General features: G+C 46.1%; 1 protein-coding gene across 16 annotated transcripts; it reads right to left on the bottom strand.

The window, feature by feature from the left end:
• Nucleotides 1-116,981: 116,981 nt before the first annotated feature.
• Nucleotides 116,982-412,134, bottom strand: MYC (MYC proto-oncogene, bHLH transcription factor). Of its 16 annotated transcripts, XM_064268071.1 has the most exons (20): nucleotides 411,682-412,134; nucleotides 410,720-411,482; nucleotides 397,751-409,620; nucleotides 355,422-355,482; nucleotides 354,811-355,112; nucleotides 273,461-273,808; nucleotides 248,783-248,853; nucleotides 246,013-246,114; nucleotides 245,244-245,337; nucleotides 234,276-234,454; nucleotides 232,715-232,806; nucleotides 202,783-202,900; nucleotides 199,084-200,852; nucleotides 182,950-183,079; nucleotides 172,688-177,443; nucleotides 171,449-171,809; nucleotides 162,609-165,659; nucleotides 160,523-160,750; nucleotides 140,813-141,061; nucleotides 116,982-119,413 (listed from the first exon to the last, which is right to left on the bottom strand). In XM_064268071.1, exons 1-3 carry the CDS (start codon nucleotides 411,697-411,699, stop codon nucleotides 409,061-409,063), a joined length of 1,341 nt encoding a protein of 446 aa, XP_064124141.1. In that variant the 5' UTR covers nucleotides 411,700-412,134; the 3' UTR covers nucleotides 116,982-119,413; nucleotides 140,813-141,061; nucleotides 160,523-160,750; nucleotides 162,609-165,659; nucleotides 171,449-171,809; nucleotides 172,688-177,443; nucleotides 182,950-183,079; nucleotides 199,084-200,852; nucleotides 202,783-202,900; nucleotides 232,715-232,806; nucleotides 234,276-234,454; nucleotides 245,244-245,337; nucleotides 246,013-246,114; nucleotides 248,783-248,853; nucleotides 273,461-273,808; nucleotides 354,811-355,112; nucleotides 355,422-355,482; nucleotides 397,751-409,060. The 16 variants fall into 16 exon arrangements, with proteins under 16 accessions (XP_064124141.1, XP_064124140.1, XP_064124144.1 ...); XM_064268070.1 differs by lacking the exons at nucleotides 116,982-119,413; nucleotides 140,813-141,061; nucleotides 160,523-160,750; nucleotides 162,609-165,659 and having other exon boundaries at nucleotides 171,730-171,809; nucleotides 202,783-202,897; XM_064268074.1 differs by lacking the exons at nucleotides 116,982-119,413; nucleotides 140,813-141,061; nucleotides 160,523-160,750; ... (1 more) ...; nucleotides 199,084-200,852; nucleotides 202,783-202,900 and having other exon boundaries at nucleotides 171,730-171,809.
• Between the last annotated feature and the right edge of the window lie 164,582 nt (nucleotides 412,135-576,716).

Here is a 576,716-nt window from a genome sequence, read left to right as displayed (position 1 = left end):
ATCCCTGTGGAGCAGTCCTACTCTGTCACTTGGGGTTGCTATGAGTCAGAATCAACTTGACTGCACCTAACAACATCAGCAGAACACTGGAGCTTGCTCTAGACTAATTATTGGGAGGATGATGGGACTTGAAGCCTTTTTTCATGAGAAATGGAACCAGGGTCATCCTGTCTACAGACATGAGACTTCAGAGGCAGGAGCTGGGACATGACAGCTGCCATCACCAACATCATAATTCAAATGCATCAATTCTGCTTTGGTCTTTGTCTTAGTCATACAGTGCTGCTATAACAGAAATACCACAAGTGGATGACTTTAACAAAGAGAAATTTATTCTCTTACAGTCTAGTAGGTTACAAGTCCAAATTCAGGGTATCAGCTGCAGGGGACAGCTTTCTCTCTCTGTCAGCTCTGGAAGAAGATTCCTCTCCCCCAGTCCAGGAGCTTCTCAGGCCCCAGGTTCAAAGGATACACTCTGCTCCCAGTGCTGCTTTCTTGGCGGTATGAGGTCCCCAATCTCTGCTAGCTTCCCTTTCTATCTGTTGAGAGATAAAAGGTGGTGCAGGCCATACCCCAGGGAAATTCCCTTTATATTGGATCAGGGATGTAAGACTGTTACAATCCCACCATAACCCTCTTTAACATAAAATTACAATTGCAAAATGGAGGACAACCACACAATACTGGGAATCATAACCTAACCAAGTTAATAGGCATATTTTGCGGAGGACATAATTCAATCCATGACAGCCTTCCTTATTCTTGTCCAGCTTTCTCATGCATATGAGGTAATTGAAAATATCATGGCTTGAGTCAGGAACGCCTTAGTCCTCAAAGTGACATCTTTGCTTTTTAACACTTTAAGGAAGTCTTCTCCAGCAGATTTGCCCAGTGCAATACGTCATTTGATTTCTTGACTGCTCCTTCAATGGAGTAGTTACATGTGATTAAATCAGTTGGTGTCACGGATTGAATTGTGTCCCCCAAAAATATGTGTAACAATTTAGCTATGCCATGATTCCCAGTGTTGTGTGATTATCCACCATTTTGTCATCTGATGTGATTTTCCTATGTATTGTAAATCCTATCACTATGATGTTAATGAGATGGGTTAGCAACAGTTATGTTGATGAGATCTACAAGATTAGATTGTGTCTTAAGCCAACTTCTTTTGAGATATAAAAGAGAGAAGCGAGCAAAGAGACATGGGGAACTTCATACCACCAAGAAAGCAGTGTCAGGAGCAGATCACATCCTTTGGACCTGAAGTTCCTACATGGAGAAGCTCCTAGGCCAAGGGGAGATTGACAACAAGGACCTTCCTCCAGAGTCAACAGAGAGAGAAAGCCTTCCCCTGAAGCTGGCACCCTGAATTTGGACCTGTAGCCTACGAGACTGTGAGAGAATAATTTTCTCTTTGTGAAAGCCATTCACTTGTGGTATTTCTGGTACAGCAGCAGCACTAGATGACTAAGACAGTTGGCCTTGGGTAGGATAGATTAGGTTCCATAATGTAATCTAATGTAATATAATTACCTTGCATCCAATGTAATGCAATGTAATGTAATCACCTTCCATAATATAATTTAATGTAATCAATTAACCACTTGAGATCATACCCATGTAGGATGGATCCTAAACTTAATCACTTCTGAGTTATAAAAAGACCAGAGTAGGCATAGAGACACACTCATGGGGGAAGACGAAAGCGAAGGAACCACGGAATGGTAGGGGCTACCAACAAGGAAAAAATCAATATGCCCAAGACTTTGATTTGGATTTTTAACCTCCAAAGCTGTGAGAAAATAAATATCTGTGCTTTAAAGCTACCGCTTGTGGTGGTAACTAGTGCTGCTATAACAAGGTGCTAGAAGGTAGACTAACTTTACCTTGATTAACAACAACTACTAAGTCAATTCTAGTGAATTCAAACCTAGATCTTTCTGGTACCAAAGCCTATGCAGTCTGGCACAGGGATTAAAAACAGATTTTAGAGGAAAACAGGCTGGGCCTCAAGAATGAAACTTCACTTGCTAGCTGGGTGACCTTGGACCGGTTAGCCACTCTGAACTGCAGTTTCTCCTCTGTTGCACTCTGAGTGTGGTTGTGAGAATTTAAGGAGTTGATTGATGTAAAGTGCTCAGTCTAATGTCCAGCACAGATTCAGCAGTCGATAAATGTTAGGCAGCATTAGCTAGTTGCCATGTGCTAAAAGAAAGGGCTGGGAGAGAAAAAAGAAGGTTTGCACAATTTGTTCAATAATATATTAATTCTCCTCTAAATGAGCCCCTCTGTCTTTATCTATGAAGATACGTGAGTGCCTGGCATCCAGAGATATGACCTTGGACGTTTACTCACTTGCTCCTTTGATTTGTTTATTACTGGACACTGGGCTAGGGTGCTGTGAATACAATGATGAGCGTCACAGTGGTGGTGCCTGCCCTAATGGAGCTTCCACTTTTCTGGAGATGACAGACCCTAATATATGATGACAATCAAGGGGAGAAGGAGGGTGTGGTGAGAGCATCTTGTAGGGCAAGTCGCCTTGTGAAGAAGAGTCTGGGTCAGCTTTGTACGTCAGTGATAACCTAAGCTGAGCCCTACAGGAGAGGTGCAGGTCACTGAGAGAGCAGGATTACATAAGGGTTAAGCATGGGTTAAGGCTTCAGTATGGATTACACCTTAACATAAAGAAAACAAAAATCCTCACAACTGGACCAATAAGTAACATCATGATAAACAGAAAAGATTGAAGTTGTCAAGGATTTCATTATACTTGGATTCACAATTAATACCCATGGAAGCAGCAGTCAAGAAATCAAAAGGTGCATTGCACTGGGAAAATCTGCTGCAAAAGACCTCTTTCAAGTGTTCAAAAGCAAAGGTATCACTTCGAGGACGAAGGTTCGCCTGACCCAAGCTATGGTATTTTCAAGTGCTTCATATGCATACAAAAGCTGGACAAAGAATAAGGAAGGCCGAAAAAGAATTGATGTATCTGAATCATGGTGTTGGTGAAGAATGTTGAATATACCATGGATTGCCAGAAGAACTAACAAATTTGTCTTAGAAGAAGTACAGCCAGAATGCTTCTCAGAAGCAAGGATGGCAAGACTTTGTCTAACATACTGCGGACATGTTATCAGGAGGGACCAGTCCCTGGAGAAGAACATCATGCTTGGTAAAGTAGAGGGTCAGCAGAAGAGAGGAAGACCCTCAATAAAGTAGATTGACACAGAGGCTATAATGATGGGCTCAAGTATAACAACAATTGTGAGGGTAGTGCAGGACCGGGCAGTGTTTCATTCTGTAGTACATAGGGTTGCTATGAGTCAGAACTTATTTGATGACACCTAACAACAACAAGCATGGGGGTGAGAGGCTGGGGTGAGAGGTCGAGGTAACACTGGAGAGCTGAGCAGGAGCCCCTGTTACTACAATTAGACTTTTCTTGAGGGCAATGTGGACCCATGGTATGGTGTTTAAGCAAAGAAGTAACATGAACAGACTGACCTTCAGAGAGCTCCTTCTGGTAGAAGAATGGAGTAAAAGGGGTCAGATTTGAGAAACAAACTTCTGGGGACAGTAGGACAAGAGAGATGCAGTGGGACACAGATGAGGACTGGACTGGGAAAACCACTCCAAGCTATGTCTGCCAAGTGTATCCATACTGAAAGCCACCCTGGAGCCCCGGGGTGGGCAGAATTTTCCTTCTGAGTTCTGTGTGGGGCTTAACATGGTGGGTGAAAGGTATTAAAGAGCCAAATCAGCAAAGATTTTGGTGTCGGATTCTCTTACCCTTCTTCTTTTTTGTTGTTGTTTTTAGGTGCCGTCAAGTCGGTTCCGACTCATAGTGACCCTATGCACAACAGAATGAAACACTTCTTTGATTCGACGTATTTAAATCGTAACAATCAAGGACATTTCCTTTGTATGCAAAGCAGAATTTTCTAATTTCTAACCCCAAAGGTCCACCTCCACAGAGCCCCAGTCTTAAGTCAGCTCAGCGGGTAGAGAGGAAGGGAGAGCTGGAAGAATCAGGAAAACCAGTTCTTAATAATAATAATAGGCCTCGCTGGCATAATAACAGCTTCTGGTTTACAGCACGCTTTCACAGACATTATCTCACTTGGTTCTCACAGTCCTGGGGAACGGAGGGCAAACAAGGCAATTAGCATTCACTCCACCCTTTCAAATATGAAAACTTATGGCTCAGAGAGGTTAAGTGATTTGCTCAAGATTACAAAACTGGTGAGTAGTGGTACCGGGAATCCAAGTTTTATGACTCTCACTTCAGGGCCTCGGTTCTCTCCATTAAAAAAACCAGTTAGTTGTCGAGTCAACTCCGACTCATGGTGACCTCATGTTTGTCAGAGTTGAACTGTGCTCTGCAGGGTTTTCAATGGCTGATTTTTTTTTTTTTTTTTGGAAGTACATCACCAGGCCTTTCTTCCAAAGCACCTCTTGGTAGATTCAAACCTCCAACCTTTTGGTCAGCAGCCAAACGGCTTAAACATTTACACCACCCAGGAGCTCCATCAGAACTACTTTTTTGAGGGAGAAAGGATGGTTCTTGACGCTTACTGAGAAGGATAGCATACGTGTACCCATTAACCCATTAACAGCTAAGTACAGGAAAATGAAGCCCCAAAGAGGATCCCCGAGGCATTGGGCATAAAAGTGGACAGTTTTGAGTGGCACAAGCAGAGGAGGCTGGTAGAAAGAGCACACATTTAGCAGGTGCCCAGTCTGGATGTCCAAGAGGCAGGAAAATGCTAATGTTTGCCCCATGCAGATCATGTCAGGGTAAGGAATGGAGTGGAGAGGAAGAGTAGGGACACTGAGTGGATAAGTCCTTCTGCAGAATCTGTAAGCCCATCCCCATCTAGGAGCCACGAAGCAAAAGCAAACTCCACCAACAATCCCACCCACTCTGAGTAGAAGCATCCAAGTCCATGACTACCTGATGGAACCTTTTAAAGCTGTCATATCCCCAAAACGTGGTTCTTGCTCTGGTGCCTGTTCATGTCACTGAAGAGTTGATAAGAAAAAAGACCCGAGACTCTACGCCCTGGCGACACCATGAAATTCACAGCGCAAAGCCCAGCTCAGGTGGCCCTGCCTGCCCCAGGAGCTGGCAGCTCACCAGGAGGCTGTGGAAGGTTCCTGTTTCAGGAGCAGATGAGCCACGTTCCTCCCTTGCCTGAGAACCACAGAAAAGAGTGTCGCAGGGGTGACCCTCAACAGCCACCCAGGAAGGAAAAAGGGCACAGTTTCCCTGGATCCTGCCTGAGACCCACATCCAAACAGCCCTGAGTCTACATCCTGAAGAAGGGAAACCAAGTGCACGTGACTTCAAACCAAAGTTGCCCTTGGCACTTGCTGACACCACTGTGCCCCAAACCTAATGCAAAGTCCTTGTGCAGAACCCCATTTAATCCTCACAATAACTCCACATTCTGTTGAAGACGCTGAGATCCAGGGAGGTTAATAGTTCAGCTCAAGGTCACATAGCAATCAAACTGCAGAACTGAGATGTGGCCAGAAGTTTGGTGGCTCAGAACCCATGTTCTTTCCATTCCCCTGACTATCCTGTGAGTTTGTGTGCCTGAAATAGAACAGCAGGGAGAGGAAGGGAAGGGGGATGGAGCAGGATGGAAACTGTGCCTTAAGCCACCATCCTGACTCACTCCCCTTAATAAGCTTCCAATGGCACCTGAAGTGGGGCTTCTAGAATAGTCCTTGCAAGGGGAATCCAGGCTGGCAGTGACTGGGGCATGAATCAGCATAGTGACTTCCATGTCAATGAGGAAGCCTTAACCAACAGCAGCTTGGATGCAGGAGGAACAGTGCTGATGCCCTGTGCTAACACTGAGATGCTGGGGGCCTACATCTCAACTCCCTGCTTCCATCTCCACCCTAAGACACAAACTACTGGGCAAGGATATAGAAGAACTGGAGCATTCAGGCACTGCTGATGAGCCTTAAAACAGTACAGTCACTTTGGAAACAGTTTGGCAGTTTCCTAAGAAGTAAAACATACATTTACCATATAACCCAGGCATCCCACCCCGAACCCAAGAGACATGAAAGCTTATGTTCTTACAAGACTTATACGCAAATGTTCCTAGCAGCTTTATTTGTGATAACCCAAAACTGGAAACAACCCATATTTCTATCAACAGGTAAACGGATAAACTGTGGCATAACCATACACTGGAATAGCACTCAGCAGTAAAAAGGAACCAACTATTGATAGATGCTACAACATGGCTGAATCTCAAAAAATTATGCTGCGTAAAAGAAGCCACACAAAAAAGAGAGTATATAAGGATGGATTCCATTTATATAAAATTCTAGGAAGTGAAAATGAATGTATAGTGACAGAAAGCAGATCACTGGTTGCCTTGGAGACAGGCGGTAGGGGGGACACAAAGAGTGACTGGAGGAAGGGATTTTAAAGGGCACAAGGAATCTTTGGGACGTGACTGATGTGTTCATTATTGTGATTGTGGAGATGGTTTCTCAGATGCATACACGTGTCAAAACTTATCCAACTGTACACTTTAAATATGTACAGTTTATTGTATGTCAATTATACCTCAATAAAGCTGTTAAATAAAGAAAACTCTGGAACTGGAGGGATAGTGGTGTAGTTGTCAACAATAAGGAAAGTGTCTCCATCTTGCATAAAAGGGGCTTTTAGAGGACACGTGTGCCCTGTGACTCACTATTCCAGGAAGACGCAAGCTCAGGCATCGGCTGGGGCTGTCCCAGACGTGGCTGGTGTGAAAGGAAAAAGTATTGGCCAAAGAGGCAAAAGACCTGGGTTCTAGCTCAGAATTTTCGTTTAAATACTGTTCAACTTCACATGGAAATGTCCTGAATGTTGGTTGGAAGGGAGCCACACTCTCATTTTGGGAGGCAGACACACCTGGATTTCCTGTTCTACCTGTTAGTGAGGAGTGACATATGTGGAAGGGTGCACGGATGCTAATAATGCTAATTGAACAGGTTTTATTTTTTTTAAGATTAAAATGAAACAGCATGTTTAAATCACCTAGCACAAGCTCTGACACATAGAGATGCTTAATAAATGGGAGTTCCTTTCCCAAGAAGCTTGAAAGGACAAGATCCCAAGAGGCGGGCAGAGTGGGACTCAGACGGCTGCCTGCATCAGTAGCACATCTGTGAGTGAGTCACTTAGCCTTTGTCATGGAATGAATTGTGTCCCCCAAAAACATCTGTCAACTCAGCTGGGCCATGATTTCCAGTATTGTGTGATTGTCCAACATTTTGTCATCTGATGTGATTTTCCTATTTGTTGTAAATCCTATCTCTATGATGTTGATGAGATGGGATTAGCAGCAGTTATATTAATGAGGCAATCTGCAAGATTGGATTTTGTCTTGAGATATAAAAGAGGGACATAGGGAGACATGAGGACCTCATACCACCAAGAAAGTAGTGCCAGGAGCAGAGCACTTCCTTTGGACCTAGGGTTCCTAGGTGGAGAAGATCCTAGACCAGGGAAAGATTGATCACAAGGACCTTCCTCCAGAGCTGACAGAGAAGAGAAAGCCTTTCCCTGGAGCTGACACCCCAAATTTGGACTTCTAGCCTCCTATGCTGTGAGAGAATAAATTTCTCTTTGTTAAAGCCATCCACTTGTATTTCTGTTATAGCAGCACTAGATGACTAAGACAGCATTCCTGGGTCTCAGTCTCTTGTTTTGTAAATGGTGAACTCAACATTATGCTCCTCCAGGGCACCTTGCCAGGGACTGTTCTTGTTGTTAGTTGACATCTAGTGGGCCCTGGCCCATGACAACCCCATGGACCCCAGTCATAGCTGTGCCATGTTCAGGGCCATTGGTCTGCTGGGGTCCATTGTCGCAAACACTGTGTGTTTTGAGTACCTTCCAACCTCGGGGGCTATCTTCCAGCACTATATCACACAATATCCTGTTGTAAACCATAGGGCTTTCATTGGCTAATTTTCAGAAGTAGATTGCCGGGCATTTCTTCCTAGTTGGTCTTAGTCTAAAGTTCCATTGAAACCTGTCCACCATGGTGACTCTGCTGGTATTTGAAATACCAGTGGCATAGCTTCCAGCATCATAGCAACATGCAAGCCACCACAATATGACAAACTGACAGACAGTTGGTGGTTGTCAAGGATACAAGGATGAAGAAGACACGTCCCTTGCCTTTTAAGAGCTTCAAATCCAGAGAATCCAGTTCTGAAAATCTATGTGAACCCCAGGCTCTGTATGATAGTGTAAAGGCATGTGGATGTACAAACAGGGACACCAGGGCCACCTTCATCAACTGCTCATCACAAACACCAGGGAAGCTTTTAATACCAGTGTCCCACCTCACCCTCTCAAACTGGAATTTCTGCAGGTTAAGGTCCAGAAACACGTATTGTTGTTAATTCTCCAGGTATTTCAAAGCAAATGGACCACAGAGAGTATTTTAAATCTCTAGTGAAGGAGTTTGAGTGAAAGTTGAACTGTCAAGTTAAAGTAAAACCTGCAAGAGCTGGAACCTGTGTAAGGCGGAAACCAGTCAGAGATGGAAAACTCAATGGGCGTTTAGGAGGTAGGATGCTTAAAAAGTAGAAAGACTGCACCCTGTCAAAGGCAGAAAACTTCAAGACCTGGAAAAACGAGCCAGCCCCATTCAGTTCTGAATCTCACAGGTGTCACTCTATTACTTTTAAAATAAGTCTCTAAAACCAATTCGTTTCCTCTTCATTTGCCTCTTCCTCCTAAGGTGTGTCAAAAACATATGCTCGTTAAGAACGTTCACTTATCTGAGATTCAACTAAACGAGTCGTTGCTTCTTTCAAACCAGGACCTGGGTCCTCCAATCTGGTGAAGGTGGGCTTTCAGGGAAGAGTTGCCTGTTTTGGAACAACGACTGATCATGATGTGACAAGGCAGTCCCGGGACCTCCTGGGAACAAACAGCCCCGCAGCAGAGAGAACAAACTATTCTGTCAACCCCGGGCTGCTAACACTGCTGCCTCCCTACACCTGTTGTCCAAAGTGCTGATGAGAAGTGACTCTCGTCACTGAGGATGTCTGTAACAGCCTGCCCAGAGGAATGGGTCTTTGCATACAATTTCCAGTCCTGATCTGTACAGCATACAAAATAACGACTAATAATAAAAATTTAAAAATAATAGCCAGCATTTTCAAAGCATCCTTCACATGCCCAGATATTCTTGGCACTTTGCATATGTTATTTCATTTAATCCCTTTGTAGATTAAGTTAAGAGTCGCTGGGTGGCGCACATAGTTAGGTGCCCAGCTACTAACCAAAGGTTGGCAGTTCAAACCCACCCAGATGCACCTCAGAAGAAACGCCTGACAATCTGCTTCCAAAAGGTCACAACCATGAAAACGCTGATGAGCACAGTTCTACTCTGCAACATATGGGGTCGCCATGAGTCAGAACTGACTTTACAGCAACTGATTTGTTTTATGTTTGTTTTTGGTTTGATAGATTGAATTACTGGTCCTAGCTCTTCCCCTCTCTTTTTGCACTTACCCGTAACACTTGTTTTTATAGCTCTCCTCTCTAGAGGTAGAGTGTATTCCTAACCCCTTTCTGGCTTAGAAAAGCCTAGGCTACATGATCTAACTCACAAATGTATGAGTAAGAATAAGGGGTTGTGATTTGACGCTACTAGGTTTTGGGGTGATTTGTTGTGATACGAATGGTTAATGTGCTCTGTGGCTCATTGATGGTTCGAGTCCATCCAGAGCACCTCAGAAGAAAGGCCTGGTGATCAGCCATTGAAAACCCTATGGAATACAGTTCTACCCTGACACACATGCAGTGGCCATGAGTCCGGGTCACCATGAGTTGGAGTTGACCTGACCGCAACTGTTTTTTTCTTTCTTTCTTTTTTTTTTTTTTTTAATAACTAACTGATTCAATTCCCTAGACCAGAGATTGGCAAACTAAGACCCAGGCCTGGTGCCTGTTATTGTCAACAAAGTTGTATTGGAACACACTCGCACATTTTTGAGTTGTCTGAGATTGCCCTTTGTAGCAGTAGAGTTGAATAGTTGCAACAAGGACCATATGACCCAGCCTGCCGTCCCATCTCAGACACAAATTTAATGGTATCTGCAAAATGAGGACCCCAGAAGATACTCTCTGATAAAATCATGTTGGATATAATTGAATCTTGTGTGATCCAAGAGGCACATCAGAATATTCTAGGTAGGCCATAGTTCCTGCTTTTCTAAATTCCCTGTTGAGAATTGTTCTGCACATCACAAAAAAAGAGAAAGCCAGACCTCAGTTGCCTCCAGTTGGAAGTACACACGCCACCCCCTAATGTGGTATTTTTGCCTGAAAAATCCAACCTGAATCTGATCGAATATGTAAATACCGTTTACAAGAAATACAGTGAATCACAGGGATACAACCTGCAGAATTCTGACAGTGGATTTTGGGTAGAACAAATGACTCAGTTTCTTCAACAGTTAAATTGTGAGAAAATGGGGTGAAGGGGCGCTTATGGTGCAAAGAAACTTAGGAGATGTATCAGCCAATTGCAATGCATGGAGGATATTGAAATAATAATTTCATAATGATTTAGGTGACAAATAACTTCTTAAATGAATGAATTAATATTTATGTCCCTCTATTTTCAGAGCCCATCCTTTGGGCATGGCTCCCACTCCCAGCATCCATTGCCATCAAGTTGATTCTGACTCATAGAGACCCTATAGGACAGAGAATAACTGCCCCGAAGAGTTTCCAAGGCTGTAATCTTTATGGGCGCAGACTGCCACGTGTTTCTCCTGAGGAGCTGCTGACAGGTTCAGACCACTGACCTTTCGGTTAGCAGCCCAGTGCTTAATTATTGCGCCTCCAGGGCTCTTTTTGGGCATGACTAGATATAGCTTTTAGACCAATCACTAGAAAAGGACATCATGGTTGGTAAAGTAGAGCGTCAACGAAAAGGAAAGAAGCCCTCAATGAGATGGATTGACAGAACAGCCACAACAATGGACTCAAATATACCAACGATCAGGTGATGACGCAGGACCAGGCAACGTTTCATTCTGTCAGACGTGGAGTTGCCATGAGCTGGTGCCAACGCAACAGCAACCAACAAGGACAAACTGAAATCAGCCTCCAACAACTTCCACCTTGGTCCAGCTTCTGCCATCACCCAGGATACATCTTATCCTTCTTCCATACTGGAGCCCTTTCTGTGAGGGAAGCTGCTCTGCTGTTCACAAGTCTTGTCTTTTCTGTCCTAAACATCTCAGCTCCATCTCCTGTTCCTACGCTGTGGCTTTCAGAGCCTCCCCAGGCATTGCGTTCTCCACACACCCATTGGCCCATCCACTTTGTTTCTTCCTCATGGCTTTGCTGTGGACTCTTCTGACCCCAGATATCTGAGTGGTCTGCTCCTTTCCTTCATATGGGTCTCTGCTCCAATGTCACTTGGGCAGAGACATCAGCCCTGACCACCCTAGCTAAAAATAGCACTCCCAGTTTTTTTTATTCATTTCCCGCTTACCCTGCTTCATTTCTTTTTTAGAGCACTTATGACTACCTTACATAGTACATGCATCTTCACAAATTGTCTACCCTCAATAAACTGTAAGCTCCCTGAGGGCAAGGACTTTGTTTTAACCCCTGCGATGTCCCCAGCGCTAAGGACAGAGCGTGGCATGTAGCAGGAGCTCATCAATATTTCTTTCTTTTTTTAATTGTACTTTAGATGAATTTTTACAGAGCAAATTAGTTTCTTATTAAACAATTAATACACAGATTGTTTTGTGACATTGGTTGCCAACCCCACGACATGTCAACGCTCTCTGCTTCTCGGCCTTGAGTTCCCCATTACCAGTTTTCCTGTCCCCTCTTGCCTTCTTGTCCCTGCCCCTAAGCTGGTGTGCCCATTTAGTCACATCAATATTTCTTGAGTGGTTGTTTTGGTTTGCAGCCAAATGCTTGACCACTGCGCCACTAAGTCCCGAGTAAAGGATAGCTATTATTACAGTGGAGCCCTGGTGGCACAGAGGTTAAGAGCTCAGCTGCTAACCAAAGGTCAGCAGTTCGAATTCACCAGCCATTCTTTGGAAACCCTACAGGGCATTTCTACTCTGTCCTATAAGGTCACTATGAATCAGAATCCACTCAATGGCAGCAGTTCAGGTTTTTTATAATAGTGGGAAGTTCTAGTTCGAAGTGATGATAACTACCTTTCCTTCCTCCACCTCTCCCCTGGCCTGACCCTTTAAAAGGTGTCCCTGGGTAGAGGAAACAGCTAAGTGCTCATCTACTAACCGAAGGGTTGGAGGCTCGAATCTGCTCAGAGGTGCTTTGAAAAAAAGGAATGAGGATCCACTTCCAAAAAAAATCAGCTATGGAAACTATTTACATGATCTCGAATTGACAACAGCAATTCAAAAGATTAGGTAGGAGCCTCAGGGGGCAGTGAGTTTATGTTAATGGGGGAGGAGCCACTCACAAAAGAAGGGTGAGGATGGTTGCACAAAGCAAAGAGTGCAATCCATATCACTGAACCGTACACACAGAAACGTGAATTGGTGTATATTTGCTGTGTGTACTCTCAACAACAAAATAAATGAAATTAAAAAAAAAAACAGGAAAGAAAGAAAACTGTACAGAGCACAATTCGACTCTGACACACTTGGGGTCACCAGGAGTTGGAATCAACTTCATGCCAACTGGTTTGAGTCTGGGTTTGGTTCCCTTTAAAAGAACCTGGCAACAAGCCCGCTTGAAGCCAAAGTAAGCTCTCTCCACTGGCCCTCAACCCGTCCACCCCTCCCGCAGAGACCGCCCAGGCTGCTGCTGGGCAGCCAGAGAGGCCTCACGGCTGTCTGCAGACCACCAGGCCCAGGGCAGCTGGAGACAGCAGGAGTCCTTAGGGGCACAAGCCGCGGGAGTGCTCGCACCCCCAGGAACATACGGCACTTTCTCCTCGGCTGCGGCGGGGGCTTGTCTGCATCTGCCCTTGTGTACTTTGGCTTGCAGAGCCTCTGTTTACAAGTGTGGGTCGAGGGAGGACAGAATCCCAACAACACACGATTCACGGAAGCTCTCGGTGGCCTCCGTTCTCGTGTTTCCCTGTAAGAAGCAGCTGAGAGAAGTGCCCATTCATTCTTTTGACTTTGAAGCCACGTGCACCCGGTTTAGGGAGCTGTCACCTGCGTTGGCTATCACTGGGACTTGGGGCAAATCACACAGCCTCTGTGAGCTGCAGTTTTCTCCTTTTTAAAGAATAATGGTATATAAAAAACTAGATGCCATCCAGTTGATTCCAACTCATGGCGGACCCATGTGTGACAGAATAGAGCTGTACTCCCTGGGGTTTTCAATGGCTGATTTTTCAGAAATAGATCGCCAGGCCTTTCTTCTGGGGTGCCTCTGGGTGGACTCGAAACTTCAACCTTTCAGTTAGCAGCCAAGTGTGTTTACTGTTTGTACCACCCAGGGACTCCAATGATACATACTTATCAGAATTAGAACCAATGTATACAAAGAGAGTAGTCCATGGAAAACATCTGAAATCTGATGTTATTACTTACATTTCCAAGTTATGCTCCAGTATGTCCCATCTTAAAACCAAAAGCCAAACCCATTGCTGTGGAGTTGATTCCGACTCATAGTGACCCTATAGGACAGAGTAGAACTGCCCCATAGGGTTTCCAAGGAGCACCTGGTGGATTCGAACTGCTGACCCTTTGGTGAGCAGCCGTAACACTTAACCACTATGCCACCAGGGTTTCCATGTTCCATCTTAGGCAAAACCAAAACTAAAAAACCAAACCCCTTGCCGTGGAGTTGATTCCGACTCATAGTGACCCTATAGGACAGAGTAGAACTGTCTTATAGGGTTTTTAAGCAGCGGCTAGTGGATTCAAAATGCCAACCTTTTGGTTAGCAGCCAAGCTCTTAACCACTGTGCCACCAGGGCTCCATCTTCAGCAAAGGCCTAGAAATATTCTCAACTCTGTTTCTCCCCAAGTCGATTTTCTACCATTCTACCTTTAAATATATCACAACTCCGTCTACTTCTCCCTTTCCCTGTGTAAGTCTGGTGGTAACAAGCCCAGATTCAGGATTTGTCAGCCTGGGATTTTAGCCATGGTGCCATCACTTCTAGCTGGGTGATCCTCGGCAAGTTACTTATCTTCCATGTGACTTGGTTTTCTCATCTGCAAAATGGGGATGCTAATGGCATAAACACTGTTGATTGACTACTGAAAAGCCTCTCCCAACTCTCTTCTCCACTGCCAGCTTTCAAATGGAGGCTGGGAAGCCCAATATCAGAGTTACCAGTCCCCCTTGCAGCTGGAGGCATGCTGCGACTCATTCTATGCCAAGAGATTCAAGCAGAAGTTTTCTGGGAGTGCCAACAAAGCTCAAGGATTAGATTATACCAACCACGTGAAATGCTTAGAGAAAGGCCTGGCAAGCAGCGGGGCCAGATAAATGCTTCTGGAATGAATGTAGAAAGCAGAGACTGGAGAAGTAGGAATTCAGGAAGAGAGAGGAGGTAAGGAGGGAGAAGGTGAGGAGGGAGAAGGTGAGGACTGGGATGGTATGAGAAGATTTCAGGGAGGAAAGTGGCACTAGAAGGAAGGATAGGATTGGGGTGCATGGAGGGATGGGGGTGGAGACAGGACATGGGCCTTGGCCAGAGAGGGGGAGGATGCATTCCAGCCCCTCTAGGCAGCTGGGCCTGGACACCCCATCTCATGCTCTTTAAGACCATCTCAGAAGAAGGATGTCCCTTGAGGGAAGCTGATTAAAGTGTCGATACAAGGGGCCCACCCATAATTCACCATCTGACCATGAAGAGCTTATGAACTGATCCCCACATCGCCCAGTGTGCACCGCAAGCATTCCAGTTGTCTCCAGGGTAAACAGTGTCTTTCATCTCACACTGCCTGTGGCCTCCTGGCCAGACAGGGGGAAGCTTTGAAGGGAGGCCCAGGACAAAGGGTTGTAAACAGTGAGGTCCCCTGGGCTGCCCTGGGCAGGGGGCAATAGTAGCTATAACTCCCCTTGGGGAAGAAGGGAATACCATGTCTAAAACCCCGTCCTGTATCATGTCTCCAGTAGACCCTTGGATGGTATGGGACCATGGAAAGCAATGGTGTGAGGAAAAGTCCAGGGAGTGGATCTGCTATGGCCCAAGGAACTGCTGCCCACCTTCCCAAACGAGGGTGCATCCCTCCCACTCACCCACACGGTACAGCTACTGAAATTGGGGAAGAAGGCGGTAAATGAATACTCCCTGACAGAGTGGCTCTTAGGTGGCCCACGAGGCCACCGGTGACTGTGCAGAGGGTGCATGCCGAGGCTGACGCTGGGGAGGGTAGAGCTAGCCTGGCTCAGAGATTTCTCAAGTATGTAAAAGGTTATATGATGCTGGGCACTCAGTAGCTCTTTTGAAAATATGTTTTAAATCTCTTCAGTGTCCAGTTTCTTGCAGACTAAACCTGGAACACAACCATGGGAGTGTTCTTTCCAAAATGCAAATCAGGCCATGTCACTTTCCTGCTCAGAGACTTTGGTGGCTCTGCCTTAATGATGCCAGCTAAGCTTATCACGGCAGACACGCTTAGTGCTCACTTCTGTCTTCTTTCTCTTTACAGACTGTGCATCCCAAACTCATTCACACTCCCCAACACACAGCACCACTTCAACCCAGCTTGCCTTTGCACATAATTTCATTCATTTAATCATTCATTCATTCACTGAGCAAACACTATTAAGCGCCAACTGCATGCCCCTTTGTCAGACGCTAAGATATAATGGTGAACAACAGCAACAATCTATGCTCGAAGATTATACCCTCAAATGTGAAGTTCCCACACCTGACAACACACCAGAACCACCCATTTACCTCCAGTTATCAGATGCCATCAAGTTGATTCCAACTCATTGTGACCCCATATGTGTCAGAGTAGAACTGTGCTCCATAGGATTTTCAATGGCTGGTTTTTCAGAAGTAGATCACCAGGCCTTTCTTCCGAGGTGCCCCTGGATGTGTTCAAACCACCAACCTTTAGGTTAGTTGTTGAGTGCTTAACTGTTTGTGCCACCTGGGGACTCCTAGAATCACCCACGGGGCCTCTTGAAAACACAGATGTTTGGGCTTTCCCCATATCTCTGGATAGGATGAGAAGGAAAGGAGGAGACAAGCAAAGACAGCAAGAATCACCGGAGAAGGGAGGAGCTGAATTCAAATTTCCGTTAGTATCCTGAGAGATAGTGGGGTGACTGGGAAAGGCTGGACTTTGAAGCCAAAAAGACTGTGGTCCAAACTCAAGCATGTCTGCATTCTGCCTTGCTGGGACACTCCACATTTACACTTGTTGCCTGGCAAGGTTATTAACGGTCCCGCACTGTATTCTCAAAAGTGCCCTGGTTGGGATGGTGAATTACATGGTCACCTTATTCTGAACTCAGTTTCACCCTTTCCTACTTGTGAGTACCTGGGGACATTGCTGAGACTTCCTGAGCCTCCATTTCATAGTCTATATTACAGAGGGAGCAATATCCACAGTACAAGGTGGCATGTGAATTAAATGAGATCATGCCTGCCAAGTGGCTAGCCCATAAAAAAACAAAACAAAAAAACTCGTTGCTGTCAAGTCGATTCTACCTCATAGCAACCCTATAAGACAATAAAACTGCCCCACAGGGTTTCCAAGGAGTGGCTGGTGGATTCGAACTGCTGACCTTTTGGTTAGTATTCTGAGATCTTAACCACCACACCACCAGGGCTCCAGCTAGCACTTACCAAAAAAACCCACTGCTGTCGATTCAATTCCAATCCATAGCAACCCTAGAGGACAGAGTAGAATTGCCCCATAGGGTTTCCAAGGAGAGGCTGGTGGATTTGAACTGCCGCCCTTTTGGTTAGCAGCTGTATTGCTTAACCACTGCACCACCAGGGCTCCATATAGTGGGTGTTTAATTCACAAGAGCTGCTGTTATGCTTTGTCTTTTAGGGAGACGTCTTCATTTGTTCTGCAAGTTCAGCTGGCAAATGAGATGAGACCTTAATGACTAGAACATTCAGATGAAAAATACAGTATTGATGTTTGTGGAGCAGATGGACCTAAGTTAGCAAGAAATGCCTTAGGGTGTTGCTGGCCAAGAGGACCAGCCTTTTTTGAGAATCTCTGTGATAATATTGAAACTTCAGCTCAACATCTTTTAAAACAAGGCTTTTGCTACCCTCCTTGTTGATTTAAATTTCTCATAGAGTTGGGTTAGAAGCCTCCCAGGGGGCCCAGCTGGAGGAAACTGCAGCCTATTTTGATGGCCAGAGCCAGACAGTGGAGAGAGACTGAGACATTACCATCCAGCTAACTATCCATTTACCCCATTGTAGTGACTCATCAGATGACCAGAAGGACATGTCCCATCGGGTCTGAACAAGCTGCCTGTGACTCACAGATGCCCACCAGAAAGTCCCCACTTAGGTCCTCTTTCTGAGCTCTCCAATTAGCATCTGAGATGAGAGGGTGCCTGGAATTGGGGAAGGGGAGGGAGCCAGACCTGCCAGCTGGACTGAGTATGGCCCGAATAAGAGGCAGGAAGAGAAAGGAGGAAGGGCTGGGCACAGCTGGCTTCCTGGTGGCAGTCCCAGCTGGAGATAATTCACGGAGCAAACAAGAGCAAGCTGGGGGAGGCAGAAAAGCTGCTGGAAGGAAAGGAGCCCAATGCTCTGTAGCCTGCAGGGCACTTTCAGATCCATCTTTCCTGCACTGGTCCAACCATCTAGCTGGGTGTCTCTCTGTGTGTCATCCTCTCCTGACCTCAGTTCCAATTTCAGTCAAATGAAAAGGTTAGACTTTAAGACTAGATCTTTAAAGTCCCTTTGGGGAGGGTTGACATTCAAAATATTTACATCAGTTCAGGCACCAACTAATCAGAACAAACCCTGACTGCAAACAACAGGTTAAGGGCATGCCAGAACATCCCATGAATAGGTAAATTCTATGGAAAACCACCTGTAGCCAAGATACACAGTGAAACATATTCAGGCTTACAGGGCAGTGAGTTCCTGTTAATGTTGTTATTGCTGTTAGGTGCCGTCAAGTCAGTTCCAACTCATAGGGACCCTATGTACTACAGAACCAAGCACTGCCCCGTCCTTCGCTGTACTCAGGATCATTGTTAGCTTAAGCCCATTGTTAAAGCCACTGTGTCAATCCATCTCATTGAGGGTCTTCTCTTTTTTGCTGTACCAAGCATGCTCTACCAAGCATGACGTCCTTCTCCAGGGACTGATCCCTCCTAATAACGTGTCCAAAGTATATAAGATGCAGTCTCACCATCCTTGCTTCTAAGGAACATGCTGGTTGTACTTCTTCCAAGACAGATTTGTTTGTTCTTTTGGCAGTCCATGGTATATTCAATATTCTTTGCCAACACCACAATTCAACGGCCTTAATTCTTCTTCTGTCTTCCTTATTTATTGTCCAGCTTTTGCATGCATAAGATGTGATTAAAAAAAAATACCACGGCTTGGGTCAGCTGCACCTTAGTCTACAAGGTGACTTCTTTGCTTTTTCAACCCTTCAAACAGGTCTTTCACAGCAGATTTGCCCAATGCAATGTGTGTCTTGATTTCTCGACTGCTGTTTTCATGGGTGTCGATTGTGGATCCAAGTAAAATGAAATCCTTGACAACTTCAATCTTTTTTCCGTTTATCATTATGTTACTTATTGGTCCAGTTGTGAGAATTTTTGTTTTCTTTATGTTGAGGCATAATCCATACTGAAGCCTGTGGTCTTTGATCTTCATCAGTAAGGGCTTCAAGTCCTCTTCAGCAAGCAAGGTTGCGTCATCTGCATAGTGCAGGTTGTTAATGAGTCTTCCTCCTGCTAATGGTGGAGGAATAACTCAGAAAAGGAAAGTGAGGATGGTTGCCACAACTTGAAGAATGTAATCAATGTCACTGAACCATACATGTAGAAACTGTTGAATTGGTGTGTTTTGCTGTGTACATTTTCAACAGCAACAAAATAACATAAATTGTTTTTTTCTTAATGCTACTGTTCATCAGGCATAGAAGAAATGGAAATGAATACAATGAGATATCAATTTTTGCCTAACATATTGACAATTTTTTTCATTTATTCTATTTATTTATACTAATCTTTTTGTTGTTGTGCTTTAGGTGAAAGTTTACAGCTCCAGTTAGTCTCTTGTACAAATATTTATACACACATGTGATCCTAGGTGTTCTCCCTATGATGTGTCAGCACGCTCCTTTCCACCCCAGGTTTCCTGTGTCCATTCAACCAGCTCCTGGCCCTTTCTGCCTTCTCATCTCTCCTCCAGACAGGAGCTGCCCGTTTAGTCTCATGTATCTACTTGAACTAAAAAGCACACTCTTCACATGCATCATTTTATTCACAAATGTTTTTAAGTGGTAATCATCAGTGTTTGCAAGGGTTGGAGGAAATTAAAACTTTAATACTCCTGGTAGGAGGGTTAGTTGCTATTACCTTCCTAGGTGGCAAAATTGTTAAAAATGTGGAAACCTTTCAACTGGCAATTTCACATCTAAACTAAGGAATTACGTGAGGATAGGCAAAAATTCAGTTGTGAGGATGTTCATCACAGTGTTGTTTATAATAGCAAAACATTAAAACAACCTATATATGCTACTTGTAGGGAAATAGTTAAAGAAGATGCAAGGGATCCATTAATAAAGGTGTGATAATTACATATTCCAATAAAAAGCATTCTTTTTTTTAATTGTTTTTATTGTGGTAAATATACATGTAATAAAACATTTGACATTTCAACAATTTTTACATGTACAGTTAAGTGGCATTCATTACACTCATCATGTTATGTAAACATCACCATCATCTATTTCCAAATTCTTGCATCACCCTTAACAGAAATTCCCACCCACTACCGTCGAGTTGATTCCTACTCACAGCCACCCTATAGGACGGAGTAGAACTGCCCCATCGGGTTTCCAAGCCTGTAAACATTTATGGAAGCAGACTGCCACATCTTTCTCCTGCAGTGGAAATTCAGTGCTCCTGAACTAAGCAATAATTCTTCTTTCACTCCTTCTCCACCCCGGTAACCACTATTAAACTCTATATGTTTGCTTACTCTCGATAGGTGATATAAGTGGGATCATACAATATTTGTTTCTTTTATGACTGATGTATTTCACTCAGCATAATGTTTTCAAGGTTCATCCCCATCGTGGCATGCATTAGGACTTCATCTCCCTTTATGGCTGAGTAATATTCCATTGTGTGTATACACCACATTTTGTTTATCCATTCATCTGTTGATGGACATTTAGGTTGTTTCCACCTTTTGCTACTGTGGACAGTGCTGCAATGAACATTGGTGTCCATGTATCTGTTTGTGTACCTACTTTAGTTTCTTTTGGGTATACTGCCAAACTGTTTGCCGTAACAGCTGTACCGTTTTGCAGTCTTCCAGTAATGGGCGAGGGTTCCTGTTTCTCCACCTTTGCCAACACCTGTTTTCTTGTCTTTTTTTTTTTTAAATCATAGCCGTATTAGAGAGGCGAAAATGATATCTCATTGTGGTTTTGATTTGTATATCCCTGGTGAGTAATGATGTTGAGCATCTTTTCATGTGTCTATTGGCAAAAGACAATCTTAATATTTGATATGAAAAATGGGTGGTAATTTACTATATATATATATATATATATAAAAAAACATGATCCAATATTAGCATAAACAAGTGTGAATTGTGGTTACTCCTGGATGTCCTTGTTGTGAATGTTTTGTGGTCTCTTTTTGCTTCTCAATATTTCTAATTTTTCTACACTGAAAACACATTCCACTTCTTACAGTGAGTAAGTAATGAAAGTCATTTAATATTAAAGCTTTCTATAAATGTATTTGTTTCAACCCCTGCTTAAGGTTTCATGTGTGCTCTGTTTTGGGAGACATAAGAGAAGAATCAGACAGTCACCGTCTTCAAGAGGTTTTCATTAATGTACAAGCCAGGAAACAAAGCAAACTAATTTGTGACAAAATTTCAAACAGTTTGTTGTTGTCAGCTGCCATCGAGTTGGCCCCCAACTCATGGTGACCCCACGCACAACAGTATCAGACCATTGTGATCCATAGGGCTTTCAGTGACCAATTTTTGGACGTAGATCACCAGGCCTTTCTTCCTAGTCCATCTTAGTCTGAAAGCTCTGCTGAAACCTGTTCAGCATCATAGCAACACACAAGCCTCCACTAACAGACACGTGGTAGCTGCAACTGAGGTGCATTGCCCAGGAATCAAACCTTGGTCTCGCTCATGCAAAGTGAGAATTCTGCCACTGAACCATCACTGCCTCCTCCAAGTGATTTACAAGTCCCTGAATGGTATAGGATTTGCAAGGACAGAGAAATCTCCTTAGAAGATGGAGCATATGAGTCTTTAAGGAGGATGGGTGTTTTCTAAATGACTCCTATTCTGGCTTCCTGTTAGATAAACTTGAAAATAGAACTATGCCTGTGTGTTCCTGAAAAATAATTAACGTACTAATACTTCTTACTTTTCATTGTTAACAAAAACCTGTACACACATTATCTTCTTTAATCATAGCAAAAACCATGTGCTTTGGGGGCCATTAACCCCATGTCAAAGATGGGAAAATTGAGGCCCAGAAAAGTCAGTCCCGACTGACCAGGTTGGTAAATGGTAAAGCTAGGACATGAATAAAACATCTCCCAATGCGATCCCTTTGGTGTCTAATCCTAAACAGTTATATCTGATGGTTGGAGTCTGTTCACATGAGGTAGTGCCAGCTGTTCTAAAACTTGTGAACACTCAGAGGAAAGAAGTTTAATAAAATCCCTACATCCTGGAGGATATTCATAATACTGCAAAGGTCCTCAAGAGAAGAAAGTTCACCAAGGACAGAAAGAAAGGCCAGGGCTTTGCAGACATCTCTTTGGATGAGGTCGCATGAAGGAATAGCCACTCGAACAGATTGTTTAAAAGGTACAGCAATCTGAGGATAGAGTGAGTCAACATCAGGAAGGTATCTGCAGAGTTAGGATAAGAGGAAGACCAAGACAGGAGTTATCTAGCCCTGGTCTTGAAAAACAGATGCTCGAGTGGCGGGCATTCCAGTTTCTAGAATTATTCCTGAGTTCTCTGGTATGGATCTAGAAGAGGTCATTAGGTTTGTCAAAGGGTGGTGGGTTAGATGATTAAGGTGTATACCAAACCAAAAACCAAACCCATTGCTGTAGAATCAGTTCTGACTCATAGCAATGCTATAGGACAGAGTAAAACTACCCCATAGGGTTTCCAAGGAATGGCTGGTAGATTCTACATTTTGGTTAGCAACCATAGCTCTTAACCACTGAGCCACCAGGGCTCCAAGGTATACACACACAAATACATACACAAAAAGTTATTTTAGTAGCCATATATTCATTCATACCACTTGTAAATTAAGCCTGCAATGTCACATGTACTTTTTACTTTGAATGGGAGAAAAAGTGAGGAGTTGTGGCTTGGGCCAGTGAAGCGTGCATCACCCTGGATATGGCCAAGGGAAGATGCACGATTTAAGATGTCTGGTGATGATCATACCCTCTTTTCTCCAGCTGAGTCATAGACCCAGGGGTCAGGTGGGGATAAACTATCTGCCTTATATTGGTGTCTTAGTCTGGAGGAGCAAAATCAGTGAGATGCACATATAAGCATATGGAGAGAGATTTACTTCAAAGAAATAGCTTGTAATTGTAGGGGCTAATAAGTCCCCAATCCATGGGTCCAGTGGTAGGCTGGAGGCCTCTGTCGGCTCATAGGCTTGAGGGCGCTGGCAAATCCAAAAAACAGGGACCAGACTAGAGACTTCTGTAGGCTTACAACCTAAGAACCAGAGGCCAGGCTACAAGGAGATTGCAGGGTGGAGAGGAAAGTGAGTTTTGCCAGAATATCAATTGATGCTGGAGGCAGGCCACACCCCCCAGCAAACTCCCTTTTCAGTTGACTGGCTGTTCACATCAGATCACAAAATGAAAGATTATTACATTATGGAAAAGCACCTGGTCCAGTACCTGCCAAGCCACCGAAAATCACAGCCTAGCCAAGTTCACACATTACAATAATCATCATAGTTGGTAAATATGGATTGGAGAACATGGCTTAGAAATGAGTCCAAAATAGGCTTCCTGCTCCTTCCTCTTCTGATGGAGAATACTCACTTGGCTGCAGCTGGCAAACTGCTGGCCTCTCCTCTTTCCATGCCTCCTTGTCTCCCTCCCTCCTTCTGTCCCTCTCCCCTCCTATCCCTCCATCACGTTAACTCAGGACAAGGCCTGCTCTGGTGGGGTGACCTATGGCAAAGATAGGAACTGAGGACTAGAGTAAACATCATGGTCATGCAAGTGTTGTGGGTGAAAAGGGAAATCAAGGGACACTGTGAACCATCATGAGCTCCTGGATATCAGGGATTCTGTCTTCAATCACTACTTGGATACCATCAGTTCCAGCATATCTCACTGTGCCTGGCACACAGCAAGGTCCCTGAGTGGTGCAAATAGTTTGTGATCTACTAACCAAAAGGTCGGCAGTTCAAACCCAACCAGCAGGACCATAGAAGAAAGGCCTGGCAATTTACTTCCATAAGGATTACAGCCAAGAAAACCCTATGGAGTTCTATTCTGTAACACATAGGGTTGCCATGAGTTAAAATCAGCTTGACAGCAACAAGTTCGGTTTTGGTTTGGCACACGGCAGTGGTTGGTAAGTGTGTGTCTAACAATGCATGTTGAAAGAATGGAAAACCATGTGGATGATTGAATAGATCCGTGACTTAGTGAGTAAAATATGCATTATACATCTGCCTCTTACGAATCTGGTTAATATGAGCCTAATCTTAAATTCTGATCACCATAGGATGTATAGAAGAAAGTTGATTTTGCAGACATGCAAAGCTGAGAACCAGAACCTAGACAATGGTGGCCCACTAACTTCTGGCCACCTTGTGAACCCTCCTAGGAAACCTTGTATCTCCCAGCAGGCTGGATTACTTAGAATGGGTGATCCGCATCATCAGTGATCCATAGTTATGCCATCTCTGCCTGCCTTCCAGCCACTGAGCAGTTCTTAACTTGGGGTCCATGGACTCAGCAAGGACAAAGGACAGACTTCTGAGTGTATGTGAATTTAGATGAGGAAAAAATATAGTTTTATTTTCTCTCACCTCTAACTGAAATTTAGCATTCCTGTCATTTATGAATGTAGGCAACAAACCACATTTTATTAGCAGTATCTGTGATTTTATCACCCACAGAAATCACAAATAATTTCACATCACATGTCAGCTGTTGCAGAGGCTGCAAAATATTGCTTCTACTCATCTGTACTTCAAAGGTGCATTAGTTATTGGTCCTCAGTAGATCTTATTTAATGCATTCATAAATAAGTATGTATAGTACTGAAGTTCCTGGCTGGTGTAAACAGTTAACATACTCAGCTGCTAACTGAAAGGCTGGCTGTTCCAGTCCACCCAGAGGCACCTTGGAAGAAAGGCCTGCTGATCTACTTCTGAAAAACCGGCCACTGAAACCCCTATGGAGCCCAGTTCTGCTCAGACACACATGGGGTCACCATGAGTCGGAGTTGACTCCATAGCAGCTGGTTTTTCTGGTTTAGTACGTGTAGTAGTCAGGCTTGTAACATGGCTTGGGATGATCCCCACCTCCTGCTATTCGTGCCCTGTGTAGTCCCCTGCTCTTGAGTGTGGGCTGGACCTAGTGACTTGCTTCTAATGAAGAGACTATAACAAAATTGATGGAATGTCCCTTCCAAGATTTGGTTATAAAATACGGTGATGTCCATCTTGTTCACACTCCCCCCCTCCCTTAGTCATTCTGATAAACCAAGCTGCCATGTTGGGAGCTGCCCTATGGAGAAGTCCACTGGACACAGAACCAAGGAAGGCCTCCAGCCAACAGTCACTGAGAAACTAAGCCCCTCAGTCCAACAACCCCTGAGAAACCAAATCCTGCCAACAACCACATGAGTGAGCTTGGCAGCAAATCCACCCCCAGTTGAGTCTTCAGATGATTACAGCTCTGGTCAGCATCTGGATCGCAGCCTCATGGGAGACCTGAGCCAGAGGACCCAGCTAAGCTACATCCACAAAAACACGAGCTATAAGTGCTTGATGTCTTCAATATGCTAAGATTTTTGACCCATAGAAATGTGAGATAATAAATGTTTGTTGCTTTAATATGCTGTTCGTTGCTCAGGCAGTAGATAGCTCATACGATATTAAAATATGAATTATATATCAGCAAATCACTAAATATAACCAGTTCCTGGACTTATGGCCAACATGCCGTCATAGACAAAAGCATAACGCCATCCATCCACAGCAAAGACCCAAAACACTAAGTAAAACAAAAACAAACATCATTCTTGGAACCCGAATGTCAAATGAAGAGATAAAGAATTCAGCCAAGCACCAAATGGAATAAGAAACTGACAGAGGACAGTGAGCAGGGAGAGAGAGTGCTGAACGCCCCTCAGCTAACGCAGCAGAGATCTGCCATTTTGGACCCCTGTTGGGTATCTGCAGACAGGCAGCACAGGAAAGCAGACTCACAGAGCTCCCAGCAGGACACAGAGCACCCGGTAAGCCGTGATACATGCTTTCCCACCCCCATCCTCTCCTCGCTACTCTACCTCCAGCTTCCTGGCTGGCTGCGGTGGCTAGGCCAGCTGGGAAGTGCAGTGTCTACGCCACTTGGATTTGCCCCACCCACGTCAGAGATTGGAGGACAGGGAGTATGGAAAAGCAGCTTCATGAAGTTCCCAGCAGGAGACAGAGCACCCTGTAACTAGCGATATTAGCTTTCCTAACCCCTCCATTTCTCTCCCTGCCCCCACCTCTCAGCCTCCTCTGCTTCCCGCCAGCTGCAGTCTTTTGGCTGGGAAGCAACTGATTTGGCCTCAGGCTGCTTGGATTCACCCTGCCCACACAGGGCCAGGCCCTGAGCTGGTGTTGGCTCTTTCTATCTGTTTTGGTTCCTTCTGTGCCTCCTACCACCTCCCCCTCCTTTCTCTGGAGCACCTGACTCCATGTTCCACCTTTGGTTCTTCTTGAAAGGCTGTGAAGCCACGCTAAACCACTCTGCTGGCCCGCAACACTACACTGATGGGATCCCTGGGCCTTTTTTTCCTTATTTTGCTTTGTTTTTTTTTTTTTCTTTGTATGTTTGTTTTCTTTTTCTTTTTGCAGCTTGGGAGCCCCTTCTAGCCAGGCTGCACTGCATGGCTTAGGAGCCACTCCCCCAATCTACGCAGCCAGGTAGGTGGGATCCCTGGGGCCATTTCTTTTTCTCCCCACTCTTTTTTTTTTTTTTCTGTTTTTCTCCATTTCTCAGTTCTCTTCTCTCTATGCTTATCTTCTTTTCTTGTCTCCTGAATACCTGGTGCTGTGTGACATCTATACCCCACCTAGCTAGGCTATATTGCACAGCCTGGGAGCCACTTCCCCAGTCTTAGCGCCCCACCGGTGGGACTCTGGGACTCCTGGGGGATTTTCTTTCCCAGATTTTTATCTAGTTTTTTTTTCTTTCTTTTTCCCTTTTTCTTTCTTTTTTTTCTTTCTGCTTTTCTCCATTTCTTGGTTTCTCATCTATCCATTCCAATGGCAAGTTCCCTTACCACTCTTCTTTTTTTTTCCTTATTAGTTTGCTTGTTTGTTTTTTACTCCTGTTTCTCTCTCCTTTCTCTCCTCTTTCTTGTACCCTGTTAGCTCCACACATTGCAGCCCTCCCCCCTTTCCTGCCTACCTGCTCCATGCACTGAGCATCATACCCCTGAGCAGCAGAGGCACAGCCCACTGAAACTTGCCCAGCACTGATTTTGGCCTGCCCTGTTGGCCCTAGTATGTGCCACAAACTCATCCCAGGCCCTCAGCTGGATCTGCCCTTCTGCACCATAGCTGAATGACTGGCCCTGCCCATTGGACAAGGAGGTGAAAACTACCATGACTACAGATGAGCAAACAACAAAGAACACACACCCTGCCTGCTCTGACATAACCAAATAAAACAAAAAAGCAGGAGGAAACAAACAAATCTACAATCAAGAAACAAAGAAAATAACTACTGAATGTCCGAAGACAGCAGACAATATCAAAACATACAAAAAAAGGACAGGATGGTTTCAGTGGGATTCCAAATAAAACAGCAAATGACTTTCCAGTAGAAGGCACTAGAACTACCTGATAGGGAATTCAAATGTCTAATATTCAGAGCAATCCAAGAGTTGAAACAAAAAGCAGACAAAAATGAGGAAAAAATAGAAAGCTTTATGGAAAAGCAGGCAAATTCATGGAAAATACAGACAAAAAAGGAACATAATACAGGAACAAAATTAATTCACTACTAGAAATAATTAAAAAAAAAAAACAATTAGAAATCCAAAAGATAAACAACAAGATTTCAGAAATGGGCAGTGCCATAGAAGGTCTGAGGAGCAGATTTGAAACAATGGAAGATGGAATCAGCAAAATTGAAGACAAACACTTGACTACAACTCTGTTTGAGGAAAAATCAGAAAAAAGAACAAAGAAAAATGAAGAAACCCTCAGAATTATGTGGAATACAATCAAAAGCAAAAATCTATGAGTGACTGGATTTCCAGAATAGGGAGAGAAAACAGAAAACACAGAGAGGATCATTGAAGAATTGCTGACAGAAAACTTCCCTAATGTCATGAATGATGAAAAGCTGACCATCCAAGAAGCTCAACGAACTCCATATAGGATAGACCCCAAAAGAAAAACACCAAGGCATATCATAAGCACACTTGCTAAAACCAAAGACAAAGAAAAAACCCTGTAAGTCACATACGAGGAGAAACAATAAGACTAAGCTCTGATTATTCGGCAGGACCCATGCATGCATGAAGGCAATGGGATGACATATATAAAACTTTGAAAGAAAAAAATTGCCAACCAAGAATAATATATCCTGCAAAACTTTCATTCAAATAAGATGGTGAAATTAAGACATTTCCAGATAAACAGAAATTAAGGGAATATATAAAAAAACAAACCAAACTTAAAAGAATTATTAAAGGGACTCCTGTCTGAGAAGAAACAACATCAGACCACAGCCTGAATCTAGGATGTAAGATTGTACCAGCCAGATACTAACCTAGGATATGAACTCTTAAGGACTATCCAAAACCAAAACAATTGCAACAGGAAACCAGAGAAGTTAATCTGTAAATGACAACAGCGTCAGAACAATAAAAGAGGGAGTAAACAGTAAAGATACAGAACTTTTTAATGGAGAAGAAGGCAAGGCGATACCAAGTAGTAGTAGACTGGTTCAAACCAAGAAGATAAGGGTAAATTTCAAGGTAACCACAAAGAAAGTTAACAAGCCTACTCATCAAAATAAAGAAGAAAAACATAAAGTCTCAATACAACCAGTTTCTTTTGAAACCTCATGTATTTTTATTTTCTTCATTTAGAAATCTTACTGTTGCAGGGGGGTTGTTGGCTTCACCAGGCTGCCAAAGTGGTCCATGACACCAAGAAGGTAAGAGGTCCTGTCCCAGGCTCTGTTTTGGAGAAGACTTATGTTTCTGGAAGGGGCATTAGGGAATAGCATACATCTGAAGTCACATCCTCCTAACCCTGGAAGTAGTGAAGGAAAGGAATAAGAATAACCAAGGAGTGGAACTTGGTTCAGCTGAGGTTCCCTTGTCCCTCAGGCTAGAGCAGTCAATTCTCATCAAGACAGCAAAAGACGCCAAGGGAGGAGGAGAGAGCAGAGACCTGTGCAGCAAGTTGGAGCCCAAAGCCTCCAGGTGTGACAGAGCAGTGGGGCAGGTAGAGAAGCCAGGAATGGAACCAGAAGTGTCAGACCTTAGGAGAAGAGAGCCACCCAGGGCTGTAGCAATCCAGGGGCCCTGGAGAAATGTTGTGTCCCCCAGGATGTTTGGCCTGATGCATTAGAAGAGCAAGACCAAAAAAAAAAAAAAAAAAAGAGTGTAAAATTATCTTCCATTCGGAGGAGGAATCCCACGCTCTGTGATAGCCATTTATATGCTACTTTCTTTTTTTTTTCTTTTATCCCAGGTGCCTATGTGGTACAATTGGTTAATACATTCAGCTACGAACTGAAACACTGGAGGCTCAAATATACTCAGAGGTTCCTTGGAACAAAAGCCTGGTGGTTTACTTCCAGAAAATAAGCTATTGAAAACTGTACAGGGCACTGTTTTACTCTGACACATGGGTTCATCATAAATCAGAATCAACTCAATGGCACCTGGTTTTCCATCATCCATTATCAAAGTCTTCCTTCCCACCTAGATTGTAGATGCCTTAGTCATCTAGTGCCGCTATAACAGAAATACCACAAGTGGATGGCTTTAACAAAGAGAAATTTATTTTCTCACAGTCTAGCAGGCTAGAAGTCCAAATTCAGGGTGTCTACTCCAGGGGAAGGCTTTCTATCTCTGTCAGCTCTGGAGGAATGCCCTTCTCATCAGTCTTCCCCTAGACTAGGAGCTTCTCAGTGAAGGAACTCTGGGTCCAAAGGACAGGCTCTGCTCCCAGTGCTACTTTCTTGGTGGTACGAGCTCCCCTACACTCTGCTGGCTTCCCTTTCCTTTTATCTCTTGTAAGATAAAAGGTGGTACAGGCCACACCCCAAGGAAACTCCCTTCATGTTGGATCAGGGATGTGGCTTTAGTAAGGGTGTTACATTCCCACCCTGATCCTCTTTAACATACAACCGTGGGAATCATGGCCTAACCAAGTTGACACATATTTTGGGGGAACACAATTCAATTCATGACAGTAGGCTCCTGGAGAGCAGGGCCCATGTGTCCTGTTTGCTTTGAACCCTAGAAATCCATCATAGCCTAAATTTTTATAACTCAAATATCTGCTAAGGGATGGTGCTGAGCCTGGGAAACATGCAACAGGCTCAGTCTCTTTCTCGAATTTCTCATTGTCTAAAGAGGAAGCCATGTAAGTATAGATATCGGCGTTAGAAAGCCCTAGATTCAAATATGAACTGCATTTCTAATAAGTTTCATGGCTCTCCAAACCTTGATTTTACAATAATTAAAGAAAGGTAACAACACACATCTCGCTGGTTTGCGGAACATTAAATGAGATGATGCATTCAAAGGTTCCAGCACAAAGCCTAACATGTTGCAGGCATGCCTCTCTTGCTTCCCACTCTCTTACTGCTTCCAGTCTACTGGTCTCAAAGCTCCAAGGATTTATGTGTGATCTAATTCCCATGCAAAAGCTGTGGCAGACTTCTGAAAATGGATCCCCCTCCCAAAAAGCTTCCCTTCTCTCTACAAGATAATATGAACTCACATGCCATGTTCTGTGAGATCTTCAAGGGAGCGACCATATGGAACTCATTTCTACAACTCCAGCAAGGAGAAGAATACTGCCTCAAAGTAGGGGCTGTTCAGCACATGTTTGATAAATGATGAAGATGAGAAATTACAGAAAATCTTTCAAAATGGAGTTCGACAGTAGTCTACAAGGAAGGTCATCATGAGCTGGAGGAATCAAGACTTGACCTGGCTCTTAAAACACGTGCAGGATTTAAATGAGTAGAAGGGAGCTGGAAGTGGTAAAAAAAAAAAAAAAGTGTTATGGATTGAATTGTGTCCCCAAAAATGTGTTGTAAATCCTAACCTCTGTGCCTGTGGTTATAATTCCATTTGAGAATGGGTTGTCTTTGTCATGTTAATGAGACAGGATTAGTGCAGGATACACCTTAAGTCAATCTCTTACAAGATGCAAAAAGCAGATAAAGACAAGCAAGCAAGCAGACATGGGGAAAGATTGATGCCAAACCACATGGAGATCTTCGAGGAACCAAGAAACAGAAGCTGAAGAGACCAGGACCTTCTGCCAGAGCCAGCACCCTGAATTTGGAATTTAGTTTTTTTTTATCCTCCTAAACTATGAGAAAATAGATTTCTGTTTGTTAAAGCCAGCCACTTGTGATAGTTCTGTTATAGCAGCACCAGAAAACTAAGCCAAAAAGAAAGGCATGAAAGAAAAAGGCTGCACAGCAGCTTTAGAACAGTGGTCACCTCTGGGGAGGAAGAAGGGGTGTGTGATGGGGAGGGGAGCCGGGGAGCTTCGACTGTCTCTGCCAAGTTTCATCTGAAAAACAAAAGGTGAGAAGTAATTATGGAAAAATGCCCACATCTGTTAACTCCGGGTGTAAGGTGCAAAGGAGATTGTTATATTTCCCATGGTCCTTACTATGTTAGAGATATTTCCTGATGAGAGAGGAAGGGGACGCATTTCAGGTGGGAGGAATGGCAGGTGCAGACAGGTCAAAAGACTTTTGCAAGTACAATTATAGAGAAGCCCTGAGGGAGAGGAAAGGAGCCCTGGTGGCACAGTGGTTAAGCACTCAGCAACTAAAAGAAAGGTCAGCAGTTCGAACCCACTAGCCTCTCCACAGAAGAAAAGACCTGGTGATCTGCTTCTGTAAAGATTTCAGCCTAAGAAATCCTGTGGGGCAGTTCTGGTCTGTCACTTGGGGTTGCTACGAGTCAGAATCCATTCGATGGCACCCAGCAAAAACAAGGAAGAGGACTTCTTACTCAGACCCTACAGGCATCCGAACCAAAAATAAATAAATAAACCAGTTGCCATTGAGCCGATTCTAATTGCCATCTTTCAGTTAGCAGCTGAGCACTTAACTACTGCACCACCAGGGCTCCTCTCTACAGGCATAGAGGCCCCAACTGAGGGGACCAGGGGCAGGTTGGAAACACTGGTGGTGTAGTGGTTAAGAGCTGTGGCTGCTAACCAAAAGGTTGGCAGTTCGAATCTACCAGGCATTCTTTGGAAACCTTATGGGGCAGTTTTACTTTTTAGAGGGTTGCTATGAGTCAGAAAATGGACTCAAGGACAATGGGCAATGGGTTAGGAGCAAGTTGGGTACTGTCCTTGGTCCTGAACCCAAAACCACACCCTCAGGCACTGCTATTTCTGATTGTCCTGAAACACTGGGGATTCCTGCTAGATTCCCTCAGTTTTCATAGGTTTCCTTGGCATTCTCTAAGTTCAATTTTACCCAGATACTTCAGACAAAAAAAAAAAGAATACTAACAATTGAACATGAGTGTTTCTCAGTCTAGTAACAGTATCTACTATTTATCAAGCTCTTATGTGTGCCAGGTATTGCAATAAACAATTGTTATGTATTGCTGCATGTCATTATAATTACCCCATTTTATACATGAAGAAACAGATGCAAGATTATCAGAGTCACAGAACCCATAAATGGTTGAGTGGCGATTAAAGCAGGTCGAATAAGTACATTGCCCAGGAATTAGTTAATCACTCCCTGGCATATGCAAATAAGGCCTTGAACCAGAAAGAAGTATCCCAATGAAGTCATTGTCTCAATGTTTTCTAGATTTTTTTCATCTACAAAAGAAGAATTGTGAATTCCAAAAAAGACAAGGTAGGTGAAAAGATCTTGTAAACCATAAAGTTTTCTATGAATGTTGGAAGCTCTTTATTTTTGTTAGATAGTAATGGTGAAAGTGAGAATACTAGGCCTTCTGCAGATGTCGAGATTATAAACCACAGTCTACTTCCATTGCTCAGGGAGTTAGGCCAAGACCAAAAAATTAAAAAGTAGAAAAATTCCAAGAAGGAGTGGGATAGACCTGGGTTTGTACCCAACATTTTAACACATATCAGCCTTGTGACTGTGAATGATCACTGGATATCCTTCCAGCCTCAGTTTCCCCAGCTAAGAAGTGGTTATGTCAATATGATTACCCATTTCGTAGGGTAATCAGTAATAAGGGCAAAAGAGATGATGCATGATAAGGCAACCTCATAAAAATATGATAACTATGATAATGGTGATGCCAGCTATTCTGTATTGTCTGATGTCTCATGCCAGGCACTGGGTTAGGCACATTACATGCATTAGCTCCAGTGTTCATAATGGCCCTAAGAAATCTGTATTATTATCTCCATTTTAAAGATGATACAACTGAGGCCCAGGGAGCCTTTCATATCTGTTGGCTAAATCAGAATCTGATTTGGCTCATCCATAATCAGAAGGTACTGAGAGGCTGGATGGCAGGGCTTCTAGGTAAGGGGTGACCCCACCCTTTACGTTTTCCAAACTTCAGGAAGTTACTCCTGACAGCAGGTCCTACTCAGAGCTGGGGGCTAGGGAAAGAAAACCTCATAGGCTGCTACACTTTCTTCTAAAATGCCAAATTCCAAGTATGGTGGAATTCAACCCAGCTCCCCCGTGCTTAAAGGGCCACTCCCTGGTTTCTTCTTTCCTCCATCTCTGAATCTAAGGAAAATCTGCCTCTGGGCAGGCGAGAGACTGTGCAAGGAGCTGGGCAGCCTCCTCCTGCTAAGGAACAGGGGAGGGGATGGGGAAGAAACTGTGCCAGAGGTTGCAGTGTTCCCGGTCAGCGTGTTCCAGCTTTGAAGTCAGAAAGCTGCTGGTGTCCAGGCTAGGAAAATGCTGCAGGCTGCTCCACCCACCAGCCTCCGACAAGCTCCAGCTGGGCTGGGCCTCCACAGCAGCTGCACACTGGGCCCCCATCACCTGAGACCCCTTTCCCAGCCCCAGCAGCTCCTCTAGGAACCTGCGAGTGCAGAGATGGCCAAGCCATGGAGCCCACAACAGCCAACAGCCTCAAGATGTGTCCAGGTACCTTGCTCCCGTAACTTCCAAAAGCTGGCCATACATGCCTCCATCACTGATTTGCCACAGGAGAAATGAGCATTCCTGCATTCCCCACTGCCCCTCCTTCCTCTTCCTGCACTTCAACTGCTTTTAATTTGTTCAGTCCTGCACCCCCAAACATGTTTATTCTGCACCTGACACGGGCCAGATAATGGAGGGCTAATGAAGACATCAGCATCCCTGTCCTAGTAAAGTTTATAGAGAGAGAGAGGCACCGAAGGATTGGCAGGAGCCAGCAGAATGAGGCCAGCTTGGGGGTGGGGTGAGAAGTTCTTACAGAGAGTGACATGTGCAAAGGTCTTGAGGCAAGATAGACAATGACGTGTTTGAGCACCTGAAGGAATATGACAGAAAGTATAGATGTGAATCCCTTATTTGGCTGTGGGACTTGGGAATTTACCTGAATTCTCTAGACTTCAGTTTTCTCAGGTAAGAGCTTCAGGGAAGAGGTTGCATTTGAACTGAGTCTGAGCAGATTAGAAGATGAAGAACCAGATAAAATATTCCAGCTGAGAGATATTTTAGCAGATGCCTGCCCAAAGTCCCACAGCTAGAAGACACAGAGCTGCAACTCTTTGAGGGGTTGCTAGAATTTGATATAATCGAAGCAAGATTTTGAACTGGTTCAAACTGATTCTGTCATGGCTAATGAGGTGAAACCAGAAAAGATCTAAATTTTTACAATTAGGGCGATCTGGAATTATAACTGGAACAAGAAAAATACAGGTAAAAGCCCTGAAATGGGAGCCTCAGAAGAGGCATAGCAAGCCCTTCTAGGAGCCTGAAGCTTGAGATTGAATTATCAGCAGTACTGCAGAGAGGTACACACATTCAAAGCATGGTCAGCCTCCATCTTTGAGTGGGGCGTCGCTGTTTCTGACTGTACTCAAAATTCGAGGGGCAAGAGATTTGGTTGCTAGGCAACATGTATGCTGCCCTTGTTTTCTAAGAGTGAGATTGTTGCTTCCTGGGCCGTGAATGAACATGGCAGAACCAGTTCAAAGCCCTGAATCAAAGTAAAGCCCTGGCACATAAGAGGCAACAACAGTGATGATCATTGTAGTTTTTAATAATAAAGTTCAGGTCTCTGAGCTTCAGAATTCTGGTCACTCTTAGTTCCCCAAACCCTCCCCCTTGTTGTCTGTAGACAAATATCTGGTAGAGAAGGGAGATCTGTGCTGTGAGGTAGTAAGTAGCGGCCTTCCAAGTCAAGCAGACGCAGGTTCCAATTCCAACTATATTCACCGTATGACCCTGGGTGAGCAGTTTTACCTCTTAAGGTCCCAATTATCTCATGGGCCCAACAGGAACAATGCCAATATCTATTCTATAGGGCTGCTGGGAGGATTACATGGGATCTATGTGCTGCTTAGCATACTGCTTCACACAGAAATGTTGTTGTAAGGCTCCACCAAGTTGGCTCCAAATCGTAGTGACCCTATGTATAACAGAAGAAAATGTTACTGCACCGTCACAATAGTAAGCATATTTGAGCCCATCGTTGCAGCCACTGTGTCAATCCATCTCATTGGGGATCTTCCACTTAAATAATGCTCAGTAAGTTAGTCCATGCCTCATGTAAACCAGTTGCCTTGAGTTGATTCTGACTCATAGTGGCCCCATGTGTGTCAGAGTAGAACTGTGTTCCATAGGGTTTCCAATAGCTGGTTTTTCAGAAGCAGATTGCCAGGCTTTTCCTCTGAGATGCCTCTGGACGGACTCAAATCTCCAGCCTTTTGGTTAGCAGTCAAGTGAATTCTTCAAAATGGGGATACAGGTAGTCATTGCTTCACGAGCCCTAGCGATGTACTGGATAAGAGCTTGGCTGCTAACCAAAAGGTTGGCAGTTCAAATCCATCAGCCGCTCCTTGGAAATCCCATGGGGCAGTTTTACCCTGTCCTATAGTGTCACTATAGTCGAAATCGACTGGACAGCAACGGGTTTTTTTACTGCATGACGTCGTTTTGTGGAATAAATGAGAATATCCATGGAACGTGCTCAGGTTGGTGCCAGGCATAACTAATATAAAATGTTAACAATAATAATTAGTAGTAGTAGTAGCCATTAAGGAGTCCTGGTGGTGCAGTGGTTAAGCACTCAGCTGCTAACCAAAAGTTTGGTGGTTTGAACCCACCAGTGGATCCACAGAAGACCTAGTGATCTGCTTCCATAAAGATTATAGCCAAGAAGACCCTATGGAGCAGTTCTACTCTGTAACACACGGGGTCGCTACGAGTCAAACATTGATTTGACAGCACACAACAGCAGTAGTAGACGTCACATTACTGACAACCACCATAACTCTCTCCCCGCCCCCCACATAGGGCCTCAGGATGGTGCCCAAGGGCATCTACTAGTCCAGCGTTCATTTTCAACTTTTGCTGATGGCATTCAGCCCCCAGAAAATACAGTTTACTCAAGGTCTGAGGCTATTTTTGTTTTTGATGGAAAACAAGCCCAAGTGCCAAAGAGCAGACTTCTTCAAAACAAGACATGGCCCTGACAAGGCCCTGGCCCGGGCTTTTAGGGATTGAGAGGGAGGTGCCATTGCCAGTGGCCTTTTGGCGGTAGATAATAACCACGACTCTCACCCCTCAGTTGCTAGTCAAGGTCTGCCATCCTCTGGTCTAACACAGCGGGTCATGTGCTTCCCTTGTTTCAAGCTGGGAGGAGATTATCTTGTTTCAAACAGCATCAGACATGAGCCTTTGTCACTGTCTCCATGGCTCCTTCACCCCTCCTTCTGTAACAAAGAGCCATTCACTGTTAACTACTTATGGACATCTTGGCTGCAAGGCAGCCACCACCTGTGCACCTCTCAGGTAAACCTCTTGTTCCCCCAGCCCAATCCAGACCCCACTTATTTAGCTCCTTTTTCATTCAAAAGACTTTTCCTGAGCACTCACTATACACCAGGCATAGTGCTAGACTCGGGGAGGCAGGTCTGTTGAATGAGATATACTATAATCTTTTGCTGGGTGTAACATAAAAAAAAAAAAGACTACATAAATAGAGCATTTCAATATAATGTGTTAAATGCAGTGAGAAAGGATGAAAAAGAGAGTGCCATGGTAACCCAGAAGAATAGAAGAAGGGGCTTAGCACAATGTGGGGGTGCAGCAAGAATGGAAGAGGTGGCACTTGACCTAATCAAGAGAAGAAATGGCTATTTCCCACCATCACTTCCCTAAGTCATTCATCTCACACATATGGATTAGCCAACCCCTTCATCAGTTCACACACAGTACCCCTACCCATCTGCCATCTTAGCCCTCAGCACACAGTTTTGTAAGAGTATAATTCATTATCTGACTCCCAGACCAGAATATGCAGACAGTAACCATGCCTGCTGTTTTGGATTGAATTGTGTCTCCCAAAAAGAAATGTGGAAGTCCTAAGCCCTATACTTGTGAATGTGACCCTGTATGGAAAGAAGACTTCTCTTTTGTTATGTTAATGGATCATGGCAAAGTAGGGTGGGCTCTAACCTAATTCTTTCTGTGTGGTGTCTTATAAAGAGAGGTATAGACATGGAAAATGCCATTTGAGGACCTGTCTACAGCCAAGGAACACCAAGGATTGCTGGCAGACACCAGAAAACAGGAGAGAGGCCCACAGAAGGAATCCACAAAGCCGAGACCTTGATTTGGATTTTTAGCCTCCAGAACTATGACACAATAAATTCCTATTCTATCAAGCCACCCACTTGTAATGTTTCCATTATGGCAAACTGAAAAAAACCAACCCCATTGCTGTCAAGTCAATTCCAACTCATAGCGACCCTATAAGACAGAGTAGAACTGCCCCATTGGGTTTCCAAGGAGTGGCTGGTGGATTCAAACCGCCAACCTTTTGGTTAGCAGATGAGCTCTTAACCACTGTGCCACCAGAGCTCCCTAACAAGTTAAGACACCTGCCATGTTCTCTGTTGTGGCCTTAGGACCTAACACAGTGCCTGGCACATCACAGGCACATGATCAACATTTATCACGTTGAATAAAGCATCTTTGGAGGACCTAATATTGTGAGGGCCCCGTGCTAGATAATGGGGGTATTTAGACAAACATGCGTATAGAAATAATTAACAATAGAAGTTTATAAATGTGAATACTAAGTGGATGTTACTGATTGTAGTCATTAGGTAGAGTGGCTGGTCCAATTCAGTTAAATTTAAATTCAATACAACAAATACTGAAGGTGGCTTCTATGTGAAAGGAATATTCTAGAACAAGAGAAGGTACAAAAATAAATCAGAAAAAGGAAGTCATATGCTTAACAGTGTTTGGAATGTGTTTTGATCTATGTAATTTAGAGGCTATGAAGATTCAGGGGGAGGTGAACCAAGAAAGATTTGAAGAAAGATATTTACAATGTGTCTTGAACAAAGCACATCTTTCACGTGGGTTGAGATGGAATAGGGGAGGTGAGCCTTCCAAGAATAGAAAACAGCAGAAACACAAAGGAAGGAAGATGAAAGTTGGGCGGTGCTTTTTGGAAAATTCAAGTTTTACAGTGTCATGGAATGCTGTCCCCCAAAAATGTGTGTCGTCTTGGCTAGGCCATGATTCCCAGTACTGTGTGGTTGCCCACTATTTTGTGATCTGATGTGATTGCCTACGTGTTTTGAATTCTAACTTCTATGATGTTAATAAGGCAGGACTCAGTCTACAGAATTAGGTTTTTTCTTGAGTCGAACTCTTTTGAATATAAAAGAGAGAAGTGAGCAGCAAGGAATGGAACCTCAGTACCACCAAGCAAGAGGAGCCAGGGGCAGAGCTTGTTATTTGGACCTGGGGTCCCTGTACTGAGAAGCTTCTAGACCATGGGAAGATTGATGACAAGAACCTTCCCCCAGAACCAGCAGAGACAGAAAGCCTTCCCCTGGAGCTCGTGCCCTGAATTCAGACTTCTAGCTTCCTAGACTGTTAGAGAATACATTTGTTTGTTAACACCATCCACTTGTGGTATTTCTGTTATGGCAGCACTAGGTAACTAAGACACTTACCTAGATGCAGTGCACAGGAGGAGAAAGAGATTTGAGTATTCCGTGAGCCAACAAGCTCTTCTGGAAACCCTCTCCATCCATGGGGTTGAAGCATTATGGGGCCTGGGCCTGGACCTCCATACTGAAGCATTGACCCCTTTTGTTTCTTTCAACAGGTAGGGGGGCATGATCAAAACCATGCCTTAAGAAAATTCACCAGGCATCTGGGCAGTGAACACAGGCTGCTGTTGTCTGTCCAATACCTCTATTTCCTTCAAGGAACTTCCCCCTTTTCTGTTCCAAACAGTCCTAATAAGACTGCAGTCAGGGCAAACCAGTTGCTGTACTTTTGGCAACTCCACATGTGTCAGAGTAGAACTGTGCTCCATAGGGTTTTCAGTGGCTGATTTTTCGGAAGCAGATCACCAGGCCTTTCTTCCAAGATGCCTCTGGGTGGACTTGAACCTCCAGCCTTTTGGTTAGCACCCAAGTGTGTTAACCATTTGCACCACCCAGGGACTTATCCCAACCCCTAATCTCATGGGTGGATGTAAGAAGGCCCATCATAAAACCCAATCCCCTGCAATAATAACTGGCCCAATGGTGGGCATGTGGTTGAAAGAGGGCCAATCAGAATCTTTTCCCAGATTCAAACACAGACCTTGGGAAAGAGAGATCCCTTTTCAGCTGAAGTTGCTAGACCAGGAGGAAGAGAGTTCAAAATGTATGTGGGTATCTTCTTTGCCCCCAAAAGAGCAAAGGAAGGGGAAGCCAAGCCAAAGGATGGAGAGAGGCCTGGCAGCGTGCTTTCACAGATGGCTGAGTTTGCCATCCTGGATGATGGAAAGAACAGTGGGCCCATCACCTGAAAAGGAAATGTTAGGAGGATGGGCTGATTTTCAGAGAGAAATATGGCATTGCTCCAAATCACCAAATCTTAGCGTTAGAAGGGTTTGGAAAGGGATTAGGTCTAACCACTCCTCTGAGCCTTGACTTGTTCTATCTGTTTTTGTTTACCCATAATGAGTTTCATTCTGCTGGCGGCTTCATTCTGTCAACAAGCATTTATTAAGCATTTGACGAATTTGGTGAATAAGGCAGTAAGGTCCTTCTTTTGGAGGCGATTTCAATTTAGTTGGGAGAGAGTCAATTAGCAAGTGAAAACATAAGGTCAAGTTTTGAATACCTGCTCTTGTGAAAAAATGAAATACAGTCATATGATAGCATCGGGGTGTGCCGTGTTAGATCAGGTGTCAGAGAAGAGCTCTGGCAGAGATAATATTTAAGTAAAGAACTGAACGATAGGAAGAAGTGAGTTACACAACCATCTGGAGAAAAAGAGGAAGGATGTTCCAAGCAGAAGATGTTAAAGTGGGAGAATGCTTGACAGGTTCATAGGATGGCCCAGAAGCCAGGTATATCTAGAACTGGGTGACTGCGAGGAAGACTAGCAGGAGAGAAGGTCATGCTCATGGCCCACTGACTAGAGGACATAGCACGTAGGGCTTTGCAGCCAATGGTGAGTGCAATGGAAGGCATTAGAGAGGTTTAAGTAGGGTGTGCCATACAAAGAATACCTAGGCGGGCACCTGGTTTCAGATTCTATAACTGGAATTTGACTTCACACTTGAAGGTAGAGAAAAACAGATAAGAAAGTAGGAAAATAGAAGGTAGAAGAACCCAACAGACCTTGAAGCAGCAGTGACAATGCCCTCTGAGTTGTTTGCAGGAGAAATAAGTAGGCAAATATGGCTGCAGTGGAAGTTTTAGGCAAAGCAATCCCCAGTAGAGCAGAAACCTGATAAAGGAACTTGGAACCCTACATTGGAGGGACTTGAATGCCTTGCCTAGGAAATGAGTCTTTATTTGGTGGGCAATGGGGACGCATTAAAGGTTTTTGGAAAGGAAGGGTGACTTCACTTTCTGTCTCAGCAGATTATTGCTGTATCTTTGGAGAGGAAGTGTGATGGGGTGGGAATAAGCGTGGGTTTGGGATTCAGGCAGACCTGGTTCCAACCCAGGCTCCACTCTTACTGTGCCATCTTGGGCAGCCACCCCAAAAGGAGTAAGACCAAGAAAGAAAATCAGAAATACATCAAGAGGCTCCTCATTTCCTACAAGGGGTTTTCTAGAGCAGGGGTTGGCAAATTACTTTATATTTGTAAGTAAAGTTTTATTGAGACACAGACACACCCATTTGTTTACACATTATATCTACAGTTTGCATTACAACGGCAGAGGTGAGTCATTGCAACAGAGATTGTATGGCCAGCAAAGTCTAAAGTATGTACTGTTTGTCTTTTACAGAAAAAGTTTTCTGACATGGAATAAGACTTTATGTAACAGAAGACCCCTTCTGCAGAAGGACAGAAAATACAAAATAAGAACAATTCTTGATGCACACATCACAGCTTAGGAGAGAGGGCAAGTAATGGGATTGGCTATTTTCCCTAGACTTGGGGAAAGAAAAATTATTTTCTCCTGATGAAGAGTCAGTGGCAGTTTATTGTAACATAAAGGGAGCTGAGATAGAAATGGAAAAATGCAGAAGAAAGAAATGCATAAAATGAGGAGATACACAGCCGTGGGAGACAGGTAAAGAGAAAGATGGAAAGAAATAGGGAGGAGAGAGACAGGCACAAGGCGGGAACTGGGAAACACGATCTCATGAGACGGATGAAAGCTTTTTTAATATTATATATGTATATAATATGTAAGGAGCCCTGGTAGCCCAAGGAAAAAAAAAAGCTTAAGCGCTGGACTGCTAACCAAAATGTTGGTATTCAAACTTACCCAGGGGGTCTGCGAGAGAAAGACCTGGCAATCTGCTTCCACAAAGATTACAATCAAGAAAACCCTATGGGGCAGTTCTGCTCCATAACACACGGGGTCACTATGAGTCGGATTGACTCAACGGCACCCAACAACAACAACGTATAATACGTATTATATACATGATACATAATACATGTATTATATACATTATATATACATATGATACACTGGAAACCCTGGTGGCATAGTGGTTAAGTGTTATGGCTGCTAACCAAAGGGTCGGCAGTTCGAATCCACCAGGTGCCCCTTGGAAACTCTATGGGGCAGTTCTACTCTGTCCTATAGGGTCGCTGTGAGTCGGAATCGACTCGACGGGACTGGGTTTTTTTTTTTTTTGGTTATATAATACGCACACATTTGTAGCTCCTCTCTGAGATTTTGATAGAACCTTGAAGAAACATCCTTAACACAAAGAAAACTTCCTGGGTAGAAATGTCAGAAAGTCATTTCTTCATTCCACCCCATCCTGAGATGGGTAATCAGGGCGTATTGACCTGAGGGGTAACTGTGTTGACAGAGAGCAAGACAAGATCAATACAAGGTTTCGATGGCAAAGTTTGTAGAACATTGAGGTAAATAAAAACATGTTTCCCACAAGCCTTTATCAGAAATATCTGCTCTGGGTTTATGAGGTCTCCTTCCCAGCCTGTCTCTTTCTGAACTTATAAAAGTGCTTTTAGGGGATGTCTTACGGATTGCAAATATCACAAATGGAAGTAATGAGTTTTTAAGTTCACCCCCAAAAAACAAAGCTTGTTCGGTGACTTTAGAGACAGGAAGAGGGGATTATTATCCTAAGAAGGAGCTCAGGAGGCCCTTAGGAAAGTCACAGTTCCATTTCAGAGTACGCACTACCTATCAAGACCACTGTCCGATGACTGAGCAGTATCGAAAGCTTTGACAGAACTAGAAGAGAAGGCTCGGGATAAAGAAGAGAGAGGGAGATGGGAGAGGGTCCTTCCGTGCCCTTCGCCCACTTATGCTCTGGGGTAGTTGACAGTGCTTTGGATACAGATAAGCCAGGATTCAAAGGCTAACACCATCACATGGGCAGTGGCTGATCAGGAGCAAGAAGTTCTGCAAGCTCCCTCTGCCTACATTTCCTTGGTGGAGCTATCAGTAATTTACTATGGCTGGAGTAGGTAGCATTTGCAGGAACATGGAAGGAGACAATGATGATGATAATAAAATAATTGTTGTGTGCTGTTGAGTCAATTCCTATATGATACATGTTGAGTCAACCCTATATGACAGAGAATTGCCCTATAGGGTTACCTAGGCTGTAATTTTTATGGGAGCTGTTCCCCAGGTCTTTTTTCCCATGGAGCAGCTGGTGGGTTTGAATGGCCAGCCTTTCTGTTAGCAGCCAAGCACTTAACCATTGAGCCACCAGGGCTCAATAATAATAATAACAGCTAACATTTATTGACTGGCTCATATGTGCCAACATACATGTTGTTTCCTCTGGGTACTTCCAAGATTTTACCTTTATCTTTGACTTTACTATGATGTATCTAGAGGTCTTTGAGAGAAGAACTTGTCTGTGTCTCTTTCCTAGTTTCTAGTGGCTGCCAGCAAATCTTGGCATTCCTTTGCTTGCTCATGGACCCTCTACGTGGTGTCTTCCCCCTGTGTGTGACTCTGTCTCCATGTCTGTCCTCCACCTTTATAAGAAACTAGTCATACAGGATTAGGAGCCACCTTACTCTGGTATGGCCTCATTAACCTAACTGATAATATCTGCAAAGAAAAATTCTACTTCCTGAAAACAAGGTCACATTCATAAATACAAGGGTTAGGATCCAAAGTATCTTTTTGTGAGACACAATTCTATCCATAACATGGGAAGAAAAAAAAAACTTCAAACAAAAGGGGAAAGGGAGTCAACCTGGTTAAAAATTCAAGTAGCAACTATATGCTGCCTACATTAAAAATAGAACTCAAACCAAGGGAAGGTAAAAGAACGAAAGACATGCCATGCAAACATTAAACACAAGAACACTAAATTGTATTAATATCAGACAAAATAGACTTCATCTTAAGAAGTATTACTAGAGGCATCGAGGGACACTTCATAATGACAGAGGTCAACAGTCAGATAATAATTATAAATGTATATAGCCCCTAATATGAGAGCTTCAAAGTCTATGAAGCAAAAAATGACACAACTAAAAAGAAAAATAAGCAAATCCACATTTAGAGTCAGAGACATTAACACACCTCTCTCGGTAACTGACAGATACAAAAGACCAGAGCAACACTACCAACCTCCTTAACATAATTGTCATTTATGGAACTCTATACCCAACAACTTCAGAAGCCACATTCTTTTCATGTGTTGGAACATAAACCAAATTAGACCAGGAGCTCACCCATAAAACAAATATACATCAAATTCAAAAGAGTTGAAAATTATATGAAAACACAAACTACCAAGAACAGCCAAAGAAATTTTTCAAAAGAAGAATAAACTTGGAGAATTTACATTGCCCGGTTTCAAGATTTACTATACAGCTACAATAACCAGGACACTGTGCTATTGGCATTAGTTACACAAAGAAGTAGATCAATGGAATAGAACTGAGAGTCTAGAAATAGACCTGCATATATATATAATCACCTGATTTTTGACAAAGGTGCTAAGGCAATTCAATGGGAAAAGGAAAGTCATTTCAACCAACAAATGGTGCTGGAACAATTGGATATCATTATGAAAAAGAACATCAACCTTTAGCTCATAGCATATACAAAAATTAAGTCAAAATGAATCATATCGCTGTTTTTGTCAGGTGCCGTCGAGCCGGTTCCGACTCATAGCAGCCCTGTGTACAACAGAACAAAACAATGCCTGGTCCTGCTCCATGCCCACAATCCTTGTTATGCCTAAGCCCATTGTTGCAGCCACTGTGTTAACCCATCTCATGGAGGGTCTTCCTCTTTTTTGCTGACCCTCTACTTTACCAAGTGTGATGTCCTTCTCCAGGGACTGATCCCGCCTGATAACATGTCCAAAGTATGTGAGACGTACTCTCGACATCCTCGCTTCTAAGGAGCGTTCTGGTTGTACTTCTTCTAAGGCAGATTTGTTCATTTTTTTGGCAGTCTGTGGATCAAAGGCCTAAATATAAATATAAACATAAATATAAATAAAACCTAAGCCATAACTTTTCTAGACAAAAAGAAGAAAATCTTTGTGATGGAGTAGAAAAGGATTTTTTAGTAGTCAAAAAAATTTTATGAAAAAAATTGGTAAATTGAACTCTATCAGAATTCAAAACTCTTGCTCTTCAAAAAGCATTTTAAGAAAATGAAAACCAAGCCACAAAATGGGAGAAAATATTCACAATACATACATTTTTCAAAGGAATTATATACAGAACATACAAAGAACTCCTGCAATTCAATATTAAGACAATCAACCCAATACAAAAAAAGACAAAAAATTTGAACAGACACTTCACATAAGACAGTATATGAATGGCAATAAATACAGAAGGCAAAAATGTTCAACATAATTAGAGAAATGCAAATTAAAACCACAACGAGATATCTTTACACACTCGTTAGAATGTCTAATATTAAAAAAAACTGACCATATCAATGATGTGGAAGAACTGAGACTTTCATAAACTGCTGATGAGGATATGAAAAGGTTTATGTCCTTTGGAAAACTATTTGGCAGTTTAAGTTAAACATACATCTCCCATATGATCCAGCCATCCCCAGCCATTCCTTTACTCAAAGGAAACAGAAACAAAAGCCCACAAAAAACTTGTCTACAAATGTTCTTAACAGCTTGGTTTTTAATACCTCCAAACTGGAAACAATCCAGACTTCTATCAACAGGTGAGTGGATAAACGAGATAGGTATATTCACAACAACGTAGATAAATCTCAAAAGCGTTATGCCAAATGAAAGAAGAGAGCTGAGACGGAATTTATGTTCTCATTTATAGAAAATTCTAGAAAATGCAAAGTCATCTATAGAGACAGAAAACAGCAAGTCAGCGGTTGTCTGGGGCCAGGGAAGACAGAGAGATGGCTGCAAAGGGCCCAAGGACATTTCCAGGTGTGACGGAAATGTTCTTTATATCTGGGTAGTAGTGGCCTGGGAAGGAGCTCTGGTGGCACCGTGGTTAAGCACCTTGGTTGCTAACCAAAAGATTGGCAGTTCAAACCCACCAGTTGCTCTTGGGGTGAAAGAGGGAGCAGTCTGCTTCTGGAAAGATTACAACCTTGGAAACTTTGTGGGACGGTTCTACTCTACCCTATAGTGTTGCTTTGAGTCGGAATTGACTTGATGGCAATGGGTTTTTTGTTTGTTTGTTTTTAATCATAAGAAGTCTTGATCAAAAAAAAAAAAAAAGCCACTGCCATCAAGTCGATTCCAACTCATAGCAACCCTATAGGACAGAGTAGAACTGCCCCATAGGGTTTTCGAGGAAATGCTGGTGGATTTGAACTGCCGATTTTTTGGTTAGCAGCCAAGCTCTTAACCGCTTCACCTCCAGGGCTCCAGAAGTCCTGATGGCTGCTGGTTAAGTGCTTGACAGGTATCTGAGAGGTCGGTGGTTCAAACCCACCCAGCAGCTCTGCAGGACAAAGATCTGGCAACCTGCTCCAGGGAAGATTACAGCCTAGGAAACGCTATGGGGTAGCTCTACTCTGTCGCATGGGCTCACTATGAGTTTGAACCAACTCGACAGCGCCAAACAAGAGAAGTCTCTCAGGCGTACATGCCCGTTATAGTCATTGATTTGTACATACTGAATGGACGCAGTTTATTGTTCATAAATAACACATGGAGAAAGTTGATTTTTAAAAAGGCCTTATTCGAAGAGGGTTCTTGGGTCACATGTGCTTCTTGGTGTCCACTTCATGCCACAGATTTTCTCCGTTACCAGATATCACTTGTTTTATGTGTTGGGGGCCCAGGACCTGCCACTGAGCCTGGTTTTCCTTTTACAGTGACTTGGCACGTTGAGTGGAATTAGTGGATTCACGGGTTTGGACTGATCTAAAACTTTTTTCTTATCCTTATTTTCTTTTCACCTTTCCGACCCCTTGTTACGGAATCTCTGAAACACCCCTGATGCGGTGACGGAAAACTACTTCTATCTAGTTTTGAGTGACAGTTGCAGATCGGGAACTATGATATGTAGATGGCCAATGCTGGGGGCCTCGGAGGGTGAGGGGATTGGCCTTCTCCACAGGAAACGCAGATCTCTGTCGGGGTGCACTTCACCACAGGAATGTTTGCCCCGACGGCTCACATCTAAAGGACAGGGACTTAAGTAGTAGCCACTGCTTTATGTAGCGGAAGCAATATGGATTTGGGACTCAAAGCGAAGTGAAAGCTTAGTTCGGCCTTTTACCTGCTCTGTGATACTGGTTGAATTATTTCATGTCTCTAAACCTCAGTTTCCTCACCTGTGATGTGGGAGTCACAATATGCTGGATACCTTGTCACCCTGTCCTGTATATGAAGCACAGGTATTTTACTAATATACATTTTACTAATATGTATTCTCTCCTCCACCAGAACATAAACTCCAAGGATGGAGGGACTTGTTTTTGTCTGATTTGTTCACTTCTATTTTTTTCTTTTATATCCTCAGCACCTAGAATGGTGGCCAATGCATGGTTGATGCTGTTGTTGCTGTTTGTTGCTGTTGAGTAGACTCTGACTCAAGGCGACCCCATGTACGACAGAACAAAACGTAGCCTGGTCCTGTACCATCTTCACTATCGCTGATATGCTCAAGCCTATCGTTGTGGCCACTGTGTATTTTGAGTGTCTTCCAAGCTAGAAGGCTCGTCTTCCAGCACTATTATCAGTCAATATTTCATTGTGATCCATAAGGTTTTCATTGGCTAATTTTCAGAAGTAGATCATCAGGCCTTTCTCCTTGATCGTCTTTGTCGAGAAGCTCCGCTGAAATCTGTCCACCATGTGTTAACTTACTGGTATTGAAAATAATGGTGGCACAGATTCCAGCATTATCTCGAACACACAAGCCACCACAGCATGGCCAACTGACAGATGGGTGATGGCGATGCATAGTTGTAGGTACCTAACAAATATTGGCTGGAAAAAGACCTGCATGACTAAATAAATGAATGAACTGTCAGCAGGGAGCCTGGGAGACTAGAGCAATGGATGTCATTTTCCTGCCCTGCCTTCCTTTCCCCCCACTTTCAAGGAGATATGCCAGCCAGTCACTCGAGACTAAGGACACTGCTCTGGACCCATTCTCATCCCAGTCAAAGTAGCATGATTGTTCAGCTGAGTGGAACAGGAAATGACCAATAACCACAACTATGACACAGTCCCCTACCGGGGAGAACAAAGGCCAGCTTCTGTGCAGAGTAAGCAAAAGGAGCCACAGGAATGTGAGGCAGGAATATTTTTTTAGTAATGGTTTTTTTAATGAAATGATACAGCTCGTCTTTCAGTTAAAACTTCGATAAGTGTGACACACTCACCATACAAAACTCAACTCCCATTTAATCAGACTGAATTCTTGCCTCCACACCCACTTATTCTGGGGAAAGCAGAATAAGGAATCAGAGAACTGTAGTTCCTCATATTTGGCCCACACACAGGCCCCTTCTAGAACATGATGAATATTACGAATTCTTTGTCCAGAAAAACACACCTACACACATTTTGCATACATGTTCAAGGGGTGAAGGACACTCTTTCCCAGATTCATGAACCATGTGGTTTGGAGCAAAGTGCTCCATTCTACAGGTAAAAATACCAGGGTCCAGAGAGGAAAACACATCTAGTCCAAGGTCACATGGCTTATAAGAAACAGTTGGGAACTGTCCCCACCTTTTCTGACACTGTTGCTTTCACTACTTCATAATTATTTTGATCTTTAGAAGCAATCAAAATATTTCCATATGTATGTATACTATATACATAAAAAAACGTATTTTCTAGATTTGGGGGGATATTAACTACAATAGGAGCCCTGGTGACGCAGTGGTTAAAGCACTGGATTGCTAACTGAAGGGCTGATGGTTTGAACCCACCGGCAGCTCCACAGGAGAAAAGACCTGGCGATCTGTTCCTATAAAGGCTGCATGTTATTCCTGTGTATGGATGCACTATCAATATATTTATCTAGTTCCCTAATGATAGGTTAGCCCTAATTTAGAGTATCTGAGTTTTGCTATTACGGTCATTTTGGAGATGAACTAGGGACTCGGGAGATAACTGTGCCCACAGCCACTCATCTACCAAGGGCTATAACAGTGACTGTTACCGAAGTTGCCCGGCTCAAACCCCAGTGCTCAAACCTGTGTTCTGACCACTGGTTTGGAAAATGTGGGCCTTTAGGCTCATCTCGGGGGAGGGGGCAGGGGAACAGCCACAGCTGGAACCACTCTGGGCTCACAGATCACACGCAGGGTCTGGGCTTCCGAGGCTGAGAGCTCTGACCTGCTGGACCTGGTGGGCCCTCCTTGGGAATGGCCTAGAGCCCTCGTGTCTGTATTGTGCCTTAATACTTGCAAGGTACAGGCCTTCCACTTTCCCCATTTAATCCTTACAAGCCTCAAGGAACCCTGGTGGCACAATGGTTAAGCACTCAGCTGCTAACTGAAAGGTTGGTGATTCAAACTCACCCAGCAGCTCCGCAGGGAAAAAGAACTGGCAATATGCTCTGTTAAGATTAAAAAGCAAAAAACCAAACCTGTTGCCATTGAGTCAAGTCAATTCCGACTCACAGTGACCCTATAGGACAGAGTAGAACTGTACCATAGAGTTTCCAAGGTGCGCCTGGTGGATATGAACTGCCAATTTTTGGTTAGCAGCCGTACGTAGCCCTTGACCACTACATCACCAGGGTTTCCCCCATTACAGCCTAGGAAACCCTGCGGGGCAGTTCTTCTCAGTCACATGGGGTCACTATGAGTGGGAATCAACTCGAAGGCACCCAACATCAACAACATATTTCCATAAATGTAATTCAACCCCTATAAGTCCCTAAAATGAAAGGTCACGTAACTTATAAGCACCAAAGCCAACCAGCCATCCAGACTCCAACCAAGGCCTTTGGACTTCAAATCCTGTGCTTTTTCCGCAATGAAACCCTGTGTAAAGCAGAGTTTGGACCACCTTCTTTGATCTTCTTTTGATCTTTCTCTCTGCAATAGCTACTTCAAAGGGACAATATTTGAAAAATAATGATACTCAGTTCCCCTGCTTTTCATTCAGGGTGTGTGCCTCCTTCTCGAGTCTCCTGGAGGGTCTGAACCAGAACGTGACCAGCTTTGGTTTGTTTCAGTCCCTGTTCTGGGCTCCACATGCCCCGGTGCAGAATGCTGGGCCTGCATCTCATTGTTACAAGGTTGCGCTAATTAGCTGCGTTTGATTTTGCATATGGAGAGAGAATGCAAATGAATGCAAAACAGTATGCAAATCAGCAACATCCTGGCTCTCCAAAAGAAGAGCTTTCCATACTGATGCCAATGACAATATATATTAATAGCCCGTCTCACTAAGGCTCTTTTTTTTTTTTTTTCAAAAGGGGCAAGCATATGGGTTTTTCTTTTCTTTTTCTGGAATTACAGTGAATTTATATTTAATTCCAAGTTTATGAACCTTAACAAGAAGGCTATTGGCCATAATGCCATGTTCTTTTTTGAAGATTCTTGCAAGCAGTGGGGTTTGTTGGGAAGAGAGCACAGGCTTGGGAGTTGAACCCTATGGATTGTGGTTCCAAGCCCTGCTGTTTGACTGGGTAAAGCTCCTTAACCTGAGACTCAAATCTCAGCTGTAAAATGGGGTCAGCCAACCTGCTGTGGGGCTGTGAATGACAAGTAAAGGAGATAACATTTAAAGACACCTGATATTAGAGTGCTCAGTAGTGTTCACACTTTCTCCTTCCTCACTCCTTCCTCTTTGGAGGACTAAATTGGAAAATAATGGCAAAGGGGGGTGCAGTGAAAGGGGCTCCTCTCCTAATTTTGCTTGCCCCTCTTTGCTTGTTGCCCCATTATATGTGAAAGCAGCACACAGTGCAGGCATTTTTAACAAGGAACTATAAACCCACTACCACTGAGTCGATTTCAACTTATAGCAACCCTATAGGACAGAGTAGAACTGCCCCATAGAGTTTCCAAGGAGCACCTGGTGAATTTGAACTGCTGACCTTTTGGTTAGCAGCCGTAGCTCCTAACCACTACGCCACCAGGGTTTCCCACAAGGAACTATAGGGCCAATTAAATGCTCTGGGTGGCATGAATGGTTAAACACTGGACTACTAGCCGAAAGACTGGAGGGTCAAACCCACCCAGAGGTGCCTCGGAAAACAGGCCTGGCAATGTGTTTCCGAAAGGTCAGAGCCTTGAAAACCCCATGGAGCACAATTCTACTTTGCACACCTGGGGTTGCTATGAGTCAGAATTGGCTCACTGCAGCTAACAGCGGTAACATCAGGCCCCTTCGCTGTCCTCCAAAAATCAGAGATGATTCTGTCCTGCTCCCAAAGCACTGCCCCAAGAAAACAATTAAAAAAAAAAAACAAACCCAGTGCCGTGGAGTCGATTCTGACTCATAGCGACCCTATAGGACAGAGTAGAACTGCCCCCATAGAGTTTCCAAGGAGCGCCTGGTGGGTTTGAACTTCCGACCCCTTTGTTAGCAGCTGTAGCACTTAACCACTACGCCACCCGGAAAACAATAGCTCTTACAAAACCTCTTCTACCATCCACGCTTTCCCAACCTGGGGAGCGCCTCAACTTCAACGATTTAGTTCAAGCATCCCCTTAGCCTGGAAGCCTTTCAGGAGTCCCTGAGAGGTTGGGAGTTCCCCCTTTGTGCTCCCAGAATGACCTGTGCCCCCTCCATCGCAGGCTCTGTCACTGCCCGTTGGCTAACTTACTCCCAAAACAGAACTTAAGTTTCTCAGGGGAAGGGACTGTTTCTGAGCCACCTTAGCACAAGGAATAGGGGCTGAAGCAGAAAAGGTGCTCAGTATCTGTGAAAGGCAGGAGGGAGGGAGGGAGGTAGGAAGGAGGGAAGGAAGGCAAGGTCACCACGTATTCCCACCACCACCACGGTTGCTGTATAGCCGACTCCGACTCATGGCAATTCCGTAAGCGTCAGAGAAGAAATGTGCTCCATAGCGTTTTCAATCTCTGATTTTTTTGGAAGTCGGTCACCAGACCTTTCTTCTGAGGTGACTCTAGGTAGACTTGAACCTCCAAACTTTCAGTTAGCAGCCAAGCACTTAACCGTTTGTACCACCCGGGGATTCTCACCGCATATTTAACGGGGACCAAGTAAACACCTACATACAGTTACCCACAACAAAATGCTGACTAAAATCATACTTCGATGCCGGAAATACATGACATCGTGAGCCCTAAATGCTTCATTGTCTGAAACCAAGTCCCACTTCAGAGCAGGATGAGGCCACAAGGACACAAATCTGCTGGCAGTATGGGGACCGAGGGGCTTGGGTTTAGGGCACCGACTTTCCTGGACCAGCCTTATCCACTCAGTCTTGAACGTCTGAACATTCTGACCACATGCTGAGGCTTCACATTCTGTAACTGGAATGTCACACTTGATGCAAAATAAATGAGTGGCTGTTGCTACTTACCCATGCAGAAGGACGCACACATTCATACCACCACATGCACACACAGACATGTTCACATGTGTATGCAGGCGTACCTCCATAGTATACATGTATGTACACACACACGTTTAGAGCTACTCACAGGCAGCAGACACACACTCTGACACTCCGAGATTAGCTTTATCTTCCAGGTTCGTTCAAATCCTAAGACACGCTCATGGGAGTTATTGGCATTTCTGAAACTCCACAGATGCAAAGCATAAAGGTAGCCCTAGCATGCCCTCACTGCTCCCCCTGGCCACAGTGAATCCTGAATCCTGAAGGGGTTAATAAATAAACTTGGGGCCAAAAGGCAGAGGTGTCAGCCCAGTGACCCCCCAGGCCCACAGGAAGGAATCTGTTTACCACAGTCCTCAGCATTTCTGTGGTAGCTCCAGGGAAAGCCATTCTCACTTTGCAAGTGAAGAAACTGAGAGGCAAGTGAGCCTCCCTGATGCCACAGAGATCCATGGCCACAGATCAGGAACCGAGACCCAGAACTGAGTCCACGCTGCGGCCTACAGTGTCCCAGCCCAGGCATGCTCCACTGCTCCGAGGGCTTTGAAAAACAAGCTCTTAGGAAGAAAACAGTCCAAAGATCTAGGGTGAAATTTCTCAGCCCCCAGGATTCTGAGCACCTCTCCACAGGGCCTGAGGGGGGAACAAGCATTGCCTTCCCTGGGTGAGGATGAGGATGAGGGTATCACCATGTCCTGCTGCAGGCAGAAAGCCAGTGGAGAGAGAAGGGGAAGGGCAGAAGACAATGAGGAATAAAGGAAGGAGAAAGAAGAGGCAGCAGTTGAAAGGAAGTAAGAAAGGAAGGAGGAGAGAGAAAGAAGGAAGGAAGGAAGAGAGATAAAAGTAAAAAGAAGAAAACAAACAAACAAAAAAACCCAAACCTATTGCCATCAAGGCAATTCCCACTCGTAGCGACCCTACAGGATGGAGTAGACCTGCCTCACAGGGTTTCCAAGAAGCAACTGGTGGATTTGAACCACCAACCTTTTGGTAAAAGAAGAAACACATGAAAGAGGGATGGCAAGAAGAAAGAGAGCATGGGAGGGAGGGAGGAAGAAAGGAGGAGAGAAAGTGAGGAAGGAAAAACAGCAATCTACCTCGGAGGGAAGAGCTGGCTCTTCATGGAAACAAAAGGAAGTGCCTGTTTGCCTTAGGATGACACTAAAGAGGAAAACTGTAAATCACTTTCCAGCCCAAAGGGAGGGTGATTTCCCTGGCTTCGACAGCTGAATTCCAAAACACTTCTTTTGATCATCATAGAGCCTGTGGCACCCACCTATGCTGGGTGCTGAGGAGATTATTTAAAAAAAAAAAAAAAGGTAGGTATCGCATTTCACTAAAGACCCCTTCTAGACAAATAATGTGGAGGGATCCTTTTGTCTCCAACTCCATCCTCAACTGTGAGGGAAGAACAAAGGAAGGAAGGAAGAAAGGAAGGAAGGAGGGAGGGAGGGAGGGAGGGAGGAAGGAAGGAAGGAAGGAAGGAAGGAAGGAAGGAAGGAAGGAAGGAAGGAAGGAAGGAAGGAAGGATCTTTCATGCCCCCTTGCAGGCCAGGCAAAGGTGGGGAAGATAAACTTGACTTTGAAATTCAGCAGCCCTGGTGACAGTGGGGCCTGGGAAAGTTACTCAGCCTCTGACTGTCTCAGCTGGGAATTAGAGGTAATTACCTGCGCTCGTGGTGTGGTTGTAAGGGTTTCAACTTCGTAAGCCTTCTGCAAAAGAACTTAGCATAGGGCCAGGTGCCTAGTAAATTTGGAATAAAACTCTTCTCCCTCCCTCCCTACTACCGGGGCTGTATTATTTCTCTATTGATGCGTAACAGAGTATCCCAAAACTTAGCCACTTAAATAACAAGCATTTATCATCTCACAGCTTCTGTGGGTCAGGAATTTAGGAGCAGCTTCTCTGGGTTGTCCTGACTAAGGTCTTTCAAGAGGTTGCAGGCAAGATGGTGGCCAGGGCTGCAGGATCACTTCCAAGATGGCTCCCTCGCACAGCTGTTGGCAGAAAGCCTCATCTTCTTCCTGGCTGTAGGCAGGAGGCCTCAGTTCCTCCCCACATGAGCCTCTCCCACAATCACTTTATTCTGAACATCAGCCTCCTGGGTTGTTCCTGCGTCTATTAGGTTGTCCAAGTCACAGCACTAGCAGGGAACAGGGGCAGGGGCAGGACTCCAACCCAGCAGACTGAGAAAAAGATGCTTGCACTCAACTCCTATAAAACACCACCTGACTATTTCTACATCCTGGTTCCATGTAGGCAAACACCGCGAGGCTGGACTAGGAGAGCCAGGGTAGCAGAAAAATGGCAAACAGCAGTAAGTAGGCTGACACCATCCTGGATAACAGACACTTGATGACCCTCATGAGAAAGCCATCTGCATATGTGTTTGTGTGTGTGTGTGTATGAATGCATATATGTGTCTCTGTGTGCATGCATGCATGCATATGTATGTGTATGCATGCATATATGTGTGTTTACGTGTTTACATGCATATATATGTGCATACGCCTGCGTGTACATATATGTGTATAAATGTGTCTATGTGTATGCATGCATATGTATGTGAGTGTATCTGTATGCCTGCATGTGTATATACATGTATTTCTGTGTGTGCATGCATATATATGTGTACGTGTGTGTGTGCATGCACACAGAATATGTGTGCACGCATCCCACTCATTTCCGTCTGCTGAGTGCAAGTCTTTTCTCGCAATAGAAAGAGTGGAGGGGTACAGGGAAACAGATATGCAAACCTGAATTCCAGTATGGGCCCAAGGAAAGGGGGTTCCCCCAGTTCCTGAGAGCATCTTTCAAACCCAACCCTTCAATCTGACACACCCAGGTCACCCTCACAGGTATTGTGGAGTCTCCTGGCAAGGACCTCCTAGTCACAGTTACCATGTGGTTCTCAGCAATCACTGGGTCCGGGGGTTGATGAATCCGCTGTTGTCATTGTTAGGTACCATCGAGTCAGTTCTGACCCAGGAAAACCCTAAGTACACCAGAATGAAATGCCGTCCAGTCCTGTACCATCCTCACAATTGTTGCCATTCTCATAATCGTTGCTGTGCTTGAGCCCATTGTTGCAGCCACTGTGGCAATCCATCTCGTTGAAGGCCTTCCTCTTTTTTGCTGACCCTCTACCAAGCATGGTGGCCCTCTCCAAGGACTGGTCCTTCCTGATAACATGTCCAAAGTACATAAGATGAAGTCTCATTATCCTTACTTCTAAGGAGTATTCTGGCTGCAATACATCTCATTAAACTAGGCTTGGCACCGATCCAGGGGTTTTTTTGTTTTGTTTTTTTCTTTCTCTTAGCGATGGTGCACTTGGCCTGAGCTCATGTTTGTGTGTGTGGACAGAGAGCGAGCAGCTGGCGAGGCATTAAGGTTTCCCTTGCTCCACATGGAGATGATGGTTTTCCACCCAACAGAGAAGCTCTCTCTCACCTTTTATGTGGTTTTTCCCTCAAAGGTGACAGAGCCATCTGGTTAAAAATTACCTGCTAGGTGTCAGCCACCTAGTTCACACCTTTACAAGCCTTTCTACATTGGGTCCCCATGCCAGCCCCGTGAAGGGAGTGCCATCATCTTCTTTTTACAGAGACACCGAGGCCTACAGAGGTGAAGTGCTATTTCCCAGGCCACCCATTTATGACTCAAAGGTGTCTTAATTTTTCCTTAAATGTGACTTATTTCAAACATATGAAAATATGTATGTGAACATAATGAATACTCCTGTACCTGCTACCCTATTTAAAGTATGAATCCCGCCTTCCTCGAAAGTAGCTTCCATCCTGATTTGAGGTCCCCCACTCCCCTAAATGCTGCATCTGTGTGTGCCCAGGAACAACACACGCTCTGTCTGCCCCACCCTCGCCCTATCCAGATTCATTGTCCGCATTTTCTCTGTCCTGCTCTCTGTCCAGGAAGAAGGCTGATTCAAATAGAAGGCATCACCCAGAGTCCCTTGCTTTCTGGTTTCTGGGTGGGCTGAGCCAATAGGATGGCAGGAGGAGAGAGTGATTGGGGTATTTCTTCCTCTTCCCCTCCCCGCTGCAGTGCTGTGGTGGTGTCTTTCTGGCAACTCCCTGGCTCAGCTCCTGACTGACATCCTTCCCCTTTTTCCCCTGGCTCCTTCAGGTAACTCTTGCCATGAATCCCTGGAGTTCTTGGCACTTCTTGTTGGTTGATTATCTTCACATAACAAACTACCTCAGAACTTAGTGGCTTAAAATAATACTTGCAATTCTATGGGTTGGTAGGTTAGACTGGGCTCAGCTAGGCAGTTCTTCTGCTCAAAGTAGTGTTTGTTGGACTCACTTTTACATCTGTTGTCAGTCAGTGGTTGGCTGGGGACTGGTTCATCTGGATGGCCTCACTCACATATCTGGCAGTTGATGCAGGCTGTTGGTTGAGTCTCCCTCTCCATGAGGCTTCCCGCAGGCTAGTGCAGGCTTCTTTTCATGATGTCAGAAGCATTCCAAAAGGTGGGAGGCAGAAATTGCAAAGGCCTGTAGAGCTCACACCAAGTCACTTTTGCCACAATCTATTTGTCAAAATGGAAACCCTGGCGGCATAGCGGTTAAGAGCTATGGCTGCTAACTAAAAGGTCAGCAGTTCAAATCTACCAGATGCTCCTTTGAAACGCTATGGGGCAATTCTACTCTGTCCTATAGGGTCACTATGAGTCAGAATCGACTCGGCAGCAACTGGGTTACTGGTATTTGTCAAAACAAGCCCCAGATTTAAAGAGACAGAAAGGGGCATGGGAGAGGGGTTTTGTTTAAGGGAAACAGAGTTTTTGTTAAGGGCGATAAAAAATTTGGAAATGGATAGTGGTGATTGTTACACAGCATGGTGAATGTCATTCATGTCACTGAATTGTACACGAAAAAATGGCTGTAATGGCAAATGGTTTGGTATATATATTTTACCACAATAAAAAAAGTTTTTTTTAAGGGGGTGGTGGAAAAATAGGTTTTACCTATGGATGGGAGAAACAGCAAAAGGGACACACATAATGGGATGGGAGGAATTTGTGGTCACTAAACCATCTACCTTTCTGTAAAATGGCCATGTCTTTACGTTCTCATCAGAATTCGGATTGTACTTCCTGTTCCCTGCTGGGCCCTGATACAACATATAACATTATTTATGATATCCTCCTATACCCATCCTGTTTCAAATGCCTTTTATTCACAACATTGTTTTTGAGACTTATCTGTGTTCTCTACATGCAGCCCTAGTTCCGTTAAGCTCACTCCTTTACAATATTCTTCATATGAATTTGTCTGTTCTCCTATAGACGGACGTTTCGTTTTGCAGTTTGTTACTACAAATACAGCATTTCTCCTTGTGCACTTAAGAGTTCTCTAGGGAATATAATTAGGAGTAAAGTTGCTATAGTGTAGGGTGTGTTAAATACTGCCAAATGACACTCCAAAGTCAATATAATCTTTAATAGAACAAACAGAATTTGAGAACTGGATGGAGTTGAAAACCTAGGTTCACCTTACATTATGCAATTAGCTGTGTTCTGAAGAGCTGTAGGAATATTTGGTTGGAATGAAGCTCCCACCCCATGTAAGAATCCTTTCAACTGTGTCCCAAGAAGATGGTGGAATGCCCATTTCTGAAATTCATAAAACTACACTGTGAACGCTTGTTACTTTAATTGTGATTCTCTCTGTGGAGCAATAATGATCTTGGAAAAAGAAAAATCTTCTCCTTTTGCAGTGTGGCTGAAGCCTGGGGTGTGTGGTGAATGAAAGAAGGAGCAAGAGATGAAGGTAGCAGGGTAGGCCAGGGGAGATCTAGGAAGAGCCATGAGATCTGTGGAGAAGCGTGTACTTCATCCTGAGGGCAATGGGGGAGCCACTGAGGGAAGTAGAGCAGGAGAAAAACAGGCAGATTTGGTTCTTAAAAAATCACTCCATCTACAGTTTCCAAAATGAAAACAAGGGGACAGAGAAGGCGCAGCTACAGTGACCCCAAAGGGAGGTGATGATGCCTAAATGAAGAGCTAATGGGGATGGAATCTGGCACAAAACTGAAGGTTTGAATCCTGGCATATGGCAGTAACTTGCCCTGTGAAGCTCCTTGAGCATTTGCTTCTTCATCTGTAAAACAAGGATAACAATGTCATAGAGTTGGTAGGAGAAGAAAACGAGAGCTTATATTTTAAGAGCTTAGACAGTATCTGGCTCATAGTGAGTGCTCAAGAAATGTGGTCCAAACGGTTAATGTGTTCCGCAGCTAGCCAAAAGTTGGAAGTTGAGTCCACCCAGAGACAGCTCAGAAGAAAGGCCTGGCAATCTACTTCTGAAAAATCAGCCATTGAAACCCAATGGAGCGCAGTTCTACTCTGACACACTTGGGGTCACTATGAGTCAGGGTTGACTCAACAGCAACTGGAAAAAAAAATCTTATCGATAACGAACAATTGACAGGACTCAGTCACTGTAATAGGTGGGTAGATGAAATTGCTACAGCTGGGAGCTCCAGCCATGCCCAGTGGTCAAAGCACAACAGAATTCTATTTCTTATTCACACCATAGTCCAAGGTGAGTGTTTCTGATCAGCAGACAGCTCTCCTCCACATGGTGATTCAGGGCCCCAGCGACTTACAAGTGGCTGCATTGCCACCTGGGACCTTCTTGCTTTTTTCATCCATTCTGAGGAAGGGAAAAGGGGAAGAAGGAGGCACATCCGCTTCTTAAAAGCCCTGCCCCAGGATGTGAGCATAACACTCCCCTTCACATTCCATTGGTGAGAACTAGTCACATGGCCACACCTAGAGGCAAAGGAAGCTGGGAAATGCAGTCACTGGCTAAGTACAGCTTCTCTCCACACCGGGGTGTCCCAGCCTTAGCACTATTGATATCTAGGCTAGATCTTTCTTTGTTGTTGGGGGCTGTGCTGTTTATGTTTAGCAGCATCCCTGGCCTCAACCTACTGGGTGCTAGTATCACCCCCCTCAGTTGTGACAAGAAATGTCTCCAGACATTTGGAAATGCCCCTTTGGATGTGAAACTGCCCCTGGTTGAGAACCACTGATCTACACAAAAGAAAGGGACTAAGAGATTCTGAAGTACAGCTGGCCACCTCTCCCTGAGAGGGAAAATTCAAGGATGGTAATAAAAAATAAATTTAAAAAGTTGCCATTGAGTCGATTCTGACTTGTGGCAATTCCACGGGTGTCAGAACAGAACTGTGTGCATAGGATTTTCAATGACTGCCTTTGCAGAAGCAGATTGCCAGGAAGATGAGCCCTTCAGGTTGGCAAGCACTCAAAATACAACTGGGGAAGAGCTGCCTCCTCAAAGTAGAGTCAACCTTATGACGTGGATGGAGTCAAGCTTTCGGGACCTTCATTTGCTGATGTGGCACGACTCAAAATGAGAAGAAACAGCTGCAAACATCCATTAATAATTGGAACCTGGAACATAATGAAGTATAGAGAAAAGATTGAGGTTGTGAAGGATTTCATTTTGCTTGGATTCACAATCAACACCCATGGAAGCAGCAGTCAAGAAGTCAAAAGACATATTGCCTTGGGCAAATGGGCTGCAAAAGACCTCTTTAAAACGTTAAAAAGCAAAGACGTCACCTTGAGGACTAAGGTGCACCTCACCCAAGCCATGATGCTTTCAAGCACCTCGTATGCGTGTGAAAGCTGGACAATGAATAAGGAAGACTGAAGAAGAATTGAAGCCTTTGAATTGTGGCTTTGGCGAAGAATATTGAATATATCATGGACTGCCAAAAGAACGAACAAATCTGTTTTGGAAGAAATACAACCACAATGCCCATTAGAAGCAAGGGGGCAAGACTATGTCTTGCACACTTTGGACAAGTTATCAGGAGGGCTCAGTCCCTGGAGAACGACATCATGCTTTGTAAAGTAGAGGGTTAGAGAAAAAGAGGAAGACCTTCAATAAGATGGATTGGCACAGTGGCTGCAAAAATGGGCTCAAGCATAGCAACAATTGTGAGGATGGCGCAGCCGGGCAGTGTCTCATCTGCTATGAGTTGGAAATGGCTTGATGGCACCCAACAACAATAAGATTGCCAAGCCTTTCTTTTGAGGCAACTGAGGGTGGACTCGAACCTCCAACATTTCTTTTAGTAGCCAAGTGTACTAACCATTTGCACCACCCAGGAACTCCTAAGGATGACAGTAGCTTAGTCCCTGCTAGAATGAGGGGTCCCTGAAGGCAGGGGTTTTGTCCATTTTGTTTACCACAGAAACACCTCCTTCCCCTCTCCCTGCACCTACAGCAGTACCTGACACAGCTAACTGAATGTGCTATGCAGTAGATTGAACTAACATTCTCTGTTCAAATATTCCTTGAGTGCTTTCCATGAACCAAGCACTGTGCTTATAAAGAATTGCATCTCTGCTTGTGGCAGGAAATGAGAATAGTAATAACAATAATAGCAGCAGCCTAGAATCCCCTGGAAGAAGGAAATCACATGGACCTGCCCAACCCCCTCTCCATCTCTGGAGGTCTGAGCACCTGGTACCAAAAGGCGAGGGCTTCCAGCACAGCCTGCGGCTCTCCACAGCTGCTGATTTTCTTTTTCTGAGGATCTCAGATGCCCAAGCACTGCAGACTCCCTGCCACGCCTGACACCAAGCCGTTGCATTCTCTGAAGGAAGACCTGATTATGCTGTAGGCAACAACCTACAATTTCTCATCGGCTAAGTGAGGCTCGTGGGGTTTTAATTCTCTACTTCACTTTAGGGGCTCCTGTCCCTTCTTTTAAGTATCTCCCCTCCTCCTGGCTCTGACATTTCTGTCAATGTGACGTGGCAGAAGAGGCAATGACATTATGGTTGCCATGGATTAATCTAAGGGCTATATTGATTTCTCTGTTATATCTGCTCCGAAATAGTCACAGAGAATTGGCCCCTAAGGGTCTGGAAAGATAAAAAAAGATAAAAGCAGAGAAACGTAAATGGAATTTTTTTTTTCCTTTAGGGCAATAACATCTTTTTTTTCCTTTAGGGCAATCTTCTTTTTTTTCCTTTAGGGTAATTTTTTTTTTTCCCTTTAGGGCAATAATAAGTAACTGCACTCAAATTAGCGTTCAAGCCCACGTTCAGAGCATTTATTTCAGAAAACCATGAAATACAAGCACAGCAATAGCAGGCATGTTATGAGAAAGCAGAAGACACCAAATGCCAAAATAGCAGGAAAAAGAACCTAGAAGTTAGAGGCAAGGCAGGACCATTAAGGGGGCAGGCAGATTAAAGATGTAGTGAAAAGACCCTTACCAGCTATGTGAAATGAAAACCTCTGAGCCACAATTTCCTCACCTGTTACACGGAGTTAGTAATAACCTAACTTGCAGTATTATTGTGAAGAATAAACAACCCAACAGGTGTGAAAACACCTAGCAAAGTCTCTGCCACATATTAAAGTTTCAATTAATATTATTTTTGCTTCCAAGGGGGAAGTAGCATGGATACCCAGAAAATATACAAAGCCTTAGGTACGACACATGATAAGAAGTACGAACTGGAACATCTTAACAACTTTCTGTGAATAGTATTAGAAACAAAAGAAAGATGTCCATAAAAAAGGTTCAGTTCATCCAGCTCCTGCATGAGCCTCACAGGTAACAGCCCCGAGGGTGCCTCTGAGGAGGTCACACAGGACGACACCCAGACTTGGCCCTTCCGATCCCCAAGAACTGCCCTTCTGCAGTAAGGCCAGAACCAGCACACAAGGTTCTGTTCTGGATGGCTCTGGGAGGGCCAACTTCCCACCCAGCCATCCCCAAGGGACAAAGAAACCAAGCAATTAAAGAGGGCAAGATAAAAAGAGGTCAGACTAATTTCTAGAGTCACCTGCCAAATGAAGACCAAACCTCAGCTGCCAAAGAAACCAGATGAGTTTATGGAAGTGCCTGGGGGACCTTTTTGGCCAAGTGTCACCAACCACAGCACTAGGCTCATGGGGCAAAGATTTTGACTCCAAATTCTCATCTCCAAGACGCTGGCCTGCCTGCTGGCCTTCTTTCTTTCCTCCCTCCCTTTCTTCCTCCCTCCCCCAACTCCTTCCTTCCTCCATTCATCCTTTTCTCCTTCTCTCCCTCCCTTCCTCCTTCCTTCCCTCTCTCCCTCCTGTCTCTTTCTTTCATCCATCCAACAATCATTGATTACCAGGCATTGCTCTAGGGGTTCCAGGGGAGGATGAGAGACACACTGTGATGTGAGTCAGCTGTTGAGAAGTCTTGGATGATCCTAGGCATGGCCCAAGGAACACAAGCGCAAATGGCACCCTCTTGTACCTTTCAGAGGAGAGCCCCTCCGGTCATTTTAAACTTGGTCAAGCTGGACCAGGGAAAGGCTTCTGGTTCCAGAAGTGGCAAAATCTAGATATTTGCACGAGATGTCTCTCTCCCACAACCAGGACCTTTAGGTGACATGAATCCAGAGAGACTTGGTTCCATCCAACAGATGCAGAGTCCTGGAGGAGCACTTACGATGCACTAGGCACTGGGGCAGATTCAGAGACAGGCAGCATTCACTTATTCATTCAACATGTGGCAGCCATGATATTAGGAATTGGGTTCAGAGCAGTAAACCCAGTGGGCAAAAGGGCCTTTTTTTTTTCTGTTCTCAAGTTATTCACAGAGATACAGAAAAATAAATAGGCCTTCAAAACAAGGGTGGTAAATCCAATGGGAATGAACAGAAAGGAATGACTGAGCTGAGTCTACAGGATGAGTAGAAAGAAGCTCAACAAAAACTCTGTTAAAGGAATGAATGAATAGGCGAGAGACAGGACACCCCAGCAGGAAGAACATTGGAGGCAAAAGCCAGCAGGCAAGGAAAGGAAGGAAGAGCATCAAAATTGTTAGCAAGGAAGTGATGGGTACGGCTGGTGCGTGCTGATGTCATGAGTTAATAACAAGAATAATGACAATAACAGAATGATGACTGGCACTTTTGAGTGCTTACCATGTACTTGGCATTTTTCAAAGGGCCATAGGTGCATCATTTCATTTAATAGGCACAACACTGTTAGCCCCACTTTACAGGCGAGAAAACTGAGGCATTGTGTGGCTAAGAATTCGCCCAAAGTCACTGCAGCTCACAAGTGTGACCCAAACCAATGCTAAAGTCTAGGCTTATCACCAGTGGACGTTGGGGTAGGCTTTGCATGTCATAGGAAGCCTTCTGGTCTCAATCATTCAGGTAATAAAGAAGCCAGGAAAGGATACCGCATAATTGTTGCTCTTGAGAATCTCATATTCTATAAGGAAATACAAGCATGAGGAGAGGACTTAGTGTCTACACACTCAGTGACAAGTGCTGGCCCAGAGGTATAGACAATGGGTTGGGTTTATGCCTCTCATTCACAGTGACAGAGAGTTGGATATTAATTTGATGGACTGATGAAGGGTCCATGGAGCTGGTGTCTTTTGAATTGAGTCTAGAGGTGAGAGCAGGAATTCAGGCAGATGACATAGCAGATGGAAGATGTGGAGGCCGGGGACTGCAGATGGCTAAAGCACCTGGAGTTGACTAGGTCTGTACTGTAGGGACGAAGAGGAAAAGGGTGTTGCTTCCCACTCACAGCCAGCTTGTAGCCCTGAGTCCAGGGTGCAGACAGTGGAGAGCCAGCAGTCCAAGGGCCCCCCAAATGCTGGAGGGGGCTGCCCTGCACTGCTTAAGATAGTGAGAGAGAAACTAGTGCACGCACCTTGGGAGCGTTCAAAAAGCTTAACAGCTGTTGAGCTAAGCACCTGTGCCTCTGAGGACTGAAGCCTGCAGGCAAGAGAACGGCTGAAGGACCCAAGAAACATCTTTCCTCTTCTCTTTTTTCAGTTTTCACAGAAAAAAAAGAAGTCCCTAGACACTGGCTAATATGAGAGAGCTTACCCAAAACACTTGGACCAGGAAAAAGGTAGGAAATGAAGGGGGGAAAGCACTTGAGCTCAAATCCTACCCAGCCCTGGCCAGCTGTGACAAGGGGTCACTAGGCTGAGGACACCATTTCCTCCTCCTGTGGAGACTATATTTCCCAGCCTCCTTTGCAGTTAGTTTGGGCCCAGGTGACTGAGTTTGACCAATGGAGTATAGGCAAAAGGCCAGAAAGCCACTTCCAGATCTGGCTTTTTTAAACATCCCACAAGACCCTCTGCCCTCTTTTTCCAAGTAAGGTCACATTTACAGGCTCCAGGACTATTTTGGTGGGGGTGGGGGGGGGTGGGAGGAGTGCCGGGGACCATTCAATCCATCACAGGGACGGGTCTTATTCAGCATTATATCCACCCAACCAAGGCGCCTAAATACAGTGCTTGATAAAGTAAGAATCCAGCACACGTTTGTTGAGCAGAGAGGCAGGGGTGCTAAACAGTTAAGAGACTGGGCTTTGGAACTATCCAAGCCCCTATTCAAACCTCAACCACCTGTAAGCAATATGACATCAGGCAAATGACTTAACCTCGCTGAAGCACCGTTTCCTCACAAACACATTTCAATAATACTCATCTCATGGAGCTGTTATGAGGCTCTGACCAGTAAGTAAGGAGCACTCAGTGTCTGGTACACAATAAAGATGCAAAGTGCTGACACTGTGCTTGGCCCGTAGGGAACACTCAATACAGGCTATTCAATGAGCCAGGATGTCAGTTGTTCTGTGGTAGAATTCTCCCTTTCCATGAAGGAGACCAAATTCAATTCCTGGTCGATACACCTCACGTACAGCTACTACGTGTTTGTCAGTGAATAAAGAGACTAGGAGGAAAGACCTGGTGGCCTATTTCCAAAGTTCAGTCAGTGAAAACCCTATGGATCACAAAGGTCCAATCCACAACCACAGAACCAGGTAGTGTCTTGTTCCCTTGTGCATGGGGTCTCCATGAGTCAGGGGCTGAGTCAATGGCGGCTACCAACAGCAGCATTCAGATTGGTGATTGGAGTTGCTGATTTTCTCGCTTTCGCAAAACCTCCCAGCCCTCTGCTCTGACTGCCATGGGGCCACTTCCACCACCCAGAGAAGAGAAAAGGGCACCCAGCAGCCCTTCTTTGAGACAGCTGTGGTAAAAGTTTCCCAGTCCCACCTCCCTGCTCACCAGCCCTCTTCCATTCCCACTGCCTGGCTTCCTCCCCCAGCAGTGCCTCCCAAGCAGGGCTGGCATGAGCTGGCCTGGGCCCCTCATTGTTATTCCTAGCACGAGGCAATGCTGCCAGCATCCTCAGAGGCCTGTAAAAATAGCGGCAGTTTGTCTTTCATCGGAGCAGCTCAGAGCCCCGTGGCATCTTCCTGAGAAGATGGGGCTCCCAACAGAGCTCTGGGACCCGGCTGCTTCCCAGGATGGGCTGGTATGCGCAAGGCAGGGTCCAAAATAACCCTGCCCAGCACTGGCGCAAGGGCAGTGAGCTTCCAGGCTGCGAGGGAGATGCAGCGCTTGGTGTGTGGAGAGCCGCCCTCTGGGATGTCCTCGGTGTTAAAGAGCGCCCTCAGTCAGACACAAGTGGACCGGCATCCTGGCTCTGCTTTTGAGCAGCTGTGTGACTTTGAACAATTCACTTAACCTCTCTGTGCTTCAATGTCTACTTCGTAGAGTTACTGGGAGTATGAAAAGGGATGATACAGGCAAAGATGAATGAGGCATTGGTGGTTCAATGGTAGAATTCTCACCTTTCATGCAGGAGATCCAAGTTCAATTCCTAGCCAATGTCTCATACGCAGCCATCACCCTTCAGTGGTGGCTTACGTGTTGTTATGATGCTGAACAGGTTTCAATGGAGCATCCAGACTAAGATGGCTAGGAAGAAAGGCCTGGCAATCTACTTCCAAAAATCAGCCAAAGAAAATGCTATGAATCACAACAACCCAATATGCAACCAATCAAGGGGACAGTGCAGGACCAGGCAGCGTTTTGTTCTGTTGTGCCTGGGGTCACCGTGAGTTGGGAGCCGACTCAATAGCAGCTAACAACAGGCACAGACGAAGAGAAAATACCTGCAGCACATATATTTAAAAGGTTCTTGTATCTAGAATGTATGAAGAACCTTGCAACTCAATAATAAGAAGACAAACAAGCCTCAGAAAGGTGCGTAAGACTTACATTTAATAAAAGAAGATACGAAAGCACAGGAAAAGGTGCTCAACATCATTAGTCATCACAGAGGTAAATTACAAGCATGATGAGATACCATTTCCCAATACTCGAATGGCCAAAATCAGAAAGACTGTCAGTATCAAGCGTTGGTGAGGATGGAGCAATTGGTCCCCTCGCACACTGTGGGGAGGAGTAAAAAATGATATAACCACTTCGAAAAATAGTTTCGAAGTTCAAAACACACTTAACGTGTGACCCAACAATTCCACTCCTAGGTATTTTCCCAAGACATATGTTCATAAAGAGGCTTGTACGTGAAAGCTTATAGCAGCTTTATTCGTCATAATCTCCCAAAATTGGAAATAATGCAAATGCCTGTACTTAGGTGAAAGGACATACAGACTGTGGCGTATCCATACCACGGAGTACTAAACCACTTGACGTGGAGTCGGCTCCAACTCACGGCGACCCCTGTGTGTCAGAGCAGAACTGTGCTCCACAGGGTTTTCAGTGGCTGATTTTTCAGAAGTAGATCGCCAGGCCTTTCTTCCGAGGGGCTTCTGGGTGGGTTTAAACCGCCATCCTTTGTTAGCAGCCAAGCTCGTTAACTTTTTGTACCACCCAGCGACTCCTGTGGAACACTAGTCAGCACAAATAAAGAACAGCTGCTGATATATATATACATATATACAAGAACCTGGATGAATCTCATAGCGTTATACTGAGTAAAAGCCAGAGAAAAGTAAACTTGGTTCCATTTATAATAAGTTCTAGCAGAGGGAAAATGAGTAAGAATAATGGTCGCCTTTGTAGGAGGCTGTGGTGGGGAAGGTGACTGGAAAAGGGCACACACAAGAAAACATTCCGGGTTGATGGAAATGTCCAATATTCTTGTTTTGGGGTGATGGCTACATGGCTGTATGCATTTGTCAAGACTCAGCAAACACTACGCTTCGATCTATGGATTGTATTGCATGTAAATTGTACGTCAATCAAACAGATTAAAAAAGGATATGCATGTAGAGTGTCCAGCATGGGGACCCAGCTCACAGGCAGAGTGAAGTAAATGGCAACTACTATAAGAAAAAAGGTAAAAAGAGTAAAACCACATAAAATTATTCAGCTGTACACCGGCAGTTCTGAGTGACAATCTGGACACTGGCCCTGACTATGTGATTTCGAACAAGTCATGTCCCCCTCTGAGAAGTGGCGAAACTCACCAAAAGGAGGCCTAGGCAACTCCTGCTGTGCCCTGCCCTCTACCCCTCCTGGTCTTTCTCCTGTAAACAGTTGTTTTTGTTAGGTGCAGTCGAGTCAATTTTTGACTCATAGCAACCCCACAGGACAGTAACCCCATGTGTCAGAGTAGAACTGCCCCATAGGGTTTTCTAGGCCGTAATCTTTACAGGAGCAGACCACCAGGTCTTTCTCCCTTGGAGCTCCTGGGTGGGTTCGAACCGCCCACCTTTTGGTTATCAGCTATGTGCTTAACCATTACACTACCACGGCTTCTCCCCTGTAAACAGAGAAAAAGTGTTCAATTACGAGAGGAGGAGGGGCAGGATGGAGAGGATAACTTGGGGGGAGTGGGTGAGCAGTGAGCCTACAGTCTAACTTCTATGTGGGAGGGTTTCAGAGATGCCCACGGCAGCTGCGGAAATGAGACTGGGCCTTGCCTCTAGCAGGTGCTAGAAAACAGGACAGCTTCCAAGGGTAAGGAAAGATGCTGAGGCCCACTGGCCCCCCACTTCCCACCCAGCACCAGACCACCTTTCCTCTACAGGCCTCCTCTGATCAACTCCTCCTACACCCCTCACTCTTTCTGCAATATTCCATCTTCCTGGTGAGCTGTGGCCTGCACTGAAGTGGGGAGACATCGCTGCCGTACAATGCACTGGCTGTCCTGCTCTGGCCTGAGCTGGACACAGAGCTGCAGGAGCCTGGGGTCGGCCTCCGGAGGCTGCTGCTTTGCCTCAAGGAGCCTCATCTAGTACACGTGAGCCGGACCAGACAAGGGGCTCCCCCATCCCATCACTCTGAGCTCTGCCCTGTGAGCCTGATGGTCCCAGTCCTCGCTCATGACCCGAGTCTTCTCCCAGGAAAGCTGAGGGCAGCTGAGGCTGACGGTAGGACCTCCCCCTGCACCCTGTGCCGGTCTGTGCAGTCACCTTCCCGAGCCCCATGGACTGAGCCCAGCCTGGCCGGCCGCAGATGCCAGCGTTACTAAAAGTAATTGGCACGGCATCTTTTAAAGAGAAAGCTCTGCGCCTGAGGATTATAGCAACAGAAGAAGGGAAACAAGATTTCCCTATCTACTCCCAAACAGCCTGCCTTTGGAAAACAACGCACAGTGTGCACGCAGATCTTACAAAGGCCTTAGGAGGAGGGATGACCTCTTTGTAGGAGATGACAGAAATGCCACCTTCGGGGTCTTTCTCAGAAGACTGTCTCTCTCCCTGTGTGTCAAAGGTTGGGGCATATCGCTTTGAATTACTGAGACTGAAATAAGTATGTTTGATTTTTGAAGTGAAAGAGAACTATCATTTCATTCCCACCCATGACAGGCTACATAATTAGCAGGGCCTTGTGCAAAATGGTGGCTCCACTGCTGAACAAAAGGTCAGCAGTTCAAATGTATGAGTCAGAATCAACTCGATGGCAACGGGTTTGGTTTGGTTTATTTCGTACAAAATGAAAGGTTCCTGGGTGATGAAAATGGTTTGCACTTAACTACTAACCTGAATGTTGGTGATTCAAACTCACCCAATGGTGCCACAGAAGAAAGGCCTGGTGACCTGCTTCCGTAGAGATTAAAAACCAAAATCAAATCTGTTGCCGTCGAGTTGATTCTGACTCACAGCCACCCTACGGGACAGAGCAGAACTGCCCCACAGGGTTTCTGAGAAGCAGCTGGTGGATTCCAACTGCTGACCTTTTGGTTAGCAGCCAAGCTCTTAACCACTGTGCCAGCAGAACGAGGCACCTGGGAAATGAGCAATGGCTATTGTTACCGTTTCGTCTAATCCTCACAATAAGCCTGGGAGGTAAGGTTTTCACCCTCATTTTAGATTGTTTTAGAGAGGAAATGGGAGCTCAGAGAGGTTAAGGAACTTGCTCAAGGTCACCCAGCAAGACAGGCTCCAGGAGAGGAAAGAATGTGGGCTGAGGAGATAAAGAGGGATGGAGAAGGTGGGCCGTCTACAGAAGGGTCCTCCAAGATAGGCGATGGCTCTAGACATAGTTGGGAGGCTTAAGTTGGAGGGATACAGAAGAATTTGTAATTGTAGCCCAAGGAGCTAGAATCCAAGGTTGTCGGGGCAAGACAGTAACTGGAGGTCAAGCGTGAGCCCTAATTTTGTGGCTGGGGAAGGAAAGTGGTTACCCTAAATGTTCCGCAGCCAGGAAATACAGCCCCAGAAGTGGATGAAAAGGGTCCTGGGTCCATAAATCCATCAGCTAACACCTCTCCCAACAGGCTGCAGGATAACCACAGACAAGGCCATCCCAGGCATAGCCCGAATCCCTACAACAAGGCAATTTCTAATTAGAGGGGCTTTTTGTTGTTGTTGTTGTTGCAAAATTTAGAGAAAAGGGCATTGGCTTTGGAGTCAAAAAACGCAGATTTGAAAATGGCTTTATCCTTTAGTGGCTGTGTGACCTTAGGCAAATTACTTAACCTCTCTGAGCTTCCATTTCATCATCAGTCAGTAGCTCTGAAGTAATCAGTAGGTCATAGTGATCATAGATTTGTACAACAGATTAGATGAAAATTAGGCTGCAGAGTATAAAACCGCCTAGCAGAAAAGCCGACACGTAATAGGCACTCGATAAAGGCTCTCTGATTGCTTAATTCTTAATCCCTAGTAAAGAAACTAAAGAACAAGGCCATTCTGAATTCACCAGAGGCCAAACCTACATATCACGTGACAGATGAGTCTGAGGCAAGATGTCAATTCTAGAAGCACTTAAAAGCGCCTACTGGATATTTCTGCCTAAAATCAAAGAGGGGAAAATAGCAGATTTTGGAAAGGTCTGAAATTGAACCCCCACTCATGAAGACCCAGGAAACACGAAGGGGAGGTCCTGCCAGTAGTGGGAGGAAGGGGAAGTTGAGGAGGAAGGGATGTGTGAGAGAATGTATATTTTTGGAGTTTCTCGTCTATTCTAAAGTTCTTGTTGACCACTTGATAAAACTCATTTCTGGTTCATGGTCTTAGCAGGAAAACACATTCAGGCTCGACTTACTAAGAATGGACCTCAGTTTGGAAAGTCCTCAAAGGTTCTCACGTCTGTCTTGTGTCAACTGCAACTGAGGGTTGACTTGGGTTGAGCAGCTTGATTTGAATAACTGTACCTTGAAGGATTTCCAGGGGAAACACCCAGGCCGCCTTCTGACTGGGGAACTTATGACACGGAGAGGTTCAAATAAAGAAAGATGAATCCCCTGGACAGCATTGCATTCATTCAACTGCATTTATTTCTCACCTAGCCTGTGCCAGGTACTATGCCAGAGACTGAAGACAGAGGGTGAGCAACATGGCCACCACAGGGGGCTGACACTCTGTCAGGGACACTGTGAAATGAGAATCTCACTCAGTAATAAGCATGTGTAGAGAAACAGTGAAAGGTGCTAGAAGTCTATAACTAGGAGCCTTATATGGATTGAGATTGTCATGCATTGAATTGTATCCCCCCAAAATATGTGTCAGCTTGGCTAGGCTATGATTCCCAGTGTTGTGTGATTGTCCGCCATTTTGTCATCTGATGTGATTATCCTCTGTGTTGTAAATCCTACCTCTATGATGTTAATGAGGCAGTTTGTTAAGGAGGCAGGACTCAATCTACAGGATTAGGTTGTGTCTTAAGCCACTTTTGAGATATAAAAGAGAGAAATGAGCAGAGACACATGGGGACCTCATACCATCAAGAAAGTAGTACCAGGAGTATAGCCCGTCCTTTGGACTTTGGGTCCCTGTGCCGAGAAACTCTGAGACCAGGGGAAGATTGATGACAAGGACCTTCCCCAAAGCCGACAGAGAGAAAGCCGTCCCCTGGAGCTGGCACCCTGAATTTGGACTTCCAGCCTCCTAGACTGTGAGAAAATAAATTTCTCTCTGTTAAAACCATTCACTTGTGGTATTTCTGTTATAGCAGCACTAGATAACCAAGACAGGGATCAAGGAAAGACTCTACAAGGAGGTGACGTTAAAGGTGAGAACCGTTAAGATGAAGGGGCTTGTACGAGTTTCCTAGGGCTGCCGAAACAAATTACCACAGACTAAGTGGCTTAAAACAGAAATTTATTCTCTAACAGTTCTGGAGGCTGGAAGTCCAAAATCAAGGGATTGGCAGGAACGTGCTCCCTTGGGAGGTGCTAGGAGAAGATCCTTCCTTGCCTCTTCCTAGGTTCTGGTGGTTGCCTGCAACCCTTGGCATTCCTTGGCTTGTAGCTGCACCTCTCCGAGTCCTGCCTCCTCACCTGGACTGCTTGCCTGTGTATGTTCTCTGTGTCTTTACATGGTCTTCTCCTCTGTGTGGGTGTCCAAATTCCCTCTTCTCTTCTTATAGAGACACAAGTCATTGCATTAAAACAAAAGCAAAAACCAAACTCATCGTCAAGTCGATTCCTGCTCCTAGTGACCCTATAGAACAGAGTAGAACTGCTCCATAGGTTTCAAAGGATCGGCTGGTGGATTCAAACTGCTGACCTTTTGGTTAGTAGCTGAGCTCTTAACCACTGGGCCACCAGGGTTAGGAACCATTTTAATCCAGTATGACCTCATCTTAACTTGATTACATCTGCAAAGACCCTATTTCCATACAAGGTCACATTCACAGGTTCCAGGACTTAAACATGTCTTCTGAGGCAGCACGATTCTACCCACCACAGGAAGTAACAAAGGCAGAGGGAAGAGCCAGCGCAACCCTGAGCTGGGCAGGAGCTGGGGCCTCCAGGGGCATGAAGGAGCCCTCAAGTCTGTAGCATCGAGAGGGAAGGGGAAAGAGGCTGAGGCGAGGGGAAAGTGGCCAGGAGCCAGATCACACTTGGCCCAAGAGGCAGGGGTTGCTGCTGGGGAATTCACTAGGGCTTAACTCTCTGAGAAAGACATGCCTTTTCCAGCTTGGGATGCAGCGGGCCTCAGAGAGGCTGACCTATTGGCAGGGAGTCGAGCCCACCTGGCTCGTTCGTCTCAGGCCCCACATCTGTGGCCGGCCTGCTGCCACAGAGAACCAGAGGTGAGGAAGAAACTGTGTCTGGCAATGACTGCTCTCTGCTCTGGAAAACCTGAGGCTAAAAGTGCCCCACTGACCACACGGTCGCTGCCGAGTGCATCCTGATGGGCAGCCAGGGAAGTCAGAAGTTTCCTTCTCTGCAGCAAATACATGTGGCACCTTGGAGGTAGACACACACACACACACACATTATATATACTAATGTATATATACACTAATATACATACATACAAACACACATACATATATATGTTGTTGTTGTTGTTAGCTGCCATCAAGTCGGCCCCCAACTCATGGCGTCCCCATGCACCATGGAATGAAACCTTGCCCGGTCCTGCACCATCCCCATGATCATTGTGGATTGGACCATTGTGATCCACATGGTTTTCATTGGCTAATTTTTGGAAATCGATCGCAAGGTCTGGTTTGTCATAGTCTAGAAGCTCTGCTGAAAGCGTTCAGCATCATAGCAACACCCAAACCTTCACAGACAGGAGGGCGGTAGCTACGCGTGAGGTGCATTGGTTGAGAATCAAACCTGGGCCTCCACATGGAAGGCTAGGGTTCTACCGTAGACATAGATACATGGAGCTCAGCTGCTAACCAAAAGGTCGGCAGTTCGAATCAACCAGCTTCTCCTTGGAAACCCTACGGGGCACTTCCACTCCATCCTATAGTGTTGCTATGGGTTAGAGTTGACTAGAGAGCAACAGGCTTGATTTTTGTTTGTGTATGTGCACACACACACTAAGATCTGTATCTATATACACTCGAAAAACAAAATGTTTATGCTTGAAATAAAGGTTTATTTGCCATGCAGGCAGTCTTTGGCAGGAAGTGATCTGTTTATTTCACAGGTATTTATGAAGAGCCTACCTTGTCACAGGCACTTTTCTGAGCAGGGCTTCAGACAAAACCCCTTGCCTTTGTGGAGTTAACATTCTAATGGGGCAGGGGAAGATCAGCAGACCAATTCAAACAGCTGTAGGGCTTATTAGAAGGTGTGACGAGTAGTGGAGTAAATAAAGCTGGGAAGGGGAACAGGGTGCCATGAGATGCAGGGGAGCTTGAATGTCATCAAGGGAGGCCTCACTGACAGGTTAACACACTAAGACATGGGCACAGACTAGAAGAGGCCAGGGAGGGAGCCACGAGGATAGAGAGGGAACAATAGGCATGGAAACCTACATCCGTTTCCCCAGGCTGCTGTAACAAAATACCACAAACCAGGTGACTTAAAACAACAGAAACTTAACCATCTCACCGTTCTGGATGCCAGAAGTCTAACATCAAATGTCGGCAAGGCCATGCTCCCTCTGAAGAAAGGGAGAATCCTTCCTTGGCTCTTCCGGATTCCGGTGGTTGCCGGCATCCCTTGGCATTCCTTGACCTGGAGCTGCATCACTCCCCCTGCCTCCATCATCACATGGCCTTCTACCCTCTGTGTGTGTTTCTGTTTTCGTGTGAACTTCTTAGGATACCAGCCATTGGATTTAGGGCCCACCTCAATCCACAATTACCTCATCTTAAATAATTACGGAAACCTTGGTGGCATAGTGGTTAAGTGCTACGGCTGCTAACCAAAAAAGGTCGGCAGTTCGAATCCACCAGGCATTCCTTGGAAACTCTACAGGGCAGCTCTACTCTGTCCTATAGGGTCGCTATGGGTCGGAATCGACTCGACGGCAGTGGGTTTGGTTTTGGTTTTAAATAATTACATCTGCAAAGGTGCAAATAAGGTCATATTCTGAAGTTTCAGGTAGACATGAATTTTGGGGGACATGATTCAACCCAGTACAGAACCCAAGGCGGACGTGTGCTGAGAGTGTTTGGGAAACAACAAAAGAAGGTCAGAATAGCTGTGGTGGAATGAGTGAGATGGAAGGACTAGGCTGTGAATCAGAGAGGTAGCAGGGCCAGATCACATGGGCTTCATTGACCATTGCAAGGTTCGTGGGTTTTATTCTGAATAGGATGGTATCTTAGTCTCCCAAAACAAAACACCATGAAGTGGGTGGCTTTAAAGAACAGAAATTTATTGTCTCATACTTCTGGAAGAGATAGATCCAAATTCAGGGCACTGGCAGGGCTATGCTTTCTCTCTGTCAATTCTTCCTCATAGCCCTGGGTATTTTTTTGGCATTCCTTGATTTGGAGATGGATCTTCACATGTAATGTCTCCTCCTTGTCTGTGACTATGTTTCCATGTCTGCCCTCCCCTTTTATAAGACACCACTCAAAGGGGATTAGGATTAGGATCCACCCTACTCTGATATAACCTTACTTAACTTAACTGATAACAAAAGAAAAGCCCTATTTCCAAACAAGGTCATATTCAATGGTACAGGAGTTAGGACTTCAACCTATCTTCTTGGGAAACTCAGTTCAATCCATAAGAGATGGGAAGCCTTTGGTGGGTTTGAAGCAGAAGAATTATGCAATCTGTCTTCCCTTTCAAAAGACCACCCTGGCTGATGTTTTGAGAATAGGTTGTAGAGTTGCCAGGGCAGAAGCTAGGAGATCAGTCAAGAGGCTGATGCAATAATCCAGGCAAGAAATGACGGTGGTTTGGACCAAGGTCATAGCAGTGGAGTCGGGAGAAGAGATCATATTCTGGATACATTTTAATGATGGATTGGATATGAAGGATGAGAGAGAGGCGTCAGGGTGAACTCCAAGGTTGTATCCTGAGCAACTGGAGTCACCATTAAGAAAACAGAGAAGACCACAGGTGGAGAGGTTTGGGGCAAGGGTCAGAAGTTTATGATGACGGTCAGACATCCAAGCAAAGATGTGACAGAGGCAGCTGGACATACCATTCCTGGAGCCCTGGGGAGAAGAAACATTTGGGAGATGTCAGCATAAAGTGATATTTACATCCATACAACCCAAGGAGCTGGAGGTAGAAAGAAAAGAGATCTAAGGATCAAGGCCTCAAGGCAAATTTTGTGGCTCTCTAAGATGTAAGGGAAGGGAGAGGAGGAGAAAAAAAAGGATCCCGAGAAGAAAGGCCAATGAGAGAGGAGGGAATCCAGGAGAGGGGCCCTCAAAGCCAAATGAAGAACCTGTCCAAGAAGGAGAAATAATGAACTTCATCAAAGGTTGCTACTAGGTCAAGTTGAGAAAGGACTGGGAAGAACCACTGGAAAAAGCAACTACATTTTAGAAACAAGGACAGAGTCTCCTGACACATATGAATTTTTTGTATCTACCTATTGCAATAAAAAAATAGACACAGTAATTACTTGGCGGCTGATGATCTCAAGTATGAATCTAATCTTCAGTCATGTTTGTCCTTCTCAGTAGAAGCCCATTCACCAGGAAATTAGAAACATTTGTCCCTTTGCAACTCTGGCACCTAGCACAAATCACAGCCTTAAAAGGCAAATTATCGTTCAGTAAACGAACAACAGGGCTTTTGGCTTCAGATGTACAGTGAAGTCCATAGTTACATTCATTAAAATTAAGTTTGGCTGCCAAACAAGATAGCATGTATTTTGCTCTCAAATGCCTGAAGTCTTGAGGAAGTTCAGGACTGGTAGGGAACACCATCGTTTCAGTGGTCCTTCAGTCTTGTTCCCCTACGTTCTAAGAATGTGGATTCACCTCATGGTTCAAGATGACTGCTTAAGCGCCAGCCATCACTTCTACATTCTAGCCAGCAGGAACAAGGAAAGGGTATTCCCTTCCTCTTGTTCCTTAAGGATTCTTCAAAGAAGTCCCTCAGTACACATGTGCTTATATTCCACTGATGAGAAACTAGTCACAAGGGCACATATAGCTTCAAGGGATGCTGGGAAATTTAATCTTTATTCTTAGCAGCCACGTGCCCAGCTAAAAAGGAAAGGAAAAATGTCCACAGCATGGTTAGCAGTCTCTGGCACAGCAGCCCAACCAACCGACCCCAGGAATCACTTGGCAGAGTGTCCAGAGAGCTGGCTAGAAACCCCAGGTTTAGACAAGCAAAGTGATATTTTGGTCTGCAAATGGCAAGTGCCACCCCCAGAGGCACTCCACAGGAGCACAAGGGAGGAAGGAGGGAATGGTGGATAAACAGTGAGTTTCTTTCCGTGTACTTTGATCAGGCAGCAAGTTGAAAACTCTCTTTACAGTCTTCCCAAGGGGATACTGGGCTGCAAAAAAAAAAAAAGCAGTATGAAGGACAGAGGACACTGAGAATAAGCCTCTCTTGGACCAGAGATCAGGTGTGTTGGGACTGCTCCTGGGATCAGTGGACTACTTCAGCAGCCTGGATGTAGAAGGGTAGGAGAGATGATAGGCGAGGCATGAGAGAAAACCACTCTGCAGCTCCAAAACCTTTTGTGAGAGACTTGCCTGCCTCCTTACACAAGTCTGGAGCTGACTGGGGTGGAAGGGTTTGGGGCAGTGACTCCTGTATGTGTCCCAGCCCAACAGTGGAGACATAGCTGACAGCTCCAGGTGGCAGAAGCTGTGGACAGTCTGGAAGACACACATAGTCCTTCCAAAGCTGCACATGAAGTTGTCAATGCTACCTAGGAAACACAATGAAGACCCTCCTGCGGCAAGGGACAATGGCACTTCACAGACTATGGAGCAAATGTCAAGAACCAGCTACTGTGGATTTGACTCCAACTTCTGGCAACTCCATGTGCATCAGAGTAGAACTGTGCTCCACAGGGTTTTCAGTGGCTGACTTTTTTGCCAGGACTTCTTTCTTCTCGGATGCCTCTGGGTGGAGTTTAACCTCCAACCTTTTGGTTAGCAACAAGCACGTGAACCGTTTGCACCACCCAGGAACTCCAAACATCTAGAAGGTAAGATTCAATACAACACTCTGGTAGGAGGACCCATGGAGGGAACAGGTGAAGAAGGTGTGGGCTGTTGGTGGGGCTCCATAGCTCTGTCCTTGGGAAGCAGACTTGTTCTGAGTTCTTATCCCACCATTTTCGAGAGGAGTGACCTTAGGGCAGCCACCTCCCCTTGCCAAGTCTCAATCTCCTCTAAGATTACAAATGCCCAGACTGAATCTAACCGGAAGCTCCCAGCCAGCTCTGGAATTCTGACTTTGGTTCTATGTGATTGTGAGGTATAACCATTTCAGCCTGGGAAAGGCATTTTTTGGGGAAGGGATGCTCCTGTGAGCTCTGCCTTGATTCCCTGGCCCTCCACGTTATTTTCTTTTTTCTCTGCCACATTTTGCCAGCCCCTTGGTCTTACAGTTCCTTCATACCTCCAAAATGAATCTTTTCCTAGAGCCCAGTGCATAACTCAGAAATTCCCACTGTTCCCCATACAGAGCAACCTCCACACAGCAGTCAGAGAGAGATCTTCAAATGCAAGTCATCCACGCAAAGTCCCTCAGGGGCTGTGTCCTGCTTTTGAAGTCAATGCCCTCTCTCGTGGGAGCCTACAAGTACAGCATCGACCTCCATCAAGGCCTCATTCTCCCTCCTCATGACCTGCAGCCAATGGCCTTTTAAAATTTTTTTTTAATATTTTATTTTTTGTAGTGGTTGAAAATACACACAGCAGAACATAATATACCAATTCAATAGTTTCTACATGTGTAATTCAGCGACATTGATTACATTCTTCAAGTTGTGCAACCATCCTCACCCTCCTTTTCCAAGTTGTTCCTCCCACATTAACAAAAATTCACCCCCCCCAGCTTCCCATCGAAACTTTCGAGTTGCCGTTGTCAATTTCATCCCATATAGCTAGTTCTCTAAAGGAGCACAATGCTCAAGGCAGACATTCTTTACCGATTAAGTTAAACTATGTTGTTGTTGTTGTTAGGTGCCATCGAGTCGGTTCTGACTCACAGCGACCCTATGCACAACAGAACGAAACACTGCCCGGTCCTGAGCCATCCTTACAATTGTTGTTATGCTTGACCCCACTGTTGCAGCCACAGTGTCAAACCACTTCATTGAGCGTCTTCCTCTTTTCCGCTGACCCCGTACTTTGCAAGCATGATGTCCTTCTCCAGAGACTGATCCCTCCTGACAACATGTCCAAAGTGTGTAAGACACAGTCTTGGCATCCTTGCTTCTAAGGAGCATTCTGGTTGTACTTCTTCCAAGACAGATTTGTTCGTTCTTCTGGCAGTCTGTGGTATATTCAACATTTTTCACCAACATCACAATTCAAAGGCATCAATTCTTCTTCGGTCTTCCTTATTCATTGTCTAGCTTTCACATGCGTATGATGCGATTGAGAATACCATGGCTTGGGTCAGGAGCACCTTAGTCTTCAAGGTGACATCTTTGCTCTTTAACACTTTAAAGAGGTCCTTTGCAGCAGATTTACCCAACGCAATGCATCTTTTGATTTCTTGACTGCTGCTTCCACGGGTGTTCATTGTGGATCCAAGTAAAATTAACTATTGTTCAGTTTAAAGAACACTTAAGGGGATATTTTTGGTTTAAGGCTTAAAGATTATTTCAGAGCAATGGTTTCAGGGATTCATCCAGCCTCAATGGCCCCAGAACCACTGGCCTTTTAAGTTTCTCTAAAATGTCCCTGTCTCTCTCCTCTCAGGGCCTTCATCTGACCATCTTCCTCCTCCTTCCTGAAACTCCATCAGCTCATGGCTTGACAGTCATCTATTCAAAGGGGGCTTCCCTGGACCCACACCTCAAGGGTGTCCCTGTAGTTCTCTCTCTCAGCCCTACACTTACTTTCATTGTACTTAAACCCAATATGGATGCTTAAGGAGCTTACAGTATGACCGAGGAAGCAAAACGAACACACCCATAAAACAGTAAACGCGATAAAACAAAGAGAAGCCATTACCTAAATTTGTGGTAGAAAAACATTTAATTATAAAGAAGGATGCTCATGACATAGTTTCAAGTTAGAAAACAGCATGTAAAATATAATCCCCTTCATCAAGTATATACATATATATATATACATACATATGTATGTATAGAAAACACACTAGAAGATTATACATCAAAACAGGATGATGACTGGCATGAATTTTGTTATTTTTATTTAAATTTTAAATTTTCTGTAGCAATTATAAAACTTCTGGAACAAGAAAAAAATAGTTGAAGTTATACCCAAGCACACGTAGAAATTCATCATGAGCTCTGAGGTAAGCTGTGATACCCACGTAACGGATGGGCCAATCATCAGGGAAGCTTCCAGGAGGGTAAGCACAACCTGAGGTGGTGCAGGAAGAGCGAGAGGCTGTCTGCTGTTTCAATTTGCCCACAGTGAGGCTGGGTGGTAGCCTCTGGGCCCTTACAGGTGTTCTGCGTCTTCAGGCTTCAGAGAAAGACCACATGTGGAAAAGCCCCTGAGAGGTTCCTCTCTGTCTTGCCTTCACTTCTGGGCCTACACGCCCTTCATTACAAACCAGTGGCTGTCTTACTGCCCCTGAGTCACGGCAATCCCATGTGTGCTCCACAGGGTTTTCAATAGCTCACTTTTCGGAAGCAGATCACCAGGCCTTTCTCCCGAGGTGCCTCTGGGTGGAACGCGAATCTTCAACCTTTCAGTTAGCATTCCAGAGCTTTAACTGTTTGCAACAGCCAGGGACTCCTTTCATTCCAAAGTGCCCTGAAGACATCCTTCCCCAAAAGATCCAGAAGGAGCTCACAGTTCTACATCCCCAGATGTGTGACGGGGAACCGACAGTCACCACATGCAATAGAACGGGGTCAGAAGGAGAGCACTGGAAGGGCCTGGGGGGCGTCCAGCCCCTCACTGACTAGCTGGTAACCCCGGGCTAGTTGTGATGTCTCAGAGCTTTCTTTAAGCTGTCTGCAAAATGGGCAATGGCTCTCTCCCAGGGCTGGTGGAGGGACAAAGTGGAGTAATTTCTGTGAGATTAACAGGGAAAAGCTACTTTCTAGACTCACAAAGGTCAGCAAGTAATTAACCCATTCCAGGGGATGGCAGAGAAGGAAGCTACAACCCAGCCCCTGCCTGCAGGGGCCACATCTCCGGAGGGGGAGGCCTGGGCAGAGGCCACGAGAGCCCACACTCATAAGGTATGCTGAGTGGGCAATTCAGTCCTGCCAGCTTGCCCTTCACAAAGGAAACCTCTCCAGAGAAGGTGGAAGGGGTAGACTGGGGGCGGGGAACAGGACAGAAGAGATTCTAATACTGATCCTCTACTGTGTACCAGAAACTGTATCACCCCTAATATAAGATCCGAGATCCTTCTAGGGGTGGTCATTGGCGCCATTTAAAAAAACGAGGAAAATGAGGCACAGAGCTGTTAGGCAACTTGCCCAAGGTCACACAGATACAAAATGTCTGCTGTAGCTTCATTCCACACACACAGTGACTTGCAGCCCAAGCAGAAGGGTGAGTTTGATTGCGGCTCTGCCGGGAGGCGGGGCAAGGATGAGGGTGATTTGAAAAGCTCTCTGTTCCCCTGGCAGCTGTCTTTCCATTCTCAACCCCCTCCCGTGCCCCTGTGCCCAGCCAGTTGGTCACAGAGGCACTGCCCCACCTGCTCAGCCCTTTAAAAATGCAAAAGCTATTCTTAGCTCAGGGTCCTCACAAAATAGGCTGCTGGCTAGATTTGGCCCGCGAGCCCTAGTTTGCCGACCACGATCTAGATTAAGGTTATAGATCTAGGTGTGGTCGGGAGCGAAGCATGTTGGCAGACTTTCTGCACCACACTGGGGGTGTAGGAACTACAGGGGCAAGAGCCCTGGGCACAGAGGGTGCATGGGCTCAGTGACGAGGGGCCAGGAAAGGCAACAGAAGAGGAGGTGTGGCAAGTCTCGGAGAGCCAGGGAGGACCTGTCTGAGCTCTGGCTCTGAGTTGACCCTAGCATCACAGTTTAATAGGCACACGGCGGTCAGTCTGACCTTCACAAGGGTGGCCCATTCATTCTCCCAGCAACCAGTCATGCACTGTTACTATGTCCCAGGTACTGATCTGAACCCAGAGCAAGGCAGGCGGGACCAGCTCAACGCCTGGGAATCCCCCGGCCAGTAGCGTGCACCTGTGCCAGACCCCAGGTGGGCTCCTGTCCAGGAGGTGCTGGGATGCCTTGCCATGGGGACTTCCTCCGTTTTCCATGTTGCCTGGGGGCACCGCTCTCAGAGGGGTGCAGAATCTGGAAGCCTGTTGTTCTGTTTCGGTGGAGGGAAAGGAAGAAAGAGATGGGCTACGGTGATATGGAAGCAGGGCAGGGGCCCACCCAGCACTGCACACTGGACCACAGGCTCAGAGTCCTTCAAAGAAGACCTCAGAGTACTTACTAAACGCTGCTAATTCCAGGAAGATCTCCTTCACCACCCCAGAAAACCCAGGTCCTGAGTGGCTCCCAGGTTTGGTTCCTGACTATCCAAATGAGTGACCACATGGTCTCCCTCCTGCTCCCTGTCCACACCCTACCCTTGCTACAGAAACATACTATAAAGTAAGTCAGATGGGGAGGGCAGCCAGGTGGGTTGAGTTTCTTTTTACAAAGAAATGAAAGTAACACCACCCTACACTGAGAGCAGAAGGACCCCTAGAAGTCAGCTCTGACCAGGCCGGAATAGTGGGGCAGAATTAGAGCATCAAAGGAAAAACCAACTAGCACAGAAGGGCATTGAGAATATGTACCTCAAGACGGCTGCTTGCTTTTGGCTTGTAACTGCCCACACCACCTGCAAATGGGGAAAAAACGATTCGTGATCACTTACCAACTGGGTCACGCTGCCAGAACAGATTCACGAAGTTCTACTGTAAAGCACTAGATAGTATATACTTTAGGTTTTGCGGGCCATATGTCTCTCTCACAACTACTCAACTTCACAACTGTAGCGGCAAAGCAGCCATAAACCCACTGCCATGGAGCCGATTCCCACTCATAGCCACGCTGTAGGGTTTCCAAGGAGCAGCTGGTAGATTCAAACTGCCACCTTTCAGTTAGCAGTCAAGCCCTTAGCCACTGCACCACCAGGGCTCCGTAGACAACACATAAATAAATGGGCAGAGTTATTTCCAATAAAACTTTGTTTACAAAAATAAGCAGTGGGCCAGACTAGGCCCATAGGCCATAGTTGCTGACTCCTAGTTTAGAACAGTCACAGCAACAGTGACGATTTAATGAAAGTCTGTCGTGTGCCAGGCACTCTACACACTTTGTCTCCTTTCAGGAGCTGAGTGCTTATCACGGGCCAGGCACTGCTCTAGGCGTGGAGCTTCAGTGCAGAACAAGACAAGACCCTGCTCTCCGCATGCTTACATGACTGGGGACCCTGTCTAGGCCCCTCCCCAGGAAAAAGCATCACGCCATTTTTCAGATGAAGAGGCCCAAGGAGGGAACATTCCAGAGCTTGGGAGGGTCAGAGCTAAGATTTCAGGCCAGATCCCAAATCTCGGTTCTTTCCAGGACTCCACACCATCCGTCAAACCAGATCTAAGACCCTTGATTCCAGCCCAGAGGTTGCGTCATGCCAAACGGCTGTCTTGAGCCAAGCCAAACTGCTCTGCAGGCATCTCTTGTGCAGCAATGGCCCGAATTCAAATTCGACCACCCTCTGTGAGGTCCAAGAGAACCTGCTCTCCAGGCTGTTCCTAACTATGTCTGGGATCAGACATCCCAGCCAGCCAGCAGCCCCACACACCGTGAGGCCTGAGGGATGCCCAGGAAGGAGAGATGGAGCTGACCACACAGCCCTGGCTTTTGGAGGCCAGTTTTTGCAGGGCACTGTGCTGGAGTCTGCTGGCCACTCTTTTTTTATGGTTGTATGTGGCTTGGGCCCTGAAATTAAAGAGCCCTATGTGGACAGTTAAAAAACAGGGAAACCCTGGTGGCATAGTGGTTAAGTACTATGGCTGCTAACCAAAAGATCAGCAGTTCAAATCCACCAGGCTCTCCTTGGAAACCCTATGGGGCAGTTCTACCCTGTCCTACAGGGTTGCTAGGAGTCAGAATCGACTTGATGGCAACAGGTTTGGCTTTATGTGGACCGAAGTCAGGAGCCCTGGTGGCACCATGGTTAAGTGTTTGGCTGTTAAGCAAAAGGGCTATAATCTTTATGGAATCAGATCACTAGGTCTTTCTCCCATGGAGCCACTGGATGGGTTCAAACTGCCAACTTTTCAATTAGCAGCCAAGCGCTTAACACTTGCACCACCAGGGCTCCTCGGATAGTAGCAAAAGCCTATGCGTTCTTAAGCAGGGCCTCAGAGACTTGTACACCAATGTGCACTGCGGCACCATTCACAACAGCCCAAAGGTGGAAATGACCCAAGTGTCTGTGAACAGGTGAACGGATTAAACAAAATGTGATGTATACATACGGTGGAACATAACTCCGCCCAGAAGAGAAATGAAGTCCTGACACGTGCTATGGCATGCCTGAGCCTTGAAAACATTCTGCTGAGGGAAATCCTCAGACATCAAGGACCAATGCCGTCTGATCCCACTGATACAAAATACCCAGCAGAGGCAAATGCATAGAGATCAAAGTTGATTAGTGGCAACCAGGGGCAGGTGGGAGAAGAGGGAGAGAAAAATATGAAAATCTTGTCCATTCTTGACAACTTCAAGTAGAACAGAAAAGGCCTTCATTCATTCATTCATGTACTCAATCACTCATTCATGGAGCCTTCTAAATGTGCAGGGCCCTGAGATGGGAAGTACTCATGCCCAGCATCCTTTTGAAGTCTTACGACGACTCTTAAGAGGGTGGGTTCTTTAAAACGAGTATCCCCATTTGACAGATGGGAGAATGGAGATTCAGAGATACGCCCACGCTCTTTCTTTCCATTTTCCAAGCTGCTGAGACATTGTAGCTGAGTGAGAGCTTTTCCTTAAGGAACACGGCAGCAGCTAACTAAAAAAAAAAAAAATTTAAGAAAAAAGAGAGAGAGAAGTTTTAGAGTTGAAAAAATAGAGTATTATTCCAGATGAGGCCAATGGGCAAAGCTCGGTGAAGGGCGCGTTTGGGATGAACGGGGAGGGAGAGCAGCACTTTAGCCAGGACAGCTGGGGTACCCTGGGCAGCGAGACACAGCAAGAACAAGGTCCCAGGGAGGGCTGGAGGGCTGTGTAGGAGGCAAGAGATTCACTGGCAGTGCAAATGTGACTCTAGACGTCCGGGTTGGCTGGGCCGAGCAGAGGAAGGCCTCGGACCCCTGCCTAGGGTAGGGGATGAGGCCCAGAGAACCGCAGGCTCCTGGGGACCTGGTGCTCTGGTGTGACAATTAGGAAGAGGCAGGTGCAGCACACTGGTAGCTCAAGACCGGGGAGTTTCGGAAGGTGCTAGAAAGCAATACGGAAAAAGGGGGAGAGGAAGAAAATCAGACACAGCCGCTGGGACTCAACTACGCCAAGTGGCAGCTGGAAATTCTTGTCCTGAGAGTTCACAGCCTCCCTGGTGCCATGGGGGTTAGCAGGTCCCTGCTCCCAACCCAGCGAGCGAGATGGAGGGCTGGGTGGCGCAGCCCAGGCTGAGCGGAGGACAGAAAAGCTCAGGCCAGTTCTTTTTTAACAACGACAAGAAAATTTTGTGGTAAATATATATGTGACAGAACATTTGCCATTTCAATAGTCTTCTCGCGCGCAACTCCTTGACATTAATTGCATTCATCACGTTGTTCAACCATTACCCCTTTCCAAATTTTTCCATCACCCTTAATGGAAGTTTAGTGTCTCCTAAGCAAGGAGTCCCCTTTCCCCTCCACCTCTGCTAACCACTAATAAACTTTGGTCTCTGTACACTAGCCTATTCTAGAGATTTTATGTAAGTAGGATCATACAATTTTGTCTTTTTGTGACAGTCTAATTTCCTCGTGGGTCGCAACCTATTCAAACTCCTGTTATATCTGGATCCTCACAAGCTCACAAGGGCAGCTATCAGCAATACCACTTGACAATGGGGAAACTGAGACCCAGAGACAACAAGACCTCTGTTGAGGCCACACAGGAGTCCTACAATGACTACTAGTCATCATAGGTAGCAAGCGTTGGGTGCTTACGATGTGCCAAGCTCTTTCTGTGGGCTAGCCCATTAATCCTCACAGCTTTATGAAACCAAAAAACCAAACCCATTGTCGTTGAGTCAATTCCGACTCACAGTGACCATATAGGACAGAGGAGAGCTGCCCCATGTGGTTTTCAAGGCTGTAAATCTTTACGGAAGCAGACTGCCACATCTTTCTCCCGAGGAGCAGCTTTTGGGTTCAAACCACCCACCTTCTGGTTAGCAGCTTTAACCTCTACACCACCAGAGATCCCTCTTTATGAAACAGAAGGGCTTATTTTCTCAGTTTATAATCAAGGACCCTTAAGCTCTGAGTAGTTTCTCCCGACCACCCTGAGATACGTGAGCCAGGATCCAAACCCAGGCCGTTTCATGCTACAGCCCTTGTCTTTACCGGTGTCGTTAGCTGCCATCAAGTCTGCTCTGACTCATGGCAACCCCGTGTACAACAGAACAAAACACTGCCTGGTCCTGAGCCATCTTCACAGTTGTTGGTACGCTCGAGTCCACTGTTGTGGCTGCTGTATATTTTGAGTGCCTCCCAACCTAGTAGGCTCATCTTCCAGCACTATATTGGATAGTGTTCTGTTGTAATCCATAAAGTTTTCATTGGCTAATTTTCAGACATAGATCACCAGGCCTTTCTTCCTAGTTTGTCTTAGTCTGGAAGCTCCGCTGAAACCTGTCCCCCATGGCTGACCCTGCTGGTATTTGAAATACCAATGCAATAGCTTCCATCACACCAAAGTGCAAACAACCACAGTACAACAAACTGAGAGATCGGAGGTGGTTCTTATGAAGCACCTTCGTATACTTAATATACCCACCTATTGCCCAAGAAGCCTCACCAGGCAAGAGAAAGAGAACAAGTAGGAAAGAGAATGATAGGAAGGAAAAACAACTGTCTTAGGGGTGAGTCAGGTGTGGGGTGGCTGAATGAGCCTGCTGGGTGGTATGGGGACCAGAGGACGGTTCTGAATAAAGGTCAGTCTTTTCCAGAGTGAGAAAGCAGGCTAAAGGGTAGGAGGAGGGGTCCCTGGACACCAGCAGCACAGCTTAGCAGCCAGCTGAGGCGAGTGCTGGCCTGGGCCCAGTGGGCAGGGTTGTATAATCATTGCAGCCCTGCGGGTCACTCCAGAACACCAGGGCAACTTCCCTCCAGAAAAACAAGCTCACAAGCATGTGTCACCCACGGGTAGTCGGAAGGAGTAAACAGAGCAGGGATCGCACCCCAGGGACCCCCTCCTTGTCCTGCCAGGCTAATAATCCCAGGAGGTAATGTTTACGGGGCTTGCATGCCAGGCAGGCTCGCTTGGAGCTTTCTACACATTCACTCTCTCTGTAATCATCCAGACGAGTTCATGGGGAAGGTGATAAGTTGTGCCCATTTTACAGATGAGAAGCCTGAGGATCAGGAACCGACCTCAGGTCATCTTGCTATTTAGTAGTGGAGCTAGAATTTGAACCCAGGCAACTTGATTCCACAAGCCGCACCTGTTATCTCCCTGCTGGGGCAGTAGCTGGGCACTTGGCGATGGAAAAACAAAGATCCTGGAGTCTGGGAGTATGTGGAGTCAGACCTCAGCTCCACCACTTGTGCTGTGTGACCTTGGATAAAGTGTGCTAAGTGTCTGTAGTGTCATTGGTAAAATGGAGAACCCTGGGTCCTGGGGTGGTGATGGGGATGGTGCTTGCCCGTAGTTCCTCCAAAACTGGTGTCTGATCCCATGGCACCCACAGCCTCTGCAACTCCCAGAGCGGGACAGGATGGTGAGGCACTGGTGGTCAGTGGTAGAACCGAATTGGAAGGAAATCCTCGCCTTCCGTGCAGAAGCCCGGGTTTGATTCCCAGCCAATTCACCCCATGTGCAGCCACCACCCGTCTGTCATTGGAGGCTTGCGTGTTGCTATGACGCTGACCAGGTTTCAGCAGAGCTTCCAGACTAAGACAGGCTAGTCAGAAAGGCCTAGTGATCTACCTCTGAAAATCAGCCAACCAAAACCCTGTGGATCACAACAGTTTGCTCTGTTGCATGTGGGCCTCCATGAGTCAGGAGCTGACTCACAGGCAGCTAACGACAACAGCAGGGCCTCCCTGAACCTCGGGTTTCTCTTCAACTCCCAGAGAGCCAGCCTACCTTCAAGGCCTATACCACTTGTTTGTAAACTCCAACCAGGTTTCCAAAGCCCAACTCGTGTCCCCAAAATCTTCCAAAGAAACACCTTCTCTGACCATCCTACCTCAGGCTTCCTTCTACCTTCCTCATCAAAGTCAGGCTTTAACTTTTGTGTTTTCGCCCAATTGCCAATTCATTATACTCCACCCAAGGAACTACAAGGGAAATTTTTAAAAAGGGGGAAAATTAAACAGAGTCAATTTGGCTCTTTCCTGGAAATTTTGGGCACAGGATCTGGTGAGAAGGGAAGCAGAAACCATGAGCTCGCTCAAGGGAAAACACTGTCTTCTATGAAGTTACCTAAATCTATTTGAAAGTAAAACCTCTAACAGGGCCCTCTTTGGAAGTAACCAATTCCGTAAATGTAGAATCACCAGCCGCAGGAAAGACTTCATCTTCAAAATATCTCATCACCAGAGGGGTCCATGCATGCAATGGTGTTTCGTCATTACTGGTTTGCCTTGCAATCCTGAGTACTTTATTATTATGCTTTTTAAAGGTGTTATACTGAAAAGGCGACGAGGGCTTCACCAGTTCCCCCAAAAGGGTCCAAACAAACCAAACCCATTGCCGTGGAGTCAATTCCAACACATAGCAACCCTGTAGGACAGAGTAGAACTGCCCCATAGGGTTTCTAAGGAGTGCCTGGTGGATTCGAACTGCCGACCTTTTGGTTAGCAGTTGTAGCACTTAACCACTACACCACCAGGGTTTCCCAAAAAGGTCCATGGTACACAAAAAAGGTTATGAAGCTCCCACCAGTCCCAGTGTGCCACCTGAGGACACTCACACATTCCTTGGCCTTCGTGAATCTGCTTTCTAAAGGTTCCCAATGGGCTTACAGATAGGACTTCTTGTTGACCCTCTTTGAGCTTCCTTGTGGAAATCCTCGTGACCTGTCTGCAGACGTGTGAAACAGAGAAAGACAGAGAGGGAGAAACAAGGCAGAATGACTCTGTTCTAACGTACACAGTCTCACCTGCTCTGTGCAATTGTGGGCTTAATCATTCACATTCCCTGGTGGCCTACAAATTCTGGGAGGGCAGCGACAACTTTGAGCAGTTCATCTTGGCATCCTCAGTACCTAGAACTAAACCAAAAAAACCAAACCCACTGCCTAGAACTAGGGATGGTAAAACCCTAAAAAAAAACCCATTGCCGTTGAGTTGATTCTGACTCATAGCGACCCTATAGGACAGAGTAGAACTGCCCTATAGGGTTTCCAAGGAGCACTTGGTGGATTTAAACTGCCAACCTTTTGGTTAGCAGCCATGGCTCTTAACCACTAGGCCACCAGGGTTTCCCTAGGGACAGTAGGTCTCTGATCTGTGTCTGCTGAATGCAAGGAGAGGACAAGAGAAGGCAGCTGGGGAGAGAGTTTTACTCCACGTAGCTTCGCTCCTCATTTGCTTGGGTAAATCTCCCTCCCTTGAGCAAATCCTTAGACATTTTCTCTTGGCCTCATTTGTCTGTTGAGAGTTCTTGGCCTTTTCTTATTTGGGCTGCATGGAGGACAAGCTGGCATGGGGTCTGCCTCCAGGTCGGAGCCTGGCTGTGCCTTCTCACCCACCTGGACGTTTTCATTTTCCCCTCCTTCTTCACATGCTATAGAGCCAGGGCTATGTTCTCTTCAGCTGGTTGCTACAACCAGCAAGATTGCCCTGCGCTTGTGGACTGATTGGGTATCACCGCAAAGAATGAAAGAACAAACTTCTCCTGAACAGCTACTCTGTACCAGGCAGAGTGCTGGCCTTTCACAAGCTCGAATTCACTAGAGAAGATTATCATCCCATTTTACAGATGCAGAGACTAAGTTTGTTGGTGAGCCCAAAGTCACATGAAAAAATTTACCCAATGTCTTGGACTCCTAGATAACAGAGCCATGTTATCTACAAAAGAGCCATCAACAAGACCGATGTCCCAAGGCTCCAACCTGACCCTACACTATTTCTTTGCTTCTCTTTCCTTTTGGAATTCCCTGTCTCTCCATTCACCTACACCTGCTGTCTTCCCTTCTCTCCTCAGTTGTCCTCCTTGCCTGCTGGGTACCCAGCTTGGTTCCTTTGCCGGATTTCAAGGTTCAAAACTTTGCTGAAAAGACGAGTCCTGGAGAGTAGATATACCAATTGTTGTGCATGGATTCATAATAAAGTTTACTGAAGACCTGATACTGTTCTAGGCACTGGGAATACAACACTGAACAAGTGCAACAAAATAAACACGAAAAAAAGTCTTATATTCCTAATTTACTTCATTTTTAAAGTTTTGATTTCAATTTTTCTCCACAGTTGGAGTAGCCTGTCTACCAAAGTCATGTTGGCTAATCCTTTCCCAGGAGTCTATATTAGAGGTCAGTCTCTGGGTGGCACAAACAATTAAGCACTCGACTACTAACTGAAAGGTTGGTGGTTCGAACCCACTCAGAAGCACCTCAGAAGAAAAGCCAGGTGATCTGCTTCCAAAAGGTCACAAGCACTAAAACCCCAGTTTTACTCTGCAACTCATGGGGTCACCGTGAGTCCGAATCGACTTGATGGCAACTGGTTTTGGATATTAGGGGTCAGCAAACTTTTTGTAAAGGTCCCAATCGTAAATTGCAACTATTCAACTCTACCACTGTCCTGTGGAAGTGGACATGGAAATATGTTACTAATGGGCGTGGCTGTGCACCGATCAAATTTTATTTACTTAAACAGACAGCAGGAAGAATTTGGCCTGGGGCTACAGTTTGCCAACTCCCAATCTATATCTCTCCTTGGGAAGAAAGGTGTGTATGTACACACATATCTCACAAAATGAACCCACCAGCAACTTGGGCACTGTGATGTAATAAAAAATGCTTGGGTTGTGGGGTCCCACACTCCTGGGTTACAAAGGTTGGTGGTTTGAACCCACCAGCAGCTCCACAGGAGAACTATGCGGCAGTTTGCTTCCGTAAAGACTACAGTCTTGGAAACCCTAGGGGGCGGTTCTACTCTATCCTACGGAGTAGCTATGAGCTGGAATTGACTCCATGGCAACGAGTTTAGTTTTGAGCCTGTTTCTTCATCTATAAAACGGTGATCTTGATAGCTCCACCATGGGAGACCTGTAAGGAGTGAAAGAGATAAAACAAAACAAAACAAAACCTACCTACCCTGTCTTAGAAAATGACAAAACAAGGACAATCAGTAAGGATACAGAAAATTCGCATAATGCTACCCACTAACTAAAGGAGCTCTAGTGGCACAGTGGGTAAGCACTCAGATGCTAACTGAAAGGTTGGCAGTTCAAACCCACCAGCAGTTCCATGGGAGAAAGATGTGGCAGTCTGCTTCCATAAAGATTATAGCCTTGGAAACCCTATGGTTTCTTACTCTGTTCTATAGGGTCGCTAGGAGTTGGAATCACTGGATGGCAATGGATTCAGTTTTTTATCCACCAAAATGACCTAATTGATAATTATAGAACATTCCACCCTGAAACTGCAGAGTACACATTCTTTTCAAGAGCACATGCAGCATTCACCACGAGAAAGCATATGCTGGGCCACAAAACAAGGCTCAATGGATTTCTGAGGATTGATATCATACAAGGACGTTGTCTGACCACACAGAATTAAATTAGAAGTTAACGATAGTAAGATACCAAGATAAATCCCTAAATATTTGGAAATGTAGACCCTAGCGTAGTGTCTGGCACATAGTAGAGCTTCAGTAAATGGTAGTTCCCACATTCAGCCCTTGCCCGCCATATTGCTCCATCACAGTTATGACCCCTCTGCTGCAGATAAAGAGAAGGCCAGCTGTCTTACAAGCTCAAGGAGGCAATTGTGATGTTACCGATCTGGCACCCCTAAAAGCCAGAGGTGAAAGAACACATGACCAGTGAACATGTGCACCATGTAAACAACAGCCCCACTTTGCTGAGACAAAGCCTGTTGCAGCATCACTCTGCTACAACGCAGGATAAAGATCACTCAAACAAGAATAAGTGGAAAATTAAAGGCCTTGACAAGGGCTACACCGGACAAAACATCCTTAGAACGTGGCATCATGCAAAGTTTGCACTGGGATTCCATCAAGAGAAGGGAGTTTAAAATGATAAGTGTGGGCCTCAGCTTTACCACATTAGCTGTGGGACGATAGGCAAGCAGCTTCACCTCAGTTTCCTCATCTGTAAAATGGCAGCAGTAGAACAACCTTCCCCAGAGGGCCTTTGTGAAGGCCAAATGAGATGATGCAGGAAGATACTGAGCAAAGTGCCTGCCACATAGCAATAAACACAACATTTTGTGAGCACCAAGCATATGATCGAAGCAAACACTTAGTTTTCGTGATAGTCCTGGGAGGGTGATACTAAGGTCATCCCCATTTTGTAGATAAGAAAATTAAAGTCCAGAAAGGTTAAGAAACTTGCCCAAGGACTCAAGCTGTAAGTCACAGAGGTGGGATTCAATTTCACTCTAACTTCAGAGCCTCAAGGACCTTCCTGCCTAATAGGAGTGACCCACAGAAACCTCCAGTGACAAGATCAGCCGGTGAGGGCCAGTCATGCTGCCCAAGGGACACTGGAATCATCCTGCAGGAACAAGGGGTTCAGGTGTCATATTTGAGCTGGGCCTTGAAGGATGTTTTGGTTTTCACCAGGAGGAAGAAGAGGTGAGAAGGGCTTTATTGGTGGAAAAACCCACGTTGGCAAAGGCAAGGAGGTTACTGAAAGGAATTTCACGATCGAATTGACAACAAGCAACACAGAAGGTTAGAAAAGTCCCTTAGGGGGCAATGAGTTCATATTAACGGTGGAGGAATAACTCCGAAATGGAGGGTGGTTGCACAACTTGAAGAAAGTAACCAAAGTTACTCAGTCGTACATGTCGGAACTTACGGATTGGTTTTGCGTGTACACTTTCAAGAACAACAAAACAAAAATCATTTTTTTTAAAAGGAGATTCCATGCATAGGTTAGGGTGACAAGGCAGCTGTGGTGAGAGCCCTGGGCTTGCCAAGGACTGGAGAAATAATTTTATGTCTTTGTAAACATTCTGGGGAATACAGTGCTGTGGCTAAGAGCACACACTGGCGATTGGTGGACTAAGGTGACATAAAAAAACTGTGACTTTGAGACACAGCTAAACCTTCCTGGTCCTGAAGAACCAAAATAAATAAATAAATAAACAAACCCATTCCCATCGAGTTGATTCCAACTCATAGTGACCCTACAGGACAGAGAAGAACTGCCCCATAGAGTTTCCAAGGAGCACCTGGTGGATTCGAACTGCCAGCCTTTTTGGTTAGCAGCTCTAGCTCTTGACCACTACACCACCAGGGGCCTTAAGTGGCCAGATAAATATACTAACACTCGGGGAGTCTGCGCGGACCGCAGAGGGTCCCTCATGTACATATAGGCTTAGCGTCAAGCCTGCTACGACTCAAACGACTCTTAGTTTCTGCTCCTCTAGATGTGGCCTCCACAACCTGTTAGTTTGTCTTCCTGTGGTGGCTTGTGTGGTGCTGTGATACTGGAAACGAGGCCATCATACTTCAAATACCAGCAGGGTCACCCAAAATGGACAGGTTTCAGGGGAGCCTCCAGACTAAGATGGACTAGGAAGAAAGGCCTGTTGGTATACTTCAGAAGATAGGCCAATGGAAACCCTACGGATCACAACAGAATATTGTCCCATATAGTGCTAGAAGATGAGCCTCCTAGGTTAGAAGGCCTTCAAAACACAGAATGGCTGCAACAATGAACTTGAGCACACCAACAACTGCGAAAATGACTTGGGAGCAGGAAGTGTTTTTATTCTGTTGCACATGTGGTCGCCATGAATTGGAACAACTAATAACAACAACAAAGATATGGCCTGGGTTCCCTCTGTCTTCCTGCCACGCCCGTACTTCTGCCCACTGGCTGACATACCATAAGGAAATAGTAGCTAATGTCCTAAAAAAGAAAAGGCTCCACAACCAAACAGAAAGGAGGCTTGGTCCTATTACTACTACTAGAGATGAGTTCACATTAAAAACAACTTGTCAACTCACAGCTAGATTTAGGGATCTGACTTCATTCCTCTTGCAAAGCACACATCTGCCAAATAACTGTGACAGGATGTCATATGAATTCCAACCATGCGACAGTTGCCTGAGGAAGGTGCTCTGCCTGGAACACAGCGGAGTCTCTGCTACTCTTGGTGTTTCATCGTGTGAAATGAGATGACAGATTAGAGGCTTCAACGTTGACCACATTTGCTGTAAACTCCTCTCTCTTTCCTCGAAAACTCAGATTTCGAGGGTCTTGTTCTGTGCCTGGGCTTAGCCGGGTGTTTTTGTTAATGACTTTTCAACACAAAGATCCTAAGATATAGGATCTTTCCCAATTTTAGCATGGGCATGTCACCTGTGGAAACCCTTGTAGCATAGTGGTTAAGTGCTACCGCTGCTAACCAAAAGGTCAGCAGTTCGAATCCACCAGGTGCTCCTTAGAAACCCTATGGGGCAGTTCCACTCTGCCCTATAGGGTTGCTATGAGTCCGAATTGACTTGATGGCAATGGGTTTGGGTTTGCTTTATGTACCCCATAACCAGTGTCAAGCAATAGTTTAATCGAAGGCAGTTGTTTCTCTCACACACAAAAGACACCAAACCAGTTGTGGCTGAACCAGTTCTGACTCATGGCAGCCCCATGGGTTGCAGAGTAGAACTGCTCCATAGGGTTTTCTAGGGCTGTGACTTTTCAGAAGAAGATCACTGGGACTTTCTTCCGAGGCATCACTGGGTAAGTTCAAACTGCCAACTTTTCGGTTAGTAGCCCAGTGCTTAACCATTTGCACCAAGGTCAAACCCACCAGCCAAGGATCTGGCAACTCGCTGCACAAAAAGAGCTTGGAATGCAGACATTAAACCATCTCCAACCCCCAGGAAAGATTCTTATTCATAAAAATAAGCCCACTGGCTGGAAATACCCTTTTCAAAATGGAGTTCAGGGAAGTCTAGAGCCTTCTAAAGGGGCTGCCAGGAGAGACCCAAACCCATTTGCATGGGCAAGTTGGGGTATTTTGGTCATTCACTCTGTGACACGACTTGATAGTCACACTCCTACTTCTTTGTAAATCAATATCCTCTAAGGAGTCTTTTCTGTCAAAAGGAAACCACCACTGTGACTGCCTTGAGACAGATTTAGGGGGAATTTCATGCTCCATGAATCTCAGTATTGAAAGGGTTAAGGTTTTGCTTAAATAACACAATGGCCCAATGATGGAATCAAGGTGCAAACCCAAGCCTCTCTTTCAATACTCGCTACTTCCTCTCCTCATTTTATTTTGAAAAACTCTTACCTAGCCACTTACTCTGTGTCCCTCAATAACGTGCTTTTGAAAATCAGCCAATGAAAACCCTAAGGATAAAAAAAAAAAAAATCCTATAGATTACGATAGTAATGGGGCTGGCACAAAACCGGGCAAGTAATCATAATACCTCCCAAGGGAGTGGCTATAAGGATGAAATAAAATAATCTAAGAGCGCAACATTTACTAAGCAACCAATACTTCTGGGCTATTAGTATTATCGTCATCACTATTATTCTCATTGCTTTTATTATGACTTTGTAGCCACAACAGATTTGTACTCAGACAAGAACACTACTTGGGCAGCTTTGGGCTACCTGACAGTGTTACTGACTGGTGCCTGGGCTTGCAATTGAGAGGAAGGCATTCATTATAATGCCAACTATGGCTATGTGAGAGTACTAGAGATCCAGAGACTGAGCACTCAAAATACAGGTCCACCAACCTACAAGGCACGGTAGCCTTGGTTCTGCCATGTTTGCTATTTGACCTGAAACAACCCACTTCTCCTGTTTGGGCCTCAGTTTTCTCATCTATACAATGAGGTGGTTTTTCCTTCATCCAGTACTCCATGAGTAATGGAAATTAATTAAACATGTGCTATGCGTACCAGGGAAAGAAACCCTGGTGGCGTAGTGATTAAGTGCTATGGCTGCTAACGAAAGGGTCAGCAGTTCGAATCTGCCAGGCACTCCTTGGAACCTCTATGGGGCAGTTCCACTCTGTCCTATAGGGTTGCTATGAGTTGGAATCGACTCGATGGCACTGGGTTTTTGAATGTGCACCAGGAGCTTTGGTGGCAAAGTGGTTAATCGTTTGGCTGCTAACCAAAAGGTTAGCAGTTTGAATCCATCAGCCACTCCTTGGAAATCCTGTGGGGCAGTTCTACTCTGTCCCTTAGGGTCACTATGAGTCAGAACCAACTTGACGACAACGAGTTTTTTGGTAGTTTTTTGAATGCACACCATGTTGGATACTGAAAAAGGAAACAGAAAAAGAATTGATGCATTAGGATTTTGGTGTTGCCACAGAATATTGAATATACTGTGGACTGCCAAAAAAACGAACGACTAAGTCTTCGAAGAAATACAACCAGAACACTCCTTAGAAGCAAGGATGGTGAGACTTCAGCTCACTTATTTTGGACATCTCAGCAGGAAAGACCAACTGTTACAAATGGGTATCATGTTTGCTAAAGTAAAGGGCACACGAAAATGAGGGAAACCCTCAAATGAGATGGATGACACAATAACCGCAACTCAAAACTGCCAGTGGCCATGAAGAGGCACAGAAGTGGGCAACATTTTGTTCCGTTAAAAAGAAGTGTTTCACCAGTCGAAGACAATTTAAGGGCAACTGACAACAACAACTTGTGCACTGAGCCACGGGAGCCAGGGAGGTACAGCCATCGGGGAGACAGATCTTGCTTCCAGAAAGCTCAGTGGCTTAGGGACCTATAATCTTCCTTTTCCAATAACATTTGATGACATTAACCAGAAGATGTGGTTAATAACTCCCAACCCAGCAGTTTATTTTGAGGATTAACTGTGACAGAGGTATTATAACTAAAATCTACAAATAAATGTAAAAAACACAAAACTTAATGTTCATATCCCTTGATTCAATGATTCCACTTCTGAGATGCTCTTGGGATACAGGAAATACTGGAAGGAAAACTTTATTTACAAAAAGTTAAAAAACTAGGAAACCTAAAGTCCGTCAACAACGGCCACATGGATAAAAGCAAATAAAAAATGGTAGTTGAAATGATTATGGAATAATACAGACAATGCTTGTGGAAAAATGCGAATAGAAAAAAAAATTGGGAAGAACCTGAAGATAACATATATTTTAAAAACTTTGGGCGAAACAACACAAACGGGTTATAGCACATTGAAATGATAATTGCAATTATGTCACCAAGGCTCATGAGACGATGGATAACTTTTTCCTCTGTGTTTCCAATTTCTTATAAAATTTTTTATACTTCTGAAACTTGTTTAAACAGTCCATGAATCCTATAGGTAGGGAAGAAAAGACAAGGACAGACAGAAAAACCAGAGAGCTCACAGCAATAGCACTACGACCAACCACCTCCATCACGTCTTAGGTGTTTACTCCATGCAAGCTGCTGCTCGTAGTCCTTGATAGGTTCTAACTTATGTGTAACTCACCAAGGTCACAAAGCTAAATGGCATAGGGCTGCTTGTATATAACCAAAGCGATTGCCCTCTCATTCTCAGAAAATGTTCTGAGAATAGATAGCAGTGATAGTTACATATCACGAATGGTGCTTAATGCCATTGAATTGTAGACTTAAAAATGGTTAAAACAGTAACTTAACAGACTCAGAAAGATATTTGTAGGCCACTGTTCATAGTGGCATTATTCACAACAGCCAAAAGGTGAAAACGACCCAGGTACCCATCAACAGAAGATGAATAAACAAAATGTGGTATATACATACAATGAAATATTCTTCAGCCATAGAAAGAATAAAAGCCCTGATGTTGCAATGGTTAAGCTGCCAACCAAAAGTTTGGTGGTTCAAACCCACCTGGCCACTCCCTGGAAGAAAGACCTGGCAATCTGCTCTCATAAAGATTACAACCTAGGAAATCCTGTGGGGCACTTCTACTCTGTCACATGGGGTTGCCATAAGTCGAAAATCAACTCAGTGGCACCCAACAATAGACAACAAGGAATAAAATTCTGATACATGTTACAACTTGGATGAACCTCAAAAAAAAACATGATACTGTGTGAAATAAGCCAGTTGCAAAGGAAAAAATATTGTATGATTCCCCTTATATGAGGTATCTAGAATAGGCAAATTCATAGAGACAGACGGTAGACTACTGAAACCCGGCGGGGGGCAGGGGAAGGGGGTGTTTTTACTTAATAGGTACAGAGTTCCTGTTTGGAGTGAAGAGAATGTTCTGAGAACAGATAGCCACCATAGTTACACAGCATCATGAATGGCACTTAATGCCATTGAATTGTACACTTAAAAATGGTTAAAACGGGAAATTTTATGTTACGTATAATTTACCTCAAAAAAATTGAATTAAAAAAAAAAAGATACTTATCGAGAACACTTTGGAGTCACCTGAGGTGTTTCAAAGATGTAGAGATGAACAGGAAATAAAAATTCAGAGACCAGGAGAGGAGGTTAAGAATCCATCCACCCAGCAAGCAGTTATTTCCTGTCTACTGGAGCCAGGAAATGGGGAAGCAGATATGAATAAAATGAAATCTCTGGCTTTTAAGGACTCTCAGTCTTGTCTCACCAAATCAAACCATTGCCGTCGAGTCCGTTCTGATCCATGGTGACCCCATGTGTACAGAGCCAAGAGGTGCTCCATAGGGTTTTCGTGGCTGTAATCTTGACAGAGGCAAACCACTAGGCCTTTCTTCCATGGTGGCACTGGATGGGTTCGAAACAATAACTTTAGATCAGTAGTCGAGCACAGACCATTTACGCCACCCAAGCACCTCTAGTCTCTCCAGGACCCTATGTTGTCCAAACCGTGACATTTTTGAGTGTGAAAAGGCGCGATAATCAGATAAGAGGCCGGGACAACCGGTGTGAAATGGAACTTTCCAGTTTCACCCTAAATCCCCTACCAGTTCTGCTCCCTGATAGAGGCACTGTCCACACAACCCCTGGGATGGCACTGCCCACGCTAGTCCACAAAACTTGGGTTTTAGGGTCAGGGATTGGTTTCTGACTCTACCCTGTACCCCACAATCTCTCAAGCATTTCTGATCAAGTCTGTGAATCACAGGACAGGGTGACTCATTTCTTAAAGTTTCCAGGATGTAAATTCAAACAGTATTGATCACTTGGAAGCGGACCAAATATAGGCAGAGACAACGCAACTTGCTCTGCATTTATGTGCAACAATGCAATGTAAACCAGATCTGCAGTGAGCAAAAGCCGGCAAAAGGAAAAAACACACCTCGCCTTTTTTTTTTTTAATACTAATTTAAGATATATACCATGCTAATGATGGTCTCGTCATTTATTGTGCTGTCTTTTCATTTTTATTTTAGTTAATGTGAAAAATGTGGGGGAGAAGGGGGGGAATGGTGGTTCAGTGGTAGGATTCTCGCCTTCCATGTGGGAGACCCAGGTTCCATTCCTGGTCAGTGTACCTCCTGCACAACCACCATCCGTCATTGGAGGCCCGAGTGTTGCTACAATGCTGAACAGGTTTCAGTGGAGCTTCCAGGTTAAGACAGACCAGGAAAAAAGGCCTGGTAATCTACTTCTGAAAATCAGTCAATGAAAGTTCTATGGATAACACTGCTCTAGGGTCGCCATGAGTTGTGGCCAACTCATGGCAGCTAACAACAACAAAAATGTGAAAAATCCTCCTGGTGAGCTTTCAGAAGCTTGGTATAGGTTCAGAGCCTATAAAATTAGGTTTTCCCATATGAGAAAGGAAAGTGGAAGGAGGGTGACAGTTGAGCACCTTCTGTGGAGTCTCAATTCATCTCATATAGACCCAGCAGGGCAGGAAGCGAGGCCAGGAGAGGTTAAGTCACCAGTCAGCAGTGGAGGAACCCACAGACTCAGGGCTCATTCCTGTGCAAACTTGCTCGACCAGGGAACCTATAACCAAAGAGATGTCCGGGAACAGAAGCTCACAGCAGAGGCACAAATCCAAGGCTTGGAACCAGGAACGCCAAGCCCCCAGGACCTTGCCAGCCTGCACCTTCCGGATGCCTTTCACACCCCTTCACCCTGACCTTTCACGTGAGGAAAGGCGTGGTGACCTCAGAGCCAGGTGTAATGCCTAGACAAGGGGCCAGAACTCTCAGTCTGCATGGGAAAGCCTGACTGGGTCCCAGGGACACCCACCAGAGAGTGAATCAGAGCTGTGATCCTTGCAGCCCTGGGCCTCAAAGTGGGGAAATACCCTTTTCCCTCAACTCCCCTGCACGGCTGGCCCCAGAGCTGAGGAGAGAAAACTCTCGCAATGAATCATGGCAGCTGAGAACCGCTTTCAGGGCCTGAGAACCCACTGAAGGATGGGATGTGTCATCAGGCTAGGGTGGCTGCATGTTTCTCATGTGAAATGAGAGGATTTCTTGGGTTTTGGTGGTCTTATCAATTCGTGATATGATCTATCTGCAGGTGACAATGCTCAGAAATGCCACATGAAACACCCACAAGTGAGTGCGGTTTTGAACTTTTTTTTAGTGGATATCTGGCCAATTTGGGGTCATGATGTTCATAGATGGAAGTCCAGAGACGGTAAATGACTTATCTAAGAACACACAGCTGAAACTGGAACTCAGGAGTCCACAATCTGTTTCCTCAACACCATACTGCCTTGCTTAAAACAAAAAGACCAAACAAAGCAAAAGAAAAAAATTATTCATCTTGATTGGATGATAAAGTAATAGGAAAAAAAGGAGTAAGATCCAAAGGCAGTATTTTCCTGGCCAATCCTGGGCTCCTTGTGCCATCGCCTCAGCTAAGAGCTCTGGGCCAGGATCTATCAGGAATTGCTCCTTTCCTACCCTAATACATGCAGGGAAGTGGGCTGAGAGTACATTCTTTATATCAAACCCAGGGGCACTGTGTAAACCCTATTATTCAGAGGTCAAGAGCTTGAAGGGGTCCACTGAGCTCATTGTGCAGATGAGAAAAATAAAGTCCAGAGAGTGGAAATGACCTGTTCGAGGAAACTCATCTGGTTACTGGCATAGCCAACACCAGGTCCAAGGCCACTCACTATCCTGTCCCCTGGAGTGCATGCACCATGCCCTTCCCTAGATCCTGTGGACAAGGGAATTTCTGTCTCTCTGTCAACCCTTAGCATCACACACAATTGTGTACACTGGTTCCACATATCTCCAAGGCAATTGCCTGATTTTGATACAATGTGTTGTAGCTACCAAAAGACAGCAATGGAGAGAAATCCTGAGGGTATGGCCCACGGATACCCTTTTAACTCAGCACTGAAGTCACTCCTAAAGTTCGCCCTTCACCAAAGATTACACGGGCCTATAAAACCAACAATAGCATGCGTAGCTCAACCGTGTGTAGAAGACTAAATGGGCACACCAGCCCAAAGGCAAAGACAAGATGCCAGGAAGGGACAGGAAAGCTGGACTAATGGAAACGGGGAATCCAAGGTCGAGAAGGGGAAAGAGTTGACACATCGAGGGGTTGGCAACCAATGTCACAAAACAATATGTGTATTATTTGTTTAATGAGAAACAAATTTGCTCTGTAAACTTTCATCTAAAGCACCAAAAAAGACAGCAAGTAGACGTGGTCAGTTTGTCAACACCCACATGAGGAGGGATCTTAAACTATAATGAATGTGAAAGCAGATAAAGAATTTATTAACTAGGCCTAAATAAAAGGTAGTATGTCCTCGAAGTGTAAGAAAACTCTGTTAATAGCTAAAAAGAACAAGGCAACGAATGTGAATAGGACTTGTTGGTATATTGATGAATGAATAAGGCAAGCTGTAGAATAATCTGTTTGTCACAGGTCTACTAAACACTAATATCTTCATTATTCATGGATTCTGTATTTGCAAATTTGCATACTCACTAAAATTTATTTTTAACCTCCAAATCAATACCTGTGGCACTTTTGCAGCCATCTCTGGATATGCACTCAGTGACAAAAAATTCGAGTTGCCTGACACACAAGGTTGATTCCGCATTATCTAAGTTAGTGTTGGCAGGAGTTGTATAAAATATAACAAATGCAAATAATGAAAATTAACTATACATACACACACTATATATGTATATATATGTATGTATGTACACAAATGCATTAGAAAGTTCTACAAGGATATGTACCAAAAAAAGTGATAACTAACGTTGCCAAACAGAGACAGTAAGGTAACAAGGGCTAGGGTTGGTGATCAAAAGAGACTTTAGTCTATTAGCAATATTTTTAAGGAGAATCAATTCATTTAATATTTATGTAATACATGATTGATTTTTTTAAAAAAGAGATAAAATGGAAAGAAATAAGATTTTATTCATTTTATTTGTTCAATTGTTTGAGTACCTACTATGTGCCAGGCAAAAAACAAGGTGAAAAATACGGCCCCTGCTCACAAGGAACTTACATTTTAATGGTGGGTGGGTTACCCACTTGATAAGGATAATGAGGTATGTTACAAGTTCTCTGTTAAAAGAAAGAGACAGAAGTGGGAAAATAAAAACAGTGATCTTCATGTTTCACAGGAGATTCAGAGGCCAAAACAGGGTCCCCAGTAAACTCCGCCAAGGTCTGCCATCTTGAAAAAATTGGCTGCAACAACAGTTTACAAATCTTTTGTAAGTTGAAAGGAATTTCAATTGTCTTTGACTTCAGATAGGGTTCTCAAAGGCATATAACAGTACAAAGAATAGTTTTAAGTTCACAAAAACAGAATCTCTTCAGACAGAGAGAGACGGTTTTGTTGCTTTTTAAAGGCACTGACTCTTTGCCTGTTCTCATCAGTACATATGGTTTACTCTGCTAGACTAGAAACGGTCTCAGCCAAAATTGCTGTTTTGATTTGGATTTCTAAAAATAACTCATGAGAAGCCTGCAGTGTTAAAGGGAGATGGTTGCACACAGCTTCAGGGAGGAAAATATAGAGCATTTTATTTGAATTACCGAAGAGCTGAAATTGAGTGCAAATATCTCCTTGTAGCAACTACTACATAATTAGCTATCCTAATGAAATCCTTTCAAAACCAAGACAGTTCAACGTGTAAGTTTAATTGAAAATAAAATTTCCAGACCAAATATTCCATCAAAACCACATTAAATGAAGACAGCTCAGCAGTGACCAACTCAGAGGTAAAGTATATGATGTGTTCTGGGAGAAGGAAGCGGGGAGGGGAATGTATACGCTTACGTGGGGAAATTTTCTCAGCTACTTTTTTCTGATATCATGTGTCTTCTAGTTCTCCAGTGAAAAGAATTAAACTCTTTCTGGGTCGGTGTTGTTGCTGAGCCTAGTGCCTGTGTCAAGTACATCACAGCCTCCTGAAAAGGAGAAGCCAGGGTTAAAATCTTGGGGATGTCAAGGTTGGGGGGTGTTGGGGATAAAATGACACTTGCCACTGAACGCATTCACTATCAGCACAAAGACATGCTCCATTTGAGGGGGACTGCAGACATCTGCTCCTGTAGGGGTGACCGGAAAAACCAGTTGCTGTGGCATTGACTCCAACTCATGGTGACCCCTTGTGTGGAAGAGTAGAACTGTGCTTCATAGGGTTTTCAATGGCTAGTCTTTTGGAAGTAGATGGCCAGGCATTTCTTCTGAGGTGCCTCTGGGTGGGCTCAAACCACCAACCTTTTGATCAGCAGCTGAGAGCTTAACTGGTTTACAGTGAAATGGAATAGCCTTCAGTGCTCAGACTCCCATCTTTGCCACTTAATTAGCTGTGTGACTTCTGACAAGTTATTTGAGAGATATCTCCAAGTAGTAGTTTCTCCATCTTAAAATATATATATATATATATATATATATGTATGTATGTATATACACATATATAGATATATGACTATTATGCCCACACCTCACAGGATTGTCAGGAAGATTAAATGGGACTATGTTTGTTGAACTTCTAACCAATGACTGAGCTGGCATAGGAACACAATAATCAAGCATTCCACAGTGTCTAGGTACTGTACCCAGCATGAGAAGGGGAGGGAAGGTGGACGAGGCCCTTACTACTCAAAGTGTGGACCCTGAACCAGCAGCACCAGCATCACCTGGGAGGTCATCAGAAATGCAGAATCTCAACCCCACGCAGACTTAATGAACCAGTATCTGCATTTAACAAGCATACTCAGAGATCCCTGTGCCACTCAAATTTGAGAAACACTGGCCTTGGCCATCCCTCAGGTGTGTGATTCTGCATCAGGTGACCCGTCCTAGGAGAAAGCGATCTTGAAGCTCCCTTGGGTGAGAAGTAGGTTCCCCAGAGGGTACTTTGTGTCATCCTTGGAACAGTTTCTGGAGCTTTGCCCTGGTCTGGCATCCAGCCCTCCAGCTTCAGAGACAGTAAAGTAACAAGGGCTAGGGTTGGTGATCAAAAGAGACTTTAGTCTATTAGCAATTTTTTTTAAGGAGAATCAATTCATTTAATATGTAATACATGATTGATTTTTTTAAAAGATAAAATGGAAAGAAATAAGATTTTATTCATTGTGTTTGTTCAATTATTTGAGTACCTACTATGTGCCAGGCAAAAAACAAGGCGAAAAATACAGCCCCTGCTCACAAGGAACTTACATTTTAGTGGTGGGTGGGTTACCCACTTGATAAGGATAATGAGGTATGTTACAAGTTCTCTGATAAGAGAAAGAGACAGAAGTGTCTCCACAGAGATGGAGGTGCAGGCACAGCCCAGCAACCTCCTGAAGCCAAGGGTTTGAAGTGAAATTCCCCTTCCACTGGGCTGGACCACCCTGGAGTCCACCGCCATGTCATAAAAGATGCTCCTGGTTCTCAGGAACAGGCCTGTATGCAGAGAGGGTGATGGCAGCAGCTAGTAATGCCAGAGGGAAAGGAGGCCTAGTAACCCAGAAGAAAGAAAACAAGTATACCGGAGTGGTTCTTCTTCCCTAATTTTGGCTTAAATCATGAAGCTGGAGACATTGCAGACTATAAAACAAAAGAGCCTCATACAATGAAAGAAGAAAACATACACAGGCATGTCGTTGTATGTGCATAGGCGGTCCCTGGACAGGATGCAGCTAACACTGCCTCCAGGAAGGGGAAGCTGCTGGCTGAGGAACAGGAAGTGGGGGCAGACATTTCACTGCACACCTTTCTGTATCTTTTGAATGTTCACCGGATGAATGTATTCCCTACACAGAAAGGAAGGAAGCAAGGAAGGAAGGCAGCTTTCTTTCTTTAAAGGAAGAAGAGAGGGGGAGAAAAGAAAAGGAGGGAAGGAAGGAGGGAGAAGGAAGGAAGGGAAGAAAGAAGGTGGGAAGAGGAGGAAAAAAGAGAGGGAGGAAGAAAGGAAGGGAGGGAAGGAAGGATGGAGGTAGGGAAGAAGGAAGGACAAAAGGAAGAAGAGAAGGGGAGAGAGAAAGAATTTAAATTTTTTAAAAAAAAATGAAAAGAAAGTTGAGCCATACCTTAGGCACAGTTAGCTTCCAAGGTCCTCCCAGGAGACCCAGGCCATGAAGTCCTGGAAAGACCATTTGCTTAAATTCACATCTCTTAGCCCAGGATCCTTCATGCAGGTTGACCACTTGGCCCCTTGCAGACACGCCCTTCTTGTGTCTGAGAACGCCCAGGTGGAGAAATGGCAGTGTGGGAACACCGTATGTGGCTGAGAGTGACCTTGTTCATTTTCCCCCAAACCCATAGACGCTACAGCTAACTGCCCTCTAAAAACCCCAGTGGCACCTGACTCCAGTCCCTTTAGTATAACTAGAAAGGGAAAAGTCTTCCAGAAGATTCTGAACCCTGGTTTCCAGAGCAGTCCGGTGATTTGTTGCTGTTGTTGTCAGTCGGCTGTGACTCATAGTAACCCCACGTGTAACAGAATAAAACATTGCCTGGTTTTGTCCCATCCTTACAATAGTAGGTATGTTTGAGCCCAATGCTGCAGCCACTGTGTAATTCAATCATTGGGGGTCTTCCCCTTTTTTTGCTGACACTCTACTAAGTATGATGTCATTCTCCAGGAATTAGTCCCTCCTGGTAACATCATACTTTGAGGAGGCAGCTCTTTTCCAGCCGTACTTTGAGTGCCTACCAACCTGAGGGGCTCCTCCATCTCACTATATTGGACAAAGTTCTGTTGAGATCCATAAGATTTTCATTGGTTGATTTTTTCAGAAGTAGATCATCAGGTCCTTGTTCCTAGTGTGTCTTAGTCTGGAAGCTCCATTGAAACTTGTCTACCAGGGTAACCCTGCTGGCACAGGAAATACTGGTGGCATAGCTTCCAGCATCACAGCAACACAAAAGCCACCATGACAAACTGATAGATAGGTAGTGGTAAGTAGGAGGTATCATTTAAAAAATTAATTTCTTTTATGAGCCCAAAACACAAGGGCTACTACAGTCTTCTCGCAAGCTGGTGGGCAGGCGAAGCTGTTGCCTGGAGCAGCACCTTCCCTGGCAGGTGTTCATCCCCACCTGTCCTCAGCTGGCATCCTGCCTTGGAACCATGGCTCAGGGTGGAGCTTTGGCGCTCTGCCTTTTGAATCTTTGTATTGACCTCTCTCATGGGGGGCCCACAAAGAAACATAAGCTAGGCAGATGGGCAGGCACTGGTCTGACGGCTGCCTAGCAAGAAAGATGGTCATTTCCAAAATGTGATGGACAGATCTAATCCCCAAGGCAATGGGCATGAACTGGTTGACTCATGCTTCTGAAATTCTCTGAAAATTGTTTATCTAACAGATTTGGGGAAGACCCCTTATGCACAAAAGGCAGCATCCTGTGCTCAAAAACACTGGCACAATTAGAATCTGGTGTGGAAGTCTCAATGGAGCCCTTAACTGGTTGCTAATCAAAAGGATGCCAGTTTGAAGCTACCAGCCAAATCTTCAGGAGAAAGATGTGGCAGCGTGTCTGCCTCTGTAAAGATTACAGCCTTGGAAACCCTGTTGGGGGCAGCTCTACTCTGTTCTATAGGGTAGCTATGAGTTGGAATTGACTGGATGGCAATGCTTTTATGTGTGTGTGTGCAGAAGTCTCTGTTGGTTAACAGATAGCCAATCAGCCATTGTCCTCTTCTTCCATATGAAGATATCCCAGTCCTGTTAAGGTACTGGGCAGATAGCAATGTGCTTGGAAGAGGCATGTCCCCTGCCAGGGCCAGGAGAAGAATCGGAAGTGGCCTAGCACAGTCAGGTAATCCATGGTCTCAGTTAGGGATTGGTCAAAGGGAGGACACCTGGCCTAGCTCTGGCCAAAGAGACACAGGAAAGTCTACTGGGACTTCAGGGGGAAATCTCCTTTCCTAATAGAAAAAAGAGAGTTGCAGTGTGGAGACTCCCTTCCCACTTGGGATGTTGTGGTTAGTGCAGGAATGAGAATCGCAGAGACAGTTGAGCTGCCCGGTGCATCCTTCCTGATAGAGCTGATAATGCTAGGTGTCCAAAAGGATGTGGGGAAACAGAAATCCCTATGTGAACTGGCACAGTCACTCTAGAGGACAATCTGGCAGGACTTGTGAAGCATGGGTGTGATCAATAACTCAGCCACCCCAGGCCTGCGTCCATACCAGAGAAGCTCAAGCACCTATTATTTATCACGCATACGCTGTGAATGGACAAAACAGGGCCCATTCCTTGAGTGTATAACCTAGTTAGGGAGTCGATACTTAAACACGAGGAATGTTAGATAACCACAGAGGAATGAAGTGTAAAATAACACAACAAGACAGTAAAAGATTAATCGGGCGTGGGCACTGCATGGCTGGGGTTCAGGAGAATGGGGTCACTGTGGGCTCAAAGGGAAGTCATCTGAGAGCTGGATTTGAAGGATGGCCATAGGTCTACGGGGGCAGGGGGGAGGGTTACGCAGGAGGGGCGAGGGTTATGCAGGAGGGGGCAGTTGAGATCAAAGCCTGCAGGTGGGAAGGGGTACTGTATGCTCCGTGGCCAGCAAGGAGGCCCATGTGGCCAGCACAGAAAGTATCTGGGAGGTCCTGGGAGGGTGTGTTGGGGCCAGAACTTTGGGGAGCTTGAAAGCCAGGCAGAGGAATCTGTGTTGGAAAAGAGTGGGGAGGACAGCACCCAGCAGTGGAGACATGAAAGCAGTGTGGGTGGACTGGAGAAAGAACCCAGTTAGGAAAGGCGTCCAAAAGTTAGAGTAGGGAGGGGGGCATGTGTTACCACAGCTGCCCTGTTTAGACATCACCAATCCATTGGAGCACACTTTCATGTCGAACCCCGATGGACCCTCAGCATTCTTTCTCATTCAGGGCTCTAGGCAGCCCCCATCAATCGATCCAGAGCAACAGAACTATTTGCCTTCTGGTGTATCAGTCAGGAGCAGCGATGCTGTGCTGCAGTAACACATATGCCCAAATTTCAGTGGCTTAAAATAGCAAAGATGAATGGCTTCATCAGGCTGCACGTCCATCGTGGGTGACTGGAGAGCCTGCGCAGCGTTAGCAGCGTCCTCCTCTGAGACCAGCTGAGGGACAGGCTCTATGTGGCGCAGAGCTCACCCCATGGCAGAAGAGAGAGAACTCTGAGTGGTCTCTCACTTAGAAGTGAAGGTGGAAATGACAGGCCACCTCACTACTTGGCCTGAACTGGTCACAGGGGATGAGGAAGAGCAATCCTACTCTCTGGAAGGCAGAGAGTCAAATCAAATGAACAGCCTAAGAAAACCACTTTTCAGGGCATGTAGATTTGCTATTCATTGATCCAACAAGTAAGAATTTATTTTAAAATGTTTAAAACATTTACTGAGTGCCAAGCACCTTGAAATATCACCATTTCCTTTGACTCTTTTAACAGTCCTGTGAGTTAGGTATCCTTATTCCCATTTCACAAGTGAGGAATTTAGGGCTCAAGAAAGTCGAGATGCCCAGAGAGTAAGGGAAGAACCTGACTCCAAAGTCCACGCTCCTCCTGACACCATGATGGCTTCCTGCCGGTACACAGGAGAGGCAGGTAGCGATTTCAGAGGTTTGAGGGCACAGTGGCTATTTCAGAGGTTTGAGGGCACAGTGGCTAAGTGCAGGGTTCTAGAGGCAAACTGCCTGGGTGTGAGTCCCTGCTCCATACTCCCTAGCCATGCGACCTTGAGTGAGTTATTCACCTCCCTGTGCCTTGGTTTCCTCATCTGTAAAATGGCATGATACGAAAAGTACCAACCTAATAGCAATGCTATGACAACTGAAGGAGATAATGAGTGTAAAGTACTAAAAAAGTGGGAGGCTCTACTAGGGAATCTGTTTCCTTGTATTTTCCGACTGCTTAGTTTGAAGACTAAGGTGTGCCTGACCCAAGCCATGGTGTTTTCAATCACCTCATACGCATGTGAAAGCTGGATGATGAATGAGGAAGATGGAAGAATTGATGCCTTTGAATTGTGGTGCTGGCAAAGAATGTTGAATATATCATGGACTACCAAAAGAACAAACGAACAAATCTGTCTTGGAAGAAGTACAACCAGAATGCTCTTTAGAATCAAGGATGGCAAGACATCATCTCAAATACTTTGGACATGTTATCAGGAGGGATCAGTCCCTGGAGAAGGACTTCATGCTTGGTAAAGTGAACGGTCAGTGAAAAAAGAGGAAGACTCTCAATGAGGTGGATTGACACAGTGGCTGCAGCAATGGGCTCAAGCATAACAACTATTGTGAGGATGGTGCAGGTCTGGGCAGTGTTTCATTCCATTGTGCATAGGGTCACTGTGAGTCGGAACTGACTCGATGCCATCTAACAACAGCAACAACAGGTAACTGCATAAGTTGAGCTGCACTTGATAAGTTGACATCCCCCACTCCCCATTGCCATTGAGTGGATTCCTACTCATAGTGACTGTATAGGACAGAGTAGAACTGCCCCATAGGGTTTCCAAGGTTAAAATTCTTAAGAAGCAGGATACCACATCTTTCTCCCATGGAGCGGCCGGTGGGTTCAAACCACTGACCTTTTAGTTCACAGCTAAGTGCTTAACCACTGTGCTACCAGGGCTCCTGACACAAAGTTACATGAATATGGAGTACAGTTTCAATTTTGTAGTTTTACGTCACTATGTTTAAACTAATGGTTTTATACGTGAGTTCTCAGACTTGTTTGTGGGCCCTTGAAATGCCGATAGGTCCCAGGCACTCTGGTATAGTGCCGAATTGATCAAAACGATCTACCAAAGATGTTTGGTAGAAAGGCAGTTTTTCAGGCTCCACTCCAAACCCAACCCAAAAACCAAACCCATTGCCGGCGAGTCAATTCCGACTCACAGAGACCCTGTACAATGCCCCATAGGGTTTCTGAGGATCGGCTGGTGGATTCAAACTGCCAACCTTCTGCTTAGCAGTCATAGCCTCTGAGCACTTCGCCACCAGGGCTCCAGACCCCATAATCACCTGGGAAACTTGTGAAAAATGCAGTTCTTGGGCTCCCCACCAGAATTTTAATTCAGTGGCCCCACCCCAGACCCACTGAATTAAAATTCTGGTGGAGAACCCAAGAATCTGCATTTTAACGAGTTTCCCGGGTGATCATTTGCAAACTCATGTTTGAAAACCACTGCCATATAAAGGAACAGTGGAAAGGGGCAGGGGAAGGCGATTTAAGAGAAGGAAGGAGGGAAACAAAGGAGACAAGAGAAGGGAGGGGGAACAGAGATGACAGTGCATGGCTCATACTTTGCATGTGTGCAAATCTGCTTCTGCCCATGTGTTCCCTGCGTGTTCCACCAGAGTAAACACTTTGGAAAACCATGATTCACTCTCTACCGAGTCCCTCCCCTACCCGGGGAAAACTACACTCATGCTCGCCTTGGACTTCATTCACTACTGTCATTTGCAGAGTTGGCAGTCCCAAGGTAGCAGGCACACTGCTTGAAGATCGAAGCCATCACAGCCAGGGACGGGGACTGCCGACAGAAATATAAATAGCGCCGTCACCCACATGCATGCTGCAATTAGTTGCAACTTCAGTTAATGACAGATGCTGGCCCCATCAGTGTGAGCAGTCTTAACTCATCTGAGGGAGGGAGGTTCCGGTTAATCTGTAGCCACACAAACAAAAGTGTGCAAGTGTGTGTATGCCTATGTCCGCACATACACACACACCCCCAACATTATGTACACGTGTATTTCAGCTTCAACCATTACAAATGCAGCCCGATAATCAGGAGTAGGAACAGTGGTGAAGAGCTATGGCTGCTAACCAAAAGGTCAGCAGTTCAAATCCACCAGCTGCTCCTTGGAAACCCTGTGGGGTGGTTCTACTCTGTCCTATAGGGTTGCAATGAGTCACAATCAAGTCAATGGCAATGGGTTTAAGTTTTTGTTTGCTCGTTTTTTAATCACAAGTCATTTAGGCTGTAATGCTGGGTACTGGCTTCTAAGAGACCAGGAAGATAGCAGAAAATGGTTTGGATAAGAAGAAATGAACTGACAGGAAAGGACAAGTACTGTGCTAGGAGTTTCTCACTTACAACACACATTGATCCATTGGGGAAAGTTGTTATCAGTCCTGTTCTACTGGCAAGCAACCAAGACGCAGAGAAGATCTGTCACTTAAGATGTGGCAAAGTCAGTTACTGGACTCAGAGCTGGCTAACCCCAAAGTTCAGGTTCAATACCTGTTGTGCGCTGCCTCCAAGTTCCTAAACGCTAAATATGTGTGTGTATAGGGGGGTGGGGGTGGAGGAGTCTGTTCTAGAGAGAGGGGAGCCTAGGAAATGGATTTCACCAATCAGTGAGAGAACAAACAAAGTAACTCCTTTCTAATTTAATTTACAAACAATAAGTGGTCATTGCAAAAAGTAAATCACGGATAAGCAATAAAGGGAAAAAAAAAATTTGCACACGATCGCATCCTCCCACAAATAATTGTGTTGTTTATACTTCTAGGCTTTCTTCTAGTTACAAATAAAATGATGCAATGTTAGCCAAAATTTTATAATATTGATTTTTCTTAATTCACATGGATAATTAGTGATGTTTGTCCTATCCTAATCTTCGGTAAATTTATGTCAATCTGTAAATTTCTTTGCATGAGCTGTTTGTGTCTGTCCATTTGTCCATCTGCCACTAATGAATTTAGAAAGGACTGAAGAGTGTTCTCCCTAAATGCTGTGTTTTGGTGGATGATGCAGCCTTAAAAAATGTACTAAATAAATCAAGTTGGTTTCCTCCTTCCCATAGATAAAATGAAGAGTAGGCTTTGCAGCAACTGAGAAGAGAAATTGACCCCCAAAAAGGTTATCTTAACGTCAAAGGGAAAGGCAGCTGTGTACCATAGGAAGGTCTTCGACTGATGTTCCCCAGCCCACCCCCACCTCAGGGAGAAGATGCCCTCATGATCCCCCTCCAGGCGTCCACTATTTGAGAGAGTGAAAAATAGCCTCCTTCACCCCTCACCCCGCCAGCGTTAACGAGGCTCCCTGTTGAGCAGTAGTTAATCACAGCAATTAAAAGCCTTTGTACAGTGGTCTTGCCAGACAGGCACAGGCCCTGGTCCACAGAAAGGTGGCTAAAAGCAGTCAGTCATGTCAGAAGATATTTTAAATTTTTACGATTTGCCCCTTCTACTGGTATTTTTTCATTTGTATGTCTATTTATTTAGGCATAATTTTAAAACCGATTGCTGTCCAGTTAGCTCCGGTTTATGGCAATACCATGTATGTCAGATTAGAACTGTGATCCAAAGGGTTTTCAGTCGCTGATTTTTTAGAAGTAGATCTCCAGGCTTTTCTTCCAAGGCTCCTCTGGTTGGACTCGAACCTCCAGCCTTTCAGTTAGCAGCTGAGCATGTTAATTATTTGCACTACCCAGGGACTCCAGGCATAATTTACACACAGTGAAATGTCCAGGTCTTAAAGAACAGTTTGATGAGTTTTGAAAAATTCATACACCCAAGTAAACCAGATGACCACAAGACAGAGAACCCCCGTGCCCCTTCCCAGCCCTCCTCCCAGAAGCAACCACTGCACTGATTTTTATCATCACCTATTAGTTTTGCCTGTTGTAAAAATTTGTGTAAATGGAATCATGACATAGGTTGAAAGAGCCGTGTAAACTATGAGCAAGAACAAGCGGCCTCTAACGGGTACGTACAACAGTGCAGGCACTTTGGAAAACAGTCTGACAGTTCCTTAAAACATTAAACATAGAGTTGCCATGTGACCCAGTAACCCTACTCCTAAGTATATACTCAAGAGAAATGAAAACACACGTCCACACAAAAACATGTACACATTCTTCATAGCAGCGTTATTTACAATGCCTCAAATGTGAAAATGAAACACCAACATCCACCAACCAGCGAACGGATAACTTGTGGTATATCCATACATACCAGCTGTTGCTGAGTCAACTCAGACCTGTGGCGTCCCCATGGGTGTCAGAGTAGAACTGTGCTCCTTAGGGTTTTCCATGGGTGATTTTTCAGAAGTGTTTCACCATACCATTCTTCCGAAGCACCCCTGGATGGACTTGAACCACCAACCTTTTAGTTAGCAGCCGAGCAACTTATCCGTTTGGGCCACCCAGGGACTCTAAGGCTTAGGAAAGTGCTTTGCAGATGGCAAAGCCCTGCTCACATGACAGGGGTGATTTAATGACTAGATCTGAGCTCCTTTGTATAAAAGTTGACAACCTGGAATTTAAATCATGACGAATGCCAAAATGTGGGGAAGAAAACATGTTTACAAACTGAAAGACAGAGAAAGGTGGCAAGCAGCAGGGCTCCAGGTCACTGCGCCTCAGGGCGTGGAGCTCATTACTTGTGTGACCTTCCCACTAGGCCGGTGGCCAGCGCCAAGGCAGCTACTGACCTTCTGGGACTTGTTTGTAACCCCCAAGGGCAATGTGTACATTTTAAATCGAATGCAACTTCTTGGCAAGATTTTATTCACATACATTAAAGGAAAGTGTTTAGGGCCTACAGACTGAAAACTAAACTTCCATATCCTGCCTCTGGTGTAATAGAAAAGGACAAGGCTTTCCAGTCAGGAGGTCCTGGGTGGTACAAACAGTTAATGTGCTCAGCTGCTAAGGAAAGGTCGAAGGTTTGAGCATTCCCAGAGGCACCTCAGAAGAAAGGCCTGGTGATATACTTCAGAAAAATTAGCCATTGAAAACCTCATGTGCTGTGTATGTGCAATACCAAAAAAATAAATATAAAAAAGGAAACCCTATGGAGCACAGTTCTACTCTGACATGAATGGAGTCGCCATAGTCAGAGCTGACTCGACAGTAACTGGTCGGTTCCAGTTAGGCAGAGGAAGCTTTGAATTCTGGCTCTGGGACCTTTTGTAAAGTATTTATTATCTGTTAGATTCAGGATAGCATTACCTTCCTGGCCATGTAATAACTAGAGCAATACAGGTCCAGAGTATAGATGCTCAGTAAAAGGCACTTGGTTCTTTTCTCAGTGGGAAGGTCTCAGGGCTCTAGCAATGCAATGGAGCCACATCACCCAGAAGCCATACCTTGGGGGGAAATCAGCTCATTGTGAACTGACAGAGGCCCCAGGTGGTCTGGCCACACCAGAGCTAAACTTGACCTCAGCTCAACCTAGAGAGGTGAGGCGAGGATACCATGTCTTGCTCAATGATGTGGGAAAGTAAAATTCAACTGAAAATCCAAGTATAAAACCAGCCCTGTGCTTTGTGCTCCTCTGAGGCCATGGCTATGCATGGGCAGAACGTGTTAGATTTTTCTGGGAAGGGGAAAGGAAACCAAATTAACCAGAGAAGGAAGAAGGCACCCCATGGTGTGGCTCGCCATCAAAATCACCTCAAGGGCCCTTGTGACATAGTCAGATTCTAGGTCAGCCTCTCCCACCCAGCAAGTCTGGGGTGGGGCCAAGGGATAATCCATTCGACCAAGATTTTACTTCTGATACTTCCCAAGGGCAGGCTGGGGAACCCATCACGGGGTGGAGAAAGCACAAGACGTTGCCCTCAGAGGCCTTGGTTCAAGGTTCTGCTCAGCGCCAGCTCTCAGCCCAACGTTAAAATTCTCTGAAACAAAACTAGGGCTGGGCCCAGAGTAAAGCAGGCCAGGGCTTCTCTGCAAGCTGCAAACCTATATGTGAACAGGCTAACTTGTATGAGTCTTTGTAAGCTAGACACTGAATGTTATGTATAAACATGGACACATACATATACGTATATTCATATATATACACCAATGTATACATATATACACTAACGTGTACATACACATATACATATACACATGTATACTCGTATATACACAAGGCACATATGTTTGCATACACACACATGAATATACATACAGACATGCTGATACATACACATACATATACTCAGTGAAGCCCAACACTGAAATATATACTGAAATTCTAGTACTAATGTTGTTGTTAGGGTGCCATGGCATTGATTCCAACTCATAGTGATCCTATATGACAGAGTAGAACGGCCCCATGGGGTCTTTGAGGCTGTAATCTTTACAGGAGCAGATCATCAGGTCTTTTTCCCTCAGAGCCACTGGTGGGTTTCAACTGCCAAGCTTTTGGTTAACAGCTGCATGCTTAACTGTTGCAACACCAGGGCTTCTTCTAGTGCTAATATTATCCCTCTTTTCCTGATGAGGAGCCCTGGTGTTGCACTGGTTAAGAGCTCAGGCTGCCAACCAAAAGGTCAGCAGTTTGAATCCACCAGTCACTCCTTGGAAACCCTATGGGGCAGTTCTACTCTGTCCTATAAAGTCACTAAGAGCTGGAATCCACTGGATGGCAATGGGTTTCCTGATGAGGAAACTGAGGCACTGAGAGATTAAGAACCTTGCCTAAGGTCACGCAGCTAGTCAATGGCAGAGGCAGGATCTGGAACAAGACAGGCCAGCTCCAGACTTAGAGTTGCAAGTCACTGCGTGACAAACTGATGCAGGAAAGTCAACAGAGTTGATGCTGAGAGTCACAGACCCGAAAAGTGCATCATTCACTTGCCTGGGCAACACAGTAAGTCTCTGATTGGAACCCAGAGCCCAGGCTCTCCTCCTTCTACTGCCCAACACCACTGGTCCTTTCTCTTCTCTCACACAATGAGTTCTAACTTAATGTTTAGAGGAACTGACATGCTCCCACCACCTCTGAACATATCCTACAACCCTGAAGCTCCTCAGCTAATGCAGAACTCAAGCTGGCCAGAGGTTATCATGCTCATGGATTTTGTTTTCTTGCCCTCGCCAAAGCCAGCTGTTTCCTTCCAACTAGTATCAATGAGACCAGGAAGTTTCTTTTTTCCTGCAATCCACCGTCCATGGGAAGATCAGAGGGGCTTGGCAAAGGCAAGTGCGGAACCAGCTGGCCACGTGGAGATACATTCTCACTGTCCGGGCCGGCTCAGCCCAGCCCTGCTGGTCGCTCGGCCCGTCCCCTGTGCTACACAGCTACACAGACTGACAGCAAGAACAATGGCTAGGCTCATTATGGTCATCAATCAGGAGCACTATCATCATCCTCAAGAACCCCTGATCTGCTCCAGGCGGCTAGGCAACTTACATCACTCCCTTCCTGTCTCATAAATCCACTGCCTCCCGTCCATCTAGGGACAAAGGGTGGGATATATCACCCAGGGACAACCTCTCCAGTAAAACAAAGCCCTTCTCAGGAGTCAGGATGGACCTCAGCCTGGACTGCATCTCATTCTCACCTCACAGATGGACTACCAAGGCTGATAATAATATACCTTGTCCTCACCTACCAACTATCTTGTTACCCAACATTTCAAATTTACTAATTGAGAAATCCACTATCTAACCATTTTGCTCATAGACAATTATGGCTGGCAGTAATGAATGCCAAAATGCAAGGCAAGAGTACTGCCGGCTTTCATGGTTAAGGTTATGTGTTAACTTGACTGGGCCATGATTTTCAGTGGTTTGGCAATTATCTAATGATATAATTTGGCAGTTTTGTAATGATGTGGTCATCCTCCATTTTGTGATCTGATTTGGTCATCCTCCATCTTTAACTAACACTGACCTTGCATAACAACTTGGTCTTTGGAGCTCAACCATGTTGATAAGTAAGGAGAGGGTGTACCAATATGTATGTAGTATACGGAGTCTCTGGGTGGTGCAAATGGTTAACGCTCTTGGTTGCCAACAAAAAGCCTGGAGGTTTGAGCCCACCCAGAGGCACCTCAGAAGAAAGGCAGGGCAATCTACTTTGGAAAAACCAGCCATTGAAAACCCTATGGAGCACAATTCTACTTGGACATACATGGGGTTGCCATGACTTGGAATCAACTCATGACAACGGTTTTTTTTTTTTTTTTTTATGTAGTATGTGACAGTGCCTGTTCTGGATGTCTGACGCGTACTTTGGGAGGCAGAATAATGGCCCCCAAAGATGTGCACATCTTAATCCGAAGGACATGTGGATGAATATAGGTTACATGGCAAAGGAGAATTAAGGTTGCAGATGGAACTGAGGTTACTAATCAGCTGACTTTAAGACAGGGAGATTATTCTGGGTTATTTGGGTGGTCTCAATATAATGAGTAGGGCACTTAAAAACAGAAGAGAGAGGCAAAAGACAGAGTCAGTCAGAGGAATATGTGACTACAGAAGAAAGACATAAAGAGATGTTATGCCGCTGGCTTTGAAAGTAGAGGAAGGAGGCCATGCACCAAGGAATGTTGTTAGATACTGTCGAGTCGATTCTAATTCATAGTGACCCTATGTACAACAGAACGACACACTGCCCAGTCCTGCACCAACCTCACAATCCTTGTTATGTTTGAGCTCATTGTTGCAGCCACTGTGTCACTCCATCTCATTGAGGGTCTTCGTCTTTTTCACTGACCTTCTGCTTTACCAAGCATGATGTCCTTCTCCAGAGACTGATCCCTCCTGACAACATGTCCAAAGTATGTGAGACAAAGTCTTGCCACTCTTGCTTCTAAGGAGCATTCATTCTGGTTGTACTTCTTCCAAGACAGATTTGTTCATCCTTTTGGTAGTCCATGGTATATTCAATATTCTTCACCAACACCACAATTCAAAGACATCGATTCTTCTTCAGTCTTCCTTATTCATTGTCTAGCTTTCACATGCATATGAGGTGATAGAAAACACCATGGCTTGAGGTGGGCGCACCTTAGTCTTTTAGAAGTTGGAAAAAGCAAGGAAACAGATTTTCTTCTAGAGCTTCCAGAAAGTAATGAGGTCCTGGCTGAGACCCTCTTCAGCCATCTAACCTATACAACTGTAAGATAATATTGGTGGTGTTTAACGTCCCTGAGTTTGTGATCGTTTGTTACAAAAATACAAAACTAATACATGTACCAAACTCACTGCCATCGAGTCAATTACAACTCATAGAGATCCTCTAGGATGGACTAGAACTGCCCCAAAGTGTTTCCAAGGCTTTAAATCTTTATGGAAGCAGGCTGCTGCATCTTTCACCCTTGGAGTGAGTGGTAGATTCAAACCACCAACCTTTCAGTGAGCAGTGGAGCACTTAGCCACTGCACCACCAGGGCTCCTTTACACATGTACCAGCTCACTTAATTCTTATAATAACCCCTATGAAGTGATGACTTAGTCCACTATGGTTACAAAAATGCTTCATAACAACGTGTGATCACACAATGATACCCATTTATTTCTCACTCATGAGCAGGAATTAGATGGTCTAGGCAGAGCTCATTTAAGCTTGGCTCTAAGGTAGGTGCTGGCTTTAGCTCTGTTCCCTGTCTCTCATCCTCTGTGGATCAGAAGCTACCACAGGCATGTTGCCCTGACGACAGGTACGCAGGTAGTGAAGCCCAACTGTGTTCACACTTTTCCATCCTTTGCTTGGGTTATGTTGCTTACTAACATTCCATTGGCCAAAGCAAGTCACATAGCCAAGATCAAAGTCAAGGGTTGAGGTGAACTTCATCCACCTTGAGGCCATGGCAAAGGTATGGATGTATAGTTTTATTACAGAGGAGTGAAGAATTGGGATGAATAGCCCAATCTACCACCAAAAACCAAAACCAAACCCAGTGCCATTGAGTTGATTCTGACTCATAGCGACCCTATAGGACAGAGTAGAACTGCCCCATAGGGTTTCCAAGGAGTGCCTGGCGGATTCAAACTGCTGACCCTTTGGTTAGCAGCCGTAGCACTTAGCCACTATGCCACCGGGGTTTCCAATCTACCACAGACAGGTACAATTGTCAGCATTCTATTTTACAGATGAGGAAACAAAGGCGCAGAGTCATTAAGTAACCACCCATGGTCATACTGCTAGTGAAGAGTGGAGTCAGCATCTGAACCCAGTCTGCCTTCAGAATATTGGTCAAGGGACTCACACCTACCAAGTGGTGGAGCTAGGTCCCAATGACTCTAACCTCTACACTCCCTAGAAAGAATGGAGGCCCCAACCAAGGGCTGCAGTGATTCTCAGAAGTAAGAGAAAGACACATGGAGAAGGAGGTCGCCAATCAAAAATGCAGCCAAATTGGGCTGTTCCTCTCATTACTGAGGCCTGCACTCCGGTTCAGGCCTGGGGCCAGAGAAGGCTCCATGGCCATCCAGGGATGATGTGGACGGCAAGTACAGCATCCAGGATGAGTCAGTGGCCGGGGTTGATGCAAAGCTAAATGTCCTTCCCTGTCTTCAGGGGCTGGGTCTGCTGCTGGAGGGGTCAGTTTACGTGGAGCCATCACTTCTGTCCCTCTGGCAGCTGGAGGCTGTTTATCTGGAGGCCAGAAAGGGGTAAAGAGATGATGAAAAGTCCAGAGAGAAAACGGCACACTCTTAACTTGGCTGCATTAACAGAAAGGAAACAAAGAATGTAGTGAAGCAGGATTATTCTTAAGCACTGGGAAAAGGAGGCCAGGAGGAAGGAGGATTAGGAGAGAAGAAGAAGAGTGAAGCTGCTGACAACTAAACATTACAGAGAAATTTTATTTGAGGGCATAGAGCAGGGATTTCCTGGGAAGAGTCAGAAAGCCAAACCAATGCTTTCCGGACCTGCTTAGGCCTCCCTAGAAGGTCACAGGGCTAGGACATTAAGGGCAGGAGAGGGCAGCACTTGGGGGCCCAGCATGCCCCTTCCACCAGTGTCTCAAGGAAAATGAGGGGCAAGACGTCACTGAGCCCTGAGAGAAGGGGTGAGATTTTAAGGAAAGTGGTGTCACCCCCATATCACAGATGAAGAGACAAAGGTGCAGAGAGGTGAAACAACTTGCCTAACATCGCATAGATCCCCAGGCGGGCTGAACAGTTTGTATTTGGCTGATAACCAAAAGGCTGGGAGTTCAAACCCACCCAGAGAAGTTGCAGAAGAAAGGCCTGGTGATTTGCTTCTGAAAAGATTAAAGCCAAGAAAACCTTATGCAGCTCAGTTCTACTCTGTAACACATGCGGTTGCCAGGAGTTAGAATTGACTCAACCATAACGGGTTTGGTTGTTTTTGGTTTTTAAGATCACACAGCCAGTGTGTGCCTGATTTAGGATTCAAACCCAGGGCTCTCTTCACAAACCTTACCTGTATCAATCAGCGACCCAACAGGGAGGAAGCAGAAGAATAAGTACCATGACCTCACTCTCTTCCTGCCCTATCACTTAGCCGATACCTCCCATTGGCCAGATCCAGGTAGAAGCCAGAGGGCTAGCAGCCTTGGGTTGACCCACTCTGTTGATGAGTCCATACAGGTAAGTCAGCTCCTGGCAAGCAGTGGGTGGACAAGGACTGGGAGTCGGTCTGGAAGGGCACGGGGAAGCTCCCCAGTGCCCCACCACTCTGACAGCCCAGACTGTAGAGAAGACCAGTGTCTCACCTGCCTTTGCCTCCACAGCACAGGACAGGCCACCCAGGTCTCAGCTCTGCAGCAGGAGGCTGCTTGCCTCTCTGTAGGAGGCGGGACCCCACCCAAGAATACAAGCACTCCTGCCTTCTCCGAAGCTGGCCCAGCATCACCACGCTGCTTCCTTCCTTCCTCATTCACACTTCCTCACCCTGCTTCTATCAGCCATTCCCTAGTGTGCATATCTCAAAATGGCCCACTTCCGACAGGCAGGCTCCGGGAGGGGCTGTTTTAGGAGGCGAGGCAGGCTGATGGCCGCCCCTGCAGCCCACTCGGCCTGGCCGGCCCTCCCACCCTCCCTGCCAGGCCCTGCACAATGAGCCTGGCGGCCAGTGAAAAGACAAGGCTCCTATCTCCGATTCCTCAGGGCCTCCGATAAGAAATGTCATCCCTTGCTGGGTAATACTATCCGGCCCGATAAGGATCTCTATCAAGCTCAAACATATGGCTGGCTACAGAACACAGAGCCCGAGAAGCAGGCTAATTTATTTGCTTAAGCTGAAAGCCCTGGGCGGCCGAGAGAAGTGCAGGGAATAAAAGAGTAAGAGCCAAATTATAGCCCATTCTGACTTGGAGTTGGGATTTTTCCCTGGAAAGACAAGGTGCTGAGAACAACAGGGGGCCCTCCTCACTTCTCTTCTCTAGCAATAAACACATTCACCTTCTTCTTTCTTCAAAGGCCACTTTCACTGACATTATCACATTTAATCTTCGCTGTAACCTGAAGAGAAGCCCTTTCAGCTTCCTTTTACAGGTCAGGAAATGAGGCTCAGCAAGGTGAAGTGACATGGCCAAGGTCACAGAGCCAGGCCTGCCAGAGTGCGGACTCCAGTCCCCACAAGGCTGACTCACCACCATGCTGCCCCACTGCGAGGCTGATCCTAGCTTTCGGATCTGCCTGGCTCCTGCCAACTAAATTAATCAATTAAATCAGATCTGCCTGACTTATCTGACGATGTCAGCTACATGTAATCCCAAAGGTCCTCTTCAAGCCTCTCCTCTCTTCTTTCTCTGTAATCTGGGGACTAACGAGGAAGCTGTGCAGTGCACAGAACTCAAGCCATTGGAGGGAGGCCTGGGTGCCAGGAACAGTGCCCGAGGGAGAGAGAAGGACCTCCAAGCCTTCTACTCCAGCCTCCTCTCTTCCAGAAGTAGAAATTGTAGAGAGAAAACTATTACTGTCTATGTGTTTGTTCATTCATTCATTCACACACAAATATTGATGGAAAGCCTGTGCATGCCTGGCCCTGGGCTTGGCTCTGGTGATACCACTACAAATGGGTGGACTAGGTCCTGCCCTCATGAAGTGGTCTGTGTAGCTGTTAGCAAACACACTGTTCTAACACTTTTCCTTTATTTTTTAACATCGACTTTGTTAAGGTTGATGTTGCTTTTTGAGAGTCAATATAGCTTCAAGACCGTTCCAGACCAGTCCATAAGGCCACCAGTTCTTTTACGCGGCTATATGCGATTCCACTTCATGGTTGCATCACAATTGAATTAAACAACCGCCAACTGTGGAACACTTAAACTGTGTCTCATCTTTTGCTGTTTCAAACAATGTTGAGATGAAGGTCCTATTCCCCACGTTTTGTACCTGCGCATGTTCTTCTGTAGGATCAACTCCTAGAATTCACCAGGCATTTTTTACACTAAACTTTTCCTTTCTTCTTCACTGTAGCAGTAGCAAAGCCTCAGCACTAGCTATGGAGTGAGCCAGGTATTAAAGGATGAATAGGAGTTCACCAGGCAGAGAAAGGGGAGGCACCTTTCAGACAGTATCAAGAACATGTGTAAAACACGAAGAGTGAAAAAACGGTCTGCAAATGGTCAGACCGTGAAGGGCATCCCATGTGCTACACTTGAAGGAGCTTGGTATTCCCTACAGATGCAATGGGGAGTCATGGAGCCTCGCGGGCAGCAGAGCGGCAAATGAGAGCTACGCTTCGGCATCACCATGAGGGATAAATTCTCAGCCATGTGGGAGCCAGTATACCAAGTTACCAGATTATCCTGTAAGGCCACAGACTTCATGGTTAAAATGGTAGCTTTGAGAGCCAGGCCCCCTGGTTCAAATCCCAGCTCTGCCACTTCCCAGCAGTGTAATCTTGGGCAAGTAACACGTACAGTTTTCTCATCTGTGAGATGGGGACAGTATCAGCAGAGGCTTCCCGGGGCTGTTGTGTGGCCTGCAGATTAGACAAGCTAATGCATGTTACGGGCTTGGAACAGTGCCTGGATCACGGTAGGGGCACGAAACTCAATAGCTACTGTTGTTGTCCCCACTTCCTTCTTCCCTTGGAACCCTCTTTCAGCACTGTTACTTCTAAAACATGAGTTCCCATGAATCCGGGCAGAGGTGAGTAGGCTTAAGCCTTGTTATGGTTGTTGCTGGGCACTGTCGAGTTGTTTCCGACTCACGGCGACCCCGTGTGACAGAGTTGAACTGCCCCATCGGGCTTTCTCGGCTGTGAGATTTGCTTTAGGAGGGCTGAAGCTCCTGCCTGAAAGAGAACTTTGGGAGTGCTAGCGGATTTCTCATTAATTTCCCAACATCCCTGTAACTGGGATGATCCAAGAAAGTGGTTGTCAAATTTTGCTGCACTGCAGAATCACCTGGGGAGATAAGAGAAATCCCAGTGCCCCACTCCAGACAAATTAAATCAGCATTTGGCGGGGTGGGATTCAGGTATCAGGACATCGGAATTTTTAAAAAATCCACAGGTGATTCCAACATTCAACCAAGTTTGAGAACAACTGATGGAAGAGTCAAGTCCAACAGGAAAGGAAACCACGGCCCGGGGAGGCTGCAGTAACGTCCTCTCCCATAAACCAAACCCAAACCATTGCCATCCAGTTGATTCTTACTCATGGTGACCTTATAGGACAACTTATAGGACCTTATAAGACAACTGCTTATAAGGGTTTCCAAGGCTATCCTTTACCAAAGCAGACTGCCACATCTGACGCCTGTGGAGTGGCTGGTAGGTCTGAACCACTGACCTTTTGGTTAGCAGCCGAGCGCTTCATTTCAGTGCCACCAGGCAAAACAAAACCTGTTGCTGTTGAGACGATTCCAACTCGTAGCAACCCTATAGGACAGAGTAGAACTGCACCATAGGGTTTCCAAGACCATAATCTTTACAGCAGCAGACTGCCACATCCTTCTCCCTTAAGTCGGGTAGGTTCAACCACTGACTCCTCGGTTAGGAACCTAGTGCTTTAAACACTGCACCACACTGGAGGTTATTATGTTTGTACACATTCCACCTTACAGGGCAGCTTAGAAGTCACTCTGAGCCACCAGACTGGAAAGGGCCCTGGACCCCAAAACTTTAACACACCTCTCAAATCTTTGCTGCAAACCAAAGGCTTAGAGTAGCACCAAGAACAGCTATGCGGGTACCTGCTGTGGGGAACATGCTGGGTTAGGCACAGGTAGTTGGTCTGCTCCTAGGCCCTCTCATCAACCAGCTACGTGACCTGCAGGTCACATACTTTTTAAGCTTTTGTGTTTTCAATTGTAAAATCGGAGTAAAGGCTGGCTCACCAACCTGACAAGGTGTTTGTAGGGTGCAGTAAGAAATGCACGCCACGGCATGCAGGGTCAGGCAAATGTAAAGCATTTTTATTTAATACGATTTCTACGTCCTCACTGAAACATGGAAAGTTCAAAAGAGGGAAACGAGTAACCAAACACGGGTCGCCATGCCATGAGTTGGAATCGACTTAATAGCTACTGGTTTTCAAGAGAGAAATACTCCCTTAAACATTTTCTTTTTAATTGAGGGAAGGGAGAACTCAAGAAGCAGTGGCTGCCACTGTAACGAAGGCTGTTCAAGGCCTGAGTGGGGGTCAGTGATAGGGCAGGATGAAGGAGGGCAGGGTGTGAGTGAGAGCTGCTAAGATAAGAAATGTTATCTGGGCACCATGGCACCACCGTACCATTGTCCTAGCCCTGAATCTGACAAGAGGGATAAGACTCCAGGAACCACATTCCCAAACAACTGGACCACAGTGGCCCCGCAAAAAACACTGGACCACGCATTCCTTCATCCATTCGTTCATTTCCCATGCAATGGGTACATGTCAACCATGAAGCAAGGTTTGTTGGAGAAAACGGGATGCTGAGATGAACAAGGCTTCATTCGCACCCTCAGGAGGGACAGACTAGGGGGGCAAACAAAGAAGTAACATTAAGCACAACACTACTGCGACACTGTTGTGGTGGTGGTGGCGACACCATGCACAAGGGAACAAAATGTTGTCCAGTCCTGCACCATCCTCACGACTGGCTGTGAATAGAACTGTTGTGATCCGTAGGGTTTTCATTGGCTGGTTTTTCCAAATAGGCCACCAGGCCTTTCTTCCTAGTCTGTCTTATTCTGGAAGCTGCACTGAAACCTGTTCAGCATCAGAGCAACACGCAGGCCTCCACTGACAGGACGGTGGTGGCTGAGCTTAAGGTGCATTGTCCAGGAATTGAACCCGGGTCTCCCACATGTAAAGGGAGAATTCTACCACTGAACTACCACACAAAAGCCAAAACCAGTTGCTGTCAAGTTGATTCTGCCTCATGGCGACTCCTCGTGTGTCAGAGTAGAACTGTGCTCCACAGGGTTTTCAGTGGCTGAGTTTTCAGAAGTAGATCTCCAGGCCTTTCTTCCAAGGCACCTCTGGGTGGACTTGAGCCTCCTACTTATGGTTAGCAGCTGAGTGTGTTAACTGCTTACACCACTCAGGGACCCTGAACTACCACATATAACAACAATAATAATAGTAATAAAAATATTGATAATAAATAGCCTTCGACATTGATAGCTGACTATGCACCAGACTCCATGCTTGATATTTTGTTTTTACTGTCTCAGATCCTCACAGTGTTCCCTCAAGGTAAGGGTACCCACTCAATTTTACACATATGGAAACCGAGGCTCAGAGAGACTGGACACAGACTGACCACACAGCAACTAAGAGGCCAGGTGTGGATTTGAATCCAGAGCCAAGTGGCTCCTATGCCTGGACCCTTTCCCCACAGTTGGCTGGTGTAACAGGTAACCACAAGGGCAACAGACAAAGAATCTTCTCCCCACATAGCTCCTCTATGGGCATGCCTCCCCCCAGCCCCTGTTTGGAGAAGATAGTTTAAAATCCATAATAAGCAAACAAGAAACACAAAATTAGGCATGGCACCCTGTTTATAATTATTGCTCAATAAATGCTTGCAAATCAGAATGAGGATATAACCGCCTCCATAGAGCAGAACAGGGGTATGAGGCGTGTAGAATTCAACAGACTGGGTTGGACTTTTTGCTGCAGAAGTTACTAACCTCTCTGAACTTCTGTTTCTTCATCTAAAAAATGGAAACAATAAAACCTACCAGAGGATAATAGGAGGGGCATGCTGGGGAAGAGCCAGGTCCCCTCAGCTCCCCTTAGGCTTAAAAAAAAAGCAAAACTGCAAGTGAAAGGACAACCACAAAACAAATGGGAGTGTTCTAGAAGCTTCCTGCTGACTCTGGAAATGGGACATTGCACAAAGCTGGGATGTCTTCTAAAGAATGCCGGTAATTCTGGTTTGGTTCCCTCGACCCCGATTGTGCAACCTGTGGGAAGGGGCATACTCTTGTTTTAATCTGGGCTGCAACTGCCCACAGGCCTGGGCAATGCCTGGTTAACCCTCTCAGAGTAGCAGCTTCTCATTGCGAATACTAAACGAGCCTACAAACGGAAACCCTAGTGCGGTAGTGGTTAAGTATTACAACTGCTAACCAAAAGGTCTGCAGTTGGAGTCCACCAGGCACGCTTTGGAAACTCTATGGGGCAGTTCTACTCTGTCCTGTAGGGTCGCTATGAGTTGGAATCCACTCAACGGCAATGGGTTGGATATTAAAAGCAGAGATATAATCAAACCAGGGTGTCTGGGGGCAGGGGTCATTGTCGCAGGCACTGTGCTGAGGGGTTTTTGTTTTCAGCTTTGATTTTATACCAGCAGGGAGACAGTGATGGTTTGTATCAGAACATGGGCTCTGGGACTAGATTTGCAACCTGCTAGTTGGGAAATCTTGAACATATTACGTTACCTCTCCAAGTGTGAGTCTGGGCCTCAAGGGCATCTCAAAATTAGAGACTTACACATTCAACAAATGTTTACTAGACACTCAAATATTCCAGACACTGGGAATAAAGCATTGAATAAAATGAATAAAAATCCCTCCACTCACAGGCTTAGTGAGGGGTGAGGTGGCAGAGAGTCAACAAACAAATAAATTCATAGTGGGTCAGATGGCGACATGTGCTATGGCGATTAATAAAGAAAGGAAAACTAAAGGAAGATGGAGGGCATGAGGTGTGTATTGCTCTACATAGAATGGCCAGGGAAGGCCTCTCCAATAAGAAGAAGGTGGAGCCTTGTGTATGTGTGTGTGTGGTTGTGTCTGTGGTTGTAATGTGTTTGTGATGGCTAAATGTGTACATGTATATGTGCGTGGGAGGTATCTGTATGGGTGAGTATGGATGTGTGTAGTATTTATTGAGCACTTAGTGTATGCCAGCCATTGTTCCAGGGTTAGATTAGGTGTCTCTTGTGGAATAACTAATTTTACCCTTCCGACATCTCTACCAAGACAACAACACTATTCCCATTTTACCAGTACAAAGCTGAGGCACACAGAATTTAAATCACTTGCTTATAGTTACTGAGTTTGTTAAGCATGTGGCCAGCTGCCAGACTCTGAAGCAGAGCTCTGCAGTGCTTCCCGAGGGTGCTTCCATTCCAAGAGCTCCAATTGCTAGCAAGCGATGCTCTGCAGATCTTGAGTTTGATCATTAAAAATGCCTACCATTTGATAAAGTCCAACACCCATTCCTGTGAAAAACTCTCAGCAAAACAGCAACAGAAGGGAAATTCCTCAACAAAATAAAGGGCATTTATACAAAACCAACAGCCAACGTTATTTTCAATGGAGACAGACTGAAAGCATTCCCCTTGACAGCAGGGACCAGACAAGGATGCCCTTTATCACCATTCTTATTCAACATTGTACTGGAAGTCCTAGCTAGAGCAATAAGGCAAGAAGAGGAAATAAAGGGCTTTCGGATTGGTAAGGAAGAAGTGAAACTATCCCTGTTTGAAGAGCATATGATCCTATACATACAAAATCTCAAAGATTCCACAAGAAAGCTACTGGAAATGATAGAAGAATTCAGCAAAGGAGCAGGATACAAGAACAACATAGAAAAATCACCTGGATTCCTCTACGCTATCAAAGAGAATTTCGAAAAGGAAATCAGAAAAACATTAACAATAGCCGCGCACCTCCCCCCACCCTGCCCAAAAGATAAAATACTTAGGAATAAATCTAACTGGGGACATAAAAGACCTATATAAAGAAAACTAAAAACACCACTGCAAGAAACTAAAAGACTCCTACATAAATGGGAAAACCATGCTTATGGATAGAAGACTTAACGTTGTGAAAATATCAATACTACACAAAGTGATCTATAGATATAAGGCAACCCCGATCCAAATCCCAACAGAATTCTTTAAGACGATGGAAAAATGAATCACCAACTTTACATGGAAGGGAAAGAGGCCCTGAATAAGTAAAGCATTATTGAAGAAAAAGAACGAAGTGGGAGGGCACATACTACCTGATTCCAGAACCTACTATAGAGCCATCATAGTCGAAACACCCTGATACTGGTACAACAGACACATAGACCAATGGTACAGAACTGAGAATCCCAATGTTAACCTATCCACCTACAGAGAGCTGATCTTCGACAAACGGCCAAAGTCCATTAAATGGGGAAGTGACAGTCTCTTTAATAAACGGTGCTGGCAAAACTGGATGTCCATCTGTAAAAAAATGGAAAAGGACCCATACCTCACGTCATACACAAAAAAATAATTCAAAATGGATCAAAGACCTAAATATAAAATCTAAAACAATAAAGATCATGGAAGAAAAAATGAGGACAACACTAAGGGTCCTACTATATGGTAAAAGTAGAATAGGAAACATAACTAAAAATGCACAAACAGTGAAGATGAACTAGACAAATGGGACCTCCTAAGAATTAAATACTTATGCTCATTAAAAAAACTTCTCCAAAGAAGTAAAAGGAGAACCTACAAACTGGGAAAATCTTTTTAGCTACGACATATCTGACAAGTGTCTAATCTTTAAAATTTATGGAAAACTTCAACACTTCAACAACAAAACTACAAATAATTCAATTTGAAAATGGTCCAAGGATATAAACAGACACTTCACCAAAGAAGACATTCAGGCGGCTAACAAACACATGAAGAAATGCTCACAATCATTAGTCATTAGACAGATGCAAATCAAAACTATAAGACACCACCTTACCCCGAAAATAATGGCACTAATTAAAAAAAAGAAAACAACAAATGTTGGCGAGGTTGTGGGAAAATTGGAACTCTTACACACTCCTGGTGGGAATGTAAGATGCTACAACCTCTATAGAATACGGAGTGGAGCTTCCTTAAAAGCTAGAAATAGAAATAACATATGATCAAGCAATCTCACTCCTAGATATACACCCTAAAGATATAAAAGCCGTGACAGGAATAGACATATGACACCCATGTTAACTGCAGCATTATTCACAGTAGCAAAAAGATGGAACCAATGTAACAGCCCATCAACAGATGAATGGATGAACAAACTGTGGTGCACACACACAATGGAATACTATGCAACAATAAAGAGTAACAATGAACCCCCAAAATATCTCACAACATGGATGAATTTGGAGGACATTATGCTGGGTGAAATAAGTCAATCACAAAAGGACAAATATTGTATGAGACCACTATTATAAAAAAAAACAAGAAAAGGTTTACACACAGAAAAAAAAAATCTTCGATGGTTACCAGGGATGGGAGGTGGACGGAGGGAAAATTACTAACTACATAGAAAACATGTGCTAATATTCGTGAAGGGAAAGGCACTACACAATATGGGGGAAGTTAGCACGACACGACCAAGGCAAAGGAAGACACTGAGAGGGACACAAGAATAAAGGGCAACTACAGTAATCCGTCGGTGGTTCAAACCCACCAGCCACTACATGGGAGCAAGATGTGACAGTCTGCTTCCATAAAGATTTACTTATTTGGAAACTCTCTCGGGAAGTTGTACTCTGTCCTGTAGGGTCACTATGAGTTGGAATCGACTCAATGGCAGTGGGTTTGGTTTTTTGTTTTTGGATGGTAATTACTATAACATAGACAGCCCCCCATGTGTCTGTCAGTTTGTTGTAATGTGGGGGCTTGTGTGTTGCTGATTCTGGAAGCTATGCCACTGGTATAGTCAAGAAATCAAAAGACACATTGCATTGGGCAAATTGGCTATAAGAGACGTCTTTAAAGTATTAAAAAGCAAAGATGTCACCTTGAGGACTAAGGCACACCTGACCCAAGCCATGGTGTTTTCAGTCACCTCATATGCATGTGAAAGCTGGACAATGAATAAGGAAGACTGAAGAAGAATTGATGCCTTTGAATTGTGGTGTTAGTAAGGAATATTGAATATAACATGGACTGCCAAAAGAACAAACAAATCTGTCTTAGAAGAGGTATAACCAGAATGTTCCTTGGAAGCAAGGATGGCGACAAGGCTGCATCTCACATACTTTGGACATGTTGTCAGGAGGAATCCATCCCTAGAGTAGGACATTATGCTTGGTAAAATACAGGGTCAGTGAAAAAGAGGAAAGGCCTCAATGAGATGCATTAACACAGTGGCTGCAACAATGGGGTCAAGCATAGCAACAATTGTGAGAATGGCGCAGGACCAGGCAGTGTTTCATTCTGTTGTGCATAGGATTGCTGTGAGTTGGAACTGACTTGACGGCATCTAACAACAAGAGACAATCCTGCAACAATGTTATTAACAAACAAAAATTTATGAATGGATACAGAGGTAGATAGGTATGAGAAAGAGGTGTGGGAGGGTATAAGGGAGCGCACTCACCTACAGATATAGGTTTGGTTATGGATATTTCTATATTCGTAATTGTAGGTGCTGTATGTATATATTAGGAAACCCTGGTGGCATAGTGGTTAAGTGCTATGGCTGCTAACCAAAAGGTCGGCAGTTTGAATCCACCAGCTGTTCCTCTGAAACCCTATGGGGCAGTTCTACTCTGCCCTATAGGGTCGCTATGAGTCGGAATCGACTCAACTGCAATGGGTTTGATCTTGGTTTGGTATGTATATTGGAGCCCTGGTGGTGGAGTAGTTAAGAGCCTGGCTACTAACCAAAAGGTTGGCAGTTCGATTCCACCAGCCACTCCTTGGAAACCCTATGGGTCGGTGCTACTCTGTCCTTTATGGTTGCTATGAGTCGGAATTGACTGGATGGCAATGGGTTTGATTTTTGATTTGGGGGAATGTATATTAATAGAGAGAATAGAGCACACAAGGGGCCCAGTCATGGAAACTTCTTAGACATGACCAAACACCTCACAGGACAAAGTTCCTAGGCTCAAAGGTGAAGGACCATAGACTCGGGGGACATCTACATCAATGGGCACAACATAGTTCATAAGGAAAACTTCTGCTTCCTACTTTGGTCAGTAGCATCTGGGGTCTTAAAAGTTTGCAAGCTGCCTTCTGAGATACAACTATTAGTCTCTTCCAGTCCAGAGGAGAAGAGAGTGAAGAAACCCAAAGACTCAAGGGAGCAATTAGTCCAAAGGACTAATGGACTGCATGAACCACACCCTGCATGACCCTGAGACCAGAAGAACTAGATGGCGCCTGGCTACCGCTACCTACTGCTCAGACTGGGATCACAACAGAGGATCCTGGACAGAGTGGAAGAAAAAGGTAGAACAAAAAAACAAAATGCACAAAAAAGACCAGATTTACTGGTCTGACATAGACTGGTAGAACCCCTGAGACCATGGAACAACCCTTCTGACCTGGAACTGAAGTCATTACCGGAGACCACCTCTCAGCCAAACAATACACAGACCCATAAAATAAACAGTAACACCCGAGATGAATGTATTCCTTAGAACAATCAATTAGATGAGTTCAAAAGGAAACATTTGCCCAAAAGCAAAGATGAGAAGGCAGGAAGGGGTAGAATATTCAGACGAAAAGAAATGGGGAACCCAGGGCGGAAATGGGGAGAGTGCTGACACATTAGGGGAATATAAACAATGTTGTGGAACACTTTATGTACAAACTATCTAATGAGAAACTAATTTGCTCTGTAAACTTTCACTTAAAGCACAATTTAAAAAAAAAAAAAAACAAAACACCTACAACTGTTTCTGTGAATGATGATGGAAAAATTTGGAAACTGGATAGTGGTCATGGTTGCATAACACAGTGAATGTAATTAATGTCACAGAATTGTACATGCAAGAAAAATGTTGGAATGGCAAACGTTTTATTATATAAATGTATTCTTAAAACACACATACACACGCAACGGACAATACGTTTAAAAAAAAAATGAATGAATAAAAAGGAAATTCCTACAAGAAAAGAAGCAAAAAGTGCAGAGGATGAAAAGAGATGGAAGCACAGCCCTGGCTCCAGGCATCAAAGTCATGGCTTAAGTCAATCTGGAGAAAAAAGGCCTGTCTACTGGAGGCGCTTCTCCCTCTCTCTTTATCCATCTCTGATACAGACACCATCTTCACTCCCTTTTATTCTTTAATTTCCTCAAAGGGAAAAGACCTGAGGCTCTGTATCTATTTTAAAGCTGGCTTCCGATTTGCTCATTTGTTGAGGCTCTGCTCTCCCCTAGCCCCCAAGAGAAAAGCCACCCCATCCAGATCCATGACGGTACCTGGTCCTTCCTATGGTCATCATGCTGGAGCCCATCCGGATGTCGTCCTGCTCAAGCTAGAGCTTCTGGCCATGGGAGAAAGAGAGGGGGCAGGGGTGACTGCCAATGAAGTCGTTCCGCTCAAGCTATAGCTTCTGGCCATGAGAGAAAGAGAGGGGCAGGGGTGACGGCCAATGAAGGCCCTAGAAGGTCCCAGGAAGGCAGATGTGGTAATGCTGGCCCAAAGGCTGGCTCCTCCTTTGAAATATGCCTCAGATATTCCCACATGCTCTGAAAGGCCAGAAAGAGCTCCGCAAAGACTAACAAAAAACCTGCTTCCAAGAATCACCATCATCTGCTTCCTCTCTGGCTCCCCATTGGACCGGAGCTCCTGAGGCAGGGTCTCTGTGTTGGGCCACATGTACCCAGTGTCTGGAGACATGGTGTATTTGGTGAATGAGTGGATGGATAGGCTGATGGATGGCTGGATGGGTGGGTGGAAGAGACATAGGAAAGGATGAAGGGAGAGAAGATAAAGGGAGTAAAAAAATATTCTATGCCTTATGACATAACATTAGAGGAAGAAGGGAATTAAAAGCAAAAAATGGATAAAAGCAAAACATACCTTGATAGGGAATAGTTGGGGAAGGGGAGCTACAGAATACTACACAGCAGTTAAAGAGAATGAGGTGTGTCTTCTCACAGAGAAAGAGAGAAAAAACATTTCCAAGATACATTGTTGTTATTGTTAGGTGCCGTGGAGTTGGTTTTGACTCATAGCAACACTATGTACAACAGAATGAAATGCTGCCCAGTCCTATACTACCCTCACAATTGTTGCTATATTTGAGCTTATTGTTGCAGCCACCACGTCAATCCATCTCATTGAGGGTCTTCCTCTTTTTCGCAGACCTTCTACTTTACCAAGCATTACGTCCTTCTCCAGGGAATGATCCCTCCAATAATATATCTAAAAAGATATATTATTGAGTGAAAAAGCACAGATTTTGAAAAACTGGACCCCTCCATCTCTGAATCCAATGCAGTCCACAGAGCTAGAGACAGGGCAGGTGGCTGGACCTGGGGATCAATGCTGAGGTGACTGGCTGACTGGTCCGCTGTCTCAGGTGAACACTTCCACCTGTGATGAAAGGTGGGCCGGGCCCTCCCTTTGGGCCTCTGAGCAACAGCAATCTTGTGACCCAGCTTCCAGTCTGGCTTTGCTCCTCAATTTCTTGAAAACACTTATACTGATTTCAGTGTGCCTTACTATATAATGGCCCAAGTACATTGCAAAACAGTCACTATAATTATCCAGGCCTGGTCATCAGGACAACTCTTACTCAATATTTTTCTTGATTTCATAGTTTCAACATCCAGAGGAATAATACCAAAAATCCCATTGCCATCAAGTCGAATTCTGACTCATATCAACCCACAGGACAGAGTAGAGCAGCCTTATAGGGTTTCCAAGGCTGTAAATCTTTTTGGAAGCAGACTACCACATCTTTCTCCCAGCAGGGCAGCTGGCAGATTCGAACCATCTACCTTTCAGTTAGTAGCCAAGTGCTAAACAACTGTGCCATCATGGCTCCTTCAAGGAATAATCCAAAAACCAAGCCCATTGCCGTCAAGTCGATTCCAACTCATAGTGACCCATGGATGAGAGTAGAACTGCCCCCAATAGAATTCCCAAGGCTGTAATCTTTATGGAAGCACACTGCCACATCTTCCTCCCAAGGAGCAGCTGGTGGGTTCGAACTGCTGCCTCTTGGTTAGAAGTTGTGCACTTAACCACTGAACCACCAGGATTCCTAGAAGAATAATTGTTGTTGTTAGGTGCCATCAAGTCTGTTCCAACTCATAGTGACCCTATGTGCAACAGAACAAAACACTGCCTGGTCCTGGGCCATCCTCACAATCATTGCTATGCTTAAGCCCATTATTATAGCCACTGTGTCAATGATAAAAAAAAAAAAATTTTTTTTGTGATACTTCCCTAAAAACCAATTGTTCCCAGTAACCCACCTACACAGTTCTTGGAAAATATGGGGTAAACATTCTGCCTCACAAAGACAACAAGGAAGGAAGAGGGTGAGGAACATGCATCACCATGCCCCTGCACCTCTCATCATTCACACCGAGGGCTTTCTAAGTCACTAAGTTCAAGCGACCCTGTCCCTTGGAGCTACACAGCTCTTTTCAGCAATGCTGGCCAGTAAGGAGGCCCCACATGTCTCAATAAATGGGCTTACTCAGTATCAAGAGACACTAAGTGGCTTCAAGAGGCTGGAGGTTAGGGGAACTGAAAATGGCCTGGAAGGAGGATGCCAGAACAATCAATTTCTAACATAGGAGAAGGAACGGCTGGGTACCATGCTGCTGCCCAGAACGCTGAAGGGGCTGAGATATGGGAACTGCAAGGCCTTCAGGATCACTCTTCCCAAACGTCCAGAAAAAAAATTGAGACAGATGGCCGTGCTGTTGAGAACAGGCTGCGTCCAGTCATGGGGGTCATGTATACACGGGTGTGTATACACATGTGTATGCACACACACACGCACACGCTGCATACCATACCACACACCACACACATACCATCCACACATCACACACATACACCACACACCATGCACACACTACATCACACACATACCACAGAGAACACAAACACACACACACAGAAGCCTTTCGGGACTCCCAACCAACGGTGGACGCCCCGGTGGATCTCTTCTCCTTTCTTTCCACACTCGCTTTTTTCAGGATCACACCCAATCTCAAGGCTTGAATAACATGGCTCCCAAATATGTATCCCATCCCTTTACTTCCAACTCATATGCCAGCTACTTCCTCAACATCTTCACATGGATGACTGACAAACATCTCAAACCCAACCATTCCAGCCTGACCACCCCCACCCGCAACACAAACAACAACAATGAGCATACCCACTCCTCTCGCTGATTCCTCCACAGCAATAAATGGAAACTTCTTTCTCAACTTGTTCAAGATCAAAACCTTGGGATGAGCCTTTTTCTGACACCTTATATCCCGTCCACCCGCAAATCCTGCCTTCGAGATACATTCAGAGTTTGACCACTTCTAACAATCCCCTCTGCCACCAGTGGGCCAGGCCACTGTCATTTCTCCCCTGGATTATTGCAGTGGCCTACTTGGTCTATCTGCTTCCACTGTTGTCACTTTCAGTCTATTTTCAACACAGCAGCCAGAATGATCTGGTTACAAAGCAAGCCAGATCTGTTTAAAAGCCTCCATTGGCCCCATCTCAGCAGAGTCAAAGCCTAAGCCCTCCCTATGGCCCTGCCGTCATCTCACACCTGGTCTTTGCTGCCCTTTGTGTCTACAGCACCTCTCCCCCAGGGCCACCGCTCATCTCTCAGGGCCCAGAAGAAGCATTTCCTGAAGCCCAGCCACCACAGGGCCTTATAGCCAAAGTAAAGACCACTGGGCTTTAAAAGGAGGACGCTTGAGAGAATGGACTAAAGTGTTTAAATGGGGGAGAGGAAGAAAGGAGAACCGGGCAATGGAGTGAATTCTCTAAGGCAGCTGGGATGGATCGTTCTCGGGATTCTGTGTACAAAGCGGAAGGATGAGGTGGCTGGCCAGGCAGGGAAGGCGGGCCAAGAGGGGGAAGTGTGCAGGAGGCCAGGCCTGCACCTGTGCAGGTGCGCAGCCACCTGGATGAACATACTGCTAAGCAGCTCAGTTTCACACACCAGTGACCAGAGGAATCGCCAGGAACAAAGGCAGAAAGGAGAAGTGGCATTTGATTGTGGCCAGAGGGAAGAAAGAATTCCCAGCGGCTAGCGAGTAAGGAGGGGAAATGGCGCTGAGCCAAGCAGCCTGGCAAGGGGGCTGCTCTCTCCCCGTCCCACCTGCCTGTCCCCGTTCCCCTCCCTCGGACAGGGCCTGAGCTCAAAAAGGCACAACAGCTAGGAGGTCCTTTCTCCGCTCTGAGGATTTGGCAGAAGACATCAGAGGGGAGAGAGGGGACCTGCCCCTGATCCTTACTACAGACCAGCAAGTCTCCTGCCGAAGATCCGCCCAGCCCTCACAGGGGCCCTCTGTCGCCTGGCCCAGCTCCTGTGGTCAAGATCCTCACCAGGCCTCCTTCTACTTGAGCTAGCAGCTTACCTTCTACTTAGGGTGGCTCTTCCCACTGGGGATTGGGTGAAGCCTCACACACTTCTCAGAAACGCCCCTCATTTAGCTTTTCAGGGCATCCCTGGGTGGGGCATACAGTCAACATGCTCGGCTGCTAACCGAAAGGTTGGAGGTTCACGTTCACCCAGAAGACAGGCTTGGCAATCTACTTCCGAAAACTCAGCCTTGAAAATCCTATGGAGCACACACAGTTCTACCTGACACACACAGGGTTGCCAGGAGTCAGAGCAACTTGATGACTTTTTTTTTTTTTTTTTTAAGCTTTTCAGAGGGACACAGCCTGCCACGAAGGATGTTTTTCCAAGCAAGAAAAGATTTTATCCCTGCAAACCAAAAACTGGTTGCCGTCCAGTCAATTCCGATTCATGGTGGCCCCAAGTGCGTCAGAGTAGAACTGCATTCCACGGGCTTTTCAATGACTGTAATCTTACAGAAGTAGGTCACCAGGCCTTTCTTCCATAGTGCCACTGGGTGACTAGAACTAACAACCTTTCAATAGTACTAGTTGAGTACAAACCATTTATGCCACCAGGGACCAAAACAGTTGCCATCAAGTCGACTCTGACTCATGGTGAACCCATGTGTTTCAGAGTAGAACTGTGCTCCACAGGATTTTCAATGGCCAGTGTTTCAGAGGTAGATTACGAGGGCTTTCTTTCAAGGACCCTCTGGGTGGGCCCAAACCTCCAACCTTTTGGTTAGCAACCAGCACGTTAGCCATGTGCACCACTAACGGAAGCTGAGCCCTGCCAATGAATACTGTGAATGACCCCAATGGGGGCCGATCGAGAGATGGCCAGGAGGTCAGGGCCAGAGAAAGGGTGACCTGATTACTTAGAGGGCCCTGTCGCTCCAGAGACCACCCCCCTGGAGCCCATTAACAGGCTGTACCTCCCTCTCAGCACTGAGCACCTCCAGAAATTAGATTATTTATTTCTGTGCCTCCTGTTGTCATCTGAGCCCCGCCCTGGACTGCAGGCCCTGTTAGAGGAGTGACCACATCTGCTGTTCACCTCAGTGTCCTCACACCCAGGAAAGTGCTAGGCACACAGCAAGTGCTGAATAAACAAATACACCTTGAGTAAATACCGTTACTCGTGGCCGAATGGACAGGAGAGGAGACGGAAGATCCAGGAGAAATCTGGAGCCACAGAGGGCCCTTGAATGCACACTTAATCCAAACCCTTGATTTCAAACAATAAAATGGATGATAATGCCAGTGCCCCCAACCTGGGTCTCAGGACTCCGAAGTGGGAGTCTTCAGGCTCTTTTTTTAATTGGTCCAAAAGTCTATCATAAATGGCACATTTCTTTTCAATAAGGCCACAAATGCCAGCAAGCGTTTTTGCTGCTGGCCAGAATCTGATCAGTTGAGTAACACAGATCAGAAACCCTAACTGGCAGGTGGATGCATTTTTAGATAAGGAAATAAATACTCAGCAAATGAAGTTTGTTTGTTTGAAAAACTTACTCCTGGGAAAGAGTAGAGAGAACCAACAAAATTCAGTTTCTGGTGTTGCAAATGTTGCGAACCTCTAGTTTAAACTAGTGGGTCATCAATTCAGGGCGATTTTGGTCTCCCCTGCCTTGTAGGGGACATTGGGCCATGTCTGGTGGAATTTTTGATTGTCATAACTGGGAAGGGGTGCTAATGGCGTCTGAAGGGAAGAGGCCATGGATGCTAAGCATAGGACAGCCCCTACCACAGGGTTATCCAGCCAATAGGCACAATGCTGTGAAACTCTGGACTCTAAAACAATTCAAGGAAGAAGCCTCAATTCTGGATTTAGCTTTAATGTCTCACATGAATACCTACCAGTGCACTACCATAAAACGGGAACTCCTTCTCCTGAACTGGCCCTGCCTTCCTCTGACCCTGTCCCCTTTTCTCCCTGCCTTCCAACTGCCCTGGCCCTCGTTCCTTGCTCTCACAGTGCTAAGCTCCTTCCCTCCACAAGGCCCCTGAAACACTACCCTGCTCCCTGGGGGACCTGTGCATCCTTCCTCGGACGGCTGGCTCCTTCCTGTTCTGGAGGTTCTGGGAAACAGACATCTCTCAGAGAAAAGATGAGCATAGTGTCCTCTTCCCCGGCAGCCTGATTGGTTCCTTATCAGAAGTTGTAATTATTTGAACTGTTTATTCCTTGTGTCTGCCCTCACCCCCAGCCCGCCCCCCCTCCACACACCAGACTGCAAGCTCCCTCAAGGCAAGGGTGATGCTGGCCCTTTACACCACTGTGTTCCAGAGTGGGGCACAGGCCTGGGCTCAGAGTAGGTACCCAGTGAGTATCTTTTGAATGCATGAATGGGTGAGCAGCGCAACAGGGCTGCTGTAGAATCTACTGCTGTGGAATCTAAAGGAACAATGGATGAGAAGGGCCCTGGTCCAGGTCCCAGGTGAAAAATGATCCTTCTATCAGCACATGCCAAGTAGCGGCCCCGAGTGAATCCTGCTGAGGGGAAGGAATTATTTTGCCCTGGGCTCTGTGGGTTGAGCTGCGCCCCCTCAAAAGATATGTTGAAGTTCTAACTGCCGGTACCTATGAATGTGACCTTATTTGGAAATAGGGTCTTTGCAGATGTAATCAAGTTAAGATGAGGTCACATGAGTTAAGATGGACCCTAATCCAAGGACTGATATCTTTATAAAGAGAGGGAGACACACAGAGAATTCCATGTGATGATGGGAACACAGATTGGAGTGATACAGCCACAAGCCAAGGAATGTTAAGGATTTTCAGCAGCCACCAGAAGCTGGGAAGAGGCAAGGAAAGATACTTCCCCAGAGGCTTCAGAGGGAGTGTGACCCTGCTGACACCTTGATTTCAGATGTCTGACCTGCAGAACTGTGAGAGAATAAATTTCTGTTGTTTTAAACCACCTCATTTGTAGTAATTTCTTAACAGCAGTCACAGGAAACTAATACAGGCTCTAACACGCTTTGACAATCAAAGGCATCTGACCGTGTGGATCAAAATGAATTATCGATAACATTGGGAAGAATGGGAATTTCAGAACACTTTATTGTGCTTATGTGGAACCTGTACATAGACCAAGAGGTAGTCATTAGAACAGAACAAAGAGACACTGCACGATTTAAAATCATGTGTGTGTCAGGGTTTTCCTTCAGAGTTTACACTTAGTTGGCCTTGGTCATCTCTAGATCATTTGGTTCTCCTTTTTTCTAATAACTTTAGATTATCAGTCCAGTACAGGCTTTCATTATAAAAGTGAATATTTAGGGGAACTCCTAAATAACCTATGTACATTGGCCATCTATGCTTCACCCATCTAAACAAGGTAAAGCTTAAGTAAAGAGTTTACTACTGGTGTTTTCCCCTAAATATTCTGATCCTTTACATAAAAATATATATCCAGGTGGTACACAAAGCATTTCTGATCCAGTCTGATTATTAGGAAGAGGGATAGTTTGATTTGCTTTCTCAAGCCAATTTTCAGTAAGGAAATTATTGTAAATAGATAATCTCCCTAATTCTGATTGTCTCTGAAGATGGAAACAAAATCAAACAAAATTACCTTATTTGCACTGCAGACGGTTGCTAATACTGTATAATTTCGATTGTTCTTCTCAAAAGAAATAGGGCATCCATCAGCTTAAGTAATCTTAGGACATGTCCAAGTATGAGATAAAAGCAAGGTACTAAAGCATGAGTATGAGAACCAGGTGGATGCTATATAGTTTAACACAATTGGCTCTTTTTCCAATAGCACTAGTATTCACTGTGGCTTTGGTTACAAAATTATAATTAAAGACTGGCAAGGCCAGTGGGTCAGAATGGTCATGTCTAATTTTGGGGATTTGATGACAAATCTAGAAATTAGTCATATCACCTGCACTAGCTACTGACTGGGCTACTCTAATAAATGGATTTTCATACCAAGCATTAATGGGGATTACGAGTATGAAAAGGAGTATCTTTAAGGAAAGTTTTCTAATGAGGGAAGCTTGTCTAAAAATAGTGTATACGGGCAAAAAAAGCATACAGATAATACGAATAAGGAAGTGGTTTCCTTTGGTTATTGGCATAAAAGACAATGTAACAGTGGACAGAAGGAAGAGCAGAAAAAATGGTCACAATACCAAAGGCAAAATGTATATAGAACCTTCTATGTTTACATTAAAGGTGAGAAACTGGACAATAATAAGCATCATACCAGTCGATAAAATTTAATTTGTATACTAAAGCTACTTCAAGGGCTGCAAATATCAAGCAAAGAGCAACTGTCTCGACAGTTGCATTACCATGTGATAATACCTACTTTATGTAGTAAGGCAGTTACCACGAAGATACCCCAGAGTAAGAAGCGAAGTCCAAAAATGTCCTCAATTTCGATTTTCATGATGTTTTGTTAGATGGACTTGGGAAAAACTGCCTTCCTTTGTCGTAGTCATCTGCTTCTGACTACCCAGGTGGCTGAACTTTAGTTTGAGTCCCTCAGTGGAACAGACTATCCAGGTGGCAGCCATGGCCTTCTTTAATTGGGAGAGATGAATCCAGTCTTAATTCCCTGTAATTTAGCAGAACAAGGATTAGTAAGAAGGACCAAAAAAATGTCCCTTCTGTTGAGGTTCTAAAGAATCTTTTCCTTGGTGTCTTTTCCAATAAACATAATCTCCAAGTTGAACAACATGTAATTGAGGTATTTCTTGCTTTTGATTATCAAGATGCCTCCCATTGCTTTAGTTTTATTCATAAGCCCTTAACCTCTAATTCACTGCCTAGAAAGCTTAATTATTTAAATCAAATGACTCCCACAATAGTCACTGGTCTTTTAAATTTCCCTCCATAAATGCATGGCTTCAGACTCCTGCCAACTATGCCAAGGAACATCTAAGAGTAACCACACATACTCTGATTAATGTTGAGAGATTTACTAAAAATATAGAAACAGCTCAAGCTGGGGATAGACTGAATTCCATGTGGTGAAATCCAGTAATCCAAAATGGCACTGCTGCAGTGATATTTTATAAGGGGGGGGGGAGGGACAAAGAACATGAATTAAAGTACTTGATTAGTATTTACAAACTTACACCATTGAAAGACATTACTTGATTGGTGGCAGATCTTTATAAGATGGGACTTCCTGTGGTGAGAACTGGTAAGGCAGGGCTTCCTGTAACGGGAACTCATAAGGCAATTGGCTTAAAAGGACATACATGTCTTCCTTAGATTGGTTATAGTGTAGTAATCATAAGGGTATTTGACGAGAGGGGGTAGTCTCAGGGTATTTATGTCATCATTACAGGACAGTCCTCCCTTAGGGAGTTCAGTGTAGTTATGTCATCATTATTGGACATTCCTCTCTTAGAAATAACCTGCATGATTAAGTCAAAACAGAAGATGGCTGTTGCTAGGGTGAAAATGAAACTAGCAACAAAGGAATCATACCGAACCTCAAGCCAGCCACTTCAAATTTTGTCAGGTACCTCAATTTTTTAAATTCCCTTACACAATTAACAACCTGCGATATGCAGATGGTACAATCTTGCTTGTTGAAAGTGAAGAGGACTTGAAGCACTTACTGATGAAGACCAAGACTATAGCCTTCAGTATGGATTGCAACTTAACATAAAGAAAACAAAAATCTTCACAACTGGACCAATAAGCAACATCATGATAAACAGAGAAAAGACTAAAAATGAAACAGAGATTTCATTTTACTTGGATCCGCAATCAATGCCCATGGAAGCAGCAGTCAAAAATCAAACGGCTATATTGTGTTGGGCAAATCTGCTGCAAAAGACCTCTTTAAAGTATTCAAAAGCAAAGATGTCACTTTGAGGAATGAGGTGTACCTGACCCAAACCATGATATTTTCAATCACTTCATATTTTCATATGCATGTGAAAGCTGGACAATGACTAAGGAAGACTGAAAAATTGATGCATTTGAATTATGATGTTGGCAAAGATGGAAGATACTATGGACTGCCAGAAGAATGAACAAATCTGACTTGTAAGAAGTACAGCCAGAATGCTCTTAGAAGCGAGGATGACGAGACTTTGTCTCATGTGCTTTGGATATGTTATTTATTAGGAAGCACAAATCTCTGGAGAAGGACATCATGCTTGGTAAAGTGAAGGTCAGTGAAAAAAGAGGAAGACCCTCAAGGAGATGGATTGATACAGTGGCTCCGACAATGGGCTTAAACATAGCAACAATTGTGAGTATGGCTCAGAATGAGGCCATGTTCTGTTTTGTTGTACGCAGGATCACTGAGTCAGAACCAACTCGACAGCACCTAACGCCACCACCACCGCCTTAAACAGGATTCTCTAGGATAAAGGTGAGGGGAAGAGCCAGCCAGGATCCCTCTACTAAAACCTCTTCTTGTAGAAGAATGAGGCTGCCCCTCATCCTCTGGCTAAACCACCTTGACCTTCACAGGACCCTCAGGACCACTGGTCAGATGAACACAGACTCTGGTGCCACTTAAAAATCCAAAGGATCTGGGTGGCGTTGGCAGCCCCCAAGGGCTAATGAATACACAGCCTGCATATGGGGTCGCCATGAGTCGGAATCAACCCCAAGGCAACTAATGACAACAACAAATGAGGTGAGTGCTCCGTAAGTGCCCATCGGATGACTGATCAATCAATTATTAAGACCGATGAGCAGAATAGAAGCACTCAGATTTAATTAGCCATCACCACCTCGGTTTATCATCAGCTGGGATTTTCTGATGGGCCATCTAAGAATATCTTGCTGCTCTGTGCACCTCCACGGAATCGCTGGTTCTGTTTCCAGCCCAGCTGGAATCATAGAACGTGGGTGGTTCTTGTGGTACAAGGGGGTTTAGGTGCATCATGGTGGAGAAGTGCAGTGGAGCAGCTAGCTCTGAAACACTTTACAAAGTCCTTTCACATCCATTAATTCGCTCATTATTTTATTTAATTATGGAAATTCGGAGGGGCAGAGGCCAAGGTCACATTCTGCAGTTGAAGAAATTAAGTGGGGAGGGATTCAGTGACAGCTAAAACGCCCATGGCTAGTAAACGGGGTGGTAGTTTCCAAATCAGGTCTTCACACTCCAAGTCCAGTGCTCCTGTCTACTGAACTAGATAAAACCAGCAAGAAGCCTGGTGGCAGCTGCCTGGCTATGGCAGTGATAGACTCGCTCACTGTTACAATTGCCTAGCCACAATGTCGAAGAAATCAAGTGTGAAAACAAACCTCACCTGTATTGCCCACCACCCTAACTCAACAACTTGAAATTCTCACTGCTGCCTTCTAGAAGTCCCCTACATGCACAGGTATTTCCATACCGTACTCACGTGAGATCATGAGCTTTGCTGTGCCACCCAACATGTTATTTCAAGGATTTAAAAATGCTCACTCGGCATTCATTCAATAAACTTTTTTGTGTACCTGCACAGGCCAGGCACGATGCTGGGCAGTAGAGAGACAATGGTGAACAAAACAGACACTGTCCTATCAGGTGAATAGGGAAAACAGACATTTATTCAATAATCAAGCAATTAAATTATTAGAAACTAAGGTAAATTGGGAGTCTCTGGCAGGTACAAATGGTTAACATGCTCAGCTGATAAACAAAAGGCTGAAGGTTCAATTAACCAGGGGTGCCTTGGAAGAAAGGTCTGGTAATCCTTCAAAAAAAATCAGCTATTGAAAACTTTACAGAGCACAGTTCTACTCTGACGCACATGGAGTTCCCATGAGTTGGAATTAGCTCAATGGCAACTGTTTCCCCCGCCCCCCACCCTGCCAATGGTAAGTTGTATAAAGGAAAAGTACAGCATTCTCACACAGCTTGTGACAGGACATTCAAAATGATAGTTTCAAGTCTTTCACAATATTGTACCAGGTGAATATAGCACAGTTTACATAACTATTCTCCATTTAGGGTTGGGTTTCACTTTTTATTATCATAAATAAAGCTACCCTGAAACATTTGAAAGTGAAATATCATGATGTCTATAATTAAAAACATTTTAGAAAAAAAAAGATGAAGTAAATTAGCAAACGTTTATAATTGTCTAAACCAGGCAATGGGGATATGGGTGTTCATCATAGTATTCGCTCTACTTTCCTATAGATTTGACATTTTCCTTGATCCAAAGATTAAAAAAAAAAAGGACAACTCAAAAGACATTTTCACGAAAATATTTTTCTCCTTTGAATTAGTCCCTGAGGATAAAACCCAGAAAGGAGATCACGAAGCCCAAATATGCAGCCATTACTAAGGCCCTTTTGCTTACCATGCTGACACTGTTGTTAAGAAATAAAAAAAAAACACCAAGCCCACTGCCGTGGAGTCGATTCCGACTCACAGCTACCCCACAGGGATTCCAAGGCTGTAAATCTCTATGGAAGCAGACTGCCACATCTTTCTCCCTCGGAACACTGGTGGTTTCAAACCGACAACCTTTCGGTTAGCAGTTGATCGCCTTAATCACTGCGCCACCAGGGCTGTTGTTGTTAGGTGTCGTCAATTTGATTCTGACTCATAGTGACCCCATGTGACAGAGTAGAACTGTCCCATAGGGTTTTCTTGGCCATTTTTTTTTTTTTTTTGGAATCTTTATGGGAGCAGACTGCCAGGTCTTTCTCCTGAGAAGCCACTGGGAAGATTCGAACTGCCAACTTTTCGGTTAACAGCTGAGCACTCAACGGTTGTACCACCAGAGTTCCTTGCATACCATGCTAGCAAAACCCATCTGAAGGCATCATACGATGGCTGAGAGCAGCATGTCGGCGCACCTCTGCCCTCCAGCCTCATTACGGCGATGGAGTGGGAGAGTTCATTTTTTTTCTCATTTACTTAGTGTAAATAGGTAATGGCTATTTTACTTTACCATTCCTCCTGTAGGCATCTGAACTGCTTCTTATAAAATCATAAAGCCACTTACAGAAGGTGGTTTGGGGTCCAAAGGACCTTTAGTTCACTGGGAAAAAAAAAATACCTGGGCCGATGTTTGGTCCCGAGTAAGTATAGGAGAGGGAAGAGAAGAAAGAAGAGGATCTCTTGTTTCTATCTCCCCTGTTCAAAACTCTGCACCTTGCTTTTATCAGGCCAAAGGATGAGGCCAAAAGAGGTGCAGACGCCACCAGCTTTAGGCTCACAGCTCTGCAGGCTTGGGAAGGTGGCCCGCTAAGCAGATGGCTGCCCAGCTTTCTGAATCTGGCCACCCAGAAGCACCCTCAGACGTGTCTCCTTGGCATGGGAAAGCAAGCCGAGGGTGGAGGGGGCCCACGGCAAGACAGAGGAGGACAGTTTTGCTACAGAAACAGCCTCCAAGATACAGGTCAAAGACTTCATCTGGCATTTTTATTCCGGGAGGACCTGCCACGGGTGGAGGCAAAGGCGGAGCACAGTTTGAACCCATGCAATGAGGAATTACTGACTTTGAGGCCACTTTATAAATCAGAGCTCTGATTTAGTTTCAATTCTCAGAGTTGGACATTTACTCTTAACTGGCGAAGCCCCAGCCTGAGCACTAATTTATGGCTAAAGGGTCTCATTTCTCTGTGATACTGACATTGCTGGAGACTCTCAGGATTTCAAGAAAAATTCTCGGCTACTGTCCAGCCTCTGTGATGAGTACATGGAGGGAGGCTGATGGGAAACCAAGGACTCTACCATCCTGTGTTAGAAGAGGTCACAGCTTTTTCTGTCCTGGAGTCACTTCCTCCCAGCCTCCTGGCCCAGGGAACAATGTGTGTGAGTCTTGGCTGTGAGTTTCCCACGCATCTAACCTGGGCACAGGTCTGGACACACATGCACACACATGTGCACACACACACAGCTGTCTGAGCTCCTTCTTGGCTGGACAAGCCTGGCAGAGTCCCTCGGCCCCACAGAGACATGGAGAACCATAGCACCACCCTCCTCAAGAGGAGAGCCTGGCAGAGTCCCTCGGCCCCACAGAGACATGGAGAACCATAGCGCCACCCTCCTCAAGAGGAGAGCCTGGCAGAGTCCCTCGGCCCCACAGAGACATGGAGAACCATAGTGCCAACCTCCTCAAGAGGAGAGCCTGGCAGAGTCCCTCGGCCCCACAGAGACATGGAGAACCATAGCGCCACCCTCCTCAAGAGGAGAGCCTGACAGAGTCCCTCGGCCCCACAGAGACATGGAGAACCATAGCGCCACCCTCCTCAAGAGGAGAGCCTGGCGTTCAGTCGGTGCTCGGTGCCTGCTGGTCTCCTTTCTCCTCCTAGTCGTCCTGTTGCTGTTAGCTGCTGTCGAGTCAGCTCTGGCCCCTGGCGACCCCGTGCACAACAGAACAAAATGTTGCCCGCTCCTATATCGGGCAATACCATGTTGTGATCCTTCTAATGGTGCAATTATCATTAAATAAGGACAACATAGCAAACCTCAGAAAAGTCTCAGGGACACCTGAGATGACATAACCTGTGATCGGTTGCAAAAAGTATCCCAAGCCTTCGCCCCTCCCTGTGCCCTTGCCTTCTGCCACAGACACTTGCAGGGCCCTCCCACTCCGACTCTGGGCTTGGTGGGTGATTTGCTTCGGCCAACAGAATATTAGCAAAAGAAAGACAAGCAGAAGCTGGGAAACCCATAGCTCAATTAGGCAGGGTCTGGCTCTTGCCCTCTGCTCTCTCCATGGGACACCCCCTAGCTAGTCTGCTGGTCCCAGGGGAGGATGGACGACACCCCAGACACCCCAGCCAAATGAGATTAGCTGACAGCCAGCCAAGCCCCAGACCTGGAGGGAGTCCATCCAAGATCTGCAGAGCCGCTCGGTCAACTGCCCTGGATGCACAAACAATACATGCTGTTCTTGAAAGCCACTGGGGTTTTGTGTTGTTTGCTACTCAGCACTAAGGGGCAATAAAGAACTGATATAGTCTATATAATGGCAGTAATACTAATGTGGCCCTGGGAAGCCACTGCGGAGATGAGAGGAGACAGAGAGTGTGGCAGGCACCCAGTGTGCAGGAGCCGTGGCCCCCGCATCTTCAATAGAGGGGCTGAGGTTGCCTCTGGATGGTCTGGGGAGGTGGAGGGAACAGCCTCGGTCCACTGACAGCCAGGAAGGCAGCAGTGGGGCGACCTGCCCCCACCCCAGCTGTAGCCCCAGACCTCCCTCCCTGCAGGCCCCCACGGTGAAGCAGAGGTGCCAGCAGCCTGATGCCCACCCACTGGGCAGGACACAGAGCCAGGACATCTGCTTCTGCCAGCCTCAGGCCTTCCAGGCTGACAGCATGGCTGCAGGTGTCTGGGCCACCACTTAAGGTTTCCTCTGATGGAAAAATAAGCTGAAAATGACTCCCCCTCCCAGCTTGCTCTGAGCACCAAACATGAAAATGAATTTGAAATCCTAACAAGGAGCGGACTGCATCATCATCGTCCCCATCATCATTGTCATCATCATCATGAAGAAGAAAACATAACACACTCAAAAGAGCACGGGGGAAGAAACGCGTAGCAAGGTGGTTATGAACTTGTGCTCCAGAACCTGAGTGCCGGGTTTAATTTCTGGACTGGCTTCTTAGGAGCTGTGTAACCTTCAAAAAATGACTTAACATCTCTGAGCTTCAGTTTTCTCATCTATAAAATGGAGATAATAGTGTTACCTACCTTGCAGAGTCATCTTTAAATGGGGATTAAATAAGTGATACATATAAAGCAATTAGAACAGTGTTGGCACATTCTTGTTGCTGTGTGCCATCGAGGCGATTCTGACTCATAGTGACCCTGTAGGACAAAGCAGAACTGCCCCATAGGTTTTCCAAGGAGCAGCTGGTGGATCCGAACTCCTGACCTTTTGGTTAGCAGCTGAGTTCTTAACCACTGCTAAGCGTTAGCTGCCATTGTCGTTATGACAGTTACTGTTACTATTGAATATCCACAGAGCAGGTGCTTTAGGTATCAATTTCTCTAATTCTCACAAGAACTCTAAGTTTGGTCTCATTAAACCCATTTTGTGTATGAGAAAGCTGATGTTCGAGGTGAGGCAGCTTGCCTAGCTGATGCTGTCCACTACACCAGGGCACCCCTGCAACGTGCAGGCTACCCCAAGGCCCAGAAATGCTCCCCTGCACACCGTACCTGCAACCAGGACACAGGGTGGCAAGCTCCCTGGCAGTTGCTGGGTCATTTTCATTTTATTTGTGCTGCTTTCTGCAGCTTTTGTCTTCTACAGTGAATTCAGCTGGGCGGGCACCCCCTGTGGGCATCAAAGGCCCCGCTGGCAGCAGATTCAAAGCCATAGTAGTGCCAAGGGTCCCTCCACTGCCAGCCACCCGCCACCCGCCAAGCAGCCCGGGAACTTTATAAGAAGGAGGTGCCCTGCCTCATAACCGCTCCAGGTGTTGCTTAACCCTCAGCCATAAGATCCGTTCCAGAACAGCCCAGGTGTGCCAACCCCAGGTGTGCCAACCTCAGGTGTGACAGGCAGGGGCTGATGTCCAAGGTGCCCCTGGACCAGTGATGGCAGGTGGATTGCTGGCAACTCAATGGGGTCTGGGAAACCTAACTCCTGTGTGTGATGAAAGAGAGTTGAGAGCAGCTTTGTGAGGAGGGTGATGACTCGAATCCAGAAGGCAGAGCCTCTACTTCCACAATTCGATATTCATTGACCAAGCATCTGCTCTAGGCCAGGCCTTGGACTTGGGCCACCGGCTTCAGATAATCTGACATGGTCCTGGCCTTGAGGGACACCCAGGCCAGAAATAGGCCTGCAGGGAAAGACACACTGAAGGCCATAATGAGGGCTCAGTAAGATGAAATTGGATCAGAAGTGAAGTGGGCTTGACATATATGGAATATCTAGAATACGCAGATGCACAGAGAACCAAGCTTATTAGCAGTGACCAAGGGCTGGGGGCCGGGCAGTGGGAGTTACCACTGAAGGCGTGCTGACTTTCTGTTGGGGAGATGAAAACCTTGTGGAAATGGATAGTGCTGATGGCTGTACAATACCATGAAGGTGATTAATATCACTGAATTGTACACATAAAACATGGTTACAATGGCAAACTTATTGTTCTATATATTTTACCACAATAAATTTTTTTTGTAGTAATTAAACATTTTAAAAAGGAAAAGGACTTAATTTTCTTTACTTATTCAATAACTATTGGGAGAGTACCACCACGTGGGAGATGTTGGGAAGATGTCCCAACTCTCATGGAACTTAGAGTCTTGTTAAATCTCCCTTGGGGAGCCACAAAGACCTTCACAGGGAAGTCTCGGGGTCTCAGCTGTGCCCTAAGCAGCCGGGGTAACCTTGGGGAACTTACATTGCCTCTCAGTGGGTCAACATCCTCATCTGTAACATGCGTATGGCAAACCCATATTACGACATCCCACAGGGCCTTTAAATATTACCCTGTAGAACAATGCCTTAACAGGAAAAAAAAGTCCACTTTATGCTAAACAGCAAAAAAAAAAAAAAAAAAAAAACTTGTTGCTGTCAAGTTGATTCGGCCTTACAGCAGCCCTACAGGACAGACTAGAACTGCTCCGTTTCCAGAGCAGTGCAGTGGCTAAAATGGAGTCAGGGGACACAGCTCTGAAACTTTGCCTGAGTGTGTGTGTAAGCAGGAATTTAGGTAAGAAACATATGCTATGTATGAGGTAAAATGTAAAACTTTAACCCTGTGATAAGCAGCATGGACTACACTCAGTGTATAACCAGAAACCCAAACCCGTTGTTTCTGAGTCGATTGTGACTCATAGTGACCCTATACGACAGAGCAGAACTGCCCAACAGGGTTTCCAAGGGGCAGCTGGTGGATTCGAACTGCTGACCTTTTGATTTGCAGCCATAAAACACCATATGCACCCGTTCTTTATTTCTTCAAACCTATGTGTATCTAAGAATATACATATGTATATATACGCCCAGTGTAACAAAACGCTGCTGGGCCCTGCACGGTCCCCATGGTCGGCTGTGGGTCAGGACGTTGTGATCCACTGTGCTTTCACTGGCTGATTTTCAGAAGTAGATGGCCAGGCCCTTCTTCCTAGTCCAGCTTAGTCTAGAAGCTCTGCTGAAGCCTGTTCGGCATCACAGCAACCTGCAGCCTTCACTGACAGACGGGCGGCGGCTGTGGGTGAGGTGCATGGGCTGGGAATCGAACCCAGGTCTCCCGTGTGGAAGGCGAGAATTCTGCCACTGAACCACCACGGCTTCGTTTACTGGGCTTCCGTGAACTAGGCGTTTTAGTCCCCCATTTACAGAAGAGAAAACTGAGGCCTGAGGCATGAAGAAGGTAAGTCCCACAGCTAGCAATGGCAGGGCGAGGACCTCAATATATGTCTGAAGCTAAGGCCTAAGCACTCTGACCACTACCCTGCACTGCATCTCCTTGGAGAGCTCAGAGTGCAGCCAGGCCTTCCCCTGCTGCCGGTTGTCCTCTGCTCCAAACAGAGGCTTGGGCTACATGGCCTTGAAGAAACCAGAGGGCTTCCCTATGCGGAGGCCTGAGAAAAAACTCTGGGTGGTGGGCACGGACCCACCCAGCAGCCCCAGATGGTGCCCACGCCAGCCGAGCTGCACATCCGGGCATTTCTGTACCCGCGTGAATGGGCTCAGAGCAGCCAGGTCCCCACGCCAGCAGACAGACATTCTGCCAGGGCTCTGGCTCCAGACCCCTGCCTCGAGTGCTCGGGCCAGTTCTGCTGGCTGCCCGTCAAGGCTTCAAAGGGGCATGCAAAGCAAGCCAGGGGACCAGGCTGGACTGGTCTGCCTGAAAGTGAGACAGCAGAACAAAAGACGGCCGTGTGGGCTGGGCTGGCGGGCGCAGCGGCAAGAAGCGGGAGGCTGTGAGGGGAGGGCCGGGGGAGAAATACAAGGTACAGTCAGCTCTGGGCAGCCTGGGCCCACGTGAGGGAGACAGAAGACCAGCAGGGGGTCACAGGATGACCCCTGTACAATGGGGAAACTGAAGCCCAGAAGACTGTCCATGCCTTGGCAGGTGGTGGCCAGCATGGAGTAACCCCTTGTGCCTGTTAGGAATCTAAATGCCTCAGTTAAGTGTCTATTTGTCTTACAGAATCCACTCACTTGGTTCTCCGTTCATCCAGTGTTGACAGAGCTCTCAGCGTGAGCCAGACACTCGGGGGGGCACTGAGGACAGAGGCATGATCTAGGACACCAGGGCATTGCTGCCAGGCCTGGGTGGGTGGGATTCCAGGGTCTCTCAGCAGGGAAGAGGCCTCCAGGATGGAGAGGAGGGCAGAGTCCTCTCATACAGCAGAGTAGTTAGGTGCAGGGCCTACACACAGACTGCCCAGCTCCTGTCCTGATTCTATCACTGGCTATGTGGCTTGGGCGTGTTACTTAACCTCCTCGGCCTCCGTCCCTGGCCTTAGGTATGTGTTCAACAAATGCCAGCTGGTATCACTGCAGCGAAATCCATCCAGACTATTGGAAGGCAAGGTTAAGCCTGCAACTCAGTACACCTGTCCCCAGCAAAGTGTGTTTTTAACTGCATCTTGCCAGCTCCCAAGGGAATCACCACCATGTGGAATGAGAGGCCTGTACTTTACAGAGAATAGAATGTTTAGTACTTAGGAACTTGGCACAGGGCCTGGCACATTGTAAGCACTCAAACAAGGTGCGCCAGTGTGATCGTTACAGGAAAGTACAACAGGGAAGGGAAGTCATTTAATTTCAGAGATGACAAGCAACATGCCCTCTGGTGCACAGCCAGGATCTCATCCCAGATCCAGGCAACTCACAGCCAGCTCTTTCCCAAACTCCAAAGACAAAGTTGCAACCTAGCCTCTGACTCTGAGCTCCTTGTGTTCTTCCTGGAAATGAGAGCCACACATAATGGAATCTGGGGACCGCGAACAGAAGCTAGTGATAGGGGTCACAATAGGTGACCCACAGGCGAGCCCGAGGTGACCAGAGAATGCAGGGTTGGGAGGGACCAGGAGGCTGAGGGACAACAGCCAGACCTCAGAGTCAGGGTTTTGGGTTCTCCTCCAAACTCTGCCAGCTCTTCTGTGGGACGTGGCCAGTCACATTGCCCATGAAGTGTCTTTTCACTGGTTAAGGAGGGCACTGGAGCACATGAATCTACAGGCAGAGGCGGAACTAAGGTATAGCAGGTAGGCTGAGTGCCCTTGGGGCTGCTTTAGGCAGGGCACCAATGAGAAGTTTCTATTGGCCATCAGGGGTTCCCTCGCCAGCTGTGAGAGATCATTCAGCAATTTAACACTCATTGCCATAGGTGCCATTTTCCGTAGATAGGTCCCTACCTACAGGGTCTCCTGCACCCCAGTCCCTCCACCATTCCAGACTGGAGGGCAGGTGGGAGGCTGTAAGGTGAAGGCTAATGTCTGACAATTTCCAGCACCTTGAATAGGACCAGCAAAGCTTTGGGAGCTCTGGGTGCCGCACCAGCCATCCCAGGAGATCCGGCCGCTTTTGCACAGCTCCAGCATGCCAGGCCCAGCTGCTCTCGGCAGGAGACACTGTGGCATGTGGGGAGCATGAGCCAAGGAGTTGGAGGATGAGAGACCTGGGCCCACCTTCCACCCCCTTCTTGACACACAGGACTTGGGGAAAAGCATTTCACCTCTCTGAGCCAAAGTGTCCTCAGGTGCAAATAACACCTGCCTCAAAGGTTGCTTGAGAGATTAAATGAGGTACTACGCCAGGTAGCATCTACACAGAAAACAGCAGCTCCGTGAAAGGTTAAATCCTTTCTCCCTATCTGATCTATTTAACCTCATGCCCCCCAAGAAGGAAAAGCCACAGGTTCTTTAATGTCTGCTACCAAACCAAAGGGTGCGTTAGAAAGAAGGTTGGGGTTTATTCTACCTGAAGGCACTGGGCATTGTTGCTCAAGGTCGCCTGGCCTCAGTTATCTCTCCTGTGAAGTGGGGCTATCAACAATGCTTCCCTCACAGGATCTTGGAGACTCTAAGTGAGCTCATGGCTAGAAAAGGGCTTCGCGTTTGGTACAGAGTCAGGGAAAAGGAGGGAAATCCTCAATGAGATGGGTTGACACAAAAGCCACAACAATGGACTCACACATACCAATGACCGTGAAGATGGCGCAGGACCAGGCAAGGTTTCATTCTGTTATACGTAAGGTCGCTGGGAGCCGGAGCGACTCAAGGGCAACTAACAACAGCGGCAACAAGTGAGTTAATGCACGCAGAAGCGCTCTGCTAACCGTAAACCTCCCCATGGGCTGGTCACCGCAAAGTTTTTATTCCAGAAAGGATTCAAGGCAGAACCACTCTTGCTGCAAGAAATGGCCTCAGAATCAGTCTCTCGCCTGGTTCTAACAGGGAGGTGGCTGTACTTTGACTCTAGATGAACTGAAACTGTTCCTAACACTTAATCAGAGACAGGCAGGGTGTCCCTGAAGGCTCCAGCAGCACGGGGATCTAGCCAGAACTCCAGCAAACTCTTTCTGACGTGGCAAAGGGGCTGGGAATGGGCCTGCGAAGAGGCAGGCATTTGGAGGAGGGCGCCTGGGGTGTAAGTATGGGGGGCTTTCTTCGGGGACCAGGGTGCCTGCTCTGAGTTGCCAGGCCTGCTGCCAGTGTTTGTTCCACACACGCTAGCTGGGCCTCCTGCCTCCTCCCCCTGGGATAGTTAGGTGGTAGGGCATTAATACCTTACCTTCCCAGGGGGTGGCTGAGAGAGGGAGGTTTAGAAAGGGCCAGGAGACAGCTCCTCAGAGAAGCTGCCAGCCCCAACAGCTGGCCCCCGAGGCCTGGAACACCCAGGGCCCAACAGCAAGCATCCTGCTTCCTCGCCCCGACCCGCTGAGCAAACACATGAGGGTGGCAGGTGCCCAGGGCTGCTGCCCAGGCAGGGCTTTCTGCCCGCTACCCCCTCCTGCCTTCTGCCCAGCCGGTGCCAGACCCGGGGAGGCACAGGAACCTCCCTGGCACAGCCTTGGTGCTCACTCTTGGAGACGGCAGGCACAGGGAGGGGCAGGTCAGGGCTGGGGCAGCAGGGAGCCGGGGTCCTCCCTCCTCAGCTCCTGAGTGGGGATGTCCAGAGGCTGCTCACCCACAGGCGGACAGTGCCAGGGATTCTTCTAACCCCCACGACCCCTCATTATGCTAACTGTGACAAGAGGGTACCATATGGGGGTACAAGAACCCTCACGTGTCCCAGGTGTCCTATTGCTTACATTCAGGAGCTCAGGTGGAGACCAGGAAACTAACGAACGCCTGCATGGGAAACTGTAACCAAGGTGTTATCTCCTTTCCGCTTACTCCCTGCTTTAGCAAACATGAAGTCCTTTCCTAGCCATGAGCTCACTCAGTCTCCAAACCTTGTGAGAGAAGCATTGTCGATAGCCCCATTTCACAGGTGACATAACTAAGGCCTTGGTTACAGTTCCTACTGGCTATGAGATCTCCACAGTCCACACCAAGGACCTGCGAAGGAGTGACAGGTGACATGGTCGTCCTGGCTGCTGTGAAGCCTTGGGAAGCTGCTTCCCTTCTCTGGGGGAATGTCCTCATGGATAAAATGAAGGGTTTGGCATAGAGCTACCATAAAAAAACAAAAACATGAAACCATTGCCATCAAGTTGATTCCGACTCATAGTGACCCTATACAACAGGGTAGAGCTGCCCCATAGGTTTCTGAGGAACAGCTGGTGAATTCAAACTGCTGACCTTTTGGTTAGCAGCCAAGCTCTTAACCACTGGACCACCAGGGCTCCAGAGCTACCCAGCGACCCAGCAATTCCACTCTTAGGTACAGCAAAAGACTTGAAAGTACGTACACCAAAGTTCACTGCATCACTGCTCCCAATAGCCAAAAAGCAGAAACAACTTAAACGTCCATCAGCAGATGAATGAATAAACAAAATGTGGTACATACATACCATGAATTATTACTCAGCCATAAAGACAAATGAAGTCCTGATAAATGCCATGACATGGATGAACTTTGAAAACGCTATGCTGAGTGAAATAATTACAGAAGGACAGCTGTGGCACAATTCCGCTTTCGTGAAATATCTAGAATAGACAAATGTATAGAGATCCAAGTTTATGAGTGGTTACCAGGGGCCGGAGGGAGGGAGAGTGGGGGAATCCTCATTTAGGGAGCACTGGGTTTCTGTTTATGGTGACAGAGAGTTTGGCAACGGGCACTGGAGCTGGTTGCACAACACGATGGACCTAACTGTTGTCACTGAATTGTTCACGTGAAAAAGGTTGAATTGGCAAATGCGTGATATATATTTTACAGCAATAAAAATAGATAAACAAATAATGGAGGGTTTGGCCTGGCCACCTGCTGAGGGTGCTGCAGAGGTGATAGGGTTCAAGAGACCGCCCTTTGCCCTCAAGGAGCCCTGAGTATAAAAGCTCCTGCGGCAACCTTCTTGGAGGTGTGTCCTGGATAAGTCACTGGGAGTCTCTGAGCTGAGTTTCTTTGTCTTTAAAATCAGGATACCAATTCCTCCCTGCAAAGTCTTGCAGTGAGAATCCAGCCTGATGTAGAACAAGGGCCCAAAACAGGGAGACTGCTCTTTATTTAAGGAGCCCTGGTGCACAATGGTTAAATACTCAGCGGTTTGAACCCACCAGCTATTCCATGGAAGAAAAGTCTTGGTGATCTGCTCCTATAAAAATTACAGCCTAGGAAGCCCTATGGGGGCAGTTCTACTCTGTCCTATAGGGCCGCAATGAGTTGGAATCGACTGACGCCACACAACACCACCAACAGCCGGCTCTTTAGCTCATCCATGCTACGGTCCCAAACTGATGACCGCAGCAAGTTGTCTTCCTCTTGATGAACATAACAGACTCGCCATGGGGCTTGGGGACCCAAAGTACTCGGTGGATCAATAGAGACGTACAAAAAGCTAGGAAACCAGCGACTCCACTCCCCAACACACACACACACACACACACACACACTCTCATGCAGAAAGACACATCTTCTTTTCCTCTCATTCATTCACTCCCTCACTCAATGCATGTCCAAAAAACAGCACCTCTGCCTCATCGAGGTCCCTGGATGGCACAAACAGTTAATGAGCTCAGCTGGTAACTGAAAGGTTAGAGATTCGAATCCACCCAGAGATGACTCAGAAAAAAGGGCTATGGAATCACCTTGAGCCAGGATCAACTCAATGCCCATTGGTTTGGTTTCTGGCTTCTTGGTCCTACAGAAAACTGGCTGAACGGAGGAATGGCACAGATCCCAGTTGATTGGAGATGTTCTGAGTGAACAGGACAGGCGTTATGCTAGATGCTTTCATAGACGGGCTACCTAATCTGTCCTTACAAGATCATCCAACCACTCAACAAGGATCTGATGTGCCAGGCAATGCACGCACTACTAGACAGCCCTGCCCTCGCCGAATTCAAGTCATCCCATAGTTAGTATTAATATTCCCATTCCGTCTACTGTCAAAACAGTGCTGCATGACAACAAAGCCTCAGAGCCACGAGGATTTAGGGCCCATGCATTTGGGGCAGGTGGGCGGCTCTGGTGATCTTGGCTGGCTCACTACAGCTCTGGGAGTTCACTGGGTGTCAGCTGGTCTAGGCTGGTGTCATTCTGGACAATTGCAGCAGCCTGGTTCTGCCCTACCAATCTCTCATCCTTCTCCTGGAAACAGAGGACCAGCCTGGCCATCTCCTTCTCATGGAGATGGCAGAGGTGAAATGGTGCCAATGAGAACACTTTTTCAAATCTCTGCTTACAACTGTTTGTCAATGTCCCATCGGACAAAGCGAGTCAAAGGGTCCAGTCCAGCACCAAAGGGACAGGGAATGGGGTAAGAATTAGGGTATTAATGCAATCAGTTGATTACACCCATTTTATAGAAGGTAAAAGGGAGGGCCTGTATAGTTGTGTTACTTACATGAAGTTACGGAGCTAAGTATCTCAGTCAGAATTTGAACACAGGTTATTTGGACTGTGCTAAGCCTCTGCCGTTGCTGATATAGCATGGGCCCGGAGAAGAGGTAACAAGCCAAAAATTCAGAACACTTACAAAGTGCACCTGATACCAGATTTGAGCCTTACCAGGGAATTCTTCAGGGCATCTTAGGTGTGGATGGCCCTGGTGAGTGTAGACAAATACTTACCTGGCCCGAGCATGGACTTGCAGATTGAGAACTAACACAGGTGTGGCTATTGACTGAGTTTTTTACCCAACACAGAATTGGAACACATAGCTACACCTCAAACAGCTAGACTCAACCAGCAGCCTGACTGGGGAGAGTGAGTATGAATTAAGCGGTTTCACAGGCAGGAATGCAACCTGCCTTGAATTTCCAAGCTCCATAAACCTGAGGCAAAGTGTGCGCAAAGGCTTCTTGTTAGCTGAGGAAAGGCTCCATTCCCACCCACACCCTCCGCATGCAAAAACATCCTCATTTACACTGGGATAAGGACAACAAGCAGCAAACCCCCTCCACACAGGCTTCTGCAGGACTGCTGTCTTTGCTAGGTTGAGAGTGGAAAGAAAAGGCCAAACAGTGACCTGAACCGATACCCGGCATCTGATTCAGTGGTTCTGGGCTGGGGCCCCGGGGCCAGTATCTTTAATAAACTCTGATACAGGTCATTCCTCTGATCACATTTCGGGTCCCCTCTACCTAAGATAGAGGAAACAATCCAGCTGTCAAATCACCACACGCCCTACGGAGACCATGCTCAAAGCTGTGAGTTCCTCACATTCTAGTGGAGAAACAGACATCAATGCACACACACATGCACACACGTGTGCAGAAAGACAGAAGGATCCGTGGTAATAGTATAACTAACAAGTACCTTGCATTACTACACGCCAAGCACTTTTTTAATTTCTGCGCAAGCATTATCTCATCAATCCTCAGGATCATTTGGTGAGCTAAGGGGTACTTTTATATCCATTTTTCAGGCAAGAAAAACGAGGCACAGATGTTAAACCAAACACCCAGTGTCTGGGAGCCAGTGAGCTGTGGAGTTCAGACCACTGACCCCAGAGCCCCGGTTCTTCCTCACTGTCTGCAGAGAAGCTGGGCAGGGGCATTGATTCTATCTGGGTGCTGCCTGACGCTAGACACTCAAGCCTGCCAGCCTGGGTCCTTTAGAAAATGAGAGTAAAGGCAAGTTTTTGAACTTGCCCTGTGGACCCAGTACCTCAGAGCGAAACTGCCGAGATCATACACTTTTCAATGGAAAGTGGCTTAGTCACGTTATCTTTCATTTTCTTCGCCCACTTGGTCATGCCGGCTTCCACCACCCTTTCGGTCAAGCCACCACCCAAGGGCAGTGTCCTGTAGCTAGGCACTGGGCCTGCTGTATACACCCTGGGAGTAGTGTGCCTTTTTCATCCCCCACTGACTTTGCTGGGGCTACTCTAGTTCCCTTTTGCAGGCAAGGATCTGGAAGGAGCCTCAGAGAGGCTGAGGAACTTGTCCAGGGCCACACAGCCAGTCCCAGGCCCGGCCTGCCTGTGAACATCAGCCTTGTCTAATCTAGAGCCAGGCGCTCGCCTCCTACAATGTGATTCATACGCTGTGTCAAGGCTCTAGGGGATTCGAAGAAAAAGTTGACACCCAGGCTGAAAAATGAGATGACCATCTTCACGGCAGGGAAAGGAACTTCCTGTGTAGTTATTAAAAGTAATGAAGCTGTGGGGGAGCAAAGAGGGGGATGGACTGGGAACAGGATATAGGCTGCTTCCCAGCAGAGTGGGCCTTTCTGAGCCAAGAGAAAGTGTGTAATCTAAGACACAGTGGGTCCGGGGCAGGGTGGGCTGCCTGGGGCCTTCATTGCCTGGTTCGCGGCCACGGGGGCCACCAGGCTTGGGCACTGGCTCTTCCTCGGTGCTTGCTCGCTGCGGACGTGGCCTTGGAGGATGGGGACGGGCCTCCAGCCAGCAGCCATCAGGACAGACTCATTGGCAAGCTTCCCTAAGATGTCATAGGAAAAGATTTTCTTCCCTCCCTACCCCATGTTTCCCCAGCCGGGGAAAAAAGAAGGCAGGCCACCCTATTCTAACCAAGGATGAGAACTCACAAATGGAAAACCCACAAACCAAAAATGAAATTCCAAAGAAAATATCATTTCCAACTCAGGTTGGTGGGAAAGTGACATGGGGCGGGGGGGGGGGGGGGGCAGTGAGTCCTGCAGCCCTCTGAGCCCGGTGGGATTGTGACTCTGGACTTGGTCATTTCATCGGGGACATATCTATGAAGTGGGGATAATCCTTTGCCCCATCCAGTGTGAGGAGAAAAAAATACAGGGGGAAAGCCCTGTGCACATGTGATGTGTTAAGCACAGGAACAAGCAAGGAACTGCAGCAATGCTGCCACTGGTGATGACATCTGCACCCGGGGATGGCGGGTTCCCTCCCAGACAAGCAGACCAAAAGCCACAAAAGGACGTGGTACAGCTTGGAGGTGTGATGCCATAGGCGCTAAAGCCAACCTGCCTGGCTTTGAAATTGGGCTCTACTACCACGCTGTGTGGCCTTGGGTAAACCACTTACCTCTCTGTGCCCGTGTCCTCATGCATAAAATGAGGATAACAGTCATCCCCACCTCTTAGCATTATTGTAAGGCTCAAATGTGCTAATCCTCAGTGATCGATACATAATATGTGCTCAATAGTGTTCGATATCAGTATACAGTTGGGGACAGGAATACTATGCCACAAATAGGAGCCCTGGTGGCGCCGTGGTTAGGTGTTCAGCTGCTAACCAAAAGGTTAGCAGTTCAAATCCACTAGCCCCTCCTTGGAAACCCTATACGGCAGTTCTACTCTGTCCTATAGGATTGCTATGAGTTGGAATTGACTCAACTGCAGGTTTTTTTTTTTTTTTTTTTAAATAGAGTAAAACACTACTTGTCAATGTTGGAACCACCTTCAGACTGTCTAAGCTACCCCTGCAAACAGAAATGCTGTTGTGGGGAGACTGTGCTAAAAATACTTTTGGGATTTTTCAAGTTCTTAGAGGTATCCATTTTAAAATAGCACAAAATGAATCCACTGTCTACTCACTTAAGAGGTATTTTAATGAGCAACTGTCAGCAACATACCTAATATGGTGTGCAGGCCCTCAATGTTCAGGGGCCTTTCTCCTTCATTCGGATGTCCCCTGACCAGTGTGTGAGTGCTGGGGATCTTCGCAGCGTCAAATGGCCGAGGCCCTGCAGGGTGCAGGGGAACAAAGGCCCTGCTTAGGGGCAGTTCCATCTAAAGGGAAGAAGAGCCAAGCGCATCACCACTGGCCTTCATCGCAGTGCCTCTGGCGGGTCCCACGAAGGCTGCAGAGACGAGAAGGCACACAGGAGAGCTGATATCAGTGGGCTGTGGATGCTTGGGGACGCATGGACAGCAAGAGAATGCAAACACACAAAAGAAAGTCCTGGGAAGTCAGGCTGGAGAGGGTGCTCCTGTCCCGACTTTCTAATTTCAGTTCCAGTTGGCATCGAGTCGAATCCGACTCACGGTGACACCATGTATTATAGCGCAGAACTGCTCCTTAAGAGTTTTCATGGTTGTGACCTTTGGGAAGCAGATTGCCAGGCCTTTCTTCCAAAGTACCTCTAGATGGGTTTAAACCATCAACCTTTTGGTTAGTAGCCAAGTGCTTAGCCGTTTGCACCATTCAGGAAGCTGACCTTGTCCCGAGTAGGGGCTGTGAATTCTAGGCTGAGGGATTTGCACTTGGCCCAGTGGACACAGGGAAACTGCGGGGTGCTGTAACCAGGAGGGGGAGATTCAGCAAAGCTGCATGGAAACTCACTTGCAGCAGTGTGGAGGAGGACTGGGAAGAGGGAGAACCCAGAACCGGCAGGCTCCTTTGGAAGCTACTGCAACATCCCACAGACACACCCCCACCTGATGCCGTCAAGTCAATTCCTACGCAGAGTGACCCTGGAAGACAGAGTAGAACTGCCCCATAGGGTGTCCAAGGGTGTAAATCTCTGCGGAAGCAGACTGCCCAATCTTTGTTCTTTGGAGCCGCTGGGGGTTCAAACTGGCAACCTTTCAGTTAGCGGCCAGGTGCTTAACCACCGCGCCACCAGGGCTCCTTGTAACATACCAGGGGGTCTGAAATCGGGAGCAAAATCCACTGAGGGGCAGTGCTGGCGTGTGGGGAGAGGAGGGGCTGGGAAGATGGGAAGCCAAGAGGAGGGGGCTGGGACAGACTGTACGTGAGCCAATGGGGGCCCCTGGGGCCCCCAGGAAGGAAGAAACATGGTCTGGAAATGAGAAGAGGGCCCAGCTCCTCCTAATGCCTCTCCTGTATTAGTTCCCTACTGCTGCCAATCACGAATGAGCACAAACTTGGCGATTTAAAACACCACACGCATTTATTATCTCAGAGTTCTGGAGCTCAGAAGTCTGAGTTGGCTCCATTGGTCTCACTGCTCCAGGTCTCATAATGCTGAAATCAAGGTGTCGGCTGCTGGGCTCTTACGGGGAGGCTTGGGAAGAATCAGCTTGCAAACTCATACAGCTTGTTGGCCAAACTCAGTTCCTTGAGGTTGGAGGATTGAGGTCTCTGTTTCTTTGCTGTCAGCTGGGGGTCACCCTTAGCAACTAGGGGCCTCTCTTTGGTTCTTGCTTGTGGGCCTCTACATCTCAGAGCCATCAACGGCACACCAAACCCTTCTCACGAAATCTGCCTGTTCTTCCACCTCCTGATCCCAGTCAGAAAGCTCCCTGCTTTTAGGGGTCACGTGATTAGACTGGGCCCACCTGGATAATACAGGATACTCTACTTCAAGGTCAACTGATTAGTAACCTTAATTTTGCTGTGGAACGTAACATACCCACAGGCCTAATAACATTAGGGATTAGGGCTGGACGTCTCTGAGAAGCCATTCTGCTTATCCATGGCTTCTGTGCTTCTCAACAAGCAACAGGCAGACATCACACAATAAATAACAGGGTGAGGTGAGCACCACCACAGGAGCGGGCCGTGAGCTTAAGGCATCATGGAGAAGGGGCACTTTGCCCAGCCTGCAGTGGAAGCAGGGTTGAGGGGTGGTGAAGAGGAAGTACCATCAAGAAACGTTCCCAGAGGAAAAATGAGATTATCTAATGGGATCTGATAAAGAGCAAGAATGGAGGGAAGTATAACCAGCAGAGTTAACTGTGCTCTAGGTTACTTACACAGCATGTTTCGTAAAGGCCAGAAGCTAGAGTAAACACCAAGTAAAAGCCCCAGGTCTGAGATGTGGACAGGTGTTGCTGGAGCCAGCCCAGCCCCATGCACACCAAAAGCCGCTGTCATGCCCTCTCTCCCAGGGGCCGACTCTGCCCTTCCAAGAAACTTCCAGAGGCAACATGGTGCACCTTCACGAAAACCCCAGCACACGAGGGAGGAGGGCGAAGTGGATCTGCTGTGCTGACCTGGAAGCGGTCTGTGACACAGGAAACAGAAATGACACATGCACACCAAAATGCAAGTTTCAACTTCCCAAGAGAAAAAAAAAAAAAGTGTGCGCCGGTGATCATGTACCAGCTTACAAAAGCCAATTAGCTGTTAGATATTCAGGAATTGTGCCACCTGGCTTTTCAATTTTTGGTGGCCTGAAATCGGCCATGGTGGGACCTCACCACAGAAATTGACAAACCTACAATTCAGGGCTTTGTTTCTCCTCCTGCGAGGTTTACGAGTACACACACTGCGTTTGCATAAATTTCCAAACTGATAACAGTGATTATTTCAGGAAGGAGTGGATTGGGTTTCAGGGTGGTGTTGGTTACCCTCACTCTTTATATTATCAATTTTTAAAATGAGTGTGATTATAGCAAATTATAACTTTTTTCTTTACTTTTTTTTTCAGATATAAAAAAACAATTTCCATAAAACAAGTCCCACATTGCAGCAATCAGACTTTTCCACAGCCTCCACCGGAAAGAGGCCACAGCATCCAGAGCCCCGAGCCCTGCCTCCAGCTGGTCCAGACGCAGCAGCTCTGACGTCCACATACAGACCGGAACCACTGCCCGCCGATAAAGACCGCTCCTTGCTGACCGCACTGCTGGGAACTGGGCAGGCGGGGCCAGCTAGTCCTCCCGGGACTAGGCTTGCCTCCTGGGGGAAAGGCCACCATCAGCTGCACGCTGAGCCCCGGACTTCTTGCCTCATCTGCTACGATCATTATGAATCATCCTCAGATAGTCAAGGAACAATCAGAGCTTCGCCAGGGCCCGCCAGCTCTGCTCCCCAGCCAGCCCAGCCCCTGGTACTGTGAGAGCCAGGGAATTTTAAGTGGGGATGAAAAGGCCGTGGATTCCAGACATCAACACTGATCGCCAGTCCCGGTGACGTGAGGCTTTCTCATGTGTAATACTCATCGCAGCCCCCAGAGCTCAGAGGTGAGAACAGGGTTCCCCCCAGGAGGCTGGCTGGAGATCGAGTTGTACCTTATCTGTGAGGCGCCCCACAAACAGACACTCCCTCTTTCACCCATTCACTGCTGTCACCACCTGGAGCAGAGCTTTTTCCACCTGAAACATTCCGGTACCTTCCCTCTGGCATCTCTCAAAACCTTCCTCTGGACTGCTCAGGACGATAAATACTCAGAATGCCATTGAAGGGTCGGTGCACAAGCCTGCTTGTGTGTCGTGGTGGTAAGGGCCGGCCCGGGAGCCAGGCTGTCAGGGCTTCCAGGAGCCTGCTAGTGGAGTCAGGGACACAGATGGACGTTTCCTCGCGAGAGCCTCCACTGCCTCCCAGCCTGGCACGGTCAGCTGATCAGGACATGACTACTGATCCATGGGTGTCTCATCTGACCTTTCATGGCACCCTTCTGTGTTCTTACTGCATCACGCCATTTGAACAGTTTGCATCCTGCCCTTCTTTCCCGTGATGGGGCAATCTTTAACCATGCTTTTCATGGTCAGAAGACTATCGTGAATTCTGTTTCTGTGCTCAGCTCCTCTGCCCTTCCCCTGTGACAGGACACTGAACTGATTTCTGGTTTTCCACTGTTATACATAACACTAGCAGTCCCTGGGTGGTGCAACTTACGCGCTTGACTACGAGCAGAAAGGTTAGTGGCTTGACTACGAGCAGAAAGGTTAGTGGTTTGACCCCACCTAGGGAGACAGGCCTGGTGATCTCCTTCCAAAAGGTCACGGCCTTGAAAACTCTATCAAACAGTTCTGCTTGGTACACATGGGGTCGTCAGGAGTTGGAATTGACTCAATGGCAACTAACAACACCACAGATAACATGGCGGCCAACATCTTCTCACAGGAGCACAAGGGATGCTAAGAAGCAGCCCTGAAACAAACCTGCCCACGTGCAGACTGTTCCAGACCCCCAGGGTGCATATGTGGGGGAAGGGCAGTGAGATGTGCTGCTATTCCATCTGATCCTGGAGAACCTGGGTGGAACATGACCTGCAGCTCCGGCCACATTTGGTGTCATCCCTGACACAGAAGGCCAGAGAGCCAGAGGCAGTAAAAACCTGGCTCCCAACATCTGGCATGGGACCGGCTGAGGCTCTTTCATATTAACCATGCTCACCCATCACCACTGGGCAGGCAGGCCACCACCATAAATAAGGCAGCTGGCATCCAAATCAACCAACAGTTGTCATCAAGTTGACTCTGACTCATGGTGACCCCATGCGTGTCCAAGTAGAACTATGCTCTGTAGGGTTTTTAATGGTGAATTTTGCAGAAGGAGATTGCCAGGACTTTCTTCCTAGACTGTCTTAAAACCTGTTCAGCATCATAGCTACATGGAAGCCTCCACTGACAGGTGGTGGCTATGCATGAGGGCCACTGGCCCGGAATAGAACCCAGGTCTCGTGTATGGAAGGTGAGAATTCTACCACTGAACCACCACTGCTCCTCTTTATCTGACCCTAATCCCACCCCAAAATGTAAAATATGGTACCAGTTCAGGAGTTTACATATTAGCTTGTAAAGAAAAATACACATACGCAAAAAATTAATAACCCAATGAGATGAAGTTCAATTATAAAAGAGAATACCAAAAAAAAAAAACAAAACCCGTTGCCATCGAGTAGATTCTGACTCATAGAGACTCCATAGGACAGAGCAGAGCTGCCACACAGGATTTCCAAAGCTGTAGTCTTTCCAGGAGCAGAGTGTCACATCTTTCTCCCATGGAGCAGCTGGGGGGTTCGAACTGCCGGTCTTTTGATTAGCAGCGAGTGCTTAACCACTGCACCACCAGGGCTCCTACAAAAGAGACCAAGAGAGAAAAATCCACACATAATGCAGGGTACAGTTTGTGGCACACACCATAACAAGATTATTTTCCTAAACTTACTCTCATTTATCCTAATACAATGTTAAAGGGAGGTATTTACGGCAGAAAGTGTCTAGCAAAAATTCCTGGTCCCCATCGTATAGCTCAGCGTTATCTCTGGGAAGTGGCCACCTAATTGGGGGTTAAATCTCATAGCCCCCTTGCTTCTAAGACAGGGGCATGTGACCACTTCTCCCTAACAGAATGTGAGTGACGGGATCACATGGCACTTGCAGGGCAAGGTGTATAAGAGGAGGATGTGCCTTCTCTACCATCCCTTCCATCACCTGCCACCTGGATGGACTTCAAGTCCTCGGGATGTCAGAAGAACAAGCTGGGAGATACCTGGGGAAAAGCCACCTGCTGGCCAGAGCACCCCCCTGGACATGCATCTTTTATGCCGAGCTACTAAAACGGTTAGTTTACTTGTTTTAGCACCTGGAGTCACTCTAATTAAACAGCCTCACTTTTGTCTTTTTTTTTTTTTTTTTTTGCTTCAACCGTAAATATTTTAACTACCTCTAAAAGGCAAACCAAATTCATTGCCATCCAGTTGATTCTAACTCATGGCAACCCCAGGTGTTACAGAGTAGAACTGCTCCACAGGGTTTTCTTGGCTGTAATCTTCACAGAAGCAGATTGCCAGACCTGCCTTCTGAGGCGCTGTTGGGTGGATTTAAACTGCCAACCTTTTTTAGGTTAGTAACACATTGCCATCGAGTCAATTCTGACACAGACACCCTAAAGGACAGAGGAGAACTTCCCCACGGGGTTTTTAAGGGTGTAATCTTTATGGAAATGGACTGCTACATCTTTCTTTCACAGAGCGGCTGGTGGGTTCAAACCACTGACCTTTTGGTAAGCTGGCAAGCGCTTAACCACTGCACCACCAGGGCTCCCTTATAGGCTTGAAGTCCAGGGCAAACCCCTTGTGCCACCCAGGTACCTTTCTAAAAGACTAGGGCTGCCTTTATAAACACAACCACTACACCACCACCACATACCCAAAACTCCAGAGTAAACCCTCACTAGCATCAGACATGCGATTAGGGTTCACATGTCCGCAATGGTGTATGTTATTTAATTTGTAGTTTGTTTGTTTGTTTGAATGAGTATCCAAACAAGGCCCATATATTCTAATTGGTTAAAACGTCTCTTAAAGTCTTTTGTGATCTATAGATTCTGTTATGGATTGAATTCTGTCCTCCAAAAATGTGTGTTGTAAATCCTATACACCTCTACCTGTAGATGTAATCCTATTTCGGAACAGGACTTTCTCATTAATAGGTTAACGAGACCATATTAGCCTACAGTGTGTCTTATGCCAGTCACTTTTGAGATAAAAAAGAGCACTTTTGAGATAAAAAAGACACAGAGAAGCAAGCACAACAGGAGGGAAGATACCTACCACCTGAAGATCGCTAAGGAACCAAGAGACGAAAAGTGAAAAGATACAAGGACCTTTCCCTAGAGCCAACAGAGAGAGAAAGCCTTCCCCTAGAGCCAGCATTCTGAATTCAGACTTGTAGCCCCCTGAACTCTGAGAAAATTAATTTATTAGTTAAAGCTACCCATGTGTGCTATTTCTCTTACAGCAGCATTAAGATACTCAGATTCCTTCTCCATCACTTCTCTTTTTCCTGAAATTTTGTGTTGAAGAAACAAGGTCACCTGTCCTCTGGGTTTTCCCAAAGTCTAGACTTTGCTGATTGCTTACACCGAACTTGCCCTTTGTATTTTCCCACAATCTACTTCTGAAAAAAAAAAAAAAAAAAATCAGCCATTGAAAACCCTATGGAGCACAGTTCTACTGTGACACACCTGGGGTCGCCATGAGTCAGAGTCGACATGACAGTAACTGGTTTCAACTGGTTTTGTATTTTCCATAAACTAGTAATTAGATCAAAAGGGAGTTGCTTTTAAAAAAATTTGTAGTGAAATATATCCTACATAAAGCATATGCAAAATATATACGTACAGCCTGAAGTATGAACTATCCTTGTAACAGCCACCAGGTACCTTAGAGACCCTCCAGAGCACCACCCCTTCATCTTCCCTACAGGTAGCCTCTAGCTTGACTTTCGTACTTATCGTTTTTTTTTTTTTTTTTTTCTTTTCTGGCCCACTTTTTTTTTTCTTTGTTGTATGAGGAAACTGAGGCTCAGTGTGGTAGATTTACTTGAAAGGTCACGCTACTAGTAAGATGCTGCTTCCCACTATTCTCTTTGGAAACATTCTGAAGTCTATGATCTTTCCATAATACCCAGGAAAAAGACAAAGATGTTACTTTGAGGACTAAGGTGTGCCTGATGCAAGCCATGGTGTTTTCAATCACCTCATATGCATGGGAAAGCTGGGTAATGAATTAGGAAGACCAAAGAACTGATGCCTTTGAATATTGGTGCTCGTGAAGAATATTGAATATACCATAGACTGCCAGAAGAATGAACAAACCTGTCTTGGAAAAAGTACAGCCAGAATGCTCCTTAGAGGCGAGGATGGCGAGACTTAGCCTCATGTACTTTGGACTTGTTATCCGGAGTGACCAGTCCCTGGAGAAGGATATCATGCTTGGTAAAGTAGAGGATCAGTGAAAAGGAGAAAGACACTCAACGAGACGAACTGACACAGTGGCTGCAACAATGGGCTCAAATATAGCAACTATTGTGAGGATGGCGCAGGACCAGGCAGTGCCTTGTTCTGTCGTACACAGGGTCACTATGAGTCAGGACTGGCTCGATGGCACCTAACAACAGGAGTTGTCATGCTGAGAGCTCAAAGGGCTCTTAAAAGCGTTCTGGGGAAAATACTCTGTAAAGTACAAAGTACTTTAGAAATAACATGAGTTGCATTTGTCATCAGGCTTCCTGTCCGTGTTTCCTTTTCTTGGTTGGGTTCTGTCCATCCAGAATTTTATCTTCGATGGAAACTGAGAAAGCAAATGTGGTAGCAAACCTCACGAACCATTCTCAAAGCCTTCTCGTCACACCAAATGGGGCTAAAAAGCCCATCCTTTCCACCCACTGGGTCCGCGCCTCACCCCCGGTCCGTGCTCTCCGCTTGGTTCGTTATTAGCACCGCCCACGGCAGGCTGGCCAGGCTGCTTCACAGAAGCAAAGAACTTACAGAAATGAGTACTTGGTTTGACAGTGAGGCCAGATGTACAGACAGGGGCATTTCTAGTCCAGTACTTCTCTGCTCACAATTAGTCAGCTTCTAGCCATGAGGGACGTCGGAGGGTATCCCAAAATAATGACTTTCCAGGCAGCTCTGGTAAGGGAATTACGTTAGCACCCCTCACAGGACGTATGGCCTACCATGACGGTAGACTCTGGGCGGCAGGACATGCGTGAAGGTGTAGTTTCTCACCTTGAGCTTAATGAGAGTTACTGACATTTATTTCAGGCTCATACACTTTCAAGGGCCCACTGCCCCTCAGCCCCCACTGTCACTGGACCAACAGCCATTGTAGCAGCCATGGTGGCCTGAACCAATGTGCATTTATGTGTCTGTCTTTTCTGGAAGGCTGTGACCACCTCTGTGTAAGTCTTTTTATCTGTGTGACACCAGAACTCAGCAGGGATTTTCAGAACTGAATTGAGAGGAATGAATGAATGAATGAATGAAGCACAACTTGGCAAGTTTCTATGCATAGACAAATATGTACATGTGCCATATCATTTTGTCTTTTTTTTAAAACAAAAATAGGCTAATTCTCTAAAACAGTTTTACAACTTTTTTTTCAATTGATTATACACAGCTTTCCATGTTAGTACAAACAAATCTGATTGTTTTATTTTGTTTTGTTTTTTAATTAGCTTTAGTTTTTCATTCTGAAGTCATTTCAGACTCAGAGGAAAAAAAGTTGAAAAAAAATACACAGAGTTTCCATATGGTTTTGCAATTTCTCAAAAACTAGCATCTCATATAAGCACAGTACAATTACCAAAATCAGGAAATTCACATGGCGCCAACGGTTAAGCACTTGACTACCAAAGCGCTGGACTACTAGTCGAAAGGCTGGTAGTTTGAACCGATGCACAGGCACCTTGGAAGCAGGCCTGGCGATCTGCTTCGGAGAGGTCACAACCTTGAAAACCCTACGGGACACAGTCCTGCTCTGCAACACATGTGGTCGTCACCGACTCCAGGGCAACTCCCAACAATTGTTCCATCTACAGGTATTCCAATTTCACCACTAATGACCTTTGCTAACCTGGAATCCAATCCAGATCCCAGGTTGTATTTAGCTGCCATGTCCCTTAGTCTCCTGTCACTAGTCTTTCCTTGTCTTACATAAGCTTGCCATGTTGCAAGAGTATTGACCGGTTATTTTGTGGAGCATTCTTCCATTTGGGTTTGTCTGATGTTTCCTCATTATTATATTCAGGTTATGCACTTCTGGCTAGAATGCCACGGAAGTGAGAGCTGACTTCAGGGCTGGAGGAGGAAAAGGACAGGATGAGTCCAGGACATCTTGTGGTGCCAGAAAGTCAGGTAGTGCTCAAAAAAATGACGGGAAATATCAAAAGGACATAGGGCACTGGTCAAAGTGGGTCTCAATGGCCAACTCTTGAAAATTTGGGGCAAATAATAATAATAATTACAGTCATGATTTACAATCAAGATAATAAAATAAAAATCCACAAGTCCATATTGATAAATTGAATACTAAAAAAAAAGGTAAATCTCTTCCTTACAGTAGAATTCCAACTGAAAAATGCAGAAGTGATGATAGAAATAGAAAACCACTGTTTGGCAAACACCACAATAACTTTCAGGCAAGAATTATACATGAATGCTGAAATTACTGACAGTGTAAAGAGAAACAAGATATTTACTGAGTTCCAAAGTATCTACCCACAAGGTACTTATTAATTGCAAAGGGAAAAACAGTAACTTCCCAGTGGGGAAACCTGGCAGACATCTTAATCAAATGATTGAAGTAATGGGGCAAACCAACGTCAAGTGCCTCCTGAGATTCTGCATTGAAGAGGACACACCGCCTCATTCTTCTCAGTGACTGCTGAGCGTCAGACTGCTGACCAATGTTATGAGTTGAATTGTGTCCCCCTAAAAGTTATTGGCTGGACTCCCAATCCTTATATCTGTGCAAAGGAGCCCTAGCTGGACAATGTTTAAGTGCTCAGCTGCTAACTCAAAGGTTGCTGGTTCAAACCCACCAGTAGCTCCACAGGAAAAAGAGAGCTGGCGATCTGTTCCCATAAAGATGCTGGCCTAGGAAACCCTACGGGGCAGTTCTACTCTGTCATACAGGGTCACTGTGAGTCAGAACAGACTTGACAGCAACAGGTTATGTGTGTTGGAATGGACTCAACACACACTGTAACAACGTATCTGTGGATGTGATCCAATCTGTTAATGACACCATCTCAGTGTAGGGCGCATGCTAAGCCTAAACACTTCTAAGCGATATAAAGGGCAGCCTAGACAGGGCCAAGGAAGCACAATGAGGAAGACAGATGCCACCTGAGGATTGCCAAGCAAATGAGTAATTTCTTTTGTAAGGATCAGCAAGCACAAAGCTGGTTCCTATGAGGCAGAGGTTACAGACGTTCCAATGTAGAACTTTTCCAAACCGCTGCACCATTCCGTCATCTCTAACATCAACCAGTTCCCCTCCCCTCAGTACTCTCTCTCCCGTTTTGGATTCAGTAACTCGCTGCGAAGTCTCACAGTACTCACGAAAGGCACTTACAGTTAAGTGATTTATTAGGGAAGTAACAGGGCACAACTCAGAATTGGGATCAACTTGGAAGTAACCGGAACAACTCAGGACACAGTTCTTGATCAGGACAGCTGCTTCTTGCCCTCTGCTTGCTGGCTGAGCCCTGCTGGGGGCCTTCTGTCACCGGGCTCTGCTAGGGGCCTTCTCCATCAAGTGTTACAGTTCTTAGCTCCGTGGGTCAGCAAGCCCCAGTGCAGCTGCCACACACCGGTCTCCTGGTCCCTGTCGCCTCAAGCCACTGTAGCTCTTGCTGCTGCCGCTGTAGCGCCATCTCTCACTGTCTTCAGTGTTACAGATCCTTCCTCTCTCCTTCCATGTCTTCCTCTAAAACCTGTCAGGGAAGCTGGTTATATAGCAAGCTCCTTATCAATTTCAAGGTTAGCCTCCCTCCTCCCAGCAAGACCACAAGCCAACCAATCCCATACAAGGGTTCCTTGTACCTTATTTGCATTAGCAGACTATCTGATCCCCACACACACCTTACTTGCATAGTCCCACCCAATCATACAAGACCATGCATGGCTAGAAGGGCCATATTAAGTAATTCACCGCACCGCACCAAGGAACCGAAGAACGTTGGGGTTATAGAAGCTGAAAGAGACAAGAATCTTCCCCCAGAGCCCGCAGAAAAAACTTCTCCTAGAGTTGGTACCCTAAATTTGGACTTGTAGCCTCCTAAACTCTAATATCATAGATTTCTGCTCTTTAAATCACTTTCTGCTATAGCAGCTCTAGGTGATGAAGACAACCAATTAGGCTGTCCTCAAGTGTCTGCTAATCTCTCAAGGCTGTAAAATGAGAATCTTTTAGCACCTGCCTTACTATTTCTAGAAGTGGGGGTGTTGGGGGAACGGTGCACACACCGTAAACTATGAGAGTGTCCTGCCAAGCCGTTCTCCAAAGAGGCTGGTCCAACTTACCCCCGACACCCCCGACCAGCAGTGTATGACATCACCCACTTTCCCTTGCCAACACTCATCTGCACAGCCTACCAGAAGTTCTAAAGCCGGGACAAAGGAAGCAAGGTGTGGCTGTGCCAGCACCTGGGCCAGTGCAGGGAGTTAAGCGGGAGTCAGCAGAACTGGCAGTACTGGGTGCATTTGGACACCAAGGTCAAAGCTCCAGGACAAGCCAGAGTAAACAGCGGACAAGTTGACAAAAGATGCCAGGAGAAAAGGTAAGACTCCAACTGATCCGATGAGAACAAACCTGAAACAGCATATCTGCAGGACACCATATAATTTTGCTACTTGGGAATGAATCGGGACCTTGAACTTGAAATAAACAGAAATAGAAGTTGTAACATTTTCTTACTCCCCAACAAAATGCACACCCCACTTTGAAGAGCACTGAATTAGAACAAGGAGAGGACCGTGAGGAAAGCGGAAAGCACACCCACAGGTCAGGTTTTGATACAGGTGGTCGTAATAATGATCCGACCAATACGAGTTCCCGATGTCATTATAATGTATCAAACTGCGCCCTGAGAAACACAAAGTTTTGGATTACAGTGACCAGAGAGGGTTGTCGCCGTGCCTGGCCAGAAAGGTAAGTTTAGAGGAGGAATATTTGGGGGAGGTAGTACTGGTGGGGGGTGAAGCGGACATCGTAGGAGAATTGTGTCTGCTCAGTAGACGAACCCTCCATGGTCTGTGAGCTGCTCAGATGAGCCAGTAGCCGGCGATTCCGGGTCCGGCAGGGGCCAGGTGGGAGGCCTCGAGCAGCCAGCTCTGAGGCAGAGGAAACCCCCCGAGAAGCACCCAGCCCACGTTTTCTCCCCGGACAGCCTCACTTCCCCTTGTCAGCCCGGCCCGGGTTTATTTTGACAAAGCTGTTTCCACTGCGCACGAGTGCACGCCCCTGCAGACACTGCCCACCTGGGACAGTTGTTCACCATGGAAAGCCCGCAGCCTCACCTCCCGGCAGGGTGCCATGGTTGTGGGCTAGCAGCACTAGGGCTGGTGACAGTAAACCCTGAGCAGAAGACGCAGGGCTGCCTTCCAGGCAGGAGGCAGCAGGTGGGAGGTGGGGCCATGATATGGAGGCAACAAGCTAGAAACTGGCCTGGAGCTCAGTTCAGTGAAAGAAAACCCACCCGTTGCTGTTGAGTCAATTCCGACTCATAGTGACCCTATAAGACAGAGTAGAACTGCCCCATAGAGTTTCCAATAAGCGCCTGGTGGATTTGAGCTGCCAACCTTTTGGTTCAGTGAAACAGACAGAAGGAAATAAACCTAACCCCGCCTGACACTCAGGGCCCAGCAAGGGGAAGAGGTAACAGAGGGAGTCTCGTGTGAGGAACTCTTAGCCAGGAACTAGGAACTAAAAAGGCAAAGGGGGGACACTTAGGAATCAGGGGAGTGGTTGTTCGCTGCCATTGAGTCCGCCTGACCCATGGCAGCCCCATGCACAAGGGGATGAAATGCCGTCCAGTTCTGTATCATCCCCATAACTGGTTGCAGATCAGATGGTTGGGTTTTCTTTGGCCAGTTTTCAGAAGTAAATAGCTAGGTCTTTCTTCCTAGTCCATCTTAGTCCGGAAGCTCAGCTGAAATCAGTTCAGCATCATAGCAACACGGCAAGCCTCCACCAACAGATGGGTGATGGCTGCGCATGAGGTGCACCGTCTGGGAATCGAACCTTAATTTCCTGCATAGAATTCCAGTGAAAAGTCTACCACTGAACCACCACCTCATCAAAGAAGTAGCTGCATAAAGCAACTAGGCCCCTTAGGGCTGGGGGTGGGTTATCAAAATTTAGAGAGCGGGTGGTGCAGTGGTTAAGAGCTCAACTGCTAACTAAAAGGTCAGCAGTTGGAATCTACCAGCCTCTCCCTGGAAGCCCTGTGGGGCAGTTATACTCTGTCCTATAGGGTCGCTATGAGTCAGAATCAACTCGATGGCAACGGGTTTGGTTTTTGGCAGGCCCTGCAAAGCCCTGGCTGGGACTGTATGTATCTCTGAGGGAGGCACAGTAAAAGGGGTATGCGGAACCTAGAAACTGGACTAACTGTTGCTATTTGAACCAAGTGTCCAGATGAGGACTGTCGCTAAGGTGACCCTGTTAGGAAACCAAAACCCATTGCTGTCAAGTTCATTCTGACTCATAGCGACCCTACAGGATAGAGGAGAACTGCCCCACAAGATTTCCAAGGCTGTAATCTTTATGGAAGCTCACTGCCATGTCTTTCTCCCATGGAGCGGCTGGTGGGTTCAAACCACTGATCTTTCAGTTAGCAGCCGAGCGCTTAACCACTTCGCTCCTAGGGGTCCTTCCCTGTTAGGAACAGCAAGCAACTAGGAAGGAGCAGGACCCTCCTCCTCCTCTTCCACTTCTGGTATCCCTTAGAACAATCAAATGTGGTCACCCTGGGCCTGCGGACTGGCCACTGCCCACTTCATCCTAGGCGTGCACAGAAGCAATGGTCAAAGCATTTACAAACGACTGTCCGGCATAGACCCTGGACAACAAGGACAGGTGCCTGACCAGTGAACCGCTGGCCTGAGCTGGAGCCAGGGCATCTCATCCAGGGGCCTGCTTATCATCGGGCTCCCGGGCACCCCTCCTGCCTGCCCATCCGGCCCACGAAAACCAGAAAGCCTGAGACACTGTCATGGCCACAAGGAGCCCAAGGAGACATGACAATCAAATGTGATGTGGTGTCCTGGATGGGATCCTAAAACAGAAAAAAGGCACTGGGTAAAAACTAAGTCAACCTAAAAGAAGTATGAGCCTTAATCAAAAACAATGTATCGATAGTGGCTAATGAATTATAACTGTAGAGGCAGGGTCCACGATGGCCAGCGAAGTCCACACACACTTCATCGGTGCATGGTAAATGCTTTACTCACACAGAGACAGCGAGATCAGCTTCACTAGTGGCCATCGCTCTCCCGTGGCCAGCAGGCTCATCCCGCATATGGCCACTGCAGGCAGATATTCACCATTCACCCCTCTCATGTCGTAGCAGGAGAGACTCCCACTAGCTCCCCACCAGGAACAGATCTAGAGGTCGGGTTGGCCTGGTACCGTGTAGTGCCCGCCCACATGCAAGAGACAGAGAACTTTACTATGTGCCCAGAACAGCGGGAAGGTCTCCCTGATGAGGAGAAGGAACCGGGACAGAGAAGACAACCCAATTCCCAGCCTCCTTATCAGAGAATGCTCTGGGCCCCAGGCCTGTACTTGGGCAGCCGGGAAAGGTGGCACCGAGGCAGACTACTCCTCCAACAGTAACAAAAATACCCCACTAATGGAACACATTAATAACAGGGGAGGCTGGGTATGGAGTATATGGGAACACTCTGTTCTAGCTTCATAATTTTTCTATAAATTTAAAACAGTTCCAAAAAGTAAAATGTATTTTTTTTAAAAGTAGGTGAAAGCCTTAAACCAAAAATATCCCTTGAAATCTTCTGAAAACCAAACAATAGTTTAGCTTAACTAGTAAAGAAAGTCTGTCTTGAGCATTACACCCTTTGAAGATCTATGTATTTGTGAACAAACCGACAACAGCAACTTGAAAGGTTAGACAGAAACCTTAGGGGGGAGCGAGTTTACGTTAATGGGGGAGGAACAACCTGGAAAAGGAGGCTGAGAACGGTTGCGCTACTCAATGTAATGAAGGCCACTGAACTGTACATGCAGAAACTCGACTTGGTGTATGTTTTTGCAGATTCTCAACAACAACACTTAATAAATTATTTTTTTTTTTTAAAGTATGTGTGCATGGCGGAGTATAAAAGGTGGTACAGCGGAGCAAGGGCGGGGGTTTGGGGACCATGGTTTAAGGGGACTTCTAAGTCAATTGGCAAAATAATTCTATTATGAAATCATTCTGCATCCCACTTTGAAATGTGGCGTCTGGGGTCTTAAATGCTAACAAGCGGTCATCTAAGATGCATCAATTGGTCTCAACCCACCTGAAGCAAAGGAGAATAAAGAACACCAAGGTCACACGACAACTAAGAGCCCAAGAGACAGAAAGGGCCACATGAACCGGAGACCTACATCATCCTGAGACCAGAAGAACTAGTTGGTGCCCGGCCACAATCGATGACTGCCCTGACAGGGAGCACAGCAGAGGACCCCTGAGGGAGCAGGAGATCAGTGGGATGCAGACCCCAAATTCGCATAAAAAGACCATACTTAATGGTCTGACTGAGACTAGAGGAATCCCGGCGGTAATGGTCCCCAAACCTTCTGTTGGCCCAGGAGAGGAACCATCCCCGAAGACAACTCATCAGACATGAAAGGGACTGGACAGTGGGTAGGTGAGAGATGCTGATGAAGAGTGAGCTAATTATATCAAGTGGTCACTTGAGACTGTGTTGGCATCTCCTGTTTGGAGCGGGGATGGGAGGATGGAGAGAGTTGGAAGCTGGCAAAATTGTCACTAAAGGAGAGACTGGAAGGGCTGACTCATTAGGAGGAGAGCAAGTAAGAGCACGGAGTAAGGTGTATATAAACTTATATGTGACAGTCTGACTTGATTTGTAAATGTTCACTTGAAGCTCAATAAAAGTTAATATAAATAAATAAATAAATAAAGGTGGTACAGGTAAAAATTATGGTACCGACAAAAGGTCCTTCAATCTCCGCTTTCCATGACAACTATCTTAATACCGCTCCCATGAAACTAAAAACTTTCATCTGCCTGAAAAATAAACTGGCGTGAATGTGCAATTTTTCGGCTGGGAGGGACTGTGGCAACCATCCAGTCCTCTGCTTTCAATTACAGCTGAGGGAAACCAGGTCCAAAGAACAGAAGCAAATGGCCAGTGGATGATTCAGCGCTGTGTCTATTGGCCAAGCGTCTCTGAGGTCTTCGAAGCATCACAGACAGTAATCTCCATCTAGTCCTCAGTCATGGAGAAAGTACAGCCAGGATGCTCCTTAGAAACAAGGATGGTGAGACTTCATCTGGCTTACTCTGGACACGTACGTCATCAGGAAAGATCAATTCCTAGAAAAGAACATCATGCTTGGTAAAGCAGAGGGTCAGTGACAACGGGAGACCCTCCATGAGATGGACTGACCTGGTGGCTGTAACAATGGGCTTGAACATACCAACAATCATGAAGATGGTGCAGAAACAGGCGATGATTCATTGTGCTGTACATAAGGTCACCGTGAGTCAGAGCTGACTTGACAACAACAACAACAACAATAACAGTCCTCAGAACAACCCACTCCACAGAGGTGGCCTAAAAACCTTCTTCCAAGTCACAGACTTGGCAGGAAGCCAAGCCGAGGCCTGGGCTCAGGTGCCCTGCTCCACCTGCAGCACCCCTGTCACTTCCCTCCCACTCCAGCAGGGGCAGGACTAAGCCTCTGTCTTCAATACTCCAGAAAGAAGAAAGCTCGGGGAGGTGGCACTTCGACTGGTTTTCCATTTTTTTCTTACTTCTATTTTTATGGAACTTTCCTTAACACACATGCGTCCACTTGTCTGATTTCCCACGGACTTGATGCTGGGGCTCTTCTGCTCTGCAGCAGCAGAAAATTGTCCAAGTGAGTCCTGCAGGCCAAACGTCATATGATGGGGGCACAGGCCGGTTCCCTGCTTTATGTTTTCCTCTCTGGAGGAAAAGAAACTAATCCTCAGGATGCCCCTCATCTCGCAACAGGTGTGTTCTTCATAAAGGTACCCATGGCAGCAGAAAAACGTGACTCCCCAGCAGTTGTCACTCCCCGCACTAACAACATGGACCCAGGCCTCAGAGGTGAAGGGTTTCTGGACATCTCTAGACGATCACCCTGAAGACAGTGGGGGATGAGAAGGCTGTGTGCCACATGCGGCTTGCTCATTTGCTTCATCCCAAACCAAGGAAAGCCCTGCTGGATCTCAACGTTTTTCCAGTTCCTTGGGCAAATCTGGACCTCAAGAGGGGCAGGAAAGGAAGGGGGAGCGCTGGAGAGAAACTGGAGCCCAGCTCGCAGCACATCTGGAGGGGGAAGGAAGGGAGAGGAGGCAGGCTCTGCCCTCCAGGAAGACAAGACACACAACAGGGGGGAAGCACCCAGGAGGTTTGGCACTTACACCAAATTAGCCAGGGGACCTCTCGCCAATAAAAGCTAAAAAACACAACTTCAATTAAAAAAAAAAAAATCCTTGAAATTATGCAAGAGCACATAGCACCAGTGTGTGCCTCTCATGCGATCGGCAGGAAGATTCCTGCATTTGTCATTTTGGCAAAGTCACTTAACAGCCTCCATTTCCTCCTGGGACTGCTGTGAAGAGTAAATCACAACATGTGCGAAGCGTGTGTGGTTCACAAAGTGAACAATATGTTATTGTTACTACTATTATTTACTCATTGCCATTGAGTCGATTCCAACTCATAGTGACCTTATAGGACAGCACAGAACTGCCTCCACAGGGTTTCCAAGGAGTGCCTGATGGATTTGAACTGCCGACCTTTTGCTTAGCAGCCGTAGCTCTTAACCACTATGCCACCAGGGTTGCCATTACTACTATTACTACCATTATTATTGGTAGTGGTAGTAATACCTTAGCATTGTTGCGATTATTACCATTACTATCTCGAGGAGAGTATCCCATTCATATTAGAATTCTTAATGCTTAGCATAACTCAGGAGGTGACTGACTGATCAGCTGATTGATGGACAAAATAAACAACTGAAGAAATGAACAAAGGAAGGACCACATTCCTGTAACATGAGCAGTGCATCTTAAAGGAGAGGCAGGCCGATGGATCCCAAACAGCAACGGACCAGGAGCCGGGGCCATTTCTAATTCCAGGTGCCTGGTACTATGAGCACAGGGATGTTCCATAAATACCTAAATGATGGAGGAGCAAGAGGTGATGACAACCAACTGGGTAAGCTGAGCTAACCCCTGTACCTCGGAATGCAGACAGACAGGACATGGGTAGTTCTGTGGGTACTGGATCCAAGCTCCTTGCTTTGAAGAAGGCTCAGAGGGCTCAGGAGGGTGCCCCACTCACAGGGTGGCTTTGGTGTCCATGTCATCACACTGCCCTGCAGGTCTGGGGCCTGAGATGTATGTTCACCATGCAAATACAGGTGTTTGAATGCACTGTGTATCTCCCCCAGGACATTTAAACACAGACTATCTACTCTGTTGTCTCCTTGGCACATCACCTGGCTCAGGTAGGAAAGTAAAATAAGGCAGGGAGGCAGGGGATTGGGACAGTGCGCCAGGCACTGCATGGGGTGCCGGGGAGGTGGACTTCTGGGAGATCAAGGGCTCTGCTCCCAGGGAAAGGCAGGGAGACCAGCAAGCCTGGCAGAATCCTAGCCCAGCACAGGCTCACAGCTGTTACCAGACAGAAAGAGGCTCACCAGAAGGAGAAACAGCTAGGAGAGGCGGAAAGGGAGACAGCAGGGAGAAAGAAGGGGAAAAGGGAAGAGAGAGAGTGACAGGCACTGAGCAGCACAGACTGCATGCACAGAGGTATGTCTGTACCTCAAAAAGCAGAAGGCAGGCTAGAGGCCTGGATTCAGAAGACACATGTTGTAACCTGAGACCCACCAGCAGCTAGGAGGAGTTTGGGCAAGGAGGCTAAACCCAGTGTTCGGTTCCTTCCTCTGTGAAACGGGGAAACAAGGAGCTGGCCACATGCTCAGGGGCGTCCTTCAGAGCAAGAATGGTGGCTTTCCTGCCTCGTTCCAGGAGCCCTGCGCAGAGGCACACTGCGGGTTCTCAGTAAACATTTGTGGAATAAAGGAAAGGAGAAAGGAAGAGAAAGCAGTGTACAGGCTATAAAGGCCCACGCAGCTGGCAGTGCTTGCTCTGTTTACCAAAGCAGAACGCGGAGCCCCTGGAGGAGGGGCACTTTCTGCCCCGTTGCCGACTCTCCAGCTTAAATATGCAGTGTCCTGAAACTAAGTCAACCCAAGAAAACATTCCCCGAGCGTGTCCTATGTTCCTGTCTGAGGGCCAAAAGCTGAGGCAAGAGAGAGAACACAGCCCAGACCCCGTTCTCAAAACATTTACAATCCAGGGGGAAGAGCGGACATTCAAGGAAGCCGGATGCTGCTTCTGGAGACAGGGAGAATACCGAGATAAGTAGAACCGAAGACTCAAAACCAAACCAGTTACCCTCGAGTCAACTGATAACTCTATGTGTGCTCCAAGGAACTGTGCTTCACAGGGTTTCCGGTGGCTGATTTTTCAGAAGTAGGCTGCCAGGCCTTTCTTCTGAGGCACCTCTGGGTGCACTCGAACCTCCAACCTTTCAGTTAGCAGCCGAGCATGTTAACCATTTCCACCACCGAGGAATTCTGAACATTCCAAGCCTGGCCTTTAGTCTAACAATAACTACAATCATCACCCACAGCGAACACTGTGGCTGCTGCTCCTCTGTGTGAAGCTGAGCTGGAAGTGACTCAGAAGGCTTTTGTTTCCAGGGGCTGGCCAAGCCCTGCTTCCTGCTCCTGCATAAGCCCGTTGCCAACGAGGTGGCTCCCAACTCTTGGTGACCCCATGGCACAAAAGAACAAAACACTACCAGGTCCCGTGCCACCCCCATGATGGGGCACATATCAGATCGCTGTGATCTGTAGGGTCTTCTCTGGCTGATTTTCGGAAGTACATCTCCAGGCCTTTCTCCCTAGTTCATCTCAGGCTGGAAGCTCCACTGAAACCTGTTCAGCATCACCAGAACAGACCAGCCTCCAGTAACAGATGGGTGGTAGCCATGCATGAGGTGCACTGGCCGAGAATCGAGCCTCGGTCTCTCACTTGGAAGGTGAGAACGCTACCACTGCACCACCATAAAACCTGTTGCCGTCCAGTTGATTCCAACTCAGTGACCCTACAGGACAGCACAGAACTGCCTCACAGGGTTTCCAAGGAGCAGCTGGTAGATTTGGACTGCAGACCTTTTGGTTAGCAGCCTGAGCTCTTAACCACTGCGCCACCAGGGCACATCATAGGGGATTAAAAACACAAGTGCACTTTGGAAAAGTGAAAGCACAACAGAAAAGATGGCTTAAGAGGCATCAAGTACAGCACAATTCTTGATCAGCCCCTCAGTTTTACCCCTTAACACTGTCATCCCCATCAGGTCCCACCTGCCCATCCTTGCAGTGGGGTTCAAATTCCTGGTAGGCATCACATTCGTGTCCTTTCTAGCATGTCATCCAGTCTTTTCAGAGGTAGTTGAAATATACTGAGGTTGCTCTAAACCACAATATATTCCAGCTTTGTTGGTGGAGGGACAGTTCTCAAGTCCCTCTGGAGTGCTGAATTGCCACTCACCTCTTTCCTATGGACCCTTTAATATCTTTCTGCTTCTAGTTCTCTCTCTCTCCTTACTCCCGTCCCTTCCAATCACTCATTCGTTCATTCTTTCAACATTTACAATGAAAGGCCCAACCCTGGGACAGTCCCTGTGCTGGGTGCCAGGACTTGTAGGGCAGTCTTTGTTCTAAATACCCTCACCAGCAATGGGGTGGGACTGGGAGGGGCTGCAGGACTCACTGACCCATGCAATGGCTGTGGCGTAGTGGAGCCATGTCTTAAGTTGCCCCTGCAGTCCAGTGAAGGAGATTATCACCTCTGCTTGGGGTGAGGGGCTGTGCACACCTAGTAAGGTAATTCACCAGCAGAAGGTGCTGGGTCTCATGAATTAGCTGTTCCCCAGGCTGACCTGGTGGTAGGTGAAGGGCAGAGAGAGGAGCAGACCAAAGGCTTTGGAAGAGCCTGCTGCACAAAAGAACTCTAAATGATGTCACTGATGAATTAAAAAAAAAAAAAAAAGCCTCTTCCGTTTTGGAACCTCCCTCCACGCCAGGCAGCATGCTAAGCTCTTTATCTGCACTATCTCAACTACCTCACTCAATACTCACATCAACCAGGAGGCAGGCACTCATAAGACCCCTACTTTACATAAGAGGAAATTGAGGCTGAGTGATTTCTCCAAGGAGGCTAGGGGTAAGACCTGAAAAACCAAGGTCAGCCTGAAGCCCTTGGTCTTAACCTCCGATGCCTTCCCCCAGGCAGCGTCAGACTTAGTGTGGCTGGAGCAGGCAATTCAAGGAGGCAAGAGAGGAGGAAGCAGGGGGGCCTGGGGACAGAGGAAGATCATATTCTGATGCCCCAAAGGGAGCTCTGGCCTGATGATGTAACCCCCATTAGTTTTCTTCTCTCTTCAGCGGTCTCCACAAGTCTAAGCCACGGACCTGGAGGTGTACTACCACCCACCAGGTGGAAAGGCGCGGGGCGTCATCTAAGAGACGGGGAGCTCCTTCTTCGCCTAGGAATGGGGGAGAGGTTTCTGGGCACAGCATCCAGGTGGACCAAACCCTAATAACCAGGGCCTGTGTGAAGTTACAGGATGCTGGCTTCCCAAGCATTTCAGAGCAGCTCGGAAAGGCATACAGAGAATTCAGGAACCACAACCCGGGTTGTGTTGTAAGAGACCACTCATTCCAGAAGCTATTTTTGGTCCTGTAAGACTCAGGAGGAGAAAAGCCCTTACCTTAGTTCTCCGAACCCCAAGAAATTCCAGCTTTGTTGAGGGAAGGACAGCTCTCAAGTCCCTCTGGAGTGCTGAATGGATACGTATCTTTTCTGAGTTATAGCACCTAAATCCCAGGCATAACAGGATTCTAGAACATACAAGAAAAGGATGCAGAATTATCAGTATCCATGCTTACACTGAATGGATCTGGTAATGAGGTGTTTCATTCACTTACAAAATAGGTACTGCATAGCCACGCCATGTTAGAGGCATCAGAAGAGACACTGAGCAACTGTTGCAGGCCAAGCACTCTGCTAGGTGTTTTCTGTACATTACGCCATGGGATCCCGTGAGATAGGAACTGACAGCCCCACATTTCAGAAGCCGCACAAGCACTAGGCCAGAACGAACGGTCAGGTCTTCCTGACTCCCCAGCCCCCACCCATCGATGGCAGTGCCCTTCCCCGTGGAGCTTTTCCATTCATCCGACTCCAGGAATTCTGGGTAGAGGGAATAAGGGCATAGCCAGCACCATCACTCTGAGCATGGTCTGTCCCTGGATGCCCGTTCTGTGGATGGCCAGGGTTATGTGCACCATGGAAGCTGCAGCAGATTAGCTTTGTTGCAAGTTTTATCTGATTTCAACACTGTCATCTAGTCACATGTGATCACTGGACATCACACGTTACTCAGGGAACAGGAGAAGTCAGCATCACCAGAGATTCTTATCGTAACTGATGATGGAGATGACTACATGGGATGGCCAAGGGGGTAGGACGGGGTGGGGGATGAGGCAGAATCTTAGAAGCTGGGTAGAAGCAAGTGCTTGGGAGAACCTCCTAAGCTGCCCCAACACTGGACCTAATGTTTATCGTGGTGGGCCCAGACCCTGACCTTCCATCCCCCAGGGCATGGGGACACTCTGGTGTGGCACCCACAGCTCCGTTCACCCATCAGAAAGACACATTATTACATTTATAATGGCGTTCTCCTATCTCTCCACAGGCCTCCCTTTACCGTTCTCCCCTCCCCCCTAAAAAAAAAAAAATAGGATCTTGGCAGCCACATCATCACTGAGATGGGGCTCAGTGAGCACAGATTCAAAAGAAAGGACACTGGGAAGCTCTGAAGGGGAGTTTGCCCTCAACTTTGGGAACAGCTGGTGAAATATCCTTGAGCCACAGCCAAGAGCAGAGGCCAGGTGGCTTGTATTCCCCAAGATCAAGTCCCTCTTTCTCCTCCAGAAAAACTTGGCCAGAATTTGCTTCTCAGAAGCCCTCTGGTTGTCATATTCTTCCCTTGGATGTGTTAGTGTCACGGACAGACCTACAGCACTTCTCCAAGCCTGAGAGGGTTCCTGTCTTCTCCCGTTAAGCACTGGTCTAATGAATTCAATGGCCAGAGTCCCAGATCCCAGCAATACAGGTGAATCTACCCTCACCCAGAGAAGCACCTTGACCAGCAGGGCACTCAGAAAGGTGCCCGACGCAACAGAACTGCACTCCCCTGCTGAGCAGGCTCCAGACACTTCTCAGGTGTGTGAGCTGGCAAAGGATCTGCTGTCTAAGTGTCAATATACATTTGCTTGGTCATCCAAAAAGGGGGCAACATGGCATCCTGGTTAGCAGTGACCTCAGGTCAGACCGCCTGGGCTGGCACCCCACTTCTACATTTAGGAGCCTGAACAAGTTACTTCATCTCTCTGAGCTCAGTTTTTCATCTTTTAAGATGAAAAACAAACTTTTAAGTTTGTTCTGAGGGTTAAGTGAGAATCTTTGCAGGGTTCAGCATTGACCTGGTACATTATATTGTTGTTAGTTGCCATCAAGTTGACTCCAACTCCCAGCGACCTTGCGTATGACAGAACAAAATGTTAACCAGTCCTGCATCATCCTCGCAATTACCACCATATTCAAGCCTGTCATTGTGGCTACTGTGTCAATCCATCTCACCAAGGGTCTCCCTCACCCTTGTTGGCCCTCTGTTTCACCAAACATGATCTCCTCTGCCAGCGACTGATCCCTCCTGACGACATGGCCAAAGCAAGTGAGTTGGACAGTGTTCTGTTATGCTCCATAAGGTTTTCATTGGCTAATCCAGGCCTCTCCTCCTAGTCTGTCTTAGTATGGAAGCACTGTTGAAACCTGTCCATCATGGGTGACTCTGCTTCTAGCATCTCAGCAACACGCAAGCCACCACAATAAAACCCACCGACGGTGGTGGTACACAATCAGCCCTTAGAAACATCAGCTATTAATACCACTTAAGCATATATTTGGCCTTAACTTCTTAGTCTCCTTCCAGTAAGGGGTGAAAAATCTTCCCTCTTCCTAAAGCGAGTTACTCAATTAACGTAGGTGCTCCCTACACAGGGCTAAGCAAAGAAATGAAGCCAGTGAGATCTGAGCTAGAAACTGGGTTTTGAGTTGAAAGCCCTCAGCCCCAGTCCTGGCTGGGACCCTTACTTCTCAGTTTACTCTTCTGTGAATTGGACTGATAATACGCCTAACCTCCCAGGTGTGCGTGAGGAGTAAATCAGTTACTGTATGCAACTGGTGCTCTATACATGATTCCAGCTCACAGGGATTGTTATGGACTGAATTGTGTCCCTCCCCAAAATGTGTGTCAACTCAGCTAGTTCATGAGCCCCAGTATTCTGTGACTGTCTACCATTTTGTCATCTGATATGATTTTCCTAAGTGTTGTAAATCCTACCTCTATGATGTTAATGAAGTGGGATTAGTGGAAGTTACGTTAATGAGGCAGGACTCAATCTACAAGATTAGGTTGCATCTTAAATCAATCTCTTTTGAGATATAAAAGACAGAAGTGAGCAGAGAGACATGGGGACCTCATACCACCAAGAAGCAAGAGCCAGGAGAATAGCACGTCCTTTGGACCCAGGGTTTCTGCACTGAGAAGCTTCTCAATCAGGGAAGATTGATGACGAGGACCTTCCCCCAGAGCAGACTGAGAGAGAAAGCGTTCCCCTGGAGCTGGCCCTGAATTCGGACTTCTAGCCTCCTAGACTGTGAGAAAATAAATTTCTCTTTGTTAAAGTCATCCACTTGTGGTATTTCTGTTGTAGCGGCATTAGATAACTAAGACACCAAGCTTGATAGCCAAGATAGTGACTCTACAGAACAGAGTAGAACCAGCCCATAGGATTTCCTAGGCTGTGACCTTTATGGGAGCAGACTATCAGGTCTTCCTCCCTTGGAGCTGCTGGGTGGGTTCGAACCACCAACCCTTTAAGTCAGCAGGCAAGAGTTTAACCTCTGCACTAGCAGGGCTTCTTCTATACGTTATAAGGTACTAGAAAAACATGAGTAATGAATCATCAGAGCTGCCATTTGTGTGTGTACTCTGTGTAAGACTCTGTGCTAAGGATGAGACTCTGGAACCTCCCTGGACACCCAGAGATCAGGAGATAAGTACGACTGCCATCCCCATTTTACAGAAATGGAAACTAAGTTCAGGCTGAGGAGGTGGCCTGCGAGCAAACAACACTCATGTGAGTGTGCTGCTGGCCAGCGAAGCCCTCCTCCTGGTAACAGGGGCAGTGCTAACACAGACAGTTGGCTCCTGCACAACGCAAGTCCCTCTCCAAGGCAGCCAAGCTGATTAATGTTTTTAATTAATGTTGTTAAGCACACACACACAGCAGTGTTCCATGGAAATGAAGGAACTAAAATTTCTTAGTTTCTCCCGGGAGTTGGCTCAGCCGGTGGCTTGCTGCCAACGCAATGGAAGTGAGGGGCCCAGGGTAGCTGAGGTGGGTCAGAGGGCCAGCCTGCTGCCAAGTGGGAGGGTCACAGCCCTGATACACCCACACCCAACCAGTAGGATGGTCACTCCCCACCCACAGAGACGAGCTGGAGTAAGAGGAGATGACCACCAGCACAGGCAGACAGGACTCGCCCAGCCATGCTGCTGGGACACTGCAGGAGCCCCCAGAGCGGGGTGCAGAGGGAGGCCTGGGGCCCAGATCTGAATGCAGAGGGGGCTGCCGCTTCCAGACTCTCCTGCATTCCAAGGGTGGGACATGCTGGTGCTCTCTGGATAAAGGAGACAGCTGCCACTGAAGGGGCTGAGCAAGCCACGGGTGCCAGGATGCCCATGAGACTTCCCTGGTCACTGTGGGGCCCAGCACTCGGCTCAGAGGACACCGAGTATCATGATGAGCTGACCCATGCCCTCCAAGACCCCAGGAAGTAAGAGGCAGAGGAGGGGCCCAGCCCCCGGCCATTTTGCTCTAGTCTTTCTCATTCTGCTATTTGTTGCTGTCCGTTACCGTTCACTCGGTTCCAACTCATGGTGACCTTAGGTGTAACAGAAGGAAATGGTGCCCAGTCCTACACTATCTTCATGATTGCTGCTATATATGAGTCCATGGTCAATTGTGTCAATCCATCTCACAGGAAGAGAGTTTCTCATTTTCACTAACCATCTACTTGACCAAACATGATGGCATCCATACAGGTGACAATAGAGCATTCTCTCCCCAGGCCACAAGATTGCAGGTGTGCTCCACAACCAAAGAGCTCCCCTACACTCCTGATTCAGGCCAAGCGAGCAGAGGCTGGGTAACCTGGACGAGGACAAGACTGAGTGGGGAGCAAGGTCTGGGTTAGAAGCCTCAGAGGCACTGTGCGCAGCACCCAGCATGGAATAATCACAAGCTCCTTGCCAGGAAGGCCATCTCACCACCCATGTGAGGCGGTTGGCCTTGGATGCCACCTGGCCACTGGCCAGCCAGTGGGGCTGATCACGTGTACAGACGGCAGCCAGGACCAGCCACCCTGTAAGCAAAGACCCTTGACACTTGGCAGGAGAAAGTGAGCCTGCCATGAGCTGGGCAACCACGTGGGGGTTTTGACTTGGAAATCATCAGAACCCTATCCATTAGGCACGCAGACCATGCAGGAGGGGCCAGGGCTGTGATGATTAACGTTATGTGTCAACTTGGCTAGGCTGATTCTCAGTGGTCTGGTAGATGCTATGTCATCATCCTTCATTTTGTGATCTGATGTGAGCAGCCAATCAGTTGGAGGGGGAAGTTTCCTTGGGGTGTGTTCTGCATCTAATATATAAATGGATGTTTTAGCAAAGCCTGCTCCTTCTCCAGATCATGCCTTCGTCTTGTGGTCTGACCTTCAGTTCTTGAGATGTGAGAAGCTTTCAGTCTGCTGCCTGACCTACAGATTTTGGATTTGCCAGCTTCCACAACCCCATGAGCCAGTACCCTGCCATCTGACCTGCAGATTTTGGTTCATCAGCCCCTGCAACCACGTGAATCAGGAGAAATATTCCACCTGCCACCAGACCCACTGATTCAGGACTTGCCTGCCCCCACAATTATGTAAGCCATTTCCCTGAAATAAACCTCTCTCTATATATTTATATATAGGTTTCACTGGTTTTGCTCCTCTAGAGAACTCTGCCTAAAATGCGGGTGTCTATAAGGGCTGGGATGGCAGGTGACGCAGCCATGTCCCCAGAAAGCCCCTGAGAGGAGGCCCTGGCCTTGGGGCATGTTTGCTCCTCCTGGAAAGAAGGTTCCCCCAAAAAGAACACAAGAACACAGAAGGTCACAGGAGCAGGAGAAAGCCCAAAGCCCAACTCCCATGCTTGCCCCGATTCTCTGAACTCCACCAGGCCAGAACAGGGAGGTCCTGTGTACAGGCCCAGAGCTAGTGTCCACCAGAGAGCAGCTGTGTTACCTGGCACTGTCTCCTTCACCTCTCTGATCCTCGTCCTGTATATCAGGGAATAGTAATAGCAGCTGCCTCCCCAGATCATGGTAGGCATTACCACTGCACTGGATGTAGAACACTGAGCACAGACTGAGTGCCTAAGAAACACTCTCTTATTCTCAGTGTCTAGTTGATGTTACTATGACTAGTGCCTTGTTTGAGGCCAGTGGTCCCAGACTTGAATCCCAGCTCTGCCGCTTCCTGGAAGTGTGACTAAGAACAAGCCGCGTGACCTCTCTGTGTCTCTGTTTTCCCATCCACAAAATGTGGACGTGGCCACAAACTGCACAGGACCACTGAGGATTACAGGGGACGTTCGAAAGCAAGTGGTTCAGAGCAAGCTTTCATGAAGGCTCCCACCCAAACTGAGGACACTCAACAAAACAATCAGCCTGTACTCTCCAAAAATGTCAGGGTCAAGAAAGACTGAGGCACTGTTCCAAGCTAAAAGAGGCCAAGGAGACATGACCACAAAATTCAATGGTGATGAGAAATCTGGGAAAACAGTCATAAAGGACATGACTGGGGCAACTGATGAGACTGTGTAGGGCCTGTGAATTCAGTAATAGAATTGTAGCAATGCTAAATTTCCTAAGTTTGATAATTACGCAGTGGTTACGTAAGAATGGCTTTGTTCTTAGGACACACTGAATATTTATGGAGAAAGGGGCATGATGTCTACAACTTATTCCCAAATGGTTCAGGAAAAAAATGGTGTGTGTGTGTGCGTGTGCGCATGCAGAGAGAGTTAACAATTGGTGAATCGGCATACGCAGGAGATACATCCTTCCTTGCTATATTTTCTGCCAGTTTGAAATCATATCAAAAGCAAAAGATAACCAAGAGCTGAGGAGCAGGAATGGGTCTAAAGAGCTGCTATCAAGCATCCATGAGGGCTAGAAAGAAAAATCTTGCTCACAAGTCAACGTCACCTTACTGAAAAATATTATCATTTGTTATGTGTTGTTGTTGTGTGCCATGGAGTCAATTCCAACTCATAGTGACCACATGTAACAGAGCAGAACTGCCCCAGAGAGTTTTCTAGGCTGTAATCTTTATGGGACCAGATCGCCAGGTCTTTTCTCCCACGAAGCCACTGGTGGGTTCGAACCTCTGACCTTACGGGTTAGCAGCCAAATGTTTAGCCATTATGCCCACCAGGGCTCCTTCACATACAGTTATCGAACTGCCATCTCTGTGTAAGTTCTTCCATCCCCATAACAGCCCCAGGAGGCAGGCAGGGACTCTCATTATCCTTGTTTTACAGCTCAGAGAGCAAGGTACAGAAAGGTTGGGAGACAAGCAAGGTCAATACACAGGAGAGAGGCTCACTGGGGAGCAGAGAAAATCTGGTTCCAGAAACTGTGCTGCTAAATGTGATACTTCCCCCAGAAGGGCGAGTTAGGACCCACCGTTGCCATGTGGCCACCACCTGTCTATCAGTTTGTTGTACTCCAGTGGCTTGCAGGTGGCTATGATGCTGAAAGCTAAGCCGCCAGTATTTCAAATACTAGCAGCGTCACCCATGGTGGACAGGTTTGAAAGGAGAATCCAGACTAAGACTAGGAAAAAAAGCCTGGTGATCTATCTTCAAAAATTAGCCAATGAAAACCCTACGGAGCACAACAGAACTCTATCTGATATAGCGCTGAAAGATGAGTCCACCAGGTTGGAAGGCACTCAAAATACACAGTGGCCACAAAAATGGACTTGAGCATATCAACAACCGTGAAGACGGCTCAGGACCAAGCAGTGTTTTGTTCTGTTGTACATGGGGTAACAGAAGTCTGAGCCAAGTCGATGGCAACTAACTACAACAGTCACACGCAGAAAAGATTCCAAGTCGGAGGCACCTGGGTTCTAAGCCAAGCTCCCCTAAAAGCTGTGTGTGGACCAGAGAGCCTCCTCATCTCGCGGGAGGACTGACAGAGATAACACATGAGCAAATGCCTTACAAACTGTGAAGTGCTGCCAATTTCCGCATTGAAGCTGAGGCAGTGCGGGGTGGGGGGGGAGTCAACCACACCCAGCGTTTTTCCCTGAGGCGCGGAAGCACATCACTTCTACATCTCCTACCTCAAACTTTCCTTTTTGTACCTACACTGGCATTCAACTTTCCTTTACAAACATCCTCCCACAGCTCCGCCCACCGCAGGGGTGTCAAACTATTAAACCAACCCCCAAAGGCAAATAGTCTCTTTTCTCCCATCCCACAAGGCTCCCTTCCTCCCAGTACACTCTGGTCTTGTCATCCAGAACATCAAAGGCAGGGCTTTCCGTAAAAGCCTCCACGGTCATCTGGGTGACACGTGCAGATAAAAACAACCCCGCTGCAAGCCAGGGCTGGGCAGCACCTTCTGGTGCACCAGACAGGGAGGCGGTGGACAGGCACAAATGGTGAACTGTAAGGACAAACGCTTTGCACAGAGTGTCCCAGCCCTACTCTCTTCTCTCAAGTCCACTGGTGACTGTGGCCAGGCCGTTCCCCAGTCTGGGCCTCTTGCAAAGGAAGGGGGTTGGAGCTGGCCATCTCCGGGCCTCTTCCAGATTTATAACTCACTGATTCCATTTCTCCCTCGCCGCTCAGTCTCCACTTCCTGAACTATAATGACAGTTCAGTTACATAAAGAAAAAAGAGAGAGAGAGAGAGAGAGACTGAGTAGTTACATGCTGGGCTGTGTTTTTTGGTGACTCATGGAGGAGAAAAAGCGTATCTGCACTTAGCTCAGAAGAGTGGTCCCTCTAGTCCCCAATTACTTAAATGATGTAAAGTCACTAGGTCAACGCGACCCCTGGGAAAGTTCTAGGTACTAGGAGTTCAAATGTCAGTGAAGGTAGGTTAAGCAGGGAATTTCCCAGAGTGGACAGGTGTGCCTGCAGGTGGGCAGTGATGGAGACTCCCCTGCCTGAGAAAACGTCCTTTACCTATTCACACTCCATCTCAGTAAGTCATACTCTAGGGAGCCTGGGAAACACGGGGCCCAGCACTGGCTGAGGGCCTGTCATCCAGGAAGCGACACCCCACAGTGAAAATCACCTCTTCCAGGAGGTCACTCTTGAACCATTTGCTACTGAGAAGCCCTTAGATTATAAACTCCTTAAGAGCATGAATGGTTCCTGGTATGAAATAAAAAAAACAACTGCCAATGAGTAGACTCTGACTGACTCACGGCGACCTTATGTGTGTCAGAGGAGAGCTGTGCTCCCCAGGGCTCCACCCCCACCCCCAGGTTTTCAATAGCTGATTTTTTGGAAGCAGATCACCAAATCTTTCTGTGGGTGAACTTGAATCTCCAACCCTGAGGTTAGCAGCCAAATACGTTAACTGTTTGTACCACCCAGGGACTTGTATGAAATAGAAGCTCAATAAATCACTGCCAAAATTGTAAATTCTTACTGAATAAATTGCTCACGCTGCTTCCGTAAAGCTTAAGCAATTCCCTTTCCCACAATAAACTCAAATCCCTTGCGGTCGAGTCGATTCCAACTCATAGAGACCCTGTAGAACAGAAAAAGGTGGGCAGTTGGAACCCACCAGCTGCTCCTTGGGGGAAAGATGTGGCAGTCCACTTCCCTAAAGATTATAGCCTTGGAAACCCTCTGGGGCAGTTCTACTCTGTCCTACAGGGTTGCTATGAGTCGGAATCGACTCGATGGCAATGGATATTTTTTTGGCAGCGGGGGAGGGGGGTGGGGTGGGGTACTGGGATACAGTGGTGAACGAAGTAGACACTTATCCATCCAGCCATCACCCAAAGTAGCTGCTGAAAGTGTTGCTAGACAGTGGTCCTCAGCTGTCAGCCCTCTTCAGGGACCATCTCAGTTGAGTACAAGGTCATGAATCCTTCAAGAGTCACCCAAACGCAATGCCTGATCAACCCTTGTCCCAGTTCAGGACAATTCTGAAGGGTCATTCTAGCCCCAGGGCTCCCGTGGGCTTGGCTGGGGCCTTTGCTGGGAAATCAGCACTGCTTCCTTCTCCCTCTTTTCACAGGCGTTGACCCCAAAAGCATGCTCCACTGAACGTTCTGCTCACAATCTACATTTCAGCTTCTCCTAGGGAGCCCAACTTGCATCATGGGGTTCTGATGGCTGATGGTCAAGCCCTGTGCCACCAGGATTAAGAATCTAGGATCAGGACAAAAATAAATCATTCCTAGGTGCGAACGATTCCCCGGAGCACTCTTTGACAAGAATGCTAAAGCCTGGGTTCAAGGTCAATGAAGAACTGTGAAGGACCATGTAAACACTCATAGTTGTTTGAGTGGGATCATGAGTCCCAGATCCTTCAGACAGTGGTCCATTTTCTTCATTTTTCTTCTTCAGCACCTGGCACGGGAAGCAAGTTTAGTAGAACTTCTCTGGACGACTGGATGATAGCTGGATGGATAAATGAACGAAGGGGCTAACGTTTAGCTGAACAAGGGAAGTCACACCTAAAGCAGCTGGACAATAAGTAAAAGACAATGATGGTTTGGTACAGGTTAAATTATGTGCCATGTAAAGTGTTTATCACTTTACTCAAGAAATATTAACGGCTAAGTAAGCCACTCATGGAGAGCTTCCTATAGGAGGAGACTGGTGATCAACAGCTTGACAGAAGCGTGAGAAGGCAGAAAGGCACACCAGGCAAGAGGAAAAGTGAGTCCTGACCCACTCACCAGATAAATAAAAAATACTGGGTAATAAATACACTCATCACAGGGCTGCTGTGATGGCCCAATGGTGTAATGCAGGGAAGCATTCTGCAACCATAGCACCCATCACTATGAATGCTGGCTATGATGTTCCTGTTGCCAGCAGAGGCGAATGGCGAGCAGAAGGCCTTGAACATTCTGTTGCTGTTTAGAGACTTCATTCTACTATGACAAGCCATCGAGGTTGTGGGACAGAGGTGCTAGGTGACAGCTGGTAACCTAAGCTTCAGAACAGATATAAGATTTCTCAAATAATACACATACCCCTTAGGTTGTCAGTATGAGCTCCTGGGTGGTACAAAGAGATAACATGCTTGAACGCTAACCGAAAGGGCAGAGATTCAAGTCCACCCAGAGGTATCTCAGAAGAAGGGCCTAGCGATCTACTTCCAAAAAATCAGCCACTTAAAACCCTATGGAGCACATTTCTACTCTGACACACACGGAGTCACCATGAATCAGAGCCAACACAACAGCAACTGTCTGGTTTAGGTTGTCGGTACTTGCTTCAAAAGCCCCTTCTTGCTCTGAAGCAGATGGGGGCTCGGGAGGGGTCTGCAGTTGCCATTCTGAGAAGACAGCCTGAGGGGCAGACCCAACGCTGGAGAAAGCAAGACCGAGCCTCAGTCCTTCCAAGAAATAGAGAGAGGCTGGGGGTCATGCCCATTCAGACACCCACACCTCCCACCGAGCCTCCTTATTTCTGAAGGTGACGCCCCGAGAAACAATGGGAGTATTAAGGGAAAGGGGCATAAATAGAAGCCTGGCATTGGTGCAAACAAGAGTAAGTGATGAGGACACCAAGGAAGGATAAAGTTTACATGGGAAGATTATGAAATAAGTTACAACCTACAGAAGGCTATTTGTTAGGTAGTGAAAACACAGATGCCTTTGGCCTATGACTACCCATCCCTGAGCTGGGAACACCTACAAGGTTAACTGCTGGGGCCATCAGAGGGGGCAGACATGAGCGACAGCAGACTGAACTCCAGGGCACGCCAGGAAGCAGGAAGGTAAGGCTGAAGGTCATGTGTCACAGGGAGGCAGTAAAGCTCAGAGTTTAAGCAGGCAGGCTTGGAGCTGAGCTGACCTGGGTTAGAACAAGACGAAGGCTCCACCACTTCCTTCCTGCACCACCTGAGGTAGGCAGGGCTCACTTGAGCCTCAGCTGCATCTGTGATATAAGGACAAAGATACAGACTACCAGGCTGCCCATGGGAGCTGAACGTAATGGATGTAAAGTGGCTGGTGTGTGGTTAGTGCACAGTAAGTGGGTGCTGGCATTATTATAATCATAGGTCAAAAACAAAACAAAACCGGTTGCCACTAAGTCGATTCCAACTCCTAGCAACCCTATAGGATAGAGTAGAACTATCCCATAGGGTTTCCAAGAAGTAGCTGGATTTGAACTGCCGACCTTTTGGTTAGCAGCTGAGCTCTTAACCACTATGCCACCTGGGCTCCACATAGGTCACAGGCCTATATAATAAGAACTATCTACTGTCTTGGAAGAAGTACAACCAGAGTGCTCCTTAGAACCAAGGATGGCGAGACTGTGTCTTACATACTTTGGACATGTTGTCAGGAGAGATCAGTCCCTGGAGAAGGACATCATGCTCAGTAAACTATAGGGTCAGTGGAAAAGAAGAAGACCCTCAATGAGATGGACTGACACAGTGGCTGCAACAATGGGCTCAAGTGTAATGTTTGTAAGGATGACACAGGACCGGGCAATATTTTGTTCTGTTGTGCGTAGGGCCACTACGAGTCAGAACAGACTTGATGGCACCTAACAACGACGACAACAACATCTAGCGCTAGCTACTCTTTCCAATTGTGCTCCACAAATTCCTAAGGGCTCAAGAGTTCTCCTCTGAGGCAACTCCTGGGGGCTTGAAGGAGTCAGGGTAGGGGCAATGGGGAGAACTATAACTCTGTTTTAACCAAAGCAGCTTGACTTTAATCAGTTATATGTGTAAGGCCTTCACATAAGATTTCAGTTGAAAAAAGGACAAATATTGTATAAGACCACTATTATAAGAACTCGAAGAAATAGTTTAATCAGAGAAGAAAATATTCTCTGATGGTTATGAGGGGGGGAGGGAGGGAGGGTGGGAGTGGGGTATTCACTAATTAGACAGTAGATAAGAACTACTTTGGGTGATGGGAAAGACAACACACAACACAGGTGAGGTCAGCACAACTGGACTAAACCAAAAGCAAAGTTTCCTGAATAAACTGAATGCTTCGAAGGCCAGCGTAGCAGGGGCAGGGGTTTGGGGACCATGGTTTCAGGGGACATCTAAGTCAACTGGCATAATAAAATCTATTAAGAAAACATTCTGCATCCCACTTTGGAGAGTGGTGTCTGGGGTATTCAACGCGAGCAAGCGGCCATCTAAGATGCACCAGTTGGTCTCAACCCACCTGGATCAAAGGAAAATGAAGAACACCAAGGACACAAGGTAATTACAAGCCCAAGAGACAGAAAGGGCCACATGAACCAGAGACTATATCAGCCTGAGACCAGAAGAGCTAGATGGTGCCCGGCTACAACTGATGACTGCCCTGACAGGGAACACAACAGAGAACACCTGATGTAGCAGGAGAACAGTGGGATGCAAACCCCAAATTCTTGTAAAAAGACCAGACTTAATGGTCTGACTGAGACTAGAAGGATCCCGGTGGTCATGGCCCCCAGACCTTCTGTTGGCCCAGGACGGGAACCATTCCCAAAGCCAACTCTTCAGACAGGGATTGGACTGGACAATGGGATGGGGAGGGATGCTGGTGAGGAGTGAGCTTCTTGGATCAGGTGGACACTTGAGACTATGTTGGCATCTCCTGCCTGGAAGGGAGCTGAGAAGGGTAGAGGGAGTTAGAAGCTGGTGAAATGAATATGAAAAGAGAGTGGAGGGAGGGAGCAGACTGTCTCATTAGGGGGAGAGCAATTGGGAGTATGTAGCAAGGTGCATGTAAGTTTTTGTGTAAGAGACTGACTTGTAAACTGTCACTTAAAGCACAAAATTTTTTTTTTAAATATATACTCAGGAAAAAAAAAAAGATTTCAGTTGCTAAAAGGGTCTGAAGGCTTTAAAAAAGCATGAAAGTTTCAAAAAAGTCTATCCTCTTGTTTCACTCATAAAGAAAATGAAGCCTCAAGAAACCCAGGGACTCATCTATACTCAACACGGCAGGCCAGAGGCTGGGGGCTGGGCGGCAGACGGGAAATCTCACACAGGCAGCGAAGGGACACTGGACATACTCCAAGGTCTAACGCTCTAGAGTTTGAGACTCCCACATGTAAGTAGACAAGCCCTCGTCCGCCAAGTTTGGTTAAAAAAGTAAAAAAAAAAAAAAAGTAAAGGCCTAGGCAAAGTCAAGTGGAGAGTCCAATCCAGAAAGAGGGGATATCTTCCCTTGGATTTATGTCCCAGTGCTGGCTGGGGCTGGGCGAGGGGCCTGGACCAGGAGCTCTACCAAGGAAGCAGAAACAGAGTCCATGCAATATTGCCACTCCAGGGCCATGGGGGCAAAATGAAAGGGAACTTCAGGTCAACAAGCATCAGGAACAAAAGAAAAACAGAAATCACAGCTTCTAGAAGATTCTGGCAGCTCTTGTCTGAAGTGATGCGTAAGTCTCAATTTGCCCCAAAATTTAGGCTCATGCAAGCAATTATGTAAATTCTCCCGGGTAGGGTAGAAAGAACAGAAAGACTTCTCTCAAGTATAAATGCTCACACGTGACAACAGGTCAACTATCAACTGAGGAATCGGTACAGGCCAAGGAAGGAAACCCCAGCATAGAAGAAAAGATCAATCCTAGAGAAGTCAGAACAGCCACTGATCTACAGCCAGGCACTGGGAGGCTCTTCATGTAATAACTGATACAAAAAGGTTGGTGTATCGTCCTCAGGTCAACTGAGGTTTGGAAAGCTACAGTGACTAGCCCAAGACTGAGCCCAGATTTGAATCCATGCTGTGTGGAGTACCATGTGTTAACAGCAAAACATATGGGGGATAAAAAAGACCTTTCCCAAGTCCCTCTTGTTTTCCCCATGCCCTTTCCATTAGAAATTTTAAAAAAGGAAAAAAAGAGCACTAAATCTATATGAGGAAAGTTTCATTCAACAAGGGCCACGTCCGTTCCCCAGGAGAGGAGTGCAAGCAACAGCAATACCACCATCAGAAATGCTATAGAGGGAAATCCTGCTCTAGATAAGGACTGGAAGAGATGTTTTCTGAGTTTTTTTTTAACCCTAAGATTCTGCAACTCTAAATGGAAATTCCAATTCTTAGCCAATTATTTCCCTTGTTGAATGGAGGCATGTCTACGAATCCAAGCATGTAAGCGCCTTTCTTCCTTAGAAACAACAAGGCTCTTTAAAGCCCATCCTGGCTTCTCCCCCACTAGCCTTGTGCTTCCTGGGAAGAAAGTTCCAGCTAGGGAGCCAGCTCTTGAGGACAGACAGCAGAGACAAACAGGTTAGACAAGCCCTACTGGGGGCCCCACAGGATGTGGTAAGTAGAAATCAGAGAAAGCTATCTAGAAGCCAAAGCACTGAAGACACTTAACAAGAACACCCAGGGACTTTTCTCAAGCTCCAAAATAGTTGAAAGAGTTGTATCTCAAAGTTTTCTGAAGAAAAAATCCTACCTTGCTCATAAGACAACTCTGGAGGGACAATGTCAAGTTTTAAGCAAGAAAGGTGAAAAGGACAAGTTCAGTGATTTTACGGAGAGCTCCACGATATGAGAAGCTGGGTGTTTCAATCACAGCCTTCAACCCGAGGACCCAGTGTGCTCATCAGCACTTCACACAGAGGCTCGATGCTGAAGCCAGTTTATTTCCAGTAAAGGTGGCATTGCAACTGGCGCAACCTGAAGGTGACCACGTGGAAAGTAATTAATTGGGCTGGAGGGACAGCCAGAAACAGCACTCCCCAAAGAGAGTTGGTAAACAAGCAAATGCAAAAAAGATCTGGCCTCACTAGGGATCAAAACATACAGTTAACAAGAGACCATTTTGCACCTATTGAATTATAATTTTTGTAAGTTACTAACACCCAGTGTGTGATGAGTTCGTGGTGAAGCTGGCAGAGTCACATGTTGATGGCGGCAGTGTGAACTGGGACAACCCTATTTGAAAGTCACTTGCCCTTTGACTCAATAAGCCTCCTGCCTGAGAATTTACCCAAAGGATTTTTCCAAAAAGAGAAGTTACATGCACAAAGATGGTCACAGCACCCGTTACAACAGCAAACGACTAGAAATCTTCATTTCCCACAGAGAACTGCTTTAGAACGGGATTTATCGGCTTGATGAATCATTATTAACTGTTAACCTGGTGCCGTGGAGTCGATTCCAACTCATAGCGACTCTATAGGACAGGACAGAACCGCCCCATAGGATTTCCAAGACTGTAATCTTTACGGAAGTAGGCTGCCACATCTTTCTCCCATGGAGCAGCTGGTGGGTTCGAACCACCAACCTTTCAATTAGCTGGCTAGCGCTTAACCACTGTACCACCAACGGACCTCATGACGAACCATTACACGTTCTTTAAAATGATAATTAGCAAGTACTTTAACAAAACAGAAAGAGTTAAAGATACAATGTCAGATAAGAAACAGATTACAAAATATTCCCTTGACCGCATTGATACCTATATAAAACCTTAGGTCAATGAGTAGACGAACCGTTTATCGATTTGGTTTTCTCATCAGTTTCCATTCTTCGATGTTACAGTGCTGTTGGTGCATCCATCCACAATGACGACGCTGATGATTTGTTACAGGTTAAACTTCAATTATGCGTAAAAGAAAAATGGAACGGAACCCTGGAGAAATAGAAACCGGACCTGGGACACGAGAAATGATGAAACGGTGGTGGCATTTGAGGATAAAGTCAACGAAACGCAATGTTTAATTGGCGAATGGAAGACGTGGGCACCAGTGGGGTCCTGTGTTAGCGACCCGGCCTTCCAGGCCCGCAGCACATCCGGCAGTAGCTGGCCATCTCAGCTTTGTGAGATCAGACCTCTTCTTCCTCCCCACCACGCCTGCAGTGTTCAAACAGGAATAGAAAAACCCAGATCATATGTGTCTTTAAAAGTCCACCCTCCTAACACCTAAAACCCTGCTGAGTGGCCTAGAATAATTTACTGAATGTCCTAAACTCTTTCGAAAAACAACTTGGACCAGCTTGTAGACATAGCAATGTTTTCTCTGCTCAACGTAATGATGTAACACGGAACTTCAGTTTTCTAGGCAGGGCCCAGGTGGGATTTCCAATGTGGGTCGCAGGCCCAAAGAGCAGGTAACCCCACTGATGGTCCAGGCAGAGGCAGTCAAGTTGGGAGTCAGAACTTTGGAGTCACAACTGACCTGAGTTCAAGTCCCGACTCCAACCCTACCAGCCATGTGCCTTTGGGCATGGTATTTCACCCCTGTGGGCTCAGTTTCCGCGTACGTAAAATGGGGGTATTACAGAACCTTCCTCACAGGGGCGTGGTGAGGACAGAGAGAGGCAGCATTATCAGCACAGCACTGGCAGCAGTGGGCCCGCACTAGCTGGGGGCTCCCTCCTACTTTCATTTCCTGGTGTCTCCTTGTCTGACTGATTTGTCTCCAGGTCTTCACGTGCTACGTGTGCATGTATGTCTATATGCATGTATGTATGGGCGTGGGGGGTCGAAGGCTGATGACCAAATGTATCGCAACTCTAACTGCATGTTGGAATCACCTGGTTGCTTCCAAAGGCACAGCTGCCCAGCCTCTCAGGGCAATTAAGTCAGATTCTTTGGGGGTGGGCTTGGCACGAGTATTTTGAAAGCTGACTCCATCGCGTCCCTGGGCTGGGGCACATCTAACTCAAACAAGAGCAACCTGTCATTTCTCCTCCAAATCGCCAAGCCCAAGAGAGCGTGAGGCTGGAGTCTTCCTTCACTTCTCCAGGCCACGGTTCAGCAGCTCCTCTGGAACAATCGGGCGCTCTGTGAGTGACAGGCACATGGAAGGGGTTCCCCTCCTGCTCAGCCCAGTGGTATTGTGCAAAGCAGTAGGGCTGGCCAGCTGGAGCGGCTGTCCGCAGAGGCCGCTGGGAAGCCCCTGGCCAATGGGCAGAGGCACTAATGGGCTAGGGGACAATGCCGCTGCCCAGCCCCGTCCTCCTTCCATCCTATAGAGACCCCCTGTGCGTTCCAGGCTCAATAACAGCAGATGGGCCCTGGGGACCTCCCAGGGCTTGCTTCATTCAGGGGAGCAAAGCCCAGCCCCTCTGCAGAGGTGACACGTAACGTGCAGGAGGATCAGCCTTTGCAGTCATACTTGTGAAACTCAGAAGTACGACACTTGCCTCAGGTCACTCCATTTCAAGCCGCAGAGCTGTAATCTCACCCAGGTCTGTCTCAAGGTTCGCTGTCTCCCCAGGATGAGTAAGATGCGGCAGCTGCCTTCCGATAGCCTGTCTGCAGAAGAGCAAGCAGGAGGTGCACTTGTGTGTCCCATGGGGGGAGGGTCTTTTTTGCAGGGGTTCCTTGGGGTGACGGGCACCTGTTGCATAGATGGATTGCAAGCGGCTTCCCAGGGAAGGAGACAGGAGGGCGGCAAGGCTGTGAGCATAGAGGGTCTCTCATAGCTCTTTCTGCCAGGAGCCAGCTTGCTAAACCACCCTGTGGCCCTCTGAACCACAAGGGCGAGAGCCTATCTTTATCCTGGGGGTGACAATAACAGCACTGACCTGTTCAGCAAATACCCTCTGGGAACTGGGACAGCTCTTTACTTCTAGAGTGCTCTCCAGGAATGGATGGGACAAGCTGAGAAGCCTTGAGCATGGGGCCAGTGCCATAGCTAGTGCTTGGGAAACGGTAGCTCCTGGATGCTGTGAAACCTTGGTGGCATGTAGCAAGTGATTAGGAGTATCTGAATGACCCCAATAAAATCTAAGGACAGCAGGTGCCATTAGGCGGTCCGTGTCCGGTAGGAGTTAAGACCTGGGCTGGTGAGGCCAAGTGAGATCAGGCAAGGTTACCTGGAAGAGGCAGGGTCTGCAATGGATGAGCAGACTTCAGATAAGTCAGGCAAACCCCCAGGCCGGGGAGAAAGGCACAAATTAAAATAAGGAGTAGGGAACAGCCAGAGGGCTGGGGTACTTCCTGGTTGAGGCAAACTATCCCTTGGAGACCTGGATGACTAGGACTAGGAAGAAGAGACCTCAGTAGATTTAATGACAAAGACCGTGACACCATAAATGTCCAATAATAACGAGTGAGTGAAGGAGAAACTGTCACATATCAGCAGAGACCAACACTAAGGTTCATTCCGACAGCTGTGCCCTCCCTGTGTGTTCAGTTAACAGGGACACCACAAAGCCCTGACACCGAGTCCCTGGCAGAGAAACCGCAGTGCCCACCCAGCCCCACTATCAAGAACGCTGAATGCTGCAGTCTCTCAAGTGTCCCGCTGTCGGCTTCTCCTAACGCTCAGGAGCCCTGGGGACGAAGTGGCTAAAAGCCTGGCTGCTAACCAAAAGATAGGCTTTTCAAATCCACCAGCTGCTCCTTGGAAATCCTGTGAGGCAGTTCGACTCTGCACTATAAGGTCACTATGAGTTGGAATCGACTCGAGGGTAATGGCTGATGGTAGTGCTAGCCCTGAATGGGACCTAGAAACATCTTACACCAAGACTTCTTATCATGGCTTGAAGTATGTGTCAACTTGGCTAGGCCATGATTCCTAGTATTGTGTGATTGCCCCCGTTTTGTTATCTGATGTTATCTGATGTGATTTTCCAACGTGTTGCAAATCTTATCTCTGTGATGTTAAAGAGGTGGGATTATCGACAATTATGTTAAAAGGCAGGACTCAATCTACAAGATAAGGTTGTGTTTTACGTCAATCGTCAATCTCTTGAGATATAAGAGAGAGAAGCAAGCAGAGAACCATGGGGACCTCATACCACCAAGAAAGTCGTGCCAGGAGCAGAGCACATCCTTTGGACCCAGGGTTCCTGTGAGAAGAAGCTCCTAGGCCAGGCAAAGAGTGATGACAAGGACCTTCCTCCAGAGCCAACAAAGAAGAGAAGAACTTCCCCTGGAGGTGACGCCCTGAATTTGGACTTCTAACCTGCTAGACTGTGAGAGGATAAATTTCTCTTTATTAAAGCCACCCACTTGTGGTATTTCTGTTACAGCAGCACTAGATAAGTAAGACACTTCTCCAATATGCCCACCTGACCCGGAGTGCTACATGTAAGAGGGACCCAGGCGTAGGCTATCTTGACAACAGGGCTCCCCAGACCCCTATCTCTTAGTTAGCTGCGCTAAGAGGACAGGCAAGGACATATCCATTCCCTAAAGGGCTAGTAGGCAGATGTCTCGGAAAAGGGGGCACACATACCCTGGTGCGGAGCGGGATCTTCCACACAGTTGAGACAGTCCCAGAACTTCTCCCAGCTGCCAAATGAGAAGACATCCCGTCTGCCAAGCAGTGGGCTCCACTCTCCTGCATGTGTCTGCTGGTGAGGCACAGACTTAAGACAAACAGTAGCACAAAGAAGACCAGGTGCTCAAGGTCATGGGCTTCCAGGGCCTTAACACCCCTGGGTTCCCTCTGAGGGCAGCGCCCACATGTACTGCAGGCACTCAGTAACTGTTCATTGAATAAACTGTCGAGACAGACTTTTCCAGTCTATCCACGTGGCCTGTGTGTGCTCAAATACTTATCAATCAACCTGCTGTGTGACTTTGGGCAAGCTATGAGGTCTATCTCCTCATCTGAATCTAGAAGCCTGGGATGAAAAGGTATCCTAAAGTACTGGGCATACTTTTCCTGTGCATCCTCATGGCAGGATAAATGCTGACCAGGAGTTAGAGAAAAGGCGAGGCTAAGGTGGCCCTTACCTAGGAGGCGTCTCAAAGCAGCTGTGAAAATGTGGTGTGGGCTCTCCCTGTGACAGCCTGGCCCACGGTGGAGCCCCAGGGCACTACAGCAGCTGGACCAATGGACTGAGCCTCGTGTTAAGTGCCAGGCCAGGGCATTTACAGACCTCGTGGTTCTGTCCACAACACATGTCCAGTGAAGAACACTCCTCCCAACGCTAGCCTCTGCCGTTTTTCTTTCTATCCACCGATACTGTATTGCCAATCTATTTCATGCTAGATACTGAGGGTGGGGTTCCAGGGTGGAAAGGCACACAGGTAGCAACCTCGCCCTCATGGGACAAATCCCAGGTCCCCTCTCCTCCCTGTTTCCCCTTCTCCAGCCCTCTAGGAGTTGAACCCCCTTCTTCTGCATTCATTGTCAAGTTCCCTCCTGATCTTCCACAAGAGGCCCCAGGTCTGGCTTTCCATTTGAAGAATGGCCCTGCCCTCCTTCTGACCTCTCCCTTGCCATCAGTGGGTAGACACCCATTCCTGTAAAAAGCACCCAACCTACAATCAGCCTGAGCTGGATGTCCCAGGATCCTCCAGAAACAAACACTCATTACCCAAAGAGTTGTCAGGTGTCCCACCCTCCAATTAAAGTCCCAGCGCTAGCATCAGCAGCCTTGAAGGGGGTTTTGTCTTCTAGGGGTCTGGGCCTGGGATCCCATGGCTCAGCGTGGCAGAGACCATGGAGTGTGAACTGAGGAGGGAATGAGGGACAGTGGGAGTACTTACCACCAGTGTCCCTACTGTATACCTAAAAGACACCGGGCAAACCAAACAGATAAGGCGGTTTCCATAGGCTCCTTCCTATGCAGCACCATGGCCTCAACTTGGCTCTCACCATGACATCTGCAAGCTGGAGCCCAGAGCCCCACAGAGGCGATGAGCAGGCACTGCCCCAGGCTCCACCTGGAGGCATCCAGCATCCCCAGCCAGCCCTTTACTGGGAGCTGTCTGGGTGATACCCAAGCTCAGAGCCAGAAAACCCTGTAGAGAAAGGGAAATCGGGTGCCCCTGGGGCACCAGACCTGCACTGTCTGATGAGGTATCTAATAGCCAAAGGGAGCTATTTACACTTAAATAGGTTAAAATTAAGTAAAATTAAAATTCCAGTTCTGAAGTCACAAGGGCACCGTTTCAAGTGTTCAGTAGCCATATGTAGCTTTTTTTTTTTCCGGCTGCCATCGAGTCAACCCTGACTTGTGTGTCAAAGTAGAATTATGTTTCATAGGGTTTTCAGTGGCTGATTTTTTTGAGAAGTAGATTGCCAGACCTTTCTTCCAAGGCACATCTGGGTGAACTTGCACCTCCAACTTTTCAGGAAGCAGCTGAGCACACTAATCATTCGCACCACTAGTTGTTATTGTTGTTGACAAGTAGTTTCAAGTTGGTCCCAACTGACAGCGACCCCATGTACAACACAACAGAAAAAAACATTACTGAGTGTTGTAGGGTCCTCACATCGTTGCTATGCTTGAGCCCACTGTTGCAGCCACTGTGTCAATCCCTCTCGTTGAGGGTCTTCCTCTTTTTCGCTGACCCTCTACCTTACCAAGCATGATGTCCTCCTCCAGGGACTGATCCCTCCTGATAACATGTCCAAAGTATGTGAGACGAAGTCTCGCCATCCTCACTTCTAAGGCGCACTCGGACTCTACTTCTTCCAGGACTACCCAGGGACTCCCACATGTAGCTAAGTGACCACGGTGCTGGTGTAGATTCCAAACCTGTCCATCACCCAGAAAGCTCGACACACTCCAGAGGCTTTCTCTGGCTGCCCAGAAGTGGGGCAAGTCCCGCCCCCCGCCTCTACCCCTGTTTATGCCCAGCTTCCCAGAGGTGGAGGGGAAAATGCCTCCACAAGGAGAGTCGTGGCCCTTGCTCCCATACTGGAAAACAATGCCGGATCAGATCGCAGCAGGCCCGAGGCCTGAGGCCAGAATGCAGCTCTATCACTCGTGTGGTTTGTGGCCCGAGGCAACTCACACCACCTCACCTCCGAATGCCTTGCTTCCTCATCCAAGCAACGGAGGTGAAAATACTTTTTTTTTTTTTTCTTCCCGAAGTGAGGAAAACTGTGACGGGATTATGTAACCAAGTAAACCCAACATGGTAAAGTAAGGGGTGTAGAAACAGCACGGTGCCCCTCAGGGCTGCACTCCGCTAGATGCTTTTACTATCCTCCCTTTTCCATCTGAACACACCAGCCGTACTGACTCCCCAGAATTTAATGGGACTCAGTAATGAAACAATACAGACCAAGCAGGCTACCTTCTCTGCACGCCGCTGCAAAATGCCTAAAGCGGAAATTGCAATGAGTCTGTTTATTGTGCACTGATTCCTGGAGTCACTGGCTGCCCTGAGAGTTTGCACACAACGGCACAGCACAGGATACATCCTCCTTCGGACTTGCAGACTGGGTGGTGAGCAGGGGAGAATCCACCCAGAGGCACTTCGGAAGAAAGGCCTGGTGATCTACTTCTAACCAGTTAACGGGTCTGAAAATGTCTGTTAAAATTACGCCTACTTAAGGGGCAAAAAAGGAGCCCTGGTGGTGCAATGGTTAAGCGATTGGCTGCTAACTGAAAGGCTGGCGGTTAGAACCCACCAGCAGCTCCACGGGAGAAGAGACCTGGCGATCTGCTCCCACAAAGACTGCGGCCCAGGAAACCCTACGGGGCGGTTCTACTCTGTCACATGGGGTAGCTGTCAGTCACAACTGACTCGATGTCTCAACAAAAACAAGGGGCGAAATGTTAAAATTGATGAATCTGGATAAAGTGCACATTGCATTTCTTTGTACTATTCTTGTAACTTTGACTCAGTGTGAAAGTGAAATTACACCACATTTTTTAAATTTTTGTTTAAATTGTAAAAATTTATACTCATTTAAGACAAGAAAAATGGGGTGAAACCACAGACGAGAAGAGCGTTAGGATGCAAAGTCTGAGACCCACCTCTCCCCAGCTGTGCTGGGGCTTGAAATGGGTTCAAAAGTGGTTGCCCAAAATGGTATGTCCCCTAGAACCTGTGAATGTGACCTTATTTAGAAAAAGGGATCTTTGCAGATGTAATCAGGAGCCCCTAGGTGGTACAAATGGTTAAGGTGCTCGGTTGCTAACCAAGTTTGGAGGTTCTTTCCACCCAGAGGTGCCTTGGAAGAAAGGCCTGGTGATCTACTTCCAATAAATCAGCCACTGAAACCCCTATGAGGCACAGTTCTCTGACCCACATGGCGTCACCATGAGTCAGAGTCAACTCAACAGCAACTGGTTAACTGGCCGCAGATGTAATCAGGAATCCCGAGATGAGATCATCTTAGAGTATGGCGGCCTCAATCCAACGACAAGTGTCCTTGTGAGAGGAGAGAAGGAGCAACGTAGACAGTAACACCATGTGAGACCAAGCGTAGGCTGCAGTGACATAGCTACCAGCCAAGGAATGCCTGGAGCCACCGGAGGCTGGAAGAGGCCAGGAACGATCCTCCCCTAGGGCCTTCGGAGGGAATGTGGCCCTGCCCACACCTTGATTTCAGACTTCTGCCCCCCAAACTTCGAGGGAATAAATGTCTGTTGTTTTTCAGTCACCAGTTTGTGGTCAGTGGCTATGGCAGCTCTAGGAGGCTCCTACAGGGCCCTGGCCCCCCTTGTGGGAGGGAAGCCGGATGTCGACTCAAGATGGGGATCTGACACCCAGTGAGGCCTGAGCAGCAGAACTTGAAATGGGCTCCAAATGTGTTTTTCATTCAATTGCTCACATGACAGGGGTAAACTGAGTCCAGGTAGGTGCTAGGCCTGGGCCCGAGGCTCTCAAACCAAAGGCCTGGCTAGGTTTAGGGAATGGGTCCCTTCCTCTACTTCCAGCCCAAATTGGGCTTCTCAGAAGATCAGCCTTCTCCCCAAACAGGTCATTCACTGATGTGTCCCAATGGGCTTACGATAGTGTCTGGTGTGTAGGAGGGACTCGGTATATATTTGGTGAATGAATATCTGTTAAAGGAGCCCAGGCGAGGTCTCAGAGGTGGAGTATGGACAGTTCGCTTTAATGTTAATGCTGTCCAACAAAACGGGCTACCTTCTGAGTTGAAAAAAAACATTATCTAACTCAGACTTGTGGAATAAAAGGAACAGGAATTGAGTGCCTTCTGATAACAATCCTAATACAAAGTACAGCATTCATTCATTCACCAAACATTTAGCAAGTCCTCATTAGAAGCTAGGAGACCTGGATGGTGCACACACTCAACTGCTAACCAAAAGATGGGAGGTTTGAGTCTACCCAGTGGCACCTTGGAAGAAAGGCCTGGTGATCTACTTCCAGAAAATCAAAAAAAAAAAAAAAAAATCCCGTTGCCGTCAATTCCAACTCATGGTGTTCCTATAGGACGGAGTTGAACTGCTCTACAGGGTTTCTAAGGAGTGGCTGGTGGATCTGAACTGCCGACCTTTTGGATAGCAGCCTGAGCTCTTAACCACTGTACCACCAGGGCTCCTCCAGAAAACCAGTCACTGAAAATCCTACGGAGCACAGTTCTACCCTGACACATGTGGCGTCACCTTGAGTCGGGACTGACTTGATGACAACTGGTTTTTTAGTTTTAACTCAAGACACTGAGGAGCAGGTTTAATTCCTTCCTTCTTTTCATCCCAAGCTCATCACACACACGTTCACAGGGTGGTCTCTCTGTAGGGTTTCTCCAACCCATCCCTCTCTTCCAGGTCAGGCCCAAGTCACCCCTTGCCACTGGTTTTGGTCCCCTGCCCTTTTCCAGAATGCAGCAAGGGCAAGCTCTCTAAATGCCAACCCCACTACTCCGGCCTCTGCTGAAACCCCCTGGAGCTCTCCACACCCCCAGCATGGTATCCTAGTGGTCTTCCAGGATCTGGGCTCTGCTTCCCTGTCCTGGCTCCCCTTCTGCCTCCAGCCTAGAGCACTCCTGCCTCCTCTTCCCAGGGCTACCTTCCTTCCCTGACCCCCAAGTCCAGAACTCCACCCCACCCCCAGGTAGCACTTGGACCTTGTTCAGTCATTACCTGATTTCTTATCTAACCATCCCCCCAATCCCACCAGGAGACCAAAAGCTCCCTAAGGGAAAAGGCAGCATCCCACTCATCCCTACCCCAGACAGCACAGCACAGGGCATGTAGCATGTTGAATACGTTCAATCAAGCTACTGCATAATATCATCTCATGAAGTGTCCCACAAGCTGAAATAATGCTACCACATCCCAATTGTTTAAAAACAGAAAGTGATTATCTATGCCTCAGTTTTTTCATCTGCAAAGTGGAGGCAGACTCTAGAACAGGGCTGGCAGGAAGGAAGTACCTTAAAGCCAGCCCCTGGAGGCCCTCAACGATAAGCCTTCTCCCTCCCTATCTTCAGCTTGCTGATTTCCCTATCAGGGTGCATCCACCCAGGAGGACTCCTGGGTGACAGGCTCCAGCACCAAGATCCTATCTCCCCCCAACTGAACTTCAAAGCAGCTTTATCTGCAGGGCCCACCTCAAGGAAGGTTGATTCCCAACTTCTCTGGGTAATTCTTTTATTCTGAGCCCGTGGGCACACCCAGCCTTATCTGGAATGTCCCCAAGCTGTTGTCTTTCCAGGAAGGGTGTCTCCTATCAGCAGATGGCCAGGAGGCCAGAGACCAGGGAGGCAAAATGGAAGAGAGGGACTCTGAAGCCAGAGACCTGGTCCCTCCAGCTGGGTAACCAGGGACAAACCAGCCCATCTTTGAGGGACTCTGCTTCTCCGTCTCCTCCTCTGTACAGGAAGGAGATTGGCTCAAGGTCCCCCGAGCTGAGAAACTACACTAATGAGCTAGGCTGGACAGGCAGAAATGACATGAACCCTTTCTATATCAAAGGAGGGGAAGTAATCAGGGATACTTCCAGGAATTGCTTTACCCTGGACAAAGGACAGGAGACAAAATGTCCATGTGCAGGTGATCCCTTGAAGAATCACTTACTGTATCCTGGGAAGACCAGAGCAGGTATAGACATACCTGGGAAAGCAAGCCCGGGGCCACCAAGTGAACACCAAGTTCCTGCTCGTGGTCAGCCTGACGAGAATTCTGTAGGAGCCTCTGTGTGTTCCTGTGGAGGCTACAGAGGGAGGGCTGGGGAGGCAGGGAAGGTGGTGAGCCTGCAGGGAGCTGCCAGCCCAAGCTCCAGGCCAATCTTGGTCCTAGCCCCCTTCAGCCACTTCCTAACTAGCTTGTTCCTAACTAGCTTGTCCTTGAGCCTTGACCTAAGCAGCTTAACAGACCATGTCTGTAACAGCCTATAGCAGTGCCTAGCACAGATGTGATGCCCTCCTGCCTTCTTTCCTTCAGGGGCTGACAACAAGAACACCTTTGAGGGCAGGCACTGGCTCTGTTCATCTTCCCAGAATGTCCTCAGAAGCAAGGATGGCGAGACTTCGGCTTGTGTACTTTGGACACGTCATCAGGACAGACTGATCGCTAGAAAAGGATACTATGATTGGTAGAGGACCAATAAAAACGAAGAAAACCCTCAATGAGATGGATTGCAACAATGGACTCAGACATAACAGGAATCATGAGATGGCGCAGGACCGGGCAACGTTTCATCCTATTATACATGAGGCCACCATGAGTCACAACCACTCAAAGGCTACTAACAACAATCCAGACTCTAGCAATACTTGGAATATTAAAAAAAAAAAAAACAACCTTGTTGCTGTTGAGTTGATTCTGACTCATAGCAACCCTACAGGATAGAGTAGAACTGCCCCACAGGGTTTCACGAAACCAGACTACCACATCTTTCTCCAGCGGAGCAGCTGGTGCGTTCGAACCACCAACCTTTTGGTTAGGAGCCAAGTGCTTAACCACTGCACCACCAGGGCTCCTACTTGGAATACAGTAGTTGCTTAATTAAATGCATGAACCCCCCCACGTGTCTCTCAGTTTGTTGTACTGTGGGGGCTTGCGTGTTGCTGAGATGCTGGAAGCTATGCCACCAGTATTGAGATACCAGCAGGGTCATCCATGCAGGACAGGTTTCAGCTGAGCTTCCAGACTAAGACAGGCTAGGAACAAGCACCTGGCGGTCTACTTCTGCAAAGTATTAGCCAGTGAAAACCTTATGAACAGCAGCAGAACACTGTGTGATACATAGTGCTGGAAGATGAACCCCCCAGGCTGGAAGGCACTCCAAAGACGACTGGAGAAGAGCTGCCTCCTCAAAGTACGGTCAACCTTAATGACATAGATAGAGTCAAGTTTTCAGGACCTTCATTTGTTGATGTGGCACGACTCAAAATGGGATCGTGAGGATGGCACAGGACCAGGGTCGCTATGAGTCAGAACCAATTCGATGGCACCTAATAACAACAACAACAAATACATAGTTAACGTCCTCAGCTGCTAATCGAAAGGTCAGGGGTTCTGGTCCACCCAGAGGCACCTCGTAAGAAAGACCTGGTGATCTACTTCCAAAAAATCAACCACTGAAAACCCTAAGAAGCGCAGCTCTACTCTGACACATGTGGGGTTGCCATGTTGGCAACTGGTTTTGGTTTAAATGCATAAATAAAATGAAAACAAAACAGGAAGCATGGGGGGGGGGCGGAGGCTGGTAAGCCATGTTGTCAATTAAGTTGGTAAAATGCACTCAACTGGCTGAGCCCCCTATGCCCCTCCAGCTTCCTCCCGCCCTTCCTCCTTGGAGCCTCAGAGTGCTCCCCAGGTCTGAACCCTAAGCTTCAAAAGACAGGAAACAGCAGCAGCAAAGCATAAGGGCCCAGGCCAACTGTGGAGTTCCAGGGGTAGAGCTGTACTGACAAGCTGTGCAACCTGACAGGGACACCTTACTCAAGCCCTCCAGCCCTCCTCACTATAAAATGGAGGTAATAATGGTACCTGGGAAACCCTGGTGGTGTAGTAGTTAAGTGATACAGCTGCTAACCAAAAGGTTGGCAGTTCAAGTCCACCAGGTGCTCCTTGGAAACTCTATGGGGCAGTTTTACTCTGACTTACAGGGTTGCTATGAGTCAGAATTGGCTCGATGACAAGGGGTTTCAACAGGTTTAATGGTAGCTGCCTCACAGGCATCATGAGGACACTGTGAGTTACAATACACATGATGTCCTCAGACCTGTACCCGGGACATAAGTACCCCACAGCAGCCAGCCAGGTATGATTGTTCCTAGAACTCTCGCCTTCCATGCAAGCGGCTCAGGTTCAGTTCCCAGCCAGTACACCTCGAGTGCAGCCAGCATTCGTCTGTCAGCGGAAGCTCGCACGTTGCTATGAGGCTGAACAGGTTTCAGCAGAGCTTCCAGGCTAAGATGAACCAGAAGAAAGACCTGGTGATCTACTTCTGAAAACCAGCCAGTGAAAACCCCGTGGATCACGTGGACGTCAACAGCCTCATCAATCCCCTTAAGCACGGGGCTGCCATGAGTTGGGGCAACTCAGTGGTAGCTCACAATTGTTACTCGACGCAGGGGGTGCAGTAATAATTCTAGAGCCACTGAGGGATGGAAGGCACACACCCCTGACCTTGCATTGCATAGTCAACACAAACCTTGAACTTTGGGCTTGGAATCCTAAATCTTTGGTCAAACCCTGGTTCTCCCCGGGGTGGCCTTCTGCAAGTCACTCTCCCTCCCTGGGCCTCAGGCTCCTCACCTGGAAAGCAGATCTATAAATGTGCTCTGACTTCCCCAGCGAAAAAAAAAAACAAACCCTTTGCTGTCGAGTTGATTCCGACTCATATCAGAAAGTTGATTAAACAAGACAGAAAGCATAAAGCTTTCTAAGATCGGTACTGCAGGTGCTGAATAATTACATTTATTTAAATGAGTGAATTACACCCTCCTCCACCCTGGGATCGATCAGCCAACCAATTACTCTGTCCCTTCTTGTTTAATACCTCACCCCACTCTCCGACCCCACTTCACCCCCAGTAGTTCCCTTTTACCTCCCTCCTCCCTGTTCAGGGCACTCTGCTTTGATCACTCAGCTGGGCTTTTGGTGCCAGGGAATAGGAAACCGTGGCCAAGGTTTGAGGCCACGTTCAGCCATGGCTCACAAAGGCTGCCCCCGCGCCGGGCCTTGCCCTGCAGAACCAGGAGCTGCAGGGAACCTGGGAACAGCCCCCTACACCCCGCCTCCTCTCCCTGCCCACGACACTGCCTCCTGGGTGCATCTTTGTGTGACCACAGTGGCATCAGCTGCACAAAGCAAGCTGCTACCCTCGGAACAAAGACAACCTGGGCTCGGAGTGTGGGCTTGGAAGCCAGGCTGCCTAGGATTGAATCCTGGTGCTGCCACTCAGGGAAGTCCCTGGGTGGCGCAACCAGCTAAGCGCTCGGCTACTAGCCAAAAAGTTGGTGGCTCAAACTTACCCAGAGGTACCCTGGGAGACAGACCTGGCGACCTGCTTCCAAAAGGTCATGTCCTTGAAAGCCCTATAGAACAGTTCTACTTTGCACACATGGACTTGCCATGAGTCTGAATCGATTCGGCAGCAACTAACAACAAGTTGCCACTTAAACACTGTGTCACCTTGGACAAATGCGTCAACCTCTCTGTGCCTTCATTTCCTTAGCTATAAAAGAAAACAAAAAAAACCCATTGCTGTCAGTGGATTCTGACTCATAGCAACTCTACAGGACAGAGTAGAACTGCCCTATAGTGTTTCCAGGCAGCAGCTGGTGGATCCGAACTGCCGACGCTTTGGTTAACAGCCAAACAGTTAACCACTGTGCCACCAGGGGTGCTAAATAGTACCTCTCTCTGAGGGCTGTTGTAAAAATTAGTTTATGGACCGTGCCTACATGGGAAGGTGGCAGGTGCTGCTGTTACTGGTCAGCTGTGTGAAGACAGGGCGCTGAGAGCCCAGGCTTGGCATTCCGAGTGCTCTCATTCCCCAGACATCAGACTCTGGAAAGGGAGCTGTGGTGCAGCTCTGAAGAGAAGCAGACAAGGCGCCAGGCAGAGCCAACGGGAAGAGAAGCAGCCAGGGATTTACAAGGCATCTGTATGTGGGCTGAGCTTCTCGCCCAGTACAACTCCACTGTAAAATTATGATGGCACATTCTTATCCCTGCTGTATGACGAGGCTCAGAGAGGCTGGAAAACTTGCTTGAAGCTCACAGAGTATCAGGGTTTTTGAGCCTGGTCAGGCAGAACCCCCCACCAGGCAAGGGAAAGCTCTCTCTCCCCAGACAGGGAGGTCCGGGCAAGGAATGAGCTGTGTTACCCTGGACAATCACTTCCCCTAAGCCCCAGTCCCTTCACCTGTAAATGGAGACCGTGTCCCCGTGGCCTGCAGCAGACATGTCTAAACCCACCCCAGAGACCCTGATTCTGAGGAGGAGTCCACATCACAGATGCCTCTTTTTGATATTCCCAGGACCAGGGAGAAAGTGGGGATTCTGCCACCCTACAAGCCGTGTAACCTTGGGCAAGTTACTCGGTATCTCTGAACCGGAGCTTCTACTTCTGCAAACTAGGGATGATAATAATAGCTAAGACAGAAGGTAAAAAACAGCTGAAAAAAAATTAAAAAGCATTAAAACAGTATGCAAGTTGCGCCAGTAGTGGTTAATTTCTATCGAGAGGAATAAAAATAATATCCACAGTGATGACACTTCTACAAACAGGCAGGTTCTAGTGCAGGTTCAAAGCAGACTCTGTTTTCATCTTTTGCAGAGAAACATGGGACCATGGAAGGGAGACACAGTCCTTCCCTGCCACCGGCTCTGCCTGCCCCTCCACAGCCTAGAAACAGACTGCTCTGTCAGGAGCAGACCTTCTGGCCTGCGCTCCCTCCCTGATGGCCAAGGGCGGCCTTTGATGGTGCCGGACAGAGGAGGGGCGGCCCCCTCTCCACCACAGCCACTGCCCAACCCCACCAGCCTCACTCGCTCGACACCATCCCTCCTGGGAGAAGCACCTGGGATCACCTGAAAGAGATAGGTGCTGGGCTGAAGATGGGATCTTCCCTACTCAAGCCCGGGGTCCCAGACACCCTTCAGATGCTCCATTTGAACAGACTGTAACTGGTGGCTTGCTTGTGCATGTCCCGAGTTCCATGAGGATACTGTCGTTGTTGTTAGGTGCCAAAGAGTTGACTCTGACTCAAAGTGACCACAGGCGACACGGCAGAACGGCACCGTAGTGTTTTCTAGGCTATGATCTTTACCGGAGCAGATAGCTAGGTCTTTCTCCCACTGTGCCGATGGGTGGGTTCGAACCGCCAACCTTTGGGTTGACAGCCAAGCGCTTCACCACTTATTGGGCCACCAGCGCTCCTTCTTAAGTTACATCTGTCAAGAGGTAGTTAAATGCACAGCTTTGGGGCCCCACTACTGGGTTCATATTCAGCCCTCGCACAAACTGAGTACCTTGGGGAAGTTGCTGTTATTGGGTACCATCAAGTCAGTTCCCGACTCGTGGCGAACGCACGCACAATGGAATAAAATGCTGCCCAGTCCTGCACCACCCCTATGATCGGCTGCAGATCAGAAGTAGATTGTCAGGCCTTTCTTCCTAGTCTGAGTCTGGAAGCTCCACTGAAACCTATTCAGCATTATTTAACAACATGCAAGTCATCGAACCCAGGTCTTCCGTGTGGAAGGCAAGAATCCTACCACCTCACCACCACTGCCCCCACTTTGAGTAAGTTACTAAGCCTCTTTGAGCCTTGGCTTGTCACCTGCAAAATACAAAAGATGACAACACAGACTCTGGTACACAATTCCAAAACCCAAGAAGATCTCAAGACCTGAGTTTTCGGCAATTTTGCCACCTGACCTGAACTAGCAGGAGGCTGTTTATAGATTTTATTTATCCCGCCTTGAGTGAAAATTAGTATCTTCCTCTATGGAAATCTTAGGACTTGGTTAAGTGGTGCTGTCCCAAACACATGGTCTGCAACACATGATATGTGTACTGGGTTGCTTTTCTAAGATCTCAAAACAGTGTAGAATTCAAAGCTCAGCTCAACACAAAGGTTTTGGATGAAGGTTGGCAGACCTGAAGAACTGGCTACACAGGGCTGGGCTGAGGACTGGATGAGCTAACACACTTAAAGAGCATGCCCAGGTCATGCACGTGACCCTGGGCATCCCAGCACTGCCCTCAGGGACAGACACAGGGCAGCAGCTGGGGGACTGTTTGTTGAATGCGCAAATCGGTAGAACCAGACAGAGGCTCTAATCCTTGCTCTGCCACTGTATCACCTTGGGGGTGTAACTTCAACTACCTGGGCCTCAGTCTACTCACCTGTACAGGACAGGTCATTTCCACCTATCAGGGTCGCTGTGAAACTCAATTCTTGGAAGTAGGCACACGCTCTGTCTAGATCGCAGCAGACACACAACCACAGCTCGAGAATTCTCACCTTCCACGCAGCGGACCCAGGTTCAATGCCCAGCCAAGGCACTTCACGCACAGCCACCGCTCATCTGCCAGTGTGGGCCTGTGTGTTGTTACGACACTGAACACATTTCAGCAGAGCTTTTAGACTAAGGCAGAGTAGGAAGAAGGGGTTGGTGATCTACTTCCAAAATTCAGCCAGTGAAAGGCCTGTGGACCACACAGGTCTGTTCTGCAACTGATGATGGGGATGGTGCAGGACTGGGCAGTGTTTTGGTCCGTTGTACATGGGTTGCCAGGAGTCAGGGGCTGACTTGATTGTGGCTAACAAGAAGTTACAATACAGGCATTGCCAGACCTAAGAATGATTCTCAGATATTCCGAGGTCCATAAAAAGCTAAGCGTAACAGAGGTTCTTGTCCAGGAATAAGAAAAGCCCAAGTTCTGTGTTTTCATTTTTGCATACGTTTGTGGTCTACTTGTTGGTAACCAACTAAGAATTATTAAAAATAGTTAACACGTTAAGTTTTGTGAGTGTTTTCACCTATGTCCTGCAGGCAACCGTCCCAGCCACGCTTTACTTTTATGTGTACATCTTCTGCAGAGGGGAAGGTACGCCCCACAGATCTTCTGCCCCACCTACCTGAGCTGTAGACAATAACAGTAAAAAACAAAAAACCCCAAAGATTTAGGGTCATGGGTTCGTGGGACATCCCAGTTAACTGGCCTAATGACAAGTTTAGTGCTTCTGTTCTAGCTCCTAGTTCCTTGCATAGTGCCTAGGGTCTTAAAAGCTTGCAAGTGGTTATCTAAGGCAGAACAGTTGGTCTCTGTTCGCCTGGAATGAGAGGAAAAAGGAGCGCCAGAAATAGGAGGAGGAAATGGGATGTGTGGCTAATCGCCTCCATGAACAACTGCCTCCTTTGCCATGAGACCGGAAGAACTGGATGGTGCCCAGCTACCATTACTGAGTATTTTGATCCAAGATTCCATAGTAGAATCCCAGTTAAAAGGGAGAATGTGCAGAACCAAATTTCAAATCCTCATGAACTCCAGACTTTCTGGAGCCACGGAGAGTAGACGAACCCCTGAAACTATTGCCCTGAGATAATCTCTAAACCTTAAACCCAAAATATTTCCCTGAAGTCTTCCTAAAACCAAACAATAGTTTAGCTTAACTAGTAAAATCGTGTGCTTTGAGCATTAAGCTTTTAAGAACTATCTACGTGGGATGAAATCGACAACAGCAACTGGAAAGATTATATAGGAAATTTAGTGGGCAGTGAGTTTGTGTTAATGGAGGAGGAACAACTCAGAAAAGGAGCGTGAGAGTGGTTACATAACTCGAAGAAAGTAATCAATGCCACTGAACTGCACATATAGAAACAGTTGAACCGGTGTATATTTTCAACAATAACAACAACAACAAAAAATTTAGGGGGAGAAAAACAAAACACAAAGAGCCGGTCATTTAGGAAAACCAGACAGAAACAGGCTCACAGAGGTTTTTTTCAGTGGGAGGAAATTGGCTCATCACTGTGGAAGTCAAGAGATCTGGGTTTCACCCTCAATTGTGCAACTTTGTACTTAACAGCCTCAGATTTTTTATCTGTAAAATGGGACCAAATTACCGGCTCAATGTATCTCACAGGGAGTTTGGGGAGGAGCGAGAGCAGTATTGTTCCTGCCTGACCAAACCTTAGAATGTTTCTGGGACGTAGTTGATGCTAAACAATAAATGCAACCTATTATTACTGTTAACCACGCTCCCCCCCATCTCCACAGCCACCCTCTGATAATGACATTCAAAAGAGCCTGACTTACACGAGTTGGGGTCAGGCTAGGTTTGCGGAACAAACTTCAACCTGGTGTCTCCCTCTCAGGACCCACCTGTCCACCCATTTCATGCAAAGGGTCAAGTAAAGGCATTCATGGGCAGGGAGGCGGAGGCAGGTGATCGCCCAGCAGATGAAGCCAAGATTCTCCAGAATAACTCAAAAGGACAGAGATGGCCCAGCCTAGCCTGTGCAGCAAAAATGAATAACAGACCCGTAACCATCTGCTCAGGGCCAAATTCCAGTCGACTCTTCTCCTCCTCCAGTTGAGGAAAGGCAGAGTAGCTACTGTCCGCTGGAGAGAATGATCTGGAAAATGCAGGTGCGACTGCAGCAAGGCAGGGCCTGGTAAGGGCACAGCCTAGCAGTGGAGCATGGAGCCCTGCTTGCCCTTCTCAGCCATGTGACCTCGCTAAGCTGTCCTCTCAAGCGGCAGCTGCCTCCTTTGAAAATGGGACTATATGTTACATCTTGCCTCCCACGATGGTTGTAGGGTTTAAAGAAGTCCATCAGTAAATAAGGCTTAGCACAAAACAAATGCCCCAAATAAGCCACTTCTTCCTATGATGTTGTCGTTGTTAGTTACCACTGAGCCGACTCTGACTCCTGGCGACTCCAACGAGCGTGTGGAGTAGAACTGTGCTCCACGGGGTTTTCAAGGCTGTGAGCTTCTGGAAGCAGTTCACCAGGCCTTACTTCTGAGATGCCTCTTGGTGGGCTTCAACTGCCTACCTTTCAGTTAATGCTAGTAGTCTAGCACTTAACCGTTTGCCCCACCCAAGGAATTCCCGCCTATGACGTTGCTGTTGGGTGCTGTCGAGTCGATTTGGACTCATCAGAGACGCCAGGCAACACAGCAGAACTGTCCCATAGGGTTTTCTTGGCTATAATCTTTATGTAGGCAGATGGCCAGGTCTTTCTCCCGCAGAGCTATGGGATGGGTCTGAACCACCAACCTTTGGGTGAGTCAAAAAAAAAACAAACTCATAGCCATCGCGTTGACTCTGACTCCTAGCCACCCTGCAGGACAGGTTAGAACTGCCCCACAGAGTTCCCAAGGCTGTAATCTTTAAGGAAGCAGACTGCCACATCTTTCTCCTGCAAAGCAGCTAGTGGGTTTGAACCGCTAATCTTTTGGTTAGCAGTCACTAATGCTACCAGGGCACCTTTGGGTTGGTGGCTGGGCAATTATAACTGCAGGGCCACCAGGGCTCCTTAGTAATTCTAGTCCTCTTTCAGTCCTGAGCTTCCCTCCACTTATCATGGTAGGCCTTAAAGAAATCAAATAAAATATGTCAGAACAAAAGGGCACTAGAGGAGGAGCGGGCTCTGCAGCCCTGGGGACATTTTTGCTGAGTGAGCAATCAGGACAGCCCTGTTAATATAGCCTGGGTGCTCCGGGAGCTCAAAAGGCTTTAACAGACATGATCTCACCGGGATTCTTTTTATTGGCTTCCAAGACAGGTTAGCAGGTTGCCCCACCTCTGCTGTGATAGGGAAACTGCAGGCTCCCAGCCTCCTCTGACACCGAGGATGGGTGGCCTCTCTGAACCTGGTGAGACCCATGACAGTCTCCTGATCTGCAGTCCCTCACGGACCAGGCTTCTCAGATGGAAATCCATTTATTTTTTAAATAAATTTCCTAGAACAACATAGAAGGCATTCTGTTTTGGTTTTCTGAGGAGCAGAGCAAGTGGGGAGAAAGGAGGCTTTGGGGTCAGTCCTAGACTTCATTCCCGGCTCAGCTGTTTCCTGGAGGTGGTGCCAAGTCTGCGAAATGGGGCCAAGAGCACTGGGCTGAGGGCTGCGCCGAGGGGACCGGTCTAGGCACCCGGTTGCAGAGGGATAGGTGCTGCTGTGATTTCACCACTGTGTCGCACGGCTTTTTGTTTCTCCTTCTACTGAGGATTCAGCTATAATCTCAAGGCTGTTCTGTGCTCTCCTGGATTCCCTTAGGATGCTATGACAGCTGTCAGCCCCATCCTGTGATGCTGTTTTCATTTTGATTATTCAAACACCTGCATCAACTGCACCTGCTGGCCTTGCCCAAGCCTCCTACCCGAGGCTCCACTCTTGAACTTGGGTCTAATAACAGCGCGTCAAACATTCTCACGCAGGGAGCCCTTTGCTTCTGGGTCACTGCTCTCGGCAGCATGGCGGGGTGGAAGGAGCCACTTCCCCTCTTTAATGAAACCTCGGTTCCCTCTTCAGTAAAACGGGGGCTCCAATTCCCCTGTGGTTGCTCAACTGAATGAGCTAATGTCTGTGAAAGTGTTTTATAAACTGCAAAAGTGCTGAGCAGGCTTGAGCTGGGTTAGCCATCCTCTCCTCCCCACCTCCCCACAGGAGGTGTTCCTCCTGGTCCCTGTGAATGACAACTGGGGAAGGGGACCTGTGAAAACCAGGAAGCCCAAAGAAAAGGGAGTCTGGTCCTCAGGATACAGCTTAAATCAAGGGTGTGTGTGGCAGGAACCTGAGCGAGAGCCTCAGGCCAGGCTCTCTCTGCTGAAGGCCAGTCCCTTCCAGGTCATGCTCTAGTTTCAGTGACCGTCTCTCCCTAAATGACGCCCAGCTCTCTCCTTAACCGTCTGTGCCCATTTGAGAAAGCAGGAAGCTCCGCTGCACCCCAGTACATCCCAGGAGGTGGTGGGAGCAGTGGCCTATCTAGGATATTACACCAGCCCCGGGGGCATGGTGCTACTGAGCAGTTTGTATTTCTCAAGCACAGTAATGTGTTAATTAAAAGATTAACAAGCTTGACTTGTACTTTTCAGCTGATATCACGGCAAAGCTATCTAAAAGAGGGGTGTCAGATGTTCAGACACAGGTGCAATTTCAGCGCTTGCCCTAAGTGGCATTTTCCGTAGATAGGCTGCTGGCTGTACCAGGTTAACAGAAACTGCGCAGTAGTGCCATGTGCTCAGGTGCTGTGTAATACCTGCCATCACCCTAGACAGGCCTCTGGTGGGGAGCAGTGGTTACACTCACACTACGGAGTCAGGGGCAGGCGGTTCAACCCCACTCGGTAACTCCGGTTCCAAGCATAGCAATGTGGTTAAGAACTCCAGGGCCAGACCACACGCATGAGCCAGTGACCCAGAAATACCCAGTCTCAGTCTCACTATCTGTAAAAGAGGGATAGCCGCGCACTATTCCAGAGTTGGGGCCCTCGTGGCACAGTGGTTAAGAGCTACAGGCGTGCTATGGCTGCTAACCAAAAGGCCGGCAGTTCAAATCCACCAGCAGCTCCTTGGAAATCCAATGGGGTAGTTCTACTCTGTCCTATATGGTCACTATGAGTCAGAATCGGCTCGAAGGCAATGGTTACTCTGGAGTTACTGGGATTCAACCCAGGCACCTGGCAGGCAATGGACTCAATAAAGGTGAGCTCCTTTCCATTGTTAGTGCTCCTGTCACTGAGCTGGCATCCTCATCAGTAAGAGGGATCACCTGCTCCAGGAGCTCAGTACAAGGATTAAATGAGAAAATGCCCACTAAGTGCTCAGAGCAGTGTCTGACACTAAGGGCTCACTCATCACCACTCTAAGTATTTAAGTAGGAGGGAAACAATGCCCCAGGGCAAGCAGCTTCTCCCCACGCCAGGGCCAGCAAAGAGGAGAAGATGAGAACCACCCAGTTTGAACACAAGGAGTCTCTCTGGCTGGTGACTAAGGCCAGGCCTTGGCAGGCTCCAGCTGCTCGGGCAGGGCGAGGCTGGGCCAACGCCTCACTGGACCACGTTCAAGGGGTGCATGCTTACTATAATGCCTGCGTAACTCCAGAGCCAGCACCCGCCACATCCCTGGGGCCTGACACTCAGTGGCCAACAAACAATGAGAGATGCTTCATAAAGAGCTGAGGACTCCAGAGCCCTCCAACTGCACCCAGTGGGCAAAGACCCAGAGACAGTCGGGGGGCGGGGGGGGAGGACAGATTTCCCTGGCGTGTGTTATTTAGCCATCTGAGGTGCTAGGATGGTACGGCAGGCCTGGGTGCCAGGCTGTGTTCCGGGATAGGAGCCAAAGTCAATTAGGACTAGGAGGGAGGAGGATAAATAGTGGAGAAGGCTGGTGGGAGAAACCATGGAGGGGCCAGGACCAAAAAAGGGATGGGAGTGAGAGAGAGACAGACAGACAAATACACATACAGACAGGCAGACCCAGAGACAAAGAGAGCTCGTGGGGTTCACATAGCCCAAACTCAGTGCAGACAACAGAAGTTCTAGGCACAGGGGTCTCCCATCAATATTCCCCTGGGCCAGGCACTACTGTGCTGGGTACATTCTGTACACAGCCTTATTTTAACAAGAACCAGGAAGGCACAGTGCTCAAGTATATGTGCTCCGAGACCAAACAATTAGTTGCCATCAAATCAACTCCAACTCATGGTGGCCCTGTGTGTGTCAGAGTAGAAATGTGTTCCATAGGGTTTTTAATGGTTGGTTTTTTCAGAAGTAGATCGCCAGGCCTTTCTTCTAAGGTGCCTCTGGGTGGACTTGAACCTCCAACCCTTCTGTTAACAGCCAAGTGGGTTAACCATGTGCACCACTCAGGGACTCCAAAGACTAAACACAAGTTTCCAAATGTTGCCTCAACCCTTTCCCTGCTGAATCACATCAGGCAAGTTAATTAACAGCTCCAGTTTCCTCATCTGTAAAATGGGCGCAATAATATTTCCCAAAGGGGCATACATGAGGATCAAGTGAGTTCAGACATGGAAAAGACTGAGAACAGTGCCTGGAAAACAGTAAACCCTTGATAAACGTCAGCTGTCATTAGCAACTCTTACCACAGCCATGAGGTAGAAATTCTAATGCCCCTTTCTACAGATGAGGGCAACAGAGGCCCAGAGAGGATAAGTGACTCGCTCCAGGTCACCAAGCTCTCCTGGTTGAGGATGGAGAACCAGAGGGAATGAAAATCCGGAGGACACCTTTGCTTTGCCCTTCTAGCCCACAATCAAGCTACACCTAGGAGACCTGTCTGCAAGTTTTCTCCTCTGAGAAACCAGAGGGGATCACCAAGAGTGGGTACTTTCACCCCGAAGCACAGGACCTGGGAGTATGCAGCACAGGCAGGGGTTTGGGAAGCGCCCCCTCCTCAGGATGAAGACAATGCTGGCTTGTGAGCGCCAACACTTAACAACTGCTCTTCAAGGAAATCAAAGTGCTACTGTGAGAAATGTCCACTGCTATTGTAAGGCACAGGCCCTTTGCTAACGCGCTGCCACCAAGTCAATTCTGACTCATGTTACAGAGTAGAACTGCTCCGTAGGGTTTTCTTGGCTATAATTTTTACAGATCACCAAGTCTTTCTTCTGTGGTGCCACTGAGAGGGCTGTAATAGTCCCTTTTCCTCGGCGTTCCATCAAGAGACTCAGCATTTAGCAGGTCCCTGATATACATCTGTTGAGGCAGAAACTTGCCCAGATATCAAAGCTACTAAGAGGCAGAACTGGACAAAACTTTACCTGATGACGCCGCTCTCCCAAACAAACAAATGGTGGCTGCTATCCCAGTTCAGAGTTGAGGAAACTGAGGCCCACCCTTGTAAGGATCTGCAGGCTCAACGGGGGCCTGGCCATGGGCAGGTCAAGGACAGGGAGAAGAAAACAGAGCAGAAGCTAGAAAGGACAGGCTACAGGGTTCCCCAACCGCTAGAAAAGGGCATCATTTTTTATAGAAGAGAGGGTCAGTGAAAACGAGGGAAACCTCCCATGAGACGGACTGATATAACACCCACAACAATGGATAAAAACACATCAACGGTCATGAAGACTGAGCGCAACCAAGCAATGTTTGTTCTGTTATATGTAAGGTCACCATGAGTCGGAATCACGTCTCACTGAGTTATAAAGAGATCAGAACAGACACAGAGACACACACACACACACACACACACACACACGCACAGGGAAGGATAGAGGCCATGTGAAGATCATCTACAAGCCAAGGAGCACCGAGGAACCAAGCAATGCCAGGGGCTACAGGCAGGGAAGGGGTCGACTGGGGCCAAACCCTGATTTGGGCTTATAGCGTACAGAACTATGAGAAAGTAAGTTTCTGTTCTTCAGAGCCACTTCTAATGGTATTTGTTACAGCTGCACTATGTAACTAAGACAGTGATCATGGGGTTAATTTTACAAAGACACTAAAAGTGAAAAGTCTACACTTTAATAAATGTTGATTACATAAATGAACAGAATCATTACCAGCACCTACCGCTTGGAGGAAACTGGAGAAAATGGTGAAAATGTCAGCAGGGGCAGGAGAAAGTGGGACAGAGCCAGGACCTTGGGTCAAATGCAGGCTGATAGGTGCAGGTAGAAGGCAGTTGGGGATTGCTTTTCTGGGATTCTTGGAAGCCCAGTAATGCAGGATGAGCCACAGATAACTTTCAGATTAAAGAAAGGCACCTTTCCCAAACCCCAACCCCTGTGCAGGTTCTGTGACAGGCTGCCTCTCCGTACACAGTTTCCTTGTCTGTAAAATGGGGGTAAGAATATTACCTGCCCAGTAAACCCTGGTGGCATAGTGGTTAAGAGTCCAGCTGCACAAAGCGTCTTTACCAGCCTCGGAGGCAGCAATGCCACTTCTGGGTGTAAACCCTAAAAAAGTCTCCCACGTTACGTCCTAAGCAGCATTCCAGCACTGCTTGTAATCCTGAACAAATACATACATAGCATCCACCGCGGTGCCTCTCAACAGGCCGAAGGCCGCCTGGCTCTGGAAAACTCAGGGCTGCTCTTGTTCCTTCCCTCTGATTCTACTTCCCCACACACGCCCCCGCCCACTCCAGGCTCGTTTTTATCTTTCATCAGCTGACTGCCCGGGGTGGGGGGGGCGGCGGGGGGAGGGTAGCGTCACACGTGAAAAGAGAGCGCCAGGCTCCCCAAAAAGCGCCGAGTGAGGGGAGAAACCCATTTCGTTCCACGTAAACCAATTTGCTGGCCAAGACAGTAGGTAACAAGCAGCCAGCGCCGCTGCTGCTCGGGGTCATGGTCATGGATACCACCTTCTAAATCAAGTTACCAAACCACGTCAAAGGTGCCGGCTGCCTGGTACCAACAAGGCTTCCTGCTGCTGGCATTGTCCCCTGAGCATCGGCTGCAGCTGCCTCCAAGGGAACAAGCCGCTGCTGCTGACTCTGCTTTGGAGGCCTCCTTCCCCCAGCTGAATGCCTGATCCCCCAGAATGGAATTCGGGTCACCACAAGAAACATCAGGCAACTGTGATGGAGAGATCAAATCGCCTCCCAGCCCCTGGGATGCTGCTGTCTTGGCCACCCTGTCATTCTCCTGAATGTGAATGGGAATGTAGGACGGGTGAGGATCTATGTCTCAGAGAGGTGGGGCTCCACTGCGCTCTTGCTCTTTGGAGATCTATCTATGCGGGATCAGATCAACAACAGCAACAGATTAGATAGGAGCCTTCTTAGGGGTCATTCCTGTTAATGGAGGAGGAACAACTCGAGGAGGGGTGGGGACCAAAACACCAAACCCTTTGCCGTGGCATTGATTCTGACTCATAGCAACCCTACAGAACAGAGTAGAATTGTCCCATAGTTTCCAAGGAGAGCCTGGTGGATTCAAACCGCTGACCTTTTGGTTAGCAGCTGTAGCACTTAACCACTAAGCCACCAGGGTGAAAACGGATGCACTACTCATGAATGTAATCAGTGTCACTGAACTGTACGTGTAGAAATTGTTGAATCGGTGTACCACTGTGTATATGCTCAACAACAGCAAAAATAAAATAAACCATTAAAAAAAAAAAAAGTGTGACTCCGGTAGGTCTGAGGACCAGGAAAGCCTAAGGGGAAAGAAATTCCTAACTCAACTGCACCCAAATCCCTGGGAAGCCTCCCCGAAAAGCCACCTCAGGGTGGTGATGGCGGAGTCCAGCTTCCCATGGAGAACTGGGGAGCAGAATCCCAAAGGTCCCCTCCAACCAAGAGTAACGGTGAGCATTTTATGTGCACCATCTCATTCAGCCCTCACAATAACCCTAAGTATGAGGTTAGCACTCTTATTGTCCCCATTTCACAGATGGAGAAATTGAGGCTATGAAACCTGAGCATGGTTAACAAGCAGCAGAAACAGGAATCAAACTCAGGGCTCCTCAAGCCGCATACTTGCGCTCAGCTGCTCAGCCACAGTGGTTTTATAATTTACATTTTGATGACACACATTCCCTTCTAACAACTGAATCTGAAAATGGTCAAATGGATGTTGCACAAAAGCCAAAAATGCTTTCCTTAAGATGCTTACCAGTGCTTAATGGGAAAAATCAAAATAAATGATTATGAATTCTGTGCCCCTCTGTTTCAGTTCTGTTCGGACACCAGCTGCACACACAGCACTTCTTTCTTCAACCCTAACCACTTGGAGCTGGGTCAGAGTTCACAAGCTAAAGGGCACAGTCCTCCAGACTGTCATGTCTTCCCAGACACCAGCTGCAAGCTGGAAATCCCCACATCTTCATTTCTGACCTGCTGGCTACAAATTTGGGGATTCCCTTTACCCCCACAGGATACTAGCCATAAGCTCAGGGGTCCCCAAGAGCCCCCACTTCTGACCTCCTAGCTCCCACTATTCTTTTGTGTTTGAGAATCCACTAGAACAACTAAGAGAACTCATGGAAACCATTAGACTTACTATTAAATTTTATTATAGCAAAAAGAATATAAATGAAGAGATGCGTAAGGTGAGGTTTGGGAGGGTTTCCAATGCAGAGTTTCCAGGTCTCCAAAAAGGACCTTCTACCCTTCCATGTGCATCGATGTCTACCACCAACCAGGAAGCTCATGGAGTTTCCATGCCCAGAGCTTTCACTGGGGGTCTCACTACATAATTTAAACTCTAGTCCCTCTCCCCTGAGGTGGGTCGATATCATGAGGCTGCTATCATGTGGTGGGCCTTTCTGGCATAGTCAGCCCTCACCTAACGTGAGTCAACGGTTGAATGCTATTAATTTCAAGCTAATATTTTAAGCACTTCACATGTATCAGAGCCCTGGTAGCATAGTGGTTAAGAGGCTGCTAACCAAAAGGTCAGCAGTTCCAATCTACCACCTGCTCCTTGGAAACCCTATGGGGCAGTTCTACTCTGTCCTATGGGGTCACTATGAGTCAGAATTGACTTGACAGCAACAGGTTTGGGTTTTTTTTTTTTACGTGTATTAACATGCAAGACATTTGATAAAGAGCTGCTTCCTGGAGAAGACAACCACTGTCCCTATGCTGGGCTCCTGCCCTGGGGCCATAACCCAGCAACTACAGGGTCCAGGGTTCAGGCCTGGCACAGCTGGGAAGCTCCAACATCTGCCACCATCCATGCTGAATGCTTAGAGTGAGGTGAAAACCAGTGGGTCCAACAGGTAGGTGACTTTGGACCAACCACTTCTTGCCTAGAAAAAAGGAGATGCTCTCCTTCCCTGGGGGCCGGTGAAGCTCTGGGAGGTATGTGGAACATGATAGACTGTCCTTGAACCTGGCTCTGTGGCCTCCGAACAGAAAGTGGCCTTGGATAAGCCCTTCACCTTTCCAAATCTCAGCTTCCCTTGCTGTAAAATGAAAACAGCCAACAGGGCTGTCTGTCCCGCAGCTCAAAGGAGAGGACCTATTTATTCAGTCACCTCTGAACTTAACAAGAACCGTTGTGACCACTGGTATGTGCTAAAGACTGCCCACACCACCTTGTGAGAGGGCGCTGTGAAGGGTGAGCAATGGCAGAAACAAAAGTTCCAACCGTAAGAGCCTTGGGAACAGAAAACAGGCCTCACAGAGCCCAGCACCCGCAGGGCCTCTAGGGCTCCAGGAGGCCCAGCACCTGGCTCAGTCTGGTGCCTTCGAATGCGGCCCTTCTCCAGCGAACTCATCCAGCTGGGCCACACACTGCCCACCTGTGCTCCTCCTGAGTCTCAGGGCCCCTGTCCGTGCAGCTTATGTGCCTTACTCAGGCACCCCCCCACCACACACACACAGGATGCAAAGCCATGGTACTCCACCATCCATCTGCCAGTGTGTCATACTGAGCTGGCTTGCGTGTCGCTATCGTACTGGAAGCTATGCTACCAGTATTTCAAATGCCAGCAGGGTTATCCATGGTAGACAGATTTCAGAGGAGCTTCCAGAATAAGACAGACTAGGAAGGGTGATCCGGCAATCTACTTCTGAAAATTAACCAATGAGAACTCTATGAATCACAACAGAACATTGTCTAATACAGTGCTGGGAGATCCATCCCCTAGGTTGGAAGGCAACAATGGAATCAAGTTTGCCAGCAATCAAGAGGATGTCGTGGGACTGGGCACCGTTCTGTTCTGTTGTACGTGGGGTTGCCATGAGTCAAAGCTGACACGATGGCAACTAACAGCAACAACAAAGCCATAGTACTGACGTGGTAGAAAAGGCACCAGCCTACCCCTGTATGTGGTGAGCTCTTAATAAGCATTCATTAAGTGAGAAGAAAGGTGGAATGAGGAACCCCTGAGTAGCCTGAAACAGATCCCAGCTCACTCCTCCTCAACAGCCACAAAGCCTGGGTTTGAAGAAAGATGGAGCATAAAGACCCCTTAGTGTAAGCGTCACAGCCCTATCTAATTTCACAGATAGAAAAATGAAACACCAGAAAACGGAGGGGGTTTCTACAATCCCTTGCATCCTCTGTTTTGCCATCTGCCAAATGGGCATGATGTCTGCCCTGCCTACCTCCCCAGGTGGAGGGACTGCTCAAGAAGAACAATCTAGGTGAACTGTAAAGTGCATTCTACTACATGATGATATCACCACCTAACAGAGGTCCTGGGGTGAAAGCACAAAAGAGCAACGAACCCAAAATACTGGACATTGGTAAAAATAGGCCAAAATTTTCATCTATTTCCAGGGAAGCTTAAATCTCTCTCCTTTCTACATCCCAGTTTTGCAGCTTTGAAAACAAACAGCATTGCTTTTTAAAGGTATCGTTTTTCTTTAAACACTTAAAAAAAATCAGAACCCCAAAGGGATCTTACACTTAAGCTCTCTATGTACTGTGGATCACCAGGAGCTTTTAAAGACAGGTATTTTTGGAGCCACAGGATAAAACCGCAGGGTAAGGCCTTTCGTTCACATCATAAGCCCCTCAAAACTCTGGGGGCATCTCTTTATTTTCATATTGAACAGCTGCCCTTAAGGAAAGGGCGGTGGACTCCGCCATTTGAAAGCAAAAAGCCCCATCTTTGGCCAAGAAGAAACTCTAAACTCTCAGGCTTCTCCACCCGGAAGAATACATGCCTTACCCCGGCACGCCTCCCCTCCCCATGCCAGGATGTGAAGCCATGTTACTCCAGCTATCTGTCGGTGTGTCCACACTTTGTCTGGAAAGCTCTGATATCTTCCACCTTGCTCATATTTGATCAGGAACTGTGATCTTCTCTCAGCTCCTGCAGATGAACACGAGGCGCCACTGGCTCTAGAATGATGTGATGGAGCCACCCCCCACCTCACCCCTGTGCAAAGGTGCACTATGACCGTTCTCCTGGCCACCACCCCATGGAGGTCATCTGAAGAAGTGTCATGGCCAGTGAGTTCCAGATGGCTTCAACCTGGAGTGAAAGAGGTGGCCCTTGGAAGAAACAAGACAAAAGCCAGATGGGGAAACTAGGGGACTGGGCCCCAGCACTGATTCTGAAACAGTCTTTGAACCAGACAGAACATGTAAAAAGTCATAATTTGGGGGAGACAGAGAACCTGGGTTCAAATTCCAGCTCTGTCACCTGCTTAGTGGGTGACACTAAGAACTGCCTGACCTCTCCGAGCTCCAGCTTTGACATCTGGGAACTGTGGGTAATAATCACCTCATCCAGTGCTCGTAAAGATTCAATCCAGCAATGGGGCTCAGTACCTCCAGACTTGGGCTCAAGACTTGTCAGATCCCTGGCCCCTGCTGTCCAAGTCCTTACAGTTTACTTGTAGAAGCAAGGCAGGTGCACAGAACAAAGGGAAGGAACTAGACAAGACGACAAGAGGTAATGGCTGAGTGAATGATGAGGACTGCAAGCCCAACTGGGCCAGTGGCTATGGTGGGCTTAAAATGGGGGCGGTGGCTGGACCACAGCGTCATTTCTCCTGATCTGCAAAGCCCTGTCTTGCCGAGCTCTCCCAGCACACACATGCATACGCACGGGTTGTAGGGGCCTAGGAGGAAGAGGTCACTGCAGAGGCGGAAGATCACAAAGGACAGGCCCGACTCAGACAAATAAGGGAGGCGAGTAGTGTACATTCCCAAGGCAAGGGTTTGGAGGCAAGACTCGTTCAGGGAACATTCAGGTGAGGTTCCCCTTCTCAGGAAAGCTGGGGAGGAAGCAGCCTTGCCCGCACGCTGCAAGAACTCAACAGTGGCTTCATGTTCCTCGACCCTTGAGAATGGACAATCATGGGAGGGAAAGGGTAACAATTCCAAAGCCAGGGCACAGGGCTGGGCCATGCCAAAGGCCAGAAAGAGGTGCAGATCCAAGGCTGAGACAGGTTCTGAGCAGAGTGAGCCTCTGACAGGCAGAGGAAACAAAGCCACACCCAGCCCAACCTTCCTCCTTTCTGAGAAAGACCATCAAAGCACCACAACGGAGCTGAATGGGTGCAGGCTCCACATCAGAAAAATGAGGCCAGCCTGGGCACTTCAGGCTTCGGCTCTGCTCAGAGAAATCTTCGTCTGTCCACCTCTTACCTCAAGTCCATCTACTCACTCGGACCCCTACCACACTCAGCACCGGCTACCCCCAACAAACTGCTCATTCCTGAGCCCAAAGCTCCCACTGGCCCCATTCAGAATCACTAGGTCAGTCATCCAACTTTTGGTCAAACCTGCCATCAGAGGGCACGCTGTGTGCTGAAAGCTGTTCTCTACACCACATGGAGGATTTGACCTTGATGAATGGTCACAATGACCCTTTGGGCCAGGTACTATTACTATCCCGTTTTACAGGCAAGGAACTAAGGTTCAGCAAGGTTAAGTAACCTCCAGTCATGTAACCAAGAGCCCACACTCCACATGCCTTGGGTCCCCTGGCCTGTGGACCAGCTGCATGATCTCAGATGAGGCACTTCATCTCTCAGCAGCTTCACTTCCTCTTAGCAAATTATGGATAACATTGTGAAGAACGAGAATTCCAGAACACTTCGATGTGCTCACGAAGAATCTGTACATAGACCAAGAGGCAGTTGTTTGAACAGAACAAGGGAATGCTGCATGGTTTAAAATCAGAAAAAGTGTGCGTCAGGGCTGTATCCTTCACCATACTTATTCAATCTGTATGCTGAGCAAATAATTCGAGAAGCTGGACTATATGAAGAACTCAGCATCAGCACTGGAGGAAGACACATTAACGACCTGTGTTATGCAGATGATACAACCTCGGTTGCTGAAATCAAAGAGGACTTGAAGCACTTACTGATGAAGATCAAAGACCACAGCCTTCAGTACGGATTACATCTCAACATTAAGAAAACAAAAATCCTCACAACTGGACCAATAAGCAACATCATCATAAACAGAGAACAGATGGAAGTTGTCAAGGATTTCATTTTACTTGGATCCACAATCAACGCCCATGGAAGCAGCAGTCAAGAAACGAAAAGACACACTGCACCGGGCAAAAATGCTGCAAAAGACCTCTTCAAAGTGTTAAAAAGCAAAGATGTCACTTTGAGGACTAAGCTGCTCCCGACCCAAACCATGGTCTTTTCAATCGTCTCATATGCATGGGAAAGGTGGACAATGAATAAGGAAGACTGAAGAATCGCTGCCTTTGAATTATGGTGCTGGCAAAGAATACTGAATATACCATGGACTGCCAGAAGAACAAACAAATCTGTCTTGGAAGAAGTACAGCCAGAGTGCTCCTTAGAAGCAAGGATGGCGAGACTTCGTCTCACACACTTTGTACATGTTATCAGGAGGGACCAGTCCTGAGAAGGACATCACGCTTGGTAAAGTAGAGGGTCAGCGAAAAAGAAAAAGACCCTCAACGAGATAGACTGACACAGTGGCTGCAACAATACACTCAAACATAGCAATGATTGTGTGGCTGGAACAGAACCAGGCAGTGTTTCATTCTACTGTACATGGGGTAGCTATGAGCCAGAACCAACTAGATGGGACCTGACGACAATATAAAATGGGAATAATGACACCACCTTCCAGAGCTGTGGAAGTATAAAGTAAGATAACCCAATAAAAGAACTGCAAACTAGGATCCAAATAGTTACAGATAAATCCCCTAATTCCGGATAACCTTTATTGCTGGTAAAACAGAAAGAGAAATATGCACATAACTCAGCACAACACCCACACCACAAGTGCACTGGGGGTGTATGTATGTATGTACGCATGTCTAGACAGATACGTGTATATTTATACATCTATCTGCAACCCGGGGTGGCGCACATGGTTAACACGCTCGCCTGCTACTCAGAAAGTTGAAGCGCCTTGGAATAAAGGCCTAATGATCTGCTTCCAAAACACCAGCCACTGAAAACCCTGTGGGGGACAGTTCTGTTCTGACACACATGGGGTCACCACGAGTCAGAGTCAACCTGACAGCAACTGGTTTGGTTTTCACATATCGATCTACTTATGAGACGGATACGTGTGCCTGTAATTTTTTCATCTGCAAGGGATGAGGGGCTCTGGGTACAGGGTGCTCAGCTGGAGCTTGGTATTTATCAAGTATGGGCCCACAAACAGCCGATCTGCATGGAGATGACCAGGAATTCATTGATGCACCCACACAAGGCTGGGACTCGGCCACGTGTGTAGGGAGTCTGATCAAGTGTGTCCTGGTGGGGGAGGGGAGGCAGTAAACGGGAATGATTTCCTCTAGTGCCCACCTTTGAAGTATTACAGACAAAATGGCAAGGAATTCTTGCAAGCCCTACATTATTCACATCCCTTGGGATAATCCCTCCTGGCTTCCCTGAAGACCTGAATTCCTCCCTCTGCCAAGGGCGGAGCAGAGGCAGAGAGCATGCTCAGTACACACCTGACTCAGGGCACATCTGGCTCCATGCACACCTGACTCAGCACATGCCCAGCTCAGCGCACACCTGTTAGGCATGAAGGAGTGGGATCATGGCAGGATCTGCCCACTTGCCTACCCCCCATGGCCTCCTTATACCTGTGGCTGGGCCCTACTTGCTGCCAGGCGCTGGAATTTCGCCAGGTGAACTGTGAGTACCTGCTGTTCCCAGCAATGATGTTTCTTCTCCTCCACAATCCCCGACTGGCTACAGCCAAATGCTGCCTCTCCGTGGTGGGGCTCACGGGAATCTGAATAAAGGAAGCACAAGGGTGTGGCGGTAGGCGGAAACGGGGCGATGCTGCCCTGCCAAGTTTTCCAGAAGAAATGAGTAACCACTGTTAGGCACTAACACACAGCCGCCGGGCAAGGAAGTGGCATTGTCTGGGGACCCGCGCAGTGCCTTACATAATAGGCATCCCTATTCACTTTCGGGCCATGGCCGTATTTGGGGATTGGCAAAAACATCTGATGAGCACCTCCACCCCGGGTAAACACTGGCTTTATTAGGGTGGTGGTGAATAGCTGGAGCGGAGTCCTGCCTTGGCTCGGGGCTAGGAGTGAACCGACTCATGTCCCAGAAGACACCACTTCTTCCACTCACCTCCTTGAGGGCAGTGTGTCCAGCGGTTAGGTCTCAGGCCAAATAAAATTAATTTTTAATCTGTCTGTCGGGACTCTGGCTCCACCACTTCCCAGCTGTGCTATTTGGTTAAGTGGCTCCACTGCTCTGTGCCTTAGCTGTCTTATGTACAAGCAGGGGAGTACTTGTACCAGGATCATGGGGGTGCCGAGGCTGGACCAGGGTAGCACATGCAAAGAGCTCAGAACAATGCTCCACAGGAAACAGCCTTCAGGACGTGCCAGGCGAGGTGCTGGCGACACAGACTGCGTGCAGCCCCACATCTGGGGACAAGTAACAAAACCTGTCCAATGAAGGGGCCTGGGTCCACATGGGGTCTGGTGGCTATGCAATGGAGAAGTGCAGTGGTCCCTTCCGCCAGGCACCACGGACATAAAAATGAACAAGGTTCCTTGCTGAAAGCTGCCAGGAGAGGAGAGAGGCAAGGAAACAAGAAATGCTATGCTCTTCCTAGAGACAAGGGAAGATACTAGCTGAGCTTAAGTAAATCTTAAAATTCACTGATTCACTTTACCTTGTTTTGGGCCAGGATGCCCTGGTTAAGGCAGAAAGAATATGCCACAGGGGAGTACTCTGGAGTCTAAACCCACCCACAACTCTGCATGAGGCACCTCACTGGGCAGGTACAAAGGGACAGAGAAACGGGGATGCCTGAGCCAGGGCCTGGGACCTTCAGGTGCCCTGCTAAGGCCACCCCTTCACTGTGCCACTTCCCACCCACACGCGTGCATGCGCACGTACCCACATACATAGATGAGGAAACTGAGGCACAGAGGAGTAAATTTAAAGGGTCAGGATCCAAGCGCAGGTCTGCCTCGTGCTCCACTGAGGGCTATTCCCCCCTCAGTCAGTTGCTTAGCTCAATTTTTATTAATATTTAAATTCTGAAATGATCACAAACTTACAGAATAGTACACTGCAAGTAACCTTCTCCCTAAAGCACCCGAGAGTGAGTGGCAGCCCAGAAGTCCCGTCACCCTGAACGCCTTCATGCTAGGTCCTGAACAAGGACATTCTCCCACATAGAGCACGTTCCACCAGCAGTGTCAGGAGGTTCATACCAGTAACAGAACTCACAGCTAAACATCAGACCCCATCCCGCTTCTGCCAAAGGTACAGGGTTCCATTTAGTACCACGTGTCTTCAGTCTCCTTCAGTCTGGAATGCACCTTGGTCTTTCCTTCACTGTCAGGACCCGGACTTTGGAAGATTGTTGCTGTTGCGTGCCATGGAGTCAATTCCAACTCACAGCAACCCTACAGAACAGAGCAGAACTGCCCTAGAGGGTTTCCTAGGCTGGAAGATGACAGGGCAGTTATCTGAAGCATATCCCTTAATCTGGGCGTGTCTGATATTTCCTCATGATTAAATTCACAGTCTGCATCTTTATTGACCTTTTTTAATAAAATAATTGCAAAGCAAGAGTTGGGGGTAAGATTTTTTGAAAAGAAAGGAAGTAAATCATCTAAGTTAACCATGATGACAGCCTTCACCCAGGGATGGATTACCCAATAAGCAAGGTTCGCACTTACTGTAAGCTGGTGCCTACCCCCGTGCTTACTGGTTAGTCCACCCCCCCAACCCCCCCGCCTTCACCCAATCATTTTTATCAGGTGAGGCAAGGTGGTGGGGGCAGTTTATGACTTACGGGGAGGCTAGGCAGCGTGCACATCTGGGGTGACTGCAATTTCTAAATAGCCTAGTGGACCCAGGAAGGAAGAGAGGAAGGGAGGAAGGAAGGGAGGGAGGGAGGGAGGGAGGGGCGGAGGTGGGGATGGAGGGACGGAGCAAGCAAGGAGGGAGGGGGAGGGAGGAGGGAGGGAGAGAAGGAAGGAGGGAGGGAAGGAAAGGGAAGAAAGAGAGAGAGAAAGACAGGACAGAGAGAGAGAAAGAAAGCTAGCTCAGAGTTCAGCTTACAAAGACCTTTCATGCAATTCCAGGCCTCTTCCTTTCCCATCCCTGCCTGTCGCAAAGTACAATACGTATGTTTATCTTGCTTCCAGTAGGGGTATATTAAAATACTTGAGGATTTTCTCCTCCTAACTCTGGCATGTTGACTCCCAGCGGCTGCACAGCCACATATAATGAAGTGCCAAAGCGGCAGTCAATTATGGCTTTCGCAAACACAGGGATCTGTCCTGAGGTTGGAAGTCGCATCACTTGAAAGGCCGACTTTCTTCAAACTTCCAGGAACTCAGTGGCCCACAGCCCTTCTATTTAAAGGTCAACCAAGCCCTGCTGTATTTGGAAGGCTGCCGCAGACACCAGTTTATTCTCTGTCCCTCTCCGCAGCCACCGCAGCAGGCGGGCTGTGAGCAGTATTCTGACCCTTAAAGGAAGGAGAGGGAGGGCCAGAGACAGAAGCAGGGCCAGGGAGAGAAAGAAAGGTCAGAAATGACCAGCCACACTTCCCGCCTCTTTGGGGGCAGGGGTAGGGTGACAGCCATGAACAGTCACCACGACTGTGGTGGCAGCAAAGCTCCTAGGAATCACATCCAGGTACCAATTTTCACGTGATGATCCTTTCTGTCTCCCTTTAACTTGGCTCTCTGGGCCTGAGCCCTGGCAGTTGCAGATGGCAAGTTGCACATACAGATAACAGGAAATGACCCTGCACCTCCTTTCAAGTGGCCAGACGTGCTGATAGCCCATCTCTCCCACTGAGCACATACACAATTTTTTGAAAGTTTTTCACCCTTAAAAAAAAACAGTTGCTGCCAAGTCAATTCCAACTCATGGCAACCTCGTGTGTGTCGGAATAGAACTGTGTTCCACAGGGTTCTCAATGGCTGATTTTCTGGGAAGTAGATTGCCAGGCTTTTCTTCTGAGGCACCTGAGTGGTCTCAAACCATCAAACTCTCAGTTAGCAGCCAAGTGAATTAACCATTTGCACCACTCAGAGACTCCCGTTTAACCCTTAACATGGTGTTAGCCTATATATTTCTGCATTGATTTCATTCTGTGTCCCTTTTCAATATTTGCTTGTTCGTCAACCTGCCAGCTAATTTAGGGGATGCAGGCAGCATCAGGTCCTGCTGACAGCACCTACAATATGCACAGGTTCTATGGGAACCCAGGGCCAGCAGAACTTACTGATCAAGTCTGGAGGCTACACCATTTGTCCACTGTCACCCAGCTAGTGAGGGGCGGGCCAGAATCCCAGGGCAGATCTGCCTGACATCTGAATACATCCTCCTATTTCATCATACGTTCCACACGCCCCACTTTAAAGGAGTCAGCAATCTCGTAAAGGAGAAGGCCCCACAGACCCAACACCATCCAGTAAGTTGTGCTAGGCGGGGGAAGTATGAATCTCGCCTGACAGGCACCCAAGAGGGCTTCATGGAAGAGATGGGACTTAACCTTTGCCTTCAGTGAGGTTTCTCACAGGTCAGAGACAAAAGGAGGAGCAACCCAGGAAGAAAGTATAAGGTGAGCAAACACTGTGAGATGGAAAAGCGCCTGACCGGATGACAGCTGGATGAAGAGGCTGCAGCGCAGAGGGCAGGAGGGTATCCAGGAGTACTTCTGGATGTTTTCTTGGCTATGAGGATGGGGTAACGACTCTGTGCCAGTCACTGTGAGTGTCACCCACCCAAGCTATTCCCCCTCTGCACACCAGTGCCGGGAGGTAGGGGTTCCTAGTCCAGGGTTCACATAAGAAGTCCAAGGCTTGTAGAAGTCATTACTCCTGAGCAGCTTGCTCCTGAGTGGCAGGGTCTGGACTCGAACCCGGGGCTGTCTGGTACCAAGGCTGGTGAGTTTCCCATGCTGCCCCCCACATCCCTTCTTCCTGCCGAGGTCATTGTCAAGACAGCGAAGGATGCTCAAGGGGAATGCAGCGGGGGAGGACGGGAAAAGAAGAAAACAGAGGGGGGAAGGAAGGAGAGCAGTGCCAGGACTGTGATTCAACGCAGACCTTTCCAAGAGTCTGATTAGCCTGAAAGGACTCTGAAACCAAAACCAACAAAACACAACGCTCAGTGACACAACCAGGAAGCCTCTGCTCTTTCTCCGGATCCAAAAGTGGACGGACAGACAGCAGACAGAGACTCTTCACAGCATGAATGGCATCAGAGGAGACCCAGGAAAGGGAGTTTGTTACCAGGTAGTGTCTTAGGGTGGACACCCAAGAAACAGACCCTGAGACGGGGATTCTTGTGGGAGTGAGTTAATGGGGCATGTGGTGGCGGGGAGGGGGGCGGGGGGGAGGGAGGCAGGGCCGGGCAGGGACATGGCCTCAGCTGGAGCCTGGTCTCAGCCTGACCCCACGGGGGCCCCACAGAGTACATATGCTGCCCCTTGAAGCGGGGGGCTGGCTTTGGGTCCCCCTGAGTCAGCAGGGCTATGGGGGGGGGGGCGGTGAGCAACTTCCTGGATGAGACAAATCTTCAGAGAAGGGGGGAGCTACGAGCTTAGCAGCTGGGAGATGAGTGAGCTGGTCTGGTAAAGGGGGCCTGGGGCAGGACACCAACAGCATGCACTACAATTAGTCATAATTAAATGACTATGAGTGACCAGGAGTGACTAAAGCCCTCATTTTTTAACATTTCCTGCAGCCCCTTGCCTGAGCTGAATCAGTCTCTCAAATGGGTGCCGGAAACAGCTGGAGTCTGAGGGACACCCCAGGACGGGCAAAGCACAGCCCCGGGGAGAGACAAGCCAGACAGGCCCAGGACTTATGTGATGTGGAAAGTCACATCTCCCCTCCGTCCCCGTCTTAGAGAAAGTTAACGTCAGAAACAAAGTGAACCGGCCAGGGACACAAACCTATTCTCCTACCCGAAATAGTCCGCCACACACAGAGAGGCCTACAGGAAATGTGTACATCTCTTCCCAAGATTATATGATCAGCTATTTTCAAAGAATTAACAGATGGGCCCTACCATGGTGCCTGGCTGGCACATCTGAACATCTAGCACGAGCTTAACGACAGCCTTCCAGACCTTCCAGGATGGCTGGGACTCACCTTTGTCGAGCTGAGTTTTGCCTTAATCACAGGATACGACATCAGCCACATCTTGACTTAACTGAAGAGTTTTGCTGTCCCCAAATACCCGTCAACTGACAACTGGGTAAACAAAACGTGGTCTATCCATACAATGGCATCTTATTCAGCCATAAAAGAATGAAGTTCTGACACCACATACGACATGATACCATTCATATGAAAGTTCAAAACAGGCAAATCCCTAGAGAACAGAAAGTATTCTCGTGGCTTCCAGGGGCTAGAGCGTTTGGAGGAAATGGGGAATGGCCGCTAAAGGACACGGGGTTTCTTTTTGGAGTGACATGTTCCGGAGTTAGATACTGGTGAAGGTTGTACAACCTTAAGTGTTTTTTTAGAACATACTAAAAACACTGAATTGCACATTTTAAATGGATGGATCCTAAGGAATATGAGTTATATCTCAATAAAACTGACACATTAGTAAAGGAAGCGTTTCACTGCCATGGGAAAGAGTGACCTAGCACCACCAACCACGGGGCCTGGTCACTGCACAGAAACGCAAGTCAGCGGCCTCTAGGAGACCGTGTGCTAGCTCTGAACAACTCCATGAACATACAGACACGTGCCCCCAGCACACTCCTGCCAAAAGGGGAAGACACCACCAGCTGAAGCCAAACAAACAAACAGACAAACTCATTGCCGTCAAGTCAGCTCCCGTTCATGGCTACCCCACGTGTTACAGAGCAGAGCAGCCCCAAAGGGTTACTTGGCTGTCATCTTTAGGGAAGCAGATCACCGGACCTTTATTCCGCAGCGCCACTGGTTGGGTTCCAATCTCCAAACTTTAGTTTAGTAGTCAAGTGCACAAAGCCTTTCAAAATAGTCATTGTCTACCCACCCACCAAATCTGACCCTCCCAAACCAACGCCACGCCAGAGGGGCCACGCAGCAGACAGCCAGGAACTCTTTATTTCGTCTCCTGCCTCGAGCAATTCCTAAACAGTGGGAGTTAAATATTTATAAAGCAGTCACTGTTTGTTTAATGTTCAGTCTGTACTTGCGAAGCCTGATGCAGGGAAATACTGCAGTGACAGCTAGTTATAAAACGCAGGGAGGCACCTTGTATGAGGGGCACTGACAGTGACCAGGACTCAGCCCTCACCTTCTCCACTTTCGTTTTCCAGCACAGGGGCCTCCCTCCTTCTCAGTAGTATCTTAGGCTAGTAGGCGAGTCTCCTATGTTTAGCCTCCCCTTCCCAGCTCCCAGGAAATAAGACAAAATAGTCCTTTTACCGAAGATGCAGGACCCTCCTGCTCTCACTGTCCTGGGAACCGTTACTAAGATGGGGTACTTGGCGCGTGAGACATCTTCCTTCACAGAGCACACCACACATCTATTCCAATAAGAGACTGGATATCAGAGGGAGGAAATATTTGCCAAAGAGTCAATTCTGACACTCCAACTTATGGTGACCTCGTGTGTCAGAGCAGAACTGTGTTCCATAGGGTTTCAACAGCTAATTTTGGGGACGTAGTTTGCCAGGCCTTTCTTCCAAGGTACCTCTGAGTGGACTCAAACTACCAACCTTTTGGTTAGCAACTGAGCATGTTACTGTTTACACCACCCGGGGAGGCTCTCCCTCCACACAGAAAGGGGATCTCCAAACAAGGGCAGTGAGAGGCACACACGTAGGCTAGGAAAACTTGCTGCAATCAAAACACGAACCAATGTCCTCATCTTCATCTACGCATGTTGGGGGTCAAGCTCCATTCTGAACACTTTACATTAAGGGAGGGAGAAGTTAAGGACTCAAATGTTTGGAGCTCAGCTCAGGGACATCACCTCCTGGCCTGATTATGTGACATTAACCCACTCTGCCTCAGCTTCCTCCACTGTAAAACATGCTTATAGGTCCCAGCTGTCTCACAGGGTTATTGACAAGGATTAAATGGGATGGTACTTTAAAGCCCCCAGCACCGTGTAGCTATTATTGTTACAACTATAAAAGTGATTGCCCCCACTTGCTTCTGATTCCCAGCTCTACCCCTCATTTGCCTGTGACCTTGAGTGATTCCCATCACTTGTCCTAGCCTCCTCAGGGGCCTAACCCGTACAAACCCGTACAAAGTTGAATCAATTCTGACTGATAGCGACCCTACAGGACCCTACAGGGCAGAGTAGAACTGCCCCATAGAGTTTCCAGGGAGCAACTGGTGGATTTGCACTGGTAACCTTTTGGTTAGCAGCCGAGTTCTCAGCCACTGCGCCACCAGGGGTCCAGTCAGAGTAAATGAGATAAGGCAAGGAAATGTTCTTTGTCAGGGCAGTGACCGTTACGGTAAACTGCGGGGTGGCGGGATGACCTCTATTGTTTCCCCAGATCCAGCTCCTGGACCCTCTGAAAGCAGCTAACGCGCAGGGATCCCAGTGCCTATTGCCTCCGGTAACAGCTAACAGTGCTGCCAGAACTCCCAAACCTCCTTCCCCATTCATGCTGGGAATTCCCACCCATCCTGTTTTCTCCAGGTTGGTCTAGAAGTCCAGGCAGAGGAAAGGCGGACCTGTATCCTAAATCGGGAGGCAAGGAGGCCCTGTCCCAGCATGCCAGGATCTCTGCTAAACCTACTGCCCCGCCCTTCCTCCCACTGTATGGGGCAGCACTGAGCCAGGGACAAGGATAGATTCCATGGGGAAATCCCTGATGCATGCAGCCACCCAAGTAAGGGGTGGCTCAGGAAGCTGCAGAGATGGCATGGAAGAGAAATCTAGGCAGGGAGAATGGCAGGAGCAAAAAACCTAACCCGTAACCGTCTGTCGTCGAGTCAGTTCCGACCCATCATGATCCTACAGGACAGAGTAGAACTGCCCCATAGGGTTTCCAAGGCTGTAATCTTCATGAAAGCAGACTGCCACATCTTTCTCCTTTGGAGCAGCTCGTGGGTTCGAACCGCCAAACTTTCCATTAGTGGCCAAGCACTTAACCACTGCGCCATACCAGGGCTCCTTAGCAAAACCCTGGGGTTGTGAAACTGCATGGTAGGCACAGAAACCTGGAGTTGAGGAGGACCTGGTTACTCCAGAAAAACAGCCACTCAGAGTGAATCCACCTAAAATCCAGCCCAGACATTCCAAGTGTGTTTGGGAGCAGGAAAAGAGTGTGGGCTCAGGACTTTATCTTGAAGACACAAACTGCCACCACCTGCCGATTCCCCGTTCTACCCCTCATGTCACTGTCCTAGCCCTGCTGAGGGGGGGGCCCTTTATCTTAAAAAAAGAAACAAAGAATTATGGAAAGAAAGGTTTTCTGTCTTACACTTAAATTTGAAGCTGTCACCTGAAATGAGACTCTAATTGTTCGGTGAAACAAAAAAAAATGGATCTAACGCCAAGGTTTTTCTTAGTATCCGTTTTCTCACAAAATATAAGCTTCTCATCCTTCACTTCTCATCATAAAAGGGTCATTTGGCAAAAGACCCTTCAGAGCTTTGTTAGCGTTCCCAAGGTATCTCTGATTTATTTCAAATCGTTTTTTATTTCAAATCGTTTTCTTTGAATTTGCCTAGAAGGCCACCATCATTTGTTTTCTTCGCCCAGGTTCACTGGTCTGATTCGCCAGAGCCCAGCAAGCCTCCAGGCTCCACCCAAAGTGTCCAGGTCCCTCCCTGCTGTATCTCTCCCAAAAGAGCGATCACCATCAGACATACTCATCTTTGCTCCCTTTACAATTTGCTTTACCACCACTCATCTGTCAGTCTGTCCTACCGTGGTGCCTTGCGTGTTGCTGTGATGCTGGAAGCTATGCTACCGGTATTTTAAATACCAGCAGGGTCACCCGCGGTGGAGAGGTTTCAGCAGAGCTTCCAGACTTTACTAGGAAGAAAGGCCTGGTGATTTACTTCCAAAAATCAGCCAATGAGAACTCTACAGATCACAACAGAATACTGTCCGACACAGTGCTGCAAGATGAGTCCCCTTGGTTGGAAGGCACGCAAAATTCACAGTGGCTGCTTGAGCATACCAACGATCTTGAAGATGACGCAGGACCGGGCAATGTTTTATCCTGTTGTCTGTGGGGTTGCCATGAGTCAGAGCTGACTAGACAGCAATATCTCCCCTCTCGGATATAAGCAGCAGCCCCTGGGTGATGCAAAGTGTTAAGCGCTCAACTACTAGCCGAAAGGTTGGTGGTTCAAACTCACCCAGGGCACCTCAGAACACAGGCCTGGTGATCTGTTTCTGAACAGTCTTAACCCTATAGGGCACTTCTACTCTGCACACATGGGGTTGACAGCAACTAACAACAACAGGATATGGGTCTCATAAGGGTGGGGTTTCAGTCTACTCTGCTTAACACTGGAGCCCTGGTGGTGCAGTGGTTAAGAGCTGCAGTGGCTAACCAAAAGGTCGGCAGTTCAGATTCACCAACTGCTCCTTCGAAACCCTACAGGGCAGTTCTACTCTGTCCTATAGGGTCACTATGAATCAGAATCGACTCAACGCCAACAAGTTGTTTTTTCAGGTTGGTCAACACTTGCTATATCCTAAGCACCTGGTCAGTGCGTGCACACAGTAGGTGCTCAGTAAATGTGTGTGACTCAGGCCACCCTCTCACAGCACCTTCGTGCTGGAAACTGTCAGAAACCCCTGCAGGAAAACTGCAAGGTGGCCAAGAGCTGCGATTTCTGGCAACTGGTCTGCCTCAGGAAGAGCAAGCCCAGTCACTCACCCACCCCAGCACTGTCACTTAACTGAAAAGGTGGACAATCATAAAAAGGACGTGCACTTACGTATTTTATTAGTCGCAGTCTATTAGCCAACTGAAAGATAGGACCAAAGATGTTTTTTTGGTCCACTGATGGGGGATGTAAATTACCTTTCTTGCAAAATCCACACTCATCACTCAACATTCACAATTTCCAAGTTTAATTTCTTTCCAGTTGTGCAAAAGTTAGTCTCCTACAAAGCACAAGGAATAGACTACTTGCAGAGTTTTACACTTTTTCCCTGTTTTTTTAAAGCTGTCTTGCTCCTAAGTTATTCAGTGATGGACTCCCAGGGCAGTACAACTGGTTAACGGGACTGGCTGCTAACCCAAAGGCTGGGTAGTTCAAGTCCACCCAGAGGCACCTTGGAAGAAAGGCTTGGTCATCTAATTTCAAAAAAATCTGCCATTGAAAATGCTATGGAACACAGTTCTACTCTGACACATACGAAGTCAGCATGAGTTGGGGTCAACTTGACAGGAACTGGTTTGGTTAACTCAGTGACAACTTCTCAACAAATAAACATTATCCATTCTTTCCAAAATATTAAACTTAGTCTTCATGGAACATCTCTCTTTTTTCACTCAGTGTTGATCAGATTATGTGAGATTTAATTATCAACACAACTAACTTTTGGCAAGCATACAAATCGACTGGAGTTAGCATGCCTAGCACGCCTTCCGGGGTCACCAATATCAACAGCTAGCACTTAGCGAGTGTTACCCAGGTGCCAGGAAACACTGCTGTAGGCCTTCACCTGCATTGATGCATCTATTTTTCATAATCACCCTAAAAGGTATGTACTACTATTAGTCTGGTTTTACAAATGAAGCACACAGGCACAGAGGTTAATTAACTTGCCAAGGTCACACAGCTAGTAAGGGACAGAACAAAGTTTTGAACCCAGATAACTGGACTTCTGAGTGGTCCACCAGTGCTGAGCCTTTGGTGGTGAGGCTTGGGCTTCAGTTAGTTGCTTTACAAAGGGAATGGGCAGCACCAGTTAATCCAATGAGTGAGCTAGGTGGAGATTAGTTAAGAGTTCTGTGATTCTTGGCACTGGATGGACAGATGTTTACAGCATCTGGCCGGCAGTAAGTGATTATCATGAGATGGGGGCAGGCGGGAAGTTAGCAGTGAGTTTATCAGTGCAGAGGTGCATGTTATGAAGCCTTTTATGTGCCCGGGCCGTCTTGTATCTGTTGGGACACAGATAGGGATGAAGGTTAAGCTGCTAGTTCGAGGACGGCAAAGGTGAGCTGGGAGAAGCGTTGAAGGCTAGAGGTGTCAGGCTAAGGGTCTGAATTTAACCCAGTCTGCACGTGAAAGCTGGATGATGAAAATGGAAGACTGAAGAACTGATGCATTCCAACCGTGGGGCTGCTGAAGGATACCGAATATACAGTGGACCGCCCAAAGAATGGTCGTAGAGGAAATAAAACCAGAATGTTCCTCAGAAGCAAGGAAGGCGAGACTTGGGCTTGCTTACTTTGGAAATGTCATCAGGAATGACCGATCACTAGAAATGGACATCATATTTGGTAAAGTGGAGGGTCACCAAAAACAAGGGAAACTCTCCATGAGATGGATTGACCCAATAGCCACAACAGGACCAGGCAACATTTTGTTCTGTTACACGTAAGGTGACCACAGGCAGAGCCGACTCCACTGCAACTAACCACAACAGGTGCTCGAACATGCTCAGCAAGTGGGTGGAGATGTACCTGCCTGCTGCAGCCTCCTGGCAAGCGGGGGGGGGGGCTCAGGGAGAGGCCAGGCTGTTGGCAGACAGGCGCAGCAGGAGGACACGGGATGGCGGCCCCACAGCTGTGGCCCTTCCTCCCACTGTCTGATCTTCCCTGAGTCCCCAGGACGCCCACACTGTTAAGCCTGGAAAGGTCAAGCCACACTTCTAAGAGGTGCAGCCCAGAGACACCTCCCACCACTCTGACGCACCTCCTGACTGCCTTCAGGGGGTGCCCGTTCTAGCACAGCACCTGCCTGAGCAGGAACCAGTCAGCTCTCCTAGGCGGAGCAGGGATGAGGTGGCCCATCTCCGGGCTCGCAGTCCAAAGCCCTCTCCCCTGCCCCGTGCCACAGTCTGTGAGTGAGTCTGGGTGATGCCTGCCCAGGGGAGGGGGCAGGACCTCAGTTTAGGACACTCCTCAGCCTGGAGGACAAGTGTGAAAACAATATGCACAATTTACCAAAGGGGGAGAAGTGCTCCTGCTCTGAAATCCCCCCTGAAGCCCAGATAAGCTGATACAGTGCTGCTAAATAAACAACTTTCCAGAGGAGCGGGATTAAGAAGAGGAAACCGTTTTGTTACCTGAATCTCTTCCATGTGGTAAAAGGGCCACCTCCCAGTTTCTTGAAATAATTCATCATGAAAGAGGAATGGAGGGATCCTTTGGCTCCTCAGCCTACTTATAAAAAAAAAAAAAAAAAAAGATGCTGTGCTAGAATGGGCTTCCCCTGAAGGCAGCCAGGAAGTGCCCCAAAGCAGTGGGAGGTGGCTTTAAAAAGGAGACAGACAAAAGCCACCTGAGGCTTCGCTTAGTGGAGAGTGGCTTCTATAGCCAGATGAGAGGCAGCCCCTTCATGCTCCACAAGCTTAGCAGAAGGGGGGGCTGTTGCAGCCCCTGGGGCCCCACAGTGGTCACATCATGAGGAAGGCACGGCCCATGGGCACCCCAGTGTGAGCCAGGCTGCAGGCCCTATAGTATTTTATTCAACTTAATCCCTATAATGAAGTCCCTGGGTGGTGCAACGGGTTAAGACACTGAGCTGCTAAATGAAAGGCTGGAGAATCCGGTCCACTCAGAGGGGCCTTAGAAGAACTCCTGGTGATCCACTTCCCAGAAGTCCATGGAAAACCCTACGGTACGCAGCTCTGCTCTGACATACACGGCGCTGTCATGAGTCAGAACTGACTCAGTGGCAACCGGTGTAAGGTACAATCCTTAAAACGGTGCTCACGAGCTGGGGAAACAGGGTTCAGGGTGGTTATGATACATGGCCAACGCCATTCAGCTAGTTAAGTGATTAAAGCCAATGGGAAAGAAGACTCAAAGGACGTGGCATCTGCCTTCACCAACCTGAAAGAGGTCATTTGCAGGAGGGGATCATTTCTTCAGAAGGGTCCCAAGGATCAGAAACCAGAGGGCAGGGAAAAAGCGCCCACAGCTCAGGTTTTGATTCTGCAGAAGGAAGAACATTCGAATTGTCGACACCGTCTTCTGATGGTAGTCAGTGCCCCATTTGTGAAGATATTCAAGGGCTCATTGGACAGACACGTGGACAGGTTGCTACAACTGGGGATTCAACTTATCTTGTGGGTGGCTGGACAGGACCGCAGCAGGGATTCCATGAAGGAGTCAGGTCTGAAACACTGGGTCTCTGCATGACGGATGCACATGGAGAAGGTGGTACAACCTAGCATGTTTCAGAGACTCTAGTAACCTACCCTAACTCTTGGTTCATTCACACACACACACTTGCTCTCTCTACAAAGGTTGATGAGCCACACATGGGTGGTATAAGCAAAGACTCCTTTCTTCATCCTGCCACCTGCCAGTCATTTATGAAGGACCTATCTGAGCCAGGAGTCCCTCGGTGGGTACAAATGGTTAAAGAGTTGGCTGCTAATTGAAAAGATTGGTGGTTCAAGTCCACCCAGAGGCACCTAGGAAGAAAGGTGATTTACTTCCAAAAAACCAGCCACTGAAAACCCTATGGGGATTCAACTATCTCCCTGTGGAGCACAATCCTACTGACACACATGGGGTTGCCATGAGTCAGAATCAACTCAACAGCAACCAGTACTATGGGCCAGGAACTGTATGGAGAATGTGGACACATCCTGCAACCTTCCCCCCCGCACCCCTGCCCCTGCATCCCAGTCCTCTGGTGAGTATGGCACAATGGGTCAAGTTCGGCAACTAGGAACAGAAGCCAGTGACCATTCTAAGGACCTCCTGGACTCGGTGTGTAAGACCCATTGTGAAGGTTTTAACAATAGTTGGCAGTAGTGTTATTCCCACTGACAAATGAGGACAGAGACTCAGAGAGGTTAAATGACTCGCTATGTCTACTCAGTGAGTTAGTGGAGTGGCCCGCCTTCGAATTCACCCAGTTCTGCCCAACCACAAAGGTCAAATTCTTTCCACGGCACCGCCTGGGGTTGGGGTACACAATGGGATATCAAGGGGAGCCCCTCCCTCCACCAGGAAAGTTGTAAGTTGCCTCTGCTCTTTCTACCCCTCCATCCATAGCCTTCAAGAGTCATGCCGTTTATATTTTCCCACTGGCCCAATCAGATGCCTGTGGCGCTGCCTGCCCCATACATGCTAGAGAAGGGCAAGGCTTTGATAGCACAGATGAAAGGCAGTGCTGCCGTGGGTATGAGGTCCGGACAAATGTCAACTGCTTTCATCAGGAAAAGCCAAAATTACCCACTCTTGCAGTCTTTCATCTCTGCAGGGCAAGCTGAGCCTGCTTATTAGAAAGCTGCCTTGTCCGCAACCTCACTTGCGGGGGATGGGCTGAGGGACAAACACCAGTGTCACCCTCAGAGTCACTGCACCGCTCACTCCGCAGGGGCGGCCGAGCCTGTCGGAAACCCAGGCTCTGCTATGCCATTTGCCATGGGACGCTGACTAATTGGACAGAGGGAAGGTCTGGCCAGGCCAGCCGCCGCCACCACACAGGGAGGGCTCGGCCAAGAAACTGCTGGCCCTCCAAGCCACGCTGTGCCTCCCACACAGCCTGCCGCTCCCGGAAACAGAGGTCTGGTTCCACAAACATCGATGTACAGCAGGGCTGACCGGCCCCTCTGTTTCTCCTGTCTTTCTTTCTCTTTTTCTGCAGCAAAGCCGGCAATTGAGAACTCCACATCACAGATTCCTGTGGCTAAATGGGGCCTTTTGAGGTCATTGACGCCGCTCCCCTGCATCAAGACGAGCCTGAATCATCGGAGAAAGCAGGCCAGAATCCTCACTAAAGGATTTTAAAAACAGATTTGCTGGCTTCCTCTGCTGCTTTCAGAGCAGCCTGCACTTTTCTGAAATACAGCACTCGTTACATTCCATTTTACTTTTATATTCCAGTACCTGTCTCCCATCCGAGACTGTGAGTAGGTGTTCTTCTCTGTATCATCAAAACTTAGCATAAGGCCTGGCCCAGAGGGACGGGTGAGTGAAGATGGATGGATGGATAGATATACACGGGTGGGTGGATAGGTGGGTGGGTGGGTAGATGGATGGATGAGTGGGTAGATGGATGGGTGGATGGATGGCTAGGTGGGTAAGTGAGTGGGTGAATGAATGAGTGGGTAGATAGATGGGTGAGTAGACGAATGGAGGGACAGGCAGAGAGGGGGCAAGTGAGACAAAAATGGTTGCAACTAGAGGCTGTCAAACACACCCACACTAGACTGCCAGAATCATGGAAATTTCAGGCCAAAGGGGACTTGAGAGATCCTCTAAGTCTTACCCCGACTCATTGTTTTAGAGATGAGAAAACTGGACTTGGACATGAGCTGCCTTGTCCAAAGTCACATGGCTGGCGGTGAGAGAATCTGCAGTAACACGTAGACCTTTCAGCGGCCTCAATCAGGGTCTCAAAATGACAATCCACCCAACTATCAGAACCACAATGATGCTCTCTGGCCCCTGACTTGTGCCCGGAAAAGCACGGCCTCTGACTTCTGACCCATAACTCTTGAGCTCAGTGCTCTTGAGACTAATGGGACCAAGACAAAGAGCACAGGCGGAAGGGATGCAGGTCTCCCCCCAAGCTTAGGGCGACAGCCCCACAACTTCCCACCAGGAATGCCAGTCCTGTCTGCTTCTGTCCTAGGTCACACACCTCATTAGGGAGGGGGGTCGAAGCTGAGCATCTTCATCTTCGTCTGTCCTGTCTTCCTGCAGCAATTCCTGCTATGAAAGAAAAGGTAGCCAAAATCACCCAGAGAACAGAAGGAAATCCCCCATCTCCCGCTTGGTTATAAACAATGCAGAGAAAGCAGTCGATGGCAATTTCCTGAGAGTTTACTATATACACGGTCCTGGGCTAAGTGCTTGCAAGCGCGTTTTAAAAAACCAGTTGCCAAGTCAGCACAACTGGACGAAACCAAAAGCTAAGAAGTTTCCTGAACACAAGCAGGCACTTCAAGGGACAGAGTAGCAGGGGCAGGAGTCTGCAGACCATGGTTTCAGTGGACATCTAGGTCAACTGGCATAATGCATTAAGAAAACATCCTGCATCCCACTTTGGTGAGTGGCGTCCGGGATCTTAAAAGCTAGCAAGCAGCCATCTAAGATGCATCAATTGGTTTCAACCCACCTGGAACAAAGGAGAATGAAGAACACCAAGGACACAAGGAAAATATGTGCCCAAGAGACGGAAGGGGCCACGTAAGCCAAAGACTCCATCAGCCTGAGACCTGAAGAACTAGATGGTGCCCAGCTACCACCAATGACTGCCCTGACAGGGAACACAACAGATAATCCCTGAGGGAGCAGGAGAAAGTGGGATGCAGAACTCAAATTCTAGTAAAAAGACCAGACTTAATAGTCAGACTGAGACTGGAGGAACACCAGAAGTCATGGTCCCTGGACTCTCTGTTAGCCCAAAACTAAAACCATTCCCTAACCCAACTCTTCAGACAAAGATTAGACTGAACTATAAGACAGAAAATGATACTGGTGAAGAGTGTGCTTCTTAGCTCAAGTAGACCCATGAGACTATGTGGGCAGCTCCTGTCTGGAGGCGAGATGAGAAGGCAGCGGGGGACAGGAGCTGGTTGAATGGACATGGGAAATACAGGGTGGAGAGAAAGAGTGTGCTGTCACATTGTAGGGAGAGCAACTAGGGTCACATAACAGCGTGTATAAGATTTTGTATGAGAAACTGACTTGAACTGTAAACTTTCACTTAAAGCACAATAAAAAAATATTTAAAAAACCCAGCTGCCAGTGAGTTGACTCCCACTTATGGTGACCACATTTGTGTCAGGGCACAGTTGTGTACCACAGGGTTTTCAATAGCTGATTTTTCAGGAGTAGATCACCAGGTCTTTTTCCTGAGGTGCCTCTGGTAGACTTGAACCTCTAACTTTTCAGATAGCAGCCAAGCACGTTAACTGCTTACACCATCCAGGAACTCCTGCAAAGGACGTTAAGAAGTCTAAATCCCTGACCAAGCCCACACTCAGGTCTGCCTACTGCTTATTCAATCAACCTTTCCTGCAACAAATCAGCCTGGCAAGCTCTGTGCTAGATTTTGGAGTTTGAGCCTGTTCTCTGCTGAGCACGCAAGAAGCTTGAACTTGATTCAAGGAGGGACATCTAACATCAGTCATCGTCACTGTTACTCATGTCCAAGAGGTGTCTTTCCATTCTCCAAGCACTTGCCCAGACACGGATGTAATTAATCCTTACAATGACCCTTGGAGAAGATATCACAGCAGTGTTGGCGCTCTTCCATTGCACATTTAGGAAAACTGAGTCTCAGGGTTTAAGAGACACATCCGTGATCACACAGTTAGACAATGACTCAAACTCTTGTCTTTTGTTTCCTTTAGGCCACAAATTTTTGTCTCCCTAAGAGTGGCACGCGAGGAGTCAGGGATGGGAAAAGATCTCTATAGGCTGGATGGCCAAGGAAGGCCTTGCAGGGGACATGGAACACGGGCAGCAGTTCAGAGGACTGGGATACGTGGCAGTAAGTGGCAGGCGTCTCAGAGAGGCCTGAGGGCCGAGCTCCCCAGGGCTGGGGCGACACCTGACACAAGCCAAGAGTCTTAAGTCAAACCAAAGTCTTCTGTGTTGAGGAGGAAGAGGAGTATAGCAAAGTGATCGGAAGCAGGTGTCTCAGAGTCAGACCCTGGTTTCCCACCTGTCTCTGCCACTACAAACTATGTGCCTTGACTCAGCCTCTGTCTTCTCATCTGTAAAATGGAAATGATGGGCCTGTTCTATCTTTGCCTGATTCAATGGGATTAAGTGCTGGAGATGGTGCCTGGTATGAACTAGGTGCTCCAGATACCCTCTTTTTACGTAAGGGGACCTGCAATATCAGCGCCGTGTTTTTTGTTTTTTGGGGGTTTTTTTTGTTTGTTTTCGAGGAGAAATTCACATAACAAAATTAACTACTGAAAGTGAACAATCCAGGGCATTTGGTGCACTTGCAACGCGGTGCAGCCACTACCTCTGTCTAGTTCCAAATGTTCTCATCGCCCCAAAAGTAAACCTGGTATTGCATAAGCAGTTGCTTCCCATCTTCCCCTCCCTCCTGCCCCTGGCAACTACCAATCTATTTTCTGTTTCTACAGATTTACCAAGGTGCCCTGGTGGCACAGTGGTTAAGCGCTTGACTACTAACCAAAAGGGTAGTGGTTTGAACCCACAAATCACCTCTGTGGGAGAAAGATGTGGCAGCCTGCTTCTGTAAAAATTACAGCCTTAGAAACCCTATGGGGCAGTTCTACTCTGTCCTATAAAGTCACTATGAGATGGACTCGACTTGATGGCAACAGGTATGGATTTGCTTATTTTGGATATTTCACATAAACAGAGTCACACAATATCTGATCTTTTTTTTGTTGTTAACTTCTGTCACTCTGCATGTTTTCAAGGTTCACCCGCATTGTAACATGTATCAAAATTTCATTCCTTTCTATGGCTGAAGAGTATTCCACCGTGTGTATATACCACAGGCTGCTTATCCATTCACCTGCTGGTAGACATTTAGATGGCTTCCTTCCTTTGGCTATTAAATCTCCTATGAACATTTGTGTAGAGCTTTTTGGTGAACATGTGTTTTCAATTCTTTGGGGTAAATACTACTTGTGGAGTTGCTGGGTCATATGGTAATTCTATGTTTAACCCTTTGAGGAACTGCCAGACCATCTTCCACAGCAGCTGCACCATTTTACATTCTCACCAACAATGGATGAGGGTTCCAACACTTGTTATTTTCCATATATCTTAAGACAGTCATTCTCATGGATGTCAAGTCCTGGTTTTGATTTGCATTTCCCTGATGACTAATGATGCTGAGCGACCTTTCATGTGCTTTTTGACCACCTGTCTATCATCTTTGGAGGACTGTCTCTTCAAGTCCTTCGCCCGCTTTTTGTTTTTAATCGGGCTGTCTGATTTTTTGTTGTTGGGTCCCCTGCTCATTCGGAACAAGGGTGTGGCAAACTCATTGGCTACTTCAAGAACATTCACTTGGTGGTGACAGGCACCAGGGATTGCCAGGGCTTGGTGTGGGATGCTGGGCTGTGGCGTCCTGCTTTAAGAACATTCACTTGGTGGTGACAGGCACCAGGGATGGCCAGGGGTTGGTGTGGGAGGCTGGGCTGTGGGATCCTGCTTTAAGAACATTCACTTGGTGGTGACAAGCACCAGGGATGGCCAGGGGTTGGTGTGGGAGGCTGGGCTGTGGGGTCCTGCTTTAAGAACATTCACTTGGTGGTGACAAGCACCAGGGATGGCCAGGGGTTGGTGTGGGAGGCTGGGCTGTGGGGTCCTGCTTTAAGAACATTCACTTGGTGGTGACAAGCGCCAGGGATGGCCAGGGGTTGGTGTGGGAGGCTGGGCTGTGGGGTCCTGCTTTAAGAACATTCACTTGGTGGTGACAGGTGCCAGGGATGGCCAGGGGTTGGTGTGGGAGGCTGGGCTGTGGGGTCCTGCTTTAAGAACATTCACTTGGTGGTGACAAGCACCAGGGATGGCCAGGGGTTGGTGTGGGAGGCTGGGCTGTGGGATCCTGCTTTAAGAACATTCACTTGGTGGTGACAAGCACCAGGGATGGCCAGGGGTTGGTGTGGGAGGCTGGGCTGTGGGGTCCTGCTTTAAGAACATTCACTTGGTGGTGACAAGCACCAGGGATGGCCAGGGGTTGGTGTGGGAGGCTGGGCTGTGGGGTCCTGCTTTAAGAACATTCACTTGGTGGTGACAAGCACCAGGGATGGCCAGGGGTTGGTGTGGGAGGCAGGGCTGTGGGGTCCTGCTTTAAGAACATTCACTTAGTGCTGACAGGTGCCAAGGATGGCCAGGGGTTGGTGTGGGAGGCTGGGCTGTGGGGTCCTGCCGGCAGGTCCAGAGTGGATACAGAGCCCTGTGTGCAACCACAAACTCCTTACAGGGACAGGCTGCCAGAGGCTCTGCAGGCCGTGGGGAGAGCAGTGAACATGACTCCTTCCAGCGGGCTGCTGTCTTAGTGTCTCACCACTACTGTAACAGAAGTACCACTTAAGGGTGGCTTTAATGAACAGAAATTTATTTTCTCATAGTTTAGGACACTAGAAGTCCAAATTCAGGGTGCCAGCTCTAGGGGAAGGCTGTCTGTGTCCGTTCTGAGGGAAAATCCTTGCCTCCTTCAGCTTCTGCTCCATGTTTCTTGGTGATCTTCAGGTGGCCTGTATCTTCCTCTCAGTCTGCGCTCCTTCTCTGCTCCTACTTTGCTCTTTTTACATCTCAGAGGTGACTAGCTTAAAACACAGCCTACACTGAGATAGCCTCGTTAACATAACAAAGAAAATCCTATTTCCAACTGGCATTACATCCACAAGTATAGGGGTTTAGGCTTTATAATACATACACGATTCAATCCATCATAGCTGGGAAATGGGACCTGTCAGGAAGGACAGAGGCAGTGGAGAGAAGGAAAGACAATGATAACTCAATACCATCTTAGAGTGTCTTTCTAGGTAGGGAAGTTGGAAGTTGGAAGTTCCACTGCAGATAGAGAGGAGGAAATGGGCACAGCAGGGGAGAGGGCAGGCCTCACAAAAGAAAGTGTTTCCAGACTGAGAGCTTTATGAGGCCTGAACCCAAAAGAAGTTGCCAACACGTGGTGTGGCACCCTGACCACCCATGGGCAGATGGGATTCAGCAGGGTCTCAGCCTTACCTGGCCATCTGCCATCAATCCCCCTTCTTCCCCAAAGAGCCGAGGGTCACAGACCCAGCACTGACCTTGGAAGTCCCTGGCTTCCCAACACAGAATGACACACACTGGGCCTAGTTCATTGGACATTTGGGTTTCAGGGCACAGCAGGTGCAGAGGGAATCCTGGTTTAAATGCCAGGTGCAGTGGGCTGATATAAGGAGGACCCCACCCGTACCTGGAGTTGACAGCTGACAGGGAGGATGGCAGGGGAATCACCCCTTGCAGGGAAAGCACAGGCACTATGGGGCCACCTGGGCAGAAAGGCTGCTGGGACCAGGTCACATGTCGTGAGCTGAGCTGAGAAGTTAACAAGAAAGGAGGAGAGGCTAGAGAAGTGGATATAAGACCGACTCTATATTTGGGGGCTGGCGAACCTGAGTTCTAGCGCCACAATTTACAATTGGTCAAATTCTGGCAAATTCCTTAACAGCTCAGGGCCCTTCTTTGCTCATTGGGGATAGTAAAACTTTCCCATTAGGGTGGATGTGGAATAACAATAGAACAACATGGGTGGAAGAATCTGCCTGCAGAAGATGGTTTGCCCTCGGATTAAAGGAGTACTGTGAGCAGCAGAGTGCACCTGGGATCAAATCCACTCCACCACCTGCTTGCTAAGACTACGCACCTCCTCTAAGCCTCAGTTTCCTCATCTGTAAAATGGGAATGGTGACAATACACCTACTCTGTAGGGTCACTGGGTGCATGCCATGAGTTAACACATGTAAACCATTCAGAAGATGCCTAGGAAGTACTCAGAAATTTACTTAGATATTATTGTTATATGTCCATGAGTTGAAAATTGACTCGACAGCACCTAACAACAACAACAAACCTTTATTCTTCTCCCTTAGCCCTCTATGTGTTTAACCAGTAACCAGTTTCCCTACAGTCGACTGGGACTAACGGCAACCCATGTGCATCGGAGTAGAACTGTGTTCCACAAGGTTTCCAATGGCTAATTTTTCAGAAGTAGATTGCCAGGCCTTTCTTCTAAGGTGCCTCTGGGTGAATTCGAACCTCCAACCTTTTGGTTAGCAGCCCAGCACGTTAACCATTTGTGCTACCCAGGGACTCCTCTGTATGTTTAGTACAGATTTATGCAGAGTGAATAGAATGCCGGCTCCAAAGGCCTGCTCACATAGTTTTAAAGTACGTAGGATCTGAGGAAACCAAAGCTTAGCTGGGAGAAGTCAAAGGATCACATAATAAGGAGAACTCAGATGCAGGTCTCCTGAAAAGCCAGTTACTCCCCTGCCCCTTCCCCATCCGCCAGCTTCCCCACACTGAACCGCACCCATTCTTTATCCATTACTAAACAACCACCACCCGTAAAGCTGCGGTGAGGTTCAGTTAAAACAGTTTACGGACAGTAAGGCTGCTCTTTCTGTCTTCCCATAAGATAAGAGGAGTCTGAGGCCTAAGGGCACCAGGACTTCCCAGGCAGCACTGACATCTGGTCACAGCAGAGAGCTCTTCTTTTCTACATGGCACCTCAAGAAGCAGAGAGCATGGCAAGTGGGGCAAGCATATGACTCCACACACCTGGGGCGAAGCCCTAGTTCTACTGCTGTGCCTTTGGGTGAGTTCCTGGACCTCCCTGGCCTCAGTTTCTTCATCCATAAAATGGAAAAATACGCAGGGGTTGAAGTGATGATAAGAAAAAAGGAGCCATGCGCAGCGTCAGACACACAGGAGTTTGTAAACTACTACTTTTTAAAACACAAGAGGGAAAATGCATGCAGACTCCCACGGGCTTTCCTGCTCCTCTGTGGCTGTGTGTCCTCCTCTGGGACCTCCAGCCCTCTTTCGCAGGGCTGGGAGTGCTCAGCTGCTGTCATTTACAGCTCGCAGAGGCTCTGCAAAGGAGCCCTGGCGGCACAATGGTTAAGCACTCGATTAGGCTGCTAAATGAGAGGTCAGCAGTTCAAAACCACCAGCGGCTCCACGGGAGAAAAGACCTGGTGATCTGCTCCTGTAATGATTACAGCCTAGGAAACCTTACGGGGCAATTCTATTTTGTCCTCTAGGGTGGGTCACTACAAGCCAGAATTGACTCCACAGCACCCAAAAAGAGAGGCTTTGCAAGGCCAGCCAGGTTAACCTCTAGGCGGTAGGGTCAGCAGCCACTCGGGCTCTGTTCTGTGGGTCTCAAAAATGCACTCAGGGGCCCTCCCAGCGCACACTCCTGGGTCCAGCTCCCAACACAAAGATGGCTGGATCAACTCCACAGATACAGGCTCCTTCAAGCACAGCCCAGAACAAAGGAGCACAGCCGTCAACAGGGGGAAGACCTTAGCAGAGGCTATAAACAAAAGGGGAGGTCGGCCATCTACCGGAATTCGTCCAGCCTGCCCAGTTCAGAGCAGGCAGGAGAGGGGACGGCTGTCCATGGCCCCAGCTTGCCCTGGACTATGAGCACCCAAACTCAATGCTGTCAAGTCCAACTCATAGTGACTCTACAGAACAGAGCAGAGCTGCCCCACTGGGTTTCCAAGGAGCAGTTGGCAAATTCAAACTGCTGACCTTTTGGATAGCAGCCAAGCTTTTAACCACTGTGCCATCTGGGTTCCAGGACTCTGGACACAGGCCCTGGAATTGGCAAGTGTGGGAGGCTGCAGCAAAGTCCACGCCCCCATCCCTTCCCATGGCCCTCAACTGCGATACCTTTCTCAAGGCTTCTATATGCAAGCCTAGCACACCAATATTTTACAAAAAAATGCCTTAGCATAATTTCTATCACCCTTCAGCATACATACACACACAGAGATTCTCTTGAAGGCAGGTTAGTGCAGTGGTTAAATGCACAGGCTCTGGAGCCAGACTTCTGGGGATGGAATACCAGCAAAGTCGCCTTTAGCTGTGTGACCTCACGCAGGGTACTTAACCTCTCTGATCCTCCATTTTTTTCATTTGTCAAATGGGGCTAATTACAGTACTCTACCTCCTAGGACTATTACAAAAAATTAATTATATAATCGATGAGGCCTAATCCACATTGCCCAGGCCTTAATAAACACTAGTTAAATGTCGGCTATAATCATTAGTTATTAACCTAAGTATTATCATAAAGAAGTCTTCACGGATGATCAACCTGATAGAGATCTGCCAGGGAAATAAGAAATTTGAGAAAAAAAAAAAAACAACCCATTGCCATCGAGTCGATTTCGACTCAGCAACCCTATCGGACACAGTAAAACTGCCGTGTATGGTTTCCAAGGAGCACCTGGTGGATTTGAACTACTAACCTTTTGGTTAGCAGCCATACCTCTTAACCACTACGCCACCAGTGTTGCCAAAAGTTGAGAAAGAAAGGGAGGAAATCAGTATTTTGTCGGCCTCCTCCCCACATGACCACTTCAGCTCAGGATCTCACATCTGCCACTCTTAGGAGATACTCTTATCCCCAGGTTTTGGATGAAGATACCGACGCTCAGAGAGGCCCAGCCAGTCCACAGCTGGTAAATCTGCCAAGGAACAAAAATGAGCTGCTGAAACGTCACCTTCTCGTGCACGTTTTGATCACCCCATGCCTTTCATGAACACCCCACTCCCAGCCACCATCACACCTGTGTCTCCTGCCAGCTACCCTTACCCTGTATGACTGCCAGAGACCCAAGTCCTTTGTGGGCCCTGCTAAAGAGTCCACCACCTCTGCTCCTACAGCCCCACATTAGCAGAGCTGACCTCACGGGAGATGTGCACTGAGATCCTGCCCTGTACCCCACTCTAGGCACCTTAGCGCTGGTCCCCCCCATGCGCAGCCTCTGTCCCACCTGTTAGAAGAACCGCCTTCCCCCCTGGTGCTGCACGCACCAAATGTTGGCCCTGTGAGGCCACTGTCGATTCTGACTCACAGCAAGTCCGCGTGACAGAGCAGAACGCCCCATAGGGTTTTCTTGGCTGTGATCTTTACAGGAACAGATTGCCAGGTCTTTCTCCTGCAGAGATGTTGGATGGGTTCCAACCTCCAACCTTTCAGTTAGCAGCCTAGTGCTTAACCGTTGGGCTACCAGGGCTCCTTCTGCAAGGACCTAGAGATTTCGTGTACAATGTGAAAAGAAAAATGGCGTGCAGCGCCCTCCTTCCACAAGCTTCAAAGTCCTTCTGCCAAACATTTCCCCACAAGCCTCCACTGCAATGGGCTGGTCACTACCTCCCTGGAGTCCTGGGTCCCTCTTGACCACTGCCCAGTGTTGCCTGCCCAGCTTTCAACACGTCAGCTTTCCCACTTCATGCCTGCTCAGTGCCTCACTGACTGTCCTGCCCACAGAGCCAGACCAGTTCTTAAAGGCCCATTCTGTCCACTTAGCCCTTAAATGGAAAACAGGCATCCACGGTTCATTCCCCATGGAGCTCACTACCTCCTATTAAACATTACAACACTATCTCATCTGGTCCTTAAAACAATCCCCTGAGAGTGTGCTGTCACATTATAGGGATAGCAACTAGGGTCACATAACCATATGTGTATAAATTTTTGTATGAGAAACTAACTTCAGCTGTAAACTGTCACCTAAACCACAATTAAAAAAAAAAAAAATCCCCTGAAGTAAGCACTCTTACCACTTCCGTTTTGCTGCTGGGGAAACTGAGGCTCAGAAAAACAACTTGTACAGGATCACATGCTAGTACATGTGACAAAGTCACGATTCAAACCCAGGCTGTCTAACTCAAGCTCACCTTAAAGACGCATTTATGCAGACTTTCCTTTTGCTTTCCCTGATTAAGGGAGGTATGTCTTCCCACCAGGGGAACACTGGTGGTTCAGTGGCGCCTTTCACACTGGAGACCGGGGTTCCATTCCAGGCCAATACACCTCACGTGCAGCCAAAACCCATCTGCCAGTGGAGGCTTGCCTGTTGCTATGATGCTGAACAGGTTTCAGTGGAGCTTTCAGACTCAGACAGACTAAGAAGAAAAGCCTGGAGATCTATTCTGAAAATCAGCCAATTAAAACCCTATGGACCACAACAGTCCAATTCACAACCAATCCTGGGGATGGTGGGGGACCAGGCAGCGTTTTGTTCTGGTATGCATGGGGTTGCCATGAGTCGGGGCCAACGTGACCACAGCTGACACAGTGGTCTTCCCAGCAACCACCCTGAGAACACAGCACACATCCACTTAAATTTACTAATTATCTGAATGGTAAATAGCAGCCAACATATAAGGGGAAAAAGAGGTCTGCCCAATTCCATTGCCTTTAACTCTGAACAGTCTTATCCAGGTCTCTTCAAAGCTCTTCATCCAGCAAACACAACTGACCGCGTATCAGGGGCTCTGGAAATACAAAGTGGGCCAAGACACGCTCCTTCCCTGGAAATGCTCACAGGCTAGCAGGAGGGACAGAGCCACCAGGGGCAGGAGCCACATCGGACAGAGCAACAAACTCCGCCAGGCAGTCAAAGGAGGCTTTGCAGACAAGCTAAGCCATAGCTGGCTTTAAAGCCCAGAGCGGTGGGGACTAGGAGAGGGACAAAGACCATAGAAATTTTTCTATAGAAGTCACCTTGTAGGCTGTGGCTTGCTTACCCCCTCCATGGCAGTGGTCCCAACATCTCTGGGTGGCTTTTTCACCTATACTCCAAAGAGCTTCTCCATCGGACTCCAAAATAAGCCAGGAAGCCAGCCATCCTGAGACCCAATCTCAAGACCCAAGACGATGGGAGTTTGTCAGGGAAAGTCCCACCAGGGGTTAAGAACACTAAATCAAAAGAATGGACGAATAAAAATGCTAAACTGATGATAGGGAGTCGCCCACCAAGCTGCTGGCCATCTTGAAGACCAGAATACCCAATAATAACTGTGTGCAGAAGAGTGAAATCTGGTTCTGTTTCATAGAATTGTATCACATGTCGCCTCTACATAGTACAAAAAAAAAATCAAATTCCAAAAAGATGAGGCAGCCATCAGACTCAGATGGAGAACACCATTAGCGACAGGCCGTCGCAGAATAACTGAAACAGAATTTCCTCCTTAGTCAACGGAAGGCTCAGGGATCAACTCCGTGGAGCCGGTGAATCAGCCTCTTGTTCGCCGTTTGGAGGGAGGGAAGCTCAATCAGGAAGGAGCTGGGTGTGGGTGTATCTGTCCCACTTTTCCTTTTCCTCAACCACCACCCTTCCCTTACCCCGGCCCAACCACCCCCTCCTCACAAACTCATAAAACCTGATCTCTGAAAATCCAAAATCTATGACCACCAGGATGATAACTTAGGAAACCTTGGAAATGGCTAACAGTACATGGAAAAGCAGAAACGTTTTGCATTCTCTTTTTGCAGCCCAGGTTACCTGACCCAAACCTGGTCATTTGAGCCACGGTGTAATAATCCAGGAATTCATCTGCAATACAGTCACAATTGTTTGTTTTTGATGTTTTCCTTTCCCTGCCTGCCCCACGCCCTCTCCCTGATGGCTGCCAGGCCAGCGTCCCCCCCAGCAAGCCAAGAGACACAGGGAATAACTTCCTGTCATCCCCCGGCATGCCAGCCAGTGGGTTATGACTTCCGGAGATGCAGCAGGAGAATGGAGACTGTAAACATAACAGGCCAGTATCACCTCCAATGGGTGAAGGAGTGCCCTCGGGGGGCCCCTCTTGGCCATCTGGGGCCAGAGTCCACCATTACCACAACGAGGTTTCACGTTTCTTGGGTAAGAAGCAGGCAGCCTGATGAATGTGTTCAGGAATTCCAGTAATGGTTGGAATCCCAGCTTTGTCCTTACTAGTCGGTGTCCGAGCCTCTCTGAGCTTCAGTTCACACCTATATGATGAGGATCTTATGGCATTTACCTCCTGGAGTTGTTGAGAGAATTATTTAAATTCTAGCACATAGCAGTCATTCTATAAAAGGTAATAATGACACAGAGCCCCTGGGTGGTGCAAATGGCTGCTAACCAAAAGGTTGTAGGTTTGAGTCCACTCAGAGTCACCTCGGAAGACAAGCATGGCGATCTACTTCCAACAACTGAGCCATTGAAAACCTTATGTGGTACGTGGGGTCGCCATGAGTCAGAGCTGACTCCACGGCATCTGGCTTTTCACAATGGCAAAACAACCAAACTATCAATGACGACACATCAACGCCCTCGACCATTATGTTTAAGACCTTAACATTTGACAGAGCAGGTCGGGACAAAACTCGTTCTGTAGAAGCGCCAGGAAGGCACTGACAAAGCCCTCCTCCCCTAGTGCCCCTCTCAGCCCACCACCTGGGAGCAGAAGACATCAGAGGTGTCCTTTAAGCCACTTCTCACCCACTCATCACACTAGGGGATTGCAATCTGCTCAGCCCACTCCTGAATCTCCCCCAGTTTTCCTTTTATCATTATCTCTGTTGTTATCTAAACATTTATCATCCTCAGGAAGATGCAAAATGCCAGTGCTGTCTGAATTCAAAATGCAAGGTCAACTGGAAACTGCGAAGCCATTTGGAAGCCTTTATTTTGGCGTTAACTAGAGAGCAAATGAAGCCCCATGAATGGCTTAATTAACCCTGCAAGCAGTAGCCGGCATTCTTCCCTGGTTTGTTGGGGCTTCCTCCATCTCTTTGGAAGCATTGTAGTCCCTCAGGTTATCATCCAGGACAAAGGAACCATTCTGTGGCCTCTTGGCACCATCCTCAGAGACGGAGAGGAGAACTGTAACCCAGGTGGTCATTAAGGACCATACATGAAGGCAGGTGGGGAAGCAGCTCCAGTTTGGAGGAATAGCCTCACCCAGGCCGGGCCTACCACAAACTGACTGTGTGATGGTCGGCAAGTTCCTGATCCTCTCTGAATCATTGTGGGGTCACTTGTGACGCAGGAGCCAGAACCATGACTACACTTCCTTGAGCGCTCGGTATGTATCAGGTGCTATGCTAAAGACTTCAGACACAGTTTCTCATTTAAAGCTCAAACCCTTCCCACATGGAGGGGGCTATTATGACTCCATTTTACAGATGGGGAAACTGAGGTCCAGAGACATTAACTAACTTGCCCAAGGCTACACATCTAGCAAATGGCAAAGTGAGGATTCAACCCAGGCTGGCTGGCTCAGGCCCTCTGAAGTCACTGTGCTCTGTTGCATATTAAATGGCAGAACAGACTCAGGCTGTGGTGTCAGGTAAACCCGAACTTGGAGCTGGGCTCAACCTCTAGTTCCTCATCCTTGAAATGGGGATAACTGCAGCAATCTCACAGGGTTGCTACAGGGATTAAACAAAACGAAGCAACATAAAATACCTAATAGGAGCAAATATGCATATTCAGCAAACCCACAGGGCTCTCTCAATTTCTCAGTGTCCACACTTAGTAAGGGCTCAACAAAACCGAACCCAAAGCAAACCTCTTGCCATTGAGTTGATTCCGAGTCACAGCAACCCTTTAGGACAGAGTACAACTGTCCCGTAGGGTTTCCAAGGAGCACTTGCTGGATTCGAACCGCCTACCTTTTGGTTAGCAGCCGAGCTCTTAACCACTGCGCCACCAGGGCTCCGGGGCTCAGTAAGTGTTAGTTAAAAGAAGAGCTGACCAATGAATGTGAGGAAGGGCTGGGCCAAACTCCACCCCAGACCTCTAGCCCGCAATCCCATGCCCCTTTCTCCAGGACCCCTCTCCAGCTCTTCACACCTGAGTTGGTGCCTCATAAGCCCTCTGCATCTGGCTCCCCAAAAGGCACCCCCACCATGGTTCCTGAGACCTTTGCCTCCCGCCTGGTGACCCACAGCCAGGCTCAGATCCCTCTGCTTCTCCTTCACAGTTACCCTTTCAGCATCACTTTTTCACTACCCCCCCCCCGCCCCCGCCACCAGCTCCCATGTGTTAACATTGGTGACTAAGCACTGCTTCCGCAGAGGGTGGCCACAACACTGCTCCTTCTACACCGTGACTCCATCCTCCTGGCAGGGCTTGTCTCATCTCCTCCCAGAATTGATCCCACTCAAACGTGTAAGGCCCTGCATGTAAGGAGGGATACAGCAGCAGACAGGACTCACTCCTGCCCTGAGGGGTGAGGCATCCTGCAAACAGGTCATCCCACCGGAGAGTCCCTGGGCAGCCTCTGGCATGGCTGAAAACAGCATTCCCTGCAGTTGGTACTCCTGGGAACACCCCCAGCAAGCTCCTATATGCACCATGTGATGCAAAGGACTGTCTCCACAGCCCTGCTCACAAGAGCCAAAACCCAGAACAAAACTCACCCCGAGGGAAAGAATTAACAAGAACAGCAGCGGAACCCAAACACACTGATGAGTGAGAAGAGCCAACTGCAGAAACCACGTCCATGATGCTACTTACATAAGAATCTGAGAACACACAGAACAGGACTGCAAAAGATGTCGAATAATGGCAATAAAGTGGAGCCCGGGTTCAGGGGCATGGTGCTTCTATGAAGGAAAGGAAGTGGAACAGGAAAAGGGGGCTTGCAGACTGTGTTTTTTATTTGTTCCCAAGACATGACCTAAAGCAAACCTGTCACATTGTTAACACTTGCTAGTCCTGGGTGGTAGGGAAGGAGCCCTGGTGGTCCAATGGTTAGGCACTCGGCCACTAACCGAAAGGTAGGCGGTTCAAACCCACCCGGGAGCTCCTCAGGAGAAAGACCTGGCAATCTGCTCCGATAAAGATTAAAGCCTAAGAAACCCCATGGGGCAGTTCTACTCTGTCACATGGGGTCACTATGAGTCAAAAATTGACTCCACGGCACCCAACAACAACAGGGTTATTAAGTGACCTTTTGTTACCTCTTGTTTTGTGTTTCAGATCTGAACAATTCATATTATGCAAGAAACTACCCCAAAACTCAGCAGCAGATTCCACAATTGGGTGAGACAACTCTCAAAGACAGAGGAAAGTGGAGGAAACCGCCAAGTGCTGGCCCAGAGCACAGACGGGTTCCAGCTGTCCATCACTTTAAAAGGGGCAGGGCTGCCTCCACCTTGGAGGTGCACCTCAGAGGTCCAGTGCTTCCTGGCCATAAAGGAGTGTGCTCTTCCTTCCGCATGACCTCTGCCACCTCCTTGCTACTGAGAAGTCCCACAAAGCCGCACTTCAGCTCTCAACAGCTGCATGAGGGGCACCAAGCAAGGACAGTCATCCCATTGAGGGAGGAGGAGTCAGAGCCTCTCAAAGATTCCAAAACTTGTCCCAGCTGACTCAACAATCAGGCAACAGGAAGGCCTCCAAACCAGGCAGTGACTCGCACATCTGGTTTAGATTCAGGGTTTACTCTCTGTCGGGTTAGAAGAACAGGGACTAACAACTGGCCCAGTTTTACATCTCCTGGCATCTAATCTTCACAATAGCCAGCTTCACAAATAAGGAAGCAAAGGCCCAGAGAGGCCAAGCATCCCACACCAGGTCACACAGCCAGGAAGCCCAGAGCAGGCGCTGACATGGTCCCAGGTTTTCCGACATGCCCCACCACCCCCAGAGCATTTTTTCCACTGGGGAAATTCTTTTTATTAGGAGCATCCCCACTTTCCTGAACGTGCACCCAGGAGTTCCTGGAACCCAGGGAGAGCAGAAAGCTGGCAGCTTGCCAGTTAATGTTTATATGTTTACGTCAGCACCTCCTCCTGAGCCCAGTCCCCAACTTTCAAGTGACTCTGAGACCTCACCACCAGCAGCTACCCCTTGGTACAAGCTAGATAAGCCTCCATGGGGGAGGAGGGTCAGCTCAGTTCCTAGTAATCAGGTGGGACTTACCCTCTCTCCCCAGAATCCCCCCTCCCCGCAATGTGGGGTGATAGATGGTGGCGGCAAGGATGGGGGGAAAGCCCCCATTCCCAGCAACTGCCCAGGAAAACCAGCTATCAGAGAGGCGAACACTTTTACGAGGTTATGACACAAAGAAAAGGGGGAAAGGCCCGACCCCAGACCCCCTCCCTGGGAAGTAACCCACGTTCCAGCAAGATGACTGATGAGAAAGCAGCCAGGGCAGACTGGAACACAGCTCACAGCCAAGGCCCAGAGGCTCATGGCAGGCTCACCACCGCCCCTGAGTCCCGGGGTCCCAGGGACTGGCCAGGCTCTGGGCACCTGCCCTTGACCAGCCTGGTCTAGCAAGGCCCAATGATCACGGCCATTTCCCTGCCCTGCTCTGGCTCCAACATCATAAACGATGGCATTTTCGCTGCCTGATTCTGGTCTCCAACACCATAGCCTTTCTGCCAAAGGTTCTAGAAGCAAGAAACAGAGACTACATCTTTGAAACTGTACCAGTCAGCAAAAGGCTACTCCTTTTATCTTGCCCCACTAGTCCTAAGTGAACACACCACTCAGGCCCTAAGGTCAGGATAATGGAAAGAAGGTTCCCGTGTATGTTTTCAGATTTCTCCCACAGCCCCTTCCTCAGCTCCTCCTTTGGGCAGCTGAGAGTCCTTTCACAGCTTTACCCAATATGCTCTTCTTCTTCCCAGATGTCCTGACTGGCTTCCTCGGTAGCTCCAGGCCTCTCTTGGGGTAACCAGGCACTGAAGGGAGAGGCTCACACTCACTCACCCTGGCCAGGGCCACCGTCCTGCCCCGCTACTTCAGAGTGTTTTGTGCCCTTGCTATAAAGCTTCAATCGCCTTCCAACTTGCTCAGGGATAACAGGAGGTCGGGGAAGGGGCAGGAGGTCAAACAGAGACCCTCCTGGAATCTGCTTCCCTCATTAACTTCCGAATTCCACAGGCCAGTGTTTTCTCAAGCCTTCCTACACTGAACACTCGCCGGAGAGAAGGGGGCTCAATCCTCACACCCCACAGGCTCCAGGTGGAAAAGCCAGGAGACTGCTCCTGGAGTGAGGGAGGGAGGCAGCCAGCGGCCCCCAGGCCCTCTGGGGCAGGAACTAACGTTTAGAGAGCAAATATTAACTGTCTAGCACTGGGTAAGAACTAGAGACTCGGAGGTGTTATTCACTTGCTGAGGAAGACAGTGAGGCTCAGAGAGGTTCAGTAACCTGAGCAAGGCCACACAGCCATGAAGCAGCAAAGCTTCAAATCCTGGTTTTGTTATGCTCCAAAGACAACATTCTTTCAATAATCGCAGCGATAAGGCAGGATGCTGAGTGACTGTGACAGCAGCTGACACAAATGAGGACCAGACCCCACTCAAATGAGTCCTTGAGGTTGTGTGTAACTCAGGGTCTGGACGGCATGCTCCACACTGAAAACTCTCTTAACTGATCCCCCTAAATTATCACTGAGGTTACCCCTTGCCAGTTCAGAACCTCCTGCCAAAATGCATGTGTCTTAAGATGTTATTATGGGTCAGTGTCAGCGTCTAAGACATAGCAGGTCCTCAATAAATACTTGCCAAATGAATGATAAGAGAACTAGCCATAGCCTTTTAGCTAAAAGACAAATTGACTCATAAAGAATATGACCTGTGAGTAAACATCATCTACAAGAGACCAAATGGTCAAAAATGACTCTAAAGCAGCGATGAGAAGGTAAGGGGGCAGGGAAACTAGAGTATTAGAAATGGTACAACCAGAACGGAATGAATGAAAATGATGACACATTGTGAAAAGTGTAACCAATATCAATGAATAATTTGTATAGAAATTGTTCAATGGGAACCCAAGTTGCTGGGTAAACTTTTACCTTAAGCACAATAAAATATTAAAGTCAATAAAGAGAACTAGCGTTGTGAAGGCCTTCTTCTGTATGTTCAGTAAAATTCCCAATGAAGACACTGTCCACAGGCGGTCAGCAAGCCTCATATAAACACTACATCTGGCAACATATTTTTTTTTTTCAGTGTTTATGATTCAGAAGCTGTTTCTCCCTCTCAAAGACGAACAACTTCCCGTCATTTAGATCAAGAGCAAACTACAGCCAATAAATCAATGGCCTGTTTTTATAAATAAAGTTTTACTGGAACATAGCCATGCCCAATCATTTACAGATTGTCTATCGCTGCTTTCCAGCTACAAAGGCAGAGGTGAGCAGTAGCTGTGACAGAGACCATATGGCTGGAAAGCCAAAAATACTGACTACAGAAGAAGTATGCCGATCCCTGATGTAGACACAAACATAGTTAGCCTACCCAGTGTGTTATGCTAACTAAAAAGCCGAACACTATGTTTAACGTTAAATTTTAGTATCTTGTTCATCCTCAACGTTTTTTTTTTTTTTGTTTGTTTCTCTATGGTTTTTATATGTTTCAATCTCCTAACTCCATTTTAACATTTTCCCTTAAAATAGCTAACATTCCCTAAATACATATTATATGCCAAGCACAGAATTAAGCCCTTCAGTGTGTTCTTATTTAATTCTCACAATAAACCTGGGAGGTGGGTAATACTGCCCCTGATCTACTGAGGAGAAATGAGGGAACAACTGAAGGAATGAGCCCTCAGTTGACTGCACAGTGGAAACATTTACTAGCTCGTAGTTCAGCCTTTAGAGAGTTAATACAGGGGTTGACTAGAAAGCTTGGGGTGCTCGATAAACAATGAAGTTAGCAGGGCCCAGATCAGTAGCCACAGACAATGCAAGGAGAACTGAAGGAGTATAATGGCACTGTCATTCCGGGATTCTTTTTGTTTTCAATCTGCTTCACACCAAGCTGGGCAGTCAGTTCATCTATATTGTCTGGGTTTAGGAAGGATCACAGTGGACTAAACAGCAGAAATGACATGAAGCCAGGACACAGAGCTACCCTGGCCGTGGGCTCAGAGATGCTCCATCCCCAGGGATGTGATCAGAGCTACAAGCAAGAGCACCGCAAATCCAAGTGTTACAGACAGGAATTGTGTCCCCCCACCCAGAGTATGCACTGTACATCTTAACCCCTATACCTGTGGATGTAATTCCATTAGGGAATAGTGTTTTATTTGTCATGTTAATGAAGCCATAGAGCCCTTGTGCTGCAGTGGTTAAAGCGCTCTGCTGCTAACTGAAAGGTTGGCGGTTTGAAACCAGTGGCTCCGTGGGAGAAAGGTATGGCAATCTCCTTCCGTAAAGATTTACAGAGTTGGACTCCATGGGGCAGTTCTGCTCTGTCCTACAGGGTCACTTTGAGTCAGAATCAATTGACAGCAGTGGGTTTGGGTTTGGTTTTTGGAAAGAGGCCATATCGGTACAGGGTGTGTCTTAAAATCATTCATTTTTGAGATATAAAAGGGGCAGATTGGGCATAGAAGCAAAGAAGCACAGATGGGGGAAGATAGATGCCATGTCACATGAAGACCACCAAGGAACCCAGAAACAGAAGCTGAAAAGAGACAAGGACCGTCTTCTCCCAGAGCTGACAAAGAGAAAAAGCCTTCCACTAGAGCTTGTGCCCTGAATTTGAGGGTAAGTGAAAGACGGAGACCCTTACAAGATGGATTGGCACAGTGGCTGCAACAATGGGCTAGGCCTAACAACGATTGTGAGGATGGCACAGGACCGGGCAGTGTTTCTTTCTGTTGGACATACAGTCACTGTGAGTCCGAACAGACTCAACGGCACCTAACAATAACAGCCTCCTAAACTGTGAGAAAATAAATTTGTTTGTTAAAGCTACCCACTTATTTCTGTTATAGCAGCACTAGGTAACTCTGACACCAAATGAGGACCTGCACCCCAAATTTGAGCCCTTTTCGTGACTCACTTATATCCACTCTTCACCTTAATGTTTTCACAAAGTTGACTTTTCTAACTTAAATATCTACTTGACCTACAACCTAACAATAATATCTGCAAATTCCAGGTCCCGTGTGCCCACTGTGGACTTCTTCTAACTCAAATTAAAATAAACATAAAACAAATTTTAACAAGTGTGTCCATTTATAACCCAAAGTCGTCTTGCCTATCATCATCGGCACACTTCAGGGGACACTGGCAGAGCAGAAAGGGAAAGGGCCTTGAAGGCTGGCACCAGCTTCTCCAATCCTTTCCTGGAGACCCAGGCAGCTTTCTGGGCCTCTCTGAACCTCAGTCTCTTCATGTGTAAAAGGAGGACCACGCCCACCTCACCTGGGCAGAAGGTTAAAGGAGCCCACTCTAGGTTCCTAAAGTACCAGATACTAAACAAGGCCACCCTATAGAGCAGTCACACATGCAGTCACCATGAGTCAGAATCCACTTTATGGTAACTAACAACAGCTGTGCATCCAGAAGACCTGGTCTTCCAGGCTGGGCCTAGAGAATGAGTCTCAGCCCTGTTTTCATGGTGACCCTGTGCAGACCCCCAAGGGGTCCAGGCACCCCTATTGGGGAACAGGGCCCGGGGCGCGGAGCCAAGATCTCAAGGAATGCTGGCTGAGGTGTCTGGGGGGGAGGGGGGCCAAGCTGTGTCCCCCAGCCCCCTAGGACTAGCTAGTGCTGTCAATCATCATCTGTAAAAAAAACCAGGCCAGGCCTGCTCTCCACAGCAGCCAAAATAACAGGGCTCAAAGAGAAATGGGTCCTTCAAGTGGCCAAGGGCCGACTTGTGTGATCAGATCAGGGTACATTTGTGTGCTATGGGCAGAAATGTGAGCTGCCCACGAACACCCGAAGGGGAGTCTGGAGGAGTGGGCTCGCTCGGACGCCGACGCGAAGCAGCAGCAGCACCAGTGACTGCCGGGCCCAGTTTGCCCAGGACAGTCCCTGGGTGAGGATTCCGGTCCCCCTTTCATTTCTCAAAAATGCCCCCGCTTCGAGCTTTCTGATCAGGGACACAACAAATGGATCCTGATAGAAAGGGAGAAAAATATGGAACAGAACTTCACATTCTGGAGGTATCCCTCAGACTGTTGCCCTGAGATATTCTTTAAATCTTAAAGTCAAACTATCCCCTGAGGACCAACAACAACAAAAAAAACCCGTTGCTGCCGAGTCAATTCCGACTCATGGCCACCCTACAGGACAGAGCAGAACAGCCCCACAGGGTTTCCAAGGAGCAGCTAGTGGATTCAAACTGTAAACCTTTTGGTTAGCAGCTGAGCTCTTCACCACTGCACCACCAGGGCTCCATGAAGTCACCTTTAGTGCCAAAAGAATGTCACCCTTGAGTACTGCACTCTCTAAAAAATTATCTGTACGAGACCAAATGGACAAGAGTTACTCTAAAGCGCAGATGAGAAGGTTGAGGGGCAGCGAGACAAAGTTAACGGGAGTGAAACAACTAGAATGGAAGTAATGAGAATGTTGACAGAATGTGAAGAATGTAGCCAATGTCACTGAACGTCATGTGTAGAAACTGCTGAACGAGAACCTGTTCTGCTGTATACACTTTCACCAAGAATACAATAAAATAGTTAAAAAAAAAAAAAGGGGGGGGGGCCCAGATTAGAAGATAAATCAGAGGGTTTCCCTGTCCCTGAGGATACTGAGGCCCAGAGAGGGGCAGTGAGCTCCCCAAGGTCACACAGCTGCTGGGGGCCAAGACAGGAGCAGAAGAGCATCTCAGCCCCTGGCATTAAGGCCTAATGGCTCTGGGGTACAGAGCAAACCCTGGCTGTGAGCCCCGTGACACCTGCTTTGCCTCTCTGTGCCCCAGCCACTTCGAAGGTAAGAGAGATAACAGCTTACACCACAGGTCTGGTCCGAGGTTTGAATGGAGTAAGATTTCCGCGTGCCCTGCACAGAGCCTGGCTTAACAACAGTGGTCATGAGGGCATCCGTGTCCCCAGGGTGCAACCCCACAGACATCAGGCAGGAGCCCAGGAGGCCACAAAGGCGGGGAAGTTGGAGTCACAGTTCTCGCTACGACCACTGTGCATCTTCTGGTGCCTGAGCCAGCCCTCGCCCTCCCGTGAGCAGCTGAGATAATCAAGACCACCATGGACCACCACAATGGGTTGTTCTAGGGAGTAACCGATAAAACCAGAACAAACAGCGCTGTGGGCCATGTGATAAGTGAGGGCGCAGCTGCCACAACGGGGGTGGGGGATGGCAAGAAGATGAGCCAGAGGCCTGCAAAGGCAGAAGTGGAAGGAGAGCCCCATGCCTCGGTCTGCCCTGCTCATGTCTAGCTGAGACCCTGCGTTCCTCACCGCAGTGAGCCCAGCCCAAGCTCCCAGCCTGCAAAGGGCTCTCCAGATCATACAGCCCCCTCCCTGAAATGACCCTCTCCCTGCCCCTGCTCAGCCCCAGGGCACCTCTGTCTGGCAAGCACAGCACCTATCGCGATGTGCTGCAAATCCTGCTTACCCAAGGGCAGGCTCCCCCAGACCCGAAGCCTCCAGGGCTGGACCGAGATCCCATCCCACCACCATCTCTGGTGCCCAGTGTGAAGCCTGCCTCCTCAATTCAGAAGCTGAGTCCATTATGGTGTGTCTGTCTCTCCTGACCACCACCCATCTGCTAGTGTGTCATACTATGGTGGCTTACATGCTAGGTCACCCATGGTGAACAAGTTTCAACGGAGCAGACAATCCAAGACAGACTAGGAACAAAAGACTGGCAATCTGTTTCTGAAAATTAGCCAGTGAAAGCTCTACGGATCACAACAGAACACTATATGACACAGTGCTGGGCAATGAGTCCCCTAGGTTGAAAGGCACTCAAAATACACAGTGGTCCAAGCAACGGACTCGAGTATACCAACAATTGTGAAGATGGTGCATGACCGGGCAACGTTTCATTATGCTGTACGTGCATCGCCATGAATCAGAACCGACTCGACAACAACGAACAGCGTATCTCCTGGAGCACCAGGAGTGCACTCAGCTCTGAGGGCCCCACAAACACACTCTGATGAAAACCCTGAAGGACGCGTCACGCCCCTCCTGCTGAAGTGGCACATGGTTCTGTGCAACAAGTGGTTCTTGGCTTCCTGTTCAGCCTTCTCCTGATAAATGTCTTTGGGCAAGTTCCTTGACCCTTGGAGCCTCAAGCTTCCCAACTGTAAAATGGGGACACCATTGTCCACCTGGTGGACTTGCCAGGGTAAGTTACAGAGATGCTCAAAAAAGAGGCTGTATTCCTTTTGTCCGTCCGTTTAAAGAAAGCCAGAACACCCCGGGCCACATTCTTACCTGGCTACCAAGATGGAACAAATAAGGTGCTACTGTATATTCAGACTGTTAGCAAGACAGGCATATTTTCTGACCTCACAGAGAGATGGCTTTCTAGTGTGGGAGAAAGATGCAAAATCAAATAATCTGCACAATTAATATAAAACAATAAAACAGCTCAGCGTTGTGGAGAACAGCATGCGATAACCACGGACATGGTTTATATCAGGAGGGCAGGGAAAACCTCTTGAGAAAGTGCTGTCAGGCACGAGAGCAGGCCTGGGAGCCCAACCAAAATCAAAACCAGGCCCTGCCCCAACATAGTCTCGGAGCTCAACGCCAGGTGGCCCCAAGTGACCTGTGTGCCCATGGCACCTGTCATGGGAACTGCCACTCTCCTTCGGGGCAGCCCAGAGCCAAGGAGAACATCTGTCCGGAGGGAGCGGAGCTTCCAACCTCACAAGCTGCCAGGTCAGGGCCCGGGAGACCCGCCCCTCTGCCCTCAGCTCCAGCTCTCAGCAGCCTGTGCTGCCAAGCGCAAGCTCCGTCCCTCAGCTCGTGCCTGGTTCCTACTCCTGCCTGCCGCTGACCTGCCACTCAGCCTTCCCCTGAACCATGACCTGTACTCAACTGTCCACACTAACCAGCCATGCCCGGAGGTCGAAGTCCATGCTGCCCACCTGGCTCTGCCCAGAAGCCTTCCCCCAACCAGCATTACCCCTAGCATTTACTGAGCTCCTGCGGTGTGCCAGGCACAAATTAGTGTATACTTTGTGATTCAACACCAATCCTGTGAAGTGTGATAATACCTCACTCTGTTTAATAGGCGGAGTCCCTGGGTAGTACAAATAGTTAATGTATTCGGCTGCTAATCGAAAGGCTGGAAGTTCAAGTCCACCTAGAGGCACCTTGAAAGAGAGGCCTGGAAATCTACTTCCAAAAAATTAGCCACTAAAACCCGAGGCAGCACAGTTCTACTCTAACACACATGGGGTCACCACGAGCCAGAATCGATTCAACAGCAACTGGGAGTGGATTGAATAGAGAAGGGAAAGGAGCGCAGCAGCAACTTCCCAGAGTCACATGGTGGGTATGTGTAAGAGATTCAAACCCAGGTCTGTCTGGTCCACAGATACTCTGTTAACACTCAACTCTGGCAGCCCTAACCATAGGGTCTTGAGTTGTTTATAGCTCTAAGCATGATGCCAAGAAATCATCCCCTACGTATTCTCCCCCAGTTAATCTCCAAGGCAGGGGCTGCCAAATCTTAGTTCACTCGTCCTTCAGCACGGGAGACTATGTTTGTGTGCTGGGTGCTATAGTGTACCTGGGAGACACAGAGCCACGCAGAAGAGGCCCCTGCCTTCAAGGAGGTCACAGTTTAGCAGACGGAGATAGACACCTGAACCAGAAAATCCATAAACTGGACAGGTATTATCCACAAGTCAGCACAGAGAACAGTGGCAGCTCCCAGAAGCCATCTTTCCATTTCCATCTGCCTCCGCCAAGCTCCCAGCACCATGCCAGACATGCAGCGCGCACTCATTAAATGCTAGCTCCCTTTGACAGCTGCCCCAGGCACTGTGAGCCCCTACTACCCAGCCAAGAGAGTCATACCTAAAGCCCAGAAAAGAGCTTGACAGAAGATGCGTGAGACTCACGAACTAGGAGGAGACAGACGAGGACTTACGTTTCACAGGGTGCCCCCAGAGGAAGCTGGCAGAGACTCAACCAAACATCCCTGCCCAAGACCAGGACAGAGATCTCCGCCTTGCTAGGAAGCTTGGTTCTGTCCCCTGCAGGTATCCAGGCTGCAGGAATCCACGTGGAACTGACCAAGGACCTGTCTTCAAACCATTTTTAGCATCCAGAAATGTGCGAGTGTGCAGAATTCCACAGCATGCTTCCACCAGCATTATTCCCCGGGCAACCAAATATCACTGTAAATCCATCAGGCTCAGAAAATCCGTGAACAAGGCTCCACACAACTGGCAGGCATCTTTTTAATTCCCTTCTGGTCAAAAGATCAGCTCCAGGCCTGGTAGAAGGAAAAAAAAGCTTGTCACAATCATGTACCCAGAGCAGTAGTAACTCTTCCTTCTGTATGACCCCAGCCCCGAGGGCTGGTATTCTCTAAAGACTGAAAGAGGAACTCGCTAAAAATCATTTTCTATAATGCTGGCACCAAACAAAGGTAGGCTGGGGGTCCACAAAGCACCAAGGACATCTCAGACGACAACATGCATCTGTTTAGGGCGCCTCCAAACTAATGTGGGGGAGTTCCTGGGTGGTGCAAATGGCTAATGTGCTCAGGTGCTAATCAAAAGGTTTCAGTCCACCCAGAGGTGCCTCAGAAGGAAGGCCTGGCAATCTACTTCCAAAAAATCAGCCATTAAAAACCCTGCGGAGCAGAGTTCTACTCTGACACACATGGGGTCACCGTGAGTCAGACAACTCAACAGCAACTGGTACTGGCAAACCACCCTGTGTGGGCAGAGGGGACTGTGGTTCTTTCGTTGTAAAGGCAAAAGAAAAGCCCAGAAAGGGGGGTGATTGCTTACGGAGTTAACAGCAAAGCCAGAACTGGCACACAGCCCTGGGCTCCCCCGCAGCAGGGAGCGGTCCAGGCAGTGAGCCGAGGGGGTTTAGGTCAGCTGGTAGGAAGCGGTTCTTTGTTTTCTTTCTTTTTAAGGACAACCACAAAACCCTGGCATCCTTCCAGCCTTGTCCGGCACTGTGAGCAGCGCTGTGAGCATCTTCAGGGCAGGGTGTGAGGCCTGTTACTTTTTTGTTCATTCACTCAGCAACTACCAAGCACCCAATGGGTACCAAGCGCTGTTCCAGGTATCCAGGGATAACTTTTGTCTTTCCAACCCAGCATGCTTACATTATTCCAAAGATAACTGAGTAACAAATAGATCCACAGCACACAGGGCTTGAGGGCCAACCATTTGCCAGCCCACACCTATAACGATAACTGTCCTTTATTGGAGTTCCTGGGTGATGCAGTTAACATGCTCAGCTGCTCACTGAAAGGTTGGAGGCTGGAGTCCACCCAGAGGTGCCTCAGAAGAAAGGCTTGGTGATCTACATCCAAAAAAATCGGCCACTGAAAACCCTACAGAGCATGGGTCTATTCTGACACACAGGGAATTGATTAGACAGCAGCTGCTTTGGGTTTTTTGTTGTTTTTTTTTTTTTCTTCTGGTCCTTCACTGGGTACCTACTACTCACCCTGCTAAAAGCTCTGCCCCCACCATCTGATATGCTCTCCCAGGGACCCTGCAGCTACGGCACCTATTTTGCAGATGAGGAAACAGGAGCACAGACAACTACTTGCTTCAAATTAGTAAACGCGGAACGCGAATCTGAAGCTACAGGGTCTGTCTTTCACGTCTGCACCCTTATCCACCTCTCTTCTATGTGAGCAGCACTGCGCTTGGTGCTTAACACACAGTATTTTATTTACTTCAACTGCAACAGCTCTCCTTGTCCCATTTAAGTCCACCTGACACAGCCTTTAGCCCAAGAGAAAGCTGGGTGTCAATGGAAACTTTCTGTCTAAAAGCTGCCGCTAAGACAGTAGTAAAGAACAGGGGTTAAAATCTTAAGGTTTGAAGTCAGACTACCTAAGTTACTGTGGAGAAATTTTTTAACCCTTAGTTTCCTTCTCTGTAACACAGGGGTAAAGAACATCGACTTCCTTCACAGAACTGCTGTGGGACGGAGATACAATAATCCACAGAAAGCACTTGGCACGCTGAAGGGCACGGACTAGGAGGGCAATGTTAGCGATTACTGCAGGCGTCAAACAGAAGACGCCTTCTGCGAGCCGAAGGCAGAACTACACCAGCACTGTCACATGTCTCTTCATTCCTCAGCTCTTAACACCATCACATGAGCTGCCAGCCCGGAGCAGCCGGCCCAGGAGCGGCCCCATCCCGGGATTTCAGGGCTGGAGTGTGCTCAGCAAGAAGGGCTGCTTAGAGCAGGAAGGGGAGTGGTGATTTATGGCGCCGTTAATAGCAGGAGAGAGAATAGGGATACAGATGTTAAATATTTACTGAGGCCCGCAGGCAAGTTTGAAGCCAAGTTTGTTTTGTCAGGGTCGGGTCCATTAAAGTTCTGTCACCTGAGGAAGAATTATTACATGGTCCGCTGAGTATTACTGCAGCAAAGTGGTGGTCCCTGACCAAGGGCGGCGGCAGTGTGGGCCCTCAGGTAACAAGGGTGCCACCACTCCCTCGGTCGCCAAGGCTGCACGACGCGGGTGCTGTATACCACGACTTCTGTTATCATCAAATGGGGTGCTGCTCTCTCAGGGAGCATTTCGTGTCTCTGCTGCTTCCTGGCTGTGTGACTCCTTGCAGGTCACCCGCTCTCTACAGCAGAGTGGCTAAAAGCAAAAAGACAGATGATACCAAGGACTGGCTTCCACATGCGACAACTGGAGTTCTCAAGCGCAGCTGGTGGGCAGACCTTCTGAAGAAAAACAACCACTTTGGGAAAGTGTTCTGCACTATCTAAACCAGAAAAACAAAAACTCATTGCCGTGGAGGCAATTCCGACTCATGGTGAGCCCATGTGTGACAGAGTAAAACTGTCCCGTAAGGTTTTTTTGGCTGTAATCTTTATAGAAGCAGATCCCAGACCTTTCTTCCATAGCGATGCCAGGGGTGGGGGGTTTTGAACCGCCGACTCTACGAACGTGGAATACCTATGCATACCCGATGACCCAGCAAGTCTGCTCCTAGGTAAAAGCCCACAGGTATGTCTACACGTGTTCACCAAAAGACATGTCCAAGGATGTTCACCGCAGCTCTAAACATAGAAGCTCAACACTGAAAACTACTCAAACACCGTCAACACCAGAATGCATTTTTACATCACACAAACATGGAATATCTACAGCAATGACAATGATCAACAACCACACACAATATATGAATACATCTCCCAAATTTTGAGTAAAAGAAGCCAGACCCAAACCAAATCAAACCCATTGTAGAACTGGTCCATAGGGCTTTTCTGGCTGTAATCTTTATGGATTTATTCCTCAATGAGATGGATTGAGACAGCGGTGACAACAAAGGGCTTAAACATAGCAACAATTGTGAGGATGGCACAGGCCTGGGCAGGGCTTCATTCTGTTGTACACAGGGTCACTATGAGTTGGAACAGACTTGACGGCACCTGAGAACAACAGCAACAATCTTTATGGAAGCAGACCGCCAGGCTTTTCTTTGGCAGTGCCATTGGGTAGGTTTGAACTGCCAACCTGTACGTTAGTAATCGAGTACAAACTATTTGTACCACCTAAAAAAAAAAAAAAAAGCCCATTGCCATCAAGTCGGCTCTGACTCATAGTGACCCTACAGGACACAGTAGAACTGCCCCATAGAGTTTCCAAGGAGCATCTGGTGGATTTGAACAGCCGACCTTTTGGTTAGCAGCTGTAGCACTTAATCACTATACCACCAGGGTTTCCAAGAAGCCAGACACACACACAAAAAAAATTTTTTTTTTTTCATTTTAGTTATTAAAAAAAAAAAAACCTGTTGCCTTCGAATTGATTCTGACTCACAGCAAACCTATAGGGCAGAGCAGAACTGTCCCATGGGGTCTCCAAGGAGCAGCTGGCAGATCTGGACTGCCGAGCTTTTGGTTAGCTCGCTATAGCACTCAGCTACTTAGTTATAGTAAGCACATACGCAGACTAAACTCATCTATGCTGTTAGAAGCCAGGACGTGGTTATCCTGGGGACGGGGGACAGTTGGTGATGAGAAGAGGTCATGAGAAGCCTACAGAAATGACGGTAAATGTTCTATTCATCTAGGTGCCGGTTTCACAGGAATGTCCAGTTTGTGAACACATACCAGGCTGTATACACGTCCCTAGGTGGTACAAGAAAACCCTGGTGGCATAGCGGTTAAGAGCTATGGCTGCTAACGAAAAGGTCATCGGTTCGAATCCACCAGGTGCTTCCTGGAAACTCTATGGGGCAGCTCTACTCTATCCTGTAAGGTCACCATGAGTCAGAGCCAACTTGATGGCAACGGGCTTGTTTTTTTGTTTTTTTTTTAGGTGGTACAAATAGTTTGTACTTGACTACTAACCTACAGGTTGGCAGTTCAAACCTACCCAATGGCACTGCCAAAGAAAAGCCTGGCGGTCTGTTTCCATAAAGATTGTTGCTGTTGTTCTCAGGTGCTGTCAAGTCTGTTCCAACTCCTAGCGACCCTGTGTACAACAGAATGAAACCCTACCCAGGCCTGCGCCATCCTCACAATTGTTGCTATGTTTAAGCCCTTTGTTGCCACCGCTGTGTCAATCTATCTCATTGAGGAATAAATCCATAAAGATTACAGCCAGAAAAGCCCTATGGACCAGTTCTACGCTGTAACACATAGTGTTACCATGAGTCTAAAATGACTCAACAACAATGCATTTTTGGTTTTTTTAATCAAGTTCTATGTATACTTACAATATGTATACTTTCCTTTATGCATATTACTTCAATAAAAAGAGTTAAATTTTCTTAAATTATGAAGCGGTGTCTCCCATAGTACTGAAGACATTGGAACACGCCCTCAAGGCTTGGGAACGGGCAGCATCCAGCTTCCCTGCCCTGTGCTATTCTCACGTCCGGCTGCCTGAACGCTGACCCTGCCTCACAAGTGCTGAGGGCCATGGCAAATGAACCAGGATGGGGAACACTGAGTAAGTATGTCCTGGCCCAGTGACATGGACTCGCCCCACAAGCAAACACAGATCCAACCCCATTCTCTCAGCTGAGCTCCTCTCCTCTTTGCCTCCAAGGCTGTCAGGCCCAAATGTGTCACTTCCTTTTTGACCTTCTCTACCAGGTGTTTCCACCAGCTGAGCTTCCTGAAGAGGACATTTTGAAGAAAAATAAAAAGCTGGCTGCCTCTATTTCTACCCAACACCAAGAGAGGATCTTTTCCCATCAACTGCACCTAAATACAGAATGGACAGCTGCACATGACAGAGAGAGATGGGTGCTTCCACAGCAAGAAAACTAAAGGTATCCTGACTTGGCACCAACCACCAAACCAGTTACCATCGAGCTGACCCCAAGTCATGCCGACCCCATGTGCATCAGAGTAGAACCTGCACTCCACGGAGTTTTCAATGGCAGATTTTTCGGAAGTAGATTGCCTGACCCATCTTCTAAGGCGTGTCTGAGTGGACTCAAACCTTCAGCCTTTTGGTTAGCAGCTGCACTAAGGAGTTGGTAGACGGCTTGCACCACCCAGGGCCTTCTGAGTTGTCACAGACTGGAAACCCAAGGACAAGGTACAGAATTCAAAAGGTTGCGTGAGGCAGCCCCAGCATCAGTTGTGTGAGGAACACAGTTTATGTGTGGTGGCAGCCAAGGCAAGATCTGTCCGTGTGTGCATGGCTGTCTTCCTTCCCTCTTTGCTTCTATTTCTCCCTGACTCTGTGTGCGTGTGTTTCTCTCTCTCGCAGAAGTGATCAGTCACGTTGTTAATTTTAGTACCAGCAAGAGTCAGCAGATGTTGACTATCACACCTCTGAAATCTAGCCAAGGGGCAGCAACACTAGCTGCAGGAGACGGTAACAGTTCTGTGGGGTAAGACTCCAGTCATTAAATCTCACAATCCCAGCTTGCCACAGGCCCTGCCTCCCATTCTCTTCCTTTCAGGTGTGTGAGGTAAGGTTTCTTCACATCTGATACCACAAAGGAAGGGAGAAGCAGCAATTCCTCTGATTTCTCTGTCATCCCCCAAAGACCTGGTGCTTCGAAGATCTGCTCCCAGAGAAGGCGGGAGCTGTGTGCCTCTGGACAGACTCTATTTTTGCTTAATTCACTTCCTCCCTAAAGTGCGCTGGGAGATGAGGGTCAGCGGCTTTGGAATTCGCAGCTCTTACAGCACAAACTCCCCGTTGCGCTCACTGGATATCTGATTCAGGGGATGCGTGAGTGAGGGGGACCAAGGGGGAGCTTGGAGGCCAAATACACCAGCGTGTGTGAACACCAGTCCAGGTCTGTCACTGGCTGTGTGGCCCTTAAGCTCTTTTTGAAAGTGTTTTCTCATCTGCTTAATTCTGAGGATTATATGTGGATGAGAAACCACATATACAGAGGGTGCAGCACCCGCACCTGCACAAAGTCAGCTTGTAATACGAGCAGAGAGCTCAGCACCCAGGCTCTATAGTCACCAAATGCTGTCGAGTGGATTCCCACTCATGGCGAACCCATGTGTGTCAGAGTAGAACAACGCTCCACAGGGATTACAATGGCTGATTCTTCAGAAGACTGCCAGGCCAAGTGTGTTAACTGTTGGCACCACCCGGGAACTTCTCAACAGCACAGAACTACTATGATTGTTGTCATCCCCATGCGCTGGACTTGGGAGATACCAACTGAATCCAGTCGTGCTAACTACGCTGTGAAGGGTTTCATGAGTCCCTGTACTGGGCCAGGCACTGTAGGGCTGCACCAAGAGGAGCTGATGTCGCGTGAGGCCTTCCCCTGCCAGGCACCTTCACCTGCTCACAGCTCTGACAGGTTCGCTGAAGAGAGCCATTCTTTAAACACTGACATTCACATTTCCTGCTGACTCCAGAAGCCGATTTACGTCCTGCAAAGCACCTGGGAATTCACCAGGTGTTCAATAAATGTTTACTAGCATGGCGAGCAATTAATTATGGCTATGTATTGAGTCCACCACCCACCTGTCAGTTTGTCGTACTACAGTGGCTTGTTTGTTGCTACGATGCTGGAAGTTGTCCCATCAGTATTTCGAATACCAACAGGGTCAACCATGGTGGACAGGTTTCAGGGAAGCTTCCAGACTAAGATACACTAGCAAGAAAGGTCTGGCAATCCAATTCCAAAAATTAGCCAATGAAAACTCCATGGATCACAGCAGAATATTGTCCAATACAGTGCTGGAAGATGAGCCCCCTAGGATAGAAGGCACTCAAAATACACAATGGCTGCAACAATGGACCTGAGCATAACAACAATCATGAAGATGGTGCAGGACAAGCAACATGTTGTTCTTTTGTACATGGGGTCACTGTAAGTCAGCAACTAACAACATACTGAGTACTCACTACAGCAGACACTTGCTAAGAGCTGGAAATGACCTCAAACGAGAAAGACGTGTTCCCTGCCTTTACAGGACTTTCTGTCTATACCAAACAACCCAGAGAAGGAAACATGCAGACAGTGCACATGCCTACACCAGATTTGTTTGGTGATGCTCAGGGCACATGGAGGGGTGGGAGGAACCGGGGCAGAGGAATGGCTAGGCTTGATGAATGACAGAGGCCCCAGCATGTCAGAGCACGAGAAACCTCGGAAATAAACTGGTCCAATGCCTTCACAAAACTGCAGGGGAGCATGGCCCAGGGAAGGGAAGCAATTTGCCCAAGATCACCCAGCAGATGCAGAATGAGAACCAACCTCAAGCGAGAACGGTGGGCTGGAGGCAGAGTGCGGAGTGAGGACCTGTTCCTCAATGTGGTAGGCGTGTCAGCACTCGGCAGCAGAAGAGAGGCCCAGCCAAGTGGGTAATAATTGCATTTCCTGAGCACTTGCTATATCCATTCATGTAATCCCCAACAATACTACGAGGTATGAACTCACAAGCAAGGGCACTGAGCACAGCAGGGTAGGGCTCTGCCCAGACCCAGACAAATGGTAACGGACACAGCTGAGACCGGAGCCCAGGCTCTCTGCCTCCAGAGCCTTCTTCCTTAACTACTAGGCTGATCTCCCTTAGGAAGATGCTGTGGTGGGAAAGACTAGGGGCAGGGTGGCAGGCTAAGAACCTTCTGGAAAGAGATGGGGAGGATAGGGGCTCTGTTGCTGGAAACGACAATACGCAGAAATCCAGGGACATCTGCCACATCCATGGCAGAAGCTGATCAGAGTGGCCCACGGCAGCAGCAGTAAGGCCCTCAAGTCACCTATGACATGCTTCTCCATGCTGGCTCCTTGGCATGGTGGAAACTGTATTCAGGTGTGGCCTGAGGCCATAACACCATTCCCACCAGGCTCAGGGTTGCTTCGAAGCCTGATGGCTTCTCCCACCCTGGAAGTGAGAAGACAAATGCCCCTGGAGACACCTGTGTGTGGCATCCAGGAAGAGCTTGGGCACTTCTCATAAACAGTCCTATAGATGCACCCACTAGGACTGAGCCCCCAAAATTCACGGGGATATGACTGGCCTAAAAAAGGATTCCTAGTGGGTGGGAGGAAACCTTGGTGGTATGGTGGTTAAGTGCTATGGCTGCTAACCAAAAGGTTGGCAGTTAGAATCTACCAGGCACTCCTCGGAAACTCTTTGGGGCAGTTCTACTCTGTCCTATAAGGTCACTATGAGTCGGAATCGACTCAACGGCAAGTGGTTTTTGGTTTTGGTTTAATGGGTCGGATTGGAGCCCTGGTTGCACAGTGGTTAGGCATTTGGCTACTAACTCAAAGGTAGCCAGTTCAAATCCACCAGCAGCTCTGCAGGAGAAAGAAGTGTACTGGGCTTCTGTCAAGATTTCAGCCTTGGAAACCTTATGGGTCAGCTCTATTCTGTTCTATAGGGTGGCTAGGAGTTGGAATCAACTCAACGGCAATGAGTTTTAATGGGTTTTTAATCTTTATAGAAGCAGATTGCCAAGTCTTCCTCCTGCAGAGCCGTGGGTAGGTTCGAACCACCAACCTTTGGGTTAGCAGCTGAGCGCTGAACTGCCTTCAGCCACACACTAAACAGCTGCAAACCCTTGCACTTCAACGCTTTGAGTCAATGTCTCTGTCTGCAAACTAGGCTTGTCTTGTAGAGGTAGGGGAAGATCAGAGACAACACAGCGGAGCCCCCACACACAACAGGCCCTCCACGAAGGAGAACCTCCCCTGTTTAGTCGGTACTCACCTCCACTTTCCTTTACCCCACAGCTTGAAGGTGATTAACATACCGAAAGGAGCTGAGACAAGTCCGGAACGCTTTCCCTCTATAATTGACAACCCTTCAACGTTTGGGTTTCTTTAAACTTCCTTTGTTTGGCCTTGCCCACAAAACCCCTCTAGGGAAAGATCAGCAGAGTCCCGAAAATCAATCACATCCCCGTGAACAAAAGGGGCAAAGTGCCATGAAGCCAAGCCACCCCACAAGGGACTCAAGGAGACAGTTGTTTACAGACCAGCAGGACCTACCCTAGGAGGCTCATGACACGGGGCACGGAGAGGGAAGTTCCAGGATACACATGTTCTCTACGAAATTAACTGAAGGAGACTCACGATCTCACAGTGGTTCCTGCAGGAAAGCACTTAACCTTCATTAGGAGAGAAAGCACACTGAAGGGCTAAGATAAAACGTGGTCCCCAAACCGCAGTGGAGCACTAAGAACTTCTGGGATGCTCCACAGACCAGGTGGGCTCTAAGAGGTATGTAATTTGGGAAAACGGAAAACGACCTTCGGGAGTAGAGGTGGTGCTCAAAATAAGGAGGGAACTGCATTTATTAATCACCAATCCCAGAAGAAGCCCCTTAAAATTCCCATTTAATCCCAATAACCCTTACAATCAGAGAGGTGAACTTTAGATCCCAAAATTACAGGAATGGAAGCGGAGGGAGGGTAGGCACCTTATCCAAAGTTACCAAGGGGGCAAGAGGTGGATTCAAACTCAGGACAGCTGACTGTAAATCTCCCCCAGGACCTTCGCTGCACCAAATCCTGTCTCGCTTTAGGACTGGGGTCCCGTTTAGAGCACCCTGAGCCACACTCCTTGGGGGTGGGGAGTCAGTTTCCTCAGCATGGGCCCGTTTCCTCCAGAACAAGCTTCCTGCCGTGCCAGCCCTCTCCACATCCCACCGCACCACACATTCCATAAACACCACCTTTGTTCCGACTGGTCTTTAACACCTGGATTAGCTGGGCTTTCGGGAGGTCATGCGCCTGACTTCGGAATGTACTTGACTTTCACGGAAACAGGTCTTTACTCCGAGTCACACGGGCGAGTTTCACCGAGTAAACTTCTCCAGCCATCCTCCTCACCCAGGGGATCCAGATAAATCCAAGGTAAGGGAGGCTGGGAGGAAGAGGGGGTGAAACAAATTCAACAGCCCTAGAACCAGGAAGGAGTTCCACTCCAAGGTCCCCCAAATGCTCTGCGGAGGAAACTTCCAGCAAGATATCTGGGGAAGCTTACACTATCCCCGCTCACCCTCATCAGAAGGCAACCCCACTTAAGTCCCACCTCGTCAGCATCTGAGAGCCCAGGAGATGGGAAGAATTACGGGCAATACCAATGTTATCTAGAGAAAGAGCAAGGAGAAGAAGGGAGGGAAGGAGGGGGAAGAGAAAGAATGAGAGGAGAGGACAGAAAGCATCAGATAATAAGCAGAAGTAATAAAACTAAAAAGCCAGACTTGGTGAACTTAAGTCCCCGGGGCTTCGTGGGAATGGAGTGGCACTACAGCATTCGTGGCAAGCCACGTGTGACAGTACACACACACACACACACACACACTCAGGCATGCACGCTACTGTCCGGGGTGTGTATGTGATTCACTCCATGTTTACCCAGTGCCTTCCCCTGCCTTGCCCTCTGGACCAGTGGGTCTCAAGTTTGAGTGTGTACAGGTATCACTAGGGGCAGAGGGGCAGGGGGCTTGTGACAGTACAGATCGAACAGGCCTGCCTACAGCAATTCTGAGTCAGCAGGCCTGAGGTGGGGTCCACTGAACAGGTTCCCAGGTGACTGTGATACAGGGGGGCCCAGAGGTCACAGGGAAACCCTGCTCTGGAGTTAACTGCTTAGGAAATGAAAGATCTCTTTTTCCAGCATGAGGCCTTTGAGATACAATGACGGTATGGGTGGCTGTTGCTGGGAATGGGTAGGGAGGGACAGGTGGCCCTCCCTAAGCCCTGGTGGCACAGTGGTTAAAAGCTCGGCTGCTAACTAAAAGGTTGGCAGTTGGAATCCACCAACTGCTCCTTGGAAACACCATGGGGTAGTTCTACTCTGTTCTATAGGGTCATTATGAGTCAGTTTTGAAGCACTGCTCTGTGCCAGGCAGTGTGTGTGTGTGTCTGTGTGTGTATGCCTGTGTGTATGTACTGTGCTCCTGACAAGCACGTCTCCCCTTAGCCTCACTACATCCCTGGAAAATTGTTACTAGACGCATTTCACAGATGGACAGCTAAGCTCAGTAGGGTCCCTCAGCCAACGTCACACTTCCACATAACTAGGAAGTGGCAGAACATGGAACTTCCTTTTGTCTCAGAGGGGGAAAAAAAGGAAAGAGATGCACTCCAAGTTCTGGAACTATGGAGTGGTTTGGGGGGAGGGAAGAAATGGAAATGGAAAACAAATTACTAAGTACGTATTACCTGCCATGATCTGCCACACAGATGGTCTCTTTCAATCCTTCAATCAGTCCTTTACAATTCTCATCTTACAGATGTAGAAACATAGGCTCAGAAGTATGTCTAGTAAACACTTATTACTCAGAAAAAATATATACTAATCGGAAAAAACATTAGAGAGAGGGAAAAAGCAGAAACCACACTCCCTAGCCTCTTCGTATGGCACAAGAGGTCTGTGCTCAACCACTAACCTAAAGGCTGGCAGTCTGAAACCATTCAGCGGCACCTCGGAAGAAGGGCCTGGTGATCTGCTTCCACAAAGATCGCTGCTGTTAGTCGCCATGGAGTCAACCATGACTTGCGGTGACCCCCACTTAGGCAAAGTAAACTGCTCCATAGAGTTTTCAATGCTGTAACCTTTCAGATCACCAGGTCTGTCTTCCGAGGCACCTCCAGGCAGGTTAGAAAAGCTAACCTTTTAACTAGTAGCTGAGCACTTAACAATTTGCACCACCCAGGGACTCCTTCATAAAGATTTTATCAAAGAAAATTCTACAGAGCAGTTCTACTCTATAACACTTCAGTTCACCATGAGTCAGCACAGACTGGACGGCAACGGGTTCAACCTCTTGCAATGGCTCAAGGGAGCCAGCAACCTTGGGAAACACTGGCTCACATAAACCGTAACACTGACAGGAGAAACAGATCTCAGAGATGGTGACAGAAGAGGATGGCACATGGCCTTCTATGGTCACAGGGTAAGCTGGCAGAAGAGTTGAGATTAAAACACAATACTCTGATTTCTTTCCCAGGCACCATGTAAAATTCAGCTCAGCTAACCACAACTCACCTCATCATTATCTTACTTCCTCCACTATAAACACACAGGTACCTAAACAGGCCGACATCCTGAGACACACGCACCATGAGAGCATAATAGCATCTCCAGCAGGTACAGCCCCAGCCCATCCAGCCCAGGAGTCTCGCACACAGGCACCTGGTGGGCCACCAAGGCTGCATGGGCATGGGAAGGGCCCTGATGGCAGCCCAAGTGCCCAGTAAGCTGGGTTGGAGACCAGTCACTCCCTGCGGGCTGGAAGGGCTAAAACGGCTGCCTCAATGCTGGGGAAAATAGCATGGCAGTTACCCAAAAAGTTAAACACAGAGACACCATATGGCTCAGCAACCCCCCTCCTGGGTATACACCCAAGAGATGTGAAAACAGCGACGAGAACACATGTGCACCGATGTTCACTGCACCACTATTCACAGGTGTCAAAAGGTGGAAACAACCCAGATACCCATCAACAGATGAATGGAAAAACACAATGCAGTACATACATGCAATGGAATATTACTCAGCCATAAAGAGAAATCAGTCTTGATCAGGGCTTCAAACAGGTTCAGAACGGTTCAGTAATTTTCGAAGTAAACAAGAGCAGTGTATGGGTTGCATAGCAACCAAATCTGCTGCCCCCGGGATTTTGATCCGAGTAAGAAACAAACAGTGGTGCCCCCCTCGATGATGGCGGCCAACCTCACCGATTTGAATGTGTGTCACTCTCCACAGCCCTGCCAAAAATGCAATCTCCCTCATCAGGCTCCAGAAACTTCAGAACCTATGCAGGAGATTGGATTATTCGCAGGACCGCTGACAGCGACACACATTCAAAGCCATCTTCGAGGGGGCCTACTGGGGTCAAAATACAACTGGCAACAGATGTGGTTGCTATGCAATGTTTACGCTGCCCTTGGTTTGGTTATGTCAGCAATTACTGAATGGTTCCAAACCAGTTCGAAGCCCTGTTCCTGATACATCCCACAACTTGGACAAAGCTTGAAAACATTACGCTGAGCGAAGTAAGTCAGTCACAAAAGGGCAAATGTTGTATGATCTCACCAGTATGAAGTAACCAGAACAAACACATGGAGATCAGAGTTTAATATGGTTACTAGGGGCGGGAAGGAGGGGAGATAGAATGAATTATTGTTTAGGAAGAAGTGAATTTTTGTTTATAGGGATGGGAAGTGTAGCAGAGGGTATTGGTGATGGTGGCACAACATGACTGACATAACTGATCTCACTGAAATATATACATAAAAAATGCTGAAGTGGCAAATGAGGTGTTATCTACATTTTTACAACAACTTTTTTTTCTTTTTTTTAAGGGCTGCCTTGAGAAGACAGCACCCACCTGAGGGTCTGAAAGACGCACAAACAGTGCTTAAGAGCTCAGCTGCTAACCAAAAGGTCAGCAGTTCGAGTCCACCAGCCACTCCTTGCAAACCCTAGGGGCAGCTCTGCTCTGTCCTATAGGGTCGCTCTAAGTCGGCATCTACTCAACAGCAGTGGGTTGGCTTTTTGGTTTTGTGAAGAGGACGAAACCTTCCTTTTCTAATCAGGTCACTTCTCTGTCTCATGCCCACAGGGCTACAGGGACTGCTTCCCAAACAAGCCAGAGGTGACATTCACAGCTCCTGTCCATGGAGTACCTTTCAGGTGGGAGGCAGGCTGCCAAATCACTCAACACCTCTACCAGGGAGGAACCAGCCCCACAGCCAAGCTACAGATGAGACCACACAGCAGGAATAAAAGGAACTTCCATGGAGGCCCTAGAAGCAGTTCAAGCTCTCAACCTTTCATTTTCAGCTGCAGCCACCCAGCGTATACCCTGTGCTCTGGCCACACTGGACAGGTCATGCTATCCCTCCAACTGTTCACCCCCGCCCTCCTCCCACTGTGAACTTCTCCGCATCCTGCTGGCCTCTCCTCTCTGTGTAGCCTTCTTTTCATCGCCCCCTTGGACTCACAGTGGAACCCACTGCCCCAGCCGAGGCGCACTCACAGCATAATGAGACACCACATCAGCTCTGAGTCCCGACTCTGATCTCCACTGCTCCGTCTGCTCTGAAGCCGAGACCCAATACATGGAACTCAAAGGTTCTAAAAGTGCACGGACCTTGTTTTCTCTCTAACTGTAGCCCCCACTGAACTGCCATCGCTTCTATGGACCCCTGAGCTTCCTCAGCTCCGAAGCTGCGAACACCATCATCCTTCAATTTTGTTCCCCTCAGAACCTACACTGTGGCTACTTAATAGCTGGTAGGTGCTCAATTAACGTCCAGCCCGGTATTCATCTACTGGGCATTTGGTGCAAACCTACTGTGTGCTGGTCACTGTGCTTGGCCAGAATGATGGAGTTTTGTTTTGTTTTTCCTTAAGGGAATATGACAAAAATATTTTTTTAAAAAAAAAGAAGTAGGCAGCACTCAGTCGCTGGGTCAAAGGAGTGAAGCAGGGAAAGGCAGCAAAGACTCGGTAACAGAAACCTCCTCTACTAGAGTCACAATAGCCAGGTCTGCAGTGGCCTCCTTGCTTACCAGGTGACACCAGGGGGGTTGACCACATTTCTGAGCTTCACCTGAAGGAGCCCTGGTGGCACAGTGGTTAAATGCTCAGCTATTAAGAAAACCCTATGAGGCAGTTCTACTCTGTCACATGGGGCCACTATGACTCAGGATCGACTTGACGGGACACAACAACAACAACAACAAGCTTTACTTGGAATCCCTGGGTGGTGCTAACCAAAAGGCTGGAGTTCACCCAGAGGTGCCTCAGAAAAAAGGCCTGGTGATCTACTGCCCCCAAAATTAGCCACTGAAAACCCCATAGAGCACAGTTCTACTCTGACACACCTGGGGTTGCCATGAGTTGGAATCAACTCAATGGCAACTGGGTTGTGCTGGTAAACTTCACTTTCACCTCAAAAATTAACAACTGCACTTGGTGGCACAGTGGTTAAATGCTATGGCTGCTAACCAAAAGTCAGCAGTTCGAATCCACCAGCTGCTCCTTGGAAACCCTAGGGGGAGTTCTACTCTGTGCTACAGGGTCACAACAGGTTTGCTTTGGTTTACTTCATACGGCTGCTGGGAGGATAATATGAGATAATCAGCACAAAGTGCCCAGCAGGTCTTCACACACAGAAAACACTCAATAAATATCAGCTACTATGACGACCACCTAGCAGCTCAATGCCTGAATGTTAGCCAGGTTTAGCTCTCAGCAGCTAAGAATGCACCTGAAAAGTGAAAACACTCCCTGTACTTCCAGAATGTAAAAGGAACCGCCTTTCCTTTCACTTTCCAAATTAGTCAAGGATGAGAGTGTTGCTCTTAGGTTAATTCAAAACGTCAGATAAATGCAAGCTGTGTTTAATGAGCAGACAGGAAGCTGAGTTAAACAAAGTGTGTGTCACAGGCAGCTCCGAAGTCTGCAAGAAAGAGCATGCATAGGGACAGAGCCTGTCCGGGCTTTTTCAGAACCCTCTGAGGACACTCACCAGCCAGAGGAAGGCTGTCTTTGAATGCCACTGACTCCCAAGCTGGACTCCTGCTGCTCCTTGTCCTCACCTGACCCAGGGAGGTTAACCAGGCAGGCCAGCACTCACGCAATGAGGGAGAGGAAGCCAGGAGCCACGCAGGGCTGAGAAGCAGAGCCTGAGGTGCAGCCAGCAGCAGATTGGGACCAGACAGGACTCTTCCAGCCACTTTGTTGAGTCTCCCGTGTCCAGACTCCTAGGTGGAAGTGAGGGGTAGGCCGGGCGGGAGGGAACAATGAATGTTTATTAAACTCACAAAAGGCCAGGGACTGCCCTTGTCTTAGTTGCCTAATACTGCTATCACAGAAATACTACAAGTGGGCGGTTTTAACAAACAGAAATGTAAACAGCTGAGGAGGCTAGAAGTCTGAATTCAGGAAATCGGCTCTAGGGGAAGGCTCTCTCTCTGTCCACTCTGGAGAAAGGTCCTTGTCTCAGCTTCTCCATCCTTGCAGTCCCAGGGCTTATAGACTGGTCTACCTCCATCATCTTTAAATAGTGTTAAGTCCTCCCGCTGTGTCTGCCTTCCTCTATGCCTAATTTGGTCTTGGAACGCTGGTGGCACAGTGGTTAAGACCTTGGCTGCTAACCAAAAAGGTCAGCAGTTCGAATCTACCAGCCACTCCTGGAGCAGTTCTACTCTGTGCTTACAAGGTCACTGTGAGTTGGAATTGTCTTGATGGCAACGGGTTTATATTGCAAAAGTCATTGGTTTAAGACACACCCTACACTGATATGGCCTCATTAGTATAACAAAGAAGACCCTATTCCCCAATGGGATTACATCCTCATGTATGTCGTTGCGTGTGTCGTCCAGTCAATTCTGACTCATAGACACCTCATGTGACAGAGAACTGTCCTATAAGGTTTCCTCGGTTATAATCTTTACAGGAGCAGTTCGCCAGGTCTTCTCTCCCTCGGAGTGGCTGGTGGGGTTGAACCACCACCCTTTCAGTTAGTAGCTGAATGCCTAACCACTGCTTCATCAAGGCTCCTTGTCCACATGTATAGGGCTTAGGACTTACAACTCATATTTTGGGGGCATAATTCTATTCCTAACAGGCCTGGACATCATGTCATCAAACATATCCCCTCTCACAATGGCCCTCACAGATGTCAGCACTGTCCCCCGATTTGAGACCTGAAGAAACTGACCGGTTGGTCAAGCTCAGATTTCACGCCAGCGTTTTCTGAGGCCTCCCGTTAAAATATTCTGCCAGCGGGCAGGGATGACATCACACGGAATGCTGCTTCCATACTTTCGACATCTCTGTGATGTCTGAGCTTATTTTTAACGAGCATTGTTTTTAATAGGACCAGGGGGGAAACCGCAGGTGTTTTCCTGAGTTTTATTTCTGCATCAACACCGGGCACGAGAATTTGCGGACATTCTTCTCTGGGTGCCAGAACAGTTACTGGCTGCGGCTGCAAAATCACCAGAGAGTGGACCCCGATCATTTCTTTCCATGACCTGTCTCACACTACACTGAGGGGAAGTCACACACATCACCAAGGTGGGTACCTGATTCTGACTGACACTCAGTAAGGACAGATGACGCACAGGGAGGGGTCCCACGCCTCCAGCCACCAGCAGCAAGACTTGCCAGCAGAGGCCCAATGGGCTGACCCCGCGCATCACACACACCTAGGGTATGAAGACATGAAACCCAGGCATGTCTCACCTGAATCTACCTACCTACCACCAAGCCTCCTTAATGCAGCAGCCACGGCTGGGAGGGAACAGGACGTGGGGAGAGGAGGATGTGGGTTCTGCTCCAGTTCTGGGAAATGACCACAGGACCAAAATAACCCAAGATAAAATTTCCTCATCTGTGAAACAGGATTGTTTTGACGCTGGAGGGAGATCAAGTTCAATGCCACCTCCAAAACTCTTCAACCCAAAGGACCTGTACCAGCAACCGAGACCTAATGGGTTGGAGGGACTCTGCGTGTGTGTGTGTGTGTGTGTGTGTGTGTTGGAGATGGAATTTCTCTTTTCTCTGTAATGTTTACTTAATTAGAAAATCTTCCGTTCTCATTCACCACCCCGGATGAGTAGCCTCCACCTTGATGCAGAGTTCTGCCATCCCCTGGGAGCACTCCCTGGGCATGCAACGGGCAGAAGGGCAGTTGTATGTGCTAACACTGGGCCAATATGTGGTGTGGCATCCCCTAGTTGAGAGTGGCCCTTTTCAGCATACCCCCTCGTGTGCACCTGGAAGGAGCCACAATCTGGCAGTGACCATCCCTCTGCGTTCCCTGCTTCTGCTGTGCTCTGGCTGTCTTTACTGTCCCTGGGGAGTTGCCACTGAGCCCACTTACAAGGTAATCCAGAAGGTAGTCCAAAAGGACAGGCATTTTCAGCACGTCACCTTCTGGGCTTTGACCCACTCCTGTCACTGGACAGAAGAGGAGGAAGACAAGAGGAAGGCCTGACTGTGATGGCTCCACGCTGCATTAGAAACAGATCAGGGTGTTCATGCAGCAACACTACTCATCTCACTGGCAAACAATAATAATAAGGGCTGATGTTCTTGGGGCACCAATCATGCACTGAGTTTAATTATCACATTTACTCATCACCACAACCCCAGAAAAGTTACCACTTTACAAATATGGCCACCACGGGTAAGGCTAAGCCTCTCACCTACGGTCCCATTGGTAGTAAGTGGGCAAAATGGGTTCCTCTAACAGAAGGGGATGTCTGTCTAGACATTTTGAGTGCTCCCATAGCTTCGGCCAGGGACTGCTGAATGAAAGGACCAGTCCACAGCATACTTTATCTTTCCTTCCTTCAACAAATATTTACCCAGTGATATTCTTAAAGCGGGGTCACCCATGGTGGACAGGTTTTCAGCTGAGCTTCCAGACTGAGACAAACTAGTAAGAAAAAGTCTAGCGACCTACTTTCAAATACTAGCCAACGAAAACCTTATGGATCGAAATAGAAATCATCTGATGAGAGTGCTGGAAGATGAGCCCGCTAGGACTGAAGGCACTGAAAAATACTCAGTGGGTGGACTGACACAGCGGCTGCAGCAACAGGCTCAAGCGCACCAACAAGTGTGAGGACGGCGCAGGGCCAGGTGGTGTTTTCTTCAGCTGTGCACAGGGTCGCTGTGAGTTGGAACCAACTCGACGGTACCTAACAACAACAACAACAAGCTGCAACGACAGACTTGAGCATACCACCAATAACGAAGATGGCACAGGACCGGGCAACGCTTCATTCTGTTATACAGGGGGTCGCCAGGAGTCGGAGCTGACTCAAGGGCAACTAACGACAATCTTAAAGGGAAGTGCTATTCATTCTCCCCCTCTCCTTTTACCATCCAAGGGAGTTTGGCTCTATGTTGGTTGTCTAAAATTCCTTCTATTATATTCTTCTATCGTTGTTGTTGTTAAGGCCCCCGAGGCAATTTCAACTCACAGAGACCCTATGTGACAGAGTAAAACCGCCCCATAGGGATTCCTAGGCTGTAATCTTTACGGGAGCAGACTGCCAGGTCCTTCGCCCATGGAGGTGCTGGGTGGGTTTGAATCTCCATCCTTTCTGTTAACAGCAGAGCGCTTAACCATTGCACCACCAGGGCTTTTATTACGTATCTACTATAAAATAAAATCTGTACGTGACAAACACTCTCAAACTTTCAGATTATGGAGCAGCAGGGAATGGTAAAAACACCCAGATCCTTAAGCTCTCAGGAAAAGACAAGGAGGAAGAATAGCCTAATGGAAAATGACGGGTCTCTTCAAACATCTTCTTTCTCCCTCTGACTTTGTTTGTCCAATACGACAGAGCTTCATATTAAATAATGAGACTTACATAATTAACAACTGATGACATCAGCATCATTTTGTTATTTAATAATAAAGAATAATAATGTTGGCGTCATGATTTAGTAACGAGCACTGAAGTAATTAATTGCACCATGTAATACGCATCGTACACGTTTGTGTTCACTCATTCACTTGAGTCCCTCCTGAACTTGGCCCCCAGGCATCTGGTCAATGTCATCTCTGCCGTCAACACTGTCTAAAGCTGCTTCTTACTAACCTCGGTGACCAAATGCAACCCCCAAATGCCAAAGTGTACGTTAGGGACACAGCAGTACCTGTGGATATGTTTTGGGGAATAGAGTCCTTAAAGTTTCGTAAACTTTTCACAGTTACACAGATGGGCAGGATGAGGAGGCAGGAAGGGACAGGAGCTGGCTGAATGGACACATGAACCCACGGTAGAAAGGGAGAGTGTGCTGTCACATCGTGGGGATTGCAACTGATGTCACAGAACAATATGTGTATACATTTCTGAATGAAAAATTAACTTGAGCTATAAGCTTTCACCTAAAGCACAAAGAATAATAATAATAATAATTACATAGATGGCACTAAAATGATTGATGCATTAAAGGGAGGGAGGACCAGAATACAAAATTCTATCTGCAGGACCATTAAAAAAAAAAAAAGGTGTTACAGATTCAAACGATAGGAAATTGGTTAAATAAGCCATAAAAAAAAAAAAGACCCAGTACATTTATATGATGAAATACTCTGCAGCCATGTAAACTGTGCCCCAAATTCTAGAACTATTGGCAGTGTTTATTCCTGGGTGGTGGAATTAGCATTTTAAATGTGGCATGTCTTTCTGCTGGCATATCTCTTCCTTAAAAAGGAACACAGCAGAGTGGAGCGTAGTGAGGGCCACAGAGCAGAGGCCACACTGCCTGCCTGGGTTGAAAACTCGGCTTCACCAACAGCTGGCTATGTGACCTTGGCCAAGTCCCCTAACTTCTGTCTTAGCACCTCCTCACCAGGCCACTATAGAATTAAATGAGTTGATATTTGTAAAAAGGAATCCTGGTGGAACGATGGTTAGGTATACAGCTACCGCCTGATAGGTTGGCAATTCGAACCCACCAAGCAGCTCCACATGGGGAAGACCTGGTGATCTGCTTCCATAAAGATTACAGTCAATGAAACCCTATGGGACAGTTCTACTCTGCCACACAGGGTCACGATGAGTCGAAATCGACTCAATGGCACCCAACGACAGCAACATTTTAAAGGACTTAGAACAGTCCCTGGTTCACAAGAAGTACTATGTAATTCTTTGTTAAACAATATAAATACTTATTTTCCAATAAGAAAGAAATTTAAAAAAACTGTTGGTGGAGAAGGACAGAGGGAATCAATGAGGCACAAAAATAGGGCCACAAGGACTAGCCCGTTGCCTTTTTCTTTAACTTGCCTTTTATAATGGCTGAAGGTGGACTTCCCACCCTCAGTAAAGGCATAATTTAAATTCCACAGGAAGCGGTTCACAGTAATTTCATTAGGGGGCGGAGGGTAGGCGGCCTCTAGGACATTTACATCAAGACAGATGCCCCATTAAGGGTGACATTTGAGAAGATCTCACCTTCTGGTCCTAGGAGTTCCTGCCCTCCCCCCTCAGCACATCTGCATAAAATATGAGACGGCTCTGCTGAAGGGTGTCTTCACAGTTCCCATTCACCAGGAGCCCAGGCCAGCCCAGAGGGCAGTACCAACCCAATGGCTGGGCCTTTGTCTGAGAAGGGTGAGGAGGGCAAGGATGGAAATGTGGAAAGAAGTGCTGGGTCAGCGCTGCCCTCCTGAACTCAGCATCCTCTGGGAGCGCTCACTCGCAGGAGGCAGGCTCGGGAGCGTCACTCATTGTTATTCCAGCCCGGTGTCCCAACGCTGCAGAGGTTTAAGCACTTGAGATCACAGATAACTCCCCACAAAACCGCTCACTTCCCATTCCTCCAACTGGGGGAGAGTGAATGGGGTGTCCTAGGTGGAGCAGCAGATGGGTCTGATTTGCACATAAAAGGGCTGCCGCACTGCAGAGTCCTAGTCTCTTCCCCTTGTAATCTCCCAGGCAAGTGCGCCCTCCCCCTTCATCCTGCCTGACAGCTTGACCTTGGCTGAGGCCAAGCACAAGCCTGGGCAGCATCCAGGCCATTCCTAGCATTCTGTGGAACAAGCCGGAGGAAGGCTGCAGGCAGCTCCGCAGCAGGACTGAGAAGTGCATTTGAGGCCAGAGGAGCAGGCCCTGGGCAAACATCACTGGTGGAGCTTCACCATTCCGGGAATGGCCCACACAGGGCCCAGCCACCTGCCAGGACAGGTGGGTTGTCCCAGCTTGGGTTTCAAGAGGTGCTTCATTTCGACCTATGCAAGCCTTAGAAGAGTCCCCAGGTGGTGCAAAGGGTTAATGTGTTCAGCTGCTAACGGAAAAGTTGAAGGTTCAAGTTCCAGAGGTGCCTTGGAAGAAAAGCCTGGTGATCTACTTCTGAAAACATCAGCCACTGAAAACCCTATGGACACAGTTCAACTCTGACACACATGGAGTGCCATGAGTCAGAGTCAATCCCCAGGCAACTGGTTTATACAAGCCTCATACACACACAGTGCAAACTCTGTACAGGCACAATGTACCCTCTTTCAAAATGGTCAAAAGCCTCAGCAAAACCAACACAAGACTACAGGGTGGCATGTACACAGTACCTAGCACAGAGTGTGACCCCTGCAGAGGTGCCACGAACAGGAGGCAGGGTGCTCTCCCCTGGGCCTCGAATTCTTCCCTGCAGTCATGTGGGTGTATGTAACAGCGCTGTCTCCATGGACGCCTGCATTCACTCGATGAACTAAGCTTCTGACGCCACCCTCACCCATCCTGACCCCCTCCAACCTGTGCCCACCTCACCCAGCCGCTGTGGTGTTTCTCCAGGGAGCTCCTCCTCCAGGGCCCAGATCTCCAGGTTCACAGGAGGCCCCCACCAGGTGCTGAGTGAGCCGCGCGTGGAAGGGAGAATGCACGGTCTGCATGCAGAAGTGGGCAATGAGGGCCAGGCTAAGTCTGGCAAGCATGGGCCTCGGTTCAGAAAGCACAAGGTCCTGGGGCCTGCGGTCACGTCCACCTAGCCTTCACCACTCCCTAGTGTCGTACTCCTACAGCACAGGGTGACGAAAAGAGGGCAGGTGGCGGGGGCCACATCTCTGCCCAGGCAGCTCACAAGAGCCGGGCAGGCCCTAGGACACATGTCCCGGAAAGATCAAGAGGGTGCTGGGCCCGGAGCACAGTCAGCACACAGAACAAGCTCATCACTTGAGACTAACACGTACACTTGTCATGTGATCCCAGAGATGCTTAATGCAATTCTGAACTTCAACAAACCAACAATTAAAGCTTATAAAGAGAAGGGCAGGAGGCGGAGAGGGCCTAACACCTGATGCAGCTACAGGACCCTTCCGGGCTGCTGAGGCAAAGGCTGGGCTGGAAGAGGCGCCTGCGCATTGAAGCAGGGCTTTTAACCTCCCAGAGCTCAGAACGCCTGGTCACTTCAGCCAGCCCTGCCAGTTCACCAGGCCGGCCACAGTGGCCTCAGTCATCCAGCATCACATCCAAGTACAAGGTTGCCCGCAGCGCAGCACCCAGGAGGACACTGCCCTCTGAGCTTCAGCTCCCATCACCCATGCACAGGACACGAGGTATCCCTGCAAATGCTTCACCCACTGGGTTCACCTTCTAGGGCTGCCGGGACAAACCACCACAACTTAGTGGCTTAAAACACAAATTTATTGTGTCACAGTTATGGAAGTGTTGTCAGGGCTGCATTCCTTTCTGGAGGCTCTAAGAAAGAATTAATTCCCTTGCCTTCCCCAGCTTCTAGTGCCACTCACATTCCCTGGCTCATGGCCTCAACCCTCTACCTTCAAAGCCAGCAATGGAGGGTCAAGTTCTTGTCACTGACTCCTTCTTTGACTTTTAAGGGCCCTAACTCTGTTCTATAGGGTCACTAAGAGTCAGAATTGACTCAACAGCAACCAGTTTGTTTTTCTGGTTTTAGTGATTAGATTGGGCCTACCTGGATATCCAAATAATCTATTTTAAGATCAAAACCAAAAAACCAAACCCACTGCCATCGAGTCAATTCCGACTCATAGCGACCCTACAGGACAGAGTAGAACTACCCCATAGAGTTTCCAATGAGCGCCTGGTAGATTCGAACTGCTGACCTTTTTGTTAATAGCCGTAGATCTTAACCACTAGGCTGCCAGGGTTTCCATTTTAAGGTCAGCTGAGCCTTAACTCCACCTGCAATCGTAACTCTCCTCTGCCTTAATGTGTCATAGTCACATATTCCAGGGACTAGGACATCTTTGGGGGTTATTATTCTGCCTGCCACACCCATGTTCATGCCAGGCCCCTAGCTGCTGCTCAATTCCTACAAAGCACACAGACAATGGTACCTACAACCTACCCGCAGAGAAAGAGTGGTCTACCCCCATTAACAGCTGGATGGGTCTAACCACCTCCCTGTCCTGGACATCTTCACTCAACCTGTGGGGCCGTGATGCTAATGCCCACTTCACAGGTATGGAAATGATGGCAAGAGACTCATCCAGGGCCACAAAGCTCTAAGTAGTAGACCTGGGATTGGAACCTGGGTCTTTAAGCTGGCGTTCTCTCCACCACCCCACAACTGACCCCAAGGGCATGGGCTTGTTCTGTACTGGCTTAGAGCTGGGTCCCTTTCAGTACAGCAGTGGCCTGTCACCCACAACTGGTGCCCCGGGGGTAGGAGGGGAGAGGAACCTCCATCTGGTGTTCTCACTGCCTCTGCTGAGAACTTCCCATGATCACAATATTCTGCCAAATTCAAAATGTGTCCATTGTGAAAACAGAGGGGAATGGAATGAAAGTAAACCATCATCCACCGAGCACTTCTTAAGTGCCTGGAAGCAGCAGTCAAGAAACCAAAAAACGCATTGCATCGGGCAAATGAGCTGCAAAAGACCAGTGTTGGTGTTGAAAAGCAAAGATGTCACCTTGAGGACTAAGGTGCACCTGACCCAAGCCATGATGTTTTCAATCGCGTCATATGCATGTGAAAGCTGAACAATGAATAAGGAAAACCAAAGAAGGATTGATGCCTTTGAATTGTGGTGCTGGCGAAGAATATTGAATATACCACGGACTGCCAAGAAAACAAACCAATCTGTTTTAGAAGTATAACCAGAATGCTCCTTGGAAGCAAGGATGGTGAGACTGCGTCTCACATACTTTGGACATGTTATCAGGAGGGATCAGTCCCTGGAGAAGGATATGATGCTTGGTAAAGTACAGGGTCAGTGAAAAAGAGGAAGACCCTCAATGAGATGGAATAACACAGTGGCTGTAACAATGGGCTCAAGCATATCAACAAATGTGAGGGTGGTACAGGACAGGGCAGCGTTTCATTCTGTCATGCACAGGGTCGCTAAAGAGTCTGAACCCACAGGACGGCACCTAACAACACACCTGTGGTTGTAATCCCATTTGGGAATGAAGTTTTCTTTGTTACGCTAATGAAGCCAATCACTTTTGAGCTATAAAAGAACAGGTTAGGCACAGGAGAGACCAGATGGGGTAGGGGGGAAGCAACACTTTCTGAGGATGAGAAACGCAGACCAGCCTACAAGCCCAGGAACTCCAACAATGGCAGGCTACAGAAGCTGACAAAAGGATTTTTCCCCACAGCAGACAGCCTTCCCCTAGAGCGAGGTTCTGAGTTGAGACTTCTAGCCTCCTAAATGGTAATAATATAAATTTATGTTCGCTAAAGCCACCTACTTGTGGTATTTCTGTTACAGAAGCACTAAGAAACTAAGACACCATCTTAGTGTGTGCAAGCTCCCCTGAAAGCTGTTCGGCAACACAGTAACACACAAGCCTCCAGGGACAGGCAGGTACTGGCTATTCAGGAGGTTCACGGGCCATAATCAAACTGGGTCTCCTGCCCCAAAGGCAAGAATTCTACCACTGGACTGCCTTTGCCCCCAGGAGATGATGCAGCAATGCTTTAAACTGGCGGGCTCTCTCTCCTACTCCACCGCTGCCACCAGGAACATAGAAGTTACCTGAACACCTGGGCACTTTCTCTCCCTGCCCACCCCAGCACAAACCATACCCCACCTGGAGCTTCTGCCAAAGGTCAGGCAGGAGTCCTCTAACCAGAGGTCTCAGTTTCATACCTCAGCTTGTGACAAAGGAAGCTTCTTTCTCTCTTTGTGTAGATCCATGTCAGCCAGGCTGGGGCAGAGCAGATGTGAACAAGCAGAGGACACAGTGGGCTTTGACACAGGACTCACCTGGAACCGAGCCCCAACCTTTCCCCTTGATCTGCTCTGTCCTCACTGAGCCAAAATAACCCGAATGACCAACATCAAAGGGACAGGCTGGCCAAGGCCTGCCAGGGCTTGGGACAGGGCCAAGGCCCTAACACCCAGCCAACCTTTGATGCTCTTGTCCCAGACACCAAAGCAAAGCCGCCGTGACCGCGGGTGTAAAGGGTCCTGGGGTTCCAGCTCAAAGGTGAACCCAGACACCTGGCTCAAGTCCTGGGTCTACCATGTCCATGCTGGGTGGCCTTAGGCAAGTCACTTCACCACTCTGGGCATCTGTTTCCAAGCAGGCACTGCTCTGGGGGATGGGGATACACATAAACCAACTGCTGTCAAATCAATTTCAACTCATAGAAGCCCCATGTGTATCAGGGTAGAACTGTACTCCGTAGGGTTTTTAATGGCTGATTTTTCAGAAGTAGACTGCCAGGCCTTTCTTCCAAGGTCCCTCTGGGTGGACTTGAAACCTCCAACTTTTCGGTTAACAGCCGAGCATATTAACCATTTGCACCACCTAGGGACTCCTGGGGGTATACATTAACTAGGGGATAAAGGAGACATGGTCTCTGCCCTCAAAAAAATCTGAGTCTAGCAAAAGAGCAGATGTGAAACAAACGTCTGCACAAGCACACACCTAAATTATAAATGGCCATCGGTGCTGTAAAGGAGATATCCACCACCACCACCACCACCACACGAGAAGTCCAATCCGGGAGTTCGGAACTGAGCTCATTGAAGAGAGGATGTCTACACTGACACCTAAAGACAGGTAGGATTTTTTTATTTGCTTATGAAAAAAGAAAGGAGGAGAGAGGAAAGAAATGACAGGATAAATACCAGGGACCTAGGAATGTTTTTAGGAATGTTTACTTAAAACTGGCAACAGCCCAGCTCAGTGGGGCAGGTCCTTGTTTTCACTTGCAAAGCCTGGTTTTGCTACCACAATGAGATGCAGATATGTAAAGAGGTGTCTCCCATAGAAATGGAGGTACCTGCTCCCGGGACAACAAGCCTAACAATGAGTCCCAAGGGGCTCCCCATTCTCCCCAACAGCAAAATTCACAAGGTAATCAAGGCAGATCTTACAAATCAATGAGAAAATCATTGTTAATGCCCCAAAGGAAATGACCTGTTTACAAAACAAAAATAGACAATAAACATCACCGGTCAATCACACCAGCAGTCACAGAAAGCCAACGGAAAACAAGACACAGCAGGGTTTGGTTGTCTGTAGTGTTGCTCCCCTCCTGGTGCAGGGTTTGCTGCATTAATTATAATGCTGAGATTTCAGGAGGATGCCTCAGCTCCCCCTTCTACTGTCTGTGGAGTGGCTGTGGGCAAAATACTCCTCAAAAGAAATCTGACAATGTTTCAAGACTCCAAAGGTCCTAGCACCTTTCTGGGTGGCTCTGCCAAGAAGACAATCAGATGCATGAAAAGGTCCGTGTGTTATGACAGTAAAAAGAAATCATCAAAACTCACCGAAATTTGAACAGAAGGTTCATGCAGAGCAGTTTTTCTATATGCACAATAGGGAGGCCATCTTTATTCCAGAAAAAGCGAACAGAGCTCGAAGAAGCTAGGCACAATGGGTTGATAAAGAGAAGAGGAGGGAGAAATACAGATGAACCACTGGCTAATGTTACCATCACTGGCTGAACCCTGTCTTCCCCCTTTACAGAGATGTGGGGACATCAGGTTACTTCCTGCCACGCTGCTAATAATTTGGCCCTCCACCCACCTGCAGCCAGGAGGCTTTTTGAGATTTAAATTAGGAGGTAATGGTTTGACAACTTTCCTTTCCTAGCAGGATAAGACAAAAATTTACATTGCTACTGAGCAATTTCTGGCAGGCCTTTGCAATTTGGGTCACGTTTTTAATGGTTAATATTTGATTTCCTGGATAAGAAAAACCTTAAAATCAAAGTAAGATGCCTGCTATTAATTTTTCTATTCGACGGAACAGACAAGAACCGAAGGAAATCTTGGTGCCCAGCAGTACTGACTTGGCTAAGGGTAACAATGACACCAACACAGGCAGCAGCCAGCATGTACTGAGTCTTCCTCATCTTGTCCTCCCAACAGCCCTGGACAGAGCTGGAGAAAAATGCAGAACAAAATTCTAACTCACCAAAAAAGACCAGACTTACTGGCCTGACAGAGACTGGAAAAACTCCGAGAACATGGCCCCTGGACACCCTTTTAGCTCAATAATGAAGTCACTCCCAAGGTTCACCCTTCAGCCAAAGATTAGACAGGCCTATGAAACAAAATGAGACTAAACAAAATGAGGGGCAAGGACTAGAAGGCAGGAGGCGACAGGAAAGCTGGTAATAGGGAACCCAAGGTAGAGAAGGGAGAGTGTTGACATGCTGTTGGGTTGTTAACCAATGTCATAAAACAGTATGTGTACTAACTGTTTAATGAGAAACTAGTTTGTTCTGTAAACCTTCATCTAAAGTACAATTAAAAAAAAAAAGTTCTGAAAGCTTTGAACAGCATTAAGAAATGGTCATGATATAATGTTAAGTGAAAAAAGTCACGATACAAAATGATCTAGAAGCAAGATGGCAAGATGCTAAGAGTGTATATTAAGATTACGGATGTTCTGTATTTTCTTCTTTATGGCTTGTCTTTTCCAATGTTCCTACAGATAGGCATGCCCAGAAAAAAAGTTTGTTTGCCTGGTAAAAATTTTAAAAAACGGTTGCCACCGAGACAATTCCAGCTTATGGTGACTCCATGTGTATCAGAGTAGAACTGTGCTCCATAGGCTAATTTTTCCAAAGCAGATCACCAGGCCTTTCTTGAGAGGTGCCTCTGGGTGACCTTCAACCACCAACCTTTTGGTTAGCAGTAAGTGCCTTAATCATTTGCACCACCCAGGGATTCCTCGCCTGGTAAGCTCCCCTCTTTTCTGTGACTGTGGCCTGAGCAGGAATATTCAGAACTATCTAGGCCAGGCACAGCCACCTCCGACTATGGGGTATGTGTCTACCACCAGCTGCTTCCTAACCAGGCCAGTTACTAGGAACAGTGGACAAAGGCACAGGTACAAAAGGAACTTGTTTCTGGAAAGGACAGCAAAGGAAGGGAACTAATATGTACCAAGAACCTACTATATGCTGGACACCAGGCTGACAAGACAGCAAAGACATAACAAACTTGTGCAGCTGCTCCCGAGCCTGAACCCATCAATCCCTTACAGTTCTATAACTGTATCTCAAAGGTCTTGAGACCTCCATGCTCACCTCTGCCTCCTCCCCTTGGTCCCCACAGACCTGAATAACCAATTCGTCCTCCAAGACTCAACACAAGCAATTCTCCAGCAAAGCTTTCCCCAAGCCACCAAAGCAGAGCTGAAACCTCAGTGCCACCCTGTTCCCCCTACCCCGTGACCCAGCATGCCCCTACTTACACTTCTATTACAGCACCTATAACACTGTGCTATAATGACTCATTTATATGCCTGGCTTCCCACCAAAATACGAACTCCTTGAGAGTAGGCACCTTGCTGGGTTTTGGCTACCTGTTCATCTTTGGAGCCTGGCATGGTGCCCAGTGCATAGTTGATAATCAATGACTATTAGATAGCTGGGTAGCCAAGTGGAAGGATGGCTGGGGGGAAGGATAGCTAGACAGAAGGATGGCTGGGTGGAAAGACAGATGGCTAGAAGGATGGCTAGACAGAGGGATGGCTGGGTAGAAGGAAGACTAGATAGAAGGATGGCTGGCTGGAAGGACTGCTACACAGAAGGATGGCTGGCTGGAAGGATGGCTAGACAGGAGGATGACTAGCTGGAAGCTTGGCTAATAGAAGGATGACTGGGTGGAAAGATGGATGGCTGGAAGGATGGCTAGATAGTGGGATGGCTGGGTAGAAGGATGGATAGATAGAGGGATGGCTGGGTAGAAGAATGGACAGACAGAAGAATGGCTGGGTAGAAGGATGGATGGCTAGAATGATGGATGAGTAGAAGGATGGCTATATAGAGGGATGTCTGGGTAGAATGATGGATGGATTGAAGGACGGCTGGGTAGAAGGATGGACAGATAGAAGAATGTCAGGGTAGAAGACTGGATAGGGAGGGATGGCTGGATAGACAGAAGAATGACTGGCTGAAAGGATGGCTAGATTGAAGGATGGATAGGTGAAATTAAACACAGAATGATGGTGGAAATGAAGAAAGCACGAAAACATGGATGAAAGCATGGAAGCACAGAAGAAAGAACTGATGGGAGAAAGGAGATACTGAGGTCAAATGATCAGGAAGAGGTGAACAACAGGTAACAGGACAGCAGTAGACAGAGAAGGTTGGCTGACAAGTCCACAGTGACATCCCAAAGTTCACATCTAGACTGTGGGTCATCAAAAGCCATTTTGAGTTTGTTTCAATGTAAAGGCACTCTTCAAGGACCTTCCCTGCCCTTGAGAAGGTCACAAAGTAGGCCGGAGAGAAACACTGAAAGTGATAAACCAGACAGGAGGGTGAGAGCTCATGAGCTCACAGGCAATTATCAATTCCTCTTCTCTACAAGACTACCTGTCAGCAGGTGGCCGACCTGACCATTCCTCCCATGGGACTCCCCGACTTCCTAGAATCCCAGGGATCCTTTGCCAACCCTCAGCTCTTCCTGCTTTCCAAAAAACGCCTCCAGCGAGACTTCTGCTGTGATGGTGCCTGAAAGGGAAGTGCTGTTCCCGGTCCCACACCGCACCCCAGTGCCACAAATGGGAACCAATTCTGCCAGGAAGAGCCCTGACTCCTGCAGCAGCTGCCCAAACCTGCTGCTCTCCCCCCACACCCCCCACACCCCAGCCCCACCCCGGCTCACCTGGAGCCAGCTCCCTTCACAGAGCGAGCAACCCAGCGGTTCTAGTAAGTAGCCCTGCCGGAATCCGCACACACAGTTCCCACAGGCCCTGGAGTGCCACCAGTTCTTGTTAGTGCAGGCACCACATGCCAGTCACGTGGCCCCACACGAAAGGAGGCGTCCATGGGTTTTATGTCACCGATCAGCTTGTAGAGTCATATTACACCTGGGGCTCACCACACCCAGATAATACAAGCTTAAGGAGGAGATGATGACACATTGAAGGAGGGGAGTGAAAGTGATTTCCCTTCAGGACTGGTGACTCAGCTGCCTCACTTGTCCGAACAAAGAACCAAATAATTGCTAAGGGCCTCCTGTGGGCCAGGCACTTCATCCATGAGAACCCACTGACGACCCTTGACCTACATGGCACCATCCCCATTTTACAGACAAGGAAACTGAGGTGAGGGCAGGTTAAGTACACAGAAGGCCCAAGATTCAGCTGCAGGTCTGACTTCCACTGACTCCGTGTTCACACATTGCCCTACACCTTCTCGGTCCAGAGAGAAAGCACAAAAATTTCAAATAGAAACTGGGCAGCCAAGATCCTGGTGGGGAATCAGGCTTGTGTAAATAGTCCGTGGCTAGCAGTGGACATCTGTGTCCCAACTTCACAGCTCCTACGCTCATACTACGTGCACCACTTAACTATTTAGAAGAAACAGACGAGGTACCCAAAAAAAAAATGTCTGCTGCCATCAAATCAGTTCCAACCCATAGCGACCCTATAGGACAGACCAGAACTGCCCCATAGGGTTTCCTAGGTTGTAATCTTTAGGGGAGCAGAATGCCACATCTTTCTTCCACAGGGTGGCTGGGCAGGTTGGAACCACTGACTTTACATTTACCAGCCGTGTGATAAACCACTGTGCCACCAGGGCTCCTTCAGCCAGGGGGTAGTAGAAAGAAAGTTGGCTCACAAACCAGAGATTGGCGTTGACCTTCTGACTCTGCCACTATGTGGCCATGAGCAAGGTGCTTAACCTCACATGCTGATCCTCATCAAGAGCCTATGCCATGGGCCTGGCACAGGGCAGGCACTTAGAAAATACTGATTTCTATGCTCTCTTCCCTTGCCTACCCAGATCAGAACCACAGCGAGCTGCGCTTTATGTATGTTCTATGGATGCAAGAAGACAACTGGGGAGCTGGACACTCAGAGCATCAACTGAATTTGTTCAGAATGAGGTTGCCAACTGCAAACAAGTATATAGGGTTGGAAGAGAAAAAAGATCTCAATTGTCTTCTTAAATGTACAATTAAAAGTAAATCTTCGGTCAGGGCCACCATAGATGGACTCCGATAGAACAGGAGAAAAATGCAGAACAGAACTGAAATCCTTAAGGAAGTCCAGACTTACTGGACCAGCTGAGACTAGAGAGCTCCCTGAGACTACCGCCCTGAGATGCTCTTTAAACCTTGAACCAAAACTATCTCAAGGTCACCTTTTACCAAAATAACAGATTGGCACACAAAATAAAGGACATTACCCATGAGTAGAGTGCTCCGTTAAAAAACCATCTATATGAGACTGAAAGGTCAACAAGTACTCTGAAGTAAAGATGAGAAGATAAGGGACCAGGGAAACTAGAATACTGGAAACGGAACAACCAGAACGCAATTAATGAGAATGTTGGCACGTTGTAAAAAAAATGTAACTAATGTCAATGAACAATTTGCATAGAAATTGTCAAATGCGCACCTAATCTGCTATGTAAACTTTCACCTAAAACACAATAAAATATTACTAAAAAGTAAATAAATCTTCAAGGGTAGTAACAAGACAAAAAGAAGAAGCCAACTGGCGGCTCAAGGTCACAGAACTGCTCCATGTTAGCAGATTTCAATCAAAACTATTATTCTGGCACCTTCTATGGGCCAGCCACCGTTCTAGAATCCCTCGTACCATAACCATTCTCTCATGTGCTCTTTAATTTCTCAACTAAAACAAATTCCACTTCAACATCTGGCCTTTTTGCTAATATTCAATGTCTATCTCAGACAGTGTCCATTGCAATCCATCTCACTCAAGTAGGCCCTGGATGGCACACATAGTTAAGCACTTGCCTACTAGCCAAAAGGTTAGTGGTTCAAACTTACCCAGAAGCGCCTCAGAAGTCAGGCCTGATGAACTGCTTCCAAAAGGTCACAGCCTTGAAAACCCTATGGAGCAGTTTTACTCTGCACACATGGGAACGCCATGGGTCAGAATCGACTCCATAGCAACTAACAACAACTACATCTCACTCCCGTACCCTCTGCAGGAGGTTAGCTAAGTTACAGCAGAAGAGAGACCTCACAACCACCTTGGAGGTGACAAGCTCGAGTCTCCCTGAGCTTGAGCTTCATACACCCAAGATAATAACTGAAATCAGAAACACGGGGCCTTTCCAGGCGCACAGCCTTCCCAAGATTCTCTGCATTAAGCTCTACTCTCTTAGTGGCTTCAATTCAAATCAATGCCTCCTCTCTTCTCAACCCCAAGGCTCAACACAAGTTCTCCCTCAAGGAGCTGCACAATTTCCTCACATCTGCTCGACCCCACTCCCATGCCCCAACCACCAGACGCAAACTTTAGGGGGTCTTCATGTCAAGGCCACCCCACTGCTTTCACCATCTCAGCATGCAGAGCTCAATTCATAGCGAACAGCAGGAACCCTAACGGCACTCTCTTTACCCTTCATAGTCAGCTTCCTGCACTGCAGACAGCTACCCTCCTTAGGCAAGATTCCAGCAGCCAAGTGGAAAAGAGGAGCCTTAAAAATATACATATATAATAACAAAAACAACTTAATCAGGGCATTTAATATGGTAAACAGAAACCCTGGTGGCAGTGGTTAAGAGTTCGGCTGCAAGCCAAAAGGCCGGCAGTTTGAATCCACCAGGGGCTCCCTGGAAACCCTATGGGACAGTTCTACTCTGTCGCTATGAGTTGGAATAGACTCGACAGCAATGAGTAAGTTTTTTTTTAATATAGTAAACTGAGTCAGGTCTGGAGCCGAATTCCAGATATGCTCCATTTGGACTTTGTGACTGTGAGCAGGTATGTCACCTCAGAGACCCTCAGTGTCTTCAGTTAGGAACTGGGGATAAGGGTGGTGCCGACCTCCTTGAGTCCGGACAGGAATTAACAGCATCAATACATGCCAAGCACCACGCACAGTACCAACACATGGGTGTTACTATCGCACCTGTCCTCTCATGAAACCAGGCCGGGCTTTCAACATCATGTAAGATGCTCCCAAAATGCGCAGGGCAGGTGAGATATGGAAGCACATCCTGTGGCCCTGTCAGGGCAGGCACAGCCCCATCCTCTCCTCCTGGGAACCTGCCTGGGTCGTGCCTCAGCCTGCTTAATCACTGCCCTGGCTTTTTTCCTGTAACTCAGCTCCTGACTTAAATTCTCATATTCCAGACCTCAAAGGCACACAGCTGATCCTACAGGTAGAGTGGGGTTGGGGGATGCGACTGAGTCCCTGGTACTGGGCAACAGGGTTGTAAAGTGACCAGGGTACAAGAGACCACAAGGCTGGGAAGCAGAAGAGGGGGGTCACGTGCCAACTTGTGCCCACTTTAAATGCTTCCAGAAGCAGAAAAGCCCGGGAGGGCCCTGCACAAAGAGCTCCCTGTGGAGGACAGGCTGCCCAGTGACTCAGCAGCAATGACTCAGCAGCCCCAGTGCAAAGCCCAGCCGGGCGAGTGCCCCAAGTTGCCTCCAGAAGCAGGGGTCCCGTGCCAGGTGGACCAGGCAAGAGTCAGCCCAAAGGAATGTCCCCCACCCGCCTGCCCATGCCCACTGCCGCAACTCACTCAGCTGGCATCCCGGCAATGCCACGTGACCACCTGTCACAATGCCAGGGTCACCAGGCAGGAAACAGGAGCCCATTTCCTGGCTGGCTGCGAGGTGAGGTCATGCCTGTGGGAGGGAAGACAAGGTGGGCGGCCCTGGACAGAGGAGGCAGGAAACAGTCAGGACGCTCACTGTCCTATGGGGCCAGGGAGAAGGGGGTGAGGGAGAGAAATGACAGGCAGGAAAGACAGAAAAGAACTTCAAGGCAGGGCAGGAGCAGGGCCCCTGGAGGGTGGTGGACACCCAGGGTGTCAATTATTCTATATGATGTTCAGAGACTTAAACAGCACCCTCGTCTGTCCCTACACCCTCCTTGTTCATTTTTCCCCTAATTTTTTTTTATTTTATTGTTGTTGAGAATATACACAGCAGAACATGTACCAATTCAACAATCTCTACATGTATAATTCAGTGACACTGATTACATTCTTCGAGTTGTACAACCATTCTCACCCTGGCATTCATTTTTGTAATATTTTCATTGTGGTAAATATATAGGTGAATCGACTCGACGGCAATGGGCTCGGTCTGGGGTTTAAATACACATGTAACAAAACATCTGACATGTCAACAATCTTCACATGTACAGGGCAGGGACATTACGTTCACGTTGTTCAGCCATCACCTGAATGAGACAATCACTCTTAACTAGTTCAGTGTTCCCTAAGCAATGAGTCCCCCTTTCCTCCTCTCTCCTGCCCGCCCCTGGGAACCGCTAATAAACTCTGGTCTCCGAACACTTGCTTGTTCTAGATACTTCACTTAAGTAGGATCACACGACAGGCTTCTTTCCCTCAGCATCAGGTTTCCCAGGTTCATCCATGTTGCCGCATCTCTGAAAGTTCAGTCACAAGCACTGTCCCAAGCATTCGAAGTCCCTTAGTTGACTCCCCATACTACACCCCGTAGAAAGCCTCTGCTCCAACCAGGCTGGGCTAACGGGTCCCTCAGACATACCTGGGGCCTTCCCTGCAGCCAGCCCTCAAGTACACCTCGGGCACCCTGTATACCCCATGTCTCCTCTCAAAATCCCATGTAACTCACACGCCACCTTCTAGGCGCCTTCCAGAATCCTCTAGGCCAATACCCTCACTTCCCGTGACATCACCTCTTATTCGGCACCTGCTCGGCTCCTTCACTGCTGCTCTACACCCCTGGCACCCAAGGAATCTGAGGTGGCTACATCTTGACCCCTCACCCAGAGCCCAGATCCTAGAGGACACACTCTCTTTCCACGTCTACTTCAAGGCTCTGGCCAAGAGACCACCTTGCTCATGGTAGGTAGACAGCCAAACACTGGCAAACTCTTCCTGATCCGAAATCTGGACAATGAGGGGGAGCTTCCTTTGTTCTCCCACAGCCACTACTCCCGCCAAAGTCACATTGGTCACTGCTGACTGAGCACCTTCCCACCTCAGCTGGATACTGTACAGACACCACAGAGGCCAGGAGGACTAATGCCAAGGCCCTCAAGGCACCCTGTTCAAGGGGAGCAGCCAGGCCGGGTCCTCAGAGCATAACATTCCACGCCGTAACTACAAGAGTGAAACCTATGCGTACCAGGCTGTAGTGGGGACAGGAAGGGAGCAGGAGCCAGGCAGGTACATTAACAGCAGTAAAGGTCCTTTACTGAACCCTCAGGAGTCCTGGTGGTGCAGTGGTTAAGTGCTTGGCTGCTAACCAAAAGGCTGGTGATGTGAACCCACCAGTCGCTCTGCAGGAGAAAGTTGTGGCAGTTTGCTTCCTTAAAGACTACAGCCTTGGAAATTCTATGAGGCAGTTCTACTCTGTCCCATAGCGTCTCTGTGAGTTGGGATTGAATTGACAGCAACAGGTTTGGTTTTACTGAGCCCTCAGCTGGTGCCAGGTACTGAGTGATGGGCTCTATCTCCTTTAATCCTCACGGGCGCCTTGCTGGGGGCAGACACTGTACTATTCATTTCATTATTAAAAAAAAAATTATTAACTCGTTTAAAACCCCAGCCCAGGTGTTGAGTTTACATTAGTGGTAGCAGAATAGTTAGGAAAAAGATAAGAGCTGGTCACCATGAAGAGTGTAATCAACGTCACTGAACTGTACATGTAGAAACTGGCAAACGTTTTGTTTTATATATTTGTACCACAATAATAATAACAATAATAATAAAACCCAACTCTTTGTGAGAGATACTATTATTTTTCCCTATTTTATAGATGAGGAAAGCTGAGGCCCAGAGAAGTTAATATTGTACTCACAGTCACACAGCTAACAAGTCCTGGCAGACCCAGGGTTCAAACCCAGGCTGGAAAGCGCCCCCCCAGCACTAACCACTACTCTACTGCCTCTCTGTCCAAAGGTTTTCAAGAGAGGACTGACACGCTGAGCAGAATTTAGATGACTCGTCCAAGGGCCCCAAGCTTACTCACAGCAGGGACAGTCACCCAGCTCTCCGAGGACCCGAGTATCACTACAATAGACTGCTGAGCTCACATCCCCACGCGAAAGACGCAGAGTTAACGGCATGAGGTTCCATGACGTCTGCTCTTCCCAGAAGCTGCCGACCATGCTCTGCTCCAGCCGCAGTCATTGCAGCTTCAGTTAGGATCACACACAAGGCCAACACAATTTATCACAGCAGTTACCTCCACAACTCAGCCCAGGAATTCTACAACCAGAAATGGAGGCAGCTCCTCCAGGGCCTCGGAGCCTGGGGATGGACTACCCAGAATCACAGGTGGTTGGCCAGCAGCCTGCCCAGCTCCAGGCTGTCCCTGTGAAGTGCTGGTTGAGCTACACAAACTCGGAGAGATGAGCTTCCACCTACGGGAACCCCCGTCTGGGGCTGCCGGGGTAGAAACCGTGACCACAGCCGGGGAGATCCCGAAAACAGAGGAGGAGTTTGGAGAACTTGACCGGCCCCTCTGGTGAATGCAGCCCGCAACTGCAGTTTGAATCTACCGCTGTTCTTTGGAAACCCTATGGGGCAGTTCTACCCTGTCATATAGGGTTGCTATGAGTCAGAATCAATTCAGTGGCCACCAGTACTGGTCTAGTCAAGTCTTGTCTCTAAGACTCCAGGCCCCTGGTCCAAATTCATCCTTCCAAAGCCTGAGACAAAATGACTCCCGCCACTCTGAAATGAGACCTTCACCCCGTCCCTGGCCTGCCTTCCTTTCAATGGAGGCAGGAGAGGCCATGTCAAGAGAATCACTGTGTTCTGGATTAGAGCTACCATGTATTGGAAGCAGATTCTGGCCAGGACATTTTCATGCATTGTCGCTGTTAGCTGCCAGCAGTCATGGTGACCCCACGTACAACAAAATGAAATGCTGCCCAGTCCTTCACCATCCCCATAATTGGCTGTGGACAGAACCCTTGTGATCCATAGGGTTTTCATTGGCTGATTTTCAGCGTAGCTCGCCAGGCCTTTCCCACTAGTCTGTCTCAGTCTGGAAGCTCTGCTGACCCTGTTCAGCATCATAGCAACAAACAAGCAACAAACAGATGGGCGGTAGTTGTACATGAGGCGCACTGGCCGGAAATCGAACCCGGGCTCCCACATGGAAGGCAAGGATTCTACCACTGACCCACCACTGCTTCTTACTTTTTTCATACGTTATCTCACCTAATTCTCACCAAACAATCTGCAAGGTTTGTACTATCATCTCCAGTGTACAGAGGAGGACCCTGAAATCAGAGAGGCTGAGTAACCTGAATCACACGTACTTTGTGACTGAGTTTGGATTAGGAACTCAGGGTGATCTAACTCTGAGGCCCTGGCTCTTCCCACACCAGCAACAGTGCATCCCAGAGAAAGGGAAAAACACAAACGTCAGACATAACCGCCAAACGTCTCGAATACTGCAACAGTAACAGAGCGGCCACCATCACAAATACATCAGGAAATTGTTTACAGTACCCTTATTTATCTGGCGCCCCAAAACGAATGATATTTTTTAACTTAGGAAACTTTTTTACTCCTGGTTTTTGGGTTTGTTTTGATTCCTTCTGCATTTTTGTTTTAATATAAAAGGTTTAGAAACTTTTTTCTAACAGCATTTTCTCACTTTAGGAAAAAGGGACAATGATCGTTATTTCCATGGTTACAGTCTGAGGCACCTACACAAGAGACAAAAGGGCAAAATTCAGAAAACAATCTTTTATCATTAAACGCGGGTGCTTTGAAAACTCCGCAAGGTCAAGTACAGCTACTCTTCGTGATATCTGCAAGGCCAGCTCCACGCTGGTCCACATCATTGCTGTGTGCTACAGCACCAGCCACGGTGCCCTGTAACCCCCGGAGACATCAGCTGTTTATCGTTAGTTCTCTTGTTTTAGGGCCCTTGAACTGGGAGCAGTGACATCTTAACCAAAAGCATAAAGACGTACCGGACAGGTACACAAGGGCTGAATCAAGTTCAAAACCAAGTTTCAAATGTGTCAGGGAAGCTATGGAGATTAAACGTCTTCTACAAAATGCAAAGGAGCCCTAGTGGTTAAATGCTCCTTTTTTTAAATACCAAAGTGTTCTTGTCTTGGGTGCTATGTGGTCAATTTTCAACTCATAGCGACCCCATGTGACAGAGTAGAACTGCCCCATAGGGTTTCCTAGGCTGTAACCTTTACAGGAGCAGACTGCCAGCGTTTCTCCCACAGAGCAGCTAGGTGGGTTCACACTGCCCAGCACTTCACCGCTGCGCCACCAGGGCTCCTTGAATGCCAACATGCTACTCCCTAATTAGCTACTTTGTAAAGCAGATGTTCCACCAGCAGGTTCTCTTACAGGAAGCCATGTCTTTGCCTAACTGGCCTTAGGTGGCTTTTAAAGAAATTTCTAGGCCCAAACAGCTGGTACACAGCCCCGAAAGCCCCATGTGCCCATATGCACACACACGTGCACTCAATGCAGGTGCAAAAAGGCATGCGTACGCGTACATACGCATACGCGCACACACGCATACGCGCATACGTGCACATATGCGCGCGTGCACGTGCACAGTCTTACTTCTGTCTTCTTAAGTGCCCCTCTCTTTTCTTCCACCTCTTTTTGCCTAGACAGTGCATCCAGGAGTGCAATGGTGGCTACCTCTAGAAGCTTCCATAGGATCTTACCTTTATTTGGTAGGAAAACAGTGTTTCCACCTCCTCTGGGAACACCTTGTTCTGAAAGACGGGCTAGGCTTAAAGTTCTTCCTTATCCCTGACCAAGGCTAGGAGGATCCCACCGCTAACCCACGGTTAACCCATGGTTAAATCCCACTCCGTCCCTAAGCTGCCCTGATTCCCCCACAGAGACGGTGAGAAGGTAAAGGTATTCTGTGGGCAAAGAAAAGGAACACAAGACAGCAGGGATTCAGCCTTGGCCCTGCACTGCCAGGCTGAATATCCTCCAGCCTCCCCTAGTCCCCACAGTGATCTGCAGCGTGTTCTCTAGCCTCTCTCCCCTTGTCCTTGGCAGACCCCACTGGACGATCACACTCTTTTCCCACTGAGCCTGGGCATGGAGCGGCACTCAGCAGCCACCCAGCCAACCAGGGCTGGCAAAGGGAATGAGGCTTTTTACCATCCCCTTCCCAGCAACTCAGCATGGCTCAGATGGCCTCTGGAAGCTGAGCCCCAGCTGTGTCTCCAACCCACCTCCTCCCTTCAAGACTGTCTCACCCACACACTGGGCCATAACTTCATGTCTGCCCAGGCCTGGAACACTTCAGAAGTGGCTGAGAAAACCAAATGAGGCCATGAAATTTTTTCCTTTAATAAGCTTTTTTTTTTCAGAATAGCTTTAGATGTACAGAAAAATCACGACGATAGCAGAGTGAGGTCTCCCCTATACCATGCCAAGCACATTCCTGCCTCCGGACATTTGCACTGGCTGTTCCATTTGCAGGAACATTCCGTTCGAAGACATTTGCAGTTCACACCCTCACTTCTTTCAGGTCTTTGCTCAAATGCCACCTTCTCCGTGAGGACACTCTGACCAACTCATTTCAACAGCAATGCACCCAGAAACACACACACACATACTGCACTCCTACTCCCCTCCCCCACCTTCTGTTCCTATGCCCACCTGACCACCGTCTAACAAACCATACAGTGTACTTCTTAGGTTTTTGTCTGCTGTCCCCGTTAGAATGTAGGCTCCACAGGGGCAGAGATTTTGTGTTTGGCTGCCTGGGCTTCCTCCAGAGCCTACAATAGTTCTTGGCACATAGTTGTCAGGTGCTGTCAATTTCGACCCATAGGAACCCCATGTGACAGAGTAGAACTACTCCATAGGGTTTTCTAGGCTGTAATCTTTACGGGAGCAGATCGCCAGGTCTTTCTCCCAGAGAGTGGCTGGGTGGATTCAAACAGTCAACCTTTTGGTTAGCAGCCAAGTGCTTAACCACTGCATCACCAGGGCTCCTCTGGCACATAGTAGGCAAGCAATAAATACTTGAATTTGTAACTGGAAGAACTGGCCTAAAATGCAGATGTCTGCACTGCCGATCCCCATTTCTAACTGGGCCCAGAAAGTTGTCGCTCCGGAACGGCTGGGGACCTCCAATTACAAAAGACAAATGGCTCTTAGGCCTCAAACATCACCTTTTGCAGCACAGCCCCAGGCCTTCGGGACACTGCTCCCAACGAGACCTGTCCATTTGCCCTACTCTAGCAGCTGCAAAAGCATCTTTCCAGAATGTTCCTCTCGGGGGCACATCCAAACTTGTCAGTCAACACTGCCAGCGTTACTCCTTGAATCCATCCAAATGGAATATGTCACTATCCCCTTGCTCAAGACTAGCAGGCCACAGAATAAAGGCCTTTCCTCCTACTTCATCTTGTTCTGTCTGGGTCCTGTCTCTGGACTACGCTCAGGCCATTTCCCCCACCCTATATGCCTCAGGAAGAAAATCCTTTCTTCTCCTCCCCAATTCAGACCATCATCAAGTCTCTCAAGAGCTATTTGCCACACAAATACCAGCTGCCCTCTTAGCTCAGTGAGTGCTACCTGGACATATAGCCTATGGGCTCCAGTGACCATGTAGTTTATAAGCCAGGAAATCACCCACATGAAAAGATAACCAGCAGCCTAAGGAAGCAAGCAGCAAGAACACAAAAGGTTCGAAAAAGGAACCGTTCAGGTACAGGCAGAGTCACGATGGAGAGTTTCACATCAAGGAGGCGGGACTCAGCTGAAGACTTCAAGTATTATCTATCACTGAGAGAAGTGGTACAACAGTCAAGCACTTGGCTGAGAGCCAAAAGGTTGACGATTTGAATCCACACAATGGTTCTGTGGGAGAAAAGACCTGGCAACGTGTTTCCATAAAGATTACAGCCAAGAAAACCCTATGGGGCAGTTCCACCCTGTCACAAGGGGCCACTATGAGTCAGAACCAACAACAACAACAACAACGGAGGTGGGAGGAGAGAAACACACGTGATCAGGAAGGAGCCCTCCTGGGTAAGAGCTCCAAAGAACATCTGAGAAAACAGAGACTGTGGGGCCTGTTCACAAGAAGGATAAGACCAAAAACAGCATGGACGCCCAGCAAGGCCTCGAACACCAAGGCAAGGAATTCAATCTTATAGTGCAGGTGAAAGGGACCCTTCCGACTCTCCTTCCCTTTCTTTACATTCTACTGGCATTTTGAGATGTTACCTTCTATGGCCATTTAGCCAGTGGTTCTTGAGGCTGGCAATGAATCCATCACCTGAGGAATCTTTGCAAGACACACTGACTACCCTGGGAGGTATAAGATGGGTGCTTGGAAAAGCTCCTGGGTGATTCGCATGGGCATCTCTGATAAAAGACCACCACTCACCCCAAGGACCCCGGACAGATCAGGGCCTTTCGCAAGTGTAGGTTAGATGGGAAGGAGATGCTGCAACAAACAGGACAAGTTTTACTTTGTGGGAAAACCGTAGGGCTGGAGAGATGTCCACTTTGGAAATCTGTGCCAGGCCTTGAGGCTGTGGAAGAGAAAACAGAATGTTCCATTTGCAAATATCTTAGGTCTACTAAAAATTCTCCTCAAGGCCAGAGATACCTTGAACAGTCCATCAGCTTATCTGATGTACTGTTTATGCCCCCACCAGCCTCCTGAAGGGCTCAGGACCATCTTAACTTGCGTAGCCCCAACCAGTCAGTGGAGGAGGGTAATGTTGAGTCATATGTATGCTTAGTGCCAAGGGCTACTTCCCTTAAGATTCTAGACTCAACAACATCTGTGTCCCTCTATGCCTCTCCCTCCCAGCATATGCTTAGTCTAGTCTCGAATTCTGCTAAAGTTTCTTCTCCTCTCTGCCTTCACTCTCCCCCATCCAAGCCAATTCACCAAACTACCAGCTGCCATCCAGTCAACTCAGACTCATGATGATCCCATATGTGTCAGAGTAGAACTGAGCAGTAGACTGCCAGGCTTTTCTTCTGAGGTGCCTCTGGGTGAACTCAAACCAGCCAAGCAAGCCCACTGTTTGCATCACCCAGGGACTCCTAGTCCAAAGAATTGCTTTTATCACCTTGCTTGCTCAAAAACTCTGAAGGTCTCCCTTTTCCTTAAAGACTCAAGATCACACTCTTCACACAGACTATTAATGCATCAATAAGTCAGCCTCACGCTTTGATTATCTCTGCATCCACCACCAAGTCTTTGCTTCAGCCCCCAGCCCCACCCTCACCCTCCCAAATCCTCTTTTTACACCACGAGAAGGGCTGGGAGCTACTCAGCCTTCCCGTGAGGGGTCCAAAACTGCTAGCAGGGAGCAGGGAGTTAGCAAATTCAGTGTAAAGTCCCACCAAAGGGCCAAACAGCGTTCCAGCTTTGGTCTTACCCATTACAGTCTGGTCAATTCCAACTCACAGCAATCCTACAGGACAGAGCAGAAGTGCCCCCACAGGGTTTCCAAAGCCATAATCTTTACAGAAGCAGACTGCCGCATCTTTCTTCAGTGGAGTGGCTAGTGGGTTCGAATCTCCAACCTTTCAGTTAACAGCCCTGCGTTTAACTATTTCATCACCAGGGCTCCTTAGATTTGTCTTAAAAACCCAAAATGGATAAAAATCAAAACCTGCTGCTGTCGAGTCAGTTCCGATTCATAGCGATCCTACAGGACAGAGAAGAACTGCTCCATAGTGTTTCCAAGCAGCAGCTGGTAGATTTGAGATGCTGACCTTTTGGTTAGCAGCCTGAACTCTTAACCACTGTGCCACCAGGGCCTCAAAACGGATAAAAGGTGATGGGAAAGGCAAAAAAAAAGTCCTAGGATTTAAACATAAACCACTCCTTCAAAAGTTTAAAATACTCACGAGGCCATCCAACTCAAAAAGCAATTAACTTACTAACCCCCTACCCTGCCTCTGCACAGAACAGAGCTGTGCACACCTCTTTGGGAGGACAATGGAGTATAAGTGCTGCTCTGGGGGAGAGAGTGCACAGGGCCTGGGGTCAGTGCCTGAGGTCCACCATGGATCCCGCCTTGGCTGTTGTTTCATGTGACCTCCCAGAAGATGCGGCTGTAATACTTGGCTCCCCTTCCTTCAGATCAACAATGTTGTTACTCCTGTTGGGTGCCATCGAGTTGATTTTCCACTTATAGTGACCCAGAGTGACAAAGCAGAATTGCCACATAGGGTTTCCTAGGCTGTAATCTTTATGGGAGCTGATCGACAGGTCTTTGTTCTGTAGAGCCACTGTGTGGGTTCTAACTGCCAACCTTCTGATTAGCGGGCGGAGCACTTAACCATTGCACTGCCAGGGCTCCTTAGACTGATGACAGGTGGGTAAAGATCTAATTCCGTGTTGAAGAGCCATTTACTAAGCACATACTCGGTGCTAGGGCCTTGCCAAGTACTTCTCCCCTCAACCCAACAGCCCTTTGATGGACATCATGTCCACTTCACCCAGTGCAGACTAACACTCCAAGATATTTAGCACTTTGCCCCACACCATTCATTCTCAGAGCACGCCATCAGAGATACAAAGATGAGAAAGAGGATTCCTGCCTGCAAGTGGCTTCCAGTCTAATCGGTTACAGCGGCAGAACCAGCAGAAGTGAAAACCTTTCGAGCCGAAGCCCTCCCTCTTCACTCTCTGCTCTGCCCTGCTCGTCATGACCCGGGGACCTTGAGTGTGCCCTCCCCACTCTGGGCTTCCTACCAGAGCTCGCTCACCAAGCCTGACTCGGCTACAATCTGGCCTGACAAGGCTCCTGCCAACTTTCATCCCTTGGCTGGGTATGACCAGCCACCCTCCTGGGCAAGGCCATTTGGGTACTACCCACTTCGGGGACCCAGCCAGACAAGCTGACCTTTGTGTGCCCTGCTGTGCGGATGTACAGTTACGACAAGGTGTCCCGTAGGCATGGCACCCCCTCCCCTCGGAGCCTGTCTCCCAGCATCCCACACTATTTTCAGGTCCCGCGAGGGCCTAAAAGGAATCCAGCCTTTCTGGTGACAGCCTGCAAAAGTTTTCCACTGGAGCAAAGACTGAAATGCTGTAACTCAAAACATGACTTCACAATGGGGTCTGATTATCAGGCCTTCCAGGACATCCTCTTCTGAGACACACCGCTCCTTTGTCTTTCCTGTCGGCGGCAGCGGGCTACACTAGACTCAGAAGATGCTCATCTGGGGGGTGGGGGGCAAGAGGGTGGACTTCCTCCCAGGAGTCAGGTCCAGGGCCCCAGCATTAATCCTAAAGAAGATAGAGTCCTTGTCCACTTCTACCTCAGAAAGAGAGGTTACCCTGGTGGTAGTGTTGTTGCTGACTCCTAGTGACCCCATGTGACAGAAGAACTGCCCCAAAGGGTTTCCTAGGCTGTCATTTTTATAGGAGCTGATAGGTCTTTTCTTGAAGGCGTTGGGTAGTTTCAAACTGCCAGCTTTCAGTTAGCAGCCAAGCACTTAACCGCTGCACCACCAGGGCTTCGGTGGTAATGTTAATGGTATATAAACACATCTGCCTTAAACCCTCAGCTGGCTCCGAACCCACTCAGATAAAAGCCCGAGGTCCCCGCGGTGAGGACCCCTTACCTCCCCCCACCTTCCTATACCACCCCGCTTTGTGCTCACTTGCTCCAGTCACACGAATCTCTTCTATCTCTGGATACAGGAGCAAATACCAGCCGGGGCAGTAACATCCAGGTGGCCCCCAGCCCCGGTCCACTCTCTGCCCTCCTCCACCCTGCCGGTCCCCGCTCTGCCCTCCCCTACCCTGCCGGACCACGCTCTGACCTCACCCACCCTGCCGGTCCACATTCTGACCTCCTCCACCCTGCTAGTCCACGCTCTGCCCTCCTTGACCCTGCTCTGTGCCCAAGCAGCTTTTCCTACACGCTCTGTCTAAGGGAGGCATGTGTAGGGGGGCCAAGGGTGGAGGGAGAAAGTTTAGGGTAGGAATTCCAGGGCTCCCTCTGCAGTCTGGCAATGGGGTGGGGGTGTGGGTCTCTCTACATTACAGCCTGTCAAGATGCACCCCCCTTCTGGCTCCAGCACTATTTCCTCCTCTGCCTAGGGCTGGGTTTGCATGGTACCCCCACCCTGTTGGTTCCTTAACCCTCCCATGCCGCTGTCCACAGGCCCCTCATTAAACCCCCCTCAGCTGAGCCTTCGGGACCCTGACTGATCCCTGCTTTGTGATTGCTCTGGGTGTTCGCCATGCCCTCTGTCTGCTCTCTCCCCAGCCATCACCTCATTTATTTCCCAGCTTCCCCCATATAAGTAAGGCCTTTCCCTGCCTTATTTATCTCCACGTGGTTGTCATTAGCTTCAGGTCAAGTCTGCTCCTGACTCACTGCAGACCAGTTTCAGACTGGACCTTCGTGATCCACAGGGTTTTCATTAGCTGGTTTTTGGAAGTAGATTGCCAGGACCTTCTTCCTAATCCATCCTAGCCTGGAAGCTGTTCAGCATCATAGCAACACGCAAGCTTCCACTGACAGATGGTGGCTGCTCACAAGGTGCATTAATCAGGAATTGAACCCAAGTCTCCCACATGGAAGGCGAGAATTCTGCCACTGAACCATCACTGCCCCCATTTTTCTCCATAGCACAAATTATTCCTTAATGTTCTCTAACTCTGTCCTACTCTAGATTTAAGCTCCAACAGAGCACGAACTTTGCTTGCTCTTACCTCTCCAGGGCTCACGGCAGTGTGATGCAGGTGCTCAATCCATACCTGTTGAATGTATTTCTGAACAGACATGTATAAGGTAGAGCTCATAGCAAGGACCATCAGCATTAACAGCGTGCCAGGCTCTGCTTTAGGTGCCAGGGCTACACTGTGGGAAACAAAACAAGGCGCCTGCCCCAATCAAGAGAGCATCCTCCGTTACTGACCTTCTCAGGCCGGCCCTGCCTCCGAGGGTCCCAGTCCAGACCTCCAGCCTGGATACGGTCATAGGTTAGCTGTCAGCAAACACTCAGCCAGACTGACTGTAAGAGCCCTCCTGGGTTTGAATGCATAGGGCTGCTCTCCCAAGCCATCTCTCTCCTCCATTAGCCAGCTGACTTCAGATGTTAGCAAAACTCAGTGGGGCTTGTCTGTAGCCACAGCCACCTGATCTAAAGTGGGTGCTTAACAGTACTCTGTGCCCGTGCTGGCTTCTAGAAACTTCCAGGGGCAAAGGCATCCACCAGAGTCAAGTAAGATAGATTAAAATCACCACTTAGCTTTTCCCCAGTCATGTGACCTCGGGCAAGGTACTTTGTCTCTCTGAGATCTCAGTTCCCCCATGTGTAAAATGGGGGAATCACCGTTAGCTTCCAGGGCTACTGTACAGATTCAACCCCACATTAAACAAAGTCAGGGAACCAGTACATGAATCCACCATATTCCGCAGCACAAAGGGTCTAAGTACTTTGTCACAGTTCGAGTCCTGGCCAGGAGCTTGGGCAAGTTCCTCCTCTGGGCCTCAGTTTCCCCATCTGAACAATCTGGACACTAACACCCCCACCTTCAGGATCACTGTAAGAAATAACAGACTAACAAAAGTGACAAGGGCAACACACAGAAGGAGCTGATCAATACTAGTCCCTTTTCGTCTCCAGTAAAACAAAATGACTGCCATGGAAAGCCCAGGAACGGGTTCAGAAATAAAACACACTAAAGTTATCCACAGCCCCCTAAAAACAATAAATGGAGGAGATTTTTCAAAAGTCTATTTTCTAAGAGCAATGGTCCGTGAAGCCATTATGACACTTCTAAACATCCCCTTAAATTCCCAGTATTCTAAAAAATAGCTGCTTTCACGATAAAGTGTCAGTGGCAGCAGCTGAGACCCACCCCCAGCTTTTCTTTTCCCCTAAAGGAGGAAAGGTGTGGCCTGAAGCCTGCAGTCTCTCCTCTGCAAGGTGTGGGCTGGGCTGAAGCCAAGCCCATGGCCTCTTACTCCCACCTGAGGCCTCCTAGCCAGAGACATGGAGTCTGTCTCCACAGACAGCTCACCCGTGGCCCTTCCATGGGCACCCAGGTGCTTACTAAGGCTACCCTGGAGGGGGCATCTGTCAGCTGAGAAATGGAACAATACCCCAAAGAGCTGTGGCACTGGCCAGTCAAATAACTCACCCTGCAGAGGCCTGGCTTCCTGCCTCGTGGGCTTTAGTCCACATTCTCCTCCGGTGTGGGGCAGACCAGTGACAGCCAGCCATAATGAAAGCCACCCATGCCCACTGTCTGTCCACCTGGAGGGCTTCAATCCCTCACTTGCCATGGAAGCCTGGCAAAAAGGGGGTGAACCTAGGGGACATTGCCTCCCAGCGTCTCCCTCAGTGTGGCGCAGGGTTAAGCTTGTGGACTCTGAATCCAAATCCCTCACCACCTGTGAAGTAAGTGTCTTAACCACTCTGTGTCTCACTCTCCCCCTCTGTAAAACGGAGACAACTATGGGAATTAGCATTACAAGTGCTCAGTAGGTTCTTATTTTACTATTAATTAGCATCATTATCATCACCTCCAACCTTGAGAGCCTAAGTCTGGTCAACCTCAACAGGGAAATTCTCTTGGTTTCCACTCTGCAGGGGCTTTAACTGTAGCCACTCAAAAGTTCAGAGACATGATTCACCCGCAGCCTGTATTCAAACATTTGTTCATTTTTCATTCACTCAGGGAATATTTCTCAAACCCACTGTGTGCTGGGCAGTGCAAAGAACAAGATAAAGTCATGGCCCGTACTTTCTAGTGGAGGAGCCACCCCAAAAACAAAAAGCAAAATAAACCAATACATTTTTTTTTTGCACAGACTTTGATCGGTGCCACAGTGGAAATCAACAAAGAATAATGGGGGTGGGGGTTGGGGCACGAGGAAGGGGCCAATTGCAGAGAATAATGGGGGTCAGGGCATGAGAAAGGGGCCAATTACAAAGAATAACGGGGGCTAGGGCATGAAGAAGTGGCTGATGACATAGGGTTATTCTGGGGACCGGGTAGTGGTGATTCAGTGGTAGAATTCTTGCCTTCCATGGGAAGAGACCCAGGTTCAATTCCCTGCCCACGCACCGCATGTGCAGCGACCACCCGTCAGTGGAGGCTTGCATGTTGCTACAACGCTACACAGGTTTTGGCGAAGCTTCAAGACTAAGATGAACTACAAAGAAAGGCCTGGCAATCTACTTCCAAAACTCACCAATAAAAGCCCTACAGACCACTGTGTTCAGACCTGAAACTGATCAGGGGATGGCAGGTCCAAGTAGCGTTTCCTTCCATCATGCATGGAATCGCCATGAGTCGCGGCCAACTAGATGGCAGCTAACAACAACATTTAAGCTGGGATGAGAAAGAACCAGCTTTTCAAACTGTTGGGGGAAGAGTGTTCCAGAAGGAGGGGCAGGAAAGTGCAAAGATCCTGGGGTTTGTAGAGCAGAGTATCAGGGAACTGAAGGCCAGTGTGCTGGGCAGTGGGTTGAGGGGCGGGTGGCATCGGTGCCAGATGGAAACAGGCAGAAATTCACAAGAGTGGAGATTTTATTCCAACTGCAAAGGGAAGCTGGGGAGGGTCTTAAGCAGAAGGTGGCACAGGGCTCTGCTGACTAGTGTGTGTAGATTTGGTAACAAGGGGCTACAGGGGAAGCAGAGGGACCCGTCAAGCAGATACTGCATTTGGACAGTGAGGTGATATTATGGAGCAGGTGGTGGCAGTGGAAGCAGAGAGGATGGGGCAGACGCCAGCTACTTTGGAAGGAGAAAGGACAGACAGTGCAACTAAAAGTGAGGTCCACAGTCCAGCAGCTTTGTGTCACCTGTGAGGTGGTCAGAGATGCAGATTCTCAGGACTCACCCGAGACCTTGGGCTTTAACAAGCCCTCAGGCAATTCTGACATCAGCTCAAGTTTGAGAAGCACTAGACTGGAAGACGGATAACATTAGCATATAGGTGTCTTCCCTGTGACTATCTTCATGTCCCTCTAGGGCCAGGCTGAGCCAAACTCCTGGGACCAAGATAGAGATCCACAAGGTGGTTTCTAGAAAAAAATCTAACCATTTACCCCGGCTGGGGCCAGTCCAGGCCAGACTGGAGAGGAGAAGGGAACTGGCATTGCAAGCAGTGGGGCAGAGCAGAAGACAGGAGGGAGGAGCCACTGGAGTCCCGGAGCAGTGGTCACTGCAGCCAGCCACATTCCAGTCTCAGGAAGAATGTGGACAAAGCCTAGTCCCTCAGAGTCCAGGGCAGGATATGCCCTAGGCAGAAAAGATTGTGGAAAGCCAGATTGCTGACCAAAAACAACCCACTAAATCTAACCAAATCTTCCAACAACTCTTGGTGGTATTATCCCCACTAGTCCCCTGGGCTCAAGATGGCCCAAGGGATCTGCACCTGTACAGGACCTGATGTGCAGAACCAGGACCTGATGTACAGAGACCATAAAAACCAATTCACCTCACAGGCCTTGGGGTCAGACCTGCCCTCACAGACTCAAAAGCATTCCATTTTCTCTTCATTCCTCTCAACCTAAGTGACACCTGCCACCCAAGGTGACCCAGCAAGGGAGAGACCAAGGACCCATGTGGCCAAGAAAAAGCAAGGAGCCACAATGGTATTACCCATCCCCCTGCTACATATGTGTGTCTGTGTATATGCGTCTACGTATACATGTATACATGTACATATGTGTACACATATACATACATATACACACACCGGATGATTCTGTCCAACAAGGTTTATATTTCGTTCCAGAATAATATAAACAAACACTACCACCACCACCAGCTGTTGCTGAATCAGCTCTGACTCACGGCGCGGCCGTGCGTGTCACGGTAAAGCTGTGCTCCATAGAGTTTTCAATGGCTCATTTTTCAGAAGTAGAAGACCAGGCCTTCCTTCTGAGGTACCTCTGGGTGGACTCAAACCTGCAACCTTTTGGTTGACGGGCAAGCACATTAACTGTCCGTACCACTGAAGGATTCCTAGCAGACACTGTTCACTAACTCCATGAATATCAAAATTCGCATCTGACTCCAACCCTGCTCGATCGCCTCTAGTGATGGAGACCTCACTCACTGCATTTTCAGAGAATGCCCACTTGCTCACTCGCTCAGAAGACCCCTTAGTGGGCCCCTCCCATGCACACGTCGCCATGGCAAGCACTACAACAAGAGCGGAAGTTAGTGTCTTCTTGCATGTCAGCTGGCTGACAGACTGTCTGGAATGCTGTGTAGAGAATTCTGAGGCTGAGTCCAGGCTCAGAGGGAAAGAACGTCTTAGTCAGCCAGTGATGCCTGCCGTGGGCACACGGGAGAAAGTGACAGAAGGCGTGACCTGCACTGGACATCTCTACCCTGGGGATGCAGTGACGTCGCCCAGGTCCACTCCTCACTGAGCTCACTATCTTGTCAGGCAAACCGAAAAATAAAGAAATAACCACAAAACAGTGGGATATACGCCAAGACAGTGACCCATAACTCTTTCCCTCTGAAAAATAGCCTGAGAATAGTACCTGATCTTTTTAGGTCACAGCTTCCTTATCCAATGAGCCAATGGCCAAAGTCATTGCTAAAGGCAAAGTTACCCTAAGTGAATCCACTTAGGACACTGACTGGCCTGAGCAAAGAACAAAAGGCAATGGGGAGACAGCAAGAATCACGAGCAGCCACATGTCTGCCCCTCGCTTCCTTCCACCACTCCCATGAGTCGCTCCTGTCAGGTCCATCAACAACCTCCATGCTGCCAAATCCAATCGTTTCTCTGTGCTGTCATCTCATCTGACCTTTCAGCAGCACTAGAAACAGATGACCCTCCTTCTCTCTAAAGAAGGACTTTCTTCTCTAGACTTCTCTCACTTCACACGCTCCTGGTTTTCCTCCTGCCTTATTAGTTGCTCCTTCCAAGTCCCCTTTTCTGACTTCTCTGCTTCTTCCTGCCAATAATAGCCCACAGACAGTTCCAAGTTCTCTTTTCTATCTACACTCCAGTCTCATGGATTTAACTCACATCTCCTGCAGATGTCTTCCAAATCCTGGGGTCGCCATGACCCTCCCAAGTCCTACCCACCTAGTCGACATCTCCAGTAGACAACTGATGGGCCTCTGCAGTTTGACATGTCTGAACACAACTGTCTACTCCAAAATGACCTACACTCTATCTTGTCCACCTCTGTGGAAGACACCAACATCTACCCGGTTGCTGAAGCCAAACATTTAGGAGTCATCCTTGATTCCTCTTTCCTCACCCTCATATCCAATCCACGGGCAAGTCCTGTTGGCCCTACAGCCAAAATCAATCTAGAATCCAACCTCTTCTCCCCACTTGCTTGGCTACCACCCTGGACCAGGCCACCATCACCTTCCACCTGTAACAAGGCAATGATGGTCTCAACAGCCCTTTTGAGGGCTCCTTTTGAGATGCTAGGCATCTTACAAATATTCTCTCCAGTCCATGCCCCATGCCTGCAAAGGTGGTCTGCTTGTCCTCACACTACCCATGGGGAACTAAATGTCAGAGAAGAGATGTTCCTTGCTCAGGTCCACAAAGCTAGTAAGTGGCGGAGCCAGGACTCAAATCTTGTCTGACTCTGGGAATAAAGGTCTTTACACTGGGCTGAGTGGCCACCCTTCTTTTAGGGAAGCAATGCAAAAAAGGAGGCCTGAGAGGCAACACCTGAAAGGTTTGCTTGCTTAAACGGCCTCTGGAAGCTTTTCTGTCAGAAAGGGTTTCTGAGATATGCTTGTTACCAAGGGGAAAGGGACTGGCTACCAGTCACTCCTAAGAACAATCTTAAAGGCAGATGGAGTCTTAATTCTGCAGTTGCAACATACACTTTTATTGCTGGAACCACCCCCATCACACATATATGTGTATATATAGAGCCCTGGTGGCACAGTGGTTAAGAGCTACAGCTGCTAACTAAAAGTTAGCTGTGCAAATCCACCAGGTGCTCCTCGCAAACCATATGTGGCATTTCTGTTCTTCCCTATGGGGTCGCTCTGAGTAGAAATCCACTCAATGGCAACTGGTTTTTTGGTGTGTGTATGTGTATGTGTATATACCCCCATCGTACATATGTGTATACATGTATATGTGTGTATACACATATATACTCGTTGCCATCGAGTTGATTGCGACTCATAGACACCCTATAAGACAGAGTACAGCTGCCCCACAGAGTTTCCAAGGAGCACCTGGTGGATTTGAACTGCCAATCTTTTGGTTAGCAGCCACAGCACTTAACCACTATGCCACCAGGGTTTATGCACATATATATGTGTGTATATATACACACACATCCATTTATATATATACACACACACATATTTATACAAACACACAAATATTTATATACAGTATATATATAAAGGAACCCTGGTGGCACAATGGCTTAGTGCCCAGCTACTAACCAAAAGGTCAGAGGTTCGAAATCACTCAGCTGCTCCCCCAGAGAAAGACATGGTGATCTGCTCCTATAAAGATTACAGCCTAGGAAACCCTTTGGGACAGTTCTACTCTCTCTTATAGGGTTGCTATGAGTGGGAATTGACTCCATGGCACCTAACAACCACAACAACATGTTTTTGTTGCTGGAACCACCCCCATCATATATTTATTTATTTATTTATATTTACATACACACATTTTTATATATACCCGTAAATTCATATTCATTTATATATACACACATATTAAAAAGATTTTTTTATAAACAATGTGCAATAACTACTTTTTGCTAATCACAGAGTCCTTTGGGGTCTCTGACCTGAATCACTGTTATTATTCTTGGCTCAGAGGCTGACAAGCTTACCTTCCAAACAGGCATTCTGGGCAAAAGATCCAAAAATCTTTAACTGGCTGAGGCGCAGAACTTGGAACGGCATCTGGCATGTCATTATTTTTAACAGGGAAAATAGCCCATCTTGTCAGCTTTCCATTTCAAGTGAAGACAAACTGGCCACAAGCACAACATACATGAAAGGCGGGTTAGCCAGGATGCGCATCACCCCTTCGCTAACTCCCTGGGCTTCATCGAGATGAACGCAGTCATTCACTTTCTACTCGTGGTCTGTCTTTAACGTCCCTCTCTCCCCGCACTGAAAGGGAAACTCGGCCTAGCTTGGCTCCCAAAACCACCATGGAGAGGCTTCACTCAGGTTTTCTAAAGCTTCTATGAAAACAGGGCTTGTTTACTTTATCATTTAAATTTCAAAATATATCTTTGGCCAAGGAGAAATGCAAGCACCACAGGGTTTATGCTACCACGTGGAAGACAGAAATGAAGCCACTAAGCTTTGCTGTCCCAGCTGAAAAACAAAATTCCTAGACTTTATGAATCATTATTATTAATTATCAGATAATAAAGGAGCTTCCTGAGTGGCACAAATGGTTAAATGCTTGACTATTAGCAGAAATATTGGTGGTTCGAGCCCACCTGGAGGTGCCTTGGAAGAAAGGCCTGGCAATCTGCTTCCAAAAGATCACACCCTTGAAAACCCTGCGGTGCAATTCTACTCTGACACATGGGGTCACCATGAATAAGAATCAAATCAATGGTAACTAACAACAACGATCAGAAATAATAAATCTTATCTACCCTGAACACTAGAGCCCTGGTGGCACAGTGGTTAAGTGCTATGGCTGTTAACCAAAAGATGAGCAGTTTGAATCCATCAGCCGCTCCTCCTTGGAAACCTATGGGGCAGTTCTACTCTGTCCTATGAGGTTGCTATGAGTTCGAAGTGACTCGAGGACAACGGGGTACCCTGAACATTACAGAGCAAAGGCACAGTCCCCAGGAATGTGACATTCACTGTCGGCCTCAGTTTCCCTCCTCTGAACACCGAGGGACTAGTAAAAAGCCCTTGGCCTCAGGTCTGCTTTAAGGACAGAAAGAAGAGGAAGCTGGCTCTGCCTTATCCCTTGAAATGTGCCCAAGTGTGAACAGCCAAAAGCAATGACCCTCCTTAACAATGTCCTTCTGTCCAATAAAGCAAAGAATCCAAGCAGTGAGAATGTACACACCCCACGCGTACATGGGATCAATGTGGCTGTTATCCTTCTGAACGGAGAAACAAAAAGTGGGCTCATAAACACTTTCACGTTTCCTGGATCAGTCACTGGGTAGAAAAAATTGCTCACCATTGAACTTGAGGTCTCCAAAGAGCAGTAACGCAGCACTAACAGCCTGTCTCACCAGATGTGACAACAGAGCCAGGAGACAAGGAGAGGGCTACAGGCCAGGATGAAGATCAAAGGCTTTCGGAAGGAGGAGCTTCAGGCTCTCTGCCCCAGCTGAGGCCACGGAGCAAGATGCTCCTTCTAGACTCAACTCAAAAGGCCCCGGAGACTCCTGGTCTGGGGCAGGGCAGGGAATCCACGCTATGTGCCAGAAAGAAAGAGGAAAAGACATTTTTCCAGGGAGCTGCCAACTCCACGCACAGGGCCTGGGGGAGCAGCTAAACCCTGACATGCAAGAGGAGCAGTCCTGAAATTCTTGGAAGGGGCCTTGGTTCAGAGAAGGACAGGGAACAGGCTGCACAGAGATCTCCTTCTGTACTGGGAGGCCCCCAGGCCAGCTGCCAGGGCTGCTCGGGAGTGGCAAGGCTCCAGGCACAGGCTACCCCAGAGGGGCGGGACTGACGGGTGGTCAGCTGCCTGGGGACCAGAGGGTGGGTAACTAGGACTCAGGTTGGCAGCTTCTGGAAGGCAGACACGGCGGCCAGGAAGCAGCACAGGAGACGGACTGGGGGAAAGAAAGTGCTCTGGTCTGGGATTCAGGAGACAGTGGTTTCAGATGGACAGCTATCAAACAGATTTTTTTAATACCCCAGAAGTCCCTAAGGAGCCCTGGTGGTGCGAATCGTTAAGCACTCAGCTGCTAACCCAGAAGTCGGTGGTTTGAACCCACCAGCCACCCAGCGGGAGAAAGATGTGGCTGTCTGCTTCTGTAAAAATTACAGCCTTGGAAACCCTATGGGGCAGTTCCACTCTGTCCTATAAGGTCGCTATGAGTTGGAATCGACTAGATGGCACACAACAGGAGTCCCTAAAGGCAATGTAAGTGGTAGGTGGTTCAGGGGTTAAGTGCTTGGCTACTCTCCAAAAGGTTGGCTGTTCGAACCCACCCAGAGGCTCTGCAGGACAAAGACCTGGGAATCTTCATCCATAAAGGTTACAGCCACAAAAACCCTATGGGGCAGTTCTACTCTGTCACATGGGGTCACTGTGAGTTGAAAACTGACTCGATGGCACCCAACAACAACAAAAAGGGTCCCTGGTGGTGTGAATAGCTAACATACATGGCTGCTAACCAAAAGGGTGGAGGTTTGAATCCACTCAGAGGCACTTCAAAAGATCAGCGATCTACTTCCGAAAAAGTCAGCCACTGAAAACCCCTACATCAAATCTCATGTACTCTAGACTTTCTAGAGCCATGGAGGGTGAATGAATCCCTGAAACCACTGCCCTGAGATAATCTTTAAACCTTAAGCCAAAAATATTCCCTGAATTCATCTTAAAACCGAACAATAGTTTAGCTTAACCAGTAAAAACGTCTCCTTTGAGCATTATGCCCTGTTAAGAACTGTCTATATGGGATCAGATTGACAGCGGCAACTAGAAAGATTAGGTAGAAACTTCAGGGGGCAGTGAGTTTATGTTAATGAGGGAGGAACAACTCAGAAAAGAAGGGTGAGAATGGTTGCACGATTCAAAGAATACAATCAATGTCACTAAATTATACCCGTAAAAATTGTTGAATTGGTGCATGTTTTGCAGTGTATATTCTCAACAACAACAAAAACAAAAGAAATAAAATTTAGAAGAAAAAAAAATCTTTGCCAAATAGAAAAGAAAACTCTATGGAGCACAGTTCTCTGACACACATGGGGTCACCATGAGTTGGAGTCAACTCGACAGCAACAGGTTGGTTTGTTAGGACTTCAATTAGTGTATCAGGGAGCAGGATGGTGTTCAAAAATCCTTTGCCACCTGATGGATTTTTTAAAATAATTTATTTCTTAACTGAGTAATACACGGACTTGGTAAAAGCTTCCAAGAGGGTGAAAACAGCACACAGTCAACTAAGCTTCCCTCCTGCCCTCAGGAGACCCCAGTCTGTCTTCTTAGAGGCATCCGCTACGACCCTTTTCTTTGTGCTTCTTCAGACACACAGTCAATTCTTATTATTCGGATTCCGGAAGTGTGAATTTGTCTCCTGGCTAAAATTTACCCACAACCCCTAAATCAATTCTCAGGGCACTTTTACGGTCACTCGTAGACATATCCAGAGTGATGAAAAATTTGAGTCAGCTGAAGCCCATGTTCCCAGCTGAAATCCAACAAGGCAATACTCTGCCTTCTTGTTTCCAGCTTTAGTACTGTCCACAATTGTCCTTTTCCCAGGCTATGTAGCACCATGTTTTTCCCATTTTTTGTGCTTTTTGTTGATGATTTGGCTGTTTAAAACAGCCCCAAGCATAGTACTGAAGTGCTGTTTAATGTTCCTAAGCACAAGATGGCTGTGGCATGCCTTATGGGAAAAAAACACGTGTTAGTAAGCTTCTTGCAGGCAGGAGTTAGACTGTCCTGAGCTGTGAGTTAAATGCTAATGAATCAACAACACATTAAATAAGATGTCTTTAAACAAAAACACCCATAGAACAAGAGTATGCACTGATCACCTGGTCAAAATGTTGTGTCCACAGGTTCGCAGAGCCTAACCCTGTATTTCTGCTAGGAGCAGTGGGTTCAGTATTCGTCAATTCAGCGTTCATGGAGACTTTATAGAACATAACTACTGCCAATAACGAGAATCTATTGTGCGTATCTGCTTCTGTGTGTGTGTGTGTGTGTGAGCACACACACATGTATTCTCTCTTTTACACACAAATGAGAATGATCAGAACATTCCAAAACAACCACTCACAATCTGGAGCCCTACTTTGTCATCCATCAAATGATAAGCTTGGATGGGTCCCCCTTCTGACTTTGAAGATTCCAAACTATGAACCTAGCCAGCCAAAAGCCATAAACAGTCAGCCTGAGAAGCTAAAAGGCTGGTTGGTTTGACTCAATGTTTGGGAACCCCCAAGTGCCCTGGAGTCCACTAGTGGTAGCAATTAGCCTTTGCAGAGCGCTCACCAGTACCAGGCACTAAGTCGGCCATTCACAAGTACCACCTCATCCAACCTTCCCAACCACCTTAGGAGTCCGCAGCTGTGATTATTATTCATTCCCATTTGACAGAAAAAGAAACTAAGGTCCAAGAGGCAAAGCAACTTTCCACTGGTCACATAGCTGATAAGTGGTAGGTAACTAGGACGCAAATGCATTTCTCTCACGGTCATCGTTTTGGTGACACACACATACCAGGAAAACAGCTGCAGGCCAGATGGCCGGGCATTTCTCCCCAGCAAAGCTGAGTAGCTCTGCAAGGAGCACACACCTAGCCAAAAGTGCTGGAGGCAGAACTGAAGCCCTAGGGTTTCACATCCAATACCCGTGCCTTTGATTTCCACTAAAACATCCTAAAAAGATCATGGTAGGGCCCCACTTAGCAGTCAGATGTCTAGTATCTGGTTTCATCCTCCAAGCACCTATGAAGTAGGTGTCATCAGGCACTCTACCAGGGAGACAACAAGGCTGACAGAAACCAAGCAACTTTCCAAAGTTTTCATAGGTGGGACTGACACACTGTGGCTGGTCTTCAGGCTGAGGCCAGGATTCCTTCCTCTCTGCCACAGCAAACCTCAGAAAATGAACTTCCACTCTGGTCTCATGGAGTTGCTCCCGCTGTCCAAGCAGCGAAGCGCCATACTTAAGTGAAACCAAGGAGCCCTGGTGGTACAGTGGTCAAAAGCTCAGCTGCTAATCGAAAGGTCGGCAGTTCAAATCCACCAGCCACTCCTTGGAATCCCCAATTATGAGAAAAAGTGGCAAATACTGAAGACTCAGCTCCTTCACCTCAACAAAACCTACCTCATGGCAAGAAAGCAACTCCATGGAGGGGGAATGCTTGATGTGATCGCATGACTGTCATCTGGCACAACCAAATGGGAAACAACTTGATGGTATGCATCGAGGGCCTTAAAAATGTCTACAACCTGTGACTTAGTAATCCTACTTTCCAAAATCCACCCTAAAGGGATCTGAAAGATGGAAATAGATGTACACATGGGCACACACATACACATGCGCGGGCACACACACACACAAAAACACTCATTTCAGCATTAGATAAAGAGGAAAATATAGGAAATAATCTTAATACCCAGTACTACAGGTAAAATTAGCAAAATAGCAAATGATGATTGCAATGGGATATTAAGTTACATCAAAAAATGATGCTTAAAAGCATACTTTTTATACCATGTGGAAATGCTTATATTACATTCAGAGAAAAATCCAATAAACAAAATTCTTGATATTACGTAATCTCAACTTTAAAAGAAATACGCGAAGAGAAAGGAAATGCAGCAAAATGTTAGCCTTAATTTTTCTTCATTATACGCTAAGATTTCCCCAATGTTCTACAAGATAAAAAAACACCCTTATGAAAATAAACATTATTTGAAAGAAAGGATGGCCTACACTTCGAGATAAAATGAGCAATGGGTGTCATTTGAGATAAACAGATGAATTTCTTTACTGGGCCTCATTTTCCTCTTCAGATTATACCCCTAACAAGTTCTATGTTCCTGCAAAACAAGGAAGTGAACTTAAAAAGAGATAGATGGGATCCAGTAAAAAGTGACTCAACCCCACAGGAGTCATGCCAAACAGAGAAGGGAAGTCCCAGGATGCACCTACACCCCAGCAAGTCTACAGCAACCGGGACCTATAGCAACCAGACGAGCAGGGAGGCGGGGGCGGGGGGGCAAGAGAGTGATCTGAGAGTGAGGGGGCTTGAAGGAGCTGAGAGTTCAAAGAGAAACTTTTTTTTTAAATATTTTATTTTTAATGAAAATATATACAGCAAAACACGCCCACTCAACAATTCCTTCACATAATGACACTGGCTACATTCTTCACATCCTGTCAACGTTCTCGTTATTTCTGTTCCAGTTGTTTCCCTGCCCTGAATTTGGGCTCACTGTCCCCCAAACTTCTCATCTATGCGTTAGAGTAACTGTTGTCCATTTGACCTCATAGAGTTCTTTTTTCTTTTCTTTTTTTTTAAGCGCAGTACCCAAGGGTGAAATTCTTTACTTTTTTGAGCTAACCTGTTATTTAGTTAAAAGGTGACTTCAGGGGAGAGTTTAACTTCAAGGTTTAAACAGTGTCTCGGGGAAATAGTCTCAGGGATTCCTCCAGTCTCAATGGCTTCAGTAAGTCCGTATTCTTTGAAAATTTGAAGTTCTGTTCCACATTTTTCTCGCTTTCTATGAGAATCCATCTACTGTGACCCTGATCAGAACTGAACTCTGCTCAGCTGCCAGGCCTGGGAAGCTCTGGCCTCTTTTCCTTGGGTTTCTTTCCCACTTGCCCATGCAACTTGCTGAGGCATCCTGCCCACCTGCAGTTCCCAGATCGGGCCCAGCTCTCACCCACCTGAGGTTTCCAGGTGCTGTTCCACTGGCCCGCACCTCCTGCCTACCAGTAAGCTTAGCTTTTCTGCTTCTGAGGCTCAGCTCAAGCTCTGCCTCGGTGGGAATGCTCCCTGGTTTGCCTGGGTAGACTTAAGCCCTTTATTTATTTATTTATTTATTTTGGTCATTCCCTTTCTGGCTCCCCCCAGACTGGGTCTTTCCATCTTTAAGTCTGCAGGTCCTAAAAACCAGCAACAACTTCCATATGACAACTACAACGACCAAGATTTGCTGAGCTCCTGAAATGGGCCAGGCACTATTCTAAGCACTTTGTATGTATTATCTCAGTTAATCCTTCCAACAACTTAATGATATAAACATTACAATACTCATTTTACGGATAGAGCAACCGAAGCTCAGAGAGGTTAAACAACTAATATCACTCAGATAATTACTGGTAGGAGCCCTGGTATCAAAATGGTTACACACTTGTCTGCTAACCAAATGGTTGGCAGTTCAAACCTACTAACAGCTCCACGGGAGCAAAGACCTGACAATCTATTCCTCTAAAGATTAACCGACCAGGAAAGCCTACTCTGCAATGTAGGCTCACTACGTTGTTACGGGTCAGAATGGACTCAACGACAATGGGTTTGGTTTTTTCTTTTTTTCTTTTATGAGTCAGAATTGACTCCATAGTACACAACAACAAATTGTTGGTGGAGTCAGGATTCAAACCCAGGCAGTCTGGTCCCGAACCTTGCAGGCCTGCAACATACGGTTGTACAGGTTGTATACTGCACAACTCTGAAGCACATCCTTTGTATTATGATCTAACCTGGAAGTACCACAAGAAATAGCATGCAAGCCACATATGTAATTTAAAAGTCTCTAGTAGCCATCTTAGAAAATAATCCAAAGAAGCAGGCAAAATTAATTTTAGTAACACATTTTATTTAAACCAATACATCTAAATCTTATAATTTCAACACGCAATCAATGTAAAGGATTATTACAAAGATAATTTACTTTTTTTTTCATACTAAGTCTTCAAAATCTAGTGTGTATTTTGGAAAAGTCTCAATTCAGACTTTCCACATTTCAAGCGCTCAGTAGCCACACACGGCTAGTGGCTGCCCACTGGATGATGTAGATGTGGCAACACCTTGAATAAGCCCCAACCTCTCTGGGCTTCAGAACCCCTATGTGTTAAAAAAGAGGGTGGAACTTGATCTCTGTGTCCTGTTTCACTGTCAGGGGCAGACAGCTGGACCTTTCTCCCATGCAGCACCTGGTGGGTTCGAACTGCCAAACTTTCAGTTAGCATTCGAGTGCTTAACCACTGTACCACCAGGGCTCCTACTTTCTAATACAGGTGGACAATTGCTTGCAGCTTTTGGTGGTCTCTGCCTCAAAATAACTGAATGGTTCAAAATGCCAGGCAGAACCCCCAGGCTCAGGGCTTGAAGCAACAAATGAATGAGCAAATCTTGCTGATGTAACTAATCCAGGTCCCAGAAGAGGGAACTGTCTGGGCCTTATCCGTGAATGGAGGACAAAAGGCTGAAATGCTGGGCTATTTATTCTGCATTGAGGCTCACAGAGCAGGGCAGGGCCTCCCCGGAGCCCATTCTATTTCATTCCACTGCAAGTGGTTAATCTGTTTTTGAAAGGCTTATCCAGGCTGGGGTACCCAAGCTCTAAGGCAAGCAGACACACCTCCACGGAGCACCCACCCTACATTCCTGTATCCCATGCATAAAGGATTGGGACACACAGAAGGGAAAGTGAGGAAAATCCCACTGAGACAGGTCAAGTTCACCTGGCAGGCAGCTGTGGTTGGACTGGACTGTGAACCTGCCTGGCATCTTAGACCTGCAGCTGGACCAGGGCTGATTCTGGGTTCCAATCCCACCTCTACCACTGTGTGACTTCTTCACATCACATCCCCTCTCTTCGTGCTTCTGCATCAGGTTTTGCCTCAGCCTCAGTTTGCAGTGGGTGTGATTCTGGGGGTCTGTGAGTGGTGCAAATGGTTACGTGCTCGGCTACTAACGGAAAGTTTGGAGTTTCCGGTTCACCAGAGGAGCCTCGTAAGAAAGGTCTGGTGATCTACTTCCAAAAAAGCAGCCACTGAAAATGCTACGGAGCACAGTTCTACTCTGAAACACATGGGGTCGCCATGAGTTGGAACCTACTCAATAAGCAACTGGCTACTGTCAAGATTCCCTCAGGCCTACAATCACGCCCAAAATATCTGCTAATTATTCTGCAGATGGGACATCCCTCAGGAGGCCTTTGAAAGATGGTGCAATGTTGGTTTTTCCAGGGCTAGTACTTTGCTCTGCCACTGGCTGCTTTTCTTAGCAAGATCCCTACCCTACAGGCAAGGTGGGTGCCCACTGCCATTTCTGCAAAACGGGCAATAGCATCCACCAGGTAGAACTGCTGAGAGGAAAAGGCATGTAAGAGCTGAAGTGGGTGCCTGGCACAGTGCAAACGCTGGCCTCTGGTGTGGAGAGGGCAGAGACTCAGGAGGCAGTCCGGCCAAGTGGTCAAGGTCTGCGCTCTGGCACTCCCAGGTGGATGACCTTGGCTGAGTTCAGGGAAGGCAATCCCATCAGTTACCTGAAAGGGCTGTTGTTGTTGTGTGCCATGGTTTCGATTCCAACTCATAGTGACCCTATAGGACAGGGCAGAACTGCCCCCATAGGGTTTCCAAGGCTGTAATCTTTATGCGAGCAGATCACCAAGTCTTTTCTCCTAAGGAGCAGCTGCTGGGTTCAAACCACCAACCTTCCAGTTAGCAGGCAAGCTCCTAACCATTGCACTACCGACCAAACCTGTTGCCATGAAGTCGATTCCAACTCATAGCAACCCTCTAGGACAGAGTAGAACTGCCCGATAGGGTTTCCAAGGAAAGGCTGGTGGATTTGAACTGCTGACCTTTTGGTCAGCAGCCAAGCTCTTAACCACTGTACCACCAGGGCTCTATTGCACCACCAAGCTTCCTCAAAGAGTTGCTAGGAGGATTAAATAAGTCAGAACTTGCAGAGCAGCCGGGGCAGCATGCAACATACAGCAGGAGCTCAATACTATAAGTGACAGCAGGTTAGTAAGGAGCCCTGGTGGCGCAATGGTTGAAGCTCGTGGCTGTTAACCAAAAGGCTGGCGGTTGGAATCCACCAACCGCTCTGCAGGAGATGTGGCAATCACTTCCATAAAGATTTACAGCCTAGGAAGCCCTATGGGTAGTTCTACTTTGTCGTATAGGGTTGCTAAAAGTCAGAATCAACTCAGTGGCCACACAACTAGGAAGTGCCCAGCGTACAGCAGTAGTTGCTCCTCAATACTTCAGCCCGCCCCTTCTGTTATGGTGAAGAAATGGAGGCCAGGAGAGACGAAGGCTGGCTCACTCGGGACATCCCCAGGAAGGAACCCTCCCCAACTGATACAATGAGGTAGACTCCATCACCTCTACAGGGGCACCGAGGTGGCCCAGGTGTCTCACTTGCTCAGCTCCTCCAAGATGATCTGAAACTCCTTTCTGGGGGGTAATGGGGGCGGGGAGCTGATGGAGGATGGAGAGAGACCTTACCAACAAAAGACAGCTTCCTGTCAAGCACAGGTCCATGTTCAACCACCAGCCCTGTGGGTGAAGGAAACATGTACTCCAGGACCACTGACAAGAGAAGAACACTTTCCAGGGGCTCAGCTTCCAGTCCTATCATCGGGTTTCCGTGTTACCTGAATCATCACCCTTTGGGGGTGACAAAGTTTAAGGAGTCAGAGGTGTGAAGCACACCCAGATTCGACTTCCTCCCTGGTCCCCCACCTGGAAGCTGCGCCACACTGGGAGGGCAGGTTCCCCATCAGCTCTGGGTGTGGCTGTAAGCCCCGGAGGGCGGGAAGAGGGTCTGTCTCATCTTTATTGTTTACATGAGTTAACACAGGAAAGTTCTTAAAACTAGCATACGGTCAGAGTTTAACATCTACATTATGCTATTTTATTACTGTTGTTATTGTAAGTTGCCATCAAGTCCATTCTGACTCATGGCAGAGAAGAACTAGTCCACAGGGTTTTCAAAGCTATGACCTTTCAAAAGCAGATCACCAGGCCTGTCTTCTAAGGTGCCTCTGGGTGGGTTCAAACTGCCAACCTTTCAGCTAGCGGTCGAGCACTTAACCGTTTGCTCCACCCTTAATAGTTATGGAGCCCTCATGGCCCAGGGGTTAAGAGCTCGGCTGCTAACCAAAACGTCAGCAGTTAGAATCCACCAGCCGCTCCTTGGAAACCCTATGGAGCAGTTCTACTCTATCCCAGAGGATTGCCATGAGTCCGAATCAGCTTAACGGCAATGTGTTTTGGTTTTTAATCCTGTTATACGGAGCCCTGGTGGTGCCATGGCTAAGCACTGGACAACTAACTAAAAGGTCAGCGATTTGAGCCCACCAGCCGCTCTGTGGGAGAAAGATGTGGCAGTCTGCTCCCGTAAAGATTACAGCCTTAGAAACCCTATGTCCTATAGGGTCGCTACAAGTCAGAACCCACTCAACAGCAATGGGTTTGGTTTTATGAATATTGTTACAGATGGAATTGTTTCCCCCAAAAGAATATACTGAAGTCCTAACCCCTGTGCCTGTGAATGTGACCATTTGGAAATGGGGTCTTTGAATCTGTTATCAGTGAGGTTAATACAACCATACTGGAGGGGGGGGGGGTCCCAATCCTCTATGACTGGTGTCCTTATAAAAGAGAGGAGACACAGAAGCAGGGAGACAGAGAAAGGGCTCTATGTGACCCTCCGGCTGCAAACCGAGGAACACCTGGAGCCACCAGCAGGTAGGAGAGGGGCATGAAACAGATTCTCCCTCAAAGCCTCAGAAGGAATCATCAAGGCAGATAGTCTGATTTGGACTCCCAGCCTCCGGAACTGTGAAACAATACATTTCTGTTCTTTTAAGGCACCCAGTTTGCGGAATTTTTTATGGCAGCTCTAGGAAACAAATACAACTATTAAACAGCACCACACGTACTGTAGCTACATTAATGCTCTATTGTCTCCATGGGTGTTCTGCCCTCACTCTGCGTCCCTGAAAGACAAGGACTGGATCTTCCAGGCAATAAAATCTATAAAAATCTGTAGTTCCTCTTTATTCAGCACAGTTCCAGACATACCTTAGTATTGAATAAACTAAAAACCCACTGCCATTGAGTCGATTTTGACTCATAGCGACCCCACAGGACAGAGTAGAACTGCCCCATGTGGTTTCCAAGGAACGCCTGATGGATTCAAATTGCCAACCTTTTAGCAGCCACAGCGCTTAACCACTACGCTACCAGGGTTTCCTAGGATCCAAAGACCCTTGTTTAATAGAACAGCTTCCCCAAACCCAATGAAGTACACATATAAAGCCTCTATGGTTCCCAACCGTATGCACTTATTGCATTCATCCTCAAGATATTTAGAAAGAGAACAAGATAGGAGATATCCACAAAATGGGTTTTTTTTTTTTTTCCTCATAGGAGCTAGTCAGCTAGTTTCCTTAACCTGATAGCTCATTGAAAATGAAATCTGAAAATCCTATTTCCTCCCTGGGGGTAATCAGCCATGGCTCACCACCTGGGAGGTAAAAGCCAGTAAGCTGGCCGGAAACCTTGACTGTTTAGTAACTCCGACCAACCTAGGACAGGCCCTGAGTTAAGCAGCAGGATACAAAAGAATTGACTTCCTCCAAAAAGCCAACATGTGCGAAGGGAGAAAAGGAAATTGCAATCTAAAATCTAGCGGATGATGACTTTTCCAGGCACACACATCTATCACTAATGCATGCAAGGGGCGGAAGAAGTAATTCAGAGTAACACTCTGAACAAACAGTTCTAAGGGAAAAAACATTAACACCAGGTATGTGGGAGGCACTTAGTCATGGCACTGAAGTCAACTGCCATGTAGAGCACCCACAGTGACCCACCAGCTCCCAGCTTTCAGAAAGGAAAGGCATGGCATGGTAAGCCTGCAGGAGCCTGGACAATGTGGGAGAGACACACCAAACTGGGGGTTGCAAACTGCTGGTGCAGGGCCGCATCTGGCCCCCAAGTGTGCTGTCCTTGGCCTGTGAGTGTTCTTTAAAAATCTGCATAGAAACATTTGAAAATTAGGTAAGTTTACATTAAAAAAAAAAAAAAGGTATCTGGCTTCTCAAAAATATGGAAGCTCTGGCAACACCGGACCTAACTTCTGGCATGGGGCAAAGGCAGGGGCAGACCCAAGGGCAGCTGCCACCGCCCACTGTCCTCTCTTGGGCCCATCTGGTGCATCGAGGGGGTCTGCTCAACCTCATCAGCAACTGAGTCTGCAAGGCCTGGCAGGGACCCACCCCTGCAATACGATACAACAGGGCCAGCCATGCTGAGTCCTGGGCAGGGCTCTGGAGGAGACCCTCTGCTCGGGTAGAAGAGGGAGTGCTTCCTGGAGGAGGTGACCCATAAACTGAGACACAAAGCACAAGTGGGAGTCAGGAGAGGAAGTGGGGAGGGGAAGGGAAACCTGTCCCATTTCCCAGGCTGGCTGAATCTCTCACTGCCTGAGACTTCAGTCTTAGGGCTGTGGCACCAGTCCTCCAGGCTTCCACCCCACAAGCTGTCCCTGAAGAATCACATCACTCCAAACTTCAAAACTATCTAAGCCCCTTATCTGCCTTCTTGCCACTTGACTCCTGTCACTGACCTGACAAGCCTCCTGTCACTGACCTGACAAGCCTCCTTCTGATGCAGACCAGAGGCTTCCGTGGGGTGGAAAGCACACCGTCTTTAGTGCCAGCGAGGGCTGCATTCTGATCCCAACGCCACCATCCAGTCATCCAGTCAGTAAATACTCGCTGGGGGCCCATCATGCATGGGGTCCCTGGGTGGCACAAACGGTGGTGAAGTGCTCGACTGTTAACTAAAAGGCTGGAGGTTCAAACCCAGCCACAGGCATCCCGAAAGACAAGCCTGGCAATCTGATTTTGAAAATGTGAGAGGCTTGAGTCTGAATGGACTAAAGAGCAACTCACAATACCTCCAGACTAATAAGTTTAGGTTTTTGAGTTTCAGGACAGAGTACGCAATTTTTAAAAGCTTACTCAGAGTAGGAGGCAGGCAAGAGTGGGAGCGTGAAGACCAGGCAGGAGAATCCTGCAGGGGGCCACAGCACGCAGGAGGGGCCAGTGCTCTGACGAGGGGCCGGGGACAGATGTGGGAAGGCTGCATGACTGTGGCCAAGTCCCTGCAGTGGGTCTCAGGAGGCCCTCAGCTCTCATATGCAGGACACTGTAACATTTAAGTGGTGGTTGCCAAGACAACCTCCTTGTTTTACAACTTGAGAAACTGAAACAGGTCTCTCCCTTTCCCTTCTACACCCCTCTCTGTTAAAAACCCTTTGCTTCTCCTTTTTAAGGGTATAAGTATGCAGGGAACGTTTCTGACCGGGCTTTCTGACCGGGAAAGCATGTATGGAATGTCCAGAGAGAAGATAGGGAAGAGATACCGCCCTTGCCCCGCCTGGAGGAGATGTTGTCAGAGTGTGGGGAGGAGAGAGGACACAAGTCAGCCAAGAACTGGACAAAGCAAAGGCCAGGGGCGGCCCCCAAGGCCCAGCCCACCTGGAGGCCACACTTTGGCTCCAGGTCCCCTTCCATTTCGGAGAGCACATTTCTGGGAAGCCATCTCCACCCAGGTGTTCTGAGGGGGCGGGCAGCCTTGTAAGTGGAGGGAAGCAATGGCATCTTGAGCATGGAGGAGCCACCGGCCCCCACTGACTGTCGCCTCTGAACATAAACCAGGCTAGGACTGCCTGGCCCTCGCCTCAGAGGCTTTTGTGGACAAGATGTACTCATTTGTTCTGTACAAAGCAATGTACAGAAGGAGCGGTCTCCTTTGTAAATCTTTAAGTGGGAAGATGGGCTGATGTGACCCCAAGGCTCCCTCAGGCCTGCTTCTACGAATCATTACTTAAGTGGGACTACAGAGTAAAGCTCATCCCCACAAACGCCAGAGGAGCCTTGTCTTAGTTATCTAGTGCTGCTATACCAGAAATACCACAAGAGAATGGCTTCAACAAAGAGAAATTTACTCTCTCACAGTCTAGAAGGCTAGAAGTCCGAATTCAGGGGGCCAGCTCCAAGTCCGAATTCAGGGGGCCAGTTCCGGGGGTAGGCTTTCTCTCTCTGTAGACTCTGGGGGAAGGTACCTGTCATCAATCTTCCCCTGGGCCTAGGAGGTTCTCAGTGCAGGGACCCTGGGTCCAAAGTACACACTCTTTTCCTGGCTCTTGTTTCTTGGTGGTATGAGGGCCTCATGTCTCTCTGCTCTCTTCTCTCTTTTATATCTCAAAAGAGATTGGCTCAAGATATAATCTAATCCTGTGCACTGGGTCCTGCCTCATTAACATAACTGCCTCTAATCCTGTCTCATCAGCATCATAGAGGCAGGATTTACAACACATAGAAAAATCACATCAGATCACAATATGGTGGACAATTACACAATTCTTAGAATCATGGCCCAGCCAAGGTGACACATTTTTGGGAGACACAATTCAATCCATCACAAGCCTCGTCTTTTACAGCCTCTGTCCCATAAATTCCAGGGGAATTTGCACACAAGGGCCCTTTCTTATTCCTATTTCCTTTAGAAAAACCCTGCATCCAAATAAGATAGCAGTAGATGAACTCTCCAGCTGCACTAACTAGAATTTTCTTCAGACACTCCAGGCTGATAATACCACCTGAGGACAGATCTCTGAAATGCTAATCTCACCCTGCCCCTGGTCAGAACCTTCAATAGCTCCCTACTGCTGATAGGATAAAATCCAAGCTCCTCAACAAGATTTAGAAGGCCCCTGGCTACCTCTTTGGTCCCATGGCCATCACCACCCACTCTGAACCCCCGTCTTAGGCTGGATTCTCTAGAAATGCAAAACCAGTGATGTGTCTACGTATGTAAATATAGAGAGGGAAAGAGAAAGACATGTATCAAGGAAATTGCTCATGTGGTTGTAGAGGCTGGCAAGTCCCAAATTCATGGATCAGACTAGAGGCTTCTCCTGACTCATGTAGCTGTAGGGGCTCGTGAACCCAAGATCCAGAAGCTGAAGAACCTCAAGGTCGTCTGGCAAGCTTCTAGCTTAAGTCTCAAGAAGTGGAGGTCAGATGAACAGGGGCCAGCTGCAGGATCCGGAGCGAGCAAAAGCCAGAGAGCTTTGCCAGAAAGTCTATATTGGATGCAGACCATACCCCCAAGGAAACTCCTTTTCGACTGACTAGCTACTCACAGCAGATCCAATCATGGAGGTGATCACATTACATCAGATCTCATCGTGGAGGTGATGACATCGTTACATAACTGCCAAACTACATCATAACTGACAAACCACTGAGAATCGTGGCCCAGCCAAGTTGAAAAACAATCTTAACTATCACACCCTCGAACTTCACCCTTCAAGCAGAAGTCCTTTCTACCTCCAAAATAAATGTTGAATTAAGTTGTCAACACTTTCATTCTACTTGGATCCATAATCAACAGAAGCAGCAGTTAAGAAATCAAATGATGCATTGCACTGGGCAAATCTGCTGCAAAAGACCTCTTTAAAGTGTTAAAAGCAAAGGTGCCACTTTAAGGACAATGGTGTACCTGACTCAAGCCACGGTGTTTTTAATCGTCTCACAGGCATGCAAAAGCTGGCCAATGAATAAAGACCGAAGAAGAACTGATGCCTTTGAATTATGGTGTTGGCAAAGAATACTGACTATACTATAGACTTCCGGCAGAACGAACAAATCCGTCTTCGAAGAAGTACAGCCAGAATGCTCATCAGAAGCAAAGATGGCAAGACTTTGTCTCACATACTTTGGACATGTTATCAGGAGGGACCAGTCCCTGGAGAAGGACATCATGCTTGGTAAAGTAGAGGGTCAGAGAAAAAGAGGAAGACCCTCAACGAGGTTGACTGATACAGTGGCTGCAACAATGGGCTCAAGCATAACAACAATTGTAAAGGTGGCACGGGACCGGGCAGTGTTTCGTCTGCTTTACATAGGGTCGCTATGAGTCAGAACCAACTCAATGGTACCTAGCAACGACCCTTTTCACTTCCTCTCCACCACAACAGCGGAGCCCAGGCCACTGAGATCGCTTTCCTAGATTACCGCAATGCACCTAAAACAGGCTTCCCGAGTACATGGTCATCCCAGCAAGAACGTAATCAAATCAAGCCCAGCTTCTCTTAGCAGCACACGACGCACTGAAGGCCCTGTCTGACCTGGCACCTGCTCACCCTGGGACCTCTTCGTCCTGTGCCTCTCTCCTCCAGACAGTCACTCCATTTCCACTCCGGGCACATGGGTCTCTTGATACCCTGACCACTTCATGCCTTTTCCTGCCTTGGGGTCCCCACCCCCGCTTTTCTCTATGCCTAGTACATCCTTCCCTCAAACTTTTTTTTTTTTTAAGAAGTTTAAAGAACCTGGAATTTATTGTATATATATGCTCACTCTTTTTTCCCTTTCTATATATCTTCAAAGTTTGTAAATGAATGTGTATATATTCTCCTTCTAAAAAGCATTAAAGTTCAACTAGCCTTTGGCCCTGGGTGCCCTCCAGCCCTCCTGCTCCCCAGATGAGTTTGATATTGATCCTTCCAGCCCATTTCTTATACATTCACATACATCTCTAAGTATCCCTGAGTAACATATAGCTAATCTATGAATTCTCGAATTCACCTGGGAGTAGAATAAAGCCATGGGCACAGATGTTTTCCGTTTTACCACCTGCAGTCAAATTGGTCTCTAAAGTGACCTCACACTGTCACTAGCTGAGTCTGAGGATTTCTGTGCCACCCAGCTTCGCCAACACCTGAGTCAGACTTTCTATTTTCTGTAAATTTTAATAACATGAAAATGTATCTCTTGGAAATAATCCCAAATATCCCTCAACTGGATTTCATTTTGGATCCATAATCAATGCCCATGGAAGCAGCAGTCAAGAAATGAAACGACCCATTGCACTGGGTAAATCTGCTGCAAAAGAGCTTTTTAAAGTATTAAAAAGCAAAAATATCATTTTGAGGACTAAGGTCCACCTGACCCAAGCCATGGTGTTTTCAATAGTCTCAAACGCATGCAAAAGCTGGACGATGAAGAAGGAAGACTGAAGAAGAACTGACGCCTCTGAATTATGGTGTTGGCGAAGAATATTAAAATGCCATGGAACGTCAGAAGAACGAACAAATCTGTCTCGGAAGAAGTGCAGCCAGAATGCTCATTAGAAGCAAGGATGGCGAGACTTCGTCTCACATACTTTAGACATATTATCAGGAGGGATCAGTCCCTGGAAGAGGACATCCTGCTTGGTAAAGTAGAGGGCGACCGTAAAAGAGGAAGACCTTCAATGAGATGGACTGACACAGTGGCTGAAACAATGAGCTCCAGCAAAACAACTGTGAGGATGGTGCGGGACTGGGCAGTGTTTCGTCCTGTTGTACATATAGGGTCACTGTTAGTCAGAGCCAGCTCAGTGGCATCTAACAACAACAACAATCCTTCAGCCAAAGGATGAATAAACTAACGGGTATATCCATACCTTTTTTTTTTTTTTATATCCATACAGTGGAATACCACTCAGTCATAAAAACACTCAAGCTGTGATACATACAACAACTTGTAAGCTTCTCAAATGCATTTTGCCAAGAGAAAGAAGTCAGACTCAAAAGGCTACATACAGTATGGTTCCATTCATACGACATTCTGAAAAAGGCAAAATGGACTGAGCCATTGGTTCAGTGGTAGAATCCTCACTTCAATGTGGGAGACCTGGGTTCGAATCTTAGCCAGTGCACCCCACGCCCAGCCACAACCCATCTGTCAGTGGAGGCCTACAAGTTGCTATGATGCTTAATGGGTTTCAGCAGAGCTTCCAGGCTAAGACAAACTAGGAAGAAAGGCCTGGTGATTTACTTCCAAAAATCAGCCAATGAGAAATCTATAGATCATAACACGAGTGGAGGACCTACTCAGACAGTAGCTAACATCAACAACGACGGTGTAATAACAGAAAACAAACCAGTGATTGTTAGAAGGTGGGGGTGGAGGAGGGGACTGACTACCAAGAGGCCAGAGGAAAATTTGGGGGTGACGGAAATGTTTTATACCTTGTTTGCGGTGATTACACAACTTCCTTACCCAATTGTATGATTTTATCAAAACTCTTAACATTATATACTAAAAAGGGTGAATTTTACTGTATGTAAACGATGCCTCAAAAAATTTGACTTTAAATTATCAGTGAGGTTTGGAATCTTTTCACATTTATCATCTATTCTGCTATCTTCTTCTGATAATTTCTTAATTTGTCCTTTATTATTGACTTCTGGGAATTCTTTATACAGTCTAGGTATTAGTGCTTTCTCACACTACATGCTTTGGAAATAGATCTTCTAAGTCTTTTATTTGGCTTTTAACATTATTATAGCTTTTGTTGCCTGGATGTGCTTTTTTCTTTAATATACAGTTGTATTTATCAATCTTTTCCTTTTTTATTTGTGGTTTGCTCCTTCTCTGCTTAACTTCTACCAAGTCTTCATGTCTCTCTCAAATGTCCATAACTCAGAGAGGACTCCAAAATAAATCCCGCCACCTCCCATATAAACCAATCTCTCACATTATTCTATTTCATAAAAGCCCTAGTCTTTCATCTGCCTTACAATAATGGAATTCTATGCAGGAGGAGGGGTGGCATGTTTATTTCTTTAACATTTGGATCCACTAAGCTATAAGCTCTTTACAACTGGTACACACCTGTTTTGATCACTAGTGAATATCCAAGGCCTCAACACTGCTGGGCACACAACAGGCGTTCCACAAATACCTGGTGAATAAATTAGAATGAATACAGTGTACTGATGCATAGAAACATGTCTAAACCAAAAAAAAAGTCACTGCCATCGAGTCAGTTCCGACTCATAATGACCCTATAGGACAGAGGAGAACTGCCCATAAGGTTTGCAAGGCTGTAAATCTTTACAGAAGCTGACTGCCACATCTTTCTCCCATAAAGTGGCTGGTAGATTCGAACTGCTTACCTCTCAGTTAGCAGCTGAGCATTGTGCCACCAAGATTCCCTAGAAATGTGCCTAGCACGTAATAAATATTATACGTAAATGTAAATAGCACATTAGTACATCATTAACACTGAGCAAATAATCCAGGAAGCTGGACTGTATGAAGAAGAATACGGATCTGGATTGGAGGAAGACTCATTAACAGCCTGGGATATGCAGATGATGCAACCCTGCTTGGTGAAAGTGAAAAGGACTTGAAGTACTTACTGAAGAAGATCAAAGACTACAGCCTTCAGGATGATTACACTTCAACATAAAGAAAACAGAAATCCTCACAACTGGACCAATAAGCAACATCAAGATAAATGGAAAGATTTGTTACAATTAATAAACCAATATCCACACATGATTATGAACTAAAATCCACAGTTCACGTTAGCGTTCACTCTACCCTTGTACAGTCCTACTGGTTTTGACAAATGCAGGTCACAAGTCCACCACTACAATGTGACACTGACTAGTTTCACTGTTCTAAAAATGCTCTGTGCACCACCTAGGCCCTGATTCTCAAAGACGAGCTGCTATTTTCTTTATTTGAGGGAGGGTCATTTAATTTCCCTAGTCATAGACCTGTCCATCAAGGGCCTGAAAGCCCCCACTCAGAAACTCTCTCCTGAAATCTACCCCTCAGGGCCTCTGTCACTGTCCTAAAGGTAAATCTGGGAAGCTGCTCCTGGCTTACGACCCTTGAAAAATGCCCAGAGCTTGCAGGGCCCAGTTTACAAAGTCTTTAAGGGTGGCCCATGAGTCGGAATCAACTCAACGGCGATGGCAATGGGTTTTGGGTTTTAAGGCTCTTGGAAGTCCCCCTTCCCACCTCGCCCCACCCCATCTACCTCTCCCACCTCCTCCCCCCCGCCGACACCCTCAGCCACAGCACCAAGGACAAAGCGCTGGGGCCTCACGCCTCTGCACCACCAGCCTGCTGTTCCCTGTCAGGTCCAGGGAACTGGGACCTTGCTGAGACTGGTGCCCCCAGGAGGCTATACCCTCCTGGACAAGGCTTTTTGATGCCCCAGGCCCAGCAGGCTGCAGTCCTCCTTCAACCTGTCTCTCCTTTTTCCTAGCAGTTATCATCGTCAATTGTCCCTCCTCCACACTGGGAGCTTCCTGAAGACACAGATGGATGGTGTCTCAGTTATCTAGTGCTGCTATAAGAGAAAGTGGGTGGCTTTAACAAACAGCAATTGATTTTCTCACAGTTTAGGAGGCTACCCGTCTGAAATCTGGGTGCAGGCTCTAGGGGAAGGCTTTCTCTCTCTTTCAGCTCTGGAGTAAGGTCCCCTATCTCTTCAGCTTCCGCTTCCTGGTTCCTTGGAGATCTCCATGTGATGGCATCTATCTTACCCCAACTCTTAGCTCGCTTGTTTAACCTCTTTTATATCTCAAAAGAGAGTAGCTCGAAATACACCTACACTAATCCTGTCTTATTAATGTAACAAAGACACCCATTCCCAAAAAGGATTACAACCACAGGCATACCGAACCAAAAACCAAACCCTTACAGGACAGAGTAGAACTGCCCGCTAGGGTTTCTTTCCAAGGCGTGGCTGGTGGATTCAAACTGCCAACCTTTTGGTCAGCAGCCATAGCTCTTAACCACTGCACCAACAGGGCTCCAAACTACAGGCACAGAGGTTAGGATTTATGACGTATTTTGGAGGGACACAACTCAATCCGTAACAGATGGTTTCTTGTCCATCCTGGGGTCCCCTGTGCCTGACTCTCCTGCACTCACTCCAGGAAGACGGGGATTTCTGTCTTGTGTTCCCTGCTGCACATCCAGCAACTAGAACAGTGTGGGCCACAGCAACTGCTCAGTAAATGGATCCATCCATCAATCGATCAATCTTAAGCAGAATAGCAAACATGGGGCCATTAACCAGGAAAACAAAGTCCTAAGGAATAATAAATGACAATTGCTTTTATATCTGGGTTGCCATGAGTCAGAATCGACTCAACGCCACTGGGTTTGGTTTTGTTTTTTGTTTTGTTATTTATATCTGGAGTGTTTCCCCTGTGGTATACGCTTTCTGCAACACCAGGAGGGCGGAACCATTCACATCCCTGGTTAGCACAGAGGACAGGAAGGCACAGAGAGGATAAGGAGCTTGCAAAGGCCTCAGCCTGACTCTGGAGAGGCGTGTCCTCTGACTCCAGAGGGGCATGTCCTCTGACTCCTGTCCCTACAGAGGTCTGCTTCTGTACCTTGCTTGCTTGCCTTTCTCTTATATTAACCAGAACTTCTGATGCTTACAAAGAAAAACCAAGTCTGCAAAGTTCTTAGGGCTCCTGGGAAGGAGTTAGTGAAGTCACTGCCATCTTGCCATCTATGTAACCAGAACGTCACCTTTTCACATTAAAATGGATTCAGATGCCACCATTCTATGCAGCCACAGGAAGTGATAAGAAACAGCAATAATATTAAAACCAGTACCAGCTGCCGATGAGTCCATTCCCACTCATGGCGACCCCATGGGCGTCTGAGTAGAAATCTGCACCATACGGTCTTCAGCGGCTAATTTTTTGGAAGTAAATCACCGGGTCTTTCTTCCGAGGCACTTTGGGGTATACTTGAACCTCTAACCTTTGGGTTAGGAGCCAAGCATACTGTGCCACCCAAGGACTCTGTAATATCAAAGTAATACTGGGTGCTTACTATGAGCCCAGGTACTCTGCTAAGCCCCTTCTGTTCATCACCCATTTACTCCTCACAACAATCTATGGGGTAGGTGCTTTATCATCTCCATTTTATAGATGAAGAAACTGAGGCTTGGAGAAGTAAAGTAACTTGTCCAAAAGTTACCCAGATTAACTCTACCCAGCTCCCTTCCCCAGATGCCTTCTGCTGCTGGCCGGTTTCCTTCTCGTTCCTCAGAGCCATTTCCCTCGAGGCAAACCCTCCACCTCTCTCGTGTCCAAGGTTTTTCACAGACAATGACCGTAGACCAAGCAGGTAAATGTTTCCTTGAAGACAAGGCAGTTTGACAGCCACCTGATTCAAAAAAGCACCGGGGCTGTGCCAGGAACCAGACACATAGAGATGACTACCTCCCAGCTCCTGCTCTCAAGAAGTTCATGGTCAACAAGGGAACAGAGACAGGTAAACAATACTGAGGCTCAGACTACCCACCAGGCACCAGCAAAATAACGCCCCACATGCCCCTAAAAAAGGAAAAGAAAAAAAAAAGAAAGAAAATTCAAAACTCTGCAATTAAAAAAAAATGTCAAATGAGGCCATTTCAGCATCATTTAAGTCTTGTTTTATGACTTGGCATTGTTTTGTTTTAACAACAGGGTTAGGGGAAGGGGCCATCCCAATCTTTGCTTCGCTTTGTATTGCTTAGGGTCTCTATCATTTGGGGTGGGGGCACAGAAAAAGATGTGATCATTTGCTATAAAGAGCTCTACGTCTACCATCAGCTGTGAAAGGAGCTATTAATTAAACCCTAGAAATGCCCTAGAGTGATGCCTGGATGTCTCATTTTGCAAACAATCATAGATTCTTCACCAAGACTAGGGCGCTCATCCCCTACCATGGCTCCCTTTCACAGGCCCCCAGACCCTTAAGTTTCCCAGCACTGCAGCCCCCACCCAAGGCTTCCCTGCTCCATTGTTTGCAGGCTGCTCTGCTGGAGAGATGGGGGAGCAGGAGGGGAGAGGAGCCCAGAAGCCAAAGCACTTGGTACCTCTTTGCAAGATGTTGAAGTTTCTATTTGTGCCTGGGGTAGAGTGGGAGGCTGAGAAACACACTCCATCCTCCTGCTTGTTCTTAATTTCACTGTCCTTGAACTTCTGGAAGTTAGAGCCCTGCGGCCAGGGAGTCAGATAGTCCTGGTCCAAATTCCAGCTCAGCCGTTCCCCGGCTGTGTGACCTTGGACAATTGTTTTAACCTCTCTGAGCTATGTTTTCCTTATCGGCAAAATAATGATAATAATAATCCTAATTAATAGGATTGCTGAGAGACTAAATGAGACAATATATCTAAACCACTTAGAACTGAGCCTGGCCCGCGCCACACGTTCCACCAATGCTGGACATTTTATTATAACTGCCTCACAAGGTTGTTGGGACTATAAAATGAAAAGAATGTGCCGTGTCTGGCATGATGCTGGGTCTCAATGTTAATTCAAGTAATATTATTATTGTTATTATTACTGTTATTAGTTCCTGAGATTAAATGGGGCCAGAAGAACAGAAGACAGAAGAAGCTCCTACCAAAGGACCAATTTTGCCAGCATTCTCCTGTAAGGTCTAGAAAGTTCTGAGATTTTCTAGCGAAGATACAGCAATGACTGTCAATAAGGCTCAACAACAGTCAGAATTATTCCAGAAAGTGTGTTGTTCTCATCTTGGGTCAGGCCCCCCGGGCAGTTCCGGGGTAGTGGAGGAGCCTGGTCCCTTAAAGAGAAAAAAAAAAAAAAAAACCTCAAGGACTGTGCCATGTCTACAGACAACTGTGTAACGCAAAATAAAACACCCAGGCATCCAGAAGGCCCATGTGACACCTAACACACACACAGTGCAACCCAGCTACAAACAGGCCGCCGCTACCTCTCCACGAGGACGGCAACTATCCAAGATCCTCCGCTTCCCCGAGAAAGGGTCCAGCTGCCTTTGGTCCGGCCAAATCGAGAGCCACTCATGCAAAGAGGAAGAAGGACAAGGGTGTCTTATGGTCTAGGAGCCTCCTTAGCTGAGCTGGCCGAGAAAGGTGTTCAGCCCAGGCAGGCAGAGGCCCTGGGCTTTGGTAAACATGGCTCCCAAACCATTCAGGATACAAACCGAAAGAACAAGGGGTTGCACTCAAATGGTGAGAATTCACCGGGTTTTTAGACCAGCAATCACACAACTCAGTGTGGGTCAGATGTCTCAGAACCAAGAAAAAGAACTCCCTCCTTCCAGCCCGGAAAAGCTCTAGCTAGGGACAGAAGGAGAGAAACAGACAACATTGGGGGCCGGGGTGGGAGGAGGGGACAGGGGAGATGCATAAGAGAGGGGCAAATCAGTAGGAAAAAGAAACTCACTTCTTTAACTTTTCAAGAGAAGCCTGATTTATGCAAAGCCTGTGCTCAAAGTAGGTAAAGAAACAACAACAACAAAAGCCACCCTTAACCAAGCAACGGAAACAACAAGGTGTCCATAGAACACAGCTCCTCCGGGAGTGAATTCAGTGGGTGTGGCATGAGAGTCTGCACAGGACCCCTGCCCCCTTTCCAAGCCTAGGCCAACACGTGGAATTCCAGCCGGGCCCACATGCCGACTGCTTAGACCACGAGGCCGTTCCTCACCTCCAAGATGCAGCTCCCTTCTCAAACAGTGGAGGCCAGGCCACGAGGCTGGTTCCAGGCACAGAGTTCTGTTTGTCCTTCTGCCACTTCCATGAAGGTTTTTCTCTTAATAAATCTTCTGGGAAGTTTCACACGGGTTCGAAGGAGCCATACAAGACCCTTCTCCACACGTTAGAGCTTTAGAGAGATTCACTATGACCACAGGACTGTGTCAAGTGAACAAGTCTCAACTTGTCACCCCCAGTATGCAAAATAGGCCTACAACATCCTATACCAAATGGCACAGCAGACGCAGTCCTCAGCAGGCCGCCCTCCCAAAGGCCCCCGCCCACCAGCCACACACAAACACACGCTTCTCCTCGGTTTTCCCCAGCAACTAAAACGCTCCAGGAGCCTCAACTCAGACCAGAAGGTAAACAGCAAAACCTCACACTCTTGTCCCTAAACCCTCACTAGGGATTTCCTCTTCTCTCACCTTCTAGAAGGGCCTGAAAGCAGGGGCTGGAGTGAACAGAATATTCCAAGCCTGCAAATTACCAGCAAAAATCACGATGTATCCACACACGAACAAATGCGCCTCATGGCTGGCTTCCTGAAAGTCTACACCCAGGCCACAAAGGCTGGCATAAATAAGGGCACACGAGCCAAGGGAGGGCAAATCCAATGAAATCGACAACCTATCCCCCGAAAAAAGATGTGATAAGAGGGTCGGGGCAGCCAGCAGACCAACAAATGCAATGCAAAAGCAGAGAAAGTTTCAAAAAAACAGTTTCTGAGTTTTCGGAAATCACCTTCCCCCAACCCTGTTTTGGGGGTGGGAGCATGGTCAAGGGATGAAGAAAGGATTTTAGGGATCAAAGACCTCTAGCTTCACAAAGGGACCTCCAAGCCACAGAAGCAACCCCAAATCTGCACTGATTAGGAGGGGTCTATTTGTAGAGATTGGTTATTATACCTCTCACCAAGTGCATAAATCCATAAGTCTCTCTATGCACGGGCTATCTGGTGTCACCCTTCCCCTCCCCTCCCCCCTCCAACGCCCAAACTCGCTGCCAGTCTTGAGTCTGGAGATGAGGAGAGCTCACGGTTAACACACGGGCATCGGAATCCGAAAACCCCTTTCCTCAGCCCAACTACTCACTGCGCAACCCTAGCAAGGCCCAGGCCCGCGAGTTTCCATAAACACAGAGGACAAAATTCGAACTTACCGGAGGGGGGATCCAGCCGTGTCGCCAAAGGTCACCGGGCCGCCCACATCCTCCCCCGTGGAAATCCACGCGGGACACTCCGGCAGTGCCGGGCCCATCCCAGCTCCGCGGCTCCTCGCCGTGCCTCCCCGCCAGGCCACCCCGCGCCCGCCCAGCCCGCGGGCCCATGTGCTCGGCGGCCGCACGCGCTCTGCCCGGCGGGCCGCCCGTGACGTCACGGCGGCTCGCGCTCCGGGCCGCCGCGGGGGGGCCTCCCCGCCGGCCGCGTGCGCCCCGGTCCCCGCGCGCCCGGCCCCGTGGGCGCGCAGCGGGCGTCCTCGTCGCCTAGGGCGCCGCTGCGCCCGGCCCGCCAGGCCGCGTGCCCCTCCGCGAGCTGCCCGGGCAGAGCCGGCCGCCCAGCGGGGAGGGCCGCGCACGGGGGCGGGGCGGGCGGGAGCCGCCCCTCTGCCGCCGCCGCCGCGGGCCCAGATGGCGCGGACGAGGACGCTGTCCGCACGCGGCTGGGCATCTACGGAGCCCCGGCCCCGGGCGCGACCGAGCCAGCCGGAGCCTCCCGGGGATGCCAGCTCGCGAGTGCGCGGCGTCCGCGCGTCCCGCACTCCTCCGCACCCACCCCCAGCGCCCTGGAGGCAGGTAGTTGTCCCACTTTCCAGACGGGCAAAGCGAGTTCGGTGAAGTGGAAGAAACTAGAGGCGAAGAGATGGGTGCGCTTGGCGCAGAAGACCCCTGACTGAACTCGATCCCCAGTGATCCGTGCGCCTCCTTGGGTACCACCCAGCATCGGCGGGCCTGGCGAGAGAGGCGCACCTACCTTTCCGCCTCCTCCGACGTCTGCCGCGGTCCCTAGGCGCTGAGGCTGGCAAACCCGTCCGGAGTGCCAGTTGTCTGCCCCACTCCCTCCAGTCGGGCCGAGGTGACCTCCACAGTGTATTAAACTAGGCGCTCGAATGCCCAGTAAGTGCCTCCAAAGACACCCACGAGAACGCCGGACTTCTGCGTGCGGTCTAATTGTCGTTCTCTACACACTCCCAGATGCAAGGATGGCGCACGACCGGGCAGTGTTTCCTTCTGTTGCCATAGGGTCGCTATGAGTCGGAACGGACTCGACGGCACCTAACAACGACAACACACACACACTCCCAGAACAGGACCGATGGAAAGAGCTGCCTCCGTGCAGTTCAACTAGTATTTATTGAACACTTACGGGGGAGCCAGGCACTCTGCTAGACGATGGGGGTAAAGACAAGTTGGTGCAGACCCTTGAAGGAGGCCACACACGGTACAGAGTTGGGCGCGCAAATGAGTGGTTTCAATACTAAAGAGTCCGGGCAAGCGAAGACCACTCCCGTCGCCCCCCGCCCAGTACCCTACATTCCGCATCATTCCATCCTCCCCCTCCCCCAGGCTTTGTCCCCTCCCTACCTCTGTGTCATCTCCAATTTCTCTTCTGATGACTTCTTCCCGGCGTGAATAGGTCTCCTCTCTTGAAAAAAAAAAAAAAAGCCGCTTGTTTCACGTATTTATTTATAGCCACGGAGCACCTGTTCGGTGCGTGGCTCCCGCAGGTCTGTGGGCTACGGTGGTAATTTATTTATTTACTATTAAAGTAGGGAAGGAAGACCGTTATAAACCCCTACGGCTATTTATGGTGCTGAAGGAGCTGGGAGAATTTAGTCCTTTCGCCGTTTCAGGTGTTCCCAGGAACCAACCGCTCTGAGCTCAGGGGAGCCCGGGTCTGGTGGGTGATGGCCAGGAAAGACCCAGCTCCCACTGCGACCTCAGCTCGGTTCCCAGGTCCGTGCCTGCCTGGCCCCTCCTGCTAGCTGTCTGCTGCTGAGGCCTTTCCTCAACCCTGGACTCGACCTTGACTTTGATTCAGTTTGCCCCCTCTGGGTCCCTAAACCTGCTATACTGATCTTATATTCACATTTCTTTTAATTCCTTTTAGAATTTAAAATAGTTTTTCAGAAAAAAAATACAAAGGAAAAAATAATATCCCCGCCACCCAAAATGAACTCTCAATTACATTTTGGTATATCTCCTTCCATTTTTTTTTTTTAAAGAAAAATCTTCTTGGTAAAATGATGTAGTACATGCACATAATTAAAAAAAAAAAAAACTATGCAGAAAAATACAGAAGTGAAATCAAAGAAAATAAAAACAAATTCTATCAGCCAGAAATAGTTTTCATGAATATTCGGCAAATCCCAGAAGACATCTTTTTAGGCAGATGTACATATACCTGGGTGAATGCAGGGCTGTCAGACAGATAGGAAGAAATACGTTTATTAAAAATGTTAACAGGCGTATAGTTAACCAACTTAGAGCTGCTGTTTTAAAATGTAAAGTACTTAGTTTCTCTTTAACAGGAAAAACAAGCGAACATGAAGCTGAAGGCATTGTTGAAATTCAAATAAATAGTGATTTACCACATGACAGCTATTGCTTCCTAAATAATCCTGCAAAGGCTCAGAAAAGAGGCGATGGGAAACAAGAAGAGAGTGAAGTCTTGGGGTTTGATTTTTAGACATCTCCGTTTGAGAGCAAGAGCTTCCTCTCTATGAAAGTCAGTGTTAACACTCCCATCTTTCCTCTCACTTTTTATATTGCCTCTCTCCATTCTGTAACTGTAATTCTGAGGCTTGCTTAGTACTGGGTCTATAATTAACTAATTTCATGCCCACTACCTGTCCTCCCCTTCTCTACATCTGCTTCCTTTTCTATAAAATACATTCGTTTATCAAACACCATCAAGCTCCATTGTGTGCAAGGCTTGTTCTAGTCCCTTGGGCTACATGCGGGATCAGACAGGCAAGGTCCCTGCTCTTGTGAGGAAAGACAGACAAGTATGCAAATAAGCAAGGTCATCTTGGCAGTGATAAAAGCTATTGAGACGGTAAATCTGGGACAAGAACTACAAAGGGTTAGAGCAGGAGGGAAACTGACTCTAGATAAAGGAGGCCAGCCTTGCAAAGACAGGAGAGAGTGCTACAGGCAGAAGGAACAGCAAGGGCAAAGGCCAAGCCTGGAGGCACACACAACCAAGCTCATCCACTGTTCAGAAAAGGCTATTGAGGCAGACAGGCAAACAGTTGCAGTCATCGTTTTATGCTGGGTCAGGAATCACATGTCTTGAGCTGACCATTATACCCCCAGCACTGGCTCAGGAAATGCATGTAGAAGCAAGGAGTGAATGAATGAATGGACATCTTGGGTCTTGTGATAGCAGAAGGAAAGTGGATAGATGCCAGTTGCTGAGGAAGCACAAAGAGAGGCATCTGCTTCACAAGGGCTGAGGAGGCTTCCCAGGGGAGGTGGAGCCTGAGCTGAAACATGAAAAATAGGTTGGAGTTTGCCAGTTTGACAAAGAGGAGAATGGGGGCACTTGAGGGAAAGGAACAGCAGGTGCAAATGTTGAGGCTGGCAATCGTAAGCAGTGCTGTATGGCTGGAGTATAAAATCACTGTTGCAAAAAGGAGAAAGGTTAAACAAAACAGAGAAGGCAAGACTAGTTATAAAAAGGTCTTGGATTCTTGAAGCCTTTGTCCTGAAGAAAGTAGGCAGCCACTGAAGACCTGTAAGCAGGGCCAGGACACAAGCTGTCTTACTTAGGCCAACATTGACTCCCTTGCAGAGAATAGATTTCAGCACAACTTGATAAGAAGCAATGAGACCAATTAGGAGATGGCATCAGAAATTCGGGTAAGAAAAAATAAGGGTCTATAGACCAGAGCGATGGTCTTGGGAATGAAGAGAAAGGGGTAGACCCAAAGGACGATTAAGAGAACAAACCCACCAGATAGGGGAGCCTGGGGGAGAGGGAAGTAGGAATCAAGGATGACTCCCAGGTTTTTGGTTTCAGCAATTAGAGGGTTGGTGGTCCTGCTTATTGAGATAGGGAACACAAGAAGAGGGTACAGATAGGGGTAGGGAACGTGATGCCCTTGATTGTGAACTGGTTTTGGGGTCTTCCCATTGAAGTCCAGTAGGAAGGTGGCTGTAGGTGTCTGGTAGGGGATGTAAATACAGCAGTCAACAGTGTATAGAATAGTATACACTGTTGATGTATCGCTCAGTAAATGAGCTTACCCAAGCGAAGAGTATATTCTAAGTGAGAGGGCCAAGGATCAAACTCTGAGGAATGAACATTTATGGGCAAGAGGCAGAGGCTGCTTCCATATAGAATGATCTCTGCAAATCTATGGTTTGATAGTCCTCTGCGTTCTGCATGACCTCACAGGCCTTATTATAAGTTATGACAGGTCCTACCATTTGCTGAGGCTCCAAACCTCAGATTCCCCTCTTCTCAATGTCTGTGCAATGATTAGGTCCTGTAGATTCTGCCACCTCCCACTTCATCATTCCCACAGTTATCGCTGTAAAATAAGGTTTCATTCCTTTCTTCTGGTTTCTTCAACAGCCTAGCTGGCCCCTCTGACTTCAATACTTTCCCCACTCATACTCTCTTAATGAAGATCAAAAACTACAGCCTTCAGTATACATTACACTTCGGCAAAAAGAAAACAAAAATCCTCACAACTAGATGAATAACAATAAACAGAGAAAAGATTGAAATTGTTGAAGATTGCGTTTTACTTGGATCCGTAATCAACGCCATGGAAGCAGCAGTCAAGAAATTAAATGACATAATGTATTAGGCAAATCTGCTGCAAAAGACCTCTTTAAAGTGTCAAAAAAGCTAAGATGTCACTTGGAGGACTAAGGTGCACCTGGCCCAAGCCATGGTATTTGCAATCATCTCATATGCATTCGAAAGCTGGACAATGAATAAGGAAGACCAAAGAAGAATTGATGCCTTTGAATTATGGTGCTGGTGAAGAATATTGAGTCCACCAGAAGAACCAACAGATCTGTATTGGAAGAAGTACAGCCAGCATGCTGCTTAGAAGCAAGGATGGCGACACTTCATCTCACATGCTTTGGACATGTTATCAGGAGAGACCAGTCCCTGGAGGAGGACAGTATGCTTGATAAAGTAGAGGGTCAGTGAGAAAGAGGAAGACCCTTAATAAGATGGATTGACACAGTGGCTGCAACAATGGGCTCAAACATAGCAACGATTGTGAGGATGGCACAGGACCAGGCAGTTTTGTTGTGTTCTACATAGGCAATTTTGTTGTGTTGTACTTGCTATGAGTGGGAACCGACTTGATGGCACCTAACAACAACCCTCTGAATATTCGCTCTCACGAATGTTCCTTATAAATTTTAGATGCAGTTTTCCCTCTTCCCATTCTGGCCACCCAATATCTAGCTATCCCATCACATTAGCTTTTACTTTTCTCCTAGAATGTTCTTCCTCCAGGTCCTCACATCATTAGGGCTAAGATGTTCTTGCTGTCTTTTGCAGCTCAGCCCCCATCTCTCATCTTCCATGAAGACTTCACCGGATACTCCAGACTGCGCCATCTTCTCCCTCAAATCCACAAGGTCATATCAGGATTTTTTTCTGGCTAGTAATGCACAAATAGTACTTGTTATTAAAAATTTGAAAATATAGAAAAATGTAAGAACAAACATCAAAATGGTCCAAAATCTCACTATCTGGGATGCCTATTATTAACATTTTGACGTTATATTATTTCAGTCTTAAGTATATGCTATGTCTAAGTATATAAATGAATTTGTTTCCTTTTTTCAAAATTAGCATATCTTTGTAAGCTGCTTTTCTTTCACGCGTCTTCATATCCTAAACATTTCCCCATTTCCGGGCAATATTAAGCATTTTTGATTAAATATGCCCTTAAATACTTGCTTAATAATGTATTATATATCTATAGCAACATAACAGATGTAACGGTTTCTCTCTTCCTGAACATTTAGGTGGTTTCCAATCAATCGTTCTTCATTTTGTAGAAAACTGAGATGACAATCCTAGAACACGAGTCTTGGTAGAAACCTCTAACTGCTTCCTTAGGCTACTTGTTCGGAAGTGGACTTCCGGCCCTCAATAAGAGTGAGCCGGCTATTGATAAACGGTGCTTCAGAAAGGTTTCATCTCTGAGCCTGGGCATTTTCCTGCTCTCCCAATCCAGTAGGGCTCTTTTCTTGGAAGGAAAGCATTTCCCTTCAATGGGAGAAAAAAAAAAAAGGCATCTCATCTCCGTTTTAATTGCAGTCAGATTATTACAGAGAACGAGCATTTACACATTTGGTTACTGGCTCACCGCCTGTCTTTTAATGAACATATTTTGCTCAGGCCCGATGCTCATTTTTCCGTTGAGGGATTCTTTTACTTTTCGAAATTTTTCCCCGAGGGATTAGGTTCCTTTATTTTTCTTCCCCTTCTCCTCCTGCTCCTTTAAAAAAAAGCAATGCAAGCTCACTATTAAACAAATGACCAATATAGTACCTACAGGAAATAGCCATTGTTAACTCTGAGATGTATGCCCTTCCAGATACTTCCACACACGCACCCCTAGAATCAAACCATGTACATCATTAGTATTCTGCTTTTTTTCACTTAATAACACATCATGACCATTTTTCCATGACAGCACATACATTTCTACAGCATTATTTTTTAATAGTCACTAGCATTCCCCTGTAAGAGTGTATCATATTTTATAGAACCAGTACCTTATTGCTGGAAATTCAGCTTGCTTTCAAATTTGCATTATTAAACACAGCTCTGCTATGAGCATCCTTGTGACTAAATCTTTGCATATGTCCTTAATGATTTCCTTAGGGTAAATTTCCAGAAGTAATTTATGGGATATTAACACTTCATTTGCCAAACAAATTACAAGTATTTCTCCCTGGTCTCTTGTCTTTTCCTTTTGTTTAAAATGGCTTGTTTTATAAATACTTTCTAACTCAATAAGCTCATATCTGTTGTTAGATGCTGTCGAGTCAGTTTCAACACATAGGAACCCCATGCGACAGAACTGAATGCTTCATAGGGCTTTCTGGTTGTACCCTTTACAGAAGGAGCCCTGGTGATGCAGGGGTCAAGAACTCGCTGCTAACCCGACGGTCATTGGTTCGAACTCACCAGCTGCTCTGAGGGAGAAAGATGTGGCAGTTGGCTTCCATAAATATTACGGCCTTGGAAACCCTATGGAACAGTTCTACTCTGTCCTATAAGGTTGTTACGAGTCAGCATTGACTTGAGGGCAACAGGTTTGGTTTTTTGGTTTAATCTTTATGGGAGCAGATTATTGTTGTTGTTAGGTGCAGTTGAAGTGGTTCTGACTCGTAGCAACTCCACGCACAACGGAACGAAACGCTACCCGGTCCAGCACCATCCTCACCATCATTGCTGTGTTTGAGCCCATTGTCGCAGCCACTGTGCCAATCCATTTCATTGAGGTTCTACCTCTTTTTTGCTGACCCTCTACCAAGCAGGATGTCCTTCTCCAGGCACTGGTCCCTCCTAATAACATGTCTAAATCACTTGAGATGAAGTCTCTCCATCTTCGCTTCCAAAGGAGCACCCTGACTCCTTATTCATTGTCCAGCTTTTGCACACGTATGAGGTGATCAAAAATACCATGGCTTGGGTCAGGCTCACCTTAGTCGTCAAAGTGATATCTTTGCTTTTTAGCACTTAGAAGATGTCTTTTTCAGCAGATTTGCCCAGTACAATAAGTACGCCATTTAAGTTCTTGACTGCTGCTTCCATGGGAGTTGATTGTGGATTCAAGAAAAATGAAATCCTTGACAACTTCAATATTTTCTCTGTTTATCAAGATGTTGCTTATTGGTCTAGTTGCGAGGATTTCTGTTTTCTTTATGTTGAGGTGTAATCTGTACTGAAGGCTGTAGTCTTTGATCTTCATCGGTAAGTGCTTCAAGTCCTCTTTGCTTTCAGGAAACGAGGTTGTGTCATCTGTGTATTGCAAATTGTTAATGAGTCTTCCTCCAATCCTGACGCTGCATTCTTCTTCATATAGTCCAGCTTCTCATATTATTTGCTCACATGCAAGTTGAATAAATACGGTGAAAAGATACAGCCCTGACACACACCTTTACTGATTTTAAACCACGAAGTACCCGCTTGTTCTGTTCCGACTGCCTCTTGGTCTACATCCAGGTTTCGCATAAACACAGTTAAATGTTCTGGAATTCCTATTCTTCACAATGTTATCCATAATTTCTTATGATCCACACAGCTGAATGCCTTTTCATAGTCAATAAAACATAGGCAAATATATATCTGGCATTCTCTGCTTTCAGCCAAGATCCACCTGACATCAGCCATGATATTCCTGGTTCCACTTCCTCTTCTTAATCTGGCTTGAATTTCTTGCAGATTATTGTCAATGTACTGCTGCAACTGTTTTTGAATTATTTTCAGCAAAATTTTTTACTTGCCTGTGATATTAATGATATTGTTCAATAATTTCCACATTCGTTTGGCTCACCTTTCTTTGGAATGGGCACAAATACGAATCTCTTCCAGTCTGCTGGCCAGGTAACTGTCTTCCAAATTTCTTGGCATAGACAAGTGAGCACCTCCAGCGCTGCATCCGTTTGCTGAAACATCTCAGTTGGTATTCCGTCAATTCCTGGAGTCTTGTTTTTCGCCGATGCCTTCAGTGCACCTTAGACTTCTTCCTTCAGTACCATTGGCTCCTGATCATATGCCACCTCCTGAAATGGTTGAACATCGACCAATTCTTTTTGGTATAGTGACTCTGTGTATTTCTTCCATCTTCTTGTGATGCTTCCTGCCTTGTTTGATATTTTCCCCCATAGAATCCTTCACTATTGCAACTCGAGGCTCGAATTTTTTCCTCGGTTCTTTCAGCTTGAGGAATGCAGAGCATGTTCTTCCCTTTTGGTTTTCTACCTCCAGGTCTTTGCACATGTCATTATAATACTTCGCTTTGTTTCCTTGAGGCCATTAACCAGGTCTTTTTCCTTCAGCCCCGCTGGGTGAATTTGAACTGCCAGTCTTTCAGTTAGCAGCCAAGCACTTAACTGTTGTGCCACCAGAGCTCTTTAGCTGGTATCTACCGGTCTTTGGATGTGTAATTTATTCCTAATGCTTTATGTTCAGAAAGTCCTTACTCATCTTTTGATTGCATGTCTCTTCTGTGGGGTATGTTCGATTGATGCCTCGATATTTGTTTCACCCAATGAGTAGTCTAAGCCTAGCATATGATTCTATTTCCCTTGCTAGTAATCAATTCAGAAATGGACTGTTGATTCAGTTCTAGACAATAGTATATGAGAAGAAGTCTACTGAGAAGCTACTAGGAAAATACAAGCAATCCTAAAGGAGAGATATAAGAAGAAATTGTCTCTTCCTATGTGGAAAAGAATATATTTCTTTGTTGTTTAATACTCTGGTGACCATTAAGAAGGCCCTCAGCTGAAGGTAACAGAAAACCCTCTAAATTTGATTTAAACAAATAAAGGCTTCTATTTCTCATTAACCAGTAACCTAGAGGCTATTCGAAGTGGCTCAATATTGTCAAAAGAGCGTTATCTGTGATTTTCTGGAAACCCCAGTGGCATAGTGGTTAAGAGCCATGGCTGCTAACCAAAAGGATTCCACCAGGCCTCCTTGGAAACCCTACAGGGCAGTTCTACTCTGTCCTATAGGGTCACAATGAGTCGGAATTGACTCAATGGCAACGGGTTTGGTTTTTGGAAACCGTGGTGGTGTAGTGGTTAAGTGCTACAGCTGCTAACCAAGAGGTCAGCAGTTCAAATTCACCAGGCACTGCTTGGAAACTCTATGGGGCAGTTCTACTCTGTCCTATAGGGTCACCATGAGTCAGAATCAACTCAATGGCAATGGGTTGTTTTTTTGTTTTTTCTTAGTCAGGCTAGGACTATGGAAATAGTAATATGTACTTAAAGGCATGTTTGTGGGGATAAGATAAGATAAGCTCTGGAAAGAATGCTGTGTCCACCCAGTGTAATGTAGCCATTCATCCTATGTCTAGCATATTTACTTTCTTGGAAAATACATCTTGGTATTTCCTTGTTAGCACTGTTTTCTCGTTTCTTATTTATTTTATGTATGTATGTTCGTATGGTTTATTGGCTATTATTCCCCTCACTTGTATGTGAGCTCCAAGACAGGAGTGATCTTGTCTCTGTATCCCAGCGCTTACACATAGCAGTTACTCCATAAAATGTGTTAAATATTTGTAGGCTGAGTTCAGAACTTAGGGTGGGGTCTGGCACATGGTAAGTGGTCAAAAAAAAAAAAAGTGGTCAGTAAGTGTTAATTCCCTCCTGCTTTTTCTCCAATACTAAGGCAGTAGGCTGCCGTGGAATAAGCCCTGCATTTAGGATAAAAAAAAATGGGGTTCTGCGGCCATCCAAAGCAGAACAATTGGTCTCTATTTGCTTGAAGCAACAGAGGAAGAAGGAGAGTCAGAAACAGAAGGAGAAAATGGAATGCGAGGTTAATTGTCTCCGTGAACAACTGCCTCCCTTGCCGTGAGACCAGAACTGGATGATGGTGACTGGCTACCATTACTGAACATACTGATCGAAGGTTCTATAGAAGAATCCTGATCAAAAGGGGGAAAATGCAGAACAGGATTTCAAATTCTCGTGGAATCTAGCACTTCTGGGGCCATGGAGGCTGGATGAACCCCCAAAACTATTGCCCTAAGATAATATTTAAACCTTAAACCAAAAATATCCCCTGAAGTCTTCTTAAAACCAAATAGTTTAGCATAACTAGCAAAGAATGTATGCCCTGAGCATTATGCTTTTTTAAGATCTATCTATACGGGATCAAATTGACAACTCGAAAGATTAGATAGGAACCTTAAGGGCAGTGAGTTTATGTTCATAAGGGAGGAACAACTCAAAAAGGGAGGGTGAGAACGATTGTACAACTCAAAAAATGTAATCAATGTCGCTCAACTGTACATGTGGAGACTTGAATTGGTGTATGTTTTGCTGTGTGTATTCTCAACAACAACAAAAAATAAACCATTTTTTAAAAATTGGGTTGTAATTCTAGCTTTGCTAGTGCAGAGCTGTGTGACTTTAGTGAAGTGGCTTCCCTTTTTGTGTTTCTTTTTCTCCAACCATACAATGAGAGGATCCTTCTAGGTGATCATATCTAACTCTCACAGTCTACAGCTTTGTTATTCTGCATTAGTTCAGCATCTTCATGTGTGAAAGACCATGCATTATAGCTTACCTTTCCTGCCAAAAGAAAGAAGACACCTAATAAAGATATCTTCTTGCATGGCACCTGGCCTATAACCTACTGCCAATGAGCAGACTGCCAGAGCTAAAAGAGACCTCAGAAATTTGCCAACCCTTCTGTTTGTGCATGCAGAATTTTACCTGAGAGGTGAAAGTGACCGGCTGAAGGTCACACAGCTAGTTACTGAGCAAGCCAGGACTAGAACTAGGTTTCTTTACTTCTAATGTCTCTTTCCTCTATTGCATATGTCTCCAGAGTTCTTCCTCACTTTTCTGGGTGTAAACCTTCATTTTGCCTGTCTGCTAGACCTCAGCCCAGTTTAAATCTCAACCTAATCGTCATTTCTTTGTTTTGGGAGAAACTGGGGACACTCCAATGAACACAGTTAAAGGAACTTAGGTGAATGACTTGTGTTACTCTTATGGCTTGATTCATGATTAAACATTAATCAGTCCCTTCTGGACACATGTGGTCATTTCCTGCCAAGTTTCCCTGGTTGCTTGTCTAGTAGCCCTGACGCCTGGGGTCACCATCTTCCTGCCTCTCTTGCCTCCTGTACGCTTTATTTGGCCCTTTACCTAGACTCAGTGGTCTCCCAGGCCTAGGCGAAGTAAAATCTTTTTATTACAGTATCTGAAGGCTTTGTACTTGGGTCTCAGGTCAAAACTGATGACATGGCACCTACATGTCTTTCCAAATTTGCTAAACACAAGAAATCAACGTTGTGTGGTCATGGCCCTGAATTTGGAGCCAAAATGATCTGGGTTCCTGATCTGCTTCTGCCACTCTCCAGGCATGTGGTCACAAATTAGCTATTGAACTCTCAGATTCTCAGCCTGCTTATGTGCAAAACAGGAATAATAACATCTACTTCACACGGTTATAAAGAGGAATGAATGAGGCTTTGTCTACATGCATGGTGCAGTGATTGGCACATAAGTATCATAGTAAATACTTAATAAATATTTGTTAAGAATTATCAGAACTTAACCCCTTGGCTTGGACCCATCTGCATTGGTATTTCCTGGGTTTCACTCATCAACTAGTGGAACAGACTAAATAGAGGTAACAGTTCAAGGTGGTGCACAGGTGGAGAAGCAGCTCTTCTCCAGGCCGTCATTCTGGGCCCTAGGGTGATGGCAGCTCTGCATCTTCAATATGCAGCTTCCAAGTTGCCCTGGGGGTTGCCACTCCAATCAGCCTGAAGGGGAAAAGAGCATACAGGAGTGAGAATTGGTGTCCATGGGTCAGATCTGGAAGTGGTTTGCATCACATCTATCCACGTGCCATTTGCCAGAGCTCAGTGACATATTGTGAACAGGAGAAAGACGAAATGGACTTGGTGTCGCCCTGGTAGTCTGTGGCACAAATCCCAATTAACTCCTTTTTGTCTACATCTAACTCTCTTCTTGAAATGGACTTGACGGAAACAGGTTTTATTTAGTTTTAACTCTTCTGTCTTCATGGTAAGTCCTCACTCAGGCTATAAACCTCTGACTTACAGCCAACTCTTACCTGTCCTTTGCCTTAGTTATCTAGTGCTGCTATAACAGAAATACCACAAGTGGATAGCTGTAACGAACAGCAATTTATTCTCTCACAGTTTAGGAGGCTAGAAGTCCGAATTCAGGGTGCCAGCTCCAGGCCAAGGCTTTCTCTCCTTGTTGGCTCTGGGGGAAGGTGGTTGTCGTCAAGAGCTTCTCAGAGCAGGGACCCCAGGTCCTAAGGACACACTATTTTTCTGGCTCTTGTTTCTTGGTGGTATGAGGTCCTCCTACCTCTCTGTTGGCTTCTCTCTTTTATATCTCAAAAGAGAGTGACTTAAAACACAACCTAATATCGTAGATTGACTCCTGCCTCATTAACATAGCTGCCACTAACCCCACCTCATTAACATCATAGAGGTAGGATTTACAACACATCAGGTGACAAAATGGTGAACAATCACAGAATACTGGGACTCATGGACTAGCCAATTTGATGTACATTTTTGGGAGGGACAAAATTCAATCCATAACACCCTTTAATGTTATGTAAATCTGCCCTCACTTTCAAAGGATTGAACCAGCCCCTAATCGCAACAAATTCTTCATCCCGATCACTTTCACTTGTTGGAAGTACAGCTTTTATATCATTGAAAGGCTTAGAGCCTTTTCTTGCACTGAAGTAAGGCTGAATAAGAACTGTATGCACCTATTCTGACTCTGCTACAATTCCACTCAAAGACACACTTAGGAAGGGATTTCGTTCTTAAACCGGGGACTGCCCATATAATTGAAATTTTTTCTAACAATTTTAATATTGTAGCATTAATATCCTTATGCAGTTCACTGTCAGGTCTCTATTTTCTTCTTGGTAAATGAGAAGGGGAGAAAGCAGTTATTGAGCATGAATTCTGTGTCAGTGTATACGTCAACTTTTGCTGCTACAACAGATGTCCTAAAATCTCAGTGGTTGACAGTAACCAACATTTACTTTCTTGCTTACAAATTTGGTGTCATGGATTAAATTGTGTCCTCCCAAAATATCTGTCAACTTGGCTAGGCCATGATTTCCAATATTATGTGATTGTCTACCATTTTGTCATCTGATGTGATTTTCCTATGTGTTGTAAATCCTACTTCTTTTGTGTCCCTGGGTGGTACAAATGGTTTGCACTTAACTACTAACCTAAAGGTTGGTGGTTTAAACCTACCCAGCAGTACCATGGAAGAAAGGCCTGGCGATTTGCTTTCATAAATATTACAGCCAAGAAAACCCTACAGAAAAGCTCCACTCTGTAACACATGGGGTTACGATGAGTTGAAATGGACTCCATGGCAATGGGTTTTTGGTTTTGGTGCTGGACATGGCTCCATATGTCTGCCAATCTCAGAGTCTGGGCTGACAGAGGAGCCCCTGTCTGGGACATACTGTTCTCCCTGCAGAGTTGCAAGAGCAGAGGTGATATTCCCAAGGCTCTGCTTAGACATGGCATATGTCACACCCATGCACATGGTCAAAGTAATTAACATGGGTAAGCCAAAAGTCCTGGGACACAGAGTATATTCTGTCTAGAGGGAAGCATGGCAAGAATTGGGAAGGAAATGAATAATGGTGAACGAACATACAGCCTGTCAATCTATCACAGCCAGATACTTCATTGAAGGCACAACACATATTATTTCAGGAATCCCAATCTTGTGTATGAGAAAATGGGTGTCAGAGAAATTCAAACTTGCCCAAGTTGGCATAGTGGGTAAGTGGAAGAGCCAAAATTTGACACCAACTCCCATGTTGTTTTCCTTGCCCCTCTCTGAATATAGAGGCAACCCACTGGAAAACTTGCACATAACAGAAAGACTTGTTCACAATGGAGGTTTCATGTTTCTTTCTTTGTGAGTTTGTTTCTCTTTCCAGAAACCAGAGCAAAAACACATCTGGGAGTCATTGCACTCTCACCCACATTTCCCTTATCTTCTGTATGAATGTCTGCAGTTCTGGATTCCTCCATGAATGTGCCAAGATGCTATCACATGTTTGAGACCACCATCTCCTGCATGAAGCCATGCCTGAGACTCGCAGGCAGTTTTGGTCCTCTGGCTTGCCCTCATGCCTCATATGGACTTCCAGTATGGCCATTACTTCATCATGTTAGGTTTGTCCATTTAATTTTCTTTCTGTTTCCATTTATAAAAATAATGGTTCTTAACCAGTTTTTAAATTTTGAAGGGGCAGCTGTGTCATGTATTCCTTTGAGCAAGTAATGAAGACTGAGTCCTCCACCATGGAAGAATACACCCAGCTTCATATGCCCCAACATGTGCCCATAATTTCATGGGTCTATAAATTCTCACTTAGCAATATCTGCCCCGGGCTGTTGGCTACAGGACCACAGGGACTATATTTGTGCTTTTGTACCCCCAACACTTAGCACAGAACTTGGAACCCAAAAGATATCCCCAGTGATGTTGATGAAATGAGTGGGTGAACTGAAGGGAAAATTTTAGCTAAGCTTACACAGAGCTTATTATGTACCAGGCACCATTTTACAACCCATGAGGTGAACATGATTACAATCCCCTATTTTATAGAAGGAAACCCTGGTGACACAGTGGTTAAGAGCTACGGCTGCTAAGCAAAAAGCCGGCAGTTCGAATCCACCAGGTGCTTCTTAGAAAGCTTATGTGGCAGTTCTACTCTGTCCTATAGGGTAGGACCAGCCCATCAGCCAAGGCTTTGATATCTTGATCAGCTCAGTTTATCTAGAGCAAACAGAACCATGGGCCCGTTTGTCATTGGTCAAATACAAAGAAGCTAATTACTTTTAAATTGTCATCACGAAAAAGAAGAAGAAAGTGGGAGGCCTCACTTTACCTGACTTCAGAACCTATTATACAGCCACAGTAGTCAAAACAGCCTGGTACTGGTACAACAACAGGCACATAGACCAATGGAACAGAATTCAGAACCCAGACATAGATCCATCCACGTATGAGCAGCTGATATTTGACAAAGGACCAGTGTCAATTAATTAGGGAAAAGATAGCCTTTTTAACAAATGGTGCTGGCATAACTGGATATCCATTTGCAAAAGAATGAAACAGGACCCATACCTCACACCATGCACAAAAACTAACTCCAAGTGGATCAAAGACCTAAACATAAAGACTAAAACGATAAAGATCATGGAAGAAAAAATTGGGACAACCCTAGGAGCCCTAATACAAGGTATAAACAGAATACAAAACATTACCAAAAATGATGAAGAGAAACCCGATAACTGGGAGCTCCTAAAAATCAAACACCTATGCTCATCTAAAGACTTCTCCAAAAGAGTAAAAAGACCACCTACAGCTTGGGAAAGAATTTTCAGCTATGACATCTCCGACCAGCGCCTGATCTCTAAAATCTACATGATTCTGTCAAAACTCAACCACAAAAAGACAAACAACCCAATCAAGAAGTGGGCAAAGGATATGAACACACATTTCACTAAAGAAGATATTCAGGCACCCAACAGATGCATGAGAAAATGCTCTCGATCATTAGCCATTAGAGAAATGCAAATTAAAACTACGATGAGATTTCATCTCACACCAACAAGGCTGGCATTAATCCAAAAAACACAAAATAATAAATGTTGGAGAGGCTGCGGAGAGATTGGAACTGTTATACACTGCTGGTGGCAATGTAAAATGGTAAAACCACTTTGGAAATCTATCTGGCGTTATCTTAAACAGTTAGAAATAGAACTACCATACAACCCAGAAATCCCACTCCTGGGAATATACCCTAGAGATACAAGAGCCTTCATACAAACAGATATATGCACACCCATGTTTATTGCAGCTCTGTTTACAATAGCAAAAAGTTGGAAGCAACCAAGGTGTCCATCAACGGATGAACGGGTAAATAAATTGTGGTATATTCACACAATGGAATACTACGCATCGATAAAGAACAGTGACGAATCTGTGAAACATTTCATAACATGGAGGAACCTGGAAGGCATTATGCTGAGGGAAATTAGTCAGAGGCAAAAGGACAAATATTGTATAAGACCACTATTATAAGATCTTGACAAATAGTAAATCTGAGAAGAACACATACTTTTGTGGTTACGAGGGGGGGAGGGAGGGAGGGTGGGAGAGGGTTTTTTATTGATTAATCAGTAGATAAGAACTGCTTTAGGTGAAGGGAAAGACAACACTCAATACATGGAAGGTCAGCTCAGTTGGACTGGACCAAAAGCAAAGAAGTTTCTGGGATAAAATGAATGCTTCAGAGGTCAGTGGAGCAAGCGCGGGGGTCTGGGGAACTTGGTTTGCGGGGACTTCTAAGTCAATTGGCAAAATAATTCTATTATGAAATCATTCTGCATCCCACTTTGAAATGTGGCGTCTGGGGTCTTAAATGCTAACAAGCGGCCATCTAAGATGCATCAATTGGTCTCAACCCACCTGGAGCAAAGGAAAATGAAGAACACCAAGGTCACACGACAACTAAGAGCCCAAGAGACAGAAAGGGCCACATGAACCAGAGACCTACATCATCCTGAGACCAGAAGAACTAGTTGGTGCCCGGCCACAATCGATGACTGCCCTGACAGGGAGCACAGCAGAGGACCCCTGAGGGAGCAGGAGATCAGTGGGATACAGACCCCAAATTCTCATAAAAAGACGAAACTTAATGGTCTGACTGAGACTGGAGGAATCCCGGCGGCCATGCTCCCCAGACCTTCTGTTGGCACAGGACAGGAACCATCCCCGAAGACAACTCATCAGACATGAAAGGGACTGGTCAGTGGGTGGGAGAGAGACGCTGATGAAGAGTGAGCTAATTATATCAGGTGGACACTTGAGATTGTGTTGGCAACTCTTGTCTGGAGTGGGGATGGGAGGATAGAGAGAGAGGGAAGCTGGCAAAATTGTCAAGAAAGGAGAGACTGAAAGGGCTGACTCAAGAGGGGGAGAGCAAGTGGGAGTAGGGAGTGAGATGTATGTAAACTTATATGTGACAGACTGATTGGATTTGTAAACGTTCACTTGAAGCTTAATAAAAGTTATATAAAAAAAATTGTCATCACAAGATTTCCTGTCTACTGGAAAAATTACACATGTTAAAGACAGAGACTGTGGTTAGAAGTGCCAGGAAAGGGCCTAGGACAAGAAACAGGTCATCTGGACTCTGCCCCTTCTGTGTTATTTTTATTATTTTTTAAATAATATTTTATTGTGTTTTCAGTGAAAGTTAACACAGCAAATTAGGTTCCCATTTAACAATTTCTGTGCAAATTGTCCAGTGACGTTGGTTAGATTTTTCACTGTGAATCAAGATTCTTATCTCCTTTCTGGTTGTTCTCTTTCCAGTACTCTAGCTTCCCTGTCCTCCTTGCCTTCCCATCTTTGTTTTAGGTTAAATGTTAGCTATTTGGTTTCATACAGGTGACTTTTTAAATGAGCACAGTACTCATGGGTGATATTCTTTATTTTATAAGCCAGTCTGTTAGTTAGCTGAGAGGTAACCTTTAGGAGTTGTTTCGGTTCAAAGTTTAAAGGGTATCTCAGGGCGACAATCTCAGGGATTCCTCTAGTGTCAACAGGTCCAGTAAGTCTGAGTGTCTAAAGAATTTGAATTCTGTTTCACATTTTTCTGCCATTCTTTCAGGATCTATCCATTGTGTTCCTGATTAGAATAGTCAGTAGTGGTAACCAGGAGCCGTCTAGTTCTTCTGGTCTCCCTGGCTGTGATATTCTTTATTTCTCCCAGTGAAAAGCGAGGCCTGCCCAGGGCGATCCCTATAGAGGTCTTTCAAGCTCTGACAGCCTATGAGCCTGTGAATTTATTTAGCACTGAGCTCCACTCAATTGTCAAAAGCTGTGGAGAAACAGAGGTGAGAAAAGGATTTCTCTCTCTCTTTCTTTGTATTCATTCAGCAAATGCGAAATGAGCAGCTAGTGCTACAAGCGAGCCACGGCTCTAGGCACCGGGGGGACAGCAGTGAATGAAACAGACCAACATCCACGCCTTCATGAAGCTAAAGTTCTAGGCAGACAACAAACAGGCAAATAAGTAAATTACATTACAAATTAGAAGGTGATGAATACTATGGGGAACAATAAAGCAGGGTAGGAAGTCCTGCAAATTGAAAAAGGGAGGTTAGGAAGACTTCACCTAGAAGGTGATATTATTTGAAGCCTTTGAGGAGGGGAGGGAGTGAGCCATGCAAATATCTGGTGGAAAAATGTTTCAGACAGAGGAAAGCAAGTGCAAAGGCCCTGAGATGGGAGTGTGCCTGAGGAAACAACAAAGAGGCACTGTGAGTGGTACAGAATGCCCACGAAAGAAGAGCAGAGCCTGAGAGCAGGGAGGCAATTGTGTAGGGCCTGACAGGCAATGGCCAAGGACTTTGGCTTTATGTTCTGAGCAAGATGGAAGCCATTGAATGGCTATGAGAAAGGAGTGACATGCTACGTCTTAGCTTTCAAAAGGGGACTTCTGGCTGCTGTGTGAATGGACCACTAGAGGTCAAAGGAAGAAGCAGTAATGCAGGCATCTTGGCTTGGATCAGGGAGGGTAGAGGTAGGAGGTAGAGGTGTTGAGAAGTGATCAAATTCTGGAGACTATTATATGTATATATATATACATATATATGTGTGTATTATATAATTTTTTTCAAAGAGAATGTTCTTACGAGTCATTTGTATAACTAAAACTATCTATACTGGGTTTTATGTATATGCATATATATAATTTTAATTATGCAAATGACTCATAAGAACATTCTCTTTGGAAAAAAAATGAAACTTTGCAGTTCAGGCTATTGTTTCATTGACCCTCTTTCCCTTAGTATAAACAACATGGTTGCAGTCAAGGTTCCTGGGAAATAGACTCTGAGACACAGATTTGGATCTGCAGATTTATTGGAGGTGTCCTTGGGACAACATCACAACAGAGTTTCAGCTCACCCAACAGGGAGCTCTGCATCTGACATGGGCCTTAGGAGAAGTTCACAAACACACAAAGAAAATGATAGCCCAAAGGACTAATGGACAACATGAATCACAGCCTCCACCAGGCTAAGCCCAGAAGAACTAGGTGGTGCACAGCTACTACCACTGAACCACTCTGACAGGGTTCACAATAGAGGGTCCCAAACAGAGTGGGAAAAATGTAGACCAAAATTCAAATTCTTACACGTACTAAAGACCAGACTTACTGGTCTGACAGAGACTGGAGGAATCCCTGAGACTATGGCCCCCGGACACCCCTCTAACTCAGAACTGAAGCCATGCCCGAAGTCCATCTTTCAGCCAAAGATTAGACAGGCCTATAAAACAAACAATAAGACCTGTGCGAAACATGCTTTTTAGTTCAATCAAGTATATGAGACTAAATGGGCAACACCTGCCCAAAAGCAAAGGTGACAAGGCAGGAAGGGACAAGAAAACTGGACAAATGGACACAGAGAACTTGGGGTGGATGGGGGAGAGCACTGACACGTCATGGGGATTGCAACCAAGGTTACAAAACAATTTGTGTATAAATTTTTGAATGAGAAACTAATTTGTGCTATAAACTTTCAATTAAAGCACAGTAAAGTTGAGGCAAGGGGTCCTTGACTTTACACCCTGCACTGAGCAGGCATTGGGTATGGGCTGCCCCTGAGAAGGAGATATAACTTTGGGGGTTACAACTCAGAGACAGACACAGCAGGCAGCACTGGGGCAATGAGTGACTTTGTGAAAAAGGCATGACCTGAGCATGACCATAGCATCTACTGCAAAGCCCTGACTCCACAAAGGCAGACACTGTGATCCATTTGAACTGTACGCCTCCCACCATCTAGTCTGTCTTAGTCTGGAAGCTTCATCAAAACCTGTCCATTAAGGGTGACCCTGCTGGTACTTGAAATACTGGTGGCAAAACTCCCAATATCACAGCAATTGACAAGCCACCACAGTACGACAAACTGACAGATGTGTGGTGGAGTCTATGGGCAAAATATTGAATGACCCAGGAAGCATCAAGAGCAAATGGAAGGCATATAGAGTTACTGTACCAGAAAGAATTGGTTGGCATTTAGCAATTTCAGGAGGTATCATATGATTGAGAACCAATGCTACTGAAGGAATACGTCCAAGCTGGATTGAAGTCATTGGTAAAAAACAAGGCTCCAGGGATTGATGGAATACCAATTGAGATGTTTCAATAAACGGATGCAGTGCTGGAGGTGCTTGCTTATCTATGCCAAGAAATTTGGAAGACAGCTACTTGGCCAACCAACTGGAAGAGATCCACATTTGTGCCCACGCCAAAGAAAGGTGATCCAACAGAATGCAGAAATTATCGAACAATATCGTTAATACCACAAGAGTAAAATTTTGCTGAAGATAATTCAAAAGCGGTTGCAGCAGTACATTGACAGAAACGGCCAGAACTTCAAGGTGGATTCAGAAGAGGACATGGAATGATTGATATCATTGCTGATGTCAGATGGATCTTGGCTGAAAGCAGAGAGCACCAGAAAGATGCTTACCTGCATTTTACTGACTATGCAAAGGCATTCGATTGTGTGGATCATAACAAATTATGGCTACCATTGAGAAGAATGGGAATTCCAGAACACTTAATTGCACTCATGCTGAACCTGTACATAGACCAAGAGGCAGTCTTTCAAACAGAGCAAGGAGATACTGTGTGGTTTAAAATCAAGAAAGGTGTGCATCAGAGTTGAATCCTTTCACCATACTTATTCAACCGGTATGCTGAGCAAATAATCCAAGAAGCCAGGGGAAGGGGACTTAAAACACTGTAATCAAAGTTTACAGTCTTAAGTATGGATTACACCTCAACATAAAGAAAACAAAAGTCCTCACAACTGGGCCAGCAAGAACATCACGATAACTGTAGAAAAGATTTCATTTTACGTGGATCCTCAATCATGCTCATGGAAGCAGCAGTCAAGAAATCAAATGATGCATTGCATTGGGAAAATCTGCTGCAAAAGACTTCTTTAAAGTGTTAGAAAGCAAAGATGTCACTTTGAGGACTAAGATGTGCCTGACCCAAGACATGGCATTTTCAGTTTCCTCGTACACATCCAGAAGTTGGGGAATGAATAAAGAAGATGGAAGAAGAATTGATGCCTTTGAATGACGGTGTTGGCGAAGAATATTGAGTATACCATGGACTCCTAAAAAAAACAAACAAGTCTGTCTTGGAAGAAATTCAGCCAGAATGCTCCTTGGACATGTTATCAGGAAGAATTTCTTCTTCTTTTTTTTTTTTTAATTTAACTTTAGATAAAAGTTTACAGAACACGCTAGTTTCTCATCAAAGAGTTAGTACACACATCATTATATGACTTTGGTTAACAACCCATAACATGTCAGCACTCTCACTTCTGAACCCTGGGTTCCCTATTACCAGCTTTCTTGTTCCCTCCTGCCTTCCAGTCCCTGCCCCAGGGCTGGTACGCCCCTTTTTAGTCTTGTTTTGGCTGAAGGGTGAACCTCAGGAGTGGCCTTTTTACTTAGCTGAAAGGGTGTCCAGGGGCCATACTCTCAGGTTTTCTCCAGTCTCTGTCAGGCCAGAAAGTCTGGTCTTTCTTTCTGAGTTAGAATTTTTTCTACATTTTTCTCCAGCTCTGTCTGGGACCCTCTATTGTGACCCCTGTCAGAGCAGTCAGAGGCGGTAGCCAGGCACCATCTTATTGTACTGGACTCAGTCTGGTGGAGGCCATGGTAGATGTGGTCCATTAGTCCTTTGGACTAATCTTTCCCTTGTGTCTCTAGTTTTCTTTATTCTTTCTTGCTCCTGAAGGGGTGAAACCAGTGAAGTATCCTAGATAGCCACTCACAGGGTTTTAAGGCCCCAGACGCTACTCACCAAAGTAGAATGTAGAACATTTTCCCTATAAACTCTGTTATGCCAATTGAGCTAGATGTTCCTGAGACCATGGTCCCCACAGCCCTCAGCCCAGCAATTCAGTCCCTCAGGGAGTTTGGATGTGTCTATGGAGCTGTGTTTTTATGGAGCTACCATAGGCTTGCCTTGTACAGGTAGTGCTGGCTTCCCCAGGATTGTGTACTGTCGTACCCTTTACCAAAGTTACCACTTATCTTTTGTCTATTAAGTGTTTTTCCATCCCCACCCCTCTACTCCCTTGTAACCATCAAATATTGTTTCTTTTTGTATGTAAACCTTTTCATGAGTTTTTACAGTAGCGGTCTCATACAATATTTGTCCTTTTGTAATTGACTTATTTCACCCAGCATAATGTCCTGTGCTGAGTTCCTTTTGTTTGTGGATTTCTTTTGTTTTTGTAAACTTTGTTTTTATTGAGACTTTATGTTTTTCTTCTTTATTTTGACGAGTAAGTTTGTTAACTTACTTTGTGGTTACCTTGAAATTTACCCTTATCTTCCTAGGTTTGAACCAGTCTATTATTACTTCCTCTCCACTGCAGAGTTGTATACCTATGCTGTTTATTCCCTCTTTTATTATTCTGACATTGTTGTCATTTACAGATTAACCTCTCTGGCTCTCTGTTGCAATTGCTTTGGTTTTGGACAGTCCTTGAGAGTTCATTTCCTAGGTTGGCATCTGGCTGATACAATCTTGCGTCCTAGATTCAGGCTGTGGTCTGATGTTGTTTGTTCTCAGACAGAAGGAGTCCCTTTAATAATCCTTGTAGGTTTGGTTTGGTTTTTACATACCCACTTAATTTCTGTTTATCTGGAAATGTCCTAATTTCACCATCATATTTGGATGAAAGTTTTGCAGGATATATTACTCTTGGTTGGCAGTTTTTTTCTTTCAAGGTCTTATGTATGTCATTCCATTGCCTTCTTGCCTGCATGTCCTCTGCCAAATAATCAGAGTTTAGTCTTATCGTTTCTCCTCTGTATGTCACCTTTTTTTTTCTTGAGCTGCTCACAGGGTTTTTTCTTTGTCCTTGGTTTTAGCAAGTGTGATTACGATATGCCTTGGTGTTTTTCTTTTGGGGTCCATCCTATATGGAGTTCATTGAGCTTCTTGGACGGTCAGCTTTTCATCATTCATGATATTAGGGAAGTTTTCTGTTAGCAATTCTTCAATGATCCTCTCTGTGTTTTCTGTTTTCTCTCCCCGTTCTGGAACTCCAATCACTTGCAAATTTTTGCTTTTGATTGTATCCCACATAATTCCCAGGGTTTCTTCATTTTTCTTTGTTCTTTTTTCTGATTTTTCCTCAAACAGAGTTGTAGCCAAATGTTTGTCTTCAATTTCGCTGATTCCATCTTCCATCATTTCAAACCTGCTCCTCCACCCTTCTGTGGCACTACCCATTTCTGAAATCTTGTTGTTTATCTTTTGGATTTCTAACTGTTGTTTTTGTATAATTTCTAGTTGTGAATTTATTTTGGCATTTTGTTCCTGTATTACTTTCCTAAATTGTTCCATTTTTTTTTTTGTCTGTATTTTCCATGAATTTGCCTTCTCCAAAAATTTGTCTATTTTTTTCCTCATTGTGATGTGTGGAGCTAATAGGGGTGTGGGAAAGAGGAGAGAGAGGAGTGAAAAACAGGAGCCAAAAACAAACAGGCAAAGAAAGAGGAAAGAAAAAAAAGTGCTAAGGGAGCAGGCTGTTGGAGTAGAGAGATGAGAAACTGAGAAATGGAGAAAAGAAAAAAGAAAAAAAGGTGGGGGGTGGGAAGAAAGAGATAACTAGATAAAAATTTGGAAAAGAAAAGCCCACGGGAGTCCCAGAGTCCCGCTGCTAAGACTGGGGAAGTAGCTCCCAGACTGTGCAGTATAGCCTGGCTGTAGCGGGTATAGATGTCACACAGCACCAGGTATTCAGGGGATCCAAAAAGAAGATAAGTATAGGGAGACAAGAACTGAAAAATGAAGACAGACAGAAAGAGAAAAAGAGAGAGAAAAGAAAAAAAAAGAAAAAAGAAATGGCCCCAGGGATCCCACCTACGTGGCTGTGCAGATGAAGGTAGTGGCTTCTAAACCCTGCAGTGCAGCCAGGCTAGAAGGGGCTCCCAAGCTGCACAAAGAAAGAGAAAACAAACAAAACAAGGAAAATAAAGCCCCCGAGATCCCACCAGCGTGGTGTCGCAGGCTGGGTGAGTGGTTCCCCAGTCACGTGTGGCTTCACAGCCTTTCAAGAAGAAGCAAAGATGGCACATGGAGCCAGATGTTCCAGAGAAAGGAGCGGGGAGTGGTAGGAGGCACAGAAGAAACCAAAAGAAATGGAAAGAACCGACACCAGCTCAGGGGTCCAGCCAGTGTGGGCAGGGTGAATCCAAGCAGCTTGAGGCCAAAGCAGTTGCCTCCTAGCCAAGAGTTGGTGGCTGGCGGGAAGCAGAGGAGGCCGAGGCGGGGTGGGGTGGGGGAGGGCTAGGAAAGCGAATATCCCTCGTTACCGGGTGCTCTGTCTCCTTCTGGGAACTTCGTGAAGCTGCTTTCCCATACTCCCTGTCCGCTGATCTCCGCCATGGGTGGGGTAAATCCAAGTGGCACTGATTCTGTACTTCCCTGACAACTGACCCACAGCAGCCAGCCAGGAAGCTCAGAGGTAGACCAGCGGGGAGAGACCCGGGGAGTGGAGGGGAGCATGTATCGCTGATTACCGGGTGCTCTGTCTCCTGCTGGAGTTCCGAGAAGCTGCGTTCTGGTGCTGCCTGCCTGCCCATCCCCAACTGGAGTCCAAGACGGTGGATCTGTGCTGGTTAACTACTGGGGCGGTTTGTCCTCCGTCAGTTTCTTATTCCATTCGGTGCTTGGCTGAGTTCACTATCTCTTCATTTGGCACTTCAGGTTCCAGGAATGACATTTGTGTGTTTTACTTAGTTTTTCGTGTCTTTGCTGTGGAGGGACAGCGTGGTGCTTCTGTCTATGTCTCATTGTTGGCCAGAAGTCCCTCTCAGGAGGAATTTCTTGACAGTTGCTTCCATAGGTATTGACTGTAGGTCCAAGTAAAATGAAAACCTTGACAACATCAATCTTTTCCCTGTTTATCGTGATGTTGCTTATTTGTCCAGTTGTGGAGGTTTTTGTTTTCTTATATGTTATATATTATAAAAATAAGTAAATAAATAAACCCAAACCCATTGCCAGAGAGTCAATTCCGACTCATAGTGGCCCTATAGGACAGAGTAGAACTGTTCCATAGGGTTTCCAAGGAGCAGATGTTGCATTTAAACTGTTGGCCTCTTGGTTAGCAGCCAAGCACTTAACCACTGTGCTGCCAGGGCACCTGTATATTACAATATTATATATATATAAATAGGCAACCTGTGTGTGTGTGTGCTTTTCTTGTATTATTATAATGCTATTTTCATTCAGTGGACTGTAACTTACTGCTTGCACTCAGTCTGTCTTAGAGAAGCATCCATATTAGGTCATCTAGGTCTATCTCATTCTTTCCTCTCCCCAGTCCCTCCCCTACTCCTGTTCAAATGGACATGATCCAATGCTTTAGGTTGAACTATAACATTTTTGAAGGGTAAAAATATTGGCCATTTCAATGGCTCAACCCAAAACCTCCTCCAGGATTTAGAAACAATTCCTGGGAAAAGGGAAATGCCAAGTTGCCTGAGGTGAAATTCTTACTGTCCCAGTGGAATGGGAGCCTGCAATGCAAAGTATGTTTTAGAAAAATAAAGTTGCGTTTCCTGCACCGTGGGTCAGTTCTGGACTGAGATTTCCATCTAGGTCCTGTAGGGACTCATTCTGGATTGCTCATCATCTACAGGAGGTTTCTTTTTGCACCTCAGCTGCTGATTACCAACCTGAGAATTAGAGTCAATGAGCTGTTGGCTGCCAACTGAGGTCCCAGGATGAGGGACACTCTCAGCAGTCACTACTGCTTCAGAATATTTTACCAAGAGTATCAACAGAAGGGGACATTTTGCTCTTTGTAACTGCTACATGGCACTCCAGATTATCTAGAAATACCACAATCTATTTAACCATTGCTTAATGATGAATAGTTCAGGTTATTGATAATATTTTGCTAATCACTATTTGCAATATCACTGTTATACACCATGCTGCAATCATAATCTTTGTGTTCATGTGTGAGAAGTTCTTTAGGAAATATACTTTTCAATTGACAGGTTTTTTTTTTTTTTCCCTGGATTCAAGCCTTTTTTTTTTTTTTAATTGTGCTTTAAGTGAAAGTTTACAAATCAAGTCAGTCTATCATATAAAAAGTTATCTATGTACTTCTAGCTGTCCTACCTGTAATGAGACAGCATAGTCCTCCTCTCCACCTTGTATTCCCCGTGTCCATTCAACCAGCTCCTGTCCCCCTTTCCTTCTCATCTCGCCTCCAGAGAGGAGCTGCCCACATAGTCTCATGTGTCTACTTGAGCCAAGAAGCTCACTCCTCACAAATATCATTTTCTGTCTTATAGTCCAGTCCAATCCCTGTCTGAAAAGTTGGCTTCAGGAATGGTTCTAGTCTTGGGCTAAGAAAAGCTCTGGGGACCATGACCTCCAGGGTCCCTCTAGTCTCAGTCAGACCTTTATTTACAGTTTTTTTTTTTACCTTTCTACTTTTTTCTCCACATCATTTCAATTAAGAAAATTTTCACAGAACAGAAAAATAAATGTAATCATTCAGATCTATTATGTAGATTCATCAATTTTTAACATTTTGCCATATTTGCCTATTTTTTATGGCTGAGCCATATCAGATTTAATTACAGACAAAAAGTCTTTCACCCCAAAAAGTTTCAGCACGCATCTCACAAAAATAAGGACAGTCTCTCTTATAACCTCAATACCATTTCCACACTTAAGAATATTAAACAATCATTATATATTCAAAATTTTCCAACTGTCCCCCAAATACCTTTTATAGCTTTCTTTTTTTTCAAACCAAATTCAATCAAGGACAGGCGCTTGAGTCTTTTTTAATCCGTAACAGGGTCCTCCACCTTCTGTCTTTCATGACGCTGGCTTATGGAAAAGGTCAGGCCAGTCATCTTGTAGAATATCCTATATTCTAGATTTGCCTGTTTTGGGTTTTCTATCTACAGCAAAATCCCTACTAGCTCAGCTCCTGAATTTAATACTTGCAAATCAACTCAGCACCTGTCAAAATGATATTTACTTGGATTGATTCACAGGCGACTAACCCATTACCGTTGAGTCGATTCTGCCCCATAGAGTTTCCAAGGAGCTGCTAGTGGATTCAAACTGCCAGCCTTTTGGTTAGCAGCCTGAGCTCTTAACCACGGCACCACCAGGGCTTCCACAGGCAACTAAGAAGACCATAAATTCTAGTCCAGTGGTTTTATACATTAGGCGCAATTTTGCTACCAGGGGACATTTGGCAATGTCTGGGGGCATTTTTGGTTGCCACAGCTGGGGAGGCAGAGGTGCTACTGGGATCCAGTGGATCTAGGCCAGAAGTGCTGCTAAACATCCTACAATGCCCAGGACAGTGCCCACAACAAAGAATCGTCTGTTCCAAAATGTCAATAATGTCAAGGTTAAAAAACGCTTGCCTACTCTATGACTCTGACATCCACTTGCTATATGACCTTGGGCAAGTACCGTCCACTCTCTGGGCCCCTTTCCATGATTCCTTCCCAGTTGGACAGGGGTAAACTCTGCTCTACTACTGGCTTTTCTGCCAGCAGCCTGTGTTGCTAAACCCACTCAGGAATATCCCATGGCAAAACCTCCTGTTTGGCTGACAGCAGGTCAGGTTCACATCCTGTCTTATCGCTAACATCCTCTTTCACACACTGTGGAGAAACTATTTTGGGGCCAAGCCATACAGTACCGTTTGGAAAGACCCAGCCACGAGACAAATGGGCTGTGGCTAAACAATGCCACACAGTGTTGTCTGTCTCTGTGAATCTCATGATTGACGAAGCGAGTGAGTTACAAACGGGTGAAAGAGGAGCACAACTGGGAAAGCAAAATGTCAAGAAGACGCACTGTTCATTATTCTTGTGAGATGAGAAAGAGTGATCCACATAACTGCCAAATAGGTCTTCTGAAAATAACTCAACCGCTGAAAACCTGTTGAAGGTCTACCCGAGACCTTGACTCTCCTTGGTTCCATAATGTAGCTGCTATTAATTGTGTATCTGCTGTGAGCTGGGTACTCTACCAGATATTTAAAACATATTATTCATTTAATTTGTAGGTCCTTTACAACACTGGCAAATTGTACTCTTTAAAAATGGCTGCAAATGAATTAGGTCAATCACAAAAGGACAAATATTATATGAATTCTCTTATATAAAAAAAAAACAAGAAAAGGCAAATATATAGAGAACAAAGTTTATTAGTGGTTACCAGGGGTGGGAGGGAGAGGGAAAGAGGGGGGTTAACAGTGATGGCAATATCACATTGATTAAGGGTAGAGTTGCACAGCTGATTATTGCAATTGCTCTCAATAAGTTGTACTCCTGTAAAAAGTAGAATTGGCAAAAGTTGTGTGACAGATATATTTACAACAAAGACAAAAAAAAAAAAAAAAAACAGAGTAGCTGCTGAGGCTACTTATGTACAGCCAAAAAACTCCTGAGATTTGCTTTCTTGGTTTGGAGGTTTTAGGGTCATGGTTTCATGGGACATCCCAGTTAATTGGCCTAATAATGTGTTTAGTGCCTCTGTTCTACATCCTAGTTCCTTGCATAGTGCCTGGGGTCTTAAAAACTAGCAACCGGCCATTCGATGCACAACAATTGGTCTCTACTCGCCTGGAGCAACTGAGGGAGAAAGAGCACCAGGAATAGAAGGAGGATATGGAATGTGTTGGTAATTGTTTCCATGAACAACTGTCTCCTTTGCCATGAGACCAGAAAAACTGGATGGTGCCCGGCTACCATTACTGAACATTTTGAGCAAAGATTCTATAGAAGAATACTGGTCAAAAGGAGGAAAACGCAGAACAGAATTTCAAATTCTCATGGACTCCAGACTTTCTGGAGCCATGAAGGTTGGGTCAACCCCTGAAACTATTGCCCTGAGGTAATCTTTAAACCTTAAACCAAAAATATCCCCTGATGTCTTCTTAAAACCAAACAATAGCTTAGCTTAACTAGTAAAGAACGTCTGCCTTAAGCATCACTCTCTTTTAAGAACTATCTATACGGCATCAAAGTGACAATAGCAACTGGAAAGATTAGATAGGAACCTAAGGGGGCAGTGAATTTATGTCAAGGGGGAGGAAAAACTCAGAAAAGGAAGGTGAGGATGGTTGCACAACTCAAAGAATGTAATCAATGTCACTAAATAGTCATAAAAGGCTTCTACAGGATTTCTTGGGACAGATGCCCTTGGATCACAGTCATAATGCTGTGAGGAAGCCCAGTTAACCTATGGTGAGGACTATGTGGAGAAGAACCAGGGCCCTCAGCCCACAATCCTGGCTGGACTCCCAGCTTACAGCAGGCACCAACCCACCGGCTTTAGGAGTGTGCTGTCTTGAAAGTGAGTTCCCCAAACTGTCTCAGCTGACGCTGCATGGAGCAGAGATGAGCTGTCCCTGCTGTGTGCTGCCCAAAATGCAGATTCATGAGCCAAATAAATAAATGTTTCTGATTTAAGGCAATAAATTTCGGAATGGTTTGTAATGCACCAATATATAACTGATACTAACTCCAATGTGTAAACGTAAAAAAAAAAAAAAGATTTTTATTTTTTATTTTCCTGGTTAGAATGCTGAATTTCAAAGAGGGGCAAAACTAGGATTCAAACTCAGGTCTCTCTAACTCCAAAACGTGTGCTCTTACCACTACACACTACTGCCCATTGGCGATGAGACATGGTCTCTGCTATCAAGAAGCATATACGCCAGTTACGGAAATGAGACCTAAACTTAATACATTAATAAATAGTTTCTAAATCCAAATGATCTGTGGACAGATAATCTCAACCCTGGGAAGTTATCCTAAGGAAACAATCCAAGAGAACATGTCGTGTATAATAATAAGAATTTTAAGAGACCTTAATTGTCTCATAATAGGGACTGGTTGATAAAATATTATGAGGCTGATAAAAAATATCACCATGGAAACCAGGTGACCACTTGTAGAAATGATTGCAAAACCGTATTAAATGATAAAAGCAAACCACCCAATGAAATGTGCACTAAGCTGATGACAACACAAACAACAGAGAGGGAAATAATATTTCATTTATCCTGCATTCCCAGCACTGCATATATATATATATATATATAAAATATTATCCCTTAATTTCAGCTTTCTAACAACTCCATGAGGAAGTATGAGTATTCTTGCTTTCCCGACCAGGAAACTGAGGCTCAGAGACATTAAATAACTTGCCCAAAGTGAAGTAGTTAACAAGTGGCTGGGATCAGACCCAAGGAGATGAGAATGGGGAATTAAGGCCAGATTGGCTGGGTGGTACCAGATTGACACAGAATCACAGGTAAGGGCAGAGAAGGTGAGAGCAGGTAAGGCAGCTGAGATGAGATTTGATGAGGTCAAATGATTACTTTTGCCATTGGTTGCATTAACTTCTTTTAGCAGAAGCAGATTTGTTGTTGGGATTATGGTCTCCTTATGTTCATTCAAGTAGACAAGCAACTACTTAGCAGCTGCTTAGCCAGAAAGTTGCCAAAAACCCTAGTTAGAGAGTGTGGTATAGACCCTGTTTGTTTCTGGGCCACACTCCAGGCATCTACGGGCAGGTGGACAGTTAGGTGAGGGAAGCTGAGAGATTAAGAAACACTCTGACTCCATCTGCAAAATGGATGGCCCATGGACCAAGAGATGGACAGGAAGTGCTTAGGGCCCTACTCTGTGCTTAGTCCCACACGTTATTTAGAATTCTTCAAAGATGGGGCCTTCTAAAGGGACAAGGCTAACGTGGTGCATGGTGAAGTAAGCAAAGGCATAGACACTCTTGTCAGAATGCTCTCTAGGGAAGAGAAAGGACAAAATGCCCTGTTCCTTCTCATTTGGATAGCAAGCAACAGTTTTGGGAAGAATCTTCATGTATATAACTACAGTAGCTAGCTTCCAGGCGGACCCCCAGTGTCTCAGGCTGGATACTCTAGAGAAGCATAACCAATGAAGTGGATATATATACATATACATATATAATTTATCTCAAGGAAATGGCTCACATGAATGTGGAGGCTGGCAAGTCCTAAATCTCTAGGACAGGCATCAGGCTGGAGGCTTTTTCCGACTCATGTGGTTGCAGGTGCTGACAAACCCAGAATCAGCAGGTCAGACAGCAGGCTGCTGGATCACAGGGCTGCGGAGCTGGCAAATCCCACATATTGCAACACATGGACGTGTCGTAATTATTTAACACATTCCATATGGACAGACATTAGGTTGCTTCAAATTTTTCAATATTTAAAAAAAGCCTCAGGGAACGTCTTTGTACGTATATCATTTTGTGTACCTGTCTGAGTGTTTCCTTTGGATACATTTCTGTGAGAGGAATTGCTGGGCTATGGTACATGAATTTTTAAATTCCTTCATCAAGGTGAGTGAGAGATGTGGGATGTTATTATCTTCATTTTACTGATGAGAAAGCTGAGGCTCAGAGAGGTTAAGTGACTTACTCCAAGTCACACAGCTGGTGCATGACAGGGCTGGCACTCTGACCCACGTTTTGGAACTTGAGGTCTCATTGCTCTCCCAGCTATAGCTAAAGTCTTAGGGCAAGATATCTGTCAGAAGGAGGGCCTCAAGCAAGAGCAAAGGACTCCCCTGTCCTCTCAAACCAGACCCCCTGTGTCTTTGCTCCTTCCTCTGAGCTGGGGGTAGGGAAGGACCTGGTAGTTCCTCTTATCATCTGAAAAATCAAAGAGCCAAAGGGAGCAAAGCTATTGAGTCTCAAGAACTGGAGGATAGCATGGAATCAATAGTTTGCTGGAAGTGATGAGAATGCCTAGAATCCCAATGTCAATATGGAGCAAAAGATATCTTCTGAAATCAAACACAGTCCAGATTGTTATTTCTTTGGATGTTCTGTTACTGCGGACTATGACAGCTACAGTGCCTGGCTGCTGACGCTTTCCAGTTGAACAGGCAAAAGTAGGCGGGACTTAGCAAGAGAGCATCAGCAAGGTAGGGAGTTGAGTCCAGGTTAATCCTAGTTTGTGGGGCAGGCTTGCATGTCCTTTTTTTATTCCCAAGGAAAAGAAAATACCTCTGTTTCTCTCCCGTCTCTTTTTCACTCCCTTTGAGAGGCAGAGTGGCTTCGTGGAGAGGACATGGATTTCGGAGATAGAGAAGCCCTGGGTTAGGATCCTGATGTAATGTTTGAGGTGAGTTGCAGAGTGACATCAGGGATATCACCAAGAGCCTGGGCCTCAGTTTTCTCATCTGTCAAGTGGAGATATTAGCACCCATGTCTCAGGTTCTTGTGAAGAGTTTACAAGAACACGTACGTAAGAGTCTCCCATACGATAGGTAAGCGCTCAGTAAATCAGACTTTCATACTTCTTTCCCGTTCCTGAAGGAGATCTGGTGAGAAGGTTTTATATTTCATAGAAAAGTAAGTTCACAGTGTTGTTAGGACTACCAGCTTTTCTAGGCTTGTTGTTGTCATTGGGTGCCCTCTAGTTGATTCTGTCTCACAGCGACCCTATAGGACGGAATAGAACTGCCCCAAAGGGCTTTCTCGGCTGTAATTTTTATGGGAGCAGATCACCAGGTCTTTTCTCCTGCAGAGCTGCTGCTGGTTTGAACCGTCAACTTTTGGCTCGCAGCTGAGTGCTTAACCGTTGTCCCACCAGGGCTCCTTCTTCTAGGCTTAAAGGAGACAATATTAATAAGGTAATTATTTTATATTCATGTGTGCACAAACCTTATGAGAGAAGGTGTGTGTGCACGCACACACACATACACTCACACCCCACATCACGCAGTAACCAGACAGAATCCCCTCAGTAAACTGCCCAGGTAGCGGTGCCCTTTCAACTTAACCGAGCAAATGATTTGGGTAATCACAACTGGAAGTAAAATGTAATGTATAAATCCTAATTAAAGTTATCCCCTGAGAGAGCCTATAAATTATAGGTTTTACCAAAGACGGGATCAGAAGAGCCTTTATCCACAGCTTGCTCCGTGGGCTGATAACAAATTGTCGTGTTCTCCAGGCACGGCGTAGGGCAAGGCTTGTCTAGACTTTGAATCAGCCTCATTAGTAGAAACCTGGCCTAGTCTCTGCCTTCAGCTAGCAGGCTGTGATCCAGAACTCCACACGCTGCGACTTTGTTCCAGGCTTCCTGGTAGTTTTAGCCAGCTTTCCGCCAAGCAACGCCTGTGGACCTAGGGCTGGGCAGTGGTGTCCTGCAGTACTTCTCAACATTCACATCGAATTTGGAAGCACACATTTAGACAGGCCTTGTTCTCTTCTGGGAAACGGTTTCAGCTGTCAGAAAACATGGCGTGGCTGCTGGAGGTCAGCTGACAACGTCCTGGGCCAACGTGGGGTTGGAGAGAGACAAGCTCCACCCACTGTTGATAGCTATGACACATGTCTCCCAGGAGGGCTTCATGGGCGGGTGTCCTGGACTGCCACACAGGGCTCCACGCTCAGAGGGCCTCTGTTTGCCTTAATGCTCTGCTGTAGCTCTGTTGAAATTCTTAATTTTTTTTTCTTTTTTGGTGAAAATATACAGAACAAAGCACATACCCATTCAACAGTTTTTCTACGTATAGCTCACTAACAATGGTTAGGTACTTCACATCATGTCACCTTTCTCTCTCTCTCTGCCCATGTTGTTTCAGCACTTAAGTTAGACTTTCTGCCCCTTAAAGTTCTCATCTGTGTTTTAGAGTTACTCTTGTCTGTTTAATCTCATATTCTTAATAACTTTTTAACAAGGGGGATCCATGATTTCATTTTGCATTAAAAAACCAAAAACCAAACCCACTGCCTTCGAGGTTATTCCAACTCGTAGTGACCCTATGAGACCCTTTGAAACTATGACACTGGACCCTGCAAATTATGTATCTGGCCCTGTTGACACCTCTGCATCTTTATACACATTGTTCCCTGCCTGGAACTATAAGATGTCCCAGAACTGGAGAATCCCTAGTTTTCTCTTCCTTCCTTCCTTCCTGCCTCCCTCCCTTCCTTCCTGCCTTCTTCCTCCTTTTCCTTCCTTTCTATTCTCCTTACTTCTGTAAACAGTTTTTGAGTCCCTGTCTTAGACTCTGCTCTGTGTCAGGGGCCATACTAGGCTAGACAGAAGCAATCCTTGTCTTCATGGAGTTTACAGTCTGGTGAGAGAGGGGGAGAAACAAAATCACAGGAGACAAAAGAGAAAGGAAACACTTGTGCAATGCGATCACCGCTATGAAGGAAACATACAGGGTTCTGGAAAAAGCATCCTAGTGGGGTGGGGTGGGTGGGGGCCACTTTAGAGAGGGCGGTCAGTGGCTTGGACAAGTCAGGGCTCCACCAAAGCACCCTCCCTCTGAAGAGCTCTTCATCGGCCCTTGGGCCCAGTCTGTGCCTTCTTCTCCTTGTTTCTCCGTCATTTCGCCGGGCGCACTTAAGGCAATTATGTATGTGTGTGTCTGTCTCCCTTATGGGAGCATGAGCTGCAAGTTAGTTGTTGGAGGACTGAAAGAATGTCTTAAGCATTTTTGTCTCCCTAGACTCTTCGTGGGTGCTTGATTATCACAGAAAGAAGGTCAGAATGCTTTGTTATTCTCCACCAGTGGTTCTCAATTGGCGGGGGGGTCGGGGGGGAGTAATTTTGCCCCCCAGGGGACATTTGGAACTATCTGGAGACATTTTTGGTTATCATGACCTGGGTGGTGGGTGAAGGGTTGCTACTGGCATCTAGCGGGGGTGCTGCTAAACATCCTCCTGTGGTGCACAGGGAGCTCCCACAACAAAGAATCACCTGGTCTAAAATGTCAATAAAACCCCCTGGTGGCACAAGCACTCCTCTGCGAACCAAAAGGTTGGCAGTTTGAACCCACCTAGCAATCTGGGAGAAGGACCTGGCAATCTGCCCCCATAAAGTTTACAGCCTAGAAAACTCTGTGAGGCAGTTCTACTCTGTAATATGGGGTCACCGTGACTCGGAATTGACTCGACAGCACACGGCAACAACAAAATACCAACAGTGCCAGGGCTGAAACTCCATGTTCTGCACCTTAAGTATAATGTGAAATGATATATAAGAATATTTTTTAAAACACTAACTGATATGGTCCATCTCCTGCTTTCTTCTTTAGAAAGCCCCTCAGAGGGCTATGGCAACCATGGTCTTGGGGAACATCTAGCTCAACTGGCATAACATAGTTTAAAAAGAAAATGTTCTACATTCTACTTTGGTGAGTAGTGTCTGGGGTCTTAAAAGTTTATGAGTGGCCATTTAAGATACTCCACTGGTCTCACCCCAACTGGAGCAAGGGAGAATGAAGAAAACCAAGGACACAAGGGAAAGATTAGTCTAAAGGATTAATGGACCACAACTACCACAGCCTCCACAAGACAGTCCAGCACAACTAGATGGTGCCTGGCTACCACCACTGACTGTTCTGACAGGGATCACAATAGAGGGTTCCGGATAGAGCTGGAGAACAATGTAGAACAAAATGCTAACTCACCAAAAAAGCAAAAAAAGACCAGACTTACTGGTCTGACAGAGACTGGAGAAAACCTGAGACTATGGCCCCTGGACACCCTTTTAGCTGAGTAATGAAGTCACTCCTGAGGTTCACCCTTCAGCCAAAGATTAGACAGGCCCGTAAAACAAAACAAGACTGAAGAGGCACACTAGCCTAGGGGCAGTGACTAGAAGGCAGTAGGGGACAGGAAAGCCGGCAATAGGGAACCCAAGGCTGAAGAGGAAGAGTGCTGACATGTCATGGGGTTGGTAACCAATGCCACAAAACAATATGTGTACTAACTGTTTAATGAGAACCTAGTTTGGTCTGTAAACATTCATCTAAATTACAATGAAAAAAAATAATAATACAGGACTTAATTGTAAAAAAAAAAAAAAAGACAACCCCTCAGAAAATGTAGGCCTCCAGCTGCCTGGGTGAGGGATGGAGCACCTACCAGCCCTGAACTTCTGCACCCTCTCCTCACTGCCATTACATCAGCTAATGCATGTTAGTCACCATAGGAAGCACAGAGAGTGGTTGAGTTCCCTCTTATCCAGCCCTTTCTTTTCAGCTTCCTCTGACCTACATTTCTCCTGATGCAGCTGAAATCCAGTTCCTCAGCAGTAGATATTTCTGAGCGCACCAGGGTGCATGGCAAGACACCCAGGAACATGATTGAGCAAGTTCAAGAGCAAATAGCTGCTCAAGGCATTTTGGGGTTGAGGAAGGAAGGAACTAAAATTTGGTAAGAGCACTTATTAAGGGCCAAGCACTTTTCCCAATAGAATCTTCAACAAAGTATCAATGAGGTATTACTAGCTCTCCCACCTCCACAGTAAAAGGGAAGAAATGGAGGCACACAAGGTCACACAGCTACTAACTGGTCACACTGGGATTGAAACTCAGGTTCTTTTTGATGCCACTAATTGAGATTCTTCTATCACTGACATCCACAAGTTACACAGCTCATAACTTTTTTAAAAAAATTATTTTTCTTTCCCTCCTTTTGATACGAATGACGGTTATTTTATGGATATGTAATAAGAGGAAAAAATAAGGAAAGAAATTAAGGAAAGGAAAAATAATGATAGGAACAATAAAATGAAGCCAAAGGTAAGATTAGTACTAAAAATAAGTGCCATAAAGTCTTGCATGCTAGCTGCAGATGTACAGCAAATTGATTCTGAGCTTCTTACCAGCCAAGGCAAAGAGACAAATATCATCAGTTATTTTTTCCTAATAGAGTTTTAAGTAAAATAAATATATTAAAATTAAGGTTATAATCTCTGTCGCCAAAGAAAAGAGCTATTCTTGGCACTGAGGCCAGAGAGAAATTTCTCCCAGATTATCATCAAGGTGACTATGGTGAACTGATGACCCTTATTGACATTCTGATTGCTTGTCACTGACCAAGGGAAAATTCTGGTTTAGATGCAAAATAATATCTCAGGTGAGCAAAATGGTCGAGTGGTCTGCTGATTAACTGAGGGTTGAGTTAAATTACAATTTGCACAGAGACAGTGTGCATTGCATTAGCCAAGATAGGCATGATAACAAACAGCTCCAAAATCTCAGTGGCTTAGCACGCCAGAGGTTTATTTCTTATGCACAGTATATGTCCCTCCTGAGTTCACTGGATGGGTGCGCTCTGTGTCACCCTCAGCTAGAAGTCCAGTTGCAAAGCTCTTATCTCCATGCTTCCTGAAGTCAGTATCCCCTAACCAGTGGGTGCCCCTTTCTCTTCCCTCCCACCCATCCTTGGTAACCACTAATAAACCTTGGTCTCTACACACTTGCCTATCCTAGATATTTTATAAAAGTGGATCGTATTTGTTCCTTTGGATGATACTTTTTTTTTATTGTGATGGAAATATACACAACAAAATGTATGCCAGACTCTCTTTTTTTAATGCTAAGGAACTACCAAAGCTGTTGGGAAAATGCTTTTGGATGCACTGACCATTCTGTTAGAGGAAATTTAACACATCCCCTAATTCAGCTACTGATCTGACAGGTGACTGCCACCCTTCTGGTTCTTTTTCCCACTGGCCTGGCTGTCTCGCCAACCAATTAGGATACTCCCTGAAATCGGTTGTCTTAGGCTGGGTTCTCTAAAAAAAAAAAAAAAAATCTAGGGAAGCAAAAACAGTAAAGTGCATAAATATATATAGAGAGAGATTTATATCAAGGAAATGGCTCACACAGTTGTAGAGGCTGGAACGTCCCAAGTTCGTGGGTCAGGATAGAGGCTTCTCCTGATTCACGTAGCCACGGGGGCTGGCGAACCCAAGATTGGCAGGTCAGAGAGCAGAGCTCTTGCTCACAGGCTGAGAAGATTGACAAATCCCAAGGCAGAAGGTAAGCTGCTAGCTCAGGTCCCAAGAACCAAAGGTCAGACGAATAGGACCCCTCTGCAGGATCTAGTGCAAGCATAAGCCGACGAGCCCTGCCAGAATGTCCACTTATATTCACCGCAGGCGGTGTGCCCGAGGAAACTCTCTTTCAGCTGATTGGCTTGATTGACTACTCACAGCAGATCCCATCATAGAGGTGATCACATTATATCAAATCGCATCATGGAAGTGATCACAACATCATAACGGCCAAACAGCTGAGAATCATGGCCCGGCCAAATTGACACACAACCTTAACCATCATACTGGTACTCCAGGCAAAGCTAGGACCCCCAGTGCTTTCTTCAGGTCTTTTTATTCATGCTGTCCTGGCAGCTCAGCTCTCAGCAGTTCCTGCTGTATCTCCTTGTGTGCTTTGGAGTTGGCTACTGTGTGCGAAGGAAGTAAAGTTTAATTACCATTGACTTCCTTCCTGCTGCTGGCCTCCCTGCCATTAGCCCGAGATACTTCACTGGCATCTCATTTGAAGCAGAGCCAATATTATGAATAATGACCTGGAGTTCATGTCTAGTGGGGTGGCCACTGTACCCAACCAGAGTCTGACAGCCAGAAGGCCTGAGTCAGGTACCAACTAGGGCTGGAGTGGGGCTAGATATATAATCTTTCCCGTTGCTATTCCCCTTCTTTCCCTTCTTTTCAATAGCTAATTATTATCTTTCCAGGTTATGTAAAATGCTCTTCTCATACAACTTAGAGTCATCCTTTCCCACCAAATTGCCTCCCATGAACCCATTTTAAGTAGAAACATTAGAGCTCCAGGGAACCACGAAAACGTTAAAGGGGAGTAAGTGAGAAGGCATGCTATATGTTGCTAATTAGAACATATTTAACAATCTCTGTCTCTCTTCCTTATTCATTCATTCAGCATACATTGTTTATTGAGCATCTTCCATATGCCAAGTACTACACAGGTTCCAAAGACACAGTGGTGAACAAGGAGAAAGGCATGACATTTTCCTGTAAGAATCTCACAGCTGGAGAAAAGCCAGCAGTTCACAGTAATAGCCTGTCTCTGGGACTTGAAGAAGCAGCCGGAAGTGGAGTTCAAGCCTCCCAGTGACCAACAGCTCAAACGTGTAGGTTTAGTCCAGGACTTTTCAGCCTTGTTGTTATTCTTTAGTTGTGTCGTGAGTTGCTATCAAGTCGACTCCAGCTCCTATTGACCTTAGGTGTAGCAGAATGCACCGTTGCCCAGTCCTGCACCATCTTCATGGTAGTTGGTCTGTCTGAGTCTATTGCTGTGGCCATTGTGTAGTGCCTTTCTACCTAGAAGGGTTATCTTCTGGCACTATATTGGACAATATTCTGTTGTGATCCATAAGGTTTTCATTGGCTGATTTTTGGAAAGACATCACCAAGCCTTTCTTTCTAGTCTGTCTTAGTCTGGAAGCTCCCCTGAAACCTGTGCACCATGGGTGACCCCTGCTTTCATAGCTTCCATCATCATAGCAGCGTGCAATCCAGCACAGTACAACAAATTGACAGGTCATTATTATTCACTATTCATTTAATCCTATGGCCTCATTTTAGATCTCAAAGGATTTAAAGGGGAGACAAATCTAAAGTCAGACCTGTCTAGCAAAAAAAAAAAAAAAAGGATGGAGTAGTTGCCCTCTGCCCTAGGCACAGGGATGCAAATATGAGTAAATCCAGCCTCTGTCCCGAGGAAGCTCACAGCCTGGAAGAGACAACTTTAGTTCAGTGTGGTCAGTGTAAAGGTGGAGATGAGCTAGAGCCTGGGGCTTCCCTAACCGGGGTAGAGAGGCCAGCCCAGAAACCTGACACGATTTTAGGTGCTATACAGACTTTTTCAATGGCAAGAATTATGTCAGTGTATTTTTAGCGAATATGAGGGAAAAGATGGCACAGTGGTTAAGAGCCACAGCTGCTAACCAAAAGGTCAGCAATTCAAATCCACCAGCTGCTCTTTGGAAACACTATCGGGCTGTTCTACTCTGTGCTATAGGGTCTCTGTGAGTCGGAACCAACTCGACAGCACTTAACAAACACAAGAACAACAACACGAGGAAAAAAATATTAACAACAGCTCAATCCCATGTTAAACGTTCCTTCCTTCTTTTGATGAATATGTGTGGAGCCTTACTCTGTGTCTGGAACCGTCTAGTTCTGAGGACCCAGCAGTAAAAGAAACATCTGGCCACTCCTCGCCTCGTAGATTTCACATTAAGCTCAGAAAGTGAGATGACGTAAAGAAAGAAATCCACAGATAGAATGAGGCAGGAGAGTGTAGCGGCTCATCTGATAGGTGACCTTGGGTCAGTTTCTTAACTTCTCTGTGCCTCAGTTTCCTAATCTGTAAAATAAGGATAATAGTAGTCTCTACAGCACTTTTTTTTTTTACAGCACTAAGGAAGGGGTTCTTGTGGCAGGGTTGCTCTGACCACTCCGTGAGTTGATGGCGTGTAGCGCACACGGTGCCTGGAGCTCAGTAAGCACCGTGTAAGTGTTTGTTAAGTTGTTATCAATGTGCAGGATACCCATTGTGAAGATGAGCCAGTGACTCAAGTTTGGGACTCAAGCTTAGGGCATCGTGACAAGTGCCTGGAGAATTTACCATGCAAAGTTCCCAGGTCTCGCCTTAGAGATTTTCACTTAGTAGATTTGGGAGCCCCTGGGTGGCACAAACAGCTAAGTGCTCAACCACCAGTCGGAAGGTTGGTGGTTCAAACCCACCCAGAGGCGCCTTAGAAAGCAGGCCTGGTGATCTGCTTCTGAGAGGTCACAGCCTTAAAACCCCACGGAGCAGTTCTACTCTGCACATATGGGGTCTCCAGGAGTCAGAACCAACTCAACAGAAACTAACAGCCAAGCCACAGATTTGGGGCAAGGTCCAGCTTTTAACAAGCCTCCCCCACACCCAAGGGACTCCTGAATCTTAAAGGACAGACTAACAAATAGTTGAATTCAGGGGAAGGTAGGCAGTGGGAACAGAAGGTGCCAAGAGGAAAGAGAGAGCGGTTTGTTCATGAGCCTGTGACAAGTCTGTGGGGATGAGGGTGTCTGGTATGTGAGGCTGCTAATTAGCTCTGATGTGGGGATATAATGTGACTTGTCCCCAGTCCCCTAAGCATGCTGAATCAAGTTCAATGGAAACTTGCCAAGGAGAAGCAAAGCGTTACGAAATTTCGAGTCGTTTGCATTTTAGGGCATTTATACACTGCACCCAGAAGCCCAGAGCAGCCGCTCTGAGAAAAACTGATTCCAAGGGGGATCTTCAATAAAGATCTGCAGGTAGTCTACAGGGTCCCAGCGGTCTTATAGGTTTTTGAGAAGCTCAGTTGGCAAGCAGTTTGAAGGAATAGTATTTCCAAGGGTTCCTTCCACAGTCCTAGCCTAAGAAAAAAAAAAAAAACCATTACCATCGAGTCAATTCTGACTCATAGTGACCCTATAGTACAGAACAAAGCTGCCCCATAGAGTTTCCAAGGAGCGCCTGGTGGATTTGAACAGACGACCTTTATGGTGAAGAGCTCGGCTCTTAACCATATACCACCAGGGTTGCCTCTGGAATCTGATGGATTTGGGTTCAAATTCTGACTCCACCTTGAATTAGCCATGGGGCTTTGGGAAAACTCGGTAGTTGCTCTGGACCTCAGTATTCTCACCTGTAAATGAGACTCATTGAAAGGATGAGCGAAGTGCCACTGCTTGGCACATAGTAAACCTTCATTAAGTGATAACACGTTATTGACTTTTTTCATCAGAAAACATGAACTGGCATCGAGAAACTAAAGAAAGAGGAAGAGATGAACAGCGCTCACAATGAGGAACCTGTTTATTAGGGACTTTCGGAGAAAAAAAAAATAGGAAGGGTGTGTGGCTAAAAGAGAAAATATTTGACTAAGAGCTGAGAGTTCAGCTTTCTGGGGGACTTCAATGGCTCTGCACCCTGAAAGTACAGAGTAAAGTAATGCTTGGGTTGGATGGAGGGAGCTTGAAGTGAGGGGAATAAAGGTACCCAAGTGGGGGTGCCCTATTCACACACACCTGTGAACTGCGTGTCACTCCAACACTTGTGGCTGGAGGAGGAAGGAAAAAGAAATGGAGGCAAGGGTGGGAGGGAAGAGAAAGCCCTATTTAAAAAAGGGAAGGAAGAGAGCTGAGGGGTGGTTTGCCGTACAGCCCTCAGAGGGCTGGAAGGAGGAAAACAACTGGCCTCAAGTGAACCGAGCTCATGGTTCCCCTCGTTCCCGTCTGCGCCAGTGAGTGAGTCCAACCAGGATTATCGCGGACCTACTGTGTGCCTCTCAGGGGAGGTGGTAGTTCAGTGGTAGAGCCCTCATCATCCTTGAGGGAGATCCAGGCCTGATTCTCAGCCAATCCACCTCACGCCAGCCACTACCCAACTGTCAATGGAGATGTCCATGTTGCTATAACGCTGAACAGGTTTCAGCAGAGCTTCCAGATTAAGATGGACAAGGAAGAATGTCCTGACGATCTACTCCCAAAATTCAGCCAATGAAAGCCCTATGGATCCCAACGGTCTGAAGTGCAACCAATCATGGGGACGGCACAGGATCGGGCAGCGTTTCATTCTGTTGTGCGTGGGGTCACCATGAGTGAGGGACTGACTCGGTGACAGTTAACAAGAACAACAACAACTGTTGGCAAGCCCCAGTTTAGGCTCTAGTGAAGTTGATCTATGCTACAGACGCGGCCCTGGAGGAGCTAACCAACTGAAGGAGAATAGGCAGTCTTCATTCTGCCTGTCAGAAGGGTGTCCTCGCTTTGCATGGTCCTGTGGTCATCGAGGTGGAGTCTCAGTTAACACTGAACCATGCAAAGCAAGGACTGACCACACCTGCACAGAATCAAGAGAAAAATTAATGTAGAGCAGTCCAAGGTGAGTACTGGAAGGCATAGAAGAAGCAGAATTAATTGGATTTAATCGGGGAGGGCTTCCTTGCATCAGCGAGTTTCGGTCAGGGGTTTGAAAGATTTCATGAACATGGGCTGCCGGAAAAGTTATGGCTGGTGTGTTGGGTGCCTCTGTTATTTCTTTCAGAGTTCCAATACCTACTCTGCCACTTCCTTGCTTTGAGGCTGTAATCTGTCTGTGTTTAAGTTTCCTCATTTGTGGTGGCAATGGGACGATCCTACCTGATCCCCTGGGGAAGCTCAGACTTGATTATTAACAGCAGCTCCAGTCACTCTCAAACGCGTCCTGGTTTGTATTAAAAAAAAAAAAGTGGGATTCGTTATTTTTTTTAGTTTTCAAATACAAAATTTAAAATTACTAAATCATATTAAACATGCTTTTCAAAGAACAATCTTCCTGGAAATTCTGGATCTCCAGCCTCCCTACTCCAGGGGAAGTTCCCAGATTGAGAACCACAGAAGTGGGGGTTAATGAGGTCATTTCGAGGCATTTCAGCCTAGCGGTTCAGAGCGAGGCCTCTGGAGTTCCACCACCTGTTAGCTGTGTGACTTTGAGAATTCACTTAGGCCTCCCAGCCCCAGTTTTCTCATTAATACAGTGAGAATTAATAGTGCATAATCCGTAAAATTGTTGAGATGATTTAATGGTGTATACAAAACCCTTAGCACAATACCTGTCATTTCTTAAACGGTAGTTTAAAAAACAAAAAGTGAGACGTGTGTTGAAACTGTGCAGAGTTTATTTGGATTCGATATTCCGAAGTCCTTCTACATGGTTAAGAGTGGAGGCTCCGCGTGGATGGCCCACCTGCTATCGGCTGTGTCGGTGGGCTGAATTCCAGCACAAATTATCTCTGTAGGTAATGGAAGAACCAAAGTATGTAGTTGATGAGACCCTGAGATGTGACCCAGAAGATGTTACTGCCCAGGAGTTGATTGTATTTGTACCTTATCATAACTTTCAGTGTTCCTGTCTTCTTTGCATTTTTTTTTTTTTTTCTTCTCCAAGTTGGCTTGCTCCAGAGCAAGGCAGCAAGATATTGTGGGAAAATTTATATGCTCCATTATTCAGGGTTTTTTAGTTGCATGGGACAGGAGCTCCAACTGGCTAATTTAGGCCTAAAAGGGATTTGTTGGAAGGACCTTGGGGAGTTTCCAGAACCGATGGGGAGCTGGGAAGCCAGGGTTGACACGGGCTTGACCCAGGCAATGCCAAGTGTCCATAGAGTTGGACAAGTTGGTGCCTCCAGGGACAGCCTCCAGAAAGAATGTTCTCTTGCTAATATGGTCTGCCCTTGGGTCATTCCAGTTAGATTCAAAGTCCTGGGAGAACGAGTCTGAATAGTCTCCCTTGGTCATCTCCGTAACTAGAGGAGGGCCTACCAAGACCAACCACACTGAGTAAGCGGAAATTCCAAAAGGAAATGAAGCCCATTGTCCAAAGAAGAGGAAAGGATGCTGGGCAGACCCAGAGCCACAGGGCTTACTAAAGTGGATTTGAGAGACTTGAAGGTCCCGGGGTGTCAAGATGACTTGCACTTGGCTGGTAACAGAAAGGTTGGCAGTAACGAATCACCCACGGAACTGGGGAAGAAAGGCCTGGCGATCTGCTCCATAAAGATTACAGCCAAGAAAACCCTATAGAGCAGCTCTACCCTGTAACACATGGGGTCGCCATGAGTCAGAATCGACCTGAGGGTGCACAACAACAGACACCTGAGTTATTGTCCCAGCCTGTTCCTGTATATGTGCGCCCCGATACAGCCCGTCCCCTGCCTGGGTCTCAGCCTTTTCATCTGTAAAATGAGGGGGTCAGCTCACATGACATTGGAGACTTTTCTGCCAGAATGTTCCCTGGTCCTGGTCCTTGGCATTTCCCACTGCTCTGACCTCCCGTTTCTATGTGTTTAGACCCCCAATCTTCCCCTCCCTGTAGTCTCAGGTAGAGAAGAATTTAGAACAGTTTCTGAAGAACAGACTGCTGGTAGAAGGCCTGCCGGTGAACCCCCCAGGCCAGCGTGGGAGGCATTCTGTGATAATTTTCCAAATTTATTGTGGAAAAGGCAGCAGCAGTCTTGGTGCCTGGGAGGCAGATTTGTGAGGTGAAGGAAATGACAGGCTGGCTTGTTAAGGAGGAGAGAGGGCACTGCCAGGGTCCTGGAAAAAACATCTCAGGATCCCTGCCTGGCCTGAGTAAATCTGGCGGCTGTTCAGGGCTGAGGCGCAAAGATGTGGTTTGTATCCGTCTCTGAATTCTTCGTGCTGTGGTGCTATTAGGCCTTGGAGAGGCTCCCACACCTCATAAGGCGTGTCTGTAGTGCTTCGTCTGGGAGCTTTCCAGTATCACACAGGGTACTCTGTTGAAAGTTCAAAGCAGCTGAAGGGCTTTAAAACAGTGTTAGACTGGCACAAGTCATCACGATTTCTGAGGCTTGAGGACCCTCACCACCTAAAGTACGGTAGCCGTGTGAGATGGCAGGCTGGGAGTCAGAGCAGACTGGGCTGGAGCGCCGAGTCTTCCAGTTCTTTGCTCTGCAGGAGCTTGAGCAATTTACCTAATATTTTGGAGTCATTTTTCACAACTGTAAAATGGGCATAATAATAGTTATTATTATATGGAAGCAGGAGTCAAGAAATCAAAAGATGCATTGCATTAGGCAAATCTTCTGCAAAAGACCTCTTTAAAGTGTTGAAAAGGAAAGATGTGACCTTGAAGACTAAGGTGCTCCTGACCCAAGCCATGGTGTCTTCAGTCGCCTCACTTGCACGAGAAAGCTGGACGATGAATAAGGACGACCAAAGAAGAATTGTCTCTTTTGAATCGTCGCATTGGCAAAGAATATTGAATATACCATGGACTGCCAAAAGAACAAACAAATTTGTCTTGGAAGAAGTACAACCAGAATGCTCCCTAGAAGCAAGGATGATGAGACATCGTCTCACATGCTTTGGACATGTTATCAGGAGGGATCAGTCCCTGGAAAAGGACATCATGCTTGGTAAAGTAGAGGGCCATCAAAAAAGAGGAAGACCCTCGACAAGATGGATTGACACAGTGGCTCCAACAATGGGCTCAAGCATAACAATGGTTGTGAGGATGGCGCAGGACTGGGAAGTGTTTCGTTCTGTTGTCCACAGGGTCGTTATGGGTTAGAAGCGACTCGACCGCACCTAACAACAACAATATGTATGATTGAAGCCCTGGTGACACAGTGGTTACGAGCTTGGCTATTAACCCAAAAGTTGGCAGTTCAAATCTACCAGCCGCTCCTTGGAAACCCTGCGGGCAGTTCTACTCTGCCCTATGGGGTCGCTGTGAGTTGGAATTGACTCGACAGCAACACGTTTGGTTTTTGCTTTTATATGTACGGTTGTCATGAAGACTTAATGAGAAAATGCGTGTGAAGTGCTGTGATGGTTAAGATTGTGTATCAACTTGGCTGGGCTATGATTCTCAGTGTTTTGGCAGTTGTATAATGTTGTGATCACTTTCCTGTTGAAATCTGATATGCCATCACCCCCACGATAGAATCTGCTAAGTGGTACTGGGCGGGGGGCCTGTGGCGGCTCACCACCCCCTCAGCCTTCATCTCTCCACCTTCTGCCGCCTACTTCCTTTTCCTGCTCGCCTTGCAAAGGTTGTTGGCTTGTTCTGGGTCCAGCAGCTGTCACTTGTCTGACCTCTGGTTCTTGGGACTCGAGCTAGCAGCTTACCTGTCCATCTTGGGATTCGCCGATCTTCACCGCCTGGGAGCAGGAGTTCTGCTCCCCGACTTGCTTTTCCTGGGTTCGCCAGCCCCTGCAGCTGACTCAGGAGAAACCTTGCGGTCTTGCCTGCTGACCTTGGGAACTTGTCGGCCGTCATAACCTGTGAGTGGGATCCCTGCTCTCCAAACTGCTCATTTTGGGTTAACCAGCTTCTGCGACTCTGTGAATTGGGAAAGAACTCTATGCTGATCCAAGGACTTGGGGCATTCCAACCCCTACAATCGCATGAGCTGTTTCCTTAATATAAACCTCTCTCTATAAATTTATTATTTTTTAGTATATTTTATATATTTATACATATTACTGGTTTTGCTTCTCCAGAGAACCCAGTGTAAGACAAGTGTTTTGCATGGTACCAGACCAAACCAAAACCAAACCCATTGCTGTTGAGTCTATTCTGACTCATAGCAATCCTATAGGACAAGATAGAACTGCTCCATAGGCTTTCTAAGACTGTAAATCTTTACGGAAGCAGACTGCCACATCTTCCTCCCACGGGGCAGGTGGTAGGTTCGAACCACCTACCTTTCAGCTAACAACCTAGTGCTTAACGACTGCACCACCAGGAGCTCCTGTTTGCACAGTACCAGCCACATAGAAAACATTCAGTAAATGCTCAGCAAGTGTTAGCGTTGCTTGCAAATAGGTACTTGTACACCGATGCTCATTGCAGCGCTGTTGATAATGACCAAAAGGTGGAAACAGCCTAAATGGCCATCAACGAAGGAATGGATAAACAAAATGTGGTACGTATATACAATGGAATATTCCTCAGCCATAAAGAGAGATGAAGGCCCTATGAATGCTGCAACATGGGTGAACCTTATACTGAGTGATACAAGTCAGTCACAAAAGGACAGATATCATGTGATCCCACTTACATAAAATGTCTAGAATAGGCAAGTATGCAGAGATCAAAGTTTATTAGTGGTGTCCGAGAGTGGGCAGAAGGGAGGGGAAAGAAAGACACAACACTTAGAGGACACTGAGCTTCTGTTAAGGGTGAATGGGCATAACAACAGTCCTGGACCTTCTCTACGATCATTGGTATGCTCAAGTCCTTTGTTGCAGTCACTGTGTATTTTGAGTGCCTAAAAAAAAAAAAAAAATTTTTTTTTTTCCAACCTAGGGAACTCATCTTCCAGCACTATATCGGACAACATTCATAAACAATATCCATAGGGTTTTCATTGGCTACTTTTTGGAAGTAGCTGACCTTGTACTTCACCGAGCATGATGGGAAAATTCGGGAATGCTGGTGGTTGAACATCACGATGAACACGTTTAATGTCACTGAAGTGCACACGTGAGGAGTGCTGAAATGGCAAATGTTTTGCTACGTACATATTTAGCACAATTAAAAAAAAAAGGATAAAAATATTAGAATTGCTGCTATGGAGCCCTGGTGGCTGTCAACCGAAAGGTAGGCGGTCTGAACCCAGCAGCCCCTCCACAGAAGATGTGGCAGTCTGCTTCTGCGAAGATTTCAGCCTTGGGAGCCCTATGGGGCGGTTCTTCTCGGACCTAGAGGGTTGCTATGAGCCAGAAGTAACACGATGGCAGTGGATTTGGTTTTGGTTTTGGATTGCCGCTATTTTTATTGTTATTGCTATACCTCAGTTGGAAAGACCACACTGTTTATGATGACCTGGTCCAGGTCTACTGACCTGGGTTACTGACAAGGAAACTGAGGCCTGGAGGAAATTATGGCAGTGCAGAAAATCTAGTGTACTGCAGTCAGCACCATGACTCTCCACTTGACCACAGTCTGTGGCCTTGGTGATAGTACCCCATGACCAGAGGATTCAGACAAATGTGGTGGAAGTACCATGGCCTTCCTCACTGTGGATTCTGGCCTCAGACAACAGTCTAAACCCTTCATGATCTGGCCTCACCCAGGGACATTCTTCCCCCTCGTTCTTTCTGCTCCTTGAATTCTAGTTTGCTCATGGTTCCCTGAGCGTGTATTGCTCTCTTCCACGGCAGGGTCTGAGAATATTTGGCCTGCCTAACTCATGCCCATGCTTTCTCATACCATTCACCGTCCCCAATGTTGTGAATTGAATTGTGTCTCCTCAAAATATGTGTCCTCTTGCCTAGGCCATTGTCTTAGTTATCTAGTGCTGTTATAACAGTGATACCATAAGTGGATGGCTTTAACAAAGAGAAATTTATTTCCTTGCAGCCTAGGAGGCTAGAGGTCCAAACTCAGGGTGCCAGCTCCAGGGAAAGGCTTTCTTTCTCTGTTGGCTCTGGGGGAAGGTCACATCATTGATCCAATGTAAAGGGAGTTTCCCTGGGGTGTGGCCTGCACCAACTTTTATCTTATAAGAGATAAAAGGAAAAGGAAACAAGCAGAGAGTGGAGGACCTCATACCACCAAAAATGAAGAGCAGGAGTGTGTGTCCTTTGGACCTGGGTTCCCTGCACTGAGAAGCTCCTTGACCAGGGGAAGATTGATGACAAGGACCTTCCTCCAGAGCCAAGAAGAGGAAGCCTTCCCCTGGAGCTGATGCCCTGAATTTGGACTTGTAGCCTACTAGACTGTGAGGGAATAAATTTCTCTTTGTTGAAGCTGTCCACTTGTGGTATTTCTGTTATAGCAGCACTAGATAACCAAGACAAAGCCCAACCTCTAGGTCGTCAGACACCCCCACAGCACTTTGTACTTACTCATTCCACTACTCTGAACCCTTGAATTTAGCTAATTATTTGTATAACTACATGTTTAATGTCACTCCCAGCACAAGGTGGGCACACAGTAGGTGCTCAATAAATATTTATGGAAGAATGAGTAATTTCTGTTTTTACTGTTTTGTCCTTTCTATGAATGCAGACAAGTTGCTTAATCTCTCAGTGTTTCAGGCTTCTCATATGTAAAATGGGGATTAGGAATAGAGTTTACCTTGTATTGCTCTTGGGATGAAACAAAATAATGCACGTAAGGCAGTTTAGCACAAAGGAAACATTAACTGCTACTTTTGTCTTTTTTAGGGTTGCTGTTTGCATGACTTTGGGGCAGTCATTTATTTATTTTATTTTTCTGTGCGAAGCCCTCATATTTTATTACGTATTTGTTCAGTAATTCATTTTTTTATTGCACTTAAATGAAGGTTTACAGAACAAACTAGTTTCTCATTAAACAGTACACATACTGTTTTATGATATTGGTTAACAACCCCACAACGTGTCAACACTCTTCCTTCTTGACCTTGAGTTCCCTATTACCAGCTTTCTTATCCCCTCCTGCCTTCTAGTCCTTGCCCCAGGGCTGTTGTGCCCCTTTAGTCTGGGTGAGTTATTTAATTTTTCTAAAGGTCAGTATTGTCCCTGCCAATAATTGCTCTCTAGCTGGCCTGTTGTGACAATCAAATGAGATGGGGGGGGAGCTGACACATTGTTCTTGGTAGTTGCAACTGAGTTGTCTCCAACTGTATGTGTAACTGAGCCATCTTCACGGTCGTTGGTATGCTTGAGTCCATTGACGCAGCCACTGTGTACTTTGAGTGCTTGGAAAATATTCTGTCATGATTCATAATGTTTTCACTGGCATTTTTGAAACTAGATTGTCAGGCCTTTCTTCCCAGTCTTCTTAGTCTGAAAGCTCGGTTGAAACCTGTCCACCCTGGGTGATCCCTGCTGGTATTTGAAATTCTGGTGGCATAGCTTCTAGAATCAGAGCAATATGCAAGCCACCGCAGTACAATAAACTGACAGTGGCGGCACACAGATGTGTAATAAATATCAGTGATCACTTCCCAAGCTCTCCTCTCTTGCACCCCTATAGACCCCTGACTACATTGGAGTGTTTATGCCTTAATGGGCTGACAGGGTGACAATAGGAAGAAAAGGTTGGGGATCGGGGCTAACCCCCAGGCTTTGTTTAAAAACAAACAACTTTCCTATCAACCGCAGAAGATCTCCATTCCATTAACACTTGTCCCCCACAACTGTGTCTTCCTAAAGAGTTTAGAGTAGAGTTCCCATAAAGATTATAGCCTGTGGGGCAGTTCTACTGTCATACAGGGTCACTGGGAATCCACTCATCGAGTTGGGCACACAACAACAGCAATACTGAGTGAAATAAAATTCAAGACAAAATGCAAAGTCAACTCAGAGTCATTTAGAGTCACCTTGAACCAGTTTGACAAAGCACATATTCCTGATGTTTCCTCTAAAATTAGAATTAATCTAAATTCTCCCCGGAAGGAGCTGGAGCAAAGCAAGGTTATTGCTATGGCTTTAGTGGTGGGTGGTAGTCTTGTTTGTGTTATTTCTTTTTAAAACAGGTCCCTGTTCTCATCCTGTTGGCTTTGTTTCTGCCCTCCTTCCCTTTGAACTAGGTGTCCTGGTGGCACAGCGAATAAGTGCTCAGCTGCTAACCTAAAGGTCGGCAGTTGGAACCCACCAGCTGCTTCACGGAAGAAAGATGTGGCAGTCTACACCTGTAAAGATTACAACCTTGGATATCCTATGGGGCAGTTCTACTCCGTCCTATAGGGTTGGTTGTTTTGAGTTGGAATTGCCTAGATGGCTATAGGCTTGGGTTTGGTCTCCTTTAAAATAGGCTTATGATGGTCTATAATGTCAGAGGAGCCTTTTGTAAAGTGACCTAGTTCATTTACAGATAGTTTTGGGGGACACCCGTCAGCATTTTCAAGCCTACGGATTATTTATTATTGGAGAGAAATGCTTCAGTGGCCCTCAGTGTGTATACTAAAAAATAATTATTGAGTGAGCCAGTTGTATAAGTTCTTGCCAACAAACCTCAGAAAACCCCTTAAGGCAATTTTTTTGCCCTCCTTCCCAAGTTTTGAGCCACAGTTTGTCTTAAAGACCAGTAGGGAACTCTGCTTCCATGTCCAAGCTGTGCACAGCCTAAGTATTTAGGCAGGGATTGTGAAAACTTTGTTCATTTTAAAATCGGATTGTTTTTATAACGTTGATCTCCTTTGTGGCTTCAACATGGCAGCATAAAATAACATTTCCTTCCTCTTTATACATTCCATCCCTAAATAAAACCACCCCCAGGAATCCCCTGGAGTAGTCATTAATTCCAGAACAGTGTCATGGGTAAGAAGCTCAGTCGCTCTTAGCTTATTTTTTTCCTGCCCTGTCTACTCCTGAGCAAATCACAAGCTCCTCCCCCCAAACTCTTGATTATACTCATCTGCAACATAGATTGCACAACACCCGCGACCCCTGGGACTCTGGATGGGCTGTCAGGGCCAGTTCGTGTTGGAGTCAAGATCAGCCTGACTTTCTGGTAAAGAGTTGGCATCTGCCTTGTTTTCAGACCATGCTCTGGCTGTGTAAAGCGAAGAGGAGCCTAATAGGTAGTTGGAATGGTTCCCACCCATCCCCTCAGCCAAGCTTCACATCTCCAACGTCGTTTTCTGATGATTTGGAATGGGAAGTTGTTTTCCTAGTGGGGAACGCGCTCTCCCATTCCAAGGGCTTGCCCAGACTCAGTGGTTCTTCTGTGTTCCCAACTGAGTCACTCCAGGGCACCACTCCAGCCTGGGCCACAAAGGGGCACAGAGGGAACTTTTGGGTTGCCCCCACTCCTCTAACACTTTGAACTGCTCAACTTCTGTAGATGGTATTTCCCTTTGAATTTAGGATACAGTGTGTAACAGCTTGAAGCTATTAGGGTAGAACTCAGAATCCAAAAAAGAGATCAAGAAAAAGGCATCAAGGGCTTGAACAGATTACCCTAAGGATCAGAGCCAAAGACATTAATTATTTATTGGCTTCTGGGTGGTGGTGATGGTGGATTACTATTCCAAAGAAAGAGACAATGAGGTAATTAGAACAGAGGTAATAACTTCTATTTATCTTCCATTTACAAACTAGTTTCTGGATCGGGCTGTGGGTTCTCAGAGATTATAATTAATAGTAACTTCATCCAAAAATGCCTTCACAGACCAATGGCGTCAGGAGTGTGTGTGTGTGTGTGAAAGTGGTCAGAAGGGGAGTTGGTAGTTCCCAAAATAATGACTCACATGACAAAGAGTAGGTATGTTTTATTTTATGCTTTGCACAGTAGCATTTCCAAACTGGCTTCTTACCAGGAGCAGTCAGTGAATCTCATTTAACAAATGTCTAAGGTAGGAATGAACGAGCAGTGGGCTTCTTTAAGGTGAAAAGAAAAATTAAACCGTGACCAACCAAATAAAAAGCAAAATAAACAAACATGAAAAAAGTGGGAACTGACGTCTGACCACATCAAAATGTTGAAAACTTAGTCGTAATTACTGGTGACCCCATGTGCTTGGAGCATCCCCATTGGCTTGTTTGAGAGACAGTCTAGCATAGGTTAACGGCAGCCTAGGTTTGAGTCCTAGCTCTACTTTTTGCTAGTAGGGGATCTAGGGCAAATTCTTTGCCTGTTTCCTCCTCTGCAATGTTGGGTAAATCATAGGATTGCTGTGGAATCAATATAAATGTCTTAAGTAGTGCCCAGCACATAACTAGGGTTTGATATTATTATTACTAGAGTCAGTCTATCAGGCCCAAAGACCAAAAGCATTCCTAACCTCAGCACTGCTGACACAGGATGAGCTAAAGCATAATAGTGAATTGTTAAGTAATCCCAGTCCAACAAACATAGGACCCGGTTTCTACATTTTACTATCTGTGTGGCCTCAGATAAGTTACAAAAAACCCCTCTAAGCTTCCATATTTCCTTGTTTGTAAATCAGGGTTAGTAATAACATTCCTCCCAGAGCTGCTGTGAGCTTGAGATAACCCAAGCAGGCAGGCAATGAATTCCTACCCTTCTGCCACCAACTCCCTGGGCAGAATTCCTGGGCTTGAGTTCAGCAAGGAATGCTGTGGGTTAACCCAGCTGAAGGGATTTCCATCTTCACCTTTCTCCCCACCCCTGGTCTCTATCCCCCTTTGTATACTTAACTGTTATCTTTCACCTATTCCAGCAACTTTTCCTACCTCTAACCCTCTGACCAGCCTTCTCATGCCCCTTCATTCTTTAAGTATCAACACTGGCCCTTATCACTAATCTCCAGGAAGCATCTTACTACCCATAGAACTTAAAAGGCTTTAAGGCCTCCCTTCCCCCAACCCATTTTAACAAAGAAAAAGCCCTGGTCTTTCCTAAAATAACTTCTTTCGCCATCTTTGTAAGCCCACTCACCCTTCTTAACAGTTAAATTCTGTTAATTTGTAATTGATGAAAAGGAAATGGTTGAAAAAAAAAGAAGAGAAACAAAAAAACACTCACAACTTAAGATTTGGCTCAATTATATATTTGCCAGGCATTTTATTTTTTCTAAAAACCATAGGAAAAAAAAAAAACAACTTTAAAAAGGAAAATGTACTTAAATAAAAAAAAAATTATGGTTTATAATACATGGTTTGAAATCTTGCATAATTGCTATAAACGTTTTATTAAAGTTATTTACATTTAATGGCCGTATTTACACAGGAAAATTGGGTAAACTTTAGAATTTTTTTTAAAAACAATTCTTAAATACAAATCTGTTAAAGAAAAGAGAGAGAGAAAAAAAAAAGATGGCAAGCATAAAAAAAGTTCTTTTATGCCCAATGTCCCATTTGAGGCAGTTTCCACTACAGCTAGACCTTTCAGTTCCAAGACCCAGCCAAGGTTGTGAGGTTGTTTTGACCATGCATTTGAATTTGAACTAAGTTCATTCGTGATGAGTTGATGCAAGAAGGAATCTTTTCCCTTACTTTCCCTTAGTAACAAGTGAGAGAGTGATTCCAGTTCCTCCGCTAAGCAACTTATTCACAAGAGTTCCGTAGCTGTTCAAGTTTGTGTTTCAACTGTTCTCGCCGTTTCCGCAACAAGTCCTTTTCTGAAATGAGCTTTTGCTCCTCTGCTTGGATGGACAAGATGTACGCTGTGGCTTTTTTAAGGATGACTACCTTGGGGGCCTTTTCATTGTTTTCCAACTCTGGGATCTGGTCTCGAAGGGCAAAAAAGCTCCGTTTCAGCTCGTTCCTCCTCTGGCGTTCCAAGACGTTGTGTGTCCGCCTCTTGTCGTTCTCCTCGGTGTCCGAAGACCGGGGGCTGGTACATTTGCGGTTGTTGCTGATCTGTTTCAGGACTCTGCCACTGTCCAACTTCGCCCTCTTGGTGGCGGGGTAGTCTTTCCTGGTGGAGGGTGGGGCTGCATAGTTGTGCTGATGAGTGGAGACATGGCATCGCTTGAGGACCAGCGGGCTGTGAGGAGGTTTGCTGTGGCCTCCAGTAGGGGGCGATCCCGCTTCTGACCTTTTGGCAGGGGGCTGCCTCTTTTCCACAGAGACGACATCAATTTCCTCATCTTCTTGTTCTTCCTCTTTAGGAAAGGAAATAGAAAATACCAGGTTAGCAATGGTTCCTTCAAGCAATCAATGACCAGATTAAACTGATGTTATGTAAGTATAGAGCCTTATTATGTTAGAAAGGACCCTGGGTCTCCACATGGGACAAAGTGATCCCCAAAGAGAACCAAACTAGAAAACGTCCTTCTCTTCTCCCCAGAAGCCTCCTGAAGGGAGGAGAGTGACAGCTGGGGTTACACACGGACAAGAAAACTACCATTTACCAGGATATAACATCTGTGCCAGTGCTTACCTAAGACTTAATGAGGCTTTGGACACACCCAAAGCAAAAAACACATTCCCAAGCACCTCCTATTTTTAAGGGACTTTACCAAGAACCCTTCAGGTGTTGCAAATGCAAATAATAGCTGCAAATCTCTTGGTATGACTTCAGCAACTCCCAGTTTTACTGGAAGTGCAAAAAGGAAAAAAAAAAAAAAAAAAAAAACCTTGCAGCCTTGCCAAGAGTCCTGAGGGGGGAGGAAAAAAGTCCAATTTTGGCAAGGACTTGCTTTTAGGTGTTCAAAATAGACTGAAAAGATCCCAAGCTCTCCACCCTTTCACTTGTTGGGCTCACAGCACCTAGAGGCAGGAGGCTGCCCTGCCTTCTGCTTCTCTTTCTTTTTCTAGATTCATAGTCCATTAAATTCCAACAAACTTCCCAGAAGTTAAGAGGGAGGCAATTCACTCACTCTCCCTGAGATCAATCTCTTTCCTCATTCACTCCCCACCTTCCACAGGGCAATTAACATACTTGAGAGGTAAAAGGGAGTGGATTGAGTTGCAAGATAAGCCTGAAGGATTTAAAAACCCAAATGAAATTCCTAAGGGGTGGGAGATATAGGGTGGGGGCGGGTGGTGGGGCTGGCAACTAGGGCGGTCTGTGGGTAAGGGATGGGAGGGAAAAGAAAAGCCCGGTTTTCCGGAGATGCCATCCCTACCAGATCTGCCCTTTCTCCTTCCGAATAAGAAATGAGAAAGAGCGGGTCAGCGGAAGGGGCCAGTTGAATTAGGCGCCAAGAATAGGGGACATCCAGCCACCCCCCTTGACAGGCCAGGAGGGGCCCAGCTTACCAGAGTCGCTACTGGTCGTGGGGGGTGTCTCCTCGTGGAGCGCCCGGGGCTCGGGGCTGGCCAGAGGGGAGGACTCCGCGGAGGACAGCAGAGAGTCCGAGGACGGAGAGAAGGCGGTGGAGTCTGGCGAGGCGCAGGGCTTCGGCGAGTTGCCGTCGTTGAGCGGGTAGGGGAAGACGACCGAGGGGTCGATGCACTCGGAGGCAGCGGCGCTCAGGTCCTGCAGGTACAGACTGGAGGTGGAGCAGCCGCCGTGGCCGCGGGCGGGGCTCGGACTGCCGCTGTCTTTGCGCGCAGCCTGGTAAGAGGCCAGCTTCTCGGAGACCAGCTTGGCCGCGGCCGAGAAGCCGCTCCACATACAGTCCTGGATGATGATGTTTTTGATGAAGTTCTCGTCGTCCGGGTCGCAGATGAAGCTCTGGTTCACCATATCTCCCCCCAGCAGCTCGGTCACCATCTCCAACTGGTCGGCGGTGGAGAAGCTGCCGCCGCCGCCGTCGTCTCCTCCCGGGGAGAAGGAGGCGAAGGCCAGGTTGTAGGAGGGCGAGCAGAGCCCGGAGCGGCGGCTTGGGGACAGGGGTGGGGTGGGCAGCAGCTCGAATTTCTTCCAGATATCCTCGCTGGGCGCTGGCGGCTGCAGCTCGCTCTGCTGCTGCTGCTGGTAGAAGTTCTCCTCCTCGTCAAAGAAATACGGCTGCACTGAGTCGTAGTCCAGGTCATAGTTCCTGTTGGCGAAGCTGACGTTGAGGGGCATCGCGGCAGCCTGCTGAAGCGGGCACACAAAGAGGGGAACCAGCCTTGAGTTATGGGGGTCTTGGTTGGTGCTGAACTTGGCGCGGCGCTCAATGCGCGCAACAATCGCGAACCACTCCCCTTTCAGCGCTATTCCCAAAAGGGGCCGGGTGACCGGACCCCCCCCCCAGAACCCACCCTTCTCAGCCCTTAGTAGCTCGGACACGCACTTGGTGACCGAGCTGCATATTGCCTGCCGAGTTCGTCTCCCGGGATTTTGGGGTGCGAAGCCTAGGGTTTGGCCCCCCGCCGCCGAGAAATCCGGCCTTGGCCTCCTTAAGAGGCCGGGAGAGGCTGTGGTGGGGAAGAATAAACCAAAAAACCAAACCTACTGCCGTTGAGTCGATTCCGACTCATAGCGACCTTATAGTACAGAACAGAACTGCCCCATAGGATTTCCAAGGCTGTAATCTTTAAGGACGCAGACTGCCACATCTTTCTCCCGCAGAGCGTCTGAATGGGTTCGAATCGCCGACCTTTTGGTTAGCAGTCCAGCGCTTAACCACTGCGTCATCAGGGCTCTGCCAAATCCGAAGGCGCAAAGTTTTGCGCCACCTGGAGAAAGCTAGAGGCGCCGCAGAGCAGGAGGCTGCGACTGGCCCCCTCCCGGCCGGCTCTGCGCACCGCGCCCGTCCCCACTCGCGCCCTCGCAGCGCTTTTCCCCGCCGGCGCCGCCACCCCGCGCCGCCTCTTCCATCCCCACCCCCAGCGCTCCCCCTTTCTTCCCTAGTCTGCTTTTTTTCTTCTATCCCCGGCTGGAGTGGCGAGCTCAGCCGCGGGCTTTAACACCTCTCCCCATAAATAAGAGGGGGTGTTAAATAATCGGGGCACCTCCCTTCACCACCCAGTACCGCGACGCAACTGCGCCAGAGCCTCCGCTGCGACTCCGCGCCCAGAGCCAGGCGAATTCCCCCACCCCACCGAGGGTGACAGCTGTTCGGAGAAAGCCCGGAGCCCCGCTCCTTGCCGCCACTCTGCATCTCAGGGGTGCGGGGGCACCCACGGACGGCGGCGGGGGAGCTAAGGCGGGGCGCGAAGATTTCACCCTGCTTTCCCAAAGTCGACGATTTCAGGAGAGTCAAGACACATCTCTGCCTCAGCCTCCCCTTTTTCTCCTCTTCCCCTCCCCAAACCCAAATGCTAACATCTCTCGAGACCAAGATATTTATTTTTCTTCTTTTTTAAAAAGCTAAATGCCAACTTCTTAAAAGGAGCAAGGGGCAAGTTAGAAGCCCCCAGGACACTCGCAGGCGGGACGCTCCTCAATGTCTGTCCCCGGCTGTCAGAAATGCAGATAGCCGAAATTTAAATGCCCTCCTGAAGACAGGGGACAGTCAGCGGCTGAGGTGCTCTTTCGCTCACACACGCAATATGTAGTAAGCCTTACTCCGAGGAACTCAGGATGCAAAGAGCTTTCTGCCTACGGCCAAGAACAGACAACCACCACCACCACCCCCCCACCAAAAAAAAAAAAAAAAAAAAAAAAAGCAATGACTGCAGTAAAGCCAGAACGCTGGCCGGGCTGGGGTCAGCGTTAATACACACAAGAAAAAAAAAAAAAATCTCTCAAAGCTAGTTTCCGAAACGTACCTCGTTTTCCCTGGGTCCTCCTCCCACCTTGACAAGTCACTCTCCCCGATCCAGTGTTCGGGTTCGCCCCCCACCCCACCCTACCCAGACTAGCCACAACTACCCTGAGAAAAGTGTCAATACCGCAGGGATGGCAGAAAAAGACACCCCAATTCGGGCATTCGACTCATCGCCGCATGAAAACGGTTGCGAATATAAAATCCAAAGGCAAATCGATTTCGGTGCTTACCGGGTTTTCCACTCTTCGAAGGAAATCCAGCGTCCAAAATGCGGCGAAAAACGCCTTTCAGGGGCAGCGGGTTGTGGGCAGCAGCGGGGAAAAGTGGCTCCTCTAGCAGGCGGGCTCGCCTCACCGCGCCGGGTGTCTGCGTCCTCGCCCGGGTATTGTAAGTTCCAGTGCAAAGTGCCGGCTCACGGCAAGGGGCAAAGTTTCGCGGCTGCGGCGGGGCTGCGGACCTCGGGTGGGGGCAGCGGGCAGGATGGGGTGGGGGCGGCGGGGCCGGAGGCGAAGCCCCCTTTCGCTCCGGATCTCCCTGCCCTGGGCGCCCGGAGCGCGGCTCTGCTGGTTCTGCTCGCTCGATTCTTGCACCTTCGCGGCCCTCCCGCTCGCTCCCTCAGCCTTTCGCTGGAATTACTACAGCGACACTCAAAAGAAAAAGCTCACAAAACGGCTTTTATACCGCTCCGTTGATCCCTCCCTCCGGTCTTTTCCCGCCAAGCCTCGGTAAAGCCCTGCCCTCTCGAGTCCAGTAGGGGAGTCAGGCGGCCGCTGGGGCGCGGCTGCAGTAGTGACCTAGAGGAGCTCAGCTCGGGGGTCCTCGGCCCCCCTTATAAAGGGCCAGGGGGCGGAGATTCGCGGCAGAAGCGCTTTTTTCTCCTTCTCCCCCGCCCTTTGCTTTTAGATCCCGGGAGAGGCGCTTCGGCAAGGGAGGGCCGGGGGAGGAGACTCACAGGCTCGCACTCCAGAGCACTCCACTCTCGGATGTAAACAGAGTAAAGGCACATTATGAATTAATCGCGCGCGCCTACCATTTTCTTCTGCTCCCTTTCCAGCCTTCACCCTTTCTGTGCTGCCCCTCTGGCGCAGCACTTTGTTTGACAGACCGTACACTTGTCTTACGTGCTTAAATAATCGCGAGCGGAACAGCTGAGCCCTGGAACACTTGTGAATACACCGCGTACCCACGGCCACGCCACGCACGTCCCGGGTGCGCGGGCGGGCGCCTCCCTAAGGCCGGGGAAAGGGCAGCGTTTTGAAAATAAGACCGAAGAAGAAAGGAGGCATGACGGGGTGTTTATGTGCGCGCGCTTCGAGTTAAGTGGAGAGTAAGATGGGGATAAATAATAAAGGGAGGAAAATGTCTGGTATGAAAATAACGCAGCAACGCATTGCCACGTATACTTGGAGAGCGCATTTTAACTATAGCCACCCTGTCCATTTGCTGGGGTATAATGCATTATGTGCGAACAGCTATCTCGACTGGACACCTTCCACCTAGAATGAATCCTCCAATTTGTTGCCAAAGCTGCACACCACCCCCCACCCCGCCCACGCGGACTTGCACCCTGACCCGCGCAGGAAGCGGCGGCTGCCCCGGGGCGCACTCAACCGTGAGATCTTCCTGCGTGTTTCCGACCTGGACTAGGAGAGAGGCGCGGTTGTGTGTCCGCGCCTCGGGGAGCATTTCTCCACCGGCTCTTTGCCAGTCTGCACCCCCATCCCACCCCTGCGCCTTCCACACGGAGTTCCCAATTCTGCAGCCAGGTTTCAGGAAGAGACAAATCCTCTTTGCGCCCCTTGGCGCCGGTTTGCACCAGGTTTGGGCTCCGGGTTTGGGAAATCAAAGGCGCTAGACGGGAGAATATTCGGGGGGTGGGGGTGCGGGGGTGGGTGGTGGGTGGTGGGAGCGGCGCGAACTGCTGGTCCGGACTCCCCGGAAAGGGGGAGGAGGCGAGGTTGCGAACCTTGCCCGAGGAGTCGACGGAGACCCTGGAGAAGAAAACCGTTAACTCTTCCTTCCCCGGGCAAACAGTACGTTCAGTCCCTTGCTGGACTCATTTCTCCCTTTATAATTGGAATCGTGATCATGCACAAAAACGCATGGGTTCTGATCAAAGGAGGTGAGCGGAGTATTACTTCCGTGCCTTTTTGTGTGTGTGTGTGGGGGGGGGTGACTCTTGAGCTCATTAAAAACTAGCAGCGTTTCAGACATTAATTCCTACTTCACTGAATACTATACTTCACTGAATACTTTTTTTCCTGAATACTGTAAAGCGCATTATATCACGTCTACCCAGTCTGCTGCCCAGCCCAACACATGATTTGTTGGCTCCTTGGATGCATCCATATCTAATACAGAATGCATATTCCCTTGGGATCTGCTATTTTGCATTATACCAGGGCATCGAATACAAAGACAATCTTCCTATCTCTGGTTCCTTACCAAAAGGTATTTTAAATAAACTTTTTCATCTCATCCAAAAAGAAAAAAAATCTGGGGGGGAGGGGAGGCGTGTATAATTTGCCTGTGTTCAAGGTATTTCCCATTGAGTCTGCAGCTAGCGCTCAATTGTTAAATGAGTAGTAAAAAAAAACGAGTAGTAAAAAAAAAAATGATTAGTAACTCCCCCCAAATCGGGCGCCTGGCCCTATTCAGCTTTAAGGGTTGCAAATTACTCCAGCCTCCAACCCTTTGCTGAAAACGCGGGAAGCGACCAATCCCTAGGCTTGGTTTTGCTGCAAAGCTTTCTTCCCCCATCCCCCCGCCTCTACCCCCGCCCCCTCCCCAGGCTGCACCCGCGCTCGGGTTTGCAAAGTAAAGTAAGTGTGCCCTCTACTGGCCGCCGAGATCACCGCATCCGGATGCCAACCGAGGGCGGGGGTCGGGCGGGGGCTGGGACTTGCAGCCCGGCAAAGGAATGGGCGGCTCCTTAAAACGAGTTCTCAGCCACCTCTTTCAAGATTACTTCACGCCGACAGCAGAGGGGCGGGGAAAAATGAATTACTGGAGGAAAAAGTGGTTCAGAGGCGGCTATTCAACCGCATAAGCGGGGTGAAAATTAACCCATCGCAACTTATTGACGATGAACGGCGCCCTATGGAGAAGCGATGGTATTTATGGGAAACGTGAACCAATTAACAAGTACGCACATTTAAAAATTTCCAACAAAACAGGAAAACAAGCTTTAACCCACAGGTCCTAAAAACACATCATCTAACCACCAAATTTTAAAGCAAGATACTGGGACTTGGGGAGGAGAGAGGGGAGGGAAGGCGCCGTGGAAAGGGAGGGATGTTTGGTTTTGTTTTTTACTATTAAAAATTTTTTTAACTTAAATTGGGCTGGTGAACCATAGCCAGCTGTTTCGATAGTGAGGAGGGGCTTTTGAGATCCCACTGGAAAAAGTATAAAGAACTGTATTATAAAACATTTTAATAATGGTAACGACTGTGCAACGAAGGTCTAAGTCCCGGTTAGATGTGACAGACTGTCCCTACCATGCTTTCAGTTGAGAATGTTGCAGGTTTTTAGGACGGAAAGGTGCTTGACAGCGCTTCATCACCTAGCTCTGCCCTCAGCCAAGTGTGGAAGAGGAAGACCCTTGCGGGTTGGCCAGGAATCTGGCACTTGGGCATTGGCCTGCTGGAGGCTAAATGACTGTTGGCCACGTGAAGAGGGCCGTGATGGTTCAATGGCATGTGGGAGAGCTGAGTTCAATTCCCAGCCGATGCACCTCTAGTGCGGACACCATCCGTCTGTCAGTGGAGGCTTGTCTATTGCTTAGGATACTAAACAGGTTTTAGCAGCGCTTCCAGACTAAGATGGACTAGGAAGAAAGGCCGGGCAATTTAGTTCTGAAAAAATTAGCTAGCGAAAACCCTGTGGATCACCACAGTCTGATCCAAAAGCGATTATCGGGATGGTGCGGGACCAGGCAGCATTCCGTTGTGCGTAAAGTTGCCATGAGTCGGACAGACTTGATGGCAGCCAACAATGACAACACAGTGTGGAAGAAGAAATGAGCATAAATTTAGCTTGACCTTGGAGGGTAATTTCTGAAAGTTGTTAAAGATGGCATAGGCACCACATTTTAAGGTCTGACTCCCAGATTATGTTAGCTCAGTGTGGTGTTGTTAGTCGCTGTGAAGTTGATTCCCATTCATGGCCACTCCGTGTGTGCAGAGGAGAACTCTTCCATAGGAGTTTGAAGGCTGTGACCTTCCAGAAGCAGAGACCCAGGCCTGTCTTCCGAGGTGCCTCTGGGTGGCTTGGAACCTTCAACCATTTGTGCCACCCACAGACTCCTTAGGGCATGTGCACCCCGGGACAGACACATTGCCTGCGGGTTCAGGACTCACCCTCACTTGCCCCGAGCTGGTGAGGGCACCTGCGTTGTTACTTTCAAGTCACAATTTGGAGTTGTTTTGTGCCTCCTGACAGTCCCGTTTGGTAGGGGCCATCCCCATTTTACAGATGAGGACACCAAAAGTCAAATCTCCAGGAGTTTAAAGGACTCAACTACCTTTTAGTAACTTTTAAGAAACATTTCACCTAGAATTCACATCTAGTGGGTTGTAAAATGGAAACCCTGGTGGCGTACTGGTTAAGTGCTATCTATGGCTGCTAACCAAAAGGTCGGCAGTTTGAACCCACCAGGCACTCCTTGGAAACTCTATGGGGCAGTTCTACTCTGTCCTATAGGGTCTCTATGAGTCGGAATTGACTCAATGGCAGTGGGTTTTGGGTTGTAAAATAGCTAAGGAGATTAAAACTAAGAACAGTGGTGGCTATTACCAAACTAATACATGTTCATTGTAAAAAACAAAAAAGGTGAAATAGAAAAAAAAAAGAATAAAAAAATTCAAAGAGTTTCTAATGCCAGTCGCCTAGAGATAGCTGCTGGAGTTTCTCTTTTAAGAAGACATTTTTAGGGACATCGTTGGTCTTTGTACTCTAAATCTTCCCTTTGGAAGACAGCAGAAGTTTTTTTTTTTTTTTTTAGTTAATATTTTTCTTTTGTTTGAGGTGAAAGTTTCCATAGCATTTTAGATTCCCATGTAACCATTTCTACACAAATTTTTCAGTGAAATTGGTTACATTTTTCACAGTATGTCATTCTTCTCATTCATTCTGTTCTGTTTGGATCAGTCCCAGTATTCTAGTTTCCCTGCCCCCTTACCTTTTCATCTTCCCTTTAGAGTCATTTTTGACCATTTGGTCTCCTATAGGTGATTTTTCCTAAAGAGAAAGGTGTCACTTAACCTATGCCCCAGTTCTCCTTTGTCTGGGTGCTGCCAGGGAGCGGGCCAGGGTACCTTACGTAGAGAGCCCTGCCGTCATCCACAGGGGTAGGACTCCAGGTAAACAGTCTAATAACACGGCCTCAAGGAAAAGAACACATTGTCACTTCAGAGGACATTAAGAATCATGATTCTCATAACCACATATGCTCATAATGGTGGTCCTACTGCCTTTAGACTCAGGGAAAAAAAGTGCAGGAAGAATGATCAATTCGACCAAACTTTCTGCTTCTTCTTGGAGGCACCAGAGGAGAAATTCCCAAGGTGTAACTTTGATAAAATAACACTGATTGCTCCCCACCACCGCTCACCTTATTTGAATATCTCTTCGGTTACCCCCTCATAAAGTTTCCTGTTAAGCTGATCATTGGCAGATAAGAGCAGTTACTAGTGTGGAGAGAAACAGGACCTGCGAGATGAAAATGCCAAAGCCAGGTTGGGGGTTGGGGATGACACAGAAGGCCCCTCTGGATGTTTGGGCTGTAATTCCATCTGCCCGTTGCTGTCGAATCAATTCCGACTCATAGTGACCATACAGGACAGAGTAGAACTGCCCTTAGAGGGTTTCCAAGGAGCTTCTGGTGAATTTGAACTGCTGACCTTTTGGTTAGCAGCTGTAGCTCTTAACCAGTATGCCACCAGGGTTTCCGGTAATTCCATAGATTCCTTCAAATCATGGAATACTGTCAGGGAAGCTCAAACAAATGGGAATGGGGCCAAGGAAGAGAATGATCAATTCTCTGGGCCAGCAGAACCATCGTTTTGAGAGAATGGTTGTGAGATGAGAACCCACGCTAGGCAAGGAGTATTAAAGAAAGACAAGGACTCAACAGGCATTTTAATGCCACCCATGAATAGACACAAGGGGGAAAAGTGAACATAGCACCGTGAACGGACTGTGTCCTGACCATAGGAACTGGTGCAGCTCTTCAGCAGACCAGAAAATCAAACTTGGCACTGATCAATGGCAGTAATAACAAAAAAGGCAGTAAGGAAAATCTTCGTGCATTTAAAAAAGGCATAAAAAAAAAAAAACTGCGCCCCTTGCTTCCAGCATATTGCTTGCATAAATTATAGGAACCAAGAAGGGGGGCGGAGGGAGATGATTTCAGTATAAAACACTACAGCCTACACTTTTTTTTTTTTTAATTTATTTTATTTTTGTTGTTGAGAATATACGCAGCCGATCATACACCAGTTCAATCAGTTTCTACATGTACAGTTTAGGAACATTGATTACATTCTTCGGGGTTGTGCAAGCATTCTCACCCTCCTTTTCTGAAGGGTTCTACCCCCATTAATGTGAACTTATTGGCCTCTAGGTTTAGAGCCTACATTTCTTGCATTGCTTTGAGTACATCTGGTTTCTTTCTTACCTCCTGACTTCCAGAGCTCAGGTCCTGGCGAAGGGTCCAGCAAACCCCAGTCCCATCTCCAGCTTGGCCTCCTTGTATTTCTCTGTCCTTCACTGTAATCCTATCTTGGTAGCTGCCAGAGTAGACAAATGGTTTCTTTGTTTGACCACTTCAAAGGCATGGTTTATTGTTCCCTAAGTGCCAAACCCAAGCAAATCTCAGTAACTTCCACACTTTGGCTCACTTGGCCTGTCTTCGATATGGTCCTTTTGAGCAACATCTGTCCCCAGGATGGACCCTTGCTGGGTGGGAGGGGGAGGTGACCGCAGGGAAACTTGCTAGGGGAAACTTTCGCTTTTCAAGCTTCCACTTTTACCTGAAAGTCAGTGGGAACAGGAGGCTGTTCAATTGAGGGAGCGGCAGAGATCCCAAACCATGGAGTCTGCCTTTCTTTTCAAGGCCAGGCTGTCTGAGAGTAGCTCGCCCTTGCTGCTCTCATTTTTAAATTGTCTCTTTCCTCCATAACCCCTGTAAATGGGCTTCTTTACAGCAGGAGCTTTCTAGAAGGTATCCAGTGATCTCTCATCATCAAAGCCAGTAGCCTCTTTTCCGTTTTCCTTCTTGACTTTCCTGCTGTCAGGGAAACTGGTGACTTTTGGAAATCACCTCTCTTTTGATTCCCATAAATCAGTGGTTCTCAACTGGGGGTGCTTTCACCCCTTAGGGGAGAGTTGGCAATGTCTAGAGACCTTTTTTGGTTGTCAAAAGGTGGGGAGAGAAGGAGGTGCTACTGGCACCTAGTGGGCAGAGGCCAGGGGTGCTGCTGAATATCCTACAATCCACAGGACAGCCCCTACAACAAAGAGTTATGGCCCCAAATGCCACTCATGTGGAGGTTGAGAAGCCCTGCCCTAACTCCACATTTTCTTGACATTGGTCCCATATATCTAGCTCCCTCTGTTTCCTTTTTGGCTCTTTCCTCCTCTCACCTCCTTTCTGTGGTTGTTCGGGTGGTCTTGCAGTAGGTCCCTAATAGCTCCTAGTCTCTCCCACTCCACTCCAACCTGCACAGTAATGAATGTTCCTCTTCATCTGAAATCCTTCAGTGGCCCCCACTGCCTAAAAACGAGGTTCCACCTCGTGAGCTTGGCAGTCCAGACCCATTCATCTGATCTTCAACCTTATTGTACCCTATCTCCCAGCAACTCTGTACTTCAGAGAAAGGAGGCTATTTACAACCCCTTCTGAGTGATATGCCAGTTTCCACCTCTGCACTTTGGTTCAGGCAGTTCCCTCAGCCTTACTGCCTTGACTTTGTTTACCTAAGAACCACCCTTCCTTCAAGATGGGACCCAAGTCTCATTATCTCTGTGGAGCTGTCCCCTTCCTGCCCTACCACATGACCATCTAACCCAGTTGCTGTGGAGTTGATTCTGACTCCTGATGACCCCACGTGTGTCAGAGTAGAACTATCCTCCGTAGGGTTTTCAATGACTGATTTTTCAGAGGTAGATTGCCAGGCCTTTCTTCTGAGGCACCCCTGGGTGGACTCAAACTTCCGAAATTTTAGTTAGCAGCTGATTGCCCTAACCATTTGCATCACCCAGGGACCACAATGACCATCTTAAAGGATCATAAAAATGTGGAGCAGGAAAATGTTTGAGAGAGTGTCTTAGTTATCTAGTGCTGCTATAACGGAAATATCACAAGTGGATGGCTTTAACAAACAGTTTATTCTCTCACAGTTTAGGAGGATAGAAGTCTGAATTCAGGGTGCCAACTCCAAGGGAAGGCTTTCTTTCTCTGTTGGCTCTGGGGGAAGGTCCTTGTCATCAGTCTTCCCTTGGTCTAGGAGCTTCTCAGTGCAGGGACCCCTGGCCTAAAGGATACGTGTGCTCCTGGCTCTTTCTGCTTGGTGGTACGAGGTCCCCATGTCTCTCTGCTCGCTTCTCTCTTTTAAATCTCAAAAGAGATTGACTCAAGATACAACCAAATCTTGTAGATTGAGTCTTGTCTCATTAACATAACTGCCTCTGATCTTGTCTCATTAATGTCATAGAGGTAGGCTTTGCAACATGTAGGAAAATCACATCAGATGACATGGTGGACAATCAGACAATACTGTGAACCATGGCCTAGTCAAGTTGACACACATTTTTGAGGGACACAATTCGATCCATGACAGAGAGCATCTGATTAAGCTGTTCGGAGTGAGATCAAGGGACTCCCCAAAATAGATTTACCATGGCTTTTCCTAGTTATCAGAGAAGGGGATCCCTTTCCTCCCATCTCCAGCAGAATATAAATGCCACAGGTCAGTACTCAAGCCTGACCCATAATAAATGCTCAATTAATCCTTTTAGAGAGGCTAAGAGAATGTTTGCAATCTGCAGGGTAAGAGAAATAAATTGATCATAGACTGTTCTCAATTATGTCTTGGCTATTTGAAAATCCAGAGTCCCTGGGTGTAAAAGGTTAATACGCTCCACTACTGACCAAAAGGCTGGAGGTTTGAGTCCACCCAGAAACACCTTGGAAGAAAGACCTGGAGATATTCTTCTGAAAAATCACCATTGAAAACCCTATGGAGCCCAGTTCTACCCTGGCACACTTAGGATCACCATGAGATGGAGTTGACTCAACAGCAGCTGGTTGTTTTTACTTGAGAATCTAGTATATGAGCAGAGGCTCTGTAATCAGCTGCCTGGGGCCTATTCTATCACAACTGACCGCTGATAAATTTGGCAAGTCACGGGACTTCTTTGAACTTCACTTTCCTCATCTGCAAAATGGAACTACTGTAATTATATCAGAAACCCTCGTGGCATAGTGGTTAAGAGCTGTTGCTGCTAACTAAGAAGTCAGCAGTTGGAATCCACCAGGTGCTCCTGGGAAACTTCTATGGGGCAGTTCTACTCTGTCCTATAGGGTCGCTATGAGGTGGAGTCGACTTGACGGTGACAGGTTTTTGGTTATTGTATCACCTACCTTCTGGAAGGCGTTGTAAAAATTAAATGAGGTAACGTGTGTCTGGCCCGCACTTGGTGAATGTTAGCAAGTTTTAGCAAGGGTCTACAATTCAGCAGAAAATTATGACTTGAGCTGTTTTCAGTTTAATGTGTCAGCATTTCAGGATGTGCCACAGATAGCTCCATCCGTTTATGTCCTCTCTCACTTCACCAAGCAAAATGCTGGACAGTTATAACCTTGTCGTCAGACAAATGAGAACGTGAGATCTAGAGTCCCAGAGATTGCTTAGGGATGGATTGCTACCTGACCCCCTTGCCGTCCCCAACTGCTGCAGGACTTGTTTTCCCCAAACCACTGCCACTGAGTCGATTCTGACTCAGAGTGACCCTATAGGACTGAGTAGAACTGCCCCATAGGGTTTCCAAGGAGCGGCTGGTGGATGTGAACTGTCGACCTTTTGGTGAGCAGCTGAGCTCTTAACCACTGTGCTACCAGGGCTCCTACTGTCCCGAGTATATGCCATTTTACAGACCACACCATCTGGGAAAAGGAAAATTCTGGAAGCTCCGGAAGGCAGAATTTTGCATCGTTCCTCCTTAATACAAATCAAAGCATTCTGTTAGAGTTTGTCTCCTTTAGCCGAGTTCATATGCTGTCCAGGGGCCGACCATTAGGGTGTGGTCCTGGAAGGCCAGGACACGAGGCAGCACCTTGGTTCCTGGCCAATGAGGCTTCTACTGAAATCCCCGTCTGTTTTCTTGCCCCAGTGAGCTGGCCTAGTCATTGGAAAAACTCTTCTCCTTTGAAGTTTAGACCAGGTTTGGAGATCCTTTCTGGCTTCTAACTACATTCATCCCCCCATCCCCAACACATTTTAGATGAAGGGTTACAAACTCAGATTCTCAACAGGGGCCCAGAAGGAAATGTATTTGAGGAACAATAGGGAGTGGTGAGGACTGTGGCAGATTCGAGACTCTTCGCTTGTGTAAAACTAGCAGGCACTACTCGGCACCTGTTGACTGTTGTCTGAGAAGAATGTGGTCCCATTGGAGGCAGCTCTTCCAATTTTTTTCTAGCTAAAGTGGAAATTCAGGTTCTAAAATGTTGCCAATAAATTAAAAAAATTACACAGAGAAGCAAAACATGTCTGTGGGAAGGACTCAGCCCTCAGGCTGCCAGTCTGTCTGCTTTTAGGGTCTAGGCATACAGCTCAAGTGTGTGGCTCTAGAAACCTTCCCTGATGATGTTTCCTTACCCTTGAGAGATTCAACCACTCCCTCGTTCTTTTGTGATAGGAAAGCTGACAGTTTATCACTTTTGAGGGTTTCAATGTCTGACTCCTTGACCAGAAGCTGCTGGGGTCAGGATGGCTTATGTCTCATCCACATCTGCTGAGAAGGTCTCCACGGGGCACAGCTCCAGGGGTGCCGACACAGGGTACATGGGCTCCAGAGCCTAGCACAGTGCCTGGCCCTCCACAAGTGCTTACTGAATCAATGATACTAGAGGAAGTTTTCAAGCCAAAGCCACACCCAGCCCAGCCCAGCCCAGCCCAGTTTTAATCAAGAGAACCTTTTTTTTTTTTTTTTTAAATTGTGCTTTAGGTTAAAGTTTACAGAGCAAATGTTTCTCATTAAACAATTAATACACCAATTGTTTTGTGAGATTGGTTGCCAACCCCCTGAGTTCCATGTTTCCATTCTTCCAGTTTTCCTGCCCCTTCCTGCATTCTCGTTTTGGGTTTTGGGTTGGTGTGCCTATTTAGTCTCGTATACATGATTGAACTATGAAGCCTGTTCCTCACGTGTGTTATTGTTTTTCCTCGCTTTGAGAATCTCTTCTTGCTAGGCTCCACCGACGGGTAGTTCCACTGATGGGTGGGGGGAGGGGCAGTGTTCTCCTGTCTCTGATACAGGGCTGGGCCCTGAGATGGTTAGAGTGAGGGGATGAAGGTGGGAGCCAGCCTCAAATGCGGCAAAATAGAGACTAAACCAAACGTCAACAGCTGAGACAGCACCCCCTGCAGGCCGTTTTCTCACCGTTTTACAGTCCTCCCACTCAGGAAAACCTCACCCGATTTGAAGAAAGGAAGGGAAGAGTGGGAACATGGGGGTAGGACTGGGCTAGGGACACCTTCCTAGTGTCAGAGTTTTTGAATGTAATGTGGATACATTAGTAGGTCATGAAATCAGTTTCATAGGTTATTATCAGCATTTTCACAAAATAGAATAGCACAGAAAATATCAAAATATACTATAGATTAAGCATTGATTTGTGAACTAAGCGTGTGTCTGTGAGCCTGTGCATATGTGCATGTGTGTATCTGGATGTGAACTTGGCATGGTGTGAAATATTAGAAATCCATGACATTACCCCTCAACTCTCCATAGTACTCCTATGAGATACAGATTAATATCCCATTTCACAGATGGGGAAAATTGAGGGGTAGTAACTTGGTCAAACACACACAGTAAGTGGTAAAGATGGGATTCCACAGCCTGGGCTGAATCTGCTGTATCATTAAAAAAAAAAAAACAACAAAAACCAAATCCGTTGCCATCTAGTCGATTCCAGCTCATAGCGACCCCGTAGAACAGAGTAGAACTGCCCCATAGAGTTTCCAAAGAGCACCTGGTGGAGTCAAACTGCCGACATTTTGATTAGCAGCCATAGCTCTTTATGACTATGCCACCAGGGTTTCCCGCTCTATCCTAAGTCTCAGTAAATTCTGGTGCCAACTGCTTGCTATTTCTCTGCTGCTGCTGCTGACTGGGACAAGTTTCCTCTGGAAAATGCTGGATTCCCCCCCAAAAAAGGACTCTACCTTTCACTCTTTACCCTTTTCCAGGTGCATAATGCCCAGGGGATCAAAGACAATAAATGGACAAGTCGTTTCCCTTTGAAGGGCTTGGGAAAGCAAGCCTGCTGTCTTTCTCTGGTGGAAGTTTCATAAGGCGGTTTGGCGCTACTTATGTTTGCGAAACAAACTTTTGTTTTGGTGAGGGGATGAGGGCAGAGGAAGAGGCAATGGTGGAGCTCAGGGAGAAGAACACAAGCTTGGCAGTCCTGTATGCCAGGGCTCTGATCCTGGCATTGCCCCCTTTACTGGGTGTGAAGCCTTGGAGAAATGACTTCCTTGAACTGAGTCTCAGTTTCCCCATCTGTAGAATGGTGACAATGATAGCCGCCCCTCAGAGTTGTTGTGGATGAGAATGCATGCAGATCTCATCACAGTGTGGGGGACCTTGGTAAGCCTCAAAAAATGCTAGGTATTTTGTTGTCAGTAAGATTAGCACCCAGTTTCATCATTTTCCAGGCTGGAATGCTATTGCCTACCTCAGGGCCTTAGGTAAGGGTTCCGTGAAAGAATGTGTAGCACGGTCCAAACTCTGTGCCCTCGTGGGTGTCTTGGTGGGTGTCTGTAAGTGGTGGGTCTTATTTTTTAGAGTATGGCTGTGGCTAGCTGACTCTGCTGCATAACCACTGGGTTAGGTACCAGGTGTCCAGTCTGCAAAATGAAGTAGACTCTTCTCTTATTTGGCATGTCAAAGGCTTCAGAAAGCCTTTCCTGCTGCTGGTGCGCCATCTTGGAATTCTCACCCTTGCTCTGTTTCGGCCGTCTCTCTGAAGGGTGGGATGTTGGGGAGAGAGTAGACCTTGGAAACTGGCCAGGGGACTTCACAGGCCCAACAAAGAATTTTCTAAAAGGGTTGATTTGGTAATAAGCAAAGGGGAATTCCACAGAAAAAGAATAGTTTATGCAAGGAACGCCATCTGCTTCCTTGGTGAAACATTAGCACAGGCAGAATTTCGCCCCCTCCCCATTTCTTGCCCTTTACCTTTAAACTCCTTAAATAATTATATTGTCACCTCACTGAGCTGAATGTTTGGATGGGAGGAGAGGCATGGGGTGGCCAGCTTGGAAGTTGGTTGCAGACAGTTTGCCACAAAACTGAAATAATTAATTGTAATGCATTAGAGGATTAAACACTAAATAAGAACATATTGAAGTTCTGGCCCGTCTATCTAAATGTCATGCTGGAAATTAATAAAAGCTGGCTTCACTGGAGATAGACAGTTGTAAATTCAATTTGGTACTTGAACAAGGAATCTGTTCTAGGGCTCTCTAATTAGATTAGGAATTGAAAACCGTTCCCCCCAAATCCCTCTCCATGCCACCCTACCCTTGCTTTGGCACCTTTGACAATCTTTTGGAACTTTCTGTTTATGTGAAAGTTCTTCTGTCTCTCTTTGTAGCTTGGATAAATTCTGAAGGAGGAGCGAGGTGTAAACCTGGGTTCATGGAGGGTGAGGTAGGAGTGGGGAGGTTTGGGGACATTTTGGACTTAAGGCGGCAAACTGGCTTGAGGACCGATCTTGTGTGTCTACATGTTGGTTTGGACAGCAGATTTTTTTTTGTTTTAATAGACGAGCAGTTTTAGGTTTACAGAAAAAATATATAGAAAGTACAGAGAGTTCCTACGTCCCCCCACCCCACCCCCACTATTTCTTCTATTATTAAAAGCTTGCACTGGTGTGGTACATTTGTTACAACTAATGAGCTAATATGGATACGCAAGTCCCTAGTTTACACTAGGGTTCACTCTTTGTGTTGTATAGTCCTGTGGGTTTTGACAAATGCGTAATGTCAGGTATCCACCCTGTGCTCCACCTATTCATCCTATTCATCCCTTTCTCCTCCCCCTGGACCTCTGGTAACTACTGATCTTTTCACTGTCTCTATAGTTTGGCTTCTTCCAGAATGTCATACAGTTGGAGTCACACAGTATGTAGCCTTTTCAGATTGGCTTCTTTAACTCAGCGATATGTACTTAGGTTTCCTCCAGGTCTTTTTATATTTGATAACTCATTTCTTTTTTTTTTTTTCATCTCTGAATGATACTCCATTGTATGGATTTCCCAGAGCTTGTTTCTCCACTCACCTATTGAAGGAAACCTTGGTGGCTTCCAATTTTTGGCAATTACAAATGAAACTGCTATAAACATCTGTGTGTAGGTTTTTGCGTGAGCATGTATTTTCCATTCCTTTTGGGTAAGTACTTAGGAGAATGATTGCTGGATGGGATGGTAGGTCTATGCTTAGCTTTGTAAGAAACTGCTAGACTGTCTTCCAAAGTGCCTGTCTCATTTCGCGTCCCCACCAGCCCCTTGGCTAATGGTGATTCATCTTAGAGGCTCTCTGGGAGGCTTGCCGGGTCTTCCAATCTAAAACTAACTAGTTGCCCTTGAATCAGTTCTGACTCCTGGAGGCCCCGTGTGTGTCAGAGGAGAACTGTGCTCCACGGGGTTCTCAGTGGCTGATTTTTCTGGAAGTAGATCTCCAGGCCTTTCTTCTGAGGTACCTCTGGGTGGACTCGAACCTTCAACCTTTCGGTTAGCAGCTACCCAGGGACTCCTCAGTCTAAATTAGGACACTCTTTTTCTCTTTCACAGCACTCTGGATTTAGTATAAGGACAAATTCTTTCATTCTCGTCTTTTAAACAAAGTTTTTCTTTTACACACTGTAATTATGCTATATATATATACATTTGTATTCTGCTTTTTTTCTCATTTAATATTGTGTTATAAAAGTTGTCAGATAACTGGAAGCATAATTTTAAATGGCTACAAAATATTCTATTAAGTGGTTACAAAATAGCTCGTTTAGCTCTTTTCTTTGTTTCTTTTTGGTGTTTGAACTGTTTCATTGCTATGGTAAATAACACCGATATAAACATCTTTGGGAATAAAGCTTTTTTTCTGCATTTAAGATTGTATCCTTAGGGTAGAATCCCAGAAGTGGAATTATTGAGTCAGAGGCATTTGTAAGGCCCTTGATGTATATTGCTAAAGTGCTGTAGTAAAGAAGACCTTATGACGATTTAGACGGCCTCGGGGATGGGTGAGCACGCTGGCTTTACCAGACCTGCAGCAACACTGGGTGTATTATCATTCTAAAAATAAAACTTTGCTTTAATCTGCCTTTATTTGATTAATACTGGGGTTAAGTCTAATAATTACAGAAACAATGGAAGCACATCTTAAGTGGTATGCCAATTAGAAAAATAGATACTGCATTATTGGTGCATTTCCCTAAAGGATTCCAAGAAAGACTGAATAAGAGCATTTGCTGGTGAGGATAAGAGAATGAAGTGGCTCAAACAGCCTCAATAAAACTGCTGATAATGGGGCTTGGAGATAAGGCAGAAGGACATGTGGCTGGACTATTACTCCATAGCTCGTTTTTAATGCCTTATCAGAACAGAGGACTGCACCCCTGCAAATGACAGCTACACCTGGCAGTGCAGTACAAAGATCTGTGCCCAGCAGGTGGACAGCAAAACCTGCTGGAAATGGCTTCTGGCCTGTGTGACGTAGGACTTAAAATGTAGAATGCTGACAGCTGAAGAGCTGTAGTGAACACTGTGAACTGGGGGGTTTTCAAATATTTTATGTTAGTTTCATTTGCCAGTGGAATATATTTTTTTTCCTTCTGTGTGAAATCTCAACATGGAACCTGGGGAATGGGGGGGTGGGGTGGGGGCAGGAGGGCCATTTGGTCTACTCTCATTCACGAACGGCCTTGAGATGTTTGTCATTGTCTCTGGATGAGGTCATAAATGCATTTCCAGAGACTGGATGGAGGGAAGAATTCCATCCTTCAACCGTCCTTAAGAGGGCTAGAAGCCTGTGCTGACTGCGTGGCACTGAGCCTTCACCTCCCTGAATCTTCAATCCTCATAGCACCCAGGCAGGGGGATACCATTCTTATTGACACCTTGCAGAAGAGGGACGACAGCATGAGAGGTTAAATAATTGGCTTAGAATCAATCAGTTAGGGAATGGTGGAGTAGGAGCTCAAATCCAGACAGTTTGAAGAGATTGTCACATCACTGGGCACAAGCCAGGATTAAGTGGCGTCACTGTCCAGCTGGTACCATGTGTCAATGTCATCCACTGTGGTAGATATCCTGATTTTTTTTTTTTTTTAAACAGTGTGGGTTTTTTGTTTTTTCCTTTTGTCTTTATTGTTGTTGGGAATATACACAGCAGAATATACACCAATTCGACAATTTCTGCATGTACCAGTCAGTGACATTGATTACATTCTTCGGGTTGTGCAACCATTCTCATCCTCCTTTTCTGAGTTGTTCCTCCCCCGTTAACATAAACTCACTGCCTTCTAATCTTTCCTGATTTTTTTTTTAAAGCTAAAATATTGGGATTTTCATTGATAATGGAATTAGCCAACCTTGACTTCCTTGAAGATATATCAGTTAAATCCAGCAAGCGAAGCAGGGAGAAGAGACAGCTGGCAGGGAAGGTCAGTAAACTCTCTCTTAGTCCTCTGTAGGTCAGAACCAGAAGAAATAAATGGAACATTATTGTTAACACTTCGTTCACTTTTTCATTCTCACATTCATACATTCATGAATGGGTAGTGCCATGGTTAGAAACTGGAAGCTGTAGGATCAAACCAGAGTCCCTGGGTGATGCAAACAGTTAATGTGCTCAGATGCAAACTGAAAGGTTAGAGGTCTGAGTCCATTCAGAGGTGCCTTGAAGAAAGGCCTGACAGCCTACTTCTAAAAAGTCAGCCACTGAAAACCCTATGGAGCACAGTTCTACTCTGACAAATGTAGGGTCGTGATGAGTTGGAGCTGACTTAATGGAAATTTTTTTTTGTTTTTTTAGGATCAGGCCACTGGGGTTCTGGTACCTGCACTCTGTGAATCGGACTACTTTAAAATCTCTGAGCTTTGGTCCCCTTATCTTTAAAATGAAATAAGAATTGTAGTTACCTCATAGGGTTCTTAGAAGGAGCAAAGGAGATAATGTATGTCATATACTTATATTGCCTGACACATAGTAAAAACCAAAAAAACGAGTGCTCAGTAAATGTTAGCTGTTACTATTCAGTCATTCTTTCATATATATATATATAATTTTATTGTTGTGTTGAGAATATATGCACAAAACATACACCAATCAACATTTTCTACATGTACCATTTAATGACATTGGTCACATTCTTCTAGTGTGTAACCACTCTCACCCTCCTTTTCTGAGTTGTTCCTCCCACATTAACATACATTCATTGCCCACTAAAATTCCTATCTAACCTTTGAAGTTGCTGTTGTCAGTTTGATCCCATATAGATAGATCTTAAAAGAGCATAATGCTCAAGGTAGACCTTTTTTTTTTTTTTTAAAGGTAAGTTAAACTATTATTTGGTTTTAAGAAGACTTGAGGGGATATTTTTGGTTTAAGATTTAAAGATTAGCTCAGTGCAATAGTTTCAGGGGTTCATCCAATCTTCATGGATCCAGGAAGTCTTGAGAATTCTCTTCTGCATTGTCCCCCTTTTGACCAGGATTCTTCTGTGGAAACTTTGATCAAAAGGTTCAGTAATGGTAGCTGGGCAGCATCCAGTTCTTCTGGTCTCATGGCAAAGGAGGCAGGTGTTCATGGAGGCAATTAGCCACATATTCCATATATTCCTCCTATTCCTGACTCTCCTTCCTCTGTTGCTTCAGGTGAATAGAGACCAATTGTTGTGCCTTAGATGGCCGCTTGCATGCTTTTAAGACCCTAGGCCCTACTTACCAAATTAGGAGGTAAGAGTAGAGGCACTAAACATGTTTTTAGGCCAATTAATTGGGATGTCCCATGAAACTTTGACCCTAAACCTCCAAAACAAGAAGCTAAATCCCATGAGGTTTTTGGTTGTACATAAGCAGCCTCAGACGCTACTTTTTTTTGGTTGTTGTTGTTGTAAATATATCTATCACATAACTTTTGCCAATTCAACTTTTTATAGGTTTACAACTTATTGACAAAAATTATAATAATTGGCTGTGCAATCCTACCCTTAATCAATGTGATATTTCCATCATCATTAGCCCCCCACCCCTTTCCCCTTTCCTCTCACCCCTGGTAGCCACTAATAAACTTTGTTCTCTATACATTTGCTTGTTCTTGTCTTTTTATATAAGTGAAACCATACAATGTTTGTCCTTTTGTGATTGACTTATTTCACTCAGCATAATGTCTTTCAGATCCATGTGTATTGTAGCATGTATCAAGACTTCATTTTTCCTACTGCCTGAGTAGTAGTCCGTTGTATGTATGGACCAGATTTTGTTTTTCCATACATCTGTTAATGGGCATTTTTGTTGTTTCCACATTTTTGCTGTTGTGATAGTACAGCAATGAACACTGGTGTACAAGTCTCTGTTTGAGTCTCTGCTTTCAAGTCTTTTGGGTATGTATACCAAGGAGTGGAATTGCTGAGTCATATGGTAGTTCTATTTTTAGTTTTTTGAGGAACCGCCACACTGTTTTCCACAATGTCTGTGCCATTTTGCATTCCCATCAGTGATGGCTAAGCGTTCCAATTTCCCTGCATCCTTACCAGCATTTGTTATTTTCTGTATGTGTGTGTTTTTTTAATCTTAACCATCCTAGTGGGAGTAAAATGGTATCTCATTGTGGTTTCGATTTGCATCTATCTGATAGTGATGCTGAGCATCTTTTCATGTGTTTGGTGGCCATTGGAATGTCCTTAATTGGTGAAATGTCTATTCAAGTCCTATGCCCATTTTATGGTTTAGTTGTCTTTTTGTGGTTAAGCTGTCGAGGTTTTACATACATTTTGGTTATTAGATTCTTATTGGATATGTGGTTTCTGAAGATATTATCCCAGCCAGTAGCTTGTCTTTACACTTCTTTGGTAAAGTCTTTTGATGAACAAAATTTATGGGGTCCCATGTATTTATTTTGCCTTTTGCGGTTGATGCTTTTGTTATTATATTGATACGTCCTTCTTTTGACAGATGTTTGCTTGGCCTCATCTACGTTCCATGGGGTCAGTGGAAAAGTCTTAGATGACCCAGTAAAGGGATAAGATAAAATTCTCCGGCCAAATGTCTTAGATGCAAAACCCTCTTGCTGTTGAAGTTCTCCTGTGAAATGTGTTCATGGGTAAGACTTCTTAAGATGTAGGGCTGCATGAATTACAGAGATGGATCAGGAGAAAGGGAGTGGATACAGGGACCACTGGGAAAACAGAATAAGAAGCATCCAAAAGCAAGGTCTTCCTCACATGGATAGTGAATTGTGTTTCTTTGGCTGCCTACGATGAACAAAACAAAGCAGAATAGAATGATTAGTACTTCTTTGCTACTCAGGGTTACGATGGGGATCTCTGTCCTAGAAAGCAATGTTTACACCTTGTCTCTGGGGAATTGGCTGAAGCTGAGTTTAATGAGTTGGAAAGAGAGTTTGGGCCATAAAACAAGGTGTCTGAATTAGCAGATGGCCCTCTGTGAATATATCATTTAGCTATTACATCAGGACACAAACAAAAGCGTGTATCTTTAAAGTAACACTTTGAATCATTTTCTCTTTGATTAAAAATATAGTAAGAGTCAAATGAGAGCCAGGAGCCAATCAAAACTTTTATCATTCCAAAATAAGGCATGCTATTAAATAATACTTTAACAATCCCAGGATTTAGAACTAAAATCATCATATAAACAGCTGTCATTCATTAAGCATGTTCTAAGGCCAAGCTCTGCCTCAAGACCTTGATGCACCTTACTTAATCCTTTCAGCAGCTCTGGGCTGTAAGCACCATTATCTCCACTCTACAGATGAGAAAACTGAGACTCAGAGAAGTCATGATTTCCCTAAGGACACACAATTAAAAGTCAACATGGAATCGAGGCTAGGAAAGACGGGATCCTGGCCCTCTGTGTGATGTAGTAGGAGTCAGAGGCACCCTAGTCCCAGCTTTGCCCTAGCACCGTGGATGCCCTTGATCTGCTAATGCAGCCTCTTCTGTAAAATAATAATACAAGTTTACCACCTGACAGTGTCCTTTTCAGGGTCAAATGCAACACAGGGCCAAAAATTGCTTTGGATATCTCCCGTTTCCAGTTAACAAGGTGGACAAGTGCCTCTCTGGACTCCGCCTTTAGTGTCTTTATTACAAGAAAGGCATTGGAGGAGCTGTGTTAAACTCCCTTCCAGCTCTGAAAGTGGAGGGGTTCGTACCTTCACACCTGTCCTGGTTCCTCAGCGGTAAACTGGAGACACTGGCTATCAAGGGGCAGGATGGGAAGCTGTGAGTGCTTCCCTTTGAGTTTTGGGTTGAATAATGTTGGTAATTTCAAAGTCTCATTATCTTTCTCTCTAATGTTTTGCATCTAAATAACTGCAGTACTTGAGGGGGTGGGGTGGGAAGAACTAGAATAACAATGTTGAAAATAGTGCCCCTGGGGAAGGTGAAGGGTATGTGGAGTTTTTAACTTAGAGCCTCAGTGACCAAATTCTGCTCAGTTTGTCCCTGGGGAGCCCAAGTCCCCATCAAGGTCTATACAGTGCTTTGGAATTGAGCCTGTTATTAGGTGGGGGCTGGGCAGTGGAGATAGCACAGCACGGGGTGGGGGTGATACTCTGTAGTGCTTAAGAGCATGGATTTGGGGTCCAACAGCTTGGTTTTAATCCCTGTAGTCTATACTCCTTAGCTGTGTGGCCCTTCCTCTTCGTAGCTTAAGATCTCTGCAACTAGTTTTTCACAAGTGTAAAGCAAGAGTGCTAACACCTTCCTAACTGGAGTGTCCTAAGAAAGAAACTGGAAGCCTGGTGCATAGTTAAGGGTTGACCAGCTCAAGTGCTTCAGAGCCTGGTCTGGTCCTTTTGAGTCCAGTTCGGACCAGAGGTTGCCCTGGGCTGACCTTTGTAGCAGACCTGCGACGTCTCACAGAGTTTGAAACTTCTTGGGCTGAGAATTATACCTCGGTTGTTGTCTTTGCCCACACTGAAGTCTAGGCTGGGACTAGCTAAGGGGAAGCCAGGAGCTGCTTTATGTATATTTCATTCTTATAACAACGTTCTAACACTGTTACTCTTATCCCGTTTTATAAAGGAGGAAATTGAGGAACAGAGAGGTAAAATTTGGCAAAGATTAAAAAAAAAAAAAAGAAAAGAAAAATCAGTTGCTATTGAGTGAAGACCCCGTGGGTGTCAGAGTAGATCTGTGCTCCATGAGGTTTTCAATGGCTGATTTTTTAGAAGTAGATCACCAGGCCTTTCTTCCAAGGTGCCTCTGGGTGGACTTGAACCTCCCACCTTTCCATTAGCACCCAAGTGCATTAACCGTTTGCCACCCAGGGACTCCTGGCAAAGATAATAGAGCTAATAAGAGGCGGAGCTGTGATTCAGACCTATGTCTCCAGGGCTTGTGTTCCGCAGACACCAGGAGTCCTAAGGATAATCCCTGATAGTAGACCTCCCCTCCCCAGGTCTCCACCCTTCCAGTGACTGCATACAAATGACAAGAGTCTCTTTCACTGAACTTCCCTTGGTCATTTAGAACTGCCCTAAGGTGCAAGGAGAATGGAATTAAATGATGTCACGTGAAAGACTGATTGCAAAAATGACAGGAATTATGCCTTCCCTATATTCACACCATTTGCAAAATGACTTTGCATTTGCAAATTTCCCCTCCCATTGACCTGGGCTAGGCTTGTGACTTGCTTTGGCCAATAAAAATGAGATGAAGTTGATGGTGTACCAGTTCTAAGCCTAGACCTCAGAAAGCCTTGGTACTTCTCACTTTCTCTTGAAACCCATGAGCCACAGTGAGAACAAACTAAGGCTAGACTTCCGGATGATGAGAGACCATTTGGAGCAGAGCCAAGGTGCCCCTGCTGAAAGCCGGCCAATCCCTAGAAGTAGAACTGCCTAGCTGAGCCACAGTTGTCTGTAGAAGAGTGAGTAAGCTCGGCCAAGATTAGAAGAACTGCCCAACTGAGCCCAACCTAAATCATCTGCCTACGGATTTGTGAATTAAATAAATGGTTGTTATTTTAAGGCACTACATTTTTTTTTCAATAAACTTTTTACTTGGAATAATTTTAGATTTACAGAAAAGTTACAAAGACCCAGCATCCAGTTGCAGTTTCTGGCACATTCATCAAAATTAAGAAACCAACATTGGCATATTGTTGTTGTTGTTGTTGGGTGGCATCGAGTTGGTTCTGACTCATAGTAACCCTATGTACAGCAGAATGAAACACTGCCTGGTCATGCGCCATCCTCACAACTGTTGCTATGTTTGAGCCACTGTTGCAGCCATGGTATCAACCCATCTCATCGAGTGTATTCCTCTTTTTAGTTGACCCTCTAATTTATCAAACATGATGTCCCTCTCCAGGGACTGGTCCCTCTTGATAACATGTCTGAAATATGTGCAATGAAGTCTCGCCATCCTCAATTCTAAGGAGCACTCTGGCTGTACTTCTCCCAAGAAAGATTTGTTCATTTTTCTGGCAGTCCATTCAATATTCTTTGCCAAAACCATAACAAAAGGCATAGATTCTTTTTCAGTCTTCCTTATTCATTGTCCAGCTTTTGTGTGCATATGAGGTGATTGCAAATATCATGGCTTGGATCAGGTGCACCTTTGTCCTCAGAGTGACATCTTTTTTTTTTTTTATCACTTTAAAGAGGTCTTTTGCATCAGATTTGCCCAATGCAAAGCGTCATTTAACTTCTTGATGGCTGCTTCCATGGGAATTGATTGTGGATTCAGGTAAAATGAAATCCTTGATAAATCAATTTTTCTCCGTTTATCATGATGTTGCTCATTGGTCCAGTCGTGAGGATTTTTGTTTTCTTTATATTGAGGTGTAAACCATACTGAAGGCCGTGGTCTTTGATCTTCATCAGTAAGTGCTTCAAGTCCTCTTCATTTCAGCAAGCAAGGCTGTGTCATCTGCATAACGCAGGTTGTTAATGAGTCTTCCTCCATTCCTAATGCCACAATTTTCTTCTGTAGTCCAGCTTCTCAGATTATTTCCTCAACATACAGATTGAATAGGTATAGTGAAAGGATACAACCTTGATGCACACCTTTTCTAATTTTAAACCAAGCAGTATTCCATTGTTCTGTTCAAATGACTGCCTCATCGTCTATGTACGGGTTCATCATGAGCACAATTGAGTGTTCTGGCCTTCTCATTCTTTGCAATGTTATCCATAATTTGTCATGATCCACACAGTTGAATGCCTTTGCATAGGCAATAGAACACAGATAAACATCTTTCTGGTATTCTCCGCTTTCAGCCAAGATCCATCTGACATCAGCAGTGATAACGGTGGTTTCATGTACTCCTCTGAACCCAGCTTGAATTTCTGGCAGTTCCCTGTTGATGTACTGCTGCAACCATTTTTGAATTATCTTCAGCAAAATTTTACTTGTATGTGATGTTAATGATATTGTTCAATAATTTTCACGTTCTTTAAATTTTTTTTTTTTGGTTCACCTTTTTTTGGAATGGGCACCACTATGGGTCTCTTCCAGTCAGTTGGCCAGGGAGCTGTCTTCCAGATTTCTTGGCATAGACGGGTGAGCACCTACAGCACTGCATTCGTTTGCCGAAACATCTCAACTGGTATTCCATCAATTCCTGGAGCCTTGTTTTTCACCAATGTCTTCAGTGCAGCTTAACCTTCTTCCTTCAATACCATCGATTCTTGATCATACGCCACCTTTTGAAATGGTTGAATGTCAACCAAATCTTTTTGGTACAGAGACTCTGTGTATTCCTTCCATCTTCTTTGATGCTTACTGTGTTCTCTCTTTCTCTGTATACGTATATATATATGTAATATTTTCTTTCATTTTCAGTGAAGGTTTACATAGTTTAGGTTCACTTTCAACAGTTTCTGTACAAGTTGTTCGGTGACATTGGTTACATCATTTTCACAATGCGTGAACATTCTCATTATTTCTGTTCTGCTTGTTCCATTTACATTAGTCTATTTTCCCTGCCTCCTTACATTCTCATCTTTGTTTTAAAGTAATTGTTGACTGTTCTGTCTCACATAGGTGATTTTTTAAAGAAGCGCAGTACTTAAGGGTGATATTCATTATTTTGTGAGACAATATATTGTTTAGTTACAAGGTAACCTCAGAGGTTAGTTTCAGTTCAAGACTTTTTTTACTAAATTGTGCTCTAAGTGAAAGTTTACAATTCAGGTTGGTTTCTCATACAAAAACTTACGCACACATTGTTATATGACCCTGGTTGCTCTCCCCACAATGTGACATCATGCTCCACCTCTCCACCCTGTATTTCCTGTGTCCATTCAGTCAGGTCTTGTCCGCCTCTGCCCTCTCATCTCACTCTGGACAAGAGCTGCCCACCTCGTCCCATTGTCTACTTGAGCCAAGAAGCACACTCTTCGCCATTATCATTTTATGTCTTATACTCCAGACTAGTCTTTGTCTGAAGAGTTGGCTTTGGGAATGGTTTTTGTTTTGACGTAACAGAGAGTCAGGGGGCCGTGTCTTCTGGGGTCCCTCCAGTCTCAGGCAGACAATTAAGGCTGGTCTTTTTACTAGAATTTGAGTTCTGCACCCCAGTTTTCTCCTGCTCCATCAAGGGCACTCTGTTGTGTTCCCTGTCATGGCAGTCGTTGGTGGTAACCGGGCACTGTCTAGTTCTTCCCGTCTCAGGCTGATGGAGTCTCTGGTTTATGTGACCCTTTCTGTCTCTTGGGCTCATATTTTCCTTGGGTCTTTGGTGTTCTTTATTCTCCTTTGGTCCAGGTGGGTTAAGACCAATTGATCCATCTTAGATTGTGGCTGGAAACCCTGGTAGCACAGTGGTTAAGTGCTACGGCTGCTAACCAAAGGGTCAGCCATTCGAATCCTCCAGGCACTCCTCGGAAACTCTGTGGGGCAGTTCTACTCTGTCCCATAGGGTTGCTATGAGTCGGAATCGACTCAGTGGCAGTGGGTTTGTTTTTTTTTTTAGATTGTTGCTTGCTAGTTTTTAAGGCCTCAAACACCACTCACCAAAACGGGGTGCAGAACATTTTCCTAATAAACTTTTTTATGCCAATTGACCTAGATGTCCCCTGAAACCATAGTCCCCAGACCCCCGCCCCTGCTACTCTGTTCCTCAGAGGGTTTGGTTGTATTCAGGAAGCAGCTTTTGGTTTAGTCCAGTTATGCTGACTTCTCCTGTATTGTGTGTTGTCCTTCCCTTCACCTAAGATAATTCTTGTCTGCTATACAGTTAGAGAATACCCCTTCCCTCCCTCCCAACCCTTGTAACCATCAAAGAATGTTTTCTTCTGTGTTTAAACCTTTTCTTGAGTTCTTATAACAGTGGCCTCATAAAATATTTGTCCTTTTGTGACTGACTAATTTCACCCAGCATAATGCCTTCCAAATTCATCCATGTTATGAGATGTTTCATGGATTCATCATTCTTTATCATTGCATAGTATTCAATTGTGTGAATATACCATAATTTGTTTATCCATTCTTCTGTTGCTGAGCACCTAGGTTGTTTCCATCTTTTTGTTATTGTGAACAGTGATGCAATGAACATGAGTGTGCATGTATCTGTCTGTGTGAGGGCTCTTATTTCTCTAGGATATATTTCAAGGAGTGGGATTGCTGGACCATATGATAGTTCTATTTCTAGCTTTTTAAGGAAGTGCCAAATCGATTTCCAAAGTGGTTTTACAATTTTACATTCCCACCAGCAGTGTATAAGTGTTCCAGTCTCTCCGAAGCCTCTCTGACATTTATCATTTCGTATTTTTGGATTAATGCTAGCCTTGTTGGGGTGAGATGGTATCTCATTGTAGTTTTGATTTGCATTTCTCTAATGGCTAATGATCGTGAGCATTTCCTCATGTATCTGTTAGCAGCCTGAATGTCTTCTTTGGTGAAGTGCCTGTTCATAGCCTTTGCCCATTTTTTAATTGGGTTATTTGTCTTTTTATTGTTGAGGTTTTGCAGTATTTTGTAGATTTTAGAGATTAGATGCTGATCGGATTCATTGTAGCCAATTTCTTTTTCCCAGCCTGTAAGTTGTCTTTTTACTGTTTTGGTGAAGTCTTTGGGTAAGCATAAGTGTTTGATTTTTAGGAGCTCCCAGTTATCTAGTTTCTTTTCTGGTGTTTGTACATTTTTAGTATTGTTTTGTATACCATTTATGCCATGTATTAAGGCTCCTGGCGTCCCTATTTTTTCTTCCATGATCTTTATCATTTAAAATTTTATATTTAGGTCTTCGATCTATTTTGAGTTAGTTTTTGTGCATGGTGTGAGGTATGGGTCTTGTTTCATTTTTTTGCAGATGGATATCCAGTTATGCCAGCACCAGTTGTTAAAGAAACTGTCTTTTTCCCAATTAACAGACTTTTGACCTTTGTCAAATATCAGCTGCTCATAAGTGGGTGAATTTATGTCTGGATTCGCAGTTCTGTTCTATTGGTCTATGTATCTGTTGTTGTACCAGTACCAGGCTGTTTTAAATACCATAGTGGTATAACAGGTTCTAAACTCAGGTAGAGTGAGGTCTCCCACTGTGTTCTTCTTTTTCAGTAATGCTATACTTATCCAGGGCCTCTTCCCTTTCCATATGAAGTTGGTGATTTGTTTCTCCACCTCATTAAAAAATACCATTGGAATTTGGATCGGGATTGCATTGTATCTATAGATGGCTTTGGGTAGAATAGACTTTTTCACAGTGTCGAGTCTTCCTATCCATGAGCAAGGCGTGTTTTTCCACTTATGTAGGTCTCTTTTGGTTTCTTGCAGTAGTGTCTTGTAGTTTTCTTTGCATAGGTCTTTTACATCTCTGGTAAGATTTATTCCTAAGTATTTTATCTTCTTGGGGGCTGTTGTAAATGGTTGGCTTGATGATTTCCTCTTCCACGTTCTCTTTGTTGGTGTAGAGGAATCCAGCTGATTTTTGTATGTTTATCCTGTATCCTGATACTTTGCTGAACTCTTCTATTAGTTCCAGTAGTTTTCTTGTGGATTCTTTAGGGTTATCTGTATATAAGATCATATCGTCTGCAAAGAGAGATATTTTTACTTCTTTGTTACCAATTTGGATGCTCTTTATTTCTTTTTCTAGCCTAATTGCTCTGGCTAGGACCTCCAGCACAGTGTTGAATAAGAGTGGTGATAAAGGCATCCTTGTCTGGTTCCTGTTCTCAAGGGGAATGCTTTCAGGCTGTCTCCATTTAGGGTGATGTTGGCTGTTGGCTTCATATAAATGCCGTTTATTATGCTGAGGAATTTCCTTTCTATTCCTATTTTGCTGGGAGTTTTTATCATGAATGGAATGGACTTTGTCAAATGCCTTTGCTGCATCAATTGATAAGATCATGCGGTTCTTGTCTTTTGTTTTATGTGAGGGACTACATTGATCATTTTTCTAATGCTGAACCATCCTTGCGTGCCTGGTCTGAATCCCACTTGGTCATAGTGAATTATATTTTTGATATGTTGTTGAATTCTATTGGCTAGAATTTTGTTGAGGATTTTTGTGTCTAAGTTCATGAGGAATATTGGTCTGTAATTTTCTTTTTTTATGTTGTTTATCTGGTTTTGGTATCAGGGTTATGCTGGCTTCACAGAATGAGTTTGGGAGTATCCCATCTTTTTCTATGCTCTGAAATACCTTTAGTAGTAGTGGTGTTAACTCTTCTTTGAAAGTTTGGTAGAATTCTTCAGTGAAAGGTGTTGATTTGGTGATTTCCTCTTCCACGTTCTCTTTGTTGGTGTAGAGGAATCCAACTGATTTTTGTATGTTTATATTGTGTCCTGATACTTTGCTGAACTCTTCTATTAGTTTCAGTAGTTTTCTTGTGGATTCTTTAGGGTTATCTGTGTATAAGATCATATCATCTGCAAAGAGAGATACTTTTACTTTTTCCTTACCAGTTTGGATGCCCTTTATTTCTTTTTCTAGCCTAATTGCTCTGGCTAGGACCTCCAGCACAATGTTGAATAAGAGTGATGATAAAGGCATCCTTGTCTGGTTTCTGTTTTCAAGGGGAATGCTTTCAGGTTCTCTCCATTTAGGATGATGTTTGTTACCTCAAATTTTTGTTGTTGTTGGAAGTTTTTAAATACCTTTTCAATCTCTTCTTTTGTTACAGGGTTATTTAGTTGTTCTACCCTTTTTTGTGTTAGTTTAGGTAGGTAGTGTGTTTCTAGAAATTTGTCCATATCCTCTAGGTTTTCAAATTTGTTAAGGTACAATTTTTCATAGTATTATGTTATGATTCTTTTAATTTCAGTTGAGTCTGTTGTGATATCGCCCATTCCATTTTTATTGTAGTTATTTGCTTCCTCTCCTGTTTTTCTTTTGCCAGTTTCACTAGTTGTTTATCAATTTTGTTGATCTTTTCAGAGAAACAGCTTTTGGTCTTGTTAACTCTTTCAGTTGATTTTCTATTCTCTCTTTCATTTAATTCTGCTTTAATTTTTATTATTTGCTTTCTTGTGGTGCCCGAGGGCTTCTTTTGCTGTCTATTTCTATTTGTTCCAGTTGTAGCATTAATGCGTTGATTTTGGCCCTTTCTTCTTTCTGAATGTGTGCACTTATTGCTATACATGCATCTCTGAGCACTGCTTTTGCTGTGTCCCAAGGGTTCTGATAGGATATGTTTTCATTCTCATTTGATTCTGTGGATTTCTTTACTCCATCCTTAATTTGTTCTATAACTCAGTAGTTTTTGAGCAAGGTGTTGTTCGGTTACCATGTATTTTTTATTTTTTTTCCTTGTTTTTTCTGTTACTGATTTCTACTTTTATGGCTGTATGGTCAGAAAAGATGCTTGGTAATATTTTGATGCTTTGGATTCCGTTAAGGCCTGATATGTGGTCTATTCTGGAGAACGTTCCATTTGCCTTGGAAAAGAATGTATACTTGGCTGCTGTAGGGTGGAGTGTTCTGTTTATGTCTATGAAGACAAGTTGGTTGATTGTGGAGTTTAGATCTTCCGTGTCTTTACTGAGCTTCTTTCTGGATGTCCTGTCCTTTACTGAAAGTGGTATGTTGAAGTCTCGTATGGTTCTTGTGGAGCTGTCTATCTCACTTTTCAATGCTTTTAGGGTTTGTTTTATGTATTTTGGGGCCCTTTCATTGGGTACATAGATGTTTTTTATGGTTATGTGCTCCTGGTATATTGACCCTTTAATCATTATGTAGTGTCCTTCCTCATCCTTTGTGGTGGATTTTACTTTAAAGTCTGTTTTGTCAGAAATTAATATTGCCACTCCTGCTGTTTTTTGATTGTTGTTTGCTTGATAAATTTTTTTCCATCCTTTGAGTTTTAGTTTGTTTGTGTCTTTAAGCTATGTTTCTTATAGGTAGCGTACAGTTGGATCCTGTTTTTTAATCCGTTCTTCCACTGTCTATCTCTTTATTGGTGCATTTAGTCCATTTGCATTCAGCGTAATTACTGATAAGTATGAGTTTAGTGCTGTCATTATGTTGTCTTTTTTTGTGTGTTGTTGACAGTTTCTTTGTTCCACTTAATTTTCTGTGCTGAGTTGTTTTTCTTTAAGTAGTTTCTTTTCATCTTTTCCATTGTTGTTGACTTTGTATTTGCTGAGTCTTTATGTTTTTCTTGTTTTTTATTTTGTTGTGTAGGATTGTTAGTTTCCTTTGTGGTTACCTTAATATATATCCCTATTTTTCTAAGTTTAAACCAATATTTTATTTCTTTATATCGCCTTGACTTTCTCTCCATATGAAAGATCTATGACTACATTTTTTAGTCTCTCTTTTTTGTTTTAATGTTGTCATCTTTTATGTAATGACATCTCTGTTTCCCCGTTTTAAGCCTTTTAGCTTTGTTTTATTTTTGTGATTTCCCTATGTGGGTTGATATCTGGTTGCTCTGTCCTGTGTTCTAGTTTTGGGTTGTTACCTGATGTTATTGACTTTTTAACAGGAGGACTCCCTTTAGTATTTCTTGTAATTTTGGTTTGGTTTTTGCAAATTCCCTAAACTTCTGTTTGTCTGGAAGTGTTCTAATTTCATCATCATATCTGAGAGACAGTTTTGTTGGCTATATAATTCTTGGCTGACAATTTTTTGTTTCCTTCAAGGCTTTACATGTGTCATCCCATTGCCTTCTTGCCTGCATGGTTTCTGCTGAGTAGTCTGAACTTAGTTTTATTGACTCTCCTTTGTAGGTGACTTTTCATTTATCTCTAGCTGCTCTTAAAAACCTGTCTTTATCTTTGGTTTTGTCAAGTTTGATTATAATATGTCTTGGTGACTTTCTTTTGGAATCTACCTTGTGTGGGGTTCCATGAGCATCTGGATAGATATCTTCTTGTCTTTCACGATGTCAGGGAAGTTTCTGCCAGGAAGTCTTCAACAATTCTTTCTGTATTTTCTGTTATCCTCTTCCCCCTCTCCCCATTCTGGTACTCCAGCCACTCGTAGGTTATTCTTCTTGATAGAGTCCCACATAATTCTTGTGGTTTCTTCATTTTTTTAAATTCTTTTATTTGATTTTTCCTCAAATGCGTTGGTGTCAGGTGCTTTTTCTTCTTTCTCACTAATTCTGACTTCCATTGCCTCTGTTCTGCTCCTATGACTTTCTATTGAGTTGTCTAATTCTGAAATTTTATCGTTAACCTTCTGGCGTTCTGTTTGCTGTCTCTATGGATTCTTGCGGCCTGTTAAATTTGTCATTATGCTCTTCTTTAATCTTTTTAAGTTCCACTGTTGCTTTGTCTTTGTGCTTCTTGGCTGGTTCCGTTTTGTCTGATCTCCTTCCTGATGTCTTGAAGAGTTCTGTATATTCCTCTCTTGTATTCTATTTCTGGTAATTCCAGGGAGTTCTCTTTATCTGGAAGATTTCTTGATTCTTTTTTTTTGGGAGCTTGCTGAAGCCATCACGGTCTGCCTCCTTATGTGGCTTGATATTGACTGTTATCTCCGAGCCATCAATATGTTATTACATTTATTGTATGTGTGCTTACTGAGTCCTAGCTTCTTCTTTTGTTATGCACAGATAGGTTGCTTGCGTGAGCTAGTTTGATTATTGGCACCTTTGAAGCTCTAAAGTCCTGTCACCAGGTGGTTAGAGCTGTTCCTAGCTATGTGAGCCCAGGAGTTCATTTACTTTTCTTGTATGGATTCAGCTCAGGTGTCCAGGTAGTCAGTTACCAAGTTTGTGTTGCAGGCTCTCACCTACAGTCCTAGATGGGAAGGGATGGTTGGTGTAGGCACAGGTATCTGGCTGCAGTAAGGGGTCACTCACTGAGCAAGGCAGGGAGCTGACAGCCACCCCTGAGTTTCTGTGAGGAAAGCGTGTCTCTGGTCCCTAGAGCATGTAGGTGGGTGGTTTTTGCAGCTGGACTATGGGTACCCAGTACCGTCAGTTTTAGGGATTGTGAGGAGCCACTTATTCTTGGACCCCTGTTACAGGTGGTTAGGTGGTATGGGTGGAGCCACCAGTCCTTAGGCCCCTGATGTGGGTAGGTGAGGACCCTGCTTAATAGGCAGAGCGGTGTCAAATGTCATGAACCTACCTCTCCACCATATAACTGAAACAGTTGAAGTTAAATTTCAGGTATACACCTGTTGTACTGTGCTAATGAGGGCCTGCACTGTTGAAATGGGCTCACATGTGTCTATGCAAGGGTGAAAGGCATTCAAAATCCATGGACCCCCTTATGTCTGTGCCTAGGCAAAGAAGCTGTTTCTGCCCTGAGTTCACAGTTTAGGGGAGCTGGCAGATTGTTTTTTTCTGTTTGTTAATTTGTTCCCTCTCCAAGGCCAGGAGAATGGCTCAGGGAGCATGACGGGTCCTATTTCTGGGCCAGGGGATACAGCAATCTCTGAAGTTGGCTCAGACCCACTGAGGGCAGGAAATGGGCACGTAAGTGGGAAAGAGGTTTTTCCAAAAGTAGTGTTTTTTGATCCTTGAGGTAGGTTAGATACATGTACTTTTGCCAGTTGAGCACCGCTTTTCACTGATCTGGAGGTGTGAGTAGACTCCATCACTAGGTCTCTCCTGATATGGAAAGCTTCTGTTTGCCTCACTGGTGGTGCCAGCAATCTTGGTTTGCAGGGTGCCAATTTCTGCTGGGTCAGGACTGGCAACTCCTTGCTGCTTCTGAACAGTCTCTCTCATACCCTGCTCCTCAGTCTGATTTCTCAACTTTACCTTTAATGTTCAGGGTTCCTAGATTGTCTTATATAATTGATTCGCTTGTTTTTTTTTGGGGGGGGGTCTTTTTCGTAAGAGGCACCACCGGAAGCAACTACTCTGCCAACTTGGCCCATCCTTTTCCTTTTTTTTTTCTTTTTTAAGTATTTTATTATTATTTTGGAGAAAATTTACATAGCAAATTAAGTTCTCATTTAACAATTTCCATACATACTATTCAGTGACATTCTTTGTCCCCCCCCCCCATTTTCCTATCTTTGGTCTAGGGTAAATGTTGACCATTAAGTCTCATTTAGATGATTGTTCAGAGGAACACAGTACTCACAGGTGATATTATTTATTTTATAAGCATGTCATGGATTCAGTTGTGAATCCCCCAAATTTGTGTCAACTTGGCTAGACCATGGTGCCAAGATTGTGTGATTATCCACCGTTTTTGATCTGATGTGATTTCCCTGTGTGTTGTAAATCATACCTCTATGATGTTAATGAGACAGGACTCAGTCTACAAGATTAAGTTGTATCAAGTCAATCTCTTTGGAAATATAAAAGAAGTGAGCAGAGAGACACAGTGACCTCATACCACCAAGAAAGCAGTGCTGGGAACACAGCGTGTCCATCACACCTGGGGTTCCTGCACTGAGAAGCTCCTTAACTGGGGTAGAGTGACGATGAGGACATTCCCTTAGAACTGACAGAGAGAGAAAGCTTTCCCCTAGAGCTGGCACCCTGAATTTGGACTTCTAGCCTCCTAATCTGTAAGAGAATAAATTTCTCTTTGTTAAACCCATACGCTTGTGGTATTTCTGTTATAGCAGCACCAGATAACTAAGACAGTTCCCTTCTTTGGTTCAAGGTTTATAGAATATGTCAGGGCAATAGTCTTGGGAGGGGGTGGTCCTCCAGTTTCAACCAGTCCAGTAGATCTGTGTTTTTTTTTTTTTTTTAAGGAATTTCAGGTTCTGTTCCACATTTTTCTTCCATTTTATCAGGGTTCATCTACTGTGGCCCTGGTTAGAATAGTCAGTAGTGGTAGCTGGGTACCGTCTAGTTCTTCTGTTCTCAGGGTAGATAAGGTTGTGGTTCTCGTAGATAAACACTCAGTGTTTTAAAGGAGCTGAATTTAGACTGTCTCTGTGGTTCTGAGGACAACCAGTCATAACAATTTTGAAAAGGTAGATGTTATCAGCTTTTCTTAAAAGCCTTGTGGGGGAACGGTGGTGGAGGGGCTTGTATTTCCTTACAGATTAAGTGAGGGCTGTACCAGTGACCTCCAGAATTTTCAGGATGACCTAGAGCCTCTAAAGATTACTTGCATCACTTATCTTCCAGTGGCTTCTCCTCTGTTATGGAAAGCATCTTGCAATTGCTTTTATTAGCTGCTCCTCCCAGTAGGCCTGTCAGGGTATTTGAATAGAGTTCTTTTTTTTCTTTTTACAGAGGTGCTAAAAATTCAAGGCAAGTTGGTACATGTTGCACACACCATTAGTGCTCACGAAATATTCGGGTGCTTTCCTGTGTTTCCCTGCTTCCTGTACGGAAGATTGGGCCCGCGGTTGGTTCTGGGCAATGACTGGGGGTGGCAGTGAGATATATCACTTCCAGGCTCAGGCAGTTAAGAGCATCTGCCTCCTCTTCTTCATTTTTCTTTTTGGGGTGACCATGAACTTGACCTTTTAAGATGGTGGAACCACAGGATGGAAGAAGCCTGGATCCCTCAGTCACAACAGAAAGCTGCACTAGAGGATTGCTTGATGTCAGCAAGAGTAAACCTTTGTTATGTGAAGCTACTAAGATTTTAAGGTTTACTTATTACTGAATCATAACTTAGTCCATACTGACTAATACAAGCCTTTTCTCTTTGAAAAGACTCCTAGGATGGTTGCTGGCTGACACGTAGTTAAGCTAGGACGATATTGTTTCAGTGTATTACAATATCGTTATTGTATCATTAACCACCTTCCAGTTTCTCCTTTCAAGATTCGTTTTACAATTACTTTGGAGCAACAGTTCTGGCTTGAATCCCAGCCCTGTTATTGATTTACTGGGTAACCTCTGGCAAGCTGCTTTACGTCGCCTAGCCTCAGTTACTTCATCGGCAAAAAGTAACTGAAAATGACTGGGTTTATCGGTAGATTCCACCACTTATTGCCTACAGAACTTTCATCAAGCTACTCATCGTTTCTAAACTTTGATTTCCTCATCTGTAAAAAAAAGATACTAAGGAGCTCTGGAGGCACAGTGGTTAACTGCTTGGCTGCAAACTGAAAGGTAGGTGGTTCGAACCCACCATCTGCTCCACAAGAGAAAGATGTGGCAGTCTGCTTCTGTAAGGATTCACAGCCTTGGAAACCCTATGGGGCAGTTCTACTCTGTCCTATAGGGTTGTTACGAGTTAAAACTGACTTGACAGCAATAGGTTTAATATTCTCTATCTCTCAAAGTTTTTGTGAGGAATTAAATTAGAAAATAAGAAGTCTTCATGGTGCAAACACGTAAGCACTTGGCTCTAATCAAAAGTTTGGTGGTTTGAACCCTGCAGGGGGAGAGACCTGGTGATCTGCTCCCATGTAAACCCCATGGGGCAGCTCTACTCTATCACATCGTATTGCCATGAGTTGCTGTGAGTTGGAATCGACTCAATGGCACCCAACAAAAACAAATTAGAAAATATAAAGAACTTAGCACTGTGCTTGGCTCAGTGTAGATAGTTCCCACCGTATTGCTAGCAATTTGGTTCTGACTCATAGGGACCCTGTAAGGACATAGTAGAACTTCCCCATAGGTTTTCCAAGGCTGTAAATTCTTGTGGAAACAGACTGTCACATTTCTCCTGCAGAAAGGATGGTGAGTTTGAACCGCTGGCTTTTCGGTTTGAGCCAAGCACTTTAAGCACCGCACCACCAGGGCTCCTTATGTAGACGATTAGTACACTTTACTTCCTTCCTATCTTTTGAACCCATGGAGATCTCCTTATCATCACTCTCTGCTTTATTCCTTTCTCCCCTCTCCTTTCCTGATCCATACCCAGCTATAGAGTATTTCTTCTTTTTAAAGGAAACTTAGACTCTTGTGTGGTTGATTTGATATCACTGGTAAAGAATAAACATTCCACAAGAGCACTGAGTGAGTTTGTGTGTGTGTATGTTTTCCAACTATTTACACCCTAGGTACGGAAAGGAAATGGCTTGCGGAAGTGGAGGGCAAAGTTAGGTCCACACCTGAAGAACATACTTAACTACCCTGATAAAGACTGGAGGGCCTAATCATTTGTCTTGAAGAAAACTGAAAGAGTTGTACTGATAAACAGACCAATTGAGAACAATTAAAACCTCAGCCACTTATCTGAAGCCAAACAAGAACAACCTCAGTGAGTTTGAAGGTGAAAAGTCACTTAAGCAGAAACACAGGGGGCAGGATTCCTTGAGAATGGGGACATTTATAACAAGGTTTCACCTCTCTGCTCCTTGACACACAGAAGCAGGGTATGTATAAAAGGAAAAGATCTGGGCATGCGTCCTTGTCTGTGTGCCAGGTGGGGTGGGGGGACAGGAATGACACAGACACACCCACTATAATGACATACGGGTCTTGTGTACAGATTCTTTCTTTCTTTCTTTCCACCCTCATTACTTCTGCTTGAACTTTGTGGTTGTCTTCGAAGGCTGTCTCTGTGATTCGCGCCCCAGAAGTAAGGATAGAAAGAACTGATTGACTATACTCAAAACAAAGCAAAACAAAACTCAACAAAGGCCCCTTTCTTCCTCAAGGACTATTCCCAAGGAAAGTAAAAAGTGAGCCCACTTGGAATTACCTGACTGCAAAACAATGCCACTTTTATTAAAGGGAGTTAGTTTTTCACTCACCCAATTTAAACATGGCTCCACAGAAATTGCTGGAGTCTTCAAAAAGGATATGGTCCTCAGACTAGAGACCAAGGCAGAGAAATTTAAGGCTGAAAGGGGCATTTTTTTTTTTTTTTGAGCAAACAAAAAATAGGGGTTTAGAAGGGAGTCACTCTTCTCAAATTATGTTAATAGTAATATATGTTGTTCAGATATCCACTGGCAAGCAATGCGGCCTTGTCCAGCAGCCTTTTCTCCAGTGTTCTAAAAGGTGGTTGTTGCTTTGGTTCCCAGAATGTTTTAAATCAGCACAGACAGTTTTAGCATATTTAGATTTGTTTTTGGATTCTGCATAGTGTATACTTAATAAAACGCATCTGTGTTGAGATGGGTGTGTTTGCCAGCTTTTCCTCTGAATAAATGTACATCACTTTTGGAACCATGACAAGTGAGACCATAATGTTGTTGTTAGGTGCCGTCGAGTTGGTTCCGACTCATAGCGACCTTATGTTCAACAGAAGGAAATAACATTGTAGCATCATGAAAAAAGGACCCTGTCCCATCTGCACGAGGAGAGCAAGGGATTTACTTATTTATGTTCTCCTCTAATTAAAGTTGAGTATGAGGAATCTAAAAGGAGCTCTGGCAGCACAATGGTTAAACACTCAGCTGCTTACCAAAAGTTGATGGTTCGAACCCACCCAGTGGCACCTCAGGAGAAAGACCTGGTGATCTGCTCCTGTAAAGATTATAGGGTAGGAAACCCTATGGGACAGTTCTACTGTCACATGGGGTCACTATGATTCAGAATTGACTCGATGGCAGTCAACAACATAAGGAATCTGTTGTAACTCATTCCTAGTTCTTTCATTCCATAACTTAGGAATCCTCAAGAGCTCAGTCCTAAAAGAGGGGCACTGAAGGCTTATCCCATAGAAGGACTGGGGAACCCCAGTCTCAGTGGGAAGTGGCTGAGGTTAACAAAACCGCAGGTGAGCTTGTCCCCCTCCTCTGAGAATCCATACCATCTGTCTTAGGGGTCTGTGAATGATACAAACAATTTGCACTTGAGTACTAACCTAAATGTTGGCAGTTCGAACCCACCCAGTGGTGCCACAGAAGGAAGGCCTGGTGATCTGCTTCTGCAAAGATTCCAACCAAAAAAAGAAAAAAAACAAACCTGTTGACGTTGAGTTGATTCCAACTCATAGAGGCCCTATAGGACAGAGTGGAACTGCCCCATAGGGTTTCCAAGGAGCAGCCAGTAGATTTGAACTGCTGACGTTTTGGTTATCAGCTGTGCTCTTAACCACTGTGCCACCAGGCCCCCAATAGCCCAAGAAAACTGTATGAAGCAGAGCAGTTCTACTCTGTAACGCTTGGGGTTGCCATGTGTTGGAATTGGCTCGATGACAACGAGTTTGTTTTTGTTTTTGTTTTTAGTTATCTAGTGCTGTGATAACAGCATGCCACAGTGGGTGGCTTTAAAGAACAGAAATTTATTTCTCACAGTTGTGGAGGCTAGAAGCCTAAATCAGGGTCTTGGCTGTGCTAATTCCTTCTGTGAGCCTCCCTTCAAATTTCTGGTGTCTGCTGGTGATCCTCGGCATTCTGTGGCATCTGTCTTTCCCCCTGTGTGTGTCTTTGTGTCTATCCTGGTCTTTTATGACTCGGAAATGATTAGATTTAGGACTACCCTACACTGGTATGACCTCATTAACGTAACAAAATTAAAACCCCCTATTTTTTTTTATTTCCAAACAGGGTCATATTTACAGATCTAGAAGTTTGGATTTCAACACGTATTATTTTTTTTTTTGCGGGGGGGAGGGGGCATAAAATTCAGTCCACAACACCATCTCTGATTTTCACTCAGACAGGTCTCCTTAGCTGAGAAAACAGAATGACAGGTCTTGATGTAGGTTCCCATTTAAGTGTGTAGTAGATATTATTTATTTATTTTTAACAAAAGAAATAAGATTTGAAGAAACTCAGCTCGTTGTTAAAGATATTCAAATAGACAGCGGGTCCTTGGAGGGCAAAAACCATGTCTTGTTCATCACTTTATCTTTTGTACCAAGCACAGTAGGGTTCAGTTAATGACTGCTGGAGGAATGGAGAGCCAATATCCTGCAAGCATAACCATGCATCCTAAAAGCTGACTTAGACAGATCCATTCAACATAAAGAGGAATGCAGGTTACGGTGTACTTTTTCTTTCTTGTTGCCTCAAGATGAGCACAAAGGATATTTTCATTTGGAAGGAATTTTATCACTCTTTCCTATGGAGAAATGTCTAGGAGAAATACATAATCGACATGGGCATGACTCCCAGTGTCATAGATTGAATTGTGTCCCCCAAAATATGTGTCAATTGGCTGGGCCATGACTCCCAGTGTTGTGTGATTGTCCACCATTTTGTCATCTTATGTGATTTTCCTATGTGTTGTGGATCCTACCTCTATGATGTCGATGAGGCAGGATTAGAGGCAATTATGATAATGAGGCAGGAATCAATCCACAAGATTAGGTTGTGCCTTAAACAAATCTCTTTTGAGATATAGAAGAGGGAAGTGGGCAGAGAGACATGGGGACCTCCTTCTATGACCAAGAAACAAGAGCCAGAAGAATAACGGGTTCTTTGGACCCAAGGTCCCTGCGCTGAGAAGCTCACAACCAGGGAAGACTGATGACAAAGATCTTCCCCCAGAGCCAACAGAGAGAGATAGACTTTCCCTGGAACTGACACCCTGAATTCAGACTTCTAGCCCCCTAGACTGTGAGAGAATAAATTTCTCTTTGTTAAAGTCATCCACTTGTGGTATTTCTGTTACAGCAGCACTAGATGACTAAGACACCAAGCTTGAGACATTTTGCAGCCATGGTCTCACACTCTATGTTGTGATTTTCTCATTCAGCGGTCAACCAGAAGCTAAGAGTGTTCCATCCAGCCTTGCTTCTTGCACCTCACAGGCCAGACAATCTGGTTAATGTATGATTTGCGATTCTTGAGAGTTCCAGATTAAAGCCACCCGTTCATCTGTCTCTTGCCCTGTAAATAATCAAAATTGCCATCAAGTTGATTCTGAATCATGGCGTCCCCATGTGTGTCAGTGTAGAACTGCTCTATAGTGTTTCTTTTTTTTTATTATTACTGTGCTTTAAGTGAAAGTTTACAATTCAAGTCAGTTTTTCATAAAAAAACTTATACGCGCATTGTTATGTAACCCTTGTTGCTCTCCCAATAATGTGACAGCACACTCCTCCCCTCTACCTTGTATGTCCCGTGTCCATTCAACCAGCTCCTGTCCCCCTCTGCCTTCTCATTTAACCTCTGGACAGGAGCTACCCTCATAGTGTCCTGAGTCTATTTGAGCTAAGAAGTATGCTGCTTACCAGTATCATTTTATGCCTTACAAAAAAAAAACAAAAACCAAACCCAGTGCCGTCGAATCGATTCCGACTCATAGCGACCCTATAGGACAGAGTAGAACTGCCCCATAGAGTTTCCAAGGAGCGCCTGGCGGATTCGAACTGCCAACCCTTTTGTTAGCAGCCATAGCACTTAACCACTATGCCATCAGGGTTTCCTTATGCCTTATAAAAAAAAAAAATAGTCCAGTCTAATCTTTGTCTGAAGAGTTGGCTTCTGGAATGGTTTTAGTTTTGGGCTAACAGAGAGTCCGGGAGCCATGTCCTCTGGGGTCTCTCCAGTTTCAGTGAGACCATTAAGTCTGGTCTTTTTACTAGAGTTTGAGTTCTGTACCCCTCTTTTCTCCTGCTCCTTCAGGGACTCTCTGTTGGGTTTCCTGTCAGGGCAGTCATTGGTGGTAGCCGAGCACCATTTAGTTCTTCAGATCTCAGGCTGATGTAGTCTCTGGTTTATGTGGCCCTTTCTGTCTCTTGACTCATATTTTCCTTGTGTCTTTGGTGTTCTTCATGCTTCTTTGCTCCAGGTGTGTTGGGACCAATCGATGCATCTTAGATGCTGGCTTTTAAGATCCTAGATGCCACTCACCAAAGTGGGATGCAGAACATCTTCTTAATAAATTTGTTATGCCAATTGACCTAGATGTTACCTGAAACCATGGTCCCCAGACCCCTGCTCCTGCTACTGTGTCCCTTGAAGTGTTTGTATTCAGGAAACATCTTAGCTTTTGGTTTAGTCCAGTTGTGCTGACTTCCCCCGTATTGTGTGTTGTCTATCCCTTCACCTAAAATAATTCTTGTTTTTTTTACTATCTAGTTAGTGAATACCCCTCTCCCTCCTTCCCTATCCTCATAACTATCAAAGAATGTTTTCTTCTGTGTTTAAACCTTTTCTTGAATTCTTATAATAGTGGTCTCATGTGATATTTGTCCTTTTGCGACTGATTTTACTCAGCATAATGCCTTTCAGATTCCTCCACATTATGAGATGTTTCACAGATTCATCATTGTTCTTCATCCTTGCATAGTATTCCATTGTGTGAACATACCATAATTTATTTATCCATTCATCTGTTGTTGAAACACCTAGGTTGTTTCCATCTTTTTGCTATTGTAAACAGTGCTGCAGTGAACATGGGTGTGCATATATGTATTCCTGAGAGGGCTCCTATTTCTCTAGGATACATTTCAAGGAGTGGGATTGCTGGATCCTATGGTAGTTCTCTATTTCTATCTTTTTAAGGAAGTGCCAAATTGATTTCCAAAGTGGTTATGCCATTTTACGTTCCTACTAGCCGTGTATCAGTGTTCCAGTCTCTCCACAACCTCTCCAACATTTATTGTTTTATGTTTTTTGGATTAGTGCTAGCCTGGTTGCGGTGAGATGTATCTCATTGTCGTTTTGATGTACCTTTCTCTAATGGCTAATGGTTGTGCGCATTTCTCCACAGGACTTTCAATGGCTGAGCGTTTGGAAGTAGGTCATCAGGAGTTTCTTCGGAGTTGCCTCTGGATGGACTCAAACCTTCAACCTTTCAGTTAGCAGCCAAGGGTATTAACTGCACAGCCCAGGGACTCCCTCACGTGGTACAATAGCATTAATTTGTAATTCACCCATTTATGCAGGAAGTATGTATGTGCTCTCGGCATATAAACAAAGCCAAATGTTTGGCAGCAGAGAAACAGATGAATGAGACATGGTATATAGCCCTCAAGACACTCACAGACTTAAAGGGGAGAAAGACACATGTAGAAACTGTTCCAATATGAAATGCTAAGTGCTATGAACAGGGGTTAGAACCAGAGTCCATCGTGGCCTGAAGGTGTCGGCACCAACCTTGGCCTTGGTGATTCTATCTTAGTTGTGATGCCTTTATCGTAGGTTAAGGGACATCATGAAAGGCTGTCTATTGAAAAGACGTGATTGAGATGTTACTCACTTTGTATACATTGTCCGTCCCCTTTAGCAGTACCCTAGGGGCAGATGACCATCTGGTTTCCTTTAGATGTGGTTCGTCTTTGCCTTGTGGACACTGACTGAGCTCAGATCAGGTTCCCCTTTTCATATTAGCTTTGGGTGAATTTACAGCCCAAGTAGTGGCCCACCCACAGCACCTGCCTATGCTCTAAGGTGTACATAGAGCTATATATAAGTCTTATTCCCCATTCTATCGTAATTTCCTATCCCTGTTTTTTATTTTTCCTTCTCAGTGCTTTTCTTTTTCACTGTGCTCTAGGTGAAAGTTTATAGTGTAAAGCAGTGTCTCATTTAAAAATTTATGCACAAATTGTTTTGTGACATTGGTTGCAATCCCCGCATTGTGTCAGCAGTCTCCCCCATTCCCTTTCTACCCCAAGGTTCTCCATGTCCTTTCGTCCAGGTTTCCTGTCCCCTCCTGCCTTCTCGTCTTTGCTGTTGAGTAGGTTTCACCCATTGGGTCTTGTATTCTTAATTGAACTAAGAAGCACGTTCCTCATGTGTGTTATCGTTTGTTTGATAGGCCTGTCTAAATTTTGGCTGAAAGGTGGACTTCAGGAATGGCTTCAGTTCTGAGTCAGCATGGTGTCCAGAGGCCACAGTTTTAGGGGTTCTTCTACTCTCCGTCAGACCGGTAAGTCTGGCCTTTATTTGTGTGTGAATTTAAATTTTGTTTTACATTTTTCTCCCTCTCTGTCCAGGACTCTGTGTTTTGATCCCTGTTAGAGCTGTTGGTGGTGGTAGCTGGGCACCATCTAGTTCTTCTGGGCTCAGGCTGGTGAAGGCTGTGGTTCATGTGGTCCATTAGATCTTTGGACTAATACTTGCCTTGGGTCTTTTGTTCTCTTCCTTCTTTGCTCTGGATGGGTCAGTGCTTTTCAATTTGTTATTTTTACTGTAATTTTTTAATCTTCTCAAATATTTCTGGTATAGGGCAGGATACAGTAGTAATAATAATAGTAATAAAACCCTTCCTGTCTCAGAAGGAGACCCCTGAGCTGACAAATGACTGAACGGGGATGAGGCAAATGGCAGAGGAGGGTGTTTCAGGCAGAGTGAACAGTATATGAAAAAGCAAAAAGTAGTAAAATAGACATATGTTCTCACTTCCATTACAGTGTTATAAAAGGGATTCAGATAAAAAAATTTTTTTAGGTTGAAGGAGGCCTGGTGTCACAATGGTTAAGTACTCAGTTGCTAACAGAAAGGTTGGTGGTTCAAGCCCACCCAGCAGCTCTGCAGGAGTAAGACCTGTGAACCTGATTCCATAAAGGCTACAGCCTAAGAAACCCTATGGGGCAGTTCTACTCTACCACGTGGGGTCACTTTGAGTTGACTTGATGGCCCCTAACAACAACTGTTAGTTCGAGCAAACACGGGCTGTGGGAGGTAATCATAAGCAGCTTTATTTGGCCCACCACTGTCCCTTTAAGTCCACTCCAAACTAATTGCAATCAAATTGATTCCAACTCATGGAAACTCCATGTATGTCAGAGAAGAACTGTGCTCCAGAGGGTTTAGAATGCTGGTTTTTCAGAAGTAGATCTCCAGCTATTAATTCCCATGGCCCTGAAAGAAAAAACTTAGGCAGGTCCAGACTGTATGGAAAGAACATCGTAGAGAAGAACTGGCCAAAATCCTGTACCAACTTCCCAGCCATGTGAGTGGGCCACCTTGGAGCATTTACTCTTGCCCTGGTCAAGACTTCTGATAACTGCAGCTCCAGTCAACATTTGGCAGCTACCTCCTGGAGTCCAAGCCAGACCCACCCAGTCAAGCCTGACCTAAATTCCTCACCCATAGAAACCACGAGTGTGCGTGTGTGTGTATATATATATATATGAAGAAAGCACAAGGGATAATATATGATGTTATTGTTTTAAGCCACTCAGTGATTTGGAGTGATTCGTTACATAGCAAGAGATAACAAGCAGAACGTTAGAAAGTAGCTCCCTCCCTGTGAGTGGGGAACAGCTCTCTTCTTCAGAGAAATCTTCACCCACCTTCTCAGACTTCATGTTTCCCATGGACCAGATGTGGTCATCTCCAGGAGGGAAATTGTTTATGTGGTTATTTTAGGTCCTGACCAGAGGGCTCCTTGGAGGGACCAACTGACCCTAGAGAAGAAAACTATAGTTTGCTGGGTGGGACTGATCCTTTTTATACATTCGATTTGGTGTGAAGGATTTAAAACATTTATACACAGTCCTTTGCCACCTATTTCGAATTTGTTTGCATCTTGTTCTAAGGCCTCATTTTACAGTATGTCCCACCTTCTATTTTCACCTCTGGTTATGTTTTCTTTAGCCAACTTGAAAATCAATGGGACCAATGGCTTGGTTAGGATACTCCCCTTCTCCATATCCTCAATGATACCATCTCTGTGACTTGGTTTGGGGAAAAATTCTGCCTTGCAGAGCTTAATTGATTTAGCGTAACGACGTTTCTGCCACAGCCAGATTGGGTAGCCATGGTTTGGAAAGCTGAGAGGTCCAAAATAGCAGGAATATTCATTACACAACAGAAGTCTGGAAACCTGCCCATGTTCTAGGAAAAACCTTTTAGCCAAAGAACTCAAATCCCTGTTCAGATCTGCATGAGTAAAATTCCAAAAAAGTCTCAGCACACAGAGAGAAAGAGAGAGCCATTTTTATAGCTCTGACCTAATTCTGCTAATAAGAATTTATTACTAAGGACCAGATAATTTATTTTTGCATCTAATCACAGACTTATTTCCAACCAACATGGCCCTGGGATTTGTTGGAGCACTTGAGGAGCTAAAGGACAGTTCCTGCTCTTCCTGTAAGGAGTCCTGGTGGCCCAGTAGTTAAAGCTTCCTCTAATGACATGTGTGACCCAATGTAAGGTACATGGCCTCTCTGCACCTCTGCCTTTTCCCCTGGATGAACCTGAGAATCGGTTGACCAGAGACAAAATATCAGGGGGCTCTGAAGTGCTATAAATGCTTGACTTATCTGAGGTTTCATTATTATTTGATGTCTTATATTTAGACTGATTTTCTGGAAGAGGGGCGAGAAATGGCTTACACAACATTATAAAAATATGAAAACTCAAATGAAAAACAAGCTAATGCGTGATGACTGTTATGCAAGTTTCTGTTAATTGAATCATATTTCCCCATCGATTTGCATAATGAATGATGATTGATTTCCAGGGGAGGAAGGGGCTTGCAACGAAGCAAGATCACACTCAGAAGTGTAGAAAACCTTTAAGGCGTCATTGAAAATACCGAAATAAGTCACAAATATGAGTATAATATGACAGTGAGCACAATGTGATTCTTTAAGGAAGGTCTATACACTGGAAAGCTGCACATTTAGGTGGACTGCCCCTTAGATACCAGGAGTTTCTCCCAAGTCTGAAGGAAGTGAACTCCTTGCTTTTTTATTATGAGAATACGGCTTTCCTCGGCAAGGGGAGTAAGTGAACGTGTATCAGTCAGCTGCTCTACGGATTCCAGGGATTAATGGTTTACTGAGGGAACTAGGGGCATATGGGACTGTCAGAGGAGAGCGTGGTGGTGCAGTGGTAGAATTCTCCCCTTCCATGCAGGAGACCTGGGTTTGATTCCTGGCCAATGCCCCACCCGTCTGTCGGTGGAGACTTGCATGTTGCTATGAGGCTAAACGGGACGCAGCAGAGCTTCCAGATTAAGATGGACTAGGAAGAAAGGCCTGGAGAGCTACTTCCAAAAATCAACCAATGAAAGCCCTATGGATCACAGCGGTCCTGTCTGCAACCAATTGCGGGGATGGCACAGGACTGGGCAGTGTTTCGTTCCGTTGGGCATGGGATCACTATGAGTTGAGTGCCAACTAGAAGGCAGATGACAGCAACAACAGGACTGTTGGAAATGCTGGAACAGCAAAGATCAAGGGCCCTTTCTTCCCACCCCTGCTGAGCTCAACCTGGTGCACTCGAACGGAGCTTCTCAGGAGCTTCAGTTCTCAAGAATCTCTGACAAGTCCCCACTCAGCATTCTCAGATTGCCACAGGAAGGGGGTGGTTCTCAAGAACCCTCCGGAAAGCTAATGTGTGAGTGCCTTCAGAGCCACCGTGCCCTCCTGCTTCATGCCTTCCACATCTCTCCTCTGGAGTCCTGTCTTTGGCAAACTCTCACTGGGAACCACAGGGGGGAGGGGATTCTGGGAAATGGGTGGCACGACTTTGCAATGCAGAGGAAAGCACAGAAGGGCGGAGGATGGTGCCAAGTAGACAGCAGACAATTCAGCCCAAGGTGGGAAGAGTAACCACCAGGAAGTTCTTAGTGTATGTGATTCCCCATGCTAGCAACCCCCAGCAAGCTTAGAAAGGAGGCATCAATCACCTTTTAATTAAAACAAATGAACAACATGTATATATGATGAAAAGGAGGCTCAGAGAGGTTAAATAATTGACCCAAGGTCAAATGACTAGTATTTAGCTGAATCAGGATCCAAACTCACGTTTATGTGAGGGCAAATCCCAAGTTCTTTTCTTGGTATTTTATCCACCTAGAGCTGTTGTTGGGTGCCATCGAATTGCCTCCGGCTCATAATGACTCTATAGTGACCCTATACGGCAGAGGAGAGCTGCCCCATAGGGTTTCCCAGGCTGCAATCATTATGGGAGCAAGTTGTCAGGTCTTTTCTCCAAGAAGCCGCTGGTGGGGTTTGAACCGCCTACCTTTTGGTTAGCAGCTGAGCCCTTAACCATTGTGACAACAGGGCTCCTTACATCAAGAGCAGTGGTTCAAAATTTAGCTGCATCAGAATCACCTGGAAGTCTAGTCGAAACACAAGACGGCTGGGCTGAGTTTCAGATTCAGTAGGCCTAGGGCGCAGACCTGAGAATTTGCATTTCTAACAAGTTCCCAGGTGATGCTGACGCTGCTGACTCAGGGATCACGCTTAGAGAACTCAAGAGCAGGAAGGTGAGATAAGGCGACTCATTATCTTAATTAATCTACTGGTGCTGAAGGTCAGGTGCATCCTATAAAATACCATATTTGCTTTAAATATTTTTACTGCCCCTGGTGTTTTGAACGTACAGTTACTATCAAGTGGCATACATGCTGCGCTTGGATACGTGTGTGTCAGTGTGTGTGTTTAACCAATATCCTTAACATGTAATCACAAAGCTGAATGAAAATGGATGAGCTCATGTTTCCGGGTGCCGGCTTACGTGGAAACCCAGGAGGGTACCTGGTCCTGTGCGTATTTTCCTGATTGAGGCAGAATACCAAATTAAACCTCGAGTTGATGATTTATTTCTTATCTCATTGTGAGTTTTTTTTAAAAATCAGCCTTCTTTAAGTAAATGGCCCAAATCTTCCTTTGGCATTCGTGGAAGTAACGTTAGGCTTGAGAAATTATTTGCTTATTCATTGAATATGTAATTTAATTCTATAGATATTGCACGGCAATTTAGCACACATTAATGAGCGGATGCTGTCTCATAGCTTAACGAAGCTGTCATCCTTTCAAAGTAGGGGAAACACAGGCATGAGCGATTGACTGGGAAGAAGCCCCTTCAGAAATTCAGTGGACTCCGCCACCCTTCAGGAGCCCACTTAGGCGCCACTGGTTGCTGTGGAGGCGGTTCTGACTCAGGGTGGCCACACGGGTGTCAGAATAGGACCGCTCCCTAGGATTTTCAGTGGCTGATTTTTTGGTTTTAGGTCACCAGGCCTTTCTCTGAGGAGTCTCTGGGTGGACTTGAACGTCCAGCCGTTGGGTTAGCAGTCAAGTGCATTAACTGTTTGGACTACTCAGGGACTCCCGCTCAGACACAGGTGGACAGACCTTAAAGGCAGAGTGGGAGCTGCTGTCTTTCTGTAGAGAGAGTCAGAAAGACCTGAGTTTCAAACCAGACCCTGCCTCCAACTAGCTAGAGCAAGCTGGGCCGTCACTTAGCCTCTGGGAATCCTCACCTGTCAAATACAGATACCAGTACAAAAAAACAAAAAAAACCCATTGTCATCAGTTTCCACTCACAGGGACTCTATAGAACAGAGTAGAACTGCCCCATAGGGTTTAATGCTTAACCACTGCACCATCAGGGCTCCTCACCTATCAAATGGGAGGTCTAATGTGAAGCAGTGGTTAAGAGCTCGGCTGCTAACCAGAAGTTCAGCAGTTCTAATCTACCAGCCGCTCCTTAGAAACGCTATGGGGCGGTTCTACTCTGTCCTTAAGGGTTGCTATTTGTTTGTTTGTTTGTTTTTTGGTTTAATACTTACCTTGTAGGATTGCTGTAAAGATTACGAATGTATGTAAAGTTTGGGAAATGTAAATGGTTCTCAACAGATTGTATGGTTATTATTAAAATTAAGAAAATATTTATTTCTACAATTTACCTTAGCAACAATTTTTGCCCTCTTTTCTCCTTCGGTCCCTCCCTCTCTTCCTTCCTTCCACCTTCCATTCATTTATTCAAACCCTCTCTCTCTTCCTTCCTTACTTCCACCCTCCATTCATTTATTCAAAGAACGTTTCTTTCAGGAAACTCGGATGGCCCATTTTCTGGCCCAGAAGTTCGGCCACTCTGAACCATCCTGACGTCCCCAGCCATGTTGCCCCTTCTTCCCCTCCATGTACATTGCACTTCTCTCCTTTGTCCTTTTATGTCAAATTCCTCCTCAACCTTCAAGATGTAGCTTAAGCATCACCTTCTCTATGAAGCCCTCCCTGGTCACCTCCACCGACGACTGAGTTCAGGGCTGTTGCTTGTACCTGTTCTGTCTTGGTGCCTACTGCCTTGTGCTGAAAATGTCTGTATTCATGTCTGCGTCCTCCAAACGCAGGGAGCTTCTTGGGGAATGATTGTGGATTGTATCTTGATGATCTTTGTGCCTGGCCCAGGGATAATTATTTGGTGAATAAATTAATGAATGCTGCCTTTATTGCATATATGGGATTCCAACCTTGTGGTTTGTAGCAGGACTAGATAGTTCCTGGGACGAGGGACAGGCCTAGGGTAGGTGGGTGAGGTGCCCAGGATGCCAAACTTAAGGAGATGCTAATCCCAGGGCACTCCTGTTAGACTCTGAGGTGCCGAAGACACCAAAGGCTCCATCTATACTTATTGCATGAGATTGTTTTTAGTGGTGGTGAGGATTTTTAATTTCAATATTAATGTCTTCATTCCTATATTCCAAAACTGACATCATATTATCCAGCATCTTGCCATTTCTTTTTTTTTTTTTTAATTCTGTCGCGCTTTAGGTGAAAGTTTACAGCGCAAATTAGTTTCTCATTTAAAAATTTATACACAAATTGTTTTGTGATGTTGGTTGCAATTCCCGTGATGTGACAGCATTCTCTTCCTTTCCACCCTGGGCTCCTGGTGTCCATTTGTCCAGTTTTCCTGTCCTTTCTTGCCTGTCTTACTTCTGGGCAGAAGTTGCCCATTCAGTCTCCTATACTTAATTGAACTAAGAAGCACATTCCTCACATGCGTTAGTGTTTGTTTTATAGGTCTGCCTATGTCTGAAAAACAGACTTCGGGAGTGGCTTCAGTTCTGAGTTAGCAGAGTGTCCAGGGGCCATAGCCTCAGGGGGTTTCTCCAGTATCTGTCAGACCAGTAAATCTGGTCTTTTTTTGTGAATTTGAATTTTGTTCTACATTTTTCTCTCATTCTGTCTGGGACCCTTTATTGTGATTCCTGTCAGAGCGGTCAGTGGTGGTGGCCAGGCACCATCTAGTTCCTCAGGGCTCAGGCTGGTGGAGGCTGTGGTTCATGTGGTCCTTTAGTCCTTTGGGCTGATATTTTCCTTGTGTCTTTGGTTTTCTTCATTCTCCTTTGCTCCAGGATGTGACTGATATAACTTAGATGGCTGCTCACAAACTTTTAAGACCCCCAGACGCTACTCACTGAAGTGGGATGTAGAACATTTTCTTTATGAACTGTGTTACGTTAAGCTTGGCATTTCTGGAGGTCATGTCATAGTTCATTCACTGCCCCAGGTTTTCGAGTAGCTATTATGTGTCAAGCACTGTGTTAGCCACTGGAGATACAGTAGGGCCGGAGTGTGAGGGATGACAGACAACCACACCTCATCTTCACCACCATCTCAGCTCTTGTGGAGCCCTTGTGGGGTTACTTGAGAGTGAGCAGGAGGCAACTGGCCATAGAACCATTTCCTGGAAGATACACCACTTCTATGTACATCCCTTTAAGCAGAACTTATTTTTATGTTCATGCCTTTCTGTAAGGGAAGCTGAAAAATTAGACCTGTATTATTGGAAGGGAGTCCCTGGGTGGTACAAGTGGTTAAAGCCATTGGCTACTAACAGAAAGGCAGGAGATTGGAGTCCACTCCTCAGAGGCACCTCAGAAGAAAGTCCTGGCAATCTACTTCTGAAAAATCAGACGTTGGAAAACCTATAAAGTACAGTTCTAGTCTGACACACACGGGGTGGTCATGAGTTGGAATTGACTCAACAGTAACCGGCTTTACGTATTATTGGAAGAAGCGGGCCAAGTAGTGTTCTTTGCCCGGGGGACAATCTGGGGCACAGGTGGTGGGCACAGCCCGGGGGTCTGTGTGAGCACTTACTATGTGACAACCACCTGTACTAATCACCTTCTTTTATTCTCACCATCACCCTATGAGACGAGCACTATTCTCATTGTGCTCATCGTACAGATGGCCAAGGGTAGAGCTCGGGCTTGACCCTAGGCAGTTTAGCTCTAGAGGCCACACATCTAACCTCCATGCTGTACTGCAGGGTCCAGAAGTGGTTTTAAGTCATGGATTTGCTCTTCACTAACCATGTGGCCTTAGACAAACTACTTTGCTTCACAAGTTCTCAGTATTCTCATCTGTAAAATGGGCTGACACAGGTACTTGACTGTGTGCTTGTGTGGATTAAAAGCGGTAACAACATGGGGTGGCTGTTTGTCAACTGGAAAGAATGATTTATTTTAGTAACGATGTGACTCTGGGTCCTCATGGGGGTGGAGACAGAGAAGCTGTGATTTCACCTGGTGATGGCGAACTTTTAAAACACAAGGTATGGGCATGAGTCATCCTTAATACGCAGCCCATATTCACCATAATTTCATAGTCTCCTATCCCTGAGGGATATAGCCAGCCCAGTGGGATTGCTTTGCCTTTTTTGCCATACTGTGGAAACCCTGGTGGCGTAGTGGTTAAGAGCTTGGCTGCTAACCAAAGAGTGGGCAGTTCAAATCCGCCAGGTGCTCCTTGGAAACTCTATGGGGCAGTGCTACTCTGTCCTATAGGGTTGCTACGAGTCAGAATCGACTTGACGGCCCTGGGTTTGTCTTTTTTGGTAAGGAGCCCTGGTAGCTCAGTGGTTAAGAGCTTGGCTAATAACCAAATGGTCGGCAGTTCAAATCCACCAGCTGCTCCTTGGAAACCCTGTGGGGCAGTTCTACTCTGTCCTGCAGGGTCACTATGAGTCAGAGTCAACTTGATGGCAATTTTTTTTTTTTTTTGGTTTAAGCAGGAATAAAGGAGCTCTGGTGGTGCAATGGTTAAGCGCTCAGCTGCTAACTGAAAGGTTCGAACTCACCCAGGGTCTCCTCGGGAGAAAGACCTGGCGATTTGCTGTAAAGATTACAGCCTAGGAAAGCCTATGGGGGCAGTTCTACTCTATCATATGAGGTCGCTATCAGTGGGCATCGACTTGACGGCACCTAACAACAACGACAACAGCAGGAATAACATAGCTGACCCGGGCAGCAGAAACAAACAAAGAGAAAGTGGACATTTGCTGTGTAGTGAAGATTTGCTATCGGTAGGACGAGGTGGATCCTGGAGGGATTAAAGTGGGCTTTCTCACTCAATCTTTCCTCATCACTTTCAGCCACTGCTCTGAGGACTAGCAGCAGAAAAAGTCTTTGTTCCTCTTTGTCAGTAACAGATACGAGGGCCACGTAAGCCCTAGACAGAGGTGGGTGGCTGCACAGCGCAGTTTGCCAGCATCTTTGCGTCCAGTGCCGGCCCGCCGTGGGAGCCCAGGACTAGTCACGAGCAGGAGTCAGCAGCTGTTGGCTGGCGTGGCCGCAGGCTTTCTCTGCAGCAGCTGCTAAAGCGGTTTTACATGGAGCTGTCCCTGCAAACTGGGTCGACAGGTCAATTGGGCCTTTTATATGCCACCAGGCAGCCCATATTTACGTTTAGGGTCAGACCCAGGGCAGAAAACGAGTCGGGCAAAGGGATTCCATTTAGAACCTTTCTGGGCTCATGCTATGTGAGGAGGCTGTTCATTATTTACAGACTACAGGATTGTATTTTGTACGGTAACCTTGTTTGGGCATATAAATAGCAAAGGATAAGCAAAGAGAACAAAAATACATTGATTTTTTTTTTCCTTTCTCTCCTTAAATGAAAGGTAGATAAAACGATTTGATATGTGAGGACTCCTGCCTGGCATATTACCCAGGCAGCAGGAGTTAGAATAGAGTTAATCCTCTAATCCATACTAATGGGGCCATTACAGACTCTGTTCGTTTATTAAATTTATCTTTTTGACGTTTTTAATATATTCTTTTGCAGCCTTGCAGCACAAGTGTTGAATAATGATCATATTTCCCACTCCAAGTGTTTATCCTAATTGTGCCAGGCACTGTGCTAAATGAAACACATTCCCTCATTCAGTCCTCATCGCTGAAGTGTGAAAAGGCATCTATTGCAATTCCCATTTTACGGATGAGAAACTTGAAGCACAGAGAAGCTTAATCATTGGCTGATGCTCATTTAGCCAACGAGTAGGGAACATGGGTGTCTTAGTTTGCTAGGGGGGCTGTCACAGAAATACTACAAGTGGGTGGCCCTAAAAAACAGAAATAAGACATTTCTCACAATTTTAGAGGCTACAAGTCCAAATCAGGGTCTCAGCTGTGTCGACCCTTCCTTGTCGGTTTCCCTGGGTACTCCTTGGTACTTTGGTGGTCCTCACATGGCGTCTGTCTTCCTCCAGTATGTACTTGCTTCTGGTTCTAATCTCCTGTTTTCATAACTCAGAAGTTATTATGTTTAGGATACATCTTATGCTAGTGTGGCCTTATTAACATAACATTAGATTGCATTATGGAAGGTGATTACATCACGTTATATCCACAGGTCTAAAAAAACAAAAACAAACCTGTGATCACTGAGTCCATTTTGACTTATAGTGACCCCATGTGTTACATACAGAGTAGAACTGCTCCATAGGGTTTTTTTTTTTGGCTATAGTCTTTATGGAAGCAGATTGCCAGGTACTTCTTCTGTGGTGCCACTGGGTAAGTTCGAACCATCAAGCTTTAAGTTGGCAGCCAATCGCAAACCACTTGCACTACTCAGGGACATATCTGTAGGTATACAGGGTAGGGTTCCAACACATATTTTGATGGGACCTAATTTAATCCGTAAGTGTAGGGATTCAACCTAAATTGTCCTCTGCTGGAGTCCATGCACTTGACCGCTGTGCTACACTGAATGATGGGGGTACCTGCTGCTGTGTGGGTGGAAGTCACTTCCTGTTCCAGAAGTGACCGGTCAGGGGCTAATTCTGGCTGAGTGCCTATTTTATGCTGAGCATAGGGTAAGGCCCTGTACTTACATGATCTTATTTTGTGTCCCGAACAAATGCTCATGGGTGAATCCATCTCTGAGCATTTCTAGAATCTTCTTTCTAAATCAAAAGAGAATCTTGAATTTTCTTCACTTAAGCTTTAAAATAATATGGGTTTTTCTAGCATCTAGCCTCAGGTGGGAGCCCGGGTAGTGCAATGGTTAAGAGCTCAGCTGCTAGCTAAAAGGTTGGCAGTTAGACTCCACCAGCTGCTCCTTGGAAACCCTATGGGGCAGTTCTACTCTGTCCTATAGGGTCGCTATGAATTGGAATCGACTCGACAGCAACGGGTTTGGTTTTTGGTTTAGTTTCAGGTGGTACCAATAAATTACAGTAAAACCTACAAAAGTCAGAACCTATGTAAGGAGGAAACCTGTCTGAGAAGAAAACTCAAATATTTTCCACTAGTAAAGAGTGAGAGAAAAGTGGTAAGCTGAGTGATGTCAAAAGTGGAAAACTTGGGAGACCTGGAAAAACAAGGCAGTCCCATTGAGTTCTAGCTGTCATAGGTTTCCCTGTAGTTGGTTCATTCATTCATTTAGAGCAACAATGATTTTTTGGGCACCCACTATGTTCTAGGAGCTGGAGGTTTATCAGTGAATGAAACAAAGACCACTACCCTCTGGGAGATTACAGTCTAGGGTTGTTGTTGCTAGGGGCTGTTGAGTCAATTTCAACTCACAGTTATTTCTTGTGATAGAATAGAACTGCCCCATAGAGTTTTCCAGGCTGTAATCTTTATGGGGGCAGATTGCCAGGTCGTTCTCCCACAGAATGGCTAGGTTGGTTCGAACCGTTAACCTTTTGGTTAGCAGTTGAGCGTTTAATGTTGCACCCTCAGGGTTCCTTACAATCTAGAGTGGGGCAGAATAATAAGTAAATTATGTAGTGAGAAATGCTATAGGAAAAAATAAAGAAGGGTAAGTGGGGTTAGAAGTGCTGGTGATGAGGGCTCCTTAGGGTAGGCCTTTGAATATAACATTTGAGCAATATTTGAAGGAGGTGATAGGATGAATCTTGGGGAGAACCATTCTAAGAAGAGAGAATAGCCAAAGACTCTAAGAAAGGCTATAATTCTCCCCCATGTACAGCCTTTCGGTCAGGAGCTCTTTATGAGTCCCAGAGTAACTTCAGCTTCACTTCTGTGCTGACCACAATCTTATGCCCTCTGTCTTCTGGTTAGCTTGAGTCCCATGTGACTGGTACAATGATTCACCAGGTCAAGGATTTTCTAAATGGCAGTGAATAACACTTGCACTCTACTGAGCTCCAAGCAGAGGAAACGAAGTCAGTATTCATCCACATGCGGAATTCCCGAGCACCCCAACAAAGCATCCCGTAGCCCAGTACTGGTATGGCAATGGTGTCCAAGCAAAACTGCCAGTATGTAATGTAGGTGAAGTCCCTGGTGGTGTAAATGGTTAGCATGTTTGGTCGCTACCCGAAAGTTTGGAGGTTCAAGTTCACTCTGAGGTGCCTCTGAAGAAAGGCTTAGCAATCAATTTCTGGAAAATCAGCCATTGAAAACCCTATGGAGCACAGGTCCAGTCTGACATACATGGGATTGCCATGAGTTGGAGCTGACTTGAACGCAATTGGTTTTTTTTTTTTTTAAGGTAGTTAATCCTGTGAACAGCCAGGTCTGTGTGCATTTCTCAAGCAAAATGCACACTGAAGGCCTGGATTGGCTACCTAGCATGACTTCTCAAGACACTGGTATGGGCATGGGAGTTTACATGTCTTAGAGAGAGGAGCCAATGAGTTTATCAAACTGTATGCCAGGCTTGGGGCTGTGCGCTGTCTAGGCAGTGGCTTGTTTAATCTTCTCAGCATCCCTAGGAGACTGGTACTATCATCATTCCCATTTTACAGATGAGGAAACTGAAACCTGGAGATTTACTGAGTGTTATGGATTGAATTGTGTCCCCTAAAAATGTGTATCAACTTGGTTAGGCCATGATTCCCAGTATTGTGTGATTGTCCACCATTTTGTTATCTGATGTGATTTTCCTATGTGTTGTAAATCCTACCTCTATGATGTTAATGAGGCAGAATTAGAGGCAGTTATGTTAGTGAGGAGGAAACCCTGGTGGCGTAGTAGTTAAGTGCTACAGCTGCTAATCGAAAGGTTGGCAGTTTTAATCCACCAGGTGCTCCTTGGAAACTCTGTGGTGCAGTTCTACTCTGTCCTATATGGTCGCTATGAGTTGGAATCGACTCGATGGCAACCGGTTTATGTTAGCGAGGGAGGGCTCAATCTACACGATTAGGTTGTGTCTTAAGTCAATCTTTTTTGAGATATAAAAAGAGAAGCAAGCAGAGAGACAGGGGGACCTCATACCACCAAGAAACAAGAGCCAGGAGAACAGTGCATCTTTGGACCTGGAGTCCCTGTGCTGAGAAGCTCCTTGGCCAGGGAAGATTGATGACAAGGACCTTTCTCCAGAACCAACAGGGAGAGGAAGCCTTCCCCTAGAGATGGCACCCTGAATTTGGACTTCTAGCCTCCTAGACTGTGACAGAATAAATTCCTCTTTGTTAAAGCCATCCGCTTGTATTTCTGTTATAGCAACACTGGATAACTAAGACACTGAATTTACTGATTCACCTAAGGTCTTGCAACCAGTAAGATTCAGGGCAGCGACTTCTCCTGAGTCTTTTAGAAGCCCATGTTCTTATTTACTCACCTGTGATTTGTCCCCTGGTGTCAATCAAAAGGCAGAAAGCAGTGAGTCTCTGAGTTTTCATATGAGAGGAACTCAGAGGTGATAATCTGTTCGGCATTGCTGTAGGGGACTTGTTTGGAGGCAGTGTTTGTACAGTAAGCACAGTTTTTCCCCCTTAGAAGAAATCACTTTTCCCTCCTCCTGCCCCAGCTGTAAGCCACTCCTTGGTGACACCATTGACTTAGACCTAGTTATGAAAAGCATTTCAAGGACAACCCAGTTTCAACCGACATGTTCCATTACCAAATTTAGTCACACAGTTTGCACCGAGCTGTGAGTTATAGTCATGCCAGTCTGATGAGTTCTTTTGTGGTTGAACTGTGCACCTTGATATGTGGTGGGAGTGACCCAAAGTCAAGCAAATTCTATGGGTTTTGGAGTCTGGGAAATGTGAGTTTCAAGCCTTAGTCAGTCACTTACAGGCTGTGTGACCTTGGATTTTCTGCATAACCTGTTGAGTTCTGTCTTCTCTTCTGTTACATGGGGACAAGAAGTTACTGAGTTCCCAGTGCTCTGTGCAGTGCTGGGACACAGGAGGCACTTGACAAAGCCTTGCTGAATGAATGAATGAATGAATAAATGAATGGTTAGGGAAGGCTTTCCAGAGCAGATGGGATTGAAAATTCTCCTGGAGGATTTAAATACTCAGAGAAGAGGAGGGAGGGATTTGCAGGAAGGCAAATGGCATGAGCAATGGATGGCGGCAAGAAGCCAGGTTTAGGGGACAGCGACAAGGCCAATATGGCTTCTTGTATAGGACAGGATGGCCCAGGAGGGGCCTGCACTGATTCCCCATCTCAATTATGGACCAGTGGCGGGTGCTGGTCTGAAAGCTCCTTTAACAGGCCCTGTTATCCCCCATCTCAAAGTAGTTTGCAAGTGTTAATTAAGTCTCCAAACTCCTAGAGAGGTAAGTATTATTTATCCACCTTTTGTAGGTGATTTGCCTGAGGCGATGCTGAGATGGGTATCCACTCTCGCCCCAGCTCCACAATTGCCAAGATCCTGTTTTAGGAGAAAGCAGGAAAACACGAATTAGATCCCTTTGCCTCTCCCCCTCTTACACCTTCAAATACACAAGAAACAGAAATTAGAACAACAACAACAACAAAGTAGAAGTCATCAGCCTCAGTGAGTTCTCAGTCTCCACGTCCTAGTGCATCCCTAAACGTGCACCTCCCTTCCGAGTTTTTGGGGCTGGTGGGCAACACGGCTGGGAAAGTGGTTCAGATCCCTGCTTGCCAGCTATGAGTCAGGTTTAAAATGAACGCTTCCCATTCCCATCTGTATAAGGCGAGTCCTACCTTGGAGTGTTGCGAGGGTTTAAGGAGTAAATTCAGGTAAAACATTTCTCTCAGGGCCAGCCCCACAGGAAGCACTTTCTAAGAGGTGGTCCTGAAGATGATTTTATTGGAGCGAGCAGAATGTCCACCCTGCTCTTCCAAGTGGCTCCTGGGTGTTTCCACTTGAGTGTCCTCCCATCACCTTGATTCATTTATCTGACCAATATTGATTGCTCCGCAGGCAGTGTGCTAGGTTTTGGGAATACAGTAATACATTCTGTGTCCTGGCTTACAGTCTAGTTAAGGAGCCAGGCATTAAGCAAATACTCCCATAATGTAATATTCTTGCTGAGATGAGCGCTAGGAATGAGAGCTACATGATGCTGTGAGAGGATACTACAGAAGGTGTTTCCCTAAGTGAGGAAGATCAGAGAGGGCTCCTCGGAGGAGGTGATGCTCTAGCTGGGATCTGAAGGATGATAGGAGACAAGTGGGTAAAGAATGGCAGGAGGAGGGTATCAGACAGAGGGAGCAGATATGCAGAACACCCTGTCTTACTTTCCCAGGGCTGTTTTATAAAGAATCACAAACCGGATAGCTTAAAACAACAGAAATTTATTGTCTCAAGTTCTGGAGGCTAGAAGTCCAAAATCAAAGGGTCATCAGGGTTGGTTCCTTCCAGAGACTCTGAGGGAGGTTCTGTTCCATGCCTCTCTTCTAGCTTCTGGTGCTTCCTGGCTTTCCTTGGCTTGTTGACACATCACAGAGTCTCTGTCTCCATCTTCACATTGCCTTCCCCCCTGTGTGTCCATCTTCAAGTCTCCCTCTCCTTTCTCTTACAAAGACAACTGCCACTGGATTAAGGGCCCACCCAAATCCAGAATAATCTTATCTTGAGATCTTTAATTACATCCGCAAAGTCCCTATTTCCAAATAGGGTCACATTCTGAGGTTCCAGGTAGACGTGAATTTTGGAGAGGGCACTATTCAACCCAAGATACATCCCATACTAAAGAGAAGTAAAATCATTTAACCAACAACCCTCACCCAAGTTCCTCCTGATGGGAAGGGTGTCAGGCACTGGGAGGGGGGAGCGGCGTAAGATGAGAAACTAGTCCTGGAGGAGCATGAATCAAAGGGTGTTGAATCAGTGCTCTGACTTGGATCCAGTTTGATAAGGAACATACAGAACGAGCTAGAATTTTCAGAGGCTGCCGCAGTGGCATCGCCAGGGTTAGTGTCGCTCAGTGCAGTACCTCATGGCGTCACAGCCCCCACCCCTAGGGTGGGCGTGGCTGGCCGGCGAACCTCCTCTGGTGGGCAAGGTGGTCCGGGGTCCTGTGCCAGCTCCAGCGAGGGGCAGGGCGGAGCCTCGAGGCCTCCCCTGGCTCCGCCCCTCCCCCCCGCCCCCCGCACCCCCCCAGCTCCCCGCTGCTCCTCCCTTCTCTCATTGGCCAAAGCGGAGACCCTCCTCTCCGCTCAGTGGCAGATGCTGCGGCTTGGCCATCCGCGTCTTGACTGATGGGTGATGGGGGACGTGTGTGTGTTTGTGTGTGTGTGTGAGAGAGACATGTTACCCTACTGGATGAGTGACACCAACCCTAGTGATGCCGCTGCCTTGATGGATCCTCCGCCGGCAGCCTGCCCATTGCTGCTGCCGCTGCCACAAACCTGGGGGTTATTTGGTGTCACCCCCTCCGACAGTGTCGTGGGTGCAGTCTCCACCCCCCCGCCCCGGCACCCCCCTAGCGATGCTACTGGGCTGTGATGATTGACTCTGCCTGGGGAAGTTGAGGAAGGCTCCCTGGAGGTGGCACAGGGCCCGGGTTTTCTTTTATTCATTGTTGTCGTTAGGCGCCCTGGAGTCGCTTCTGACTCAGAGCGGCCCTATGCACAGCAGAAGGAAACACTGCCTGGTCCTGCCCATCCTCACAATCCTTATGCTTGACCCCACCGTTGTGGCCACCCTGTCTTCTGAGTGCCTTCCAACCTGGGGAGCTCATCTTCTGGCACTGTATCAATGTTCCGCTGCTGTTCATAAGCCTTTCACTGGCTGGTTTTTTCCACAAGTAGACTGCCAGGTCCTCCTTTCTACTGTCTTAGTCTGGAAGCTCAGCTGAAAACTGTCTACCAAGGGTAAGCCTGCTGGTATATGAATACTAGTGACATCACTTTCAGCACCACAGCACTACGTGAGCCCCCACAGTAGGACAAGCTGACAGACGGGTAGGTTTTTTAAAAATTCATTAGTCAGCAAAAATTATTGAGCATCTGCAAGGTACCATGGGATATGGGTGGTTTAATGGTAGAATTCTTGCCTACCATGCAGGAAACCTGGGTTCAAGGCCTGGCTAATACCCCTGAGGCGCAGGCAGCCACCACTCAGTGGAGACTTGTGTGTCGCTATGCTGCTGAACAGGTTTCAGAGAACTTCGAAACTCAGATGGGCTAGGAAGAAAGGGCTGGTGACTACTTCTGAAAATCAGCCATTGAAAACCCCATGGACCACAATGGTAGGATCCCGTTGTGCATGGGGCTGCCATAAGTTGGGGGATGACTCAGCAGCAGCTCACAGTAAGAACAAGGTGCTAAGAGCAGGCTAAGCCTCGTGGTAAAGGAGGGACCAGGAGAAGGTCCCTGCCCTGAAGTAGGTCACAGTGGAATAGGGGAGACGAAGTTTCTCAGGTTGCCAATGGATTAAAGAGTGTGATCTAGTTCTCAGTCTGCCTGGGGAGCATGATGGAGGAGAGGGCATGACACTGGCAAAGAGACGTAATTTCAAAGAGTTGAATAGTTAAGATATAATAATAATATCACTAACTGCACTTTCACATTGTTTTGTTGTCGTTAGGTGCTGTGGAGTTGGTTCCCACTCATAGCAACCCTATGTACAACAGAATAAAACACTGCCTGGTCCTGTGCCACCCTCACAATTGCTATGTTTGAGCCCATTGCTGCAGCCACTGGGTCAATCTACCTCATTGAGAGTCTTCCTCTTTTTCATTGACCCTCTACTTTGCCAAGCATAATGTCCTTCTCCGGGAACTGGTCCCTCCTGATAACATTGGTTTACCAAACCCATTCTGTTGAGTCGATTCCGACTTACAGTGACCCTATGTACCATAGGGTTTCCAAGGAGTGGCTGGTGGATTCGAACTGCTGACCTTTTTGGTTAGCAGCCAAACTCTTAACCACTGTGCCACCAGGGCTCCAAACATTGGGTTAGCACTTAGCAATTTAGAAGGCTTGTATATTGGCTTGCTGGATGCTCAAAACAGCTCAAAACATCTCTGCAAAGAGGAGGAATATGTATAATTCCTCGAAGCTTCCAAAACCAACCAAACCCATTGCTGTTGAGTCCACTCTGACTCATAGTGACACTATAGGATAGAGTAGAACTGGCCCATAGGGTTTAAAAAGAGCAGCTGGTCGAATAGCTGACCTTTTGGTTAGTAGCCAAGCTCTTAACCACCGTACCACCAGGGCTCCAGGTTGAAGCTTACAAAAGATAAATAAATAAAGAATTTGATTTTTGTGACGTCTAATGCCCATTGCTGATAATACATTGGAAGACTGGTTTTTGTATCTATCCATTTTGATTTTGGTTCCTGTCAGTCGTTTTAGTTGGATCTTGATTCTCCATGGGGTTTGGTTTTTTTGAAAGTTCCCAGCTGAAGATGGATTCTGTCACACACATCAGATTTTCTACATGAGCAACCAGAGGCAGACCATTATCTCTGCCGGTTCACCTGTAGCAGGTGGTGCTTACCTCTACCTCCAGCTACAGTCTTAAGAATAACAACACTGCATTTCTTTACAAATTATCTTATATGTAGTGGGACCATGTAATAGGTCCACATAATAGATAATCTAACCTGGGACACCTCTGAGAGTGAAAGGTGTGATTTATAATTACACCAGGACACTAGTGGTACACTATAACAGGCCCTAGGAAACTGGGATGTCTGGTCACCCTGCCTGTGAGTCACACTCCTCACCAATCGGATTCAGGTTCTTCTTCTGTCCTCACTTTCTCTGAATCATTTCTCCCTCAGTTATGGGACAGCCATTCCCTGGGCCCTTCCATTCACAGTGCAGGGCTGCCAGGGAGGAAGATCCACAGCTCCTTCTCTGGAGATTCGCTCGGTGAGCGTTGACTTACTCCCCACAGGTCTGTGGACACAAACGCTCTAGTAGCTTTCATTGGCTGTCTTCACATCTGCTGATGAGTAATCAAAGAAACCGTTCCTAGAGGGTTAGGCCCCGGCTCCTCTGCCTTCTTCAATAGGCCAGGCGCGTGGGGGTGCTCAGCCAATGAGTCCTTGTGGGCCTTCCCTTCTTGAATGCCTTCTCCCCTTCTCTCTCCCTTTGTTTGTTGTGTCTCGTTGCAACATTTATCACATTGTTGTTGTTTGCTGTTGAGCCAGTTGATATTTGACTCAGAGAGACCTCATGTGACATGGTGGAACCGCCCCACAGGGTTTCCAGGCTGTAATCTTTATGGGAACAGATTGCCAGGTCTTTCTCCTGTAGAGCTGCTGATGGGTTTGAACCACTAACCTTTGTGTGAGCAGCTGAGTGCTTAATCATTGTGATGCCAGGGCTCCCACTTATCACTTCAGTAATTAGTTAATTATTTGTGAGCATTGGTTTAATGCTTCTCTGTCCAGAAGGTGGGGGCTGGTCCCCAGTGCCTAGCAAGGACCTGAAAGTTTTCAGTAAATACTTCCTTGTCGATGTCTTGTGTCAAGGCCCAAGGCATTGGGTTGTCTTTCATTAGAAGCCTGAAGATGTAAACTTCTTGGGAGACTAAGGGGTACAGGCAGGGATTGGCCATGTGATGACAGGTATGGGGCTGTTGGATAGGAGGTACTTAACTTGAGTGGTAGGCAAAGGGACAGGCTGACTGAGAAGGCACAAATAGCCACTTCCTTGGGAAGCCTCTGCTGAGTCCCCCAGGTAAGGGTGGTGGCTCCCTCCTTGCTGTCCTTAGGACTGCCCAGCCCTCCACCATCTGCTCCATCTTGGTCGGATACCCCATTGGGCTGAGAAATCGAACAAGGAGTGAAATTTCCTGCAGGGATTGAGCAAGGCCTCATTTCCAGGAGATCAGGTGACCCAGTGAAAAGTGCCCAAGGCAGCCCGTGCACAGCTCAGACCAGCTGGCATGAGTGGTGTTTCCGGCATACTCATTCACCTGGCAGCTCCAAGCTTGGCATTTCCCAACCTTTTCCACCCTGGGACAGGTGTTGGTTGTTAAACTTGCTGCAGGACTGTACCTGCTGGGCAGCCCTGGATGGAGCTTATGTGGGAGAGGCCTTTGAAGAGCACTTTGCTCTTGACTTTGGCAAGAGGTTGGGGGGTGGGGTGGGGAGGCCTGGGCCCCCCGCAGGCTAGAGAAGGAGAGAGACCAGAGCACAGCCATGGTCTGACATTAGTGGGTATTGACCAGCCCATTGCACAGGCCATGTCTACTGTGACAATCAACCTGGACAGTACCTGCAGCCCAACTGCCCAGGTTCAAATCCCATCTGCTAAACCTTCCTTCCTCAGTTTCCTCATCTGCAAAATGAGGATGTTGATAGTAACCACCTCTCAGGGGCTTTCAAAAACAAAGAAACCAAACCCAGAGCTGTTGAGTTGATTCCGACTCATAGCGACCCTGTAGGACAGAGTAGAACTGCTCCAAAGAGTTTCCAAGGAGCACCTGGTGGATTTGAACTGCTGGACTTTTGGTTAGCAGCCATAGCACTTAACCACTACGCCACCAGGGTTTCCTCAGGGTCCTTACGAGGAGTAAATGGTTTAATCTACAAAGTCTCAGAGCAGTTCCTGGCACTAAGTGTTAGCTGAAAACAAAACCAAACAACGATCCCTCATACCATTTTCCAACATGTCCTATGCTCTGTGAACCTTCACTTTTCCCTACTCCCAGTTCTCACCTGCCTCAATCCTGCTTCTCCCTCTAGCCTAATCACTTCATTCATTCAATAAGCCTTGTTGGATTCCTACTGCTTTCTCAGAAATTGATCATCGCATACAATAACAAATATGCAAAGTCCCTTCCCTCAAGGAGCTGACAGTCCAGTGGGCTAGATAAAATAGGAACATACGTAATTGAAATAAAATAGAAAGTAATACATTTTCCAAGAAAGAGGTAAAGATAAATAGAAGGGGTTAGTACTTCTAGCAAGAGAGAGCCTAGAAAGCTCTCTAGAAGAGGTGCCATTTAAGCTGGGTCAGAAAAAATGTATAATATAATATAATAATAATATAATATACGTTGAAACAATAATAATGATAGCTGTCATTTTTTGAGCATTTGCTATATGCTTTTCATGGAAACCCTGGTGGCGTAGTAGTTAAGTGCTACGGCTGCTAACCAAAGGGTTGGCAGTTCGAATCCGCCAGGCGCTCCTTGGAAACTCTATGGGGCAGTTCTACCTCTGTCCTATAGGGTCGCTAACAGTCGGAATCGACTCAACGGCACTGGGTTTGGTTTTTTTTGTTTTTTTCATGGATTATCTCTGCAACAATCCTAGGGTCCAGTACTGTCATTATTCTGTTTTACAGATGAAGACACTGAGGTTTCAAATGGATAATTAGCTTGTGTAAGCTTTCACAGAGCCCTGGTGGCGCAGTGGTTAAGAGCCTGGCTGCTAACCAAGAGGTTGGCAGTTCAAATCCACCAGCTGCTCCTTGGAAACCCTATGGGGCAGTTCTACCCTGACCTACAGGGTCGCAATGAGTTGGAATCGACTGGACGGCAACGGGTTTTTATAAGGTTTCACAGTTATTGAGAGAGGAACTGGGATTTGATCCTAGGCTGCCTGGGTAGAGAGCTAGTGCACCAAATCACTAAGCTGCGCTGAGAAGGCTCTGCCCTCTGCATGCTAGAACCCTCCTCCTGCAGTGATTCTGGGATTCCTCTCCTTAATGCTGTTGAATGCCTTGGATGTGACTGGCCTGGTGCTTCCTATGGACCATGTCTGTATCAATTGTCCCACCCTTGCTGGTCCACAACAAAAGTTTGTTGATTGAACAACAGTGAGTAATGTTCATGAAGTGCTTACCAGATACTGAGCACTATTCCAAGAGCTGTCCATGTATTAATCCACTTATTTCTCACAACCTCCCTAAAAAAAAAAAAAAATTTTTTTAGGTGGGTGCAATTATTACCTCTATCTAACAGATGAAGAAATAGAGGCACAGAGAGTTTAAACTTCTCGTCCAGGATCATATCACCAGGATGTGGAAGTCCTGGATAAGAGGAATCCCAGATACTCCCAATTCCAGAAGCCTGTGGCTTTGCTTCCTAGTTTTTTTTTTTTTTTTTTTTTTTTTTGCTGTCTTTTTACTAGGGAAACCCTGGTGGCATGGCATAGTGGTTAAGTGCTACGGCTGCTAACCAAAGGGTCGGCAGTTCGAATCTACCAGGCGTTCCTCGGAAACTCTATGGGGCAGTTTTACTCTGTCCTATCGGGTGGCTATGAGTCAGAATCAACTCAATGGCACTGTTTTTTTTTTCTCTTTACTAGGGTGAGGGAGATTCAGACTAGGGTGGGGGTGTTCCCAGATGGCTCAATGGTTGTATCCCAGGGGTGAGTGTGGAGACCCAGGCTGCCCTTTCCTGAATTTGAAAAACAGTGGGCTCCCTGGTCCTTGAAGGGATTGCGGCAGGATCTGTATTTTGCTGCTGTTGACTCAGGGAGTCTGTCTGCTGACGTTGGGGACTCCCAAAGCTCACCTGTGTCTGTGTGTATCTATGGGAACAAGTCCACTGAAACCTCCCTGGAGGCCAAGATGTGTTACAGAGATAAGTTCAGGAGACCCCAGTGGAAACTCTCCTTGCCCTCACCCCCTCCCTGCGCAGATCTGTCTTCCTTGCTGGAATCTCTGAAGGCAGTGGCCAGTTCTTGTCCATCTTCGCATGCTCTGTCCTCTCCAAGTGCCTGTGCTGGTGCTTTGCATACAGTAGGTGTTGCAAACATGGTAATAAAATCATGCTGAACTTTCAGAACTTTATGAGGCTTTGATGTGCATCACCTTGTGGCTTGTATCCTGGACACTCTGCTTCCTAGTTGTGTGACCTTGGCCTACTGACTTTGTCCTGCTGGGTCTCAACTTCCTTATCTGTAAAACGGGTTAATTACCTACTGTCACGAGGATTAAATGAGGTCACACAGCATTTGCAGCACTACCTGACATGGTAAGTATTCTAGAGTGTTAACTATTATTCATATTATTAACACACAGTTTATACCATCGGAACATTTGCCACACATAGTGGGAGTTCTGGAGTCAAAGAAACCTGGATTTGAATCCTGGCTCCTCTACTGTGTCTTGGATGAGTTACTACATCTTTCCAAGACTTGATTTCCACATCTGTGAAGTGTGGATTCACCACCTATCTGCCAGTTTGTCTTACTGTGGTGGCTTGCATGTTGCTGTGATGCTGGAAACTATGCCATGGATATTTCAAACACCAGCAGGGTCATAGTGGTGGACAGGTTTCAGTGGAGCTTCTAGATAGGAGAGACTAGGAAGGAAAGCCTGATGTTCCACTTTTGAAAATCAGCCAATGAAAATCCTGTGGGTAACAGTAGAACGTAGTATGATATGGTGCTGGAAGATGAGCCCCCTAGGGTGGAACCAACCAAAAAATCAAATCTGTTGCCATCGAGTTGATTTTGACTCATAGCGACCCTATAGGATAGAGTAGAACTGCCCCATTGAGTTTCCAAGGAGCCCTTGGTGGTTCTAACTGCCGACCTTTTGGTTAGCAGCCATAGCCCTTAACCACTACGCCTCCAGGGTTTCCCCTAGGGTGGAAGGCACTCAAAATACACAGTGGCTGCAACAATGGACTCAAACATACCACCAGTTGTGAAGATGGCACAGGACCAGGCAGTGATTCTTTCTGTTGTATACAGGGTTGTCATTAGTTGAAGCGAACTCGATGGCAACTAACAACAACAAAAAGTGGGACTAGTAAAGTTTCTACCCTCTAGAGTAGCTGGAGATAGTTCAAGTAAAGCCCTCAGCTCAGAGTGCGGGACATGGAAAGGGCTCAGAGAATGTGGGCCGCCTTGATGACGACCACCACCATGATGCTTTCGCTGGAATGATGAATGAATGTCTCCGCCCCATCCCTGCTTCACCCATAAGAAACAGACATAGCAAAGTGGTTTGTTTGGTGGTTAGTTCCAGGGCTGTCATCCCCAGGCTGAGCTAGATTTTTCTGCTGCCTTGAGCTACCTAACAAGGAAATTACATACTGGAAACTGTGCTGGGTCTCTTCTGCCTTGTCCTCCTGCCCTTCCCCACCTGAGTCCTCTTGGCCTCTTTGAAAAGGGGCTTCTCCATTGTCTTCCTCCAGGCGCTGTGGCATGTAGACACTTGGCTTCTGCAAAGGCGACGCTCTTTGAATTGCAAAGCACCCTTCCTCTTCCCTGCAGCAGAGCCTCTAGACTGCCAGGCTGTCTGATTGTCCCATTGAGGTTCCTGTCAACCTTTCCCTTCTGGAAACCAAGCTCCAGATCAGGGGCAGAGCTCTCCATGTTTCATTTTATTCTTGTGGTGGCAATGCCAGGTGCGATAAAACCAGGCTGGCGGGGCCGGGGGGGGGGGTGTGCGGGTGGGTGGGGGGCACAAAAAAATGCCCCTCTCCCTCTTCCATGCCTTCCCCAAACCACTCTGGCTGCAGAACCAGTCCTGGACTATTTGCATTTTGAGCCTGGTCTCTTTAGGAGAGCGACAGCCCCGCGCAGGCGAGTGGCCTGCCCTCCCTGGGTTTGAAGAAAAAACTACAAGCCATAATACACATAAAACCCTAATGTGCCTTCAAAATTACCTCATCTTTTATTTAGAGGTTATTCCGCCCTTGTCTTCCTTTATCGCTCTTTATATGACTGAAGTGGGTGAGCAGCACCAAATGGGGCCATCTGCGGGGCTCAGCACGGGGGGGTGGGGTGGGAGTGTTTATGGCCTGGCTTGGCAAAGCCCCCAGAGCTCCTTCCTCCAGCCCCTTCGCCCCTCCCCAAAGCCAGCTCCTCCATTTGGAGGCCGCTGCTTCCCTAGGAGGGCTGTTTTTTTTTTTCCCCTTCTTCCAAACGTGCGTTTTATTGTATTTCTAAGTGAAAGGGAGGCGCCTTTCTGAGAAGCTGGGATTTTGAGTGGGTTGAAAACAAGCCCTGGCTGAGGCTGAGGCTGGGGCTCTGACTGTCCCAGGGCCAAGGCCTCTGTGGCATTTTCAGCCAAGGTCCTTGTTCTCTGAGCTCAGGATCCCTGACATTTAAAGGCCAAGAAGAGCTGTGATTTATTCTTAAGCTCAATTTGGAGCAGGGGGTGGGGAGAATGGATGGATTGTTTTTTGGAGGCTAAAGTGGTGGTTGTCTGAGTTTAGCATGTATAAAAATCACTGCAAATATTGAAATGCAGATTGCTGGGCCCATCCCCAGATATTCTGATTCAGCCAGCCTGGGGTGGGCCCCAAGATTCTGCTTTTCTAACCATCTTCCTATGATGCTGAGGCTGAGGTCCTTGGCCTGCACTTTGAAAAGCACTGGGCTAGAGGACTCAGGGGGGCAGTGGTGGGTCAGTGGTAGAATTCTCACCTTCCATGCTAGAGACCTGGGTTTGATTCCCAGCTAATGCGCCTCATATGCAGCCACCACCCGTCTGTCAGTGGAGGCTTGTATGTTGCTATGACGCTGACCAGGTTTCAGCAGAGCTTCTAGACTAAGACAGACCAGGAAGAAAGGCCTGGTTATCTACTTCTGAAAATCAGCCAATGGAAACTCTATGGATCACAATGGTCCTGTCTGCAACTGATCACGAAGATGGCGCAGGACTGGGCAACCTTTTGTTGCATTGTGCTCGGGGTCACCATGAATAGGGAGGGGGCTGACTCAATGGCAGCTAACAACAGGACTCTGGGAATGAAGGTGAGGGCCTTGTGTTGTGTGTATGTGTGTGTGAGAGAGAGGTGAGAGACAGAGAGACAGACAGACAGACACAAAGACAATGAGAGAAAGAGAGAGAACACAAGAAAAGACTATACCTTTGAAGGGAAGTTTCCCACCTGGGGTGAAAATGGGCTTAAATTACAGCGAATTGGATTCTATATTTTAGATTTGTAAGACTGTGAAACATAGGTTAAAGCAGCTTAAAAAGTGTCTTTCCACAGAGATTTCAAAGGGACAGCTATGATCAGACTTCAGGAATGCCTTTAGCCTGGTCCCTGCTGTGAGGCAGACTGTGCCCTCTTTAGACACACGTCTTTGAAATTAAAATGATCTCCCAAGACACAGCAGCCACTCCCCTTTACGCTTAAAGGGGAGCTTAGTGGTGCTGAGCCCAGACTCAGTCAGACTGATGGGAATTCATCTTCGAAGCCTTGGGCAAGTCAAGAAAACCTCTCTGAGCTTCATTCTCCTCAGCTGTAGAATGGGCTAATAGTAATTCCAACTGCATAGGGTGTTGTAAGGATTAAACAAAGTAATGTATGTGAAATCTCCCAGCCCAGTGCCTGTGACATTGTTAGTCTCAATAAAGTATTACTATGATTATTAGAAGCATATTCCCGTCTCTTCTGAGCACCTTGAAGTTAGTGCTTTCTTAGATTCAGCTGTTGTTAGTTGCTGTTCAGTTGGTTCCAACTCATAGCGACCCTACGTACAACAGAAGGAAACACTGACCCGTCCTGCGCCATTTCCTCAACTGTTGTTATGCTTGAGCCCATTGTTGCAGCCACTGTGTCAATCTATCTCGTTGAGGGTCTTCCTCTTTTTTACTGACCATCTACTTTACCAAGCATGATGTCCTTCTCCAGGAACTGATCCATCTATGAACTATTTGCTATGTTCCAAGGTCTTTACTCGTTATTTTACGTAATGGGTAGAATTTGGGGGAAATAGGTGTTACTGTCCTATTTTACTGATGAGAAAACAGCTACTCAGAAAGATTGAGAAATTTGCCGAGTTTTTTTTTTTTTTACAAATCACAAAGCTTATAAGGGGTACGCCTGACATTACATCTAGTCTGACTGATTCTCCATGGCCCAGCTATGGGCTCCGCTCACTGGTGAGCTGTGTGATATTTATTAGGCAACACGTTCACTGTCTCTAGTCCTCATCATACAAGTGAAAGAATTAGAATATTCATGACGAAGTGAAAGGTTCCTTGTAAGGACTTCAATAATAATCGGTGGGAGCCTGGCAGTTATTTAACAAGTATTTTCCCTGGATTCAATCAGGTTTCTTTCATGCCATCATTAATTCAATAAGTTAAGCATCTACTGTATACTCAGCACTATAGAGGTGTAGCAGTGAACAAAATAAAGTCACGTCCTCCCATGAGTTCATATTCTTCTTGGTGGGGCCGGTAGTGGTGGTGACTGTTATAAATTGAACTGTGTCTCCCTAAAATATGTGTTGGAATCCTAACCCCCATACCTGTGGATGTAATCTAATCTACTGTAATGCAATCACCTTTCCATAATAGAATCTAATGTAATGTAATTAATTACTTGAGGTCATACCAGTGTGGGGCGGATTCTAAACCTAATCTGAGTTATATTAAAGAACAGCGTAGAGACAGAGGCAGGGCACATACTGGGGAAGACAGATGCCCTGTGAGGATCACTGAGGACCAAGAAATGTGTGGGGCTACTGACAAGGAAGGAATTGACATGGCTGAGACCCTGATGTGGACTTTTAACCCCCAGAACTATGAGAAAATAAATTTCTGTTGTTTAGAGTCACCCACTTGTGGTATTTGTGTTACAGCAGCACTAGCTAACTTAGACAGTGACCATAAACATATAGCATTTAAACATGTAAAGAAGGCATCAAAGAAGAAGAGATAGCAGGAGCAAAGGCCCTCATTGAAGGTATGCTTGGAATGTTCAGGAACAGTCAAGAAGCCAACATGTGGGAATGCTATGGGAACAGAGTTGTAGGGCCTGGTGGGTCCTGGCACAAACTTTGGCTTTTACTCTCAAGGGAGAAGCCACTTGTCTTGGTGTAGGCTCCCCCAGAAGCAAATACCGAGACGAGGATCTGAGTGTAAGTAGTTAATTTGCGAAGTGATTTCAGGAAACAGCAGAAGGGGAGTAGGAAGTGAGACTGGAAAGAGAAAGAGACCAATAAAAGCTATGTTATCAAGTTGGTTACCACTATGGGCAACTGGAGTTGAGTCAGTCTGGGGAACTCTGGAGACAGTGTGAAGAATGCCTCTGTGCTATCTCAGCCAAAGGCTGAGGACCCTGGTGTGACCCACCATCTCCCCAGCCCTCAGAGGTTGAGGGCTGTGCCCAGGGGCTTTAACCAGCTGACAGGCTCAGCTCACCTTCCACATGGCTATGTGTGCTCCCTCAGCCAGAATAAAAGCTTTGATGCAGACAGTTGCAGGTAAGTTGCCTTTGCTATTCACAGGTGAATGCTGAGGGGATGTGGCCAGGGCACCACTGCCTCTGACACCACTGGAGCGTTCTAAGCAAAGGTATGAGGAGAGCTGATGTATATAAATCAGTCACTCTGAATGGTGCCTTGAGAATATATCAGGGATATTACGGGTTGAATTGTGACCCCCCAAATATGTATTAAAACGCTGTCTCCTCTACCTGTGGATATGATCCTATTTGGAAATGGGGTTTTTCTTTTGTTATGTTATGAGGCCATAACACAGCTGGGTGGATCCTAAACCTAATCACTTCCAAGTTATAACAAGAACAGAATAGACACAGGGGAAGAGGAAGACAGATGCCCAGGAATACTAAGGAACACCAAGGATTGCCAAGGATCTCCAAGGCTCCCTGGCAGACACCAGAAAGTAGGAGAGAGGCCCACAGAAAGAGTCAACCTGGCTGAGATCCTGATCTAGATTTTTAGCTTCCAGCGTTGTAAGAAAATAAATCTCTGTTTTTTGAAGCCCCCTACTTGTGGTATTTCTGCAGCAACTAGGTAACTAAGGCAGGGGACAAGGGAAAAAGTAAGAAGAATAGCTAGAAAGCTATGGCAATAATCCAGATAATGATTGAACCAAGGTACCGAGAACAGATGTAGTATGTTTGGGTCACATTTTGAGTGGATTCTGTACGCTCAATCAAAATTCTTACTTTTTAAGTATCAATGGCTGTGTCTACCATATTGCTGGATGGATTCATAATTAATTTCATTTCATCGTCTATGCAAAAGTATGCAAATGGACCTATTTGTACTTCGATTCCCAAAAAATCTGTTAACCTTACTTTTTAGGAAGACGTACCAAATGCTTCTGACAGTGAAATTCAAATGACATACTAAAATTGTAGAAGCTTAAGAATTTAAAGAAAAGTCTTGATCTAAAAACAGTCAACTTTTGGCTATCTAGGTAATGAGTTTCGGGATCTACTGTAAGTTTGGAGTAATTTGTGAATGTGCTTGACTTAAAGGACATAATACTTACCAAGCAGGAGTTATATGATAAACGTTTGCTGAACTGAATTGAATCTGTTTGTAAAAAAACACAGTATTTCAATTCTTAGTCGTGGAGAAGTTACCAGTGATGCCTGTTATTGATTGCGAAAGATTTATGTGCCTAATCCTGCTCTGAATAGTAATGTTTACTGCATGTCTACTATGTGTGAGGGACTTGACAGCATTCATGTTAATTCCTCTAGTAGCCAGCCTCCAAAAAAAAAAAAGATAGTGGCTAATGATCCTCACCTCCAGGTGTTCACATCTTGTGTAGCCTCCTTTCACTTTGTACCTGGGTGGGTCTATGTGGCAGAAATGGTGATTTATCACTTCCGAGATTAAGTTGTAGAAAATACTGCAGCTTCCATCTTGGTTGCTCTTTTTTACTCTGTGGGAAGCTGGCTACCATGTTGAGTAGTCCTAAGGTAAAGCCCACGTAGTAAGAAGCTGAGGCCTACAGCTAATAGCCAAGTGACTGAGCTTGGAAACAGATCCTCCAGTCCTATCAAGCCTTTAGATGACTGTAGTCCAGGATGACAATGTGACTGTAATGTCATGAGGGACCCTGAGCCAGGACTGCCCAGCTACGCTATGTCCTGGATTTGTGATCTTTGGAAAGCATATGAGAGAAAAAATGCCTGTTGTTTTAAGCTGCTAAATTTGGGGGTAATTTGTTACACAGCAATAGATAATTAATAAACCGTTTGCCGTCAAGTTGATTCTGGCTCATGGAGACTCCATGTGTGTCAGAGTAGAGCTGCACTCCATGGGGTTTTCAACGGCTGATTTTTTTGGAAGCAGATTGCCACAGATTTCTTCCGAGATGCCTCTGGATGGACTCAAACCTCCAACCTTTCAGCTAGCGGTTCAGGAGGCTAAAAGTCCAACTCAGGATCTCAGCCAGGTTGACTCTTTCTGTGGGCCTCTCTCCTAGTTGCTGGTGTCTACCGGCAAGCCTTGGAGATCCTTGGCAATCCTCAAACGGCAAGCCTTTCAGATGGTAGCCAAGTACGTTAACTGCTTGCACAACCCAGGGACTCCACATGAAAACAAAAACAAAAACCAAACCCATTGCTGTTGAGTCGATCCCAACTCATAGAGACCTTATAGGATGGTGTAGAACTACCCCAGAGGGTTTCCAAGGCTCTAATCTTTATGGAAGCAGCCTGCCACATCTTTCTCCTGTGAAGCGGCTGGTGGGTTTGAACCACTGACCTTTTGGTCAGTAGCCGAATGCTTAATCACTGTACCCCCAGGGCTTCTACAGGGACACCAGATAACTACTACAATTTCCATAACAGTTCTTTGGAGACTGTTACTGTTATCCCTAGTTTATAGATGAGGACACCAAAGCTCATAGGTGAAGTGTTATGAGAACGTATAACTTATTGCTTAAACTGGGGTAGGTCTGAGCCTGAAAAGGCCTACTCTTATTAGTTGTACTAGGATAGCCGGTATAAAGTCGACAGTCCCTGGCAAAGCATGAGGAATGGTCACTTCAGATAAGTGACTTAACTGGGGTCTTCCAGCCACCAGGAAACCCTGGTGGCATAGTGGTTAAGAGCTATGGCTGCTAACCAAAACCTCAGCAGTTCAAATCCACTAGGCACTCCTTGGAAACCCTATGGGGCAGTTCTATTCAGAATCGACTCGATGGCAACGGGTTTGGTTTCCGAGTTCCAGCCGCCAAGTATCAGACCCAGTACTGCTCTGAGGTGTTCCTACTTCCCAAGCCTGCACCTTTCACTGTCCCAAGGCGCCTCCCTGGCTACTTCCCAAGAACGTACTCAGGAGTAGCAGGAATCCAGGTATGAGAAATTATACATATGATCAGTGTAGTGCTGATGTTGTAAAAACCAATTCTATATAAAACCCACTGCCGTCAAGTTGATTCCGACTCACAGCAACCCTATAGGACAGAGTAGAACTGCCCCACAGAGTTTCCAAGGAGTGCCTGGTGTATTCGAACTGCCGACCTCTTGGTTAGCAGCCGTAGTACTTAACCATTACGCCACCAGGCTGTGGGTTTGGAAATTATACATAGGGACAGAAAAAAGCCAAGATCAAACAAGGTTTAATGCTGGGTTATTCTGTCCTCTGTGTTGCATGCATAACTTCCATAATGCTGAAGACATGCTCTTTTTAAACAAAGATATCTGCAAAAGATTGAGGGAAGGGCTTGTCTTAGTCATCTAGTGCTGCTATAACAGAAATACCACAAGTGGTTGGCTTTAACAAAGAGAAGTTTATTCTCTCACAGTCCAGTAGGCTAGAAGTCCGAATTCAGGGCACTGGCTCCAGGGGAATGCTTTCTCTCTGTTGGCTTTGGAGGAAGGTCCTTGTGATGCATCAGTCTTCCCTTGGTCTGGGAGCATTTCAGCTCAGGAATCTCAGGTCCAAAGCACACACTCTGCTCCTGGCACTTCTTTCTTGGTGATATGAGGTCCCCAACACTCTGCTTGCTTCCCTTTCCTTTTTACCTCTTGAGAGATAAAAGGTGGTGCAGGCCACACCCCAGGGAAACTTCCTTTACATTGGATCAGGGTGGTGACCTGAGTAAGGGTGGTGTTATAATCCCACCCTAATCCTCTCAACATAAAATTATAATCACAAAATGGAGGACAACCACACAATACTGGGAATCATGGCCTAACCAAGTTGATACACACCTTTTTTTGGAGACATAATTCAACCCATGACAGGGCTCTTGACCAAAGCTTGAAATGAGCAGGGCGTGTGCAGATGGTAGATGTAGGCAGCCTGTGGTGTGGAATCTGCCAAGGATGAGTCACAAACTGATGACCAAGCAACCTTGTAAAATATTCATGTTCTCTTCTTGGTCAGGTCTGTGTTGGCAAAAAGAAGCTGAGGCAGAGAAATTTCCAAGGGAATCCAAGACAGTTCAAGTCATAAGATTCTACTATGGGAGCCCATAACGCACAAAACTGAGGACAGTTAGGTGTGCTTTCTCTCCATGTCTCTGTGTCTCTGTCTCTGTTTCCCTCCTTTCTTCCCTTCCTCCCAGTCTCCCTTCTTTCCCTTTTCCTTTCTTCTTCTTTGTTCCTTGCCTTACCCTCTTTCTTCTTTTTCTCCTCTTCTCCCTCTTCCCTTTTTCTTTCTCATCATTCATTCATTCAACAACTATTCACTGAGTGCCTACCATGTGCCAGGAAATATGCTAGATGCTAGGGATATCATTCATACAAAAAACATTGAATCCCTACTATGGGTCAGGTGTCCCTGGATGGGGCAAATGGTTAAGTGCTTGGTTACTAACTGAAACATTGGAGCTTCGAGTCTACCCAGGGGTGCATTGGAAGAATGGCATGGCAACCCGCTTCTGAAAGGTTACAGCCATGATAATCCTATGGAGCACAGCTCTACTCTGACACACGATGTCATCATGAGTTGGACTCGACTTGATGGTAACTGGTAGAAAAAGCAACAGAACTATGTGTCAGGTACTATTCAACACAGACAAAAATACCTACCCTCTTGAAGCTTACACTCCAGTGAGTGTGTGTGGGGGGGAGATGGACAATAAACAAAATAAACCAATAAAACACATAGTATGTTTGATGGTAGTAAAGTCTGTGGAGACATATGGGTAGGAAAGGGGCATTAGAAATGTCTGTGTGTGTAAGGTGTGGGCTTTGATTTTAAGAGGGCTGGTCGGGAAGGTCTTATTGGGGAGATGGCAGCATTCCAACAAAGACTTGAAGGAGGCGAGGGAGGTAGCCACGTAGTGGAGAGGGAGAGGAAGTTCCAGGGACCAGGCACAGAGGGTGGAAAGGCCCTGAGGTGGGAATGTCCTTGGTCTGTTTAAATAACAGTAGAAGCCTGGTGTACCTGGAGAAAGGCAAATGAGGAGGCAAGTGATAGAAGATAGGGCCAGAGAGCTAATGCTGGCAGGTGTGGTGTAGAGATTGGGTAGGGCCTCCTAGGGCAGGTTAAGGACCTTTTATTCTGAGTGAAGTGGGAGCTATGGGAGGCTTTTGAGCAAGGGAATAACATGATCTGATTTGTAGTTGACTGGTGCAGTAGTTAAGAGCTATGGCCGCTAACCAAAAGGTAGGCAGTTTGAATCTACCTGCATGCAGCTCCTTGGAAACCCTATGGGGCAGTTCTACTTTGTCCTATTGAGTTGCTCTGAGTCAGAATCAATTTGACAGCAATGGGGTTTGGTTTGGTTTGATGGATCTCTCTCTGGCTTTTTGAGCCACAGTGAGTAAGGGCCCATCTGTCAAGGAGCTCATGGCCCAGTGGGGGAGAAAACTCTGTGAACATTTACAAATATGTACTAAAATGCTACAGATAGACGGACAGTCTTGGATGGTTACTTGCAAGCTTTTAAGATCTCAGGCACTATGCAACAAACTAGGAGATAGAATGGAAGCGATATACATGTCATTAGGCCAATGAACTGGGATGTTCCATGAAACCATAACCCTAAGCCTCCAAACTAGGAACCAAATCCCATATTTGGTTGTAATAAACGGCCTCAGCAGCTACTCTTTTTGTGTGTGTGTGTGTGTATTGTTGTAAATCCATCTATCACACTTTTGCCAATTCAATTTTTTACATGTGTACAACTTACTGACATCAGTTACAATAATCAGCTGTACAAACCTACTCCCTCTTAATTAATGCAATTTTTCCATCATTGTTAATCCCCCTTCCCCCTCTCCCTCCCACCACTGGTGAGCACTAATAAACTTTGGTTTTCTGTACATTTGCCTTTTCTTGTCTTTTTTATGTAAGTGAGGTTATGTAAGATTTGTCTGTTTGTGATAGGCTTATTTCACTCAGCATAATGCCTTCAAGTTCTATCCATATTGCAACATGTATCAAGACTTCATTTCTCCTACTGGCTGAGTTGTATGCCATTGCATGTATGTACAGCATTTGCTTATCCATTCATCTGTTGATGGGCATTTAGGTTGTCAGGAATAGGAGAAGTCAGGCATAGGAGGAGGATGTGGAATTTGTGGCTAACTGTCTCCATGAACAACTGCCTTATTTGCCATGAGACCGGGAGAACTGGATGCTGCCTGGCTATCGCTACTGAACATTTTGATCAAAGAGTCCATAGAAGAATCCTGATCAAAAGGGGGAAGATGCAGAAAAGAATTGCAAATCCTCATGGACTCCAGGCTTTCTGGAGCCATGAGGGGTAGATGAACACTTGAAACTATTGCCCTGAGATAATTTTTCAACCAAAAATATTCCCTGAAGTCTTCTTAAAACCAAGTGATGGTTTACCTTAACTAGGAGAAAGGTCTGCCTTGAGCGTTAGGCTCTTTTAAGAACTATCTATATTGGATCAAATTGACAAAGGCAACTCAGAAGATTAAATAGGGACCTTAGAGGGCAGTGACTTTACGTAAATAATGAAGAATGACACAGAAAGAAGGGGGAGAATGGTTGCACAACTCAGAGAACGCAATCAATGTCACTACATTGTACATGTGGAAACTGTTGAATTGGTGTCTGTTTTGTTGTGTATATTCTCAACAACAACAAAATAAATAAAATTTAGAAAAAGAAAACAAACAAGCAAATGCTACAGGCAGAGACATCCAGTGGAAGGCTGTGAGGTGGTGTCAGGAAATACTTCCTAGAGGCGGTGGCTTTTCAGCTGAGGCTTGAAAGGTAAGTGTGCCATATTCACTAATGGACGGAGGAAAGGAATTCCAGGCAGAAAGACCAGCGTAAGCAAAGGCATGGAGGCTTGAGAGGGCGTGGCACATATGGGCACCCACGGCAGTTTTTAGTAGGGCTGGTGCCCAAAGTGCAAATTTGTGAGTGGCACCAGAAATTCAGGAGCCACATCCAAAAAGGCCCCACAAGCCCCGGGAAGCCCCAGGGAAATAGGCTACAGGATCCTTGAAGTATTTCAAGCCCTGGAGGGCCGAGACCAAATTTACTGACATGGCTGCAGTGCAGACACGGGTTCATCTGTATAGTTCTCGTCCTTCAAGTTGCCCCACAGACTGCCAGGAAATGGTTGGAGGGGTGTGAATTTGCTGAGGCATGATAATATCATGGTTGCAGCTCTGTGCCCCATGGCCAATCCTGTGCGGTGACTCAGAGATCCAGAAGAGGCCTCTCACCGGGTCCTGAGCAAGCCCTAGGCAGCTGCCTCCAGCCCAGCTGTGCCCTCGAGCTCCATTACCACATCTGCATACCCAGGGAACTGTGAGGGAAAGGAAAGGCGTTTCTCACCTCACCGGACTCCAGGGTCTGCCCCTAGGAGTAGGAAAGGAGGCTTCCAGAGCACCTTACTCAGAGATTCTTGCAGCATGTATGGCCTGGGGCAAGCCTGAGACCCTGAAGAGCAAAGAGGGTAAGAGGCAGTGGCAGAGAAGTGAGCGTATTTCACAGGTACCTGGCAAAGGGAGCAGTCCTTGCAAAGGCATAGTTATTAGCTCAGTATCATCTTCCCACTGGGGAATCTGCAAAGTCTGGGCCTGATTGTGGTTCCTCAATGATGTTGCCAGTGCCTGGCTTCAGAAAGATTGTTATTTTTTTGGATTAAAAAAATAGCATGGTATATTTGGAAAATTTGCAAGTCGGCATGTAAAATGTGATGAGGCTGTGGTTTGGTGTCTTTAAATAGCCTCCATAGGAGGGGCTGGGGAGAAGGCAGCGGTGGTTCAGAAGTTCAGCTTTGCATGCTGGAGACCCAAGTTTGATTCCTGGCCCGTGCACCTCAAGCACAGCCACTACTCACGTGTCAGTGGAGGCTTGTGTGTTGCTGTGATGCTGAACAGGTTTCAAAGGAGCTTGCAGACTAAGATGGACTAGGAAGAAAGGCCTAGAGATCTACTTTAAAAAATCAGCCATTGAAAACCCTACGGATCACAATAGTCCAATATGTGGTTGCCATGAGCCCACTCAGTCCCCATAAATTGGGGGCCCACTAGATGGTAGCTAACCACAGTAACAGGGAGGGAGGCAATAGAGGGGAGGTTGGGATGGAGGGGAGCTTGAAACTGTGTTTGCTTAGCCCTCTATATAAAGCTGGGGAAAGGTCAACAGTGCTCATCAAAGAATGTGGGTGCTGCTAATGGGGATGCCAGGATCTCTGCTGCTTACCAAGTCCTTAGTGCCATCAGGTAGCTTGGAGGTAAGTCTGGAGATACTAAGGTCAGGCAGGACAGTGTCATTCTTGCTAAGGAGTTGGGATTCATGCAAACAGTCCATGAAGGTGAGTGAGAGGTTCAGCTGAGCCTTCTGGAGAGTTCACTGGGAGTGTTGAGGAAGATTGAGTGGATGGGGGAAGGCAGCAGCTGAAGGGGAGAGCGGGTGGCAGGTTGTTGCAGAATCTACCATGATCTCCTCTTTGTCAAGCCTTCTTTGGGACACACACCCAGTTCTTGTCTGTACTGGCTCAGCCTGAGCCCTCCTCCTAGAGGAGGTCCCTAGGTCACACTGGAAAATTCAAAAAAATGGAGGGTGTAGAAAGGAGGGAGAGCTGGTTCCAGAAACTTCTGCAGCTTCCCCAGCAAGCACTGGAGGGAGGCCCCAGAGAGCTGCCTCCTTGCACACATTCATAAGTCCAGGGCTTTTGGCGTCTGGCATAGGAATTGGCCCTGGGCGAGTTCCCCCAGGAAAAGGTCCAACCTGGGCGTTGGCCTTTTCCTTTTGCAGGCTGTTGCTTCCCTCAGGCTTCCCCTTGCTGCTGCTGAGTAATCTGTAGGCTGCAACCTGTTTGCTAAGGAACTCTTGCAACATGGCATGTGAGGCTCCCAGGTAAACAGTGGTGTGTGTGCCCAGAGCGGTGCTGACGTCTGTCTTCCAGGGCAGCCTCCCTCCCCTCTGGCCTTGGGGCTGGGCCTCTGCCCTGCCTCTCTGCCTTGCTCTCCTAGGCTGCCCTGGGAACCAGGTCAGGGGCCCTGCTGGCAGGTGTCACAGGGCATGAATCAGACCCCTGGAGGAGGAGGCCAAGCAGGAGGGTTAATTAGATGACTTATCTGGTTGATAGCCAATCTATTAAGCTCCCCCAAGAGAATGACAAACCTCCAGATAATGGGTCATACATTGGTAGGAGAAGTTTAGGTAACTGGAAATCACATGCTGGTCAAGAATGACTCAGTTGATTTCTCCATGCCTTTAGTGGGGGATTTAATTTCCCACAGGTAGGTGACATCAGAGAGGTGAAAGCTGGCTGTCATCTTGGCTGGTAGATCAGCAAGGCAGTTATCCCTTTAGTTGTCCACAATTCTCTGGGAGGCTGGACTTTGCAAGGTAAATTCACTGATACTGAGGTCTGGGTTAAGACTTTCAAATGGTTTATCTCAGGGCCCTGAAAACCTGTGAGCTGATGCAAGTGGAAATTCTCTTCTAAAGTCATGCTTATTTAATTCAACAGACCCTTACTAAGCATTGATATGTGCCAGGCAGTGTGATGAGTCCTGGGGACTTGGCAAGGACAAAGACTCAGCCCCTGCCTTTGGGAAGTGAGTGCAGGTCCAACAGGGGTGCCAGATACAAACAAACAAACACACACACACACACACACAAACTGTGGTACAGCATAATATACTCAAGATATAGGGTAGGAAGAAATTTATTCTGTTAGAGAGGGCAGGGAATCAAGAAAGGCTTATTGGAGGAAGTGAAATCTTAGCTTGAAGAATAAATGGAAGTGGATGTTCTCCAACCCATTGGGTGATCTTGGGGTGGGCCTCTTGTCATACGTGTTTTGAGAATATAGTAAATGAAGAATTTATTTGAGACGTTAAATAAAAGGAAGAAAGCATTTACTGGGGCTGTAAGTGAATTTATCCTAGTATTCTTAATAATTTCCTCTTCTACATCTCTTTTGGTAGGGTATGTGGTCTTTGCTCTTTAAGAAGTGGTTTACAACCCCAGAAGACATGGCCCCTGAACTCTCTGTTGATCCAGAATTAAAACCATTCCTGAAGCCAGCTCTTCAGTCAAAGGATTGACTGGAGTATAAAACATAAAATGATGCTCATGAAGAGTGTGCTTCTTAGTTCAAGTAGATACACGAGACTAAATGGGCAGCTCCTGTCTGGAGATGAGAAGGCAGAACGGGACAAGGAGCTGGTTGAATGGACATGGGATATCTAGGGTGGCAAGGAGGAATGTACAGTCACATTATAAGGATAGCAACTAGGGTCACATAACAATGTGTGTATAAATTTTTGTATGAGAAACTAACTTGAGCTGTAAACTTTCACCTAAAACACAATTAAAAAAAAAAAAAAGTGGTTCACGGTGTGAAAATTTTGAGAGGACCTACATGAATGGATAGGTCCTTCCATGGCACAAATGGTTAAGCACTCAAATACTAGTTGAAATGTTGGTGGTTCGAACCCACCCAGAGGCACCTTGGAAGAAAGGCCTGGGATTTGCTTCCGAAAGGTCACAGCCTTGAAACCGTATGGAGCAGTTCTACTCTGCATACACGGAGTCACCATAATTTAGAATCGACTTGATGTCAACTAACAACAAGCTGAATGAATGAATATCTGGTAAGCCTATAAATTGGAACAATTTATTGGACATGGAGTTAGGAAGATGAACTATGTAGGTTTCCTAACTTTTCTCTTTCAAAATTATTATGGTTCCTCCAAGGCAGGGACTGTTTCTTATTCATCTCTATGCTTTCATCTAGTGCTTACTGCCTTATTCCACAAATGTGGAGTAAATTTGTGGTTGTCCTTGTAACAAACAGGAAGAACCCTAAACCCAAAACTTGTGTTCCTTATATGGGATTTTTGGCACGTCCCTTTCAGGTCCAGAGGTCTGGATCTTCCTGGCCTCTTGCAATACTACCACAGTCAGAATTTTCAAGGTCTCTCCAGATCCTCCTCCCCCCCAAAACCCATTGCTATTGAGTCGATTCTGACTCATATTGGCTATATAGGACAGGGTAGAACTGCCCCATAGGATTTCCAAGAGAGGCCTGGTGGATTCGACTGCCAACATTTTGGTTAGCAGCCGTAGTTTTTAACCACTATGCCACCAGGGTCTCCCCTTTCCAGACCAATACTTAATTTTTGGGGCCATTCCATGGCTAAGTACCTTGGAAAGGTTCTCCAACTGGTTTTGTTTTCCCTGTTTTTGACTGAACTTCGTACACGAAGAAAAGTCCCACAGGAGCCCTGGGGCCAGAGGAACACTGGGAGCTACTTGGGCAAACCAGTGCCTTTCTGTACCTCCTTGGTCTCAGGTGAAAGATTCTGTTTAAAGAAGAATAGAGAACCAGCACCTTACCTCAGTCTCCATCATGTACCTCAGATGCTCTAGCAATTGGCCGTTCTTCCCTTGTCTACTGTTCCGTAAGCTGAGCTTTGCAAATGGTTGATGTTTCTAGAACAGTGGTAGACAAGGAAGAAATGTCTTCAGCTTGCCACTGATAGAATCTTTGTCAACAAATCTGTGTGTGGAATTGTGGAGCTGAAAGGGGAGAAGTCAGAGAACAGATTAGTGTTAAAACAAACAAATAAACAAACAAACAAACCCATTGCCATCGAGTCAATTCTGACTCATAGCGACCCTGTAGGACAGAGTAGAATGGCCCCATACAGTTTCCAAGGAGTGCCTGGTGGATTTGAACTACTGATCTTTTGGTTAGCAGCTGTACGTAGCTCTTAACCACTATGCCACCAGGGCTTCCAGATAGCGTTAGGCTTCTCTATTTCATCTCTTAGTGAGGATGGGTAAACACACTACTTTTTGAGGCAGCCATTTTCATTATTGACTCCTCTGGCCATTAGCAAGTTTTGAATATTAATAATATTTTCTATTTCCAAGGCAGTCAGCAAGTATCAAAGTGCTTTCCCACTTATCATTCAAAGGGTAGTGGAGTAACCACTCACTAGCTGGGTGACCTTGGGAGAGTTACTTAACCTCTCTTAGCTTTAGTCTTCATGTCTACGAAATGAGTATAATGACACCTACCTCATCTGGTGGTTGTGAGGTCTACACAGAACAATTATATGTGGACCCATAGTCGATTGAACAAATCCGTCTTGGGAGAAGTACAACCAGGATGCTCCTCAGAAGCAAGGATGGCGAAACTGCATCTCACATACTTTGAACATGTTATCAGGAGGGATCAGGCCCGGAGAAGGACATCATGCTAGAGCACAGGTCAGTGAAAAAGAGGAAGACCCTCAATGAGATGGTTTGACACAGTGGCTACAACAATGGGCTTAAGCTTAACAATGATTATGTGCATGGCAAAGGACCAGTGTTTTGTTCTGTAGTACATAGGGTCGCTATGAGTCAGAACCGGCTGGACGGAGGCTGGATGGCACCTAACAACAACAGTTGGACCTTGCTGCCCTACCACTATATACTTACCAACATTTTTATCTTAATGAGACAAGAGTCCCAGAACTTCAGCAGCACTTATATCAGGAGGTATATCCTAAGATTCTCCCTAGGCTTCCTGGACGGGGCTTCTAGTGATGTTCCCCCATTTGAATGTGCTGGGGTTTGGCAATCCAGTCCTTGTTTGTGCTTATCAGATAACGGCATTGTCTTCAAGACAGGACCAAGCTGAAACTGGAAGGTAAGTGGCTCAGGGCAGCAATATAAGTGTTAACTGGATTCAAATATCCCTTGACTATCCCTGTTGATTTCACTGCACTCAGGTGTCTATGATAGTCTCAGCTCCTCTCTCCATCCTGACAACCCATGTTCACCAACTTTAATTTTCCTCCCAACTCTGCCGTTACATTTTGAATAAAACACAGGTAAACATCTTTCCGGTATTCTCTACTTTCTACCATGATCCATCTCACATCAGCAATGATGTTCCTTGAGAGGCAGGATAAGGTCATCTTAATGAGGATTAGGGTGGGATGCAACACCCTTAGTCAGGTCACAGCCCAGATCCAATGCATAAGGAGTTTCCCTGGTGTGTGGCCTGCATCACCTTTTATCTTACAAGAGATAAGAGACAAGTGAGCAGAGAGGGAGGGACCTGACTACTACTAAGAAAGAAGAGCTGGAAGGGGAGCACATCCTTTGGACCCTGGGTCCCTGTGCCAAGAACCTCCTGGACTTAGGGGAGGATTGAGGCCAAGACACATGTAAATCTCCAAGGAACACCAGGCCCACAGATGTTAAAAGCAGACAAGGACCTTCCCCAGAGCCAACAGAAAGAAAGCTTTTCCCTAGAGCTTGTCCCCTGAATTCAAACTTCTAGCCTCCCAAACTGTGAGAGAATAAACTTCTGTTTGTTACAGCCATCCGCTTGTGGTATTTCTGTTATAAAAAAAATATAGCAGCGCTAAATAACTAAGACAGCTGACTTCAGGGGATAGTTTTGATTCAAGGTTTAAAGATTTCCTCAAGGTAATAGTTTCAGGGGGTGGGGGCATCTGGCCTCAATGGCTCCAGAAAGTCTGGATTCCATGAGATTTTGAAAATCTTTTCTGCATTTCCACCTTTTGGTTAGAATCTTTAATCTAAACGTTATGGTAGATTATGGTAGCCAGGCGCCATCGAGTTCTTCTGGTCTCATGGCAAAGGAGGCAGTTGGGAAAGCAGGCTTAGAAGTGACAATAACAAAGATTGTGCTTCTGGGTCCAACTTTGCACTGTTTGTCCAGCCTTCCCCTGTTCCCAGAGAGGTCCCAGTCTGGTGCTCAGAGAGGGTCAGGGTGGTTTCTGTCTCCCCTTATCTCCTGTCCTCTGCTTCTTTCAATGAATTTGGGAGCAATCAGAGGTGTTCTGCCTACTCCCCTGAAAGGTGTGTCTCATTACAGCCCTGTCAGCTTTCTGTGTAGATGTTATCGGCAAGAGAATGTAGTTACTGGGATGAAGAAGGCAAGGAGAGTAATGGAGTTCTTACTGATGAAACGTGTAATCAAAAGACATTCTACCATGGCTGATGCTGTTCAGAGTGTATTTCCCTTGAAATCCTTCTTGAAAGACAGCAGCTTAAAAGAATGAGCAAGACGAGATTCCCAGTGATAGCATTTCCAATGACTGTAGGCACAGCTAAGCTGAGCTAAAAACTGACAGAAGGAGAGAATGTATCTCAAAAACAAAAAAAGAAAAGAATCAGATGCCTCTGCCCTGTGGATCTCATGGGTGCAAACTTTCTTAACAAAGTGCGTTTGTGTTTTGAGTGACTAAGAGTTCATGGGCAAGTTCAAACACACAGAAGTTCAATGTAAAAGCAAATGAGATAACATTGGAGAAAATTCATGAGAAAGTGTCCCCTTTTATATAACACCTTTTCCTCCAGAATTCAAAATCTCCATTGCCCAGCAACCACTGTAGAGTTAACCTGAAAGACATCCTTCATAGCATCGGAAATGGCCTCAGAGGGAATCGCCCAAGTGCATTCATCCAGCTGGCGAAGAAAATGGAGATGGGCTTTATTTTTGGGTGAGGTAGAAGATACCCCTAGCAAAGTTCCTAGAAGTCAGTGTCAGGCATTAGAAACATAAACATTTATTTATTCAGCAAATTTTTATTGAGCCCACCACCCATGGTCTGCCCCCTTCAGCTCACTAAGGCCCCTTTGGTTTCTCAGCTCACATTCCTACGTTCCTCATGGAACTCCTCCAGCCGCCACCGTCTGACACATTACCAGTATTAGAGACTCAGATGGGTTGCTTCCAGCCAAACATTTGGTTGGTTTTAAATTCACATCTTGTCATAAAACCTACTGACAGTGTTTTTAAGCTCTGGTGTATGTGCGTGTGTGTGTGTGTGTGTGTGTGTGTCTTCCTTTCTAAGCAAATCGCTCAATTTTTTTAATCCTGCTTTTCTGAATAGAGCAACTCTAACCCTTTGGATTTTATTCAAGGCAATTGCATATCAGTCTGTCCTCAGCATTTTTTTCAGGCCATTTTTATCTGCCTGAACTCTGGAGATCAAAGTTTAGTTCTGGGCAATAAAGTGTTTTGGAGCACTTCTCTGAGAAGGGAGCCTGGGACTCAGGCCTCCCCTATCTTGCCTCTTCTTTCTCTCATTGCTCTTGTTTCTCTCCTTCACCTGCACTTTTTCATATATCAGGCATCTTTTCTTTTATAAACAACTTTATTGAGGTATAATTGACATACAGTAAACTGACATATTTAAGGTGTATAATCCAATAAGTTTTTACTTACATGTACATCTGTGAAAACATCACCACAATCAAGATAACTAGCATATCCAATAGCCAAACCAAACCAGTTCTTGAAGCTTCAACTCCGACTCATGGCAACGCCATGTATGTCAGAGTAGAATTGTGCTCTGTAGGTTTTTTTGTTGTTGTTTTTAGTGTTTGCTGGTGGATACTGAGAGTGAGAAAGCAGGAGCGGTAGTTAATACGTTGTCTTAGTTTTCTAGCGCTGCTGTGACAGAAATACTACAAGTGGTGGTTTTAACAAACAGAAATTTGTTTTCTCTTGCAGTTTAGGAGATAGAAGTTCGAATTCAGGGCACCAGCTCTAGGGGAAGGCTCTCTCCCTCTGTCAGCTCTGGGGGAAGTTTCTTGTGTCTTTTCAGCTTCTATTCCTTGGTTCCCTGGTGATCTTCAAGTGGTATGGTGTCTGTTTCCCCATGTTTGCTTGCTGGCTTGCTTGTTTAATCTCTTTTATATCTCAAAAGAGATTTACTTAAGACACATCCTACACTAAATATCTCAACATAACAAAGAAAACCCATTCCCAAATGGGATTATAACCATATGTATAAGGGTTAGGATGTAAAACACATATTTTTGGAGGATACAATTCAGTTTATAACATATGTCCTGTCATCCCTAGCATGGGATGGGTCACAAATGAGAATATCAACAAAGTGGGATTGCCTAGCAAGTATCCATGGTTAAGTGGAAATTGTATACACAGGGAAGAGTAATTCAGCATCATGTCTCAGAGCAGCAGGAAAACGTGTGCAGTCACCTCTCGATGTGGCTGCCTCATGTGCTGGGTTTGCACCAGTTTGTTGAGCTTCTTTTTTGGTACGCCGACATTCCTGAGGATTACCTGTGTCTGTTTAATGGTTGCATCAGTGAAGTTAAAGGCAAACGAGGTACAGTGGGATTCAGAAGCTGTGTGTTCCCAACTGGTTACAAGTGTGAACTACAATAGGAACTCTGTTTAATGGGAAAGTTACAGGCTGACCACAGGGTTTTCAGGGGCTGATTTTTTAGAAGCAGAGCAGCAGACCTAAGTGCCTCTGGGCGGACTTGAACCTCCAAATTTTTGGTTAGCAGCCACGTGAGTTAACTGTTTGCACTGCCGTTGACTCCAGAGAACATATCCATCACTCCCAAAAGTATCCTTGTGTCCCTCTGTAATAGCTCTGTCATGGATTGAATTGTGTCCCCCCAAAATATGTGTCAATTTGTTTAGGCCGTGATTCCCAGTATTCTGTAGTTGTCCTCCATTTTGTGACTGTAATTTTATGTTGAGAGGATTAGGGTGGGACTGTAATACCACCCTTACCCAGGTCACATCCCTGATCCAACATAAAGGGAGTTTCCCCGGGGTGTGGCCTGCACCACCTTTTATCTCTCAAGAGATCAAAACGAAAGAGAAGAGAGCAGAGAGGGGGACCTCATACCACCAAGAAAGAAGCACCGGGAGCAGAGTGTGTCCTTTGGATCTGGGGTTCCTAGTGGAGAAGATCCTAGTCCAGGGGAAGACTGATGAGAAGGACCTTCTTCCAGAGCTGACAGGAAGAAAAAGCCTTCCAGGGGAGCTGACACTCTGATTTTGGACTTCCTACTAGACTTACTAAGACTGTGAGAAAATAAATTTCTCTTTGTTAAAGCCATCCACTTGTGGCTTTTCTGTTATAGAAGCACTGGATGACTAAGACACTCTTCCTCCCTCTTTGCCCCCTTCCCCACTGTATATTGGTTTGCATTTTCTAGACTTTTATATAAATTGAGCCAAACGGTATGAACTTTTTTGGTCTGACTTCTTTTACTTGGCGTAATTGTTTTGATATCCATCCATCTTGTTGAATGTTTATTCATTTTTGATCCAAGTAGTATTCCATTGTATGGATGTACCACAATTTGTTTATCCATTCACCTACTGATAGAATGTAGTTGTTTTAATTTTTTTAGCCTATTACAAATAAAGCTACTATAAACATTTGCTTACAAGTCCTTGTATGGACATATGCTCTCATTTTTCCTGGGTAAATACCCAGGAGAAGAATGTCTGACTCACATGGTAGGTATATATTTAACTTTTTAAGAAATGGACAAATTGTTTTCCAAAATGTTTGCACTATCTTACATTCCCACCGGCAGTGTATGAGGGTCTAACCGCTTCACATCTTGCCAAAACTTAGGTATGGCCTGACTTTTTAATTTTAGCCTTTCTAATAGACGTATAGTGGCATTTCATTGTGGTTTTCATTTGCATTTCCCCAATGACTCATGATATTGAGCATATTTTCATGTGCTGATTTGCCACCCCTTTATCTTCTTTGTTGGTGTCTGTTCATATCTTTTGCTCATTGTTTTCTTCTTGTTGAGTTTTGAGAGTTCTTCATATATTCTGGATGCAAGTAGTTTATCAGACATATGATTTGCGAAGATTTTCTTCTAGTCTGTGCCATATATTTTCGTTCTCTTTGTAGCATCTTTTGAAGTGCAGTTTAATTTTAATGAAGTTTAATTTACCATGTGTTCTTTTATGGATCATCCTTTTGGGGCACATCTAAGAAATCTTTGTGTAACAAGGTCATGAAGATTTTCTCTTATATTTTCTTCTGTAAATTTTAGAGTTTTAGGCTTTAAGCTTAGATTTATAATCCATTTTGAGTTAATTTTTGTGTATGATACAAGGTATGGACCCATTTTTTTTTGTTTATGGAAATCTAATTGTTTTAGCATCCATTGTTGAAAGGCTATTCTTTTTCAACTGCATTTCCTTTACATGTTTGTCAAAATTAGTTGTCTGTGTAATGTGTGGGTTTATTGCTGTATTCTCTATAAAATTCCATTGATCTATTTGTATATATTTACACAAAGACCACACTCTTTTGATTTTAGTAGCTTTATAATACTTGAGGGGGGCAATGGGAGTTCAGTGATGGAATTTTTTTTTTTTTATGTGGGGGATCCAGGTTCGAATCCCAGTCAATGCACCTCGAGCATAACCACCGCTCTGCTGTCAGTGGAGGCTTGTGTGTTGCTATGATGTTGAACAGGTTTAGTGGAGCTTCAAGTCTAAGATGGCGAGGAAAAAAGGCCTGGTGATCTACTCTTGAAAATCATCCAATGGAACTCCTAGCAGCAGCTGATCATGAGGATGGTGTTAGACCAGGCGGTATTGTTCTGTTGTGCGTGGGCTCACAATGAGTTGGGGGCTGACTCAATGGTGTGATGGTTAAGGTTCTGTGCCAACTTTGCTGGACCCAGATTCTCAGTGGTTTGGCAGTTATGATGCAGTTTAGCAATTACGTAATGATGCAATCACCTCGATAATGAGTTTGATATAATATAATCACCTCCATGATGAGATCTGCTATGAGCTGCCAATCGGTTTAAAGGGAGTTTCCTTGGGGATGTGGCCTGCAACCAAAATATATGGGCTTTCTGGCAAAGCTGGCTGTTTTTTCTCTGCTCTGGGTCCTGCATTCGGCTTTTCATCATCTGACTTCTGTTTCTTGGCATTTGAGACAGCAGCGTGCCATCTTACTTGCTGATCTTAGATTTGTCAACCTCTGCAGCCCCTGAGCCAGCAGCCTGCTGTCTGGCCTGTCAATCTTGGGTTCATCAGCTCCTGCAGCTATGGGAGTCAGGAGAAGCCTACAGCCTGATGCTTGGCCCGTGGACTTGGGACTTTCCAGCCTCTACAACCATGTGAGCCATTTCCTTGATATAAATCTCTCTCTTCTGTCTTTCTCTCTCTATATACACATGCTTCACTGGTTTTGCTTTCTAGAGAACCCAGGCTAAGACAGGTAGCTAATAACAACATGACATGGGCAAATAAGCCATGCTTTGTGCTGCCCCTATAATACTTATGGCCAGGTGAAATACAATTAAAATGTACATCAAAAACAGCCTTGAAAAAAAAAAGGAGAACCCAAAATGCAACAGAAAGAGGTGGGCGTGTGGGTAGATGATGGCACCAAAGATATATCGCTCTTGGATTCTGCTGACCTGGAGTGATCCTGAAGATCTGAGACAAGTAGTCATTTATAATTTTGCTGCAACCCAGCTTTGAATCCTATAGCTGGGAGGGTGGCATGTAGTGGGAAGCCCTAAAAGATTGTCTGTCTCAGTGTGGCTTTGTTTCCTCCATTCATCAAAAGTTCCTGAAGGGGTCATTTAAACGGTCACTTGTACTTGACTTCATTTGAATGACAAGCTTGACTGATTTCCCAAATTTGAGGAATGGCTAAATTCACAATCTTGTGACCTCTCAGAGCCACGTAGCCAGCAGCATCTCCTCCTCAGCCTGTAACTCGCTTCCCCGAGTGATCACCCCAAGTCTGATTTGAGGCCTTTCAAGTGAGATGAAGCTCCCTGAAAGCAGAAATCCTGTCTGTGTTCCTCTTTTGTGTCCCTAGTAGCATGCACAGTGCCTGGTGGATGATATTTGCCCACTGAATTAAAAAAAAATTTTTTTATTCGGCCTCAGGTGAGAGTTAACATAGCAAATTAGGTTCCCATTTAACAATTTTTATACAAAGCGTTCCATGACATTGGTTGCATTTTTCATAATGTGTCAACATTCTCATTATTTCCATTCTGTTTGTTCTGTTTTCATTAATCTAACTTCTCTGCATTCTCCATTTGGTCTCATAGTTGATTATTTAAGGGAGCACAGTATTCACAGGTGATATTGTTTATTTTATAAGCCAATCTATTATTTGGATGAAAGCTAACCAGCAGGAGTAGATTCAGCTCCAAGTTCAAAGTTTATCTTAGGGCAATAGTCTTGGAGGTTCCCCTAGTCTCTAGTGGTCCTGTAAGTCTGGACTTTTTTAGGAATTTGAGTTTTGTTCTACATTTTTCCCCCTTTCTATCCAGAACCTTCTATTGTGTCCCTGGTCAGAATGGCTGGTAGTGGTAGCTGGGCACCACCTAGTTCTTATGGTCTCTGACTAGGTGAGGCTGTGATTCATGTGGGCTATTAGTCCTATGGACTAGTTTCCTCTTTGAGTCTTTGATTTTCTAATTTCTCTTTTGTTCCAGAGGAGTAGAGACCAATAGTTGTATCTTAGATGGCCTACTGGAAGCTTTTAAGACACCAGATGTTACTCACCAAACTAGACTATAGAACATTTTCTTTATGGATTATGTTGTGCCAATTGACTGAGTTGTCCCATGAGACTGTGGTCCCAAGCCTTCAAACCCAGTAAACTAATTCCATGAGGTGTTTGGTTATGTCTAGAAAGTATCCATAATTGTTCCCCTATGTGGTTTATTACATATATGAACGTTCATCCACTCTTCACTTATTGACATAGTTAGGTTTCAAAGGCTAGGTTGTCATGCAAAACTTGGTGTTATGTAAAAATGCAGGATGACCACATCGGATCACAAAATGGTGGATGACTACATCATTATGTAACTGCCAAGCCACTGAGAATCATGGCCCAGCCAAGTGGGCACATAACTTTAACCATCACAGCCAACGTTACTCTCGCCTAGCACCTCGGTTTGTTACTATGCAAGATAGTCAGATAGTATACTTTTTACTATTGTCATAAGTGCAAAATGTCTGATAATGAGGTGGTAGATAAGTGAGGGGTAGGTATATACGCAGTGCACGTAAACATGTGTGTACATATGCTACAGATACACCTATACGTGCACACCCATATAGTCACATGTGCCTTCCTATACACATACATGCATACATATCTACCTATGTAACCACACATGTATTTTTTTTTGGTTGTTACTATTAAAAGTTGTTGCAAAATTACATGTTATAGCATTTACTGAAATTGTTCCTTATTCTTGAGTACTTCTTAGTGTCTTCATTTACCTTGGACAAGTTGTACAGACATCACCCATATTGAGTATTGCCCTTCTCCTCACCAAAAATAGCAAGTGTCTGCTATTATCTAGAAAGCGATTCCCCCTCCCTCCCCCTCCCATTCTTGGTAACCATCAAAGAAGGTTGCTTTCTGTGTGTATACCTATTCTTGACTTTTTATAAAAATGAGACCATACAATATTTGTCCTTTTGTAATTGACATTTTACTCAGCATATGTCCTCCAGATTTATCTTTTATATGATGTTATATAATGCAGACTGTTAATGCAGTCTGATCGTTATTCTTTTTTAATTTTATTTATTTTGTTGTTGTTGTTGAGAATGTACACAGCAAAACATACACCAACTCGACAGTTTCTACACATACCATTTAGTGACATTGATTACATTCTTCTGGTGGTGCAACCATTGTTACCCTCCTTTTCTGAGTTATTTCTCCCCCATTAACATAAATTTGCTGCCCCTACGGTCCCTATCTAATTCATTATTCTTTATAGTTGCATAGTATTCCATTGTATATATGTATCACAATTTGTTTATTCATTCATCCATTGATGGGTATTTACGTTATTTCCATGTTTTTGCTATTATGAACAATGCTGCAATGAACATAAACCCTTTGCCATCGAGTTGATTCTGACTCACAGCAACCCTGTAGGACAGAGTAGAACTGCTTCCTAGGGTATCCAAGAAGTGCCTGATGGATTTGAACTACCGACCTTTTGATTAGTAGCCAAACTCTTAACCACTATACCACCAGGGTTTCTGCAATGAACATAGATGTGCATATGTCTATTCATGTCACTGCTCTTATATCTCTAGAACGTATAGAGGAAGTACCATACTGTTTTCCATAGCAGTTGTACCATTTTATAAGTGTATAAGTGTGTAAGAATTCCAATATCCCCATAATCTCACCAACTTTTTTTTTCTGTTTTTTTGATCAGTGCCATTTTTGCAGGGGTGAGATGGAATCTCATTGTAATTCTAATTTGCATCTCTCTGATGGCTAATGATAGCATCTTTTCATGTGTTTGTTAGCCACCTGAATGTCTTCTTTGGTGAAGAGTCTGTTCAAGTCCTTTGGCCATTTTTTGATTGGATTGTTTGTCTTTTTATTGTTCAGTTGTTGAAGTTTTCTATATGTTTTAGAGATTAGACCCTTCTTAGATAATGCCGTTGCCAAAGATTTTTTTCTCAATCTGTGGGTTCTGTTTTTACTCTTTTGGTAAAGTCTTCTGATGAGCATAAGCATTTAATTTTTAGGTGGTCTCAGTTATCTAAATTGTCTTTTGTTGTTCATGCATGTGTAGTTGTGTTTGATAGATTGTTTATACCAAAAATTAGGTCTCCTAGTTTTGTCCCCATGCTATCTTCCAGGAACTTTACAGTTTTAGCCTTAACGTTTAGGTCTTTGATCCCTTTAGAGTTAGTTTTTGTGTATGGTGTGAGGTACAGGATATCCAATTTTGCCAGCACCATGTTTTTGTTAAAGCGACTGTCTCTTCCCCATTGAATGGACTTTGACCCTTTGTGGAAGATCAGCTGTCCATAGATGGATGGATTTACTTCTGGGTTTTTGATTCTATTCCATTGGTCTATGTGTCTGTTATTGAACCAGTACCAGGCTATTTTGATTAGTGTGGCTGGGTAGTAAGTTTTGAAACGGGGAAGTGTGAGGCCTCCTACTTTATTCTTCTTCTTTAGTATTGTTTTAGCTACTCAGGGCCTCTTTCCTTTCCATATAAAGCTGGTAACTAATTTTTCCATTTCATTAAAAAATGCTGGGATTTGAACCAAGATTGCATTATATCTATAGATCACTTTGGATAGTATTGACATTTTCACAATGTTGAGTCTTCTGATCCATGAGCATGGAATGTTTTCCATTTACATAGATCTCTTTTAGTTTATTACAGTAAAGTTTTATAGTTTTTCTTGTACAAGTCTTTTACATCCCTGGTTAGGTTTATTTCTAGGTGTTTTATCCTTTTGGGGACTATTGTAAATGGTATTGTTTCTGTGATTTCCTTTATTGGAGTTCTCCTTGTTAGTGTGGAGGAATTCAATTGATTTTTGTTATCCTGCCACTTTGTTGAATCCTGCCCATTGACTATTTCTAGAGCCAAGTCTGTTGCCAAGTGAAGCCCAGTCTCTGGGTGTTTAAGTCTTTGCTTGTAATGCTCTGCTTATGGGTTCCAGGGAAAATTAAGGTGAAATGAGGGAAACCAGATGTTCAAATGCCTCCATATTAAGCCATCTTCTTAAACATCTCTAGTGATGAGGGTCTCCTCCTTGCCCAGACATCCTAGGCCCCATTTTGAAACTGGCATTATGAGAGTCTTAACCTTTTTGCTGAGACCCTGTGAAATTGACCCCAGTTCCTGGTGATTTCTCAGAGCCTCTGCTGGCCTTTCCTCCGCAGAACAGCACCTGAGGTTATGCACTGTGGCTGCTGGTTCAATCTGGGACAAAGTCCACCAGGGATTTCAAGGAGTGTTCTTTGTACTCGAAGCATATGAGATGGCCCGGCCTGTGCTAATTGGCTGTATTTGAACTGTAACACATTCAGACCTAGCAAGACGATTAAAGCTGAAAATGATCAGGTGGGATTAAAAGGATTCAAAGGGTAATTGCTTCATAACAAGCTACATTGCTCCAAGTAGCAGGAAGGGTAGACGGAACTGGAATTAATTATGTTAGAATACTCGTTTATTTTTATAGTCTTTTAAAATCATTTGGATTTGGACAAGTTTTGCCTTTTCCCAAATACTCTTGGGTTTGGATAACTGCCATGGATTTATCTGCTAACTGAAATTATTCTCGTTCTTGGAAATTATGGAGGCACAAAAACATACTCATCATTTATTAAAAAACCTTAAATTTGTGTGGTGCTTGTAACATTTTCAAATTGCTTTTACGTCTGTTTTCTCAGTTTGTCGTCACTAAGCCCTACGAGAAGGTTAAGGGCTAGAGGTCCCGTCTGAAGATGATAAAAAGAAGGCATAGAGAAGTGAGCCTTCACAACGGATAAGTATAAGACCTCAGACTAGAATCTAAAGAGCCTGCCTCTCATCTAGAAGTAGAGATGGGGGAAGAGAGATGCCAAGCTACATAAAGATTGCCCAGGAGCAGAAGCTCAGAAGAGACAAGGGCCTTCCTTCAGAGCTGACAGAGAGAGAAAGCCTTCCCCTAGAACTGGAACCCTGAATTTGGGCTTCTTGTCTTCTAAACTGTGAGAAAATAAATTTCTGCTTGTTAAAGCCACCCACTTGTGGAATTTCTGTTAGAGCAGCACTAGATGACTAAGACACTTAACCAGCCGGCTAGTCAATGAAAGGGTTCTTCCAACAAGCCCTGAATCTGGCTTCATGGTCTAAAATATCACCAACCAAAATGGAAATGAATAGGTTACTTACCAAAGAACCTACATTAAATAGAAACAATGAGCTGAGAAAGGATGGAAGTGCCCTGTAGGCTCCAAATTCTTGGGTTTGAATTCTGGCCCCATCACTTATACCTGCGTGAAGTCAAGCAAATTGTTGAGAACCCCTCCTTATTGGCAACTCAGTTCCCCTATCTCCATAAAAGAAGAGAAGAATGTTCTTAATTTAAATAAGATAACCTTTGGAAAGCACCTGGCCCAGAGCATGTCCCAGAGACCGGGTAATAAGTGCATCCTTAATCCGCCTCCCATTCAGTAATAGCTGCTCACCATGTCCTTGGTGGCTTCTCCTAGCCCTCCACCCCCACTCTCATCTTCCCCACCATGCTCACCCCAAGTGGCTTAATCCATCCCCTCCTTCTAGATTTCACACTCCAGGTGCTCTGCTCATCTGCTTTGAATCCTGCTGGCCCCTGGCTTTCCTCCTTTCATCACTGGTGCATTCTTGGGCCCAGGACAGGTTCGGCATGGCTGCCTTTTTCCAAAGTCAAGCCCAGCACCCTGTCTTGACAGTGGCCCTTAGAACATGGGAGCACGTTTACATTTCACCAGTGTGTTTGAACTCCCTAAACCTGGCATCAGAGAAACCAGAGCTTCAGCCTAAGCCCCTGCAGCCTCGTTCTGGCCCAGCGCTCCTCACTGTGGAAGTGGTTCACTCCCCTGTGGCACACCAGTGCTGTCTGAAAGTTGGACCTTACACTGAGCTGAAACCTAGCAAGATGACTCAGAGCTGGAGAACTTAGGCCTGACATTCAACTGCCAGGACTCAGATCCCTGCCCTTCAATTCCCTGTAGTCCACCTCTCTATTTGCCTCCATTATTTTTTACAAATATTCATTAACAGCCTTCTAAGCACTTAGCACTGTCCTAGGCACTGAGGGTATGGCAATGAGCAAGACAGACACGGTCCCCACCCCTTGGCACTTGCATTATTATGGAGTGAAACCGAGTTGTTGTTAGGTGCCGTCAAGCTGATGTTGACTTACAGCAACTCCAAGTGACAGAGTAGAGCTGCCCCATAGGATTTTCTAGGCTGTAATCTTTATGGGAGCAGATTGCCAGGTCTTTCTCCTGCGGAGCCACTGGGTGGGTTCGAATTACTAACCTCTCGGTTAACAGCTAAGTGCTCACCTGTTGTGCCACCAGGGTTCCTTGAAACAGAAGTATAAAAGTAAAACTGGAGGATGTCAGGTGGTTATAACTGAGATGAAAAAATAAAGGGAAAGAAGATGTGGGCTGTAGTGGGAGTGCAGAGAGGTGAGGTTGCTGAAAGACCTTGCTGAAAAGGTAACATTTGATCAAAGACATGAAGGAGGTAGGTGAACCTTGTGAATATCTGGGGAAGAGCATTCTAGGCAGGGGGACAGCAAATACAAACACTTCAAGATGCAAGTGTGCCTAGTGGTTGGGTGCTCAGCTGGAGGCCACAGGGGCTGGAAGGAGTGATCAAGGAGAGAGTTGTGGAGGATAAACTGAAGGTGGAAGTCAAGAGGAGGCCCAGATGGGGTAGAGAGCCTTGAAGGTGGTTCTAAGGACTTTCCTGACTGTGTGACCTTGGGCAAATTACTTGGTTTCCCTAAACTTCAGTTTTCTCTTGTGTCAAATGGGAATAGTAAAAGAGCTTACCACTCAAGGTTGTCCTGAGGATTAAATGAGATAGCCAAGCACAATGAATTTCTCATTAACTGTCTCCCCATATGTCTGCTGCCTTCAAGTCTAAGCTCGGGGGCACACCATTCCTCCAGCCATCAGATGGCCCCTTGAATACCTGAAGGGAGTGTTCAGCCTTCAATCTTCTCTTCTCCAGGCCATGCACCTCCAGGTCCTTCAACCCATTCTTTGGGGAAGGGTGTGGGGTCTTCTCCCTGCCTGGGTGGACTGCCGTTGTCTGAATATGCTTATGTACATCCGTAATTTTGAACACAATGTTGGTGTCTGACTGTCAAGGAGTAAAGCTCAATGAACTGTTCTATTCCTCATACCAACTCCTTTTCTTGACTTCTGTGGTTTTGTCAAAGCCACTTTTAGGTGACCTGTTACCCAGACATGAAGATATTGATTCTAACAACTCCTTCGCCCCTGGTGCTATACCTTCTAAATGTCCTCAAGTCCACCCTCATCTTTCTTTTTTTCACCTCCCCAACCTCCCCTCCCGCCCCACCAGACTGCCATACCTTGAATGACAATGTCCTAATCAGTTTTCCTTGACTAAAATCCTCCTCTAACTTTTAAAACCTTTTCCCTTTTCTGGAACACTTTTTCTTTTTAGTTGTTTACTTCCTCCTTATCCTTTAAGAACCAAATTAAACATTGCTGCCTCCTAATCACCCTTTGATACTCAGGCCAAAAGTTCCTTCTCTGTAAAGCCTTCACATTTCAACCCCATGTATCGAGTGCTTACAATGTGCCACGCTCTGTGCTAAACCTTTCCATGCACATTATCTCCTTTCATAGGCGCAATAATCTTGAGGTGGGTTTTCTCATCATCTGTATTGTATGATGCTGCCACCTGTGAATAGATGCTGAGGTTGTTTCCAAATGTTTTACTCTATTCATATCCTTGGGCACATCTGTGAGAGCATCTCTAGAGATATACACCGCAGAGAGGAATTGCCAGGTTATAGGTGTGCATACCTTCAAGTTGACTAAACCTTAGTTCCTACCAAATGGCTCCCAAACTTGTAGTAACAACATAGTCCCTTCAGAAACTATAAATATTCTGTTTCTACACAACTCTTCCACTCTTGGTATTGCCTGACTTTGAAATTTTTGCAAATCTGATAGTGTGAAATGATATATAATTGTTATCTTAATTTGTATTTCCCTGATTATTAGTGAGGGTGAAATCCTTTTCATGCGTTTATTGATCAGTTGTGTTTCCTCTTTAGTGAATTGACTTTTCCTATTCTTTGCTCATTTTTTATTGGGTTGTGTTGTTTTCCTATTGATTGACTAGGAGTTTTTTTTTTTTATATATTCTGGATACACACACACATATGTAATTATATACTTAAATACTTGGTATTATATATATTCTGTTGGTTATATGAAAACATTTTTCCCAAGTCTGTGCCTATCTCTTTTTGTAGTATATGGTACCTTAGTAGTAAAGTGTTGTATTTAATAGTGCCCAGCTACTGCCACCAACCGCTCTGACAGGGATCACGATAGTGGGTCCCAGACAGAACGGGAGAAAAATTCAAATTCACAAAAAAAGGCCAGACTTGCTGGTTTGACAGAGACTGGAGGGACCCCCAAAACTATGGCCCCTGGACACCCTGTTAACTCAGAACTAAAGCCACTCCTGAAGCCCATCTTTCAGCCAAAGATTAGATATGCCTATAAAACAAACAATAACACACGTGAGGAAAGTGCTTCTTTGTTCAGTCAAGCACACAAGACGAAACGGGCAACACTTACCCAAAAGCAAAGATGAAGAGGCAGGAAGGGACAGGAAAACTGGACAAATGGACAGGAAAAAACCAGGCTACAAAGCGGGACAGTACTGACATATTGCTGGGATTGCAACCAATGTCACAAAACAATTTGTGCATAAATTTTTGAATGAAAAACTAATTTGCGCTGCTTTTACCTAAAACACATTGAAAAGTATCTTTCACTTATAAAAAATGGTTATGTTTAATGGAGTCAAATTGACCCTCTTTTCCCTTGCAGTGTGAACGTTTTTGTGACTCTTACTAGTGTGCTCTGTACCTCTAATAACAGGGAAGCAGAGGCAGTCAGGGAGCAGGAATAAGTGGAGGCTGATTCAAAGACTGAAGAATTCTGGCAGCAGCCCCTTTATTGGGTTGGCTGTGAGTTTTTTTTTTTTTTACTTTTTATTTTGAAATAATTGTAGATTCACAAGAAGTCGCAAACACACCCATCACCCAGTTTCCCCAACAGTAACCTCTTGCATAGTATTAGTACAATACCAAAACCAGGAAACGGGCATTGACAGTCCACAGGGCTTATTGGGATTTCACATGCTCTTGTGGCCTGTGTGTCCACGCAGTTACATCACGTGTAGATTTGCGTTGCCACCACCACAACCAGGAAACAGCACCATTGCCTCATCACCAGGCTCCTTTGTCTATCTGCATGTAGCCTCTGAGTTTGTTTTGAACTATCTTAAAGACACTGCCCCGCCAATCCGTTTTCTGTTTTTCCAAATGACTTCCAAAGAATAACTTTAAATCTACAATTTTGAAATACATATGCAATACACAAAGCAGAACGAGCCAGGCGCTGGAGCTGGATGCACCTGGGTCTGAGACAGAGCGCAGCTATGCATCAGCTGGGTGACCTTGAGCCCCCTTTCCCAACCTTGTTGGTAAAACAGAGGTGAGGAAACCAGCAATGACGTGAGTGTTGCGCGACACATCGGTGGTGGCCATTAAGTGCCTCATGAGTGGTAGTTGTTCTAACTGAGGCTTTCCCCCTTTAACCCCAACCCTATTACCCTGAGTTTCTTCCGCAGGGCAGGCCTGGCCTCTTCTTCCTTCTCAGCTGACGGAGCACCTTACTGGGGAGGCTCTTGATTTCATTTTTGACTTTCTCCTCCGCTTTGCTCCACCGCAGAAGGGATAACTGTGGCAGAGGCCTCTAAGGTCCTTAGCTGAAGTCTCAAGTCTCCCTCCCCTTTGTGTTTCCGGTGTCATTAGCGGCTTGCCAGGGGAGCCGCTGGCTTGTGAGGTCTGGCTGGCAAATCCTCGCTGACGCGCTGGGTGCCCTTTTAAGAGGAGCATACAGAGCTGATGGCTACTGATCTGAGCAGGGAGGATTGAGCTCTGGGGGAGCCTCATTCCTGGGGGAGAAGCTATTCTGGGAAACAAATCCTTCAGGCATCTCATTAGCATAATCTCAGGAATTAATGGCTTGATTGATGTTCGGCGTTTCCCTGCAGTTTTCTATAAATGATAATATATTAAAACGAGATGGAGGAAAGAAAACACGACACGACATATATTATTTAGGTGTTTGTGGAGAAGCTGACACACAAACATACACGATTTATCAACAGTCATTTTTTTTGCACGGGGCCGTGAGCCCCAAGCCGCCAAGATGTGAAATTAATTTCATAGCAGGTGATTCTAGACTATTTCACATGGGCCATCTGTCGCTTCTTTGTTTACCTCTCTGCTGTTACAATAATTAATCATTTCAGGGACTGGCTGGGCCCAGGAAAGTCCACCTTGGCTGAGAGCTCTACAAGAGTGGAGAGCATCGGAGGACTTGCTTTGAAGTGGTGTTTTATGAAGCAGGTGTGTTCGAATTTTTTTCTTACTCATTTTTATGTGCCTACACCGGTGGCTCGACAGCTGGGGGCAGCTTCGTAGAGTTTTAGATGATTGTTGCTGAAACTGTTCATGTTTTTCATCTGCAGTTGAAGAAACCAAGTTCAGAGAGGTCAGTGGAAGCATCCAGGGGCATACAGCCAACCTGAGAGAGCTGGGACTCTCAACTTTTCATGACTTGGTCCTTCTGGTCCGTATTCTGAAGGTGGTTCTTCCATTTCAGAATGAGCCCATGGGCTGCCCATTCCTACCTGGTACTTAATGGAAGGAAAGGAACCTCATTAGAAATATAGAGAAGGTAGCCTTGGGAACCACCACCCATCTGTCAGTTTGTTGTATCGTGGTGGCTTGGATGTTGTTGTGATGCTGAAAGTTATACCACTGGTATTTCAAATACCACACAGTCGAATGCCTTTGCATAGTCAATAAAACACAGGTAAACATCCTTCTGGTATTCTCTGCTTTCAGCCGGGCTCCATCTGACATCAGCGATGATATCCCTGGTTCCACATCCTCTTCTGAAACCGGCCTGAATTTCTGGCAGTTCCCTGTCGATATACTACTGCAGCTGTTTTTGAATGATCTTCAGCAAAATTTTGCTTGTGTGTGATATTAATGGTATTGTTCTATAATTTCCACATTCGGTTGGATCACCTTTCTTGGGAATAGGCATAAATATGGATCTCTTCCAGTCAGTTGGCCAGGAAGCTGTCTTCCATATTTCTTGGCATAGACGAGTGAGCACCTCCAGCGCTGCATCTGTTTGTTGGAACATCTCAATTGATACTCCATCAATTCCTGGAGCCTTGTTTTTCACCAGTGCCTTCAGAGCAGCTTGGACTTCTTCCTTCAGTACCATCAGTTCCTGATCATATGCCACCTCTTGAAATGGTTGAACATCGATTAATTCTTTTTGTTATAATGACTCTGTGTATTCCTTCCATCTTCTTTTGATTCTTCCTGCGTCGTTTAATATTTTCACCATAGAATCCTTCACTATTGCAACTCCAGGCTTGAATTTTTTCTTCAGTTCTTTCAGCTTGAGAAATGCAGAGCGTGTTGTTCCCTTTTGGTTTTCTATCTCCAGCTTTTTGCACATGTCATTATAATACTTAGTCTTTTCGAGACGCCCTTTGACAAACAAATCTGTCTTAGAAGAAGTACAACCAGAATGCTCCTTAGAAGCAAGGATGGTGAGACTGCGTCTTACATACTTTGGACATGTTGTCAGGAGGGATCAGTCCCCGGAGAAGGATATCACGCTTGGCAGAGTACAGAGTCAGCGGAAAAGAGGAAGACCCTCAACAAGTTGGATTGACACAGTGGCTGCAACAATGAGCTCAAGGATAACAACAATTGTGAGGATGGCTCAGGACTGGGCAGTGTTTTGTTTTATTGTGCATAGGGTCGCTATGAGTCAGAACCAACTCGACGGCATCTAACAACAACAACAACATTTCAAATACCATCAGGTTCACCCATGGTGGACAGGTGTCAGTGGAGCTTCCAGACTCCAGACAGACTAGGAAGAAAGGCCTAGTGATCTACTTCCCAAAATTACTCAATGAAAACCCTATGGCTCACAACAGAATATTGTCTCATATAGTGATGGAAGATGAACCTCCTAGGCTGGAAGCACTCAATATAAACTGTGGCTGCAACAATGGACTCAAGCATACTAATGATCATGAAGATGGTAAAGGGCCAGCCAATGTTTTGTCTTGATGTACATGGCGTCACCATGAGCTGGAACCAACTTGATGGCAGCTAATAATAGCCCTAGGGAACTCAGAGGTATCTCAGAATGGGACACTTGGAGCACACTCAAATTAAATACTACAGGTCAATGATTTAATCATTTCAGAAATCAAAATATAGCCATGCTGTAAGGTAGAATTAATGCCAGAGGAAACTGAGTCTTTGAAGAGATGTGACAGTCATCAGTTAAGAGCTTGCTGGAACTGCAAGAGAGATAAAACACCAGGGTGTTTTCTTGGCTGAGAGACATTCACCTACCAACACTGACTCATTATTTATTAGCAATGCCAATTCATGCCAGGCCCTGGGCTAGGTGTTAAGAGGCAATGGTGAAGTTCCTACACTCATTGAATTGACATTTTAGCAAAGGGACAGAAAATGAAGAGGAGAGCAAACAAACAAGTGCAAACTGAGATAAACGCTACAAATGAAACAAACAAGGGGGTGAGGCAAAGAAGAATGAGAGACATTTTTCCTTTGTGTGTGTGTGTCATCTGGGGGAGGTGCATTTAGATGGAAAGCCTCTGAAGGCCCTATGAGGAAACTGGACCTACCTGAATGGTGGGGAGCTGAGCATGTGAAGAGTAGGGGAAGAGTTGCCATCAGCAGGACCTGCATGCGCAGTGGCCCTGGGTTGAGAGAGAAGGTGGATAACCACTGGAAAGGAGTCCAGGATGGGGAGAATGATAAGGAAGGGGTTAGGAGACAGAAAGGGGTCAGATTGGTGAGGGGATCTCCTTGTGGGTTATGGTAAAACGTCTGGATGTTATTCAAGGGAAGCCACTGGAAGGACTTCAACAGGGAAATGACAATCTGGTGTATGCTTCATTACCTCCATTTTACAAATAAGGAAACTGAGATGTAGAGAAACAGAGTAACTTGGTGAAGGCCACACAGTGGTAGGTGGAATAGCTGGACTTCTAACCCAGCTCTCTCTGACCCGAGTCCATGTTCAAAGCCTAGGGTCAGCAAACTGTGGTCTATGTTACTGGCCAAGTTTAGCCTGCTACCTGTTTTCATGAGTAAAGCTTTATTGGGACACAGCCATGCTCATATGGATTTCATATGTATTGTCAATGGCTGCTTTCTCACTACAATGGCGAAACTGCAGTTGTGACAATGGCCGCATATAACCCACAGAGCCTAAAATATTTACTATCTGGCTGTTTACGGAAGAAAAACTCTTGCACTTGTCCATAAGCTCCGGGTGGGGAGAGATTATGTCTGCCTTGTTTTCTGGTTGTTTCCCCAAAGCCACCCAATGACTGGTAGTAAGCCAGCATCCAGTAAGCATCTACTGAATGAATAAGAAAAAGGGGACAGGTACAGGGGATCCAGAAATAAAAGGGCCAGGGATTGGGTGGACAGGATCAGCATGAGCAAAAAAACACAGCCCGGGCCAGGCAACAGGCTCTACTTAGAGTGTAGCAGGTGGACCAGCTTAGCTTATCCAGAAACTGGAGCACCAGGGGGAGGAGAGGAGTGTCAGGTTGAAGAGACCCCCCTGGGGGCCAATTGACAAGACCTTGAATTCTGCCATCATTAAGTACCCCAGACCTTTAAGTGGCTGAGTTAGCAGTCACAGAGGCGATGGAAGAGCCCTCATTTTCCAAGATGAGGATTGTAATTGGTTATTGATGTCCTATTTGTATGCAAATGTTTCTCAATAAAAAAACTAAACTATAATTAACACTCTGGCTTCCTCTCAAAAAAAAAAAAATCCACTGAAAAGTCAATGGATTTCAGATAATGAATTACTAAATAATGGGAAACACAGGAAGTAAGTTTCTGAGCTATAATCTTTTCAGGTCTGATTAACTATCATTTATTATAAGCACTGACAATATTTACATTTTGCTTCTGTCATTGTCCTGCCAGCTCCAGGGATTTTTGGACTCAGAGTCAGTGTTGAGTGGAAAAATATATTGTTTGCCAGATTTCATCCAGTTTGCAAAGAAGGCAGCGTTACCTCTGATCTGACTTCTCATCGTTTTGTGTCAACGTTTAGTCTAGCATTATGGCGGCCACATTGGCAGACCTTATATAGAAACCATGATCAACACCACTATGATGCCAGTTAGATTTAGTTGGTGATACCAAAAAATATACCAGGATTTTTTGTAGATAAAATTCTTACTCCTGCCGTGCTAATTCTGCCAGAAGGTAGACCTTACTTGTATGGGACTAGCATGACAAAGGGTGGTTGTGAATTTGGGCTCTGGGGTCAAATTGTCTGGATTTGAATCCAAGCTTGACTTCTTAGTAGCCATGGCCCTCATATATAGCTCTTCTGTGCCTCATTTTCCTCAACTAAAAAATAGGGATGTCAGCAATACTTACAGCATAAAGTTGTGAAGATTGAACATGAAAATGCCCGGTACAGTGTCTGACATAGAGCAAATGTTCGATAATGAATGTCAGCCACTTGTTATTACTTTGTAAGTTTTAAAATACTCCAGGGCAGTGATCCACAATGAGGCCAAATGTATTGGTAAATTTGTCAGCCTTATTTTTTTTTCTTGAAACATCAGTCAATCCATGGGTAGTTTGTGCCTAGCCTTGTGGTATTTGTTTTGGGAAGATACTAAAAGAAAATAAGAGATCATCCTGGCTGTCAAAGAAATTACAATTCATGATGAAGAATCAAGTCAAAGTCCTCTGAGGCAAACAGAGGGCAACGCAGGGTAGTATATAATAGAACTTAACTCATTTTTTTGAGCACCAACTCTGCATTTGGTATATGTTGGTACTGGGTACACAGAAATGAATCAGGAGCACATTGCTCCCAGTCTAGTGGGCCTTGTAGACAAGAATGTCACTAAAGGGTGGTATAGTTAATATTGAGGAGCCTCGGTGGCACAGTTTAAAGTGATTGGCTGCTAACTGCAAGGTCAGAGGTTTGAACTCATCAACCTCTCCTTGGGAGAAAGATGTGGCAGTCTGCTTCCATAAAGATTACAGCCTTGGAAACTCTAATGGGGAGTTCTACTCTGTCCTCTAAGGTCACTATGAGTCAGAATTCACTTGACTGCAATCGGATTAATATACACTTATTGCAGCTAATATTAGAAGTGTTTCTTTCAGAAGAAGCAAGAGGTAGAAAGAATATTGAACTGAGAGTCCTGAACTGTGGATTTTAGTCCTGGCTCAACTCAGTATAGAATTTCAGCAAGTTTCTGGTTTGAATTTCTCATTTTATGTTTCAGCCCATGACATAAAAGGACCCACTCTCTAATAATGTGTAGTATTTACATAGACTCAGTCCTCAGCAATCCAACGGTTAATGATCAACTTCCAAAAAATACATTTAAATGATGAAACTCTTTGCAAGTTTTTCTTCCTGTCATGTTTTCAAGTACAGTTTTAATTGTAATTCTAGTCATATTATACACATATTAATTTTTTTAGGACCTCAGGTATACGGAATTAGACCTTAATCATAACACTTGATTCAGAGCACACTGTCATTGTTTTACACACATAGAATTTTGCGTTTTTGTGTTTTCCTTTTTAAGACTGAGCACAATATAAGTGTTTTGATGTTGCTGCTTAGTTTTAATAAACACTATTAGCATCACCATTGTAGTTGTTGAAGGTATGAGTTATCTGGCTTTACATTCTGTCAAATGCTTTACCAACTGCTGTCGAGTCAGCTCTGACCCATGGTGACCCACATGTGTTAGAGTAGAACTGCACTCCATAGGATTTTCAATGGCTGTTTTTTTGGAAGTAGATTGCCGGGCTTCTCTTTCAAGGCACCTCTGGGTGGACTCGAACTTCCAACATTTCAATTAGCATCCGAGCACTTTAGCTGTTTGCTCTACCCAGTGACTCCGACAAATGTCTTACATTCTATTTATTTCCAACTATGTGAATTTTCCCAAGAACAAAGGAACAGGGGGAATAGGCAATGTTCAAGTAAGCAAAGCCTCTGGTGTCATAGGGCAGCTTCTCTCGACCTTAGCCATGAAAAGAACATGTCAGAGAAGTGAAGCAGTGTTTGCTGATGTTTGATGAAGGCCATGTATGAAATCTTTCTCTTCTGCTTACAAAACCTGAAAGAAATGAGAGAGAGAGATGCTAGAGTCAGACGGATGGAGAATATCAGCTATATGGATTCCCTAATATTTTATTTTCTGAATTGAATTTAGCATATCTTCTCATCCAGTGCAAATCAAAACAAGCCTCCCCAAAGTCAGAGTGGAGAGAGTGAGTGCAAGTACCGATGAACACTCTTGTTTGCCTCCCTCTCCCAAATCCACCCATCCCCTGACTCCCTTCTTCTCTCAGGGCAGCATGAGAGAGGGGAAGATTCTGTATCTCTAAACCCATTGCCATCCAGTCAAATAGACTCATAGTGATCCTTTAGCACAGAGCAGAAACACCCCGTAGGGTTTCTAAGGCTGTACATTTTCATGGAAGCAGACTGCCACATCTTTCTCCTGTGGAGTTGCTGGTAGGTTCAAACTGCTGACCTTTCAGTTAGCAGCTGAGTGCTTAACCACTGTACCACCAGGGCTCTTTCCGTATCTCTAGGATATGGAATTTCCTCCATCAAAGGAAGCCAGAGGTCTGGAGCATATGTGGTTCCCCTTACAAAGCTTTCAGATCACTACCCAGGTGGGGATTCCTGAATCAAAAGGTGAATGTATTTTTATGGCATGGTGCCAAATTGCTTTCCAAAGAGCTGTACCTATGCAATCATGATCATGTGGAACCTGTATATAGACCAAGAGGCACTCATTCAAACAGAACAAGGGGATACTGCACTGTTTAAAATCAGGAAATGTGTGCGTCAGGGTTGTATCCTTCATGATACTTATTCAATCTGTATGCTGAGCAGACAATTTGAGAAACTGGACTATATGAAGAAGAACACGGCATCAGGGTTGGTGGAAGACTCATTAACAATCTGTGATATGGAGATGACACAACCTTGCTTGCTGAAAGTAAAGAGGATTTGAAGCACTTACTGAAGAAGATCAAAGACCACAGCCTTCAGTATGGATTACACCTCAACATAAAGAAAACAAAAATCCTCACAACTAGACTGATAAGCAACATCATGATAAATGGAGAAAATATTGAAGTTGTTAAGGATTTCATTTTACTTGGATCCATAATCAACACCCACAGAAGCAGCAGTCAAAAAATCAAATGACGTATTGCATTGGGCAAATCTGCAATAAAAGGTCTCTTTAAAGTGTTAAAAACAAAGATGTTCACTTTAAGGACTAAGGTGCACCTGACCCAAGCCGTGGTGTTTTCAATCGCCTCATATCTATGCAAAACCTGGACAATGAACAAGGAAGTCCAAAGAAGAATTGATGCCTTTGAATTATGGTGTTGGTGAAGAATATTGAATGTACTATGAACTGCCAGAAGAGTGAACAAATACGTCTTGGAAGAAGTACAGCCAGAGTGCTCCTCGGAAGCAAGGATGGTGAGACTTTGTCTCACGTACTTTGGACATGTTATCAGGAAGGACCAGACCATGAAGAAGGACATCATGCTTGGTAAAATGGAGGGTCATCAGAAAAGAGGAAGATCCTCAATGAAATGGATCGACACGGTGCCTGCAACAATGGCCTCAAACATAGCAATGATTGTGAGGATGGTGCAGAACCAGGCAGTATTTCATTCTGTTGTACATAGGGTTGCTATCTATGAGTTGGAGCTGACTCGATGGCACCTAACAACAACAATCAATCATGAAGGAAGCTGCCCATATTTTAAATTGGTCAAATTGCATAAATACCTGAGAAAGTATATTTAGCATAATTATATTTCAATGATAAGCCCAACGAGTAGAAATTTTTGTTGGTTCCCTGGTAGAGATTGCCAAAACCCAACCAATCAGATTGGTATTAATAACCAAAGTATTAGTACCCTTATACAGACGATGGGGATGGTTGAGTCTGAGGCAGACTTTCATTGTAAAGCATGAAATTACTGACGTTGTTTAAATCTAACCACAATTTATCTGTAAGAACAGCACTGAAGGGTGACATTTGTCTTAGTGAGTTTCCCATTCATTTCTGGAGCTTGAGCTCATCAGTCATGCAGCTCAAGTGCAGGATACATGCAGATGAATATTTATTATAGATGATGGAGTAGCCTTCTGACAACATAATACACTTCACTCACTTGAAAAGAGAATTCACACAGATCCATGATAGACTGCTTGTATGACTGGAGAGCCATTTCACCCGCCTTCAGGAGAATTCTGTGGAGGATCCACCATTTTGGAGCTGAACGTATCCACTTGGGTAGTGTCCATGTGTAAACTGGTTTTTAAAAAAGCATGACTAGTTAAATTCAGTTAAGTAAACTTTTATTTGGAAAATAATTGCTATCTCAAAAATAATTCATTAACGGTTGACGAAAAACTAGCTATGCACCTGAACGCAGCCAATATTTTGAAGTAAATTGGCTGTTTGAATGCAATCTGTTGTTTGAAGTCTTTTCTAAGTTCCCATGTGAAGACACAAATTTGGCCTGACTCACAGAGTTTCTATGGATTAAAAAAGGATCTGAAAATAAAACATGCATTTCCAACATTGATATGACATTGGAGGTTAAGTGCTTCTTTCCTAGGAAATGCAAGATCAAAGACAATGAAATGACAGGAAAGAAAACACTCAGAACATCACTTTTTCTTTTTAATTTAGAGGCGACTCCTCTTCCTGGGAGAATGGAGCAGAAAAATCACTAGAAAAGTAGCTTCCTTGTGCCCGTTAAGCTACCTTTTTTTTCTTTTGACAACCAATGGGAATCTTGTTCATTAAAATTGTATAGCTACCTTCTCCCTTCCTCCCACTGTTTATTTACACATGAAAAATAGATGATTTCAAGGATTCAAACATCATGCTTGCTGAGGCTGCCTGAAACTTTCCTGCAAGCAGTCATCTCTGTTTGCAGAACCATTGGGAGTGTCCTAAAATATACAGCGGTGTATTCAAGCTGGTGTCTTTGTGAAAGAGTCCACAAGGCTGGGTATCAGAGAAAAACCAGTGCCTTCTTTGTCTTGTTTTAACCACGAAGAATCACACTACCTTCCCAACCTCCAGCATGCGTCTCCCATTAAGTCCTGAGTGGAAGTTACAGGAGGCGCTGTGAGTATGGGAGACTGAAACCAAAAGCATGGCCGTTGAGAAAGATTAAACTCAACTTGACCTCCAAGGCTGATGGGAGAACGATGATTAGAAAGAGGATATGGGTATCTAAGTTGCATTCTATCCTATTACACTCTAACGACATTACTAAAATTGCGTTTTGATAATTTGTCAAGGTGAAAATGTGTCCACTTATCTCTAGCTATAAAAACAATCATTGATTCAGTCCTTCAATGTGGGTCTTGCCAAATTATTGTGGGCAGATGGTCAGATCATTTAATTAGAGTTAGATCCAAATCATCCCTGTTTTCTCTCTTTCTCTACTTCTTGTCTCTTCCTGTTTCCCTGACAAGTATGTATTGTGTTCTTGTTGATCCTTTAGCATGGTGTGGTTTCTGGCTGTACCGCTTACTCACAGCTGATTTGGGCCAAGTCACTTGAAATCTCTGACCCTTGGTTTTCTACTCTGTAAAATGGGAATGAAATCTGCCCTGTTTAACTCTCAGAGTTGTTGAAAAGTGTAAAAGTGAAAGCATTTTGTAGGTGGTAAAGTGCTGTAGGGAGCCCTGGTGTTGTGTGGGTAAGAGCTCGGCTGCTAACTAAAAAGTCAGCAGTTCCAATCCACCAGCTGCTCCTTGGAAACCCTATGGGGTAGTTCTGCTCTGTCCTATAGGGTTGCTATGAGTCAGAATCAACTTGATGGCAATGGGTAAAGTGCTGTAGAAACACTAAGATCCAGACCCCACTTGGGCTGTAACTTTCATTTCTCAATTCACTGAGCACTTACTGCATACTAGGCACTGAGCTGAGTTCAAGGAATACAAAGATAATAAGTACTCCTCGTGCTTCATACTTTTTTTGTACAGTGGGGGAAGACTGATGTATAAAGTGTGTAGACAAGGGGAGGTGGTGTTGAGAAGAATGTAGTATACAGAAAAAAAGAGAGTGTGCCAAAGTACAGAGCCGGGAATGGTGAATGGCAACTTTGGAGTCACTTTCTGCCTTGTGAGCATTGGTGTGTGTTTTTCTAGGTGTCCCCTCTTCCCGCTAGAACCCGAGCCTCTGCATTTCTTATGAACAATGGCTGCTGCTGCTGTTGTAGTTACGGTATCGTAGCACAGTTCTGGAAAGGGGTAGTGGAGAAACTGGGAGGCGATGAAGAGTATGACTTGGCAGGATGCTTGTTCTCTTCCATTTGTCCCTTTAGCTGGGGATTTGATACACTTCTGATGAACTCACCTCTGTTTGCAAAACCATCCTTAGTGTGACAGGATCCCTTTAGACCATGGACTCACCTGGTCCTGGGAAGGAGAGGCACCTGCAACATTTCTCAGATTTCATAGCTGAAGCTCTCCTTGGCTCCAGGACATAGGTCCTTGTAGTGTAACAAGCAGGCAGTGGAGTAAAAAAGACTGAATTTGAATCATAGCTTTGACACTCACTATCTATGTGATCTGGGGACATTGACGACACTGGTAGAATTCTTTCCTTCCATGCAGGAGACCCGGGTTCAATTCCAGGTCAAAGTACCTCATGTGCAGCCACCACCTGTCAGTGGAGGCTAATACTCATGGTATACAGCAACAGAGATTTATTTCTTATTCATGCTTCTGGTTTACCATGTGTTGGCAGGGGGCTCAGACCATTGCAGTCGCTCGGCTCCAGGTGACAGAAGTTCCATTCCGACACATGCTTCCATGGATTTGAAGGCAGGAAGGGGATGTAGGGAATGTTGATTTGGCTCTTAAAGCTTTGTCTGGAAGAAACACGCCACACCCATTTACATTTCACTGGACAGAGGTGGAAAATATAATCCTATTATGTATCTGGAAGGAGTGGTGAACAAAAACATTTGATGAACAGCACTGGTGTCTCCCAACGCTCCCAGTAGCCACTTCCCCTTCTTCCTTACTAATGGAAGGAACTCTGACTTCACCAGAGTGGCAGTGTGCCAAGAAGCCCCAGGGCACAAATCACTATTGCTTTAATGTCGCCATGGCAATTACATGCTTCTTTTCCAGTGATTGGTCTAGACTACATGTGAGCATGTGATGCAACCCTGGCCAGTGAGACATAAAGTAGCCCTCTTGCAGGCTTCTGAGAAAAAAAAAAATTCCCTCCTTGATAAAAGAATAAAATGGAATAAGGAAAGGTTCTTTTGCCCCTTCTCTTCCTGCCTGGAATACAGTTATGTAAGGATGTGATACTTGGAGCTGTGGCAGGCTTTCTGTAACCATGAGGGAAAGGGCAAGGGAATTGCAAAGATGCTGGCCAGTGCAGTGACATTACTGTGTTGCTAGATCAAACCTGGAAAGACTCACCTCTAGAGTTCCCATTTTGTGAGTTAATTAAACATTTCTATATAATTTAAGCCCTTAACGTCAAGTTGCTGTACTTACAGTCAGCACAAGCCTAATCAACCCTCTTCCCACCTGCTTTACCCCCACAGCTGCCTCATTTCCTTGCTATCCCAGCTACCTTACCAAATGTCTGGTAATCACTGAAACGACCCATGCTCTCAGACGTCATGTGTGCTGTTCCTCTGGTGGAATGTCCTTATCTTTGGACCAGCAGTTATTGATTCCTTGAGGCTTAGCTCAAGCATTCTCCGTCTTTGCTGTTCTCTGTGGCAGAGACATAGAGTTAATTATGCTTTCCCTCTGCCACTACTGTGCTTTATATGTAGCTCTGGGTGGCATTTATAGTAAGAAAGTTACTGCATACTGAGCCCTAAACCAATCAACCAAACAAAAAAACACACCCATTGGCATCGAGTCGATTCTGACTCATAGTGACCCTATAGGACACAGTAGAGCTACCCCCTAGAATTTCCAAAGAGAGGCTGCTAGGCTCAAACTGCCAATCTTTGATTATCAGCCATAGCTCTTAACTACTGCACCACCAGTTCCCTGTAGGTGCAAATCTGTCTTGGAGGAAGCACAGCCCGAATGCTCTTAGAAGTGAGGACGGTGAGACTTTGTCTCACATACTTTGAACATATTACCAGGAGGGACCAGTCCCTGAATAAGGACATCATGCTTGGTAAAGTAGAGGGTCAGCGAAAAAGAGGAAGATCCTCAACGAGATGGATTAACACAGTGGCTGCAACAATGGGCTGAAACATAGCAACGATTGTGAGGATAGAACAGGATGGGGCAGTGTTTCGTTCTGCTGTAGGACTGCTGTGAGTTGGAACTCTCAATGGCACCTAACCGCAACAACAACAGGTTGAAGGTGGGGCCCAGAAGCCTGTATTTTTAACAAGTGCCCTAAGGTGATTCTTATGATTAAGCAAATTTGAAAAATACTGAGCTGGATATTATCTCAAGTCCACCCCTTTTTTAAGCAGGTTGATGACATGTTTGTTTATTGATGTGTGTATGTAAGCATTTAAGGTTTGTTTATTTTTAAAGTCATCCTGGCAGCAGTATGGAAAGTTCTAGGAGGATCCAGGAAGTGGGGATTAAGAGAATAGGGAGGGTCTGCTGCCTAGAACTTCCAGCATGCAGTGCTTACAAGGTTCTTTCCATCTCTCCATTCCCATTCCACTGAACAGACATACCATGTGGTACTTTTTGCACCTCTTCAGTACCCAGTACAAGAAAGCCGATTTGAGACAAGTCTCACAAAAGGGACAGTGAACCCCTAGAGTTCAGTGGGGCACCAAGTTCGGGTTAGGCAGGGCTGCTGCTAGCCCACCGAGCACTTGTCCTCTACAAATTACAGAGAGGATGCCTGCTATGCAAGGTATAATTCTAATATGGACTAAGAGCTGAGGATAAAATGATGAAAAAGATAGACATAGTTCCTGCTTTCATGGAGCTTAGATTGATGAAGGAGTCAGATGAAAAAAATAAGTAAAAACAAATAGAATTCTATTCGAAGTTCTGCCAAGGAACCAAATTTTTCAGGAATCGCATAGTGTAGTGGGAGGAACACAAGATTTTAAAAAAAAGATGTGGACTTGGACTGGAGGCTTGGACTGTCACCCTCTGGCTTGGTAGCTTCACAGTTTCCTCATTTGTAAAATGGGGGTGATTATTCCCTTCCATATATCCAGTGGTTGTATAGTTTAGACTAAGTTTTGCTGTGATAACAAATCATACCCACATGTCAGTGGTCTCCAAGAACAGTGCTGTCTTTCTCATGTTCCATGTTGGTTGTAGGTAAGCTACTACTCTGCTCCATGTCCTCTTCTATCCGGAAGGAGCAGCTGCTATCTGGGATATTGCTATTGTTATGGCAGAGGGAAAGTAGTAATGATGAAACCACAAGCCTCTTATTGCTTCTGCTTGGACGAGGATTGCAAGTCCCGCTCATGTTCCACTGACCAAAGCAATTCACGTGATTCTCTGAGATCCTCAGGGTCCCAAGTTCACCCTTCTCACTTGACAGGCACCAGGAGAAGCCTGATAGGAAAGGGCAACTAGTGTTTTAAAAAACTTTTCGTTGAAATATAATAAGGTGGGAATCGAATCGATGGCACTGGGGGCCCTGGGTATAATAAGGTTACTAAACCAAAAAAATCAAACCTGTTGTCTTCAAGTCGCTTGTGACTCACAGTGACCCTATAGCACAGAGTAGAACTGCCCCATAGGGTTTCCAAGGAGTGTCTGGTGGATTTGAATTGCCAACTTTTGGGTTACCAGCCATAGCTCTTCACCACTATGCCACCAGGGTTTCCAAATAAGCCTACAAAAAGGTTTATTAAGTAGCAAAGGTTATGGCAGAAACTATTATAAACAAATAATACAGCAATCCAGAGATGTGAAGACCAGTTTGGGTAAATATGCTGAAGTGCTTTGCACAATATAAAGTTTAAATGCAAGCATTAAGAAAAATCCTCCAACTTCCTGCAGTCACATTTAAGAAATTATTCTAAGTTATGCATTAATTACCAGTTTGTCTTACTATGGGGGCTTGTGTGTTGCTGTGATGCTGGAAGCTATGCCACTGGTATTCAGATACGAGCAGGGTCACCCATGGAGGACAGGTTTCAGCTGAGCTTCCAGACTAAGACAGACTAGGAAGAAGGACCCGGCAGTCTACTTCTGAAAAGCATTAGGCAGTGAAAACCTTATGAATAGCAGCAGAACATTGTCTGATATAGTGCTGGAAGATGAGTCTCCCCAGGTTGGAAGGCACTCAAAAGACGACTGGGGAAGAGCTGCCTCCTCAAAGTAGAGTCGACCTTAATGACGTGGATGGAGTAAAGCTTTCGGGACCTTCATTTGCTGATGTGGCACGACTCAAAATGAGAAGAAACAGCTGCAAACATCCATTAATAATCGGAACCTGGAATGTATGACGTATGAATCTAGGAAAATTGGAAATCGTCAAAACTGAAATGGAGCTCATAAACATCAATATCCTAGGCATTAGTGAGCTGAAATGGACTGGTATTGGCCATTTTGAATCAGACAATCATATAGTCTACTATGCTGGGAATGACAACTTGAAAAGGAATGGTGTTGCATTCATCGTCAAAAAGAACGTTTCAAAATCTATCCTGAAGTACGATACTATCAGTGATAGGATAATATCCATGCGCCTACAAGGAAGGCCAGTTAATACGACTATTATTGAAATTTACACACCAATCACTAGGGCCAAAGATGAAGAAATAGAAGATTTTTATCAGCTGCTGCAGTCTGAAATTGACTGAACATGCAATCAAGATGCATTGATAATTACTGGCGATTGGAATGCAAAAGTTGGAAACAAAGAAGAAGGATCAGTAGTTGGAAAATATGGCCTTGGTGATAGAATTTTGCAAGACCAACGACTTCTTCATTGCAAATATCTTCTTTCACCAACATAAAAGGCAACTATACACATGGACCTCACTAAATGGAACACACAGAAATCAAATTGACTACATCTGTGGAAAGAGACGATGGAAAACCTCAATATCATCAGTCAGAACAAGGGCAAGGGCCGACTGTGGAACAGACCATCAACTGCTCATATGCAAGTTCAAGCTGAAACTGAAGAAAATCAGAGCAAGTCCATGAGAGCCAAAATATGACCTTGAGTATATCCCACCTGAATTTAAAGACCATCTCAGGAACAGATTTGATGCATTGAACACTAGTGACTGCAGACCAGACGAGTTGTGGAATGACATTAAGGACATCACCCGTGAAAAAAGCAAGAGGTCACTGAAAAGACAGGAAAGAAAGAAAAGACCAAGATGGATGTCAGAGGAGACTCTGAAACTTGTTCTCGAGTGTTGAGCAGCTAAAGCAAAAGGAAGAATTGCTGAAGTAAAAGAACTGAAGATTTCAAAGGGCTTCTCGAGAAGACAAAGTATTATAATGGCATGTGAAAAAAGCTGGAGATAGAAAACCAAAAGGGAAGAACACGCTCTGCGTTTCTCAAGCTGAAAGAGCTGAAGAAAAAATTTAAGCCTCGAGTTGCAATAGTGAAGGATTCTATGGGGAAAATATTAAACGACGCAGGAAGAATCAAAAGAAGATGGAAGGAATACACAGAGTCATTATAACAAAAAGAATTAATCGATGTTCAAACATTCCAAGAAGTGGCATATGATCAGGAACTGATGGTACTGAAGGAAGAAGTCCAAGCTGCTCTGAAGTCATTGGTGAAAAACAAGGCTCCAGGATTTGATGGAATATCAATTGAGATGTTCCAACAAACAGATGCAGCGCTGGAGGTGCTCACTCGTCTATGCCAAGAAATATGGAAGACAGCTTCCTGGCCAACTGACTGGAAGAGATCCATATTTATGCCTATTCCCAAGAAAGGTGATCCAACCGAATGTGGAAAGTATAGAACAATACCATTAATATCATACACAAGCAAAATTTTGCTGAAGATCATTCAAAAACAGCTGCAGTAGTATTTCGACAGGGAACTGCCAGAAATTCAGGCTAGTTTCAGAAGAGGACGTGGAACCAGGGATATCATTGCTGATGTCAGATGGAGCCTGGTTGAAAGCAGAAAATACCAGAAGGATGTTTACCTGTGTTTTATAGACTGTGCAAAGGCATTTGACTGTGTGGATCATAACAAATTATGCATAACACTGCGATGAATAGGAATTCCAGAATACTTAATTGTGCTTATGAGGAACCTTTACATAGATCAAGAGGCAGTTGTTAAGACAGAACAAGGGGATGCTGATTGGTTTAAAGTCAGGAAGGGTGTGCGTCAGGGTTGTATTCTTTCACCATACCTATTTAATGTGTATGCTGAACAAATAATACAAGAAGCTGGACTATATGAAGAAGAATGGGGCATCAGGATTGGAGGAAGACTCATTAATAACGTGCATTATGGAGAGGACACAACCTTGCTTTCTGCAAGCGAAGAGGACTTGAAGCACTTACTAATGAAGATCAAAGACCACAGCCTTCAGTATGGATTATGCCTCAACATAAAGAAAGCAAAAATCCTCACAACTGGACCAATGAGCAACATCATGATAAATGGAGAAAAGATTGAAGTTGTCAAGGATTTCATTTTACTTGGATCCACCATTAACAGCCATGCAAGCAGCAGTCAAGAGATCAAAAGACACATTACATTGGGCGAATCTGCTGCAAAGGACCTCTTCAAAGTGTTGAAGAGCAAAGATGTCACCCTGAAAACTAAGGTGTGCCTGACCCAAGCCATGGTATTTTCAATCACATCCTATGCTTGTGAAAGCTGGACAATAAATAAGGAAGACTGAAGAAGAATTGATGCCTTTGAATTGTGGTGTTGGCGAAGAATATTGAATATTCCATGGACTGCCAAAAGAATGAACAAATCTGTCTTGGAAGAAGTACAACCAGAATGCTCCTTAGAAGGAAGGATGGCGAGACTGCGTCTTACATACTTTGGACATGTTGTCAGGAGGGATCAGTCCCTGGAGAAGGACATGCTTGGCAGAATACAGGGTCAGCAGAAAAGAGGAAGACCCTCAACAAGGTGGATTGACACAGTGGCTGCAACAATGAGCTCAAGCATAACAACAATGGTAAGGATGGGGCAGGACCAGGCAGTGTTTCATTCTGTTGCGCATAGGGTCGCTATGAGTCGGAACTGAGTCGACGGTACCTAATAACAACAACAACGGATTAACTTGGTGAATGACATATTGACCATCTGCCAGATGGTGATAATGAGAGTTATGAGCATGGCTGAAGGATGAAGAGGAAAAAATAAGTTATATTGTTGTTGTTGTTTTAGCTGTTGTTGAGTAGGCCCCTAACTCATGGCAATCCCAAGCACAAGGGAATGGAAAATTGCCTGCTCCTGCACCGTGCCTATAATTAGTTGCTGATCGAACCATTGTGATGTATGGGGTTTTTACCGGCTGATTTTCAGAAGTAGATCTTGAAGCCTTTTTTCCTACTCTGTGTTAGTCTGGAAATTTCACTGGAACCCGCTCAGCATCACAGCAATGGGCAAGCCTCCAGTGACAGACAGGTGATGGCTGCACTTGAGGTGCATTGGCTGGAAATTGAATCCGGATCTCCCACATGGAAGGCAAGAGTTCTACCACTGAACAACCATTGCCTCATTAACTTATATTAACATCCCCAATTTTAGAGATGGGGAAACCAAAGCTCACATATGTTACATAACTTGCTTAAGGTCGCACACCTAGGATTTGAGCCAGGTTGGCAGATTCAAGATCTTACATTCATACCATCATGTTCTGTAACAGCTGCAGGGCTAAGGCCACCCAATAGTTCAGCTCCTTCTCATGCAAAGATACTCTTTTGGGAAGTAGGAGGAGCTACTGTGAGGTCCAAGCTCTTTATCTCAGTGAGAAGAGGGGGAGGCCTCCCATGGCTGCCTGGGGCTGCAGGCAAATCCTTCTTGTACTCTACCTCCCCGGTTCCAAGGAACTGCTGCCCCGAAGAGTTGATGGGCAATTACTGAGGGGTGTGAGGCAACCTCTCCATTACTGATGATCTTGATGCAATTTGCAGATGGCACGAGTTGACGTTGCTGAAACCATGAAACCAGTCCCCCTTATCAAAGAGGAAGGAAGGAAGGAAGGAGCACACAGCCTGGGCCCCTTCAGGTCAGAACTTGTGAGAAAAGAACTTCTTTCCTCCTTGAGTGGAGAGGGTGAGAATGACCTGTCCTCTCAGTCACCCAGGCCGATAGTTGATAGCCTGGAGTTTTCCACACTGACCCTCCACCTGTAGACATTTATTTACTCATTTTTTGGCTCCTGGAAGAATTTTCTTCTCCTTCCAAAGCCAGTTTCAGATACCAGGAGGCCAAGGCATATTTACTTGTCCTGGGCATGTCATTTGTATATGTCATTGGGTTGACTTGTCTATGATTAAGCAGCTTCTAAAAGAACAGCATGTTGAACCTGTCACTTGTTATCTTTTTCTTTGTTTTTCTTCCTCCACTTCACTGTGGACCCAGTGGCTTTCCGTAGGCTGAGATGCTGCCTTGCTGAGGGAGGGGCAGAAGGTCAAGGGAAGTGGTGAAAGCATAGGCACTCATGATTGAAGACCACTGATTTGGGTGCAAAGAAGATTCTGGAATGGTTACACTTGTCATTCACTGAGTGTTTTACTATGCCAAAAACTATGCTAAGAACTTAATAAGTATTATCTCACTGCATCTTTATCACATGCCTATGAGGTAATTCCCACTTTACAGATGAAAGAGCCAAGGGTTAGATAGGTTATCTAATATCCCCAAGGCTACCAGTTAGTAACTGTCAGGGCTAGATTCAAAATCAGGTCCATTCTGGCTTCAGAACCCATGCATATAACCCTACACAACGCTGTTCTCCTCTTCCCAATGTCATTATGCTGTTATTGTACACAATTATTCACTTTCTGTCCCTTTCCTGAAAGAGAATATGCTCTTCTTCCCTGCAATGCCAGATGACTTGCACTGTCTCCTGTGGGAGGGAGGAGGATATATCCTTGCCTTCTTGATTGATTTTGGGTTTAGCTATGTGACTTGCTTTGGCCGTTGGGTTGTGAGTAGATATGATATGCATCACATCTGAACAGGAGCCTTTAAGAGTCATAAAGCCTTTCTGCCAGCTTTCTTGCTCTTTCCCTGTGCCATGAGAGTGGCATGTCCCATGCAGAGGCTGTTCTTTAGCCTGGATTCCGGCATGAGAAGACAAGTGAAGCAGAGCCACAGGTGCTGACCAGAAGCCATTAACATGTAACATGAGCAAGAAATAAATGTTTGTTGTTGTTCTAAGCCATTGAGATTATGATGCTTTTTGTTACCACACCTAAGTCTGATTAATACATCCAAAGATAGTCTGAAACACACGGATCAGGTATACAAAAATATTATCAAGGAGATGGTCCTTGATTTGCTTTCCATGTGTCCTTCAGGGGGAAAGAAAGGATTGATCTCAGCCATCAAGGTGGTCTCATTTTCCTTGTCAGTGATTGGTTTAGGTATGGACACTAGACACATCTCTGCTTCATGTGAGGGGGAAATCTGCTTGGATGACTCTGAGAAAATGTTTTCAGTCATAAAAAGAAACATCAGAGAGGGATGTTTCTCCATTCTCCACGTTTTCTCCTTTCTTTACTGTGGTGTTGTTTTGTGTCTGTGTGACTCCTGAAACTGTGGATGCCATCTTGTAATAGTGAGGGAAGATATCGCTAACCTGGAGGACACAGTGGGAAGATGGAGAGTGCCCATGTCCTCAACATGCTCAATGAGGTTTTGAATTAAGCCGTCCTGGGGTTTCCACACACAAGGATTCTTATTTTGTGAGATAAGGACTGTCTTTCTTGTTCAAGCCATTTAGTTGGGTTTTCTATTGTTGCTGAAAGCTTCCTAACAGATACAAGTCTACTGAAAAACGAGCAAAGTGTGGAGCCTAGCCTCAAGGGTCTCACAGCCTAGTTGCAGAGGCAAAAAATTAAGTACTTAACGTCAGCGTGGTGTGATACTTGCTCTAATGCATGGCCTCAACAAGGTGCTTCAGGATGGCACAGAGGCATGCACTCAGTCTGTGATGGAAAGTCAGGGAAGTCTTCACAGAGGAGGTGGTTTTTGGGAGGAGTTTTGAATCAGATGGGCAGTACCTTCCAGGCAAAGGGAATGGCAAGTTCAAAGGCAAGGAGATCTGAGAGAATATTGTTTGATTATGGTTTGTTTGGTTTGGCATAACTAGATCATAAAGAGGGCAGATGAGACAGGGAGAAGGAAGCTGGAGGAAGTAGCTAGAACACAAAGGACCTTGTGAAGGACATTTGAGGAGGCACTGTGGTGGAAGAATGGGTACATCAAGAACTCAGGGGTCAGGCAGACCTGACTTTCATGCATTCGTGTAGTCAAAAATATTTATTGAGTACCTGTGTGTGCCAGGCCTGAGCTAGGAGCTGGGCCTACAGTGTTGGCTGTGAGGGCCTAACGCCTCCATGTTTACCACGAGGCTCCAGCAGCTTTGCATCCAAGGGAGCTGGACGGCATTTTGTTTACTTTTGTATGGGGTCACCATGAATTAGGGGCTGACTAGATGGCAGCTAACAACAACAATAACAGAGAGGTTAGAGATAATGTATTTAAAATTTCTACCTCATAGTACACTTTCAATCTTCTTTAGTGAAGTTTGTTTAAGTCCTCAGGAAAAGTAGTTTATGTGGGACCATACTGCATCTTGGAATTCTCTTGCATATGAATTTGCCTAGACTCAAACCTAAAGCCACTGCTTTCAAGTAGCATGTGTCAGCTGCTCACAGCTTATTTCCTGACAATGCTGGAAAAATAAAGTATTATTACATTTCATAATTAAAAAAAAAAAGAAAAACTCTTTGTGAATTTGATTGATATCAGAATCATTCCCCCTTTAGCTCCTGGCAAAAATGAAACAACTAAATGTGTTGCCCACAGTCAGGAAGTAGACTGATGGATTAAAACAGGAATAAAGAAAATATGACTTCAGGGGAAGGAAATGCAGGCATAGATGGGAAGGGCAAGTGACTGTGTTGCCTCTTTTTCCTTTAAAGTGCCTTGTTGGTTTTCATCATACCCCAAATTCTGGAGGCTCCCCCGGGGCCTAAGATGGGAGACTGCAGAGTGGTGAGGTCATGTCCTGTCAAGGCCTTTTGGCAAATTGTCCCTCCAGGACACAGCTCAAGGCTGGCTACTTCACTGTGTTCTTAATTCCACTCCACAATGACTGGCCCTGGAGTGAGGTATAACTGGAACTCTCCTTAATGAATGATCATTCAGAAAATACCAGTTTGGAGGCCCCCTGTACTAAGTGTTTGCTACTCTGAAGGTGAAGGCTAATTGAATTGAAAGTGGAAGGCAACTAACATGTGCTTAATGCAGGGCTTTGAACCGGTTCATTCTGGTTCAAACTCCTGCTGGGAATTTTAATTTCTACCCCTGATATACTGAATCAGAATCTACATTTTAACAAGATCCTCAGGTGATTCTTATGCATAATAAATTTTGAGAACCACTGCTCTGTTAGTTTACTAGTTTCAGAATTAAGGGTTTTTTTTTTGGAACTTGTTAGAGATACAAACTGTCAGCAGGGATTGGAAACAACGAACTGGTGTGACGTATCACTGGAATGGGTGCTTGATATGCCATATACTTTGTCATCTTCATAGCAACCCTTCAATATATGTGTGGCTCCCATGTACAGATGAGAAAACTGAGGCTTAGAGAGGACAGCCAGATTGTTCAAACTGGCAAATCTAGAAAGTGGCAAAGCTGGGATATTAACTCACAATTTTTTTGCTCTAAAAATCTGAGTAAAGAGAATAATTGTGGGCATCATTCCCAAATTTTAATTTGAAAACAAGACCAAAATATGTAGACCTGTGTTCTATTATTTCCATGAACTCAGTAGAGTGGAAGCTCCACGAGGGTAGATGGTGTCAGCTTTGTCTCTGCTGCCTCTAGCTGTATCCCCAATGCCTTGCACTGTGTGTGGCACAAAGGAGGTTCTCAATCAAATGTGTTGACTAGTGGGTGAATGAATTTCTCAGCTTTTGATTTCAAGAAGGCACTTGTTCCAAAAACACTACCCAAAAGGGAGGCCTGTAGAATTAGAGACCCTGAGAGTTGCAGGGTCCTGTGAGACATCTGGAGCAAACCCCGAATCTTCCAGTGACTCATTTGGACTCTCACTTCACAGAGAACACAGGACAGGAAGTGACAGACATTCCAGACATCTGGTTGACAAGTAATCATGCAGATTTTGTGGAAAGTGTTTGGCTGACCTGTAATAAATTCCTCTAGCAATAAATCAGTTGATCTTTTTGTGAAGGTACCCAGTCACAGAGGAAGGTGGAGATTAAGAAGACATCTCCTAGTACTGAATAGGAGGGGAGGGCTGGGCCACAGGCTGGGCAGACCTGTCTGGTAGGTGAATGGTGGCCAGGAAGCCACTCACTGATGCCTCTGATTAGAGCCTCCTTGGCCAGAGGGCTCCAAAATTGGAGACTATGAGACATGGAAGGCGCTGCAGAAGCCAGAATGCTCAGCTGCCAGCCCATCAAAAACCTGTCATTGATCATCCCACTGCTTGACCATCAATAAGAGGAAGGACCATAGCAGCTGACGAGGGGCCTTTTACATTTCTGGGCTTTTAAAATTGTTATTATTAGTAATAGCAGCAGCTGTCACTTATGGAGTGCCTACAATGTGAGGATAATAATAGCATAGTTATTGGGAAAATTGAAAGCATGTAAATTGCTTAGTACAGCCAGTTCTGCTATAACACGACATATGTGTTCCTAAAAAGCACTGTGCTATGCAAAATCACACAATAAAAACCACGGGATTTATGGGAAAAAATGGGGTTAGGGCCACAACACTCAAAAACTTCATCAGTGATTTATATATATATATATCTCAAAATCCATCGCCATTGAGTTGATTCCAACTCATAGTGACCCTATAGGACAGAGTAGGACTGCCCTAAAGGGTTTCCAAGGCTGTAAGCTTTTGGGAGCAAACTGCCACAACCTTCTCCCACAGAGCAGCTATTGAGTTTCAACCGCTGACCTTTTGGTTGCCAGTTGAGTGCTTAACCATTGCACCACCAGGGCTCCAAATACACGAGTTCAAGTCGAAGCTGAAGAAAATTAGAACAAGTTCACGAGAGCTAAAGTACAACCTTGAGTATATCCCACCTGAATTTAGAGACCATCTCAAGACTAGATCTGACAAATTGAACACTAATGATGGAAGACCAGATGAGCTGTGGAATGACATCAAGGACATCGTACATGAAGAAAGCATCCCACCTGAATTTAGAGACCATCTCAAGAATAGATCTGACAAATTGAACACTAATGATGGAAGACCAGATGAGCTGTGGAATGACATCAAGGACATCGTACATGAAGAAAGCAAGAGGTCATTAAAAAGACAGGGAAGAAGGAAAAGACCAAAATGGATGTCAGAAGAGACTCTGAAACTTGCTCTTGACCATAGAGGGTCACTGAAAAAGAGGAAGACCCTCAACGAGATGGATTGATACAGTGGCTGCAACGATGGGCTCAAGCATAACAAAGATTGTGAGGATGGTACAGGACAGGGCAAGTTTTGTTCTGTTGTACAGAGGGTTACTATGTGTCAGAACTGACTTGATGACGCCTAACAACAACAGTAAAAATGGTAGCACAGTGTCTTAGTTACCCAGTGCTGCTATAACAGAAATACCACAAGTGGATGGCTTTAACAAAGGGGAATTTATTCTCTCACAGTCTAGGAGTCTAGAAGTCCAAATTCAGAGTGCCAGCTCTAAGGGAAGACTTTTTCTGTCTGTTGACTGTGGAGGAAGGTCCTTGTCATCAATCTTCCCTTGGCCTAGGGGCTTCTCTGGTTAGGAACCTCAGATCCAAAGGACGTGCTCTGCACCCGGGAATACTTTCTTGGTGATGAGGTCCTCTTGTCTCTCTGATCACTTCTCTCTTTTATATCTCAAAAGAGATTGGTTTAAATTGTAGATTAATCTTGTAGATTGAATTTACGTAACTGCCACTAATCCCATCTCATCAGCATCATAAAAATAGGATTTACAAAACATAGGGAAATCACATCAGATGATAAAATGGTGGACAATTGTACAAAACTGGGAATCATGACCTAGCCAAACTGTCAGATTTTTGGGGGGGACACAATTCAATCCATGATACACATTTTTTTTTAAATGTTAGTTAATAAATATGTAAATACTACAATAAATATGCCACTTTATCTTAAAAAAAAAAAACCTCAAGGTTGCTTGTGGAAGTGGGAGTCAGAAGGGTTGTAGCTTGTGAGTTATTGTGAAAAATTATTTGAAAACAGACAGAAAGTTGTTATACCTGATGAGAATGGGTGTGGCTCATAGCACACGCCACCATTCCTAGCTGAGCTGGCCGGTAGATGTTTGAAGTGCATTTTATCTATTTCTCCAAAACTTTTTTCAGCTGCATGCACGTAGTGTTTCTTGCAGATGAAACTGTGTTTGCTGAGTTTCTCAAATTGTGGCTTTTTCTGGTTGCTTTCCAGTGGAGTCATTTAGCATGTTACTCTGCCCCGTTTTTAATAAAAATTGGAAGTAGAATCTAGAGGCCAGATCAGATTCAGTTTTGACTTTTTGGCAAAAATACTTCATAGTTGGTATCTGTACGTTCCCAAGAAACACATAATACATGTTCGTCTTATTAAGGCCTTTGGAGTCTTGAGTTTATCACTGAATCTGAAAGTGTAAGTTTTCTAGACCTCAATGCTCTTTTGTGCATTCTGTATTTCCCCTTGCTTCCTGATTTCCCCTTTCCACTTTCTCCCAGAACTCTCAAATCTTTCATTTGTGCTCATTCTTCTTTATCTCAGCTTGCTCAATAAATACTCCATCTCCTGCCTTAGGAAACCTGGTTTTCTCACAGAACCTGCTCCCTCTGAAACCAGAGGTCTTTATTCTCCCCATCTTTCACAGCTCCTGGGCTGGAGGGAATGGCTGCCTCCTAGCTCCCGTTGTACTTTCAGATTCTTGCAGCTCCTTCCTTCTGTAATCACGTCTTCACCTTTGAGGCTTATGCCATCCAGTGAGTCCTTCTACCTCTAACTGCTCTTACTGTCCCTTCCCACCATTCACTGAAGACTTAGGTCCTGGCTCAGCGGCTGTCCCTTCACCTTACTTTTGCATCATCATGACTGACCCTAATTGCTTCCTCTTGCCTTGACCTTGTCAACTCCAGTGACCTCCACCCATACCCGTAGTCGTGCCCTAGTTGCTGTCAGAACCCAGAGCAGCTCTATCACTTTCAGTATTCTACACTTTGACCCTGGCTTCCTACTCTCTGGTTTGTTCATGCTTTCTCCTCCACTTTCTCACAGTCTTTGGCTCCTGGCTTCACTACTTCCCTATTTAAGTTGGACCATATGGTTGATCCTCTGGGCAGTTCTCTCACCAGTGCCCTCACTTCCCTTCAGTCCCTACTTTTTGGCCACAAACATTAAGCAAAATCCCAAATCTTGTTCAGCCCTATAGCCCTCTGACTTCTGAGAACTTTTGGAAAGCCGCACAGATGTGCTGATAGGTGCCAACATGATTTCACAGCATGAAAAGACAATTGAGGGGGCAGCGGTGCAAATGGTTAAGCACTCAGCTACTAACTGAAAGGTTGGTGGCTCAAGTCCACCCAGAGGCACCTCAGAAAAAGGTGCGGTGATCCAAAATATCAGCCATTGAAAATGCTATAGAGCACGTGGTGTCTCTATGAGTTGGAGTTGACTCCACTGTAACTCTTTTTTTTTTTTTTTTAAGTCAGGTGGACCAGGGCACCACCTGAGAGTCACCATATTTGCCCTTGGCCAGCCCTCTTTTATTGCACTCTGTAACTCTCCCTTAGCTTCCTCGTGCTCTTCACCCAACTCCCAACTCCTATGTTGTTACTTTGAGGAGAAGATAGTCCCCGTTGCCCCCTTGTATGATTTACCTCTGGGTCCTGCACCCTTTGAACAAATTAGAAATTTGTCTTCATCTGTCCCCACCCTTACCTCCTTCCTCCTTGTTTCAGGGTCCACCTGACCCATGTCATGTCAGAGATACAGCACTTCTAGCATCTGGGGCTAAACAGAGCTGCCAGATGGCATTGGCATGCAGGTATAAGAGAAAGGGAGAGGAGGGCACAGGAAAAAGAGAATGAGAGTAGGTAGGTTGGAGAAGTAGATGAAGAGAGAAAAACTTGAAAAAGGTCTCCATCCCCTCCCTTTAACGCTCTGCAAGTTTCTATAGTGATCTCTCAGCAGCCTTATCTCTCCCAGCTTCCCTTTAAGCATTAGGGGTGGATTGCCTCACCCGACTAGTCTTGTAGGGAAGTTCTGAATCTAATGTCTACAAAAGGCTTCATGCTATGTCCCTCAAATGCCCACACAGAAGTCCTGGGCTGCAGATTCTGGTGGGGTGGGTAGACCTGTGCTCCCAGATGTGGTGGGATCATCTGACATCTACCCTGTGGATTCATGAGATGTTCATGATGCAACATCTTCCATCTTCAGACTCTCGATACTTCTGAGTGATGGGGAACCCACAGAGGAAGGAAACCATACTGAAGCCTGCTAATGCATGTTATCTCTTTCCTGGCTTAGTCAGAGAATATCAGCAAGAAACGTCTATGATGTCTGCTTTTTGTGAATGGATTTGTATAAATATTATGTTGTTCATCAATATGATCATTTGCATTTGTGGATTTTGATTGTTTTCATTCATGTGCCAATGAAAGAGATCCCAGGAATCCTTAGATATAAAGTGTTCTAGATATGCCTGAGAGTCATATATTCAACACACCTTACAACTGGGAGAAATCTTCTCCTCAGATAGCCCCTATGGTCAGACCAAACCGACACAGAACTATCCTCCAGCATCCAGCCATGCCATCAAGCTTCTCTGTGTGTTCTTCCATGACAGGGAGGCCACTACCTGAAGTGAGAGTCCATTTCACTGCTGAGCAATACTCATTGTTAGAAAGTTCATCTGTTTATTTAGTTGTGTGGTCTTGGGCAAGCCACTTCCTCTATTTGAGCTCCAGATTCCATATGAAAATGAAGCAGTTGCACAAGTTGATATGGGCTTTCTAATTCTAGACTTCTATGTCCTTTGAGTCAATACCAGTTTCTTCTCCTCGTCTATGAAATACTTAAAACTCTCTTGGTTTTCCCTTTGGGCCCCAGATTCTCACATGAAAATGAGGCGGTTGAAAGAGCTGACCTGGACCTTAAATTCTAGACTTCCATGTCCTTTGAGTCAATGCCAGTTCCTTCTCCTGGTTTATGACCTATCCAAAACTCTCCTGGTTTTCCTTCTTGGTCATTAATTACTCCTTCCTGTTCTCCTCCTTCTCTGCCTAGCCTCTAAACATTGGCAATTCTTGGGGCTTGGTCCACTTCTCATACTATATTTAGCACCTCCACCAATCTCCCACTCTAAACCAATGTGATTTTATACATTCTACAGCTTTGATATTCCTTTACCTCTTCTCCCAACACCTCCATTTGGATGTCTCATAAGTCCTCTTAAAATGCACCAACAAGACTTTGATCTTCTCTCCACCTTTTTTTCATCTAGCCTTTAAAATCACAGGAGATGGCTCAAAACAGAAGAGAGAATTTCATCTTTGACCTTTCCTTAACCTTCCACATCAATCCACTGGCATGGTCTACTGGCTCTATGACTACATATTTCTCCAGCCTGTCCATTCTACCCTATCTCTACGCCCTCAACCTGGGACCAAATCATATCAGCCCTTGGGCTACTGCTATGATAGCTGCTCAGATTCTTTCTTCTCCAACCTATTGTCTAAACAGGACTGAGATTAAATTTGGATCATGTCCATCTTCTGCTTAAAGTGCTTTAAAGGCTTCACATTGTACCTAAAATAAAGTCCAGAATCTTTACTGTGGTCTTTTACCCTCTACATCCTCTGCCTTTTTCAAACAGGCCTTACCTGGTCTTCTGATTACCCTACTTACTGACTGAACAGGTTTGGAGAAGTGCATAGTGGGTACTCAACGAACGTTTCTTTGGCCTTGGCCTTCCTAACACTCAAGCCAGTCTCTGAAAACACTTTGCACCTCCTCCTAGGGAGTTTACATGTATAGTTGTACAAACAGCCCCAAGCATAGCAATAGTAGCTGTTTATGTTGTTGTTGTTGGTGGTGTGTGGTTGTGTTGTCAGTTCCGAATCATAGTGACCCTATGTGTAACAGAATGAAACACTGCGCAGTCCTGCGCCATCCTCTTGATCATTGTTATGCTTGAGACCATTGTTGCAGCCACTGTGTCAACCCATCTGATTGAGGATCCTTTTTCTCGCTGACCCTCTACTCTACAAAGTGTGATGTTCTTCTCCAGGGACCGATCCCTCCTGACAACATGTCCAAAGTACGTGAGACGAAGTCTTACCATCCTCTCTTCTAAGGAGCATTCTGGCTGTACTTCCTCCAAGACAGATTTGTTTGTTCTTTTAGCAGTTCATGTGTATTCAATATTCTTTACTAATACCTTAATTCAAAGGCATCAATTCTTCTTCAGTCTTCCTTGTTCATATGAGGCAATTGAAAACACCAGGGCTTGGGTCAGGCTCATCTTAGTCTTCAAGGTGACATCTTTGCTTTTCAACACTTTAAAGAGGTCTTTTTTTAAGCAGATTTGCCCAGTGCAATTCGTCTTTTGATTTCTTGGCTGCAGCTTCCATGGGTGTTGATTGTGTATCTAAGTAAAATGAAATCTCTGACAACTTCAATCTTTTCTCTGATTATTATGATGTTGCTTACTGGTCCAGTTGTGAGGATTTTTGTTTTATGTTGAGGTATAATCCATACTAAAGGCTGTAGTCTTTGATTTCATCAGTAAGTGCTTCAAGTTCTTTTCACTCTCAGCAAGCAAGGTTATGTCATCTGCAAAATGCAAGTTGTTAATGAGTCTTCCTCCAATCCTGATGCCCCGTTCTTCTTCATGTAGTCCAGCTTTTTGGATTATTTGCTCAGCATACAGATTGAATAGGTATGGTGAAAGGATACAACCCTGACTCACATCTTTCCTGACTTTAAACCATGCAGTATCCCCTTGATCTATGTACAGGTTCCTCATGTGCACAGTTAAGTGTTCTGGAATTCCCATTCTTCCCAATGTTGTATATAATTTGTTATGATCCACACAGTCGAATGCCTTTGCAGAGTCCATAAAACACAGGTAAACATCTTTCTGGTATTCTCTGATTTCAGCCAGGGACCATCTGACATCAGCAATTATATCCCTGGTTCCACTTCCTCTTCTGAATCTGGCTTGAATTTCTGGCAGTTCCCTGTTGATGTACTGCAGCAGCCACTTTTGAATGATCTTCAGCAAAATTTTACTTGCAAGTGATCTTAATGATGTCGTTTGATAATTTCTGCTTTTGATTGGATCACCTTTCTTTGGAATAGGCATAAATATGGATCTCTTCCAGTTGGCCAGGTCTTTCAGATTTCTTGGTACAGATGAGTGAGGACTTCCAGCGTTGCCCCCGTTTGTTGAAACATCTCAATTGGTATTATGTCAATTCCTGGAAACTTGTTTTCTGCCAGTGTCTTCATCATAGCAAGCACTGGCTTCTTTCTTCTGTACCATCAGTTCTTGATCATATGCTACCTCCTGAAATGATTGAACATTGACAAATTCTTTTTTGTACAGTGACTCTGTGTATTCCTTCCTTCTTTTTTTGATGCTTCCTGCATCAGCCAGTATTTTGCCCACAGAATCCTTCACTGCTGCAACGCAAGGCTTGAATTTTACGTTTTTTATTGAGAGCCTGTTATGTGTCACCACAACCCATCTGTCAGTTTGTAGTACTGTGGTAACTTGCATGTTGCTGTGATGCTGGAAAGGCTTCTATATACATCATCTAAGATCCTGATGAGAGCCCCATAAGGAAGGCATTACTATTACCCTCATCTTACACATGAAGATGAATGAGGATCTCAGACCTTACAGGGTTTGTCCAAGTTTCCTTTACTAGTAAAAGACAGGGTGGGGATTTGAGCCTAGGTGTGTCTGACTTCAAACCCTCCCGACTTTTTATGAAGCCAAGCTACTTCACCAGATACTCCATTGTCTGCTTTCATTACAAGGCTTTTCCGGAATTAAAGATGCAACAGCTCACCATAGATGATATTCAATAAGAACAACAAGAAAACCTAAGCATTACCTCACTGCTCTAGTTCTCATAACCTCATGTTTATCACCCCACATTTACTTCTCACAAGAATATTTTTTTGTGGCCAAAACAACTTCCTGGTCTTGAGATTGTCAACAGATAGAACAGAGGAGGAGGCCCGGCTGGCTGGCTAGGGACTAACCCTACAGAGCACCTGTGTGAATTTGACTCAGTTTGTTCATCTTGAAATTGGGCCTCTGGGTCCTTGCCTCATATCTGCTTCTCAAGGAAGTTGTGAGGCTGGAGTTTGCAAAGTACTTTGTCCTGCGTCCTTTAGCCACGCAAATGGAGCCTCCTCTCTTGCTTCCACCCCAAATCACAATGATACTGCCCTACTGAGATTAAAAGTGAGTTGGACCAAATTTTCTCCAGGGGGACTCAATGCTTATGGGACTTAGTGCTTAGGAGACAATGAGCTTCTGTTAGGGGTGATGGTAGAAGTCTGATAGCTGGAAAACATGAGGGACATATTTAATGTCAACGAACTCTATACGTGAAGATAGTTGAAAATGTCAGATGTTTTGTTGCATACATATTGACCACAAAAAAAAAAAAAAAAAAAAAAAAAAATCTCTGCAAGTTTCCTTTGAAGCCTGGGCCTCTGTGATTCATATATCTGGTCACTGATTGCCTTTTTAAGTTTTCTGTGGCTGTCTGGAGAACAAAGTAAAGAGATTACCTTATGCCACTTTTTAGACCATTCTGATGGTGGACATTTATAGTTGTTTACTATGTGACAGGCACCATGTTTAATACTTAACAAGAATCCCTTCATTTAAACTTTACAATTTGTGTTTGTCTTAGTTGTCTAGTGCTGCTGTAACAGAAATACCTCAAGTGGATGGCTTTAACAAAGAGAAGTTTATTTCCTCACAGTAAAGTGGCTAAAAGTCCAAATTCAGGACATCAGCTGCAGGGAAAAGCTTTTTCTCTGTCAGCCATCTCATCAATCTTCCCCGGACTAGGAGCTCCTCTGAACATGGATCCTAGGTCCAAGGGAGACGCTCTGCTCCTGGCACTGCTTTCTTCGTGGTATGAGGTCCCCTGTCTCTCTGCTCACTTCTTTCTTTTATATCTCAAGAGATTGCCTCAAGACACAATCCAGTCTTGTAGATTGAGTCCTGCCTCACTAACACAACGGTCATCCATCCTCCCTCATTAACATCATAGAGGTAGGATTTACAACATATAGGAAAATCACATCAGAAGACAAAACGGTGGGCGATCACACAATACTGGGAATCATGGCCCAGCCAAATTGATATAAGCATTTTTGGGGGAACATAACTCAATTCATGACAATGCTGTAGAGATCAGAGACCTGAGGCATAGAGAGTTTAGCTAGTAAGTAGTGTTCTTGGGATTTAAACACAGGCAGTCTGATGTTCCAGCCAGGGACCCTAAAATCTGTGCTATACAGGAGTATGTATGTATTGGGATGAGGGTAACACAGACAAGGGGGTGAAGAACTCTGCTACAGGAAGAACTGGTGGTGATGCAAGGAAATCAAGGGAGGCTCCTCAGAGGAAGTGATGGCTAAGCTGAGTCTTGCAGGATGGATAAGAGTGCTACAGATAAATGCGGATGAGTTAGGGAGGAAGAAGGGCATTTGAGGCAGAAGAAACAGCATGCAGAAAAGCATAGGGGATTAAAATTGTACCATGTTTTGGGGGGAAACTACAGATCTTTAAGGGAAGGAGGGTGAGGGAGGTGAGATGGAAGAAGTAGGCAGAGGTAGATCATGTAGGCTACTGTGTGCATTGTTAAGACAGATGACTTAAAGCAGGTGACTGACAAAGTCAGTATTTCTCTTTCCTTAAAAGGGATATATGCCAAAACCTTTTATAGTCTTAGAAGACCCAAATAAAGAGACAGATATGAGTCACTATCACATTCATCTTCTAGATTTTTCTCTTTAGATAAAATGATATGGATTGCATTAATTAAACAGAATCAGATTTAAATTTTGCAGTGAGTGCCTCACCATGGAGAATGGTGGATCAAAACTGGGGGAAACCATTCAGGAGCCTCATATGGTACTGCATACGGTAGACTTGGGGCTCTATACTTAGGGGGCCAGGGTCATTGTCACCATCATCATCACTGTCTTCATCATGTGAACAATATCCAGAACCCATTAGGCAACTGTACTAGGTGATTTGCTTGCGTGATCTCACATAAACCCTCTTTGACCACAACCCTTTGATGGACCATTCTAGTGATTCACATTTTACAGAGAGGGAAACTAATGCTTAGAGAGCTTAAGCCACTTGCTCAGGGTTTTAAAGGCTAGGGAGGGGCAGGGCTGGAAATCGGTCTAAAGGCTCTCTGACTCAAGGCTCCCATGGCTCTTTCCCATGTTAGTAATAAAAAAAAAGCTCCATCCAGTCAATTCCGACTCACAGGGACGCTATAGGACAGAGTAGAACTGCCCCGAAGGGTTTCCAAGGCTGTCATCTTTACGGAACCAGACTGCCACATTTTTCTCCAGAGGAGTGGCTGGTGGGTTCGAACCGCCAACCTTTCGGTTAGCGGCCAAGAACTTAACCATTGTGCCACCAGAGCTTCTTACTCTCCTTCTACCTCTCTCTTAAAGGGCACTTGTGATGGCATTTAGGGCCCACCCAGGAGATTCAGGATGATCTCTTCATCTCAACAGCCCTAACTTAGTCATATGTGTAGAAACTTTACCAAACGAGTGACACTTACTGGTTCCAGGGATGAGGGCTTGATATTTTTGGGTGCACCATTCAAGCTACTATAAAAGGCAATGAGTGGGGGCTGCAAGAGGAAGAACATTCTAGGTCAATGTGACAGAGGCCAAAGGGAACAGGATGTAATTTGGAGGAACAGCAAGGAGTTTGGCACGGCTGAGGCATGGGGCCTGAGGAGGAGAGAGGAGAAGTTGAGGCTGGATGCAGGGAGCGATGAGATATTAGAGGATCTCAGCAAGGAATGGCCTGAGCAGGTGGAGACACAACTGCAGCTCCTCCCAGGCTGACTAATGTAGGCTTAGGAAAGGTCTTTATTTCTTTTGATGGCTTTTATTTTTGCTATATGATTAGGGGAGTCTGACTGGCACAAATGGTTAAGTGATCAGCTGCTAACTGAAAGGCTGGCGGTTCGAATCCACCCAGAGATGCCTGAAAAGAAAGGCCTGGCAATTTACTTCAGAAAAATCAGCCTATGGAGCACAGTTCTCTTCTGAAATACCTGGGATCTCCATGAGTTGGAATCGACCCAATGGCAATTGGTTTTTGCTTTTTTTTTTTTTTTTTTTTTAATATGACTAGTAAAGGCTACATCCAAAAAATATGCAGATTCTAAAGAAATTTTGTGAGAGCAAAACTATCTAATGCATTCTTGAGGCAGATCCAGGAATCTATACACATAAAATACACTGGAAAGTGTCTGCAAACTAAAAAACCAAACCAAACCCAACACATAGTGACCCTATAGGACAGAGTAGAACTGCCCAGTAGGGTTTCCAAGGAGCGCCTGGTAGATTTGAACTGCTGACCTTTTGGTTAGCAGTGCTTATAATTTCCATCTTAAAGACTTGTGATTGAGCAGAGCTTAGTTTTGAAAGATTGACCTCATGGGAATTTTAGAATTTCTTTAAGTATTTTGCATCAGTCAGAAGAAGACAATTAAAAAAATTTTTTTTTTATTTGAGTATCTATTACATGCCAGGCACTGCTCTAGGAGTTGGAGACATATGAATGAATGAAACAAAGCTCTGGTCTTCATGGAATTTACATTCTAGAGGAGGAGGTAGACAATAAAGAAATAATGTCGGTGCTATAGAAAAAATGAAGTGGTGCAACTGAGAGAGGAAGTCTTGGGCAGGGGTGGGTTGCTATTTTATACAGTGTGGTCAGGAAGGAATAGAGTACAGTGTTGAAGAAGCCTTCCTTAACATTTGCCACCTAGCTGTATGATCCTGGGCAAATGACAATAATCTCATTGTGTCTCAATTCCTCTCTCTACAAAATGGGGTGTGGTGATTTTAAAACATGACTGCAAAATCTTTGGTGCGCCTCCCTTTGAGGGGCAGAGGTCTATATCCCCTCCTCTTGAATTTGGGTGGAACTATGACCTCTTTGGTGCAGTGGTTAAGAGCTCGGCTGCTAACCAAAAGGTTGGCAGTTTGAATCCACTAGCTTCTCCTTGGAAACCCTATGGAGCAGTTCTACTCTGTCCTGTAGCGTCTCTATGAGTTGGAATCAACTCAATGCCATGGGTTTTTTGGTTTGGTGACTACTTTGACCAACAGGGATCAACACAAGTGACACTGTGACTTCTGAGGCTAGACCATGAGAAACCACATGGTTCTACCTCGTGTACTGGAACATTCGTACTTGGAGCCTTCAGATTCATAGAAGGGCAGCTACCCCAAGAAAGTCATGCAGGAGAGGCCACATGTAGACACTCTGGTCAACTGCCTTCAACAGCTGTCCTTTCAGTCCAAAAGCCAGATATGTATGTGAGGAAGCCTCCAGATGATTCCAGCCCTCAGCTGTTGAAGTCACCCCTCCGCCACTCAATTCTGCCCAACTGGGGTCCCAGGTATTGTGGAGCAGACACAAGTCACCTCTGCTGTGCCCTGTTCTAATTCAGACCCATAGAATCTGTGAGCATGATAACATAATAGTTGTGTCATATCCCTACATTTGAGGGTGTTTGTAATGCAGAAGTAGGTAATTGCAACATGCAGCAATAGTTTATCTACATCACTGGGCTGTTGTGGGGCTTGAGTGAGTTGTTATTGCTGTTGTTAGTTGTTGTCATGTCAGTGGCCTGGGTTCCCTGTAGCAGTGGAGAAGGAGAGAAGAGGATCATTGTTGTTAGTTGCCCTTGAGTCGGCTCTGACTCATGGTGAACTTAATATAGCAGAACAAAACATTGTCCATTCCTGGGCCATCTTCATACTGTTGGTGTGTCATGGATTGAATTGTGTCCCCCAAAAATATGTGTATTACTTTGGCTAGGCCATGATTCCCAGTATTGTGTGATTGTCCACTATTTTGTCATCTGATGAATGTCCTGGAAACCCTGGTGGCATAGCAGTTAAGTGCTATGGCTGCTAACTAAGAGGTTGGCAGTTCAAATCCACCAGGTGCTCCTTGGAAACTCTATGGGGCAGTTCTACTCTGTCCTATAGGGTCATTATGAGTCAGAATCCACTCGAGGGCACTGGGTTTTTTTTTTTTTTTTTTGATGAATGTCCTATGTGTTGTAAATTCTACCTCTATGATGTTAATGAGGTGGGATAGGCAACAGTTATGTTAATGAGGCAGAACTCAATCTACAAGATTGAATTATGTCTTGAACCAATCTCTTTTGAGATATAAAAAAGAGAAGTGAGCAGGGGGATGTGGGGACAACATATCAACAAGAAAGCAGTGCCAGGAGCAGAGCACGTACTTTGTTTTGTTTTTTACAATTTTATTTTATAATTTTTTAATTTTTTTTTATAATTAAGTGAAAGTTTACAAATCAAGTCAGTCTCTCACACTAAAACCCATATACACCTTGCTACACACTCCCAATTACTCTCCCCCTAATGAGACAGCCTGCTCTCTCCCCCCACTCTCTCTTTTCGTGTCCATTTTGCCAGCTTCTAACCCCCTCCACCCTCTCATCTCCCCTCCAGGCAGGAGAAGCCAACGTAGTCTCAAGTGTCCACCTGATCCAAGAAGCTCACTCCTCACCAGCATCCCTCTCCAACCCATTGTCCAGACCAATCCATGTCTGAAGAGTTGGCTTCGGGAATGGTTCCTTTCCTGGGCCAACAGAAGGTCTGGGGGCCATAACCACCAGGGTCCTTCTAGTCTCAGTCAGACCATTAAGTCTGGTCTTATGAGAATTTGGGGTCTGCATCCCACTGCTCTCCTGCTCCCTCAGGGGTTCTCTGTTGTGTTCCCTGTCAGGGCAGTCATCGCTTGTAGCCGGGCATCATCTAGTTCTTCTGGTCTCAGGATGATGTAGTCTCTGGTTCATGTGGCCTTTTCTGTCTCTTGGGCTCATAATCACCTTGTGTCCTTGGTGTTCTTCATTCTCCTTTGATCCAGGCAGGTTGAGACCAATTGATGCATCTTAGATGGCTGGTTGCTGGTGTTTAAGACCCCAGACACCACTCTTCAAAGTGGAATGCAGAATGTATTCTTAATAGATTTTATTATGCCAATTGACTTAGATGTCCCCTGAAACCATGGGCCCCAGAACCCTGCCCCTGCTATGCTGGCCTTCGAAGCATTGAGTTTATTTAGGGAACTTCTTTGCTTTTGGTTTAGTCCAATTGTGCTGACTCCTCTGTATTGTGTGCTGTCTTTCCCTTCACCTAAAGTAGTTCTTATCTACTATCTAATTAGTGAATGCCCCTCTCCTACCCTCCCTCCCTTCCCCCTCATATAACCACAAAAGAATGTTTTCTTTTCAGTTTAAACTATTTCTAAAGTTCTTATAACAGTGGTCTTATACAATATTTGTCCTTTTGCAACTGACTAATTTCACTCAGCATAATGCCTTCCAGGTTCCTCCATGTTCTGAAATGTTTCACAGATTCCTCACTGTTCTTTATCGATGTGTAGTATTCCATTGTGTGAATATACCATAATTTATCCATTCATCCGTTGATGGGCACCTTGGTTGCTTCCACCTTTTTGCTATTGTAAACAATGCTGCAATAAACATGGGTGTGCATATATCTGTTCGTGTCAAGGCTCTTATTTCTCTACGATATATTTCAAGGAGTGGGATTGGTGAATCGTATGGTAGTTCCATTTCTAGTTTTTTAAGGAAGTGCCAAATCGATTTCCAAAGTGGTTGTACCATTTGACATTCCTACCAGCAGTGTATAAGTGTTCCAATCTCTCCACAGCATCTCCAAGATTTATGATTTTGTGTTTTTTGGATTAATGCTAGCCTTGTTGGAGTGAGATGAAATCTCATTGTAGTTTTGATCTACGTTTCTCTAATGGCTAATGATCGTGAACATTTGCTCATATATCTGTTAGCTACCTGAATGTCTTCTTGAGTGAAGTGTCTATTCATACCTTCTGCCCATTTTTTAATTGGGTAATTTGTCATTTTGCAGTTGAGATTTTGCAGTATCATGTAGATTTTAGAGATCAGGCGCTGATCAGATATGTCATAGCTAAAAACTTTTTCCCAGTCTGTCGGTAGTCTTCTTACTCTTTTGGTGAAGTCTTTGGATGAGCATAGGCGTTTGATTTTTAGGAGCTCCCAGTTATCTAGTTTTTCTTCTACATTCTTTATAATGTTTTCTATACTGTTTATGCCATGTATTAGGGCTTCTAACGTTGTCTGTATTTTTTCTTCCATGATCTTTATTGTTTTAGATTTTATATTTAGGTCTTTGATCCATTTTGAGTTAGTTTTTGTGCATGGAGTGAGGTATGGGTCTTGTTTCATTTTTTTTTGCAGATAGATATCCAGTTATGCCAGCACCATTTGTTAAAAAGACTGTCTTTTCCCCATTTAACTCTTTTGGGGCCTTTGTCAAGTATCAACTGCTCATACGTGGATGGATTTATGTCTGGATTCTCAATTCTGTTCCATTGGTCCAAGTATCTGTTGTACCAGTACCAAGCTATTTTGACTACTGTGGCAGTATAATAGGTTCTAAAATCAGGTAGAGTAAGGTCTCCCACTTTGTTCTTCTTTTTCAGTAATGCCTTTATCCGGGGCCTCTTTCCCTTCCATATGAAGTTGGTGATTTGTTTCTCCATCTCATTAAAGAATGTCATTGGGATTTGGATTGGAATTGCTTTAAATGTATAGATCGCTTTTGGTAGAATAGACATTTTTATAATGTTAAGTCTTCCTATCCACGAGCAAGGTATGTTCTTCCACTTATGTAAGTCTCTTTCGGTTTCTTGCAGAAGTGTACTGTAGTTTTCTTTGTATAAGTCTTTTACATCTCTGGTAAGATTTATTCCTAAGTATTTTTTCTTCTTGGGGGCTACTGTAAATGGCATTGATTTGGTGATTTCCACTTCGGTGTTCTTTTTGTTGGTGTAGAGGAATCCAACTGATTTTCGTATGTTTATCTTGTATCCTGATACACTGCTGAACTCTTCTATTAGTTTCAGTAGTTTTCTGGAGGATTCCTTAGGGTTTTCTGTGTATAAGATCATGTCATCTGCAAATAGAGATACTTTTACTTCTTCCTTGCCAATCTGGGTGCCCTTTATTTCTTTATCTAGCCTAATTGCTCTGGCTAGGAATTCCAGCAAAATGTTGAATAAGAGTGGTGATAAAGGACATCCTTGTCTGGTTCCCGATCTCAGTGGGAATGTTTTCAGGCTCTCTCCATTTAGGGTGATGTTGGCTGTTGGCTTTGTATAAATGCCCTTTATTATGTGGAGGAATTTTCCTTCTATTCCTATTTTGCTGAGAGTTTTTATCATGAATGGGTGTTGAACTTTGTCAAATGCCTTTTCTGCATCAATTGATAAAATCATGTGATTCTTGTCTTTTGTTTTTATCTACGTGGTGGATTACATTAATTGTTTTTCTAATGTTGAACCATCCCTGCATACTTGGTATGAATCCCACTTGGTCATGGTGAATTATTTTTTTGATATGTTGTTGAGTTCTATTGACTAGAATTTTGTTGAGGATTTTTGCATCTACAGTCATGAGGGATGTATGTCTATAATTTTCTTTTCTTGTGGTGTCTTTACCTGGTTTTGGTATCAGGGATATGGTAGCTTCATAGAATGAGTTTGGTAGTATTCCATCCTTTTCTATGCTCTGAAATACCTTTAGTAGTAGTGGTGTTAACTCTTCTCTGAAAGTTTGGTAGAACTCTGCAGTGAGGCTGTCCGGACTGGGGCTTTTTTTTTGTTGGGAGTTTTTTGATTACCTTTTCAATCTCTTCTTTCGTTATGGGTCTATTTAGTTGTTCTACCTCTGTTTGTGTTAGTTTAGGTAGGTAGTGTGTTTCTAGGAATTCATCCATTTCTTCTAGGTTTTCAAATTTGTTTGAGTATAGTTTTTCATAGTAATCTGATATGATTCTTTTAATTTCAGTTGGGTCTGTTGTAATATCGCCCATCTCATTTCTTCTTCGGGTTATTTGCTTCCTCTCCTGTTTTTCTTTTGTGAGTTTGGCTAGTTGTTTATCAATTTTGTTGATTTTTTCAAGAAACCAGGTTTTGGTCTTGTTAATTCTTTCCATTGTTTTTCTGTTTTCTATTTCATTTAGTTCAGCACTAATTTTTATTATCTGTTTTCTTCTGATGCCTGTGGGTTTCTTTTGTTGAGAGTGTGTCCTTTGGACTTGAGGTTCTTGTGTGGAGAAGCTCCTAGTCCAGTGGAAGATTGATGACAAAGACCTTCCTTCAGAACCTACAGAGAAACCCTTCCCCTGAAGCTGATGCCCTGAACTTGGACTTCTCGCCTACTAGACTGTAAGAAAATAAACTTGTGTTTGTTAAAGCCATCCACTTGTGGTATTTCTGTTACAGCAGCACTAGATGACTAAGCAGTGTGTTTGAGTCAATTATTGTGGCTATTGTATCAATCTATCTCAGTGAGGCTTTCCCTCATTTTTGCTGACCCTCCACTTCACCAAAGATGATATACTTTTCTAGTGACTAGTCTTTCCTGATGACATGCCCAAAGTGAGCAAGATGAAGTCTTGAAATCTTTGCATCTAAGGAACATTCTGATTGTATTTCTGGATGTTAATTTGAACAAAGTTTTTAAATTCAGTGACTCCAACCTTGGCCCAGTTTGGGACTGGAGATTGTGGAAGAGGATGTCTCTTTTAAAACGATATGGTAAGATTTCCAGAATTTCAATCTGCATACTTTCCTTGTCCTGTGTATACTCTATGATAAAAATGAGCCCCTGCCTTCTTCCTTTGAAATATTGTAGATAATTGGTGTTGCACCCACATCAGTGTGGTCCACTTTCAACCTGGCTTCTTTGATCTTTTTAACCATGGGCAGTTTAGTGTGTCACATCCAGGGGAGCATTTCATTAAAATAGATTCTGAGATAATTAAATAGCCAGCATGGATCAAGTAATAGATCTTTTATATCCTTCAGAAATGAATGTTTCTTCTTTACAATGTGTGTTTTTGAAAAGTAGTAGTAAAAGAAATTAAAGTTTACCCTTGACTCTGGCCCCTCACCAGCAACCGCCCCATTTCTTTACAAACTGTTATAGGAAAATTCTCAGAAGAGCTGTCTAGGTTAGTTGCTGGCATGTCCTCTCTTCCTACTCTATCTTAATCCATTCCATTCAGGCCTTGATCTACACTACTCCAGTAAAGCCAGCTTCTATGAAGATCACAGTGGCCTCCATATCGTTAAATCTAGTCATCAATTCTCCATCCTCAGCCTCAGGTGGCCTTACATGGCCATTTGTGCATCTCTGGACCCAGGTGCTCATTCTTTCCCCATGTGAACACTTTTCCACTTGGTGGCAAGGACCTCACTCTCCTCTGGTCCTCTTCCACCACACCAGCTGCTCTCAGACTTGTTTGATAAACTCTCCTTGCTTTCCCAATCTTTAAACGTTAGAGGGCCCCAGTAGGGCTCAGTTTTATCTGTGTTCTTTTCTCTGTTTACGAATGCCTGTACTCATGGTGGACAGGTTTCAGTGGACAAAGACAGACTGGGAAGAAAGGCGTATCAGTCTACTGCTGAAAATTAGCCAGTGAAAACCATCTGAATCACAACAGAACACTGTCTGATACAGTGCTGGAAGATGAGCCCCCTAGGTTGGAAGACCCTCAAAATGCATAGTGGCTGCAACAATGGACTTCAGCATACCAACAAGCATGAAGATGGCATAGGACCAGGCGCCATTTGTTTCTGTCGTACATGGGATCACCATGAGTCTGAAACAAATAGATGGCAACCAGCAACAACAACAAATCACATTGTAGAAAGCTTTCCACTGAATTCTTGAATTGGACTGTTACATGGAAGAAAAAACAAACTTCTATTGAGTTAAGACAATGAAATTTTGGGCATGTTTGTTAAGCAGCTAGATATAATTACCCAAACTGAGATGTATTTAAGGAAGAAAAGGAGAAAACCTAAGTTCATTTCTCTCATTATTGAATTTCCCCCCCACTCACACCCAAATCCCTACACTGTACCTCCATGCCTCAACTTGTCTATTCTGAGGGATAGAGAAAAAGAATTCCTCAGTCTGCCCCCCTCTGTTGACTAAACTCTCTAGAGGCCTCCTCATGTGGACCAGAGTTACACTTTACGTCGAGGGGTCAGGGTTGTATTGAAAGCTTTATTATGAATTACGTACGCACTCTGACTCTCAAACCGTGAATATGTATATTGATATCACCTTTACCCTTCCACCTAACAGGTATGTAACAACTTGAAGAAAATTTCTAGGCTTCTGTGAGCTGAAGTTGGATTTGTGGGCAAGGAGAGAGAGGGGGAAAAAAAAGTGAAATTGACAGAATAAGTGAAAATTTTCTCTGGGGAGGACAAAGGAAAGGTCATTTGAGGAAAATGCTGCTTCTGCGTAGACTCGCAAATGAGAACTGAATGTGCAAAACACACCCGGTGTTGAGTGCAAAGATGGACACAGCATCTAAGCTGAGCAGAAGAAAAGCTCAAGACTTTAATAAGCTGAAACTTGCAAAAGTGCAAAGCTAATAAAAAGAGTGTTACCGAGTGAGCTTTTAGGACGTGAGGAAGGAAGAGACATACGTAGGGTGGTAGAAAAAGTCCAGAACAAGGCTAGAATTCGGGAAGGAGATGCCTATTCTAGTTCTACTTCTGCCTTTTCTTATGACATGAACCCTAAAAGTCAATTCATCACCTGCGCCTCTGTTTCCTTCTCTGTTAAACAAACTGGTTGCATCAAATCGATTCAGATTCATGGCAACCCCGTGTATGTGACAGTAGGCTGTGCTGCATAAGATTTTCAATGGCTGATTTTTTGGAAGCAGATTTTTTGAAGCAGAGTTTTCTGAGGTGCCTCTGGGTAGACTTGAACTTCCAACATTTCTGTTAACAGCTGAGTGCTTAGCCTTGTGCCATTCAGGAAGGACTCCCCTATCTTATAGGATCGTAATATGTAACTGGCCTGAGCATACAGAGCTGTCAAATACCAGGGCTGGGCCCCATAGTTGGCTCTTGTCCCTTTAGGTGCTATAATCTTGGTCTGTAACTGTTCCCATCACAAGATGTTCCCTAGGTTGGGACCAGATTGTGAAGGATTTTGAAAGCCAGTTTGAGGCATTTGGACTTGAGCCTGGAGGTGAAGGACAAATTCAATGACAATGAAGGCATTAGAGCTTTCAAGATCAGGCGTGTTAATCACATAATTGCTAGGAGTGTTTTTGGAGATGCGTCTATCTTTCCTTTCATAGTGTCAGAAAACAGAGAACTTCTGGAATTCCACACTCTCCCCAAAGCCTGACTTCATTGTCCTCCTTAAACTTTCTCCCCTGTGGCAGGCTGAAAGCATCCCCCAACCTCTTCTGAACACAAACAGCTTGCTTCCTGTTCTCTCAGGCTCTTTGGCCTCATTTTGCACAAAGCGTTAGTGTCAGTTTCCATCAAGGATACCTGCCCTCCTAGGTACGGATCCCTCCATATTGCTTTGCTGAGGTCCATTGACAAGGTGTTGGGCTGTCCCGAAGGCCTTTGGCCAGACTAGTGACTGAAGTCTGCTAAGTGAAAAGTCGAGGCTTTCACCTTGAGGGCCCTATCTCCAAGACAAAGAAAGCCCAATTGCCTTATGAAGGTCCCATTGATTCTTCATGGCCTTCATCAGTGCATTTAGAACACACAAAAGAATACTTCTCTATGGATATGCGAATCCCAAGCAGAAAAGGGCAGCCTTCCCCTAACGAAGAAGCTATTGAGTATTCCATTAGCCCAGGCCTTGAAGGACCAGCTGCATAATAAGGGCTCTGTTTTTTTTTTTTTTTTTAATGTGTTTCTTACAAACACTGAGAACTTAAAACACAGATAGCTGCACAGGTCAAAGGTACAGAAGCTTTAGACTGAGTCTCAATCCCTTTGTAGGCCTGATTGGAAATGCTGAAGCTGAGAGGCTGGCCGTTTTGGGGACTGGGACTCAGGGTAGCAGGTGTTTGGGCCACAGGAACTACCTAGAGACAATGAGCTTCTGATGGACAGGCAGGACATTTGTAATTAAGGAATACTCAATAAACCAAGGAAAGGCGAGGTAGGCCTCTGGAGAAAAGGATGTATTTTGTCTTTGAGGACATTCATGGTGGATGGGGGAAGGGGAGGTGTGTGCTAGTGGACAAGCACCCACACTGAAGCACAAGCACCTGCTTTCACTTTTAGTGTCACTTACAGGGGGAAGGCCACACAGTCTACATGCCCCAGAGTTTTAACATAAATCTCAGTCTGATGGTCACAAGATCTCCTTTTGCCTGTGAATATCAGTTGTTGTTGTTGTTGTCATTAGGTGCCATCAGGTTGGTTCCAATTCACAGCAACCCTATGCACAACAGAATGAAACACTGCCCAGTCTTGTGCCATGCTCACAATCGGTGCTATGCTTGAGTGCATTGTTGCAGCCACTGTGTTAATCCATCTCATTGAGCGTCTTTCTTTTTTTTGCTGACCCTGTACTTTACCAAGCATGATGTCCTCCTCCAGGGGTTAATCCCTCTTGACAACATGTCCAAATTACGTGAGACACGGCCTCACCCTCCTTGCTTCGAAGGAGCATTCTGGTTGTACTTCTTCCAAGATAGATTTGTTCGTTCTTTTGACAGCCCACAGTATATTCAATATTCTTTGCCAACACCGTAAATTCTTCTTCAGTCTTCCTTATTCATCATCCAGCTTTCGCATGCATATGAGGCCATCGAAAACACCATGGCTTGGGTCAGGCACACCTTAGTCTTCAAGGTGACATCTTTGCTTTTCTACACTTTAAAGAGGTCTTTAGCAGCTGATTTGCCCAGTGCAATATGTCTTTTGATTTCTTGACTGTTGCTTCCACGGGTGTTGATTGTGGATCCAAGTAAAAAGAAATTCTTGACGTCCTCAATCTTTTCTCTGTTTATCGTGATGTTGCTTATTGGTCCAGTTGTGAGAATTTTTTTTTTTTTTTATGTTGAGGTGTAATCCATACTGAAGGCTGTGGTCTTTTGATCTTCATCAGTAAGTGCTTCAAGTCCTCTTTACTTCCAGCAGCAAGGTTGTGTCATCTGCATAACACAGGTTGTTAATGAGTCTTCCTCCAATCCTGATGCCCCGTTCTTCTTCATGTAGTCCACCTTCTTGGATTATTTGTTCAGCATACAGGTTGAACAGGTATGGTGAAAGAATACAACCCTGATTCACACCTTTCCTGACTTTGAACCATACAGCATTCCCTTGTCCTGTTAGAACGGCTGCCTCTTGATCCATGTACAGATTCCTCATGAGTACAATTAAGTGTTCACATTTAATTAGGAATATCAATAGCTAACAAGTATTGCATGCCCACTATGTGCCAGGCATTAGACATAGAAATGTACAGATATTACCTCAGCCCTTCTTTAGAGAACCAAAATCCGTTGCCGTTGAGTCGATTCTGACTCATGGAGACTCTATAGGACACAGTAGAACTGTCCCATAGGGTTTCCCAGGAGCAGCTGGTGGATTCCAGCTGCTGACTTTTTGGTTAGCGGCCATAGCTCTTAACTACTATGCCACCAGGGCTCCTCTATAGGGAAGATACTTAAAAAAAAAAAAAAAAAAAAAATGACGTGGTTAAAACAAACCCTCAAAGGCTAAGTGAGACGGGTTTGAGGCAAGGGGAGGAAGGAGTTTCAGGCTAGTATGGGATGGCTAGCTATGGAAAGTGCTACAGCCTCCAGAACTTCAAGATGACAGGACGACCAGCATCAGTTGATGCCCAGGCAGCATCAGCGTTCCCAAAAGAGCTCGAGAAACTCATAGAAGAAAAAAACTACCTTCTAGAGCAAGTCTTCAACTGTGATGAAACAACTACTCAAATAGCATCTACATTGTATTAGGTATTGGAAGTAATCTAGATATGATTTAAAGTATACGGGAGGATGTGCCTAGGTTACATGCAAGTACTATGCCATTTTATATAAGGCACTTGAGCATTCTTGGATCTTGGTATCCACAGGGGATCTTACAACCAATCCCTATTGATACTGAGGGACTACTGTACTATTTATTAAGAATTTATTACGTACCAAGTATCTGGGGGACTGCAGACTCACTTCAGGAAACCCAGCTGCCTGTTCCTCCTCCAAGCATTGCCCAGGGTACTAGGCTGTAGGTATGTCCAGTTTCTAATCCCCACAGCCTGTGAGTGTGACCTTATTTGGACAAAAATGTCTTTACAGATGTAATTTGGTTAAGGGTCCTGAGAAGTAGCGTTCCTCGAGATTATCAGGTGAGCCCTATATCCAATGAAAAGAATCCTTTTGGGAAACGGAAGACACAGACATAGAAGATGATACGAAGTTGGAGATGTGATGTGTCTACAAAACAGGGAGTGTGTCAAGGATGGCCAGCAGCCACCAGAAGCTAGGAGAGAGGCATGGAATAGATTCTCCCCTAGAGCCTTCAGAGGGAGCACAGCCTTACCAACATCTTGATTTTAGACTTTTGGCCTTCAGAACTGTGAGAGAAATATTTTTTTGTTATTTTAAGGCACCAAGTTTGTGGTAATTTGTTATAGCAGCCACAGGTTACTAATACACCCAGAGTCTACAGTGCATTGTGCCTCACCTGTAAATGACTATCTTCCAAAAGTGTATGGCCACTGTTTGTGTTGACTCAAACACAGATTCACTTACATGCCACAGGTTCTCTCTCTGTCTCTCTCCCTTCTCTCTTTCTTCCTCTCCCTCCTTTCCTTTATTCTTTAACTATATGTTTTTCTAATAAACCGATGATATAAATACAAGTAAAATTATGTGGAAATTTTGTTGAAAAGGGGTTCTCCTACCTGAAAATTTGAGAAATTACTGAAGCTGATGGTCTTGGAGATCTCTCCAGTTCACACATTTTGAGGTGTCATCCATAATTACGTTGGCTGCCAGGTGCTCTGATTGTGGTCCCTGATTGTTGAGCTTCTTCTGCTCGCCTAGTTTTTCTTGGGGAGGAAGGGGGAAAAAGCCAACATTTATGAGTAGCTATTTTTTTATATAATGTGTCAGGTACTCACAGCCTTTGCCTGTGCTATTCTCTTTACTTAAATCCCCTTCCCCCACTCAACCAGTTGACTTAGGCTCAGCCTTTCCCATCTGGGGTCTAGCTCAGGCATTTGTACCCTCTCCAGGCATCGCCACCCTAAGGTCCCTCTAAGATCCCCCAGCCCTCACCAACTGCACCACTCTCTGCTGTGGAATCAGAGAAATCAATGTCTCCAAGAGACCTCTGAGATCCTTTCCCTCCTTTTGCTGAAAATTCAACTGAACCAGCTTGCCCAAAAGTGGTCTGCTACTTTGGGACAGGGCCAGGACCAGAATAAGGTCTCTGGGTGCCATGAACGTGTGCCTCCCTTCAAACGAGTTTGTCAGCTTGCAGGACAGGAAAGAAATAGACCTCACTTTTCCTGTGGACTCTTCAGAACCACGGTGGGGTCTGAGAACCTTAGGAATGCAGGCACTTGAAGATTAACAAGTAGCAGACCAGAAATGCCATGGCACCTTACTGTTTATATCAGCAGACGTATCTTTTTCTCTTTCCCTCCACTCTCTAAACCAGGCTTTATTGGCACTGTTGACATTTTGGGCTGGATGACTTTTTGTTGCGGGGGTCTGTCCTATACATTGCAGAGGGCTTAGCCAGATCCCTCATCTCTGCCCACCAGATGCCAGTAGCATCCCCCACCCCACCCAGTTGAGACAAGCAGAAATGTCTCCTGACTTTGCCAAATCACCCTTTTTGCAAATTAGTGAACTGCCCTGTTCTAAACCTGCAATGGGCACCTACTTTATGTCTTTCCCTTCGGTTCTCCAAACCCGCATTGAGCACCTACTCTGTGCCAAACATGATGTTAATGGCTGGGAAACCCTCATCTCCCCTCTCAAAGAACCTCCCTCTCTTCTCTTCCATTATAAGAAATCACAACTTTGGGGAGGGCTGCTTACAGGAAACCATAAAGCCATTCTCTGCTAGCTCGCCTCAGCTGTGAAGATAACACAATCAGTTTACAGGGGCAGGGCTTTTGGGACTTCAAAACTGAGCCGAAGGGAGTGGAGGGGACAGGAGTTGGGAGCAGAGGTCTTATCTGTGGCTTGAATGTTCTCACCCTTATCAATCCAGAAGGAGGGGACCCTAAAGGGGAACAAGCAGAGAGCCGAAAGGGCAGGTTTCTTTTTCTCACCTGCCTGTAGGCTAAAAGGGGCCAAGACATAAGCATAAGGAAGGACTGAAGGAAGGAAAGCGAAGTAGGAAGAAGGTTCATGGCGTTGTGGAAATCAGGTGGGTGGGTGAGTGGGGGAGGGGGAGAGCAACATTTTCTGACCGCTACACCAGCCCATGCTGACCTAGATTGGACTACAGGTTCTAGAACTGAGAACCTTGGAGTTAGAAGGTCTTAGCATTATAGACAGACTGCGAGCAAGGCTCAGATGTTACCTGGCCCTTAACCTCTATGCACATTCATTGGGTAAATGTGGAGTGAGGTGCAGCTGCTTTGAGAATTTTCACCATACATAATCTGAAGAAAGGCCTGACCATCTACTTTTGAAAAATCAGCCGTTGAGAACTTCTTGGAGCACAGTTCTACCCTGACACACATGAGTCGCCATGAGTCAGATCGACTCAATGGCACCTGGTTTTTGCTATAGATAATAATGGCCTGAAAACAAATAATGGCAATGGGAATATAGAAGTGAACATCAAAACAGGACAAATTTGCTAGAGTTGAGGGAAAATCGTTTGCAGAAGTTGAGGGAGTAGGAGAAATCTAAGATAATAATACTGGCAAACCCTTATGTATCACTCATTCTGTGCCTGACACTGTCTGATGCACTTTACATAAGAACTGACTCATTCTATCCACACAACAACTCTATAAAATAGTTACCATTAAAGTACCCATTTTCTAGGTGAGGAAATTGAGACGAAGATATGCTTAGTAACGTTCAGGTCACGTAGCAAACAGAACTAGCACTTGAACCCAGATAAGCAGTTCCAGGACTTGTGTTTTTACTCGTTATGCTTTATACCACTTGGCTAAGGGAACTTGGGCATCCGAGTGGATAGTAATATCGTTAACTTGGGCATGGTCTGAAGGAGGAGTAGGTTTGAGGGAAATGCAGTGGGTCAGTCTTGGAGATGTTGTGTCTGGCATGCGTGTGGGACACCTAGGGGTTGTTGCCTGGGACGTGGATTAGCAATTCAGCTCTAAGCTCAGGGTCTGGGTAGCAGGAGCTGTGGACTTGCATGTGTTGATTCAGAGAACCATGTGCAGAGAGATGACGAAAGGCTCGAAGAACCCTGGGTAAGGCAACAGTTAAAGGCAGATAGAAGAAGAATCAGAGAATAGGAATGAAAAGCCTTCAGAGCAGAGTTGTTGTTTGTAGTCCAGTCGATTCTGACTCATAGCAGCCCCATGTGACAAAGTAGACAAAGGGTTTCCTAGGCTGAAATCTTTACAGGAGCAGATTGCCAGGTCTTTTCTCTCATGGAGTCACTGGTGGATTCAAACTGCCAACCTTTTGGCGAGCAGCTGAGTGCTGTGCCACCAGGGCTCCTTAGAGCAGAGAGTGGTGCTCTGAAAATCAAGGGCAAAGTGAGTTTCAGGCAGGAAACTCTATCACCAGAGACAACCAGAGCCCACGAAGGTAAAACATGAAAAGAGATATTGGTCTTCAGTTGTTTTATGGCTTTCTCGTTTATTTCCCCAACCAGAAGAGAAACTTCTTGAGGTCAAGAGCTGCCTCCAGCACTTGGTTGGGTTCTTCTCTGGGTCTCCGCAGTCTCTTGTGCAGTGCTAAGAATGCAGAAGGCACCCTTCGAATATCTATTGGTTGGTTGTCGTTTAGGTATCTGTTGGTTTTTGTCTTATTAAAATGAGGACATTCTTTACTAATAGTTTTGTCCATACCTGATGAGGAGGGGATAAGAGTTTTTAAGACTTATAAAACATTGAAAAAAAAAAAAAAACCAACAACAACAACAAAAATTGCTGTCGAGTTGGTTTTGACACATAGCGACCCTATAGGACAGAGTAGAACTTCCCCGTACAATTTCCAGGGAGCACCTACTGGATTCGAACTGGTGACCTTTTGGTTAGCAGCCATAGCTTTTAACCACCATGCCACCAGTGTTTCCAAAGGCAGCCCATAGCCACTGTGCTCAGCATTGCTGGTGCAGATGTTTGGCAGATGCAGCATCTTGGCCTCCCCTTCCTCAATAATAGTGATAAATATAAAAGCTATTCCATGTTAAGGACCTACTATGAACCCAGCTCTGTACTAGTCATTTGAAACTTGTAGCTCAAATCCTCACAACCCGGCAAGCGGGGCATTACCCAATTTCCTCTTTTCCCGGGTAAAGAGACTTGCTGAGAGCTTGTTGCCTTGCCCAGGGCCACACCAATAGGCAGAGGCACTGCCAAGATAAAGATTACGGTCCCTTTGACTCCAAAGCCCTCAGACTCAGTATGTTTCAAACTGAGCTCCTTCCCATTTCTTCAACTGCCTTATTTCAGCCATCACCATCACTTGGGTGGGTTTTGCCATAGCTTTTTATTTGTTCTTCCATCTTCTACTGAACCTTCCTCACCAGAATCCATCCTCCAAATTAGAGCTACAGTAGTGAATCTAAATGCAAGTCTGATCATTTTTAAATTTCTTCAGTAGCTCCCTTTTTATGGGATAAGCCCAAACCCCTCAAGAAAGCCTACTATTGTTGTTGCTCTTGAGTTGATTCTAGCTCATTGTTACCCAATGTAATCTACCCTTTTTACTTCTCCAGGCCCTGAGTGGTACAAACAGTTAACATGCTAGTTTGCTAACCAAAAGGTTGTAGGTTTGAGTCTACCCAGAGGTGCCTTGGAAGAAAGGCCTGGTGACCTACTTCTTGAAAATCAGCCATTGATAATCCTATGCAGCACAGTTGTACTCCAACATACATGGGGTCACCAAGAGTTAGAGTCGACTTGACAGCAGCTGGTTCTTAGCTACTGCCTCACATTTACCCTTCCTTCCAGCCAAACCAAACTCATTGCCCTTCCTTGGAGTTTCCCTACTCTCATTTTGTATATTCTGTTTTCCCAGGCTTTCAATGTCTGCTTGTTCTTCAAGACTCAATTTACCTTCTCCTCTCAGAAGCATTTTTAGACCCTCACAGACCTTATTAAATGACTTTCTTTTCCTTCTCCGAGGACCTTAGCACCCTGGGTATATTGTTGTTAGGTGCCATTGATTCAATTTCAACTCACAGAGACCCATGTGACAGAGTAGAACCACCCCATAGGATTTTCCAGGCTGTAATCTTTACGGGAGCAGATTGCCAAGTCTTTCTTTCATGGAGCTGCTGGGTGAGTTCGAACTGCCAACATTTTGGTTAGCAGTGAAGCACTTAACCTTAAGTTCCTACTTTGGGTATTGATTCTTCTGTTATTGTGTGTCCTTCTGCTTGGTGTTTGCCGTTTTCTTCTGTGTCTCTCACTTGACTATGTGGTCTTGGAGGACTGGGACCCCGTGTGCTCCAGGCTCAGAAAGGGGCCGATACCTGCTTGTTAAATAAGTGATTGGACTGGGGGAAAGGAGGGACAGCAGGCGGTTGGGTTGGCTAGAGTATAGACGTCACCATGGGGAGTTGGTATAATGCTTCTGCCATGTTTACCTCCTCCTGCCACCCTTGAAAGCATGGAGGATATGCCGCCTCTGCTTCCAGACAGTGATAATCCTGCCGAGCCTGTCTGGGCCGAAGCCATCTTGGGAGCCCAGGTTTCTTCTGGCAAGACTAAGACAGGAAACACTTGTGCGGTGAGCTTCCCTTCTCATGGAATGTGTGTTCCAACAGAACTGAAAGCCAGATGGAAAATGCCTGCGAGGTCCCAGGCCAGGTTGGGAAGATGGTTGATGACAGTGAAGTTCACCCCTGCGTTTCACAGATAGTTGAGGTGAAAGGAATCCAGGCTCATACATCTGAAGTATTGTAAAAATTAACAAGACTCGGGGGCTGCAAGGAAAGCAGCTGAGATGACAAGAAAGCCAGATTATCTTCTCCCCCATTATCCCCACCCTCCATCTTCAAATAGAGGGAAGCATTTCTGTTTTGATGGGAATGTGATGCCTTTACTGGAAGGAATGTCTAATGGTGGAATTTCCAGACAGTAAAACAAGAAGGGAGAATTTTTGGGGCAATCAGGCCCCTCAGTCACACCTAAGAGGCAGCCACTGACTTTGTCTGCCCAGAGGCCAGCCCTGAGTCAGTGTGTGGTGCAATGACCATCAATGTTTGGTGAAATTATGTTGTTGTTGTTGTCAGTTCCCATTGAGTCGATTCTGACTCATGGTGACCCCCTGTGTCTCAGAGTAGAACTGTGCTCCATAGGGTTTTCAAGGCTGTGCCCTTCCCAAGCAGATCTTCTGAAGAGCCTCTGAGCGGGCTCGACTAGTAGTCAAGGCTTAACCATTTGTAACACCCAGGGGTTCCTGATGGAGTTATAGCTGGTGACATACTGTTACAGACATAATATGATTCGATCCTCACAGCAGTCTGTTGTCAAGGGGATTATTTCCAACACCCACTTTTATTCTACAGAGGAGGAAACTGAGGCTAGAGAAGTTAGGTGACTTGTCTAAGATCACACAGCCAGTAAGTAGTATTCATCCATTCTTTCATTCATGAGCTCATTGTTTATCAGGCACCTCCATTCTGCCAGGCACCCTTTTAGTGCTGGGAATACAATACAAAGCAAACAACACCCCTGCCCTCATGGAGCTTACACTCTAGTTGAGGAAACAGACAAGAAGCAAGTGACCAGATACACAGTCACAGGTGCTATAAGTAAAATAAAACATTGGAACTAGATACAAAGTGCTGGTTGATGGGGTAGTAGTGAAGTGTGTGTGGTATTGTGGAAAGGCTTTGGGGGGAAGTAAAGGTAGAATTTGAAGGCAGTCAAATTCCATGCTGTCTTCATTACGCTCATACAGTAGTGGGCTACTGTAGGGATTTCTCTTCCCAATACCTCTTTCTTCCCCCTACCAAGCCCCCAGAAACCTCCCCTAGAAGTTGATAAGGTGAGAAGCATATATCTCAGGACATCTGAACTCTCATAGACAGCAGCTCAGAGATGCGGACAATGCACTGGCATTGTCCAGTGCAGGCCCTGCCTGGGCAATGTGTCGGCATAGTAACATAGGCCGTTTGCAGACTCAGGAAGCAGAAGTGTTTTATGAGCACAGTCATCAAAAGCAAACACAGTCATGTTTCTTGACAACATGCCCAGGAACTGGGGCCACCCACCTGGACAATAGGAGGCTGAGGGGACATTTAACTGTCTTCACATATTTGAAGGGCTGTCATATGGGAAACTTGTTGGGACAGCTATGGAAAACAGAAGTAGAGCTATTGGGGAGACGTGAGAGGGAGGCAGGTATTAGCTCAGTACTGGGGAAATTTTTCTGACGATTTCATCTGATCAACAATGGAATACTTTAGCCGAGGGTAGGATACCCCCCTCCATCGCTAGAAGTGTACAAATTGGAGCCGAAGGATCTCCTTCCAGGAACTGAATGAGTGATTTATTGATTGATTCACTCATTTAACTAGCCCAAGCCCATTGCCGTCAAGTCGATTCTGACTCATAACGACCCTATGGGACAAAGTAGAACTGCCCCATGGGGTTTCCAAGGAGTGGATGGTGGATTTGAATTGCTGCCCTTTTGGTTAGCAGCCAAGCTTTTAACCACTGTGCCAGCAAGTCTCCCTCAATTAACTGCTGTTTTTGTTGTTGCTAGGTGCCATTGAGACGATTCCGACTCATAGCGACCCTATGTACCACAGAATGAAACACTGCCCAGTCCTGTGCCATCCTCACAATTGTTGCTATGCATTGAGCCCATTGTTGCAGCCACTGTGTCAAACCATATCTTTGAGGGTCTTCCTCTTTTTTGATGACCGTCTACTTTACGAAGCATGATGTCCTTCTCTGGGGATTGATCTCTCCTGATAACATTTCCAAAGTATGTGAGATGTAGTCTTGCTTCTGAGGAGCATCCTGGCTACGCTTCTTCCAAGACAGATTTGTTCGTTCCTTTGGCAGTCCATGGTATCTTCAATATTCCTCTCCAACACTACAATTCAAAGGCGTCAATTCTTCAACCTTATTCATTGTCCAGCTTTCACTGCATGGAGGCGATTAAAAACACCATGGCTTGGGTCAGGCCCACCTTAATCTTCAAGGTGACATCTTTGCTCTTCAACACTTTAAAGAGGTCTTTTGCAGCAGATTTGCCCAATGCAATGTGTCTTTTGATTTCTTGACTGCTGCTTCCATGGGTGTTGATTGTGGATCCAAGTAAAATGAAATCCTTGACAACTTCAGTCTTTTCCCTGTTTATCATAATGTTGTTTATTTGTCCAGTTGTGAGGATTTTTTTTTCTTTATGTTGAGGTGTAATCCATACTGAAGGCTGTGATCTTTGATCTTCATCAGTAGGTGCTTCAAGTCCTCTTTGCTTTCCACAAGGAAGGTTGTGTCATCTGCATAATGCAGGTTGTTAATGAGTCTTCCACCAATACTGATGTCATGTTCTTCTTCATATAGTCAAGCTTCTCAGATTATTTGCTCAGCATACAGATTGAACAGATATGATGAAGGATACAACCCTGACACATACCTTTCCTGATTTTAAATCACACAGTATCCTCTTTTTCTGTTAGAATGACTGTGTCATTTAACTAGTATTAATTATTCTTAACTAGTACTTATTAGAAGTCCCTGGGTTGTGCAAACTGTTACGTGCTTGCTTGACTATAGCTGAAAAGTTGGCAGTTGAAACCCACCTAGAGGTGACTCCGAAGACAGGTCTGGAAATCTGCTTTCAAAAGGTCACAGCCTTGAAAACCCTAAGGAGCAGTTCTACTCTGCAAACCTGGGGCCGCCATGAATTGGAATCCACTCAAAGGCAACTAACAACAACAACAGCAAGTACTTATTAAGCATTTACTATGTGCAAGGCCCATATCCACCTGTCAGTTTGTCATACTGTGGCGACTTTCATGTTGGTATGATGCTGGAAGCTATTTCAAATACCAGCAAGGTAACCTATGGTGGACAGTGGAGCTTCCAGACTAAGATAGACTAAAAGGAAATGTCTGGCAATCTACTTCCAAAAATTAGCCAACAAAAACCCTACGGATCACAACAGAACACTGCTCAGTATAGTAATAGGTTGGCAGGCACTACACAAAAGTTGCAATAATGGACTAAAACATACTGAGGATCTTGAAGATGGAGCGGGACCAGGCTACATGTCATTCTGTTGTACATTAGGTCTCCATGAATCAGAGCCAACTTGACGGCAACTAACGACAATGTGCTAGGCACAGGGATACAGTGATGAAAAAGACAAACAAGATCCCTTTCTAGTGGTGGACACAGACAATAAACAAGTGAAAAAATAGATTCAAAGAATTGGGTGTCATAAACACAATAAAAGAAAGGAATGTAAAAGAATACTCGTATGTGTGTTTGTGTGAGTGTGCATGTGTGTGTGTGGAGTGGTTTGCACTTTATATTGGATGATTGGAGAAGGCGTCTCTGAGGAGGTAACATTTGAGGTGAGATCCAAGTCATCAGAAGGACCAGCAAGGGCAAAGTCAGGTGGTTGGAACTAGCTTGGTGCCATTAGGAATGGAGAAAAGACCCGTGTGCCTGGGCCCCATGAGCAAACGGATGGAGCAGTAGGAGATGGAATAGGGGCCAGATCACATACGCTCTTGTAGGCCAGGGTAAGGCATTTTAGTATTACATAAAGGGCATTGGGGAACTACAGCGGGTAAATCTTCAGTGGGTGGCATGTTGGACTGGATGAGGGGGTTTCAATCCTGCTAGAACACTAGGATCACCTGGGGATCCAGTTAGGATCCAGTGGACTAAGTGAGCTCTAAGATTCCTTTCACAGTGAAGATTTAAGGAGGTCATGAAAGTTTCATTATGGGATTACATGACTTGCTCGGGACACTGGAGAACTTCACGGCCCATTGGAATTTTGCTAACGTATTATCTGCATACCAGTTCCTTAGTGTGGGAAGATTCTGTATAAGTTAACCTTACTTCAACAATTGTTGGAAACCCCTGGTGGTGTAGTGGTTAAGTGCTACAGCTGCTAACAAAAGGGTCGGCAGTTCGAATCCGCCAGGCTCTCTTTGGAAACTCTGTGGGGCAGCTCTACTTTGTCCTATAGGGTTACTATGAGTCGGAATTGACTCGACGGCACTGGGTTTATTGGGTTTCAACAATTATTTGGTGGCTTGTCCTCTGTGTGCCAGGCACTTAGCATGGGGTAAAGCACAGTGCTCCATAAAACTATGTATTGAATAAGTGAATGGATATATGTGTCAGGCATTCTGCTAGGCATTGGGAAAAAAGATGTGGGTAAGAAATGCCTCTGTCTTCACTGTCTGCTGGGAGGAGGACTGCAGTGGCTTATCTGCAAACCCTATTAACCGGTTGCTGAAGAGTCAACTCTGACTCAAGATAACCCCATGTGTGTGAGAGAAGAACTATGCTCCATAAGGTTTTCAATGGCTGATATTTTGGACGTAGATCTCCAAGCCTTTCTTCTGAGGTGCCCCTGGGTGGACTCGAACCTCCAACATTTTAGTCAGCAGCCCAGAGCATTAAACATTTGCACAACATTAAAAACAAAAACGGAACAACAACCCAGTTGGTGTAGAGCTGATTCTGACTTATGACGACCCTATATGTTGCAGAGTAGAGCTGAGCTCCATAGGGTTTTCAGTGGCTGGTTTGCAGAAGTAGATCACCAGGCCTTCTTTTTGAGGCACCTCCGAGTGGGCTGAAACCATCAACCTTTAGGCTGGTAGTCCAGTGCTTAACTGTTTGCTGCACCCAGGGACTCCTTGAACCACTTAGAAAGGCAAAAAGATGGGAAGGGCAAGGGAAAGGGCTTTTTGTTTGAATGTGGACAGCAGGATCCCACGTGTGTTCATGGGAAGGCAAAATGCAGAGAGAGCACTGGGACCATTTGTAGTCTGAATTTTTCACCTCCCAACCTGGTGGGTTCCGGTTTCGGACTCAGCAGAAGAGTCTGCTTCCTATTTCACAGAGATGGTGGAGAAAACGCTGGATGGCCAGGGACAGAAACTTGAGTTCTCAGGAAGATCAAGCAGCTTGGAACAGAGCCTCCTTCCTGGTTCTCTCCACTGGCAGGAAAGTGGAGGATTTCACCGTGGAGCTCACGCCCCAGACCTCTGCATTTACCCATTTTTGTGGCCTGTCACTGGGCCAGATCTTTGTGCAGTTGCCGCACATGTTAACCTAATCAAATTACCCTCAGGTGGCCTGAAGCCATCACCAAATCGGCCTTGTAGCTCCCCCACCCTATTTTAATTCTCCAGGAGTGGATTTCTGGAATTACCCCTAATCTAGTGAACATGTGTTAAAGAGTCTAACCTAAAAATTAACCCTTTTCCAGCTCAAAGAAGTCATCTGCAGAAGATACAGTTTTGGTTTCTGCAACTGGATTTAAACTTTTTGAAAATTCTGGGGGGAAGGAAGGGATTTTGATTTGTTCTTATTATGGGTCAGTCACTGTTAATATCCATCACTACCTTCTACACACCAATTCTGTGAGATAAGTATTATTATCTCCATTTTAAACATAAGGAACTGGAGCTTCAGAGTGGTTAAGGGATGTGACCAAGGCCACACAACTTAGTAAGTGGCAAGATTTGATCCCAAACCTGTTACTAAAATCCAGATTCTTCTCACTATCCCTCTTTCTGATCTTGGGCTGTCCAATAAGAGTGGCCCATTTCTTAAAATGTCTGCCCAGGGGATCAGGCTCCAGGCTTGTTGGAGGATCTTGGGAATTTCAAGTGCTTGAGGCAGGATGACGCAGTTTTTGAGTGTTTATGATCTAGAATAAGGTTTTCTATCTTGACTGTCCATTGCAATCATGTGGGAAATGTCTCGTTCCCACACTCCAGAAATTCCAATTTAATTGGTTTGGGGATGCAGCCTAGGTGTTAAAACTTCTTTTTTTAAATTTTATTGTGCTTTACGTGAAAGTTTACAGTGCAAATTAGTTTCTCACAGAAAAATTTATGCCCCAATTTTTTCTGACATTGGTTGCAATCCCTGCAAAGTGTCAGTACTCTCCCATTTTCCCTTTATACCCCGGGTTCCCTGTATCCATTCTTCCAGTTTTCCTGTCCCTTCCTCCCTTCTCATCTTTGCTTTGAGGCAAGTGTTGCCCACTTGGTCTCATATACTTGCTTGAACTAAGAAGCATGTTCCTCACATATGTTACGGTTAGTTTTATAGGACTGTCTAATCTTTGGCTGAAAGGTGGACTTCTGGAGTGGCTTCAGTTCTGAGTTAGCAGAGTGTCCAGGGACCATAGTTTCGAGGGTTCCACCAGTCTCTATGGCATTAGACTTTTATAAGCTCCTCAGTTGAGGATGGAGCCATGTTTCTCCCTCAGCTGCAGTCAGGAGGAAGCAGGGACCAAATGGAAACGTGAGGGCAGAAGAAACTGTTGAGCTGCAGAGGGTGAACTTTGTAAGGGTGCCTTGGTGGTGTAGGAAATGGGATCCAAGGGGTAAAACCGGACAAGGATCCCAGGTCTAATTCACAATAGCAGCTGGTGGCCAGAAGTGGGGGGCTTCAAGTGGTTGGTGGTGATGAAGGGGAAGAGCTACATAATTCCAATGAGAATCCAGCTAGGAACTGGAGTCAAGAGAATGGGGACATGAAGAGAAGCTCCAACCTCCTCAGACAAGAGGCCGGATATTGTGGCCTACAAGGATCCCCAGTGGGCTGAAGTTTACAACTGGTCCCTGTCCTAGAGAGAGACTGGGTTATGGAATAGAAAATAATAACAATGACAATGATGATGATGAAATATCTAAAATATATTAAGTAGGCTCAAACATACCAATGAATATGAAGATGGTGCAAGGCTAGGCAATGTTTTGTTCTGTTATGCATAAGGTTGCCATGAGTCAGAGCCAATTCAATGGCAACTAACAACAATAACATTAAGTGTCAAAAAAGCATTTTATCTGGATTATCCCCTGTAATGGGCTGAACAGTGGCCCGCCGAAATAATTGTCCAGGCTCTAACCCCTGGAACATATGAATGAGTCCTTATTTGGAGAAAGAGTCTCTGCAGGTGTAATTGACTTAAAGATCTCTAAATGAGACCATTCTGGGTTGTCCAGGTGGGCCCTACATCCAATGACAAGTGTCCTTATTTGAGAAAGACAGAGGGAGATTTGAGATAGAGGAGAAGGCAGAGATTGGAGTGATGTAGCCACAAGCCAAGGAGTGCCTGGAGCCACAAGAAGCTGGAAGAGTCAAGAACAGAACCTTCCCCTAGAGGGTTCAGAGGGAGTATAACCCTGCTGATGCCTTCATTTTGGACTTCTGGCCTCCAGAACTACAGGGGAAACCACTACTGAACCACTTAGCCGTCAGTTTGTGCTGGATTGCAAATGGTGGGCACAAGAAGCAAACCCAGGGAATCTGGCTCCAGAGCACAGGAGCACTTATGGTGGTCTGTCAGCCCCACAAGGGTAGGGACAGGTTCTCCTGTATTTCTGCTGGCACCCGAGGGTTACACAGGTGCCCAGAGCTTTTGCCTGGTACTGTAGTTTCTAGGGCTAATTTCAAGCCAAACTGATGGTCATGACTGGCCCAGGTCAGGACAAGCATGGCCTCTAGGAAAAAGTCACCGCTGGTCAGTCAGTTTGTCATACTGTGATGACTTTACCTGTCTCTCCAAATCAGATACCTGTTCACCTTCAACCAATATTGATTAGGCCCTACTGTGAAAGGTGCTGGTGCTGCAAAGAAAGAAGAAGCCTATCTTGCTCAGAGGTTTGGGAAGTGCCCATGGGGCTGTTGTGAAATGAATGTGAAAAAGAAAATAATAATGACCCCTCACTGAGTGCTTATAGGCAGTACTCAGTGCTAAGCACCTTCATAAATTCTATGGAATACTTATAGTCACTCAGTGAGGGAGTGATCATTCATAATCCCATTTTTCAGATGAGGAAACTGAGGCTCAGAAAAGTTGAGCAACTTGACCAAAGGATTTTAATCTAAGTCTGGTGTGCACTCCAGAGCCACAGGGCTGCCCCCAGCCCTGCGGTGCCTCCACGTGGGAGCAGCAGGGCTTGGCTGTTGCAGAGCTGGGCTTAACAATGTCAGTCCTCAGCTCCTCTGCTTTTAGCCAGGGTCATCACACTCCTGGAGCCCTCGTGGCACAGTGGTTAAGAGATCAGGCTGTTAACCAAAAGGTTGGCAGTTCAAATCCACCAGCCGCTCCCTGGAAACCTTGCGAGGCATTTCTACTCTGTCCTATAGGAACACTGTGAGTAGGAATCCACTCAATGGCAATGGATTTTTTTTTTTTTTTTAATCACACTCCTGGGGCTGAGGGAACTTACAAGACCCAATTGCTAGGCTCTTAGCAAAATTTTCATACTTAAAGGCTTAAATCTTCTCTCTCCCTCTCCCCCCCTTCTCTCTCTTGCAAGCACACGTGCACACGCATGCACGTCTCTCTCAGTGTTGCCTTGTCCATCAGAATAGCTGAGCTGAACGGCCTGATGTGGTTCCATAGCCCTTCCTGCCCCTTATCTCTGTATTTGGAGAGAGGAGCTGGTTTACAGGGAAATGGAAATGATGGTTGCTGGGAGTGAACCAAAAATAGGGAAAGGAATGGAGTTGGAGCAGGGGAGAAGAAACCAGTTCACAGAGAGAAGGGAGAGAAGGCTGAACCATTGGAATTGGCTGGGAGCTGCGAATATTTAGGTGAAAGGAACTTAGAGTGTGTCTCTCACTTGTATCCAGGCACGCCTCTGTCCCTGTTGAAAAGACCTGGCATCCAAGGCCCTCAAGAGAAGCGTGCAGAAAGTGTGAGGACAGCTAAAAATAAGGCAGGCCATCAGAGGATTGGAACCCACCTTGTGTCTGCTAGCCTTCTGCTAACTACTGGGCATGCAGCAGGGAGGGGGGAGAGGAGACATGGCCTTGGCCCTGAGCAGGGACAAGTTGGGGAAGTAGAAGGGGGATCTGATGGAGATTGGTCACTTATGCTCTGGGTTGAGGACAGCTGTACAGTGGAATGAGTAGAGAGTGGAGTGGTGGGGGCCAGAGAGGGGTGTCACACCAGCTGGGGGGTGGGATAGGCTTCAGGTCCCAACTAAGGCATAAGAGCAAGGGATCCCGAGGCCAGTGCTCTGGGGAAAAGCCCTGGAATCAGGATGAAGCTGGGGGGTGGTCAGAAGAAGAGGACTATCATGAATCCAACACCTTCTATGTCCAGTGAGTGTGCTGCCCAGTCCTGGAGTTTCATTCTTTAGGCTTTGGGAAACCACTGCTGGGTTTTCAAGAAGAGTGCTGTGATCTTCAGAAAGATAATTCTGGCAGCAACGTGAAAAATATTTGTTGGAGATGAGATTGGAGGAGGAAAACATAAGGCCAATCTCAAGTCTGAGAGGTAGGTGTTACTATTCCCCGCTGACAACTGCAGACCTCGAGGTTCGCGAAGGTTTCATGACTTATCCTCGATCAAATACAGTCAAGTGGTAGCTGGGCCTTCAAACTAAAAAGTTCACAGATACAATTTGTCAGCTGCTCTCAAGTTGGCCCCAACCCATGGGGATCCCATGTACAATGGAATGGAATGAAATATTGCCCAGTCTAGCGTCATCCCCATGAATGGTTGTGGATTGGACCTTTGTGATTTATAGAGCCTTCATTGGTTGATTTTCAGAAGTAGATCACCAGGCCCTTCTTCCTAGTCTGTCTTAGTCTGGAAGCTCCACTGAAACCTGTTCAACATTATAGCAACACGAAAGCTTCCACTGACAGACAGCTGGTGACTACACTAAGGTGCATTGGCTGGGAATTGAACCCAGGTCTCCTGCAGGGAAGGGAGAATTCTGCCACTAAGCAACCACTGCCCCTCCACCCCCACACAGATAAAATAGGTAATGTTAATACTTGTGAAAATAAATACAGACAGCCATGGTGGCACAGTGGTTAAAGCACTTGATTACTAACTGCAAGGTGGGCGGTTTGAAACCACCAGCAGCTCCACAGGAGAAAGATGTAGCCATCTGCTTCTGTAGAGATTTACAGCCTTGGAAACCCTATGGAGTCACTGTGAATCGGAATCAACTTGACAGCAGTGGGTTTAGGAGCCTGGAGAAGAGACTGCTAACAAAATTGTAAATGCATTGTTCTCTTTGAAGTGCAACCAGAATGATCCTTAGAAGCAAGGATGGTGAGACTACGTCTCATATACTTTGGACATGTTATCAGAAGGGCCCAGTCCCTGGAGAAGGATATCATGCTTGGTAAAGTAGAGGGTCAGCAAAAAAGAGGAAGACCCTAGATGAGATGGATGGACACAGTGGCTGCAACAATGTGCTCAAGCCTAACAAAGATTGTGAGGATGGCATAGGACCGGGCAGTGCTTCGCTCTGTTGTATGTAGGGTGGGTCACCATGAGCCAGAACTGACTTGACAGCACCTAACAACAACAACAACAACTCTCTGCTGGGACTGCTTATCTCCCTTTTGTCTACCTGGAAACACCTGCCCATCCTTGAAGAGCCAAGTCAAGCATCATGTCTGCCTTGAAGCATTTTATTTTGTCCCTAGGTGGATTTGATGTGCACCCCCCTGCACATATCCAACACCGTCCTTACTGTTTTGCTGTGATCATCTATTGTCATCTGTCTTCTGCCCACAAGACTGTGAGGCCTTCCAGAGCAGGCCCGAGAAAGATACTTCTACATGCCTAGTAGAATAATAATGACCAATAATAGCTGACAGCTATTGAGCATGTGCCAGGTGCTAAGCAATTTAGTGCAGCATCTCATTGAATCTCCATACAGCTCCAGAAGGTGGACATTATTTCTTATGTTAGTTGCAGTCATCCTTGCAAACCCAGAAATCCCAGTGGCTTAACAAAGTAGAAGTTAATTTTTATTCACATAAAGACCACAATGAGTTTCTAATTGGGCAGTGAGGGAGGGGCTGTAGTGATTGCCACTGGTGTCCTGCCCAGATCCCCTTTACGAGGCATGGCCATCCACCAGCTGCTGAGAGCCATGGCTCACAGTTGCCCCCTTCTGCAGAAAATTGACTTGGGGGATGGTGAGGAGGGGATAAGGAAGGGGAACGCCTCTCCCAGGAGGTTACCCCTTCTCCTGCCTCCCGGGGTGGTGGTGGCTCTCAGCCAGTGACTGACTGATATGGGCACAAAGGCTTCCCCCATTGCCTCTAGGTGGGACCAGCTCTGTGATGAAATTCACTCTCCGGAGCACCCTGTTGGTCCTGGTTGAGGCTGTTCTCCTGCTCAAGCCACATCCAAGCTTAACTCCCTTCCATGCCCTCTCCTGCTTCTTGTACCCCTTTTTCCTGGGTGCTTCTTCAGTGAATCACATACACGCTAATCCCTGTCTCAGGCTTTGCTTTGAGAAGCCTAGGTCAAGGCTGGAGCTCTCTGCTCCACGTTGTTAATCAGGGATTCCAGCCAATGGAGGCTTCACATCCAACACAGAGCTTCAGAGTCACCCAAGTGTCCACATCCTGCCAGCAGACAGGAAAGAGAAAGAGGAGGATATTGAGGGAGGTTTTTATGGGTCAGGCCTCGAAGTGGCACCCTTTGCTTCTTCCCACATTCTCTTGGCCAAAACGTAGTCACAGGC

This window comes from Loxodonta africana, chromosome 14 (assembly GCF_030014295.1).
Source record: "Loxodonta africana isolate mLoxAfr1 chromosome 14, mLoxAfr1.hap2, whole genome shotgun sequence".
In the NCBI taxonomy this organism is placed as follows: Eukaryota; Metazoa; Chordata; class Mammalia; order Proboscidea; family Elephantidae; genus Loxodonta; species Loxodonta africana.
The sequence above is the reverse complement of the archived record's forward strand: the minus strand, read 5'-3'. Positions and strand labels throughout refer to the sequence as shown.

Excerpts from the sequence above, each read along its gene's own strand:
- MYC (XM_064268071.1), bottom strand. Across the intron at positions 409,621-410,719 it reads CACGACCAGTAGCGACTCTG|AGGAAGAACAAGAAGATGAG; the intron begins GTAAGCTGGGCC and ends CCTTTCCTAAAG.